This window comes from Hyla sarda, chromosome 11 (assembly GCF_029499605.1).
Source record: "Hyla sarda isolate aHylSar1 chromosome 11, aHylSar1.hap1, whole genome shotgun sequence".
Lineage (NCBI taxonomy): Eukaryota > Metazoa > Chordata > Amphibia > Anura > Hylidae > Hyla > Hyla sarda.
This window is the reverse complement of record NC_079199.1, coordinates 44,197,319-44,774,034: the sequence shown is the minus strand read 5'-3', so window position 1 is coordinate 44,774,034 and position 576,716 is coordinate 44,197,319. Positions and strand designations below refer to the sequence as shown.

Sequence of the window (576,716 nt, the reverse complement as noted above, 5' to 3'; positions counted from 1 at the left end):
CGTAAAGAACTATATGTGCGCACTGTTCCATCCGGTTTGCACCATACGGTTTTTGGACTTTGCACAGTTTTTTTTCAAACAAGTGAAACTTTATTCATAATGGAGTGAAAAGTTAAAAACGTATATGTTTTTTCTTTAAAAAACTGAGGCAACCGGACATCATTTTTCAAACAGTATATGTTTTCTAAGTATACGGGTTAAAATTTGTACACACGTTTTGATACAGTTTAGTCAGGTTTTGAGGAATCTGTTTTTCATCAAAAACCTGATACGGGAACTGTATTGCAAAAACGTGGTGTGAATGCAGCCTTACTCTTATACGATCCTATAGAGCAAGTGTAACATCCTTAGGTACACAATACTGTTCTTTATTGATGAAGCACGGCTAAATTGTATAGCATCCTCCTTCTTCCTTATATATTATGAATCTGTATAGAGGACAAATGGGGACCCCAAATCCCCATTTGTTCTCTGTACAGTTTCACAATATACCGTGTGAGAAGGGAAGAAGGAGGATGCTATACAATTTAGCCGTGCTTCATCAATAAAGAACAGTATTGTGTACCTAAGGATGTTACACTTGCTCTATAGCAGTGGTCTTCAACCTGCAGACCTCCAGATGTTGCAAAACTACAACTCCCAGCATGCCCGGACAGCCGTTGGCTGTCCGGGCATGCTGGGAGTTGTAGTTTTGCAACATCTGGAGGTCCGCAGGTTGAAGACCACTGCTCTATAGGATCGTATAAGAGTAAGTGGAGCTGGAAGTTTTGTTACTTACTAGGAGGTTCATGTGCATTTCTTCATTTTTCTACCGATTTAGTGGACAATGATATGTATTTTTTCTTATAGTGGAGGTAACACTCTCATTCCTGTCAGTGGTCCTGCGTAAGATACACATCAGGATCATAGTTAAGTGTGTGTTTTATTTATATTTTAAAAAAAATTTCCCCTATCCAAGCGCCGATATGCATTTTTGTATTTTATATGGTCTTAAAGAGTACCTATTATAAAAAAAAAATGTTTTGATATGTTAGAGCTGATTGTATATAGAACAACTTTGTAATTAGATTTAATTTGAAAAAAAAAAAAAAAATGTTTCCTTTTATGTGTATTTTCATTTTGAAAATGTGGCCACTAGGGGTCTCCCTAGGAGTTTCTGGCCACAAGCTTTTTCATTGATTTCAGACTCACTGCCAAATCGCCGAAATCGCAGCGCTGGCTGAGCACGTGACCAGCTCAGCGCAGCTCCCCGCCTGTCAATCAGACAGGCGGGAGAGCTGTGCTCACATGCAGGGCACTGAACACTGAGGATAAGTGGCTCTCTGAACACGGAGGACAAGCTGGCATCTTGGCAGTGAGGACAAGCGGCGCTCCATACACTGAGGACAAGCGGGGCTCCATACACTGATGACAAGCAGGTACTATCCCCCCCCCCCCAAAGTGAGGGCGGAAGCAGTCCCCCCAGCAGGCACTACATCACTGAAGCCTGCTGGGGGGACTGCTTCCGCCCTCACCCTCCTGCCGGGTGCTCACACTAAGTGAACAAGAAGATAGGTAAGTTACAGAGCTTTTTAAAGCTCTTAAAAAATGTTTTTAAGGGCAGGGAAGGTGTTGTTAGGGAACATAGCTTAAATTAGTTTAGAAAAGTTTATTTAGTGATAGGTACTCTAAGTATATCCTTACTCTACAGATATATCCATACAGATATCCTATACAGATGCGCGCCGTGTCTGATTCATCACCTCAAGCGAGGACATTAGACCAATTTGGCATTCGGTTAGCAGGACTTTAATATTTTTTCTTCTGTTTTCTTACCATTTACATTTCCTCAGTCTCCACTCATATACAATATGAAGCGATGGTTTCTTTAATTATTAGGAGGATTGTGGAAGGCGATCCATCAGGTGACATCATTATAACACAATTTGTGTAGCACATCTGCTGGATAAGTTAGTGCAGCTCTGAATCACCAAGCCAAGTATGAAATCACCCAACACAGACAGTTCTAGAGCGGCCAGATGTTACTTCACGGAGAGACGCTTTCATGATTTGGAGAGAAAAAAATTACAGCTGTCATGTATATTATCACTGCACTAAGGCCTGGATGATTAACCATTTTATCATTTTTGTGGATTTTAAACTTTAAAAAAATTTATTATATATAAATGTTTCCACCATGCTTAATACTGCAGTCAGCAAATTGTAATGAAAAGAGCAATTTTCAAAGAGGTATCCTGATAGGCAGAGGCCTGCACACATAGACTCCAAAGGGGGCTGGAGCCCCTGCCCTTTTCATACACCCGTCCTATGATGTCCTCAATGATTGGGACTTCCGTGCAGTGATGCGGGTCACATTTTAACTTGTGGGCCAATTAGAATGATGCAAATACACTTGTCAGAGGTTATCAACAACATCCCTAGTAACCAATAGTAAAGTTGCCCACCCCCTCACTGTTTCTTCCTCAAATACGCGAATATAACGAATATGCTAAATTCCCGAATATAGGACGAATATTTTGGCCTATGTCACCCACATAGAGAGCCGATTGACTTTTGCACACATGATGAATTACATACCATGTTAGATGATTTGCAGATGTTGTGAGTTTGAGTTTACAAATTTCTTTCCATGACAAAAAAACATTTGTCATGTAGGGTAAGAACTAAATTTTTTTTGCAGAACAACTGTAACAGCAACTACAATTGACAGTCCATAGGGATACATTGGGACAAATGTATCAAAACTGTTGAGAAAAGTAAAGTAGAGTAAGGCTAGGATTCCACAGATTTTCCCTGCGTTTTGACTTTTTTTCTGTCATTTTTGCATTTGAGTGGAAATAGCATTTTTGGCCCCTTTGGCATTTTTTTTCTAAATTTGTTGGGTACCAAGGGGGGGAAAAAAAAAAAGGATGCAGTAGGGATTTATTTATCAAAATTTTTATTTTTTATAACAACATTTTAATAAATTTTTAAACAGGGATCAATTTATGTTGGCGGGCAGGGAACTAAAAATGTAGCCGACAATAATAAAAATTTAGAAAAAGGGCAATATAATATAAAAATAATAAATTTTTTATAATAATTTTCTTTTTATTAGTAATGTTTTTAAAAAGTTTTCCTCTATTTTTTACATTTTGTAGGTAGTACTACTACTCCCAGCATGGAAATATGAATGAATGATGTTCTATTCACATCACTGGCCGGCCGGAGTATAGTGCAAAGATGCGAGTGCATGAGAAAGCCTCTCCGCATCTCTGCAATAGATAGGACGATCGCATCGGGTGTCAGAAGTGATACCCGCTGTGATCTGTTCTTAACTGCAGGTACTACTACTCCCAACATGGAGCCCACTCTGCTCCATGCTAGGAGCTGTAGTACCTGCATTAATATAGAGATCACAGCAAGTGTCACTTCTGACACCTGTTGCTATCTGTCTATTAATGCAGGTACTACAGCTTCCAGCATAGAGCAGAGTGTGCTCCATGTTGGGAGCAGTAGTACCTGCAGTTAAGGAAAGATCACATGCTTTGATCGTCCTATATAATGTATAGATGTGGGACGCTCTTCTCTGTATAATGCATAGATGCCGGTCGCTCTTCTATGGTCCCCTACACTGCCATCCGGCCAATCACAGCTCTCTGCAGGAAATATGAATAGGTGTGTATATACGGAAGTGCAGGGGACTATAGAAGAGCAGCTGGCTGCATCTATACATTATACAGGAGGATTGCAACTGGTGTCAGAAGTGACACCAGGGGCGATCTGTCCATAAGTACATGTACTACTACTCCCATCATGGAACAGTGTTATTAGAAAAAAGAAAAAAGTTAAAAACACACAAACACACTTTATTCAACACATTATTGAAATACATTATTAATAAAAAGTTTAACCAAATTAATTATAACAAATATATAATTTTTTCTTTTAAATGGCCCCTTTCTAAATTTTTATTATTGTCTGCTACTTTTTTAGCTCCCTAGCTGCCCACATAAATTGATCCGTTTAAAAATTAATAAAAATGTTGTTATAAAAAAGATTAATTACAATTTTTTCCATCATTACTGTGTCTTTTTTTTATACATTTTTTTAATGGTACCCTACGAAATTTTATTAAAAAAGGTATCTCCATCAATTTTTTGGATCACTAAAAAATCCAAAAAAAAACTAAAAACTGCCGGCAAAAATGCCAAAGTTAAAACCCACATGGCGTTTTTCTTGGCATTTTTTTTTACACCCATAGATTCCCCCCCCCCCCCCCCCCCCCAAAAAAAAAAAAATGCCAAACTGAAAAACACCAAGTGTATCTGGCATTTTGCAGTTCACTATTGACTTGCAGCTAACATCTGGCTGTGGCAAAATGGGCGTTTTTATCTGCGTTTTTGCATGAAAGTCCTCAGTGGAATCCTAGCCTTATAGAGCAGAGCTATCAGACTTTAAAGGGGTACTCCGGTGCTTAGACATCTTATCCCCTATCCAAAGGATAGGGGATAAGATGCCTGATCGCGTGAGTCCCGCCGCTGGGGACCCCCGTGATCTTGCACGCGGCACCCCGTTTGTAATCAGTCCCCGGAGCGTGTTCGCTCCGGGACTGATTACCGGCGACTACAGGGCAGGCGGCGTGTGACGTCATGCCCCGCCCCCGTGTGATGTCACGCTCCGCCCCTCAATGCAAGCCTATGGGAGGAGGCGCGATAGCTATCACGCCCCCTCCCGTAGGCTTGCATTGAGGGGTGGAGCGTGACATCACACGGGGCAGGGGCGTGACGTCACACGCCGCCCGCTCTGTAGTCGCCAGGAATCAGTCCCGGAGCGAACACGCTCCAGGGACTGATTACAAACGGGGTGCCGAGTGCAAGATCACGGGGGTCCCCAGCAGCGGGACTCCCGTGATCAGGCATGTTATCCCCTATACTTTGGATAGGGGATAAGATGTCTAAGCACCGGAGTACCCCTTTAACTCATTTCTCATAATAGCAGCGACTGGTCAGGAAAGCTGCTCCACTTTTCCATTGCACCAGTTTTCAATAATTTCCCCTTGTAGGCACTATGTAAAAATGGAACAATATCAATAAAAAAAATCAATCAATATCAATAAAAAAATAAAAAATCCCAGAAATCATACAATACTTTGCGCTTATGTATTTTTAAACTTAGTTTTCTGGTAAAAGCAGTGCTAAATTCCCCCAGCGTGTTTCCAAAGACATATAGAAATAGAGGGGTTAGCTCCTCAAGGCTGCACAATCAGACTTGTTATGTTTTGTTGTTATTTTTATCGCGAATATCGCAAATTCAAGAATTTGCGAATATTGCAAATATATTAGCTGTATATTCGAAATTGTGAATATTCATTTTTCTGCATATACGCATATTCGCATATGTGAATATTCGCATATGCACAATATTCGCATATGTGAATATTTGCATATGCGCATATTCGCATATGTGAATATTCACATATTCCTTCTTTTCACTCTTGGGCCAATTAGAATGATGCAAATACACTTGTCAGAGGTTATCAACAATATCCCTAGCAACCAATAGTAAAGTTATTGTTACGCCGAGCGCTCCGGGTCCCCGCTCCTCCCCGGAGCGCTCGCTTCACTCCCTCCGCTGCAGCGCTCCGGTCACGTCCTCTGACCCGGGGCGCTGCGATCCCGCTGCCAGCCGGGATGCGATTCGCGATGCGGGTAGCGCCCGCTCGCGATGCGCACCCCGGCTCCCCTACCTGACTCGCTCCCCGTCTGTTCTGTCCCGGCGCGCGCGGCCCCGCTCCCTAGGGCGCGCGCGCGCCGGGTCTCTGCGATTTAAAGGGCCACTGCGCCGCTGATTGGCGCAGTGGTTCCAATTAGGGTTTTCACCTGTGCACTTCCCTATATTACCTCACTTCCCTTGCACTCCCTTGCCGGATCTTGTTGCCTTAGTGCCAGTGAAAGCGTTCCTTGTGTGTTCCTTGCCTGTGTTTCCAGACCTTCTGCCGTTGCCCCTGACTACGATCCTTGCTGCCTGCCCCGACCTTCTGCTACGTCCGACCTTGCTTCTGCCTACTCCCTTGTACCGCGCCTATCTTCAGCAGCCAGAGAGGTGAGCCGTTGCTAGTGGATACGACCTGGTCACTACCGCCGCAGCAAGACCATCCCGCTTTGCGGCGGGCTCTGGTGAAAACCAGTAGTGGCTTAGAACCGGTCCACTAGCACGGTCCACGCCAATCCCTCTCTGGCACAGAGGGTCCACTACCTGCCAGCCGGCATCGTGACAGTAGATCCGGCCATGGATCCCGCTGAAGTTCCTCTTCCAGTTGTCGCTGACCTCACCACGGTGGTCGCCCAGCAGTCACAACAGATAGCGCAACAAGGCCAACAGCTGTCTCAACTGACCGTTATGCTACAACAGTTGCTACCACAGCTTCAGCAGTCATCTCCTCCGCCAGCTCCTGCACCTCCTCCGCAGCGAGTGGCCGCTCCTGGGATACGCTTATCCTTGCCGGATAAATTTGATGGGGACTCTAAGTTTTGCCGTGGCTTTCTTTCCCAATGTTCCCTGCATCTGGAGATGATGTCGGACCTGTTTCCCACTGAAAGGTCTAAGGTGGCTTTCGTAGTCAGTCTTCTGTCCGGAAAAGCCCTGTCATGGGCCACACCGCTCTGGGACTGCAATGACCCCGTCACTGCCTCTGTACACTCCTGTTACGCCGAGCGCTCCGGGTCCCCGTTCCTCCCCGGAGCGCTCGCCTCATCCTTGTTGCTGCAGCGCCCCGGTCAGATCCACTGACCGGGTGCGCTGCGGTTCCGCCTCCAGCCGGGATGCGATTCGCGATGCGGGTGGCGCCCGCTCGCGATGCGCACCCCGGTCCCCGTACCTGACTCGCTCTCCGTCGGTCCTGTCCCGGCGCGCGCGGCCCCGCTCCCTAGGGCGCGCGCGCGCCGGGTCTCTGCGATTTAAAGGGCCAGTGCACCTATGATGGTGCCTGGCCCAATCTCCCAATTACCAATTAGTGTGATCACCTGTGCACTTCCCTATATCACCTCACTTCCCCTGCACTCCCTTGCCGGATCTTGTTGCACTTGTGCCTAGTGAAAGCGTTCCCTTGTCTGTTCCTAGTCCGTGTTCCTGACCTCCTGCCATTGCCCCTGACTACGATCCTTGCCGCCTGCCCCCGACCTTCTGCTACGTCCGACCTTGCTTCTGCCTACTCCCTTGTACCGCGCCTATCTTCAGCATCTTCAGCAGCCAGAGAGGTGAGCCGTTGCTAGTGGATACGACCTGGTCACTACCGCCGCAGCAAGACCATCCCGCTTTGCGGCGGGCTCTGGTGAAAACCTGTAGTGGCTTAGAACCGGTCCACTAGCGCGGTCCTCGCCATCCCTCTCTGGCACAGAGGATCCACTACCTGCCAGCCGGCATCGTGACAGTAGATCCGGCCATGGATCCCGCTGAAGTTCCTCTGCCAGTTGTCGCTGACCTCACCACGGTGGCCGCCCAGCAAGCCCGACAGATCGCCCTTCTAACCCGTCAGCTGTCGGAAATGTCCACCATTTCGCACCAACTTCAGTCGCAACTTCTCCAGCAATCTTCTCCTCCGCCAGCTCCTGCACCTCCTCCGCAGCGAGTGGCCACTCCTAGCCTCCGCCTGTCCTTGCCGGACAAATTTAATGGGGACTCTAAGTATTGCCGTGGCTTTCTTTCGCAATGTTCCCAGCACTTGGAGATGATGTCGGACCAGTTTCCTACTGAAAGGTCTAAGGTGGCTTTCGTGTTCTGCCTTCTGTCTGGAAAAGCCCTGTCATGGGCCGCACCGCTCTGGGACCGCAATGACCCCGTCACTGCCTCTGTACACTCCTTCTTCTCGGAAATTCGAAGTGTCTTTGAGGAACCTGCCCGAGCTTCTTCAGCCGAGATTGCCCTGCTGAACCTGGCCCAGGGTGTTTCTTCCGTTGGCGAGTACGCCATTCAGTTCCGTGCTCTTGCTTACGAGTTGTCCTGGAATAGTGAGATTCTCTGCGCGACCTTTAAAAAAGGCCTATCCAGCAACATTAAAGATGTTCTGGCCGCACGAGAGACTCCTGCTGACCTACATGAACTCATTCATCTAGCCACTCGCATTGACATGCGTTCTTCCGGATGGCGTCTGGAGCTCCGCCTGGATATGGACTTTGTTCGCACGAAGCGTTTTTTCTCTCCGGCTCCTCTCTCCTCTGGTCCTCTGCAATCTGTTCCTGTGCTTCCCGCCGCGGAGGCTATGCAAGTTGACCGGTCTCGCTTGACACCTCAAGAGAGGACACGACGCCGCATGGAGAATCTCTGCCTGTGCTGTGCTAGTACCGAACACTTCCTGAAGGATTGTCCTATCCGTCCTCCCCGCCTGGAAAGACGTACACTGACTCCGCACAAAGGTGACACAGTTCTTGATGTCAACTCTGCTTCTCCACGCCTTACTGTGCCTGTGCGGATATCTGCCTCTACCTTCTCCTTCTCTGCTGTGCTCTTCTTGGATTCCGGATCTGCAGGAAAATTTTTTTTGGCCTCTCTTATCAACAGGTTCTACGTTCCTGTGACCAGTCTCGCCAGACCCCTCTACATCTATTGTTTTTACAATAAAAGATTGGACTGTCTCGTGCGTTTTCACACAGAACCCCTCCTAATGTGCATCGGACCTCATCACGGAAAAATTGAGTTTTTTTTCCTCCGGTTCTTTGGCCCCAAGAAGAGGGGGAGACCCAAGGGGGGGGGTACTGTTACGCCGAGCGCTCCGGGTCCCCGTTCCTCCCCGGAGCGCTCGCCTCATCCTTGTTGCTGCAGCGCCCCGGTCAGATCCACTGACCGGGTGCGCTGCGGTTCCGCCTCCAGCCGGGATGCGATTCGCGATGCGGGTGGCGCCCGCTCGCGATGCGCACCCCGGTCCCCGTACCTGACTCGCTCTCCGTCGGTCCTGTCCCGGCGCGCGCGGCCCCGCTCCCTAGGGCGCGCGCGCGCCGGGTCTCTGCGATTTAAAGGGCCAGTGCACCTATGATGGTGCCTGGCCCAATCTCCCAATTACCAATTAGTGTGATCACCTGTGCACTTCCCTATATCACCTCACTTCCCCTGCACTCCCTTGCCGGATCTTGTTGCACTTGTGCCTAGTGAAAGCGTTCCCTTGTCTGTTTCCAAAGACATATAGAAATAGAGGGGTTAGCTCCTCAAGGCTGCACAATCAGACTTGTTATGTTTTGTTGTTATTTTTATCGCGAATATCGCAAATTCAAGAATTTGCGAATATTGCAAATATATTAGCTGTATATTCGAAATTGTGAATATTCATTTTTCTGCATATACGCATATTCGCATATGTGAATATTCGCATATGCACAATATTCGCATATGTGAATATTTGCATATGCGCATATTCGCATATGTGAATATTCACATATTCCTTCTTTTCACTCTTGGGCCAATTAGAATGATGCAAATACACTTGTCAGAGGTTATCAACAATATCCCTAGCAACCAATAGTAAAGTTATTGTTACGCCGAGCGCTCCGGGTCCCCGCTCCTCCCCGGAGCGCTCGCTTCACTCCCTCCGCTGCAGCGCTCCGGTCACGTCCTCTGACCCGGGGCGCTGCGATCCCGCTGCCAGCCGGGATGCGATTCGCGATGCGGGTAGCGCCCGCTCGCGATGCGCACCCCGGCTCCCCTACCTGACTCGCTCCCCGTCTGTTCTGTCCCGGCGCGCGCGGCCCCGCTCCCTAGGGCGCGCGCGCGCCGGGTCTCTGCGATTTAAAGGGCCACTGCGCCGCTGATTGGCGCAGTGGTTCCAATTAGGGTTTTCACCTGTGCACTTCCCTATATTACCTCACTTCCCTTGCACTCCCTTGCCGGATCTTGTTGCCTTAGTGCCAGTGAAAGCGTTCCTTGTGTGTTCCTTGCCTGTGTTTCCAGACCTTCTGCCGTTGCCCCTGACTACGATCCTTGCTGCCTGCCCCGACCTTCTGCTACGTCCGACCTTGCTTCTGCCTACTCCCTTGTACCGCGCCTATCTTCAGCAGCCAGAGAGGTGAGCCGTTGCTAGTGGATACGACCTGGTCACTACCGCCGCAGCAAGACCATCCCGCTTTGCGGCGGGCTCTGGTGAAAACCAGTAGTGGCTTAGAACCGGTCCACTAGCACGGTCCACGCCAATCCCTCTCTGGCACAGAGGGTCCACTACCTGCCAGCCGGCATCGTGACAGTAGATCCGGCCATGGATCCCGCTGAAGTTCCTCTGCCAGTTGTCGCTGACCTCACCACGGTGGTCGCCCAGCAGTCACAACAGATAGCGCAACAAGGCCAACAGCTGTCTCAACTGACCGTTATGCTACAACAGTTGCTACCACAGCTTCAGCAGTCATCTCCTCCGCCAGCTCCTGCACCTCCTCCGCAGCGAGTGGCCGCTCCTGGGATACGCTTATCCTTGCCGGATAAATTTGATGGGGACTCTAAGTTTTGCCGTGGCTTTCTTTCCCAATGTTCCCTGCATCTGGAGATGATGTCGGACCTGTTTCCCACTGAAAGGTCTAAGGTGGCTTTCGTAGTCAGTCTTCTGTCCGGAAAAGCCCTGTCATGGGCCACACCGCTCTGGGACCGCAATGACCCCGTCACTGCCTCTGTACACTCCTGTTACGCCGAGCGCTCCGGGTCCCCGTTCCTCCCCGGAGCGCTCGCCTCATCCTTGTTGCTGCAGCGCCCCGGTCAGATCCACTGACCGGGTGCGCTGCGGTTCCGCCTCCAGCCGGGATGCGATTCGCGATGCGGGTGGCGCCCGCTCGCGATGCGCACCCCGGTCCCCGTACCTGACTCGCTCTCCGTCGGTCCTGTCCCGGCGCGCGCGGCCCCGCTCCCTAGGGCGCGCGCGCGCCGGGTCTCTGCGATTTAAAGGGCCAGTGCACCTATGATGGTGCCTGGCCCAATCTCCCAATTACCAATTAGTGTGATCACCTGTGCACTTCCCTATATCACCTCACTTCCCCTGCACTCCCTTGCCGGATCTTGTTGCACTTGTGCCTAGTGAAAGCGTTCCCTTGTCTGTTCCTAGTCCGTGTTCCTGACCTCCTGCCATTGCCCCTGACTACGATCCTTGCCGCCTGCCCCCGACCTTCTGCTACGTCCGACCTTGCTTCTGCCTACTCCCTTGTACCGCGCCTATCTTCAGCATCTTCAGCAGCCAGAGAGGTGAGCCGTTGCTAGTGGATACGACCTGGTCACTACCGCCGCAGCAAGACCATCCCGCTTTGCGGCGGGCTCTGGTGAAAACCTGTAGTGGCTTAGAACCGGTCCACTAGCGCGGTCCTCGCCATCCCTCTCTGGCACAGAGGATCCACTACCTGCCAGCCGGCATCGTGACAGTAGATCCGGCCATGGATCCCGCTGAAGTTCCTCTGCCAGTTGTCGCTGACCTCACCACGGTGGCCGCCCAGCAAGCCCGACAGATCGCCCTTCTAACCCGTCAGCTGTCGGAAATGTCCACCATTTCGCACCAACTTCAGTCGCAACTTCTCCAGCAATCTTCTCCTCCGCCAGCTCCTGCACCTCCTCCGCAGCGAGTGGCCACTCCTAGCCTCCGCCTGTCCTTGCCGGACAAATTTAATGGGGACTCTAAGTATTGCCGTGGCTTTCTTTCGCAATGTTCCCAGCACTTGGAGATGATGTCGGACCAGTTTCCTACTGAAAGGTCTAAGGTGGCTTTCGTGTTCTGCCTTCTGTCTGGAAAAGCCCTGTCATGGGCCGCACCGCTCTGGGACCGCAATGACCCCGTCACTGCCTCTGTACACTCCTTCTTCTCGGAAATTCGAAGTGTCTTTGAGGAACCTGCCCGAGCTTCTTCAGCCGAGATTGCCCTGCTGAACCTGGCCCAGGGTGTTTCTTCCGTTGGCGAGTACGCCATTCAGTTCCGTGCTCTTGCTTACGAGTTGTCCTGGAATAGTGAGATTCTCTGCGCGACCTTTAAAAAAGGCCTATCCAGCAACATTAAAGATGTTCTGGCCGCACGAGAGACTCCTGCTGACCTACATGAACTCATTCATCTAGCCACTCGCATTGACATGCGTTCTTCCGGATGGCGTCTGGAGCTCCGCCTGGATATGGACTTTGTTCGCACGAAGCGTTTTTTCTCTCCGGCTCCTCTCTCCTCTGGTCCTCTGCAATCTGTTCCTGTGCTTCCCGCCGCGGAGGCTATGCAAGTTGACCGGTCTCGCTTGACACCTCAAGAGAGGACACGACGCCGCATGGAGAATCTCTGCCTGTGCTGTGCTAGTACCGAACACTTCCTGAAGGATTGTCCTATCCGTCCTCCCCGCCTGGAAAGACGTACACTGACTCCGCACAAAGGTGACACAGTTCTTGATGTCAACTCTGCTTCTCCACGCCTTACTGTGCCTGTGCGGATATCTGCCTCTACCTTCTCCTTCTCTGCTGTGCTCTTCTTGGATTCCGGATCTGCAGGAAAATTTTTTTTGGCCTCTCTTATCAACAGGTTCTACGTTCCTGTGACCAGTCTCGCCAGACCCCTCTACATCTATTGTTTTTACAATAAAAGATTGGACTGTCTCGTGCGTTTTCACACAGAACCCCTCCTAATGTGCATCGGACCTCATCACGGAAAAATTGAGTTTTTTTTCCTCCGGTTCTTTGGCCCCAAGAAGAGGGGGAGACCCAAGGGGGGGGGTACTGTTACGCCGAGCGCTCCGGGTCCCCGTTCCTCCCCGGAGCGCTCGCCTCATCCTTGTTGCTGCAGCGCCCCGGTCAGATCCACTGACCGGGTGCGCTGCGGTTCCGCCTCCAGCCGGGATGCGATTCGCGATGCGGGTGGCGCCCGCTCGCGATGCGCACCCCGGTCCCCGTACCTGACTCGCTCTCCGTCGGTCCTGTCCCGGCGCGCGCGGCCCCGCTCCCTAGGGCGCGCGCGCGCCGGGTCTCTGCGATTTAAAGGGCCAGTGCACCTATGATGGTGCCTGGCCCAATCTCCCAATTACCAATTAGTGTGATCACCTGTGCACTTCCCTATATCACCTCACTTCCCCTGCACTCCCTTGCCGGATCTTGTTGCACTTGTGCCTAGTGAAAGCGTTCCCTTGTCTGTTCCTAGTCCGTGTTCCTGACCTCCTGCCGTTGCCCCTGACTACGATCCTTGCCGCCTGCCCCCGACCTTCTGCTACGTCCGACCTTGCTTCTGCCTACTCCCTTGTACCGCGCCTATCTTCAGCATCTTCAGCAGCCAGAGAGGTGAGCCGTTGCTAGTGGATACGACCTGGTCACTACCGCCGCAGCAAGACCATCCCGCTTTGCGGCGGGCTCTGGTGAAAACCTGTAGTGGCTTAGAACCGGTCCACTAGCGCGGTCCTCGCCATCCCTCTCTGGCACAGAGGATCCACTACCTGCCAGCCGGCATCGTGACAACTCCTTCTTCTCGGAAATCCGAAGTGTCTTTGAGGAACCTGCCCGAGCCTCTTCTGCTGAGACTGCCCTGTTGAACCTGGTCCAGGGTAATTCTTCCGTTGGTGAGTATGCCGTACAATTCCGTACACTTGCTTCAGAATTGTCCTGGAATAATGAGGCCCTCTGCGCGACCTTCAAAAAAGGCCTATCCAGCAACATTAAAGATGTTCTGGCCGCACGAGAAATTCCTGCTAATCTACATGAACTTATTCACCTAGCCACTCGCATTGACATGCGTTTTTCTGAAAGGCGTCAGGAACTCCGCCAAGATATGGACTCTGTTCGCACGAGGCGTTTCGTCTCCTCGGCTCCTCTCTCCTCTGGTCCCCTGCAATCTGTTCCTGTGCCTCCCGCCGTGGAGGCTATGCAGGTCGACCGGTCTCGCCTGACACCTCAAGAGAGGACACGACGCCGTATGGAGAACCTCTGCCTGTACTGTGCTAGTACCGAACACTTCCTGAGGGATTGTCCTATCCGTCCTCCCCGCCTGGAAAGACGTACGCTGACTCCGCACAAAGAGGAGACAGTCCTTGATGTCTACTCTGCTTCTCCACGTCTTACTGTGCCTGTGCGGATGTCTGCCTCTGCCTTCTCCTTCTCTACAGTGGCCTTCTTGGACTCTGGATCTGCAGGAAATTTTATTTTGGCCTCTCTCGTCAACAGGTTCAACATCCCGGTGACCAGTCTCGCCAGACCCCTCTACATCAATTGTGTAAATAATGAAAGATTGGACTGTACCATACGTTTCCGCACGGAGCCCCTTCTTATGAGCATCGGATCTCATCATGAGAGGATTGAACTTTTGGTCCTCCCCAATTGCACCTCGGAGATTCTCCTTGGACTTCCCTGGCTTCAACTTCATTCCCCAACCCTGGATTGGTCCACTGGGGAGATCAAGAGTTGGGGGTCCTCTTGTTCCAAGAACTGTCTAAAACCGGTTCCCAGTAACCCTTGCCGTAACTCTGTGGTTCCTCCAGTAACCGGTCTCCCTAAGGCCTATATGGACTTCGCGGATGTTTTCTGCAAAAAACAAGCTGAGACTCTACCTCCTCACAGGCCTTATGATTGCCCTATCGACCTCCTCCCGGGTACTACTCCACCCCGGGGCAGAATTTATCCTCTCTCTGCCCCAGAGACTCTTGCCATGTCCGAATACGTCCAGGAGAATCTAAAAAAGGGCTTTATCCGTAAATCCTCCTCTCCTGCCGGAGCCGGATTTTTCTTTGTGTCCAAAAAAGATGGCTCCCTACGTCCTTGCATTGACTACCGCGGTCTTAATAAAATCACGGTTAAGAACCGCTACCCCTTACCCCTCATCTCTGAACTCTTTGATCGCCTCCAAGGTGCCCACATCTTCACTAAATTGGACTTAAGAGGCGCCTATAACCTCATCCGCATCAGAGAGGGGGACGAGTGGAAAACGGCATTTAACACCAGAGATGGACACTTTGAGTATCTGGTCATGCCCTTTGGACTGTGCAATGCCCCTGCCGTCTTCCAAGACTTTGTCAATGAAATTTTTCGTGATCTGTTATACTCCTGTGTTGTTGTATATCTGGACGATATCCTAATTTTTTCTGCCAATCTAGAAGAACACCGCCAGCATGTCCGTATGGTTCTTCAGAGACTTCGTGACAACCAACTCTATGCCAAAATTGAGAAATGTCTGTTTGAATGCCAATCTCTTCCTTTTCTAGGATATTTGGTCTCTGGCCAGGGACTACAGATGGATCCAGACAAACTCTCTGCCGTCTTAGATTGGCCACGCCCCTCCGGACTCCGTGCTATCCAACGCTTTTTGGGGTTCGCCAATTATTACAGGCAATTTATTCCACATTTTTCTACCATTGTGGCTCCTATCGTGGCTTTAACCAAAAAAAATGCTGATCCCAAGTCCTGGCCTCCTCAAGCAGAAGACTCCTTTAAACGACTCAAGTCTGCCTTTTCTTCGGCTCCCGTGCTCTCCAGACCTGACCCTTCCAAACCCTTCCTATTGGAGGTTGATGCCTCCTCAGTGGGAGCTGGAGCTGTTCTTCTACAAAAAAATTCTTCCGGGCATGCTGTCACTTGTGGTTTTTTCTCTAGGACCTTCTCTCCAGCGGAGAGGAACTACTCCATCGGGGATCGAGAGCTTCTAGCCATTAAATTAGCACTTGAGGAATGGAGGCATCTGCTGGAGGGATCAAGATTTCCTGTTATTATCTACACCGACCACAAGAACCTCTCCTACCTCCAGTCTGCCCAACGGCTGAATCCTCGCCAGGCCCGGTGGTCTCTGTTCTTTGCCCGATTTAATTTTGAGATTCACTTTCGTCCTGCCGATAAGAACATTAGGGCCGATGCTCTCTCTCGTTCCTCGGATGCCTCAGAAGTTGATCTCCCTCCGCAACACATCATTCCACCTGACTGCCTGATCTCCACTTCTCCTGCCTCCATCAGGCAGACTCCTCCAGGAAAGACCTTTGTTTCTCCACGCCAACGCCTCGGAATCCTCAAATGGGGTCACTCCTCCCATCTCGCAGGTCATGCGGGCATCAAGAAATCTGTGCAACTCATCTCCCGCTTCTATTGGTGGCCGACTCTGGAGACGGATGTTGGGGACTTTGTGCGAGCCTGCACTATCTGTGCCCGGGATAAGACTCCTCGCCAGAAGCCCGCTGGTTTTCTTCATCCTCTGCCTGTCCCCGAACAGCCTTGGTCTCTGATTGGTATGGATTTTATTACTGATTTACCCCCTTCCCGTGGCAACACCGTTATTTGGGTGGTCGTTGATCGATTCTCCAAAATGGCACATTTCATCCCTCTTCCTGGTCTTCCTTCTGCGCCTCAGTTGGCTAAACAATTTTTTGTACACATTTTTCGTCTTCACGGGTTGCCTACGCAGATTGTCTCGGATAGAGGGGTCCAATTCGTGTCTAAATTCTGGAGGGCTCTCTGTAAACAACTCAAGATTAAATTAAATTTTTCCTCTGCATATCATCCCCAGTCCAATGGACAAGTAGAAAGAATTAACCAGATCCTGGGTGATTATTTGCGACATTTTGTTTCCTCCCGCCAGGATGACTGGGCAGATCTCCTTCCATGGGCCGAATTCTCGTATAACTTCAGGGTCTCTGAATCTTCCTCCAAATCCCCATTTTTCGTGGTGTACGGCCGTCACCCTCTTCCCCCCCTCCCTACCCCCTTGCCCTCTGGTCTGCCCGCTGTGGATGAAATTTCTCGTGACCTTTCCATTATATGGAGAGAGACCCAAAATTCTCTCTTACAGGCTTCTTCACGCATGAAGAGGTTCGCGGATAAGAAAAGAAGAGCTCCCCCCGTTTTTTCCCCTGGAGACAAGGTATGGCTCTCCGCTAAATATGTCCGCTTCCGTGTCCCTAGCTACAAGTTGGGACCACGCTATCTTGGTCCTTTCAAAATTTTGTGTCAAATTAATCCTGTCTCTTATAAACTTCTTCTTCTTCCTTCTCTTCGTATCCCTAATGCCTTTCACGTCTCTCTTCTCAAACCACTCATCCTCAACCGTTTTTCTCCCAAATCTGTTCCTCCCACTCCTGTTTCCGGCTCCTCGGACGTCTTCTCGGTCAAGGAAATTTTGGCTGCCAAAAAGGTCAGAGGGAAAAATTTTTTTTTAGTAGACTGGGAGGGTTGTGGTCCTGAAGAGAGATCCTGGGAACCTGAGGACAACATCCTTGACAAAAGTCTGCTCCTCAGGTTCTCAGGCTCCAAGAAGAGGGGGAGACCCAAGGGGGGGGGTACTGTTACGCCGAGCGCTCCGGGTCCCCGCTCCTCCCCGGAGCGCTCGCTTCACTCCCTCCGCTGCAGCGCTCCGGTCACGTCCTCTGACCCGGGGCGCTGCGATCCCGCTGCCAGCCGGGATGCGATTCGCGATGCGGGTAGCGCCCGCTCGCGATGCGCACCCCGGCTCCCCTACCTGACTCGCTCCCCGTCTGTTCTGTCCCGGCGCGCGCGGCCCCGCTCCCTAGGGCGCGCGCGCGCCGGGTCTCTGCGATTTAAAGGGCCACTGCGCCGCTGATTGGCGCAGTGGTTCCAATTAGGGTTTTCACCTGTGCACTTCCCTATATTACCTCACTTCCCTTGCACTCCCTTGCCGGATCTTGTTGCCTTAGTGCCAGTGAAAGCGTTCCTTGTGTGTTCCTTGCCTGTGTTTCCAGACCTTCTGCCGTTGCCCCTGACTACGATCCTTGCTGCCTGCCCCGACCTTCTGCTACGTCCGACCTTGCTTCTGCCTACTCCCTTGTACCGCGCCTATCTTCAGCAGCCAGAGAGGTGAGCCGTTGCTAGTGGATACGACCTGGTCACTACCGCCGCAGCAAGACCATCCCGCTTTGCGGCGGGCTCTGGTGAAAACCAGTAGTGGCTTAGAACCGGTCCACTAGCACGGTCCACGCCAATCCCTCTCTGGCACAGAGGGTCCACTACCTGCCAGCCGGCATCGTGACAGTTATCCACCCCCTCACAGTTTTCTTCCTCGAATACGCAAATATGTAAATATTCACATATGCGAATATAACGAATACACAAAATTCGGGAATTTAGGACGAATATTCATCTATGTATTCGCTAAATATTGCGAATTCGAATATGGCCAATGCCGCTCACCACTAGTTTTGTTAGCTATTTAACTCTAGAAATTAGAAAACAGTTGTAGTGATTGAGTGCACGAAACGTTACGTGTAGTAATATGTCAGTATTGTATATTTATGTGAATAGCTCAAAATATGAGGATATATAAATATTTACATGGATGTTTGTAACTTATCTGTAGCCCATATATGTATTCCACATATGTAAGTATCAAATAAAAATATATTTATTTATTGCTTCATAAACGTTTTATAAGTTTAAAGAGCAGTACAGTGACCCCCTGACCTACGATGGCCCTGACATACGATAATTTCAACATGTGATGGCCTCTCAGAGGCCATCGCATGTTGAAGGCCGCATCAACATATGATGCTTTGTATGTCGGGGCCATCGCATAAACTGCTATCCGGCAGCGCTGACCTCCGGTGATGGTCTCATACCTGTCCTCGGGGCTCCGGAGCGTCTTCTTCGGGATCCCCTCCATCGCCGACGCTCTCCATCGTCGTCATCACGTCGCCGTGCACGCCGTCCCGTCATGCAATAGGAGCGGCGTGCGTAGCGACGGGATGACTACGACGTGAGAGCGACGTTCCCGGCCAGCATAGACATTCCGGAGCGGCAGGGACATCACGGGGATGCGGCGACAGCGATGGAGGGCGACATCCAGGGCAGCGGTGACGAGCGGTGATGGTCCGGAGCGGCGGGGACAGGTGAGTACAACTTCCTATACTTTACATTGCACAGATCCCTCAACATACGATGGTTTCAACAAACGATGGTTCATTTGGAACGGATTACCATCGTATGTTGAGGGACCACTGTAGTACAATGAGATATAGAACAGATATATAAAAAGGGAAATAAAAATTATTATAATAAGTGCCAAAATAAAGTAAAATAAAACTAAAGTGGCTGTTTAAAGCCCTTTTGATCAGATCCAGTTCAGTGGGCAGCTGATCCAGTAATCCAGCAGTTGCTAGTAATCCAGGAGTTCCAGAATGTCTGTGGTCAAAAAACTAAATGTTCCTCTAATGCTTCATATAAACCATAAAGTGCAAAGTGCGGCAGTTACCTTCTGATGTATGTGCGCTTCCAAGCAAGATCGTACTCACCGCTTCCTGAGCCAAGGGGCGACGTCTCGCTCCCTCTCTGAGTGGGCTCCAACGTTGAAGTGCGGCCATCTCAATCATTTGCAGTCTGTGTATGCGTACTTCAAAAGGAGATCCCTGGACCTCTAGTGTCGAGCTAAGTTGCAGGTCTCTGTTAGTCTTAACTTCAAAGCGATTCCCCTGCAGACACTTGACATCTGTGCTGCACCAGGAGATGATGGTGGGTTCAATATTACAGAGTATATCTGTGTAGAAAGTGGTAATGTGCGGTCACGATCCTCGTTAGGTATGCATTGTTTAACCAACAAGGAGACTAGAGCTAAAGCCTGGACGTGTTTCGGAGTCCTGCTCGACTCCTTTTTCAACAACATAAAACCCAGTTGAAGGATTTTGTCCGGATGTTGGCGTGCGGATTCCATTTAAAACATGACATGGAACCTGAAAATAAAATAATAATAAAATGATTGTAACAGGAAAAATAAAGTAGAAGTCAAAGGGAGAGGAAGGAAAGTAGAAGTTTAGGGAAAAAGAGAGGAAAAAAAAAATTTAATATAAAAAAAAAAAAATAAAGTAATAAAAATAAAAAAATAATAAAAAAATAAATAAAATAAAACTACAAAATTTACACAAAATATAAAAAAAATATGCAATAATAGTAAATGATGAATGTGAGACTCACTATGTGTACATATAAACAATAACGCATTTGTGTCTATTTCGGGTTATATATCTATAGGAAAAGTAGGAGAACTTCATGCATGTTATCCATATCTACTAATGTATTTACGAATGTAAAGATATGTATATGCACACAGGAATATGCTAAAATATATTCAAATCCAGTGGTGTAATCAGTTTTGATGGAATATAGTATCATATAATATAGAGTATCCTTAATAAGATATGTAGAAATCCAGTGGTTTATTCAATTTTGGTAACAAATGTAATAATTATAATCTTTTATAAAAACTTAAAAATCTCTAGATCTGCATTCATTCCTTTTGGTTGAAGGGTGTCCATTTAAAAAATCATTTTAGATTCCGCTCGGGACATTTTGGCGATATGGTCTTCCTCCCTCCAGTCCTTCTTCACAGTATGCAATGCGGCAAATTTCATGCCAGTGAAATATGTATATTCTTAAAAGACCATGTTTCCAAAGACCATGGGGGGAGATGTATCAAAACCTGTGCAGAGGAAAAGATGCCCAGTTGCCCATAGCAACCAATCAGATCGCTTCTTTCATTTTGCAGAGGCCTTGTTAAAAATGAAAGAAGCGAGCTGATTGGTTGCTATAGGCAAATGGGCAACTTTTCCTCTACACTGGTTTTGATAAATCTCCCCCCATTTTTTTTTTGCTACTTTTCTGTACCAAAACCCAAGAAAAGATCTAAAAGTAAAATCAATGCATTTAAAATCTGCAGCAGATCTGTTTCGTGTGAACATCACCTGAATGTGTGCTCTGTTTTTGTGTGACACTTTTTTCCCCATTACAATTTATGGGGAAAAAAGTATTTCCAGAATTTGCATGCGGAATTCTGTATTGGAATTCCGCCAGAGATTTCAGTGCAGCATAGTTCCGTTGAATTTTAAATGTTAAGATGTTTCTGCCACGGAAATTCCAAATTCCATGTCCGCAGAAAAAATGAACCTGTTTATTCTTTCTGAGACGGCACACTCCCAAGCAGTCCTAGCGCCAGCATATTGTGCCAGTGCCCGCAGTCTCCGGGAATGTCCAGATGTGTGAACATAGCCTCATGTGACTCCCAGTACGGGAGTAGTTACCCCGTGCTCCTGCTGTTCTGTCAGGCAGCCTCTTTCAGTGTCCCCAAGGCCCCCTGCATTTGTTTCCCCATTGTAAATCTGTTTTACCATGTTATCAAATGTAATGTTGCTTTAAGAGTTATGCCATATGATATGTCTTGTGATTGTTACCCAGGAGGTACCAGTGACCAGGTGATCCCAAGAGTGACCTTTGGGCTCGCTGTTAGTCTCCCCCATATAAGACCTGGGTGGAGCTTCTCTCTCTTTGAGCTCTGCTCTTCTGCTAAGCTGAGGTCCAGTGCAGTCGCCTAGTGTGTGTGTCCAGAGTGTTGGAGACCTCAAAATCCAGTCCTGCAGCCACCATCAAGTCAAGTAAGCTAAAGATGATGATACACACAGGGCTATCCGGCGGCATCCCTGCATTTTCAGTGAAAATTGGAGGCGGGGCTATGCGTCACACCAGGGCACGGCTCCACCTTCAATCTTCACTGAAAACGCAGGGATGCAGCCGGATAGCCCTGTGTGTGTGATCATCTGAGAATACACAGTGTTTTTCCTGCTGCTGCAGACGATTTTGTGCAGCGTGAAATACGCTGCGTATGCGGTACGTGGGACTGTACCCTAAAAAGACTCATATGTAAATGTTTGGTGTGTTTGACTCTTCCCACCCAAGCTCTGTAGTGTTTCCTAAATCCTGGACCCAAACTCCATCTGGAAAGACTTCTGAAGCATCACTGCTCCTTACTACAAGGCTATAGCCATATATATTAGATAGCAGGTAGCAATTGGCCAAATGCTAAGGTTGAGTTCCCCAACCTGTAGTTCTCCAGCTGTTGTAAAGCCGAAAGATGCAAAAGCTGGAGAACTACAGGTTGGGAAACACTTTTTTTTTTCAGTACACACTCTTTTGGTTTTAAAAATCCTAAAAAAAACTCCAATATTTTTTCTGTGCTTTAAGCAATTTTCTGTAACATTTTTCCAAAAGTGTTATCGTACATGTTTTTTTTGGTAGCACTTTTCCCATAGATTTTTCTTGTTGCAAGTTAAAATAAATAAAAGAGTCTAGCAGGTGCAGTAGATAAAAAGAAAGGGGTAATGATCTTCATCCCTGAACTGTTCACACAGTCGAATGTCCATGCAGATAGTGGAGCAACGGCAGAACATGATGACCCTAGGACCCCTCGAAATATGCCGTTTCATAGACATTTCTAGACTTTCTGCAGATGCCAGAATCGGAATTTCCGCATCAGAATCATCTGGCAGGGAAATTCTGGCATATGAGCAGTGAAATCAATGGGACTCTGCTGCAGTGGAATGTCCGTGCTAAATTCTTCTTTTGCGGAATTCTGCATAGAAATTCAATCATGTGAACATGGCCTAAAGGGTTCCCTGGTGGAATTTATTCTTACTTTTCTATTGTCTCCAGACTGCCTAATAACGTAACAAAAACTAAATCACCTCCGCTCTCTCGTAGCTCTGGTATCAGAACGATCTGTTTGCAACCAATGACTCTGCTTTCCCCTGAGCTGCAGACCGTAGTGTCTACAGCTGGGGGAACTGGCAGTGCTGCTTGCCAATCACTGAATCCCTTTGCGGAGAGTGATTGGCTGAGCAGCACTGAGTCATCACATCTACAGCTCTAACCACTTCCAGGAAGAAGACAGTGGAGAACGGAGACAAGATGCCCCGATACCTGAGGGACAAGGGAGCGGAGGAAGGTGAGTTAAAGTGTTTATAATTTTATTAGGCAGGCTAAGGACATTAAAAAAAGAATAAATTCTACCAGTCAATCCCCTTAAAGGGATACTAACACCACCTTTGACAATATGAAACTACTGGGACTGCTAAATAGAGCTTGTAAGTGTAGGGCACACTATGGGTCGAGTCACCAATGGATCCGCAGCATGAAATACGCTGCAGAACCACTGGTGACTCGACCCATAGTGTGCCTCCAGCTGTTACCTTTTGAAACTGCATTTCAAGCTCTATTAAACAGTGCTGGTAGTTTCATATGGCCCAAAGTTGTGTCAGTACCCCTTTAAGCTTTTTTTTACATACAGTTCAATAATGCACACTATCCACTCTTCCTTGCATGGTCCGCACCTGCTAGACTCTGCATGTTCTATGTCATAAGTGCATATTTGGTGTCTACTTATCTCTGCCACAGGAACACAGTGCTTATCTTTTCCTGTGCCCTGTAGATACCATAGCAGGCAATGTAAGCATTCAGTTTCCTGACACACAAAGGTCTGATACACAATATGGACATAGCCTCCATTGTTCTATGTATTATCTTACATTCAATGCCAAGAAAAGTAAAAAAATGACATTATTTAGCATGTCATATAAACTTGCATTAACACATACCCTGTGCCCTTTAAGACTCCTTTAATTTCACATGTATCCCTCATTTTATTTCCTTCAAGCACTTTTAATGAAGTTTTCATTATTAAATTTGTTTCTTGTTTCTTTTTTGAGTCCTATAGAGAAGCCGTGGAAAAAATATACAGTCCTCAATGCTCTCTACAGGGATATACTAGGACACAGTGAGAATGATAATGGCGATGATGGTATTAATAATGGTATGATAGTAATAGTAAAATTGATTAAGATGAATACAAATGTACAAATAATGTTTGTAGTGAAAATTTAGAAAAAGGGAAAGGAAGAATGGGATGAGAAGGAGAAGAGTAAAAAGTGAGACAGAGTGGGGAAAATGATCTGACCACTACTAAATAAATAGCTGATAAAATATACAATTTATTAATAGTGGTTATGGATGTCGCAGGGCCCTTGCGACTCTCTCCTATACATAAAGCAGTAAAAAGTGAATGAAAAAAATGGTATATAAGCAGTTAAAACAATATAAATAGTGCTGCAATCCCCTGCTGTGCAAAATATGCAATCGTCCTACAGATAACTGTCCATGCTGTAATAGATGTTCCTGTAAAGGACAGAAATAGCCATGCAGTATGTCCAGTCCTATAAAATAAGGCAGTCCTATGGAAAGGTGTATACCAGTAGTGGTTGGTAAATGCACTATGTGATCACAATTAGGGATGAGAGAATTGAATCTGACGAATCAGAATTTGTTACGAATTTAAGGAAAAAGTCGTAATGGAAGTGAATATCGCCGCGATTATATCACGCAAATTGCTTCATTAAACTCCATTTAGTGCGGTCCAGGCTCCAGGGGCCAGGCATCTCAAATGACGGATCCACATGTGAGGACATGGGGCAAGGAATCCTGGGAAGGCGGGTAGGCGGGATGACCCTGAATCACATGCAGCACACAGTCTATCACCAACCAACCACCCCTGTGATGCCACAGCCCTATATAATCGGCAGCCATCTTTCAGCCACTCACATCAGTGTTTTATTACAGAGAGAGAGGGACAGACAGCAGTGTGTGTTGCACAGAAAAGCATTTTTACAGCAGCGATTCACCTCCCAGTCACATCAGAGTTCTATTGCAGAGAGGGAGAGAGAGCAGTGTGTTGCACAGAAAAGCTTTTTTAAAGCAGCGATTCACCTCAAGCCCAAATCCAGCCTTAAAGCACTGATAGGGAAGGGAGTGAGATTGAGAGAAAGAGTGTAATTTTGGGTGTAGTACACAGTGACTGTGTGCTGCATCACTGGTGTGTACAACAACTAAAAAGCTAATAGTAGCCAGTCAGTTAGGATGAGCAGTGCACTAAAAGCGTGTTGTCCTCTATTAAGTGTAACCTGTGCGTACATCCAAGTGGTGTACCATTTTGTTCCTGTTAAAGTCTTAAGAGCCTAGATACTGTGAAAGGCCAGGCAAAAGTACATACCTGCTGGTGTTGAAGACAAATACTGTGTTAAGCATAGTGGAGCGCATTGTCCTCCCCTCATAAGTGCATACCACAAACGTACATCTAAGTGGTGTACCATTTTGTTCTTGTTAAAGTCTTAAGGGCCTAGATACTGTGAAAGGCCAGCCAAAAGTACACACCTGCTGGTGTTGTAGACAAATACTGTTTTAAGCGTACTGGAGCGCAATGTCCTCCCCTCATAAGTGCATACCACATACGTACATTTGAAAGGCCAGCCAAAAGTACACACCTGCCAAGACGGGAATTAAGAGGGCAAGAGTAGGGCCCTACAGGGGAAATTTTAACCCCCACCTGCTAAAATGCACAATACGTTGTTCCCTTCCACCTTTTTGAGGAAAGTGTTACTCGTCTTAAAAAGGGCGGCCCCACGCAGGAACCTCTCCCTATTTCCACCTAAAAACCCTGGGAAATGGCAGTGTTTGCAGGTGGAAATAGGGAGAGGTTCCTGTGTGGGGCCACCTTTTTAGGGCGAGTAACACTTGCCAAGAAGGGAATTATTCATGCGAGAGCAGGGCCTTACAGGGAAAGTTTTTACCCCACCGGTTACAATGGGCCATACGTTGTTCCCTTCCACCTTTTAGAGGTCTTTGCATCACATCAATACTTGGTGGTGTAGGTGGCACATGGTGTTTTTTGCACACCTTTCCTTTTGTTTGATTTCAAAAAAATTTGGGGTACATATATTTTATCCTAAGAATATTATTAAAAGTTAAGTTTTACATAATGCATATCCTCAATACTTACTTGTGCACACTAACACTTTTACAAAATAAACAGTTTTCTTCTGCCTACCTGCTTCAGCTACTATTCTGATCCTGCCACTCACCTGATGCCACACATCTGATGCCAAGTTCTCCATTTTTTCACCCACCTTCGTCACCCAGTACTTGTATTGCCACCCATCACCCCACTATGTCACCCGGTATCTTTCAGGACTCCTAATGCTGCTGATGCCATCTCCAGGCTGTCTCATTCTGCCACCATATGTTCTCCTCATGCTGATGCCACCTCCAGGCTGTCTCATTCTGCATCCATATGTTCTCCTCATCCTGATGCCACCTCCAGGCTTTCTCATTCTGCCACCATATGTTCTCCTCGTGCTGATGCCAGCTTCAGGCTGTCTCATACTGCCACCATATGTTCTCCTTGTGCTGATGCCACCTCCAGGCTGTCTCATTCCGCCACCATATGTTCTTCTCGTGCTGATGCCAGCTTCAGGCTGTCTCATACTGCCACCATATGTTCTCCTCATTTTGCTGTCACCTCCAGGCTGTCTCATTCTGCAACTATATGGTCTCCTCATGCTTCTGCCACCTCCAGGCTGTGTCATTCAGCCACTATATGGTCTCCTCATGCTACCGCCAACTCCAGGTTGTCATTCAGCCACTATATGGTCTCCTCATACTGCCATCAACTCCAGGCTGTGTCATTCAGCCACTATATGATCTGCTCTTGCTGCTGCTAACTCCAGGCTGTGTCATTCAGCCACTATATAGTCTCCTCATGCTGCCGACAACTACAGGCTGTGTCATTCAGCCCCTATATGGTCTCCTCATGCTGTCGCCACCTCCACGCTGTGTCATTCAGCCACTATATGGTCTGCTCTTGCTGCCGCCAACTCCAGGCTGTGTCATTCAGCCACTATATGGTCTCTTCATGCGGCCGCCAACTCGAGGCTGTCTCATTCAGCCACTATATGGTCTGCTCCTACTGCCACCAACTCCAGGCTGTGTCATTCGGCCACTATATGGTCTCCTCATGCTGCCACCAACTACAGGCTGTGTCATTCAGCCACTATATGGTCTCCTCATGCTTCCGCCACCTCTAAGCTTTGTCACTGTACCGCCATGTGGTCTCCACATGATGCTGGCACATTGAATTACATTTTTTAGGTTCATGTATTTGAAATCTTCAATTTAAATGCTAAAAAATATCTTTAATTTTTTCAATTGTGAGGCCCTATTGTCTTGTCAGGCTGTTGCCACCTCCAGGCTGGGTTATTCAGCCACTATAACGTCTCCTCATACTGCCGCTACCTCCACGCTGTGTCATTCAGGCACTATACGGTCTCCTCATGCTGCCGCCACCTGCACGCTGTGTCATTCAGCCACTATATGTCTCCTCATACTGATGCCACATCCAGGCTCTGTCATTGTGCCGCTCTGTGACAGTGATTCTAATAGCGACACCTCTAATCTGCATGTCATACTGAATAACAGTATTATTTCACTAACCACCCTGTCACGATGCCGGCTGGCAGGTAGTGGATCCTCTGTGCCAGAGAGGGATTGGCGAGGACCGCGCTAGTGGACCGGTTCTAAGTCACTACTGGTTTTCACCAGAGCCCGCCGCAAAGCGGGATGGTCTTGCTGCGGCGGTAGTGACCAGGTCGTATCCACTAGCAACGGCTCACCTCTCTGACTGCTGATGATAGGCGAGGTACAAGGGAGTAGACAGAAGCAAGGTCGGACGTAGCAGAAGGTCGGGGGCAGGCGGCAAGGTTCGTAGTCAGGGTGGATAGCAGAAGCTCTGGTACACAGGCTTTAGACACACAAAACGCTTTCACTAGGCACAAGGGCAACAAGATCCGGCAAGGGAGTGCATGGGAGGAGGTCAGATATAGTCAGGGACCAGGTGGAAGCCAATTAAACTAATTGGGCCAGGCACCAATCATTGGTGCACTGGCCCTTTAAGTCTCAGGGAGCTGGCGCGCGCGCGCCCTAGAGAGCGGAGCCGCGCGCGCCAGCACATGACAGCAGGGGACGGGAACGGGTAAGTGACCTGGGATGCGATTCGCGAGCGGGCGCGTCCCGCTGTGCGAATCGCATCCCCAACGGCCATGACAGTGCAGCGCTCCCGGTCAGCGGGACCGACCGGGGAGCTGCAGGGAGAAAGACGCCGTGAGCGCTCTGGGGAGGAGCGGGGACCCGGAGCGCTAGGCGTAACAGTACCCCCCCCCTTAGGTCTCCCCTTTTTTTTGTCCGGTGACTGCCTCCCCTGGGATGAGGACACCGGGAAGGAATGGATGGTTTCAATGGCAGGCAGTACAGCAGGAGTAGGAATGGGGAGGGAGGGCAGAGGGTGAAGCTTGGCACGGGGCAGGGAGACACAAGGACGGGAGCCATGAGGGGACACAGAGGCTTGCCTGAAGGGACTGGGAGGGGGGGAGAGGCATTTTCTGTGGCAGGCAGAGTCCCTAACGACCTTAGGGGGACCGGATACAGGAGGAACCACAGGGTCACGGCAGGGAGTATTGGGAACCGGTTTAAGGCAGTCCTTGGAACAAGAGGGACCCCAACTCTTGATCTCCCCAGTGGACCAGTCCAGGGTTGGGGAATGGTGTAGAAGCCAGGGTAGTCCAAGGAGAATTTCGGAAGTGCAATTGGGAAGGACCAAAAATTCAATTTTCTCGTGATGAGGTCCCATGCACATTAGGAGGGGCTCCGTGCGGTAACGCACGGTGCAATCCAACCTGGCTCCGTTGACCGCGGAAATGTGGAGTGGCTTGACAAGACGGGTCATCGGAATGCGGAATTTATTCACCAAGGACTCCCGAATAAAATTCCCAGAAGCACCAGAGTCCAGGCAGGCCACGGCTGAGAGGGAAGAGCTGGCTGAAGTAGAAATCCGTACAGGCACCGTGAGACGTGGAGAAGCCGACTTAGCATCCAGAGACGCCACACCCACGAGAGCTGGGTGCGAGCGTGCGTTTCCCAGACGTGGAGGACGGATAGGGCAATCCACCAAAAAATGTTCGGTACTGGCACAGTACAGACAAAGATTCTCTTCCTTACGGCGATTCCTCTCTTCCAGGGTCAGGCGAGACCGATCCACTTGCATGGCTTCCTCGGCGGGAGGCCTAGGCGCAGATTGCAGTGGAGACTGTGGGAGAGGTGTCCAGAGATCTAAGTCTTTTTCCTGGCGGAGCTCTTGATGTCTCTCAGAAAAACGCATGTCAATGCGCGTGGCTAGATGAATGAGTTCATGCAGGTTAGCAGGAGTTTCTCGTGCGGCCAGAACATCTTTAATGTTGCTGGATAGGCCTTTTTTAAAGGTCGCGCAGAGGGCCTCATTATTCCAGGAAAGTTCAGAAGCAAGAGTACGGAATTGTATGGCGTACTCGCCAACGGAAGAATTACCCTGGACCAGGTTCAGCAGGGCAGTCTCAGCAGAAGAGGCTCGGGCAGGTTCCTCAAAGACACTTCGAATTTCCGAGAAGAAGGAGTGTACAGAGGCAGTGACGGGGTCATTGCGGTCCCAGAGCGGTGTGGCCCATGACAGAGCTTTTCCAGACAGAAGGCTGACTACGAAAGCCACCTTAGACCTTTCAGTAGGAAACTGGTCCGACATCATCTCCAAGTGCAGAGAACATTGCGAAAGAAAGCCACGGCAAAACTTAGAGTCCCCATTAAATTTGTCCGGCAAGGACAGGCGGAGGCTAGGAGTGGCCACTCGCTGCGGAAGGGGTGCAGGAGCTGGCGGAGGAGATGATTGCTGCTGAAGTTGCGACTGAAGTTGCTGCACAATGGTGAATACTTCCGACAGCTGGTGGGTTAGATGGGCGATCTGTCGGGATTGCTGAGCGACCACCGTGGTGATATCAGAGATATAAGGCAGAGGGACGTCAGCGGGATCCATGGCCGGATCTACTGTCACGATGCCGGCTGGCAGGTAGTGGATCCTCTGTGCCAGAGAGGGATTGGCGAGGACCGCGCTAGTGGACCGGTTCTAAGTCACTACTGGTTTTCACCAGAGCCCGCCGCAAAGCGGGATGGTCTTGCTGCGGCGGTAGTGACCAGGTCGTATCCACTAGCAACGGCTCACCTCTCTGACTGCTGATGATAGGCGAGGTACAAGGGAGTAGACAGAAGCAAGGTCGGACGTAGCAGAAGGTCGGGGGCAGGCGGCAAGGTTCGTAGTCAGGGTGGATAGCAGAAGTTCTGGTACACAGGCTTTAGACACACAAAACGCTTTCACTAGGCACAAGGGCAACAAGATCCGGCAAGGGAGTGCATGGGAGGAGGTCAGATATAGTCAGGGACCAGGTGGAAGCCAATTAAACTAATTGGGCCAGGCACCAATCATTGGTGCACTGGCCCTTTAAGTCTCAGGGAGCTGGCGCGCGCGCGCCCTAGAGAGCGGAGCCGCGCGCGCCAGCACATGACAGCAGGGGACGGGAACGGGTAAGTGACCTGGGATGCGATTCGCGAGCGGGCGCGTCCCGCTGTGCGAATCGCATCCCCAACGGCCATGACAGTGCAGCGCTCCCGGTCAGCGGGACCGACCGGGGAGCTGCAGGGAGAAAGACGCCGTGAGCGCTCCGGGGAGGAGCGGGGACCCGGAGCGCTAGGCGTAACACACCCAGCACACACCCTATGCATGTTACAGCAAGGCAAAGTGTTCTACACCCCTATTGAGGCTCTTTGTAGGCCAGAAATAGCCATTTTTAATACAGATTCGCCGCAAATAAATTTGTACCAAACCAACATTTTTAGGAAAATTCGGCGAATCGGCTGAATAGAATTTTTCTAAAATTCACTCATCTCTAATCAAAATAATAGCAGAAGTTTACAGTACAAATTCACAGTGTTGGCTGCAATGCAGCTTGCATTCCTGTTAAGAAAGATGCTGGGACTATGCCCCACTCACCCTTCAGGCTAAGAACTGGTGTGGCACGCTGTCCCCTCTGCTCGTACTGTTCGTGGCGACTCCAGCCGTGCGGAGCAAAAAGACATGGAAGCCAAGACAACAGCTCAAAATTCTTATATGATAAAAAAACAACAACAATCCAGCCCCTTGTCAGTGCAAATTAATATCAGCTGGTTTAGTCCTGACTGATGGCCAATGTGTTATACATAACACATCTCATGAAGGTTAAAAGCAAAGAGCTGTCTCAAGGCCTTCTCAACCTAATTGTTGCAAAACATAACAATGGTATTGGTTACGAATGCATTTCTAAACTTGTGAATGTTCTAATGAGCACTGTTGGGGCCATAACACAGAAGGGGGTAGACATTCATTTCACTATAAATTTACCACAATCAGGTGCTCCTCGCAAGATTGCTAACCTGAATGAGTGACCTGAGTGAAAAGAATAATCAGAGGAGTTGTCCAAGAGCCAAGGACACTTGTGGAGAGCTTCAAACGGACCAGAAATTAGCAAGTACTGTTGTCTAAAAAAAAAACAAAAAAAACAAACAAACAAAAAAAAAATACAGTAATGCATTCCCTGCATGCATGCTCACCACACAAGACTCCATTGCACATTGAAGCTTATTTAGTTTGCTGCACAACATATGGAGTAGCCAGTGATAAACTGGCAGAAAATAGTGTGTTCAGTTGAGAATAAAATTGTACTGTTTGGATGCCATAATGCACACCATGTTTGGAGGAGAAATGACACTGCACATTACCCTAAAAACACCGTACCAGCAGTGAAGTTTGGTCATAGGAACATCATGGTGTGGAGCTGCTTGATAGCAAGTGTTTCTGGCAAACTTCATATAATTGAAGGAAAGGTGAATGAGAAAATATACTGAGAAATTCATGAAAAAAATTTACCACCATCTACCAGGATAATGAAGATGAAACGCGGACAGACATTTCAGCAAGACAGAGACCTCAAACACACAGCCAAGGAAACTCTTAAATGGTTTCAAAGAAAGAAAATAAAGCTACTAGAATGGCCCAGCCAATCACCTGACTTAGATCCCATTGAAAATCTATGGAAAGAACTGAAGATCATGATTCATAGAAGAGGCCCACGGAACCTTCAAGATTTGAAGACTGTATGGAAGAATGGGCCAAAATCACACCAGAGCAATGCATGCCTCTAGTTTCTCTATACAGGATGCATCTTAAAGCTGTCATTACCAACAAAGATTTTTGTACAAAGTATTAAATAAACATCATTAAGTGTATTCAATACTTTTCCCTGTATCATTTCACATTATTATACACAACTTAATTTCTGAGTTTATTTATTTTGGTTTCTTTGTATGTATGGATTACTTGGGTTGTTAGTAACATCTGGTGACAGCTTTGGAAACAAATTTTGTGAGGAAAAACGGTGATGTGTTCAATACATATTTTACCCTCTGTACATATTCCACATCATTCCACATCCCACTGTGAGATTTTATTGGGGGTAGGATTGCTGCTATGACAGACTCATCCCTACAGCCTGGGTCAGTATAATGTCTGTTAGGGGGGGGGGGGGGGGGGGGAATGACTTTGGGATCCTACAGAGAACTCCAGAGATTCTACAGAGACCATCTCCAACCTGACTAAGATGTAACATTTGTGACCGGAGTGATACCATAGGCTGGGTCAGGAATTTTGCTGATAAAACAATAATACATTTTTTATTTATAATATTTGGTATTATTGAGAGCAGCACATTTTGTTCTTTTCTCCCACTAAAACCACAAGAAAGTTAATTGCTGCAATTTTCTCACAATTGCTTCAAGTAAAGACTATTTCGAAAAATCCCTAATGAAAAACAATTCACTTTAAAAGATCTGCTACACCCGCTGCTATTAAGAAATATTTTATTTTCCCTGGATATGGGCCCAGCGGATGGTCTGAGTCAGCTGTCAATTGTTTCTTGTCTTCATATTTCACTCTGCAGATTTGCCACGGAGGTTAGGGACTGCTTCACACAGAAGGAGCATAATGCATTTAAAAAAAAATGCTACTGACCCAAAGTACACCAGAAAACCGCCATACACTAAAACGTACTGTGTCCAAAAAAGAAAATCCAGGCGGCACTGCTACTCTACACACTCTGCTCATATCCAACTGTGCGGTGTCACATACCTCTGCCCGATAAGTCTTGCTGCTCTATGGTGGTGCTCAATCTTGTAAGATACTACGATATCACTCCTTGTAAGAATAAAAGATGGCACTCACCACATAGCATAGCGTTTTTCTTATTTATTCAGACAGCATGGGTCTAAGATTCAAATGGCCAACGGGCTGTTTTACACCGCCAAGGGTGCTTAGTCGTGACCTCTCATCATGAGATGGCGGTGTGAAACAGCCCATTGGTCATTTGTATCTTAGACCCATGGGGGGAGATTTATCAAAACTGTGTAGAGGAAGAGTGGTGCAGTTGCCCATGACAAACAATCAGATTCCTTCTTTCCTTTTTTAAACAGACCGGTGAAGAATAAAATAAGCAATCTGATTGGTTGCCATGGGCAACTGCACCACTCTTCCTCTACACAGGTTTTGATAAATCTTCCCCATGCTGTCTGAATAAATAAGAAAAGCCATCTTTTGTTCTTACAAGGACTAAAACGCACTGTGTGTGGTGTGTTTTATATTCTCCGATTTCTCGATTTATTCCCTTATAGTGTTCCTATCATTTCAGCAAACCTTAGAAATGTCAAAGTTGCTTTTCCAGGTGGTAAGACCCCAGGTACCGACATAAGGATAAAAGGGGTTATCCAATATAAGGTGACTTTAGTATTGTGTTTAAGTGTCATACACTAATGGACATGCTTTGCAAGGATCTGTGCTTGTGTTGGTGGTAAATGACAGTGTCCTGTGTCTGCCATCATGCTACTGGCTTGTTTTTCGGATCTGGCTACTTCCAGTTTCTGTGGTCTCCCTTAGATTTCAATCAGAAGGATCCTTTGTTAAATATAAAAAATAAAATAAAAATTGACAAATGTCTAAAAAAAACATGTCACAGAGACATCTCAAAAGTTTTGAACAGCCTACAACTCAGTGCTGAGACCCCCATAATCATTAGAGCGAGCAGGGAGCAGTGGGCGCTCAGCAATCACTGTCCTGGAGACTTCTGAAAGCCAGGTAGGAAAGTGTACTACCACATGCTTCCCCTTGCTCATTCTAATGACTGATGGGGGTCTCCAGCACTGAAATACTAACCAATGAAAAAGTTCTGTAGTTCTTTCCAGTCTGAGCACAGTTTTCTCTGCTGCCACCTTTGTCCTTGTCAGGAACTGTCCAGAGCAGGAGCAAATTTTGATAGCAAACCTCTCCTGCTTTGGACAGTTCCTGACATGAACAGAGGAGTCAGCAGAGAGCATTGTGGTCAGACTGGAAAGAACTAGACAACTTCCTCTGTAATATAAAGCAGCTGATAAGTAATGTAAGGGTATCTAAATAGAAATAATTTACAACTATGTATAACTTTCTGGCACCAGCTGATTTGAATATATATATATATATATATTTTTTTTTTTACCCTGAGTACCTCTTTAACCTCTTAAGGACCCAGGACGTACGGGGACGTCCCCGCACCCTGGGCCTTAAGGACCCAGGACGTCCCCGTACGTCCTGGCGTTTTCCGGTCTCTGCCGCTCGCCGGGCAGAGATCGGAACTGGATGCCTGCTGAAATCCTTCAGCAGGCATCCAGGGCAAACGCCGAGGGGGGCCATGTAGGCCCCCCATGTCGGCGATTGCCGCAAATCGCAAGGGAAATCGCCCTTGCGATCTGCGGCGATACCGGGCTGATCGGGTCACTGGGACCCGACCGCCCGGTAATTTCGCATGATCCCGGCTGTCACAGACAGCCAGGACCATGCTGAAGTATCGGAGCGAGGTGGCAAGCCTGCCACCTCCTCCGATCCCCTGCGATCTGTCGGTTAGTGAACCGACCAATCGCAGGAGGGGGGGCGGTTACTTCCTCCCGTCCTGCCCGGCCCCTGAAAGTCGGGACAGGACGGGAGGAAGACCGGAGGACGCGGCGGGGGACGGGGGAGTGCTGGGGACCGGCCCCGGTACTTACCTCGTCCCTGAAGACCCGGATCCCGGCGGTGAAGATGGCGGCGGCGGCGACAGGTGAGTAGATCTTCAGCCGCGGTCGGGCCCTTTACAGCAATGCACGTCGCCGTAAAGTGACATGCATTGCTGTAATAGGACCCTGTAAACTACAACTCCCAGCATGCCCAGACAGCCCTTGGCGTCTGGGCATGCTGGGAGTTGCAGTTTTGCAACATCTGGAGGTCCACAGTTTTTGGACCACTGTGCCCTTCCAGATGTTGCAAAACTACACATCCTCAGCATGCCCTTACTGTCCAGGCATGCTGGGAGTTGTAGTTCTGTAACATCTGGCCCTTCAGATGTTGCAGAACTACAACTCCCAGCATGCCTGGACAGTTTTGGCATACTGGGAGTTGTAGTTTTGCAACATCTGGAAGGGCACAGATTGGGAACCACTGTATTAGTGGTCTGCAAACTAGTCCTCCAGATGTTGCAAAACTACAACTCCAAGCATGCTGGGAGTTGTAGTTCGGCAACATCTGGCTCTAAAGATGTTGCCGAACTACTACTCCCAGCATGCCTGAGAATGTTTGGGAGTTGTGGTTTTGCAACAGCTGGAGGCACACTGGTTGGGAAACATTGTTTCCTAACTCAGTGTTTCCCAACCCTTGTGCCTCCAGCTGTTGCAAAACCACAACTCCCAAACATTCTCAGGCATGCTGGGAGTAGTAGTTTTGCAACAGCTGGAGGTCCCCCCCCCCTGTGAATGTACAGGGTACACTCACATGGGCAGGGGGCTTACAGTGAGTATCGGGCTGCAAGTTTGCAATGCAGCAAATTTTGCGCGGCAGCTCAAACTCGCTGTAACCCCCCCGCCCGTGCGACTGTACCCTAAAAACACTACACTACACTACCACAAAATAAAATAAAAAGTAAAAAACACTACATATACACATACCCCTACACAGCCCCCCTCTCTCCCCAATAAAAATGAAAAACGCCACTCTTTCCAAAATGGAGCCTCCAGCTGTTGCAAAACAACAACTCCCAGTATTGCCGGACAGCCGTTGACTGTCCAGGCATGCTGGGAGTTTTGCAACAGCTGGAGGCACCCTGTTTGGGAATCACTGGCGTAGAATACCCCTATGTCCACCCCTATGCAAATCCCTAATTCAGGCCTCAAATGCGCATGGCGCTCTCTCACTTTGGAGCCCTGTCGTATTTCAAGGCAACAGTTTAGGGTCACATATGGGGTATCGCCGTACTCGGGAGAAATTGACTAACAAATCTTGGGGGGCTTTTTCTCCTTTCACCCCTTATGAAAAGGTGAAGTTGGGGTCTACACCAGCATGTTAGTGTAAAAAAAATAAACTTTTTACACTAACATGCTGGTGTTGCCCTATACTTTTCATTTTGACAAGAGGTAAAGGGGAAAAAATCCCCCCAAAATTTGTAACGCAATTTCTCCCGAGTACGGAGATACCCCATATGTGGGCACAAACTGCTCTGGGGGCGCACAACAAGGCCCAGAAGGGAGAGTGCGCCATGTACATTTGAGGTGATTTGCACAGGGGTGGCTGATTGTTACAGCGGTTTTGACAAACACCAAAAAAAAAAAAAAAAAACACATGTGACCCCATTTCGGAAACTACACCCCTCACGGAATGTAATGAGGGGTGCAGTGAGAATTTACACCCCACTGGTGTCTGACAGATCTTTGGAAGAGTGGGCTGTGCAAATTAAAAATGTTGTACAGCCCACTGTTCCAAAGATATGACAGACACCAGTGGGGGGTAAATGCTCACTTTACGCCTTCTTACGTTCCTCCAGGGGTATAGTTTCCAAAATGGTATACCATGTGGGAGTTATTTTGCTGTCCTGGCACCATAGGGGCTTCCTAAATGCGACATGCCCCCCGAGCAAAATTTGCTCTCAAAAAGCCAAATATGACTCCTTCTCTTCTGAGCATTGTAGTTCGCCCGTACTGCACTTCAGGTCAACTTTTGGGGTACCTCCATACTCAGAAGAGATGTGGTTACAAATTTTGGGGGATATTTTCTGCTATTAACCCTTGCAAAAATGTGAAATTTGGGGGGGAAACACACCTTTTAGTGATTTTTTTTTATTTTTTTTTTTACGTATGCAAAAGTCGTGAAACCCCTGTGGGGTATTAAGGCTCACTTTATTTCTTGTTACGTTCCCCGAGGGGTCTAGTTTCCAAAATGGTATGCCTTGTGTTTTTTGTTTGCTGTCCTGGCACCATAGGGGCTTCCTAAATGCGACATGCCCCCGAGCAAAATTTGCTCTCAAAAAGCCAAATATGACTCCTTCTCTTCTGAGCATTGTAGTTCACCCATAGTACACCTCAGGTCAACTTATGGGGTACCTTCATACTCAGAAGAGATGGGGTTACAATGTTTGGGGGGTATTTTCTGCTATTAACCCTTGCAAAAATGTGAAATTTGGGGGGAAACACACATTTTAGTGAAATTTTATTTTTATTTTTTTACATATGCAAAAGTCGTGAAACACCTGTGGGGTATTAAGGCTCACTTTATTCCTTGTTACGTACCTCAAGGGGTCTAGTTTCCAAAATGGTATGCCATGTGGGGGATTTTTGCTGTTCTGGCACCATAGGGGCTTCCTAAATGCAACATGCCCCCCAAAAACCATTTCAAAAAAACGTACTCTCCAAAATCCCCTTGTCGCTCCTTCGCTTCTGAGCCCTCTACTGCGCCCGCCGAACACTTTACATAGACATATGAGGTATGTGCTTACTCGAGAGAAATTGGGCTACAAATATAATTATACATTTTCTCCTTTTTCCCCTTGTAAAAATTCAAAAATTGGGTCTACAAGAACATGCGAGTGTAAAAAATGGAGATTGTGAATTTTCTCCTTCACTTTGCTGTTATTCCTGTGAAACACCTAAAGGGTTAAAACGCAGACTGAATGTCATTTTCAATACTTTGGGGGGTGCAGTTTTTATAATGGGGTCATTTGTGGGGTATTTCTAAAATGAAGACCCTTCAAATCCACTTCAAACCTGAACTGGTCCATGAAAAATTGTGAGTTTGGAAATTTTGTGAAAAATTGGAAAATTGCTGCTGAACTTTGAAGCCCTCTGGTGTCTTCCAAAAGTAAAAACACGTCAATTTTATGATGCAAATATAAAGTAGACATATTGTATATGTGAATAAAAAAAAAAATTATTCGGAATATCCATTTTCCTTACAAGCAGAGAGCTTCAAAGTTAGAAAAATGCAAAATTTTCAAATTTTTCATAAAATTTGGGGATTTTTCACCAAGAAAGGATGCAAGTTACCACAACATTTTACCACTATGTTAAAGTAGGATATGTCACGAAAAAACAATCTCGGAATCAGAATGATAACTAAAAGCATCCCAGAGTTATTAATGTTTAAAGTGACAGTGGTCAGATGTGCAAAAAAAGGCCGGGTCCTGAGGTGTAAAATGGCTGGGTCCTTAAGGGGTTAAATAGTGTTTGATTCCATGGTCATAGTCCACAGAATAGGGGATAAGTGTGTGATCACGGGGGGTTTGACCACTGGAGTACCCCTCTGAGGAGCATTTGATAAATCCACACCATCTAATCTAGTCCAAAAAAGTATAAACAGTCTTACAAACACGGCTTTAGTAAATCTTGGCCACTGTGCTCCTCTGTTGCAGACAGGCACCAGGACCTGTTGTAACTGCATACTCTGCCCCTCTTACAGTGACCCCCTTCTTTACTACATATTACAGTATATGCCCCCAGGGTTGTAAGATAACATTTAGTGAACAGAATTATGAAAAGTGAAAAAAGAACAATTTCCAATTTCACAGCTATGTTTTACCGCATTAGGTATTGGTGACCTCAGTGCTCTGGTGAAAAGACCCTCTTGGACTAGTAATATGTAGGATTTATGAGATATCCCCTATATGTTGAATGGGTCTTCTATTACTAAATACAGTAAAATGTTCCATAAAAGAAATAAGTAAAAGCAATGACGTGATGATGAAGAAGAAAACAGCAACATGAAGAAATGCTGGAACCCTCCAACCTGTTGTGTAGCTAGGGGGAGGCTGGCAGGGAATGTGTTCTGAGTTTGATGCCAACAAGTCACTCTGCCTTGGCTTAAGGTTACAGATACAGTTTTAAGGAAGCAAACTGAATCTTTCTCCTGCTAAAGGGAAGGATAGGCTACAATTCTCTGCATGCGTACAAAAAAACCAAATAGGGGCACTATGAGGGTACATTTACATGTGCAGTGTTTGCTGCAGATCTGATGCTGTGTTTACTCATTTAGTTGTATTGTTTTGCACACTATCTGCAGCAAACACGATATGTGTGAATATACCCTTAGGCTACGTTTGCTCAATGGAATTTCCATGCAGATTTCCACAGAAGATTTCAATGGGATTCTGCTGCACTGTGCACATGGCTTAATTTCCACGGCAGATGTTACTGCCACGGAAATCCCAATTCCAGAGTCCGCAGAAAGAATAGACATGTCTATTTGTGATAGCCTGGGGGATGTAGGGTATGGGGAGTGTAGCTGTGCAGTAATTAAAGGGTGTTTGTTAACCCTTGCTATTCGTGACGCCAGGGTGAGGGCTCCTCAGTAATGCTTGTCCTACCGCCACCCTTCCCAAGAGCGATAGGGATGTAGAGTAGAATAGATTGTCCACAACCGGAGAGTTTTCTGAAACAGTATTAACTTTTACTGAAGGTTTTCTGCAAACTCCAATAACGTAACAGTCTTTAAGCATAACAACGGCTTTCCTTGGAGATTGACAAAGGTTGGGACTTTAGCATTTAGGGTCTTTTAGTACTCTGCGTTTTTCCACTGGATTTAGGGGATTTAGTTGCAGTCCAGTAGTCACGCTAGTGTTACGATTCGGCTAGCTGGATGTGGATCCTCTGTGTCAGCGAGGGATTGGCCTGGACCGTGTCGGGGGACCGGTTCTAGGGTTGCTACTGGTTTTCACCAGAGCCCGCCGCAAAGCAGGATGGTCTTGCTGTGGCGGTAGCAACCAGGTCGTATCCACCGGCAACGGCTCAACCTCGCTGACTGCTGAGAAGGCATGGGACAGAAGGACTAGGCAGAAGCAAGGTCAGACGTAGCAGAAGGTCGGGGCAGGCGGCAAGGTTCGTAGTCAATAGTATTAGCAGGAGGTCAGGAACACAGTAATGGTAAACACAGTAGTAGCTTTCTCTAGGCACAAAGGCAACAAGATCCGGCAAGGAAGTGCAGAGGTGAGGTTATATGGACAGGGAGCAGGTGGAAGCTAATCAGACTGATTGGGCCAGGCACCAATCACTGGTGCACTGGCCCTTTAAATTTTAGAGAGCTGCCGCGTGCGCCAGAACATGATAGCCGGGGACCGGGACGGGTAAGTGGCTTGGGATGCGATTCGCGAGCGGGCGCGTCCCGCTATGCGAATCGCATCCCCATCGTGAATGTCAGTGCAGCGCTCCCGGACAGCGGGTCCGACCGGGGCGCTGCATAGAGGAGAACGCCACGAGCGCTCTGGGGAGGAGCAGGGACCCGGAGCGCTCGGTGTATCAGCTAGCATTAGCGGGATTTAGGTTTGAACTCACGGTTTTGGTTCAGCTGAGGCCGGCAGGTTTTTGAGGCCTAGCGTGTCTTTGAAAGTAGCGCAGAACCGTCCTGTTAGTCCGGCATCCCCGAGAGCAGCAACCCAAAAGAGTGATAATTTGACGCAGCTCCCTTATATGGACAGGGGCTGGACTAGTGCTAATTGGTCCATACTGATGTCAATCACCATTACAGAGATTTGTGGGTAACACGTGACCCAAGGACCTCCTAAGGTCCTTCAACATACCATAGAGGTGCCTAGCATGGTCACATGACCGAAGGTCCTGCAACGCCAAACAAGGTAAGTACTATACATTACTATAAAATATATATAATTATGAAATATATACATATATTATTATTAGAGATAGACTTGAGGAGAGACGACTAGGAGCTGTCCCACCTGAGGAACCCTACCTGAACGTAGTTACTCTAACTTTGGGGACCTCTACACTAGGTACGGTATGCAATACGGTACCGGGACACCACATAGTCTTTCTGCAGGGTCCGCATTGAAATGCATTGCCACTTATGAGATGGCACATTTTCGAGCTGTCCTAGCCCTGGCATGTTCTGCTGGTGCTTCGCTGTTGGTGGAATGTCCGCACAGGAATTTTTCGTGCAGACATTCCACTGTGTGAATGTAGCCTTGGGGTTCAGGCACAATTGCTGTAAAAGGCTGGGTCCACACTACGTTTTGTCCCATACGGGAGCGCATACGGCAGGGGGGAGCTAAAAGCTCGCGCTCCCGTATGTTACCGTATGCGCTCCCGTATGTCATTCATTTCAATGAGCTGACCGGAGTGAAACGTTCGGTCCGGTCGGCTCATTTTTGCACCATATGCGCTTTTACAACCGGACCTAAAACCGTGGTTGACCACAGTTTTAGGTCCGGTTGTAAAAGCGCATACTGCGCAAAAATGAGCCGACCGGACCGAACGTTTCACTCCGGTCGGCTCATTGAAATGAATGACATACGGGAGCGCATACGGTAACATACGGGAGCGCGAGCTTTTAGCTCCCCCCTGCCGTATGCGCTCCCGTATGGGACAAAACATAGTGTGGACCCAGCCTTAGGCTAGGTCCAAACTGAGGAATCTCCTGATGGCATTCCACTGAGAGAATGAGCAAGATCATTCTTTTGGTGGGGAAATTTTTGGCCAGTAAGATTCCATAGTGTGCACTGTGCAGCTGAATCCTATTGACAGCAATGGATTTCTGCAACACGGAAGTGTAATTTCTAAGCGGATTTACACACTCGGAAATTCTTCGGTTTGAGCCTAGCCTAAAATAATTTTTTTATTTAAGTCAATGCAATATTGAGGCATCAAATGCCCCCAGAAAAAGAATACTAATATAACCTTATGATGAGTAAGTATATAAAAGGTACTTAAGGGGTTGATTGATTTTGTAGAACAGGCAAGCGTTCATTGGGGACATAGATGGTGATGTCACATGGCAGGTTTAGCTAACCTGAAGGTCCCCAGTGTAGAATAAGGGGCACAACAAGAAAAGTGCTGCTGCATTAACAAATGGCTGCAGAACCGAAAAATTCCTGGTCAGGTCACAAATTAGGTACCAAAAAACTGATACAGCTGCATGAGGTGCAAATAACCCATTGCTGGATTTCCTTAACCCCTTAAGGACCAAGGACGTACTGGTACTTCCTTGGTCCTGCTCCCGTGATATAACGCAGGGTTACACGGCAACCCCGCATCATATAACGGCGGGCCCAGTGTCATAGTGAAGCCGGTACCTGCCGCTAATAGCGCGCAGTGCCGATCGCGGCGCCGCACGCTATTAACCCTTTAGCCGCGCGCTCAGAGCTGAGCCGCGCGGCTAAAAGCGAAAGTGAAAGCTGCCGGTTAACTCAGTGGGCTGTTCGGGATAGCCGCGGCGAAATCGCAGCATCCCGAGCAGCTTACAGGACAGCGGGAGGGCCCCTACCTGCCTCCTCGCTGTCCGATCGCCGAATGACTGCTCAGTGTCTGAGATCCAGGCATGAGCAGTCATGCGGCAGAATCATCGATCACTGGTTTCCTATGAGAAACCAGTGATCAATGATAAATATCAGTGTGTGCAGTGTTATAGGTCCCTATGGGACTTATAACACTGCAAAAAAAAAGTGAAAAAAAAAAAAGTGAATGAATATCATTTAACCTCTCCCCTATTAAAAGTTTGAATCACCCCCCTTTTCCTATAAAAAAAAAACCCCACAGTGTAAATAAAAATAAAAATAATCATATATGGTATCACCGCGTGCGTAAATGTCCGAATTATAAAAAATATATCATTAATTAAACCGCTCGGTCAATGGCGTGCGCGCAAAAAAATTCCAAAGTCCAAAATAGTGCATTTTTGGTCACTTTTTATATAATTTAAAAATGAATAAAAAGCGATCAATAAGTCCTATCAATGCAAAAATGGTACCGTTAAAAACTTCAGACCACGGCGCAAAAAATTAGCCCTCATACCGCCCCATACACGGAAAAATTTAAAGTTATAGGGGTCAGAAGATGACAATTTTAAACGTATTAATTTTCCTGCATGTAGTTATGATTTTTTCCAGAAGTACGACAAAATCAAACCTATATATAAGTAGGGTATCATTTTAATCGTATGGACCTACAGAATAAAGATAAGGTGTCATTTTTACCGAAAAATGTACTACGTATAAACAGAAGCCCCCAAAAGTTACGAAACAGCGTTTTTTTTTCAATTTTGTCGCACAATTATTTTTTTTCCGTTTCACCGTAGATTTTTGGGCAAAATGACTGACGTCATTACAAAGTAGAATTGGTGGCGCAAAAAATAAGCAATCATATGGATTTTTTGGTGCAAAATTGAGATTTATGATTTTTTAAAGGCAAGGAGCAAAAAACGAAAATGCAAAAACGGAAAAACCCCCGGTCCTTAAGGGGTTAAAGTGGTACTCTGGCCCTGAGACATCTTATCCCCTATCCAAAGGATAGGGGATAAGATGTCTCACCGCGGGGGTCCTGCCGCTGGGGACCCTCGCAATCTTGTATTCGCCACCCACCTGTTTGAGCTGCATGCCACGGTGCCAGCTCACAAACAGCCGGGTGGCGACCACAGGGCCGGAGTATCGTGACGTCACGACTCCGACCCCGTGTGACGTCACCCCCTGCCCCGCTATGCAAGTCTATGGGAGGGGGCGTGACGGCCGTCACGCCCCCTCCCATAGACTTGCATAGCGGGGATGGGGACTTTGGATAGGGATAAGATGTCTCAGGGCCGGAGTACCCCTTTAACTATACTTTCTCAAAGGTTACCTATACCTATAATAAAGTTTATAACAATTTATTTCATATTATATGGGAAAATGTTACTTAGGATTCGCCCTGAGCACAGGGCAAACCAGGTAGTGTTAGTACCTTTTTTTGGTATTAATAAATTACCTGTTTTAGTATTAATTGTATTGCATTTTTCTTGGTTTATATTATTTATGGGATTTCATGCCTGAAAATGCAGCCCCAAAGAAATTAGCACAACTACATATTTTGTGTTTGTGTTTATTGGTATCTAATAAAGTTGTGACCTGATTCTTTGGTTGTGCAGCCATGATCAATTGTCTTGTGAATTTGGACTCTTTTTTTATGCAGGCTTGCATATACCTCATATACATTACTGATGTATATTATAGGCAGTGCCCACTGGTTTGCAGGTATAGCTTTGTCAAATAGGTTACCCCTATGGTGGGAAGTGCAGGAATGAGAAAGTTGTAACATGGAAACTTTACTGACTGTTCTGTGCAAATCTGACTGAAACACAATAGGGGAGATTTATCAAAACGGTCCAGAGGAAAGGTTGACCAGTTGCCCATAGCAACCAGTCAGATTGGTAACTGCACCATTCTTCCTTTACACATGTTTTGATAAATCTTTCCCTTTCACTTTAACAGAGTGATATGTTACACAGTATAAGCAAATAGGTGAAGAGTTGGTCACTGTCCCTTTAAGAAATACCTCACTAGCAGATATACTGAAAGTCAGTGACGTGCACACATAGACTCAAAAGGGGGCTTGAGCCCCTGCCCTTTTAATGCACCTGCCCTATGATGCCCTCACTCAGGGATGAACATAGACAGCAGAGGGCTCCTGTGCAAAGAATGTGCCTGCCCCCCCCCCAAGAAAAAAAAAAAAAAAGGTACTATGCCATAAAATTGCACTGCAACCCACATTAATCTGCAGCATTAGGTAGGCAATAGTTACCCCACATTAGGTAGCATAGTTTCCCCACATTAGGTAGCATAGTTTCCCCACATTAGGTAGCAGTGTCCCCACATTAGGTAGCATAGTTTCCTCACATTAGGTAGCAGCTTACCCACATTAGGTAGCATAGATTCCCTACATTAGGTAGTATAGTTACCCTACATTAGGTAGCATAGTTTCCCCACATTAGGTAGCATAGTTTCCCACCATTAGGTAGCATGGTTTCCCCGCATTAGGTAGAATAGTGTCCCCACATTAGGTAGAAGTTTCCCCACATTAGGTACATAGTTTCCCCACATTAGGTAGCATAGTTTCCTCACATTAGGTAGCTGTAACGAGCCGCGCTCCGGCCGGACATACTGGCCGTGAGCGAATCTTCTCCCCTGTGCCAGCTCCCGGCGGGGCTGGGATTCGCATCGCGGGACGGACCCGCATGCAAGTCCCAGCCCGTCACTCATCTCCGTCCCCGGCCTCTGTCCCTCAGCTCCGACGCTCGCTCCCGCCTCCTAGTGCAGACGCCGGAGCTTTGAAATTTAGAGGGCCAATGCGGCCGTAATTAGTGTTCACACCTGCACCTTTCTTATAAGTTTTTGCTCCTCCCTAGTACCCCTGCCGGATCTTTGTTTGCCTTGCGCCTAATAGAAAGCAGTACTTATTATTCCTTGCCGTGTACCAGACCTTTGTATTCCGTGATCCGACCGTGTTTCTAGCAGCCAGCCTGTTGACCTTCTGCTACCCTAGTGACTACGCTCCTGTGCCACCTGCCCTGACCTCTAGCCTGCCCGACTACGTCCTGCCTATTCCTTTGGTACCACGCTTCACCTGTGTGGTTGAGTCGTGCCAGGGGTGGCAACCTGGATGTCGCCTGCCGCAGCAAGCCCAACGCACCTTGCGGCGGGCTCTGGTGAAATCCAGCGACACCTTAGACTCTGCTCCCTGGCATGGCCCGCGTCATCTGCCACACAGGTCCAGCGGATCTACTACATCACCTGTTCCAGACTACCGTGATATTACGGATCTACTATTCCCTGGGTACCTGCCATCTGCGGTGAGTCTTACAGTAGCATAGTTTCCTCACATTAAGTAGCAGTTTCCCCACATTAGGTAGCATAGATTCCCTACATTAGGTAGCAGTTTCCCCACATTAGGTAGCATAGATTCCCTACATTAGGTAGCATAGTTTCCCTACATTAGGTAGCATAGTTTCTCCACATTAGGTAACATAGTTTCCTCACATTAGGTAGCAGTTTCCCCACATTAGGTAGCATAGATTCCCCACATTAGGTAGCAGTTTCCCCACATTAGGTAGCATAGCTCCCCCACACACAGACAGACACACACAGACACAGAAATACACACACACACACACACAGACACACTTACCTGGCCTGCGCAGAGCTTCTCCTCTCTGGTGGCGGACTGACGCTGTGATGTCACTGACATCCTCCTGGGCGGGTCTGCCGAGGGATGTCACTTGCGCGATGTCCCTCGTTGGACCCGGGTCGGCTGGCTGCAGACTCACTACCAGTGAGCAGCAGCGGCACAGCGAAGGGGCGACAGGTCCCCTCACACGCTGGGCCCCTGTGCATCAGAACCGGCTGCACAGGCGATATGTCCGCCCCTGCCCTCACTGATTGGGACCTAAGTGGAGTGATGTGGGTCCCATTCAGCTGACATGACTGCTGGAGCTCCCGGACCTCAGGAATTGTGCTGTGTAAACATATGTAATGTTTTTACAAACTTTTTTTTTTTATAATGCCCTTTTTCCTACTAAAGCCCCCCCCCCCCAAAAAAAAAATATCTGCGCACGTTGCTGCTTAGAGTCTCTAATGCACCTTTTTAGATGTTATAGAGGAATTGCTAGTTGAAATGCAGTTGCCTTTTGAGGCAAACCGAATAGTGTATCTGGTACTTTTATTTTACTTTACTAGCATTAAATTTAGACTTGTTTGCCACCTAGTGGTGGTTGGATAGAAATGATATGACAAGAATTGGAATGAACTGAATATTTGACATCTGTGAAAACTATTGCCATACAGTACATCTATTTATATTTATCTATCTACATCTGTATGGAGTTTGTATGCTCTCTTGATGTTTTTGTGTGTGGGATTTCCTTGGGTACTCTGTTTTTCTACACTAAAGGGTCACAGCACTGGTAGGAAGATGTCCATTTTATTTCTTCATTAAAAATATCATGATATCTGCACAAAAATGTGGTCCAAACTTCCAAGACATACAGAAAGGTGAAACCTCCCCCTCTGCCATTTTTCTTCCACTTCCTTATATATATATAAAACTCAATGTGTGTATGTATGTGTATGTATGTGTGTATGTATGTGTGTGTATGTATGTGTGTTTGTATGTATGTGTGTATGTGTGTATGTATGTGTGTATGTATGTGTGTGTGTATGTGTATGTATGTGTATGTATGTATGTATGTGTGTATGTGTGTGTATGTTCCAGCTTCACGTCCAAACGGCTAAAGATATTAACATGAAACTTGGCACACATGTTACTTGTATGTCATCAACAAACATAGGATAGGTAATTTAACCCTTACTCAACCCCATTTGCCAGGGTTGGGGTTTTTGTTTAAAGTCCCATACAAGTCTATAGGAAATGTATGTTCCCACATAACTTCCCTACGGTTGGAAATATTTCAATATTACCTGGTACACATTTTACTTATAAGTCAAATAAAAAAATATGATAGTTAAATTAACCCTTACCTACACCCTTATATAAAAGATCGTTTTTTGTTTCAAGTCCAATGCAAGTATATGGGACTTCAAGTACCTTACTCCACACAAGCTCTGCTCTGTATCTCCTGGAGAATGTGTTAATCCGGCTTGCAAGCCACACCCCATCTCACAAAGACATGCCCACATTTAAAGCCCCACCCCTTTTATCTACCCTTTTTAGGTATCGGTCTGGCTTGCAAATCACGCCCAGTCCCACAAAGCCCCGTCCCCTTCTATTTTCAGATTACAATATTTTCATCACAAATCAGTCCCACCTGAGGACAGGATATGAAGATGGGATATGAGGTCGGGATATGAGGTCAGGATATGAGGACGGGATATGAGGTCGGGATATGAGGTCTGGTTATGAGGTCGAGATAGGAGGACAGTAAAAATGAGGTCGAGATAGGAGGTCGGGACATGAGGATGGATATGAGGATGGGATATGAGGATGGAATATGAGGACAGAATATGAGGTCGGGATAGGAGGATGGGATATGAGGTCAGGATATGAGGACAGGATATGAGGTCGAGATAGGAGGACGGGATATGAGGTCGAGATGTGAGGTCAGTCAGGATATGAGGTCGGGATATGAGGTCGAGATAGGAGGACGGGATATGAGGACGGGATATGAGGATGGGATATGAGGATGGGATATGAGGTTGAGATATGAGGACGGAATATGAGGACAGAATATGAGGACGGAATATGAGGACGGATAGGAGGTTGGGATAGGAGGTCGAGATATGAGGATGGGATATGAGGTCGGGATATGAGGACAGGATATGGGGTTGGGACATGACAACAATATATGAGGACGAGACTTGAAGTCAAAAAGCTTCCTCCTTTGTTGATTTTCCTCCCAAACAAGGATTAGGAAGGAAAAATCGGGCAACGCCGAGAAAAAAGTTTAAGACTGATGTGAGGAATGACAATCTCTGTACAGCCCTGCAGAATATGTCAGTGCTATATACCAGAATATATAACATAAACATAGTTGCCTAATAATAATTGACACCACTGGATGTACAGATGCTAACTAATAATCTTTGGTTTCCACTTAACACCAATAAGGATCACCATTAAGAACAGGCTGGGATCAATATTCCTCAGCACTCATTCACCACTCCTGTTTCATTGGAGTGAAAAATACACAAGATGACAATCCCCAGATGACAGAACCTATGAAACAGATTAAATTCCTGAATGTGTAATTCATCTTTGTTCTGGATGACAGCGGTTCATAATTCACAATATGCCAATGTATTAAATATATTTCAAGGATGTCTACTCTATTAACAGAATGATTTAACCTTGGGAAAACACCAGAACAGAATGGCTCCTACTGAAGCATGTAACATTCATTTCCATCAGAAGCTTAAAGGGGTACTCTGCCCCTAGACATCTTATCCCCTATCCATAGGATAGGGGATAAGTTGTCTGATCGCAGGGGTCCCGCCGCTTGGGACCCCCGCGATCTTGGTTGTGGCACCCCAGACATTGGGTGCATGGAGCGAACTTCGCTCTGTGCCGGATGACTGGCAATGCAGGGCGGAGGCTCGTGAAATCACGGCCATGACCAACACGTGACGTCATGGCCACACCTTGCATAGAGGTGGTGTGGCCGTGATGTCACAAGCGGGGCGTAGACCTGGCATCATGAGCCTCTGGCTCTGCACTTAACACCCTAAACGAATGCAGAGTGCAGCAGGGAGATCCTTTGGATAGGAGATAAGATATGTAGGGGTGGGGAACCCCTTTAACTAAGCTCCTCTGCCCCAGTGCAAAATATGTAACACTCCTAAATACCATGTACCATTTATAATACTAATATTTTCATATTTTCAGGCAGAAGGCAGAGGGGTCCCGCTAAGACACCAGGGCCTGGGTGCCACTGGGTGCTGAAAGTGGCTATTAACCCCTATCCTGAATAAAGAAAAAAACAGGAAAAAAACAACACATCTATGTTTCTAAAAACAGCACCACACAAAATCATTTCTGGCTGTATATCTGGTAGTCAGAATAGATGCCTGGATAAAAACTGTCCTCAAAAATCTTGTAACTATGACCTGCAATATTATTCTCCAGAAATGTATCCAGGCATCTTCTGATCTCTTTTATTGAGTTCGCTATGGCATAGAGTTCTATAGTCTCACTGCCCTTACAGTAGTGTTGTGCTGGTGTAGAAATCTTCTTTCCTCTAGACCTTATGGGACAACCCCTTGTTATATATACATATTCCTAGGTTTAGATCATGGAAGAGGTCTCTAAATTGACCTCTGATTGTTTTTAGGTCAACCCTCTTTTATTTTTCTCTTTAATCCACAGAGCCATATGAGGGTTTGTGTTTTTTGCATAACCAATTGTAATTTAATTTGACCCTTTAATTTCCGCATAAAATGTACAGCATAACCAAAAAATTATTATATGTGAGGGGAAATTGAAAGAAATGCAATTTTGCTACTTTTTGTGGGTTTTCTTGTTACGCAGTGTACATGGTAACACTGACACAGTGGCCCTGATTTATCAAACTGTGTGAGAAGAAACTGAAGAGATTTTCCCATAACAACCAATCACAGCTTAACAAGCTCTGGTAAAGTGAAAGCTGAGCTGGGATTGGTTGCTGTGGCAAAAATATCTCCAGTTTTGTGCTCACACATAAATAAATATGGGCCAGTAACTTTATTCTGTGGGTCATGTGATACTGTGGCAAGGAAAGGGTGTATTTCCTTGGCTCACCCTCGAGAAACCTCCACCTGTGGCCTAGTTAATGAGGCATCAGAGAAAGGAGGTGTTTATAAGGGAGAGAAACAGTGTAGTCGTGGCTCTCCCTAGGAAACAGCAGGCTGGCTGTAGGGGAGAGACACGAGTCCTGCTGAGGAACACACAGCCCGAGCTGTGAGTGGCCCAAAGAGTGGTGTGAACTGTGAGTAGACAGTTGCAGGAGTGACATGTTTAACTGGCTGTGCGTAGCTCACCAGTTATTATTCAGGGCATGCTGATATGTGTAGTCAGTGACCAGACGGTCTAGGATTTTATTTTGTTCCTGCTTTATGTTAATTTTTTCCTGCAACCTGTCTAAATAGAGCTGGCAAGGTGCCAGACTTGCATTAAAACTGTTGTCTGCCGGTTTATTGGGAGGAAACGTGTTCCGTGGCAGTGTCCAGGAGAATCCAGGAGCTATCCCCAAGGAGAAATCTTTACAGTTAATACAATTAAACAATACCCATATTTACATATTAGGATATGCTGGCCATTTTTTTGCTTTTTGAGTTCCTGACATGGACAGAGGAGTCAGGAGAGAGCAATGTGGTCAGACTGGAAAGAACTACACAACTTCCTCTGTAGTATACAGCAGCTGAGCATATAGAAGTACTGGAAGGCTTACAATTTAAAAAAAGAAGTATTTACAAATCTGTATCATTTTTTGTCACCAAGTGACTTAAAACCATTTTCCCTATTGAGTGCCCCTTTAACCCCTTAATGACCAAGCCCATTTTCATCTCAAGGACCAGGCCAATTTTATTTTTGCGTTTTTGTTTTTTCCTCCTCGCCTTCTAAAATCCATAACTCCTTTATATTTCCATGTACAGATCCATATAAGGGCTTGTTTTTTACGTGACCAATTTTACTTTGTAATGAAACCCCTCATTTTACCATAAAATGTACGGCAAACCCCCCAAAAAATTTTTAGGGAGGAAATTTAAATGAAAACCAAAATTTCGCACATTTTGGAGGGTTTTGTTTTCACACTGTACACTTTACGGTAAAAATTACATGTGTTCTTTATTCTGTGGGACAATACGATTAAAATGATACCCATGGCTAGATACTTTTATATTTTTGTACCGCTTAAAAAAAATCAAAAACTTTTTGTACAGAATCAGTAATCTAAAATCGCCCTATTTTGACCACCTATAACTTTTTCATTTTTCCGTATATAGGGCGGTATGAGGGCTCATTGTTTGCGACATCATCTGTACTTTTTTAGATACCACATTTGCATATATAAAACTTTTAGATCATTTTTTATTAATTTTTTTTGAATAAAATGTGATTTGTGGAATTTTTTTATTTTTTACGTTTACGCCATTCACCGTACGGGATCATTAACATTATATTTTGATAGTTCGGACATTTACACACGCGGCGATACCAAATATGTTTATTAAAAAAAAATGTTTACGCTTTTTGGGGGGAAAATGGTAAAAATTGACAATTTTCATTTTCTTGGGGGGAGGGGATTTTTCAACTTTTTTTTTACACTTTTTATGTCCCCATAGGGAACTATCTATAGCAATCATTTGATTGTTAATACTGTGAAGTGCTATGCATAGGACACAGCACTGCTCAGTATTATCGGTGATCTTCTGCTCTGGTCTGCTCGATCGCAGACCAGAGCAAAAGACCCCGGGAGATGGCCGGAGCTAGATAAGGGGACCTCCTGCTGTCTTGCTGGATGATCGGATTCCCGCAGCAGCGCTGCGGGTGATCCGATCATCCAATCAAAGTGCCGCAATGCCGCAGATGCCGTGATCTGTATTGATCACGGGATCGGAGGGGTTAATGGCAGACATCCGTGCGATCGTGGATGTCGGCCATTACTGGTGGGTCCCCGGTTGCTGCTAGCAGCCGGAACCTGCCGTGTATGACGCGAGCACCCTTCCGATGCTCGCGTCATACACAGGACGTAAATGTACGTCCTGGTGCGAGAAGTCCCGCCAAACCAGGATGTACATTTACGTCCGTGGTCGTTAAGGGGTTAAAAAGCTATTGAGGTGTCCACTAATAAAAAAAATAGACAGTTCTCTGCAACCGAAAAAAACTTTAGTTTAAAACATGCAATAATCCAAACCAGACAGTTTCACATCTGTGAAATTTTTTTTTACCAAGATCCACAGAAATGATTTAAAAAAAAAAGTTGCTATGGCTGCAGGCAAGGAGATGAGGGGCAAGGTGACCCAGAGAGGTACTACAGATGGTGGCTCAACAGTGCAATTCAGCTGTAAGAGGAACATGAAATGCTTATGCGGCACATCCATCACTGCCGTGACAGATGTTCTTAGTTGCCTACAGGTAAGAATATAACTTAGATAATTTTATTTTATCCATATTTTATTACAGGATAACAAATTGACATTTTTCTAACTTATATTGTCATACTACAACCTGCATTGACATTTCCCTATTGTAGCAACCCAGAGGATGCACAGATGGCACAGCAGGGAGGAATGCCAATGGAATGGCTGGGACTAGTAATCCTCCACCAGTCACAGTCTGTTTCATGCTGGTCATAATAGCTTTAGGGCTTCTACAGGGACCAAAATGTTTCAAGGGGTGTAGAGAAGATGATGGTAGTTGTCGTTCCCCCAGAGCACACCCTATATAATGCCCAGCCAGATAATGGAGTGCAGTAAGGAGGCCAGACACCAGGGTAACGTGAACAAGGCACAGTCTTTACTGTGGACAACAACTTCTTCCACAAATAGAGTCACTAAAACAAAACAATGGGTTCTAGCATGTGTTGTGTCATAGTCTCAAACTCTCTCCCTGAAGCAGTTTCTAGCTGATTGGCTTCCAAATGTTAGATTCCATTTCTCAAAGAGGTTCTCTCACTAAGTCTATGGGTATGATTTCAAATATGGCCAAATGTTTACTTGATAGACTTTGACTTTTCAAGATGACTTTTCTGACACATGAATGGTGCTTAAAAGGAGATCTCCAGCGAAAATATACTTGTCTCCTATCATCCTCAGGATAGTGTATAAGTAGCTGATCGCGGGGGGTCCAACCACTGTGCCCTCCTGTGATCACCGGGATGGGGCCCAGCGCTCAGTGAGGAGTGCGTGCTACAGCCACCACGTGCTCCATTCATTGCTATGGGAGCACCAAAAAGACCCCAGTACAGCTCTCACGCCTTATCGGTGCTTCCTTAGAAATTCTTGTCGTCTACCGGTAGTTGTCAGACCACCACAATAAGCTACTTATCCCTTATCCTGTGGATAGGGGATGAGTATATTTTTGCTGGAGTACTCCTTTAAAAGGGTTGTCCAGCAATAGCAAAACAGAGCTTTTTTATTTATTTCAAAAACAGCACCACACCTGTCCTAGGGTTGTCTGTGGTATTACAGTTTGGCTCAATTCATTTCAATGAAACTGAGCTACAACACCATATACAACCTCAGGAAACGTGTAGTGCGGTTCTGTTCTCCTTATGCTGGATATCCCCTTTATTATCTTGTCATCTCCATTCACTGTAGTATTTAAACCTTGGGAATCCGTTTTACCCAATAGCTTTCTTCCATAGCATGATTATTTTGATGCCCTACTTCCATCAGTCATACACTTGGCTGTCTGATAATCTTGTAAGACGCGCTGTGATCCTGACCTTACAGTGACCAGTTCAATCCATCAACTTGCCACAAACGCAGTATATCACTGAACAATCGGTGTCATAAATCATCTTCTATCACTATATTTATTTTACATTTGTAATAATTTGTCAATCCACATTGCTACAGCATGTCTGCCCCATAAGCAAAATAGTCTTCTCAAGTCAATTTGCAAAGCACATAGAGGAGTCAAGGCTTGGTAGGTTGTGATAAGCTGTTCTTGGCTCTGGCAGACGTGACAAGATGCCTGTCAAGTGAGGGGCACGGAGGGAACGCACCGGACAAGTCACATTTGCCATTTGTATCCCAATAGCTGCACCATTTTGCAGTTTGGTTTGTGTTTTATATTATCAATCATGCTTCTGTGGATGTGGGATTTGCTCTATAATATATTCCATTAACATTTAAGTGGAAAGGGGTTGAATTGACAAGTTGTTGCTGTCTAGCTCCGTTTTTAAGAAACCTCTGAAGGTGACTCATCGCTTTTCCTTATGAAAAGGCCGGACGTTCCCTTCCCTTGCCAGATTCTGCTAATGAAAACGCATTTGGAATGAGTGTGATTATTTCAGTAATGTGCAAACAGCAGAGGAATGTTATAGGTACAGAAAGAAACATGAAAAGCTTGTACTGTAGCTTGGCTGCATGAGAAATCTAAAGAGGCAACTGGGAAATAGTGTTTTATGTGACTCCCATGTAGAATAGCTGGAATGGTGCACATAGAAGAGGAGCTTCATGGCAAAAATAAAGATGGAACCTCCTCATGGTGTTGGTTCATGCCACCAAATATCCTGATCATCTCCTGCACCATTCCTTGTAGAAGAGAGGGCTGCTGTTATCTGTGGGTCGGTCCAATTACTTTCTTCTAGATCACTTTGCCTACAAGAAAAGGCAATTATCTTCAGCTTTAGGGTTTGTGTCTTCAAAAGCCTTTGCCTTTAAAGGGGTACTCCGGTGGAAAAAATTGTTTTTTAAATCAACCGGTGCCAAAAAGTTAAACATATTTGAAAATTCAGGTACAAGAAACAGACATGGTCGCACATCTACAATCTTGTATAATTATCTAATTGCTTCTCAGCATAATATCAAAAACGAACAGGTTGTTAGTATACATTTTTGATCAAAAAGTACAAGCCCACTCGTCACGTCAAGGCCGCCTATTTAGAGTGGGTCCCTAACATCCCTAGCATAAAATGGCGTAGCACTGGGCGGCGACCACCACCGCCGCGGCACCAGTGCCCACGGGGGGGAACGACCCACTGGCAGAGCAGCCCCAATGCCACTCAAACCAGTCTATGGGCCGCACCTCCCCACAGACACGGCACCACGGCAGCAACGGACACCGCACAGCACCACACCAGTGTGAACAAGGTGTAATGGCTCACTTACCATGCTCTCACACTCAGACTGGGAGGCTGCTAGGAAAGAAATGGCCCTTGTGTAGCTAACTACTACTTATATAGGGTTGGGCTGAGGGGGTGGGGAAGAGTGCAGACACATGTTCAAACAAAAAAAAGGAGGGGATAGAAAACACAATGTGAATTCAGGTAGAAAACAGACATTGTGCACATCTACAATCTTGTATAATGATCTAATTGCTTTTCAGCATAATATCAAAAACTTTCCTGGGAAAGCATGGTAAGAGCATGGTAAGTGTGCTGTTACACCTTGTTCACACTGGTGTGGTGCTGTGCGGCGTCTGTTGCCGCCGTGGCGCCATGTCTGTGGGGGGTGCGACCCATAGACTGGTTTGAGTGGCATTGGGGCCACTCTGCCAGTGGGTCGTTCCCCCCCGTGGGTACTGGTGCTGCGGCGGTGGGGGTCGCCGCCCAGTGCTACGCCATTTTATGCTAGGGACACACTCTAAAATAGGTGGCCTTGACGTGGCGTGTGGGCTTGTACTTTTTGATCAAAAATGTATACTAACAACCTGTTAGTTTTTGATATTATGCTGAGAAGCAGTTAGATCATTATACAAGATTGTAGATGTGCGACCATGTCTGTTTCTTCTACCTGAATTCATATTTGAAAATTCTATTTAAAAATTCTATTTAAAAATCTTAATCCTTTCAGTACTTATCAGCTGCTGTATGCTCCAGAGGAAGTTGGGTAGTTATTTTCTGTCTGACCATAGTGCTCTCTGCTGACACCTCTGTCCATGTCAGGAACTGTCCAGAGCAAGATAGGTTTGCTATGGGGATTTGCTCCTACTCTGGACAGTCCCTGACAGAGATTTCAGCAGAGAGCACTGTGGTCAGACAGAAGAGATCTACACAACAGCATGCTGGGAGTTGTAGTTTGGCAACAGCTGGACACACCCAGGTTGGGAAACATTGAAGTACTGAATAAAGGGTCTGAATACTTATGTCCCTGCAATTTTAGTTTTTCCTTTTCAATAAATCAGCAAAGATTTCTGAATTCACTTTGCTATCATTGGGTATTAAGTGCAAGGCCGCAACGTAAGAAAATGTGAAAAAATGAAAGGGTCTGAAGGGTCTTTCCAAATGCATTGCATTTCCCTTACTATCAAATTGTCATTATTTCAGTACAGAAAGAATTCTCCATTAGATGTTCTCCACGTGCCAACTAGTACATTATAGCCCTGATTTACTAAGAGTATCGGGTTATTTTCAGAGTATTATTTTCTTCCCAGACTATTTTTTCTCACACGTATTTATCAATGTTTAGAAAATTCTGTTGCTCGATATTAAATTCTGTCGCACAGGGAAAAATAAAGCGTAAAGCAAATAAATAAAGCAAAGCAACTCTGCATCAGGACGTGACTTTACATTCATGTTCGTTAATGGCTTAACAAACAAAAAGGAAAAAAAAAAAGGAAATGAAAGCCAAGATTTAAAAAATAAAAAAAAAACATTTTAAAAAGAGAAAAATCCCCCCTCCCCTCCAAAAAAAAAATTAAAAAAGTGAAAAAAATGTAATATTTAAAGCTACTAAGGGGACAGAGTAACAGGATTTTGAAAAAAAAAAAAAAAAAAACACACTTTTTAACAGTAATTCACAATTTTTCTGGTGGGTTTTTAAATACAACTGTAGGGTTTTCAGGAAAATCTCGGGAACACGCCTTTAATTATGCAAACCACGCCCCTTTAGTCAGGTTAAAAAAATACTCTGAGTAATTGGAAAACCATCGGGTTTTTACCAGTAAAATGTGTCGCACAAAGTGTTGCAGAGGACGTGCGACACAAATTGTGTCACATAACCCGAAAAAAAGAGTCAGGATCATGTTAGTAAATCAGGGACAATGGGGGAGATTTATCAAAACCTGTGCTGAGAAAAACTTGCCCAGTTGCCCATAGCAACCAATCAGCTTGCCTCTTTTATTTTCATGAAGGCCTGTGAAAAATGAAAGAAGCGATCTGATTGGTTGCTAAGGGCAACTGGACAACTTTACCTCTGTACAGGTTTTGATAAATCTCCCCCAATATGTATTTCTTCCACTATAGTTAAATTCGTAGTAAAATTTCCAATGACACCTTAACAAACAGATTCTAAAGGGACCTGTACTTTCTATATAACATGTCATCAATTCCATGGAATACATTTTAACCGATGAATCCTGTAACGGATTGAACCCAAGGACACAGGAAGAGGTTTTCTTGGAGTAAAGCTTTTAAAAAACATTAACCTGTGTTACCCTGTTACATATTTTAAAGCTCAGGCCAAAACCATCCCATTACATGCACTTACAAGGCTATTTAGGTCCAAATGCTTCACAAACTCAACTAGTGTTTTTATGTCGAGCACTTTACACACTAAATACATTTCACACCACTTTAGGAGTGATGTGCTTGCATGCCAATAAAGGTAAATCCATCTTTTCATGTTCTATACAGTGGTCCCCCAACATACGATGGTAATCCGTTCCAAACGGACCATCGTTTGTTGAAACCATCGCATGTTGATGGATCCGTGCAATGTAAAGTATAGGACAGTGGTCTACAACCTGCGGACCTCCAGATGTTGCAAAACTACAACACCCAGCATGCCCGGACAGCCGTTGGCTGTCCGGGCATGCTGGGTGTTGTAGTTTTGCAACATCTGGAGGTCCGCAGGTTGTAGACCACTGTTAGAGAAAGTTGTACTCACCTGTCCCCGCCACTGTGGACTGTCACCGCTCATCACCGCTGCCCGGGATGTCGCCGTCCATCGCTGTCGCCACGTCCCCGAGGTGTCCCCGACGCTCCGGCAAGGCCTCTGCTTCCACGGCAACCGCGCTCTCCATCGCCGCCATCATGTCGCTACGCACGCCGCACCTATTGGATGATGGGACGGTGTGCGCAGCGACGTGATGACGTCGATGGAGAGCGCCGACGATTCAGAGGACCCCTAAGGGGACGTGCCGGAGCCCCGAGGACAGGTAAGTGATCGTCAGCGGACCACACGGGGCACCGTAAATGGATATCCGGTGGTAGCTGAAGCAGTCTGCGCTGCCGGATAGCCGTTTATGCGATGGCCCCGACATGCAAAAGCATTGTATGTTGATGCTGCCTTCAACATGCGATGGCCTCTGAGAGGCCATCGTATGCTGAAATGATCGTATGTCGGGGCCATCGTAGGTCGAGGGGTCACGGTATTTAATAGTGCATGCTTCTTTATCTGCATGTGTGAGTCCTAGACCATACTGTGGGTCTGGGGTGCAAAATTAATTTGTATGTCTCATAGTTGATCATTGTATTAACAGGTTAACAAGTATCCTCACTCACTAGGTAATAAATGTCTAATTGTGGGGGGAAACCATTGGGTCCCCCCCCCCAACAGTCTTCAGAACAGGGCGCCAACTTTCCCTCTATGCATAGTCTATGGGTGTGTTGGAGATACCTGAGCGCCAGACCACCAGCCACCCCCTGTGTGATCACTTATCCCCTATCCTGTAAATATGTATATGTTTTTTTAGGGTCTCATATATGCCTTTACTATGTATAACAGTATTAATTAGACATTGAATTACTAGATTACATTATGCATGGAGTTATTATTTCATCACTTCATATTGGTATTATTTTAGCACTAGATGGTGGGAATTACATTCTGTAACAGGTACATTATGGTGGTGGCAACACTATTTAGCACCTTTTGTGGGCAGGGTAAGATGATTTTATTGGGTCACATCCTGTGTGATGTTATTATACAGTATAGATATTTGTATACAGTATTTAAATCCCTAAATTTATGGATGCACATAACCATGCCAATGAGTTACATATTTATAGTTGATTTTGCCTGCCCCCGCACCGCCCCCACCGCACCGCGACCGCCCCACCGCACCGCGTTGCACCCCCCACCGTAGTGCTGGGCGGTATACCGGTATGAACCGGATACCGTTTTTTTTCTCCCACGGTATGGATTTTTGCCCATACCGCTATACCGGTCGGGCCCCTCCCCCACCCTCCAAGTCAATAAAAAAAAATTAAACTTACCCATAATGGGGGTGGTCCGGGCCATCCATCCTTCCTGTAGTGTCCGACGGCATTCCGGGGGTCTTCTTCTCCACTCCGGGCAGGCTCCGGCCTATTACGCTGCATAGACGCTGCTACACCGTGACGTCAGGTGCGTCGCTGCGCACGGACGTCACTGCGCAGCAGCGTCTATGCTGTGTTACTAGAACGGAGCCTGCCCAGAGTGGAGAAGAGGACCCCCAGAGAAGAAGGACAGCCCGGACCGGTTCACCCTCCACCCGGAATGCCACCGGACACTACAGGAAGGATGGATGGCCCAGACCACCCTGACAGGTAGGGGGAGAGAAGCGGGTGGCGGCGGCAGCCTATGGCACCGCAAAAGCCACTGCAGTGCATTGATTTAAAGCGCCCGCTTTAAATCAATGATCTGCAGCGGTGTCGCGGGGGGATAAATAGCCGATAACTTATACCAGAATATCGGTATAAGTTATCGGCTATCGGCCCTAACCTCCACCGATTATCGGTATCGGCCGTAAAAAAACGATATTGGTCGATCCCTTGTAAAAGCCCTTTCACACAGGCCAGGAGGAGAACAAGGGTCGATCGCTTTAACCCCTGATGACATTGGGCGTCAATGTATGGCATGGCTCCTGGGCACCGTGCTGTAGATTTGCATTCTGGAGGAATGAAATTCAGAAGCGGAGCTTGCTTCATATATGATGAATGATGGCTGCTATCAGCATTATAGACGATGACTAGCTGATCTGTGGGGAACCCACCACTGCGATCCCCACCGATCATGAGAATGGAGGTCAATTGTTTTTCACATTACTGGAGCCGCAGCACACATGCTTGGCCACCCCTCTATAAACTCTCTCTAGAATGTCTGAACATTGCCAAGTTCAGCTGTGAATAGCAGATAACTTTTAATCTTGGGATAACGCCTACCCAAGTACCCAAACCAACGAACACCAAATTCTCAGAGCGATCTTGTGCATTGTGTCTGTGATTCTGCATTGTGTCAGTGTCCATACTGCATTTTCTGTTGAATTGACCTATGCAGACATGGGGAAGAAGCTTGGCTTACACATTTCAAGAGATTTGTCATGGATTTGGAAGTTAACAAGTTTAGGCATTGCTATTTTGAATCCAGTAAACATGATTGATCTGGGATTCCAGGAGGCAACACAAGAGAGAGACGCAGTAATTAAACCTCCTAGTGAAAGACATTATTGAAAGTCTTGGCAGAAGCAGGATAATGCTGAATGGCCGCAATAGAGTAAGTGCTGAGTTTAGAATGTAGGATGTGAGAGGTCCCTTGGATGGAATAACATGAGTCATTGGTGCCACTCTACAAATAATATTATCATTGCATAATCCGAGCACCAAGACTTACGAAGAATAAATAAATGAAATAATGCAAAATCATCTGAAAATGAATTATATTTTGTTAAAAGTTTAACCGTGCTTACTTAACCCCTTAACGACGAAGGATGTGTATTTACGTCCTCCGCCGGCTCCCGCGATATGCCGTGGGGTCACGCGGTGTCCCCGCAGCATATCGGGTCAGTCCCGGTGGCTATCAATGGCCGGGACCCGCGGCTAATACAGGACATTACCGATCGTGGTGATGCCCTGTATTAACCCTTCAGACGCGGCGATCAAAGCTGACCGCCGCGTCTGAAGTGAAAGTGACCCGGCTGCTCAGTCGGGCTGTTCGGGACCGCCACGGGGAAATCGCGGCATCCCGAACAGCTTACAGGACAACGGGAGGGCCCTAACCTGCCTCATCGGTGTCCGATCGACGAATGACTGCTCCGTGCCTGAGATCCTGGCAGGAGCAGTCAAGCGCCGATAACACTGATCACAGGCGTGTTAATACACGCCAGTGATCTGTGTAAGAGATCAGTGTGTGCAGTGTTATAGGTCCCTATGGGACCTATGACACTACAAAAAAAAGTGTTAATAAAGGTCATTTAACCCCTTCCCTAATAAAAGTTTGAATCACCCCCCTTTTCCCATAAAAAAATAAAACAGTGTAAATAAAAATAAACATATGTGGTATCGCCAAGTGCGTAAATCTCCGAACTATAAAAATATATCGTTAATTAAACCTTACGGTCAACACATAAAAAAATTCCAAAGTCCAAAAAAGCGTATTTTGGTCACTTTTTATACCATTAAAAAATGAATAAAAAGTGATCAAAAAGTCTGATCAAAACAAAAATGGAACTGATAAAAAATCTCTAATCCTTCCAATAATTATCAGCTGCTGAAGTTGAGTTGTTCTTATCTGTCTGGAAATGGTGCTCTCTGCTGACATCTAGCCCGCTAGCCACGTCATGCCAACTGTAACGTCCCTAGCATAAAATGGTGTAGCACTGAGCGGCGACCACCACCACAACACCAGTGCCCACAGGGGGAACGGCACACTGGCAGAGCAGCCCCAATGCCACTCAAACCAGCTCCAGTGCTGCACCTCCCCACAGACACAGTGCCACAGCAGCAACGGACGCCGCACAGCACCACACCAGTGTGAACAGGTGTAAAAGCTCTCTTACCATGTGCTCCCAGTCAGAGACTGGGAGACTGCCAGGAAGAATGGGGCCCTATGCAGCTTTCTGCCAAAATTTATATAGGTCTGGGCAGAGGGGGAGGAGCAAAGTGCTGACCAAGTAAACAACAACAAAAAAAAAATGAAAGAGTGGTGTTGCGGCAGTGGTGGTCGCCGCTCAGTGCTACGCCATTTTATGCTAGGGACGTTAGGGACCGCTACTTACAGGTGGCAGTGACATGGCTAGCGGGCTAGCACTTAATGATCATAAAGTACACTAACGACCTATTTGTTTAATACATGTTGCTGGGAAGCCTTAAATCATTGTGCATGTTGTGGATTTGCGACCATGTCCGTTTTCTCTATTTGAATTCACAATCTTATAAATGTTATGCCCCTGTGAATAGGGGTATTATGTAGGCACTGTATGACATTACTATTTGAACATTATTAACCCCTTAAAGGAAAAATGTCACATATTTTCTCCCGTACTATCCACCGATATTGGTGGATAGTGCAGGAGACGCTGATTAACCCCTTAAGGACTGAGCCCTTTTTCACCTTAAGGACATTTTTTGCAATTCTGACCACTGTCACTTTAAACATTAATAACTCTGGAATGCTTTTAGTTATCATTCTGATTCCGAGATTGTTTTTATTTGACATATTCTACTTTAACATAGTGGTAAAATTTTGTGGTAACTTGCATCCTTTCTTGGTGAAAAATCCCCAAATTTGATGAAAAATTAGAAAATTTTGCATTTTTCTAACTTTGAAGCTCTCTGCTTGTAAGGAAAATGGATATTCCAAATAATTATTTTTTATTCACATATACAATATGTCTACTTTATGCTTGCATCATAAAATTGACGTGTTTTTACTTTCGGAAGACATCAGAGGGCTTCAAAGTTCAGCAGCAATTTTTCAATTTTTCACAAAATTTTGAAACTCGCTTTTTTTCAGGGACCAGTTCAGGTTTGAAGTGGATTAGAAATACCCCATAAAAGACCCCATTATAAAAACTGCACCCCCCAAAGTATTCAAAATGACATTCAATAAGTGTATTAACTCTTTAGGTGTTTCACAGGAATAGCAGCAAAGTGAAGGAGAAAATTCACAATCTTCATTTTTTACACTCGCATGTATTTGTAGACCCAATTTTTGAATTTTGGCAAGGGGTAAAAAGGAGAAAATTTTTACTTTTATTTGAAACCCATTTTCTCTCGAGTAAGGACATACCTCATATGTCTATGTTAATTGTTCGGCGGGCGCAGTAGAGGGATTAGAAGGGAAGGAGCGACAAATGGTTTTTGGGGGGCATGTCACCTTTAGGAAGCCCCTATGGTGCGAGAACAGCAAAAAAACCCACATGGCATACCATTTTGGAAACTAGACCCCTTGGGGAACATAACAAGGGGTAAAGTGAACCTTAATACCCCACATGTGATTCACAACTTTTGCATATGTAAAAAAAAAAAAAATTACCTAAAATGCTTGGTTTCCCAAAAAATTTACATTTTTACAAAGGGTTAAAGCAGAAAATACCCCCCAAAATTTAAAGCCCAATTTCTCCCGATTCAGAAAACACCCCATATGGTGGTGAAAAGTGCTCTGCTGGCGCACTACAGATCTCAGAAGAGAAGGAGTCACATTTGGCTTTTTTGAAGGAAATTTTGCTCTGGGGGCATGCCCCATTTAGGAAGCCCCTATGTTGCTTGGATAGCACAAAAAAACCAACATGGCATACCATTTTGGAAACTAGACCCCTTGGGGAACGTAACAAGGGGTAAAGTGAACCTTAATACCCCACAGGGGTTTCACAACTTTTGCATATGTAAAAAAAAAAAAAAATTACCTAAAATGCTTGGTTTCCCAAAAAAATTTGCATTTTTACAAAGGGTTAAAGCAGAAAATCTGCCCCAAAATTTGAAGCCCAATTTCTCCCGATTCAGAAAACACCCCATATGGGGGTGAAAAGTGCTCTGCTGGCGCACTACAGGTCTCAGAAGAGAAGGAGTCACATTTGGCTTTTTGAAAGCAAATTTTGCTCTGGGGGCATGCCGCATTTAGGAGGCCCCTATGGTGCCAGAACAGCAAAAAAAAAAACACATGGCATACCATTTTGGAAACTAGACCCCTCAGGGAACGTAACAAGGGGTTAAGTGAACCTTAATACCCCACAGGTGTTTCACGACTTTTGCATATGTAAAAAAAAAAAATTTTTTTAACCTAAAATGCCTCTTTTCCCAAAAATTTTACATTTTTAAAAAGGGTAAAAGCTGAAAATATCCCCCAAAATTTGTAACAGTTTCTCCCGAGTACGGCAATACCCCATATGTGGCCCTAAACTGTTGCCTTGAAATACGACAGGGCTCCAAAGTGAGAGCACCATGCGCATTTGAGGCCTAAATTAGGAACTTGCATAGGGGTGGACATAGGGGTAATTCTACGCCAGTGATTCCCAAACAGGGTGCCTCCAGCTGTTGTAAAACTCCCAGCATGCCTGGACAGTCAGTGGCTATCTGGCAATACTGGGAGTAGTTGTTTTGCAACAGCTGGAGGCTCCGTTTTGGAAACAGTGGCGTACCAGACGTTTTTCATTTTTATTGGGGAGGGGAGGGGGGCTGTGTAGGGGTATGTGTATGTGTAGTGTTTTTTACTTTTTTTTATTGTGTGTTAGTGTAGTGTAGTGTTTTTAGGGTACAGTCGCATGGGCGGGGGTTCACAGTAGTTTCTCACTGGCAGTTTGAGCTGTGGCAGAAAATTTGCCGCAGCTCAAACTTGCAGCCGGATACTTACTGTAATCCTCCGCCCATGTGAGTGTACCCTGTATGTTCACATTGGGGGAGGGGGGGGGAACATCCAACTGTTGCAAAACTAAAACTCCCAGCATGTACGGTCTATCAGTGCATGCTGGGAGTTGTAGTTTTGCAACCGCTGGAGGCTCTGATTTGGAAACAGTGGCGTACCAGACATTTTTCATTTTTATTGGGGAGGGGGGCTGTGTAGGGGTATGTGTATATGTAGTGTTTTTTACTTTTTATTTTATTTTGTGATAGTGTAGTGTAGTGTTTTTAGGGTACAGTCGCACGGGCAGGGGTTCACAGTAGTTTCTCGCTGGCAGTTTGAGCTGCGGCAGAAAATTTGCCGCAGCTCAAACTTGCAGCCGGATACTTACTGTAATCCTCCGCCCATGTGAGTGTACCCTGTACATTCACATTGGGGGGGGGAGAAACATCCAGCTGTTGCAAAACTACAACTCCCAGCATGTACGGTCTATCAATGCTTGCTGGGAGTTGTACTTTTGCAACAGCTGGAGGCACACTGGTTGTGAAACACCGAGTTTGGTAACAAACTCAGTGTTTTGCAACCAGTGTGCCTTCAGCTGTTGCAAAAGCTACAACCCCCAGCATGTACGGACAGTGGAAGGGCATGCTGGGTCTTGTAGTTATGCAACAGCTGGAGGCATATTACTTTGGCTCGGGATGCTGGGGATTGTAGTTATGCAACAGCTGGAGACACACTGGTTTGCTACATAACTCAGTGTGCCTTCAGCTGTTGCAAAGCTACAACTCCCAGCAGTCACCGACAGCAAACGGGCATGCTGGGAGTTGTAGTTATGCAACCAGCAGATGCACTACTACAACTCCCAGCATGCACTTTAGCTGTTTGTGCAAGCTGGGAGTTGTAGTTACACAACAGCTGAAGGCACACTTTTCCATAGCAAAAATGTGCCTCCAGCTGTTGCAAAACTATAAGTCCCAGCATGCCCATAAGGGCATGCTGGGAGTTGTGGTGGTCTGCCTCCTGCTGTTGCATAACTACAGCTCCCAGCATGCCCTTTTTGCATCCTGGGAGCTGTTGCTAAGCAACAGCAGGAGGCTGTCACTCACCTCCAACGATCCAGCTGCATCACATCAGTCCCTCGTCGCCGCCGCCGCTGCTCCTAGGGCCCCGATCCCAACATTGACGCCGGGGATCGGGGTCCCCAGCACCTGGGGTGCACGTCCCGCACCCGCTCACGTCCTCCGGAAGAGGGGCGGAGCGGGTTGCGGGAGTGACACCCGCAGCAGGCGCCCTGATTGGTCGGCCGGGAAACCGGCCGACGAATCAGGGCGATCGTGAGGTGGCACCAGTGCCACCTCACCCCTGCAGGCTCTACAGCCTGTAATTCCAGGTCAATTCTGAGATTGTTTTTTCGTGACATATTCTACTTTATTTTGGTGGTAAATTTTCGGCGTTACTTGCATCATTTTTTGGTGAAAAATCCCAAAATTTCATGAAAATTTTGCATTTTCCTAACTAAAGCTCTCTGCTTGTAAGGAAAATGGATATTCCAAATAAATTTTATTTTTATTCACAAATACAATATGTCCACTTTATGTTGGCATCATAAAATGGACATATTTTTACTTTTTGAAAAAATTAGAGGGCTTCAAAGTAGAGCAGCAATTTTCAAAAATGTCATGAAAATTGCAAAATCTGAAGGGACAGATGTTACAGAACTACAACTCCCAGCATGCCTGGGCAGTCTGGGCATGCTGAGAGTTGTAGTTTGGCAACATCTGGAGGGCCACCGTTTGGGCACCACTGTAACAGTGGTCTCCAAACTGTGACCCTCCAGATGTTGCATTACTTTCACTTTCGTGTACCCCCCACATGTTTCCCTACCTGAGTCGGGATCTCCGTAGTCTCCAGGAGGATCTTCGGTCTCCACGCCATCTTCAGGTAAGGTACCCGGCCTCCATCTTCTTCCCACGATCCCCTCGACATCCAGGGATGGGCAGAATGGGGGTTGCCATGGCAACCCACTGTCCTGCTCTGCCATTGGTCTGAATCAATCCTGACCAATGGCAGGGGATGGGAGGAAATCGCAGCATTGCGGCTTCACTCCTACCCTGCAAGATGATCTGGCCACTGACAGGTTAGATCATCACAATTTTCCGGGTCACCAGAGACCTGATCAGCCCCGAATAGGAGAAAATCGCATGTCTGAATTGACGTGCGATTTTCTGTGATCGCCGACATGGGGGGGGGGGGGGGGGGGGTCCCGGGACCCCCGTGGGCATTTGCACAGGACGCCTGCTGAACAATTTCAGCAGGCATCCCAGTCCGATCCCCGCCCGGCGCACGGCGGGGACCGGAACTGCCCATGACGTAACTGTACGTCATGGGTCCTTAAGACCCAGGGTGTCGGGACGTAACGTTACGTCATGGGTCCTGAACGGGTTAAAGGGGTATTCCAGGCAAAAACTTTCTTTTATATATCAACTGGCTCTGGAAAGTTAAACAGATTTGTAAATTACTGCTATTAAAAAATCTTAATCCTTCCAATAATTATTAGCTTCTGAAGTTTTCTGTCTAACTGCTCAATGATGATGTCACATCCCGGGAGCTGTGCATGATGGGAAAATATCCCTATAGGAACTGCACAGCTCCCGGGACGTGAGTCATCAGAAAGCAGTTAGACAGAAAACAGCAACTCAACTTCAGAAGCTAATAACTATTGGAAGGATTAAGATTTTTTAATAGAAGTAACTTACAAATCTGTTTAACTTTCCGCAGCCATTTGATATATATAAAAAAGTTTTGCCCTGGAATACCCCTTTAACCACCATTTCCCTCTCAGTAACCTCCAGATACTTTGATTCAGTCCTTATTCTAAAAGTAATTTCAGTGCAAGAAAAGACTATTCAATGTCGGTGTTCTGCAGTCCATATAGCATTGATATATCCTTCACTTGGGGATCATTGATACATGTACTGTGTCTCCATTAGTCAAACCATAATATACTGACCATGGGATCGGGGGCTTAAAGGAAATCTGTCAGTAGTATCACCCGCACTAAACCTGTCACACAGGCTTGTAGTGCTGGTGATGCTGATTAAAATGGTACTCACATTGTCCAGATTTGCCCAACCGTTCCGCCGCAAATTACGTTTTTCTATTTATGCTGATGAGGGCCTTGGGGCATGGCCGGAGCTCCGATCCGAGCTTGGAGAATGCTGATGTCATCTTTGCCGGGCGGCCACAAAGCCCGGCTCATCAATATTCATAACCCTCCTCTGTGCTCCTTCGCCCGTGTTAGTGTACGGTGCTGCTTACTGTGTCCTCCTGGAAGCGTAGTTCCCCCCGGCTTCTTTCTTATCAAAGATGGCTCCGGCAGTGAAGCTGAGGGGAACGCCACTTCTGGGAGTACACAGTAAGCGGTGCATGCACCGTACACTAACAAGGGCGAAGGAGCAGGGAGGAGGGTTATGAATATTGATGAGCTGGGCGAAGTGGCCGCCTGACGTAGATGTCAGTGTGCCCCAAGCTCGGATCGGAGCTCCACCCATGCCCCAAGGCCCTCATTAGCATAAATAGATAAACGTGATTTGTGGCAGAACGGCTGGGTGAATCTGGACAATGTGAGTACCGTTTTAGTGCAGGTTTAGTGCAGGTGATACTACTGACAGATTTCCTTTAAAGGGGTACTTCACTGCCCCAGCATTTAGAACATTTTGTTCCGAACACTGGGTGCGGGCTGCGGGGGTCGTGACGTCACACCACGCCCCCCCGTAATGTCACACCACGCCCCGTCAATGCAAGTCTATGGGAGGTGACGTAGCCGTGACATCACGACCCCCGCAGCCCACACCCAGCAATAGGAACAAAATGTTCTGAATGCTGGGGCAGTGGAGTATCCATTTAAGCATTTGGAGAATTATTGTGCTCCAGCAACTGGAAACCAGAAATATGTGATTTAACCCCCAACATCACTATTCAAGTCCACAGATGATCCATCTCATGATCATCTCAGTGTCTGCATGTCATTGGGAGGTCATCGCCAATGTAAGGTTTCAGTATAGAAGCTTTACTCGTGTGAGTGAGCCTTAAAACTCATAATGTAGGTTCAAAGTATACATACTGCCTGTTAAACACCGATCAGTGGATTTTCTTTGTTTGTTATCAGCTGCAGTTAGTAATATAAGAAGGCCAGGGGAATAGATGCCTAATTGAACTCCAGAGACAAGCCGGGTCTACACACAGTCTACCTCACCGCTGAAATATTCCCACAGCTGCAAGATTTCCCAGTAAAGCATGGACTGATGGGTTGAAAACATTGTTATACGTCCAAATATGTTATTACTTTCTTGCCACGTGTACATTTACATTAAAACTGTAATAAACCTCAATACAGAAATTTCTAGGTGTTTCTATGATTTTTATTGCCTAATCTTTAGATAGTACAAACACGCAGTACATATATATATATATATATATATATATATATATATATATATCTTAGGGGTAGTGATATTATGAATATGATCATTAGTATTGCCGTTATTATTTCAGATTGCTAATAAGATTATAGGCTGATGATATTACTATTAGCTGCCGCAATCATCTGGTAGAAATATATGGAAGTACAGGATCTCCCATATGGCCCTTTAGGCACACAGTAGTGGTTCACAGGCAATTTCCCAATTACATTTTTCTTGCATAATTAAAAGAACTTATGTTGTTTTTTTTGTTATCAAGTATCATATATCAATTATAAGACCAGGGTAAAATGATTTTATTGTTAAAGGGGTACACAGAGAATATAACATTGTCCCCAATGTTTCATCAGTGGGGGTCCAGACTATGATCAGCATTTGGAGGAAGCTTTAATTCTTCTTCTACAAGCACTACATCCCCTTTTTTTATTTACACAGACATGGTGGCTTGTTCACACAGGTTGCTGTGCCCAGTACCGCAGCTCATCTCTTTTACTTGAATGGAATAGAATGTGACTAGGCTGCATGACTAAGCACAGCTGCTCCTAACTGAAAGACAAGGCAATTTGTGGTGACCCTGTGTCTAATTTTAAGCTGGCAATACATATAAGATATGTGGTGGCCAAATATGCTGATATCGGCAAGACCAGTCGTCCCTGTAATGTGCATGGTGGTCTTCTTACTTTCTATGACAACTGCCTGATCCCTTTGTTCTTAGGTATATAAGCCACCTCCACAGGTGTCTGGTAGCGGCTTTATCTCCTCACCTCATTCAGAACACATGCGGGCATGTATGTGTATTGGGGAAATAGCTGTTGACTATATTCAGCTGACAGTTATTTAATGTTATGGTTGGACAAGTATCTTTTTTATTTCGTACTAACTATGACGTATACATTTGTCATGAACTTGGGTTACTGTTTGCTTCATCATGGATATATACATCTGTTAGGGACCTCCGGGGGACAGGGAGATTGAGCCCTAAACTGACTCTAAAACCGCTCTCCCTGCCTACTTACCCACTCACCCTAACCGGTGAGTCGACAACTGGGTGCTTGTCCCTCCCTGAACTAAAGTGCTGGGGGCCTAATAAAAACACACACTAATAAATAGTCGGTCACCAACCAGAAAACTAACAAGAAAATACAACTCTATTGTATATAAGTTCAGAGGACACAGATCAGTGAGAAGCACAGAGGACACCATCAATGGACATGAACAGAGGACACTAAAGATCGTTGGACATGAACAGGGGGCTCAGTGGCCGTGAACAGAGGACTCTATAGATCTGTGGTCATGATCAGAGGTCACTATAGATAAGTAGACATGTACAAAACTCAAGAGATCAGAATACAAGAATTAATAACAAATAGAGTTCAAAACACCAGACAGGAAAACGGATAAGTCAACAGACTATAGGAACAGACAGGAATATAGCATAATCCCAGAATCCTGGGATCCCAGAAACTGGGATCTATCAAGATGCGTGGCTGCTCACCACCTGCGGCTAATGTATTGCTAATTATGTTGGTATGGGGTCGGCACTGGTGATTGCTCCGGCTATACATTGGGTAAACTTTGGGACAGGAGCAGTAGATTAGGTCAGTATCGCTTACATATATGTATGTCGTCTTCTGTGAAGAAAATAAGAGGGGGGCATTGCGTTTGCAAAGTGCGGTGTGGTACCTAAGTAGTGATGTGGGAGCATGCAGCTAGCGGCGCCAGGCGTGTGATGAAGGCCACAAGATATGGGTTTTCCGGGTGGTGGCATACGACCTCTCTAGGTAAGAAGAGGTTGTTGCTGCTCCAGAGTGATTTGTCAGACAGCCCACTTCCTGGCTTCCGTGTGGTTGTCATGGGGGCAAGGAGGCAGCAGACCTCTGCACACTTTCATCCACGTTTCCACTGGCAGGTTCACTGTGGTACATGGCTGCAGACTCGCCCTGCTTTCTCCGGGGTATTATAGTTCAGCGAGTTTATACCAGCTGGGGGCATGGATTGTATATTGTAGGGGTATTTGTGTTGCGTAATGGTCTTGCCAGTACATTTTCCCATCGCGCCTGGCACACTGTAAAGAACGTCCCAGTGCTGGTCAGGTATTTTCTGTGGGGCTTGCTGCTCAGGCTCCAGCTTTGATGTCACTTTAAGTAAACTAATTTCCAAGGTAAATGTTTCTATCACATATTTACTGCTTCTAGGTAGACTATTTGTCTGTAGTTACGATATAATAACCCTTTCAGTACCAGTACTTCCTTGCTAGTGTATTTCACTTTCTGACACACTGTAATAAACCACATCTGTGGTCAGGGTATCTACTGTAAGAATTGGCGGCAGTTTTTTATTGGAATTACGTGTTGCATGCTGGCGGAATAGATAATAAATAAAATTAAAAAAACGATGTCATAACATGCACCATTCTCATGTACAGTAGCATAGCATTTATGCTATACATACGCTCATAGCATTTATACTGCACATACGCTCATAGCATTTATACTGCACATACGCTCATAGCATTTATACTGCACATACGCTCATAGCATTTATACTGCTTTTAGCATTTATACCGCACATACGCTCATAGTATTTTTACCGCACATTTACTCATAGCATTTATACTGCTCATAGCATTTAAACCACACATATACTCATAGCATTTATACTGCTCATAGCATTTATACCGCATATATGCTCATAGCATTTATACTGCACATATACTCATAGCATTTATACTGCTCATACGCTCATAGCTTTTATAACCCATATACGCTCATAGCATTTATACGGCTCATAGCATTTATAACGCACATATACTATTAGCATTTATACTGCGCATATACTCATAGCATGTTTACAGTGCATGTACTCACAGCATTTATACTGCAAATATAGCATTTATAATGCCCCCCCCCAAAAAAAAAAAAATTGTAACCCCGTTTCTTCTGAGTATGGAAATACCTCATTGTGGATGTAAAGTGCTCTGCTGGCGCACTATAGGGCTCAGAAGTGACAGATCGCCATTGGGCTTTTGGAGAGAGAATTTGGCTGGAATTGCGTTTACAAAGCCCCCATGTTGCCAGAAGAGTGCCCTCCCCCCCACATGTGACCCTATTTTGGAAACTACACCCCAATCAGAATTTAATAAGGGGTGCAGTGAGCATTTACACCCCAATGGCGTTTGATAGATTTTTGGAACAGTGGGCCATGAAAATGAAGAATTTTATTTTTCATTTGCACAGCCCACTGTTCCAAAGATCTGTCAGACACCAGTTGGGTGTAAATACTCACTGCACCCCTTATTACATTCCGTCAGGTGTGTAGTTTCCAAAATGTAACATATGGGGGGTCCGCTGTTCTGGCACCATGGGGGCTTTGTAAACACAAATGGCCTTCAATTCCAGCCAAATTCTTTCTTCCAAAGCCCAATGGTGCTCTTCTGAGCCCTGTAGTGCACCAGCAGAGTACTTTACATCCACATATGGGGTATTAATATACTCAGAAGAAATGGGGTTACAAATTATGGGGGGCTTTTTTTCCTATTAACCCTTGCGAAAATGAAAAATTTGGGATAACACCAGCATTTTAGTAAAAAAAAGAAAAAATGTTCATTTTTCACGTTCGACTTTAATGAAAATTCTTCAAACACCTGTGGGGTGTTAAGGCTCACTATACCGCTTTTTACATTCCGTGAGGGGTCTAGTTTCCAAAATATGGTCACTTTTTTTTGCTTATTTCAGAACCGCTGTGATGATCAGCCACCCCTGTGCAAATCACCTTAAATGTACGTGGCGCTCTCACTCCTGAGCTTTGTTGTGCACCTGCAGAGCATTTTACACCCACATTTGGGGTATTTCCATACTCAGGAGAAATTGCTTTACAAATTTTGCGGGTCTTTCTTTCCTTTTACCTCTTGTGAAAATGAAAAGTATGGGGCAACACCAGCATGTTAGTGTAAAAAATTTAATTTTTTTACAATAAAATGCTGGAGTAGAGCCCAACTATTCCTTTTCATAAGAGGTGAAAGGAGATAATCCCTCCAAAATTTGTTAGGCAATTTCTCCCGAGTACGGAAATACCCCATATGTGATCCTAAACTGTTGCATTGAAATACGACAGGGCTCCGAAGTGAGAGAGTGCCATGTGCATTTGAGGCCTTAATTAGGGATTTGCATAGGGGTGGACCGCCGTCGTTGGGGACCGCCACCACTTGGGACCGCTGCCACTCCAGACCCCAGGAAAGCCTCCCCACACCCCCCACCACCGATCACCCCCTCCCTCCACCGCCAATGCCGCCCAGCAGGACGGGTGATTGGTCGGCCAGTCTGGCGGACTAATCACACACCAATCGTGAGGTGGCATCGGTGCCACCTCACTCCTTCTAGACAAGGGTGATTGGTGCCGACTCGGGCTTCATCAATCACCCTTTTTTCCGGGTCACTGGTGACCCAATTGACCCTGAATCGCAGATCTGAATTGGACCCCCTTCTTGGCAAGTGTTACTCGCGCTAAAACAGGGTGGCATGACACAGGAACCTCTACCTATTTCCACCTTAAAACCCTGTGAAATGGCAGTGTTTGTAGGTGGAAATAGGGAGAGGTTCTTGTGTGGGGCTGTCCTTTTTTGGGGCGAGTAACACTTGCCAAGAAGGGAATTATTAATGCGAGAGTAGGGCCTTACAGGGGAAGCTTTTACCCCCACCGGTTACAATGGACCATACGTTGTTCCCTTCCACCTTTTGGAGGTTTTTGGATCACATAAATACTTGGTGGTGTAGGTGGCACATGATGTTTTTTGCTCACCTCTCCTTTTGTTTGATTTAAAAAAAAAATAATTTGGGGTCATATATTTTATCCTAAGCATATTATTAAAAGTTACGTTTTACGTAATGCATATCCTCAATACTTTACTTGTGCACACTAACACTTTTACAAAAGAGACCATTTTCTTCTGCCTACCTGCCTCAGCTACTATTGTGATCCTGCCACCCACCTGATGCCACACATTTGATGCCAAGTTCTCCTTTTTTCACCCACCTTCGTCACCGAGTACTGGTATTGCCACCCACTGAACCACTCTGTCACCAGGTCACTTTCAGGACTCCTGATGTTGCTTCTGCCACCTGCAGGCTGTCTCATTCTGCCACCATATGTTCTACTCGTGCTGATGCCAGCTCCAGGCTGTCTCATTCTGCCACCATATGTTCTCCTCATGCAGCTGCCACCTTCAGGCTGTGTCATTCAGCCACTATATGGTCTCCTAATGCTTCCGCCACCTTCAGGCTGTGTCATTCAGCCACTATATATTCTCTTTATGCTGCTGCCAACTCCAGGCTGTGTTATTAAGCCACTATATGGTCTTCTCATGCTGCTGTCAACTCCAAGCTGTGTCATTCAGGCACTATACGGTCTCCTCATGCTTCTGCCACCTCGAGGTTGTGTCATTCAGCCACTATGACAGACATTTATCAAGCAATTTAGTTAATTTTTTTACTAAAAATGTCGCACAAATGTCGCACCTGCGACTACGCGATTTTTCGTGCGACATTTTGACTGGAAAGCGAGAAAAGCAAGTTTTCCAAAACTTAACTACGTAGTAAAAATTTGAAAATGGACTACGGTAGTCTGGTATTTATTAACTGTGACAGTCGCAACTGCGCAAAAAAAAGTTGCAAGCCCTCAAAAATGGCGTAAATGTAAGCCAGCCCAGAGCTGGCGTACAAAACGGCTTTTGAGAGCAAATTTTATATTTCCCGCTGGCAGCTGACATCACGGCTCCATCGGGAAATATATTACAACTGTATATCACTCTGCAGCCGCCCAGGCTCTGTCTGATTCTAACCCGCTACCCTAACATAATGACATCCCCCCTTGTCTCCCATCTGTCTGCTACCTGTTGCAAGACTACAACTCCCAGCATGCCCATACAGTGAGGGCATGCTGGGAGTTGTAGTATTGTAGCAGGCGGACAATGTGCGGCGCGGGCGGGTGGAAGACAAGGGGGGGGGGGGTATGTACAGCAGTGTCCCCATCCCCATCATTATCTTAGGGTAGCGGGGATAGAATCAGAGGAGAGTGATGCCAGCCCGGGCTCCTTTTAACATACCTCGGAGCCGCTCTCTGCTAGATGTTAAAAGGAGCCCGGGCTAGCCACACTTCAGCTGCCCGGGACTCCCACAGCCGGGCAGGGAGATGTGTAGGTGCTTTCCCTGGCTTCCCTCAGCACTGCGGTACACGCCGAGAGATGGCAGGGACGGCTTTTGCACATCTCCGTGCCCGGCTGCGGGAGTCCCGGGCGGCTGCAGTATTATGTCAGCCCGGGCTCCTTACCACAGCGTCGCAGAGTTTGGTGTAATTTCATATTTCCCGCTGGGTCCCATGTCACATGACCCGGCTGGAAATATGAAATTACAGTGACTCTCTGATCACTGCAGCCAGGGAGTGGAGCGCATTACCACCCACTTCCCTGGCTGGCATGACAACAACTCCCAGCATGTCCTTACAGTAAGGGCATGCTGGGAGAGTTGTAGGGGGGTGGGGGCGGGCGCTTGTCACTTGCCCCCTGCCGCACAACTACAGCTCCCAGCTGACCCTTACAGTAAGGATAAGCTGGGAGTTGTAGTCATGTGGTGCGGGAGATTGTCACCCCCCCCACAACTCTCAGCGTGTCCTTACTGTAAGGGCATGCTGGGAGTTGTAGTTGTCACCCACCCCCCTACAACTCCCAGCATGCCCTTACAGTAGGGATATGCTGGAAGTTGTAGTCATGCGGTGCGGGAGATTGTCACCCCCCCCTACAACTCCCAGCATGTCCTTACTTTAAGGGCATGCTTGGAGTTGTAGTTGTGCAGCAGGGGGCAGGTGACAGGCTTGTCACCCCCCCCCTTACAACTCCCAGCATGCCCTTACAGTAAGAACATGCTGGGAGTTGTAGTGGGGGGGGGGGGTGACAATCTCCCGCACCACGTGACTACAACTCCCAGCATGCCCTTACTGTAAGGACATGCTGGGAGTTGTAGTTGTGCAGCAGGGGGCAGGTGACAGGCTTGTCACCTGCCCCCCTACAACTCCCAGCATGCCCTTACAGTGGGGATATGCTGGGAGTTGTAGTCATGTGGTGCGGGAGATTGTTACCCCCCACACTACAACTCCCAGCATATCCTTACTGTAAAGGCATGCTGGGAGTTGTAGTCATGCGCGGGCGGGTGACAATAAATGTATTAACCTATTTTTCTTTTTCTCATTTCAGATCCGTGTATCCTGTGGACTACTTTGGATTCGGTGGACTGCTTCGATGACCAGCGTTTTTTAAAAATCAGTTTAATGTTAATAAAATGGTTAAGGAGGGCTTGTGGGGTAGTGTTTTTGGAATAAATTTTTTTTAAACGTGTTGTGTTTTTTTTTAAATTTACTTTACAGGTTTAGTAGTGGAAGCTGTCTTATAGACGGAGTCCATTAGTAAGCTGAGGCTTAGTGTTAGCCTCAAAAACAGCTAGCGCTAACCCCCAATTATTACCCTGGTACCCACCACCACAGGGGTGCCTGGAAGAGCCGATACCAACAGGCCCGGAGCATCAAATATGGTGCTCCTGGGCCTAGGCGGTAAGAGGCTGGCGTTATTTAGGCTGAGGAGGGCCAGTAACAATGGTCCTCGCCCACCCTGGTAACGTCAGGCTGTTGCTGCTTGGTTGGTATTTGGCTGAAAATAAAAATAGGGGGGACCCTATGCATTTTTTTTGTTTAAATGATTAATTATTTATGCAAAAAAAAAAAAGATAAGATTCCCCTTATTTTTTATTTTTAGCCAAATATCAACCAAGCAGTAACAGCCTGACGGTACCAGGGTGGGCGAGGACCATTGTTACTGGCCCTCCCCAGCCTAAATAACGCGTGCCTGTTACCGCCTAGGCCCAGGAGCGCCATATTTGACGCTCTGGGCCCGTTGGTACCGGCTTCTCCCAGCACCCCCGTGGCGGTGGGTACCGGGGTAATAATTGGGGGTTAGCGCTAGCTGTCTAGGGGGCTAACGCTAAGCCTCAGCTTACTAATGGACTCTGTCTATAATACAGCTTCCACTACTAAGCCTGTCAAGTACATTTTTTTAAAAACAACACGTTTAAAAAAAATTTATTCCAAAAAGACACTCCCCCAAAAGTCCTCATTAACCATTTTATTAACATTAAACCAAAAAAATGCTGATCACTGTACTGCCCTGAATCTAAAGTAATCCACAAGATACAGAGATCTGAAATGAGAAAAAAAAATTAGTTAGTACATTTAGGGGGGGAAAAAAGTGGTAAAAAATGTAAAAAAAAGATATAAATATCACACATTTTTTTCAAAGCTGCAAATTTGTGTTCTGAAGTAATTTATTGGTTTTTGCTTATGTGTGCTAAAAAAAATGGTATTCAAAAGGGATTTATTGGTTTTTGCTTATTTAAGCCAAATTTATCAACCCACCGTGATAGTATAATAAATGTTTCACACATAAGCAAAGCCAAAAGCAAGAAAAAAATGCCTACAGAACTTGCATACCAAAGCAACAATGATAAATGTCCCCGTATATGTTCTCCTCATGCTGCCGCAAATTCCAGGCTGTGTCATTCAGCCACTATATGCTTCCGCCAACTCCAGGCTGTGTCATTCAGCCACTATGTGGTCTCCTCATGCTGCCGCCAACTCCAGGCTGTCTCATTCAGCCACTATATGTTCTACTTATGCTGCCAACACCTCCACGCTGCGTCACTCAGCCACCATATGGTCTCCTCAGGCTGTCGCCACTTCCACGCTGTGTCATTCAGGCACTATATGGTCTCCTCATGCTTGTTCTTAGTCTACCTTCAAGAAATTATTCAGTGTATGTTTAGTGGTTTCATATAGGTTCATAGCTTTTATCTGTGCCGACTATATGGTTCAAAAGCATTAGGTATTTAAAGCACACACATAATGCCAGCTATGCCTGCAGGGGGATGCATTGTTTTCAGTTGTTGTTGCTAATACATTTTCAAAGCAAACATGATGACACGAATCATCATGTTTACCTGTCATGCCTGCCACGTTGGGAGGGGATGCACTGCGGTCTTATTGTTACTGTCACGTCTTAGAGCAATAGATTTGTGATAGATAGGTGAAGACCTGTCACGTCTACAGGGACGATGGTTATGCAAAGACCTGTCATGTCTACAGACACGATGATTGCGCTAAGACCTCTCACGTATATGGCACGTTGGTTTCGCAACATCCTGTAATGTTTGCAGGCACAATGATTATGCAGGGACCTGTCATCAGCAGCGGGTTATCACTACCGACACCAGCTGGGTCACAAGGTTGGTAGTTTGGGTATGACTTATTATACAGTCTAAGTCTTCAGGTAAGGTACATACATGAGTCCTGTTTTGGTCTACAGTCGATATGCCCCCGCAAGATCTTATCACCATAGGTCTGTTATGTAGTCAGGTTCTTGCCTTTCATTTACCTGACAGTTTATTTTGCCTCTTAATAATAGGGAATTGGGATAGCACTATGTCAGTGTCTCTTTTTTGTAGTGCTGCCACATGTAGGATATCAGTTAGTATGTCAGCCTGTTCCTGTTCTCAACGTTTGGCCATTCTCTGAGTGGGCGATACTACCACAGCTTCTCAGGTACAGGGACCGCCTCAAATGTTCGCTAGTTGGCAGATGCAACTTTTTCTGTCACGCAAGGCAGAATCTAGTATAATGTAAGTGATGCTTGATGTTGAGTGTGTGGTTTGTTTATTAGTTATGAATATTGTTATTTATACTACTAGGTTGACTTTTGCCCTCTAGAGGCGTGCCCTCAGACACGGTTCATGGCACACCTCTGACTAATTTTAAGGTTTTCTTCCAGGTTTGTATGCAACGTTTGCAGCCACGAACATGTGTGGAGCCCTGAGCACAGGTTTTAAGCCCGTTAGGGCTGTATTTGTGCAAGGGGTGTGAGTATTCCACACTCCTCTGCAACTCTAGGTGGGGCATATAGGAATCATGGGAGGGGCGTGAGTATATAAGGCCCCTGCTCCATCTAGGCAGAGCATACTTGATGTTTGTGGAACCCTCCAAACCCTCTTTTATTATAGGGTATGCTCTCTATAGACGTGCCCTCGGACGCAGTTCATGGCACACATCTAACTGCTTTGCTAAATTTAAGGTTTTCTTAGAGGTATGTATGCAACGTTTGAAGCCATGAACACGTGTGGAGCCCCGAGCACAAATGGCATCTGAAGGGGAGAAGAGGTTACTGTAGCACCGAGTTTGCAAAAAAAAAAAAAATAGCTGTAGCTGCTGCTGAGAAGCTTAAGGAAGGGGTAGATTACAGTACATTACTGTGGACATACACCAGTAGGGGTGCAGCTGCCCTGAGCTTTATGTGGTAAGTTATGAGAGGAAAGTCTTGATTTAACTTTGTGGATTATCTTTAGCAGGGAGACTGACTCAGCTTACAGGTACGTAGCACTTGGCTTTTTCTCAGGCTCTTTCCCTCTTGTTTTCATATAGCCAATGCTAAGCGTTGCCCATTTCCTGTGTTTTGTTCTGGGCCTGTCTGTTACTAGAGACAGAGAGCCCCTGACAACAGGTAGTGGACAGTGGGTTTCAAAAAAGGGAGAGACCTAGTTGCCATGACTTAAGAGCTATTTTTCTGGAGTAGGGGGTCATTTTTGGTAGAATAAGCGATTTACAAATATGTTAGAAATCACATAGGCTCATAAACGGATGGATGTAAAATTTAAGGCTCTTAAAATATAGCAACACAAACACAGCTTTACTTTATGGTGTTTTTATTGTGAAAAAGTAACAAAGTATACAGAAACTATAAATTTAGTATCATAGTAATTGCATTGATTAAAACAATTACAATAACATGTCCTTTATACCGCAGAGCAAATAAATAAAACTCAAAATACAAAATAGCAAAAATGGTGAAGTCATGTAAAAAAAATCCCTATGTCATCAAGGCCTGAAAAAGATGTGTCCTTCAGGGGTTCATGGTAAAGTCCTGCAGAAACATCTTTCTAGATAACAATTTTCGTATCATGGAAAGTTACATTTGAGAAGCACTTATTGATGTGGCCATGGCCCCACAGGCACTGCTCTAATGTCCAAATGATTAGTCTACCCCAGGAGACCTGCATCATGGTGGACGGGTCATTCATAATAAATGGGGCCTATGTTTTCCTGATAGCACAGGCAATGTTCTTCACTGTTGGCCATGTGGGCATACTATTAGACTATATTTTTTAAATGGAGTCTTTTATTACATTTTATAACTTATTTTTGGGGTGTTCAGGTTTACATTAATACAAAAATAATTTTTTACTCATTATTTAAAAGGAATCTTTCATAATTTTCATGCTTTGTTAATCCCCAGGGATGATTTCCAGTGGCTTCTCCCTACCCCATTAGCTTTGATTGATAGATCTCTACCTATATTCAAACAGGGACAGATCTATCAGTAAAAGGAAATTTGCCATCAGTGTCACCTGTTCTAATCTGTCGGTACAGGCAGATAGTGCAGGTGACACTGATGACAACGAAACTTATCTGGTCCAGTTCTGTGCTCCAGTTCTCCCACTATCTTTTTCTGTATCTTCTGCTCCTGCTTTTCTACTGGGTCCCGCTGCTAGCAAACAGCAGTGGTGACGTCACGAAGCTTCGACCATTCTCCAAGTCAGCCCCGGAAAGGAAGATACAGAAGAAGATAATGCGAGAACCAGAGCACGGAAAGGGACCGGGTAAGTATCGTAATCAACGTCACCAGCACTTCCTGTCTGTTCCGACAGGTGAGTGCAGATGACATTGATGACAGGTATCCTTTAAGGCCAGTGGAGTAGGGTGGAGCCACAGGTTGCCTTAAAATAATTCTATCATGTTGAATAGTGATGTTTGGAGAATGGTCTAATTCAAAATCACCAAAAGGGTCTCATGGTAAAATTTGCAATGGGGCGTCACTCCACCATGATCAAAATCATAGACTATAGATTATAAAACAAGCCTCACTATTTTGCAGAGACGACACTACACTTGTCCCATGATTGTTTCTGTGATGAAATCTTAGCTCTGTCTACTAAAAGGGGTTTTGATGAGATTGAAAACAGCGCCACTCCTTTCCAGTGAATGTGTCTGGTATTGTATTATAGCCCCATTGTTACGCCGAGCGCTCCGGGTCCCCGCTCCTCCCCGGAGCGCTCGCTACACTCTCCTCACTGCAGCGCTCCGGTCAGATCCACTGACCCGGGGCGCTGCGATACCGCCTCCAGCCGGGATGCGATTCGCGATGCGGGTAGCGCCCGCTCGCGATGCGCACCCCGGCTCCCGTACCTGACTCGCTCTCCGTCGGTCCTGTCCCGGCGCGCGCGGCCCCGCTCCCTAGGGCGCGCGCGCGCCGGGTCTTTGCGATTTAAAGGGCCACTGCGCCGCTGATTGGCGCAGTGGTTCCAATTAGTCTGATCACCTGTGCACTTCCCTATATCACCTCACTTCCCCTGCACTTCCTTGCCGGATCTTGTTGCCATCGTGCCAGTGAAAGCGTTTCCTTGTGTGTTCCTAGCCTGTGTTCCAGACCTCCTGCCGTTGCCCCTGACTACAATCCTTGCTGCCTGCCCCGACCTTCTGCTACGTCCGACCTTGCTTCTGTCTACTCCCTTGTACCGCGCCTATCTTCAGCAGCCAGAGAAGTTGAGCCGTTGCTAGTGGATACGACCTGGTCACTACCGCCGCAGCAAGACCATCCCGCTTTGCGGCGGGCTCTGGTGAAAACCAGTAGTGACTTAGAACCGATCCACTAGCACGGTCCACGCCAATCCCTCTCTGGCACAGAGGATCCACTACCTGCCAGCCGGCATCGTGACACCCATTTACTTGAATCGAGTTGCACTGCAATACCAGAAACAGCCATTTTACAAGGGTAGTGCTGTTTCTGAAAATGTATTTTTCTAATCTTACACAGCCACTTTGATACAATTTATGGGTTTATATTTCCAGGTATGCCCTATATTTTTCCAGACACAGAGTTATATTGTCATTACACGCAGATGCCAACTAGGAAGATGTCATCTATACTTTTAAGCTAAATATTTCTGCAAAGTTCTCAATGTACATTTCTTATTGAGATAATGGTTTCAATAAATACATATACATTATTCCATTAGATTATATGATGCTGTTGGGATACATTGTTTGCAGATATATCCTATCTTGTACTTCTCCAAAGATCCAACAAAAGGCATCTCTAGCTTCAAGGCATGGAACTTAAATGGATGTTTCCACTTTATCATATTTCTTGCAAAGCCAGCAATAAAATCTAATATGTTACCAAACAGTAAATTGCTGCCGCCTTTATACGAGCTGCTAGAGCTATTTTGGATGAAAGAGGGAAAGGGAGGCAAGAAATTATTTGAAGCATGCTGTCTGCAAGGTCTGAATTACATTACCAGCTTAGAATATCATATGGTATTGTTACAGTATGTGAATTTTAAAGATAAATCATTTTCATATTGCAAATGGGGCACTATAATACCACCTGCTCGTGTATGGTCTGGGTGCAGAATAATGCAATATATGGATTCTTCAAGTGTGGCAATAAATATTATTTCCTAAAGATAGTAGTCTGACACCGCCAATATAAATCACAGAGAAAGTCTGTATATATATGGTAGCGTACAGCACGTGTGCCTGTGTATATCGTGCAAATGAGCTGAGGAGGTGCTCTTTTCAATAAAAAAAAAAAAGTATCTTGCCTGACAATATGATATACCCGTGTGGGTCAGAAGAAGTGCCTGAGTGCGTGAAACATGTTGCCGCCCCTGTGAATGCCCTCTGCCTCACCTGTTCCAGCATGAACTCCCTGTGTACCTGTGTCATAGAATTTTCTACTTGCCGAATAAAGTCTGAAAGTTTCTACAGAGCCTCTGGTGAGTGCGTTAGCCTTCTTCATCCTTTGGTATATCAATAAATATTATTTATTATATGGGTATTTCCACTCAAAACACTTATTCCCTGTCCACAAGATAGGTGATAAGTAGAGATGAGCGAATCAAAGCTGACGAATTCCAATTCGTTACGAATTTCATGAAATATTTGATTCGCTATGAATACGAATATCGCATCGATTCTATCGCGTGAATCACTTCATTAAACTCCATTTAGTGCGGTCCAGGCTCCAGGGTATCTAAAATGGCGGATCCATATGTGAGGACGTGGGGCAAGGAACTCTGGGAAGGTGGGAACAATGGTAGGCAGGATGACCCTGAATCACATTCAGGATGCAGCCTATGAGCAGCCAGTCACCCCTGTGATGTAACAGTCCTATATAATTGGCAGCCATATTGTGGCCAGTCACTTCATTCATTACACTGCAGAGAGATAGGACAGACAGCCTGTGTGTGTGCGTGTTACACAGAAAAGCTTTTTCCAGCAGCGTTTCACCTCCTAGTCACATCAGTGTTCTGGTGGACAGAGAGCAGTGCTTTTTTCCACTGAAAAGGATTTTTACTGCAGCCAGTAACCTTCCAGTCACTTTCTACAGCATTGTATTACAGAGAGGGGCAAAGAGCTGTGTGTTGCCTCATACATTTCAACAAGCTGCCTCAACTTCATAAACCTTAACAGAGGAGGCAGGAATACTTTTTCAGCACAATTCTGTTTCTTTGTTCCACAACAAATCATCTGCTGGTTATACTAGTCTGTACACGGTGTAATGCCCAGCAGTCCATTCCTAATAGTCTTTGACAGAGTGCAATTTTGGGTTTAGTACACAGCTTTTGTGTGCTACAGCACTGTTGTGTACTGCTGGTTTTGTGCAAAAATAAGTTTTTTTTAAGTGTACTGTAGCCCATTTTTCTCCCCTCAAAAGTGCATACCACATACCTACATCTAAGTAGTGTACTATTTTGTACCTGTTAATCTGTCAAGGGCCTAGATACTGTGAAAGGACAGCCAAAAGTAATCACCGGCTGGTGTTTTACGCCAATATGTTTTTTAAGCGTACTGTAGTGGATTTTTCTGCCCTCATAAGTGCATACCAGATACGTACATTTAAGTAGTGTACTATTTTGTACCTGTTAATCTGTCAAGGGCCTAGATACTGTGAAAGTCCAGGAAAAAGTAATCACCGGCTGGTGTTGTACTCAAATACTTTTTTAAGCATACTGTAGTGCATTTTTCTGCCCTCATAAGTGCATACCACATACGTACATCTAAGAAGTGTACTATTTTGTACCTGTTAAAGTACACACCTGCTGCTGTTCTAGACAAATACTGTTTTAAGCGTAGTGAAGCATATTTTACTCCCCTCATATACGCACTAAGTATGTCAGACAGGGAAATGCCAGGACATGCACAGAGGAGTGGCAGAGACCTAAATTCATCAGGCGCAAGCAGAGGTCGTAGCAGACTAGGGGCGTGTGGCAGCAGGAGTTGCAGCGAGAGGCCTAAGCTCCCGGTATCAGTTAGCTGTCGTGTCTCGGCCATCAAGCCATCTGTCATCATCGATTGATTAACACGGTCATCCACTTCATTACAAGTGACAGTCAACAGTCGGTGGATTCCTCAGACACAACCCTAAGTTGGCATGACAAGGGAGCAGTCCCAGTCCTCCCATTGCCTCTGTCCTATGCTGTTCCTTCTCCTACAGAAGTATCTTATGCTGTGAATTCAGCTCCACTATCCACTGAGGACGATCTAATAGAGGACCGTCAGCAGCTACTGGCCAGTTCAAAAGTGGAGGAGACATCCGCCGCTTCCTCCACCAGGTGGGCAAGTAGTGATGATGAGAGTGACATGGGAGGCGGTGTTGCCAGGGTTCAGGGTCCTGAAGCAGACACTGTTGAGGAACCTGAGGAGGACATCAGTGACATGCAGACACTTGTTGATGATGATGAAGCCGATCGCAATTGGTAGCCTGGTGCAGAAGGGGCTTCGTCATCATCGGGACAAGAGGGTTGCAGGTTGCCCGTGAGGCAGCAGCTGAGCCAGCAAGGTGGTAGCATGGTTGGCCGCCAGCATGGTGGCAGAAGTTGAAATTCTGGAGCCAAACGTGCCCGGGGAAGACCACCTGCTTTGCGGCAGCCTACCTTCCCGGGAGGTAGTGGAACAAGGGTTCCTGGAGACGGCCGCAGTAGCAGTCAATTATTGCGGACTGTTGGTGGGAAAATCAGCTACTCGGCGGTGTGGCAGTTTTTGATCAAGCATCCGGAGGAGGTTAACATAGCCACATGCAAGATGTGTTGGCAGAAGGTGACTCGTGGCCAGGGTCCCAATGTTGGCACCATGGCCCTGCTTCAACATATGCTGCGCCACCATAAAGTGGCCTGGGAGAACCGTGGTTCCGATGTAGTGGTCTAGCCTGCTGCATCACCCAGTTAAACGCCGCTCCCTCTTTCAGGCAGCCATTCTCCACCACCTCAGCCGAAGCGAGCTGTATGTCATACCCTCCTTCTGTCGCTCCAGATGCTCCTACTCCTCCTACTTTTAGTCAGTCACTCCGTCAACAATCCATCAGTGAAGCCATGTCCAAGAGACAACAGTATGCACCCACACATCCAACAGCGCAGAAGCTTAATGTGCTCCTGTCCAAGTTGCTGGTGCTGCAGTCCCTCCCTTTTCAAGTGGTGGACTCTGCACCATTAGGGGACCGATGGCTTGTGCCGAGCCGAGATGGAGAGTGCCAAACCGTCATTCCTTTGTGAAGAAGGCAGTAGCAGCCCTGCACAATTTTGTAGAAGGTGGGCCAGTCCTTGAGCCTGTCGGTGTGTATCAAAGTGCACGGCAGCGCCGACGTGTGGAGCTGTTACTATGGTCAGGGACAATTCATGTTCTTTATGGCTCACTGGGTGAATGTGGTTCCTGCACAGCCACAACACCAAGTTGGACAGGTCACGCCACTTCCTCCTCCACGCTCTCAGGCTGTTGGTCCTGTGACAGTGTGCGACTCCACCTCCTCATCCTCCACCATGTCCTCAGCCTCCACTGCCCAGACAAGTCTCAGTGCCCCTTCAGCATACCTTGTGTGCAGGGCACGGCGGTGTCATGCTGTTCTTCACATGGTTTGCCTTGGTGAACGGAGTCACACAGGGGAGGAACTGCTAAAAGTAATTTGTAAAGAAATCGGAGCATGGCTTACTCCACGAAAACTGGAAATGGGAACCATGGTGACTGACAACGGGAAGAACATCTTGTCTGTGCTGCGACTGGGAAGGCTGAGCCATTCGCCCTGCATGGCACACGTGTTCAATCTGGTTGTCAAGCGGTTCCTGAAGTTTTATCCCCATTTGCAAGACATCCTAACAATAGGAAGGAAACTTTGCATGTACTTTAGCCACTCGTACACTGCAAAGCACACCCTCCTTTAGCTGCAGCATCAGAACGGTATCCCCCAACATCGTCTGAGTTGCAACGTTGCAACACATTGGAATTCCACCCTTCATATGTTGGACCGACTATTCAAACAGAGAAAAGCCATCATAAATGTCTTGATTATCCAAGCAGATAGGGGGACTCCCCTGTGTAACCTCAATGTCAACCAATGGCAGCTCATACGTGACACCTGCCGTTTGCTCAGGGCCTTTGAGGAAGCCAAATTATTAGTAAGTCGCCAGGATTACGGGATGAACAACGTCATTCCACTGCTTCATTTCTTACAACACATGTTGGAAACAATGGCTGGTCAGGGCAATGGAGACATGGCGCCTACATCTTATGGCCACAAGAGCCCTGTGGGGGCTGAACTGGAGGAGGGGGAGGAGCATTGTGAAGTACAAGTCAGGCTTTGCCAAATGGGTGGTTTTTCTAGTAATCTGACAGGAGAGGAGGAGCAGTAGCAGCCAGAGGAGCTAGAGGGTTTATGAAGAAGGCGCGACAGAGGACCCAGACACACCATGGCAGTATGCAATGGAGATGGAGGCAGGGAGTCCCGCCAAGTCACTTGCACAAATAGCACGATGCATGCTCACTTGCTTGGGGAGTGACAGCCGAATTGTCATCATTTGGCAGTGGGCTGGCTTTCCACCTTATTGGACCCTTGCTACCGGCACAAAATCGAGGCCTTTTTAACAACCACTGAGAGGGAGGACAAACTGACCTACTAGGCTGTGCCATTCAGACACTATATGGTCTCCTCATGCTTCAGCCACCTCCAGGCTGTGTCATTCAGACACTATATGGTCTCCTCATGCTTCACCACCTCCAGGCTGTGCCATTCAGCCACTATATGTTCTCCTCATGCTTCAGCCAACTCCAGGCTGTGCAATTCAGCCACTATATGGTCTCCTAATGCTTCAACCACCTCCAAGCTGTGCCATTAAAACACTATACGGTCTCCTCATTCTTCACCACCTCCAGACTGTGCCATTCAGCCACTCTATGTTCTACTCATGCTATCACCAACTCCAGGCTGTGCCATTCAGCCACTATATGGTCTCCATTTGCTGCCACAAACTCCAGGTGGTCATTCAGCCACTATATGGTCTCATCATACTGATGCCACCTCCGGGCTCTGTCATTGTGCCACCATGTGACATGTGACTCCTTGTTAGATTTGATCCTTTGTAACCACACGTTGGGGCATGGGACATTAAAACTTGGGAGTGTAATCTTACATTTGAAATTCAAAATCTTCTATTTCAATTTTAAAATTCATATTTTAATCTTAGGGATTGTGAAGCCCTATTGTCTACTCATGCTGCCAACAGCTCTGGGCTGTGCCATTCAGCCACTATATGTTTTACTGATGCTGCTGGGCCTGAGACATTACCTAAATATACTTTATGGTAGCACTAACTACCATAACTCTTCAATTTCAATTTTAAAAATATTCTTTTAATCTTAGGGATTGTGAAGCCCTATTGTCTACTCATGCTTCCGCCAGCTCCAGGCTGTGCCATTCAGCCACTATATGTTTTACTGATACTGCTGGGCCTGGGACATTGCCTAAAAATATTTTATGGTAGCACTAGCTACCATAAATCTTCAATTTCAATTTTAAAATTCATCTTTTAATTTTTGGGATTGTAAAGCCCTGTTGTCTACTCATGCTGTCGCCAGCTCCAGGCTGTATCATTGTGCCACCATAGCATCTCCTTATGCTGTTGGCACCTTAAATTAAACTTTTAAAATGTTAATATATCTAAAATCTTCAATTTAAAATTTCTAAAATATCTTTAAAGGGGTATTCCAGGAAAAAAACTTTTTTTTTAATATATATCAACTGGCTCCAGAAAGTTAAACAGATTTGTAAATTACTTCTATTAAAAAATCTTAATCCTTTCAGTACTTATGAGCTTCTGAAGTTAAGGTTGTTCTTTTCTGTCTAAATCCTCTCTGATGACACCTGTCTCGGTAAAGCCCAGTTTAGAAGCAAATCCCCATAGCAAACCTCTTCTAAACTGGGTGTTTTTTTTACCTAAAATGCTTGTTTTCCCAAAAATTTTAAATTTTTAAAAAGGGTAAAAGCAGAAAATACCCCCCAAAATTTGTAACACAATTTCTCCCGAGTACGGCGATACCCCATATGTGACCCTAAACTGATGCCTTGAAATACGACAGGGCTCCAAAGTGAGAGCGCCATGCCCATTTGAGGCCTAAATTAGGGACTTGCATAGGGGTGGACATAGGGGCATTCTACGCCAGTGATTCCCAAACAGCGTGCCTCCAGCTGTTGCAAAACTCCCAGCATGCCTGGACAGTCAACGGCTGTCCGACAATACTGGGAGTTGTTGTTTTGCAACAGCTGGAGGCTCTGTTTTGGAAACAGTGGAGTACCAGACCTTTTTCATTTTTATTGGGGAGGGGGGCTGTGTAGGGGTATGCGTATATGTAGTGTTTTTTACTTTTTATTTTATTTTTTGTTAGTGTAGTGTAGTGTTTTTAGGGTACAGTCGCCTGGGCGGGGGGTTCACAGTAGTTTCTCGCTGGCAGTTTGAGCTGCGACAGAAAATTTGCCGCAGCTCAAACTTGCAGCCAGATACTTGCTGTAAACCTCCACCCATGTGAGTGTACCCTGTACATTCACATTGGGGGGGGGGGGGGGGGGGGACATCCAGCTGTTGCAAAACTACAACTCCCAGCATGCACTGACAGACTGTACATGCTGAGAGTTTTAGTTTTGCAACAGCTGTAGGCACACTGGTTATGTATCACTGAGTTTGTGACCTAACTCGGTGTTTTACAACCAGTGTGCCTCCAGCTGTTGAAAAACTACAACTCCCAGCATGTACGGTGCATGGTGTACATTGACTGCTGAGAGTTGGAGTTTGCAACAGCTGGAGGCACACCGGTCGTGAAACACTGAGTTAGGTTAAAAAAAAAAAAAAACTCCAAGTTTCACAACCAGTGTGCCTTCAGCTGTTGCAAAATTACAACTCTCAGCAGTCACCGACAGCCAATGGGCATGCTGGGAGTTGTAGTTATGCAACCAGCAGATGCACCACTACAACTCCCAGCATGCACTTTAGCTGTTTGTGCAAGCTGGGAGTTGTAGTTATACAACAGCTGAAGGTACACTTTTCCATAGAAAAAATGTGCCTCCAGCTGTTGCAAAACCATAAGTCCCAGCATGCCCATAAGGGAATGCTGGGAGTTGTGGTGGTCTGCCTCCTGCTGTTGCATAACTACAGCTCCCAGCATGCCCTTTTTGCATGCTGGAAGCTGTTGCTAAGCAACAGCAGGAGGCTGTCACTCACATCCAGCGATCCACACCGGAAAGTCAGTCCCTCATCGTCGCCGCCGCTGCTCCTGGGGCCCCGATCCCAACATTCCCGCCGGGGATCGGGGTCTCCAGCTCCCGGGGTGCATGTCCCGCACCCGCTCACGTCCTCCGGAAGAGGGGCGGAGCGGGTGCGGGAGTGACACCCGCAGCAGGCGCCCTGATTGGTCGGCCGGTAATCCGGCCGACGAATCAGGGCGATCGTGAGGTGGCACCAGTGCCACCTCACCACTGCAGGCTCTTGCTGTTCGGGGCCGTCAGAGACGGCCCCGAACAGCCAGTAATTCCGGGTCACCGGGTCACTGGAGACCTGATTGACCCGGAATCGCCGCAGATCGCTGAACTGAATTGTCCAGCGATCGCCGACATGGGGGGGGGAAGCATAATGACCCCCCTGGGTGATATGCCGGGATGCCTGCTGAACGATTTCAGCAGGCATCCGGCTCCGGTCCCCAACCGGCTAGCGGTGTGGACCGGAATTCCCACGGGCGTATGGATACGCCCTCGGTCCTTAAGGACTCGGAATGCAGGGCGTATCCATATGCCCTATGTCCTGAAGAGGTTAATCTTCTCTATTGTGAGGCCCTATGATCTTGTCAGGCTGTTGCCACCTCCAGACTGGGCCGTTCTGCCAATATATGGTCTCATCGTGCTGCCGCCAATTCCAGGCTGTGTCATTGTGCCGCCATGGGACTCCTTGTTAGATTGGGTTTTGTGGTCATACAGTATTAGTTCAAAGTAAACACCGGGACATTAAACTTGGGAATCTAATATAAATCTTACATTTTAATTTAAAAAAATCTATGTAATCTTTTCTTGACTGAGGCCCTATTGTCGTCAACGTCATATTACCTGTGGAATTATCACAAGAATCCAATGAAACAGCTTGGAACGATAACAATGAACCATAACTGATTAAATGAAACATTCGCACTTTCATAGTCAGGGCGGCACTGAGAGGCAGGGGCTGGAACAGGTAGTATCTCACCTGGCGGAGTTCCGCCAGCTCTATGCTCCTCAGAATGGGTACTCAAAAAATTTTAATAAATTCAAATTAAATTAAATTAAAATTACATGGAAAATCCTCTTTATTCTCTTTAATTTTGACACCATATGGTCTCCCTGCTGCCAAATCGACACTCTGCACCAGTGATTCTAATAGCAATGTCTGTAATCTGCATGTCATACTGAATAACAGAATTATTTCACTAACACAGCACACTCCCTATGCGTGTTAGGACAAGGCAAAGTGTTCTACACCCCTATTGAGGCGCTCTGTAGGCCAGAAATAGACATTTAAAATGGCAATTTGCCCAAAAAAAAAATTCGGTCCAAACCAATTTTTTTCAAATCGGCCGAATCAAAGTTCACTCATCTCTAGTGATAAGTGTCAGATTGAGGGGATTCCGACAGCTACTACACCCTTAATCTCAAGAATGGGGACTGGAGTTTCCAGTGATGATGGAGCAGTGGGTTGTGCATGCACAAGGCCGCTCTATTCATTTTCTATAGGAGTACTGGAGAAAATTGCTTTGGCACATCCATGCACAATGAATGGAGAAGCGACACGCCTGCATGATTTGCGCCTCCATTTTGAGCTGCAATACAAGTCTTGGTTCTTGACCGCAAGGACCCCCTTCAATCTGGCACTTATCTTTTGGAGTCATTGATGTGAAAGATAGATCTGGCTGGGGGTCAAGTAAGATGGAGAAAGCTTTTCATTTTTTTCTGACTCAAGAACACCAGATTTGGGGGTGAGGGGGTAGGTAACATCTGTGCCAGATAAGTTAATTTTTGTGTTCTCAGCCTAAATGTGATACTGAGGACCATGGAATGCTATGAGCTGTCCCAGGCTAAAAGTACACATGTAGAAGACAAGAGGTTTCAGGGTAGAGCCTTAAAAGACACCAACAAGACTGCCATATGGGGACAATTTCATCATCAAATTCAAGGGGTTTTACCTGAAAGGGAATCTGCCAGCTATGTTTTCTACTAAGAGCTATAGACATCCAAATAGTCTTTGCATATCCACCATTGCTGCACCCCGAAATGCGTCTGTTCCAAGACTGCCTTTGCACAAGAAGTCGGGACTATTTGGAGTATTTGTCCACCACTATTGGTCTTTTACTGCCCTCTCAGCTTCTCCCCACGCCGTCGGGGTAGAGAGGGATCCCACACCAAAGACCTCCAGCGCTGCCACATGCTACAAACGAACATTAACTTTTCCAGCGGACTACGCAATAACCATCTGTATTGGACATCTTCACCTCTACTACACCTTCCTACTGACGCCTTTGAGAGGCATCAATCCAGATCACCGTTAAACGCTGCTATGCACATATGACTGCTTTCGCCAGAGCCGGTAAGAGGCACTAAGTGCCTGACTTTGATCTATTTTTCCTCTTGTACTTTGTCCCCGTGCTGTTGGGGGTATAGAGGATAGATCTTTAGCGCTACTGCGCATACAAGTACAGTGACCCTCCGACCTACGATGGCCCCGACATACGATAATTTCAACATGCGATGGCCTCTGAGAGGCCATCGCATGTTTAAGGCAGCATCAACATACGATGCTTTTGTATGTCGGGGCCATCACATAAACGGCTATCCGGCAGCGCAGACTGCTTCAGCTGCTGCCGGATAGCCATTTACGGTGCCCCGTGTGCTCGGGTGATGGTCTCCTACCTGTCCTCGGGGCTCCGGAGCGTCATCTTCACGATCCCCTCCATCGACGTCATCGAGTCGCACGCACACCGTCCCGTCATCCAATAGGTGCGGCGTGCATGCGTAGTGACGTGATGATGGCGACGGAGAGCGAGGATCCCGGGGAAGCAGAGATGTTCTGGAGCGTCGAGGACACCACAGGGACGCGGCGACAGCGATGGAGGCGACATCCTGGGCAGCGGTGACGAGTACGGAGCGGCGGGGACAGGTGAGTACTGCTTCCTATACTTTACATTGCACGGATCCCTCAACATACGATGGTTTCAACAAACGATGGTTCATTTGGAACGGATTACCATCGTATGTTGAGGGACCACTGTATACTCAGTGGGCTCGTAACTGCGAGCCTCCAGCGCTGCAAAAACTGTTTATTGGACATAATGTCATGTTTTAAACCAACTAACCAAATAACCAAAGTTCCAAGAGCTCCAGAAGACGCAAGAGTTCCAGATTCCCTGAGGTGGTGTTTTGTAGATCCCAAGGGTCTACTCACGGACAGTTACCCGCTAGATATAGGGAGTAAAAACAGTATCACACATTGTCCAACTAATTTAGTCAGTCTATATAATGTGTATATGACTTATTCAAAATGTCTAGTCAGGACTGTATCTAACGTGTCCATTACCAGTCCATAATGTCGAAATGTTTATATGTATCTAACATTTTTCCTGTCCCCATGTGCAGGGTGCTCTCCTGGCCAGAGGGTTCCCCTGCGACTTAAGTAAAGCACGTAGAGTGACAGAAATGCTGTATATCGAGGTAACAATGGTGTGTTGTATAAAATATGTATAGAGTTCTGGGGAGAAGTGTTTTAGTACCGAAGGGCCCCATTAGCTAAGGCATTGGGTAGATAGCCTCCGGCAGCCCAATCCGCAACTTATTTTTTTCAGTGTCTAGAGTATAATGAATCCCATGTGTTTACCAATTTATTTCCCAAAGGAGCATGTATGGACATTTCTAAAGTGCTACATGGACTCATCCCCTGTTGTTATTAACTATCCAGACCTGTGAAGGACATTTTATACAATTATGCCCCAGGAACTGTCATAAGGCCCCAGTTGCCACTTCTAGTCGTCCGCCCTCCAGAACTGGGCGCCGAGCACGGCTGTATTCAAGGGATTGAATAAGAGGGAGCCCGGGTGGCTGCAGAATAAAGCCAGCCCGGACTCCTTTGTACAGTTGTAATACCATATTTCCCGCTGGAGCCGTGACCACAGCTGCCAGCGGGAAATATGAAATCTGCTCTCCAAAGCCGTTTTGTAAGCCAGGTCTGGGATGGATTACATTTACGCTTTTTTGGAGGTGTTGCAACTTTTTGTGCGACTTTTGCACTTGTTATATTCCTGACCACTGCGAAGTAAAAACTGAAATTTGCATTTGTAAGCACATTTGTAGCTTTTTGCTTACAGCCACAAAAAATTGCTTAGGTGCAAATGCGACTTTATGTGCGACTTTTGTAAGCAAAAAAAGAGCCTTAAATCCTTTGATAAATGTTCCCCATAAACTCTATGGCATTTTTATCAAAATACTAGCCGAATACCCGGCGTTGCCCGTTTCAACAAAGGAGAAAGCTTTTGACTTCATAACCCTTCCTCATATATTGTTGTCATATCCCGTCCTCATACCCCAACCTCCTATCCCCTCCTCCTATCCCGACCTCCTATCCCGACCTCCTATCCCGTCCTCCTATCCCAACCTCCTATCCCGTCCTCCTATCCCGTCCTCCTATCCCGACCTCCTATCCTGACCTCCTATCCCGACCTCCTATCCCAACCTCCTATCCCAACCTCCTATCCCGTCCTCATCCAGTCCTCCTATCCCATCCTCCTATCTCGTCCTCCTTTCTCGACCTCCTATCTCGACCTCCTATCTTGACCTCCTATCCTGTCCATCCCATTTTCCTATCCCGACCTCCTATCCCGTCCTCCTATCCCGTCCTCCTATCCCGACCTCCTATCCCGACTTCCTATCCCATTGTCATCCAGTCCATCCCGTCCTCCTATCCCGTCCTCCTATCCCGACCTCCTATCCCGTCCTCCTATGCCGACCTCCTATCCCGTCCTCCTTTCTCATCCTCATATCCGACCTCCTATCCCGACCTTCTATCCCGTCCTCCTATCCTGTCCTCCTATCTCGTCCTCCTATGCCGACCTCCTATCCTGTCCTCCTTTCTCGTCCTCCTATCCCGACCTCCTACCCCGACCTCCTATCCCGTCCTCCTATCTCGTCCTCCTATCCCGACCTCCTATCCCGACCGCCTATCTTGTCCTCCTATGCCAACCTCCTATCCCGTCCTCCTTTCTCGTCCTCATATCCCGACCTCCTATCCCGTCCTCCTATCCCGTCCTCCTATCCCGTCCTCCTATCTCGTCCTCCTATCTCGACCTTCTATCTCGACCATCCCGTCCTCCTATCTCGACCTCCCATCCCGTCCTCATATCCCGACCTGTAAGATGAGTACCAGGTATTAAAATATCTCCAGCCGTACAGAAGTTGTGTGGGAACATACATTTCCCATTGATTTGCATGGGACTTTAAACAAAAACCCTGACCTTCACAATTGGGGGTAGTTAAGGGCTAAATTAACTATCCTATATTTTAAGTGGACCTATAAGTAACATGTGACCAAGTATTATTGAAATATCTCCAGCCGTTTGGAAGTTATGCAGTCACATATATTTCCCATTGACTTGTATGGGACTTTAAACATAAACCCCGCCCCTGGCAAATGGGGGTGAGTATGGGTTAAATCACCTATCCATTGTTTGTTGTTGACATATTAGTAACATGTGTGCCAAGTTTCATGTTAATATCTTTAGCCGTTTGGTTTTTGTGGAACATACACACATACATACATACATACACACACGTTGAGTTTTATATATATATATATATATATATATATATATATATATATATATATATATAGATTAAAGGCTTATTTGTACTGAATTGCCCCCCTACTGAACAAGATAGTGTAAGGGTCAGATGTGTAACTAGTCCCATAGGGATTCATTACTTACAGATCATGACATTTCTCTAATACATACTGGCAACAGGTCAATCGTAACCCCTAGACTATGCATTGCTCAGAAGTAGATAATCAGGGACATTTATCATCGTTGCTTTGGTAAGCCAATTCTGTAGTTATTTTTTTCTTGCCATTTTTTTTTGCTTATGTATGACATATTTATCATACTATCACAGGGGGTTGATAAATTTGGCTTACATGAGCAAAAACCAAGAAATCACTTTTAAATACCATTTTTTTTTAGCATACATAAGCAAAAACCAAATAATGACTACAGAACACCACTATGCAGCTTTGAAAAAAAACGTGTGCATATATATATATATATATATATAAATATATATATATATAATATGTGTGTGTGTTTATTACATTTTTTAACACTGTTTTTTCTCCCTAAATGTACTTACTCATTTTTTTTTGTTTTGTTTTGTTACTTCTTCTACAGATCCTTGTATCCTGTGGACTCCTTCGGATTCGGTGGACTACTTCGACGACCAGCATTTTTCTTTGCTTGTTGTTAATAAAATGATTAACGAGGGCTTGCTGACGGACCCCCCTGACAGACTCCTATATCCCCTAATCATGTCACTGTTCCGGTCGGGTTCTGTGATTGGCTGCTGGTCCTGGCCAATCACAGGGCCCAGCGGGAAATGTGAAATGACAGCAGGGGATTTAGGAGTCTGCAGCGCCGGTATATGTAAGGAGCCCGGGCTGACATTACAGTGCAGCCGCCCGGGCTCCTCATACTGCCTCCCCGCTACCCTCACTTAATAATGATGGGGACACTGATATACATCCCCCCTTGTCTCCCGCCCGCGCCGCTCAGCTCCCGCTGCTACAGGACTACAACTCCCAGCGTGTCCTCACTGTAAGGGCATGCTGGGACTGGTAGTCTTGCAACAGTTAGCAGACAGATGGGAGTTGTGTGGCGCTGGCAGGTGAGAGGGGGGGGGGGGGATGTAAATCACTGCAGTGTCCCTGTAGCAAAGTGAGGGTAGCAGGGAGAAAGTATGTCGGAGCCCGGGTGGCAGTAGCTTTTCCTGCTCCATGTTGGAGCTGGAGTCAATTTAGTCAATTTTTACGGCCGTTGCGACATTTTATTGCGCAGCTGCGACTGTCACAGTTAATAAATACCTGACTAAACCAAGTAAAGTTTTCAAACCCGTGTACCGTAGTAAAAAAAACAAAAAAATTGCTCTTCTTGCTTGCATAGATGATTGTCGCACGAAAAGTCACGGTGTCCCAGTAGTGACTTTTTTTGCGACAAATTTACACAGAAAAACTCGGGTAAAAGGGTTGATAAATGCCCCTCAATATTCTTATATAGTTTATTAACACACAAGGAGACAATCCTTATATAGGGTGATAATCTGTTCTTGATGTGCTGCTATGCACATATATCTACACCAGAAGTTCTTTGTGGACCTGTTCTATAAGTTCTAAATTCATAGAAGGGTCATCAGTGATATACTGAGCAGTGATACACACTACGGTATTTATTTAATCTCTCAATAGATATTGATACTATATATAGCAGGTTAAAACAATGGGAATATAAGACTGAGGGGAGATGAATCAGGCTGACCCCCCCCCCCCCCCCCGAGCATCATATTTATACCAATTTTTTTTTTTTTTTTTTATGTTCCTGTCCATTTGACTATCCAGGGAAAAAAGTGCAGATATAAAGATTCAAGAGCTGATGTATCAAGCCCTGCACCTGGTCAGTTGGTGCACATTGGGCTGTCTTACATGTTGAATGTGCCCACGTTATCTGCAGGTTATGCTGAGATCATGTGGACAGTGGGGGGTGCTTTCAATGCAGTCAGGGTGGGACGTACATATGGGCCGCATTTGTCTTTAGGGGGCTGGCTTGTCAGGCAAAACAAAAAGCAGCCAAGCCCCCTGTGATAAGCTGTTGTTTCGAGCCGCACAGGAAGCTGAGAAAGGCTCGAGACAACAGTAATCCATAAGGCACTAGCATGCTGAACCTTCAGGGGCATGAAAATCCAAAAAAGGGGACGATACATCCAACAGGTACTACATGTACATTAAACACATTCATAACTTGGCATTAAATTAGCACATACTTTAAAAGTGCAAAGAAAATGGAATACCACTTTAAAGACCATCAGCACCAAATTGCTTCTGAATAATTTTCAAGTAGCAACTTTTTCTTTTTTTTAAACAAATGGCAGAAACGGGGGAATGTATCATTTGTGACATTTCTAAAGCTTGCACTTCCTTCTTTATGGCAGTTTCAATTATAAAAATAAAGATTCAGATTGTCTTGCGATTTTCAATGAGAAGTCACATATAAGAAATATACGAACAAAACACACATGCAATGCACACCTAAGTAATGATTACCAAATGAAAAAATCTTTATTTACTAGAGTATAACGAGAGAAGATAGAGGAATAAAAACACTTAAATGGTACCTGTCACCATCAATGTAATTTAATATATTATAGATTAGTCTATTTAAATTACCTTTCTAATACTGTATACTTCTTAATACATTTTTATTACTTCATGTGTTAAATTAACCCCTAAAAGTTTGGCCACCAGGGGTCCTCCTTCTGCTTGCAGATTGTCTCCTGTAGCAGCCTGGTGGAGACAAAAGTCAGGAAATGCAGGTGGGACCTCAGCTCAGCACAGTGTATAGAGATGAATATTTCAGCTTCCTTTCCCTTTGAGCTAGGCTAGACTGTAGAGCAGGGTTTTCAACCAGGGTGCCTCCAGCTGAGTAGAGACACACATAAGCTTCTCTGCTTGCTAGCAATTTTTTTTTTGAAAAAAATGAAAACAAAAAATGCAAAAAAGCAAGTAAAGAAATATTCAGAAAATTTAGAATCTAACATTTTGTGACTATTCGGTTAACTTGGGCAGTGCTAAAGACAAGACCAGTAATGAAAATCAATATCCAGGTAAGTATGAAGTAAGATTTATTAGCAACACGTTTCAAATTCGTACAGAATTCTTTGTTCGGCAAAGCCATATGTTTCGTGATGGAATTCCAAGGCGGATCCACATGTGACCTGCAGGCGGCTGATCATCATGCATTACACTACATGTCTATTCAGGTGTTGCACCCATTGGGACAACACTATCTGGTAATGAGCTTTAAGTTTGGCGCCTAGCTTCATTACCGAAGTGTGCTACACGAAAATGCACATCTCAGGTTTTTTATGTTTTACAATCTATACGGTTAATATGGATGGGAACTAGGGATTTACTTAATGACTCTACTCCATAACTAAACTTTGTTGCAGAGTTTATCAGCAATGGAGAATACAGAGAATTCTTTTCTTTTTGCTTACGATATCCACGAGGCACGAGCTACCTGCTGTGTATACTTAGCAAAGAGACTTGCTTTTATTTACCAGCTTATCTAAAAGCTCAGCTTCTGTGTTTAAGATTCCTCAGTAATCATCAAATTTGAATCATCTGTAAATCATCATAAAGAGTGGAGCAGCTCCCTGATGAATGTGTACTCTATGATAAGAGCTGTTCCTTCGTATTTTCTACAAGAATTTACAAGTAACAAATGAAGCTGTTCTAAGGCTCCCATCAATTCTCTTTATTCTGTGCAATCATCTCGGGTTGGCTACAAACTACACAAAAATGGCTGCAACAAATTATAAAATGGAACATTTGTACTTTTCCAGACTCCTCTAAGGCTGCCATTAGGTAGACTGTCAACATAGATGGATATTATTGGGGGTATGGAAATTAATCTGAAATGACCAGTTATGGTGGAAAAAGCATATTAATCAATAAAAGTGCAATTTGCTCCAAATGAAATGAATACTTTATTTTCTATACCAATTAGAGCTGAAGGCAATGCTATAAAATGCAAACTCCTTACATAAAAGTTCATAAAACGAACATATAGTATAACTTCTGTAAGTTTGACTTCTTCAAAGTGCTAAGATGGCAATTTACTTTTTGTGGGTAATTGTTTGATGTGAAGCTAAAGACACTTAAGATTTTTTTTTCTGATAAAATGACCATAGTAGTGTTTCCATAACAAAGTTGTCTTATGTTAGTAACCAATTTTTTTTTTTAAAGCAAAATTGACAGGCTGTTCACCCGCACTAAACCCAATATACTGGGCTATAGTTAGGGTGAACAGCTTTACAATGAGTCATCACTTATGCGAATTAATTAGGTATTGCAGGAGTTATATACCTTCATACTTCTATTTCTATTGCTCAGCTCTGCACATTGAAGGCAGGGAGCCGGCTTGCCGCTCTCCCCTGCCTCCTCAATATTTCCCATTGCTAGAATTGTGTCCCAAAATTGGACACAGTACTCCATGTTCTTCTGCAGCAGCATGGGAAATTTAGTATTACATGTCAACCACTTAAATGTTTGGTTGTCTATGTAAAGCATGGATGGGCCAAGTCCATAGATCAGAAGCTCTTGTTACAGGGAGGCACTTCTTTACATGTGCTCGTTCAATGAGCCTTTTTACATGGCTGAACTAACTGTGTGGCTGGGCCGCATGAACGATTGCTGGATCATATGTTAAATTCATCATTTTTGGCCACACATCTCATGCGTGACCAATAAAGATAATTTAAATGGCCATACAAAAGATCCAATCAGCCAGGAAATTAGCATTTACTTGTTAAACAAGAAGAAAACGGGGTTTCAAATGGCAGTAAATGCTCAACCCCAAATTTAGTTGTGCTAAGGGCGATCCCCAGCATAAAATACATACAATGGGGGATGCCTGCAGCAGACCACAAGTGCCACAATGGCACACTTCACCCAATGAAAAGTGTGGATGTGGAACATATAGAATAATACAGGAATGTAGGTGCACTACTGTGGTAGCTGTAAACAGTAACATATGACTAACCCTCAAAATGATGTTAAAATTGAGACATTAGCCAGTATAACCTTATATGAAGGACATACCTGAGGCTGCACACCAACGCCAAGGTTTCTCAAATGGCACGGGACCTAGCACTAAACCTACCTGTGCCGTTTGGGCAATACCAGGGGCTCGTGGGCAATTACAGCGGCATTAGGTCAGACTCACAGCCTGCTCCCAGTTCACTCCAGTGTGGCTAAGCACACATACAGTGGGAGGAGGGAGGAAGGCTATGAGCTCCTCCCAAGTAGGCTGATATGTTGCATACCTCACAGGTGCACCAAAATGCTGCCCATAATAGTGATTAAGGTGCATTAAATGTGGAGTTTATACAACTCCAAGTATAAGAGGATATACTGGCTAATGTGTCAATTTTACTGGCTATTGTCTCAATTTGAACATCATTTTGAGGATCAGTCATATGTTACTGTTTACATCTACCACAGTAGTGCACCTAAATTTATGCATTAACTTGTTGCTCAGTTTTGCTGATCATGTGCCGATTATTGGGACCAAGTGTTTCTAGGAGCACTCATTAAGCTGATAATAGGACCCTACCATGTAAAAGGGCCTTTAGAACAGTGGCGTACCTAGAAGAAAGGGGACCCTATAGCAGACATCATAATGTGCCTCCTATTAGGGTGTCTGATTTTGTCCCCAGGACAGAAAGGTCAGATGTTTATTTCCCTTTGCTTTCCATGACCGATTGGTCAATACTCCACTCTAATTTGCTGACAATGCAGTTCTCTGCACGGAGCTCTGCACAGTTTCCTATCAAAAGAAAAAGTGATGGGACCAACAAGGACACCCCCCCCACACACACTCCAAGGGCCTCATAGCAGCAGCATGGTCTGCCATTATGGTATGTGTGCCTCTTGCTTTAAAGGGGGCCAAATGGGGGAAGCCTTCTCTTTGGCATTTATGTTACATAGAGTGTAAATACATAAAAAAAGGTGTATAGAGTGGTTATAGGCTGCCTATGCCTAAGCTGTTAATATCCATTTGTCCATGACAGCACTTGTCAGCCTCTTCCAATGTGGGACAACTAGAAAGAGTGTGGGGGATGGGCACTACACACTTGTAAGACAGCTTTAATGCAGCACCTGGTAAACAATGATAACATCAATGGGGTGCCAGACACTAGCTGAACCAGCAATTCCACATGTAAATCCACAAAATTAAAAAAGGATGTCTGCACTCACCATTCAAGATGAAAAAGATTCAGACTTTATTGAAGAGGTGTCCATGTGTATAGCATATTCGGACGCATTCGATATACTGTCCCGATACAGATAAAATTCACCGAGGTGCAGGGAGGGAAAGTCAGCTACCAGCCGGCAGCCGGAGCGTAGTGGAACAACAGTGCGGTTTTGCATCAATGAACCATCATCCGGTTCCTACGGGTCAGGGTCAGCGACTGAAGCTTTATCGAATTTCCTAGAATGGCTTATCTCCCCCCTCCTCCCTGGTATTCCATCTTTTATTAGAGATACAAGTGACCTGTTAAGTAACTTGGAAGATTTTGTCTGGCAGGAATCTTATGTATTAGTGTCTTTGGATGTAGAGGCGCATACATCCGCATCCCGTGGGATGCAGGTGTACGAGCCATGACACTTTTTTTTCTCCTATTCAGGAAAATCGAAAGAATTTATTGATCTCGTTGCAGAAGCATTGTCTTTTATTCTTAGCAACAAGACTTTTACTTTTTATGATATGTGGTACAAACAGATACATGGTGCCCCAATGGGGTCCCCGGTATCTTGTATCCTGCTAAATATTTATCTTGCTATTTTTGAGTTAACGTACGTCCACACTCTCAGGTACCCCTTCACCCTGTTTGTGAAGCGGTTCCTGAGTTATTTGGATGACGTTTTAATAATTTGGGATGGTAATAAAAATGATTTTGATGAATTTGTTAAATAGCTAAGTAATAATGATTTGAACATGCTATTTACACATGAATATGGAGGAAAATCTTAAAACTTTCTAGACGTCTCACTTAATATTGATGAACTCAAATTAAAAATTACAGTTTTTAGATAAACAATAGCAAAAAAAATGCTGTTGCATTACCATAGTTCACATCCCTTTTACATAAAAAACAATATTCCATATTCACAGTTCATTAGACTTAAAAGAATCAATAGTAACAACAGTTAATATTATGCACAAGCAGAAGAATTAAAACAAAGACAAGACCCCGAACCTATCATTCAAAAAGCATTTCTGAGAGCAGAACAGAGAGATAGGAAAGAGCTTTTAATTCCCAACAAACAAAAAAGAAAATGTAAAAAGAATGACAAAAAAATTTTTTTTTGTTCGAAAATAGTCCCATGAACAGTATAATAAAAAAATGTCATTCTTTCAAATTGGTATATGTTATAGCAAGACCCATTACTTAATGAAACAGCAAAAAATAAACCGATAATAACTTTTAGAAAAAATAAAACTATTCATGACTTTATTAAAAATAAAAATAAAAAAAATATTAAAAACCCATACCGAACCTGTCTTATAAAAAAATATACCAGTTGGCAATTTCCCCTGTGGACATTGCAACTACTGCAAACATATATTTAAAAAAAAAAAAGTATATACAATTAGGCAGCTATACAGTAAAAATAAATCAATTTATTTCTTGTAGATCTAATTTTGTAGTATATTGTCTTGTCTGCACCTGCGGCTTTTTCTATATAGGAAAAACTAAAAGGAATCTTAATGTTAGATTTCGAGAACATTTATATTCTCTATGTACAAAAATAGGTGCCACTAGATTAATTTCCCATATAGATTATCATCATGATGGGAAAATCGCAGATATTTGATTTGCAGGCTTAAAACACATTTCATAACAACCGCAAGGTGTAGACAAATATAAAACTATTGCAATGTGAAGCAAAGTGGATCACGAAATTAAAAGCGCTGGGCCCATTGGGTCTTAATGAAAGAAATTATTTTAGCTCTTTTCTATAAAATAGCAGGATAATTTTTTTTTATCATTTCTATTGGTTTTAACATGTGAACTATGTATCTATGTTGGTGAAGGGTCACTCCTCCCCCTCCTCCTTTTCCCATACATACCTGGCTGTTAACCTGTTAACCCAAGGGATCAGGAACCGGATGATGCGTCATTGACGCTGTCTTTCTACTACGCTCCGGCTGCCAGCTGTTAGCTGTCTTTCCCTCCCTGCACTTTGGTGAATTTTATCTGTATCGGGACAGTATATCGAATGCGTCCGAATATGTTATACACATGGACATCTCTTCAATAAAGTCTGAATTTTTTTCATCTTGAATGGTGAGTGCAGACATCCTTTTTTCCTTTTGTGGATTTACATGTGGAATTACTGGTTCAGTTAGTGTCTGGCACCCCATTGATGTTATCATTGTTTAACAGGTGCTGCATTAAAGCTGTCTTACATCCCCCACACTCTTTCTAGTTGTCCCACATTGGAAGAGGCTGACAAGTGCTGTCATGGGCAAATGGGTATTAACAGCTTAGGCATAGGCAGCCTATAACCACTCTATACACCCTTTTTTATGTATTTACACTCTATGTAACATAAATGTCAAAGAGAAGGCTTCCCCCATTTGGACCCCCTCTAAAGCAAGAGGCACACATACCATAATGGCAGACCATGCTGCTATGAGGCCCTTGGAGTGTGTGTGTGTGTGTGGGGGGGGGGGGGGGGTCCTTGTTGGTCCCATCACTTTTTCTATTGATAGGAAACTGTGCAGAGCTCCGTGCAGAGAACTGCATTGTCAGCAAATTAATGGAGTGGAGTATTGACCAATCAATCGGTCATGGAAAGGAAAGGGAAATGTGGCCTGGAAAATACCTTATTTTGTCTCCTGTAGAATGCTAAGGTAATCTTTCTGATCGATCTCTTTTTGAGTCCTGTGTTTTTCCCTTATTGACTACTGTTCCAGGTGGTGTAAGTGATGGTGGGGATTTGAGAGATTGATAAATCTAGTAAGGCTGTATAGGGCAAGCAAAGTTCTGTTCAAATCAGCTAGCTAGAAGATAAGGGTCTGTACCCGCCCACCGACATACTCACCACTTGAACATTTCCAGCACAGGTTCAACTCTCTACAAGTCAAGCACTTTACAGGTGACAAAAAAGTATCTGAATCTGACTTACATTGGCATAAAGGAGACTGGGTTAAATAGCAAAGATGAAAAGGGGGCCATCATTACTAGTGTTGAGCGGCATAGGCCATATTCGAATTTATGATATTTCGCGAATATAAGGACGAATATTCGTCATATATTCGCTAAATTCGCATATTCTCACACAGTAGTATTAGAGCCTTCTTTACACCACACAAGCTGGAAGCAGAGAGGGATGATCACTGTGATGTGTACTGTGAAAAAAAAACAATATTCGTAATTGCGAATATATAGTGGTATATTCACGAATATGCAATATTCGCGAATAAGATTCGCATTGTGAATATTCGCGAGCAACACTAATCATTACACTGTTAGTTTTTGCTACTCATCGAAGGTTCTGGTTTTTTAATTCCTCTTCATTTTTTTAATAAACTTTTTTCGTAACAATATAATTTACTGAGAGAAGCTGCTCAAGTTGTTGTCACTCAATATTTTATAGAATGGGGCTGTCTAGGACTAGGACCTTTATCTCAAAGAGCCCTATAGCAGTCACAGCATGGTGCATATGGTGCATATACCCCTGTTGTCCTAAATATCCCTATCCACTATTTGTTTCAAATGTAAAGTCAAGGATGTCATTTTATGACCCTATGAATGTATTGATATGTCTTTTTGTTGACTAATAAGTGCCTTTACACCTGTCCTAACATAACTAGATAGCTAATATGAGCACAATTTATTGAATTTATTCTCAAGAGAAATTGGCTGAGATAAGTAAATGACAATGAGACATAACATTATGTTGAAGATGATTGGTTGGAAACAGGAAACATGTTTCAAAAGGAAGGGCCAAAGGACCAACATGTGATACCTGGAGGACAATGTCAGAGCATGTCTTTTAAGATATTCGGTGGTTACAGCTTTCCAAAACTGGTCTGAGACTGGGCAATTGGGGAACTGTTTGACAGGGTCAGGGACATCTAAGACCCATTCATGTGAAGGCTAATACATCTGGTCAGATTACACTGGAGAGCTGCTGTAGCACAAACTGCTGAAGAAGTTCCAGTTTTATATGATAGAAAGCAATCAGAACACACAGGGCCTCTTAGCTTGCTTTGCAGACCAGTCAGACTGTCTATATTGGCTTCTGTCTGCTACCAAAAGTGCCTACAATGTGCCTAAAATCATGGAGTGTAGAGCAATGGAAGAAGAAAGCTTGGTCCCAAGGATCATGTTTAGTTTTACCTTATGCAGAAAGCAAAGTGCATGTTTGTTGCTTGCATAGAACCAGAATGCATTCTGGGAAGATGGCAACTGGTGGAAGCAGTTTGAAGCATGTGGCAATGTTTTGCAAGGAAACCTTACACACACACACATGTTCCACCCAACATTATAGCAGACCAAGTTTTTTCATGACAATAGTATTCCCTAATGGCAGTAAAATCTTTCAGAAGGATAATGCCCCTGCCACCACAATGTTAAAAATTCTCAGGGTTGGTTTGAGGAAAGTTCAAGGTGTTGACTTTACTCCCCCCAAATCTCAATGCGATTGTGCATCTGTGGTATATGTTTGAAAAGCAAGTCTGATCCACGGAGCACCTAGCAATTTACTGGATTTGTTGTCTTGGTGCCAGATACCAAAGAACACCTTCAGAGGTCATCTTCAGAAAGGGCCAAGAATATAACAAATTAGGCAATTAAAAATCACCAGAATCCTTTTGTAATATTTGGCTTCTGCCGCATAGAAGAAAGTTTACAGTTTCAATAGTTTTTGTGTAGCAGACGTGTTGTTATTTTTATTATTATGGATTAGTCCTAATGCCTATTTGAGTGTACAATCTAATTTCCTTATGAGACGCACAGACCAGGGCCAATTTTATAGGAAGTCAATTACAATCTCATTTCCCAGACTCACACACATGTCCCACACTTCACTGAAAGCCAGTTAACTCTTTGTAACATGAAGAAAAAAGGTGGCACAAACACCCAGTGAATTCACAAACTTTTAGCAGGAACTACTTTAAAAAAGGCCCAGAAAAGACACGATTAAGAAATTGCTTAAATGTCACTTTTCTGATACACAGGCATTGGTGCCAGAATGAGGCAAGAAAACTACATTTTCCTTATAATTTAATGTCCAGACACAGGACACACATTGGTACAAATACATTAGGATACTGAAACAATGAAGGGGTTTTCCTCTTTTTAAAATCCCCCTTTTTTAATAAGGGTCCTTAAAAAATAAATTGAATATAGCTGAAGCTATAATTTACTGGGAAACCAATACACTAGCTCTCAATTTCTGGACAGTGCTGTCACAGGGGAACTGAGGCGTTACAACTTGTCCATTAAAATCAATGGGCTGTCTGTGGACTTTCCTGGTCATCTATAGAAAAAGCTTCTTTTTTCTCCTCTTAGTCGCCTTTTAGGATTATAAGGGTATGAGAGGTTCTCTCCAAAGAATCCCCTTTATTAACGGAAAATTCCCTAGTAAGTTGAAATCCACAAGATCAAATGTCCAGCTCACCTGGGCAGTATCACCTGCCACAAATAGAGGGCAGCGGTTAATAGAAAAGCATGAAAAGATCCAGCACAAATGTGAGGTTAAAATTCAATGTATTTACTGAAGTATATATTATAAACGGCTTTTAAACAACACAGACATTTAGTCAGTTATTAGCCTTCAATCCTAGCAAGATGCCTGAAGCTGTCTGTGTTGTCCAACTCAAAAAATAGCTGAAAATAAGGCTCAATATTATGCTGAAAGCATTGTCTTTGGACATATGGGGAGATTTATCAAAACCTGTGTAAAGAAAAAGTTGACCAGTTGGTAATAGCAACCAATCAGCTTGATTGTTTGATTTTTAATCAAGGCCTCTGAAAAATAAAAAATAAAAAAAAATCTGATTGTTTGCTATGGGCAACTGGTCAACTTTTTTTTTCCACAGGATTTGATAAATCTCCCCAATAGTCTTTGCTTGTATTACAGTCTTGTGCAGTAGCCCTAGGCCATGTTTACACAATCTTTGCAAGTAGAGAGTATAGATAAAGCACTCACCACGGCCAGAGGTTCAGCAACAAACTTGAGCTTTAATTCCAGACTTGAGCCAGTGAAACAGAGCAGACAGACACACAGGGAGCATGGATGGAACAGGTAAGGCGGGGGCGTGACAAAGGGGTGGCAACCGGTTTCACGCACTGAGGCGCTTCCTCTGGCCCACCAAGTATTTTGGTCAATATTTTAGGCAAAACCAAGAATGGCTCCAAAACACAGAAAAAGCAGCAAATCCTTCCATTTTCAGTTCCACTCTTGACTAAAACATACTGACTAAAATACTGTGTATGAACCCAGCCTAAAAGTTAATTTTGCATGGACTCTTAAAGTTACACTATAACATCTTCTGTATAAAAATGAGAATAAGAATGTATCACAGCCCCATTTGTTTGTTGTTTCCTCCTTTTTTGCGTAGGTTGCACGATTCCTCCATGTTAAGTGACTTGTTTATAGATTGAGACTATAAATGAAATATCACTCAGATAATTCCACTTATCTAAATGGAAAGGAAGATAGGTGAATTCCAAAATACAATTGTGCTGATTCCACCGCTTTAGTGCAAAATCCGCTGAGCTGATGCAATCAATTACCAGCTCAATAACCATTTATCAGAACAATTAATGGCCAACACTTGGATATAATTTATACACATATAGCATGCTTCATTCTACAATGCTGGGTGAAAGTTACAAAGGGCTGTTTTTTATAATTCTGTGCTTCATTTTGTTTCATTTTATTTTTGTTATCTTAGACCTCATGGTGTCTATAGAAAGACTTAAAATAAAATAAAGACTTACAAATAAAATATTAAAATGTTAAATAAAAAGCTAATTGCAATTGGTTAAGCATAAGCAGGGGTTTAGGTTCTGCTGCACATGAAATGGTATGAAACATGAATACTTATTTAACCCCATACCCCCAAGAATTGCCACATCAGAACTGATATCTTCTCTGATTGTAAGTTTTTTCTTTCCCATCCTTCCTATCTGGTCCAGATTGGCATGAAGATTTTTTCAAACTAAGACATGGCTTATTTTTAGATGGCATACCTCCCAGGAGTGCCACTAGCAAGAATATTCCTTACATCATTCATAAAGTCCTAATGAAAGACACAATGCCTTAAGCCAGCCAAAATGCCTCCTTTGCATGCAAAAATTCCTTCAAGAAGACCACTATGCCCTTAATAACACCTGAGTCAGCCAAAATGCCCCAATGACAGCTACAAGGTCCCCATACCAGCCATCACTCCATTATAAAAGCCATAATGCCTTCAACATCCCCTGTGTCAGCCATAATGCCCCCAAGGCAGCTACAAAGCTCCTCATGCCAGCCACAATTCTTCCACAAAGGTCTCAATCTCCTTAATGTCATCTGCATCAGCCATGATGACCCAAAGACCACACACCACAGCATGACAGCCAAAATTCCCGCACCAAGCAACAATGCCTTCAATGTCCCCTTTGCTGGCCATAATGCGCTCTTTGTTCCTACTCTCCCCCCCCCCCCGTATATGTTTTTCCTGATTATCAAAAACCAGGTACAATCTTGGAATAGAATCTCGGCACAATAAAGAAGGGTACCTTCTCCTAATATTACTTCTTCCAGATTTCTTTTAATCCAAAATGGTACATAAGAGAGCAGATTTCAAATTTACAGATCACCCTCCTTCATCTTGAATATCAACTAAAGGCTGCTTGCCATATCTAGTAGTCTTTGGTCTACATATGTTTTTGGTAGAACATTTTAGACACACCAACCCCCTTGTAAATGAAGCATGGGGCAACTTTATCACTTGAAATATTCCTAAAATACCTCAATGTGATAGCAACAGCAAGAATTAACCTAATTTTTTTTATCAGCTTAAATGTGGTCTATGTGACTTATAAAACAGAGGTCCCCAATACAGTCCTCAAGGCCAACCAACAGTCCAGGATTACATTTTTTTTCTTGTTTTGTTATAATAGAGTAACTGAAAAAATGGAATTAGATCTTGAGGACTGGGTTGGGGACCATTGCTATAGAAGATAATTATCACATCTGAGTCTGTTCCCACAACTCATGAAATCACTTAAAGGGAAGGTGTCATATGCCATATTTGAATACAATTTTAGTTATTTTTAAAAGATTTGGTTAAAAATTAAAACATTTAGTTTCACTTTATTTTAGAATAATCCTGAAATCTTGCAGGATTCAGCCTACTAATAAACTGACACTTTCTGTTTCATAGAACAAACTTTTCAGCAATCTCCTCCTTATCATCATTACACTGTAAGGTGACACCAGTGTATAGATAAGACAAGATCTACCACCATTCACAGTTCACAGTATAGATGATCATGGCTCACCTCCTCCCCATCCCTTCACACTGACCTCCGCATATCTCTAACTACTGTAAGCAGAGCAGAGCAGAAGCCCAGGCAATGTGGCTGCCTCTATAATAATGTACAAAAAAATAAACAAACATTTAATGATCAGAAAATAGAAGAAGCTGAGAAAAACAAGAACACATTTTGGTATAAAATAATCTAGGAGATACATTCCCTTTTATTTACATGGTGATTCTTTGTAAGCAGTTGTTATTTTGTACTGCGCTCTTTTATCAAATTGTTGAGTTTATCAGGTGAATATACCTCATGTTACAATAAGAAATTGACTTTGTATTCTGGGGTTGAAGCCAAATGTCTAAGCATTCGATGTTCTACAATTTGTATCACTTTTCTGCCACCTAATACATCTTCTCTGGGTGAATAAGAACCTAATAAAGACTGACACATATTCTGGTAAATTTGATTGGAAAGTTTGTCAGAATTATGTAGCCTGTTAAGAAATCCATGTCCCTTCTCTGGTACTTTTTAGCTTGTGTTTTTTTTCCCTCTAGTTTTACCTCCTATGACTGTTTTACATCATTTATTTCACAATTTACTGTTACAAAGAGGATAAATGTGTTGAAGTCATGATTAGAGATGAGCGAACTTTTGAAAAATTCAATACGGCTGATTCGCCAAATTTTTCGAAAAAATTTGGTTCGATCCAAAGTTATTTGCGTCGAACCTATATTAAAAATGGCTATTTCTGGCCTACAGAGAGCCTCAATAGGGGTGTAGAACACTTTGCTGTGTTCTAATACGCATATGGAGTGTGCAGTATGACATGTGCAGTATGACATGCAGATTGCAGGCATGCCTTTTAGAATCACTGCCGCAGAGCTGCACAATGACAGAGCCTGGAGGTGGCTTCAGTATGACGATATAGTGGCTGAATGACACAGTGTGGAGGTGTTGGCAGCATGAGGAGACCATATAGTGGCTGAATGACACAGCCTGGAGCTGGCAGCAGCATGAGTAGATACTAGGGCTTCCCAATCCCTAAGATTAAAAGATGAATTTTGAAATTTAAATTGAAGATTTATGGTAGCTAGTGCTACCATATTTTTTTTTTTAGGTCCAGGCCCAGGCCCAGCAGCATCAGTAAACCATATATGCTGAATGACACAGCCTGGAGGTGGCAGCAGCATGAGTAGATACCAGGGCTTCACAATCCCTAAGAATAAAAGATGCATTTTGAAATTTAAATTGAAGATTTAGGGTAGCTAGTGCTACGATAAAAAATTTTTAGGCCCATACCCAGGCCCAGCAGCATCGGTAAACCATATATTGGCTGAATGACACAGCCTGGAGTTGGCAGCAGCATGAGGAGAAACTAGGGCTTCACAATCCCTAAGATTGAAAGACAAACTTTTAAATTAAACTGAAGATTTTGGGTAGCTTAGCTAGTGCTACCATAAAAAATGTTTAGGCCCAGACCCAGCAGCATCAGTAAACCATATATTGGCAGAATGACACAGCCTGGAGTTGGCTGAAGCAAGAGGAGACCATGTAGTGTCTGAATGGCACAGCCTGGAGTTGACAGCAGCATGAGTATCCCTAAGAATAAAAGATGAATTTTGAAATTTAAATAGAAGATTTAGGGTAGCTAGTGCTACGATAAAAAAAATTTTAGGCCCAGACCCAGCAGCATCAGTAAACCATATATTGGCTGAATGACACAGCCTGGAGTTGGCTGAAGCATGAGGAGACCATATAGTGTCTGAATGGTACAGCCTGGAGTTGGCAGCAGCATGAGTAGACACCAGGGCTTCATGATCCCTAAGATTAAAACCTGAATTCTGAAATTTAAACTGAAGATTTTGGGTAGCTAATGCTACCATAACAAAAATTTTATTCCCAGACCCAGGCCCAGCAGCATCAGTAAACCATATATTGTCTGAATGACATAGCCTGGAGTTGGCTGAAGCATGAGGAGACCATATAGTATCTGAATGGAACAGCCAGGAGTTGGCAGCAGCATGTGTAGACACTAGGGCTTCACAATCCCTAAGATTAAAAGATGAATTCTGAAATTTAAACTGAAGATTTTGGGTAGCTAATGCTACCATAACAACATTTTTATTCCCAGACCCAGGCCCAGCACCATATAGTGTCTGAATGGCACAGCCTGGATTTGGCAGCAGCATGAGTAGACACCAGGGCTTCACAATCCTAAGAATGAAAGACAAATTTTGAAATTTAAATTGAAGATTTAGAGTAGCTAGTGCTACCATAAAAAATGTTTAGGCCCAGACCCGGGCCCAGCAGCATCAGTAAACCATATATTAGAGGAATGACACAGCCTGGAGTTGGCTGAAGCATGAGGAGACCATATAGTGTCTGAATGGCACAGCCTGGAGTTGGCAGAAGCAGGAGGAGACCATTGAAATATATGATTTTTAAATTAAAATTTAAGATTTTCAAATTGAAATGAAGGATTTTGAAATTTAACGTTTAACACCCAAGTTTTAGTGTCCCGGGCCCCGACATGGGAGTACAAAGGACCAAATCTATCAAGGAGTCACATGTCACATGGCAGCACAATTACAGAGCCTAGAGGTGGCATCAGTAGGAGGAGACCATATAGTGGCTGAATGGCAAAGCTTGGAGTTGGCTGAAGCATAAGGAGATCATATAGTGGCTGAATGGCACAGCCTGGAGTTTGCGGCAGCATGACTAGACCATAAAGTGGCTGAATGGCACAGCCTGGAGGTGTCTTTCGCACGAGGAGACAAATATAGTATTTGAATGGCACAGCCTGGAGTTGGCAGAAGCATGAGGAGATCATTGAAATTTATGATTTTTAAATTTAAATTTAAGATTTTGAAATTGAAATTAAGGATTTTGAAATTGAACTTTTAACTCCCAAATTTTTGTGTCCCGGGCCCCGGCGAGTGGGTACAAAGGACCACATCTAACAAGGAGTCACTTGTCACATGGCAGCACAATTACAGAACCTGAAGTTGGCTTCAGTAGGAGGAGACCATATAGTGGCGGAATGGCACAGCCTGGAGTTGGCTGAAGCATGAGGAGATCATATAGTGTATGAATGGCACAGCCTGGAGGTGGCTGAAGCATGAGGAGACCATATAGTGGCTGAATGGCCCAACCTGGAGTTGGTTGAAGCATGAGGAGACCATATAGTGGCTGAATGGCACAGCCTGGAGTTTGCGGCAGCATGAAGAGACCATAAAGTGGCTGAATGGCACAGCCTGGAGGTGTCTGACGCATGGGGAGACCATATAGTGTCTGAATGGCACAGCCTGGAGTTGGCAGAAGCATGAGGAGACCACTGAAATTTATGATTTTTAAATAGAAATTAAAGATTTTGAAATTGAAATTGAGGATTTTGAAATTGAACTTTTAACTCCCAAGTTTTAGTGTCCCAGGCTCAAAGGACCAAATCTAACAAGGAATCACATGTCACATGGCAGCACAATGACAGAGCCTGGAGGTAACATCAGTAGGAGGAGACCATATAGTGGCTGAATGGCACAGCCTGGAGTTGGCTGAAGCATGAGTAGATCATATAGTGTATGAAGGGCACAGCCTGGAGGTGGCTGAAGCATGAGGAGACCATATAGTGGCTGAATGAGATAGCCTGGAGGTGGCATTAGTATGCGGAGACTATATAGTGGCTGAATGACTGCCTGGAGTTTGTGGCAGGATGGAGAGACCATAGAGTGTCTGAATGGATCCGCATGGAGTTGGCGGCAGATGAGGAGACAAATGGGCCTCACAATCTCTAATAATAAAAGATACCTTTTGAAATTTCCATTGAAGATGTATGGTACCCAGTGCTACCATAAAAATAAATAGGTAATGTCCTAGGCCCAGCAGCATCACTAAACCATGTAGTTTCTGAATGACACAGACTGGAGCTGGCTGAAGCATCAGTAAACCATATAGTGGCTGAATGAAACAGCCTGGAGTTGGCTGAAGCATGAGAAGAGACCATATAGTGGCTGAATGAGACAGCCTGGAGGTGGCAGCAGCAGCATCAGGAGTCCTGAAAGTGACCCGGTGACAGAGTGGTGCGGTGGGTGGCAATACCAATACCCGGTGACGAAGGTGGGTGAAAAAAGGTTGGATGCAAAGGAATGTTTGTAACTGAGGAGCAGCGCCTTAAATCTATTTGGCACTATCCCTATTTGTGAGGTGTTGGTGTGGCACCATAGTCAATCTACTCTGATGCATTAGGCATTGGTGGGTGGAAATCCTGGCTGATCCATGCATGATTCATCTTCACAAAGGTCATTATCTCTAAATTTTTTTGTGGACAGACGAGTTCTCCTTGGGGTGACTATGGCCCCTGCCGCACTAAAAACACCCGCTCTGATGGCCCACTACTGGCTGGGCAGGACAGCTTTTAAAGGGGAAACTCTGCTAGTTGCGGCCACAAATCAAGTTTGTCTGCCCAGAAGTCCAGCGGATCTTCAAGGTGTGTTGGCATGGTAATGTCAAGGTATGCCACCACCTGCTGGTTCAGGTCCTGCTCCATGTCTACCTGTTGCTGATGAGTTGCTTCACTATGTGGGTGAAAGAAAGCTACTCATCATGCAGCCATGGCAGTGGAAGGTGAGTGCAGGGGGCCCCCCGATTCAGACCTGCGAGAGGATGGACGATGACGCCGATAAATATCGGCCAACTGGCTAAATAGGATGCCTCTGTAGTAGGCCATTTTGTCCTCCCTCTCAGTGGGTGTAAAAAAGGCCCCTATTTTGTGGCGGTAGTAAGGGTCCAATAAGGTGGAGATCCAGAAGTCATCCCGCTGCCAAATGGTGACAATTAAGCTGTCACTACGCAAGCGAGCATGCATCGTGCCATTTGTGCAAGTGTCTCGGAGGGACTCCCTGCCTCCATCTCCACTGCATACTGCCACGGTGTGTCTGGATCTGTGTCTCGCTTTCCTCATAACCCTCTAGCTCCTCTGGCTGCTCCTGCTCCTCCTCTCCTGTCAAATTAGGCTGGGTTCACACTACGTTTTCTCCCATACGGGAGCGCATACGGCAGGGGGGAGCTAAAACCTCACGCTCCCGTATGCCTTCGTATGCGCTCCCATATGTAATTCATTTCAATGAGCCGGCCGGAGTGAAACGTTCGGTCCGGTCGGCTCATTTTTGCGCCGTATGCGCTTTTACAACCGGACCTAAAACTGTGGTCAACCGGCCGGCTCATTGAAATGAATTACATACGGGAGCGCGTACGAAGGCATACGGGAGCACGAGGTTTTAGCTCCCCCCTGCCGTATGCGCTCCCGTATGGGAGAAAACGTAGTGTGAACCCAGCCTTACTAGAAAAATCACTCGTTTGGCAAAACCTAAACTGTGCTCCACTGTGCCCCTCATCCTTCTCCTCCTTCTCCAGTTCAGCCCTCACAGGGCTCATATGGCTATGAGGTGTAGGCACCACATCTCCAGTGCCCTGACCAGCCATTGTTTTCAACATGTGTTGTAAGAAATTAAGCAGTGGAATGACGTTGTTCATCCCGTAATCCTGATGACTTACTAATAATGTGGCTTCCTCAAAGGGCCTGAACAGTTGTCACGTATGAGCTGCCACTGGTTGACATTGAAATTACATAGGGGAGTACCCCAATCCTCTTGGATCATCAAGAAATCGGTGATGGCTTTTCTCTGTTAGTACACTCGGTCCAACATATGGAGGATGGTATTCAAAGGTGTAGCAACTTCATAAATCAGACTATGTTGGGGGATACCGTTCTGATGCTGCCGCTCAAGGAGGGTGTGCTTTGCGGTGTACGAGTGGCTGAAATGCGTGCAAAGTTTCCTTCCCTTTGTTAGGATGCCTTGCAAATGGGGGGAACACTTCAGGAACTGCTTCACAACCAGATTGAATACGTGTGCCATGAAGGGCGCATGGCTCAGCCTTCCCAGTCACAGCGCATGCAAGATGTTCGTCCTGTTGTCAGTCACCATGGTTCCCATCTCCAGTTTTCGTGGAGTAAGCCATACTCAGATTTCTTTATGAATGACTTTTAGCAGTTCCTACCCTGTGTGACTCTTTTCGCCAAGGCAAATCATGTGATGAACAGCGTGACACCGCCATGCCCTGCACACATGGTAAGCTGAAGGGCCACTGAGACTTGTCTGGGCAGTGGAGGCTGAGGACATGGTGGAGTATGAGGAGGCGGAGTCGTACACTGTCACAGGACCAATGGCCTAAAAACGTGGAGGAGGAAGCGGCGTGACCTGTCCAAGTTGGTGTTGTGGCTGTGCAGGAACCACATTCACCCAGGGAGACTTAAAGGACATGTATTGTCCCTGACCGTAGTTATAGCTCCAGACGTCGGCGCTGCCGTGCACTTTGGTACACACCGACAGGCTCAAGGACTGGACTGCCTTCTCTTCCACAAAATTGTGCAGGGCTGGTACTGCCTTCTTCGCAAAGAAATGACGGCTTGGTACTCTCCACCTTGGCTTGGCACAAGCCATCAATTCTCTGAAAGGTGCAGAGTCCACCACTTGAAAAGGGTGGGACTGCAACACCAGCAACTTAGACAGGAGCACAATCAGCTTCTGCGCTGTTGGATGAGTCGGTGCATACTGTTATCTCTTGGACATGGCTTCGCCGATGGATTGTTAGCGGACTGGCTGACTAAAAGTAGGAGGAGCAGGAGCATCTGGAGCAACAAAAGGAGGGCATGACACACAGCTCCCTTCGGCTGAGGGAGTGGAGCCTTGGCTGGCTGAAAGAGGGAGCGGCATGCCACTGGGTGATGCAGCAGGCTGGACCACTACATTGGAGCCACAGTTCTCCCAGGCCGCTTTATGGTGGCGAAGCATATGTTTACACAGGGCCGTGGTGCCAGTATTGGGACCCTGGCCACGCTTTACCTTCTTCCGACATATCTTTCATGTGGCTATGTTAACCTCCTCCGGATGCTTGATGAAAAACTGCCACACCAGCGAGTAGCTGATTTTCCCACCAACAGTCAACTAATTGACTGCTACTGCCGCTCTCTCCAGGAACCCTTGTTCCACTACCTCCCGAGAAGATAGGCTGCCGCGAAGTAGGTGGCCTCTCCTGGGCACTTCTTTAGGGGAGGGAACAACATAGGACAGAGGCAATGGGAGGACAGAGACTGCTCTTGGGCCATGCCAACTGAGGGTGGTGTCTGAGGGACCCACCGACTGTTGACTGGGGGAGTCAGATGTCACTTGTGATGAAGTGGATGACCGTGTTAACCAATCGACGATGGCAGATGGGTTGCTGGTCAAGACATGACCGCTAGCTGAAAACGGGAGCTCAGGCCTCTCGCTGTGACTCATGCTGCCACTCGCCTCTAGTGTGCTGTGACCTCTGTCTGATGAATTTAGGGTTCTGATACTCCTCTGTGAACGTCCTGGAACTTCTCTGCCTGACATACTTAGTGTGTATGTGAGGGGAGTACAATACGCTTCACTATGCTTAAAACAGTATTTGTCTAGAACAGCAGCAGGTTTGCATTTTTGGCTGGCCTTTCACAGTATCTAGGCCATTGAAAGATTAACAGGTACAAACTAGTACACTACTTAGATGCAGGTATGTGGTATGCACTTATGAGGGCAGAAAAATGCGGTACAGTATGCTTAAAAAAGTATCTGAGTACAACACCACCCGATGAGTACTTTTGCCTTGACTTTCACAGTATCTAGGTCCTCGATAGATTATCAGGTACAGAATAGTACACTACATAGATGTACATATGTGGTATGCACTTATGAGGGCAGAAAAATGTGCTACAGTACGCTTAAAAAAACGTATTTCTGTAAAACACCAGCCGGTGAGTACTAGTGCTTGGACTTTCACAGTATGTTGGCCCTTGACAGACTTACAGGTATAAAATAGTACACTACTTAGATGTAACAATGTAGTATGTACTTGTGAGGGCAGAAAAATGCGCAACAGTAGACCTAAAAACTCTATATTTTTGTAAAACACCAGCCGGTGATTACTTTTGTCAATCCTTCCACAGTATGTAGGCCCTTAACAGATTAACAGGTACAAAATAGTACACTACTTATCAATAGAAGAAATGGAAGACGGCACTCCGGTATTGGTGTCCAAATTCAAAGAAGGTGGTTTATTGATCCCAATACATACAGAATGATGCAACGTTTCGACCTAACAATAAGGTCTTTATCAAGCTTGATAAAGACCTTATTGTTAGTTCGAAATGTTGCATCATTCTGTATGTATTGGGATCAATAAACCACCTTCTTTGAATTTGGACACCAATACCGGAGTGCCGTCTTCCATTTCTTCTATTGATACGTTTGCCTTGGTCAAGCTTGAGGATGGGCACCCACTAACCCTTGTAAGGGTTTGAACACTGTGCATCTCCCATCTCTTATATTAGTACACTACTTAGATGTACGTATGCGGTATGGACTTATGAGGGCAGAAAAATGTACTACAGTATGCCTAAAAACTCTGTCATTTTTAAAAACACCAGCTGGTGATTACGTTTGTCTGTCCTTTCACAGTATATAGGCCCTTGACAGATTAACAGGTACAAAATAGTACACTACTTAGATGTACGTATGTGGTATGCACTTATGAGGGCAGAAAAATGCGCTACAGTACGCCAAAAATCTCAGTATTTTTGTAAAACACCAGCCATTGATTACTTTTGTCTGTCCTTTTACACTTATGAGGGCAGAAAAATGCGCTACAGTACCCTTAGCAAAAAAAAAAAAAACTGTGTACTAAAAACAGAATTTCACTCTGTCAAAGACTATTAGGAATGGACTGCTGGGTATAGTACAGACTAGTATAACCAGCAGTTGATTTTTTGTGGAACAAAGACACTGAATTGCGCTAAAAAAATTATTCCTGCCTCCTCTGCTAAGGTTTATGAAGTTGAGGCAGCTTCTTGAAATGTATGAGGCAATACACAGCTATCTGCCCCTCTCTGTATTACTATGCCGAAGAAAGTGACTGGGAGGTAAATGCCTGCAGCTGTAGTAAAAATCCTTTTCAGTGAAAAAAACAATGCTCTCCGTCCACGAGAATGCAAATGTGACTAGGAGGATGTTAATTGCTGCTGGAATGAGCTTTTCTCTGGCTGCAACACACACAGGCTCTGCGTCCTATGATCCTTCTGCAGTGTATTGTAATGAAGTGAGGAGCCGGCATTATGGCTGACGATTATATAGGGCTATGACATCACAGGGGTGACTGGCTGCTGATGCATCCTGCATGTGATTCAGGGTCATCCCGCCTACTTCCCTTTACCACCTTGCCTTCCCAGCATTCCTAGCCCCATGTACTGACATGTGGATCCGCCATTTTAGATGTCCTGGAGCCTGCACCGCAGTAAATGGCGTTTAATTAAGCATTCATTGGAAATTGAGTATTTCCTGAAATTCGGAAAGAATTCGGGTTCGTCAGCTTCGATCCGCTCATCTCTAGTCGTGATGTTCCAGATTTTTACCCAGCCAGACATAGATGTCCACAACAAGGAAATAATTCTACCTCTCTACAACACTAGTCAGACCACACATGGATTACTGTGTACAGAAATGGGCACAAGTGTACAAGAGCGATATAGTGGAGCTGGAGAAGGTTCAAAGATGGGCAACCAGAGTAATAAGGGGAATAGGAGGACTACAGTACCCAGAAAAATTATCTGAATTAGGGTTATAGTTTAAAAAAAAAGTCCTAGGGGCAACCTTATAACCATGTATACATATACCAGGACTTCCCAGGACTACATTTATAACAAGTGGGCATCCTCTACATCTATCTAAAAAAGATTTCTACACCAACACAGATGGGGGTTCTTTACTGTAAGAGCAGTGAGACTATAGAACCCTCTGCCATAAGAAGTGGCCATAGGGAAAAAGGTGCAGGGATACATTTCTGGAGAGGAACAGCATTACAGGTTATGGATAATAGATGTATCGGGAAAAATGTTGATCCAAGGATTTATTCTGATTGACATATTTGGAGTCACAATGGAACTTTTAACTCCTGGCAATTGACATCAGTCTTATAAGGCTTTTTTTTTTACTTTTTATGGATCAATTCAACAGGGACACAGAAGGGATATAAGTTAAACTTGATGGACTCTTTTTTCAATCTTATGCAGGACTGCCATCAGGGGGGTACAACCCATACACATGTATGGGGCCTGGAGCTTCAGAGGGGCCGGCCGTCCCTGGACCTTTTTTTTATATTTTTTAGTCAATGAGTGGGCCGCCACTCCTGACGGATAACTTACAGTCATCATGGGTCACACACACTGGTGCTGCCGCGACAATGCTGCTTCTGCAAATGGGATACCTCCGGAGCCGGCCTGTCTCTTTAAATTAGCAGTGGCCGGCGGGAGGTACTACTTACTCCTGCATGGCCGATGCGCATTGATACAGCCGCCGCCTCACAGTAGCGCTGTAGCGGAGGCTGAGCAGAGGAGAGTCTCTCTCTCTGCTGCCTGCCTGCTGCGAAAGTCAGGTGCGCTGCCCGCAGCTCCGCTCCGCACCTCTGGCTCTGTCAGTAAGGTGACTAGATGAATGGCTGGGTAGCAGTCCTAAATAAGCGCAGCGCCGGTGCCATTATAAATGTATATAAAGTATATGATCATTTGGGGCTGTGGGGGCCTAGAGGTGAGCAGTTGCATAACGCAGCAGGTGGCACTGCCAGCTGAGCTGAGCTGGGGCCTGCTGCCACTGCCTGGGCAAAAGATTTGATGAGGCATAAACTAATAGGAGCAACAATTGGCAGCAAAAAGGGGTGTACAACAACTATATAGTGGAAGTTGTGCCTTGGCCCATATAGTTGTTGTAGGCCCCTCGTTGCTAATAGTAGGGGCCTACCACAACTATGGGGGCAACTATTAACAGAGGGGCCTACATAAATTATTTGGAGCCCCCTATATAGTTTGGATAGGCCTCTCTGTTCATAGTTGCTGCTTGCTTCCATATAGTTTGGGTTGGCCCCTCTGTTAAAGGAGTAGTCTGGTGAAAAATAACATCCCCTATCCAAGAATAGGGGATAAGTTATAGATCGTGGGGGTCCGAGCACTGGGCCCCCCCCCCCGCTATCTCCTGCATGGGGCCCTGGGAGTTTGCCGGAAGCTGACGTCTGTACCCCGCATAAAGCCGCTGCCGGCACACCCCCTCTATGTATCTCTATGGGGTACATGGAGGGGCATCTCGGACGGCTCTCCGTGCGGGGTACAGCACGCCCCCCTTCCAGCCAACTTCCGGGTCCCCGTGCAGGAGATAGCGGGGGCCCCAGTGCTCAGACCCCCACGATCTATAACTTATCCCCTATCCTTGGATAGGGGATAAGTTATTTTTTACCAGACAACTCCTTTAATAGTTGTTCCCATATAGTTGTTGTAGGCCCGGGCCCCTCTCAGAGAGGCCAACAACTATATGGGAGTAAAACTACTAACAAAGGCGCCTACCCCAACTATATGAAACACATACCCTTAAACCCCTATATATAGCTATTACTGCATAACCCCTAAAAGGTGTAGTCCAGTGCTGAAAAACTTATCCCCTATCCTTGGGCAACCGCTGGGACCCCCTGCGATCTCCTGCACGGGGCCCCGGCAACCCGTGGCAATCTTCGGCAATCTCCGGCTCTGCCATAGAGTTGTATTGAGGGGGCGTGTCAACCACTGCTTTGTGCGGTGGTCAACACACTCCCTTCCCTCGGGCTGCTGGGGCCCCATACAGGAGATTGCGGGGGGCCCCAGCGGTCCGACCCCCCGCAATCTGAAACTTATCCCCTATACTAAGGATAGGGGTTAAGTTTTTCAGCACTGGACTACCCCTTTAACCCCTTAGGGACTCAGCCTTTTTTCACCTTAAAGGAGAACTCGGGAATAGGAACTCCGGCAGTAAAAAAATAAACAGGTACCTTCCTTCACTCCCCCCGTGCCTCCGGTAACTGTCTTTGGTCTCCGCAGTTGTCCTCTTCCTGGTTGCCGGTGGTCGGCAAGTCATACTGTACTCAGCCAATCACCAGCCGCAGTGAAGTACCGACTCTGGCGGCAACAGGCTGAGCGGCAGTGTGATGTTTTTGGCCCCGGCAGCAGGTGCAGGGGCCGAAAACATCACCCTGACGCTCAGCCTATCGCCAGCCGAGTCGGGACTGAGCTGAGCGCAGTTTGACTCGCCGACCACCGGTAACCAGGAAGAGGACCGTGGCGGAGACCAGAGCAGGTTACCGGAGGCATCGGGGGAGCAAAGGAAGGTATGTACCTGTTAATTTTTTTACTGGCGGCAGTGCGGAAGATAATTTTCCTATTCCGGCGTTCTACTTTAACCCCTTAAGGACCAGGACATTTTACACCTTAGGACCAGAGCGTTTTTTGCACATCTGACCACTGTCACTTTAAACATTAATAACTCTGGAATGCTTTTAGTTATCATTCTGATTCCGAGATAGTTTTTTCGTGACATATTCTTCTTTAACATAGTGGTAACATTTTGTGGTAACTTGCATCCTTTCTTGGTGAAAAATCCCAAAATTTGATGAAAAATTTTGCATTTTTCTAACTTTGAAGCTTTCTGCTTGTAAGGAAAATGGATATTCTAAATATTTTTTTATTTAACATTTCCAATATGTCTACTTTATGTTTGCATCCTAAAATTGACATGTTTTTACTTTTGGAAGACACAAGAGGGCTTCAAAGTTCAGCAGCAATTTCCAAATTTTTCACAAAATTTTGCAACTCGCTTTTTTTCAGGGACCAGTTCAGGTTTGAAGTGGATTTGAAGGGTCTTCATATTAGAAATACCCCACAAATAACCCCATTATAAAAACTACACCCCCAAAGTATTCAAAATGACAATCAGTAAGTGTTTTAACCCTTTAGGTGTTTCACAGGAATAGCAGCAAAGTGAAGGAGAAAATTCACAATGTTTATTTTTTACACTCGCATGTTCTTGTAAACCCAATTTTTGAATTTTTACAAGGGGTAAAAGGAGAAAATGTATACTTATATTTGTAGCCCAAGGACATACCTCATATATCTATGTAAATTGTTTGGCGGGCGCAGTAGAGGGCTCAGAATGGAAGGAGCGACAAGGGGATTTTGGAGAGTACGTTATTCAGAAATTGTTTTTGGGGGGCATGTTGCATTTAAGAAGCCCCTCTGGTGCCAGAACAGCAAAAAAAAAAAAAACATGGCATACCATTTTGGAAACTAGACCCCTTGGGGAATGTAACAAGGAATAAAGTGAGCCTTAATACCCCACAGGTGTTTCAGGACTTTTGCATATGTAAAAAAAACATTTTTTTCCACTAAAATGTGTTTCCCCCCAAATTTCCCATTTTTGCAAGGGTTAATAGCAGAAAATACCCCCCAAAATTTGTAACCCCATCTCTTCTGAGTATGGAGGTACCCCATAAGTTGGCCTGAAGTGCACTACGGGCGAACTACAATGCTCAGAAGAGAAGGAGTGATATTTGGCTTTTTGAGAGCAAATTTTGCTCAGGGGCATGTCGCATTTAGGAAGCCCCTATGGTGCCAGAACAGCAAAAAAAAAAAAAAAAAACCCATGGCATACCATTTTGGAAACTAGACCCCTTGAGGAACGTAACAAGGAATAAAGTGAGCCTTAATACCCCACAGGGGTTTCACGACTTTTGCCTATGTAAAAAAAAACATATTTTTTTTCACTAAAATGTGTTTCCCCCCAAATTTCACATTTTTGCAAGGGTTAATAGCAGAAAATACCCCCCAAAATTTGTAACCCCATCTCTTCTGAGTATGGAGGTACCCCATAAGTTGACCTGAAGTGCACTACGGGCGAACTACAATGCTCAGAAGAGGAGGAGCACCATTGAGCTTTTGGAAAGAGAATTCGTTTGGAATGCTAGTCAGGGGCCATGTGCATTTACAAAGCCCCCCGTGGTGCCAGAACAGTGGACCCCCCCACATGTGACCCTATTTTGGAAACTACACCCCTCACAGAATTTAATAAGTGGTGCATTGAGCATTTACACCCCACTGGCGTTTGACAGATCTTTGGAACAGTGGGCTGTGCAAATGGAAAATTTTATTTTTCATTTTCACGGATCACTGTTCCAAAAATCTGTCAGACACCTGTGGGGCGTAAATGATCACTGTACCCCTTATTACATTACATGAGGGGTGTAGTTTCCAAAATGGGGTACCTTTGGGGGGGGGTCCATTGTTCTGGTACCATGGGGGCTTTGTAAACACAAGTGGCCTTCAATTCTGGACAAATTTTCTCTTCAAAATCCCAATGGCGCTCCTTCTCTTCTGAGCATTGTAGTGCACCCATAGAGCACTTTACATCCACATATGGGGTATGTTCTTACTCAGAAGAAATTGGGTTACAAATTTTGGGGGGCTTTTTTTATTTTCCCTTGTGAAAATGAAAAATTTAGGGTGACACCAGCATTTTAGTGAAGAAATTTTTTTTTTCCATTTTCCCATCCAACTTTAATGAAAATTTGTCAAACACCTGTGGGGTGTTCAGGCTCACTATACCCCTTGTTACGTTCCGTGAGGGGTGTCATTTCCAAAATGGGGGCACAGGCTGGTGTAGACCCCAACTTTTCTTTTTCATAAGGGGTAAAAGGAAAAAAGCCCCCAAAATTAGTAGTGCAATTTCTCCCGAGTACGGAGATACCCCATATGTGTCCCTAAACTGTTTCCTTGAAATACGACAGGGCTCTGAAGTGAGAGAGCGCCATGCGCATTTGAGGACTAAATTAGGGATTGCACAGGGGTGGACATATGGGTATTCTATGCCAGTGATTCCCAAACAGGGTGCCTCCAGCTGTTGCTAAACTCCCAGCATGCATGGACAGTCAGTGGCTGTCTGGAAATGCAGTGAGTTATTGTTTTGCAACAGCTGGAGGCTCTGTTTTGGAAACACTGCCGTACAATACGTTTTTCATTTTTATTGGGGGGACAGTGTAAGGGGGTGTAAATGTAGTGTTTTACCCTTTATTATGTGTTAGTGTAGTGTAGTGTTTTTAGGATACGTTCACACTGGCGGAGGTTTACAGTGAATTTACCGCTAGGAGTTTGCGCTGCAGCAAAAAATTACTCATACTTGAAGCAGAAAACTTACTGTAAACATGGGGGGGGGGGGAGGCAAACCTCCAGCTGTTTCAAAACTACAACTCCCAGCATATACTGACAGACCGTGCATGCCGGGAGTTGTACGTTTGCAACAGCTGGAGGCACACTGGTTGGAAAACCTTCAGTTAGGTTCTGTTACCTAACTCAGTATTTTCCAATCAGTGTGCCTCCAGCTGTTGCAAAACTTCAACTCCCAGCATGTACTGATCGCCGAAAGGCATGCTGGGAGATGTAGTTATGCAACAGCTGGAGGGATCGCAACTACAACTCCCAGCATGCAGAGACAGCTGTTTGCTGTTTAGGCTTGCTGGGAGTTGCAGTTTTGCAATATCTGGAGAGCTATAGTTTAGAGACCACTGCACAGTGGTCTCCAAACTGTGGACCTCCAGATGTTGCAAAATTACAACTCCCAGCATGCCCAGACAGCAAACTGCTGTGTGGGCATGCTGGGAGTTGTAGTTTTGCAAGATCTGGAGGTGCACAGTATAGAGATCACTTTGCAGTGGTCTCAAACTGTAGACCTCCAGCTGTTGCAAAACTGCAACTCCCAGCAAGCCTAAACAGCTCTCTAGGCATGCTGGGAGTTGTAGTTTTGTAACATCTGGAGGGTTACAGTTTAGAGACCACTATAGTGGTCTCAGACTGTAGCCCACCAGATGTTGCTAAGTAACTCACCGGCTTCCGTCGGATCCAGGAAGCTGCGTCGCCGTCCTCTTCTTCCGCCGTTTGTCGCCCGCTGCCGCCGCTGATCGTCACCCGCTGCCGCCGCCGATGGGTAAGTGGATCTTCGGCGCCGGTCCCTGTGGGTTTCCCCGTCCTGCCCCGCCTATTGTGGGTGGGCAGAACGGGGAAACCGAAAGTAAACCCCTCCGCCCCTGATCTGCTATTGGTGGTCGCGTCTAGACCACCAATAGCAGAGATAGGAGGGGTGGCACCTCTGCCACCTCACTCCTATCTCTACAGGGGGATCGTGGGTGTCTAGGACATCCACGATCCCCTTTATTTTCCTGGTCACCGGGTCACCATAGACCCGTAATGACCCGGAATCGGCGCAAATCGCGAGTGTGAATTCACTTGCGATTTGAGCCGATCACCGACATGGGGGGTCTAATGACCCCCTGGGCATTTGCGCGGGGTGCCTGCTGATAGATATCAGCAGTCACCCCGGCCCGGTCCCCGCCCGGCGCGCGGCGGGGACCGAAATTCCCACGAGCGTACAGGTACGCCCTTGGTCCTTAAGCACCAGGGAGCAAAGGCGTACCTGTACGCCCTTGGTCCTTAAGGGGTTAAAGGAGCAGCATATGTTTGCTATGGGGATTTCCCCTTTAACCCCTTCCCTATTAGAAGTTTAAATCACCCCCCTTTTCCCATTTTTTCACCTCACAAATATTTTTTGTTTTTTGTTTTGCCGCAGGTTATATTATAAAATAAGTGATTTCATTGCAAAGTACAATTGGTGACACAAAAAACAAGCCCTTATATGGGTCTGTAGGTGCAAAATTGAAAGCGTTAGGATTTTTAGAAGGGAAGGAGGAAAAAGCAAAAATGCAAAAATGAAAATTAGCTGAGTCCTTAAAGGAGTAGTCTGGCGCGCACTTTTTTCATTTTATCCCGTCCGGGCTGCAAAATAAAAGAAAACACACTTTCTCTTACCTGCCAACCAGCCCCCGGAGCTCCGGTACACTCCGGTACAGGTGTTAGGTCCCCGGGCTGTATTCTTCTTACTTCCTGTTAGCCCGTCACATGGAGCTTCAGCCTATCACCGGCCGCAGCGATGTCCCACCTCAGCCAGTGATAGGCTGAGGCTCCGTGTGACGTGCCGTCTAACAGGAAGTAAGAAGAATACAGCCCGGGGACCAAACACCTGTACTGGAGCTCCAGGGGCTCGTTGGCAGGTAAGAGAAAGTGTGTTTTCTTTTATTTTGCAGCCCGGACGGGATAAAATTAAAAAAGTGCACGCCAGACTACTCCTTTAAGGACTCAGCTAATTTTAATTTTTGCATTTTTGCTTTTTCCTCCTTCCCTTCTAAAAATCCTAACGCTTTCAATTTTGCACCTACAGACCCATATAAGGGCTTGTTTTTTGTGTCACCAATTGTACTTTGCAATGAAATCACTTATTTTATAATATAACCTGCGGCAAAACAAAAAATAAAAAATATTTGTGAGGTGAAAAAATGGGAAAAGGGGGGTGATTTAAACTTCTAATAGGGAAGGGGTTTAAGGGGAAATCCCCATAGCAAACATATGCTGCTCTGGACAGTTCATAAAATGGATGGAGATATCAGCAGAGAGCACTGTTCTCATAATGTCAGCAGAGAGCTCTGTGTTCCAAAAAAGAAAATAATTTCCTCTGTAGTATTCAGCAGCTAACAAGTGCTGGAATGATTAAGATTTTTTTTAATAGAAGTAATTTACAAATCTAAAAAGAAAAAACTATGTAGGTGTGTGCAGCTCACAACTATTACGCACCGAGGTCAAACTGGGCAAGCAACTATACCTTAATTGCTAGAAAGGGAAAAACCAAAAAATACAATGTAGCCCGGACCTTCTAGGTGAGTAAATAAAAATGGATATACGTGGATCGTGCTTCAATAATAATTATCATTTATTATAAAATATAGATAAGATTTCGACACTTCTCACAGGGCCCTTGTGAGAAGAACATACATATTAAAAAGCAACCTAACAATGTATTTAGGCAATAGTAATTAAAACTATAAACTTGGCATAGGGTAATAAAATAAAATAGCAGAGTAAGATCTGTACCATATAAATATAATAAAGAGTTGCTCTTCTAGATATTTAGGGTAGATATGTCCCTTTTAGATACAGTAGCAAACAGTCTGTAATATTAGAAATTGTTACCGGTCTGTAAATGGTAACTCAGGCGATGGGTATTGCTCCCGTAATGGCTGAGTGTCCGTGGTGTGCACAGTTCTCTGTGCGGTGCTTCCAATTGTGAGCCTGGTCCAGTAGGATCTGAGCGCGGTGGCAGTCGCTGTCGGCTGAGGCGCTGGCAGGCGCCGAAGATCGCAGTGGTGTCCGGGGACTGCTGGCGCTGGCGTGCGCTGGAGTTGGTATTCCTCACCGCTTTGCTAGTTGGTAGACAGGACCATGTACTGGAGGGCTGGAAGTTCACCTCGTGGTGCCGGCGTCTGACGTCAGAGCCGGGATAGCTGCACCAGGATGGTTACACCGGAATGGATCTGAACTACTGAACCGGGTAGGTAGCAGAGTAAGAGCGCTAATGATGGTACAGTTCATAAAAGGTAACTGGCCATAAAATTTAGGCACAGTTCAAGTACTACTATGCCAGTAGATAACGACTAGACGCGTTTCAGGGTTGTATAATGCAACCCTTTCCTCAGTAGTTGACTACTGAGGAAAGGGTTACATTATACAACCCTGAAACGCATCTAGTCGTTATCTACTGGCATAGTAGTACTTGAACTGTGCCTAAATTTTATGGCCAGTTACCTTTTATGAACTGTACCATCATTAGCGCTCTTACTCTGCTACCTACCCGGTTCAGCAGTTCAGATCCATTCCGGTGTAACCATCCTGGTGCAGCTATCCCGGCTCTGACGTCAGACGCCGGCACCACGAGGTGAACTTCCAGCCCTCCAGTACATGGTCCTGTCTACCAACTAGCAAAGCGGTGAGGAATACCAACTCCAGCGCACGCCAGCGCCAGCAGTCCCCGGACACCACTGCGATCTTCGGCGCCTGCCAGCGCCTCAGCCGACAGCGACTGCCACCGCGCTCAGATCCTACTGGACCAGGCTCACAATTGGAAGCACCGCACAGAGAACTGTGCACACCACGGACACTCAGTCATTGCGGGAGCAATACCCATCGCCTGAGTTACCATTTACAGACCGGTAACAATTTCTAATATTACAGACTGTTTGCTACTGTATCTAAAAGGGACATATCTACCCTAAATATCTAGAAGAGCAACTCTTTATTATATTTATATGGTACAGATCTTACTCTGCTATTTTATTTTATTACCCTATGCCAAGTTTATAGTTTTAATTACTATTGCCTAAATACATTGTTAGGTTGCCTTTTAATATGTATGTTCTTCTCACAAGGGCCCTGTGAGAAGTGTCGAAATCTTATCTATATTTTATAATAAATGATAATTATTATTGAAGCACGATCCACGTATATCCATTTTTATTTACTCACCTAGAAGGTCCGGGCTACATTGTATTTTTTAATTTACAAATCTGTTTAACCTTCTGGCACCAGTTGATAAAAAAAAAAAGTTTTCCACCGGAGTACCCCTTTAATTAACTTTTATAAAAAAAAAAATGTTTAGCCCCTATAGGGTGAGGCTTCATATTCTTTGGTCAAAAAATAATTCCTTACTGAAATCACTAATGTCTTTGTAGTACTAAGAAGAAATAAAAAAAAATTGGGTGTGGGTCGTAGGGGAGGTCTAGGGGCGCAGTCAGGGGCCTATGGGCGGAGTCGTGGCGGGCAACTGCGGGGAGGGGGGGGCAGGCCTTTAGCTGTGTAAGGGGCTCCAAAATTCCTGATGGCAGCCCTGATCTTATGAACTATGTTACTTTGTTACTTTGACAGCGGGAGGTGCCCGTAGATATTATAGAATTTTTAGAAACTTTTCATTTTAAAGGTTTTTCCTAATGGGTAGCTCTTACTTTGTCACATGCAGTACTTTCATCCAACAAACCAACTCCTGTGGGAATGGGGAAATATATTAAAACAAGAGAAAAGAAGAAATAAAGCAGTTGAATGCAACATTACATGGGATGGGGCCAAGTCCTTTCTTCTCTAAAATTTGATATCAGACTTTGAGTAAAAAACTCAGCAAGAGTATACACCGATTAGGAGCGGACCATGGGGCTTCTTAGGGGCATTTGACATGTTAAAGGGGATAGTCCAGCAACAGATTTTATCACCCAGCCTTAGAATAAATGTATGATCACTGGGTGCAACCACTAGGACCATGACAAAGTACACCAAAGTACATGTATAGTTAATCTTGCCAATGTGTTATTACATTTTTACCCTATGAGGTGCTTTGCCCTTTTCTTTTTACTTATTTCTATATTTAGTCTGTGTATATCATTGTGCTCAAATGACATTAGAAACATGCAGAGATAAATCATGGGCACAACTTTTCTGTGATTGTATAAGTAGGAAGCCTTTTGGGCTGAATTTGAGCAAGGGGGCGTGAATTCCCACGCCCCCCTGCACCTACAGGCGGGGTCATGCAGGACGCACCACTATAAAATGCCCCCGCAACACACAGGCGGGGCGTACGTGGTTTGCAGGTAGATCGGCGGTTGTCCAGCGTGCAGAGGTCCCACCACGGTAAACCCAATCTCCGGCCTCATGTCCTTCAATCAGGTTCCCACCCACGCACCAGGTCCCCTGAGAGGACTGGAGCACTCCGTCCCCGGTTTCCCCCACTCAGGAGTCCCCGCCCGCCCTCTCTGCGGTGGCCCCCGGCCCCCGCCCTCCCCCCGTTGCCGTGTTAACTCTACTAGACCCGCCGGTGTCCCCGGTGGTCCGAACGGCGAGATCAGCCTCTATCCCCCTCTCCGGAGCGGTGCCGCCGGGCCACGTGGTGTGCAGGGGGGGGGGGGGGGCCCACTGCCGTCTTGGTGCCCGCTGGTCCCTCACCTGGGTTCCGCACCGGGTCTCCTCCTCCTTGCTCCCCATGGCTCCGGGCGGCTTGACCAGCGCCCGCAGCTGCCCAGCCGCGTGGTGCGGGGGGGCGGAGCCCACGACCGTCACGGTGCCCAGTCTGGTTTTTACGCCGGGCTCTCCTCCTCCTTGCTCCCCGTGGCTCCGGTCGGCAGGATGCGGCGTCCTCCCCGGTCGCCGGGGGCGGCGCCCCCGGGCCACATGATGTGGGAGGGGGCGGAGCTAAAACTTAAAAAAAAAAAAACGGGCGGTCGGGTTTAACACACCGGCCTCCCAACAGACGGGGGACTGGCGGCAGCCCTATACCATCTAAGGGCTCCCCGCGGCCACCGTACAGCGAGATGCCTAGGGGGGAGTCTACAGTGCAATTCCCCTCCTCCAGTTTCACACCCAGGTTTCCCTTCGGGTCTCAGGGTCACCACGGACCAGGTTTAGTGGGGGTCGACGCTTCACTTAGCGGCCATGCCACACAGCCGCTCACAAACATTGTGCCGTTCAGTCACTCATAACATTCATACCGCACAGTCACTCTTAGAATTTCTTTCCGTACAGTCACTCAGCTTTCTTACCTGGCAGTCACCTGGCCCTTATACCGTACAGTCACTCATAGCATCCACACCGTACAGTCATTTCATAGCTTTCACACCATGCAGTCACTCATAGCTTCATTCCATACTGCGCAGTCACTCATAGCTTTCACACCATGCAGTCACTCTCAGCATCCATACCGTACAGTCACTCACAACATCCCACACTGTGCAGCCACTCCTAGCTTCATACCGTATAGGCACTCCTAGCATTATACCATCACAGTTCACCCACAGCGTTCTTACCGTGCAGGCACTCATAGCATTTACACCGTGCAGTCACTCATAGTATTCATACCATGCAGCCGCTCATAGCGTCATACCAGGCAGTCGCTCATATCATTGATATTGTGCAGTCGCTCGGCACTCCATACCATGCAGTCACCCATACCATCTTATACTGTGCAATCTCCTCAGCGTTTACACCATGCAGCTACTCTCAGCACTCATACCATGCAGTCATTCATAGACTGTTTCCACACGTAGCTTCACACAATACATAGCTCATGGCTTTCACACCGCATGCAACACGTATACGGTACATACACTCACAACATTTACTACTCTTACGTAATGTCAGTACTATACCGCTCGCCGCTTCATACTGCACTTACGCGCATGCATTCACACCGCGAATAAACAATCATAATTTTCATCCTGCACAACAGGCGCTCTTAGTGGCACACGCAGGGCATACAGTTTCAGTGTTGTACAGAGCACACACGTCATAGTGCTTCATGCAGTGGGTACAGCACATCGTTTACAGTTCACTCATGTTCAGGGTCACATGCAGTAAGTACAGTCACGTCATTGCATATAATACACACTCACAGTGTCACATACAGTGGGTACAGCTGTGGTATCGTGTACGGTACGTACGCTCTTGGTGTCACTTACAGTGAGTACAGTTGCTGTTGCATTCAATTCACACACCCAGTCGCACACAGTGGGTACAGTTGTAGTATCATACACAGTACACACGCTCACACTGTTACATACAGGGAGTACAGTCACATTGTCACATATAGCACACACGCTCATAATGTTATATGCTGCGAGTGCAGCTATAGTACTGTTACAGTTCATATGATAGTTCCATGCAGTGGGTACAGTTCCATTATTACACACAGTACATACGCGCATCACGCCACATACTGTGAGTACAGTCATAGTGCTGAACACTCATACTTGCAGCACCGCATCATGCCCCTCATAGTCATATTGCACTCACATGTGCCGCTGCATCAATACATGTGCGCCTACGGGTTGCACTGAATGTACGCTCACAACTATCGTCGTGTCTAGCTCCTCACAGTGTTGCCGCACTTTTGCTCATAGCTACTACTGTTCATATGCATAACCTTACTCGGCATACCATACTTACGCTCGTAACTTCTCACTGTACAGATATTCTCAGGTGGTACGGTACAATCACAGATAGTTACCCTGCACACACGTCGGTACCGGCGGTTGGTCCCTGTAGTTGACATGCCACACTCACATTACCATAGTAACTGCTCAGTCACAGTTAAGCATCCGTATCTTGCCATACGCTCACAAATGACCTAACTTGTCCTACAGCTTGCTTTATATTGTTGTCGCTGACACGTCATTCTGCACATTCATACCACGACACAAGTGGTGTACACCCACTCCAGCTGCCATGTCCTGCAGGGAGAGCCGCTACTCATTCGTTGTTACTGTCATGTCTTCTGAATACAACATCACGACACATAGGTGGCTGTTTCCCCATCATATCGGCCACGTCTGCAGGGGGCAGCACTGCGTGGTTGCTGCTACTGACACTTCTTCAGAGCTACGACACCACGAAACACGGATGGTTGGCGTAACCCTCATATGCCATGCCTACAGGGGGTTACCTATGTACTTCACAACACGTACCCACTGTTCCATGTCACTTTCACCACTCTTGTTTGCTTACCACAGTTACTCATTTCACACACTGACGCTGCTACTGACACGTCTTCAGAGCCTCGCGCGTCCTCTCACCCACCAAGTTCCCAGGTCGGACTCGCTCCAGTCGGGGTCCTGGTGAAGTCTGTTGTTCCTGACTCTGTTTCAGTGCAATATGACTCAACACACATAGGCAGTAGGTCAACCGTTTGGCTGACACGTCTTCAGTGGGGGCCCCTGCGTGTGCTGTTCTGACTCTTCTTCAGCGCAACAGCATACACCTAGTCTCATCTCACGACACCATGCATACATCATGTCAGGCACTCAGCTGCCATTCACTCCCGCATTACAAAAAAAAAATTAAATTAAGGAAAGTATGCACACTCTTATGTATGTACGTCTCAACACGTACCCGATGATCCATGTTACTTTCACCTCTCTGTTGCTTACCACAGTTACTCTCATCACACACTGACGCTGCTACTGACACGTCTTCGGAGCCTTGCGCATCCTCTCACCCACCAAGTTCTTCAAGTCGGACTCGCTTCAGTCGCGGTCCTGGTGAAGTCTGTTGTTCCTGACTCTGCTTCAGTGCAACATGACTCGATACACTTAGGCAGTGGGTCAACCATCTGGCTGACACGTCTTCAGTGGGGGCCCCTGCATATGCTGTTCTGACTCTTCTTCAGCGCAACAGCATACACTTAGTCTCATCTCATGTCACCACGCATACATTATGTCAGGCACTCAGCTGCCATTCACTCCCGCATTACTGAAGAAAAAAATTTATAAAAAAATGAACCCAGGGGTTGCATACCATCTCCACCTGCCACGCCTGCAGGGAAATTCACGGCTTTGTCAATATTTCCCTAAACACAGGTCATAGAGTTACAATTTCACGACTCATAGGCGGTTATTTCACGCATTAATCTGTCTTGTCCACTCATGTCAGCGTCACGCTACCAGCTATCTCTTCCACAGACACGAGGGTTACTCAAAGACCTGTCACACCTACAGGTACGAGGTTTGAGTCAGACTGCTTTTCCAGGCACAGCGGTTATGCAAAGACCTGTCACATCCACAGGCAAGAGGGTATGCAAGACCTGTCAGAAACTGCGGGCTCGATAGTCATGGAGAGGTCGGTCATGTCTGCGGACACAGTGGTTCTGTTGATGCCTGTCTGCAGGCATGATAGTCCTGAGGCTTAATTTGTTACTGAGATCTGTCGAGTCTGCAGGCATGATCAGGATGAGGAGGCCGTCGTTCGCTACAGGTCATTACTCCTGAGACCATATTCGGGGCGGTATGTTGGCAGGTTAGGATATACTCACGGTACAGTCCAGTCAACTCTTCATATCACTAACTAATAATTAAGTTTTTGCCACTTATCAGCAGGGACAGGAGGACATGTGATGCCCGACAAGCTCTATCGGTTTCTGCAATTACCACAGTGAGCATGCCAATATGAACGAATCAGCTAGCACGTAGTCAGGTCTTGTTCCAGTGCTGGGCCGCAGTAGGCGTCACCAACATATTTTCTCAGTGTCAGATACTGCCTCAGATGGTCGCCAGCTGGCAGGTACAATTCTCTAGGTTCCTTGAGTCTAGCATGAACAGTTTAGGGGAAGATAGACATGACTAGTTGTGGTATTGGTAATTACGGTTAGGGATGTTGTTATCAATTTTACTTCTTGATTTTTTTGCCCTCTATAGGCGTGCCCTCATACGCGGTTATGGGCACAGTCATTCTTTATATAGGTACATAGGTTTGTATGTAAGGTGCAATCACAAGCATGGAACAACGCAAGCCGCTTGATAAGTATGGTTTTGCATTGTTGTGTATTCAGCGCTTGCTACTACAAGCTCAAATGTAAGCCCTGAGCAAAAGTAGGAAGCCGTTTGGCCTGAATTTGCGCGAGGGGGCGTGAATTCCCACGCCCCCTGCACCTACAGGCGGGGTCATGCAGGAGGCCCCACTATAAAACGCCCCCGCAACACACAGTACGTGGTTTGCAGGTACCCTCCCAACCCTCCCTTATTCTTATCAATTCACCACAGGGTATGCCCTCTATAGGCGTGCCCTCATACGCGGTTATGGGCACAACTCAACCGCTTCGCCAGTCATTCTTATTTATATAGGTACATAGGTTTGTATGTAAGGTGCAATCACAAGCACGGAACAACGCAAGCCGCTTGGTAAGTCAATGTATGGTTTTGCATAGTTGTGTATTCAGCGCTTGCTACTACAAGCTCGAATGTAAGCCCTGAGCACAAATGAGCATTTTAACAGGCATAGGTGCCGCATAACAAATATGGAGCCCTATGGTGTTATCAATGTGTGGACACAGTGAAGAGATTTGGAAAGTTAAGACTTTCTATGTACAGTTATATTTAAATGGCCACTCTCATAAAAAAAAATGGTATTGCTAAGCCACAGCAACATCCACCCAACAATGGATAGACAACATTAACCAAATCTGTAGGTTGGAGGAGCTTAACTGTTGGACCAATGGAACCCATGATTAATTCACCGGCACATGGAACCAGTGGATTTCCTTTCGAGACTCTCCTCCCAGTTCTCTTCCCTCCGGGATCAGTGATCACGTGGCATCCTAGTCACACTTCCACCGACAAGAATGAGACCAAAATTGTTCTTCGTTTATTACATCACCACCCTAACCCTTTTACCTTTCCCCCAACCGTTTCCCCTTCCCAACACCCCCCCCCCCCCTTATTAGGATATTTTGCTGACATTGCCTATCTACGTATAGGCCATTATTGCAACTTTGCACTGTTTGTTTTTGTTATCTAATAAAAACAGATTTGACAAAAAAAAAATTGTATTGCATTCCTTTATTAAAAATATTAATGTTTCTAATATACTTGTTTTTAACATTTTTACTTTTTATAAGTTTTTTTATAACTTTGAAAATCCGGCCACTAAGGGGTCTCCCTCCGAGTGCTGGCTGCATTCTGTGTCTTCAGCAGACCTGTGTTTGGTCTCATGCCGGCCGGGCATGAGACAAAAGTCAGGAAGTGCGGGCAAAACCTCAGCTGTACAATGCGTTCGCTCTCTGCCCTGTCAATCATACAGTGCAGAGCAAATGTTGTGTGCAGCCAATCACTGCAGGTCTGCTAAATCCCCCCTCTTCTCTGCGATACTAGTGCAGAAAGGAGGGAAGAGAGAACAGCCTGCAGCGATTGGTTGTCTCTTCTATGCTGCACTCCTAGTGCGTGCGCAGTGTAGAAGAGTGAGGGTGGAAGGGGGTAATGAATTGGGAGAGGGGGAAGGGGGAACACTTAATGACAGGTGCTCTTTAAATGAAGAGGCCAGAGTCACAATATGTCTCCTGGATCCAGCCAAATCATCAACTTGGTTAAATGAAGTGTGGGGGGAATGAATTTGGCTTGTGATTTGTTGGATGCCTCCCAAGCCAGACAATAGAGGAAACGTCTGTCTAATAGAAACTGATTATTGTAAAAGAAATGTAATCATAATAATAGACTAAATAATGTAAGTTGTCTTTGTTAGATTAGGGATTTCCTACTGACAGCAGGGATATAAATAATTCACTAATCTGAACATGGCCATATATTTCCACATGCTGGCTATAATGCAGTCATGTTTTGTAGGGTCTGGGTAATCGAACTGTCCAGATATACAATCTATAAATATTGACACCCAGTATGGTGGTCCAGAACATAAAAAAAAAGTTGCTTTAGAATAGAAAAAATGTTTGCCCCAGAAACAGAACGTCTCCTATCAGGGGCTTTGTTTGGTATAACAACTCTATTCATCTATTACATTTATATTCTGTATTATATATAAAATGTTAGCCTAAATTATCAACAGTGCAATTAGGAGAGAGATTTTATCTATATATATATGTTAACAGGTTTCTGAAAAAACATTTGGCATATTTTTAGCACTATAGCATGTATGTATACCCTGTGATAATGTCCATTGTGATATATGGTCATCATCAATCATAGGGTGCACATGCATGCTCACTTTAGTGTAAAGTGCTATTTTATGCAAAATGTTAAACATGTAGATATATAGGATTTTGCTCTTATATTAATTTGCAATAATAATTGTCATGTTAATAATACACTGCTCAAAAAATAAATAAAGGGAGCACTTAAACACCACAATGTAACTCCAAGTCAATGACACTTCTGTGAAATCACACTGTCCACTCAGGAAGCAACACTGATTGACAATCAATTTCACATGCTGTTGTGCAAATGGAACAGACAACAGGTGGAAATTAAAGGCAATTAGCAAGACACCCCAAATAAAGGAGTGGTTCTGAAGGTGGTGACCACATACCACTTCTCAGATCTTATGCTTCCTGGCTGATGTTTTGGTCACTTTTGAATGCTGGTGGTGCTTTCACTCTAGTGGTTGCATGAGACGGAGTCTACAACCCACACAAGTGGCTCAGGTAGTGCAGCTCATCCAGGATGGCACATCAATGCGAGCTGTGGAAAGAAGGTTTGCTGTGTCTGTCAGCGTAGTGCCCAGAGTATGGAGGAGCTACCAGAAGACAGGCCAATACATCAGGAGACGTGGAGGAGGCCGTAGGAGGGAAACAACCCAGCAGCAGGACCGCTACCTCCGCCTTTGTGCAAGGAGGAGCAGGAGGAGCACTGCCAGAGCCCTGCAAAATGACCTCCAGCAGGCCACAAATGTGCATGTGGTCACTTAAGCAGTCAGAGACAGACCCATGAGGGTGGTATGAGGGCCCGACATCCACAGGTGGGGGTTATGCTTACAGCCCAACACTGTGCAGGACGTTTGGCATTTGCAAGAGATGCATGCATTTCTTTGGAGGGCCGCACAACCCTCCATGTGCTTGTCAGAGGTAGCCTGACTGCCATTAGGTTCGAAGATGTGATCCTCAGACCCCTTATGAGACCATATGCTGGTGCGGTTGGCCCTTGGTTCCTCCAAATGCAAGACAATGCTAGACCTCATGTGGCTGGAGTGTGTCAGCAGTTCCTGCAAGAGGAAGGCATTGATGTTATGGACTGGCCCACCCGTTCCCGAGACCTGAATCCGATTGAGCACATCTGGGACATCATTTCTCGCTCCATTGCACTCCACGTTGCACCACAGACTGTCCAGGAGTTGGCGGATGCTTTAGTCCAGGTCTGGGAGGACATCCATCAGGAGACCATCCACCACCTCATCAGGAGCATGCCCAGGCGTTGTAGGGAGGCCATACAGGCACGTCGAGGCCACACACACTACTGATCCTCATTTTGACTTATTTTAAGGACATTACATCAAAGTTGGATCAGCCTGTAGGGTGGTTTTCCACTTTGATTTTGAGTGTGACTCCATATCCACCCTCCATTGGTTGATAAATTTGATTTCCATTGATAATTTTCGTGTGATTTTGTTGTCAGCACATTCAGCTATGTAAAGATGAAAGCATTTCATACAATTAGTTAATTAATTCAGATCTAGGATATGTTATCTTAGTGTTCCCTTTATTTTTTTGAGCAGTGTATATTAATAATATACTCAACTGGTGGATCAAGGTCCAGACCTGGACAGGACTGACATGCAGCATATTCATCCCTAGCCACCTGGAGATCTGATCTTCCTGTGTTCCATTGTATCATAACTTTATAACACCAATACAATGGAATAGTAAGGAAAAACTCTTTTCCAGTCCTCAGTACATTCACTCTCAATTAGAGTTATATGGTATCTGTCTGGTATCAACAAGGAAAGAAAATGAATAGATATTTTGGATGGAAATTTATTAATATAATGCTCAATTGGTAAGTGTACAAATGTTGATAGAATAAAAAAAAAATTAATACTATGCCTTACATATGGCCCTATATGGGCACTATTAAAAAATTAAAAACGGATGCCACAGAATACAAAAAGTACAAGATTAATACATATGACCATTGTTCGACATATAGCCCTCCTTATTAAATGCTGAAATATATAGTGAGGTAAATACCGAGTCAATGTATAATGAACAGTGAACAATAAAGAATTATCTAAGTATATAGATCAGTTTTATCACCTGCAATGAAGAAACAACCTAGAATATGAAATTGCCTAAAGAAATATAAAATATAAAAATATAAAATAGACCTACAGTGTAAACATCTGTAATGAAAATACAAAAAAGCAATATACAGCAATGGTCCAATAATTTATAAATGTAGATTTCAATTGAAATATCCTATAGCAACCGTGTATTGATGTCTTGTAGAGGGCAAGACCGCGATCTTAGTATAGTTCTATGTACAATTGTGGCCACATTCATGTACTTTTTGTGCTGTGTTTATAAATAGTTTTTATATCCAAAATTAAAGGAAAACTGTCACATATTTTCTCCCGCACTATCCACAGGTATTGGTGGATAGTGGGGGAGACGCTGATTAAAACCAGCCCTACCTTGGGCTGATCCGCACCGCTGTTCGCCCGCAATTGTAGTTTTAATCTCTGTGTACATTCTGCTGTAACTTGCAAAGGTGGGGCTTCTGCGGGCTAACTGACACTGACGTCAGCGCCGCTCATGAATATTCATCCCTTCCTCTGGTTAGGAGCGGCGAAGAGAGGGAGAACAGGAGGGATGAATATTCATGAGCGGCGCTGACGTCAGTGTCCGTTAGCCCGCAGAAGCCCCGCCTTTGCCAGTAACAGCAGGATATACACAGAGATTAAAACTACAATTGCGGGCGAACAGCGGTGCGGATCAGCCCAAGGTAGGGCTGGTTTTAATCAGCGTCTCCCCCACTATCCACCAATACCTGTGGATAGTGCGGGAGAAAATATGTGACAGTTTTCCTTTAAGAGGTGCCGGACGTATCCACTGTGATGTTTGGGTTAATTGTAAACAATGTCAATGATGATATACAATGTTGTATCAATGTCCCGTATGGTACACACTCTATATGATAGCAGAATGCAGTGTTATAGCTGCGATGAAGCTGTGAACGTGCCACTCACCACTCCTGGGGTGTAGCTGACTTCACCCGCTCTAGCTGGGGCGGCGGTGTACAGCCGCATCTTTCCAGCGATCTCCCATGATGGCGATGTTCGGCCGGTCAGCGTGGTCCTCGGTGGCGTCTGACGTCAGCAGTCCACTGATGGCAGGTCAGCTGACTCTTAGAGTCCTTAAGTTCTATAGAGTTAGTCCGCAAATTTGTAGACTTGTATATATCCTGGATAGAAATACGGCAAATTTTCCTCTTTCTGATGGTATTAAACACACAGCCTCATAGTGTATTAAGGAAAATGCATTATTATAAGATGCTCAGTGTGAACTGAGTTCAGTGGGATCCGGTCAATAAAATATCAGCAAAAATGACTGGATCCCACTGAACTCAGTTCACACTGAGCATCTTATAATAATGCGTTTTCCTTAATACACTATGAGGCTGTGTATGTTAATACCGTCAGAAAGAGGAAAATAAGCCGGATTTCTATCCAGGATATATACAAGTCTACAAGTTTGCGGACACACTCTATAGAACTTAAGGACTCTCTTATCCATAAACCGGAGTGAGCGGACACATTATTTAAGAGTCAGCTGTCCTGCCATCAGCTGACTGCTGACGTCAGACTCCACCGAGGACCACGCTGACTGGCCGAACATCGCCATCACGGGAGCTCGATGGAAAGATGCGGCTGTACACCGCCGCCCCAGCTAGAGCGGGTGAAGTCAGCTACACCCCAGGAGTGGTGAGTGGCACGAACGTGCCGACAGCTTCATAGCAGCTATAACACTGCATTCTGCTATCATATAGAGTGTGTACCATACGGGACATTGATACAACATTGTATATCATCATTGACATTGTTTACAATTAACCCAAACATCACAGTGGATACATCCGTCACCTCTTAATTTTGGATATAAAAACTATTTATAAACACAGCACAAAAAGTACATGAATGTGGCCACAATTGTACATAGAACTATACTAAGATCATGATAGCCAGGATAGCCTGACGAAGAGGGGGTCCCCGCCCCTCGAAACGCGTCGCTGTATTGCATGCTGAAGGAATAAACCTTCTTTTTATTTTTTAAATACATCCGTGTCCAAGCGGTTTTATTTCACCAAGTTCTTGGAAATATCTACATACCTGTGACGGACTACATCTGTGATGGAGGTGAGCGCCCATAGAAGCACTTCTTTTTTCTCGGGACCACGGGACCGATATTCTTCCAAGATCATGATCTTGCCCTCTATAAGACATCAATACACGGTTGCTATAGGATATTTCAATTGGAATCTACATTTATGAATTATTGGACCATTGCTGTATATTGCTTTTTTGTATTTTCATTACAGGTGTTTACACTGTAGGTCTATTTTATATTTTTATATTTTATATTTCTTTAGGCAATTTCATATTCTAGGTTGTTTCTTCATTGCAGGTGACAAAACTGATCTATATACTTAGATAGATAATTCTTTATTGTTCACTGTTCATTATACATTGACTCAGTATTTACCTCACTATGTATTTCAGCATTTAATAAGGAGGGCTATATGTCGAACAATGGTCATATGTATTAATCTTGTACTTTTTGTATTCTGTGGCATCCGTTTTTATTTTTTAATAGTGCCCATATAGGGCCATATGTAAGGCATAGTATTAATTTTTATTTTTTCATTCTATCAACATTTGTACACTTACCAATTGAGCTTTATATTAATAAATTTCCATCCAAAATATCTATTCATTTTCTTTCCTTGTTGATACCAGACAGATACCATATAACTATAATTGAGAGTGAATGTACTGGACTGGAAAACTGTTTTTCCTTGTTGATTGTATCCCTGATTCCTCTTTTGGGTGAGAGGTATCTAGTTATCCTCGTTCATTTATCACAGTTGTTTGAGCTACGCATTCCATTACATTTTTCACAATGGAATAGTAGTATGGAAGTCTTGGCTGGAGTGAGAGAACACTCCTTACCCTGCCACCCAGCGCTTCATGGGTGCAATTAGCACTGACTGCATTATTTTGCTCTGGCCAGGCCTGACAAGAAGATGCCAGAGGAGCGGAGCAAGGCATCTATTTAAAAGTTTGCTTCATTTATTTATTTTAGATACATTAGAGAAAATGTAAATGTTAACTTTAAATGGGCACTGTCACCAACTTTGTTTTTTGATAATTTGTAGTACTTATGTACTACAACATATCTCTAATATACTTTATTTTTTTTTCATTAAAAAGGTTTAATTTACATTCAAAAACCGGCCACTGAAAAAAGGCTGATTTTGGAGTGGCAATCAGTCCTTTTTCAGTTAGGCTGCACTCGCTCCCTGCCTGTCAATCAGACAGGCGGGAGCGAGCGCATTGGCTCCCCGGCCACTGGCTGGGAGGCCACTCCTCCCGCACATCGCCGCCGCCGCCTCGTTGCCGCCGCTGTCTCTGCACGCCCACTGCCGGACTCTGCAGTAACTGCAATTGTAATGAGGGAACGGGATATGCGGGGCGGGGCGGGGGGGGGGGGGGAGGAGGGAACGGGCTAGTGCCGTAGCAGGGGGGGGGGGGGGGTGAACGGGCTAGCAAAAAAAAAAAATAGGATGGTGGGAGCTACCCTTTAAAGGAGATATGTCATGCAAAAAATGTATCCCTATCCAAAGGATTAGATTGCAGAGGGTCCTACGAGGCCCTGACTCTCCCATCGAAGAGGGCATCTCGACCCTCGCACAAAGCGGCGGCATTCACACCCCCTACATGTATCTCTATGGGAATGCTGTTCGGCTATCTCCGCCTCTCCCATAGAGAGACACGCCTCCTTTCCGGGGAGAGCAGGAGCCCAGTGCAGGAGATCGCAGGTGGTCCCAGCGGTTGGATCCCCCATGATCTAAAACTTAGCTTTGGATAGGGGATACGTTTTATTGCATGATGCTTCTCCTTTAAATCCTTTAAAGAAGCGAATTGCAGACAAAAAGTGCATTGTTTGTGTACAACAATAGGTTAGGGAATGGGATAAGTCTTTTGACTGCTTGCTAAAGCAATTACTTTTATTTTTAAATGCATTGCTCTACATAGGTATATGCATTTTAATTTTACTAAGTTATATAGAGAGAATAGGATTACACAATAAAAAAACAACATATCCAGTTAAGTTTATATCTATTTGGTCTGACACATCTGTTTTGTGATAAAAACAGCTTTATTCCCAATACAGTGCCTATGTGATTTCATTTATATCCAGCTGAGGGATAGAGGAGCTGCAGCAACTTCTTCAGAAGCATTTAACTTCTTCACAGCCACTCTGCTTCCTCTGTACTATGCTAACAAGGTCAGGGAAACAGCAGGGAAACCTGTCAAGTGATACTATCATCATAGCAGGTCTCATTGCAGAAAAGCATAGAAAGGGTGTTGGAGGATTATGCGAGATCATTGCGAAGGGGGAGGGGAGTGGTTAAATGGGAGAGAGGATTTATTGGTTAGATTGGGAGAATACTGCAAGAGAAGTGCATGCCAATAACACTACTGGAAATAGTGGCTGCTAGAGGATTGTGGATAGAAAGTAACAGGCAATACTAAGAAGAGCCAAGGAGAATACAGAAGAAGCAACTGCAAGGAAGATAAGGAAGGAGGTGACCACAGAGGAATCCAATAAAGAGCAAGGCAAGCAAAGCAGGAGGATGTAATACATAGGACTAGATCAGAACCTCAGTGAGCGAAGGGCTTTGGATATGGGGGCTGCATTATACTAAGGGAGGTGAGTATTATACTTTCTTCATAGAGAATAGATGTGACTCCCTGCTACTGAATTCACCTGTGATCACCTGAATGGCACCTTAGTTGGCCTCCACCACACTCCTTGTTCTTCTTGGAATATGACAGCACCTTTTGTATCACTAATAGGACAGAATATCTCTGATATCTTTACACTTTCTTCTCATATTTACTCTCCCAATACACATAGATACATACAATAGCCACTACAATTACACTGGAATTCCTTTATGACCTCAGTAACTCTGTACTTCAAGATGCTAATCTGTCTTCCTTTACTGCTTGCAGGAATCAAGCCCAAGGCACCAGGTGGAGCATTGTCCTGACATTCGGCTGTATGGATCAGCACTTCTAATCCTGGGACCAGGACTGCCTACCAGTGTATTGAGACGATGTTTGATATCCTGGATACACTGTCCGAGGCTCAGAACTGCTTGCCCTTACATTAGAAGCTTCAGAACTTCATCTGCATTAGTAGGTTCGGAGCTGTGTACTTGCACTAGGCTCGGAATTGTTGGTACTTTTTGCATTGAGACGGATCAGAGCTGTCTGCACTTGTACTGGGACGCTGTCCATGGTGCTGAACCTTGGATGAGGACGCGGTGAGAGGTGGAGAACTGTCGGTACTTGCCCTAGGACACTGTCGGAGGTGTCGGACTGCCTTCCCTTGTACCGGGGCACTGTCGGAGGTGTCGGACTGCCTTCCCTTGTACCAGGGCACTGTCGGAGGTGTTGGACTTCCTTCCCTTGTACCAGGGCACTGTCGGAGGTGTCGGACTGCCTTCCCTTGTACCGGGGCACTGTCGGAGTTGTCGGACTGCCTTCACTTGTATCGGGGCACTGTCGGAGGTGTCGGACTGCCTTCACTTGTACCGGGGCACTGTCGGAGTTGTCGGACTGCCTTCTCTTGTACCGGGGCACTGTCGGAGGTGTCGGACTGTCTTCACTTGTACCGGGGCACTGTCGGAGTTGTCGGACTGCCTTCACTTGTACCGGGGCACTGTCGGAGGTGTCGGACTGTCTTCACTTGTACCGGGGCACTGTCGGAGTTGTCGGACTGCCTTCACTTGTACCGGGGCACTGTCGGAGGTGTCAGACTGCCTTCACTTGTACCGGGGCATTGTGGGAGGTGTCGGACTTCCTTCACTTGTACTGGGGCACTGTCGGAGGTGTCGGACTGCCTTCACTTGTACCGGGGCACTGTCGGAGTTGTCGGACTGCCTTCGCTTGTACTGGGGTACTGTCTAAGGTTGGGATCTTTAGGACCCAGAGCTACCTGCACTTGTATTGTGCCGCTGTCCGAGGCGCTGAACCGCCGGCGCTATCTTTAGGACACTGTCGGAGTCGCCGGACTGCCTGCACTAGTCCGGGGTCGCTGCCCGAAGTGCTGAGCCGCCTGCTCTCGCATTGGGACGCTGTCCATGGTGCTGGACGGCAGCCAGATTACGCAGGCGCAGTGTCTCCAGAGCCTGCAGGTCCAGAGCCCTGTGAGCAGCCCTGCCACAGTCTCAGCACCAGCAGCCAGAGGAGCGTTACCATGAACTGCTACACCCATCCCAAAGCTACTCACCCGGACTCGGTCACCTCCAGCATCACAAGCAGCACCGCGTCCCAGCCCAGGAGCTTCCCAAGCGCAGAATGCCGGGGGGAAAACGAGGCTTGGTGGCACCTCAGAACACGTTTTTGGAGAACATTGTCAGGCGATCTAGTGGTGAGTGCCAGTCTTCTCTATCAGTGTTCTGCAGCTTGTCAAACTACAACTCCCAGGCCATGGTGAGGGCTGTAGTTTTGTAAGTGCAGCAGAGCCAAGGGTTGAATAGCGCCTGTGTGTCTGTGTGTGAACACTTCTCTATATAACTTTCCTGAGTGATACATTTAAGAAAACTCTCAATCAGTGTCTCCAAACTGAGGACCTGCGGTTGGTGCAGAACTACAACTGGGATTTGCATGCTGGAAGCAACAACTGGAGGGCCACAGTTTGGAGACCACTGATCTAAATCTATCTTGCTGCGCAGTTTATTTCCTCTTCAGTCTTTCTGCCCCCATCATCATCATCATCATCATCATTTCATCTTATACCCACAAAGTCCTGAGAACCTCGGGAAACCTCCATCCATCGATGTGTACTTTGTATTTTACCTGTCACCTACAAGAAGCTGGAGTTTGGCCTAACTTTCCACAGGAGCTCGGTCAGGGCCAGAGGCAGCAGATCTGAGCTAGAAAGACTGGATTAGGGGCATTATGTTATTTGTTCATTGGCTGAAGAGTCTTTGGGGGTCAATACAGAAACATAGTTTGCTTTTTTAATTTATTTATTTATTTTTGGCACCACAGTATTTATTTGTTCCTTTTTTATTGTGTAGGGGTGTTTCTGATGGATTATGGTTTAGATGGAATTAAAACATCTTATTTTAATAGAAAAACTAATCATTTATTTCAGTAATTGTAATTCTGTATAAATGCATGTTATAATTATTATTATATTATTAAACATATATAATGTATGCTACATCCAATTAAGGACACTCAATGTGCAAGTCTACATGCCAGAGACAAATGATCTATCTATCTATCTATCTATCTATCGATCTATCATATCTCCCTCTCTCCATTGAATGTAGAATAGCTCAGGTGTTCCTCAGTGTGTCCTTACATTAAAGAAACAGTTAAATGACAATATCAGCTTTGCTACACCCACACAGAATACACTTTACATTGATTATATACAGTATCAATAAATCAAAGTGTGTGTATATATATATATATACACATATGTGTATGTATATTTATATCTATCTATCTATCTGTATGGTCTATCTATCTCTCTATCTATCTGTATGGTCTATCTATCTCTCTATCTATCTGTATGGTCTATCTATCTATCTCTCTATCTATCTGTCTATCTGTATGGTTGGTTTATCTATCTATCTATCTATCTATCTATCTATCTATCTGTATGGTCTATCTATCTATCTCATATCTATCTATCTATCTATCTATCTATCTATCTATCTATCTATTTGTATGGTCTATCTATCTCTCTATCTGTCTATCTGTATGGTCTATCTATCTATCTATCTAAATATCTATCTATCTATCTAAATATCTATCTATCTATCTATCTATCTATCTATCTATCTGTCTGTCTATCTGTATGGTCTATCTATCTATATGGTCTATCTATCTATATGGTCTATCTATCTGTATGGTCAATCTATCTATCTATCTATATGGTCTATCTATCTGTATGGTCAATCTATCTATCTATCTATCTATCTGGTCTATCTATCTGTATGGTCTATCTATCTATCTATCTATCTATCTATCTATCTGTATCTATCTATTTATCCATAGCAGTAATCTTACACATTATGCACATTTTCCCAACATTACAAAAACTTTAGATCGAAATTAACATTTGTAATAATCTGTGGCTTTATTCACAAACTATTTGTAAGAACAAATATCTTTGATCCTTTTATGCTGTTATATAATAATGGTATTAATGGTGTATTGCCAGCGAGTGGCTATAAGTGGTTATAAAATAGCTGCGATGGGGGAACACAATATGTTATGCAATGAAAGACATGATGACCAAGGGAATTCCTCCGACACTTCAGACATGGTTGACCTGGAGCTGTTATTCACATTAAATGCATAAAAATAGAGAAGATATTTTTTATTTATTTACCATTTCAGTATTTAAATGAATCAGATGTAGCAGAGCTGAGTTTGTTATTTATTTTGTGTTATTTGGGGTTCTCCATAGGACTGCGTATAACCTTAGTACATTATCATGATGCTCAGAAGAAATAGTTCAATTAATTATTCCGCTCTGCTACGTGTGTATTTTGTTTTACATATTGTAGTTATATCAGCTATAGATGTTTACAGTTATTTTATATTCCCTTTGGTGACATGAAAGAGAAAACCAGAAAGCTCCGTATCTCCTCTGGTGACATAGTTTACCTTACTTTCCTCACTTGCCACCAGAGGTCATCCTAAGTGCTTCTATAAGCTATGGGATCCCAGAAGTAACTCATACCCTCTAAAATGTTCCGATCACTTTACCAAGATATAAGACATACGTATAAAGGTTACACCTTGTGAGCATAGTTTAAATAGAAAACAGCAAAAGTCCTTAACAAGTACTAATTCCTTTGCCCTTAACACTGTTCTTCACACTGTTCCTTAGAACTTACCTACCTTCTTACCTTGTCATTCCTTTTACAAGGGGCAAAGGCTCAGTTTGCTGCCCCAGCTCTATATCTAAATTGTCTTATTGGCACCCTATCTGCCACCTAAGCTATGCACTTGTGTTATGGATTTGCTGTCCCTCTTGGCCACTGTCAGTCCTTCTTGCTTATTAAAGTATGTAGTGACATCGTATTAAATTATGTTCGACATATTACATCATATCTAAGGCAGCCAATCAAGGATCATCATACATACGTTTCATCCATACTGACATCATGCCACATGAAGGTGATTAGTTATCATGGTCACATGACATGATGTACACTTTCACCTGACATACCAATGAGACATATCTACAAGATATATATAAGCACTCATTTTTATATATTAGATATTCTTTAATTTTACTGTTCACATCTTTATGGAATAGTTCAGCTGTCTCAATCATACCACAGAAATGATGGACAGAATGACACTCTTGATATTTGTTGAATAATGGTTAGTGGGTGCTAAAATTCACAAAGAAGCAGGAGAGGTGCATATTTATTTATTTATTTATTTGAAAGTATTAAAAGTATTAAAGTACTTATCCCCTTAAGTACCACGTTTTTTTTCTCATTTTTGCACTTTCATATTTTTCCACTTTACCTTCTAAAAATCAGAATGCTTTCAGTTTTGCACCTACAGACCCATATGGGGGCTTATTTTTTAGGCCACCAATTTTACTTTGTAATGACATCAATAATTTCACCACAAAATCGACAGCAAAGCCAGAAAAAAAATATTTGTGGGGCATAATTGGAAAAAAAACGCCATTTTGTAAATTTTGGGGGCTTCCGATTCTACGCAGTGCCCTTTTTGGTATAAATGACACTATATCTTTATTCTGTAGGTCCATATGGTTACAAGGATACCTAATTTATATAGGTTTTATTTTATTTTACTACTTTAAAAAAAATTATAACTACATGCACCAACTACATGCCCTCCCGCCGTCCTCTCAGTTGTTCGGGACAACAATGGCAGTCCCGAACAGCCGCTGAGCTAACCGGCATGTGTTTCTCCCATTTTAGACTCCACAATCAACTTCTTTCGCGGTATCTAAAGGGTTAATACTGGACATTAGCCCGATCGGCGATGTTCAGTATTAGCCGCGGGTCCTGGTTGCAGATAGCAACTGGGACCCACCAGGTATGAAGCTTCACATAACGGGAGCTGGCAATGGATGTAAATTTTGCCAAAATAGTCCATTGTCGTTAAGGGGTTAAAGTATTTATTTATTTAAAGTTATGTATTTATTTATTTTGCACATTAAACTACTGCACCATAGAAAACCTCTGTAAGGCTAAGTTCACACTGTGTTTTGTTGTTCATGTTGTTTATGCTTAACCCCCTTACCACCACGGACGCATATTTATGTCCGTGGCTGGCTCCCGCGATATAACACGCGGTCACGTGGTGACCGCGTGTCATATCAGGTTGTTCCCGGCATGTAACTGAAGCCGGGACCCAGGGCTAATAGCGCACAGCAGTGATCGCGGTGCCGTGCGCTATTAACCATTTAGATGCGGCGTTCAAAGATGAACACCACGTCTAAAACGAAAGTAAAACCTTTCCGGTTGCTCAGTGGGGCTGATCGGGTCAACCACAGTGAAAATTCGGTGTCACGATCAGCTAGGACGCGAGCGGAGGATCACTCACCTTCCTCCGGGGCGTCCAATCGGTGATTGATTGCTCAAAGCCTGAGACTCAGGCTTGAGCAATTGACCGCCGATAACACTGATCAATGCAAAGCTATGGCTTTGCAGTGAACAGTGCTGACAATCAATGTATGCAATGTTATAGCCTCCTATGGGGGCTATAACATTGCAAAAAAAAGTGTAAAAAAAAGTTAAGAAATGTGATTTAACCCTTTCCTTAATAAAAGTCCAAATCACCCCCTTTTCCCATAAAAAAAAAAAAAACATGTAAATAAAAATAAATACAAACATATGTGGCATTGCCGCGTGCGTAAATGTCCGGACTATAAAAAATATCATTAATTAAACTGCAGGGTCAATGGCGTACGCGCAAAAAAATTCCAAAGTCCAAAAATGAATAAAAAGCGATCAAAAAGTCCGATCAATACAAAAATGGTATCGATAAACCCTTCAGATCATGGCGCAAAAAATGAGCCATCATACCGCCCCATACGCAGAAAAATAAAAAAAGTTATAGGGGTCAGAAAATGACAATTTTAAACATGTAAATTTTCCTGCATGTAGTTATGATTGTGTCCAGAAGTACGACAAAATAAAACCTACATAAGTAGGGTATTATTTTAATTATATGGACCTACAGAATAAATATTAGGTATAATTTGTACTGAAAAATGCACTGCGTAGATACGGAAGCCCACCAAAGTTACAAAATTGCGTTTTTTCTTCAATTTCATCGCACAATGAATTTTTTCCGTTTCGTCATAGATTTTTGGGTAAAAGGACTGATATCACTGCAAAGTAGAATTGGTGGTACAAAATATAAGCCATCATATGGATTTTTAGGTGCAAAATTGAAAGGGTTATGATTTTTAAAAGGTGAGGAGGAAAAAAGAAAGTGCAAAAAAGAAAAAAAAAAAGGTCTTTAAGGGGTTAAAGAGACTCCGTCACCTCCGAAACCCCACCCTAAGCTATAGCCATTAGTAACCAGGTTAAAAGAGGCTCATTCCAAAGCTGAATGTTGTATCTTTCTCACAGGTATTCACAAACATAGGACATGTCACCTATTTACACGGCTGGAAAAAAAGTACATTTTTACATAGACTTACATAGAATACATTAATGTTAAAAATATGGACAAAGCATTTCCACAATTTAACAGATGCATTTTTTTTTTTTTTACAAAGAAATACCCCAGAAAATACATTGGTTAGCTGCGCGCGAGGCTTTTAAATCTGTTCCCGTACCCTGAGAGCTGACAGGGATGGGGAACAGAGCCGTGCTCGGCATTGTTGTGACACCGCTAGTGACACGGCAAAATTTCCGATTGCAGAATTCCACCTCAAATTAAACCCCATAGACTACTATGGGATTCCACACTCCATTCACACTTCTGAAATTCCCCTTCTGGAATTCTGCAAGCAGAATTTCAGAAGAAGGAATGGGAGTGCGGAATCCCATAGTAGTCTATGGGCTTTAATTTGAGGTGGAATTCTGCAATCGGAAATTCCGCCGTGTGAATATATCCTAAGGCTAGGTTCACATTGTGGAATTTCTTGGCCGGATCGAGCCGGCGGCACTAGGACCGTGCAGACTACATTGCCATCCCCATAGATGGCAATGCATTTCTGAGCAGATCCACCCAGAAATGCATTGCCGTCTATGGGGGCAGCAATGCAGTCTGCTTGGTCCTAGTGCCGCTGGCTCAATCTCTGGAACAAATTCTGCCCAAGAAATTCTGCAGTGTGAACCTAGCCTAAGGGTTCATGCACAGTATACAGCCCTATGGCCTCTGAGAGTTGCTGTATAGTGCTGTGTCGGGTGCTGTTTGTACTCACACATCTTTGCCCTAGAACCAATACTTTTAGTAAAAAACATTTTTTGTACATATGAAAAACATCTATTCTATACAAAAGCTTAAACATAGTTTGCCTCTAAGTGACGCTAGAGGTATATAAATTTGACTGTTGCATGGAGCTGTAACATTGCTATGTGCACCACAAGTTTCCCAAAAGCTATAGCAAGACTGCAGTAGTTATTCTAAAAAAAAAATCTAGCAAAGCTGGAAAAAGGCCGCAGCACATCAACTCACCCTAATAGTCAAACAACATTTACACATAGTTTAGTTTATGAACTAAATGTAAAGTCACAGAAAACTATTCTATAACCTCACTTGGGGAAATTCTCTGTTACCTCCATTTTTTGTCATGGTCTTCTGAAGGTGTAAGTAGTCCCTAGGGGAACTTAAAAAAAAAGTCAAACATTTTCTAAAATATACAGGGAGATTCAAAAAGGATGAGGCAGAATTATAGCCTCAATATAACACTATTTATGACTAAAAGAACATAACAAAATGTATTAAAATAGTAGGATCTATCATGTTCAAAATAATTTCCATTAATGACATGACATAGTCTAGACGACAGTCCAGTTGTGCCAAGAGGTGTGTCCTCGGATATGGACTCCACTGTCCCAGTGATGCGTTGTCTCTGGTCCTACAAATTATGTGGGTTGGGGCACAAAGTCCTTAATTTTGTCCCAAAGAAAGAAGTTGCAGTGTGTTAGATCTGGTGATCACCGAGGACAGCATTACATGGGTAATTTTTCTTTCTTTTTTTTTTTTACCAGCATGGCCGATCTAATGGTGGGGTAAAGTTTCATTCAGGTATTGGAGAACATACAAATGCAAATATGGAGGTGACCTTCCTGCTGATGTTTAGCAGATCTTACTATATGTAGCATAGGCCATTCCTATAACATGTCCAGGTAGGAAAGTCAGTGACTAGCAAAATAGAAATGACTTTGGATTGTGCGCCTGCTCATTACATGTGAGTCCCTCATGTGCTTTATAAGGTCACAAGGAAGGAGATTTATCAAGATCCGTAGTAGATTTTTTCTGCATTAAAAAGTCACACGTACTAGCGCACGTGCAACTTTACTATATATGCTGCGACTTTTAGATTTTTGCTTATTCCAAAGCACATTTCTGAAATCTGCTCACTAAGTAATCTTTTTTTTTTTTACTTTGCAGTGGTCATGTATTTATCAAATGCGATAGTCGCTATTAATGAAGAAAAAAAAGTCGCATCTCCATTTAAAAGTCGCATATGTTTTCCAGGTCCAACCTGGCTTACAGAAAGTGCTTACGTCCGCAGAAAAGGACATTAACACCCACTTTAACAACTGTTCTTGTTTTGCATCATGAAACAAAGCTACAACATTAATTATAGAAAAAAATTATTGTATAACTAATAACTCTATTAATTTTAATGTTGAAAATACACACTGCACACTGTTAATTTTAGGGCAATTACATGCTTGCAAACCCACTACATTTAAAAATTAATGTTGTGTTAAAATAGAGTAAGGCGCAAAATAATTGTGTAAGAATTTTTACACACTACGTAAATAACCCATATGAGGCGCAAAAATGTTTCCTTAAAAAAAAAAAAGAAACATCCATAGTAATACAGCTTCATGCACATTTTGGGGTGGGTAACCTACCGAGCCGTTTTTTTTTTTTGTGGCTTCACTATTGTTTATGTGCCTGTTGGTGCTGCGCTGTCTTTCTTCCTGACCTAAACTCTGGCCTCAGCGCAGCGACGCAAGACTCCATACACCCTGCAGTATGCCCTCCCTCCCAGTCACTCTCTAGCAACGCTACTGGTAATAAAGGGTAGATAAAGAACTTCGATTATTAAAGGGGTTATCCAGGAAAAAACTTTTTATATATATAAAAAGTTAAACAGATTTGTAAATTACATCTATTGAAATCTAAATGCTTTCAGTACTTATGAGCTGCTAAAGTTGAGTTGTTGTTTTCTGTCTAAGTGCTCTCTGATGACACCTGTCTCGGGAACTGTCCAGAGTAGAAGCAAATCCCCATAGCAAATCTCTTCTACTCTCTGCAGTTCCCGAGACAAGCAGAGATGTCAGCAGAGAGCACTGTTGCCAGACAGAAAAGAACAACTCAACTTCAGCAGCTGATAATTATTGGAAGGATTAAAAATTTTTAATAGAAGTAATTTACAAATCCGTTTAACTTTCTCGAGCCAGTTGATATATATATATATATATATATATATATATCCAACAAAAAAATGGCGCAGCACTCCAAAGAAGTATCCCCAAAAAAACTGTGAGTTTATTCACCACATGTTACCAACAGCAACGTTTCAGCTCAACACTAGAGCCTTTTTCAAGCATTCATGCTTGAAAAAGGCTCTAGTGTTGAGCTGAAACGTTGCTGTTGGTAACATGTGGTTAATAAACTCACAGTTTTTTTTGGATACTTCGTTGGGGTGCTGCGCCATTTTTTTGTTGGATATCTTAAGGGGTCCCGATCAGACCTAGGACGCTTGGCACCCACAGGCATTGTTTTGGAAGTGCTGCAACCACTCTGGTATTTATTTCTGGATTTCCCGGGTTTTGCTTACGTGTGATTTATTTATGATTTGTTTATCAAGGTTGTGCGACTATTTGATAAATACGACGCATGTAAGTAAAATTAAGTAAAAAAAAAAATGTCATATAGCCATACGTTTGAAAAGAATGATAAATCTCCTTCAAGGTGTTTCCCAAATTGCGAGCCCCGCATTCTAACTCTAATTTTATCTGTATGGCTTATAATGCAGATGTTTTTGTAAAAACGATGCTATACTGTGGTTTGCTGCGCCTGTAGTTCTATCCTTGTCAGCCTAGTGGACTATCTAGGACTATACTCACAATGCTTCCTATGCTCAGATCTTTTTCCTTGTCTCTTCTGGTCTTTGGACAGCCTGGACTTTTCCCAGGACCTAAATATTTGTTGCTTTCAAATTGCTTCACCCAATGCAAAATGCAGTTTCCTTTCGGAGTACATTTACCAAATTTGTTCAGAACGTTTTGCTGTACTGTCACAACAGACCCCATTCGTGCAAATTCCAATATTCAAAAAGCTTTGTTGTGATTGGTTGCTATGCGCAACTAAGCCAGTTTTACTTTGATTTTAAGTCACTGGCTGTATGCCACTGATGTTACTTTACCTACGGGTCTTTACTTCTGCATCGCCCTTATATCACCCTGTGTTTAAAAAGGATATATTATATATATATATATATATATATATATATATATATATATATATAAAAATATATTATAAATTTAATTACCTTCTTCCGTTAGTCATAGAAAGTTAAATTAAAACATAAAACATAAAACATTAACGCCTGGTCTGGAACTGATTACTATACTATATGTAATAAAATTCACAAAACCAAAGATAACATAGATTTATTGGGTATTCCTGTAAATTAAAATTGTTTGATTGCTATTTTATAGTTATGGCTATAAAAATGCCAAAAAAAAAAAAAAAAACGAACTCTTTTGGCTAATGAAAAAAGAATAGCACCTACATTTGAAAAAAACACAAACAGTAAAAAGAAAAAAACACTTAATGGGGTACACCAGTGGAAAAACTGTACAGAGCAGGAGAGGTTTGCTATGGGGATTTGCTCCTTCGGACAGTTCCTGACATGGACAGAGGTGTCAGCAGAGTGCACTGTGGTCAGACAGAAAATAACTACTCAACCTCCTCTGTAGTATACAGCAGCTGATGAGTACTGGAAGGATTAAGTATGTAATTTACAAATCTGTATAACCTTGTAGGACCAGTTGATTTGAAAAGAAAAAATAGTTTTCCACCGGAGTATCCCTTTAACCCCTTAAGGACCAAGCCCATTTTCACCTTAAGGACCAGGCCATTTTTACTTTTGCGTTTTCGTTTTTTCCTCCTCGCCTTCCAAAATCCATAACTCTCTATATTTCCATCTACAGACCCATATAAGGGCTTATTTTTTGCGTGACCAATTGTACTTTGTAATGAACTCTCTCATTTTACCATAAAATGTACAGCCAACGCAAAAAAAATATTTTTTTAGGGAGGAAATTTAAATGAAAACCAACATTTTGCACATTTTGGAGGTTTCGTTTTCACACTGTAAACTTTATGGCAGAAATGACATGTGTTATTTATTCTGTGGGTCAGTTCGATTAAAATGATACCCATGGCTAGATACTTATATATTTTTGTACCACTTAAAAAAAATCTAAAACCTTTTGTACAAAATCAGTAATCTAAAATTGCCCTATTTTGACCACATATAACTTTTTTTTTTTCCGTATATAGGGCGGTGTGAGGGCTCATTTTTTACGCCGTCATCTGTACCTTTTATTGATACCACATTTCCATATATAAAACTTTTAGATAATTTTTTATTAATTTTTTTAAATAAAATGTGACAAAAAAGCAGCATTTTTGGACTTTTTTATTTTTTACATTTATGCCGTTCACCGTACAGAATCATTAACATTATATTTTGATAGATTGGACATTTACACACATGGCAATACCAAATATGTTTATTTAAAAAAATTACGCTTTTTGGGGGTAAAATGGGAAAAACTGACAATTTTTATTGGGGGAGGGGATTTTTCCCTTTTTTTTACTTTTTATTTTTACATTTTTCAACTTTTTTTTTGCACTTTTTATGTCCCTATAGGGGACTATCTACAGCAATAATTTGATTGCTAATACTGTTCAGTGCTATGCATAGGACATAGCACTGATCAGTATTATCGGCTATCTTCTGCTCTGGTCTGCTTAATCTCAGACCAGAGCAGGAGATGCAGGGAGACGGACGGAGGCAGGTGAGGGGACCTCCATCCGCCATTACAGATGATCGGATCGCCGGTGCAGCGCAGTGGGCGATCCCATCATCTATTTTAACATGCGCATTGCTGCAGATGCCATGATCTGTACTGAACACGGCATCTGAGGGTTTAATGCCGGACATCCGGACGATCGTGGATATCGGCCATTACCGCCGGGTCCCCGGCTGCTGATGGAACCTGCCATGTATGACACGAGCACCGCTCCAATGCTCGCGGTCATACACAGGATGTAAATGTACGTCCTGGTGCGCGAAGTACTGCCAAGCCAGGACGTACATCTACGTCTGTGGTCGTTAAGGGGTTAAAGACCATAACCAAGAAAAATTACTGACGAAATTTATAATGTTACATGCTATACTGGTTAGATCAAAAAAGGTGAGGCATGAGGCTGAATCCTCTTGCTTTAGTATCTGCATTACAAATCATCAGCAATTTACTGTACAAAATTTATGGATGGGATTTGAGAAGCTCTCACCATTTGTAGTGGAAAAAAAAGCTAATAGAAAAGAAGCAGACGCTGAACTGAAATTGTCTTACATTTGTGGAGAGAAGAAAGGGGTCTGCTGCGACTATCACCCAGGGGTCCATCAATTCTGTCTTCCTAGAGCTGACCATCATTAGGAACATCAGTAAAGTCTGTAAAATATACCTTTAAAATAGCCCACATTTTGTGTTGTGTTAAAGCGTTCACCTTGGAGGTTCTGAGATGACATAGCCCTGCGTCAGGTAAAATGCCGAACTCCATTAAAGCCAGTGGGGTCTGTCAGGTGCCATCTTCTCTGATGGACCAGAACAACGGCAATATGTGATAGAGATGGGAATATGGCTGATTTGATTTTCTCTCTTTTTTCAATATATCTATATTTATATCTCTCTATTAATCTTTCTATAGACATAATAATAGATCTAGATGAATTATACATGACTTTGCTTTCACTGAGTTTTCCTGCATGACTGACATTTCCTGTACAGTTAATGCATCTAATTATATATATTTTATCATATTACCCTATTGCTCATTAATTATAGCAATGTGATATTATACAGTATATAGTAGAAGTAATAGACCATTAGAAACATAACAGTGTACTAGTTACCAGTTACCTATAACATGGTCTCAGGAGACAATATTTAGAGGGTTTTGTGTCTTCCTGACAACTACTCTACAGTTTGGTAATAAAATATTAATACGATCCTGTTTACCTATAACACTGCTGTGATGTTCTGTCACCAATCCAAGTTGATCTGTTCCAGTGTATAGGAGAAAGAGTAATATCTATCCTGTGGTTTAGGTTCAGTCTTATTTAAGAGGTTGACTACTTTGGATAATTCCTTAGTTTCCCTAAAATAAGTCCCACTGCCGAGACCCCAGACTATGAGCTGTAACATGTGGAGAAAACAACAAGTATTAAAAGGGTACTCCACTGCCCCAGCATTCAGAACATTTTGTTCCTAATGAGGGGTGCGTGCTGCGGGGGTTGTGATGTTATGGCCACGCCCATCATGATGCCATGCCCCTTCATTGCAAGTCTATGGGAGGGGAAGTGGGAGCTACCATACCCCCTTCCATAGACTTGTACTGAGGGGTGTGGCATGATATCATGAGGGCGTGGCCGTGACATCACAACCTCTGCAGCACGCACCCCTCATTAGGAACAAAATGTTCCAAATGCTGTGGCAGCGGAGTACCCTTTTAAGTTCTTCTGCAGCACCACTAGAAGTCAAATGAATCAGTTAATGGGGAACATTGTAATCTATGGCCTGTCTATGTTATGCATGAGTTGGGTCCTCCAGAGAGAAATATGCTTGGTAATGTATGGGGTAAGTTTGGTCTATGACCCTATGCCTGGTTCCAAGTGAAGAAAAATGCATATTGGTTTAATTCAGTGGTAAAGTTTGGGTGAAGAAAATGCTTTAAACTTTTTACCATCGACGTAAACTTTTTACCTCTACTGTGCACAACACTGTATTGTCCCTGTACCTATTACCTTTGTGTCCCTGTGCAGAGACAAAATACAAGAAGTGTGGGCGGGACAAACAGGACTCTGTTCAGGCTCCGGCTTGTCCATCAGGCTGCTGTGTGAGCTAGGGGCGTGTCACAGAGCCTCAGTGCACAGAGCAGCCAGCTCTGAGGAGGGAGAAAAGAAGTTCCCCATGAGATGTGAGGGGAGGCAGTATGCTTGCCCGAGGGAACACCCCTTCCTCCTCCTCTAGTGAACTGCATGCAGTGTGAAAAACATTAGCCATAAGAGAATAAAACCAGGATTTAAACACATAGACAGGGTCAGCACCAGATAAAATGTAAGCCACAGTTTTGCAACATCTGGAGGTCCTCAATTTGGAGACAACTGCTGTACACACTAATTTTAGCTTGGAAATCATGGTCACCTGGAAGGTCTCCTTTAGGTCGGAATATAACTGTGCTGCCTTATCAAAGCAGAACTAGTTAGAGCAACTGTTATTTTTTTCTTATCATTTTTATAGTAATTTTTTTTCCAGATATAAACATTTGCTGCAGATTTTCTGTATCATTTTATAAAACTTCTTTGAATATTAAAATCCTGCATTTAACTTTAGAAAAAAAGAAACTCTCATATTACCTTAAATACTCCTATCCCCAGCAGGTTTCTCTGCCTTTGTACTAGTTACATAATATTTTCCCATGCAGGATTTATTAAATCTCCCTGTCATTCTAAGCTACAGATTTCTGGTTTTTATTTATTTATTTATTTATAGCAGATAATTGAATATTAGTGAGGTCACCTGACCTTGTTTTTGGGATTTGGGTCACTAGGTCTAAAATCTGCTGCAATCTGTATTTAATGTTATAAATCTAAATATAGCAAAGTGTAACAGTAAAAGAGTTGTCTTCATTTCATAAACATTGGTTAATCAGGCAATGAAATATGTAGTTAATGAAGTGCACTTCATAGTGGGGAATATTAAAGGGGTTATCCAGGAATCAAAAAGCAGAGATGATTTCTTTCAAAGACCTCTCTCTGTCTGTCTCTAGGTTGGGTGCGGTTTTGAAGCTCAGTTCCACTGAAGTGAATGGAGCCAAGTTGTAATACCACACACAACCTGGGGACAGACAGGGAGCTGTCTTTGAAAGAAAATAGGTCTGTTTTTCAATTCCTGGATAACCCCTTTAAAGACTGAATTTGCCTTTTTTTTGTAAACTGTGTCAGATTGGTTGATAAAGTGGTGCATCAAACATTTGCAAAAGTATTTTGCCTTGGTGCCATGCGCGACGATTTAATTTTAAAGGGGTGCGGCCTCGGAAGATGGCAGGCAAAGCGGTGGCTTAAACTGTACCAGATTTTTGAAAGTCTGCACATCTTCCCAATCCTTAACTATAAGATGCAACGTTTTTTTAAATAACCTTAGTCACTGTAAAAAATCCGGTGCAATGTTAGACTGCCTAAATGAAACATAGCAGGTGTTTGAATATGTTCCCCAATGTATTGCCCATTTTAACTAAAAGTTAAACAGATTTGTACATCACTTCTATTTGAAAATCTTAATTCTTCCACTACTTATCAGCTGCTGTATACTACAGAGAAAACTGTGTAGTCCTTTCCAGTCTGAAAAAAGTGCTCTCTGCTGCCACCTCTGTCTTTGTCTGGAACTGTCCAGAGTAGATGCAAATCACCATAGTAAATCTCTCCTGCTCTGGACAGTTGCGGACACAGACAGAGGTTTCAGCAGAGAGCACTGTGGTCAGACTGGAAAGAACTACACAACTTCTTCTAGATCATACAGCAGCTGATAAGTATTGGAAGGATTAAGTTTTTTTTTTTTTTTTAATAGAAGGAATTTACAGATCTTTACCACTTTTTGCCACTCTTTGGGATATGTGTTCTGGGCGTGCTCTTTGTCATGCGGAAGAGGAGCTGCTTTTTCATTATGCATTGTCATCTAATGTTATCCTGGCTTCTCTGTCTCTGGCTTTGCAATTCCATTTTGTTACTTTTCATTGTAATCCTGTCCACTAATGATGATGGCTTCAGTCCTGCTTCTATTATAGGAGGGGTAAAAACATTTAAAACATAACGTTTACTTGTGCTGTTTAAAACAACAGAATCCCCACTGACATACAAGCAATCCCGACGGGATACAGACGCCATAACCGCGCACTCTGCCACTGCAGTTCCCGATATCTCGCCGACCGCCACTGTGGTTACGTGAGTCAAACCCAGTAGCAGGGCTCTGCTCTGGGTAACCAGCACATCTTTTATCACTTTGTCCCTTGGTTATCTTCTAAGGGAAATGTGTTACATTTTTTGGACTTTGTTTATGTGTTGGTTTTAATTGGTGCACTTTACCATCATTATCGCTGCACCTTATTGGCCTATGAACTTTGTTTGCACCTTGTTTTCTCATTCCACTTTATGTACTATTGTTTACATTGGGTAACGCATTACTGACCTGATCTCTTGTTTGCCCTGGAGCCCCTGATGAACCCATTAACTAAGGGGAAACGCATTGGGCGGGCCATGCAACTTTTCTAGTTTAGGGGCTGACCAAGGGATAGACCGGGGCAGGGGTCGTCCTTTCAAGGACGAGTGCCCCGACAGCTCCCTGAGCGAGCAGGGTAAGTGGGCACAACATCTCCCCTGTCAGGGTATATCAGGGCTTAACCCCATCCTACCTGGTCTCCACACCTATCCTTGTCCCCCCACAATGTCATTATTCAGGCCGTTGGCTGTCCGGGCATGCCAGGAGTTGTAGTTTTGCAAAATCTGGAGGTCCGCAGTTTGAAGACCACTGGTATAGGAGGTAATACTCACGTGTCCCCGCCTCTCGCCTCTCCGGACCCGTCACCGCTGCCCTGGATGTCGCCCTCCATCGCTGTCGCCACATCCCTGGGGTGTCCCCATCGCTCCGGAACGTCTCTTCTGCCCGGTATCCTCGCTCTCCTTCACCTCCATTACGTTGATACGCACGCCGCTCCTATTGGATGACGGGACGGCATGCGTGACGACGTGATAACGACGAAGGAGAGCGCCGGCCATGCAGGGGATCCTGGCACGGAGCAGTCATTCGCCGATCAGACACCGAGGAGGCAGTTAAGGTCCCTCCCAGTGTCCTGTAAGCTCTTCGGGACGCCCCAATTTCACCGCGGCGGTCCCGAACAGCCCGACTGAGCTGCCGGGTTAGTGTCACTTTCGTTTCAGACGCGGCCATCAGCTTTGATCGCCGCGTCTGAAGGGTTAATACAGGACATCACCGCGATCGGTGAAGCCTGTATTAGCCGCGGGTCCCGGCCGTTGATGGCCGCAGGGACCGCCACCATATGACAGGGTTTTAATGTGTATTTGCCCCAGTTTTGGGGAAGAAAAAGTGCGTTGTATACGGCGAAAAATACGGTAGCATATTGTAATGTTAGTCTATTGTTATATTGGCCCTATGAGGACTAGATCTTTATCTGATTTAAGAAACAGATATTCGCCAATTCCCCCATGTTTTGTATTTATAATTGCAATAATTTATTAATAATAATTTATAATCAAATATCGGCAGAAAACATATTTGGTTTGTAACACAACCAGTATTAAAGTATCGAGTAGTTTCCTAAAGTCGGTTTATTATGTGTATCTGTTTAGCTTTCTAATAATTACCATAACTTTTTCCGTTGCCGGTTTCCTTTCTGAAGGCAGGTAGGATATTGGCTTAATTAACATCAGAATTCTGCTGGGGCCATATTGCCCTAGTTCTAACATAAGGCAGTGTAAGTTGATGGTTGCTGTACAGGGAATCACTTGCAAACACTAAGCATTATTTAGAGAGGTAAGAAGCCAATAAAATATTGGAACATGATTACATTTAATAAAAGGAAGATTTGGCAGGAAGATTTCTTGTACAGTAGATAGAGAGAATGTAAACTTCTATCTCTGCATTAAAATGATTTGCATTGTTTATAGCTAGAGATGAGTGAACTTACAGTAAATTCGATTCGTCACGAACTTCTCGGCTCGGCAGTTGATGTCTTATCCTGCGTAAATTAGTTCAGCTTTCAGGTGCTCCGGTGGGCTGGAAAAGGTGGATACAGTCCTAGGACTGCCGAGCCGAGAAGTTTGTGACAAATCGAATTTACTGTAAGTTCGCTCATCTCTATTTATAGCCTGAGATTCAGATCCGCAATATAATGCTGTATATTTCTCCATGTCATTAGGAGGTAGAAGGTGGAAGCACAAGATGTTAGATTCCAGAATAGTGTTGAGCGGCATAGGCCATATTCGAATTCGTGATATTTTGCGAATATATGGACGAATATTCGTCATATATTCGCTAAATTCTTAATAATTGCGTTTTATTTTCGCATATGCGAAAATTCACATATGCGAAAAATTCGCATATACAAAAATTAACATGTGCGAAAATTCGCATATGCGAAAATTAACATATGTAAATTTTCGTATATGCGAAAATTCGCCCGGTGGTCTCTCACAGTAGTATTAGAACCTTCTTTACACCACACAAGCTGGAAACAGAGAGGGGTGATCACTGTGATGTGTACTGTGATAAAAAAATAAAAAAATAAAGAATATTCGTAATTACGAATATATAGTGCTATATTCGCGAATATTCACGAATTCGCGAATATGCAATATTCGTGAATAAAATTTGCATTGCAAATATTCGCGAGCAACACTATTCCATAATGTAAAAACAGTTGCAAGTGGATATTTGAAGACTATGGAAGCTTTTTTTTAACCCTATTTATTTGCTATTAATAAAAAAAAAGAAATTAAGCAATTTTGCAATATCTCCAGTCTTCTTGTGTCTACAGCTCCTTTGCAGATCTATGGGGGGTATTTATCAATTTTGCCTGTCGACAGTTTCTTTTTACCTTTTTTTTTCACTTTGGTTTTCGTGGACATGCACCAAATTTACCATTTGGTGCAAGTTGTTAGTAATTTTGGCTCAAATGTTGAAATCGGCTGTTCACAGCGCCTTTAAGGCTGGGTCCACACTACGTTTTGTCCCATACGGGAGCGCATACGGCAGGAGGGAGCTAAAACCTCGCGCTCCCGTATGTGACCGTATGCGCTCCCGTATGCCATTCACTTCAATGAGCCGACCGGAGTGAAACGTTCGGTCCGGTCGGCTCATTTTTGCGCCGTATGCGCTTTTACAACCGGACCTAAAACCGTGGTTGACCACAGTTTTAGGTCCGGTTGTAAAAGCGCATACGGCGCAAAAATGAGCCGACCGGACCGAACGTTTCACTCCGGTCGGCTCATTGAAGTGAATGGCATACGGGAGCGCATACGGTCACATACAGGAGCGCGAGGTTTTAGCTCCCTCCTGCCGTATGCGCTCCCGTATGGGACAAAACGTAGTGTGGACCCAGCCTTACACAGAACTTACCACCACAGAGGACGCGTATTTTACCCTGTAGAGCAGCCATTTCGGGGTCCCTTCTGCAGTATATCAGCAAGAGACATGAGTTATTTTCTTTTGTGGGGTTTATGGCCACCATGTGCAATGGATTTTATTTTCAACTTGGGTAGTTTTTTGTTTTTTTGTTACTTTAGTGCAGTGGTCTTCAACCTGCGGACCTCCAGATGTTGCAAAACTACAATTCCCAGCATGCCCGGACAGCCGTTGGCTGTCCGGGCATGCTGGGAATTGTAGTTTTGCAACATGTGGAGGTCCGCAGGTTGGAGACCACTGCTTTAGTGCTTACCTTTCCGGAACCTGTGTGGCCATGTCCAATGCTGGCTCAACGGAGGGTGAAGGTTCCTCAGACACGACTATGTCGCAGGATACTATTGAGCAGCCCTGGAGGCGTCGCTGCTTTCACAAAAAAACATTTTTAATGTATTTTGACACCTTTACATTTTCTGACATTGCTAAGTGTATTTTCCATGTGCAACATTTCTTGGCGGGAATTTGCGCCAAAAAAACGGGATTTGCGCCAAAATTGAGCCAAAGATCAATTGGCGCAAATGATGAATTCCTGACTAAAGTTAAAATCACACAGGACCATGTGATTTTGAGAAAGTTGTAAAAATGACAGTGGAGAAGATGCACCAAACTTTGGCGCAAAAAGACACTGCGCCAAAGTATTGCGGCAAAGTTACGTGAAAAAAAACCCACATAAATCCTTTCATAAATACCCCCCCTATGTGTCTCCATGGTTACGGACTACAAAAAGCTATGTAGTCGCATCCTGCATTCATAGTCTCTTTCTTCTGTTCCCTAATGTAAAAATATACGTTATGGCTTCACATCTATTTAGAGCAAAGAGCAAATATTTAGTTTGCTGCCCTTGTCTTTATCTAAATACCCTAGTCAAGACAGAGTGGGTTGTTGATTTCCCCAATGGGCACACAAATATGGTGCACTTCCATTTTAGTACATATAGTACATATGACAGATATGAAATAAAAAGCTAAAATAATATTAAAATGTAAACACAACAGGAAATAAAAGTCTGTGTATTTCTCGGGGTAACTTGGTAGTTTATAAAGTCCTGTGATCACAGCAGCCTAAGCACCGAGTCAAGCAGTATTCAGGTGTAAACTAACAGAAGAAGTGTGGTAAGAGGCAAGTGTAATGTGAACTACAAGGCTTGAAGTAATGGCCACTATGCCTGGGCTACAATTCCCTTATATTTGTAAAGTGACAACTACATGTTTTGCGTAGTTGTGTAGATCTCATGGTTAGGTTCATGATGCCAACTATACTAAGGTTCTGGTAAGGTAATATGTCAAGTTTATGACACCAGAAATAAGTTGTGTATATCCACAAGATGTGCAACCCTGTGTCACTATGAAAAGTCCCGCAAACAACTTTGGGAAAGAAAACCTCAAATGCCAGGGTTTTTGTAAAACAACTTAGTTATATATATATATATATATATATATATATATATATATATATATATATATATCACAGAAAAAAATAATGCTTATATAATGTTACTAACTAGGTTATGTAGATTCTTTGCATGGCTTTTTTTAATGTGTCTGGCTTCTGTATTTGGCTCACAAATTCCCCTGTTCTGCTGCTCACTCATTCTGACATCCACTGCTCAGGAAAGGGGTGTCCGAGGCAAGTACTGAGTCTATCCGCACTCACTGTGCTAGCTGCTCTGTAACTCCCTTCTTTCTCTTTTTAGACAGTCTGATAGAGCAGAAGTGAGCACAGAAGAGTATTAGTCCCGACTTCACGTCCTGGAAAAATGTTGCTGCAACCAGACAAGACAATGTTCTGGACAGTATGGGGACCCCTGTTGTTTTTTATTATTATTATTATTATTTTTTTAATAAACTATGATTTCTATAAAAAGGGGATAACATTTTTTATGAAGATGTAAAACCATACTGCCTATGTGTCCCTCTTCTGAGGGGACAGTCCCTACCTAGTTCTTTGTTGCAATTGAGTCCATAGAATCCCCCCCCCCAAATGCTACTTCTTTCTTTCCCCTTCCAGCGAGACTAGCCAGACAAGAAACTTGGATAAGGTAGGACTAGGAATGCTAAGGCCTCTCTATGTAAGGGTATAACTGACTGTTGCTACACTTGAAGCTTCCTTGTGCAAATTCATGAAGTAAGAGTGCTGCAGAGCAGGTGTGCTCACTGTATAGGGTCTAAGCTCCCACTGACTAAAATCTGAGATTTGCACTCCCTATCCTGAGAATAGTGGTGGAGCATGATTACTCTTAGCATTAATTGGTTAAAGGGGTACTCCGCCCCTAGACATCTTATCCCCTATCCAAAGGATAGGGGATAAGATGTCATATCGCCGGGGTCCCGCTGCTGGGGACCCCGGGGATCGCTGCTGCAGCACCCCGCTATCATTACTGCACAGAGCGAGATCGCTCTGTACGTAATGACGGGCAATACAGGGGCCGGAGCATCGTTACGTACCGGCTCCGCCCCTCATGGCGTCGCGGCCTGCCCCCATCAATACAAGTCTATGGGAGGGAGCGTTGTGGTCGTCACGCCCCCTGCCATAGACTTGCATTAAGGGGACGGGCCGTGATGTCATGAGGGGCGGAACCATGACGTCACGCTGCTCCGGCCCCTGTATCGCCTGTCATTACACACAGAGCGAACTCGCTCTGTGCAGTAATGATGGTGGGGTGCCGTTGTGGCGATCCCCGGGGTCCCCAACAGCGGGACCGCGGCGATCTAACATCTTATCCCCTATCCTTTGGATAGGGGATAAGATGCCAGGGGCGGAGTACCCCTTTAAGACGTGGATATGTGAATAGATACTGCTTTGCACATGGTGAAATTGTTAACCCACCAATTGTTAACACACTAATACCCTGAATCAGACTCATTGCATGCATGTAGTACACTGAGATGCAGAACATATATTTGCAATATAATAAACACAGAGGTATAGGCCTGAGCATTTTCGACTTTTGACTGTCCAGCAAGACCAAACCACCCAAACTTAGTTCAGCATGGCAACCTGTACAGCTGTGCTAGTCCACCAAATAGTGGTTTAGGACGATGAGCTGAGCTTTGAAGAAAAGTCTTTGTAAGGGCATTACATATGAAGATCTATGAGATTTTTAAAGTTTTTATTTTTTCCACTTAAACCTTAATAGCAGTTACAACTATATTGAAGTATTTCAGATTTTGTGAGAATTAGATATTTATACGTTCTAGTGTAGGAGGATTGATAAACTACACTGAAAATGACATGTATTTTCTAAGGACGAAGTCATAAGAGGACGACTTTCTAATTGTTACAACACAGAATCTGACATCACAGTTATTCTCCTATGAACAATAGACTATGGTTTTCCTGTTTAATCCAGACATCCTGTTAACAAAACACAAAGGACTGACTGGACTCAATGATAGTCGGCAGAAGCTTTAATTGTAGCTCAGTAGTCAGTTATTACTAGTCTCTGGCATTTTGCCTCATAATGAAGAATAGGAGAGATGAACTTTACTCCTATGTGCATCACAACAATGCTATGGCATTTCTAAATTTAAGTTATTTAAGAGGAGATGTACTGGGCACCAGTGTACAAGAAAGATATAGCGGAGCTGGAGAGGGTTCATAGATGGGAGGACTACAGTAACCAGAAAGATTATCAGAATTATGGTTATTTAGTTTAGAAAAAAGAAGGCTTAGGGGAGACCTAATAACTATGTATAAATATATCGGGACCGTACAGAGATCTCTCCCATAATCTATTTATACCCAGGACTGTATCTATAACAAGGGGGCATCCTCTACATGTAGAGGAAAGAAGGTTTCTACACCAGCACAGACTGGGGTTCTTTACTGTAAGAGCAGTGAGACTATGGAACTATGCAGACTATGGAACTGTCTGCCAGAGGAACTGTCAACTCAATAAAAGTGTTCAAAAGGGGTCTGGATGCATTTCTGGAAAGTAATAACATTACAGGTTATGAATACTAGATTTATGGGGACAGAATGTTGATCCAGGGATTTATTGTGCTTTATTTGGAGTCGGGAATAATTTTTTTCACCCTGGTATGGGGTAATTGGCATCAGCTTCATAAAGGTTTTTTGCCTTCCACTTGATCAACTCTTTGGGACACAGTAGAGATATAGGTTGAACTGGATGGACTCCGTTCTTTTTTCAATCTTATGAACTATGTTACTATATTGCATGCTTGGTTATCAAATGTCACTTAGGCTGGGTCCACACTACGTTTTGTCCCATACGGGAGCACATACGGCAGGAGGGAGCTAAAACCTCGCGCTCCCGTATGTGACCGTATGCGCTCCCGTATGTCATTCACTTCAATGAGCCGACCGGAGTGAAACGTTTCACTCCGGTCGGCTCATTGAAATGAATGACATACGGGAGCGCATACGGTCACATACGGGAGCGCGAGGTTTTAGCTCCCTCCTGCCGTATGCGCTCCCGTATGGGACAAAACGTAGTGTGAACCCAGACTTATGGTGGCTCATTGACCTGTTTCTTTTAGGCTTTTAGTTTCCATCAGATGCCTTAGAAGACCCTAATGCAAAATCTATCAGGCTTGGTGGGCATAGGTCCAGTGACCTTGAGCTACCCCAGGAGGGAACACTGAAAGCAACAAGCTTGGAATATGCAAAGGGGCACCTTTTGCACCTATTTCTATTTCAACAACAAAAAAGCCCTGTACTGAAAATGTGTGGCCACTTCTGATCTAATGGTCATTTAGCCAGGCATTGTATAGTTCTGTTTATGAGGATGAACCCCATACTAATTATTTTTGCCCAATTTCCTTTGTTTCTCTGGAACAGTGACTAGTCAGAGCCATAACTGCAGGCACTCAAAGGTGCATAAAATGGACATATCTTTGAAGCATTACAGTTTCTAGACCTAAGGTTGGGGCCAAGATGCAAACATATGGATGCATGTGTATTGCACGCTTGTGACAATGGCCTAAAGCCCCAGCCTTTGAATGCACTTATTTGATTCACACTATTTAACAGTCCCATTGGCTTCCAAAATAAATAGACTGAGCAGGAAACAAAGGCAATGGATGAAAGTATCTTTCCTATTGGACTTGATGGTCTCTTCTTACCCACGTGCCCCTGTCTTAGCTTTTCCAAGCAAGTCCTGATTTTGGTCACTACTTGCACTTTTATAATGTTGACAAAATTCAAATTTTGGTGTCAATTGCAGTAGTCAAGGTGAACAAAATGTCTTTTCCGAGGTTTTCTTACCTACAGTTTGATCTCCTAAAGCCTTCTTGTGCATGGCTGCCATGGCTCGCCTTGTTTCTGTATGTACTTTAGCAAGGACAGTGTGACAGGCATGACAGGGCACCTTTTGCTGCTACTCACTCTCTTGCTGCTCACTTTCTTCAGAAGACATTGTTTTTGCATTCATGAAATAATGCTTTCAGGAAAACGCGGGAAATTTTGGAGAAAGCAAGCAGAGGAAATCAGTGGAGTAACCAGACACATTGACTTCCAGGACCCAGGTAGGAAACATTAGGTGTAAGTCTTTCCCTCAGATCTACTTCTTAAAATAGAAGAACCTCTGAAAATGAAATGGTGGAAAAACCCCGTAAGAGAGTACAGACTGATATTTTACTTTGTCAATGAATGTATTTTCGTTACTATTATTCTAATAATATATCATTAAAGAGAACCTGACATCACTTTTAAGCTGGCTCAAAGTGTGCCTGTTATTTGAAAAAACCTTTGAGACATCAAAGGTTTCAATACGTCAGGGTTTTAGTGCTGAGACCCCCTTTGATCAGTAGAACGAACAGGGAGAAGCTCCTTGGCTCACAGTGATCTACGTCCTGTATAATGGGACCACAGGATGGAGACCATGTGAGCTGGGGAGTTAGTTGCACTACCGCATGCTTCTCACTGCTCTTTCTACTGATCAGTGGGGGTCTTTGCTCTGAAACCCAGAGCAATCAAAACTTACTTTGTCTCTGTGACATGTCAAAAGTTTATTTTAATGACAGGGACACTTTAACCACAAGTCATCGGGGCTGTCCATAGAAGCTTCTGCCTGCTCTGTCGGCCTTGATTGGTATAGGTAGGAATCTTTTATTTAAGGCCGGCGGAGCAGGCAGAAGCTGCATGGTACCGCCTCAATATTTTATGGTTTAGGCAGAAGGAAATTGATGACAGGTTTCCTTTAAATTGGATTGGACTGTTGATGACTACATGAATGGTGTTTTTTTTTTTTGTGCTGTGTCATCTCCAGTTTTTGTCTTCACACTTCTTCCATGATGTGATGTGACCCACTCTTTGCACTTTGTTAGGGAATTTTGACTTATTAGTAGGTTTCACATAAAATAGTGGGCTAATGCAGTGACAAAAAAAAAAAAAAACATGAACATGGTTCTCGAAAATGTAGACAACATGAACATGGTTCTCAAAATGTGAACAAAATACTTCCCTTCTGAAGCCAGCAAGCACTGTGCTCTGCAAGCCAGCAAGCACTGTGCTCTGTACTGATTGGGGGGGGGGGGAACAAAATCTGAAACAGCTGTCTACAGATGGGTCATGAAAGTGTAACTGTCATTAGCAAAAACTTTTTTATATAATGTAGATAATACCATTATATGTATACTCGTAATTTACATTGGTTAATAAAAATGTGTCTTTTTTATCTCTGCAGCTATTGCATGTGTGTCTCTGTGAGGAGACCAAATACAGAAAGTGAGGGTGGACAAGCAGAGCTCTGTGCAGTGAGGACAAGCAGGGCTCTGTACACTGAGGACGAATAGAGCTCTGTGCAGTGAGGACAAGCAGGGCTCTGTGCACTGAGGACAAGGAGGGATCTGTACACTGAGGACAAGGAGGGCTCTGTACACTGAGGAAAAGCAGGTCTCTGTACACTGAGGACAAGCAGGGCTTTGTACACTGAGGACAAGCAGGGCTCTGTACACTGAGGACAAGCAGGGCTCTGTACACTGAGGACAAGCAGGGCTCTGTACACTGAGGACAAGCAGGGCTCTGTATAATGAGGACAAGCAGGGCTCTGTGCACTGAGGACAAGCAGGGCTGTGTAAACAGGACAAGCAGGGCTTTGTGCTCTGAAGACAAGCAGGGCTCTGTGCACTGAGGACAAGCAAGGCTCTGTACACTGAGGACAAGCAGGGCTCTGTACACTGAAGACAAGCAGGGCTCTGTACACTGAGGGCAAGCAGGGCTCTGTACACCGAGGACAAGCAGAGCTCTGTGCACTGAGGACAAGCAGGATTCTGTGTACTAAGGACAAGCAGTGCTCTGTACACTGAGAACAAGCAGGGCTCTGTGCACTGAGGACAAGCAGGGCTCTGTATAATGAGGAAAAGCAGGCTCTGTATAATGAGGACAAAGAGGGCTCTGTGCACTCAGGACAAGCAGGGCTCTGTACACTGAGGACAAGCAGGGCTCTGTACACTGAGGACAAGCAGGGCTCTGTACACTGAGGACAAGCAGGGCTCTGTACACTGAGGCCAAGCAGGACTCTGTGCACTGAGGACAAGCAGGCCTCTGTGCACTGAGGACAAGCAGGGCTCTATACAGTGAGGCTCCGTCACATGCTCCCCGCTCACACAGCAGCATGATTAACAAGCCAGGAGCCTGTACAGAGCCCTGCTCATCCCGCTCTCACTTCCTGTATTTGGTCTCCGCACACAGACACACAGGCAATAGCTGCAGAGACAGCATGTTTTCTACCCAAAAAATGCATATTTTTTAACCAAAGTATATTACAAATATACTTATAAAGGTATTATCTGCATTATATAAAAAGCTTTTACTAACGACAGGTACACATTCATTTGCAGGAGCTCTACCTCTAATAAGTGGCACCAGCAAATAAGTTCTCTTCCATCTCGAGGGCGACTACTTTGCATTTTTTCTCCCAGGGGAGCATTGTATGGCCTGTAAGACCCCACACACAAGTTTGGAGCTCTCCTCAGGGAAAAAATGTACCTCCTCATTCCCAAATCTAGAAGTACTGCTTTTGTATTCAGGCAGTTACTAAAATAGGATTTATGTGTTTGTCATACGCATAAATATTTTATATCATTATACATAGGAGAACTAGAGGATATTTCTATTGGCTAATACTCAGTAAGAAAGCTTTTTTTTTTTTTTCAAAGAACACTTTACTATTTATGGTAAATTTGATGGGCTTTAATATGGTCTTGCCCTTTGATAAGTATTCCTTCTTATAAGAACCACATCAATGGTGTCCCTTCTTGATAAAGAGCCGGCATTAGTTTTAATAAACACCATGAAACGTTCAAGCTATCACTGAACAGGAAAATGAGCCACCACCAAGCAGCCTCATACCCCCCCCCCCCCCCACACATGATCAACCTGTCTTTGGTGAATAATGTAAAAAGGGGCTGTCTCAATGACTGCTGAAAATGTATATATCATTTGAAAGCTGTGATATTTATCAAAAGAAGACGACTCGCAGAATGTGAATTTGTATTGTTTTTTTTCATCCTTTTAGTTAATATTTGTTTTGACTAAATAATATGAAGCCGAATGGAAATAATCCGCTCATCACTATATAAACATTAAGCGATGAGGCAAACAATATTTTGAATAAAGACTGTGTAGTATAATTTAATATTAGTCACTAGGAACATACACATTGCATGACAATGACACAGTTAAACTGAATTGTGTGTGGATTTTAAATAAAGTCAATAATAGGCGACAAAGGGAATTTTGGATAGTACCTGTCTAAACTATTTTTTTTATTCTCCTTTATGATCCCCCTCCCCAATAAACCAACCCCCAAGCCTTTATTTTTTTTTATATATTTAATGTTTTCATTTTGACTTCCCCCTGTTTTTTTGCTCACTGTGTGAGCTCCAGTGCTCCTGAGGGGGCGTTTCCTGACACGTCATCTGAAGCCCTGCCAGGAGAACTTCTACCCTCTCTCTTCTATGCTGCTCTCGCACTCAGGAACGCAGCAGGTACAATGTGTTATGTCTAGTGCAGGGACCAAGCACGGGTCCTTGTGCCATGACATTTACTGTGCCCTGCAGTGGGCATAATACATATCTAAAAGTGTGCTTCATGGGACCACAGACCTTTGAGACTTGGACTGAATGTATGGGTGGAACAGTTTTGGTCTTTCAATAATACAGTTTTTCAATAAGACCATCAATGTGTGATTAGAGGGTTGGAAGTCTAACACCTGGATCATGGACATATCTGTTAATAGGACCACATATTTACAGAATGTAGAAAGAGTTGTGAAGCTGCTAAAACACTATCTTTATACACTATAGCTTTAGTAGTTGTCTAACAGGGTGCTTTAAACTAAGGCTGCAAATCCGCTGACGTTGCCTTGAACAATGTGTGCAAGTTGAGAAGAGCCCTACTCAGGAGCACTCAAGAGCTGTCACATGAGTAGCTGCCCTTTAAAGTCTTCATTGCTCCACGAACACCTTAAGTTAAAAAAAATAATGGATTGCTCATCAATATTGTACAAGTTAACAGTGTGAGCCAAGAAGTGAGAGCATCAAGATCTTGAGTACGGAGAATAGTGTTTTCCATTATGTCTCTATTGATAAGTCTATTGTTCTCACGACTTGACATTTATAATGCCTATGTTATTACACATCTAATTTACATTTAGCAGTAAAAATCCTGTCCTCCCCAGCATTCTGTATGTAGATAAAACTGTTGACTACAACCCTAGCCGTCTCTATATGTTTTAGTCTTCGCTTGCTTTATTTGTCTGCTTTATGGAGTCCCCACACTTACAGGATAGACACTTGTTATTTTATTTTTATTTTTTATTTTATTTTACTTTGTAGCAAATACATAAATCATAGATATGATATGAAACAATGTTTGTATAATAGCTTAACATTTTGGCTTTATAAAACTTCCCTAAACAAATGAAAGTAAATTATTTCAAGGAATGTCATATTCCATGCTTTTTCCAGAACAAGTAAAGGAAAAGATGATAAAGCCACTTAAGGTTAAACAGAAAAATATGGAATCACCCTATAATTCACAAAAAATGAAAATAAGGGCAAGATAGACTTTACATTCTTTCACTTTTTTTTAACATTTTGTTTTGTTCTCCATAATGTGAATGTAAAAATAGAATTTTAGAAATCAGCTAATTTATTAAAAAGGAAAAACTAAAATTTCACATTGACAAAATGATTAAGACTCTTTGCTATGATGCTTGAAATGTATCTCTTGATCAACTTTGAGATGTTTTTGTGCCTTGACCTTGAGTCACCTGTGGTGCATTCCTTTAAATTTACATGATTTAGGAAGACACAGCCCTGTGTATATAAGGTCTCACAGCTGATAATGTATATTAGAGCAGTAACCCACCCGTGAGGAAGAAATAACTACCTATAGAGCTCAGAGACAGGATTGTGCGGAGGCAAAGATCTGGAGAAAGGTACAAAAAAATGTTCTGCTGCACTGGAAGTTTCCAAGGGCACAGTGCCCTCCATAATCTCTAAATGGAAGAAGTTTGAAACAACCAGAGCTCCAAAAATCCTGTGTGCAGATGGGAGAAACTTCCAGAAATTCAACCATCACTACATCACTCCACCAATCTGGGCTTTATGACAGAGTGATCACAAAGAAGCCTCTCCTCAGTAAAAGAAACATAAAAGCCCATCTGGAGTTTCCCAAATAATCACCTAAAATACTTTAAAGGCATGTTCACATTGAGGAATTGGAGAGGAATTTACTTGAGTAATTCTGCTTGCTTATTTTGCTTTAATTTATCCTTAAATGAAAGTTCCATTGACTTCAGTGGACTTTCCGCAACCCTGTTTACACTATAGAGTTCTGCAGAAGAGAGAAAATGCCAACAATCAAGATTTTTCTGACCAAAATTATTCCTCTTCAATTCCGCCCATATTCCTAAGTGTGAACATACCCTTATACTTGGAGAATCAAGATTCTCTGGTCTGATGGAACCAAGATTGAACCTTTTTGACTCCATTCTAAGTGTCATGTCTAGAGGAAACCAAGCACTGCACTTCACCTGCCCAATACCATTCCTACTGTGAAGCCTGGTGCTGGCAGCATCCTGCTGTGTCTTTGTTTCAACAGTTGGGACAGAAAGACTGGTCTGGGTTGAAAGAAAGCTATATTTGTAGTGAAAAACTGATCCAGAGTGCTCTAGACTTAAGAATAGACTGGGCCAAAGGTTCACCTTCCAACAAGACAGTAACTCTAAGCACATAGTCAAGACAACTCCGGAGTGGATGTGAATGTTCCTGAGTGGAACAGCAAAAGCCCTGACTTGAACCCAATTGAAAATCTCTGGAGAGATCTAAAAATTGACTTCCACCCATGGCCCCCATACAACCTGACAGAGAAGATCTGTAGAGAAGAATGGCAGAAAATTCCCAAATCCAGGTTTGTAAGCCTTGTGGCATCATACCTAAGAAGACTGGGGGCTGTTATCATTGCCAAAGGGGCTTCAAGTTAGTACTGAGTAAAGGGCATACATAATAATGTTAATGAAATATATTAGTTTTTCCTTTTCAACAAATTAACAAAGATTTCTAGCATTCTGTTTTCATTTTGTCAATATGGGATATAAAGCAGAGAATTATGCCTTTTTTACTACAGCACACAATATAACAAAATGGGGAATAATTAGAGTGGGCCTTAAAGACTTTCTAAATGCATTGTAGCTGTGGACTACATTAGTTGAAACATTGCAAAGGATTATTAAACTCTGTGAGCTGCCTTGACTCTTTTATTGATACAGGCAGGCTCTACCAATAGAGTACAGATCTCACTGATCGATGTAGTACATATGTACTACATTGATCCGTACTAAATATTGAATGTTTGCTTGTATAAGTTCCCTAAGGGAACTAAAGTTGTAAGAATATATAGAGATCCCATAGGGAAAAGGTGCTTATATAACTTAACGTTTACTATCACAGTTTATCATTACACCAAGATTAGTTATTAGTGGATACCATAATAATATAGAATTGAACATATATACAAAGGAACAAATAGACAGTCCACCTATGACGTGGTAACTGCAGGTGACCCGCATTCAACGGCCAGATACAAAAATGAATTGGGGTCAACCGTATGTGTATCATACATCTATTCACCAATCACATGGATCAACACCACATGCATTAATCACAAGTCAATCTTACTCCCAAGTACACAAAAAGCCTGCTTCCTCAGGGGAAACACTCAGGGACCTGTGTCAAAATAATACAGTTGTTATAACCATGTCCGTATACACCAGAAGTTAATAAAATCTCAGGATGCACTTCTGGTTTACTATCCATTAATGGACTCCTAAACAGAAAATAATACTAATCTTAGCAGTAGCATCACCATATCATCACCCATGTAGTATATGTGTTAAATTGCTGGGGTTTAGGTGGCTGTAAGCATGACCCTGGGAGCCCTAGGTGTAGACGCTACGGTTAGAAGAATAGTGTTCGGACGCTGCAGTGGCAACAATCCCGCTATGTTGCCGGGACCGTGCAGCCACCTAATCCCCAGCAATTTAACACATATACTACATGGGAGATGATTTGGTGATGCTACTGCTAAGATTATTATTATTTTCTGTTTAGGGGTCCATTAATGGATAGTAAACCAGAAGTGCATCCTGAGATTTTATTAACTTCTGCGGACATGGTTACAAAAACTTATTTTGACCCAGGTCCCTGAGTGTTTCCCCTGAGGAAGCAGGTGTTTTGTGTACTTTATCTATACGCCTGCAGAAAAGCGTTGGGAGTGGGATTGACGTTTGATTAATGCATGTGGTGTTGATCCATGTGATTGGTGAATAGATGTATGATACACATACGGTTGACCCCAATTCATTTTTGTATCTGGCCGTTGAATGCGGGCCACCTGCAGTTACCACTTCATAGATGGACTGTCTATTTGTTCCTTCGTATATATGTTCAATTCTATATTATTATGGTATCCACTAATAACTAATCTTGGTTTAATTTTAAACTGCGATAGTAAAAGTTAAGTTTTATAAGCTCCTTTTCCCTGTGGAATCTCTATATATTCTTATGACTAATTTAGGGGTCTTTCTCCTCTACCTTGGCATACATGTAGCCTGTCTACTTTTTACACAATATATACTGGAACTAAAGTTGTGTTTTTACATTACATTTATAACTTAACCCCTTCTATAATAAAGCTCCCTCTTTCCATTTTCCAAATAAGCAAACACAAACAAAATAATAATAAACATATATTGTATGACCAGAAGTAAATTTTTCAGTCTATTAAAATATAACATTCTCCAAGGTAATTACTCTGCACGCACCTGATCTCCAGCATTCACATAGATGCCTGTACATGTATAACCTGCACATCCGAAATAGCATATTGACAGCGCTGTAGTACCATTATTTAAGACCACTGCTGCTGCCATCCAGTATAGATACTTGCGCTGAGAAAAAATCTTCTTTTAAAAGAACAAGTTCAGATGCCTATTATCCGGCAATTGATATCGCTGCAGCCCCACTCTTTAGAGACCACTGCTACAATCCTATGAACACCCGTTCAAACACAACTCACGCATGCGCCTAACAGAAACTTCATACCCCGTACCGAATGAGAATAATTTTTACATTTTCACCACAATATGCCCATTTTTTAGATAATAGACAGCAATGAGTGGTTTCGCAACCCTTTTTATACATTAGTTTTTATTTTTGCGGTTATATTTCATTGCATAACATGTAAAACACACACTTCCAATTTTATGAATGAAACACCTGCATCGGACAGCGCTACTACAACACTACAACACACTACAGCACAGCCCTATGACACTCTTTTAACCAATCCAATTGTATTCTCTGGTGCCTTTTTTAAATTAAATCTAGCCAGTGACATGTATGTATGTATGTATGCCACAGTCATTGAGAAAGAGGTGCAAGACCTCAAAACACGTTTAACACGGCAAATAAAGAAACTAAGAATTTATGAAGTTGTGCCGAATCTTCATTCCATCCACGGTTGGCCCGGAACACGCAGGATTTTTTTCCTAAACCCTGCAAACCTGCTTCATCGAGTGTGCTGCCACACATCTCGAGCAACCTGGACGGCTGCACCGCAAACAGGATCTCAAGGGATCACATACACCTGACGCTCACAAGGTTGTTGTGTGCCCTACACAACCTTGCAAGGTGAGATTTCATTCTACACCCACCTTATTGGCATTATCCAGTAAAGACATGCTGCCCAATAGGAAGCTCTGTTTTTGTATTTTTTATACAGCCAAACAATTCTAAAAGGTAAATGATATTGATATTTTTGCACCCGTACTGACCTGAAGAATCAAGATAACATGTCAGTTTGACCACATGGTGAACAATGTAAAAAAGGAAGCCCCCAAATTTGTTCTTCTTTTAAATTAAAGGTGTAGTCCAGTGGTGAAAAACTTATCCCCTATCCTAAGGATAGGGGATAAGTTTGAGATCGCAGAGGGTCCGACCGCTGGGGCCCCCTGCGATCTCTCTGTACGGGGGCCAGGCTCTCCAGCCAGATATCGGGTGTCGACCCCCGCACGAAGCGGCGGCCGACACGTCCCCTCAATAAATCTCTATGGCAGAGCCAGAGATTGCCGAAGGCAGCGCTCCGGCTCTGCCATAGAGTTGTATTGAGGGGGCGTGTCGGCCGCCGCTTCGTGCGGGGGTCGACACGCCCCCTTCGCACGGGCTGCCGGGGCCCCGTAAGGAGATCGTGGGGGGCCCCAGCGGTCGTGTAGGGGATAAGTTGTTCACCACTTGTTCACTACTGGACTACTCCTTTAAGCTCACAAATAAGAGTTCTTCATTTTTTTGTGATACTTTTGGAAAAAGAAATAATGTTGTTACAAATTACAATTGAAGTTAAAAGGGTTTTCTGCCCCTAGACATCTTATCCCCTATCCAAAGGATAAGGGATAAGATGTCTGATCATGGGGGTCCTGCTGCTGGAACCCTCACGATCTCTGTGCAGCACCCAACATTTTAAAAGTTATTTGATGTCATGCCACACCCCCTCCATCCATGTCTATGTAACATAACAAGAGGGCGTGGCATGACATCGCATCCACAGTCGCCCAAACCCAGAATTCTAAAAAGTTACTTTTAAAACACTGGGTGCTGCATGGAGATCACGGGGGTCCCAGTGGCGGGACCTCCACGATCAGACATCTTATCCCCTATCTTTTGGATAGGGGATAAGATGTCAGGGGAGGAGTACTCCTTTATGGTTGGTGACCATATTTCAATGTCCATATTATGATTTCCAACTAAGGTTGATTTCAGGTGGGTTTAAAACCGACATATTTTGATGTCTGCCATAAAGTTCGAGGACCTCTACCACTTATGGTTCTCCTGAAAATAGATCCCTTTACAGTCCATGTTTAAGATGGAAAAACACTTCTTTCTGATAAACTTTATTTCCTAAGTTTGTATGCTATTAATATTATTGATTGGAACAAGTTACATTTTATGAAAATGGAATAAACAGAGAATGGCCCTGGGCATGCCACGATCGAGACTATTGGAGTTTTTAATGAACATCCCCGTTCTCTACTTGTTTTTCTTTACTTGGCTTTCATAAATGTCAGTCTGTCTGCCAGATTCCCATGTAATCATAATGTAAGTAGGGGGTGATGTCACAGGGAGACTTATGAATATGCATCTGCATTCCGATAATGGGGAAGGACAATGATACATATCATGGAGCTCTGCTGATACTAATAGGAGTTGCATATCAATCTTTATAATTGCACTGCAATGCACTTTCTGCTGATTTTAAAATCTGTGTTGGGAACTGTGCCTACCTTCTATTTCTTGGCAGGCTCCTACTCTTTCGAGTGTGTTCTGCAGTTAGAATGAGTATAAAACTTAAAAAAGAAATAAATAATAAATGTTAGTGTTTCTAAAGTGCATTTCAATGTTTTGTTTTGTTCTGAAGACCTTTTATATAGGTACCAGCCCATAGCAACTACTAATAAATCCCAGGGTAAATGGGAAAATATTCTCAGATTATGTTCACTATAATATGATAGGAAGGATGTAAATCGCTATCGCTATGTAAATAGCTTTTTAACAGCCATTGAAAACTTTCTACAACTCACATGTATATATATATATATATATATATATATATATATATATATATATATATACATATATTTATACACGTGTTGAGTAACTTTGTGAACAATTTGCTTCACATCTTTTTGATTTGACTATTTTTAGTTGCATGGTTGCATGGTTTGGTTGCATGGAAATCCCTTCATTTACCAAAAGTGACTCCTTATCACTGAAAAACAGTCCTTAAATATTGGCCACTTGATGTCTCTCTTCTTTGCACTTTGCTATCCAATGCCTGTTGTCAGGGGATTTCTGTCTTTAGCAACAGGGAGACTTAAGACAAAATAGGAAGTTGGGGTGGGGCTTAGCATTTGGTTTGTGTAGAAGATAAAGAGCCTGAGAGTGCCTGCAAGATGCGACAGTATAGTTGCTCAAAATGACCCACAAAGGTAAATCAAGGCTTCCTTTTCAACTCTTATTACCAATAAAAAAAAATAAACAGGGCAGATATTCCTTGTGTAAATAGTGGTGTAGCTGCTGTTGTATGTCCACAGCGTTGCAGTGTATTCTTTCCCTCTCACATCTCTTCAGCCTCTCAGCAGCAGCAACAATTGCAGCAACTTAGTGATTAGTAAAACCCCTGTATTGCTTGCATTTTTCCTCACACAGCACATAGTGCATAAGTACCCACATCTTACTCCATATGTAGTAGTGTACAATGCAAGTCATTCCCCAGCGCCAAGTCAGCCTATTAAATGAGCTTTCACCAGCACTAAGTCATAGCACAGCCCTATAGGCTTTGTGTTGTTCTATGCTGTAATTGGCTGAGCAAGTAAGGGAGGAATTGCCTGTGTGTGTACTACCAACAAAGAGCGGAGAAATAATGAGAAATACATGTGCACCATGAAGAGAACTCTGAAGGGTTAATGTAAGCAAAGCAGGCAGTTTTTTTTTTTTTAATCTTTTGAAATGACAGGTACTGTATACTTTAAGGCTGTGTTCATACATGGTATTTTTAAGCAAAACCAGTAATGGGTTAAAAAAAAACATAAGAAACTGTAAATCTTTCAATTATTGTTTTTCTCTGTGCCAGTTACACTTTTGGTTAGACTAAAAATACTGTGTGTGAGCCTAGCCTAAAGGGAGATTCTAAATCTATATAACAGAGGCCGCCATCTATAAATAAAGCCTGAGAGTGGGTACAAAGAGCATGCCTGTATATGCCAAGCATGCCTTTTTTCATAGAATTGCTTGCTTTATTCATCCAGGAATGTCAGATAGGAGTGGCCCAGAGTTCTTTATGCCCACAACGGCTGTCTTGTGTACTTTACCTGTACATGCACCATCAATATGTATTATGGTGCACTCAAGGTGAGTCTATGAGTGATTCAGAACCTCTCCACATTATACACATTGACGGCGCATGTGTCAGAAAAGTACACAGGGTCGTGAGCCCTTTGTGTCAATCGCACGCAGGAGATGGTGAGCAGAGAGGTGTTGAAGCGCCAGGGCACAGTGGACCCCAGACTAAGCCTCTCTGACACCCCTGGACGATATGAAACCATTGTTTTAAGGAAATAAAGCATGCAATTTTACTAAGAAAGGTATGCCTGGCATATACATGATAACACCTTGTACACTGTGTGGCCTATTAAGCAACTATATGATGTGACAAATGCACTTTAATAAAAAATAAAAAAAAAGGCTTAAAACACACAATAAAAACTTTAGAATTCAAATCTAATGTTCTAAATAAAATTTGACCTGTTAAACAGCAGATTCAACATAAAAAACGTTCCCTCCATGTGTCTTGAAAACAATTCTTTTGTCATTTGATAATAAAACCAGATGATAACATCTCAACAAGAAATTTACCGTACTTTTTGGTCTTTTTATCAAGATCTATATCAGAAGCTTCAGCATTAAATGATACAGTTACTTGACCCAGAAAAATGGCCGGTCTGACTTTCTTCTACACACTCAGTATATGACATGTTTTTTTGTTTGTCTGGAGTATTTTAATGGGCTTTACTGTCTAATGCATCGTCTCTCGGATCAATAATACTGACACGGAGACACCAAATTGTAGATTGTTACTACAGCGGACTCACAAGAGATTTCACCTTTATCTGAACCAAGAAACTAAACGAAATGATGGAGTCTTAGCTGTATGATCGTATCCACCTTCAGAGCATGCTCAGATGTTGACAGCTTGATTACATCTATCCTAAATTCTATTTATTTATGTTTTTTTTGCATGTCCTAAATGTAAGCAGAATCCATTGCTAAGTAGCCTCAATCTCTATGACCGCTTTAGAGAAAGATGTTCTGCAAAGTTTGAGCACAAAACCCAACACTAAAATAAGTAGTTCCAGGTCTGAGGACTTAGCATAACTGTGCATTTCAAAAATTTTTTGACAGTCTCTGAATTTGCATAGTTAACCAAACTTAAAGGGTGTACTCTGCCCCTAGAAATCTTATCCTCTATCCAAAGGATAGGGTATAAGATGTCTGATCTCGGGGGTCCCGCCGCTGTGGACCCCCGCAATCTCCTTGCTGCACCCAGCGTTTGTTTAGAGCATCGAGTGTAGCGCCGGAGGCTCGTAATGTCACGCCCACGCCCCGCTCATGACGTCACAGCCATGCCCCCTCAAAGCAAGTCTATGGGAGGGGGCATGACGCCCCCTCCCATAGACTTGCATTGAGGGGGAATGGACGTGATGTCATGAGTGGGGGGTGACAGTGCCATCAGGAGCCACCGGCCCACATTGCCAGTCATCCTGTGTACTGGATGTCTGGAATGCCACAGCCAAATTTGCAGGATCCCCAGTGGCTGGACCCCTGTGATCAGACATCTTACCCCCTATGTTTAAGATGATAAGATGTCTAGGGGCAGAGTTCCCCTTTAAGTCTATGGAGGGAGGTAGTTTAGCTGTTATATTTTGTTCTGATAAATTTTGCAACATTTAGACAACAGTGCCACAGTGGGCCTCATTTACTAAGCCAAAACCGACCAGTTTTTGTCAGGTTTCTTTGGCGCAGAGTGTCTGAGACATGTCTGCACCGGTTTGCACCAGTGTGCGACAGTGTGAGCCTGGAAAATCCGACAAACCCGACATTGCACTGTGAAAAGCCAAAAAAGGGGCATGGTCTGCCACAGAGGGGGCGTTGCAGACCCCAAAAGGGGAGTGGTTTCACAACCCGACCTATTTACTATTGAACTCACAGAAAATCCTGTGGATAAATGGCTGGAAATTTCTACCTAGAAAAAGCTGGTCAGAAAATGTTCCGGACTTTTCCCAATAGTAAATAAAGAGGAATCCTGCAAGTCTGAAACAACATTTCCCACTAGTAAAAACCTGACACTTTTAGTAAATGAGGCCCGATGTGTACATTGAAACCAGCAAGATTATGTGCCTCATGTTTGTGTTGTAATGATTGCCCCTCTATTGTATTATGCCCCTCTAAGTGTCTACAACTACTAAGATTTATCTGCCACTGTATGTGAAGAAGAGTTGCCTTCTTTTAAAAGGCAAAAAGAAAGCTAAAAAAAGGGGCGCTCTCTGGAGTGCAGTTTAGGAAAAAGCAAATGAAACCTACCGTCTAGTGCTGGGTGTCACACCTGATCCACTGGAGTGATCCCACAGAACAAACAAGACCCTGTGATGGTAGCGCGGTGGGTAGGATATGTGCAGTATGCGGCTCACTTTCCCTATTTCCGTATACACAGGGGTACGGAAAAATAGAAGTGGAGTAAATGGGAAAAAGGAGGGAGTTGGGTGGAGCGCTTCTGCTGGAAATGACGGGATTGATGCCGCCACTCACCCCAGGATGCCACAACTTGATTGTTTTGTGGACCTGAGGAAGGCGTGTGCCTGCGCCAAAAGGCAGTGTCCAAAATCTTTTAATAAACATCATCCTGTGCTATCGTGGCGTTCCGAGTCCCGTAATTTCCCGCAGAAGCGCTCTACCCAATTCCCTCCTTTTTCCCATTTACTCCACTTTTTTTAAAAGGGGAACCACTCAAGAACCTCACCCCTCAGGTACACAAATAGTGCTGTTTGCATGGAATTGTGGGAGAACACACATCTGATTACCATCAGAATGCACTGACGATCTACGTTTACATTGATAGCTTATTACAACGCTTTGTTCTGTTTCTAAAATTTGTATAGATTTGATTCTCCCAAGTAACTTCTCTTGTGATAAATTTTGCCATTTAACTAGGCAACCTGACAAAAGACTAGACTCCCTGTATTACTTCTAGTGATTTCTGCTTTCTCTGTCTGAAGGCTTTGGTACTTGAGGGCTCTTCTTCTAAATGATCAAGGCAGCTTTAAGTGCCCTTCATGTAAGGAACTTCATTTGAATCAATGAAAGAGAAAGCACTTACTGAAAACGGTGGCGATTCAGCCTGGGCCTCACTGACATTTATGACAATCCACTTTACTAATGTCGTTGGCATTACTGGCTACTTCAGACATGATTTTAATTTATGTTTCATTTATTACATAATATGGGATGACTACTTGTGTTGGCCTGTTGTTTTTTTTCAACCCAAGAGCAAATAAATGATCTTGTGTCACAGAAAGTCAGGACATGGTTAGGTCAGGCCAACTAGTGGGCTCAGGCTCTCACATAGTGGACCCTAAAAGACTTTGAAGAGAATCACAAAATAATCTATAAACCCTACTGATTATTATTATTCATCTGATGAAGATGTCAAAACACACATTAACCAATAATGGATTTAAAAGAAAAATGTGGTGGAAAAAATGTATCCCTTATGCGCAGCATGGCTGATAAGTGTTTGATTGCAGGGGGGTCTGACTGCTGGGACCCCCATGATCTCTCTACAGGGCCTAGCCCCGGCTTGGCTCCTTATTGAGCACACTGTGTCTCCATCTCTCCCATAGAGATGAATGGCGGGGGTGTGTTTTGGCCAGCTTCTCTGCTGGGTATGACACGTGCACTAGAGGAGCAAAGCCGGGACCCCATTAGTCGAGGCTCTGTATGGGAGATTGCAAGGAAGTGATTAAGTAATCTCTGTTAACATCTATTAACATCTATATCCGTCAGCACCAGAGGGGATCCACATATACTAATTTCTTAATTTTATACTGCTAATTCTTATCTTCTCATACATCTCATACAAGTCAACATGAGGAAGAGTAACCGACAGGTGTAATGAATCTGATAGGTTGGTATTTTCCATATAGCAATATTGAGAAGCAGACTCTAAGGGGATCCCTGATTTACACCATTTAACCCCTGTTCTAAGATTTGGACTTTGCTGCAGACTATTGAGGTATTACTTTTTCTGCTCCTCAGATTATTCCTTTAAGCAAGTAAAATGTACAGCAAGATAAGTGCAAGATAATGCACCTTGGGCATAAAAACCCAAAGGCAGAGTATAGACTATGTGACACAGTCCTAACCTCAGTATCTAAGAAAGGGATTTAGGGGTCATTATTTCAGAAAACTTAAATATATAACAAACCTATCCTGCTCTTGACAGTTCCTGAGACAGACAGAGGTGTCAACAGAGAGCACTGTAGTCAGACAGTAAAGAAATCTAAAAAGAAAAGAACATCCTGTGGAGCATACAGCAGCTGTTAAGTACTGGAAGGGTTAAGATTTTTTAAATGGAAGTAATTTACAAATCTGCTTAACTTTCTGTCACCAGTTGATGTTTTTCACCGGAGTACCCCTTTAAGCATGTATGGGATAGGCATAAGGCTATCCTTCATATGAGATAGAGAAAGGTATAAGGCTATCCATTATATAAGATAGGGACAAGGACTATTGATAATATTAGTAGGAGCTCTCACTCTATGTATATGACACGGCCACTTATCACATTCTTCTCAAAAGGAAATGTATTGCCAACCACATCGTCTCACGACACCATCAGATGTTCACCACTTGGCCCTGGTTTCAGTTTCAATGGAGAGATGGCTGTTCATGCAGTGTATTGTGACTCTTCACTGAAATAAATGTTATATAAAAGGTTCAAAGAATTTTTAATTGGGGATGAGACTTTATGGGATTTTAAAGGCACTTTTAACATTTGGAGGCTTTTTATGGAAATTTACTTGAAATCATAAGTAAGGTATTTTTTCTTACACGGTTTATATCAATGTAATTTAATTTGTGTTTTGCATTATTATTTTTTTTTACTTATTTCCATTGGTTGATTAAATCCTAAATTCTCTTTCTATCACATTTTTTTCTGTTTGAAACTAAATTAAAAGAAGTCCTTTTAAGTTCTGCTATTATTCTGTTTGATGGGTACATGCTTTGATTATTTTTGTTTCATGTTTTACAATGCTTAAGCTTTGGAATTAATCATGCAGGATTTTATATTTCATATGTATGCTGGAGAGTATGTTTGTGTGTATGTCTATGTATCCGTGTACATCTGTGAGTGTGTATTGTTTGTATGTCAGTATGAATGTATGTATGTGTGTGTGTTCTCACCTGAAAATTATACATTACTGCATGGGCATACTAAGGCCTAAGTGTTTTTGTCCCCCCTTTTAAATAATGTATACTGCAAAACTCATAACTATTATTGAGCTAAATGAATGACATGGTATTTTAAGTTGCGATCAGGTCCTTGTAATGGAGGGGGACAAATGGCATGCTCTGGCATAGCTATAGGTGGTGCAGTGGTGTCAGTAGCATCTGGTTCCTGGGTCCAAAGGAAGTCCAAGACCCCCTTTGCCCCATAAAAGGATAACAAGACAAAAATTTGGTAGGGGAAAACTCTGTTAAAGATTTTGCATTTGGACCCAGGGGCCTATTCTCTGTGTTCCTCAATATAAATTTGGATAACCACATATTTTTTTTTATGCACTGCATCTGTCTATCTATCTTTCTATCTACCTATCTCATATCTGTCTAACATGTTATATTTTATTCTCCCATTAGAATCAAGCTTCTTACTGGGAAACGCACAGATTGTGGACTGGCCTGTAGTATATAGTAATGACGGTTTCTGTAAACTTTCTGGATATCACCGAGCTGACATCATGCAGAAGAGTAGTACTTGCAGGTTTGTGCCCTTATTTTCCTCCCTTATTCTTGTAATATAAATCATAATGCATTTACTGTAAACGCTGTAGACCTTTTAAGGGATGTAGACAGCAGTCAGTTCTATATGATTTTGGTGACCCTTGGATGAATACGATAGAAAAAGTGAATGAACCTCAAGAAAATATATTTCATGATTTCTGAATGTGAAATTTCATTTTAGGATCTTGTCAAAACACATTTCTTTCTACAGAAGATCCAGTCTATGCATTGCACAACTTATTGATCTAAATATCGCTCATTGGATCCAAACCCTTCCAGTATTATGAGCAAGTCAATTGGATACCAACCTGTTCACTTATTCAACATTCAAACCCCCATTGATAATGCTCCTCTAACACTGCAGCCAACAAAAAACCTTCAGGGGACTATGAAAGTGATGGAAAATTATTTCTATAGCCCCCTATCTCAACCCAGTATGCATGTGATCTCAATAGTGCATGTGTTCTGAATAGAGGGAAGGGAGAAAGTTGCTGCCAGACTCCTCTTCCACTCTCCCTGAGATCCAAAGTACCAAATTCTTCTCTCCTCCAACATCTAGTTGACTGGTCCTGCCAAAATTGTCAGGTTCAGCTGACACATATTTTATATGGTTGGCTAGATTGTGATAAGATTCCTTCAAGTGAAGTGTTTCCTATAGCTTTCAAATGTTCTTCCCGTTGCCAGCTATTTTTCTGTTACATAAATATATAATGGCATAATATAAAGCTGCCAGGGCATACTGATAGGAGATGATGCTTAGGACATTGTAAATCAATAGAAGTTATTGTTCTTTAGTGCCAAATTGCCATCTATTCCATTTGGTTAACAGCCCTTAAGACTTTGACAAGAAGGTTAAAGAGGTTAAAGTTGTTGTCTGGGCTTCGACTACAAAGTGTAACTGCGGCTAAGGACTCTTCTTTTCTCCCTGCTGTTTGTTTTACATGTAACGGGATAGAAACCAATTGCTGCTGCATCTTCTGGTAAATTTGATCTTCATGCTCGAAATTGCCTTTTATGTTTTCGGTGGAGATTTCCATCTCACACAATTATTTTAGGAGCGAGCACAGTCCTTTATGCCATTTTTTTCTCTTAGTGTGTTTATTGTTCCACAACAAGGATAACTTGCTTATAAGCAAGCAGAACAATCAATATATGGCACTTTAAGACTTTTTAATATGTGCACTGCCATAAAACAACACTAAAGACCAAATTGACTTTCTTTAGCTTGTGCTTTTTGAGTTGAAACAGCCACTTAAGAATGTGCACAGTTTCCCTGAGGTTAAGTTAGAATAACACAGCATTTATGGGGTTTTCTTGTCTCATCTTCAGTGTGATATGTGAAAATGTATTAAAGGATATGAGTACCTACAATCACTGCATGAACAATACAAAATAAGACACTCTCTAAGTAGCCTCAACAAAAAAGTACCATGCAATTCTGTATATACAGTTCCCATGTGTCTCCTAGGTGACAGACTACAAACAAATCCTGTGTTGTCATGTCTTATTTCCCCCTCTTTGCCCTCTTTTATTGATAACCTACAGACTTGGGAAATGCAAAGTACAAGTAATTGGTACTCGCCCTTCATGATTTATTGCAAATGGGTTCAACAGATTTTTTTGAGCAGAACTAAAGGGAAAGTGACAGAATTATCTATAGCCATTGCCAGCATATGTCACTTACTTTGGAAATCAGTAGGGGACTGATGTATCAGATACTCAGCAACACTATCTTCCAATATGTATTTCCGATATGTCAATAAACATAGAACTTCCCTTTAAATGGCTACTAACCTTTCAACAAACTTTGCATAAATTATTAGTACAAGTAAATAATAGAAAGCCTCTTTTTCCACTTATCAGACTTCTTTTCTCCCCCTTTCCTGATCAAGCTAAAAGCTGCATAAATCTGCCTTGAAACAGATGAACACACAAAATTATTTATTTTTGTTGTCCAAAGAATTCTATGAAGAGGGAGGAGTGAGACAGAGGCAGGAAGAAAAAGAGACACACAGAAAGGCCACTGTATTTCACACCAGTACTGGACTCACAGCCTACACTACTCAAAACTGCTCTATAATGGCCTCCATGCCGCTGCTGCATCTGTGGGTGTGATATAAAGATATGGGGGAGCATCATCCCCTTTAATGCGTATGCTCAGTGTATGGGAGACATTATAGCAGCTAGTCTATGACCACTATCTCAGGGACAACAGAAAATTAAAGATGAAGCCTAAAGAAGAAAACTAGAAAAAAAAAAAAGAAATTTCTTATATAATGGCCAAAAGTAGTGCTTCTCCTCATGTATATACTGAAAAGTTACCTGAAAGTATATGTAAGCTTTAAGGATAATATATTTTCTTGTATGTCAGTTTTTTTTATGTCTTGTGTTGGATCATACCACTATATTCAATACATTTTCTCTGACTATCCACATTTTATAGGAGAACAGATTGCTCTGGTTTGATTCCTAGTGTTGCAGAGCCTGTAAAGAAGAAGAGCTTGGTTAAAAGGGGTATTCCAGGAAAAAACTTTATTTTTTTTTTTTTTTTTTAGATCAACTGGCTCCAGAAAGTTAAACAGATTTGTAAATTACTTCTATTAAAAAATCTTAATCCTTCCAATAATTATCAGCTACTGAAGTTGAGTTGTTCTTATCTGTCTGGAAACAGTGCTCTCTGCTGACATCTCTGCTTGTCTCAGGAACTGCACAGAGTAGAAGAGGTTTGCTATGGGAATCTAAGTGCTCCCGAGACACGTGTCATCAGAGAGCACTTAGATAGAAAATAACAACTCAACTTCAGCAGCTCATAAGTACTGAAATGATTAAGATTTTTTAATAGAAGTAATTTACAAATCTCATGATATCCGTGAAGAGAAATGAAAATATCGGCACTCACCAGTGTGGCTGCAGGGTCTTCTTTATTGAGACATACTCACATGCGGGGTACAGAAGAGAGGGGAGTGGGGGGACAAGTGGTGGCGACCGAGCTCTAGTTTCGCACACTTGGTGTGCTTCGTTGGCCGGACGAAGCACACCAAGTGTGCGAAACTAGAGCTCGGTCGCCACCACTTGTCCCCCCACTCCCCTCTCTTCTGTACCCCGCATGTGAGTATGTCTCAATAAAGAAGACCCTGCAGCCACACTGGTGAGTGCCGATATTTTCATTTCTCTTCACGGATATCATGAACTTTGCTTATTATAGTGTCTGAGCACCACCAGAGGCATTACAGCTACACCAACTCCCACCTGCCATTCCTAATCCAGCACACTCACGCAGTGCCGCACTACCCCCTTTGTGAATAATTTACAAATCTGTTTAACTTTCTGGAGCCAGTTGATATATATGAAAAAAGTTTTTTCCTGGATAACCCCTTTAACCTCTTCAGGACATAGGGCGTATGGATACGCCCTGAATCCCGAGTCCTTAAGGACCGAGGGCGTATCCATACGCCCGTGGGAATTCCGGCCCCCACCGCTAGCCGGTTGGGGACCGGAGCCGGATGCCTGCTGAAATCGTTCAGCAGGCATCCCGGCATATCGCCCAGGGGGGTCATTATGCCCCCCCATGTCGGCGATCGGCAATTCAGTCCAGCGATCTGCGGCGATTCCGGGTCAATCGGGTCTCCGGTGACCCGGTGACCCGGAATTACTGGCTGTTCGGGGCCGTCTCTGACGGCCCCTAACAGCCAGAGCCTGCAGGGGTGAGGTGGCACTGGTGCCACCTCACGATCGCCCTGATTCGTCGGCCGGATTACCGGCCGACCAATCAGGGCGCCTGCTGCGGGTGTCACTCCCGCACCCGCTCCGCCCCTCTTCCGGAGGACGTGAGCGGGTGCGGGAAGACTACCCCCGGTGCTGGGGACCCCGATCCCCGGCGCCCCTTTTGGGATCGGGGCCCCAGGAGCAGCTGCGGCGGTGGGACTAACCTGCATCGTCTGGATCGTTGGAGGTGAGTGACAGCCTCCTGCTGTTGCTTAGCAACAGCTCCCAGCATGAAAAAAGGGCATGCTGGGAGCTGTAGTTATGCAACAGCAGGAGGCAGACCACCACAACTCCCAGCATTCCCTTATGGGCATGCTGGGACTTATGGTTTTGCAACAGCTGGAGGCACATTCTTTCTATGGAAAAGTGTACCTTCAGCTGTTGTATAACTACAACTCCCAGCTTGCACAAACAGCTAAAGTGCATGCTGGGAGTTGTAGTGGTGCATCTGCTGGTTGCATAACTACAACTCCCAGCATGCCCGTTGGCTGTCGGTGACTGCTGAGAGTTGTAGTTTTGCAACAGCTGAAGGCACACTGGTTGTGAAACTCAGAGTTTTTTTTTACCTAACTTTTTCACGACCGGTGTGCCTCCAGCTGTTGCAAACTACAACTCTCAGCAGTCACCGTACACCATGCACCGTACATGCTGGGAGTTGTAGTTTTGCAACAGCTGGAGGCACACTGGTTGTGAAACACTGAGTTAGGTCACAAACTCAGTGATACATAACCAGTGTGCCTACAGTTGTTGCAAAACTGCAACTCTCAGCAGTCACCGACAGTCAACGGGCATGCTGGGAGTTGTAGTTATGCAACAGCTGGATGTCCCCCCCCCCCAATGTGAACGTACAGGGTACACTCACATGGGCGGAGGATTAAAGTAAGTATCGGGCTGCAAATTTGAGCTGCCGCAAACTTTCTGCTGCAGCTCAAATTGCCAGCGAGAAACTACTGTGAACCCCCGCCCGTGCGACTGTACCCTAAAAACACTACACTACACTACCACAAAAAATAAAATAAAAAGTAAAAAACACTACATATACACATACCCCTACACAGCCCCCCTCCCCTCCCCAATAAAAATGACAAACGTCTGGTACACCACTGTTTCCAGAACGGAGCCTCCAGCTGTTGCAAAACAACTCCCAGTATTGTCGGACAGCCGTTGACTGTCCAGGCATGCTGGGAGTTTTGCAACAGCTGGAGGCACCCTGTTTGGGAATCACTGGCGTAGAATACCCCTATGTCCACCCCTATGCAATCCCTAATTTAGGCCTCAAATGCGCATGGCGCTCTCACTTTGGAGCCCTGTCGTATTTCAAGGCAACAGTTTAGGGCCACATATGGGGTATCGCCGTACTCGGGAGAAATTGTGTTACAAATTTTGGGGGGTATTTTCTGCTTTTAACCTTTTTAAAAATGTAAAATTTTTGGGAAAAGCAGCATTTTAGGTAAAAAAAAAAAATTTTTTTTACATATGCAAAAGTCGTGAAACACCTGTGGGGTATAAAGGTTCACTTAACCCCTTGTTACGTTCCCCGAGAGGTCTAGTTTCCAAAATGGTATGCCATGTGGGTTTTTTTTGCTATCCTGGCACCATAGGGGCTTCCTAAATGCGGCATGCCCCCAGAGCAAAATTTGCTTTCAAAAAGCCAAATGTGACTCCTTCTCTTCTGAGACCTGTAGTGCGCCAGCAGAGCACTTTTCACCCCCATATGGGGTGTTTTCTGAATCGGGAGAAATTGGGCTTCAAATTTTTAGGGGTATTTTCTGCTATTACCCTTTTTAAAAATAATTTTTTTGGGGGAAAACAAGCATTTTAGGTAAAATTTTTTATTTATTTTTTACATTTGCAAAAGTCGTGAAACACCTGTGGGGTATTAAGGTTCACTTTATCCCATGTTACATTCCCCGAGGGGTCTAGTTTCCAAAATGGTATGCCATGTGTTTTTTTTTTGCTGTTCTGGCACCATAAGGGCTTCCTAAAGGTAACATGCCCCCCAAAAACCATTTCAGAAAAACGTACTCTCCAAAATCCCCTTGTCGCTCCTTCCCTTCTGAGCCCTCTACTGCGCCCACCGAACACTTTACATAGACATATGAGGTATGTGCTTACTCGAGAGAAATTGGGCTACAAATACAAGTAAAAATTTTGTCCTTTTACCCCTTGTAAAAATTCAAAAATTGGGTCTACAAGAACATGTGAGTGTAAAAAATGAAGATTTTGAATTTTCTCCTTCACTTTGCTGCTATTCGTGTGAAACACCTAAAGGGTTAAAACGCTGACTGAATGTCATTTTGAATACTTTGGGGGGTTTAGTTTTTATAATGGGGTCATTTATGGGGTATTTCTAATATGAAGACCCTTCAAATCCACTTCAAACCTGAACTGGTCCCTGAAAAATACTGAGTTTGAAAATTTTGTGAAAAATCGGAAAATTGCTGCTGACCGTTGAAGCCCTCTGGTGTCTTCCAAAAGTAAAAACTCATCAATTTTATGATGCAAATATAAAGTAGACATATTGTATATGTGAACCAAAAAAAAATTTATTCGTAATATACATTTTCCTTACAAGCAGAAAGCTTCAAAGTTAGAAAAATGCTAAATTTTCAAATTTTTCATCAAATTTACGGATTTTTCACCAAAAAAGGATGCAAGTATCGACAAAAATTTACCACTATGTTAAAGTAGAATATGTCACGAAAAAACAATCTCGGAATCAGAATGATAACTAAAAGCATTCCAGAGTTATTAATGTTTAAAGTGACAGTGGTCAGATGTGCAAAAAACGCTCCGGTCCTTAAGGCCAAAATGGGCTCCGTCCTGAAGGGGTTAATGTCCCCCTGTTTCATGGGTCTATGCCAGCATCCTTTTATTCATAAAAAAAAAATAAAAGTGGCACGGGCAATTGAATAAAAGCATTTGCTAAATATCTGACATATGCAGTAGAAATCACTAGTAGAAAAGGGAACTTGGAGAACTCTAAAGAATTCCAGAGGAGGACAATCTACCAGCCATGATATAGTTAAAATGTATTTATCTAATGATTTAGCAAAAAAAAAAAAACCTAATAACTCTTGGGTCAGCGCCACCAAAATATATTGAACATTATGTCTTATTTTGCCTGAGATTATTACTGCATTTGCCTTATTACTCATGGTTTATGCTCTAGGATGTTTATATAGATGCGGCTGTTCTATTTCAAGATACAGTTTAGTTTTGTAGACTTTCTTTCATTTGTAGAGTTTAATATCTGCAGTGACAAGAAGATTACTTGTAAAAAAAAAAAAAAAAACAAGAAACAGCTTTGAAATTAGATTTGTACAGAATTGTTTGGTCTTTTTACTCACATGATACATGACTCTCCAGTGCTACTCACAACCAGGATCATCCTCCATCTATACTGAACATTTGCAGGTCCATTTTTCATTGCCTCATAATTGTTGGTATAATTTCTGAGTAGTTTTTGTAGGTTTTTTTTTTTTTGTGTCGCCTGTGCTGTCTGACAGAATTTCTGACACAAAATCCAAAAACTCTACTAACTCTCCACTTTACTTAGAAAACCCTTCAAATGTGCGTGGCCATCAGGGAAAAGGGGCGTGTAAAAAAAAATAAAAAAAATAAACCTACACTTTCTAAAGAAACCTACAAATGTATTATTTTTTATGGAAAACCCGACAGCTCAGACCATGTGTAAAAAAAGCAAAAAATTGGGAAAATGTCCAAATACAAGATACAATTGTAAATACCATGGAAAAATACCTGTCGGAAACAAAAATCCACAAAGAAAACTATACTCCACTCTTAGTAAATGAGGGCCACTGGGCATAGGAAAAAGATCTACTTGGTTATACGTGAAGCATCAGATTACGAATTGACCCTTGTGGTATTTGGCTCCAAAGTAATCTCCAAAAAGGGTTGTCTTCTGCCAAACTTTTGCACCCCATAATTTTAGCAAACCCTGTGCCCAACAGAGGCTCCTATGGTACTCTTGATGATCTCGTTCAACCATACCAATACCCACTTTTAGCAATAATAAGTTTTACTAATAAAGCTATGACAGAGGTTTGGGTGTTAGATGTGCATATGAGGAATTCAACCACAAGTAGCGCAGCATGTTTAAAACCTAAAATTCCTCTAATCATAAACTTATTTCAGCTCCTTGGCACTGGATCAATTTCAACCTAATATCACCAACTTTGTATTAAAGGGGTTTTCCCATCTGGGTAAGTTAACCCCTTTCTACAGGGGACAAATACCTGGGGACAAAGTCAAAATAAAGCCCTGAATCAATGGAGCTGGCTGGGCATGTGCAGTAGCTGCTACATTCATCCTTTGTGGGCCTTTGTGGGCCGTCAGAGCAGTGCAACAATAGCTGTGTGCTGTTTCTGTCAGTCCCATACAAGTGAACGGATTGGCAGCCACAAACTGCTCATTTACTTGTGATGCACTTGTGATGTTTGTTCTCTTGCATGTAGTGGCAGTGGGACCATTAGCAATCATACACATGTCAACTTTTCTGTAGATAGGTCATGAATGCTGTTGCGCCAACCCTTTAAGGGACATGGTCAACTAAGCATTACTTATTATGAATGGATATAAAGAAGATTTCTAGTCTTATGTTACAAAAAAAAAAAAAAAAAAAGTGTCATCCATTAAGGCGGGAAACTGTTCCTAACACTCCTGGCATGGAGTTGGCCACATGTGTATGGTTGCTCCTTGGTGCAGTCTATCAGAGATCTGGAAACAGACAAGTCAATAAACCTATCTGATTTCTTATGTTCCAAAAGCCTTTATTAGAGACAGGCCATGATCAGGATATATTTTTCTAGCCTCTGGATACCAAACAGAATGTTTTCACTCACAGTTAAAACATGAAGAATTTAAAAAAGAAAAACTCCCTTCCATTCTATACTGCTTATGCTACATTCACCTCTGGGCATTTTACATTTTGCCTTAATGTTTCGCCTACACACTATGTATGTACATGTTGCCACAGCATAGAATCAATATCAATTATGTATATAAGACCTCTCTGCAAAACTGCACAAATCATGTCCTACAGCACCAATGTGATGCCCAATTAACTTGGATGTACGTCCCCAGTAGCCAATAATCAGGGCACAGGCATCATAATGATATATAAACAAGATTGGCAAGGGATTCATTAAGCAAACACATCACACATGCACAACAAGCATAATGCGAGTCCAGCAAAATACTGCCAGTGCCGTGCCTGGGAACAGGTGTTTGACTGTATAAACAAAGCTTAAAGAGAGATGATATGATATTACAATACATGAGATTATACCTAGTCCATGATAGTGAGATATGACTTACACACTGCCACAAGGGTAGATATACAATATATGAAACTTGTGTGCAGCTACACAGGAGCCCAGTAGGTAAAGGGGATCTAGAAAACCTCAAAACAACAATTTCCATTATGTACTAAACTGCATGTATAGTAGAGAGCTAACCAGTTTCATAGCAAGTACTGGTGAATTGTCAGGGAATATAAGGATGTGATGTTCTGTGATGTGCACAGTTCATGTACTAGGAACAAGTTAACTAGCGATGCTGGGCATCGCTACTTAACTCCTTGGGAGCTATACAGTATACAACCACTCACCGGTGCTTCTCACTCTTCTTTATTGTAGAGAATACTCACATAAGACAGACAACAGAGAGGGACACAGTTGGGGGGGGGGGTATGTGGAAGGGCCCCCCCCCCCCCCCAACTGTGTCCCTCTCTGTTGTCTGTGTTATGTGAGTATTATCTACAATAAAGAAGAGTGAGAAGCACTGGTGAGTTGCCGACTATTTCTATTTCTTCATATCTCTGTTGTACCATACTGTACCTAGCCAGAGCACCACCACTACTCTACATGAAACTACCAGCCAGCCATCTGCACACCTAGATCCTTATGTACAGCTAGAAGCAGTGCCAGTCTTATTTTTCTTTTTCTTTATCTTTTCTATACAGTATACATCCAATTATAAAGATGGCTGTATAGTCTATACAGCATAGGCAGACATCCACCTTTAGTGATGGCGTTGTGGTCCTTAGAGGCAGAACTACAAATGAAGATAAAAAAAGGCATGAAAACATTAAAAACATTGTATGAGAACACAGCCCTACTTACCTTTCCTTGTTCCTGACTGTATTCTATTGTATCTTCATCTGTAGTCCCCCCTCTAGGGTGGAGATACAGAAGAAGATGGCTAGACAGAAACAAGGAGGGTAAGTGGACATCTGCCCACACTATAGACAATATACAGCCATCTATATGGATGGCTGTATACTGTATAGCCACCAAGGAGTCAACTAGCTATGCTAGTTAACTCAATCCCTGCTGGGCTGATGCAGAGTGCTCAGCCTGCGAGGGGGGACACAGTATCCAGCGATCTCTATAGAATGGTGGTACTGTTTGCACAGCATCACTTCTTAACTCTTCCATGGCTGGGCAGGAGGTATACGATGTATGCCAGCTGGTCAGCCATAGCTGCACCCAGGGCTGTATAATGGCGGGCACAACTAGTACAGAGAAGGGATTCTTGTCATTAAAGTGAGGAAAGTCCAGGCTCTTGTACAGTATACATCAGTGTGCTACATAACTTACACTTTGTGAGCCGAGCGCACTGCACCTGACTCATGGAGTATTTCTACAATGCACAGCAGGCTGGGTCTTTTTTTTCCTGGCCTGCTGTGCAAATCTGTGCAACCAAAAGTCACTCGTAAACATTAGCCGGCATTTTTTTTAAAAGGTGCAGGTGTCTCGATAAATGCCGACCTGTTGCACAGGGCATATATTAGTGCATTGCACTGACACAAAATACCAATAGTCACATGTTAATAAATAGCCCCTAAATGTGCATAGAACGGATTGTTGCTGTTTTATAAGCAGAAAGAGCTGTTTCATTGAGTATCTGCCAGTAGTTGTTGAAGGCGCCTCACAATCCAAACCAATGCGAAATCTATTAAACTTAATGGTAAAATTTAGTTTAAACTTTTTTGATTTATTGCATAGCCCAGCACTTAGTCAGTCTACCCATTCTGGATGGAGCTGAAATGAAATAGGATTCATGGATGAAACGTAATGTAATGTAATAATAAAATTAGTTTTACTGTCCAAATTCGCTATTTGCAACCTCTGCGTTCCTGATAATTTTTTTTGTGTGTATATCTCTTCTTCTACAGCTTCATGTATGGGGAATTGACAGATAAGAAGACCATTGAAAAAATCAGGCAGACTTTCGAAAACTATGAGTCAAATTGCTTTGAAGTCCTCCTGTACAAGAAAAGCAGTACGTATATAGTCCATTGTGTTTGCTACATAGACTTCAGCAATTGTGTGATTACCGGATACCAGCTCGCCTGTATAATCGGTACCATTTCCTTCCAATGTTTCATGCAGTTTGAATGTTTGGATATCCAATATACCCCCTCCCTTTCCTCTTTGTTTTGTTTTTACTTTAAGTGAACTTGTATCTACCATCCATTTTGAAGTGGTGTTATTTTTACTTCCTATTATACCAAAACTTCAATTCAAATTAAAGGAGATGTCCAGAATCAGAAAAAAACATGACTTTCTTTCAAAAACAATGCCACATTTATCTGTGGGTTGCATCTGTTATTTCCATAACAGTTCCATAAAAGTGAATGGAGATTAGCTGCAATACCAAACAAACGCAACCTGTGGACAGGTGCGGCACTGTGTCGGGAGATTGTTTTTTCCAATCTTTAATAACCTTTAATAAAGTTTTTAGAGGGAACATGTCATCACTTTCATGCTGTCTAAACTACCATCATATGGGTGGTCCCCAGTGGCTTATGCCTGCACCACCGGCTTTGGTTGATAGTTTTGTCCTTTTACCCAAATACAATTATAAGGTATCCCCTATCCTCAAAATAGGGGATAACTATCTGACTGTGGGAAAGTCTGATTTCAGAGTTACTCCTCAATCTTGAGAACGAGGACCCAGATCTCCCATCAGAATGGAACAGCGAACTGCACATGTGCACTGCCGCTCCATTCATTCTCTATAGGAGCTGCCTGAGATAGTGGAGTACATCATTCATCTATCTCTGCAGCTCCCATAGAGGATGAATGGAGAAACTACATACATGTGCCTTTCAGCGTTCCATCTGCCAGGAGATTTGGGTCCATGTTCTCAAGATCATGGGAGCTCCCAGCAGTCAGACCATCGTGATCGGATAGTTATCCCCCATTCTGAGGATAGGGTATAACTTATGATCGTGGAAAAATCCTTTTTAAGTGCCAACAGATATTCTACCTCAAATAGTTAGAAGATACCCCTAAATAGCTAACCTCTTTTTTAGGGGTTTCCCTAACATAGGGTTACAGACATGGTGATTTTGTTCTGTAGTTCCCAAGTTACATTTCCAAGGCATTAGAACATCCTTTACCATGTGTTCTTTTTTTTTAATAATCTTCAAGGTCTTAGTAACTTTGTTTAAAACAATTAAATGACTCACTGAACAATCCTCCATACCTTTTTTTTGTGTCTTTATTCCTTAATATAACTTGTGTTTAGATGATGGTGGTTGTGGGGTGGGAGCAGGGGTCAAGTCCTGCCAAAAAAAAAGTGTGGGAACTCACCCAAGATTTCTAATACATCCACCCCCCCCCCCAGTTTGCGCAAAAACAAATAAACCGAAATGTCCAAGCTAAAACTTGACATCCTGCATGGTACCAGGATTCTTACAGGCCACAGGCATACAGCTGCCTACGGAGTATAAGAGTGACACACTGTAACAAACCTCTTCCTCATGTAATCTCCTTGCTACTGTGGTGACAAACTGTAACAAACCTGCTCCTCATGTAATCACCTTACTACTGGGGTGACACACTGTAACAAAACTCCTCATGTAATCTTACTACTGGGGTGACACACTGTAACAAACCCCCTCCTCATGTAATCTCCTTACTACTGGGGGGACACACTGTAACAAACCTCCTCATGTAATCTTCTTACTACTGGGGTTACACACTGTAATAAACCTCCTCCTCATGTAATTTCCTTACTACTGGGGTGACACACTGTAAGAAACCTCCTCATGTAATCTTCTTACTACTGGGGTGACACACTGTAAGAAACCTCCTCCTCATGTAATCTCCTTACTACTGGGGGGACACACTGTAACAAACCTCCTCATGTAATCTTCTTACTACTGGGGGGACACACTGTAACAAACCTCCTCATGTAATCTTCTTACTACTGGGGTGACACACTGTAAGAAACCTCCTCCTCATGTAATCTCCTTACTACTGGGGTGACACACTGTAACAAACCTCCTCATGTAATCTTCTTACTACTGGAGTGACACACTGTACCAAACCTCCTCCTCATGTAATCTCCTTACCACTGGGGTGACACACTGTAGCAAACCTCCTCCTCATGTAATCTCCTAACTACTGGGGTGACACACTGTAACAAACCTCCTCCTCATGTAATCTCCTTACTACTGGGGTGACACACTATAACAATCCCCATCCTCATGTAATCTCCTTACTACTGGGTGACACACTGTAACAAACCTCCTCATGTAATCTTACTACTGGAGTGACACACTGTAACAAACCTCCTCCTCATGTAATCTCCTTACTACTGGGGTGACACACTGTAAGAAACCTCCTCATGTAATCTTCTTACTACTGGGGTGAAACACTGTACCAAACCTCCTCCTCATGTAATCTCCTTACCACTGGGGAGACACACTGTAACAAACCTCCTCCTCATGTAATCTCCTAACTACTGGGGTGACACACTGTAACAAACCTCCTCCTCATGTAATCTCCTTACTACTGGGGTGACACACTGTAACAATCCCCATCCTCATGTAATCTTCTTACTACTGGGGTGACACACTGTAACAAACCCCCTCCTCATGTAATCTCCTTACTACTGGGTGACACACTGTAACAAACCTCCTCATGTAATCTTCCTACTATTGGGGTGACACACTGTAACAAACTTCCTCCTCATGTAATCTCCTTACTCCTGGGGTGACACACTGTAACAAACCTCCTCATGTAATCTTACTGCTGGAGTTACACACTGTAACAAACCTCCTCCTCATGTAATCTCCTAACTACTGGGGGGACACACTGTAACAAACCTCCTCCTCATGTAATCTCCTTACTACTGGGGTGACACACTGTAGCAAACCCCATCCTCATGTAATCTCCTTACTACTGGGGTGAAACACTGTAACAAACCTCCTCATGTAATCTTCTTACTACTAGGGTGACACACTGTAACAAACCTCCTCCTCATGTAATCTCCTTACTACTGGGGTGACACACTGTAACAAACCTCCTCATGTAATATTCTTGCTACTGGAGTGACAGACACACTGTAACAAACCTCCTCCTCATGTAATATCCTTACCGCTGGGGTGACACACTGTAACAAACCTCCTCCCCATGTAATCTCCTAACTACTGGGGTGACACACTGTAACAAACCTCCTCCTCATGTAATCTCCTTACTACTGGGGTGACACACTGCAACAATCCCCATCCTCATGTTATCTCCTTACTACTGGGGTGACACACTGTTACAAACCTTGTCATGTAATTTCCTTACTACTGGGGTGACACACTGTAACAAACCTCCTCCTCCTTATGTAATCACCTTACTACTGGGGTGACACACTATAACAAACCTCCTCTTCATGTAACCACCTTGCTACTGGGGTGACACACTGTAACAAACCTCCTCATGTAATCTTCTTACTACTGGGGTGACACACTGTAACAAACCTCCTCCCCATGTAATCTCCTTAGTACTGGGGTAACACACTGTAACAAACCTCCTCCACATGTAATCACCTTACTACTGGGGTGACACATTGTAACAAACCCCATCCTCTTGTAATCTCCTTACTACTGGGGTGACACACTGTAAAAAAATCTTGTCATGTAATCTCCTTACTACTGGAGTGACACACTGTAACAAACCTCCTCCTCATGTAATCACCTTACTACTGGGGTGATACACTATAACAAACCTCTTCCTCATGTAATCTCCTTATTACTGGGGTGACACACTGAAACAAACCTCCTCCTCATGTAATCTCCTTAGTACTGGGGTAACACACTGTAACAAACCTCCTCCACATGTAATCACCTTACTACTGGGGTGACACACTGTAACAAACCCTATCCTCTTGTAATCTCCTTACTACTGGGGTGACACACTGTAAAAAAAACCTTGTCATGTAATCTCCTTACCACTGGAGTGACACACTGTAACAAACCTCCTCCTCATGTAATCACCTTACTACTGTGGTGACACACTGAAACAAACCTCCTCCTCATGTAATCTCCTTACTACTGGGGTGACACACTGTTACAAACCTTGTCATGTATTTTCCTTACTACTGGGGTGACACACTGTAACAAACCTCCTCCTCCTCATGTAATCACCTTACTACTGGGGTGACACACTATAACAAACCTCCTCCTCATGTAATCACCTTACTACTGGGGTGACACACTGTAAAAAACCTCCTCATGTAATCTTCTTACTACTGGGGTGACACACTGTAACAAACCTCCTCCTCATGTAATCTCCTTACTACTGTGGTGACACACTGTAACAAACCTCCTCCACATGTAATCACCTTACTACTGGGGTGACACACTGTAGCAAACCCCATCCTCATATAATCTCCTTACTACTGGGGTGACACACTGTAAAAAAAACCTCCTCATGTATTCTCCCTACTACTGGAGTGACACACTGTAACAAACCTCCTCATGTAATCACCTTACTACTGGGGTGATACACTATAACAAACCTCCTCCTCATGTAATCTCCTTATTACTGGGGTGACACACTTACACAAACCTCCTCCTTATGTAATCACCTTACTACTGGGGTGACACACTGTAACAAACCCCTGCTCATGTAATCTCTTTACTACTGGGGTGACACACTGTAACAAACCTCCTCCACATGTAATCACCTTACTACTGGGGTGACACACTGAAACAAACCCCCTCCTCATGTAATCTCCTTACTTCTGGGGTGACACACTGTAACAAACATACAAACCTCCTTCCATATAATTACCTTACTGGGGTGACATGTGACATGTCTCCTCCAGTTCAGCCCCGCCTCCTCCACAGCATCACTCAGGTCCTTCAACCACGATCTTTCCTCTCCTCCACAGCTAAGCTCCGCCCCCAACATGTGATGGTGACATCATCACAGGTCCTACATCTCCAGCATCTAGCAGTCCATGCCAGGGGAGGAGACGGAGGGAGGGTAAGAATAATTCAGAGGTCAGTCCTGCAGGACTAGTGTAACAGGGACGGCGTTCCTCCTCTGGAAAAAGCAAAGGAACACCGTTCCTGTGCGTTCCTGCAGGACTCAAGCCCTGGGTGGGAGTGGTTGGTATGGGCCCCCGAAGTTAACATAATTCCTCCGGTGATATAGAGGGACATTTATCAATGTTTGCTTATGTATTCCTTTTTTTAGTAATTTTTTCCTTACTTTTTTTTTTTGCTTATGTGTGACTTATTTATCAACTGGTTTCAGCCTGTTGATAATTTTCTTTCACGTAAGCACTTTTTTCTTTTTTACTTTGGTAGTAGCTTTTTCTGCTCCATGTTTGAGCTGGAGTAAACTTAGTCAATTTTTAACCTTGTTGCGACTTTGTTTTGTGCAGTTGCGACTGTCGCAGTTAATAAATTCCAGACTACCCGTAGTTCATTTTAAAATTATTACTACGTAGTTAAGTTTTGGAAAACTTGCTTTTCTCGCTTTCTAGTCAAAATGTCGCACGGAAAGTCGCGTAGTCGCAGGTGCGACATTTGTGCAACATTTTTAGTAAAAAAAATGTAACTAAATCGCTTGATAAATGTCTGTCATAGAGTATGTAAATGATGGTTAAATGCAGGTATAAAGTTAGACCCTCTGCACATTGTTGCATTGTACATGTTCTACCGAGTGAAAATATGACTCCATAGTACATACTCCTGCCATAAGGCTTTATATTTAGTAACTTCAGATAATGGCATTGAATAGTGATCCACTTTGAAAACATGTTCAGAAATCCCCAGAATGATGCTTTAGATTTCACCATAAAGACTTATAAAGACGTTCTAGCTTGATTTCAGCTAAAGTTCCACTCATTAAAATCAATATTCAGGTCCACCTGGGAAGCCAGAACATGAACGGAGATAAAGCAGGTTATTGGGCTGTTAATTTCTACGTCAATACTTATTAAAGCATTTACTGTTAATGGATTTCATGAGACTTTCTTGCTGTATAATTCCGCTCCATTCCGCTGTTTCCTGTATTAATGGGCATAGCCTACAATCCATATAAACATATATGCTAATGCCAAGCGGTGCATTCACGTGCATTGCTATAAAATAGCTTGTCTCAGCTGCAGTCATAACCAGGCCTCATTAAACAATATGAAGTACAGATCAGTAATAAGCTAATAAACATGGGTGATCAGCGGCAAATGCTCATAGTGTGAAATTCTTGTTTGCTCCTACAAATGTACAATAAGTTTAATTTCCAGGATAGACCCCAGATCTAAACAGGAATTCACAATAAGAATTCACATTTGACAACGTAGCCAATGATATAAAAGTGACATGAGACATTAGGGTCATATGCACACGATAACCATATGATGTGTTTATGTTCTACAAATCTGTAATATGGAGCCTACAGGATCTATAGACCCTTATTATATCCCAATAGGTTTCCAATTTCATGTAGCAGTGAACAGAGTCCATACGCCTCACTGAAAATAAAAAAGTCTGCATACTTACCTTCACTGCTCCCCTGCTGCTGCTATCAAGTCGTCTGGTCCCTGCTCTGTCCTTCTTCTTTCTCCTTGCAATTATGTCTTGTGCCTACTGGAACTGCCTGCGCAGCCTAGGGATTAGCTGAGTGGGCACGAAAGTCATTGGAAGGAGAAAGAAGACTGGACAGAGACCGCAGCAGGGATTGGTGGAGATAACCTTTTTTTTGTTAGTGCACAGCGCTGTAGGAGGTACATAGTCCTGCTTACTAAAATATGGGTTAATGGCTTTTAGACTAAACAAACATTTCTCAATCTGATCACATAATTCATAGAAAGAAAAGTTTACAAAAAAAAAAATTACAATTAGATGACTGTTTAATTGCATTATATTATTTGCATCTTTGGTTCTTCCATGAACTCATATGGTTTTTAATTCCATCTTCACAGGAACCCCGGTTTGGTTTTATATGCAGATTGCTCCAATAAGAAATGAACACGACAAGGTTGTTTTATTCCTTTGTACTTTTAAAGATATCACGTTATTCAAGCAACCGATTGAAGATGAATCTACACGAGGTAAGTGTTCTGTTGCAATTAGTCATGTCTGTCTGAAGTGTCTGTATACAGCATGTGCAGTGTTCACTCATACCAAACCATTGTCTACATGTTCCATGGCAAGTTAGTTACCGATACCTTGGTGAAAATACAACATATAACACTAAATACCAGCTACCAATACTGTGTATATAGCACATATCGTATAACTGAAGTTACTAAGACATGAGATCTGCCGTAGCACTGCAATACTGTCCGATATGTCCTGCACTACTTTAAGAAATTCTACTATATTCAATTAATAAATTTCAGATAATTTGTAACAAAAATGTAAAAAAATTAAAAAACTTTGAAAAGGTTTGACCCTGAACGAAAAAAAAAAACTTAAATCAAGTCTTGGTATATCAACAGTATCATATAGTTGTAGTGCGTGAGTGCGTACAGAGCCGTGTACAGGAGGAGGGCTGTCCTGTATAGATGGACTCAGATTATAGTTCGATTGATAGAGGGAGGGAATGGTTCTTGAGTTCTTGCTGATCCAACAAATAAGTTAAGTCAATGGTTCAGTAATGTTCTCCTTAAAGAGAATGTGTCATCAGGAAATTACTAACAGTATTGTTTAGGTTTTTATGTTAAAGCAATTTTTATTATTTTATAATGTCATAGAACATACAGTTAGCAGAGATTACAATACAATGTCTCAAAGTGTACAAATGAACAGGGTGTACTAATAGGCATGGAACAATAAAACAATAAAAGGGCCCCTGTTAATACTATAACCTACACGACTTGGGCAAGACAGAATACATATTAGTTTGCAATGACTATGCAAGTACTATGGGGGCATAGATAATCATAGAACAGAACATAAAAAAAAATGGATGGAAATCCTTTCTGGCACATCAAAAGAATATGTAAGACAGCGACTATAAAGCGTGTGATCGTAGGGACCATTGGAGACAACCATCACGCAGGAGAAGCAACTTAGCCTGCATTATGACTGAATGTGCTATAGGTGGAAGATGTGCATATGAGTAGGTGCCCCTTGACACGGAGACAGATATGGAAAAGTGCCTCAGTAGTAGTCAATTCTGAGTGTGCTGACTGTTTAGTAGGGCAAAGACATGATCGAAATGAGACAACACCTGCGGACATTGTCACATACAGTGATAAAGATCAGCTTTATGCGTTAAACATTTTGGATAATGAACTGTTCTTTGTGGGTTAGAAGAAGATGGAGATATAGTAAAAGCATATATGACATTATGTATCAGTTTCAACTGGGTCTCTCACCACTTCTCATTGTGAACAAAAGTTCTGAAATCCTCCCAGCCCACTAATATGTGGATGGGTACATCTGGATCATCCAGAAGTTTTGCCCACTTGGCTCCATCCTTATTGGGAGTTGGAGGTACATACCATTTACGTAGAAGGGTATATAGACTAGAAATGGACCTATCCTCCATGGAGGCCAAAAGGGGGTCAAATGCATAATTTCTTTAGAGACATCCATCAATTTGGAAGAAATATATGCTCTGAGTTGATCATACTGCAAGAAATGAGATAGAGGGATGTCATATTTTCCAGATACGTCTTGTCACGATGCCGGCTGGCAGGTAGTGGATCCTCTGTGTCAGAGAGGGATTGGCGAGGACCGCGCTAGTGGACCGGTTCTAAGTCACTACTGGTTTTCACCAGAGCCCGCCGCAAAGCGGGATGGTCTTGCTGCGGCGGTAGTGACCAGGTCGTATCCACTAGCAACGGCTCACCTCTCTGACTGCTGATGACAGGCGCGGTACAAGGGAGTAGGCAGAAGCAAGGTCGGACGTAGCAGAAGGTCGGGGGCAGGCGGCAAGGATCGTAGTCAGGGGCAACGGCAGGAGGTCAGGAACACGGACTAGGAACAGACAAGGGAACGCTTTCACTAGGCACAAGTGCAACAAGATCCGGCCAGGGAGTGCAGGGGAAGTGAGGTGATATAGGGAAGTGCACAGGTGGGAGCCAATTAAGCTAATTGGGAAGATTGGGCCAGGCACCATCATTGGTGCACTGGCCCTTTAAATCGCAGAGACCCGGCGCGCGCGCGCCCTAGGGAGCGGGGCCGCGCGCGCCGGGACAGGACCGAGGGAGAGCGAGTCAGGTACGGGGGCCGGGGTGCGCATCGCGAGCGGGCGCTATCCGCATCGCGAATCGCATCCCGGCTGAAGGCGGGACCGCAGCGCACCCGGTCAGTGGATCTGACCGGGGCGCTGCAACAACGAAGATGAGGCGAGCGCTCCGGGGAGGAACGGGGACCCGGAGCGCTCGGCGTAACAGTACCCCCCCCCTTGGGTCTCCCCCTCTTCTTGGGGCCAAAGAACCTGAGGAAAAAAAACTCAATTTTTCCGTGATGAGGTCCGATGCAAATTAGGAGGGGTTCTGTGTGGAAACGTACGAGACAGTCCAATCTTTTATTGTAAAAACAATAGATGTAGCGGGGTCTGGCGAGACTGGTCACAGGAACGTAGAACCTGTTGATGAGAGAGGCCAAAAAAAATTTTCCTGCAGATCCGGAATCCAAGAAGAGCATAGTAGAGAAGGAGAAGGTAGAGGCAGATATCCGCACAGGCACAGTAAGGCGTGGAGAAGCAGAGTTGACATCAAGAACTGTGTCACCTTTGTGCGGAGTCAGCGTACGTCTTTCCAGGCGGGGAGGACGGATAGGACAATCCTTCAGGAAGTGTTCGGTACCGGCATAGTACAGGCAAAGATTCTCCATGCGGCGTCGTGTCCTCTCTTGAGGTGTCAAGCAAGACCGGTCAACCTGCATAGCCTCCGCGGCGGGAAGCACAGGAACAGATTGCAGAGGACCAGAGGAGAGAGGAGCCGGAGAGAAAAAACGCTTCGTGCGAACAAAGTCCATATCCAGGCGGAGCTCCAGACGCCATCCGGAAGAACGCATGTCAATGCGAGTGGCTAGATGAATGAGTTCATGTAGGTCAGCAGGAGTCTCTCGTGCGGCCAGAACATCTTTAATGTTGCTGGATAGGCCTTTTTTAAAGGTCGCGCAGAGAACCTCACTATTCCAGGACAACTCGTAAGCAAGAGCACGGAACTGAATGGCGTACTCGCCAACGGAAGAAACACCCTGGGCCAGGTTCAGCAGGGCAATCTCGGCTGAAGAAGCTCGGGCAGGTTCCTCAAAGACACTTCGAATTTCCGAGAAGAAGGAGTGTACAGAGGCAGTGACGGGGTCATTGCGGTCCCAGAGCGGTGCGGCCCATGACAGGGCTTTTCCAGACAGAAGGCAGAACACGAAAGCCACCTTAGACCTTTCAGTAGGAAACTGGTCCGACATCATCTCCAAGTGCTGGGAACATTGCGAAAGAAAGCCACGGCAATACTTAGAGTCCCCATTAAATTTGTCCGGCAAGGACAGGCGGAGGCTAGGAGTGGCCACTCGCTGCGGAGGAGGTGCAGGAGCTGGCGGAGGAGAAGATTGCTGGAGAAGTTGCGACTGAAGTTGGTGCGAAATGGTGGACATTTCCGACAGCTGACGGGTTAGAAGGGCGATCTGTCGGGCTTGCTGGGCGGCCACCGTGGTGAGGTCAGCGACAACTGGCAGAGGAACTTCAGCGGGATCCATGGCCGGATCTACTGTCACGATGCCGGCTGGCAGGTAGTGGATCCTCTGTGTCAGAGAGGGATTGGCGAGGACCGCGCTAGTGGACCGGTTCTAAGTCACTACTGGTTTTCACCAGAGCCCGCCGCAAAGCGGGATGGTCTTGCTGCGGCGGTAGTGACCAGGTCGTATCCACTAGCAACGGCTCACCTCTCTGACTGCTGATGACAGGCGCGGTACAAGGGAGTAGGCAGAAGCAAGGTCGGACGTAGCAGAAGGTCGGGGGCAGGCGGCAAGGATCGTAGTCAGGGGCAACGGCAGGAGGTCAGGAACACGGACTAGGAACAGACAAGGGAACGCTTTCACTAGGCACAAGTGCAACAAGATCCGGCCAGGGAGTGCAGGGGAAGTGAGGTGATATAGGGAAGTGCACAGGTGGGAGCCAATTAAGCTAATTGGGAAGATTGGGCCAGGCACCATCATTGGTGCACTGGCCCTTTAAATCGCAGAGACCCGGCGCGCGCGCGCCCTAGGGAGCGGGGCCGCGCGCGCCGGGACAGGACCGAGGGAGAGCGAGTCAGGTACGGGGGCCGGGGTGCGCATCGCGAGCGGGCGCTATCCGCATCGCGAATCGCATCCCGGCTGAAGGCGGGACCGCAGCGCACCCGGTCAGTGGATCTGACCGGGGCGCTGCAACAACGAAGATGAGGCGAGCGCTCCGGGGAGGAACGGGGACCCGGAGCGCTCGGCGTAACACGTCTATCATTTGTACCCCCTTTGTCTCCACAGAGGGAAAAGTGCATTATCACAACCCACCTTAAAATCTGGAGTATGCCAAGGCAACAAGTGCTTGGAACATGCATGGGAGAGACACAGTTTTTTCCCTAATATCTTTCCAGGTAGCTATTGTGTCCCTGAAAAGTAGTGAGCGTTTGATGTCTGATGGCAGCGAGGAGAACAAACAGTGTAACAGTGCCATGGGTTGCCAAGGGGCCGCATATTGCGACTCCAATACCGTATTAGAAGAACAAGATGTTCCTTGAAACCAATCCATGATATGGCGCATTAAACAAGATAAATTGTAGCCTCTTATGTCCGGAAAATTAACAACTTCCCCCCAATCCCAACCTGGCAGCATGAGGGTCCTGAGTGCAATTCTCGTTTTTTTCCCTGCCCAAATGAATTTCGTGAATGTGAAGGACAGTGACTTGACATGGCTATGTTTAAGAAGGAGAGGTATGGTTTGGATATAACAGCCTTGCAAAACTGCACATTTTTAAAAGGTGGCAGCGACCTAAAAGGGACAAGGGTAGTTGGTGCCAGCGATGTGATTTGCTTTGTATCTTAGCTATTAATGGTGGGTAATTGAGGGTATAAAGTGATAGAGGTATCTTCCCTTTTTTGATGCCTAAATAGGTGATGGCTTGTGATGCTATCAGTATCCCCAGGGTCTGTAAGTCCCTCAAATAAGATGTAGTGGGTCTGCGAAGAGGCAATAAAGTAGATTTATGGATGTTAATGAGGTATCCTGAATATGTCCCGAAGTGTATCTGTCCCAATATGTCACTCAGGGAATCTAGGATTTTGGGAATGACCACAACAGAATCCGCCAAGTACATGATAATGTCATCAATGATACACGGGGTTCCCGCTCCCCCACCGACACACCTGTGAAAACCACTGATGAAGATAGATGTCAAGCCAAAGGCTCTAAGGCAATGTCAAACAGTAAGGGAGAGAATGGGCACCCTTGTCATGTACCCTTATAAAGGGGGAAGGTCGGTGAGAAAAAGCCTGGGAGATATATCCAAGATTTAGGTGACGCATATAGAGCTTGCAAGAGGTGCCGAAATGCCCCTGTAAGGTTCATGGTATCCAGCACCGCATCCAACCAAGACCAGCTAACATTATCAAATCCTTTTCCGTGTCTAGTGTTAACAGCATTGGACAGCCTGTCTGGGTGGAGTGGTGCTGAACTGGATCAAGAACTGTTAACACCGTGCGGAGATTCAGCACTGCTGAACGGTTGTGTATAAATCCTGATTGAACTTGGGATATCAGGGAGGGTAGCACGAGTTATAACCTATTAGACATTATTTTAGAAATCAATTTGCAGTCCACATTGATCAGTGAGATTGGCCAGCAAATCTTTATTAGGTTTAGAGAGGAGTCTAATATAGGAAGTGGATGCTGAGTCCAGCATATCGTCGCCTTCTAGAACCTAATTATATAGTCCTGATAGGGTGGGGAGATCTGATCTAGGAGGAGTTTATAAAACTCTCCCGTAAGGTCATCTGGACCAGGCACTTTTGAATTTTTAGGGTTACAGATGGCCTGTTTCACCACTTCGGAACTGATAGAGGCATTTAATTGATCTAATTGGTTGCCTGACGATTAAGGTAAAGAAACATTTTGGAGAAAGGTATTTACTGGTAAGGTGGAGGGAGTAGTTTGTGAATGGAAATGAAAATAGTAACGGCCCATGTAGTTGACTATAGCGTGGGGTCGGTGATAAGATCACCCTATAGAGTTTTTAAGGGATAAAATATGTGGGGGAGGATGTTGTCCCCTTGCCAAGTTTGCCAGCAGCCGACCTGATTTATTACCAAATCTATGCAAGAGTGCTGCGAATTCAGTTTGGTAAAAACGCTCTCTCGCCGCCAACCAGTCATCAAAGTCCCTCTTGGCATCCACCTATGTCTGTTTACACGTTGGTGTAGGTGTAGCTAGGAATGCGGTATATAGGCCTTACAAAGAGTATCACTCGATCATTCGTCTTAGAATATTTAATTGCTAATTATTTTTTTCCCCTGCAACATATGATATTATGCACCCCCGTAATACTGCTTTAGCTGTGTCCCAATATAAGAAAGGGTCAGCCTTCTGTCCCTCATTTTCTGATGCATTTTCCAACCACCACCCTTGAATAAGCTGTGCAAAGTTATCATCTTTATATAACATAGCCAGGAACCTCCACAAAAAATCACTGCCTCGTGGATAAGATCTGCCAGGACCAGGGATACCGGGGAATGATCAGAAATGACCATATCTTCTAGCTGAGAATCTAACACTAGGGAAGTGATGCTGTTATGGAAAAAGATATAGTCTATTCAAAACCACGATGATTGGGCATGCGAATAGAATGGAAATTAATCGATCTGCAAGGTGGCGCAGAAGCCATGGATTTATAAAGGCAGTATGGTCTGTGAACGAATACAATACCTGGTCACGTCTACTGTCACCACCCTGCATATGAGACAACTCCAGACGACCTATCTTCTGATTGGCAGAGCACTGTATTGCCCACCACAACTTTCTCAAAAACCATATCTGCCAGAATTCTAGACTCCAGTGACGAAAATAAACTGGTGTTGTTAGTCTTTGGGCCATAAACATTGTAAATTCTGGCGGTACTGCTAGGTGATTCCAAAAGGAGAAAATGAACCCTGCCCTCATCATGATCTGAGTGAAGAATTTTATGTTGTAAATGTTTGCTAACCAATTACACTTGCTTTCTGGTTAATTGAGGGGGATCCCAATGCAGCACCCACCCACAATTTTTTCATACAATAAAAGTCACATTCTGGCAGATGAGATTCCTGTAATAAAGCAACATCAGCCTTAAGCTTGCTTAAATGACGGAGAACCATCATGCGTTTTTGTGGGGAACGCAACACCTTAATTTTCCATTAATATTTAATATTTAGTCTCAAGGGGCGACACGCCTTCTTTACCGTGAGGACTGTGAATTTATAGAACGGTCTACCTCAGGAACTGGTCACAGCAGGAACAATTAACAGCTTTAAAACAGGATTAGATACATTCATGGAACAAAATAACATTAATGCTTATGAAGAAATATAAAATCCCATCCCTTCCCCAATATCGCGCCACACCCCTACCCCTTAATTCCCTGGTTGAACTTGATGGACATATGTCTTTTTTCGACCGTACTAACTATGTAACTATGACAATCTTCTCATAATCGGTACCTAGTAAGGTGTACAGTACCTCTGTGGAGTTGAGTAAAAAAACTAGAGAATACAGTAAAAGTCTGTGCGGTGCATGTTGACAATCATGTGAACCTGTAACAACAAAAATGTTAAACATAACTGAAATAGTACAAAAGAAATGCAGCATAGCGAATGCCATTGAACATGGCTCAATCCTGCACATGACATCACTTCTTTCAGGGAGAGTACCAACTCCCGACTGTGCAGCTACAAAATTACATGTAAATGAAAAAGACTAAGACCAGAGGTCGAACAGGGTCTAAGCCAGTGATGGCGAACCTTTTTGAGCCACTTTGAGAAATCCTCTCCAGTCTGTGATGTCCACCCCCCTTATCCCCAGCCCGTGCAGTATGTCCCTCTTCACCCATAGAAATCCTCCCCAGTCTGTGATGTCCCCCCCCCCCTTATCCCCAGCCCATGCAGTATCTCCCCCTTCACACATAGCAATCATTAGGCAGAGGAGATAAGGAGCCATGTACGTCCTCTCTCCCCTGCTCTGTCTTCTTTCTGCCTTGCAGATCTGCGTCCTCTGGGAGGGGGAGATGATCGGGGTGTGGCTTCTTTCTCCCGTGCAGAAATGTGTCCTCTGCTCTGCCTTCACTCCCTCCAGCTCTAGCTTCGGAAACCTTCAGAGAGCTGGGGGGGGGGAGGAGCGGTCGCAAGTCTGCACAGGTCGCATGGCGAACTATGGCCACGTGCCCACAAAGGGGGCTTGGGGTGCCACCTGTGGCATGCATGCCATAGGTTCACCATCACTGGTCTAAGCCTATGTATGAATTGTATAACTACCACAAATATAGAAAAGAAAGGAAAGAAGAGGAAATGTGGAAAGGGAAGGAAAGGTAAAAGGCAACATGGGGAAGAGGGGTAGCAGGGGGAAAGAAGGAGGGAGCATCACTATAACCTATTAACAGGGTGATTTCAATACCACCAGACCTGGTAAGTAAAATCCACATAACTTCGTCCAAATAGGGACCCTTACGGAAGCTCAAGGCAGGAAAAACTAGAGTAGCCATGGTAAGTCAAGTAGGAGAACGTGTAGTAGGCAAATCTTTAGGAGCCTGTGGAAGGCATATTCACGGTAGTGTTGCTCGCGAATATTCGCAATTCGAATTTTATTCGCGAATATCGCATATTCGCGAATTCGCGAATATTCGCGAATATAGCGCTATATATTCGTAATGACGAATATTCGTATTTTATTTTTTTTTTTATTTTTTTTTTTTCACAGTACACATCACAGTGATCATCCCTCTCTGCTTCCAGCTTATGTGGTGTAAGAAAGCTGTAATACTACTGTGTGAGACTGGCGTGCGAATTTTCGCATATGCGAAAATTTGCATATGATAATATTCGCATATGCGAATTTTAGTCCGTGTTAATTTTTGTATGTACAAATTTTCGCATATGTTAATTTTCGCACATGCGAAAATTAACATATGCGAAAATAAAACGAGAACATTACGAATATGCGAATATTCGCGAATATGACGAATATTCATCCATATATTCGCGAATATTCGCGAATTCGAATATGGCCTATGCCGCTCAACACTAATTCACGGGTGATGTTCCCTCTAATGACCACTGGAAGCATGAAGGCTTTGAGGAAAAGGAAACTTTAGCTCGTCTGTGTCTCTTCTTCTCTGGGCTAATAAAAGCTGAAGCAGTGAAGGGATCCATCGGCTCAGAGGCATCCTCAGCTTGAACCGGAGGCTCTCCAGGAGAGCGAAAAATGTCGGCAGCTTCATTCGGGGAGTGAAAGACCCCATCTGAACCATCAGGTAACTGCACATGTAATATTGCTGGATACTGTAAGCGAAATTTGATGCCACGTTTAAACAGCGATGAACAAATCACACTGAATGCTCTCCTGCGCTTCATGACCTCCACCAAATAATCCGCAAAGAGAATTACTTTGTATCCTCTGATGAGCAATGGCGTCTTGCAAGCTCTGAAAGTGCGCAGTATCACCTCTTTATCATTGTAATTGAGATACCTCATTATAACTTGTCTGGGTCGGGAATCCATTTGTTTGCGCTGCTCTGCTGATGGAGGCTTCAGGCAATTCAGCTTCAGCGGCTTAATGGATTCTGGCAATCCGACCAGGCGCAAATTGTTGCACCTGGACCTATTTTCTAAGTTCTCCATGCGGTCACGTGGTAAAGCATTGTCACGTAATAGGAAGTTAATAGCAGGTACAGTGGTTCTATTAGTGTCCTTCACTGATTGTACTCTCTGTTCTAAATCAGACACTTTTTGGACAGTAGAGGTGACTCTAGTCTGTAGAGACTGTAATGAGGCTGATAAGGTAGCCACCATGGCTTCTTGTAATCTAGGAAACAGTCGTTCCGTGACTATAATCACCAGCTGGTTAAAGTCCACATTATCAACAACATGGGATGAAATACTTCTGGTTCCCACCGCTGGCGGGTTGGCTGAATTCTGCGGCGTCTGTTTAAAGATCTCCGACGTGGAAGTTAGCATTACCTCCATGTCAGTTGCTGGGACAGCTGGATTCAGCGGTGGGTGGCTGTGAGGAGAGTGCCGTGGCGTCATTTCCTTTCTCCTGAGGTGTGGTCACCATCTTGGACCCTGTGACTTCTATGGCGGCCTGAGAGCACATCGGTGACTGAAGGTGTGCCTGGATCCTCGTGAGGTAACGGTTCATAAAATGAACCCTGCAGCAGCTCCGGTGTACTATCAAGCCCCGGAGATGGTTTATAGACGGGTAGAAGGATGTGGCAGGACTTGGAGAGAGTGCACGGCCAGGAGCCTCTGTTAGTGCGTCCTCACATCCCCACGCTGGAACCAGTAGTTTACTATCTTTATTTTATAATCCTTAAATCTTGAAGTTTCCATTTTAAGCACAGACAGTAGTACAGTGACAGATAGCACCATCATTCGCAGCAGACTTCAGCCTCCCTCTCTCTGTAAAATTACTTCTAAAACAGTTACAGAGAATGCATTGTAATGTTTCCAATTCTTCTGAATAGGACAGGTCCTGTCTATTGCTATCAATGGCCCATGAGTCCTTCGGTAAAGCATATCACTAAATCCTATTAAAAACTACTCAGGCTAAGATGGATGCACCTATAATCATGTGCAAGAAAAAAAAAATCAGAAAATAGAAACAGATTAGGAAAAAAAAGAACATGTTTCGAAATCTGTCTCTGATCAGGAATAGAAAATCTAAATAATCATTCCCTTTAAGACAAAATATGCTACTACTGTGTAAAGTGTCAGAGCTGTGGGAACACCTGCTATGTCCCGAATTTGTGTATCCAGGGGAAATATATATAGTCTAGGTGCTTTGGAGGGATGCACTATTGGAGTCGGCAGTACAGTGGACAGGCAGATACATCCAATAGTCAAGGCATAGAGTTGGCAGTAAAACGGCTGATTTTCGGCCAGGAGACAGATAAATGACCTTACTAGTTGTGACTCATGGCTGCGAGAGAAATAACACCAATATTTTAGGGAGGCTTGATCAGTGATGAAGAAATGGTAGCTGTGCAGGTGTCCGGCAACAGACAAACTTGATCTGGTGGAGGCAAGATGCAATGATAGGAACCAAGAAAACATGTTACCAGAACAGAAGAATTGTACAGAACACAATGCAAATGTCAGAAATCTGGAGACAACCAGTACAGATGACATGAAAACACTTTTCAGCACCAGGTCCAAATCCTACTGGTATATAGGAGTTGTGTTGCTCGCGAATATTCGCAATGCAAATTTTAATTCGTAAATATCGCATATTCGCGAATATTCACGAATATAGCACTATATATTCGTAATTACGAATATTCTATTTTTTTTTTATTTTTTATTTTTTTTTTTCACAGTACACATCACAGTGATCACCCCTCTCTTGTGTGGTATAAAGAAGGCTCTAATATTACTGTGAGAGACCGCCGGGCGAATTTTTGCATATGCAAAAATTTGCATAAGCTAATTTTCGCATATGCGAATTTTCGCTTATACAAATTTTTGTATATGATAATTTTTGCATATGCTAATTTTCGCATACGCAAATTTTCGCATATGCGAAAATAAAACGCCATTATTACGAATATGCGAATTTAGCGAATATATGATGAATATTCGTCCATATATTCGCGAATATGGCCTATGCCGCTCAACACTATATAGGAGGAAGGAGGAGCTAGTAATACACAACCGATGAAGAGATAACATGAGTCAGAGAACGGAGATACCAAATAAAGCAGAAAAGAAAATGGAAGCATTGGGAGTTAGAGGACAGATAGCAGAGTATAAAGATGCTGCAATAGGAGGCCACGTTCATAGCTTCAAACCCCAAGATAAAGGACTCAACACCACAGCCTTAAGATGGCCTGACAGATTACCTGCTTGATAAACAACTTGTTATGTGTCCCTATGACAGAATAAAAGAAGAGGCGACTGAAGCCCTGTTACTGACAACCATTTAGCTGGATCTCTCCTCATAAATAAGTATGACATACTGGACATTTTCTCATTCATTTTAATTCCACAAACAATTCATGCAGTAAGAAATGATTATTAATATAGCACCAACATATTCCAGAGTATTGTATAGAGCTATTGTCCTCATTGGGGCTCACAGCAAAACATTTATTGAGGGGGTATGAATGTTGGTCCAACTGGGGAAAAATATGTGAAAGTGCACTTTAACCCCTTTTTTCATTTTTGCACCTAAAGGGGTACTCCACTGGAAAACATTTTTTTAATAACTCAACTGGTGCCAGAAAGTTAAACAGATTTGTAAATGACTTCTATTAAAAAATCTTAATCCTTGAAGTACTTATCAGCTGCTGTATGTTCCAGAGGAAGTTCTTTTTCTTTTTTAATTTCCTTTCTCTCTGACCACAGTGCTCTCTGCTGACACCTCTGTCCATGTCAGGAACTGTCCAGAGCAGGATAGGTTTCCTATGGGGATTTGCTTCTACTCTAGACAGTTCCTTAAATGAACAGAGGTGTTAGCAGAGAGCACTGTGGTTAGTCACAAAGGAAATTTAAAAAGAAAAGAACTTCCCCTGGGACATTCGGCAGCTGTTAAATACTAAAAGGCTTAAGATTTTTAAATAGAAGTAATTTACAAATCTGTTTAACTTTCTGGCACCAGTTGATTAATAAAACATTTTTTTTCCAGTGGAGTACCCCTTTAACCCCTTAAGGACACATGACGTTCTCATACGTCTCCATTTCCGAGTCCTTAAGGACACATGACGTATGAGAACGTCATGTGTTTTACCGGCCCCCCGCAACCATCTGGAGCGGAGCCGGTGCCTGATGCCCGCTGAAATCGTTCAGCAGGCATCGGGGCATATCGCCCAGGGGGGTCATTATGACCCCCCATGTCGGCGATGGCCGCAGATCGCTGGACAATTCAGTCCAGCGATCTGCGGCGGATTCCGGGTCAATTGGGTCTCCAGTGACCCGATGACCCGGAATTACTGGCTGATCGGGGCCGTCAGAGACGGCCCCGAACAGCCAGAGCCAGCAGGGGTGAGGTGGCACTGGTGCCACCTCACGATCGCCCTGATTCGTCGGCCGGATTACCGGCCGACCAATCAGGGCGCCTGCTGCGGGTGTCACTCCCGCAACCCGCTCCGCCCCTCTTCCGGAGGACGTGAGCGGGTGCGGGACGTGCACCCCGGGTGCTGGGGACCCCGATCCCCGGCGTCAATGTTGGGATCGGGGCCCCAGCAGCAGCGGCGGCGGCAGCGACGACGAGGGACTGACCTGTGCGGCGAGGATCGTTGGAGGTGAGTGACAGCCTCCTGCTGTTGCTTAGCAACAGCTCCCAGCATGTAAAAAGGGCATGCTGGGAGCTGTAGTTATGCAACAGCAGGAGGCAGACCACCGCAACTCCCAGCATTCCCTTATGGGCATGCTGGGACTTGTAGTTTTGCAACAGCTGGAGGCACATTCTTTCTATGGAAAAGTGTACCTTCAGCTGTTGTATAACTACAACTCCCAGCTTGCACAATCAGCTAAAGTGCATGCTGGGAGTTGTAGTGGTGCATCTGGTGGTTGCATAACTACAACTCCCAGCATGCCCGTTGGCTGTCGGTGACTGCTGAGAGTTGTAGTTTTGCAACAGCTGAAGGCACACTGAGTTAAGTAGCAAACCAGTGTGTCTCCAGCTGTTGCATAACTACAATCCCCAGCATCCCCAGCCAAAATAGTATGCCTCCAGCTGTTGCATAACTACAACACCCAGCATGCCCTTCCGCTGTCCGTACATGCTGGGGGTTGTAGCTTTTGCAACAGCTGAAGGCACACTGGTTGCAAAACACTGAGTTTGTTACTAAACTCGGTGTTTCACAACCAGTGTGCCTCCAGCTGTTGCAAAACTACAACTCCCAGCATGCACTGATAGACCGTACATGCTAGGAGTTGTAGTTTTGCAACAGCTGGATGTTCCCCCCCCCCAATGTGAATGTACAGGGTACACTCACATGGGCAGAGGATTACAGTAAGTATCCGGCTGCAAGTTTGAGGTGCGGCAAAATTTCTGCCGCAGCTCAAACTGCCAGCGAGAAACTACTGTGAACCCCCCGCCCGTGCGACTGTACCCTAAAAACACTACACTACACTAACACAAAATAAAATAAAAAGTAAAAAACACTACATATACACATACCCCTACACAGCCCCCCTCCCCTCCCCAATAAAAATGAAAAATGTCTGGTACGCCACTGTTTCCAAAACGGAGCCTCCAGCTGTTGCAAAACAACTACTCCCAGTATTGCCAGATAGCCGTTGACTGTCTAGGCATGCTGGGAGTTTTACAACAGCTGGAGGCACCCTGTTTGGGAATCACTGGCTTAGAATACCCCTATGTCCACCCCTATGCAATCCCTAATTTAGGCCTCAAATGCGCATGGCGCTCTCACTTTGGAGCCCTGTCGTATTTCAAGGCAACAGTTTAGGGTCACATATGGGGTATCGCCGTACTCGGGAGAAACTGTGTTACAAATTTTGGGGGATATTTTCAGCTTTTACCCTTTTTAAAAATGTAAAATGTTTGGGAAAAGAGGCATTTTAGGTAAAAAAATTTTTTTTTTTTTTTACATATGCAAAAGTCGTGAAACACCTGTGGGGTATTAAGGTTCACTCGGTACTCGGGAGAAATTGCCTAACAAATTTTGGGGGGTATTTTCTGCTATTACCCTTGTTTTTTTGGGAAAACAAGCATTTTAGGTAAAAAAAATATATATTTTTTTACATATGCAAAAGTCGTGAAACACCTGTAGGGTATTAAGGTTCACGTTACCCCTTTTTACGTTCCCCGAGGGGTCTAGTTTCCAAAATGGTATGCCATGTGTTTTTTTTTTGCTGTCCTGGCACCATAGGGGCTTCCTAAATGCGGCATGCCCCCAGAGCAAAATTCGCTTTCAAAAAGCCAAATGTGACTCCTTCTCTTCTGAGACCTGTAGTGCGCCAGCAGAGCACTTTTCACCCCCATATGGGGTGTTTTCTGAATCGGGAGAAATTGGGCTTCAAATTTTGGGGGGTATTTTCTGCTATTACCCTTTTTAAAATTTTAAAAATTTTGGGAAACCAAGCATTTTAGGTAAAAAAAATATATATTTTTTTACATATGCAAAAGTCGTGAAACACCTGTAGGGTATTAAGGTTCACATTACCCCTTGTTACGTTCCCCGAGGGGTCTAGTTTCCAAAATGGTATGCCATGTGTTTTTTTTTTTTGCTGTTCTGGCACCATAGGGGCTTCCTAAATGCGGCATGCCCCCAGAGCAAAATTTGCTTTCAAAAAGCCAAATGTTACTCCTTCTCTTCTGAGACCTGTAGTGCGCCAGCAGAGCACTTTTCACCCCCATATGGGGTGTTTTCTGAATCGGGAGAAATTGGGCTTCAAATTTTGGGGGGTATTTTCCGCTATTACCCTTTTTTAAAAATGTAAAATTTTTGGGAAACCAAGCATTTTAGGTAAAAAATATATATATTTTTTTTACATATGCAAAAGTCGTGAATCACCTGTAGGGTATTAAGGTTCACTTTACCCCTTGTTACGTTGCCTGAGGGGTCTAGTTTCCAAAATGGTATGCCATGTGTTTTTTTTTGCTGTCCTGGCACCATAGGGGCTTCCTAAATGCGGCATGCCCCCCAAAAACCATTTGTCGCTCCTTCCCTTCTGAGCCCTCTACTGCGCCCGCCGAACAATTAACATAGACATATGAGGTATGTGCTTACTCGAGAGAAATTGGGTTTCAAATACAAGTAAAAATTTTCTCCTTTTTACCCCTTGCAAAAATTAAAAAATTGGGTCTACAAGAACATGCGAGTGTAAAAATGAAGATTTTGAATTTTCTCCTTTACTTTGCTGCTATTCCTGTGAAACACCTAAAGGGTTAATACACCTACTGAATGTCATTTTGAATACTTTGGGGGGGTGTAGTTTTTATAATGGGGTCTTTTATGGAGTATTTCTAATATGAAGACCCTTCAAATCCACTTCAAAACTGAACTGGTCCCTGAAAAATAGTGAGTTTGAAAATTTTGTGAAAAATTTCAAAATTGCTGCTGAACTTTGAAGCCCTCTGGTGTCTTCCAAAAGTAAAAACTCATAAATTTTATGATGCAAACATAAAGTAGACATATTGTATATGTGAACCCAAAAAAAATATATTTTGAATATTCATTTTCCTTACAAGCAGAGAGCTTCAAAGTTAGAAAAATGCAAAATTTTCATTTTTTTCATCAAATTTTGGGATTTTTCACCAAGAAAGGATGCAAGTTACCATAAAATTTTACCACTAAGTTAAAGTAGAATATGTCACGAAAAAACAATCTCGGAATCAGAATGATAACTAAAAGCATTCCAGAGTTATTAATGTTTAAAGTGACAGTGGTCAGAATTGCAAAAACGCTCCGGTCCTTAAGGTATAAAATGGCCTGGTCCTTAAGGGGTTAAGTCCCCCCCTTCTAAAAACTTTTTAATTTTCCACCTACAGACCTATTTGAGAACTTTTTTTTTGGTCCACCAATTTTACTTTGTAATGACGTCAATCATTTTACCACAAAATCCATGGCGAAACAAAAAAAAAATTATTATTAGCATGTTTAAAATTGCCCTATTCTGACCCTTATAGCTTTTTTTTTCCATATACGGGGCTATACGAGGGTTTCTTTTTTTGTGCAATGGTCTGAAGTTTTTATCGGTACCATTTTTGTTTTGATGGGTCTTTTTGATCGCTTTTTATAAATTTTTTAGGGTTTACAAAGTGACCAGAAATACGCAATACTGGACTTTAGTATTTTTGTAATATTTTTATTTTGCAATTAAATTAACATTATATTTTTATAGTTCGTACATTTACGCACGCGTTGATACCACATATGCTTATGTTTATTTTTGTGTACATATATTTTTTATGGGAAAAGGGGAGGGATTCAAACTTTTGTTAGGGAAGGGGTTAAATCACATTTATGATTAACAATTTTTACACATTTTTTTGTCCCTATAGGGGACTAATACATGCAATCATTAGATTGCATACACTGTTCAATGCTATGCCATAGCATAGCATTGATCAGTGTTATTGGTGCTCCATTGGAGAATCGATCAGACGGCGGGGAGGCAGGTAATGGCCCTCCCGCCATCCTCTCAGCTGATCAGGACATTGTGATTTCCCCGTGAATATCCCAATCAGCTCCAATGAGCTGCCAACAGTGCATTTTCGGCATTTTTAGAAAGTTGATTGCGGCATCTAAAGGGTTAATGCTGGGCACTGGCCTGATTGCTGGTGTCCGGCATTAGCCGCGGGTCCTGGCTGCTGATAGCAGCTGGGACCGAAAGGATATAAAGCCAGCTCAGCTCCTGAGCTTGCTTGATAGACCTGCCACACGGCCGCACCGTATATACATATGGCACAGGTTGTTAGGGGTTAAAGGGCTGTCTCATGAAGACAACCTCTCAGCAATAACTATAAAACCACTAATGTTCTTCTGTAGCAATTCTCTCTTCTGGCTCATAAAGGAGGATTCTTAAGGGGAGGACCAATTCCTATGATGTTCTTATTCCTGCACAGGGCAAATAGACTGGGGCTTACCCATGAGAGGGACATTTTTGACCCCCTGCTTGTGAAAGCCTTTACTGTGCTAGATAAATATATATGAGAAAGTATAAATAATTGATAACATTAGGTAGCATTGGGCTAAAGCTCTTTAATTACTTTCTTATTGCTCACCTGCTTTCTTGCAAAAGAAATTAATAAAAAAAAGACTAAGTGCAGGCCTACAGCTCTAATGGAGGCACCTAGTTAAAATTTGATGCTGAGCTGCTTACAAAGATTTACTTGTAGGATAATACCACATAATGATCCTGAATGTAGAAATCAATGGGACAAACAAGAGTGAGGCAAGAATATATATCGCACATCAGGAACCAGATGAAGGAACCTTACCGCTCATAGTCACACTTTTAATTACTTTAATCACAAATTAAGATCTTGTTTTTCGGAGTTTGGCTGCTTTGCCTTTGTTTAGTGAACTGGTCCCTGGAGAGCCAGACAGGCTTTGATTCAAGTCTCCACAGTCGTATGTTATCTTTAGAGAGCACTTCAGCTTTCAGTGGAATTTCTCGTGATCTTCCAATGCAAAGGGTCCATGTACAGGGAAACACTTGCTCCATCACTGTGACATAAAAAAAAAAAAAAAGTAGCTAGCTGACATTGTTTATTCTATGTGGAAAAATAACTTGATCCTTGTTTATATATCAGACAGTGTGACGGGAATAGCTCTAGGATATTATTAATGGCACATTTTTGATTGTGGTCCTATAACAGATTTTGCAATAGGGCCAAGGAACTTTGTGTTACACCTCTGATGCAGTGTCTATGGACTTTCAGACTAGTAGGTTGGATTTACAACTAACACCCTTCTATTTTTATAGGGTTATTCCAGGATCTTTTTTTATCTGACTATGCTACAGGGGCTGTAAAGTTAGTGTATTTCATAATATAGTGTCTGTATAGTGGTCTCGCAATTTTTCTGTGATTTTTTCCCCGATTTTTAACAGCATGTAAAATTTATTTCGTCTCAGGTTTTTGCAGCCCAAGACATTACATCACTAGTCATATGACGACAGGGAGCCTGTCCTGCTTCGGTGGGTGAAGCAACCACTGGGTGGCAGAGGGATAATTCTGCAACTAATTGTATTTTTGGAACAGCTGTAGACACCCTGGCTAATAAACTCTGGTCTTTTGCATGGAATGCAGCTCATTTGTGTTTCGCTGGGTGGGGTGGCTTATGTGTGGGAGGGAGAAAAGTCACCTCACACTTACAAACAAGGAATCGTATGACTTGTAGTTGAAGAAGGGAACTCCAACAGGAAATCGCCAGCTCACAAAAAGATAGCCACCGCTTTATTGTAATCTCACAACATAGCCATTTAGCCCCAAGACAAGCACAGATCCTTCCTTAGCATGTCCATTACTGTCTGGCAGATAAGTACTAAAATCACCTTATGGTGGATAACCCCTCTAATGTTATCAGTTATGACCCACACATTTAAGGTATTGTCTCATGAAGACACCTGTTTTCTAATAGCAGTTGGCCCTCAGATCTTCTGATCCTTAGATCTTCTGAGAAATGTAGTTTTATATCTCAGCCATTTAAATGAATAGCCAATAAATGGATGGGCTGCATCTGTGTGAATGTGAGCTGCTCTTGCCTAGTAGTTCTCCACGTTGGCTCATAGGGATCACATCTCTCTGTGATGTTCATCTGCCTCATAGGGCTTATGGACAGGTGTTGACTTGATGGGCAGCTACTTTAGTTTTTAGTTTATATTCAAGACAGTTAAAAAGCAGATCAGCTGATCTGAGAAAGAGGGGGTTACCCTCAAAACGTGTCATCTTTATTTTTTATTTTTGCTACAATAAAAGTGATCCATCTCTGGATCTTTTACAAGAAACTCTGTGACTCTGATGTTTGAGCTAGCAGTGCCTGGAACCAATGGTCTATTTTCTCTATTTTCTTCTACATACTACTACAGGATAGATTCCTCTGATTCCTGGAGACCTTCTGGCTGAGCAGCAGGCTACATCAGTATACCTCTATATCGAGGTGATGTGCTTTATTTCTTCAGTTACAAACTGAGCGGCCACCCATAAGGGGTAAAACTACCTGACTACTTGTTAGCCACCTAATCCTTAGGTAGTACACGAGGCAGCCTACGCAGTCTTCCTTTTTTCTACATTACCACAGGTTTTCCACCATAAGGTAATTTTAGCCCTTACCTGCCAGATAGTAATGAATATGCTTAGGAAGAATTTATGCATGTCTTGGAGCTAAATGGCTGCATTGTGAGTCCACTATAACGGTATGGATTTCTTTTTGTGACATGGCTATTTCCTGTTGGAGTTTCCTCCCTCCAACTATGAGTCCCAGAATCCCTTGTTTGGAAGTGTGAAGTCACTTTTCTCCCTCCCACCCCCACCCCAGTCGTTTCACCTACTATTGGAGCAGACAGGCTCTCTTTACACATCTGACTAGTGATTTAATGTCTTGACTGAAGACAATCAAACACAGGTACAGACACTATATTATGAACTAAACTAACTTTCCAGACCCTGTAGCATAGTCAAATAAAATAAATCCTGGAATACCCCTTTAAGTTAATTTCATAGAATGTGGCTAAGCATTGACAGACATTGAATATGTAATACCAACTGTACCTGACCGATGATAAATGATGTGTTATTGTACAGTAAGCAACATCATGTTACATATAATGATGACCTATAGAGCATCAATGGTGGCCCAATGTAAAGGACATCTTTTGAAAACCATACATATTAGTTAAACTTGGAGAGTGGAAATTTTTTATATTTTGCTGACTTTTACATAAATTGTCAGCATTGTGCTTAGTGCGCATTGTGCCACTGTCTTATAAATCAGCTTAGGGTTGATCTGATGAGGCACATAGCATGAAGATGTAGAGTAGAATAATAGAGAGGTGGCTGGTGTGTTGGTTCACTTTTTACTCATTATATTTGCTTGACATCTCCTGGGTTTAAGTGGTTCATGCTAATGGTTTTATACCATGTTGACATAACACAATGGAAAATCAGGTTCTTTATTTAAGGCGGAAAGCAGGATGTGTGCAAATAACTACTAAAGCAGATACATTCTCAAAATTTAGTTAAAATAGGACCTTTTAGCTCTCCTTAGATGTTTATTTTAGGAAACACTTGTATTTTCTATAAAACAACAATTCTGGAGTTGTTTTTATTTACAGTTCTGCCATTCCTCTATTACTTGTCCTAGAAATGAATCATTAAATTAACAACTGGGCGTCCACTTATTAAAGGGATGTGCTGTCAGAGTGTGTAGGGACGTAATGTGGAAATCTGGTATTATTAGTGACCCCCGGCCAGAAGGGGATCAGAGGATGTTTACCCCACTAGGATGGTGAGGCCGGGCAATGAAAATAAACCACAGATCCAGATTTCATAAAATAGTAGTTTGTAGTCTACTGAAGCTGTTCCTTTAGGTAAAATAAGAGTGGCTGTTCACAGAATGTGGCACTTATGTGGTTGTGACATCTGAACTCTTTTGGTTGCTGGGTTACTATTAGCTCCTTTGCTCTGCTATGCTGTCTATTCCTTTCAGCTTACCCGTTGAGAGCTCTTTCGCACATGCAGTCATAAGTCACAAGATAGCCTCTTTTAGGCAATGTCATTTGAACAAAGGTTGCATAAATCAAATGTGCAAGCGAATATCAGAAACTTGGTAATGTATCTTATTAGACAAAATGCTTCTTCCTCCTCTTATCAAACCTTATTTATCTCGCCCCTCTCCTGCAAAACTGTAGTCCACTCTGAATACCAACTTTGTCCTGTGTCTGCAAGATGAGCAATACAAGTCTATGAAGGGGAAAGGAGAAAGCTCTGCCCACCAGATCTTGGCGAACTGTACCCAAATGCAGCAGTTATGTCATAACGATTTGGAGAGACATTTGGTTTCATTAGAAACACAAATAAGTGGGGTTGTACTTCCAAACTATCTTTTATGGGAAGTAGCTCTAGTATGTAAAATACCAAAATATGAAAGTCCAACTTTGACGGCAGGCAAAGAAGTGTGGTTATATGCCCTAAAACACCAAATATTTAACCATATAAAATATAAAGATGTCCCGATAGCAGTGATCCAACACCTTATGCCAGCTACAAACTTAACACAATGGGTTAGACGGGGTATCACCAGACTTGGGGATATAAGTACAGACGGCTCTCTGTTGCCATTTGAAGCTATTTCTAGTAAATTTGAAATACCATCAAAATACTTTTTTAGATATCTCCAGGTGCGCAATTGTATAGCTTCCTTTGTATGGGATTCAGGTACAGGAAGGAATACATGTGAGGAATATTTTTTAGGAAATAGAGAAAAGAGGGGAGGAATAAGTAAAGCATACAAAGCCCTCCAATCGATAGGACTACTGCCGCAGATGTCTTTTTAAGAGAAATGGGAGAAAGATCTGGGCATAAGAATTCCAGAGATAGTATGGGTTAAGGCATTCCTAATCCCATTTAAAATATATCATTGTGTGTCCCATTTGGAGTCCTCACGCAAACTCCTCTATCGATGGTATATCACCGGGAGAAGATGGCCAGATTTAACAAACAGTCCTCTCCCCTCTACTGGCATTGCAGGAGAGAGAAACATATTTAGTGGGATTGTAGGGAGGTGCAAAAGCTGTGGGAAAAAAATCCACCAATTATTCCGAGAATTATTAGGGGTAGAGCTAGATTTTAAATGAGGGCTCAGAACTGACTTGTTATAACTAGGCCTGGAGCCAAACTTAACTATAAACACAACTATTATTTTCAATACACTATCAGTCACAAGAAACATTATTGCAAGCGGTTGGAAAAGTAGGGGACTCCAAAATATTTCACAAGTACTGAATTCCCTTAAACAAATATATATTATGGAAAACTTAAGATTGGAACGATTAGCAAACACTAAAGCAAGAGGTAGGAGCCAAGAGATTTGGGAATACTTTGAGAAAGAATTAGAAGAGATGGGAAAGTCCTCCCTCCTATAATATAAACAGGGGGATGGGAAAATTGAAAGGAGAATCTATAACTACAACTTGCTCAGTGAGGCTTTGATAGAGGATACTAGGGAGAAGCGGTTTGGATAGTCTCAGTGGTTAGGAAGTCTGAGGGTTAAGAATGAATGGAATGGAAGGGATTGTAAGGATGGGAGAATTAGTGTAATCTTTAATTCTACATTAAACTGATAGATTGTGTATTTTGGAGATATTATGTTATCTTTCTTTTCCTTTTATGTTGTTATTGCTTGAAAATCCAATAAAAATAATTAAAACACAGATCTTGGAGAACTGTAACTTATAGATAAAGTCTGCAGAGCAGAAATCTGCTGAAAAGCATCTTATACACTTTCTATAATGGCCAGAAATGGAGCTGATTCTTATGTACACATACAGGGCAGCTTAACCTGCAAAGTCACCAAAAATAACAGGTACGCTTTAATCACTTAGAGGTAGAACACTCTAGTCATTGCTGACAGCAGTTTAGCTCCCCATTTTGTAAGGGGGACAAGATTCCCTCTTACAACATTTCATTGTTTAGCCCCAAAATACATACAATCCAACACATTGTTAAATAACCTAAGCCCTGCCTATTGGGATTGCAGCATGAAACAGTGCAACTGACCAACAGACATGGGACTCTAGTAAGACCATCTAGGCAGGAAAATACAATAACCTAAAAGTTATAATCCTCCTTTCAGACGCAGGTCTTAACTTTACAGGAACACCCAGTTGTCAATTGATGCAGGTATGGAAGGATCATGTAGAGGATCATGAAGAGATCCTACTACAATAGAGCATTTATTTCATGAGTAGAACAAACAAGAGAGAAAATGTGTTACATTTTGAGTAAAAATGTGGTTATCTGGTTTAGAAAACCTATTATTAGACAGGTGAGATAAAAATGAAGGGGTCCTCTTTGGGATTCTAATGTCTTGGACAGAGTACAGAATGCAAATTACAAAGAGCACCCTTTAAGGATTCACAAACAATCTTTTGGTTAGTCATTTTAGCCATTGCTAAATCACCAAAGCTGTTGATAATAAACAGTATCCGGAGACTGAAAATAACATATACCCAAGGTAGTGGACTACTAGTCACAACTGCAGCAAAATCACAGAGCCAAAACCTACCGTTAGGTAAAGATGAAATTCAACTTTAATGAAAGCTGAGATTTAAAAAAAAAGTACAAAAGATGGACAACACTGGTCACCTAGACAGTACAAAAATCATAATAAATGCACACAAAAACTTTTAAAAGCTATAGTGTAGTGTAATAGAGTGTTGTGTAAGGGTGAAGGGAGGTACAGTAGATGATAAGCAGTCAAAACCAATAGGAGGGAAGGATGAATGTGCCCACCCTACAAGCTGTATCCCCCAATGATACTGACCCTGCCTTTTGAGGGACCCATCTCCTTAACAGGATGGACAAAACCACTGTGACATTTCCACCTTGGCGCTAATGTGTACAGGATAACATAAAAAAAGGGAGGGAGGGATGGGATGACAGGGCTGTAGTTGGTAATACCCAGGTGTCCTAGATGATAAACGGAGACCCTAACACAATTAACAATCTATAAAAATCTGTGTCAGGTGTTCAAAAATAAAAGTGAGAAAACACAAGAACTGTGAAAACACACAGAACAAGCTTAAACTCTTATGGATGATAGGTACAGCTAAATATAAATATCCCTTAACTTTTAAAGTGTACAGAACTATAGGCACTTTAAAACAAAAACATGTTTCTCCAGATAGGATACAAGGTGGGTTCATCAGGGATAGGAAATAAGATGTAGTAATGGAGCAGCATGTATCACATGATGAACAAGGGAGCCCAATGATGTTAACTTGGTACCCTAAAAATTATTTAAGAAAGATAACCAACAGCCAATATAATGAAATGGGAAGTGTATAGTGTTAGCCTTGATGATAAGAGCTAAGTAAGAGATAATAAGAGTTAGCCTATATATCTCCATATACAAATAGACATGAAATTAATGCTAGGGATATGTATAATATGATTAAGTGAAAGGGTACTTATAGTACAATGCACTAAAGTATTAGTGCTATGGATTTCAAAACTGCACCGGTTACTGAGACACTGAAAATCAATAACAGTACCTAAATATACATAAACAAGAAAATAATATCACAGTAATCATATATAGGAGTATCCCAATAAATGAGAGTACACAGCCTGATAGAATTCAATGCAAAAGGCATAACTAGACCCCAGAGATAGGCAATAACTGGAGGAAAAAAGCGGAGGTAGCACCGGGTGCGGTGTAGGTCTTTAGCCGGTATAGGTGGTTACCCAGGTAGGGGTAGCGTGTTCCTTGCCGGTGATGGTAGCTTGGTATGCAGGCCAGCAGCGTGTGGACGGAGCCCAGAGGAGAGTCTGTAGAATAATGCAGAAGTATAGGAGGAAAAAAGCTGCGATGGCGCTCCCAAGGAAGTAACCCAAGTCGTGGGTATTGATGCAAAATAATTTATTCTTACAGCATAAGAAATCAAAGAAAATAATAAATAAATATAAAGCAAGACGCATTTCGGGAGTCACAGCTCCCTTTTTCAATTGCAGGTGGTTGCTGTATGGGACATTGAATGCATTTGAAAAAGCGAGCTGTGACTCCTGAAACGCGTCTTGCTTTATATTTATTTATTATTTTCTTTGTTTTCTTATGCTGTCAGAATAAATTATTTTGCATCAATACCCACGACTTGGGTTACTTCCTTGGGAGCGCCATCGCAGCTTTTTTTCTCCTATACTTCTCCAGAGATAGGCAAGGCACAAGATAGATGCATAGTACTTAGCTGGACAAACACTGGACAAACATTGTGGCAAACAATCCTCCTAAGGCCGAGAGCTGTGAGGCAATAAGACCCGTTCAGCGATAGAGTGTCTTCATGATCAAAATACTGTTTGCGAACCAAGCTCAAGGAGACTGGTTGTAACTCCTTCAATGTTTGATTTGCCTTTCCGTATTCTCAAGGTATGTATCAATATATTGTAGGAAAGAACTGTTTCCTATTGACTAGTTTCAGACTTTGTAAGGTGGTATTAAAGGGTTCTGCTTTAAAGACACAGTTTTAAGCCAACACATTTCACAACAAAACTATAACACTCATATAACAAATAAAGGTATTCAATATTATCTCCACAGAGACTTCAGATCAGTATTTCTGTCAAAGAGACCTCTTTAACTTGATAAAGTTAAACATCAACTTTAAAACCTGCTTTTAATGACTAATTGTATCCACTTACCAGGATTAGAGGGTTACTCTATACACTCACTCCTTTTCTTGAGAGGCCCTCAAGAAATAACCCATATCCGATAAGTCCCCAAATATCAATGGACTGAACCTTACTGGCCAGTCTACAGGACAGCCAACCTTCTATTCATTAGTTACTAATCTCCTTCAGGCTGCTACTACCCACCACCCCTCCAAGACCCAGCTACAGCTTCAAGTAAAGTTGAAGTCTACTAATCCCCTTTGACATCTCTCCTGGATGACTTCTTTCACAGCCCCCCAGCAAACTCCCCAGGCTTTACACCTCCCATGGCTGACAACACATCCAGCCAAGGCCAATTTAACAATATTCTGCACATTCTGCATTCGGCGAAGTCAGACCACTGGGACCCCAACAATCTCCTGGCACCCAGGCTCTCTGCATGAATGAGGCGTGATGACCTCAAAGTTCTCAGAAGACCCCTCCATGCATCTCTGGGAGACCCAGAGATACAGTGATTGTGTATTTCCGTCTCTCCCATACAGATACATGGAGGGGGCGTGTTGACCACCGCCTTGTGCTGTGGTCGACACAGTGTCATTCGTGCAGAAAGTAGGGGCGCTAGGCAAAAGATCACGAGGGGTCCCAGTGGTCTGACCCCCCCGTGATCTGACACTTATCCCCTATCCTGCGTATAGGGTATACTTTTTTTTCTACTGGTCTACTCATTTAAGGTGAACCCCTATAAAAATATCACAGAGATGTGCGCCATCACTTGTGGCTGCTGACTGCAGCATTGTTCTGTCTCATTCAATGATTGGCTGAGCAGTCATTTCCACTGGATCATGAGAGCATTAAAATGGCACCAGCAAGGGATCAGGTAGGTGAGTATTGCTTTTTTTTTTATTATTTATCGTGCAGGACAACACCTCTAAGACACATACTGATGGGGTTCCTTGAGAAACGAATTGTAAAACATTATCCTAGTCAATTAGGGGGGATTTCTAAGCAGATGTCAGAATGATAAAGTGTGACACAAATTTTACTCTGAAAACAAATCTTATAAAAGTAACAAAGATGCTACTCAGTGTTATATAGTGTTGACCTTTCACCTGGGATTGTAGAAATAAGTGGCTGCTTGCACTAGTGCGTTACCATCTCCATTATAAAGAATGTTTGTTTCCAAGAACGGTGTTCATGACACTAGACTATGACTTTACTTGTCTGTTCATTTCTGTGAATGTTTTTTTTTTTTTTTTTTGGAATAAGTAAAAACAGAAAAAACAAAATGAGAATTCTTTTTTTGCACAGCTCACCTTGGATCAACTCAGCTAAAAAACACACAAAGTAAGCCAAGTAAGTCACAGTCTAGTAGTTTGTAGCATTTTACTAGCTCATAGTTTTTAGTAGTTGTAGGTTATATTCTCCAAGTATGTGGTGTTGTGACTCTTCCTTCCCCAGAAATACTTGTGATAATATTTTTAGTATACAATTTAAAGACAACAATCTGGAATATGGACGTGCAGATATTTCGGGGGGGCAGGGGCTGGGGTAAAAAAAAAAAAATCTTCCTGACATTATATGCAGTCCTATTAAAACTAACCTATCAATACCCAAGGGAGATTGTACACTCAATTGATGCCCCAGAAAAACACAAATGCACAATGAGGGTACATTCACATGGGCGGATTTGCAGTGAGTTTTCAGTTGAGGGTCAACGAAACCTGAAGCAGATTTTCTGCTGAGGAAAGTTATTCGCAGTGATTCTGCCCCTGTAAATGTACCCTAAGACAAGATTAAAAACTTAAAAAATTGTGGAGGATCACTAGCAGTAATGAGCTAACATTTCATACATATACACAATAGTGAAATTTTTTTTTTAAACACCCTGAAAATTCACACCTGAGAATCAAAGTGAAAAATGCAATATGACCTAAAGTAGAAAGTGCTAAATATTCTAAATATACACAGAAAATTCCCACATATTTAGATAAAAAACAGTAATCAGAGCACCTCCCCGCCGCAGCCACAAAATTGTCATTACGACTTGGATGCACATACAGTACATTTATTAACCACATACCTAGACCACGCATACAGACGTGATCACTTACATAGACACACATATGCATGATTTTGACGCATGGACACACTTATGCACACAATCACCACATAGTCACACATACAACTCACAATCACCAGTCACACATACAACACACACTCACCACAGCCACACATATAACACACACTAGATAGCTATAATATGCATACATACATACATACAGTACAGACCAAAAGTTTGGACACAGCTTCTCATTCAAAGAGTTTTCTTTATTTTCATGACTATGAATATTGTAGATTCACACTGAAGGCATCAAAACTATGAATTAACACATGTGGAATTATAGACATAACAAAAAAGTGTGAAACAACTTAAAATATGTCATATTCTAGGTTCTTCAAAGTAGCCACCTTTTGCTTTGATTACTGCTTTGCACACTCTTGGCATTCTCTTGATGAGCTTCAAGAGGTAGTCACCTGAAATGGTCTTCCAACAGTCTTGAAGGAGTTCCCAGAGATGCTTAGCACTTGTTGGCCCTTTTGCCTTCATAGGGTTAAGGTCTGGTGACTATGGAGGCCAGGTAATCTGGCGTAGCACCCCATCACTCTCTTTCTTGATCAAATAGCCCTTACACAGCCTGGAGGTGTGTTTGGGGTCATTGCCCTGTTGAAAAATAAATGATGGTCCAACTTAATGCAAACCAAATGGAATAGCATGCCGCTGCAAGATGCTGTGGTAGCCATGCTGATTCAGTATGCCTTCAATTTTGAATAAATCCCCAACAGTGTCACCAGTAAAGCACCCCCACACCATCACACCTCCTCCTCCATGCTTCACGGTGGGAACCAGGCATGTAGAGTCCATCCGTTCACCTTTTCTGTATTGCACAATGACACAGTGGTTGGAACCAAAGATCTCAAATTTGGACTCATCAGACCAAAGCACAGATTTCCAATGGTCTAATGTCCATTACTTGTGTTCTTTAGCCCAAACAAGTCTCTTCTGCTTGTTGCCTGTCCTTAGCAGTGGTTTCCTAGCAGATATTCTACCATGAAGGCCTGATTCACACAGTTGTTCTTAACAGTTGTTCTAGAGATGTGTCTGCTGCTAGAACTCTGTGTGGCATTGACCTGGTCTCTAATCTGAGCTGCTGTTAACCTGCGATTTCTGAGGCTGGTGACTTAGATGATCTTCTGCAGCAGAGGTGACTCTTGGTCTTCCTTTCCTGGGGCGGTCCGCATGTGAGCCAGTTTCTTTGTAGCTCTTGATGGTTTTTGTGACTGCTCTTGGGGACACTTTCCACCTAGAACATGACAAATTTTCAGTTGTTTCACACTTTTTTGTTATGTATATAATTCCACATGTGTTAATTCATAGTTTTGATGCCTTCAGTGTGAATCTACAATTTTCATAATCATGAAAATAAAGAAAACTCTTTGAATGAGAAGGTCTGTCCAAACTTTTGGTCTGTACTGTACATAGAGTCACATATATGCACATTCCTACAGAAATGAATGGCTACTTACCTTGCTCCTGGTGAGGCCTGGAAAACACATGAAGTAACATGACAAGGTGCAACTGTGGAGATCACTTCATCCTCATTTTAGAGACCTGTCCCTGTGTAGATCATGGCACTGCAGGGGAATGCAGGACGGTAATGGGTTAACTCCCTCTCTCCCCTTCATGCTTCTCATTGTAGTTTCTGCTGCAGTCGGGACTAACAGGTGGGGCTCTGCAGAGCTATGATCTAGCCATTGTGTATGGCTGCTACTTCATAGATCGTTGCACTCTTTCCGTATACCACTCCTGCCCTCCTGAACTGTGCCGGTCACTTACAGCAGCAGAAAGTACAAGGGAAGCCAGGAGCAGGAAACCTATAACTGCCTGAAGACCTCTAAGGTACTATACAGGACAGATGAGGACACTGCAGAGAAGCTAGGAGCTGAAGAATTTACCTAGTGCTCCCCCATCCAGCCTGTCACAGTTCCTTGACCTCCTGTATCAGTAAGTGCTTTCTCCTCATCCAGAGTTATGCGTACTTCCACCAGTTTGAGAAGGGGGGACTCCCTCCAATCCAGATGGCAGCCACAGTGTAAGTCAGTCAGGAAGAGACACGTACTATGCTCTCTGTTCCTACCTGCTGTATCTGGAGCACAAGCCCTCGATCTTCCTGCCCCAGCTGGCATTTTTACTTACTGCCTGGGAAAATGTCTCTTATAGGAGAGGCATCAAAAGGACAAGGGCTCAAGAACCCTTTCTAGTCAACCTGTTCATGTCCCTGACCTTAAATGTCAGGCTCCATTAGGTGGAGCTCTGTTGACAGTTCCGTCAAGTTTAGCGGAGAGAAAAACGGTGCAAGCTCTATGTTTTCTCTGCTTAATTCCTGTAGAATTACCATGTAAGTAAATGGGGTCCGTCAGGACCCGGCCGTAGCCATGTGCATCCGACCAGTTTCAGAGTCTGATCAGCTTCAACAAATGAAAAAGAGCCAATCGGACCCTTTAACGGGTCGGATGCAAACTGCAGTGGGAACCCAGCCTAATACATTGTCATTGGTTTGTTAATTTTATGTTTTTTCCACTGAAAATAAATGATAGGGGCTATTGATAAAAACTTATATGGCCACTATTTTAGAAAAAAAAAAGTTATGTGTGCTAAAACTTGGAAAAGCATTTTTTCTTGATGTGCTCTCTAAAATAGCACATGCAAAAAATTAAATCTGTCAATGCACCATCATAAGACCCAAAGTTTTTATTAGAAACTATGAGCACGACAAAAAGGGCCTGACCTTTCAAATGCCTTGTTCTGCTTTCTGTATCATTTAAATTCTATTTTCTAATAAAAACTGATCACATAATCCAGTTACTTTTAATTTTAGTAATTCAACCAATAATGGCTCAAAGTACTGGTGCCTGTCAAAGGCCCACTTTCTGTGAACCCGTAATGGCAAAAAAAACTAAACTTTTCAGGGTTCTTGAAAGGCTATTGTGGCCTGGAATGCAAAGCGGAGGGGGAGGGGCCTTGGTGGCAGGAGGCCCTACAATATATCTATACTGAAGGCAGCTGTAGCAGACACAGTGCATACAGGTGAGCAGAATAAGTGTTAAAAAAAGGAAGGATCCCCGATTGTTACCTGTCCCTGCCTATTGAAGCACTTCCAATCTCTCCCTCGCTATCCTTATCAGACTACTTCCCTTCCCCCCACCTCTTAAATTTATTATTCACAAAAAATAATTAAAAAAGTAATTGAAAAGTATGGGAGGGATTTATCAAAACCCCTGTGGAGGTGCAGTTGCCCATGGAAACCAATCAGATTGCTTATTTTATTATTTGGATGCCCTTTTAAAAATGAAAAAAGCTAACTGATTTGTTGCTATGGGCAACTGCACCACTCTTCTTCTACACAGGTTTTGATAAATTTTCCCCTAGGTCTGTAGACCGATTAACTTACTGAAGTATCACTTCACATGCTACCCATAAAAGTCTATGGAAGGAAAAAGCTTCAAGGTTAGAGAGAAACAAAAATGTTGCTGAAAGATCTCGTAAGTGTTACATCTCACACCAGTGTTCACTTTATAGCTTATACTGCTCAGTACTGCTCTATGATGCTACTGCCTCTGTGTGCTGTAGAGATATGACTGAAAAATTGTGTGAACATAAAAGGGCTGAAAATAAGGCCCAAAATACTGTATGTTTGTATACCCATGCTATAAATGGACACTAATGTTACGGTATCCATAACATGTGACTTTTATTTGGGTGGCTGTCTATTGTCCTAATGTTCACACAATGTTTACGGCTGGTATTTTCATCTGTAAAACAATTGACCGATTTTTATGAAAAAAGTTCTGGAAAAAACCTTTTTAACCCCTTAAGGACTCAGGGTTTTTCCGTTTTTGCACTTTCGTTTTTTCCTCCTTACCTTTTAAAAATCATAACCCTTTCAATTTTCCACCTAAAAATCCATATTATGGCTTATTTTTTGTGTCGCCAATTCTACTTTGCATTGACATTAGTAATTTTACACAAAAATGCACGGTGAAATGGAAAAAAAAATCATTGTGCGACAAAATCGAAGAAAAAACGCCATTTTGTAACTTTTGGGGGCTTCCGTTTCTACGCAGTGCATATTTAGGTAAAAATTACACCTTATCATTATTCTGTAGGTCCATACGTTTAAAATGATACCCTACTTATATAGGTTTGATTTTGTCGCACTTCTGGAAAAAATCATAACTACATGCAGGAAAATGTATACGTTTAAAAATGTCATTTTCTGACCCCTATAACTTTTTATTTTTCAACGTACAGGGTGGTATGAGGGCTCATTTTTTGCGCCGTGATGTGAAGTTTTTATCGGTATGATTTTTGTTTTGATCGGACTTTTTGATCACTTTTTATTCATTTTTTAATGGTATAAAAAGTGACCAAAATACGCTTTTTTGGACTTTGGAATGTTTTTGCGCGTACACCATTGACTGTGCGGTTTAATTAATTATATATTTTTATAGTTCGGACATTTATGCACGCGGCGATACCACACATGTTTATTTATTTTTTTTTTACACTGTTTTATTTTTTTTATGGGAAAAGGGGGGTGATTCAAACTTTTATTAGGGAAGGGGTTAAATGACCTTTATTAACACTTTTTTTTACATTTTTTTTGCAGTGTTATAGGTCCCATAGGGACCTATAACACTGCACACACTGATCTTCTACACAGATCACAGGCGTGTATTACCACGCCTGTGATCAGTGTTATCAGCGCTTGACTGCTCCTGCCTGGATCTCAGGCACGGAGCAGTCATTCGCCGATCGGACACCGAGGAGGCAGGTAAGAGCCCTCCCGGTGTCCTGTCAGCTGTTCGGGACACCGCGATTTCACCGCGGCGGTCCCGAACAGCACGACTGAGCAGCCAGGTCACTTTCACTTTCACTTTAGAAGCGGCGGTCAGCTTTGACCGCCGCTTCTAAAGGGTTAATACCGCACATCGCCGCGATCGGCGATGTGTGGTATTTGCCGTGGGTCCCGGCCGTTGATGAGCGCCGGGACCGACGCAATATGATGCGGGATCGCGGCGCGATCCCGCTTCATATCGCGAGAGCCGGCGCAGGACGTAAATATACATCCTGCGTCGTTAAGGGGTTAAAGGCTAATAAAAGAGCATTTCAGAAATCATATGGCCTTAGGAATTATTTCCATAACATTAGTGTGCGTGTGCACTAATGGTTTTTTTACTATTGAGTTCAACAGAACTCAACAGATTTTTGTCTGGGATTTTGAGCAGTATAAGTGCCATTTTGTGGCCTAAAATGCAGTGTCCTAGTACACATATCCCACCTAGAGATGAGCAAACTTTTGAAAAATTTGATTCGGCCGATTCGCCAAATTTTTCGAAAAAATTTGTTTCGATCCGAATTTATTTGCGGCAAATCTATATTAAAACGGCTATTTCTGGCCTACAGAGAGTCTCAATAGGGGCGTAGAACACTTTGTTGTGTTCTAACACACATATGGAGCATACTGGAGTAGTGAAATAATACTGTTATTCAGAATGCAGATTACCGGCATCACTTTTAGAATCACTGCCACAGAGTGGCACAATGACAGAGCCTGGAGGTGGCATTAGTATGAGGAGACCATAAAGTGGCTGAATGACACAGCGTGGAGGTGTGCAGCATGAGGAGACCATATAGTGGCTGAAATACACCGCTTGGATGAGGCTGAAGCATGAGGAGATATATAGTGGCTGAATGACACAGTGTGGAGTTGTTGGCAACATTAGGAGACCATATAGTGGCTGAATGTCACAGCGTGGAGGTGTTGGCAGCATGAGGAGACCATATAGTTGCTGAATGACACAGCGTGGAGGTGTTGGCAGCATGAGGGCACCATATAGTGGCTGAATGATACAAAGTGGAGGTGTTGGCAGCATGAGGAGACCATAGGGCACAGCCAGGAGTTGGCAGCAGCATGAGTAGACACTAGGCCTTCACAATCCCTAAGACTATAAGATGAATTCTGAAATTGAAACTGAAAATTTTGGGTAGCTAGTGCTTCCATAGCAAAGTTTTTGTTCCCAGATCCAGGCCCAGCAGCATCAGTAAACCATATATTGCCTGAATGACACATCCTGGAGGTGGCTGAAGCAGGAGGAGACCATATAGTGTCTGAATGGCACAGCCTAGAGTTGGCGGCAGATGAGGAGACAATAGAGCCTCACAATCTCTAAGAATAAAAGATGAATTTTGACATTTCTATTGAAAATGTATGGTACCTAGTGCTACCATAAACATATATAGGTAATGTCCTAGGCCCAGCAGCATCACTAAACCATGTAGTTGCTGAATGACACAGACCAAAGCAGGCAGCAGCATGAGTACACAAGAGGGGTTCACAACCCCTAACAATAAAAGGTGAATGTTGAAATCTCTATTGAAGATGCATGTTAGCTTGTGCTACCATTCAAAAATGTAAGGCCCAAGCCCAGCAGCATCACTAAACCATGTAGTTGCTGAATGACACAGGAGCAGTCAGCAGCAGGAGTACACAAGAGGGTTTCATAACTCCTAAGATTGAAAGATCAATGTTGAAATCTAAATTAAGAATGTATGTAAGCTAGTGCTAACATCCAAAATGTAAGGTCTAAGCCCAGCAGCATCAGTAAGCCAAGTAGTTCCTGAAACACACAGTCAGGAGCAGGCATCAGCAGTACACAAGAGGGTTTCATAACCCCTTACATTGAAAGATCAATGTTGAAATCTCAATTAAGTATGTATGTAAGCAAGTGCTTACATCCAAACATTTAAGCCCCAGCAGCATCAGTAAGCCAAGTAGTTCCTGAAACACACAGTCAGGAGCAGGCAGCAGCAGTATACAAGAAGGTTTCAAAACCTCTAAGATTGAAAGATCAATGTTGAAATCTCTATTGAAGAGGAATGTTACCTCGTGCTGTCATCAAAGAAATTAAGGCCCAAGCCCAGCAGCATCACTAAGCACAGTAGTTCCTGAAACACACAGATTGGAGCAGGCATCCGCATGAGTTTAGAAGAGGGCTTCACAACCCCTAACACTAAAATGTTAATGTTGAAATCTGTATAGAAGATGTGTGTTGGTTAGTGCTAACATGAAAACATTTTAGGCACAGGCCCAGCAGCATCAGTAAGCCAAGTACTTCCTGAAACATACAGCCTGGATCAGGCAGCAGGATGCGTAGATAAGAGGGCTTCACAACCCCTAACATTAAAAGATCAATGTTGAAATCTCTATTGAGCATGTATGTTTTCTAGTGCTGCCATAAAAAATTGTAGGTAATATCCAAGACAGTCCCAGCAGCATCAGAAAACAATATATTGGCTGAATGACACAGCTTGGAGGTGGGGAAAGCATAAGGAGCCCATGTAGTGTCTGAATGGTACATCCTGGAGGTGGCAGAAGCATGAGGAGACCATATAGTGGATGAATGGCACTGCCTGGAGTTTGCAGAAGCATAAGGAGACAAAATAGTGGCTGAATGAAACAGCCTGGAGATGGCAGCAGCAGCATCAGGAGTCCTGAAAGTGACCCGGCAACAGAGTGGTGCGGTGGGTGGCAATTACAGTACCCGGTGATGAAGGTGGCTGGAATGTTTGTAACTGGGGAGCAGTGCCTTAAATCTGTTTGGCACTATCCATATTTGTGAAGTGTTGGGGTAGCACCATGGTCAATCTACTCTGATGCATCAGGCATTGGCGGGTGGAAATCCTGGCTGATCCATGCCTGATTCATCTTCACAAAGTTCAGTCTCTCCACATTTTTTGTGGACAGACGAGTTCTCCTTGGGGTGACTATGGCCCCCGCCGCACTAAACACCCGCTCTGATAGCACACTTCTGGCCAGGCAGGACAGCTTTTCCAGGGCAAACTCTGCAAGTTGCGGCCATAAATCAAGTTTGGCTGCCCAGAAGTCCAGCAGATCTTCAAGGTTTGTTGGCATGGCCATATCAAGGTATGCCACTGTGGTGCCTTGGTGGGGTGTTGCTGTCCTGAATTATAAAGGGCGCTGTTAACCCTTGTCACTCGTGACGCCAGGGTGGGGGTTAAATACTGTAATGGTGCTGGACCTATCGCCACTCTTCCCAAGAACGATAGGTGAATGCGTAATAAATAGATTGTCCACAACCACTGTCAACTGAAACTTGCAGGAACTTTTACTGAAGATTTTCTGAAGCAGGCAATAGCAATAACAGTCCAGATAACAAAGTCTATTTGTAGTTGAGCAGCGATTGACAGTTGGTTGAGATCAGATAAGCTCAATTTAGCTTTAGGAATATTCCGTTGCAGAGATCCACTGGATTTAGGGGGGTGCGTTTAGGTCCAGTGATCTTGCGGAGAGTAGCGAGGAACTATATATCTATAACCGCTGTGGTATAGGTCGAGGCCGCAAGGCTTTGGCCTAGTAAAGCTACTTGAAAGTTGTGGAGGTCCTACCTCATTCAGAGTCAGCAACCCAAGACAGCGATCAATGGCCGCAGCTCCCTTTTATGGGCAGGGGCGGGCCGTTTTGGATTGGTCCAAAACAACTGTCACTCACCGTTACACGGCATTATGGGAGAACACGTGACTCAAGAACCACCTAAGGTCCTTCAACATACCATAGAGTTCTGAATCAAGTCACATGACCCGCAGGTCCTGCGACGCTAAAACAAGTGAGTAACACCATATACATATTTACAATGATAATATTCATAAATATCAAGTTACTAAGGGGTGACTAGGGGCTAATTAGGGAAGCGAACCCCGATAGTCCTAGAGACTCTGACTTTGGGGACTAATAACCGAGGCACAGTATGAAATACGGTGCTGGGACACCACACCACCACCTGCTGGTTCAGTTCCTGCTCCATGTCTACCTGCTGATGATGAGTTGCTTCACTATGTGGGTGAAGAAAGGTATTCATCAGCGACTGTAGACTCAGGCTGCTGCTTATGGAGCTGGTACTGCTCCGGCCACCCCACCCGTCCCCAGCAGCCATGGCAGTGGAAGGTGAGCGCAGAGGGCCCTCGGAGTAAGACCTGCGAGTGGATGGACGATGGAGCCAATACATAGGATCTCTCTGTAGTAGGTCAGTTTTTCCTCCCTCTCAGTGGGTGTAAAAAAGGCCCCCATTTTGTGCCGGTAGCAAGGGTCTAATAAGGTGGAGAGCCAAAAGTCATCCCGCTGCCGAATGTTGACAATTCGGCGGTCACTACGCAAGCAACTGAGCATGCATTGTGCCAATTGTGCAAGTGACTCAGAGGGACTCCCTGCCTCCATCTCCACTGCATACTGCCACGGTGTGTCTGGGTCCTCTGTCTTGCCTTCCTCATAACCCTCTAGCTCCTTTAGTTGATCATGCTCCTCCTCTCCTGTCAGATGACTAGAAACACCACCCATCTTATGAAACCTAAACTGTGCTCCACTGTGCCCCTCCTCCTCCAGTTCAGCCCCCACAGGGCTCATGTGGCCCTGAGATGTAGGCGCCACGTCTCCATTGCCCTGACCAGCCATCCTTTCCAACACTTGTTGTAGGAAATTAAGCAGTGGAATGACGTTGTTCATCCCGTAATCCTGGCGACTTACTAATAATGTGGCTTCCACAAAGGGCCTGAGCAAACGGCAGGTGTCACGGATGAGCTGCCACTGGTTCAAATTGAAGTTACACAGGAGAGTACCCCTATCCTCTTGGATCATCAAGAAATTGGTGATGGCTTTTCTCTGTTCGTACAGTCGGTCCAACATATGGAGGGTGGAATTCCAACGTGTGGCAACGTCACAAATCAGACTATGTTGGGAGATACCATTTTGATGCTGCAGCTCAAGGAGGGTGTGCTTTGCGGTGTACGAGTGGCTGAAGTGCATGCAAAGTTTCCATCCCATTGTTAGGATGTCTTGCAAATGGGGGGAACACTTCAGGAACTGCTTGACAACCAGATTGAACACGTGTGCCATGCAGGGCGCATGGCTCACCCTTCCTTGTTGCAGCGCGGCCAAGATGTTCTTCCCATTGTCGGTCACCATGGTTCCCATTTTCAGTTTTCATAGAGTAAGCCATGCTCCGATATCGTTACGAATGACTTTTAGCAGTTCCTCCCCTGTGTGACTCTTTTTGCCAGGGCAAACCATGTGAAGAACAGCGTGACACTGCCGTGCCTTGCACACATGGTATGCTGAAGGGCCACTGAGACTTGTCTAGGCTGAGGACACGGTGGAGGATGAGGAGGCGGAGTCGCACACTGTCACAGGACCAACGGGCTGACAGCATGGAGGAGGAAGCTGCGTGACCTGTCCAAGTTGGTGTTGTGGCTGTGCAGGAACCACATTCACCCAGTGTGCCGTAAAGGACATGTATTGTCCCTGATCGTAGTTACAGCTCCAGACGTCGGCGCTGCCGTGCACTTTGGTACTGACAGGCTCAAGGACTGGACCTTCTCTTCCACAAAATTGTGCAGGGCTGGTACTGCCTTCTTCACAATAAAATGACAGCTTGGCACGCTCCACCTTGGCTTGGCACAGTCAGTTCTCTGAAAGGTGCAGAGTCCACTACTTGAAAAGTGAGGGACTGCAGCACCAGCAACTTAGACAGGAGCACATTCACCTTCTGCACCGTTGGATGAGTGGACGCATACTGTTGTCTCTTGGACATGGCTTCGCGAATGGATTGTTGGTGGACTGGCTGAATAAAAGTGGGAGGAGCATATGGAGCTAGAGAAGGAGGGTATGACACACAGCTCCCTTCAGCTGAGGTGGTGGAGCCTTGGCTGGCTGAAAGAGGGAGCGGCGTGACACAGGCTGGATCACTACAGCAGGCTGGATCACTACATCAGAGCCACGGTTCTCCAGGTCTGCTTCATGGTGTTGAAGCATAGTTGATGCAGGGCCGTGGTGCCAACATTGGGACCCTGGCCACGCTTCTCCTTCTACCAACATATATTGCATGTGGCTACGTGAACCTCCTCTGGATGCTGATGAAAAACTGCAACACCGCCGAGTAGCTGATTTTCCCACCAACAGTCCGCACTAATTGACTGCTACTGCCGCCGTCTCCAGTAACCCATGTTCCACTAGCTCCCGGGAAGGTCGTCTGCCGCAAAGCAGGTGGTCTCCCTTGGGCACGTTTGGCTCCAGAATTTCCATTTCTGCCACCCCGCTGACTGCCAACCATGCTACCACCTTGCTGGCTCAGCTGCTACCTCATGGGCAACCTGCAGCTCTCTTCCCCTGATGATGATGAAGCCCCTTCTGCACCCGGCTCCCAATTGCAATCGGCTTCATCATCATCAACAAATGTCTGCACGTCACTGATGTCCTCCTCAGGTTCCTCAACAGTGTCTGCTACAGGACCCTGAACCCTGGCAACACCGCCTCCCATGTCACTCTCCTCATCACTACTTGCCCGCCTAGCGGAGGTATCGGCGGATGTCTCCTCACCTCTTGGCTGGGCAGTAGCTGCTGACTGTCCTCTATCAGATTGTCCTCAGTTAATAGTGGAGCTGAACCCACAGCATAAGATACTTCTGTAGGAGAGGGAACAGCATAGGACAGAGGAAATGGGAGGACAGGGACAGCTCCCGGGCCATGTTAACTGAGGCTTGTGTCTGAGGAACCCACCGACTGTTGACTGGGGGTGCCAGATGTCACTTGTGATGAAGTGGATGACCGTGTTAACCAATCGATGACGGCAGATGAGTCACTGGTTGAGACACGACTGCTAGCTGATAACGGGAGCTCAGGCCTCTTGCTTTGACTCCTGCTGCCACTCGCCCCTAGTCTGCTGCGATATCTGCCTGAAGGCACTTCTCTGCCTGACATACTTAGTGCGTATATGAGGGGAGTACAAAACGCTTCACTACGCTGAAAACAGTATTTGTCTAAAACAAAACCTACAAAAATTAGCCCAAAAATATTCAAAATTTCATCTTTATTATTGTATACAAACAGGTAGAAAAACACCCATAAAATAACCCACCCTTAAAATTCCCCCCAACAAAAGCTGAATAGCAAAAGCAGAATACCACTGGGATGTATATAAAGATCACAATGATACCAATAGTACAATCCTGCAATATCAGTCAAGTCAGCACACAATAAACGATATTTCAAGTCAAAACTTTACCTAATTGTGACATGCTGATGACTCCCAGGTGGTTATCCTGCGACCTCGACACGTGTTTCGGATAATCCCTTTCTCAAGAGGCGCTACATGAGGTAGGAACTACTAGCTCTTTATAATGCTCGTCCTCCAATGGCGCATGTAGCGGAACCGGACACCGGCCGACTTCCGGGTGGCGTCACCGGCAGATGCGCGTCATGACTTGAAGCACATCCGCCCGTACTGACTACCCTCCGAAAGACGGCATAGCGCCATGAATCCACGCATGCGCACCGGGCGTGTATCACCCCCTATGTTGGGTAACAACCAGGGGAGCCATATCACATATCCCAATAAGGGAAAAACTACAACACATTATCAATTAGCTATACTATATTAAGAAAAGTATATGTAAGATAGAAGATATTAGATCATATGTAAAATAATAGAAAATACCATAATAATGGATCCTGAAGTCTACACAAAATAGATCTCTAATACCATCCTTCCAAAATAATTACAGAATGAACCTCATTATTTGCTAGAACAAAATTACAGCAATGAAAATGATATAATAATTAGGATCTATTATCTATATCAATCATATAGTAAACTCCTGTATCTCATATCCATGTATCCATATCCATAGGGAGCCCCCTACAGACTGGTATGGAGACCTACACATAAATGCCCGCAGCATAAACCCAACCATCACACGTCCAATGACAGATAATCTAATCTAAACACCCATTTCATAAGTACCAATAATTAAATATCAAGGTCATAAAAATAATAGTGAATGAATATAAGTAAAATAATAAAAATAATAATAACCTAATGTGAATAAAAAAATATATATATGTATACACATGCGTACACGTGTACACACTTACACATACCCTACAATCATCAAACCCAGTGTCATAAGATAATTAAAGTGCTAATAATAACCCCAGAAGAGAGCCAAGGCTCAAATAGCCAAACCCAGTGATAACATCTCCCCATGTTTAATGTGCTAGTAATATATAGTGTAAAAATAAGAATAGTAATAAACTGTGAATATATATATAATTATGTGTATAATTGTGACCCCGCCCCCCCTACACACACACACCCCACCCCCCTCCCTTTTACTCTCCCCCCCAAAAAACCACACTCACACCCCACACACACACACATGATAATTTTTGTAGGTTTTGTTGATCATTATTAGCCTTTTGGGCTTGTAGGTAATATTTGTCTAGAACAGCAGCAAGTGTGCACTTTTGGCTGTCCTTCCACAGTATCTAGGCCCTTGACAGATTAACAGGAACAAAATAGTTCACTACTTAGATGTAGGTATGTGGTATGCACAAATGAGGGCAGAAAAATGCTCTACAGTACACTTAAAAAAGTACAACAAAAGCCGATGAGTACTTTTGCCTTGATAGATTAACAGATAAAAAATAGTACACTACTTAGATGTACATATGCGGAATGCACTTATGAGGGCAGAATAATGCGCTACAGTACGCCTAAAAACTCTGTATTTTTTGTAAAACACCAGCAGGAGATTACTTTTGTCTGTCCTTTCACAGTATGAAGGCCCTTGACATATTAACCTCTGAAGGACCAAGGACGTACCGGTACGTCCTGAGTCCTTTCCCTTTCTGTAATGTGGGGCCACGACGTGGGCCCCGTGTCATACCAGGTCGGGCGCGGCCTCTAACAACTGGGACCCATGGCTAATAAAGTTGAACGCCGCGTCTAAAGTAAGAGTAAATCACTGCTGGTTAGCTCAGCGGGCTGTTCGGGATGTCCAAGGCGAAATTGCGGCATCTCGAACAGCTCTGGGACAGGCCTATCAAGAAATACAGCATTTAACCCTCACCCTGGTGTCACGAGTGACAAGGGTTAACAGCGCCCTTAAATATCCTGAACAGCAACACCCTAACTACCCTACACCCCCACAAGGCTTGATCCCAATTCAGCCACCACAAGCCTTTTTGGCGTTGCACGAACAGGATTCGGGTGTTTGTCTACTGTTGTTGCCACTAGTGAAGTTGTACTCCCCCCCAGAAAGTAACGGACTTTATTCATGTGTTGCAGACCGCATTATAGTGTACAAGAGTGGTGTGTGTGGTGCAATTTGCAAGGGGGCCACGCGAAAAGTAAGGGGGAGGCGAAAATTTATGCGCAGCAAGAATGTGTAAACTGCTAAATGAATTCATGCTACGATCCTCTGGTCTGGTCAGCACAGCTAGAGTTAACCTGCTACCAGAGAAGCGCGTGTAAAAGTCCTGCGCTGCGCCACGACTCGCCCCTGGGAGTGGCTGCCAAGTTGCTGTGTCGCAACCGAAAGGGAACTTGGAGACACAGGAGTTGTTTCTGGGAGGACCGGAAGTCGGGGCTGCACCGATGACGTCCTTCCTGCCGGCCGCCATTTTGGGGAAGCCCACTATAAGAGACACCATGCACAGCGACCTCTTCAGTCTGCACAGAGAGCCGGAGAGTACAGACATGGCGGAGAGCAGCATTCCACGTGGAACAGCGGAAAGTTGTGGCAGTCACAGCTCGACTTTTCCAAGAACTTGGAGCCTCTACAGCATCAATCATCTTCTGTGTACAGTAAAGTGCCAAGTCCTGCTCAAGATCAAGAAAGTAAGCCTAAATTGCGGGCACCAAAGACCATACCGAGACCCTCTCGGAGCAATGAGAGTTTGTCTGTTCCAGAGGTACCAACACATGTAACTAGGCCCTCTCGGAGCAATGAGAGTTTGCCTCCTGCACAGGTACCAACGTATGTACAAAGGCCCTCTTCCGACGTGGAGAGTTTGCCTGCTTCCAGGGTACCGACGAAAGTGTTTTGCCGCACTGCTGGCATAGAGATGGTGCTAAAACCTTATGTACCCACTTTGATCCTGACCAGTAAGCCTCTGGTCACTTTGAGTCCTACTTTTGCCCATTCTACTCTCACCAATGTGGTGTGGGAGAGTTACATTAACTCCTCGCCTGCTCCAGATGTTGGGAGGTATAGTGGATCTACAAGAGGCACAAGAAGATTCAGTAGAAATGTCTTTTGAAGGACTGTAAAGTAATGTTTATTGCTTTTCTATGCTAAGCACTTTTGTTTTTTCAGTAACCAAGTTCAAGACATGTGCCTAGCAGGACTGCTAAGATTGTTCCAGAGAATCTACATCTATTTCCAGTTGCTAAAGTCCAATCTGAGTAAGCTCTGTGTCGGTTGTAGTGATCATGGCATCATGTAGCATTTCAGGAGATTTTATCTAAAAACTGTCTCCAGTCCATGCTAAGAAAGCATTCATCTCTAATTTACTGTTCCTGCTCTGAGAGGGAGAATTATCTAGCCAGAAGAGGGATGAGTTGTGCAAGGACTCCTCGGCCAATACTAAATACCAAAGTGTTGTGTGACTTACATATCACATGTTTATTGGACTGCATTAATCTCTATTAGCAACACTGAAATGCTAGTACCGTTTTCAGAGAAGTTATCCTGTGTTCCTATTAATGTAATTAAAAAGAACTGTGTCAAAATTCCAAACATCCATCTGAAAGACTTTAACTAACTAGGGATGAGCGAATCTAATTTGACAAATCCGAATTCGTTGTGAATTTCAGGAAAAACTTAATTCACAGCGAATCCAAATATTGCAGCGATTCGATGAAACAAATGGCTTCATTAAACTCCATTTAGTGCAATCCAGTGTACTCCATTTAGTGCAGTGGAGTGTTCAACAAATCTAAAACTTATAGGGGTCAGTTAGGCTGAGCACTAAAAGCCATTGTCACCTGCTATTAGTGCATAATTATACTATACTGGACTGTACTACACAGCGACTCTGTACTGCTGCAGTGGGGTGAAAGGTTCTCAGTCTACTCAGTACCCCTGGTACTGGTTTTCTGTCTACTCAGTACCCCTGGTACTAGGTCCAATTTGGCTTAAGGCTTGTACTGGCCAGGAGAGCGTGGAAAAAATACATGCACACAAGATGCCCTCTAAGTACGCTCTGTTTTACTATTTACCAACTCGTAGTTATATATCATGAGGAAAGACAAAATTGCACAATAGTTACAAGTCAGCAGAGCACAATAACAGGATGTACGTGCACAATAGTTACGAATCAGCAGTTGAGTAAAGCAAGAAGTACGGCACGTGACTTAAGGGAGTGTAACTTATGCCTTGCGGTTACAAAAAGCAGAATTAAGATATATCATACAAGATTACAGATCTGTATTATTTTATCAAGACCCTTGCATCCTTCATGGGTGTACAACAACTCTAAAGCTTATAGGGGCCAGTTAAGCTGAGCACTAAAAGCCATTGTCACCTGCTATTAGTGCATAATAATACTGTAACTGTACTGGGCTGTACTACACAGTGACTCTGTGCTGCAGCACTAGTGTGTAGTACAACTCTAAGGCTAACAGGGGCCAGTTAGGGTGAGCACGAAAAGCCATATTCACCTGATTTTAGTGCCTCATACAGGTTGTGTAGCGGAGCGTATTGTCCTCTCATAAGTGTAACCTGTGCGTACATAGGTGGTGTACGTTTTTTTATCCTGTCAAACTAATTTCGGCCAACTTACTGTGAAAGGCCAGCCAAAGCTACACACTTGTTTCTTTAGTCTAATACAGTTTTAACCCCTTAAGGACTCAGGGTTTTTCAGTTTTTTCATTTTAGTTTTTTCCTCCTTACCTTGTAATGACATCAGTCATCAGTCAAAATAAAAATAAAAAACAAACACCATTTTGTCATTTTTGGGGGATTCCGTTTCTACACAGTGCATTTTTTGGTAAAAATGACACCTTCTCTTCATTCTGTAGGTCCATACAATTAAAGTGATACCTTACTTAAATAGGTTTGATTTTGTCTTACTTCTGGAAAAAATCATAGCTACATGCATGAAAATGAATACATTTAAAAATGTCCTCTTCTGATCCCTATAACTTTTTTATTTTTCCGCATATGGGGATGTATGAGGGCTCCTTTTTTGCGCCGTGATCCTTTTATCGGTACCATTTTTGTTTTGATCTGACTTTTTGATTCCTTTTTATAAAAATTTTTATGGTATAAAAAGTGACCTAAAATACGTTATTTTGGACTTTTGAGGTTTTTTTTTTACATGTACGCCATTGACTGTGCGGTTTAATTAATCATATATTTTTATAGTTCGGATATTTACGCACACAGCAATACCACAAATGCTTATATTTATTTTTATTTACATAGTTGTTTTTTATGGGAAAAGGGGAGTGATTCAGACTTTTATTAGGGGAGGGGTTAAATTACATTTATTAACACTTTATTTTCAAACGCAGGCAGAGGTTGCAGCAGAGTAGGGGCATGTGGCAGCAGGAGTCGCAGCGACAGTTCTGTGCTCCCAGTGTCAGCCAGCAGTCGTGTCTCAACCAGCAACCCAGCAGCCGTGATTGATTGGTTCACTCGGTCATCCACTTCATCCCAAGTGACATCCGACACCCCCGGTCAACAGTTGGTGGTTTCCTCAGACTCAACCCTCAGTTGGCATGGCCCAGATGCTGCTGCCACTTCCAGGCTCTGTCATTGGGCCACCATATGGTCTCCTCATACTGATGGTGCCACCTCCAGGCTCTCTCATTGTGCCGCCATATGGTCTCCTCATGCTGATGTGCCACTTCCAGGCTCTGCCATTATGCCGCCATATGGTCTCCTCATGCTGATGCTGCCACCTCCAGGCTCTCTCATTGTGCTGTCATATGGTCTCCTCATGTTGATGCTGCCACATCCAGGCTCTGTCATTGTGCCGCCATATGGTCTCCTCATGCTGATGCTGCCACCTCCAGGCTCTTTCATTGTGCCGCCATATGGTCTCCTCATGCTGATGTTGCCACCTCCAGTCTCTCTCATTGTGCTGGCATGGATACTGCCAAACATAATTAAGGTGCTGCTCCCCAGTTACAGAAATTCCTCCGCATCCGACCACAAGTAAGTATTGAGGATATGCATTAGCTTAAATTCTACTTTTCTTAGGATAAAATATATGGACCTAAAATATTTTTTTTTAAATCAAACAAAAGGAAAGGTGTGCAAAAAACACCATTTGCCACCTACACCACCAAGTATCAATATGAAGCAAAGACCTCTAAAAGGTGGAAGGGAACAACGTATGGTCCATTGTAAAAGTTAAGGGGGGGGGGACTTCCCCTGTAAGGCCCTACTCTCGCACTATTAATTCCTTTCTTTGTAAGTGTTACTTGCCCTAAAAAGGGCAGCCCACACAGGAACCTCTCCCTATTTCCACCTAAAAACACTGCCATTTCCCATGGTTTTTAGGTGGAAATAGTGAGAGGTTCCTATGTTGGGCCACCCTTTTTAGGGCGAGTAACAATTGCCAAAAATTGAATTAAATGGGGCGAGAGTAGGGCCTTACGGGGAAGTTATTACCCCACCTGCTACAATGGACAATACGTTGTTCCCTTCCACCTTTTGGAGGCAAGTGTTACTCGTCCTAAAAAGGGCAGTCCCACACAGGAACCTCTCCCTATTTCCAACTAAAAACCCTGGGAAATGTCAGTGTTTTTAGGTGGAAATAGGGAGTTTTCTGTTTGGGGGCGCCCTTTTAAGGGCGAGTAACACTTGCCAAAAAGGGAATCAATAGGGCAAGAGTAGGGCCTTACAGGGGAAGTTTTTACCCCCACCTGTTACAATGGACCATACGTTGTTCCCTTCCACCTTTTAGAGGTCTTTGCATCACATCAATACTTGGTGGTGTAGGTGGCACATGGTGTTTTTTGCACACCTTTCCTTTTGTTAGATTAAAAAAAAAAGATTTTGATTCCATATATTTTATCCTCAGAATAATATGAAAAATGTAGTTTTATGTAATTCATATCCTCAATACTTACTTGTGCACTCTAACACTTTGACAAAAGAGACTGTTTTCTTCTGCCTCAGCTGCTATTCTGATCCTGCCACCCGCCTGATGCCACACATGTGATGCCAAGCTCTCCTTCTTTCACCCACCTTCATCACCAGGTACTGGTATTAACTCCCATCACCCAGTCACCGGGTCACTCTCAGGACTCCTGATGCTGCTGATGCCACCTCCAGGCTGTGTCATTCTGCCACCATATGATATCCTTGTTATATTGATCTTGTAGGTTGACAGTATTTTTTCAAAATAAATGCTTCGGGCACCCGGGACACATAAGCATGAGGGGGAGGGGGCTGGGACAGGTGCTGCAACTTATACAGCAAAGAAAAAAAAAATGAAAATGTAGCCAGCACCTAAACCCAATACACGGGTGCACGCTGCTGTGGCAAGTACAAAACATGTAAAAAAAGAAAATGGCAGCAGCACACTTGGTCAACAAAATGGAGGCTCTTAGCGCACTTTTTGATCAAAACGTGTCCCCCATCCACCACGCGGAGGTGGCCTCTTATCGGATGGGTCCCTAAACACTCACCTACCTCAGGCTGGGTGACATGTTGGATCCACTAACGATCCAAACCACCTCCTGTGAAAATAGGGGAGGGGATGCACGGCTACAGAGGGAGCCACTCCCCCCAAATTTGCACAGCAAAGAAAAAAAAAAAAAATGAAAATGTAGCCAGCACCTAAACCCAATACACGGGTGCACGCTGCTGTGGCAAGTACAAAACATGTAAAAAAAGAAAATGGCAGCAGCACACTTGGTCAACAAAATGGAGGCTCTTAGCGCACTTTTTGATCAAAACGTGTCCCCCATCCACCACGCGGAGGTGGCCTCTTATCGGATGGGTCCCTAAACACTCACCTACCTCAGGCTGGGTGACATGTTGGATCCACTAACGATCCAAACCACCTCCTGTGAAAATAGGGGAGGGGATGCACGGCTACAGAGGGAGCCACTCCCCCCAAATTTGCACAGCAAAGAAAAAAAAAAAAAATGAAAATGTAGCCAGCACCTAAACCCAATACACGGGTGCACGCTGCTGTGGCAAGTACAAAACATGTAAAAAAAGAAAATGGCAGCAGCACACTTGGTCAACAAAATGGAGGCTCTTAGCGCACTTTTTGATCAAAACGTGTCCCCCATCCACCACGCGGAGGTGGCCTCTTATCGGATGGGTCCCTAAACACTCACCTACCTCAGGCTGGGTGACATGTTGGATCCACTAACGATCCAAACCACCTCCTGTGAAAATAGGGGAGGGGATGCACAGCTACAGAGGGAGCCACTCCCCCCAAATTTGCACAGCAAAGAAAAAAAAAAAAAAAAAAATGAAAATGTAGCCAGCACCTAAACCCAATACACGGGTGCACGCTGCTGTGGCAAGTACAAAACATGTAAAAAAAGAAAATGGCAGCAGCACACTTGGTCAACAAAATGGAGGCTCTTAGCGCACTTTTTGATCAAAACGTGTCCCCCATCCACCACGCGGAGGTGGCCTCTTATCGGATGGGTCCCTAAACACTCACCTACCTCAGGCTGGGTGACATGTTGGATCCACTAACGATCCAAACCACCTCCTGTGAAAATAGGGGAGGGGATGCACGGCTACAGAGGGAGCCACTCCCCCCAAATTTGCACAGCAAAGAAAAAAAAAAAAAATGAAAATGTAGCCAGCACCTAAACCCAATACACGGGTGCACGCTGCTGTGGCAAGTACAAAACATGTAAAAAAAGAAAATGGCAGCAGCACACTTGGTCAACAAAATGGAGGCTCTTAGCGCACTTTTTGATCAAAACGTGTCCCCCATCCACCACGCGGAGGTGGCCTCTTATCGGATGGGTCCCTAAACACTCACCTACCTCAGGCTGGGTGACATGTTGGATCCACTAACGATCCAAACCACCTCCTGTGGAAATAGGGGAGGGGATGCACAGCTACAGAGGGAGCCACTCCCCCCAAATTTGCACAGCAAAGAAAAAAAAAAAAAAAAAAATGAAAATGTAGCCAGCACCTAAACCCAATACACGGGTGCACGCTGCTGTGGCAAGTACAAAACATGTAAAAAAAGAAAATGGCAGCAGCACACTTGGTCAACAAAATGGAGGCTCTTAGCGCACTTTTTGATCAAAACGTGTCCCCCATCCACCACGCGGAGGTGGCCTCTTATCGGATGGGTCCCTAAACACTCACCTACCTCAGGCTGGGTGACATGTTGGATCCACTAACGATCCAAACCACCTCCTGTGAAAATAGGGGAGGGGATGCACGGCTACAGAGGGAGCCACTCCCCCCAAATTTGCACAGCAAAGAAAAAAAAAAAAAATGAAAATGTAGCCAGCACCTAAACCCAATACACGGGTGCACGCTGCTGTGGCAAGTACAAAACATGTAAAAAAAGAAAATGGCAGCAGCACACTTGGTCAACAAAATGGAGGCTCTTAGCGCACTTTTTGATCAAAACGTGTCCCCCATCCACCACGCGGAGGTGGCCTCTTATCGGATGGGTCCCTAAACACTCACCTACCTCAGGCTGGGTGACATGTTGGATCCACTAACGATCCAAACCACCTCCTGTGAAAATAGGGGAGGGGATGCACGGCTACAGAGGGAGCCACTCCCCCCAAATTTGCACAGCAAAGAAAAAAAAAAAAAATGAAAATGTAGCCAGCACCTAAACCCAATACACGGGTGCACGCTGCTGTGGCAAGTACAAAACATGTAAAAAAAGAAAATGGCAGCAGCACACTTGGTCAACAAAATGGAGGCTCTTAGCGCACTTTTTGATCAAAACGTGTCCCCCATCCACCACGCGGAGGTGGCCTCTTATCGGATGGGTCCCTAAACACTCACCTACCTCAGGCTGGGTGACATGTTGGATCCACTAACGATCCAAACCACCTCCTGTGAAAATAGGGGAGGGGATGCACGGCTACAGAGGGAGCCACTCCCCCCAAATTTGCACAGCAAAGAAAAAAAAAAAAAATGAAAATGTAGCCAGCACCTAAACCCAATACACGGGTGCACGCTGCTGTGGCAAGTACAAAACATGTAAAAAAAGAAAATGGCAGCAGCACACTTGGTCAACAAAATGGAGGCTCTTAGCGCACTTTATGATCAAAACGTGTCCCCCATCCACCACGCGGAGGTGGCCTCTTATCGGATGGGTCCCTAAACACTCACCTACCTCAGGCTGGGTGACATGTTGGATCCAACATGTCACCCAGCCTGAGGTAGGTGAGTGTTTAGGGACCCATCCGATAAGAGGCCACCTCCGCGTGGTGGATGGGGGACACGTTTTGATCAAAAAGTGCTGCAACTTATAGCAGTATGTGCCCACTTATCCAATGTTGCAGAAGCTCAATGTGCTCCTGTCCAAGTTGCTGGTGCTGGAGTCCCTCCCTTTTCAAGTGGTGGGCTCTGCACCTTTCAGAGAACTAATGGCTTCTGCCGAGCCAAGGTTGAGAGTCCCTAGCCGTCATTTCTTTGCAAAAAAAAGGCAGTACCAGCCCTGCACAATTTTGTGGAACAGAAGGTAGGTCAGTCCTTGAGCCTGTCGGTGTGTACCAAAGTGCACGGCAGCGCCGATGTGTGGAGTTGTGACTACTAGTGTTGAGCGGCATAGGCCATATTCGAATTCGCGAATACTCGCGAATATATGGACGAATATTCGTCATATATTCGCGAATATTCGCATATTCGTTATATCCTCGTTTTATTTTCGCATATACGTAAATTCGCGAATGCGAAAAGTTACAGATGTGAAAATTAGCATATTCAAAATTAGCATAAGCGAAAATTCGCATATGCGAAAATTCGCATATGCTAATTTTCGCATATGCGTATTTTCGCACGCCAGTCTCACACAGTAGTATTAGAGCCTTCTTTACACCACACAAGCTGGAAGCAGAGAGGGATGATCACTGTGATGTGTACTGTGAAGAAAAAAAAAACTAAAAAAAAAACGAATATTCGTAATTACGAATATATAGCGCTATATTCGCGAAATTCGCGAATTCGCGAATATGCGATATTCGCGAATAATATTCGAATTGCGAATATTCGCGAGCAACACTAGTGACTACGGTCAGGGACAATACATGTCCATTACGGCCCACTGGGTGAATGTGGTTCCTGCACAGCCACAACAGCAACTTGGACAAATCATGCAGCTTCCGCCCTCATGGTCTCAGGCTGATGGGATAACTAAACATTTGAGATGTGCAGGATTTTATGTTCAAATGCCGCAATCAGTATTGATAGCTGCATTTAAACAGTTAAATTATGGTCAACGGAGGGATCTCTGATGTTCATCATTACCAGCAGATATCAGCTGCTATTAGCAACAGGTATTTGAAAATTACAGTGCAGACCAGACTCCTAAGCCTGCGGTGCACTCCCTCACCCACCCCATGAAGTACATGTATGGCATGGGTCATGAAGGGGTTAAGAGAGCACTCAGCGTGTTATCTGTAAAAAAAAGACACCTGGGATCCAGAAATCTTTATAGGGAATGAAATACTTAAAATGCGAATCAATTCCTACCTCATTTGAAATGTGTTTTTCTTTTTTTTTTTTTTTGTCATTCTGTCTCTCACTGTTCAAATAAACTGAGAATCAAAATTATAGACCTATGATTTCTTTTTAATGGGCAAATGTACAAAATCAGCAAGGAATCAAATATTTTTTATCTTTATATACATACATATACATACATAGGACTGCGCGGACATTGTAGTCGCCAGTAGACTGCAATGTGTTCTGCAAGGATATCTGCCTGAAGAATGAGACCGCCATTCTTCAGGCAGATATTTTAAAGCAGATTTTCTGTTCACAAATTCCACTTCCAAAATTCGCAAGTGTGAATTTGTAAACAGAAAACCCATTCACTAGGCTTGTGCATTTTAGCAAGCAGAATTTCTGCCTGCAATTTCAAAGCAGAATTACAGGCAGAAATTCTGTAGTCTGCACCTAGCCCACAGAGGAGTACCATAGACTTCTATGGGATTCCGCACTCCCATTCACACTTCTGAATTTCCGCTTGCGGAATTGGTGCGGAATCTGTGTGGAAAATCCGCAAGTGGAATTTCAGAAGGTTGAACAGGAGTGCGGAATCCCATAGAAGTCTAAGGGCTTGAATTTGAGGTGGAATTCCGCAAGCAGAAATTCTGCCGTGTGAATAGACCCTAAGGCTAGGTTTACACTGCGGAATCTTCGGGCAGAAAATTTCCGCCCGGAGACTCCGAGTGCGGCTGAATCAGTCGGCGCTAGGACCGCGCGGACACTACAGTCTCCAATAGACTACAATGTGTTCCCCGAGTATTTCCACCTGAAGAATGAGCAACGCCATTCTTCAGGCAGAAATTTTATAGCGGATTTTCCGTTCACAAATTCCGCTTCACAATTTCCGAAGTGTGAATTTGTGAACAGAAACCCATTCACTACACTACACATTTTAGTAAGCGGAATTTCTGCTTGTAATTTCAAAGCCTGCATTTCCTTAGTGTGAACCTAGCCTCAGGCTGCTTCAGATTATCATCCACAGAGCAGGGCAAGCTCATCATCAGGATAAATAGAGGAACCAGGGTGGACCGGGGTGCAGGAGCTGAATTGCTAGATATAAGTATGCACTAGTTTGTTATTTTACTGGTTTGGGATGCTACATTTATGTTTTTAAGTAAGTCAGAATATCAATTAGGTTAAATAGCAGAAAAAAAAATAGCTATTACCTTTTTAATGTATGTGATTCAGGGCTTTGTTTTATCTCCATTTGATAAAATGTACATATTAATTTTTGCCTTTTTAAAAATCTCCTTCACCAATAAAGGACGTATTTGTCTTTTATGTGCTTAATAAATGCTAATGGACCATATTTTAATTGATAAGTTGCACAAAGAAATGTGAATACAGTAAATACACTAAACTGTTTAAAGAGAGACAAGCACTAGAGTTATTGTTTTTGCTGTGAGTTAGCATTAAATAGAGTTGCAATCGAAAGTTAGTGAACCCTTTGAAATGACCTGAATTTCTTCACTGAGTAATTTAAACTAATAACATGGGTGCACATTTATATAAAGACAAATACAGGTCTCAATACATAGATGTAGGCCCCCATACTGCGCCATATATATAGTTATAGGCCCCCTCTGATCACCCATATATTTACAGGATTTCTCTCCTCTTTACGTCCCCATATACAGTTATAGGTTCCCATATATGAGTATAGATAGGGGCCTACAACTCTTTATGTGGGCTGTTTGGGGACCTACAACTGTTGTTGGACTCCATACTGCCCCAATATATAGTTATAGGCCCCCTCTGTGCCCCCATATCTCAGTATTCTGCCATCTCTGCAGAAACGTGCTGATCTCAGCACTGCGATAGACATGATATTTATATAGTAGTAGCACAAAGGTCAGTAAGTGTGGCACCATACTGCCCTAGAGTGGCCCAGCTGCCCAGCCATACTGCTGCTTTAATGCTCCACTGCTAGTCTGGTCTACAGTTGGGACCAGAGGAGTAGTGGAGCATTGAAGCTGACAACAAATATATTTAGTTACCCTACTGGTGTTGGGTGCACGCTCCCACCTCCCAGGTCCTCACAAAGGTCAAAGTATCATTCTTTCCATTCCTGATGTCCTCTGACTTCCTGTGAGGCATGTTGCTTGTGGTCTGATGCATTACAAGTTATTGGCAGCCACTGCTTACTAACTTAAAGTGGCCGCAGCACTAATTGCCTCTTCAAGATCACTCAGCATGGGCTGTGGCAACCTTAAATGGGCCCTGTCAGATAGTGTTGCTCACGAATATTCGCAATGCGAATTTTATTCGCGAATATCGCATATTCGCGAATTCGCGAATATTCGCGAATTCGCGAATATTCGCGAATATAGCACTATATATTCGTAATTACGAATATTCGTTTTTTTTTTTTTTTTTATTGTTTTTTTTTCACAGTACACATCACAGTGATCATCCCTCTCTGCTTCCAGCTTATGTGGTGTAAAGAAGGCTCTAATACTACTGTGTGAGACTGGGGCGCGACTTTTCGCATATGCGAAAATTTGCATATGCTAATTTTCGCATATGCGAATTTTCTCTTATGTTAATTTTCGTATGTGTGAATATTCGCATATGCAAAAATAAAACGAGAATATTACGAATATGCGAATATTCGCGAATATATGACGAATATTCGTCCATATATTCGCGAATATTCGCGAATTCGAATATGGCCTATGCCGCTCAACACTACTGTCAGATACAAAAAACTTTTATATGTTGTACATCTTGGCAAAACCTTATCCTTTCTAATATACTTCATAAGAAGGAGGAGTACTATCAGACTGGAGAAAGCACATAGGAATGCTATCAGACAGGAGAGAGCACAGGAGAGTCCTATCAGACAGGAGAGAGCACAGAGGAGTACTATCAGACAGGAGAGAGCACAGAGGAGTGTTATCAGACAGGAGAGGGCACAAAGGAGTGCTATTAGACAGGAGAGAGCACAGGGGAATCCTATCAGACAGGTGAGAGCACAGAGGAGTGTTATCAGACAGGAGAGAGCACAGAGGAGTGCTATCAGACAGGAGAGAGCAGAGAGGAGTCCTATCAAACAGGAGAGAACAGAGAGGAGTCATATCAGACAGGAGAGAGCACAGGAGAGTCCTATCAGACAGGAGAGAGCACAGAGGAGTACTTTCAGACAGGAGAGAGCACAGAGGAGTGTTATCAGACAGGAAAGAGCCCAAAGGAGTGCTATCAGACAGGGGAAAACACAGGGGAGTCCTATCAGACAGGTGAGAGCACAGAGGAGTGTTATCAGACAGGAGAGAGCAGAGAGGAGTCCTATCAGACAGGAGAGAGAGAGCAGAGAGGAGTCATATCAGACAGGAGAGAGCACAGAGGAGTACTATCAGACAGGAGAGAGCACAGAGGAGTCCTATCAGACAGGAGAGAGCACAGAGGAGTACTATCAGACAGGAGAGAGCACAGAGGAGTCCTATCAGACAGGAGAGAGCACAGAGGAGTCCTATCAGACAGGAGAGAGCATAGAGGAGTGTTATCAGACAGGAGAGAGCACATAGGATTGCAATCAGACAGGAGAGAGTACAGAGAATTGCTATCAGACAGGAGAGAGCACAGAGGATTGCTATCAGACAGGAGAGAGTACAGAGGAGTGTTATCAGACAGGAGAGAGTACAGAGAATTGCTATCAGACAGGAGAGAGCACAGAGGATTGCTATCAGACAGGAGAGAGTACAGAGGAGTGTTATCAGACAGGAGAGAGTACAAAGGAGTGCTATCAGACAGGAGAGAGCACAGAGGAGTGTTCTCAGACAGGAGAGAGCACAGAGGAGTGCTATCAGACAGGAGAGAGCACAGAGGAGTCCAATCAGACAGGAGAGATCACAGAGGAGTACTATCAGACAGGAGAGAGCACAGAGGAGTACTATCAGACAGGAGAGAGCACAGAGGAGTACTATCAGACAGGAGAGAGCACAGAGGAGTTCTATCAGACAGGAGAGAGCACAGAGGAGTACTATCAGACCGGAGCGAGCACAGAGGAGTCCTATCAGAAAGGAGAGAGCACAGAGGAGTACTAGCCCACCCTCACTTACTGGACTTTGTCCATGTTTGTGCTTCAGCTTGGACAAAACCATGATTTTATAAGCCATGATTTCTATAAAAAGGAAAGAACATTTTTTTATAAAGTATATTAGAATAGTTAATTTTTTTTCCAAGATGTACAACATATAAAAAGTTTTTGTGTCTGACAGTGCTGCTGCAGGACAAATGTTGATTTTATTCCATTTTGTATAAAAAAAAAAAAAAACAGGAAAAAAATTGACATTTGTAATAAAAGATGGGACAGTCAAAACATAATTAAATAGCGTGATTGTACCATTCAAAAAAGTATATATGGTCACCCTAACAATGGTATTTTTGGTGATAAAGCATGATGGTTTAGAATTGAATTTAAAGGTGTATTAAACTATTCACAAGAGAATGTAAAGGCAGCAGGTGATGACCTCAGGCTGGAGAGATCTTGTGTTGATGCATGAAGACAATGACCTAAAGTACAAGTAAATGACCTAAAGAATGGTTAATAAAAGATTGGTGTTTTGCAATGGCCAAGTCAGAGTCCTGACCTTAAACCTATTGACATAGGGTATTCCAAAAATGTAGATGATTCAGGAAGCAATTATCTAAAATCCCTTCTCAATGTTTTAAAAAGGCTTGTGAAAATCTACAGAAAATGTTTGGAGAAAGTGATTATTGCTGTTGGGGAATCTACAAGTCACATACTTTTGATCCCTGCACTGTAGATGTGTCACGATTCGGCTTACAGGTTGTGGATCCACTGTGTCAGCGAGGGATTGGCGTGGACCGTGCCGGTGGACCGGTTCTAAGAGGCTACTGGTGTTCACCAGAGCCCGCCGCAAAGCGGGATGGTCTTGCTGCGGCGGTAGCAACCAGGTCGTATCCACTAGCAACGGCTCAACCTCGCTGACTGCTGAGAAGGCATGGGACAGAAGGACTAGGCAGAGGCAAGGTCAGACATAGCAGAAGGTCGGGGCAGGCGGCAAGGTTCGTAGTCAAAATGGATAGCAGGAGATCAGGTAACACAGGCTTGGACAACACTAAACGCTTTCACTGGCACAAGGCAACAAGATCCGGCAAGGAAGTGCAGGGGAAGTGAGGTGATATAGCTAGGGAGCAGGTGGAAGCTAATTAGGCTAATTGGGCCAGGCACCAATCATTGGTGCACAGGCCCTTTAAGTCTCAGAGAGCTGGCGCACGCGCGCCCTAGAGAGCGGAGCCGCGCGCGCCAGCACATGACAGCCGGGGAACGGGACGGGTAAGTGACTTGGGATGCGATTCGCGAGCGGGTGCGTCCCGCTATGCGAATCGCATCCCCGCCGGCAATGTCGGTGCAGCGCTCCCGGTCAGCGGGTCTGACCGGGGCGCTGCAGGGAGAGAGACGCCGTGAGCGCTCCGGGGAGGAGCAGGGACCCGGAGCGCTCGGCGTAACAAGATGTTTACTCAATGCATTCAATAAAAGACATAAACATTACAACAATCTGTGTTATTAGTTTACACATATTGGCCGGCATTTATCATTTTAGGTGTAAGTGAAGCATTTTTCCACACCTTTTTTTGTGAGCTGGTAATGTGTAGAAGCGCCAAATTTATTAAATGGTCACAGAGAATTTGATACATTTTTTGCAGGCAAACATTTTCTGAAATTTCTCTGTTCACATACACCAAAAAGCTAAGCTAAGTCTGGGCTGGTGTAGTTTTAGAGACCTTTCAGTGGCTTTGCACCTTTTTTGTGCCTTTTCACAAAAAAGCGCAGCTCATAAAACCCTTCCATATCATGTGTATTGCCAAAATCAGTGGATTGCAACTCAAAATCAGTGGAAATGTGTAAACCAAAAGGCGAAAATAAACCCCTACTTGCGCCTTTTTTGCGCCTTTTCTAGACGCAAAAAACAGTCTAAGGACAATGATGAATGTCAGCCATTGAGTTTTCCATAAATTGAGACTCAGATTATTTTAATTAGTAATCAATGCAGAAATCTGGTTATTTTTCACTTAAGAATTACCTTTTTCTTTCAACTGTACATTCTATCAACACAAACTAAAACCTATTGCTACTATTTATTTTTCTGGTGACCCTAAGAACTGACCACTATTTTTTATAGACGTGATCTGAGTTCAATACTATACCCGTCTTAAGCACTGCCTGATAGTGATAAATCAGGACAGTAGTAAATATGAATGTTCTTGGTGATTAAGGACAGAACATTCAATTTACTACTGTTCTGATCTATTACTATCAGGCAGTGGTGAGCACAGGTGTATTACTGAACCTGGACCACATGTACAATAAAGAGTGGTCAGTTCTCAGGGTCACATAATAATAAATGGTAAAGACAGTTGCTTTGCCTTAATAGAATGTGTTTGACACTAACTCCTAGCATATTTTATATTGTACCCAAGGGGCAATTTAACAAGAGCAGGTTTTTTGTAAAACTGTGTGTGCATCTTCAAGCATGATCCACAGGCAACAGAATGGAGTCATCCTGTCACTTTTGCTGGGGTTTCCGAAGAGCTGAATGTTTTTGTTTTATTTTCTAATTGGGTGGTATGGGGGGCTGAATTCAATATAAGGGCAGTGTTAGGGGCCTAATACAGTATGTGGGCAGTATGGGGGGCTTACTACTATAAGGGGGCAATTTTGGGGGCCTACCACTGTATGGTGACAGTATGGGGTCTTATACGATATAGGGGCAGTACGGAGGCCTACTACGATATGGGTGCAGTATGGGGGGGGGGCTAATACAATATGGGGCAGTATAAGGGGCCTACCACTATATGGGGCAGTATAGGGGGCCTACTACTATCTTGGGGCAGTATGGAAGCCTGCTAATATATGGGAGCAGTATAGGGGCCTAATACAATATGTAGGCAGTAACGGGTGCTTACAACTAAATGGGGCAGTATGGGGGGGCTACTACTACATAGGACAGTATCAAGGCAAGGAGGATTGGGTTGTGCTAGACTTGGAGGAAGGCTAAAACTGAGTCAAGCAGGGGCTGTGTGGAATAACAGCTTGGATGGGACTGGTAATCAGTAAGTATGGGAAGCTGGCTCCCTTTAGGCCTGTTGTGTTGCCTGTTCATTTCTGGAAAGCAGTGTAAAGTTAACACTCGCCACTGTAAAGTCAGCAGTTATCTGTAATAGAGTTATAACTGTTCTATTAGCCGTCAATCAGCTGTGGCTCTGATGCCTACACCTCTCAGCGGCGGGAGATTTAAAAAGTACCTGCCACCAAATAAACTTTTCTAAACTAACTCAGACTATGTTCCATAACTACTCCTAACACCCCTCCCACCCTTAAAACAAATTTCAGAGATATATAAAGCTGTGTATCTTACCTTTATTCTTGCTCACATAGTGCAATCTCCCAGCAGGAGAAAGTGGGGGTTTCCCAGCAGACATGACATCACTGAAGCCTGCTGGGGGACCACTTCCGTCCTCACATCGTTGCAGTGCTGTAATGAATGGAAGACCTCAAGCTCTGCAGCTTTCAATCTGTATATCTTTCAGTGAGGCTCTTTGCAGCTTTCAGTCAGTGCAGCTGTCAGTGAGGCTCTGTGTAGCTGTCAATAAAGCTCAGTGCAGAGAAACACTTTCTGAGATTTTGTCAGAAGGAATGTGTTCTGGCCAAGAAAGGAGACACCTGGTGACAAGAAGTAAATAGCAGAAAAACTAACATAAAACATTTTTTTTTCATTGAAGCCAATTACTAAAGTTATTTATTTGGCATAAGGAATCAATGACAGTGCCCATTTAAACAGGCAGCTCACTAGCTGAGTTCTTGGGATTGTGAATTTTCCCTTCACCAGTGCTCCTGTATCATGTGCTATATTGTACTTCGCTGCCCTCTTGTGACATGACCTCTGCTTGTGAACTGTCCTGGCCTTTGCTGGCTGATTTTGTACTGCACTGTTATTAATTTACTACCTTGTTCCTGGTTAACCCCTTTTCTGCTGATTTGGTACCTATTCTACCCATGTGTTGCTGACATTTCCTGTCTGACTTTACATTACGCCCCATGCACTTAGTCCATTACAGGAACTATCGCCCAGTTGGGGGCCGTTGCGTTGTTTAGGGCAGGTTGTCCCAGTGGGTAGGCACAGTGGATTGGGGTAAGCTCAGATCTGCACTGCTCCCTACCTGACGTAACACCTATATATGAGTGGCAACACGTAGTGCATAATAATAAATTCTTTTACAATATAACAAGTTATTTATATAATTTGTGCTCATTGCATGAAAATTATCTGCAAGTAGTCATTTGGGCAGGCACCTCACATATGTAGTTATCATGTCCCAGGCTGTATTAATGCTTATTGAGGTATCATTGACAGCACAGGCATGGCCCAACATCATTATAATTTTTCAAAATCCTGTCTTACTGACTGTGGAGCAGGCAATGTGAAAGAATGAGGCTTCAAAACCTTACCATCAAAACATACCATCAAAACCAATACATCAGCATTGCATGATTCTTCAATGCCTTCGTAAGATTATGACGATATTGGGCTGTACCTGTGCTGTCAATGGCGCCTCCTTAGGCATGATTACATCCCGGGATGGGCCAACCCAAATGACTACTTGCGGGCAATTTACAGACAACACGTACCAATTAAAAAAAGTAGTTTTCTTAACATTTATGGATTGAGAGCAAACAAATATGGTAGGAAATGTTACATTATGATGCATTACGTGTTACCACTTGTTACATAATTCAAATCTCAGCTTTAAAGGGAACCAAGTTTAAAGGGAACCAAGTATTAGATTTTACTATATATAACGCTTGGCAATGTGTTATATATGATGGTGAGGATATGAGGCTATGAAAAGTGTAAGTTAACCCCCATCCCCTACCCCGTAACTAGTCCTCTGGGCGGGTAGCTATACTTTCTTAGTCCTGTTGCTTAGGCCATAGTGACGCCTCCTCAGCTCTGCTACTTCTGCTTAGGAAGCAGAGTGATGACGCAGGACATCAATCATACCAAAGGGGCGTCATTACGGCTGGGGCATCAGGACTAGGTAGGTATAGTTCCCTGCCCAGGGGACTACTTATGGGGCGGTGGGGGTAATTTACAAACTTCCTATTCTTCCTATTCTCTCTCAAAAATTTCCCCTTAAGATGGTGAGTATAAGCATTTTACCATATATAACGAGTTGCCAAGCCATATATATAGTAAAATCTGATGCTTGGTTCCCTTTAAAGACTGTTGAAGTTCTGTTCTAGAATGTTAAAAAAACATGGAAATCACAGTTATTGAGGCTACTTCAATATTTTCTAATATTTTGCTCATCTGTTGCCACTTAATCTTAGATATTCAGATTTTATTTATTTTCTTATGGAAGATCATTAGTAAGACAAGCTGTTTTCCTGGCAAACTATCCAAGTTTCTGAAGGAGCAGATAAATTATCAAGCCCCAGTGTTGTAATAAACAGCAGAAATTGCCACATGGTTATTAACATGGATTGGTTTAGAGATGAGTGAATCTTTTAAAAATTCGATTCGGCCATATCGCCAAATTTTCTGAAAAAATGTGGTTCGTTCCGAATTTAGTCGCAGTAAATATGTATAAAAACGGCTATTTCTGACCAACAGAGAGCCTCAATAGGGGCGTAGAACACTTTGCCTTGCTATAACATGCATAGGGTGTGTGCTGGGTTAGTGAAATAATACTGTTATTAAGTATGACATGCAGATTAGAGGTGTCGCTATTAGAATCACTGCTGCAGAGTGGCACAATGACAGAGCCTGGAGGTGGCATCAGTATGAGGAGACCATATAGTGGCTGAATGACACAGCATGGAGGGGGCAGCATAAAATGGCTTAATGACACAGCCTGGAGGTGGCGAAAGCATGAGAAGACCATATAGTTGCAGAATGAGATAGCCTGGAGGGGGCAGCAGCATGAGGAGAACATATGGTGGCAGTATGAGACAGCCTGGAGCTGGCAGCAGAATGCGGAGAACATATGGTGGCAGATTGAGACAGCATGGAGGTGGCATCAGCAGCATCAGGAGTCCTGAAAGTGACCCGGTGACATAGTGGGGCGGTGGGTGGCAATACCAGTACCCAGTGACAAAGGTGGGTGAAAAAAGGAGAACTTGGCATAAGATGTGTGGCATCAAGCAGGTGGCAGGATCAGAATAGTGGCTGAGGACATGTAGGCAGAAGAAAAGGTCTCTTTTGTAAAAGTGTTAGTGTGCACAAGTAATTATTACATAGTTACATAGTTAGTATGGTTGAAAAAAGACATACGTCCATCAAGTTCAACCAGGGAATTGAAGGGTAGGGGTGTAAGGGGATAAGGGAAGGGATGTTGTTTTATAATTCTGCATAAGCATTAATGTTATTTTGTTCCAGGAATGTATCTAACCCTGTTTTAAAGCTATTAATTGTTAATTTTTCCTGCTGTGACCAGTTCCTGAGGTAGACTGTTCCATAAATTCACAGTTCCTATGGTAAAGAAGGCGTGTTATTCCTTTAGACTAAACCTTTTCTTCTCCAGACGGAGGGAGTGGAGAAGGGGGGGGGGGGGGTTAACCTGGAACAGTTTTTCTCCATATTTTTTGTATGGCCCATTAATATACTTATATACATTTATCATATCCCCCCTTAAACGTCTCTTCTCAAGACTAAACAATTGTAACTCCTTTAATCGTTCCTCATAGCTAAAATGTTCCATGCCCCATATTAGTTTAGTCGCACGTCTCTGCACCTTTTCCAGCTCCGCAGTGTCCCTTTTATGGACAGGCGACCAAAACTGAACAGTATATTCCAGGTGAGGCCGTACCAATGCTTTATAAAGGGGGAGTGTTATGTCCCTGTCCCTTGAGTCCATGCCTATTTTCATACATGACAATTCCCTGCTGGCTTTGGAAGCAGCAGCCTGACATTGAATGCTATTCTGAAGTCTGTGATCTACAAGTACACCCAGATCCTTCTCTACCAGTGACTCTGCCAGTTTAATCCCCCCTAAGACATACGACGCATGCAAGTTATTAGTACCCAGATGCATAACTTTACATTTATCCACATTAAACCTCATTTGCCAAGTGGATGCCCAGACACTTAGTCTATCCAAGTCATCTTTTAACTTATGCACATCCTCTGTAGACTGTACTGTGCTACAAAGCTTGGTGTCATCTGCAAAGATAGAAACAGAGCTGTTAATACCATCCTCTATATCATTGATAAATAAATAAAACAACAGCGGGCCCAGTACTGAACCTTGGGGTACACCACTAATAACCGGGGACCAATCAGAGTACGAATTATTGACCACCACTCTCTGGGTACAATTCATGAGCCAGTGTTCAATCCAGTTACAAACTAAAGTTTCCAAGCCCAAAGACCTTAACTTACCTGTCAGACGTCTATGAGGGACAGTATCAAACGCTTTAGCAAAATCCAGAAACACTATATCCACAGCCATTCCTCTGTCAAGGCTTCTACTCACATCTTCATAAAAGCAAATTAGATTGGTTTGACAACTTCTATCCTTAGTAAACCCATGCTGGTTATCACTTATAATACTATTATCCCCTATGTATTCCTGTATGTAATCCCTTATACGTCCTTCAAACAATTTACCCACAATGCACGTTAAACTTACCGGTCTATAATTGCCTGGCGAAGACCTAGAGCCCTTCTTGAAGATTGGTACCACATTCGCCTTGCGCCAGTCCCTTGGCACAATACCAGACACATGAGAATCTCTAAATATCATGAACAAGGGTACAGATATTACTGAACTTACCTCTCTAAGAACTCTTGGGTGTAGTCCATCCAGCCCTGGAGATTTGCTTACATTTACTTTACTTAACCCCTTAAGGACGCAAGACGTAAATGTACGTCCTGGTGCGGTGGTACTTAACGCACCAGGACGTACATTTACGTCCTAAGCATAACCGCGGGCATCGGAGCGATGCCCGTGTCATGCGCGGCTGATCCCGGCTGCTGATCGCAGCCAGGGACCCGCCGGCAATGGCCGACACCCGCGATCTCGCGGGCGTCCGCCATTAACCCCTCAGGTGCTGGGATCAATACAGATCCCGGCATCTGCGGCAGTGCGCGATTTGAATGAATGATCGGATCGGCCGCAGCGCTGCTGCGGGGATCCGATCATTCATAACACCGCACGGAGGTCCCCTCTCCTTCCTCCGTGCGGCTCCCGGCGTCTCCTGCTCTGGTCTGTGATCGAGCAGACCAGAGCAGGAGATGACCGATAATACTGATCTGTTCTATGTCCTATACATAGAACAGATCAGTATTAGCAATCATGGTATTGCTATGAATAGTCCCCTATGGGGACTATTCAAGTGTAAAAAAAAAAGTAAAAAAATGTAAAAGTAAAAGTAAAAAAAAAGTGAAAAATCCCCTCCCCCAATAAAAAAGTTAAACGTCCGTTTTTTCCTATTTTACCCCCAAAAAGCGCAAAAAAATTTTTTTATAGACATATTTGGTATCGCCGCGTGCGTAAATGTACGAACTATTAAAATAAAATGTTAATGATCCCGTACGGTTAACGGCGTGAACGAAAAAAAAAAAAAAAGTCCAAAATTCCTACTTTTTTAATACATTTTATTTAAAAAAAATTATAAAAAATGTATTAAAAGTTTTTTATATGCAAATGTGGTATCAAAAAAAAGTACAGATCATGGCGCAAAAAATGAGCCCCCATACCGCCGCTTATATGGAAAAATAAAAAAGTTATAGGTCATCAAAATGAAGGGATTTTAAACGTACTAATTTGGTTAAAAAGTTTGTGATTTTTTTTAAGCGCAACAATAATATAAAAGTATGTAATAATGGGTATCATTTTAATCGTATTGACCCTCAGAATAAAGAACACACGTCATTTTTACCATAAATTGTACGGCGTGAAAACGAAACCTTCCAAAATTAGCAAAATTGCGTTTTTCGTTTTAATTTCCCCACAAAAATAGTGTTTTTTGGTTGTGCCATACATTTTATGATATAATGAGTTATGTCATTACAAAGGACAACTGGTCGCGCAAAAAAAAAGCCCTCATACTAGTCTGTGGATGAAAATATAAAAGAGTTATGATTTTTAGAAGGCGAGGAGGAAAAAATGAAAACGTAAAAATTAAATTGTCTGAGTCCTTAAGGCCAAAATGGGCTGAGTCCTTAAGGGGTTAACTTACCTTGTACCATCTCTACATTAAGCCAGTTCAGTACATTACATGATGTGTTACCAGCACTGACCTGTCCAATGTCAGCTCCTTCTTCTTCCATAGTATATACAGAACTAAAGAACCCATTCAGTAGCTCCGCCTTCTCTTGATCGCCCGTGACAACCTCCCCATTATCATTATTAAGGGGTCCTACATGCTCTGTCCTTGTTTTTTTTGTATTTAGATATCTAAAAAAATATTTAGGATTAGTTTTGCTTTCTTTGGCACTTGTCTCTCATTTAGAATTTTTGCCGTTTTTATTAAATTTTTACAGATTTTATTAAGTTCTTTGTACTGTTTAAATGTTATAGCTGACCCATCAGATTTGTATTTTTTAAAAGCCATTTTTTTGTTGTTTATTGCTCTTTTAACATCATTTGTCAGCCATGTAGGATTTAGTTTTAATCGTTTATATTTGTTCCCTTTGGTATATATTTAGCTGTATAGTTATTTAGAGTGGATTAAAAAATTTCCCATTTACCTTCTGTATCAGTATTTGAGAACACCTCCCCCAGTCTATGTCCTGTAGTGCAGCTCTCAGCCCAGGGAAATTTGCCTTTTTAAAGTTATATGTTTTTGCCTTCCCCCTCTGTCTTTGTTTTCTACATTTTAAATCAAAAGTAACTATATTGTGGTCGCTATTACCAAGGTTTTCCCGCACAGTTACATTACCAACCAGCTCTGTGTTGTTGGAAATGATCAGATCCAACAAGGCATCACTTCTTGTTGGGTCCTCCACAAACTGGCCCATAAAATTATCCTGCAATAAATTTAGGAATTTTCTCCCCTTTGTAGTTTTAGCCAACCCCGGACCCCAATCTATATCTGGATAGTTAAAATCTCCCATTATTACCACTGTACCTGCCCGGGCGGCCCTCTCTATTTGTTTATGGAGCTGACCTTCTATCTCCTCAGTGATGTTAGGGGGTCTGTAGATTACACCAAATACAATTTTTTCAGTATTTCCCTCCTTTTGTAATTCTACCCACAATGATTCCACATCCTCAAAATCATCACACACTATGGCATTGGCATTGAGGATATGCATTACGTAAAACTTAACTTTCAATAATATTCTTAGGATAAAATATATGTACCCAATTTTTTTTTTGAAATCTAACAAAAGGAAAGGTGTGTAAAGAATACAATGTGCCACCTAAACCACCAAGTATTGATGTGATGCTAAGACCTCTAAAAGATGGAAAGGAACAATCTATGGTTGGCAAGTGTTAGTCGCCCTAAAAAGGGCAGCCCCACACAGGAACCTCTCCCTATTTCCACCTGCAAACACTGCCATTTCCCAGGGTTTTTAGGTAGAAATAGGGAGAGGTTCCTGTGTGGGGCCGCCCTTTTTAAGACGAGTAACACTTTCCTCAAAAAGGTGGAAGGGAACAACGTATTGTCCATTGTGGCAGGTGGGGGTAAGTACTTCCCCTGTAAGGCCCTATTTTGGCTCAATAATTGCCTTCTTGGCAAGTGTTACTCGCCTTAAAAAGGGCAACCCCACACAGGAAACTCTCCCTATTTTCACCTAAAAACCCTGTGAAATGGCAGTGTTTTTAGGTGGAAATAGGGAGAAGTTCCTGTGTGGGGCTGCCCTTTTAGGGCAAACAACACTTGACAAGAAGGGAATTAATAATGCGAGAGTAGGGCCTTACAGGGGAAGTTTTTACCCCCACCGGTTACAATGGACCATACGTTGTTACCTTTCACCTTTTAGAGGTCTTTGCATCACATCAATACTTACATGAGGTCAGATGCGGAGGAAAGTCTGTAACTGGGGAGCAGCACCTTAAATATGTTTTGCACTATCCATATTTGTGAAGTGTTGGTATGGCACTATGATCAATCTACTCTGATGCAGAAGGCATTGGTGGGTGGAAATCCTGGCTGATCCGTGCCTGATTCATCTTCACAAAGGTCAGTCTCTCCACATTTTTTGTGGACAGAAGAGTTCTCCTTGGGGTGACTAAGGCTCTCCCCGGAGCACTAAACACCCGCTCTGATGGCACACTACTGGCCGGGCAGGATAGCTTTTCCAGGGCAAACTCTGCTAGTTGTGGACACAAATCAAGTTTGGCTGCCCAGAAGTCCAGCGGATCTTCAAAGTGTGTTGGCATGGTCATGTCAAGGTATGCCACCACCTGCTAGTTCAGGTCCTGATCCAGGTCTACCTGCTGCTGATGAGTTGCTTCACTATGCGGGTGAAGAAAGGTACTCATCAGCGACTGCGGACTCAGGCTGCTGCTGATGGAGCTGGTACTGCTCCTGCCACCCCACCCCTCCCCAGCAGCCATGGCAGTGGAAGGTGAGTGGAGAGGGCCCCCCTGAGTCAGATCTGCGAGAGGCATCGGCCAACTGACTACGTAGTATGTCTCGGTAGTAGGTCTGTTTGTCCTCCCTCTCAGTGGGTGTAAAATTGGTCCCCATTTTGTGTCTGTAGCGAGGGTCCAATAAGGTGGAGAGCCAGAAGTCATCCCGCTGCCGAATGGTGACAATTCGGCGGTCCCTACGCAAGCAAGTGAGCATGCATCTTGCCATTTGTGACTCGGAGGGACTCCCTGCCTCCATCTCCACTGCATACTGCCACGGTGTGTCTCGCCTTCCTCATAACCCTCTAGCTCCTCTGGCTGCTCCTGTTCCCCCTCTCCTGTCAGATGACTAGAAAAACCGCCCATTTGGTGAAACCTAAACTGTGCTCCACTGTACCCCTCCCCCTCTGGCCTGAGCAAACGGCAGGTGTCTCGTAAGAGCTGCCACCGGTTCACATTGAAGTTACACAGGGGAGCACCCCTATCCGCTTGGATCATCAAGATATCAGTGAGGGAGAAATGTGTGGCAACATTACAAATCAGACTATGTTGGGGGATACCGTTCTGACGCTGCAGCTCAAGGAGGGTGTGCTTTGCGGTGTACAAGTGGCTGAAGTGCATGCAAAGTTTCCTTCCCATTGTTAGGATGTCTTTCAAATGGGGGAACACTTCAGGAACCGATTGACAACCGGATTGAACACGGGTGCCATGCAAGGCGCATGGCTTATCCTTCCCTGTCGCAGCACAGACAAGATATTCTTCCCGTTGTCAGTCACCATGGTTCCTATTTCCAGTTTTCGTGGAGTAAGCCTTGCTCCGATTTGTTTATGAATGACTATTAGCAGTTCCTCCCCTGTGTGACTCTGTTCACCAAGGCAAACCATGTGAAGAACAGCGTGACACCGCCGTGCCCTGCACACAAGGTATGCTTAAGGGGCACTCAGACTTGTTCGGGCAGTGGAGGCTGAGGACATGGTGGAGGATGAGAAGGCGGAGTATCACACTGTCACAGGACCAACAGCCTCTGAGCATGGAGGAGGAAGCAGCGTGATCTGTCCAAGTTGGTGTTGTGGCTGTGCAGGAACCACATTCACCTAGTGAGCCGTAAAGGACATGTATTGTCCCTGACCATAGTTACAGCTCCAGACATCGGTGATGCCGTGCACTTTGGTACACACTGATAGGCTAAAGGACTCGCCCACTTTCTCTTCCTCAAAATTGTGCAGGGCTGGTACTGCCTTCTTCAAAAAGAAATGAAGGCTTGGCACTCTCTACCTCGCAGAACCCATCAGTTCTCTGAAAGGTGCAGAGTCCACAACTTGAAAAGGGAGGGACTTCAATGCCAACAACTTGGACAGGAGCACATTCAGCTTCAGCACCGTTGGATGAGTGGGTGCATACTGTTGTCTCTTGGACATGGCTTCGCCGATGGATTGTTGGCAGAATAACTGACTAAAAGTAGGAGGAGCAAGAGCATCTGGAGCAACAGAAGGATGGTATGACACACTGCTCCCTTCGGCTGAGGTGGTGGAGCCTTGGCTGGCTGAAAGAGGGAGTGGCGTGCCACTGGGTGATGCAGCAGGCTGGACCACTACATTGGAGCCACGGTTCTCCCAGGCCGCTTTATGGTGGCACAGCATATGTTGACGCAGGGCCATGGTGCCAACATTGGGACCCTGGCCATGCTTCACCTTCTGCCAACATATCCTGCATGAGGCTATGTTAACCTTCTCTATGCTTGATGAAAAACTGCCACACCGCCGAGTAGCTGATTTTCCCACCAACAGTCCGCACTAATTGACTGCAACTGCTGCCGTCTCCAGGAACCCCTGTTCCACTACCTCCCGGGAAGGTAGGCTGCCGCAAAGCAGTTTGTCTCCCCCAGGCACATTTGGCTCCAGAATTTCTCATTCTGCCACCATGCTGACTGCCAACCATGCTACCACCTTGCTGGCTCAGCTGCTGCCTCACTGGCAACCTTCGACCCTCTTCTCCTGATGATGATGAAGCCCCTTCTGCACCCGGCTCCCAACTGCGATTGGCTTCATCATCATGAACGTATGTTGTATGCACCTATGAGGGCAGAAAAATGCGCTACAGTATGCTTTAAAAAAAAAAAACGTATTGGAATAAAACACCAGCCGGTGATTACTTTTGCCTGGACTTTCACAGTATGTAGGCCCTTGACAGATTAACAGGTTCAAAATTGTATGCTACTTAGATGTAGGTATGTGGTATGCACTTAGGGCGGAAAAATGTGCTACAGTTCGCTTTAAAAAAAACTTATTGAAGTAAAACACCAGCCGGTGATTACTTTTGCCTGGACTTTCACCGTGTGTAGGCCACATGTCCTTGCCCCATGTCCTGACATGTGGATCCACCATTTTAGATGCCCTGGAGCCTGGACCACACTAAATGGAGTCATATATTCGCGAATATTCGCATATTCGTTATATCCTCGTTTTATTTTCGCATATGCGAAAATTCGCATACGCGAAAATTAACTTATGTGAAAATTTGCACATACAAAATTAGCATACGCGAAAATTCGCATATGCGAAAATTAGCATATGCGAATTTTCGCATATGCGAATTTTCGCACGACAGTCTCACACAGTAGTATTACAGCCTTCTTTACACCACACAAGCTGGAAGCAGAGAGGGATGATCACTGTGATGTGTACTGTGAAGAAAAAAAAAAAAACGAATATTCGTAATTACGAATATATAGCGCTATATTCGCGAAATTCGCAAATTCACGAATATGCAATATTCGCGAATAATATTCGAATTGCGAATATTCGCGAGCAACACTACTCATCTCTAGTGTTAACCAATCGATGACAACAGAGGGGTTGCTGGTCAAGACACGACCATTAGCTAATGCCGGGAGCTCAGGTTTTCTCGCTGCGACTCCTGCTGCCACTCTCCCCTAGTTTGGTGTGACCTCTGCCTGATGAATTTATGCCTCTGCCACTCCTGTGTGCATGTCCTGGCACTTCTCTGCCTGACATACTTATTGCGTATATGAGGGGAGTACAATATGCTCCACTACGCTTAAAACAGTATTTGTCTACAACACCAGCAGGCATGTACTTTTGCCTGGCCTTTCACAGTATCTAGGCACTTAAAGGGGTGCTCCGCCCCTAGGCATCTTATCCCCTATCCAAAGGATAAGGGATAAGATGTCAGATCGCCACGGTGCCGCTGCTGGGGATCCCCGGGATCCCCGCTGCGGCACTGCGCTATCATTACAGCACAGAGCGAGTTCGCTCTGTGCGTAATGACGGGCGATACAGGGGACGGAGCCAATTGACATAATGGCTCCGCCCCTCGTGACATCACGTCCCGTCCCCTTAATGCAAGTCTATGGCAGGGGGCGTGACGACCGCCGCGCCCCCTCCCATGGACTTGTATTGAAAGGGGCGGGCCGTGATGTCACGAGGTTCGGAGCCGTGACGTAACAATGCTCCGGCCCCTGTATTGCGCGTCATTACGCACTCTGTGCTGTAATGATAGCGCAGTGCCGCAGCGGGGATCCCGGGGCTCCCCAGCAGCGGCACCGCGGCGATCTGACATCTTATCCCCTATCCTTTGGATAGGGGATAAGATGTCTAGGGGCGGAGTACCCCTTTAAGACTTTAACAGGAACAAAATGATACACCACTTAGATGTACGTATGTGATATGTACTTATGAGGCGAGTACAAAGCGCTCCACTACGCTTAAAACAGTATTTGTCTACAACACCAGCAGGTGTGTACTTTTGGTCTGCCTTTCACAGTATCTTGGCCTTAAAGGATCAGCGGTCATGAACAGAGGACACTATAGATCAGCGGACATGAACAGAGGACTCAGTGGTCGTGAACAGAGGACACTATAGATCAGTGGTCGTGAACAGAGGACACCATAGATCAGTAGTTATGTACAGAACTCCAAATATCTGAAATCAAGAACTAATAAACACCAGACAGGAAAACAGATTAGTCTAAACAGACTCCAGGAACAGACAGGAATATAGCATAATGCCCAGAACCTCCAGTAGACACAAAGTCCCCATGGACTGGTAACAGGGATCTATAGCTAAACAGGAATATTCGCAATTCCACATAAAACCTCCAGTAGACACGGAGTCCCCTTGGCAGGTAACAGGGATGCCTAGATACACAGGACATATTTATGGAACACTGTTCACACTGAACACAAGACAGGAATAATCGCAATCCCTTCAGAACACCTCCAGTAGATGCAGGAATAACAATACCCTCTGAATCCCCATGAACAGGTAACAGGGATGCCTAAATAAATAGAACACTGTTCACACTGGACACACAAACTGGACACTTCACTCTACTAAAGGAGTAGCCATAATAATAAATCCATATAGACTACTGGCCAGCGGCATACTCCACAGTGTGGTCAGAAGCTGACCCAGTAGGAAAACAGAAATATAAAACATAGAACTTCATATGAACGGATACAAGAGTGTGAACGCAGAGCACACATGCCACCTAACCATGGCTAAAACCAAAAAATACAAAGTGCATGCAAAGACAGAGATAGTAGATTAAAGCTCAAACAAAGAGTGTTTCTCCAAGAGCTCCATGCAGCATGTCCAGCATCTTAGCACGTCAAGATATAATGAAGTATCCCCAGCCCTGAGGCTGGACTGGGCTGACTTTAAATAGACACACCCTAGCAGCTATTGGCTGAAAAAGCCAGAGGCATTAACTATTGCCTGGCTGGGGAACATAAAACTGTTCACACAAAACCAAACCAATAGCTGTGTGTGAACACAGACATGACAAGTACGCTTAAAACAGTATTTGCGTACAACACCAGCAGGTGTGTACTTTTGGCTGGGCTTTCACAGTATCTAGACCCTTAAGAGTTTAACAGGAACAAAATAGTACACCATTTAGATGTACGTATGTGTTATGCACTTATGAGGGGAGTACAATGTGCTCCACTACGCTTAAAACAGTATTTGTCTACAACACCAGCAGGTGTGTTCTTTTGGTTGGCCTTTCATAGTATCTAGGCCCTTAAGACTTTAACAGGAACAAAATGGTACACCACTTAGATGTATGTGTGATATGCACTTATGAGCGGAGTACAATGTGCTCCACTACGCCTAAAACAGCATTTGTCTACAACACCAGCAGGTGTGTACTTTTGGCTGGCCTTTCACATTATCTAGGCCCTTAAGACTTTAACAGGAACAAAATGGTACACCACTTAGATGTACGCACAGGTTACACTTAATAGAGGACAATATGCTTTTAGTGCTCTGCTCACGCTAACTGGCTGGCTGCTATTAGATTTTCAGTTGTTGTACACACCAGTGCCGCAGCACACAGTCGCTGTGTACTACACCCAAAAATTGCACTTTCTCTCTCAATCTCACTCCCTTCCCTGTCAGTGCTTCTAGGCTGGATTTGGGCTTGAGGTGAATCATTGCTGTAATACACCCGCAATTGCACTTTCTCTCTCAATCTCTCTCCCTTCTTTATCAGTGCTTCTAGGCTGGATTTGGGCTTGAGGTGAATCACTGCTGTTAAAAAGCTTTTTTGAGCAACACACACTGCTCTCTCTCCCTCTCTCTCTGCAATAGAACGCTGATGTGAGTGGCCACAAGGTGGCTGCCGATTATATAAGGCTGTGACATCACAGGGGTAGCTGGATGCTGATAGGCTGCATGCTGCGTGTGATTCAGGGTAATCCCGCCGACCCTTGTTCCCACCTTCCCAGGATTCCTTGCCCCATGTCCTCACATGTGGATCCGCCATTTTAGATGCCCTGCCCCAGGAGCCTGGACCACCCTAAATGGAGTTTAATGAAGCGATTTGCGCTATTGAATCGCACCGATATTTGCATTCCTTACGAATCGAATTTTTCCTGAAATTCATAACGAATTCGGATTCGTCAGATTCCATTTGCTCATCCCTAAATTGGTTTATAGCTATTTAATGGGAATAAATGGAGTAGCTGAGTTCAGTCCATTTCTAGAGTTTCTCTTCTTTGACCTAAAATACAAGCAAAAATTTAACCTTTGCAGATATAAGCCTGTGTAAGCTGGAATCCCAAACAGATGTTAGTTATAAATCCTATGAAGTATTTTGTAACACAGGTCATTTAAGGAATTGTATTCAAGTACTCTATGGTAGGAATTCTTTGCATTTTGCCATAAAATATTTAATTGTGGCATTATAGTCATTTATACTGATGCCCAAAATGGTAGAAAAACCTCATAGATCTATTTCTATTAATTAAAAGCATAATTCTGCACCAATTTTATACTCTAATAGTGAAAATAACACTGTATTGTAATAAAAAAATATTGCTATTCACTGGTGAAGGGTTAGTTTCAGAATATACTTTATGGGGGGGTATTTATCATTCAATTTTTGTAAACTAGACAAAATCACAAATATTCACACATTTGTTGTACAAGCTCCAGCTTTTGTGACAAATATTTGCTGTTTTCACTAGGGATGGCCGAATAGGTGTGGTTTAGTACCCCCCGCTCACCAAATTTATGGTTTTTTAGCGTAAACTGTTGTTGTAATCTCTGCTAGCTCAGAGCTTTCGTTTTTTTCCTCCTCACCTTCTAAAAATTATATCGCTTTCAGTTTTCCACCAACAGACCTATATAAGGGCTTGTTTTATGCGCTACCAATTTTACTTTTTAATGATATTACTAATTTCACCACAAAATCTACTGCGAAACCAAAAAATTTAATGATTTTATAAAAATTTTTAAATAAAGACCATTTTGAAATTGTAAGCAGCTTCTGTTTCCATGCAGTACACTTTTCGGTAAAAATGACACCTCCTTTTTATTCTGTAGGTCCGTACAATTACATTAATGCCAAACCTATATCGTTTTTATTTTGTTTTACTTTAGTTAAAAAATTATAACTTTGTGCACAAAGATTAGTACAACTAAAATTGTCCTCTTCTGACCCTTTAATTTATTTATTTTTTCTGTATACAGGGATGTATGAGGGCTATTTTTTTTTACCGTGATCTTTTACTTTTATAGGTGCTATTTTTGTTTTGATGGGACTTTTTGATCGTTTTTTATATTTTTTTTAGGGTATGCAAAATGAACAAAAATACTACATTTTGAACTTTAGAATTTTTTTTTCAACGTATATGCCATTAACAGTGTGGTTTAATTAATGTTATATTTTTATAGATCTGACATTTACGCAAGCGGCGATACCACGTGTTTATGTTTATTTTTGGTTACATATAAATATATTTTTTTTTAATGGGAAAAGGGGGATGATTTAAAGTTTTATTAGCTGTAAGACTCACCGTAGTCGATTGGAACTTGGAAGGTAGTAGATCCGCTGGACTGCAGTAGTCTGGAACACGTGAGGTAGTAGATCCGCTGTACCTGTGTGGCAGATGACGCGGGCCATGCCAGGGAGCGGAGTCTAAGGTGCCGCTGAGCTGCAGAAATTATTTTTATTCATTTTAGATGCCGTAATCAACTTTGATCGCAGTGTCTAAAGGGGGTTAATCACCCCCTGTGAGAAAGATAGTGTTTTTAAAAAGAAAACAAGACAAAAACTACAAAACAAAAAACCTGCATTACTTACAACACCTTTTTTAAAAGCTGGACATCTCAGGATATGTCATGCCAGGAGAAAAGGTCAGGAAGGACACAAAAGTATATACACAGGGAGCATGAAGAGAAAAAAAAATGTGTGGTTGTCCTATTGATGTTTAAGGGGAACTCCGCCTCTAGACATCTTATCCCCTATCCAAAAGATAAGGGGATAAGATGTTTGATTGCCAGGGGCCGAACTCCCGTGATCAGACATCTTATCCTCCATTCTTTGGATAATGGATAAGATGTCTAGCCCACCAGAAGGGGACAATACATCCACTCCAATAAACTGTAGAGCCTTTTACTATTCATTCATGACATGCTAACATACAAACATGAATATAATATATTCACACATTTATACAAATGCATATACAGTGCACATATATTGTACATATAGACACACACTAGACCCATGTATACACAGTGCACACATTCCTATATATACACATACATGCATATACAAAATAAGACACATACATGTACACACACACACACACATATTCACATACCCCTAAGACACACGCATAAACACAGTAGACACATCGGTGTTATATAAATTTAACCCCCACACCCCTTGTTATTGTGCTTGAACCTAATTTCTTCAGCACAGAGCTCATTTGTGGGGGGCAGACAGCAGTGGGGGCTCATTCAGTAACCCTACAGGCTGCAGGAGAGTTTCATTTGATCCTGTTAGGACACAGCTGGGGGACTATATGAGATACAGAGGGGCAGCAATGACAACAAGGGGAAGCTGAATACAGAACCCAGGAAAGAGTATTCCTGTGTGCTCTCTAGGTAACGGTAACAACCTGCACGCACCCATTTTTTATTGTCTGCTGCTGCTGCCTGGCACTGGCCCTCTGGACCTTAGTGGCATATACGCCCCTGGTTGTTTCCTCTTCACACCCTTCCTATGCCTATTAGACCTGAATGGAATGGGTCTCCAAGGGCACCATGGCAGCCTCATGTCTGCCTAAGACAATATACAAAAAATGTGGGAGCTCAACGTAAAAAAGATGGAAAACCTATACCAAGGATACTGTGTTGCACATACCCATGTGCCAAAAAAGAGTACTAATAGTATAAAAAGGGAGGCAGTCCTGCTAGGCTAGGTAAGAGAAAAAGATATATGGTCAAAAATTAGAAAGAAGAGAAAGAGAAAATGTGTCTATAATAGCATAAAATAATGACATTTATTTAGAAAATGATGTGATGTCTGCGGCAGGGCCCTTGTCGCAGACTGGTCACTAGATAAAATATTTACTATGGTATAAAATACTAAAAATATAAACAGTGATTTTGCACTTCAACAATTGGACAATGACACAATGAAAGTAGGGCAATGGGACAGTGCAAACAGTATCTGTTTAGTTATACTGTAAAGTCATATTATAGGAGCCCGGATTAATCCAGATGAAAGTGCATGGCAAAAAAGTTAATAATCCAATAGGGCAATTTTCAGTAGCTCTGGAGCCTCCCAGATTGGGGCCCACTATAAACGTTTTTAGGTGCAGAGATGCAGGCGATGCCCCCTCTACCCTGACGGCACGGGGGCTGAATGTAAGAGGGCAATCGCTATACAGTTCAGGCACTTAGTGCCTCTTACCAGCTACAGTGTGCACGGTCAGATGTGTGCGGCTGTACTTTCGATCCGGATGCACGTCCCTCTGTCCCGGCGGCAAGGGAGAAATGTAGGAGGGGTGATAGGATACGGTGCTGGGGGTCAGAGATGATGGCTGGGAAGCAGCGTGTGGCAGCGCTGTGAAGCCTAGCGATCGTAGCAGCGTATGGCAGCGCTGGAAGTATCCTCTCTACCCTGACGGCATGGGGAGCAGGTGAGAGGGTAGGTGAGGGCCGGCAATGCGGTAACGATTGTCTCAGATTATGTGCAGGGTTGTCTTAACACCAGACTCGTTTCTCGGAGCTGCGTCCCCATTTTCAATGGTGGAGTTTTTTATTTATTTTTGTAGAAATGACATGTGTTCTTTATTCTGTGGGTCAATACAATTAAAATGATACCCATGGCTAGATACTTTTATATTTTTGTATCGCTTAAAAAAAATTCTAAAACTTTTTGTACAAAATCAGTAATCTTAAAATTGCCCTACTTTGACCACCTATAACTTTTTCATTTTTCTGTATATATGGCGGTATGAGGGCTCATTTTTTGTGCTGTCATCTGTACTTTTTATTGATACCACATTTGCATATATAAAACTTTTAGATAACTTTTTATGAATTTTTTGGGGAATAAAATGTGACAAAAAAGCATCAATTTTGGACTTTTTTTTTTCAACGCTTACGCCATTCACTGTACGGAATTATTAACATTATATTTTGATAGTTCGGACATTTACGCATGCCAAATATGTTTATAAAAAAAAACGGACAATTTTCATTTTTATTGGGGGAGGGATTTTTCACTTTTTTTTACTTTTTATTTTTAAATTTTTCTACTTTTTTTTTTACACTTTTTATGTCCCCACAGGGGACTATCTATAGCAGTCATTTGATTGCTTATACTGTTCAGTGCTATGCATAGAGCATAGCACTAATCAGTATTATCGGTCATCTTCTGCTCTGGTCTGCTCGATTTCAGACCAGAGCAGAAGACCTGAGGAGACAGACGGAGGCAGGTGAGGAAACCTCCATCCGCCATTACAGATGATCGGATCGCCGCGGCAGTGCTGCGGGCAATCCGATCATCTATTTTAACATGCGCATTGCCGCAGATGCCATGATCTGTACTGATCACGACATCTGAGGGGTTAATGGCAGACATCCGCGCGACCGCGGATGTCAGCCATTACCGGCGGGTCCCCGGCTGCTGATAGAAGCCGGAACCTGCCGTGTATGAAGCGAGCATCGCTCCGATGCTCTTGGTCATACACAGGATGTAAATGTACGTCCTGGTGCGCGAAGTACCGCCAAGCCGTCATCCGTGGTCGTTAAGGGGTTAACTAATGTGTATTACAAATATACATATAATGGTATTATCTACTTTATATAAAGAGTTTTTGCAAATGACAGTGCCCTTTGAATTTGTTTGTCGGATTTAGCAAACCATTTCCCACCAATTTCTGCATTGTGTGATATGTATTTTTTATGGTATGTACTAGTTTATGTTGATGCACATTGGTATGTAAATCACTGTCCAGATGCAACACACGCAGTATTAAATTTCCTCCACTGTATTTGAGAATTCTAAGATAATACAGCATTGTCTCACATTCAATTCCCATCTATGATAAAGAGCACAGAGAGCATTCAAAGAGGATCTCCCGCTCTGGAGGACTTGCCATTTCAATAGAAATGGTTAAAGGGCTACGCTGGTGCGGGACATGTTATCTTCTATTCACAGAATAGGGGATAAGTGTCTGATCATCAGGGGTCCGACCACTGGGACAAACCCATGATCTACTGCCTGGCACCCTGGCTCTCTCCATGTGCCTCTCCCACAGAGATACATAGAGGGGCATGTCGGTCACCACTCCATGCTGACCAGAGTTCGTTGAGGTGCCGAACAGGAGATTGCGGGAGGTTACAGCGGTCAGATACCCCATGATAAGACACTTATCCCTGTTCCTGCAAATAGGGAATAAGATGTTCTGCACTGGAGTATCCCTTTAAATTGGAATATCTGCTGTTGGAAAAGCCATCTCACATAAAGAGATGGTTTGAAGTGGAGAAGGAAGATCTTTCTTTTTCTTACCAAATGCTTTATGTCATACACATATATATTGTGGTAGAACTTTTGAGTAATAGCCCAAGATAATCTATGTAGCTTGTCTTTTCTTTGCATGTTAGTTGTTTAGTGAAAAACATTAAACTGCCCCTCTGTAACCAAAAACAAGCCTCTTAGAGGGTCAGAATTCATTTAGTTATACAGAAAAATATATACAAAAAAAGCCATAAAAGGATTTAAAAAATAAAAAAACAACAACAACAAAAAACTTTTGGTTTGCATGTCACCAGGTCTAGTTATACATTTTTTTTTTACTTCTTGGTGTTATAGAAATCTTTATCAATACAAATAATGCCCCACACTTCCTTGTAGTTTCTCTGTCTATTAGGGCATTTTTCTTTGTTGGTATATCCAAATATCTTTCAACTAGTTTCACCATTTTTTTTAGCAATAATGAGATTTTTGGTTTCCAAGAATAATATTAAAAATAATTCAGAAAATTCCAAAAATGTGTGAAATAAATTCACATAGGTTATATTTCCAAATGCTTAAAGATATTCAAACTTCACTGTTGCCATAATTTTAATTTTTTTCTCTAAAGGATGGACAAAATTTGCCCGCTTAACTCGTGCATTGACGAACAACCGCACCATTTTGCAGCAGTTGACTCCTATGAACAAAGCAGAAGTGGTCCACAAACATTCCAGATTAGCAGAAGTAAGATACTTTTTATTCCTTCTCTAATATTGCTTTTTTGTTTTTCCTGTTCAACCAAAGACAATATATAAAAGTCCTTGCATTTTTTTAAAGTTAAAAATACAAAACAAGGTAAGTAAAATTGGGCTCTACTTGAGATTTTGTAGTGTATTAGAAGGTAATAGGTATGTCTTATTAGCTGCATAGAATCATTTTGATTTTCACCAAGTTTGCTGCATTGCTATTATAGTAGCAATATCTATTAACTCTAGATAATGAAGAGTGATCAGATGAATTACAATACATTGTGAAGTCATTCCTTTCCATGAAAATTTACTTAATCACAAAAACACCATTTAGACTGAATTTCAGCCCTGCCATAAAATGACCCACTAACAACATTTCAGTGATAATCTTGTTAACTCAAGAGAGAGTGTTCATGAGGATAAAGCAGCTGATATATTTGGTCATGCTGATTGAATACCCTCCCCCCCGCTATCGCCTCTAAATTCAGCGGTAGGTCGGCACATGCTCCAGTACAGCACAGCAGTAGGTCGGCACATGCTCCAGTACAGCACTCTGGTATCTCCAGTTCTCCTATAGATAATGAATGAAGAACATGTTAACCTAACACCCTATTTAGCATAAAGTGTTGTTGTACTTGTTCTTGGGATCATGGGGGGGGGGGGGTCTATCCACTGGGCCAATTGTCCCCTATCCACTAGTTTTTAAGGGCTAGTATCAGGGCTCAAGTCCTGCAGAAACGCTTGAAAACTCAGTTACTGAACTTTTTCCACAGCAGGAATTCTGTTCCCATTAGCAGGACCAGCCCTTGAGTTGAAATCTTGGGTGAGTTCCCACACTTTTTTTTTCCCAAGGACTTGACCCCTGGCTAGTATACCACTTTAAAGTCATAGCAATACCAGACAGAACTGTTAAACAGGAGATACGACATCCAATCACCTCCTTACCTTTTCCCATTAAAGTTTGTCCTCTAACGATATTCATTTTTTGGGATGACTATTTTTATGTATCTCAAAGTGTTTTGGACTGATCTCTACATGAAGTTTTTGAAGGCCATCGATAGGCCATGGACTTAATGAGACTCTTTACAAAGTTCACAACTTAATTACATATTAATTAGAGAAACTGAAGCACTCAAGTAGGTCAATGGCCTCCAAATACAGCAGATCCTCTGTATTTAGTGAAGCATTTGCATAGTGTTTCTCTCATTTACTAAGCATTTTCATTTTACAACCTCAGTTTAAATATTAAAAGACATCAAGTATTCAATAAAAAAAATACAGGCAACAATGGAAATATGTCCTCATGACAAATGTTATCTACAGGTTGCCTTTCCATTCCAGATGTTTCAATTTTGTTTACACAAGGGTACTTTGCCCCTATCCAAAGGATGGACCCCCTGCGTCCAACCCCCCCCCCCCCCCTCAATCTCTGGCCTGGCATCCCGGCTTTCTGAACATGCCATGATCATGATGTCAGGCCCCCTCCATTTATGTCTATGGGAGGGAGCGTGATGGCGGTCTGGGGGCAGAGTACCCCTTTAAATATCAAATACAAGAATTCTAACTGTTAACTTTACAAAGACAATGGGGTATAAAGTGATAGTTATAACTGCTTAGGATCCTTAGAAGGTCACTAGAACAGTGAATTAATGGGGATGGTGATCATGCTGAATTATTTACATTGATTACAGGGCTTGCAACTTTTTGTCCAATAGGGAAACATTAAAGGAGTTATCCAGCTTAGAAAAAATTTAAGTGTCAGATCACGGTGGGTCTGATGGCAGGGATCCCTGCAATCTTCTGCCCTGTGCCTAGGATCTCCTCGTGCAAGGAGCGGGGGTCAGCACGCGCCCTCCATTCATCTTTATGGGAGAGCTGGAGTGACGTATTCTGGTATCTCTGGCTCCTTCTTAGAGATGCATGGAGAGATTTTGTCAACCACCGCTTTGAGTGGTGGTCAACACAGCTCTGTGAAGGAGAGCCGGGGGGGGGGGGGGGTCGTCCCAGTGGTCGGACCCTCTGCAATGTTGGAGAGCTTGATCAAGGCAAAGACCACAATATTTTCACAAAGAGGAAGTAGAAAGGCTGAGATTATATGGGAAGTCCAAATGTAAAGCCAACAAAGAAAGAAAGACTTGAATCTTAAGGACCTAGGTAATAGATATAGAACTGGTGCTGTCCAGGAATCTTAGTTGATGGGAAAGTTACTTCTGGAGCACAGGAGAATTTGAGTTCAAATTCTGATAGTCTACCTGTAAAATATACAGACCCCACATGTCTTGGTAGGACACGCTCTTAGTAGCTGTTCTGGCTAATTGATGGATTGAAGATCATATAGGAAGGGTTTGTCAATTACATTGACTAGGGTATATAATAATTCCCCTCCATTTCATTTTGTGTATTAGATTCGGGGCAGAGCAATACATTTGTTATATATTTTTCTATTTATTACAATGTGGTTGCTAATCATACTGGCTTCAAACACTTTCTCACTGTGGTACAGAGGTTCCTTATTGCCGCCTAGGCCTAATTAAAATAACAATAATGTTTGATTGCCTTTCTAAAATTAGCTTCTTTGTGAAGTGGAAATGCTATGAGAAGAGGTACCTCTGTTTTCTTTGCTGCTTTCTGCTGTCGATTTTTTTTTTAAGGCTATTTTGTAAATTTAACCTTCACTTTCCCGAGCAACAGTTTTGTAACAGTTTAATGTGCTAGCAATCGAGAACATCAGATAATATAGCACTTTCTCAAAATTCAGCCCGTTTTGTAGATGGCTATGACACCCTTTTCTTTGCACATCTGTAAATAATCCTCTTTGGGGTATAGTTACGGCTGTAGCCTACCTTTCCCATGATGTATAATAGGACGTGGATGCTCCGGTGCTGCATGATTTATGCACTGATGAGATCCTTAGATTGCCCCTATTAATAATGCACCCAGTGTTGTTAGCCTTTGGAACCTAATCAAAATGTAAGATAAAAGTAGATCTTTTTACTTGAAGGCAACGGTGTCTGTTATCCAGTTAGACATGTTCGCAGATCCCTCTGTTAGTGTTACCATGTCACGAGCAACCCAAATCCATATATTTGTTGATTTTACTTCTCTAGATAAACAGCCCTTAAAATAGAAAGTTGTTTGATGTTCTTACTGCTGCACAGCCATCCCCGGGGGTAGTTACATTAAGATTCCTGTAGATGTGTGCATTTGGGGGGATACTGCCTCCTGAGACTTCACAATGAGAGAACATTTCAGGTAGAGGATGACATTAATTCTACAAACCTGATGTAAACTCACCATCAATGTGTATGGACATATCATTACGAAAATAATATTTGTGTTATATGCAAACAAAATATAGGAATATAGGTTGATAGATAGATAGATAGAGTATTATTAGTAGATACATGTAATTTTCCTAGATGGGTAATAGTGATGAGCGGTAGGGGCCATATTCGAATTCGAGAATTTTGCGAATATATGGACGAATATTCGTCCTATGTTCGTGGAATTCGCATATTCTCTATGTTCATTCCCTTTTTTTTCCATGCAAAAATTTGTAATGAAATTTACATATCTTTTACCTAAAAGAAGGGAGGGATCAGTGTCCTCTGGAAGTGCCGATATTTGCATATACAAAATGTTCACGCTCCACACAGACTCACAAAGTAAATAATATTGGAGCCTTCTTTGGACCACAAGCTGGAAGCAGGGAGGGATGATGACTTTTTTTTTTTACACAGTACACATCATTGTTGTGATGTGTACTGTGAAGAAAAAAAAATATTAGTCATTATGAATATATATTACTGTATTGTAAATATTCACAAAATCGCGAAGTGCCAATATTAGCGGGAAAAAATTTCATTTCCAATATTCGCGCTCAACACTAATAGGTAATAGGTACATTTTTATATATATAGTACAATTTATAAGAGATATATAAAAATAGTAGGCACATAAACATATAGCTTGGATAGTGCATTTATGTTATATTTACCTCTCTACTATTATACAAGGGACTGTTTGGTTTGGTTTTAGACCAACATCAAAGAACAGAAATATCAAGCATCACCGCCTGAACAAAGTGTATTTTTCATCACTGTGAATAATCCATATAAACAAGTCTTGATGTTCAATAATAGAAAACTGGTTCACTGGCGTTTGATAAAACATCTAATCTTCAAGAATCTAGAACTGTGGCAGGATTGTATTTTCCTTTTATGAGAGTTCCTACAAATAAGGAAGCAGAGATTAGAAATAAACTGTCTCAAATCTTTATGAAGTTTACTGAGTTGTGTAGCAAAGGCAACTGTGCAGAGCAGAATAATGTTTGATACCTTACATATCTATGACTGGCTGCAGTCCCTCCAGAATACCTCTTGATAGGAACACTTGTCTTGATGTCCTCATTCGTATTCTTCACGTCCTTCCACTCCCTCCATTGCTAGTGCATGTAAGGCCTTAAGACTGTACACAAAGGAACCACGGCTGCTATGATGGATGTAGTTTTGAACCGATGGATCATTCTGACTTATAATGGGATCTGTCAGATTTCCATCAGAAGTCTAATTTTTTTGGTGGCAAGAGAAGTGCTTCAGACTATGCTGCTCTTGACAACCTGACTATTTATTTCTAGCTTTATTATGCCTACAAGGTGATATACTGTAAGATTTTATGTAAAATTGAGAGATAATAATTGGAATGTTTGGAAAAAAAAAAAAAAGCTTTTATCTTCTTATTTCATGCAGGTTCTTCAGCTGGGATCAGACATCCTTCCTCAATACAAACAAGAAGCACCAAAAACCCCACCACACATTATATTGCACTATTGTGCATTCAAGACTACCTGGGATTGGGTGATCCTCATACTTACTTTTTACACTGCTATCATGGTTCCTTACAACGTCTCCTTCAAGACAAAACAGAATAACATTGCCTGGCTGGTGCTGGACAGTGTGGTGGACGTTATTTTCCTCGTTGATATAGTTTTGAACTTTCATACGACTTTTGTTGGACCTGGAGGAGAAGTTATTTCAGATCCCAAACTTATAAGAATGAACTACTTGAAAACATGGTTTGTCATTGACTTATTGTCTTGCTTACCATATGATATTATCAATGCCTTTGAAAATGTGGATGAGGTAAGTGTATGACAACAAAGTGGAATAATGTTATAGTGGAATAATGTTATAAGTTAGTGCAAGTGTTGTGTATTAGGAAGTTAGAAAGCTGTACCCTCTATATGTACCATACAGCAAAATAAAACAATTGGTGGCTTAGGTTTACTAAAACTGTCTAAAACAAGGCAAACTTAGATAAACAACCTTAAATTGTGCCAAATTTATCAAAGTGGCTTAGGCTTATTTTAGCACTAAATTTGCACTCCTTTTCTAAGTTTACATGATGTTTTTTTTTTTTTATAACTGTCTTTTTATTAAAGAATTTTTAATGTTACATGATGTTTTGACCTACTTAGAGCAACTCAGTGCACCAAAATTTTTGGGACAATTGTGGAGCATAGCATAAAAATTTTCCTATGCACATGAATATCATGCATAGACAATGGCTGATCAAAGGTGGCTTAAAGATTTCAATCTAGGTGCAAAATACAGTAGCAGGGAATACAAAGATTTTATCTGTGTTATCTGTGTTAATGTGTATCCTGTCTTACCTATGCCTCCCCATTATAACAAAGCTGCCATTAACTTACCCATCCTCTAATGATAATGAGATGACTCTGCTTACATTGTCCCAATCTATACAGCAAATCTGGTAAAAACTGAAAGTTCTAATGTATTCCAAGTTCCAAAGTTTTAGTGACCATTGTGAGAACTGGACAATTTTAATATATATTATTTATTTACATGTAATTCTTTGAAAATACATTCTCTTTAAAGTGGTATTTCAGAATAAAAAAATGTATTATGTTGCTGGAGGCTTCTAATATTAAAAAAATAATGATACTTACCTACCATGGTAATGCATATATTCTGGTACCCTGCTACGTATCTCTTCTCCTGGCTTCGAAGTTAATGTATTGGCTCAGTTGGGGCACTGCTGCTGCCAGTTAGTCCTGCTCTAATGCTTCATCTCGGAAGCAGCTGGGGGAATAGTGGGTAAATATTGTTTTATTTAATTTTTTTTACCAGCCCCCCAGCAACAAATTAAAGGTTTTAAGTCATGGAGTACCTCTTTAAGGCCAATTCAGCACATTATAGCAAAAGTATAAATACATAGACATATAAAAATGTCTTAAAATAGAAAAAAATTTCAGCAATACTGTGAACAGGTGACATCCAGGGACTGTAATATAAGATAATGCTTTATCGCCACTCACCTCCATCAATTTATATTTTTGCTCTGTACTAGGAAATTGTTATTATTTCAGTGTTGATAGTGAGGGAATAACTTACAAATAATATACTGGTTCAGTATTGGTCAGCCATTTCAGAATCCCTGCCGGAGATGAACACGCATTAATTGGAAGCAATTTAGAGCGGTAACACTCTGGAGTATGAGATGATATAGTCACAAAGTAAACACTTGGCATCTGTGCTGTAGGCCAGAGCTATCTTGTACACACATCTCTGGAGCTGTCACTTGATGACCCACTTCACTGTGACACTGGCTACGATAAAGTCTTTTATTGGTATACAGGGAATTGAAAAAGTCAGCTTGTCTTATGGTAGGGATGACAGTACAATGAGGCTGTAAACATTACACAACTGTTATTATATATTACTACTTAGGTTGTCTTTTACATTTTTCCCCATCCATGCTGTTTCAAATGTGTTTAATAGGACTAAGATTGTTGGTTTGCATTAGGAAGTGGTTAAAAAGCTAATTTTTGGAGAACTTAACCAATTAATATTTTTTATTTTACCCAGTATTCCAAATGTTTTTAAGAAGTGGATAAAAAATACTTACAACTAGGTCTTAAAGGGATATTCTAGGCAATAAAAATGTACTCTTGCAATTATCCACAGCATAAGAGATAAGTGCCTGATTGCTAGATGGTCTGATTTGCCTGGCCGAATAAAGTAGTGGGTTGACACACTCTATTCATTGTCTTTTGGAGCGCCAGATTTACCTGAGTACAGTGCTTGGGTATCTCTGGCACTCTTATAGACAATGAATGGAGGGCATGCACTTATCCCCCATCCTGTGAACAGAAGATACATGTTTGAGATACCCAAACAAGCAATCTCAGACTTTAGGGTATAAGGGATAACTCCTCTAATAATGCCAAAAAAGCATGTATCCATGTCCAAAAAGAAAAAAAAAATCCTGTAAGTTAAAATGCTACTTGACCTCCAAAAAGACAAACAGAAAAACACAGAAAAATTGAGTCATCACAAAAGGTATAATGCAAAAAGTAGTAAATCATCTTTATTAAATAATAATAAAAATCTCTCCCCCAGAAGGTGGAGAAAACAGACAAACAGAGTGTCACTCCAGCATCACTAAATCACGTGTAAAAATAGCACCCACAAGAATATCATGACTATTCAAAGTGCAAATGCATTATAACAATGTAACATGTATAAGAGTCACAGCATACAAGCCACTAAGCTGCTAAAACATCACCAAACATAATATCACTAGGCAGAAGAACACTGGAGGGACACCACCCCAATGCAGCGTTTCTGCAGAAAGCCCTTGACGGGGAGTGGTGTCGGCCCAGCAGGTTGTGATTTTTATATCCCCAAATGTCCAATGAACTGTGGTGCATATTAAATATAAGTTATCCCACCTGGATGCGGAGCTCTGCTTGGCGCGCGCACCTCAGTGTAACAGGCCCTGCCGACTTCCGTGTATCGCGTCATAGAGCCGGTCACATGACCAGATCACCTGACACCGCATACACCCAAGACAAGGGACCTGAAAACTTGCACATGTGCACTGTTCTACATCCAGGTAATAGAAGATGTTGGTAAAAGTGCAAACCCTCGGGGCCGGCTCCAACCAAATAAATTCCAGCGGTGCTTGAGCAAGATAGGTAGGAGAGGGAACTTTTTTTTATTTTTATTTAACTACTCCTTGAGCAGATTGTAGATAGAAATTATTCACCAGAGTACCCCTTTAACTACCCATATTACAGATATAAAGACCAGTTTAACCAACCAGTTTATACAAATTCATATCAGTCACAATAAGACTTTTCTTAAATGGTAATATTTGTCTTACCAATGGGGGAAATAAGCCACAGCAGTAGAAGTATGGTGCCTAACAAAGTATTTGCTCATTTCATAATACTCATAAAGAACAAAAGACTATCATTCAGTCCCATTCAAGGCTCTTCTATTTCCCACAGTGGAGAGAGTCCCAGAGAGAACTATGTAATGCTCCATTTTACCTCTGTAGGCACTGCAGATAAATTAAACACTTTTTGCACAATACAACTTCGAGTCACCCTGACATGAGTTTATCATTTAGAGATTGTTACCAGCAAACAACCCCTTTTAACTGCCTCACAGCTAATCAGTTTTTATGGATCAGCTCATCGCTGAATTTCTGATTGTTTAGCCAATTTTCAAATATCCCTGGCTTTTTCAGTAAGGTGTGGATTATACTATATGCTCCATGGGGGAGATTTATCAAAACTTTTCCAAAGAAAAGTGGCCCAGTTACCCATAGCAACCAATCAGCTCGCTTCTTTCATTTTTCAGAGGCCTTTTCAAAAATGAAAGACTTTTCCTTTGCACAGGTTTTGATAAATCCTTGTGTTTAAATCCACCATTCCTTGCATTTATCTAGCTCCTTGTTCTTGCCTTGTTTTGTTCCTAGTTGTTTCAATCACTTCTTGGATAATTTTGATACCGTCTTTGTTCTTGTATCTGTAGTTGCTGTTGTTTTCCCAATTTATCCTGCTGTATTTGCTTCTTGGTTGTGTCTCTGGGTACCAACCCCCTTTTATTGTTTTTGATCTAGTCAGTTTTACAGATTACAGTTTTCATTAGGTATATTTTCAGGTACATTGTTGAATAGCGGTGTCTGTTGTTAGGATTGGTGTTCAGTGATTATTTTGAAAGATTAAGGGAAGTTAGATAGTGCCAGTGTTTGTACAGTAGGTTGTGTCTGTCATCTATCTGCTTCAATTCCTGCCTGCCATCCTCATCATTCATACCTGTTTGCATTGATCCATGCTTTCATGTATTTGTTCTTGTGTTTGCCTGGTTATTACACAGTTCGGCCCCTGCTATAAATTCTCAGGGTGTCTAAGTGCTGGGAGACACTGTTAGAATCCAGGAAAGGCAACTGCTATAGGTGATTCCCAATACTCATTACTTTTCTCTAACAAAAACATCTCAATTGAAGGGAAAAATTGACAGAGCAAATTGAGTAAATAGATGCCCAGCATGGATGTGGTTAGAATCCAACAGCTGCCAATGCCAAGGTTGTTCCTGGAAGGACAAGGTATATCCCACACGGAGCTATAGATTCAATAGCCAGTTATGCAAAGCTGTTTGCCCAAACATTGCCAAGTCTTTTCATCCTTTGTATAACTAGTATTTATGATTACCAATCTGACTTTTCTTTTTTTCTGCAAAATTTATGTTAGCAGCCAACATTTCTTACAGACGCACTGGAAAACCAAAATGAATCAAAAAATTCTCAAGCATACTACTGTATAATTATAGCTTAGATACTGATATTAATCTATTAACAGCATTTAATGTTAACTATAATATGATAATAATTTCAGTCACAATAATTAGCAAAAGTGGATTTTTACAGACATTGGGAAAAAAAAGTCTACTTTGTGCAGACTGTTCAGGAATTTAAACTTGGTTGGCACAACTACTAGTGCTTGAAGTCAAGAGAGGACATGCCATATGTGAGAACTGTGCTATTACACAGGTGTCCAGTAGGGACCCACTGCCACCTTAAAATCTGATTCTTACTAACTTCTAAATTTTGTGTTAAAATCTAAGCTAATTTAAAGCTTGGTTGCTATACAGACATAATGGGATAGCTTTATGACAAGTAATACTAGGAACAAGAAGCCATGTACTGTCCTTGGACATGGGCACAGTCCACACAGTTCTTGCTGTGGGCTGTCTGTGACTACCGTTGGTTAATGTGGTTGTGGGACATTACAAAAAAGAAGTCTATTTTCATTGAGAAACAGTGAAACTCTTGCCAATCGGCTGTGTCTGGCATTGCAGCTGAGCCTTATTGCCTTAAAGGGATATTCAGGTGGAAATATGACTGGTGTCAGAAAGTTAAACAGATTTGTAAATTACTTCTATTAAAAATCCTTCCAGTACTTATTAGCGGCTGTATACAACAGAGGAAAGTCTTTTCTTTTGGGATTTCTTTTCTGTATGACCACAGTGATCTCTGCTGACACCTTTATGCATTTTAGGAACTGTCCAGAGCAGGATAGGTTTGCTTTGGGGATTTACTCCTGCTCTGGACAGTTTATGACATGGACAGAAGTGTCAGCAGAGGGCACTGTGGTCAGACAGAAAAGAAATTCAAAAAGAAAAGAATTTCCTCTGTAGTATAGAAACGCTAACAAATACTGGAAGGATTAAGATTTTTTAATAAAAGTAATTTACAAATCTGTTTAACTTTCTGGCATCTGTTGATTTAAAAAAAAAGTTTTCCACTGGAGTACCCCTTTAAATGAGATTACATAGAATCTGTCACATTAAAAATGCAGTCCAATCTGGATTTCACAGAAAGGCAGGAGAGCAGATTAGTATATTGTTTTATGGGAAAAGATTCAGTGGAACTAGTAATTTATTTAATTTCTACTCATTCTGGGCTTAGGAGTCCAGTGGGTGGTCCTTCCCAGTGAATGACAGCCTTCCAGTGTGAATATAGAGAAAGCTTTAAAGGGGTATTCCACTGAAAAACATTTTTTTTTTTAATCATTTGGTGTACAGATTTGTAAATTACTTCTATTTAAAAATCTTAACCCTTCTAGTACTTATCAGCTGCTGTATGTTCCAGAGGAAGTTCTTTTCTTTTTGACTTTCCTTTCTGTCTTACCCTAGTGCTCTCTGCTGACACCTCTGTCCATTTTAGGAACTGTCCAGAGTAGGAGCAAATCCCTATAGCAAACCTCTTCTGCTCCGGACAGTTCCTAAAATGGACAGAGGTGTCAGCAGAGAGCAATGTGGTCAGACAGAAAGGAAATTAAAAAAGAAAAGAACTTCCTGTGGAGTATACAACAGCTGATAAGTGCTAGAAGGGTTAAGATTTTTAAATAGAAGTAATTTTCAAATCTGTTTAACTTTCTGGCACCAGTTGATTTAAAAAAATGTTTTAAAGGGGAGTACCCCTTTAATATATAGAGAAAACAGGTTCACCCCTAGTAAAGCCTGTAGGATACAGTGTATAGCAAATAAAATTGATTGTTGGTTACTAGCTGCAGTTGTGCGAATAGCCCAACATCTCAGTAGGCTTATAAATCAACTCAAGCACAGTCAGCTGCATTAGAGTCCTTCTGTATACCGTACATGCATTTTGGTCTCACAAAATCTTGAAGGAAGATATAGGTAACCACCTATAAAGAGGATATTAACAAGGCACTTCTCCAAAAAGAACATCCTAAAAATGGACAACCATTAATAATTTATTGAGGAATCCTACAACATGTTTTGAATCAATACAGGATTCTTCATCAGGCTATCAAACAGTTGCACAGAATTGTTTCTAATACTGTCTGAAGGAGAGTCCTGTATGGGTTTGAAATGTGTTGCAGCATTCCCTAATAAATTATTCATGGTTGTTCTTCACCTGGACTCATATGTTCTTTTAAAGGAAGTGTCTTGTTAATGTCTTCTTTGTAGCTGGTTACCTACTCCTTCCCTTGAAAGTCAATCACTTTTTAGGACCGCTCACTGGACTCCTAAGCCCAGATTGAGCAGAGATGTACATAAGTAAATTATGAGTCCTGCTGAAACCAAACTTAACATGACAGGTTCGCTTTAAACTGCAATACCGCAAATAATGCATAGACAACAATGATATTTTGTAATCTCATACAACCTCTCATTTTTCCAGTCTGTGCCTTGTCCATGGTGCTGAACCTTTACTCCTTGCATTCTGTCTTATAGCCTTTTGACCAAAGTCACTTTATAAAGATTCTTCATTTTTACAATGAAAATATGTCACATATGTGTTTCCACACAAATTATTCTGAAAGAAATGCTGAATCTTAAAAAGTTTGCTTGCTTTCAACTAAAATAACTTGACCATTGTTAACTCATTACATGCTAATTGGGGCCATGACGGCTAGATAGCAACAAGCAACTACTCCGCAGGCGATATTTATCATTGTTCCAAGCCAATTACTTCCTACACATGAGATTGTACTTTTGTATGATTCCAAATAAATGTTAAATTAAACGCAGTAGTTCTAGTGAGAAATGTTTGCTTTAATTGTGGAAAATGTCATGCAGAGAATGCGGTGGGGATGTTTTTCTTCTTGATTCCTGCAGTGTAAATGTACTAAGGATCACAGCACTTGACAACAGTATAGGTCTGTGTACAGTATTGAAATGTGGTCATTAGTGTTTTGGGGTCAGTCCAATTTTTTAGATTTTTTGGATTTATTTATGTTGTTTTAAGAAGTATTAAACATATACAGTAAAAATGCAGCATATGATGTAACAAGATAAATACCATTTAGAAGTAGCTTATTTGGTTTACAATATGCTAGCTGATCTATGTCCATAATGTGATTTTTGGTTTAAAGGAACTGTCCTGTATAGGCCCTTCCATTACATATTCCCTGTTAGGGCAGTTGAAGTCCCATGGGGCGACCTTCCATGAATCATGGAGTCACTAAGGAGCAGATTTAATGAATAGCCATGTAGTATAAATTAATGGATGCTTTGGGATATTACAAAACTGCAACCCTAATTTGTCTGGTCAGATTTATTGTTAAAGGGCTTACCCAGATGCCACAGTCACATCCTTGAAGAATTTAACATGCAGAAATGTTTACATTTTTCAGTAATGCTGGGGCAATATTTAAAAAATGCTATACTATAGTATGAAATACTCATAATATTAAGATTGCTTCCCAGTATATATGTACATTTGGTTACACCATGTAGCCCAAAAAGAGCCAAAATCATCAGTCTGCTGCTAAGCCACCCCTCCCCCCCAAGTAAAATAAAAAATAATAGCAGTTAAAACCAAAAAGGGACAACAGCAAGATATCCTAATCAGCCATGGAGAGATCAGTGGGGGCGGGGCTTCTGTACACCACCCCAGAGGAAGCTAAAAAAAAACTACAGGACATTCACAAGTGGAACTCTATAACTGGCGCAAAGTTTGGTGATATAGAGGCAATGTTCAATATTTTATACATATAGTAAAAAGTAAGTGGTGGCATTGAGCTATCCATGCAGGATAATGGAATGTATGCAATTGGTAGGAGACCTCATATTATATAGTTTAGCAAACTCAAATATGATAATACAACTGGCTTACAGATAACTAATATTCTTATTGTGTTTCCCAGGGCATCAGCAGCCTCTTCAGTTCTCTGAAGGTAGTTCGACTTCTGAGATTGGGCCGTGTGGCCAGGAAATTGGACCATTATCTAGAATATGGTGCTGCAGTCCTGGTTCTTTTGGTCTGCGTATTTGGACTTGTTGCCCACTGGCTAGCCTGTATTTGGTATAGCATCGGAGATTATGAAGTTATCGATGAAGTAAACAACACAACCAAGAATGACAGCTGGCTTTACCAACTTGGAATAAGTATTGGCAGTCCTTATCGATATAATGCCTCTGGCACAGGGCAATGGGAGGGTGGACCCAGTAAGTACTCATTGTACATATCATCTCTCTACTTTACCATGACAAGCCTTACAACTATTGGATTTGGAAATATTGCTCCTACCACTGATGGAGAGAAGATATTTTCTGTTGCAATGATGATGGTTGGCTGTAAGTAAATTATCTTTTTATTTTATTATAAAGTGCTATATGTATTTCTAATTCATTTAGATAATATGCACAGTATTTGGTTATTTGGCATAGTAGCGAGCTCTTTTGCTGGTTTTGAAGCTAACTATGTGGATGTGGTATGTAATATTCATTGATTTGCATCAGCACTTAAGGTAATAAAAACACAATGAATCAGTAATAAATGGCTACATTCAAAAGGTTACATTTGAAACATATCTTTTGTATTCAGCTTTATGACACATTAAAGAAACACATCAGAAGGCTTATTTGTGTTTAATACAACAGATAATGTAAATTGCTAACAAAACATGTAATCTATCAGGTGGTGTTTTAGAGCATTACTAAAGGAAAGTGCTTTACTTCTGCAGCTCGCCATGTGGATAGGCATGGTATTGCAGGCAAAACATTTAAGTGATTTAAAAAAAGTAATGAAAGGGCTACACTTTTAGATAATACGAAATGCCAAAAAATAGCTCTTGATTTGGCATACTTCTTATGTAAAGGGATACTAGCTAAATAAAAAAACAGTATTAGTACATAAGGCATAAAGATATAGAATTAAAAAAAATGTGGCTCGATCCGAATTTATTCGCAGCAAATCTATATTAAAAACAGCTATTTCTGGCCTACAAAGAGCCTCAATAGGGGTGTAGAACACTTTGCTGTGTTCTAACACACATATGGAGTGTGCTGGGGTAGTGAAATAATACTGTTATTCAGTATGACATGCAGATTACAGGCATTACTTTTAGAATCACTGCTGCAGAGCTGCGCAATGACAGAGCCTGGAGGTGGCATCAGTATGAGGAGACCATATAGTGGCTGAATGACACAGTGTGGAGGTGTTGGCAGCATGAGGAGACCATATAGTGGCTGAATGACACAGCCTGGAGCTGGCAGCAGCATGAATAGACACTAGGGCTTCACAATCCTTAAGATTAAAAGATGAATTCTGAAATTTAAACTGAAGATTTTGGGAAGCTAGTGCTACCATAACAAAATTTTTATTCCTAGACCCAGGCCCAGCAGCATCAGTAAACCATATATTGGCTGAATGACACAGCCTGGAGTTGGCTGAAGCATGAGGAGACCAAATAGTGTCTGAATGACACAGCCTGGAGTTGGCGGCAGATAAGGAAACAATAGGGCCTCAAACTTTAAGAATAAAAGATGAATTTTGAAATTTTCATTGAAGATGTATGGTACCTAGTGCTATCATAAACATATTTAGGTAATGTCCTAGGCCCAGCAGCATCACTAAACCATGTAGTTGCTGAATGACACAGACTGGAGCTGGCCCAAGCATCAGTAAACCATATATTAAATGAATGGCACAGCCTGCAGGTGGCTGAAGCATGAGGAGACCATTTAGTGGATGAATGACATAGCCTGGAGTTGGCTAAAGCATGAGAAGAGACCGTATAGTGGTTGAATGAGACAGCCTGGAGGTGGCAGCAGCAGCATCAGGAGTCCTTAAAGTTACCCGGTGACAGAGTGGTGCAGTGGGTGGCAATACCAGTACCCGGTGACGAAGGTGGTGAAAAAAGGTCTGATACGGAGGATTTGTTTGTTTGTAATTGGGGAGCAGCGCCTTAAATCTGTTTGGCACTACCCATATTTGTAAAGTGTTGGTGTGACACCATGGTCAATCTACTCTGATGCACCAGGCATTGGTGGGTGGAAATCCAGACTGATCCATGCCTGATTTATCTTCACAAAGGTCAGTCTCTCCACATATTTCATAGATAGACAAGTTCTACTAGGGGTGACTATTGCCCCCGCCACACTAAACACTCACTCTGATGGCACACTACTGGCCGGGCAGGACAACTTTTTCAGGGAAAATTCTGCTAGTTGTGGCCACAAATCAAGTTTGGCTGCCTAGAGGTCCAGCGGATCTTCAAGGTATGTTGGCATGGGCATGTCAAGATATGCCACCACCTTCTGGTTCAGGTCCTGCTCCAGGTCTACCTGCTGCTGATGAATTGCTTCACTATACAGGTGAAGAAAGCTAGTCATCAGCGACTGTAGACTCAGGCTGCTGCTGCTGATGGAGCTGGAGTTGGTACTGCTCCTGCCACCCCACCCCTCCCCAGCAGCCATGGCAGTGGAAGGTGAGCACAGGGGGCCCCCCGATTCAGACCTGTGAGAGGATGGACAATGACACCGATAGGCATCGGCCAACTGACTACATAGGATGCCTCTTTAGTAGGTCATTTTATCCTCCATCTCAGTGGGTGTAAAAAAAGGCCCCTATTTTGTAGCGGTAGCGAGTGTCCAATAAGGTGGAAATCCAGAAATCATCCCGCTGCCGGAAGGTGACAATTCGTCTGTTACTATGCAAGCAGGGGAGCATGCATTGTGTCATTTGTGCAAGCGACTCGGAGGGACTCCCTGCCTCCATCTCCACTGCATACTTCCACTGTGTGTCTGGGTCCTATGTCTCGCCTTCCTCATAACCCTCTAGCTCCTCTGGCTGCTTCTGCTCCTCCTCTCCAGTCATATTACTAGAAAAACACCCATTTGGCAAAACCTAAACTGTGCTCCATTGTGCCCCTCCCCCTCCTCTTCTTCCTCCTCCAGTTCAGCCCCCACAGGGCTCATGTCTCCAGTGCCCTGACCAGCCATTGTTTCCAACACATGTTGTAAGAAATGAAGCAGTGGAATGATATTGTTCATCCTGTAATCCTGGCGACTTACTAATAATGTGGCTTCCTCAAAGGGCCTGAGCAAACGGCAGGTGTCACATATGAGCTGCCACTGGTTCACATTGAAGTTACAAAGTTACACAGGGGAGTACCCCTATCTGCTTGGATCATCAAGATAATCGGTGATGGCTTTTCTCTGTTAGTACAGTCGGTCCAACATATGAAGGGTGGAATTCCAACGTGTGTCAACGTCACAAATCAGACTATGTTGTGGGATACCATTTTGACGCTGCAGCTCAAGGAGGGTGTGCTTTGCAGTGTACGAGTGGCTGAAGTGCATGCAAAGTTTCCTTCCCATTGTTAGGATGTCTTGCAAATGGGGGGAACACTTCAGGAACTGCTTCACAACCAGATGGAACATGTGTGCCATGCAGGACGCATGGCTCAACCTTCCCAGTCTCAGCGCATGCGAGATGTTCTTCCCGTTGTCAGTCACCATGGTTCTCATTTCCAGTTTTCGTGGAGTAAGCCATGCTCCAATTTCTTTATGAATGACTTTTAGCAGTTCCTCCCGTGTGTGACTCTCTTCGTCAAGGCAAATCATGTAAAGAACAGCATGACATCGCCGTGCCCTGCCCACATGGTATGCTGAAGGGCCACTGAGACTGGTCTGGGCAGTGGAGGCTAAGGACATGGTGGAGGATGAGGAGGTGGAGTCGCACACTGTCATAGGAAGAACGAGCTGAGAGCATGGAGGAGGAATCGGCGTGACCAGTCCAAGTTAGGGTTGTGGCTGTGCAGGAACCACATTCACCCAGTGATCCGTAAAGGACATGTATTTTCCTTGACCGTAGTTACAGCTCCAGACGTTGGTGCTGCCGTGCACTTTGGTACACACCGACAGGCTCAAGGACTGTATATAAAAGAGAGAAAAAAAGAGATCCACTCCTAGTGTGGTATGTTTACGATAGGTAAGCCCCTTAGAAAAAAACTATTTTAGGCTTACCAGAGGGCGTTGTTCTGGGGGCACAACACCTATGATGGCATGTAGTATCACTTGGTCGGCGTGAGGTCAGCAGCTCCAGGGTCCCCTCTGAGTGTACTAGACGCTCAGTGCTTTAAGTGAGATTCCAGGTGTGTGAACCATATCATGGAACACATAAAAATGAGGACTCAATTCCAAGGCGCTTCCCCTCCAATTTAGTAAATGGTATGCCAAGGCAGAAGAATTTCAATACTGCTAAATAAGGCTTCTCTTTATTCCAAGGAATGCAAAGTACACATCAGGGCAAGGGAGGGCTGGACAAGAGGCAGGGGGTGCGGGTAGGACTGCATAGATCGGCACAAAACTGTGCAGTCCTACCCGCACCCCCTGCCTCTTGTCCAGCCCTCCCTTGCCCTGATGTGTACTTTGCATTCTTTGGAATAAAGAGAAGCCTTATTTAGCAGTATTGAAATTCTTCTGCCTTGGCATACTATTTACTAATTTGGAGGGGAAGCACTTTGGAATTGAGTCCTCATTTTTATGTGTTCCATGATATGGTTCACACACCTGGAATCAGGCTCAAGGACTGGACCACCTTCTCTTCCACAAAATTGTGCAGGGCTGGTACTGCCTTCTTCGCAAAGAAATTATGGCTTGGCACGCTCCACCTCAGCTCGGCACAAGCCATCAGTTCTCTCAAAGGTGCAGAGTCCACCATTTGAAAAGGGAGGGATTGCAGCACCAGCAACTTAGGCAGGAGCGCATTCAGCTTCTGCGCCGTTGGATTAGTGGGCGCATACTGTTGTCTCTTGGACATGGCTTTGCCAATGGATTGTTGGTGGAATGACTAAAAGTAGGAGGAGCAGGAGCATCTGGAGTGACAGAAGGAGGGTATGACATACAGCTCCCTTCGGCTGAGGTGGTGGAGCCTTGTCTGGCTGAAAGATGGAGCGGCGTGCCACTGGGTGATGCTGCAGGCTGGACCGATTTATGGTGGTGAAGCATATGTTGATGCAGGGCAGTGGTGCCAGTATTGGGACCCTGGCCACGCTTCACGTTCTGCCAACATATCTTGCATGTGGCTATGTGAACCTCCTCGGGATGCTTGATGGAAAACTGCCACACCGCCGAGTAGCTGATTTTCCCACCAACAGTCCGCACTTATTGACTGCTACTGCCGCTGTCTCCAGGAACCCCTGTTCCACTACCTCCTGAGAAGGTAGGCTGCCACGAAGCAGGTGGTCTCCCCCGGGCATGTTTGGCTCCAGAATTTCCACTTCTGCCACCATGCTGACTGCCAACCATGCTGCCACCTTGATGGATCAGCTGCTGCCTCACGGGCAACCTGCAACTCTCTTCTCCTGATGATGAAGTCCCTTCTGCACCCGGCTCCCAATTGCGATTGGCTTCATCATTATCAACAAGTGTCTGCCCGTCACTCATGTCCTCCTCAGGTTCTTCAACAGTGTCTGCTTCAGGACCTTGAACCCTGGCAACACCGCCTCCCACGTCACTCTCCTCATCACTACTTGCCCGCCTAGTGGATATCTCTTCCACTTCTTGGCTGGGCAGTAGCTGCTGAGTGTCCTCTATTAGATCGTCCTCACTGTATAGTGGAGCTGAACCCACAGCATAAGATACTTCTGTAGGGGAGGGAACAGCATAGGACAGAGTCAATGGGAGGACAGGGACTGCCCCCGTGCCATGCAGAATGAGGGTTGTGTCTGAGGAACCCACCGACTGTTGACTGGGGGTGTCAGATGTCACTTGTGATGAAGTGGATGACCGTGTTAACCAATCAATGACGGCAGATGGGTTGCTGGCCGAGACACGACCGCTAGCTGAAAACGGGAGCTCAGGCCTCTCGCTGCAGCTCCTGCTGCCACTCGCCCCTAGTCTGCTGTGACCACTGCCTGAAGGATTTAGGCCTCTGCCATTCCTCTGTGCACGTCCTGGCACTTCTCTGTCTGACATACTTAGTGTGTATACGAGGGGAGTACAATATGCTTCACTAAAATTAAAACAGTATTTGTCTAGAACAGAAGCAGGTGTGCACTTTTGCCTGGCTTTTCACAGTATCTAGGCCCTTGACATATTAACAGGAACAAAATAGTACACTACTTAGATGTAGGTATGTGGTATGCACTGATGAGGGCAGAAAAATGCTTTACAGTACACTTAAAAAAGTATCTGAGTACAACAGCAGCCGGTGAGTACTTTTGCCTGTCCTTTCACAGTATGTAGGCCCTTGACAGATTAACAGGTAAAAAGTAATACACTACTTAGATGTACGTATGCGGTATGCACTAATCAGGGTAGAAAAATGCGTTATAGTACACCTAAAAACTCTGTATTTTTGTAAAACACCAGCCAGTGATTACTTTTGTCTGTCCTTTCACAGTATGTAGACCCGTGACAGATCAACAGGTACAAAATAGTACACTACTTAGATGTATGTATGCGGTATGCACTGATGAGGGCAGAAAAATGCACTACAGTACGCCTAAAAACTCTGTATTCGTGTAAAACACCAGCCGGTGATTATTTTTGTCTGTCCGTTCACAGTATGTAGGCCCTTGACAGATTAACAGGTACTAAATAGTACACTACTTAGATGTACGTATGCGGTATGCACTGATGAGGGCAGAAAAATGCGCTACAGTACCCTTAAAAAAACATATTTTTGTAAAACACCAGCAGTACACAAGAGTGCTGCCGCCAAAAAAATCGGTGTACTAAACACAAAATTGCACTCTGTCACAGACTATTAGGAATGGACTGCTGGGAATTATACCGTCTACAGACTAGTATAACTAGTAGATGATTTTTGGTGGAACAAAGACACTGAATTGCGCTGAAAAATTATTCCTGCCTCCTCTGCTAAGGTGTATGAAGTTGATGCAGCTTGCTGAAATGTATGAGGCAACACACAGCTATCTGTCCCTCTCTGTAATACTATGTTGAAGAAAGTGACTGGGAGGTTTATGCCTGCAGCTGCAGTAAAAGTCCTTTTTAGTGAAAAAAACAATGCTCTCCGTCCACGAGAACGCTGATGTGACTAGGAGGATGTTAAACACTGCTGGACTGCGCTTTACTCTGCTGTAACAGGCTCTGCATCCTATGATCCTTCTGCAGTGTATTGTAATGACGTGAGGAGCGGGAATTATGGCAGATGATTATATAGGGCTGTTACATCACAGGGTTGACTGGCTGCTGATAGGCTGCATCCTGCATGTGATTCAGGGTCATCCCGTCTACTTTCCTTCCCGCCTTGCCCCATGTACTGACATGTGGGTCCACCATTTTAGATGCCCTAGAGCCTGCACTGGAGTTAAGGAGTTTAATGAAGCTATTCGCGAAATAGAATTGCAGCCATATTCACATTCGTTGTGAATCAAATATTTCCTGAAATTCGTAAGAAATTCGGGTTCGTCAGCTTTGATTCGCTCATCTCTAATATAGCTGATAGCATTAATAGACTTGGCGAATTGACACCATCTAGTAGCATGCTATGACTCTGAGTGTTAACCCTGCTTCATCTATACCTCTTATGCAAGTCTAGGCAAATAGAAATGCAGCAGAGTTAACAACTATTTATCTGTATGTGCACTTTTACACAACTTTTCAGAACAAGCTTTCATGTGTGTGTACATGAGGATTGGTACTATGTTTGACCATCATATGACATATACATAGAATTTTTAAAAAATTTTTTGCTCTTCAGGTTTTTTTCTCAAATGTTCAGTTGCCCCTAAGCTATTGGTTGGATATTAGCTGCTATAATGTCTTCCATACACTGCACATGCACAGAAGAGAGGATCCTGATCTTCTTTTATTCATAGTACACCCTCAGGAGCAGTACAGCATGAAAGACATTATACAATAGTACAGAGCAGTGTAAGCTGGAAATCCAGCACTTGGTGAATTAAAACCAGGGGTCAAGTCCTGGGAAAAAAAGTGTGGGAACTCAAGAACTCTTAGTAATGGGAATGGTGTTCCTGTTGTGGGAAAAAATGCAGGTTCTCATGCATTCCTGCAGGACTTGGGCCCTGAATAAAACACTTAATACTAGATTCTGCAGCCTAGTTTTATGTCTCTCTTGTCGGGTTAATAACTCATTTATGAATTATGAATTATGGTCAACAAAAATATTAAAAATATTATGACCAATATGAATTGCCAAAAATATACAAACAATGCAATTCACCATATCTGGGCTCGACTATTTTCCCAGATATGAGTTCGATGAAGTAGTGGTAGAAGTAACTTTTGCAATATAATAAAATGATAATGCAGTTAAAATAAAAATATGTACATTTATTGGTTACAATTGATCAACATTAAAGGGGTACTCCGCTGCCCTGTGTCGGAAGCTCTGCTCTCCAGCGTCCGAAAGTTTATTGTTCCGGACGCTGTGTGCGGGCTTCCGTGTTCAGGGCCGCCCCTCGTGTCGTCACGCCTGCCCCCTCAGCGACGTCACGAAGGGGACGGGCGTGACGTCAAGAGGGGCAGCCCTGAACACGGAAGCCCGCACACAGCTTCCGGAACAATAAACTTCCGGACGCTGGGGAGCGGAGCTTCCGGCCCAGGGCAGCGGAGTACCCCTTTAAAGAGTAATAAAAACAGACCATTATATAAATCAAATTATATAAAGAATAGCAATGATGTAATGTCAGATATAAATCAATGATGTATTAGTTTGTTATTTAATAATATTAAGCTTAGTCGCAGAAGTAGGTTAGTTCAGACATCATTTATACTACTTTGTATAGAGATCAGCATCAAATTATATCAAATGGGCATTTTACATATACAAAATGGGAGTCAACCCCGCCCAGTTAACATAGAAAGAATGTATCGGCAGATAAGAACCATTTGGCCCATCTAGTCTGCCCAATAATCTGAATCCTATCAATAGTCCCTGGCCCTATCTTTTATGAAGGATGGCCTTATGCCTATCCCATGCATTTTTAAACTCCTTAACTGTATTTGCAGCGACCACTTCTGCAGGAAGGCTATTCCATGTATCCACTACTCTCTCAGTAAAGTAATACTTCCTGATATTGCAAATATTATTAAACAGAAGAAACTTTCAGCTCACCACATGCCTATTCTGAATGGAGAGAGTGTACTGTAGCAGGGAGCACGGAAGATAAACGCCAAGCCATATCCTTGGTTATTCAGCAATCCAGAAACGAAATTCAAGGGCTCCAGCTCCCCAAAAAATAATAGTTAAAAAATTCAATTTTTTTCCCATAATGCTTTAAAATCCAAAAAGGACAAAACAAACATAATGTGCTCTGGTGAGTGTGAACACCTCAGTATATAAAAATCATGCAGAGTGTGAGGGTCTCATGCCATGACTAAGAACACTATTGTTCGAAATGCGTCGGTTGACATGGGTTTTTAACTCACCAGAGCACATTATGTTTGTCTTTGTCCTTTTTGGATTTTAAAGCATTATGGAATAAAAATTTGTATTTTTTAACTACCATTTTTGTGGAGCTGGAGCCCTTGAATTTTATTTCCTGATATCACTTTTAAACCTTTGCCCCCCCTTGCGGTAGTTTTTCTTCTTTTAAATATGCTCTCCTCCTTTACCGTGTTCATAACCTTTATGCATTTAAAAGTCTCTATCATATCCCTCCTGTCTCTTCTTTCTTCCAAGCTATACATGTTAAGGTCATTTAACCTTTCCTGGTAAGTTTTATCCTGCAATCCATGTACTAGTTAAGTAGCTCTTCTCTGAACTCTCTCTAGAGCATTGTGTGTCAATCTTTTTTGCCTGAATACCCCTTGACAGCCCATTCCCAAAAAATTGTGCCCCCATATTATAGACATTTTGTAGTGATTATAGTATAATTCATATGGTTTACTTTCTTCTATAACAGGCCCCCTGTTCCTCTCCCTATCTCCCCAGTCCCCCGATTTACAGGTGACGTCTTCTCTAACTGGAGTTGTTTACTTTTCTTTACTATCTGGCCTAGACCGCCATTAAGATTTCTCCCATGCAAGACTTCTCCACAGAACACCCAAACAAACATTTTAGGCTTCTTCCTGCAGTACAATACCCACCTATTTACAAACACCCCATGTTTATTGTCACACACAGTAATAGTACCCACCTTGCATCCCCATAAATTTGTAAGGCCCCCTCTGTGCCCCCGAAATATAGCTGTAGGCCTCCCAGACTGCCCCCATATATAGTTGTAGGCCGCCATACTGTCCCGCTTTGGTGCTCCACTGCTTCTCTGGTCTTGGGACCTATTTCTATGGTTCATAGAAGTAGTCCCCACGTCTGCAGGGGCAGTGGAGCAACAAAGCTGATGGTAGTTATTGCCCACAGCAGCCCAGTGCCCGCATTTCCCCTTTGATGTCTTCCTGCTCCTCGGTGCAGTGTTGTCAGACTACCATTTCTTTCAAATTGGTCCAGACCAGTAACCAGTGGCTGTGGCTGCTATCAAAGTTTCTTTTTTTTCAAGTACCCCCTGAAGAACTGCTAAGTACCCCTGGGGGTACTTGTACCCCAGGTTGAGAACCACTGCTCTAGAGTATCTATATCCTTTTGGAGATACAGCCTCCAGTACTGCGCACTATACTCCAAGTGAGGCCTCACCAGTGTTCTTTACACTGAACACTTCTCTCTTTCTACTGCTTCTATCCCTACTGCTATACCTCACCCTATACATCCAAGAATTCTGTTAGTGTTTCCTGCTGCTCTATTACATTGACTTCCTACCTTTAAGTCTTCTGAAATAATTACTTCTAAATCCCTTTCAGATACTTTCCCTTTCCTCAGTTTTTACGCCCCAGGTGCATTATCTTGCACTTATCCACATAAAATTTCAGTTGCCAGAGTTCTGACCATTCTTTAAGTTTTAAGTCCAAGCTCAATGACTGCAGTTAATTGATAAGTCTTCTATGGGACAGTGTCAAAAGCCTCACTAAAATCTAGATGTCGATGTCTACTGCCTCTCCACCATATATTATTTTAGTCATCCAGTCGAAAAAATCAATAAGATTTGTTAGTCATGATCTCCCTGAAGTAAACCCATGTTGTTTTTCATCTTGCAATCCATGGGATATTAGATGTTCCACAATCCTATCCTTTATTAGGGTTTCCATTAATTTCCCCACTATGTCAGACTTACGGGCCTATACTTGCTTGATTCCTCCCTACTACCTTTCTAGTGAATGGGCATGGCATTTGCTAATTTCCAATCTTCCGGGACGACTCCTGTTACCAGTGATTGGTTAAATACATTTGAAAAAAAATTCTGTTTATTTTTTGGAGCTATTTGTATTATAGTTCAATAAATATGTTAATGTGTTTGCTAGCTCACCACTAAGCTTTTTTTTATTTTTTATTTTTGGGTGTATCCCATCAGGCCCCTGTGACTAATTCGTCTTCACTTTAGACAACAAACGTAGAGCCTCTTCCTCTGTAAAGACACATGCATCAAACAATTCATTAGTCTTCCTCCCTAATTGAGGTCCTTTTCCTTCTTTTTCTTCTGTAAAAACTGAACAGAAGTATTCATTAAGGCAGTCGGCTAGCCCTTTATTCTCTTCAACATACCTTCCTTCCTTTTTTTTAAATTTAGTTATTCCTTGTTTTAATTTCCTTTTTTTCATTTATGTATCTGAAGAATGTCTTATCCCCTTTTTTCACAGACTGAGCTAGTTTTTCTTCTGCCTGTGCTTTAGAAGTTCTTATAACTTGCTTGGCCTCTTTCTGCCTAGTCTTGTAGATTTCCCTACCTTCATTGCTCTGGGTTGTTTTATAATTACGAAATGCTAGCTTTTTGTTTTTTATGATTTTGGCCACTTCTGCTGAGTACCACAGTGGTCTCTTCCTTTTTCTGCTTTTACTGATAAGTCTAATGCAATTTTCTGTTGCCTTCAATAATGTGTCTTTTAAGTAGTCCCATTTCTCCTGGACTCCATGTAATCTCTTCCAGTCTGATAGGGAATCATTTATGACTAATCTCATTTTTGAAAAGTCTCTTTTTTTAAAATCTAAAACTTTTGTTTTTGTGTGGTGTGACTCCTTCACTGTTCTTATATTAAACCGCACTGACTGGTGATCACTAGATCCCAAGCTTTCGCTTACAATAACATCATATACCAAATCCCCATTTGTGAATACCAAATCCAAAATGGCTTCCATCTGGGTTGGCTCTTGGTCCAAATGTTGTAGAGATGATCCCAGTAGGGAATTTAGAATATTTGTACTCCTGCAGAACTAGCTATTTTGGTTTTCCAGTTTATATCAGGAAGATTGAAGTCTCCCATAATGATAACTTCTACTTTCATTGTCATTTTATCCATTTCCTCAACTAGTAGATCATCTAATTCTTTCACTTGGCCAGGTGGTCTATATCTCACACCTACATGAGTCACAGACTGATTACCAAACTGCAACGTAACCCAAACTGACTATGTTGGCTTCACTAACTTGTATTAGGTTAGATTTTATGCTGTCTTTCACATATAGGGCCACTCCTCCTCCTTTCTTGCCTTCTCTGTCTCTTCTGAATAAAGAGTACCCTGGTATGGATATGTCCCAGTCTTTACTTTCATTAAATCATGTCTCAGTAACAGCCATCAAATCTACATTCTCAGATGCCATTATTGACCACAGTTCTAACCACAACTATCTCTGGTAAGAGACAGTACTAAATATATAATTTATAGGACACTACTAATTAGGAAGACTTAAATTAAGTTTCCAAGTGGGAATTATTATATCAGGTGGTGGAGCAGAGGAAGATCCCATCAGACTATGCTAATATGCAATATGATCATTGCATTGATCCCCATAAGACACGCCCTGTTCATCTGCAGTTGAAGGGGGTGTGGCTTATAAACTACTATTACCATCTCATAATTGAGATTATACACAAGCCAAGTCTACTTAGCTACATGACATAATCCCATCCACATTAAAAAGGTAACTTAATCAAATAAGAAACCTGTGTATCTTACCGAGTGTATGCATAGTACTTCTGGATAAAAGAAAGATGGCTGCCTGGGGTCCATGGAAACACGTATAGTCATAACCGGTCATCAGATAGAAATCATTAAGGGATAAAAGCTCTTTCCCTGGCTCTTCATGGCTCTGCCCCTTCAGGTAGCCTCTAGGAAGTTCTGTGATGCTTCTGTGATGAGGATTTGTGTTTCCTCCTGTGATGAGCATACTGATGCTTCTCTCACCCAAGTTTTAACCTGTTTCCTCTCCTAAGCATCCACCCAAACAAATATGTCATCCAGTGATGATTTGTGTTGGTGGGTGTTAACTATATAGGTTCAGAGTCTAGTTACATGACATCACAACTAAACATTCATTTACTATAATTGTGTTAGAGATGCCAAAGATTATTATGGCCAATTTATCACCTGTATACACATAATCCAAGACAAATCAATGACATTGATTCTTCTCAGGCATCTCAAATAGATGGCCAGAGATATAGATAAATAGAATGCAAATCCGATCCATTGTCAAACACACACCTGTATCCAGGCCAGGAGTACAGAGCAGACCACCCATTGTGTACAGAGCAGACCTCCTCCCCGTCCCCCCCCCCCCCCAATTGGAGTCATTTTGACAGAAACGAGTTTGCAGGACTTTCATTGAAGACTTGTCAAACTTCATGGGTATTGTCTTGTCTAATCCACTTTGATTACTTCACACATTCCACTCTGTCTTATGTGTTTTTCTCAAACTACCTGTCTTGGTGAAAATTCATTAAATTGAATCATTTTGATTCAATATGGATGCTTTGCCATGTTGTATCTTTCATATCATAAAATCTGATCATTTTGGTACCAAATAGCCTGACATTCTTTACCTCTGTCTTTCTCCATCCATTCCCCTCTCTACCCTTTTCATAGATTTCTATGGGCAGCAGTAAACTGATACTTCAGTGAGCTGATCTGCTTTTTTATAGCATGAATTAGGCACAGGAGACATGACTGATTACAGGGAAAAGATGCATTTTTTGTTTGGTATCTTAAACAGTTTCTTACATTTTCTTTTCATATTGGTATTTATTGCATGAGTAATTAATTTCATATGTGCACTGAGAAGCAGAGCTATGTATACTGAAGACAAGCAGGGATCTATGCACTGAGGACAAGCAGGGCTCTGTACACTGAGGACAAGCAGGGCTCTGTACACTGAGGACAAGCAGGGCTCTGTACACTGAAGACAAGCAGGGCTCTGTACACTGAGGACAGGCAGGGCTCTGTACACTGAGGACAAGCAGGGTTCTGTACACTGAGGATAAGCAGGGCTCTGTACACTGAGGACAAGCAGGGCTTTGTACACTGAGGACAAGCAGGGCTCTGTACACTGAGGATAAGCAGGGCTCTGTACACTGAGGACAAGCAGGGTTCTGTACACTGAGGATAAGCAGCGCTCTGTACATTAAGGACAAGCAGGGTTCTGTACACTGAGGATAAGCAGGGCTCTGTGCACTGAGGACAAGCAGGGCTCTGTACAGTGAGGAAAAGCAGGGCCCCGTGCACTGAGGACAAGCAGGGCTCTGTGCACTGAGAGCAAGCAGGACTCTGTACACTGAGGACAAGCAGGGCTCTGTACACTGAGGACAAGCAGGGTTCTGTACATTGAGGACAAGCAGGGCTCTGTGCAGTGAGGACAAGCAGGGTTCTGTACATTGAGGACAAGCAGGGTTCTGTACACTGAGGACAAGCAGGGCTCTGTAAACTGAGGACAAGCAGGGTTCTGTACACTGAGGACAAGCAGGGTTCTGTACACTGAGGACAAGCAGGGCTCTGTGTACTCAGTAACAGTAAAAGGCAGACCTAAATTGCTCAGTCTTTTTGTTTTCTGAGTGATAAGCCCACCTCTCTCTATTCACAACAGATGGACGTTTGAGCAAGCCAAATGTTTATGTTTTGGAGGGATTGGAAGAGATAGCTGTCTGCTTGGGTCATGTTTGGCCAATAGCCATTACATTAAAGCGGTACTCCTCTGCCCCAGCGTTCATAACGTTTTGTTCTGAGTGCTGGGTGCGGGCTGCGGGGGTCATGACGTTATAGCTATGCCCCTCATGATGTCACGCCACTCCCCCTAAATGCCAGTCTATGGGAGGGGGCGTGGCAGCTGTCACGACCCCTTCCATAGACTTACATTGAGGGGGCATGGCCGTGAAGTCACGACCCCCGCAGCCCTTACCCAAAATGTACCGAATGCTAGGGCAGTGGAGTAGTGCCCTGACCCCTGAATGGTCAGCCAGCCATTTTTAGACAACATTTCAAATGGTTTCTGGAGTTTACCATGTAGAAGTAAATACTTCCCCTCTGACCAATCTCAGAGCACATTTACTGTCGTTCTCTATATTCCATATATTTGAAGAGTTATATAGATTAGTTAGGAGTAGCCGTATTAGTCCAGTGATGCAAAAAGCAAAATCATCGGTAGTTGCAGTATCTTGTAATACGAAAATCTTCACAGCCGCTTAACAACGAAAATCTTCAAGCTCACCAGAAAGGAAACACAGCTTCACAGTGATATATACTTCTAGGGATGTTACATTGGTGAGACCAGTCAGCCACTCAACAAAAGGATGAACCTCCACAGATCGTCCATCAACAACCATATAGAAAAGGACTATTGCACCCCAGTTGGACACCATTTCACCCAAACAGGTCACTCCCTACAGGACCTCAAAATCAAGATCCTGAAAGGAAACTTCAAGAACACCCAGGAAAGAAAGACATTTGAAGCCAAAATGATAGTTCTTTATGACTCCAAGAACAGAGGACTTAATGTGGATTTAAGCTTCTTATCCCATTATCAAAATTTCCTATAACCTTTGCTAAACTCTCTACTCTCTCCCTGCTCTAACACCATCACACCCCTGCTCCCCCTCCCCTGTCTAGTCTTATCTTCAGTCTATGGTTCTGTAGTAAAATTGTCTGTCCAGCGTAACCACTATTCTCACCTCTGCTCTCCAGCCCCCCCCCCCCCCCCCCTCATCCTTATCTGTATCTATCGTCCTATTGCTATACAATTTATGGCCCAACTTAATGTCCATTCTCCACTAATGTTGTTTTAACCCCTGCATATTTTGTGAGATAGAACCTGTGTTTTCTCCTTGTGAGCTCAGAAATGCTTATGACTTGATAAAGGGAGGAATCCCGAAAGCTTGTCTCTACAAAATCTTGTTAGTCCAATAAAAAAGGTATTACAAGATACTGCAACTACCGAAGAGTTATATATATATCTATTCCTCCTACTTTACTTGGCAATGCATGATTTTACTAATGTGCTAAATCCTGATCTATCCAGTTATCATGATAAATGATTTAATCAGATAAAATGCGCTACTAATGTTTTATTGATGTAAGAAGCGGCAGAAAATCCTCCAAGTCATTTTTCCAGCCTGATTTGTATTACTTGTGTTTACCATAGACTTTGAAGTGAGTTATTGTTTTGTTTAATTGATCTTGATTGTCTTGATTGAAGCAGATGAGACTGAAAATGTCCTGTCAGGTTTTGAATCCAAACACTAAGATTCCAATGCTGAAACACAATGCCATCATTGCTATTGAATGAGTAAAACATTCAGCCAAACACAATAGTAGTATACTGAAATACTGCAAGGGTATGTTCACACTACCGATGTTCAGCAAGGAATTAAGTGGCTAAATTTCTATAGTGAATATGCATCTTTCACAATGCTACAGAATTGGCGGTTAGGTCTGCGGCATTATGATGCAGACATAAGCGTCATCCTATTGAAATATTAAAGGGGAACTCTGGTATGTGAGTACTTATTCCCTATTCACAGAATCCTGTGGATAGAGGATAAGTGTCTGATCTTGGGGGGGGGGGGGGGGCAGGGGGCAACTGCTGAGAACCCCACCCCATCCCTCCCCCCTTGGATCGCCTCCCTGGCTCTCTCCATGCACGGAGCGACCTCAGCTCTGTGCATGGATTACTGTCGACCACCAAACTAAGTGGTGGCCTACAGGCCCCTCTATGTCTCTTTATGAGAGAGCAGGAGAGTACAAGGGGGGGGGGGGGGGGATTGGGACCTCTGCCATTTCCTGTACAGGCCTCTGGCTTTTCTCGTGTACGGAGCGGAGGTTGGCATGCGCCTTCCATGCATCTCTATGGAAGAGCCGAAGACTTGTTCTCGTGTATCTCTGGCCCTTCCATAGAGATGCATACAGGGGGGAACCCCTTCACAGTGCAGGAGATCATGGAGGGGGGTCCCAGCGGTTGGACCCCTTTGTGATCTGACACTTATCCCTTTCCTAAATTGGACTATTCCTTTAAAGCTATAATCACATTTGCATACATCTAATAGTCTAAAATGCTGATACTGTTCGGTATCTACAGCTCCTTTGGATCTGTAGCTTGCGTAGGTGCCATATAAAGGTATATATATATATATATATATATATATATATATATATATATAAATATATATATATGATTACAAAAAAAAAACTGTAGAACAACTTTAGACTATTTGAGAGTTGCTTCACTTTCACCCTAGATATAATGCATCTGAAGGCTATTAGGACACGCTGAGGGTTGTAGTTGGAATTCTACGACAGCCACATTTTGGAAACCATTGGTCTATAACTGTGTTTTCCAACCATTGTTTCTCCAGCTGTTGCAAAACTACAACTCCCAGCATGCCCGGACAGCCGAAGGCAACAGCTGGAGAAACCCTGGTTGGAAAACGCTGATCTATAACATAGTTGCATAATATAAGCTGCTTATCCCTCGCCCAAGCCATGCTTAGAGATCTTGCTGACAGTGTTGTCTATTATAGGAAATATGTCCCATGCACCCTGCCGAAAATGCTGATCGCATCACACTCTTCACTTCTAAACCCTTCAGTCAAGCAAATAGATGGGCCCCATAGGGTCAAAACTGAGTTTTCTTTTTGCAAAATATAGTCTAGCGGAAAGCCTCTAACTTCCAAGCATTCCATTTCTAGATAAGCCTGGGGAAGGAGAGCTGTTAAATAAAATCTCTAGTCTAAATATAGCAAGAGTGACATTAAAGGCAAGTGACAGTATTTAGAGATACAGCGTAGGCATTAGGCTGTGCTCTCACTGGCAAGTCTTGCATTTTTAGTAGCTATACAGAGGGAGCAGAGCTGAATTTGCGATATAACTCTTAAGGGGGCATGACGCGTGTGAGCAATGAAAACACGAATAAGATACAGTAATGTTGCGGAAAAAAACAACAAAATTCGAAGTAATTTTGCATGAATTATGCCCAGTGACACAATTAGCTCTGCTTCATAAAAGACAGTACACATAAAGGAGAATTCCAGCCATTTTATTTTTTTTATTTGACGGTGCTACATGGGCTCTAAAGTTAGTGTTGTTCATAATACAGTGTCTCGCAATTCTTGTGTAATTTTTGCCCCAAGGTTTATTTTTAGCAGCATATAAAATGAGTATTGTCTCAAGTTTTTTTTTTGTTGCAGTGCGGCCCCAGACATTACATCACTATTCAGGTGTTGAAAGGGAGCCTGCCTGCTTTAATGAGTAGAGCGACCACTGGGTGAGGGGGAGATCATTCTCTACAGGGCTGCAGAGAATTATAGTTTTATGTACAGCACGCATAGCTCAGCTGTGCTGAAATGGATGGGGTGACTGATGTGTGAGAGGGAGAAACGTGAACTCACGCTTACAAACAAGGGATCCTGGGACTTGCAGTTGGAGGCAGGGAACTCCAACAGGAAACACCATTTCACAAACAGAAAGCAACAGCGTTATGGTGGATTCACAACATAGCCATTTAGCCCCAAGACAAGCACAGCTCCTTCCTAAGCATGTCCAATACTGTTTGGCAGGTACATACTAAAGTCACCTTATGGTGGATAACCCCTTTAAAAGCTTACATTCAGCAATGTCATTTTAAGTAGCGCATGAAAAGAAAAAGAGTTTTGTTCATAAACAGGCAAGATCCAGCTCTCTAATGTAATCTAATTGTCTTTATCTGTATCAGTGCATAGCAAAACTATAGAAGAAGAGAGTATACAAAACATAGGGGGATATTCAAGACGGAAAATTTTCTGCGCAGACTGAGCCAAATTTGATGAAAAAGTGGCGCAAAATAATTTTGTCTCGTTTGCACCATGTAAGACAGGTTTTTTTTAAAGGAGAGATGGTCTTGAGAAAAGGGACGTCGCTTAAATTGAGCCAAATTTTCAAAAGTCTGTGACCAAAAAGATGGTGTAGACCGGTGTTTTCCAAACAGTGTGCCTCAAGCTGTTGCAAAACTACAACTACCAGCATGCCCAAACACCCCCTCCATTCATGTCTATGGGAGGGCACGTGACAGCCATCACGTCCCCTTCCACAGACATGAATGGAGGCAGCGTGGTGTGACGGCAATAAGGGTCGTAGCCGTGACTTCACGTTCACGTCTCGGAGGCAGCGCCCCACACAGAATGCCAGGGGCTGCACCGAGATTGCGGGGGTCCCCAGCAGCAGGACCTCTGCGATCATACATCCTATCCCCTTTCCTTTGGATAGGGGATAAGATGTGTAAAGCTGGAATACCCCTTTAAGTGAATGGAGCAAGTGACCGTTTCCTGCACAGCCCATTGGTTGGGACAACATATAAGCTGCTGCAGTGCTGTGTTCCTTTCTTTCTTATTTACAGTTGATGGTGTTCTATCCTAGGCACATGGCCTCACTTTATAACCTGGAAACACCCCTTCAATACAACTAATATAAAATATGGGACACATTCCCTTTAAGAGAGAAGAAGACAGAAAATACTGTAAAGATGGGGAAAATATTTTGCTTCTTCATCAATTCAGACTAAATTAAATTTTGGAAAAAACCTATGCGGCCTCAGGCAGCCCTGCAGAGTGATTCTTTATTGGAAGCTTTTCTTTGTGAAACCCAATTGAACATTCTTAATTGATTTTCTAAAATGATAAAACTTATAAAGCCGACTCCAAAATGAAGAGCTAACAGTGAAAATAAAGCACAGTGTTGGTTCATCATTATAGATGCAGCTTTGCACCGTATATGTTGAATACGTTCCAACCTCTGTATTAACCATCTGCTTCTAGGGCTAAACAGCCATCTGTCTGCGGTATTATGGGATTGACTTGTATTAAGTACATCTCACTTCAAACTATCAAACATTACAGGCTTTACAGTTATTTCTAAGTGTTTGATGCCCATTTTAGTCTAGTACTATATAGCTACAAGCCTCTCTGTTTATACAAGTTAATATACATTGTAATTTAGTATACGAGATTATTTGTGGGTAGATATATAAACACAGAGCCCGATAGTAAAATGTTTAATGGGTCCACAGATAAACCTATTTGAATACACAGATAATAGATTCTAGTCTCAGCTATGAACTCTCATCGATTTCCACTATACATTACTCAAATTTTTTGGGGTAAATCATAGTTAAAGGGGTACTTTACTGAAAACATCTCATCCCCTATCCAACCCCCCGTCATCTCCTGCGATCTCCAGGCCGGCAGCGGCGGCGTCCAGAACATGGAAGCTTGCAGCTTGTGACATCACGCCACACCCCCTCCATACATAGCTGTTACACCTCCTCCCATAGACGTGAATGGAGTGCGTGTGGCGGCTGGCATCGACAGTCATCGGGCATGGAACGGAGTTTGCTCCGTGCACTGAATGACAGAGGTGCCTTTGGATAGGGGATAAGATGTTTTCAGCGGAGTACCCCTTTAATCTTTTAGGTTGCAAAATGCCCTGTCCCCGCCTGAAAAATACTTGCTAAAAATTGGCAGGAATGTTGCAAAGTAAAAAAAAGTTGCTAATTTTTGTGCAAACTTTTTTTTGTCAGAAAACTGGATGCATTGATAAGTTCTCCCATGTCTCTTTTTCTCTATTAAAAATAAATAAATAAATAAATATAATTGTTAGGGTAGGTGAACAATTTTTGTCCACTTATATGTTGTGTGGTGCAAAGGTGTAAATGCACCAAATTTGTTATATGGTTGCAGAGCACAGGTACATAGTTCAGTTTACATTTTGTATGATTTTTTTTTTTTTTTTTTTTTTACCCATTGTGTAACTTTTTACCACCCAAAAAATGTGTGAGAAATAAATTCCTCCCGATATGTCAGCTGCGCACCTTCAGACAGTGAGTGTCTGTATGTAAAGCTAGAGCGGTATTACAATTCTGTAGACTTTAGAGCTGAAATATGTGTATTGCTTTAGGGTAAGGCCATCTTCTGCATTTTCTGCACAGAAATCTGCTGAACTTAGGCTAGGTTCATACTGTGGGACCTTTTTGCTGGAGAAATATAGTCTGGAAATTCCAAGAGCGGTCTGTGCCGGCTGAATCAGCGGGCACTAGAACTGTAAGGACATGGCCGCCCCCATAGATGACATTAATTCTGTTAAAAAAAAAACAGAATGTCCGCTGCAGAAATAGCTTGCACTGTGTTGTGGAATCCCATTGACAGCAGTGGGATTTAGCTGCATTGGAACTTTCTGCGGCGATTTTCTGTGCAGAAAGAAACTCTGCAATATATCTGCTATATGTTGACATAACCTTAAAGTGGTATTCCAGCCATAGACATCTTATACCCTATCCAAAGGATAGGGGATAAGATGTCTGAACTGGGGGGGTCCCAGCAGTGAACAGCACCCGCATTCTATGGCAGGCTGCTGCTCCAGTCTCGAAAACCTCTCCATTTCCGGGACTAGAGACATGACAACACGCCACGCCCCTCTCCATTCATGTCTATAGGAGGGGGCGTGACAGACAGCCATTGCGTGATGTCACAAGGGGCGTGGCCTTGTATTACATCACGTCTCCAGTCCCAGAAACACTGAGGTTTCCGAGACTGGAGCAGCAGCCCTGTAGAGAATACGGGTGCTGCACAGAAATCAGGGGGGGGGGGTCCCTGCGGCGGGTAAGAATACGGTAGGCACAATAACTTATGTCTAACTTGTCTTTCACCCACACAGTGTTATACTAGGAGCGCATGTACTAGGAGCGCTTGTTTTGATTCCTTTCACTCTTCCATTGCATACAGGAGATCATCTAAGATGTTTGTGGTATGTCTGACAAGTTTGTTCACTGTTTCCTATGACAGAATTGTGCCTACAGCTGATTGCTATATTGCAGAGTGTAAAGTAGAGGAGCGCTCCATAGGATGATACTATAAAAACTGTGGAAGACTTGTGCATACCCCAATGGTTTCAATGTTGAAAAAGTGGAAAAAGGTCTTGCTGCATCCCTCTTGCATGGATGCAATCATAGTGAGAGGTACAAGGAGCTTCAGTGAAAAGTCTCAGGATGACATTCGCTAAACAGAACAAACCAAGGTAAACTCAAGGGAAAAACTTTAATGGACCAGCATGCAATGCATTTTCTGGTTCACAGGCCGCTTCATCAGGCAGACAAAGCAACCTGTGAGCCAGGAAACGCGTTGCACACTGGTCCATTAAAGTTTGGTATGTTTTGCATCTGTCACCCTGATACTTTCTATTTAAGCCCCTTGTACCTCTAACTATAATGCAAAGTGTGAGTCAGTATCAGCAGGAGTTTAAGGGAAACTGTCATTCTGTAAAATAATTGGAGCTGATACTGCAATAGCTGATACTGCAGTATAACCAAGCCTCTATAACTCTTAATCTTAAATGTAAAACATGATTTTATAGTTTTGCAAATAGCTATCATCTAAGAGACCGGTATCATATTTTATCTCCCTATCTGCTCATGTCTGCAGTTCTGAGCATCATATAGAGCTGACAGATTCTTTTTAAAATGTACCTTGAAAAGGATTTACATGGTTTTGTGAGAAGATGATTTCTGTGCCCTCCCTGATGTTATTGAGCCCATGGTGCACAAATTTTTCTCTCTCTATTTCAGAGATGGGCTGTTTGCCAGCAGTGTTTACACATGAACTTCTTTTCTCTTACTTGCCTGGCCAATCACGTAACATAACCCAATCCTCCCTTCTATGCCACCACATAGTGCTGGAGAAAGTGCACTGGACTTAACAGGCTGGCACTGTGTATGGGGATGATTTACAGTACACTACTATAGAATAGGGAATTATTGACGCATAGGTTTTTTTTAGTGTGCTATTTAGGTAGAAATGAAAACAGCAACACCATCACAAGTAAGTGGTTACATCATAAAACTAGCTCTGATCTAAGCAGTGAACTGTAAATCTCCCTCTTTTTGGGCAGACTAGATGGGCCATATTGGGAAGACTAGATGGGCCAAATGGTTCTTATCTTCTGACAATTTCTATGTTTCTATGCAGATGATCATGACAAGCCAAATTGAGTCTATGTAGTGAACTGCTACTTTTGCTGAAGACAATGATCAACTACACACGGACCAGTTTCCCAAAAAAATATGGGTGGTCAGAGATGAGAGAGAAACCTTGATTATGCCTTTCTGGCACAGTGCGGACCCTCTAGAGCAGTGCTCCCCAACCCGGACCGGAAAATGTTTGATAATTTTTCCGTGGCCCGCTTGTTAATTAAGTAGGTCTCCTTTGTTAAATAGTTAAACATCGGTAGCCCCCCACTTCAGGAAGGTATGTCCCTTTATCAGGTAGGCAGGTAGGGTTCCCCTAGTAAATAATGTCCCAGATAGATATGTGCCCCCAGTTGATAGAAAGGGTGGGCTCCCCAAGTAGGTGGACAAAGCCCCAGATAGATATGACCCCCATGAGGTAGGGCTCCCCATATGAAGACAGGCCCCAAGATAGATATGACCCCCATCAGGTAGGGCTCCCCCATATGAAGACAGGCCCCCAGATAGATATGCCCCCCATCAGGTAGGGCTCCCCAGTAGGTAGACATGCCCCCAGATAAATATGATCCCCACCACTGATGGGGGTCATATCTATCTGGGGGCATGTCTACCTACTGGGGAGCCCTACCTGATGATCAGGTAGGGTTTCCAAATAGGTTTATACAGGCCCTCAGATAGATATTACCCCCCGGTATTTAAGTACTTATGCCCCTTAAGAATATAGTTTTGCCCCTGGTGATCAGGCAGGTCCTCATATTAGACAAGTTTATCTCCCTCACTCTGAATTCACACAGGTCTGCTCACACTGTTCCTGTACTTACATCTCCCTGTAGCAGTCTATGACGAGACTTCCTTGCGGGGATGCGCGTGATAGGGGACGTCATCACAGGCGCCGCACGGGATGTCAGCGTCCCGACGTCCTGAGCTGCGTATGCGATGATGTCACGAATCGCGAGAAGCCCCGCAAGGAAGTCTCGTTATAGACTGCTGCAGGGAGATGTAAGTACAGTAACAGTGTGAGCGGACCTGTGTGAATTCTTCAGGCACTTAGGTTTGCCTTTTGGCCAATCAGGAAGCGGGAGGACCCACTCCCTGATTGGCCAGGAGGAGGATCAGTGTAACAATAGCAAATTTTCATTCTCTATTGTCACACAATGGGCGGGCTCAGGAGCGCGCAATGCTCTGTGCCTCGGCCGTCACAGTAAAATTATTTCAAGTTCCTCGGGTGGCCCAATACCGTTTGATCCACGGACTGGTATCGGTCCGTGGCCCGGGGGTTGGGGAACACTGCTCTAGAGGAGACAGATAGTCTCAGATTGCATGCACATCGTCCAGGTTCTCTCCTGTACTGGGCACAAGCAAAGCCTCACCCACTCTTCCCTGCAATTAGCAGAGAAGCGAGACACCTAGTGGCAAAGACTTAAGTTTTTTGTTTTTTTTAGAGTAAGAAATCATTTTGGGTAAATGAAATGATTAATAAAAATGTTAGAAATCACATTAAGATATCACATGAAGTTGTTTAGAGTGACAGTAACATTTCAACAAATATATTTACAAAGCAAATCAACCTGTTATGAACTATTATGTTCTCTATGTGTAAACTTTAAACTATATATAAAATAGTGTTCAAAAGAAAACTTACCAGCTATTGAAAATGAACCTTCATTGTTTACTTCCAGGGTATAAAAATCTATTATAGTCAAGTGATGCACACACAAGTTATCTCCAAGCACCAAGAGCGGAGACTTTTTGGCAGGTCTCCAGGCATCCTCAAAAGGATCAACAGGATTAAGCTTTGATCCCTATGAAAACACAGTATAATGCAAAAAAGGCTCCAAAGAATTAACCAATATCATGTAACCGACCGAATAAAACAACTCTGCTCATAACCAATTCAGTGCGGATCAATCCATAGAAACATTTTTTTTTTTTATTCCATCAAAGTTTTGAATGAATATACTACGAAAATTACAGAATAATTCCAAAGATTATCGAATTTAATTAAAGTACAGCATCTTAAGTGTTAATCTACTGTCAAATTAAAAGGCAACATTATACGTAGATAATTCCTTAATGACCTTCACCATTTTGTTTTTATAGCTATTACACTTTTACTGGGGGAAAAAAAAGTCTATTATTATTATTTTTTTTTACATAAAATGTCCAGTGATTGCCTACCCTTTTTATTTTTACTTTCCCCACTACATGACCAGACACATTTATTTTTTTTCAGCACGTGGATTTGAAAGCAGAAATGCTTTGCCTCACATGGTTTCTGCAGTATTTTTCTAGTGATACATAGGAGTTACAGTTTTTATATAGGCAAGGATTCTGTTTCTTTGGTGTCATTTATTGGAGGATACTAACCAGCAAGTCTGAGTCCAAATCATAAAAGACACTTGAAACATAGTCTCTTTTATGGGTAGCTAACTCCATTAGGTGGCACTAGAGCAACAACTTTCTTCCTTCTGCAAGAGAGTTAATTTACATACCATTTTTCTAAGGGAGAATTTTGTTGCCTATAAGACTCCCATTTCCAGCTGGCATTCTCCACAAGGATAAACTATACCCACACCAAGGTCTGTAAAGAGAGACTTGCAGAGCATCTTGAGAAATGGGTCCAACTAAGGTGCCCTTCTCTTCAAGGGTGCAGTAGAATCTAAATTGGCTTACCGTGATACTTGTACCCTTATTGCCTATACCTAGCATGGAGGTGTGCAGGAAAACTTTAGTGCAACCTGAAGAAGATAACTTCTTATGCTCAAAGTGTTACAAGATTTTCCATTAGCTCCATTGTAAAATGAAAATTGCTTGCTGTCAGATGCCAGCTATTGGAGGTTGCGTCCCTTGAATAGCCTTTAAAACATGACTGGGGATTAGTATCCAAGCCAGAATAAGAATTTTCTCAATCTTCTTGTCCTTCATCGAAATTGAGCAGGGTGCTGGCTGACTGAAGGAGTAACATTTCCCCTTGAGGAGAGTACTAAAAGCAATCTGTAGTCTTATAGCACATGCAATGCTCCACTAGGGAGAAATGGATTTTAAAGGGGTACTCTGCCCCTAGACATCTTATTCCCTATCCAAAGGATAGGGGATAAGATATCTGATCGCGGGGGTTCCGCCGCTGGGGACCCCCACAATCTCCCTACTGCACCCGGCATTTTCTTAGAGCATAAGGTGCACGCCGGTGGCTCGTGACAACACTCATGGACACGGATGTTACTCCCCCTCCCATAGACTTGCATTGAGGGATCATGTCCATGACATCACGAGAGGGGCGTGACGTCATGAGCCCCCACCCCGCATTGCCAGTCATCCGGCATGGAGGTAAGTTTGCTCTGTGCAACAGATGTCTGGGGTGCCGCAGAATGCGGGGGTCCCTAGTGGCGGGACCCCCATGCTCAGATATCTTATCCCCTATCCTTTGGATTGGAGATAAGATGTCTAGGGGCAGAGTACCCCTATGAAGAAGCTGAGCATTGTCTTGAACAGATGGAACCTCCAAGAGGCAGAATGAGAGAGCAAGATCTCTTCCTTCTGGAGTGAAACTACTTTTCAAATTATTCCCTATAAGACTCTGCATGACTTTTAGCGGTCTTCTCAAGGAGAAATTTTACTCCTTCAGTAGAAAGATTTCCAATAGGACCTAGCACTAAAATGTAATTTTAGCTCACGGGAAATGCCTTTTAGAAAATACACAAATGGGCATAGACAGATGCTTCTTATTATGGAAGAAATGTTCATCCTGATAAGATCTGTTAGAGAAGGATGGAAACATTTATGATTTCCCCATTAGTATGTCAGGCTACCCGCCAGACACAGTCATTGCTAAAGACTTTTCTTTCCTTCGAGCATTCTCCAATGATACATTGGATAATAACAGCTTCTTCTAGTATTTATCTCCAGCTTTCACATGCTGCGATGACCAGATATAGACTTCCCAGACATTGTTAATCATTGTAGTAATATTGTAAGCTCAGAAGAAAGTAATAGAAGAACCATACACACAGTGAATGAAGTTAATAGACCTTAAGTAAATATAGATAGCTACATAGATGCACTTTTGTATAATAATTTTTTTCTCGGTTCAAATATATAGAGAACTAGCTGAGTACCCGATGTTGCCCGGTTTTTCCTTCCTGATCCTTGTTGGGGAGAAAAATCAACAAAGGAAGAAGCTTTTGACTTCATATCCCATCCCTCATATATTGTTGTCATATCCCAACTCCATATCCCGTCCCCATATCCCTTCCTCATATATCAACCTCATATCCTGACCTCATATCCTGACCTCATATCCCATCCCCATATCTCGTCCACATATCCCGTCCTCATATCCCGTCCTCCTATCTTAACCTCCTATCTCGTCCTCATACCCCGACCTCATATCCCGACCTCATATCCCATCCTCAAATACCGTCCTCATATCCCGACCTCATATCCCAACCTCATATCCCGACCTCATATCCTGTTCTTATGTCCCATCCTCATATACTGTTCTCAGGTGGGACTGATTTGTGATGAAGATATTGTAAGCTGAAAATAGAAAGGGACGTCACTTTGCTTGGCTGAGCGTGATTTGCAAGCCAGACCGATGCACAAAAAGGGTAGATAATAAAATGGGTGGAGCTTAAACAGTGGGCATGTCTTTGTGAGATGGGGTGTGGCTTGCAACCCCGACTGAAGCATTCACCAGGAGATGCAGAGCGAAGCTTGTGGAGTAAGGTACTGGAAGTTCCATATACTTGCATGGGACTTGAAACAAAAACCCATCTTTATATGGGTGTAGATAAGGGTTAATTTAACTATCATATATTTTTATTTGACATATAAGTAATATGTGTACCTGGTATTATTGAAATATCTCCAGCCGTATAGAAGTTATGTGGGAACAAACATTTCCCATAGATTTGCATGGGACTAAACAAAAACCCCGACCCTCACAAATGGGGGTAGTTAAGGGTTAAATTAACTATCATATATTTTACGTGGACATATAAGTAACAAGTGACCAAGTATTATCGAAATATCTCCAGCCGTTTGGAAGTTATGCAGTAACATATATTTCCCATAGACTTGTATGGGGCTTTAAACAAAAACCCCGACCCTGGCAAATAAGGGTGAGTAAGGGTTAAATCACCTATCCTATGTTTGTTGTTGACATATAAGTAACGTGTGGCAAGTTTCATGTTAATATCTTTAGCCGTTTGGACGTGATGCTGGAACATACACACACACACACATACACACTATGGGGGATATTTATCAAAACATTTAGTATTTTTATTTTTTGCTTAAAATTGTCGCAAAAAAGTTGCACGTGCGACAACTCTCTTTTTTCTGCAACTTTTTGATTGTGCAGTGTCCTAAGCTAAAAAAAAAATCTTGCTTAACAAAGCAAAAAGTGATTTTTGACTTGCAGTGGTCAGAGATTTATCAAGTGCAAAAGTTGCAAAAAAGTCCCATTGCATGAAAAAACCTACTAAATTTACTCCAGCTCAGACATAGAGCAGAAAAGGCCACTACCAAAGCAAAAAAAAAAAAATTGCATAAGTCGTACATAAGCAAAAAAAATTTGTAAGAAAGAAATAACTACAAAAAAAGCAATACATAAGTAAACATTGATAATTGTCCCCATTGAGCTTTATACAATATATATATATATATATAGATTTGCATGCACTAATGAAACTAAACTAGAAAAGTTACAAAATACACTCTTTATATAGGCATATACCTGTATAGAAATGAAGTATATTATTAGTTGTATTGCAGCCAAACATGTTGTGCAGAACCTCCATTTTGGAGGCTGTATACAAGTATATAGAGAAAACAGGGCTTGTCTAGCACACCATATATACTTTATAAGCAAAAGTAAGCAGTATTTTTAATAAAAATCTATGTAGACAATGGGCCTCATTTACCAAGAGTGGAGTGAAGTTTTCCTTGTGGGTTTTTGTTTCCAACAGGTATTTATCCATGGTATTTATTATTGTATCTTGTGTTTGGCGTTTTTTGGGATTTTTTTTACGGAAAGTCTGGCGCACAACACATGCAACACAAAAACCCTACAAAATTAACTCGGAAAAACCTCAGTAAATGAGGTCCAATGTCACGCCCCTGCCCATAGGCTTGCATTGAGGGGGAGGAGCCTGACGGCACACATGGGCGGAGCTGTGACGTCACTATGCTCCGTCCCCGTGATCGCCAGTAATCAGACCCAGAGCGAGCACGCTCCAGGGGCTGATTCTAACGGGGTGCGGCGTGGAAGATCACGGGGGTCCCCAGCGGCAGGACCCCTGTGATCAGGCATCTTATCCCTTATCCTTTGGATAGGGGATAAGATGTCTTAGCGCCGGAGTACCCCTTTAAAGTAATATTAAAAAAAATGCTTTTCACAGGTGTCCTCGGTGGACCGGTCTGTTCTCCTGACATGCCTGTTTCAGTAAATACAATTCTGGTCAATTCAGGTGTTGTTCTGTTAGCCCTTTATTCCTGCTGAAAATATTTTGCAGCATTGACTAATGGCAGGGCCACCTGATTAACCGTATTATAAAACAAACATTACTAAGAATATTTAATCTAGAAATATGCTTAGGTAATAATATCATTATATCTCTTCGGTCCAGATCGCACCTTTGCCTTCTCATCAATAAGGAAAGAATGAAATATTGGGCTCGCCTTTTTATTGCGAAAAAACCAATGATCATTTTTAAGCTTCATGTGGGAAACGCTGACTAAAACCGAATATGCTGCTTTATAACTCAAAGCAGGGAAAATGATGTGAAGCATTCATACTTTATACTCAATGGGTAGGCAAATGTGTCACATTAAATAGAGGCTTTCTCCATCCTGTTTTACAGTTCAGTGGGTGAAAATTCAGCTAAGACAACACAGCGCGTTTGACTGGTTTCGTGTTTTAACATTGCTAAATAGACACTTCCGCAGCCAATATCATTGCCCGTGTTGTCTTTTTATGCAGTTTGATTTCTGAGTTCTATATAGGGGAATTTTTTTATTTTATTTATTTCGTTTTTCTTTCTAAACAAATGATTTGAAGGCAGAAGTAATTGCTTTCTGAACTATGCATCAATGCTATGGAACAAGATAAATGCATTTAGTCACCACAAAACCACTTTGTGTCCCGAGCAGCTTATAATGCACCGGAGCGTACTTTCTACGCGCTTAGATTTGCCCATATGATGCCTTTAGAAAGGAAATGATAGCTGATATAGATTTTTTTTAAACAGCTGCCTCTTTGATGTTATATTTTTTGCATCTGGATAAACCGGTTATATAATTTCTGATGACTGTAGGAAACATAAATAAAATACTTAGTGGAAATTTACAAAAATCTTCTCCTGTTTGCTTCTGTTTTTGGTGGCATTTGCATCACTTTTCTGATTTTAGACTAAAAAGGGTGCGTGATTGAAGTGTTGTTTTTAGGCATATTTATTATTTGAGAATTCCTAAAAAGTTGCACTCAATGGGTAAAATAAAATCCACAAGACAAAAAAGTGCATAAAAAATGGATGGAACTTATCCTACATCACATTATGATACATTTCATGCAGTTCAATTTGACCAAATGGAGAAAGTCCTTGGAGAATGGAAGTGAAAAAGGCACAAATGATAATTCCCCTCCCCCTATCTGTTTATAGTTCCATCAGGGTAGTATGGGACACTAAGAAACCTGACTGCCCTGTTGTTGGTGGGACCTATAGACAGGCAATCAAACTTTTTGAGACCCCCTGAACTTTATGTGATGACCCAAGCTGCATTATATATCTTTTTAAGCTCTGAGGTTTTTTTTGCACTGTCATCCAAGTGTCCCGTTTGGAGGATTGGCTGACAGCTTCCTCCCCTGCCCCCCCCCCCCCCCCATACTGTTTAGCTGACTGTGCACATGTTCTGAATGGAAATGAGAAAGATTAAAAAGATCTGGCACAAAATCCAACTGCCCGACGATCTTTCCCCCCTCTATATAATCTGCCATTGCAGAAGATTTCAAAAGCCCCCCTTATGCGCAAGATTAACATACACATTTCTGGTGGAATACGGGGCTTAGCCAACAAAATTCAGATTTCCTATTAGACCTGTAGAACATATTGACCTTTTAGACCATTTTTAATGATATGTCCTGAGTAAACAATGGGAACAACTTTACCATGCAAATATAACTAGACTTGTATATACTTTGTATAGATGGATGATGAGCTGATATATAATTTTCCCTGGTGAACCCAAGGAACCCTGAATCATTTGCCAGTCTACTGCATCTATAGAATTTATCACCGATTTACATTTAGTATTTATACCATAAATTTTTGATTGTTTCGTGAATTTACATTTGAGAAAAAGAATGAGAATTAGCAGACCCCTTCTGTATTGATCGGATGAAGAACTTCCAGCGTTAATGAAGCCTGTGTGTCCCGGCTGCTCAGCACATGAGCTGGCTTGTTGTCACCAGTCTGCTGATTGGCTGAGCAGCTGTGATGCAACCTCCCTTCACATGTGCCCTGTCTACTGTATATGGATTTCTATAAGTCTTTAATCCACAGTTAACACCATTATATAAGAGTATAGTAGAAACATTGCAGAATGACTCAATAGACAGAATTTGCCAATGCAAAATGTTTGCAAAAGTCTTGGTAAAAGGAACAACTGCTTTATACAGGGGCAAATCCACATACAGCAGTTAGAATTGATTCACAAACACTAGCCAGGGCCACTTACAATTGCAATGAATCAATAACTGCAGGCTTCACTGGGACTCCACTGGGACTTTCCACTGTTTAAAGTCCAGGTCCCGCCTGCAATTCAGAATCAAAACTAGCGCTGCGTGTACTACACATGTGTGTACTCATAAACCATGTTTTTGTTCATTTATGATGTCTCCACCTGTCACAACATTGTAATGGGCAGACCTTTTAATACAGACCAATGTCCATAACTTTTCTTTTATATTGCTACCCATTTAAGTGTTTATACTTCTAAAACAACCCCACATAGTTCCTTTAAAGGGCAGCTGTCTGGTCTTGGGTAAATTAAATGCTTTATTTGCATCTATAATGTTACCTCTGTTGGTCTGAGCCTATCATTTGCCCTATTGTAGTTAACTGAGATTAAAATCTTTTGTATAATTAATTGATAATTTTACATTAAATGCTCCATTTACCCGATCTCGGAGTGAAAAACCACTGAAAGCTTCTCTTTTCTATTTTTAGCCATTAAAACCCATAAACTAACAACCCAGAAAGCAATAGCCAAACACAATTATTCTGTCTATACACTCCAGGCTACTAAATAGACTTTCTTCAGTTTCGTTGTAATACAAATTATATTGCACAAAGAACTAGTGAAACCCTTAAGGACCCTTTGGGTACAGGAATGACCTCTTTTCTGTTCCATGAAAAAGCCAATAATGATCATCTAGTGGGTTTTATTTAAAGCATCACTGATAGACGCTGTTTTCTTTTGTCATTTTGAACCGAGTTTACTATAGTGTTTACAGTACTATAATTTTTTTTATCGTAACTATAACTGTATACTAAAGAGTCCTGTATATCTATTCTAATATGTAATATTGATGTAGCTCCCCTTTTGGAGGACCCATTTATCCTGTGTATTACGCTGACATTCTATGCCCTTTAATGTGCGCCTTTTCATCCATGCCACTCCATTATACTCTAGGATTTGGGCAAAGATAGCCGAGCACTGCACTTGCCTGTAATTGAATGGAATGGAAGCGTACATGTCTGACTGCTGCTCCATTCATAGCTGATTTTGCATGGGAAAGTCATGGTCAACTACCAAATGTTGAGAAAAGAAAATATTAATGGTGTCCATTGTGTTACAGTTCTCTGTTCTGGCTTATAGAAGGGGGTCTGAGGTAAAAAACATCACAAAATCCATATGCCCTGATAACTCTTTAAAGGAGTTTTCCAATGAAAAACACTCTCCGATTGGTGTGAATACAATGGCTTGAACTCCTCCTTCATTATCACAAGAACCCGGGTTCCCATGTCCCCCCCCCCCCCCCCGTTAAGTGAAGCTACAGTCACACATTTGCACCAATAATAGCTGAAACAGTGCTCTGAAATCTTCCTCCTGCCCATAGAGTTGAATGAAGTGTTAGCATGAATGTATGACAGCCACAGCATTTAACTAAGGGTAACATAGAGCCCCCATTGTTATGATCATTGGGTCCCCAGTGGGTGGGGATTGTGGATGGGTGTCATTACTGAGAAAACACCTTTAAAGAGTTATCATGGGTTTTCCTACTTTATAAGCCAGAACAGAGAGCTATAACCACCATTGTCCACCACTGATACTACATTTCTCCAGCATCTTCTAGCTAACCATCATCTCCTGCGGACAACTATGATGGAACAGCGCAACTCATCCTTGGGGAGCTTGTTTTGTTAATGGTTTATCATGGTTACAAAAAAAGTATGAAAAGACGAGATGATCCAGCGCTTCAAGTCGGTAAATAGGTGAGGAATTTATTATCAAATTACAAACAGGTACAGATAAAGTGACGCATTTCATTTGCTAGTTCACAGCCTTAGTCACACTATGACACAGATCTGCTTCACTGTCATCCATACACAAATGATCTCCCCACGGCTGTCATTGGGAGAATGAAAATCAACTCACCAATTGTCAGAAAATTGACATATTTTTTTTTGCCAGTAAGATCATGGGATCAATGGAGTTCCTCTTGTTTTTAAAGTGTACCTGTCATTTTTTTTTTTAAACTGTCGGTGTCGCAGTGCTGATCACTCACCTGCCTGCAGCAATTTCTGTCCTTCGGCCCTATTATAAGTCTATGTGGGCATCCAGAGAAGCTGGATGCATATTGCTGCAAGTAGGCCAGTGTTGAGTACTACTCACTCGCTTCTCCCTACTCCTTCTTCTGATCGGCTTAGGTCTCAGCGCTGTCTAAATGACTCTTTAAATTGCAATCTTGTAGTTAATTTAGTAAAGCAAAATTAAGCAAGTGACCTGCTGAGTGTTTACAAAGTGTATGTTCAGGCAAATCTTTAATGTGTGTCTGGGCTTTCAGGTAAGTTTTCAGAATAAGCTGTTATGTGTGGAAAAATATTTCTGATAATTATGTAATATGTATATGGCATTTTACCTTGAGCTAGTGGATATAGACTAGCAGCTATTATAGTTCCCATACATTTAACAAACAGAGAAGAGCGGATCCTGCTCCCCTACAGCACACCCTCAGAAGCAGCAACACAAAATAGTACATTATAGAGCAGTATTAGAAAGTGTAAGCTGTGAATACATAAGTGGTGTGAGCTATATTGTTCACTACAAGCTGCTAGAGCTTTTCAACCAGCCATTCTCAACCAGTGTCCTATTCAAATAGGGGACAGTGATTGACTTCTGCAGATCAGACACATATCACCTATCCTGTGAATAGCTAACAGGTTTTGATTATGGGAAAAACTCTTAATGGATGTTTTAGTCAATATCTAGAAGTATCAGTTAGAGCCTATTTATTGCTAAACCTGGTTATAATCCCTAGAAGGAGGATATTGTACTGTGTGAAATTAGACAGAAGGCTTTATAGTTTGCCATATACTTTACTCAAAAGCCAACTCGCCTTCTGACTCTCCCCCCACAGATGATGTTGGAGAAGAGCGGCATAAGGATCAGGCATGTTGGACACTCATTTTCATCACTTACAACAATTGTTTGGCTGTGCGTAACATTCACTTGTATGGGTCGATCCAGAGAAATACAGTAGCTGATAGCTGAATGAAAGTTCAGGTGACAGCTATCGAAGTTGTATGGCCACCTTAAAAGGCTATTCCAGGATTTATTTTTCTTCAGCCTTTCAATCAATGATGCCATGTTATAATACTGTGTTACTTCGATTACCAGTGGGCACAGTTTTTTCCTGTTTTCATGCACAGGACTCACACTAGGAGGTGCTGTAGTACAAGTCTTTTTATCTTACTGTTGTCTCTGACCTTTCCCAGCATTCCATGAAGCTAGAGACAATATGTCATAAGTCACATGGTCTCCAGGGGGCATGGCTATGCTGAAGTGGGTGGGTGGATAGCATTACTTCAAAATCCCATCCACCCTTCTATCCACCTACTCACTGCAGCTGGGCCATTCCCCCAGGAGATCATGTGACTAACGAAATATTGTTTCTGGCCTCATACGATGCTGGGAAAATAAAACGACTTGCAGTGCAAATCATTTAAGAAGCATATTACACAGTATTATAACTTGGCATCAATATCCCTTTAAGAGTGATAATGCTGAGCAGTACAGAAATATGTGTGTACTAATCAAAACAGGCCCAATATTATAGTAGTATATAATAAGTAGTATACCTATAAACTATCATACATAGGATTCTCACCTAATTGGCCCCTATAAGTAGACTTTCCCATTAAGTACTACAATGTCTTTGTTAAGCAGACACATAACCATGAAAATGTTGAATCATTTATGAATTCACAGGAAAAATGTTTTCTCATGAAAGAGTAATTTCTTCACCATATGTTTCTTCATTTTCCCCGGGCACTTAAAAAAGGACACAAACTGAGCATCGTAATTAAGACATAAGTCATATCAAGAGATATCAGGGAAGGTTCACGTGCAGCAGTGATGTATGCATCTCACCACAAATAGCAAATCTGCTGCAAAATCAATATGTGATAGATGCAGACTGGGCTGTAGATTTTGCAAATTTGCTGTAGATTTAACCCCTTCTTCACTGAAAGTGGTGATCAGTGCAGTAAATCTGCAGCAGAAATTAATATACTGTCTTCAAATCAATCATAAGAAAAATTATTTGTAAAATTCCAACCCCTTGCCAGGTACTTAGGTACTATTACCTGCTGTAGATTTTACCTGCACAAATCCAATCCATTTGAATCCACCTTTACTTGGATGCAAACAAAATTCAAGGACATTTCTAGCAGATAAATTCTGCATTTTGTGTACCTTGTCCTCTTGTGTCCTCTAAAATCAGTAGAGCTATTTTATTAATGTTGTTTTCCTACTGCATTCAGCTCTTTGGATAAAAGAAAGATTCCATTTTGGAATAAATGTAAAAATTTTTACTTTTCTCCAAAAATCTGTAGAAACAGGTTGTTAGTGGTTTGACAAAGCACTGATAAAGGTTACAATGAATTTCTGTCCCCGTGTCTTCGTGTTCAGTTTTATTTGCGGATTTATAGCCTGTCTACATAAAGGATGGTACTATATTTTTCTGTCATAAAACTCCCGATCCTCTGCATAGATGTTAAGTGCAGTGTTAATTTTTTGCTGAAAGTGTTGCCTGCTACCACCACTAGAGGGAGCTCAGGAGAATATTGCATACTGTTCAAACATTAAACTCAATATCTAAACAGTATGCAGTAAGTTTCCACTGTGAACTTCTTTTGGTGACAACTGCAGGTAGTCAAAATTTTGTAAGTTCATGTTATTTATATGTATAAAAATATGTACAGAAATGAATTAGCACAGACTTTTGGAACCATTCATATAAAGGTAGAGGTGTAGGCCTAGCTACATTATAAAACAGAAAGAATTATAAGTAAACTTTTTTACTGAAAAATACATGGCTCATGTAAGGAGTTAGGGAAAGAGCCAAATGTCACTACTGAAGAGCTCCCATCAAATTATTGCACAGTTTTTTGGACACTATTTAAACTTAAGGGGGGTACTCCACTCCTAGACATCTTATCCCCTATCCAAAGGATAGGGGATAAGATGTCTGATCACAGGGGTTTCGCCGCTGGGGACCCACGCAATCTCCCTACTCCACCCGGCGTTCATTTAAAACATCGGGTACATCGCTGAAGGCTCGTGACGTCACGGTCACGTCCCCTGAATGCAAGTCTATGGGAGGGGGCGTGACAGTCATCACACCCCTTCCCATAGACTTGCATTGAGGGGCCATGGTCGTGACGTCACAAGCGTGGCGTGGCTGTAACATCAGGAGCCTCTGCCCTGTATCACCAGTCATCTTACATGGAACGAAGTCCGCTCTGTTCACCGGATGTCTGGGGTGCTGCAGCCGAGAACGCGAAGGTTCCCAGTGGCGGGACCCCCGTGATCAGACACCTTATCCCCTATCCTTTGGATATGGGATAAGATGTCTAGGGGCGGAGGTACCCCTTTAAGTGTTTCTGGGTAAAGATAAACTGTCCAATGCAGGCAGTGATGTTTTTAAGAAAATCTCTGTATTTAATGTGTTTCAGACATTTTTGACACCCTTAATCTAGGTGCTGGGCAGAACCTGTTCATGCACAACAGGAAACATTGTTAGGTGAGCTGAAACAAACCATCACTGTCTGTGTACACTGTACCCTTCTTGAAGTAAAATAGTCTTATTATGAAATCCTGTATTGGTCGATGGACCTCAGACAGTTCATATTTTGCATTCTTGTCCACATGTATGGAGCCAAGCTGTAGGCCAGTGGTCTCCAACCTATGGCTCTCCACAGGTCTGGTACAAGAATTTTTGCCAATGTAGGTGAAAGCTAATTTTGCTGCCCCTTGACTCCGCCTATTGGCTCCTCCTATTGTATGGAGGTGCACGCGATGTCAGGATGTTGGACGGACTTGACCTTATTGATCATCCCTGTCTGTCTCGGAGGTGGCACTACGCTCCTCCAGCAGGCTGAACAATTATTTAAGTACATGTGGGGTGGGGGTAGCGTGGCAGGGTTTTGCTTGATGCGCAGGTGCTCTGGATGGGTGGGTGCTTCGGATGCTGGCCAACTTTATGGCAGTAGGCAGAGCGGCGCCTCCATTCAGAGGCCGCTCTAGACGGCTGCCTAATTTGTCTATAGGCAGATCCGGCCCTGGCTCTCCAGCTGTTTCAAAGCTAGAATGCCCAGCATGACCTGATAACCTGTAGCTTATAGATCATCCTGAGAGTTGTAGTTTTGTGCTTGCTGGAGAGCCATAGGTTGGTGACCACAGCTGTAGACCATGATGCTTATTCGTTCCAACTTTATTTCTGTTTGGATAACTTTGAAATTGGAAGGCAATTGCTCCACAAATATGACACACTTAACAATCTAATCCCAATACAACAAAATTTTATATTTATTACATTTCTGTGAAGCAAATCCATCTGTTCTAGCATAAAAATTGGATCAGCCTTCGCATCCTCATTTATAAGGCTACAATAGCTTCCAAGAGTCCCATAATACAAGTAATTACAGTCAATTAGGCAAATGAAGATTACCTATTAGAAATGTTTGCTTCCATATTTTATTAAACACTGGAATTGCATTCTTTTGACACTTAACGTTTCTAAGCTCTGGGGCTGTTTTGGAAAATAAAAAACATTTTTCCTTTTTTTCATTTTCCATTATTAAAGCTTAAATGTGTCATCTGTTTAATTTTCATAGGACAAAGAAGTGTTAGGGCTGCAGGCAGGAGCGGCCGCCGTTTTCTGCTGATTACTAAGGAAATTATAATGCTGATGGGAAGGTTTGGTGACAATTGGCTCTTTAGCTTTTGTATAAGTAGGAAGCTGAGGAGCTGAGCTGCAGTACTAGGCATAACCCATTGAAAGACGTGGTGCTGTTTCTGGAAGAAGGCACACCAACCAGAGATGAGCAAATCTCCCAAGATTTGTTTTGGGTCCAGTTAAGCTATTCTGTCAGATTTGTTTCAGATTCTCACTTAGTAGTGTCCCAATTGCTGCCCATGCAAAATATGCACAGGAGCAGGGATTATTTTCAAAGACATGAGCACCTGCTCCTGTGTAATGCACTGAGCTTTTGGTCTGGGTAAAAAAGCACCCGTACTAATTTGCCCCTTATCTCTTGGTCACTCAGGAGGTGTACAGGAGCAGGGACAAAACAAAGCTGAAATGTGTCACTTATCACTCCCTGCTCCTGTATTTTAAGCAGCCATGCACACAGTACTGTATGCATTATTGCTCACTACATTCAGTGATCAGTATATCGACGGTCAATTAGTGAGTAGTGAGGCATGCAAGACTGTATGCATCATTGCCTTTTTCACATTTAAGCTTACTGTGCTTTAAAGAATTACAGCCCTTAAGCATGCTCTTTTCCATAGACTTTTATGTACAAAAGACATACACAGAGAGCGCTCCGTAGTGCAATTAAATGGGGGGTAAAAGACGCATACAATATTAAGTTGCGCTTACCCGAAAAGTTGTGCTGACAAGCAGGCACAACTCTGGTGAAAGTGTGAGTAATTGATTACAATGTGCAGTCGGGCCCTCTCCACCACTTTGTGGTGTGTAATAATCCAAATAATCCTCCAAGCCACTAGGGATTAATCCAGGCGCAGGCAATAGATAGCAGTAGGTGCAGCAATATTGGTGTGGATATTTGTGTGAATAATAGGATCAATGTAAAAGTAACCAAAGGTCATTTAATAGGAACAACACGTTTCAACGCCGGGGCAGGCGTCTTCCTTAGGTTCACATAGATAATACACATAGACATGTTTTATACAAAAAAGTACCGTATTCCTGAAGACAATTGACCCATGTCACGCCCCAAAACCGAGCTCCAGGGAAGGGCTGAAGTCATGTCACGCCACAGGACTGGGCTCCAAGGAAAAGGGCGGAAGTGAATCAAGGGGCCAGAGGAACGGAACGGAAGCTGTCAAGGAACAAGATAGGTATAACAAAATGCATAAAAATTATAATAGAAGAAAACCTAATACATACTAAAAGACAATATATATGGCACAGATATAAAATAATAATAATAAAATAATCCAAATTAATATTCTATCTATAATAATTAATTTTAATAGTTCCGTATTCTTATCATGTGAATGCGCAAAGTGGCGCGATACACTATGTAGGGGAAAACCTTTCCGAATGTTGAATCGGTGAGTATTCATGTGGGACCACACCGTCTGAACGGTGCGGCCCACATACTGTAATTTGCACGGACACTCTAACAGATAGACGGCATAATCTGTTTCACAGTTATAGTTGTTTTTTACGGAAAATGATTCATATGTGATATTGGAATGGAACAAACTACAATTATCCTGAATATTGTTGCAACATCAGCAACGTAATTTATTGCACTTATTACATTTATCATTTCTAGATTTTTTTAAAACCTTTATTTGTAGTTATATCATTCTTTAGTTTACTAGGAGCCAGGTAGTTACGTAGGGACATAGGTTTTCTATATGTGATTCTTGGTTGAATAGGTACCAGATCTTTCAAAATAGGATCATTTTTCACTATTGGCCAATGCTTACTTAAAATTCTGCGAACAGATTGAGATTGTTACGCCTAGCGCTCCGGGTCCCCGCTCCTCCCCGGAGCGCTCACGGCGCCTTTCTCCCTGCAGCTCCCCGGTCAGCGCTGACCGGGAGCGCTGCCCTGTCATGGCCGTTGGGGATGCGATTCGCACAGCGGGACGCGCCCGCTCGCGAATCGCATCCCAGGTCACTTACCCGTTCCCGTCTCCTGCGGTCATGTGCTGGCGCGCGCGGCTCCGCTCTCTAGGGCGCGCGCGCGCCAGCTCCCTGAGACTTAAAGGGCCAGTGCACCAATGATTGGTGCCTGGCCCAATTAGCTTAATTGGTTCCCATCTGTTTCCTGGCTATATCTAGTCTCCTCCCTTGCACTTCCTTGCCGGATCTTGTTGCCCTAGAGCCTAGTGAAAGCGTTTTTGTGTGTTTATACCCTGTGTACCAGAACTTTGCTATCTCCCCTGACTACGAACCTTGCCGCCTGCCCCCGACCTTCTGCTACGTCCGACTTTGCTTCTGCCTACTCCCTTGTACCTCGCCTATCTTCAGCAGCCAGAGAGGTGAGCCGTTGCTAGTGGATACGACCTGGTCACTACCGCCGCAGCAAGACCATCCCGCTTTGCGGCGGGCTCTGGTGAAAACCTGTAGTGTCTTAGAACCGGTCCACTAGCACGGTCCTCGCTATCCCTCTCTGGCACAGAGGATCCACCTCCTGCCAGCCGGCATCGTGACAGTAGATCCGGCCATGGATCCCGCTGAAGTTCCTCTGCCTGTTGTCGCCGACCTCCCCACACTGGTCGCCCAGCAAGCCCGACAGATTGCCCAACAAGATCACCAGCTGTCGTACTTGACCACCATGACTCAGCAACTCCAGTCGCAGCTACAGCAGATTCAGTCTCAGCTACAGCAGCAGCAACCATCTCCTCCGCCAGCTCCTGCACCTCTTCCGCAGCGAGTGGCCACTCCTAGCCTCCGCCTGTCTTTGCCGGACAAATTTAATGGGGACTCTAAGTTTTGCCGTGGCTTTCTTTCCCAATGTTCCCTGCATCTGGAGATGATGTCGGATCAGTTTCCTACTGAAAGGTCTAAGGTGGCTTTCGTAGTCAGCCTTCTGTCTGGAAAAGCCCTGTCATGGGCCACACCGCTCTGGGACCGTGATGACCCCGTCACTGCCTCTGTACACTCCTTCTTCTCGGAAATTCGAAGTGTCTTTGAGGAACCTGCCCGAGCCTCTTCTGCTGAGACTGCCCTGCTGAACCTGGTCCAGGGTAATTCCTCCGTTGGCGAGTACGCCATACAATTCCGTACTCTTGCTTCTGAACTTTCCTGGAATAATGAGGCTCTCTGCGCGACCTTTAAAAAAGGCCTATCCAGCAACATTAAAGATGTTCTGGCCGCACGAGAGACTCCTGCTAGCCTGCATGAACTCATTCATCTAGCCACTCGCATTGACATGCGTTTTTCTGAGAGGCATCAAGAGCTCCGCCAGGAAAAAGACTTAGATCTCTGGCCACCTCTCCCACAGTCTCCACTGCAATCTGCGCCTAGGCCTCCCGCCGAGGAGGCCATGCAAGTGGATCGGTCTCGCCTGACCCTGGAAGAGAGGAATCGCCGTAAGGAAGAGAATCTTTGTTTGTACTGTGCCAGTACTGAACATTTTCTGGTGGATTGCCCAATCCGTCCTCCACGTTTGGGAAACGCACGCTCACACTCAGCTCTCGTGGGTGTGGCGTCTCTTGATGCCAAGTCGGCTTCTCCACGTCTCAAGGTACCTGTTCGGATTTCCACTTCAGCCAGCTCTCCCCTCTCAGCCGTGGCCTGTCTGGACTCTGGAGCTTCTGGGAATTTTATTCGGGAGTCCTTTGTGAATAAATTCCATATTCCGGTGACCCGTCTTGTCAAGCCACTCCGCATCTCCGCGGTCAACGGAGCCAGGTTGGACTGTACCATACGTTTCCGCACGGAGTCCCTTCTTATGAGCATCGGATCTCATCACGAGAGGATTGAACTTTTGGTCCTCCCCAATTGCACCTCGGAAATTCTCCTTGGACTTCCCTGGCTTCAACTTCATTCCCCAACCCTGGATTGGTCCACTGGGGAGATCAAGAGTTGGGGGTCCTCTTGTGCCAAGAACTGTCTAAAACCGGTTCCCAGTAACCCTTGCCGTAACTCTGTGGTTCCTCCTGTATCCGGTCCCCCTAAGGTCATTAAGGACTCTGCCTGCCACAGGAAATGCCCCTCCCCCCCTCCCAGGCAAGCTTCTGTGTCCCCTCATGGCCCTCGTCCTGGTGTCACACTGCCCCGTGCCAGGTCTCGCCCTCTGCCCTCTCTCCCCATTCCTACTCCTGCGGTTCTGCCTGCCGTTGAGGAATCCCTCCTTCCTTTCCCGGTGTCCTCATCCCAGGGGAGGCAGTTACCCGATAAAGAGAAGGGGAGACCTAAGGGGGGGGGTACTGTTACGCCTAGCGCTCCGGGTCCCCGCTCCTCCCCGGAGCGCTCACGGCGCCTTTCTCCCTGCAGCTCCCCGGTCAGCGCTGACCGGGAGCGCTGCCCTGTCATGGCCGTTGGGGATGCGATTCGCACAGCGGGACGCGCCCGCTCGCGAATCGCATCCCAGGTCACTTACCCGTTCCCGTCTCCTGCGGTCATGTGCTGGCGCGCGCGGCTCCGCTCTCTAGGGCGCGCGCGCGCCAGCTCCCTGAGACTTAAAGGGCCAGTGCACCAATGATTGGTGCCTGGCCCAATTAGCTTAATTGGTTCCCATCTGTTTCCTGGCTATATCTAGTCTCCTCCCTTGCACTTCCTTGCCGGATCTTGTTGCCCTAGAGCCTAGTGAAAGCGTTTTTGTGTGTTTATACCCTGTGTACCAGAACTTTGCTATCTCCCCTGACTACGAACCTTGCCGCCTGCCCCCGACCTTCTGCTACGTCCGACTTTGCTTCTGCCTACTCCCTTGTACCTCGCCTATCTTCAGCAGCCAGAGAGGTGAGCCGTTGCTAGTGGATACGACCTGGTCACTACCGCCGCAGCAAGACCATCCCGCTTTGCGGCGGGCTCTGGTGAAAACCTGTAGTGTCTTAGAACCGGTCCACTAGCACGGTCCTCGCTATCCCTCTCTGGCACAGAGGATCCACCTCCTGCCAGCCGGCATCGTGACAGAGATGCACAATTAAACGTAGTTAAAAAATTATATTTGATATCATTATTCTGCGTATTTCTAACTGGTTTGCTTTTAATTTGTGTCAAATCTTTTTGTTTAAGCTCTTTAGTTTTATTATATGCTCGTGCCAAAATCTGTTGGGGATATCCCTTTTCAATAAATCTCTCTCTTAATATACCCGACTGAATTTTAAAATCAGTGTCATCTGAACAGTTTTTACATATTCTTAAATATTGCCCATAGGGCACATTCCGGAGCCATTTAGGATAGTGACAGCTCCGGAACTCTAAAAAACTGTTAACATCTGCAGATTTAAAAAAAGTTTTAGTCTTCAAGATGCCATTACAGGTTTTAGAAAACTCCATATCAAGAAACTGCAAGTATGATTCTGAATAATGAGGGGTAAAAGTGAGTCCATATGTATTATTGTTAATGAAATTAACAAAATCTAATGCTTGTTGATGTGTGCCAGTCCATAAAATAAAAAGATCGTCAATGTAACGTCTATAAAAATATATAAACTTAAAAAATGAAGAGTCAGGCTGTGCGATATATTGGGACTCGAATCGCCCCATGAACAAGTTAGCATAACTAGGGGCGAAACGAGTCCCCATCGCACAGCCTTTGATCTGCCTAAAAACCTGACCGTTAAAGGGGTACTCCGCCCCTAGACATCTTATCCCCTATCCAAAGGATAGGGGATAAGATGTCAGATCGCCGCAGTGCCGCTGCTGGGGAACCCCGGGATCCCTGCTGCGGCACCCCGCTATCATTAATGCACAGAGCGAGTTCGCTCTGCACGTAATGACGCGCAATACAGGGGCCGGAGCATCGTTACGTCACGGCTCCGCCCCTCGTGATGTCACGGCCCGCCCCCTTTCCAATACAAGTCTATGGGAGGGGGTGCGGCGGTTGTCACGCCCCCTGCCATAGACTTGCATTAAGTGGACGGGCCGTGACGTCACGTGGCTCCGTCCCCTGTGTCGCCCGTCATTACGCACAGAGCGAACTCGCTCTGTGCAGTAATGATAGCGGGGTGCCGCAGCGGGGATCCCGGGGATCCCCAGCAGCGGCACCACGGCGATCTGACATCTTATCCCCTATCCCTATCCGAAAAATGTTCCCACGGCAATTACTATGCAAGTCATTGACCTGGTAACCCATTTCTGACAAAAGCCAGCGGAAATTGAAAATGAATTAAAAAGCATTGCGCGAATGCGTGTGTTTGCCAAAGTGTGCCTCCAGCTGTTGCAAAACTACAACTCCCAGCATGCCCAGACAGCCGCATGCTGGGTGGGTGTTGTAGTTTTGCAACAGTTTGATCGATGTGTTTGATTGTCGGGTGATTTATGTATAACATCATGTTATACATAAATCCCCCGACAATCAAACACATCGATGAAACACATCAATCATCAATTCATACAGCATTCATTCATTTACTCATTCATTCATTCATTCAACATTACATTATGTATTAATATAAATCACATAAAATTATATTATCTTACCTGTCTTCCAATGTTCCGATCTCTGCGGCTGCCCTCTTTTCCTGCACACACTCCAGATAATGGTCCCCTGCTTAAAAAAGATTTACCCGAATGTACCCCAATACCGAATGTATACGAAATATCAAACCCACCCGAATACGAATGTATCCGAAAAAAATCAAACCCAGGCACCCGAATACCGAATGTATCCGAAAAAAATGAGCCCCCGGACACCCGAATACCGAATGTATAAGAAAAGATTAACCCACCGGACACCCGAATACCGAATGTATCCGGAAAAAAATGAAACCTGGACACCCGAATACCGAATGTATCTGAAAATCAAAACTGAAAATATTACTGAACCGAAAATTTTATAAAAAACAAAAAAACGAAACAAAAAAAACCCAAAATGTTTCTGTATTTCTAATACGGAAAAATACTTTACACAGGAGGCTACTTTTGCTTGCATTGCTTTTATTAGTGGTCCAAACCCACCTATTACACTGCACACATTGTCACAATCTTTGTGTCACTTAAGGGGAAGTTACATTTCTGGGTGTGCTCTTTTCACCGTGTGAAAGTAATATTTAGGTATGTATATAAATATTTTTTAAGAGGAATGATCATGGAAGCTCCAGAGATCAGCGCTGCAGCCCTCTGCAGAGCACATTCTGAATTGATTGAACATGACTGTGCTGGTGCAATATTTCAGCAGTAGGGGCCCCAGTTTGAGGGAAAAACATCCTTTTGGCAAGAACATACCCGGCTCCTGGCCGAGAAAATGCTACTATTCTGTTCTGTGTGCAGGCTGCTCACTAAGTGTACAGTGTTACAGTAAATGAGCAGGCAGCCCAGTGCGGCTGTTGTAGTGAGCAGTAATGCATACTTCATTGTATGCATTGACACCCAAGGTACAGAATAAGGGGAACTAGGAAGAAACTGGAGTGCTCCATTTTATGGCGCCCTTCCCTAATAGCATAGTGTGCCATAAAAAAGGCTAATAATCAGGTTGGTATTGGCGTCATATGTATGTAGGTGTTTTTTTTTTCTAATAATATCTAAAATGTAAAGGGGTCATGGGGCTTCTTTCTTCCAAAAAAAAAAAAAGCCACCTGTTTTAATTTTCATTTGACTGGCGATCAACCCCACCGCAGCAAAAGGAGCTGCAGGACCACCCAACCCATTGACAAATGTGATGCTGTTTTTGAAAAAAAAAGCTTTTCCACTCCTTGATATCCTCTTTAAAGGGGTACTCCGCCCCTAGCCACCTTATCCCCTATCCAAAGGATAGGGGATAAGATGTCAGATCGTGGGGGTCCCACCGCTGGGGACCCCCGTGATCACGGCTGCAGCACCCACCTTTTGGGGCTTCCGGAAACGCTGGAGGCTTCAGCTCCCGACCATGGTGACGTGAGATTGTGATGTCACGACTCTGCCCCCGTGTGATGTCATGCCCCGCCCCTCAATGCAAGTCTATGGGAGGGGGCGTGGCAGCCATCACGCCCCCTCCCATAGACTTGCATTGAGGGGGTGGGGCGTGACATCACACTTGGGGTGGAGTCGGGACGTCACGATCTCCCGTCACCATAGTCGTGAGGCATTAGGATGAGAGCCTCCAGCGCTGCCAGAAGCCGCAACAGGTGGGTGCTGCAGCCAAGATCCCGGGGGTCCCCAGCAGCGGGACCCCCGCTATCTGACATCTTATCCCCTATCCTTTCGATAGGGGATAAGATATCTAGGGGCCGAGTACCCCTTTAAGTGGGCAGAGCATTTAGATCCCGACCGATCGATAGAATGAGCTGGGAGAAGAGACAACCCTACAATGTAAGTCTATGAGATTTATGGGTTTGGCGCACCTATCGTCCCGCCCATTCTTGTGGTTGGCCAGGGTGCGAAAAATCTTAACTTTTGACTTGTCTCTGGGACATGTGAAAAGTTTTTTTAAGGCAACAGGTACACTTTAAGAAAAAAATCTATATAAAACTATAGAATAAAATAACATAAAAGGACTTGTCTGCTGACGTTCTTTATTGGCTGGCCACACAGTCGGGTAATAATAATCTTTCCAGTTACCATTACTATTTATGAACACGGGAACAATTCCATTTTGGAAAAAAGCCAACATTTCTCTCTCCACTTAAAGACACTAAAAAAAAACATCCCGGTGTACCTCTGCAGATTCGGTTTGCTTGCTTGATATTTCTAAAGAAAGAATCTTCATTAATCATAAAACAGACAGAAACACTAGACCAATACATTTAAGAAAGACAATGCAAAAAAGAAACATCATTAATTGTATTCTGGCCAGGAAAACAAATACATAGGTTTTCCTTGAAGAGCATTTCTTAAAATTATTTCTTAAAAAAAAAATAAAAAAATTACGTTCTAATGTACATGAACTTAAAGGGGTATTCCATGAAAAAAAAATGTTTTTCATATCAACTGGCTTCAGAAATGTAAACAGATTTGCAAATTTTTTCTATTAAAAAATCTTAATCCTACCAGTACTTATCAGTGTTACGCCTAGCGCTCCGGGTCCCCGCTCCTCCCCGGAGCGCTCACGGCGTCTTTCTCCCTGCAGCGCCCCGGTCAGTCCCGCTGACCGGGAGCGCTGCACTGTCATGGCCGTCGGGGATGCGATTCGCACAGCTGGACGCGCCCGCTCGCGAATTGCACCCCAGGTCACTTACCCGACCCGGTCCCCTGCTGTCTTGTGCTGGCGCGCGCGGCTCCGCTCTCTAGGGCGCGCGCGCCAGCTCTCTGAGACTTAAAGGGCCAGTGCACCAATGATTGGTGCCTGGCCCAATTAGCTTAATTGGCTTCCATCTGCTCCCTGGCTATATCTGATCTCCTCCCTTGCACTCCCTGGCCGGATCTTGTTGCCTTGTGCCAGTGAAAGCGTTTAGTGTGTCCAAAGCCTGTGTTACCTGAACTTCTGCTATCCATCCTGACTACGAACCTTGCCGCCTGCCCCCGACCTTCTGCTACGTCTGACCTTGCCTCTGCCTAGTCCTTCTGTCCCATGCCTTCTCAGCAGTCAGCGAGGTTGAGCCGTTGTTAGTGGATACGACCTGGTTGCTACTGCCGCAGCAAGACCATCCCGCTTTGCGGCGGGCTCTGGTGAAAACCAGTAGCCTCTTAGAACCGGTCCACTAGCACGGTCCACGCCTATCCCTCGCTGACACAGCGGATCCACAACCCGCAAGCCGAATCGTGACAGTAGATCCGGCCATGGATCCCGCTGAGGTGCCGCTGCCAAGTCTCGCTGATCTTCCCACGGTGGTCGCTCAGCAATCGCAGCAGATTGCCCAACAAGGACAGCAGCTGTCGCAGTTGACCGCCATGTTACAGCAACTTCTGCCTCTGCTACAGCAGCAACCATCTCCTCCGCCAGCTCCTGCACCTCCTCCGCAGCGAGTGGCCGCTCCTAGCCTCCGCTTGTCCCTGCCGGACAAATTTGATGGGGACTCTAAACTCTGCCGTGGATTTTTGTCTCAGTGTTCCCTGCATATGGAGATGTTGTCGGACTTGTTTCCTACAGAACGGTCTAAGGTGGCGTTTGTAGTAAGCCTTCTTTCAGGAAAGGCCTTGTCTTGGGCCACACCGCTCTGGGACCGCAATGATCCTGCCACAGCCACAGTCCAGGCCTTCTTCGCTGAAGTCCGGAGTGTCTTCGAGGAGCCAGCCCGAGCTTCTTCTGCCGAGACTGCCCTGCTGAACCTGGTCCAGGGTAATTCTTCTGTGGGCGAGTACGCCATCCAATTTCGTACTCTTGCTTCCGAGTTATCATGGAATAACGAGGCTCTCTGCGCGACCTTTAAAAAAGGCCTATCCAGTCGCATCAAGGATGTGCTGGCCGCACTAGAGATTCCTGCCAACCTCCAAGAACTCATCCATTTGGCTACCCGCATTGACATGCGTTTTTCTGAGCGACACCAAGAGCTCCGCCAGGAAAAAGACTTAGATCTCTGGGCACCTCTCCCACAGCATCCTTTGCAATCTACGCCTGGGCCTCCCGCCGAGGAGGCCATGCAAGTGGATCGGTCTCGCTTGACCCAGGAAGAGAGGAATCGCCGTAGGGAAGAAAATCTCTGTCTTTACTGTGCCAGTACCGAGCATTTCTTGGTGGATTGCCCTATCCGTCCTCCACGTCTGGGAAACGCACGCACGCACCCAGCTCACGTGGGTGTGGCGTCTCTTGGTTCCAAGTCTGCTTCTCCACGTCTCACGGTGCCCGTGCGGATTTCTCCTTCAGCCAACTCCTCCCTCTCAGCCGTGGCCTGCTTGGACTCTGGTGCCTCTGGTAATTTTATTTTGGAGTCGTTTGTGAATAAATTCCGCATCCCGGTAACCCGTCTCGTCAAGCCGCTCTACATTTCCGCGGTCAATGGAGTCAGACTGGATTGCACCGTGCGTTACCACACAGAACCTCTCCTGATGTGTATTGGACCCCACCACGAAAGGATTGAGCTCTTCGTTCTCCCCAACTGTACCTCTGAGGTCCTCCTCGGTCTGCCATGGCTCCGCCTTCATTCTCCCACCCTTGATTGGACCACCGGGGAGATCAAGAACTGGGACTCTGCCTGCCTTAGGAAGTGCCTCTCCCCCCCTCCCAGTCCCGTCAGGCAAGCCTCTGTGCCTCCTCATGGCTCCCGTCCTTGTGTCACCCTGCCCCGTGCCAAGCTTCACCCTCTGCCCTCTCTCCCCATTCCAACTCCTGCTGTACTGCCTGCCATTGAGGAAACCCTCCATTCTTTCCCGGTGTCCTCATCCCAGGGGAGGCAGTTACTGGACAAAAAAAAGGGGAGACCTAAGGGGGGGGGGTACTGTTACGCCTAGCGCTCCGGGTCCCCGCTCCTCCCCGGAGCGCTAACGGCGTCTTTCTCCCTGCAGCGCCCCGGTCAGTCCCGCTGACCGGGAGCGCTGCACTGTCATGGCCGTCGGGGATGCGATTCGCACAGCGGGACGCGCCCGCTCGCGAATCGCATCCCAGGTCACTTACCCGACCCGGTCCCCTGCTGTCTTGTGCTGGCGCGCGCGGCTCCGCTCTCTAGGGCGCGCGCGCGCGCCAGCTCTCTGAGACTTAAAGGGCCAGTGCACCAATGATTGGTGCCTGGCCCAATTAGCTTAATTGGCTTCCATCTGCTCCCTGGCTATATCTGATCTCCTCCCTTGCACTCCCTGGCCGGATCTTGTTGCCTTGTGCCAGTGAAAGCGTTTAGTGTGTCCAAAGCCTGTGTTACCTGAACTTCTGCTATCCATCCTGACTACGAACCTTGCCGCCTGCCCCCGACCTTCTGCTACGTCTGACCTTGCCTCTGCCTAGTCCTTCTGTCCCACGCCTTCTCAGCAGTCAGCGAGGTTGAGCCATTGTTAGTGGATACGACCTGGTTGCTACTGCCGCAGCAAGACCATCCCGCTTTGCGGCGGGCTCTGGTGAAAACCAGTAGCCTCTTAGAACCGGTCCACTAGCACGGTCCACGCCTATCCCTCGCTGACACAGCGGATCCACAACCCGCAAGCCGAATCGTGACAATCAGCTTCTGAAGTTTAGTTGTTCTTGTCTGTCTGACAACAGTGCTCTCTGCTGACACCTCTGTCTGTCTGTCTCAGGAACTGTTCAGAGCAGGAGAGGTTTGCTATGGGGATTTGCTGCTTCTCTGGACAGTTCCTGGAAGAGACAGAGGTGTCAGCAGAGAGCACTGTTGTCAGACAGACAAGAACAACTCAACTTCAGCAGCTGATAAGTACTGGTAGGATTAAGATTTTTTAATAGAAGTAATTTACAAATCTGTTTAACTTTCTGGAGCCACTTGATATGAAAAAAAAAAGTTTGGAATACCCATTGAACACATATCTGCTTGCTTTAGGTAAATGAAAACAATTTAGACCAGTGGTTTTGAAACTGTGGACTTCCAGATGCTGCAAAACTACAATTCCCAGCATGCCCGGACAGCCCATGCTGGGATTTGTAGTTTTGCAACATCTGGAGGTCCCCAGTTTGGAGACCTTTACATTGTAACATAGCAACATAGTTCATAAGTTCGAACAAAGACCAGAGTCCATCAAGTTCCACCTATAACCCTAATGAGTCCCTACTGAGTTGACCCAGAGGAAGGCAAAAAACCCTCAAACTAGAGGTAAAAATTCCTTCCTGACTCCAAATATGGCCTCAGAATAAATCCCTGGATCAACGTTCTGTCCCTATAAATCTAGTATACTTAACCAGCGATGTTATTATTCTCCAAAAATGCATCCCCTTGTACATTCTTTTTCAGAGTTCCCCATGACCACCTCCTCCGGGAGAGAATGCCACATCCTCACTATTATTACAGTAAAGAACCCCAGTCTGTGCTGGTGTATAAACCTTCTTTCCTCAAGACGTAGAGGATGCCCCCTTGTTATAGATACAGTCCTGGGTATAAATAGATTATGGAAGAGATCTCTGTACTGTCCCCTGGTATATTTATACATAGTTATTAGGTCTCCCCTAAGCCTTCTTTTTTCTAGACTAAACAACCCTAATTCTGATAATCTTTCTGGGTACTGAAGTCCTCCCATTCCCCGTATTACCCTGATTGCCCGTCTTTGAACCCTCTCCAGCTCCACTATATCTTTCTTATACACTGGTGCCCAGTACTGTACACAGTATTCTATGTGTGGTCTGACTAGTGATTTGTACAGCGGAATAATTATTTCCTTATTGTGGGCATCTATGCCCCTATTGCACCCCATGATTTTGTTTGCCTTGGCAGCAGCTGCACAACACTGGTCACTACAGCTAAATTTACTATAAACTAAGACTTCTAAGTCCTTTTTCACGTCAGTCGTCCCAAGTGTTCTCCCATTTAAAACATAATCCCAGCCCGGATTCTTTTTCCCCATGTGCATAACCTTACATTTTTCAGTGTTGAACCTCATCTGCTACTTCCCAGCCTAAACCTCCAACCTATCCAGATCCATTTTTAACAATGCACTGTCCTCTATAGTGTTTACCGCTTTACAGAGTTTAGTATCATCTGCAAAGATTGCTACTTTACTATTCAACCCCTCTGCAAGGTCATTAATAAATATATTAAATAGAACAGAACCCAAGACTGACCCCTGTGGTACCCACTTGTAAAAGTCACCCAATGAGAATAAGTACCATTAATAACCACCCTCTGTTTCCTGAGCCAGGTACTTACCCACTTACACACATTTTCCCCCAGTCCAAGCATTCACATTTTATGCACCAACCTTTTATGTGGCACCGTATCAAATGCTTTTGAAAAATCCAGATATACGACATCCAGCGATTGCCCCTGGTCCAGTCTGGAGCTCACCTCCTCATAAAAGCTGATCAGGTTAGTTTGACAGGACCGATCCCTCATAAAGCCATGCTGATATGGAATCATACATTTATTTTTATCAAGATCCTCCAAAATAGCATCCCTTAGAAGACCCTCAAACAATTTACATACAACAGAGGTTAAACTGACAGGTCTATAATTCCTGGGGTCACCTTTTAACCCCTTTTTTAAATATTAGAACCACATTTGCAATGCGCCAGTCCTGGGGAACAGTCCCTGTTACTATAGAGTCCCTGAATATTAAAAATAGGGGTACATTACATAACTTCATTTCTTTAGAACACGGGGGTGAATGCCATCTGGACCTGGCAATTTGTCTATTTTGATTTTTTGTAGGCGTCACTGTACTTCTTCCTGGGTTAGACAGGTGACCTGTACTGGGGAGTTTACCTTATCCCGCTGTATTTCACCTGGCATTTCATTTACAGTGGAGAAGAATTTGATTAATATATTTGCTTTTTCCTGATCCCCGTTTATAATTTCTTCCTCGTCATTTTTTAAAGGGCCAACACTTTAATTTTTTATCTTTTTGCTATTAATATACTGTAGTTAAAAAACATTTTGCGGTTAGTTTTACTCTCTTTGGCATTGAGTCTTTCCTTCTCTATTTTTGCAGCTTTTATCAGTTTTTTTTTACATATTTTACATTTTTCTCTATATCCTTTTATTGCTTCTTCACTGCCATCCTGTTTTAGTAGTTTAAATGCTTTATTTTTGTCATTTATTGCCCCCTTAACATTTTTATTCATCCATATTGGTTTTCTTTTATTTCTGACCCTTTTATTCCCATAAGGTATGTACATCTTACAGTGAGAATTTAAGATATTTTTAAAAGTCTCCCATTTAGTGTCAGTATTCTTGTTTTTGAGGACATTATTCCAATTTATATTGTTAAGAGTTTCTCTGAGTTGATCGAACTTTGCCTTCCTAAAGTACATAGTTTTGTTGCCCCTTGAGAGATTCGCTTATTGAAGAATAAGTTATAATGTATTATAATATGTTCGCTATTTCCTAGGTGTCCTTCTACTTGCACATTAGTTACTCTTTCAGGTCTGTTGGTAAATATTAAGTCCAGTAGGGCGCCCCCTCTGGTCGGGCCCTGCACCATTTGGGACAGATAATTGTCTTTAGCTATAGTCTGAAATCTGTTTCCTTTATGAGATTCACAGGACTCATTCTCCCAGTTTATATCAGGGTAGTTAAAGGGGTATTCCAGGAAAAAACTTTTTTATAAATATCAACTGGCTCCAGAAAGTGAAACAGATTTGTAAATTACTTCTATTAAAAAATCTTAATCCTTTCAGTACTTATGATCTTCTGAAGTTAAGGTTGTTCTTTTCTGTCTAAGTCCTCTCTGATGACACCTGTCTCCGGAAACACCCGGTTTAGATGAGGTTTGCTATGGGAATTTGCTTCTAAACTGGGCGTTCCCGAGACAGGTGTCATCAGAGAGCACTTAGACAGAAAAGAACAACCTTATATCCTCCCGTAGCGTGGCCTTCAGACTCGATTTCACATAAAGACAAACTCCTCCCCTTTCCATTTTGTCCGATCCTTCCTGAATAGACTATAACCCTGTATGTTGACCGCCCAGTCACAGCTTTCATCCAACCAAGTCTTTGTTATACCCACTATGTCATAATTTTCCTCAGACATCAACCCCTCCAGTTCCTCTGTTTTATTGGACAGACTTCTGGCATTAGTCAACATGCAATTCAAAGGTGTTTGTTTTTTCTTCCTATGAAGCCTATTCCTATTAACTATTCTAACCCCTCCCTCCGCTCCACCCCCAGGTACATTAATACGTCTCCCCTCTCTATCTACACTATCTTCCCCCTCTACGTTGTAGGTTCCCTCCCCCCCCAGTCCCTAGTTTAAACACTCCTCCACCCTTCTAGCCATCTTCTCCCCAAGCACATCTATACCCTCGCCATTGAGGTGCAGCCCGCCCGGTAGAGCCTGTATCCGACAGCAAAGTCGGCCCAGTTCTCCATGAACCCAAACCTCTCCTTCCTACACCAGCTTCTGAGACATTTGTTTAACCCCTTAAGGACGCAGGACATAAATGTACGTCCTGGTGCGGTGGTACTTAACGCACCAGGACGTACATTTACGTCCTGTACATAATCGCGGGCATCGCAGCGATGCCCGTGTCATTCGCGGCTGATCCCGGCTGCTGATCGCAGCCAGGGACCCGCCGGCAATGGCAGATGCCCGCGATCTCGCGGTCGTCCGCCATTAACCCCTCAGAATCCGGGATCAATGCAGATCCCGGCATCTGCGGCAGTACGCGATTTCAATGAATGATCTGATCGCCCCCAGCGCTGCTGCGTGGATCCGATCATTCAGAACGCCGCACGGAGGTCCCCACACCTGCCTCTTTCCGGCTTCCGGTGTCTTCTGCTCTGGTCTGAGATCGAGCAGACCAGAGCAGAAGATGATCGATAACACTGATCTGTTCTATGTCCTATACATAGAACAGATCAGTATTAGCAATCATGGTATTGCTATGAATAGTCCCCTATGGGACTAACGCAGCAAAAATTAGATTCGGCAAGTTTTCCGAAAATTTAGGTTTGGACCGAATTTATTTGTGGCCAATAGCTATTAAAAACGGCTATTTCTGGCCTACAGAGAGCCTCAATAGGGGTGTAGAGCACTTTGCCTTGTCCTAACACACATAGGGAGTGTGCTGTGTTAGGGAAATAATACTGTTATTCAGTATGACATGCAGATTACAGGCATTGCTATTAGAATCACTGCTGCAGAGCATCGGTGTGGCAGCCAGGAGATCATTTGGTGTAAAAATTGAAGAGAATAAAGAGATTTTTTATATTATTTTTATTTAATTTAATCTCCTCCAGGTGGGATACCACCTGTTCCAGCCCCTGCCTCTCAGTGCCCCCCTGACTATGAAAGTGCGAATGTTTTATTTATGGTTCATTGTTATCGCTCCAAGCTGTTTCATTGGATTCTTGTGATAATTTAACAGGTAATATGACGTTGACGACCATAGGGCCTCAGCCTTGAAAAGATTACATCGATTTTTTTTACAGTAAAATTTAAAGAAAAATTAACAAATGGCAAGATCTGAAGGACTGTTTGTAGATGTCGCCGTGAATGGAAATGAGAGCATGGATGGATGATATGGACTATAGATGTCAGTCAATGATATGTGTCAGATGGTTATGTAATGGTGTGAGAAAAAAAAATTATTGTGTTAGCTGAGAGGAGATGGTAGTATATATATATATATATATATATATTCACTTGAAACAACATGTGAGTGTTAGATGGTTGAGATTTAGCTGATTGTATATGATGGTTGAATAAAAGTTAGGTGGTCATAAATGTGAAAGAAAAAATGGGGGGGAAAATGAGGAAAAAAGTGAGATAGAGAAAAAGGCTAGATGTCCAAGGTGAAATGTAGTTTATTATAAATGGTCAAATACAATTATAACATACAAAAACAGAGAGGATGCAGGATCCTGATGGGGCTGATGTAAATTTCAAAACCCGGATTGGATTTCTGTTATGTAAGAAATTAAAAAAAAATCCGGATTGGATTTCTGTTATATAAGAAATTTTAAAAACCCAGATTGGATTTCTGTTAAATAAGATTTTTTATTTATTTCATGGAACACATGGGATATATATGATGGATAATGTATTGATAAGTATACACAGACATTGGAGGTTTAAAGAGAGAATAAGAAGTAAAAAAGTAAATTTAAAAAAAAATTATAATTATAAAATGATAAGAGCAATTAGGAAAGTAGGGTATGTTTCAGTATGTATAAATGTGTTATATATTGCTCACATATGATATATAATCTATATTAATGTTATAGTGCAATGAGGTATGTTGTAAACATATGGAAAAAAAATTGTGATGTATAAAAAAGATTTAACATTTTTTTATTAAAAGTTTTTTATCAACATTTTTTTATACAAAAATGGAATACATAAAGTAAAAAAATAACATGTATAAAAAAATGTATGTAAACATATTTAGAATAATAATAATAAAAGGTGCATATAAAAATTAAAAATAATAAAAAATTGTTAAGAAAGAATACCGAAAATCTCCAATTCTGAATTAAGGCCATAAGGTGCCAGTGTCTGTAATTCATAAATATTGCGACTTTCGATCCGGGACATTTTTGCTATATGGTTGCCACCACGCCAATCTTTCTTTACTGATTGTATGGCCGCAAAAGTCATATAGGTGGTATCTCATTTTAGTGCGGCCAATGTACTGTTCTTGACAAGGACATGTTATTATGTAGATAACTGAAGTGCTGTCGCAGGTAAATAGTTCATCAATTCTATGTTGATGAGAGTTGGTGGTTGAGGATATAATTTCTGTCTTCTTTGGGAATTTTGTCTGCTGACAATTCTTGCATCTTCTGCACCTGAAAAAAAACTTTCAAGGATAGCCAAGTTTGCTGTGGGTTGGTAGTTACATTTTGGCTGGGTTGTTTTGTGGTAGGCGCAATCTTGATTCCTAGGTTTGGCGCCTTAATATAAATAATTGTGGCTTTATCTGTTAATAACGGTGCTAGAGTTTTATCTTGTTTGAGTAGAGGCCAGTGTTTGTTTATAATGTGTTCTACTGTCTTGAACTGGTTGTTGTATGAAAGAATTATTTTCATTATTTGTTCGTTTTCATTCTTCTGTTTTTCGTTCTTCAAAATATGATTTTCTATCTTATTGTCTTATTTTCTCGAGTGCTTTCGTTAGTAGTTTTAGGAGCCATCTAGGCAAATGACAGCTTTCAAATAAAATGTATGAATTCCTTGCCATTGGTTTTTTTAAAGTTTGGCATACCAATTTTTTTGCCGACTTCCGTTATTTTGATGTTAACTAAAGATAAAAATCGTCGTAAGTTTTTATTAGTCCCTCCCCATACCAATAAAATGTGCTCGATATATCTCCACCATTAAATTTAAGATTTATATTAGATTCCAAAGTTTAATGTCCCAGTGTTTACTTTGAACTAATACTGTATGACCACAAAACCCAATCTAATAAGGAGTCACATGGCGGCACAATAACAGAGCCTAGAAGTGGCAGCAGCATGAGGAGACCATAATCTGGCAGAATGACACAGCCTGGAATTGGTGGCAGCACGAGGAGAAAGATATTTTAGAAATTTTAAATTGAAGATTTTAGGTATATTAAAATTTTAAAAGTTAAATTTAAGGTGCCAAAAGCATAAGGAGACAATATGGTGGCACAGTGACACAGGCTTTAGCTGGGGGCAGCTTGAGTAGACAATAGGGCTTCACAATCCCTAAGATTAAAAGATGAATTTAAAAAATGAAATTGAAGATTTATGGTAGCTAGTGCTACCATAAAATATTTACAGGTAATGTCCAAGGCCCAGTAGCATCAGTAAACCATATAGTGGCTGAATGGCACAGCCTGGAGGTGGTGGAAGCATAAGTAAACAATAGGACTTCACAATACCGAAGATTAAAAGATTAATTTTAACCCCTTAACCCCTTAACGACGCAGGACGTATATTTACGTCCTGCGCCGGCTCCCGCGATATGAAGCGGGATCGCGCCGCGATCCTGCATTATATCACGGCGGTCCCGGCGCTCATCAACGGCCGGGACCCGCGGCTAATACCACACATCGCCGATCGCGGCGATATGCGGTATTAACCCTTTAGAAGCGGCGGTCAAAGCTGACCACCGCTTCTAAAGTGAAACTGAAAGTGACCCGGCTGCTCAGTCGGGCTGTTCGGGACCGCCGCGGTGAAATCGCAGTGTCCCGAACAGCTGAACGGACACCGGGAGGGCCCTTACCTGCCTGCTCGGTGTCCGATTGACGAATGACTGCTCCGTGCCTCAGATCCAGGCAGGAGCAGTCAAGCGCCGATAATGCTGATCACAGGCGTGTTAATACACGCCAGTGATCAGCATAGGAGATCAGTGTGTGCAGTGTTATAGGTCAATATGGGACCTATAACACTGAAAAATTTTTTTTTTAAAAAAGTGTTAATAAAGGTCATTTAACCCCTTCCCTAATAAAAGTTTGAATCACCCCCCTTTTCCCATAAAAAAAAATAAAACAGTGTAAAAAAATAAATAAATAAACATATGTGGTATCGCCGCGTGCTTAAATGTCCGAACTATAAAAATATATCATTAATTAAACCGCACGGTCAATGGCGTACGCGCAAAAAAATTCCAAAGTCCAAAAAAGCGTATTTTGGTCACTTTTTATGCCATTAAAAAAATGAATAAAAAGTGATCAAAAAGTCCGATCAAAACAAAAATCATACCGATTAAAACTTCAGGTCACGGCGCAAAAAATGAGTCCTCATACCGCCCTGTAAATGGAAAAATAAAAAAGTTATAGGGGTCAGAAGATGACATTTTTAAACGTATAAATTTTCCTGCATGTAGTTATGATTTTTTCCAGAAGTGCGACAAAATCAAACCTACATAAGTAGGGTATCATTTTAACCGTATGGACCTACAGAATAATGATAAGGTGTAATTTTTACCGAAATATGCACTGCGTAGAAACGGAAGCCCCCAAAAGTTACAAAATTGCGTTTTTTTTCGATTTTGTCGCACAATGATTTTTTTTCCTTTTCGCCGTGCATTTTTGGGTAAAATGACTAATGTCACTGCAAAGTAGAATTGGCGACGCAAAAAATAAGCCATAATATGGATTTTTAGGTGGAAAATTGAAAGGGTTATGATTTTTAAAAGGTAAGGAGGAAAAAAAGAAAGTGCAAAAACGGAAAAACCTTGAGTCCTTAAGGGGTTAAGGATGTAGGGTTTTTCCATTTTTTGCATGTTAATTTTTTCCTCATCACCTTCTAAAAATCATAACGCTTTCAATTTTGCACATAAAATTCCATATTTTGCACCACCAATTCTACTTTGCAGTGACATTAGTAATTTTACCAAAATATCCACAGCGAAGCAGGAAAAAAATTCATTGTGCGACAAAATTTAAGAAAAAATGCCATTTTGCAAATTTTGGGGGCTTCCGTTTCTAAGCAGTGCATTTTTCGGTACAAATGACATCTTATCTTTATTCTGTATGTCCATACGGTTAAAATGATACTACTTATATAGGTTCTATTTTGATCAGTGCTGCACGCTATTAGCCCAGTGTCCCAGCTGTCATTAGCTGCCAGGACTGATCAGGTATGACCGCGTTTTATACCAGCCCTGCGTCCATAAGAGGTTAAAATTGAAATTGAAGATTTATGGTAGCTAGTGCTACCATAAAATATTTGTAGGTAATGTCCCAGGCCCAGCATCATCAGTAAACCATATAGTGGCTGAATGGCACAGCCTGGAGCTGTGAATAGGGCTTCACAATCACTGAGATTAAAAGATGAATTTTGAAATTGAAGATTTTGAAATTAAAATTACACTCCCAAGTTTTAATGTCCCGTGCCCCTGCGTGTGGTTACAAAGGACCAAATCTAACAAGGAGTCACATGTCAAATGGCAGCGCAATGACAGAGCCTGGAGGTGGCATCAGTATGAGGAGACCATATCGTAGCTAAATGACCGCCTGGAGTTTGTGGCAGTATGAGGAGACCATATAGTGGCTGAATGGCACAGCCTAGAGTTTGTGGAAGTATGAGGAGACCATATAGTGTTTGAATGGCACACCCTGGAGGTGGCTGAAGCATGAGCAGACCATATAGTGGCTGAATGGCACAGCCTGGAGGGGGTGAAGCATGGGAGATCATATGGTGTCTGAATGGAACAGCTTGGAGGTGGCTGGAGCATGAGGAGACCATATAGTGGCTGAAGGGCACAGCCTGGAGTTGGCTGAAGTATGTGGAGCCCATATAGTGGCTGAATGGCACAGCCTGGAGGTGGTGAGGCATGAGGAGACCATATAGTGGCCGAATGGCACAGCCTGGAGTTGGCTGAAGCATGAGGAGACGATTTAGTGGCCGAATGGCACAGCCTGGAGTTGGCTGAAGCATGAGGAGATGATATAGTGGCTGAATGAGACAGCCTGGAGATGGCAACAGCAGCATCAGGAATCCTGAAAGTGACCCGGTGACAGAGTGGTGCAGTGGGTAGCAATACCAGTACCCGGTGACGAAGGTGGGTGAAAAAAGGTCTGATGCAGAGGAATGTTTGTAACTGGGAAGCAGTGCCTTAAATCTGTTTGGTACTATCCATATTTGTGAAGTGTTGGTGTGGCACCATGGTCAATCTACTCTGATGCACCAGGCATTGGTGGGTGGAAATCCTGGCTGATCCATGCCTGATTCATCTTCACAAAGGTCAGTCTCTCCACATTTTTCATAGACAGATGATTTCTCCTTGGGGTGACTATGCCCCCCCCCCCCGCCGCACTAAACACCTGCTCTGATGGCCCACTGCCGGCCAAGCAGGACAGCTTTTCCAGGGCAAACTCTGCTAGTTGCTACAACAAATGAAGTTTGGCTGCCCAGAAGTCCAGTGGATCTTCAAGCTGTGTTGGCATGGTCATGTCAAGGTATGCCACCGCCTACTGGTTCAGGTCCTGCTCCAGGTCTACCTGCTGCTGATGAGTTGCTTCACTATGCGGGTGAAGAAAGCAACTCATCAGTTACTGTAGGCTCAAGCTGCTGATGATGGAGCTGGTACTTCTCCTGCCACCCCACCCCTCCCCAGCAGCCATGGCAGTGGAAGGTGAGTGCAGAGGGCCCCCCGAGTCAGACATGCAAGAGGATGGACGATGGTACCGATAGGCATCTGCCAACTGACTATGTAAGATGTCTCTGTAGTAGGTCAGTTTGTCCTCCCTTTCAGTGGGTGTGAAAACGGCCCCCAATTTTGTGCTGGTAGCGAGGGTCCAATAAGGAGGAGAACCAGAAGTCATCCCGCTGCCGAATGGTGACAATTTGGCTGTCATTACGCAAGCAAGTGAGCATGCATCGTGGCATTTGTGCCAGTGACTCTGAGGGACTCCCTGCCTCCATCTCCACTGCATACTGCCACGGTGTGTCTGGGTCCTCTGTCTTTACCTCCTCTGGCTGCTCCTGCTCCTCCTCTCCTGTCAGATTACAAAAAAATGCCCATTTGGCAAAACCTAAACTGTGCTCCACTGTGCCCCTCCCCCTCCTCCTCCTCCAGTTCAGCCCCCACAGGGCACATGTAGCCGTGAGATGTAAGCGCCACGTCTCCACTGCCTGGACCAGCCATCGTTTCCGACACGTGTAGTAAGAAATGAAGCAGTGGAATGATGTTGTTCATCCTGGGGCCTGAGCAAACGGCAGGTGTCACATATGAGCTGCCACTGGTTGACATTGAAGTTACACAGGGGAGTACCCCTATCCGCGTGGATCATCAAGAAATCGATGATGGCTTTTCTCTTTTTGTATATTTGGTCCAAAAGATGGAGGGTGGAATTCCAACGTGAGGCAAAGTCCCAAATCAGACTAAGTTGGGGGATACCGTTCTGACGCTGCAACTCAAGGAGGGTGTGCTTTGCGGTGTGCAAATGGCTGAAGTGCATGCAAAGTTTCCTTCCCATTATTAGGATGTTTTGCAAATGGGGGAAACACTTCAGGAACCGCTTGACAACCAGATTGAACACGTGTGCCATGCAAGGCACATGGCTCAGCCTTGCTAGTTGCAGTGCAGACAAGATGTTCTTCCTGTTGTCAGTCAACATGGTTCCCATTTACAAATTTTATGGAGCCAGGCTCCGATTTCTTTACTAATGACTTTTAGCAGTTCCTCCCCTGTGTGACTCCGTTCGCCAAGGCCCTGCACACATGGCATGCTGAAGGGGCACTGAGACTTGTTTGAGCAGTGGAGGCTGAGGACACGGTGAAGGATGAAGAAGCGGAGTCACACACTCCACTTCTTCATCCTTCATCGTGAAAAAGGAGGGACTGCAGCACCAGTAACTTGGACAGGAGAACATTCAGCTTCTGCGCCATTGGATGAGTGGGTGTATACTGTTGTCTCTTGGACATGGCTTTGCCAATGGATATTTGGCAGAATGACTGACTAAAAGTAGGAGGAGCAGGAGCATCTGGAGTGACAGAAGGAGGGTATGACACACAGCTACCTTCGGCTGAGGTGGTGGAGGCTTGGCCGGGTGAAAGAGGGAGTGGCATGCCACTGGGTGATGCAGCAGGCTGGACCACTACATTGGAATCACGGTTCTCCCAGGCCGCTTTATTGTGGCGCAGCTTATGTTGATGCAGGACCGTGGTGCCAACATTGGGACTCTGGCCACGCTTCACCTTCTTCCAACATATCTTGCATATCCTTCATATAAGATAGGGCCCGGGACTATTCATAGTATTCAGTTTATTGGGCAGACTAGATGGGCCAAATGGTTCTTATCTGCCGACACATTCTATGTTTCTATGTTTGCATATGGCTATGTTTACCTCCCCCGGATTCTTTATAAAAAACTGCCATACTGCCGAGTAGCTGATTTTCCCGGTTTGCACAAATTGACTGCTACTGTCACCTTCTCCAGGAACCCCTGTTCCACTACCTCCTGGGAAGGTCTCTCCCGGGCACGTTTGGCTCCAGAATTTCCACTTCTGCCACCATGCTGACTGCCAACCATGCTACCACCTTGCTGGCTCAGCTGCTGCCTCACGGGCAACCTGCTACCCTCTTCTCCTGATGTTGATGAAGCCCCTTCTGCACCCTCCCGGCTTCATCATCATCAACAAGTGTCTGCACATCACTGAAGTCCTCCTCAGGTTCCTCAACAGTGTCTGCTTCAGGACCCTGAATGCTGGCAACACCACCTCCCATGTCAGGCTTCTCATCACTACTTGCCCACCTAACGGAGAAAGCGGCGGATGTCTCCTCCACTTCTTGGCTGGGCAGTAGCTGCTGACTGTCCTCTATTAGATCATCCTCAGTGAATAGTGGAGCTGAACCCACAGTATAAGATACTTCTGTAGGGGAGGGAACAGCACAGGACAGATGCACGGGGAGGACAGGGACTGCTCCCAGGCCATGACAACTGAGGGTTGTGTCTGAGGAACCCACCGACTGTTGACTGGGGGTGTCAGATGTCACTTGTGATGAAGTGGATGACCGTGTTAACCAATCGATGGTGGCAGATGGGTTGCTGGTCGAGACACAACCACTAGCTGATACCGGGAGCTCAGGCCTCTCGCTGCAACTCTTGCTTCCAATCGCCCCTAGTCTGCTGCGACCTCTGCCTGGGCTTGATGAATTTAGGCATCTGCCACTCCTCTGTGCATGTCCTGGCACTTTTCTGCCTGACAGACTTAGTGCGTATATGAGGGGAGTACAATACGCTTCACTACGCTTAAAACAGTATTAGTCTAGAAAAGCAGCAGGTGTGTGCTTTTGGCTGTCCTTTCACAGTATCTAGGCCCTTGACAAATTAACAGGTACAAAATAGGACACTACTTAGATGTATGTACCGTATGAGGTATAGTGCATACCACATACGCATACAAATGCGTTACAGTACGCTTAAAAATGTATTTGTGTACAACACCAGCTGGTGAGTACTGTTGCTTGGCCTTTCACAGTATCTAGGCCCTTGACCGATGAACAGGTACAAAATAGTACACTTCTTAGATGTAGGTATGTGGTATGCACTTATGAGGGCAGAAAAATGCGCTACAGTACACTTAAAAAAGTATCTGATTACAAAACCAGCCGGTGAATACTTTTGCCCGGACTTTCACAGTATCTAGGCCCTTGACAGATTAATAGGTACAATATAGTACACTACTTAGATGTAGGTATGTGGTATGCACTTATGAGGGCAGAATAATGTGCTACAGTATGCATAAAAAATTTATTAAAGTAAAACACCAGCCAGTGATTACTTTTACCTTGACTTTCACAGTATCTAGGCTTTTGACAGATTAACAGCTACAAAATAGTGCACTATTTAGATGTAGGTATGTGATATGCACTTATGAGGGCAACAAAAAATGCACTACAGTACGCTTAAAAAAACTTAGTTTTGCACAACACCAGCAGTGCACAACAGTGCTAGAGCACACAAAAGCTGTGTACTAAATCCAAAATTGCTCTCTGTCAAAGACTATTAGGAATGGACTGCTGGGTATTATACCTTCTACAGACTAGTAAAACCAGCAGATGATTTGTTGTGGAACAAAGACACAGAATTGCGCTGAAAAATTATTCCTGCCTCCTTTGCTAAGGTTTATGAAGTTGAGGCAGCTTGTTGAAATGTATGAGGCAACACACAGCTCTCTGTAATAGAATCGGGTTAAATATTCACATTCGTTGCAAATTACATTTTTCATGAAATTTGGAACGAATTCGGATTTGTCAGCTTCGATTCCTTCATCTCTAATGCAGACACACAATCACTAGCTCAGACAATCGCTTAGTATACTTTCTTTTATAGTTACCAGATACCACCTCCCTCTTTTACTGCCTGAAAGCGAATGCAAAGGGCTATCTAGATGCAAACAGCTGCAATTTATCAGCTACTAATTAATTTACTTCTCCACCCACTCGCCATCTTTATTCCTCCCAGAGAAAGAGAAAGAAAAAAAACCTCACAGAAATACACTCAATGCTCACAATACTTCTTAGTTTCCCCTTAATTTTAAGTCCCTCCCACTTTTATACTTACACTCTTTGTATACTTCACACTCTAGTAAACAGACACACAATCACTAGCTCAGACAATCGCTTAGTATACTTTCTTTTATAGTTACCAGACACCCTCTCTCTTCCACTGCCTGGAAGTGAATGTGAAAGATTATTTATTGGATTATCTTGACTAGGAAGAAAATATAATATATACTCACTGGTGAGTAACTTTATTAACACATTCCAATAACAGGACTGAGCAATAGCTTGTAATATAGTCCAGAGCTGCATTCATAGTTTTGCTGGTCATCGTTGGAAACAGTCAACAGGAATACACACACAGCTTTCTCAGTTCCAACAATGCAGTGGTACAGTATTAGCTTTACCTATATTAGGTTACTATATGTTTATCAAAACACGTGCAGAGGAAATGTGATGCAGTTGCCCATAGCAACCAATTTCACTTTCATTTTTAAAAAGGCCTGTGAAAAATGAAAGAAGCGTTCTGATTGATTGTTACGGGCAAACATTTCCTCTCCACAAGTTACACTATGTATAGTGAAGGAAAAAATAATAATTATCTGATTTTGTACATTTGCCCAACTGACAAAGAAATGAACATTGAGAGACAGAATAACACAAAAAAATATAGAAAAATGCATTAAATAAGTTAATTGGTTTGCATTTTACTCATGAAATAAGTATTTGATCCCTTTTCAGAAAGATTTTTGGCTCTCGGGTGTCTTTTATACAGGTAACAAACTGAGATCAGAAGGATTCCATTTAAGAGAGTGCTCCTAATCCCAGCTCATCACCTGGGAGCCAGAAATTTAGCTGAATGATATGGGATCAAATACTTATTTCAATGAGTAAAATTCAAATCAATTCATAATTTATTTGAAATAGATAGATAGATAGACTTAAATACTGTAGATAGATTAGATCATTGTTACGCCGAGCGCTCCGGGTCCCCGCTCCTCCCCGGAGCGCTCGCTTCACTCTCCCCGCGGCAGCGCTCCGGTCACGTCCTCTGACCCGGGGCGCTGCGATTCCGCTGCCAGCCGGGATGCGATTCGCGATGCGGGTAGCGCCCGCTCGCGATGCGCACCCCGGCTCCCCTACCTGACTCGCTCTCCGTCTGTTCTGTCCCGGCGCGCGCGGCCCCGCTCCCTAGGGCGCGCGCGCGCCGGGTCTCTGCGATTTAAAGGGCCACTGCGCCGCTGATTGGCGCAGTGGTTCCAATTAGTGTGTTCACCTGTGCACTTCCCTATATCACCTCACTTCCCCTGCACTCCCTTGCCGGATCTTGTTGCCTTAGTGCCAGTGAAAGCGTTCCTTGTGTGTTCCTTGCCTGTGTTTCCAGACCTTCTGCCGTTGCCCCTGACTACGATCCTTGCTGCCTGCCCCGACCTTCTGCTACGTCCGACCTTGCTTTTGCCTACTCCCTTGTACCGCGCCTATCTTCAGCAGCCAGAGAGGTGAGCCGTTGCTAGTGGATACGACCTGGTCACTACCGCCGCAGCAAGACCATCCCGCTTTGCGGCGGGCTCTGGTGAAAACCAGTAGTGGCTTAGAACCGGTCCACTAGCACGGTCCACGCCAATCCCTCTCTGGCACAGAGGATCCACTACCTGCCAGCCGGCATCGTGACAGTAGATCCGGCCATGGATCCCGCTGAAGTTCCTCTGCCAGTTGTCGCTGACCTCACCACGGTGGTCGCCCAGCAGTCACAACAGATAGCGCAACAAGGCCAACAGCTGTCTCAACTGACCGTTATGCTACAACAGTTACTACCACAGCTTCAGCAGTCATCTCCTCCGCCAGCTCCTGCACCTCCTCCGCAGCGAGTGGCCGCTCCTGGGATACGCTTATCCTTGCCGGATAAATTTGATGGGGACTCTAAGTTTTGCCGTGGCTTTCTTTCCCAATGTTCCCTGCATCTGGAGATGATGTCGGACCTGTTTCCCACTGAAAGGTCTAAGGTGGCTTTCGTAGTCAGCCTTCTGTCCGGAAAAGCCCTGTCATGGGCCACACCGCTCTGGGACCGCAATGACCCCGTCACTGCCTCTGTACACTCCTTCTTCTCGGAAATCCGAAGTGTCTTTGAGGAACCTGCCCGAGCCTCTTCTGCTGAGACTGCCCTGTTGAACCTGGTCCAGGGTAATTCTTCCGTTGGCGAGTATGCCGTACAATTCCGTACTCTTGCTTCAGAATTGTCCTGGAATAATGAGGCCCTCTGCGCGACCTTCAAAAAAGGCCTATCCAGCAACATTAAAGATGTTCTGGCCGCACGAGAAATTCCTGCTAATCTACATGAACTTATTCACCTAGCCACTCGCATTGACATGCGTTTTTCCGAAAGGCGTCAGGAACTCCGCCAAGATATGGACTCTGTTCGCACGAGGCGTTTCTTCTCCTCGGCTCCTCTCTCCTCTGGTCCCCTGCAATCTGTTCCTGTGCCTCCCGCCGTGGAGGCTATGCAGGTCGACCGGTCTCGCCTGACACCTCAAGAGAGGACACGACGCCGTATGGAGAACCTCTGCCTGTACTGTGCTAGTACCGAACACTTCCTGAGAGATTGTCCTATCCGTCCTCCCCGCCTGGAAAGACGTACGCTGACTCCGCACAAAGGTGAGACAGGCCTTGATGTCTACTCTGCTTCTCCACGTCTTACTGTGCCTGTGCGGATGTCTGCCTCTGCCTTCTCCTTCTCTACAGTGGCCTTCCTGGACTCTGGATCTGCAGGAAATTTTATTTTGGCCTCTCTCGTCAACAGGTTCAACATCCCGGTGACCAGTCTCGCCAGACCCCTCTACATCAATTGTGTAAATAATGAAAGATTGGACTGTACCATACGTTTCCGCACGGAGCCCCTTCTTATGAGCATCGGATCTCATCATGAGAGGATTGAACTTTTGGTCCTCCCCAATTGCACCTCGGAAATTCTCCTTGGACTTCCCTGGCTTCAACTTCATTCCCCTACCCTGGATTGGTCCACTGGGGAGATCAAGAGTTGGGGGTCCTCTTGTTCCAAGAACTGTCTAAAACCGGTTCCCAGTAACCCTTGCCGTAACTCTGTGGTTCCTCCAGTAACCGGTCTCCCTAAGGCCTATATGGACTTCGCGGATGTTTTCTGCAAAAAACAAGCTGAGACTCTACCTCCTCACAGGCCTTATGATTGCCCTATCGACCTCCTCCCGGGCACTACTCCACCCCGGGGCAGAATTTATCCTCTCTCTGCCCCAGAGACTCTTTCCATGTCCGAATACGTCCAGGAGAATCTAAAAAAGGGCTTTATCCGTAAATCCTCCTCTCCTGCCGGAGCCGGATTTTTCTTTGTGTCCAAAAAAGATGGCTCCCTACGTCCTTGCATTGACTACCGCGGTCTTAATAAAATCACGGTTAAGAACCGCTACCCCTTACCCCTCATCTCTGAACTCTTTGATCGCCTCCAAGGTGCCCACATCTTCACTAAATTGGACTTAAGAGGCGCCTATAACCTCATCCGCATCAGAGAGGGGGACGAGTGGAAAACGGCATTTAACACCAGAGATGGACACTTTGAGTATCTGGTCATGCCCTTTGGACTGTGCAACGCCCCTGCCGTCTTCCAAGACTTTGTCAATGAAATTTTTCGTGATCTGTTATACTCCTGTGTTGTTGTATATCTGGACGATATCCTAATTTTTTCTGCCAATCTAGAAGAACACCGCCAGCATGTCCGTATGGTTCTTCAGAGACTTCGTGACAACCAACTCTATGCCAAAATTGAGAAATGTCTGTTTGAATGCCAATCTCTTCCTTTTCTAGGATATTTGGTCTCTGGCCAGGGACTACAGATGGATCCAGACAAACTCTCTGCCGTCTTAGATTGGCCACGCCCCTCCGGACTCCGTGCTATCCAACGCTTTTTGGGGTTCGCCAATTATTACAGGCAATTTATTCCACATTTTTCTACCATTGTGGCTCCTATCGTGGCTTTAACCAAAAAAAATGCTGATCCCAAGTCCTGGCCTCCTCAAGCAGAAGACGCCTTTAAACGACTCAAGTCTGCCTTTTCTTCGGCTCCCGTCCTCTCCAGACCTGACCCTTCCAAACCCTTCCTATTGGAGGTTGATGCCTCCTCAGTGGGAGCTGGAGCTGTTCTTCTACAAAAAAATTCTTCCGGGCATGCTGTCACTTGTGGTTTTTTCTCTAGGACCTTCTCTCCAGCGGAGAGGAACTACTCCATCGGGGATCGAGAGCTTCTAGCCATTAAATTAGCACTTGAGGAATGGAGGCATCTGCTGGAGGGATCAAGTTCTCCTGTTATTATCTACACCGACCACAAGAACCTCTCCTACCTCCAGTCTGCCCAACGGCTGAATCCTCGCCAGGCCCGGTGGTCTCTGTTCTTTGCCCGATTTAATTTTGAGATTCACTTTCGTCCTGCCGATAAGAACATTAGGGCCGATGCTCTCTCTCGTTCCTCGGATGCCTCAGAAGTTGAACTCTCTCCGCAACACATCATTCCACCTGACTGCCTGATCTCCACTTCTCCTGCCTCCATCAGGCAGACTCCTCCAGGAAAGACCTTTGTTTCTCCTCGCCAACGCCTCGGAATCCTCAAATGGGGTCACTCCTCCCATCTCGCAGGTCATGCGGGTATCAAGAAATCTGTGCAACTCATCTCCCGCTTCTATTGGTGGCCGACTCTGGAGACGGATGTTGTGGACTTTGTGCGAGCCTGCACTATCTGTGCCCGGGATAAGACTCCTCGCCAGAAGCCCGCTGGTTTTCTTCATCCTCTGCCTGTCCCCGAACAGCCTTGGTCTCTGATTGGTATGGATTTTATTACTGATTTACCCCCTTCCCGTGGCAACACTGTTATTTGGGTGGTCGTTGATCGATTCTCCAAAATGGCACATTTCATCCCTCTTCCTGGTCTTCCTTCTGCGCCTCAGTTGGCTAAACAATTTTTTGTACACATTTTTCGTCTTCACGGGTTGCCTACGCAGATTGTCTCGGATAGAGGCGTCCAATTCGTGTCTAAATTCTGGAGGGCTCTCTGTAAACAACTCAAGATTAAATTAAATTTTTCTTCTGCATATCATCCCCAGTCCAATGGACAAGTAGAAAGGATTAATCAGATCTTGGGTGATTATTTGCGACATTTTGTTTCCTCCCGTCAGGATGACTGGGCAGATCTCCTCCCATGGGCCGAATTCTCGTATAACTTCAGGGTCTCTGAGTCTTCCTCCAAATCCCCATTTTTCGTGGTGTACGGCCGTCACCCTCTTCCCCCCCTCCCTACTCCCTTGCCCTCTGGTCTGCCCGCTGTGGATGAAATTTCTCGTGACCTTTCCATCATATGGAGAGAGACCCAAAATTCTCTCTTACAGGCTTCATCACGCATGAAGAAGTTCGCGGATAAGAAAAGAAGAGCTCCCCCCGTTTTTTCCCCTGGAGACAAGGTATGGCTCTCCGCTAAATATGTCCGCTTCCGTGTCCCTAGCTACAAGTTGGGACCACGCTATCTTGGTCCTTTCAAAATTTTGTGTCAAATTAATCCTGTCTCTTATAAACTTCTTCTTCCTCCCTCTCTTCGTATCCCTAATGCCTTTCACGTCTCTCTTCTCAAACCACTCATCCTCAACCGTTTTTCTCCCAAATCTGTTCCTCCCACTCCTGTTTCCGGCTCCTCGGACATCTTCTCGGTCAAAGAAATTTTAGCTGCCAAAAAGGTCAGAGGGAAAAATTTTTTTTTAGTGGACTGGGAGGGTTGTGGTCCTGAAGAGAGATCCTGGGAACCTGAGGACAACATCCTAGACAAAAGTCTGCTCCTCAGGTTCTCAGGCTCTAAGAAGAGGGGGAGACCCAAGGGGGGGGGTACTGTTACGCCGAGCGCTCCGGGTCCCCGCTCCTCCCCGGAGCGCTCGCTTCACTCTCCCCGCGGCAGCGCTCCGGTCACGTCCTCTGACCCGGGGCGCTGCGATTCCGCTGCCAGCCGGGATGCGATTCGCGATGCGGGTAGCGCCCGCTCGCGATGCGCACCCCGGCTCCCCTACCTGACTCGCTCTCCGTCTGTTCTGTCCCGGCGCGCGCGGCCCCGCTCCCTAGGGCGCGCGCGCGCCGGGTCTCTGCGATTTAAAGGGCCACTGCGCCGCTGATTGGCGCAGTGGTTCCAATTAGTGTGTTCACCTGTGCACTTCCCTATATCACCTCACTTCCCCTGCACTCCCTTGCCGGATCTTGTTGCCTTAGTGCCAGTGAAAGCGTTCCTTGTGTGTTCCTTGCCTGTGTTTCCAGACCTTCTGCCGTTGCCCCTGACTACGATCCTTGCTGCCTGCCCCGACCTTCTGCTACGTCCGACCTTGCTTTTGCCTACTCCCTTGTACCGCGCCTATCTTCAGCAGCCAGAGAGGTGAGCCGTTGCTAGTGGATACGACCTGGTCACTACCGCCGCAGCAAGACCATCCCGCTTTGCGGCGGGCTCTGGTGAAAACCAGTAGTGGCTTAGAACCGGTCCACTAGCACGGTCCACGCCAATCCCTCTCTGGCACAGAGGATCCACTACCTGCCAGCCGGCATCGTGACAATCATTTACTCAATATTTACTTTAAAAATTTCCTAGCGGAAAAATAATACCCTTGTACCCCCCTCCCCCCCCCCCCCCCAAAACAAAAAAAAAATGTCTGATGCTCCACTTGCAACTTTTTCCCAAAGAGAAACATAAAATTTGCTATCTAGTTCAGCTATCTATCTAGTTACAATATACAATATTTCCACGTTACACTATGTACAGTGAAGGAAAAAGCAATTTGATCTGAATTTGATTTGTACGTTTTCCCACTGAAAAAGAAATCAGTCAAAGGAACAATTAAAAAAAAAAAAAAATCTAGAAAAATGCATTTTAACCTCTTAACGACCAGTATCATGTATACAGGGCAGCCCTAAGCAGGGCATCCCTAAGCTGATTCCTGTAGCCACTCCTAATAGCCAGCATGTTGCAGCCTATTAACTCTTTAGATTGCCTTTGTAAAAGCTGACAGCGGCGTCTAAAGGGACATTTAATATGTCTCTGGTGGTGTAGTGGGGCGGATCTCTCCCCACGCAGCGCAAACCCCAGAGGGCAGGGGCTGGGGGCGATCCACTGCAGAGGTAGTCAGTGGGCTTACCTTTCCTTCCTGCTTGTAAATGTCTCTGGGATTGATAGAGCCTTCCTTCAGCAGGCTATGCTAATGGTGCCCAGAACACACAAATCAATGCAGTTCGGTGAAACTACATTGATCTGTATGAGGAATCTAAGGATTTCTCCTAAAAGGGGACAAAAAATAAATAAAAGGAAAATTCCTTTTTTTTTTTTTTTTTTTTTTTTTTATTTCACTGCACAAATATATATTTTTTGTTTTCTGTTTTGGAGCATATGTTATGGCAAAATGAACATAAACATTACAAAGTAAAATTGATCCCACAGAAAATAAGCCCTTATAGGGCTGTGTAGATGAAAAAATAAGAATTATAGCTATTAAAGGGTGAGTAGAAAGAAACGAAAGCACAACATCAAAAATTGGCCTGGATAAGTTATGAGTTGCATTTGCATTTTACTCGTGCAATAAGTATTTGATACCCTATTAAACAGCAAGATATCTGACTCCCTCTCAGGTGTCTTTTATACAGGTAACAAGTTGAGATTAGGAGCATTCCCTTTAAGAGAGTACTCCTAATCTCAGCTCATCACCTGTATAAAAGTCACATGAGAGCTTGGCATCTCCATAAATTGTTTGTAACACATAGATAGAAATAGACAGATAGATAGATAGATAGATACTGTAGATAGATAGATAGACAAAAAAATATTTTGGTCTATCCATCTATTGTTATTTGTAATACATAGATAGAAATGGATAGAAAGAAAAAATAGAACCACAAATAACCTTCTTGTACCACCAAAAAAAAAAAAATAATCTTATGGTCACTACCGACTCCACTTGAAACATATAAATGAAAGAGGATACAGTTTGGTGCAATTGTACCACAAGTTCCAGGCAACCTTATGCTGTCATGAAGCCTCAGCCGTCCGCTGAACAAGTAGAAGATATGCTGGATGCCTCCAGATTTTTATACTTCTGTGACCTCAGCCCTGTTTTCCACTAGAATACCCATTTACGCTATCAACCTGAAATGTAATCCAATTCCGCTGTGATATTTATATACTGCATTGAGCCACTGCTCCACATTAAATGAAAACATAGCAAGGGCTGCCAACAGCTGTATTAGGATAATATCATAAAGAAACCTTGCCAATTACTAAGGGATGATTTCATTGTGTATCATTAGTTGGGAAAATGTACAACATATAGGCTAACACTCCTTCCTTTGTAGTCACTTTGAACAGAAGCAAATGTTTCCTTTAGTTATTTTTGGAAAGGAGCGCTGACTTGTTCCTTCCTAAAACATATGTTACTTTTTGCTTTCGTATTCATTAAATTGCATTTTGAATCTTAGACTCAGATGCTGTGGAGCAGAAGCTCTAACTCAGAGGTTTGGCTTGAGCCTATCCAAGCTATTGAGGCGCGGACCATGACAAATTTTTAATCATGGATCAGGATCCCAAGTGACATCTCAGAATCTTTTTTTCTTTTTGAGTCCTGGGGTTGTAATATATGCATTACACGATTTGACCTGTCTGCTCTTCTGACTTGCCTGTTTTAGTATGGTCAAGGCCAACATTTTTGAGACTGACACACATTTTGGTTTTCACAAGTTTGGTGCTTCAGTGATTTTAGGTCTTTTAGTCTATAGATGTTTCTATTGTATACTGAAGCATTTTGTTAGACTTTTCTTGACAAATACATCAAGTTTATGCAAACACTCAGTATTTACAGTGTAGGCCCTTCTTTTTCAAACCTTTTGCAATTCCCCTGGCATGCTTCTGTGCCAAATCCTGACTGATGATAAATCATTCTTGTCTTATCAGTGCTTGGAATGTATCACAATTTCTATGTTTTTGTTTGACCACTCGCTATTTGAGCATTGATCACATGTTCTTAATAAGATTAGGATGAGGAGTTTCCTGGCCATAGACCGAGTCACTTAGTTATCACATTTGCCTTGTGAAATGATGCTCTATCATGCTGGAATAAGCATTGTTCATCACCAAGATGCTCCTGGATCATTGGGAGTAGTTGTCCTTGGAGGATGTTTACATACTATTCTTATTCATGTCAGTGTTCTTAGTGAGTCAACTTTTTTGACTCACATGAATGGTCTCATGCTTTACTCTTGGCCTGACCCAGAACTCACGTCAGCACTCACCATTGCTTCTCCAGACAATCATTTGTCCAGATTTCCCAAACAGTCGGAAGACGGCTTCATCATGGAAAATAAGTTTACCCCTGTCCTATGCAGTCCAATTCCTATACTTCCTGCAGGATATCTGTCCTTGATGTTTATCTTGGGGAAAAGTGGATTCTTTGATGCCCTTCTAGACACCAGGTTAGCCTCCAAAAGAATTCACATCACTGTACATGCAGATTCACTGACTAGGGATGAGGGAATCGAATCTGACAAATCCAAATTCGTTACGAATTTCAGGAAAAATTTGATTCACAACGAATGCGAATATCGTCGCAATTCTGTTGAACGAATCGCTACATTAAACTCCATTTAGGGCAGTCCAGGCTCCAGGGCATCTAAAATTGTGGATCCACACGTGAGGACATGAGGCAAGGAATCCTGGGAAGGTGGGAATAAGGGTAGACGGGATGGCCCTGAATCACATGCAGCATGCAGCCTATCAGCAGCCAGTCACCCCTGTGATGTCACAGCCCTATATAATCAGCAACCATATTGCAGCCAGTCACTTCAGCCTTTCATTGCAGAGAGATAGAGAGGGACAGACAGCGCTGTGTGTTGGCCAGAAAAGCTATTTTCCAGCAGCGTTTCACCTCCTAATCACATAAGCGTTCTGTTGCACAGAAGGACAGAGAGCAGTGTGTGTTGCACAGAAAAGCATTCTTACTGCAGCGATTCACCTCCCAGTCACTACAGCATTCTATTACAGAGAGGGACAGAGAACAGTGTGTTGCACAGATCAGCAGCGATTCAGCTCAAGCTCAAATCCTGCCTAGAAGCACTGATAGGGAAGGGAGTGAGCTTGAGAGAGAAAGTGCAATTTTGGGTGTAGTACACAGCGACTGTTTGCTGCAGCACTGGTGTGTACTGCTGGTGTTGTACTGTCCTCCCCTCATAAGGGCATACCACATACGTACATCTAAGTGGTGTACTATTTTGTTCCAGTTAAAGTCTCAAGGGCCTTGATGCTGTGAAAGGCCAGGAAAACGTACACACTGGCTGGTGTTGTACACAAATAAATTTTTAACCCCTTAAGGACCGGGGGTTTTTCCGTTTTTGCACTTTCATTTTTTGCTCCTTGCCTTTAAAAAAATCATAACTCTTTAAATTTTGCACCTAAAAATCCATATGATGGCTTATTTTTTGCGCCACCAATTCTACTTTGCAATGAAGTCAGTCATTTTGCCCAAAAATCTACGGTGAAACGGGGAAAAAAAATTATTGTGAGACAAAATTGAAAAAAAAAAACGCTGTTTTGAAACTTTTTGGGGCTTCCGTTTCTACGTAGTACATTTTTCGGTAAAAATGACACCTTATCTTTATTCTGTAGGTTCATACAATTAAAATGATACCCTACTTATATAGGTTTGATTTTGTCGTACTTCTGGAAAAAATCATAACTTCATGCAGGAAAATTAATACGTTGAAAATTGTCATCTTCTGACCCCTATAACTTTTTTATTTTTCCATGTATGGGGCAGTATGAAGGCAAATTTTTTTGCGCCGTGATCTGAAGTTTTTAACGGTACCATTTTTGCATTGATAGGACTTATTGATCGCTTTTTATTCATTTTTTAATGATATAAAAAGTGACCACAAATGCACAATTTTGGACTTTGGAATTTTTTTGCACGTACGCCATTGACCGTGCGGTTTAATTAACGATATATTTTTATAATTCGGACATTTCCACACGCGGCGATACCATATATGTTTATTTTTATTTTTATTTACACTGTGTTTTTTTTTTTATGGGAAAAGGGGGGTGATTCAAACTTTTAAATGATCTTTATTCACATTTTTTTTTCACTTTTGTTTTTGCAGTGTTATAGCTCCCATAGGGACCTGCACACTGCACACACTGATCTTTTACATTGATCACTGGTTTCTCATAGGAAACCAGTGATCGATGATTCTGCCGCTTGACTGCTCATGCCTGGATCTCAGGCACTGAGGAGTCATTCGGCGATCGGACAGCGATTAGGCAGGTAGGGACCCTCCGGCTGTCCTGTAAGCTGTTCGGGATGCCGCAATTTCGCCGCGGCTATCCCGAACAGCCCACTTAGCTAACCGGCACTTTTTACTTTCACTTTTAGCCGCGTGGCTCAGCTTTGATTGCGCGGCTAAAGGGTTAATAGCGCGCGGCACCGGCTTCACTATGACGCCGGGCCCGCCGTGATATGATGCGGGGTCACCGTGGGACCCTGCGTTATATCACGGGAGCGGGACCAAGGATGTACTCATACGTCCTTGGTCCTTAAGAGGTAAAGCGTACTGGAGCGCATTGTCCTCCCCTCATAAGTACTGCATACCACATACTTAATACTAAGTGGTGTACTATTTTGTTCCTGTTAAAGTCTCAAGGGCCTAGACCAGTGTTTCCCAACCTTTTTCGGGTTGGGGCACACCTTGGAAAAAAAATTTCCGCGGGGCTACGCTACCGAGGTTGACGTGCAAAAAAAAAAAGGGAAAAACAGTAAAAAACGCAATGCACTATATCTATTTATCAGTGGGTATGTAGTTTAAAGTGCTGCTTTATACAGCAACTCACCAATGACGTCTTCTCTAATTTGCATCGTTGCGTTCTCTTCTCCATCTGGTCTGGGGCATCATCATGATTTCTTTAACCGTTAAACCTGCAAAACAAACATATTAGGCTCCGCACTTTTTTTTCTTTTTTTTACATGGATGACAGAGAGGTGTAGAAGAGTGTACATGGGTGACAGAGGGGTGTAGAGGAGTGGACATGGGTGACAGAGGGGTGTAGAGGGGTGTACAGAGGGGTGTAGAGGGTTGTGGAGGAGTGCAGAGGGGTGTAGAGGAGTGTACAGAGGGGTGTAGAGGAGTGTATAGAGCGGTGTAGAGGAGCGTACATGGGTGACAGAGGGGTGTAGAGGAGTGTACATGGGTAACAGAGGGGTGTAGAGGAGTGTACAGGAGTAACAGAGGGGTGTAGAGGAGCATACATGGGTGACAGGGGGGTGACAGGGGTGGGAGTGTACATGGGTGACTGGGGTGTAGAGGTGTGTACAGAGGGGGTGTAGAGGAGTGTACAGTGGGGTGTAGAGGAGTGGACAGATGGGTGTAGTTGAGTGTATTTGGGTGAAAGATGGGTGTAGAGGAGTGTGCATGGGTGACAGAGGGGTGTAGAAAAGTGTACATGGAAGAAAGAGGGGTGTAGAGGAGTGTACATGGGTGACAAAGGGGTGTAGAGGAATGTACATGGGTGATAGATGGGTGTATATGGGTGACAAAGGGGTGTAGAGGAGTGGACAAAGGGGTGTAGAGGAGTGGACAGAGGGGTGTAAAGGAGTGGACAGAGGGGTGTAGAGGAGTGGACAGAGGGGTGTAGAGGATTGGACAGAGGGGTGTAGAAAAGTGTACATGGTGTACATGGGTGACAGATGGCTGTAGTTGAGTGTACATGGGTGACAGATGTGTGCAGAGGAGTGTACATGGGTGACAGAGGGGTGTTGAGGAGTGTACATGGATGAAAGAGGGGTGTAGAGGACTGTACATGGGTGATAGATGGGTGTATATGGGTGACAGAGGGGTGCAGAGGAGTGTACATGGGTGACAGATTTGTGTAGAGGGGTGTACATGGGTGACAGAGGGGTGTTGAGGAGTGTACATGGGTGACAGAGGGGTGTATAGGAGTGTACTTGGGTGACAGAGGGGTATAGAGGAGTGTACATGGGTGACAGAGGGGTGTAGAGAAGTGTACATGGGTAACAGAGGGGTGTAGAGACGTGTACATGGGTGATAGATGGGTGTACATGGGTGACAGAGGGGGTAGAGGAGTGAACAGAGGGGTGTAGGAAGGTGCACAAGGGAGACAGATGGGTGTAGAAGAGTGAACATGGGTGATAGGGGCATGGGGGTGACAGAGGGGTGGACAGGGGTGACAGAGGGGTGAATAAGGGGTGGATATTGGTGACAAGGATGTGGTCAGAGGGGTGGACAATGGAGTGTGTACATGGGTGACAGGGATGGACAGGGGTGACAGAGGGTTGGATGGGGGGGTGGACATGGATGACAAGAGGGTGGACATGGGAGACTGGGGGTCAGAGGGGTGGGCAAGGGTGACAAGGGGATAAAAGAGGGACAGGAGTGACAGAGAGGGGTGGACTGGGGTGACAAAGGGACAGATGGGTGAACAAGAGGGTGGACATGGGTGACAGGGTAGACTACGGGGGTAGACGGGGGGAGTAAACATGAGTGACAGGGATGGACAGGGGAGTGGACAAGGCAGACATGGATGACAGGAGGGTGGACATGGGTGAGAGGGGGTGGACATGGATGACGGGGATGATAGGAGGGTGGACATGAGTGACGGGGGGGTGGACATGGGTGACAGGAAGGTGAACATGGGTGGACATGGGTTACAGGGGGAGGTGTGGACATGGGTGACAGAGGGGGTGTCAACATGGGTGACAGGGGTGTGTGAACATGGGTGACAGGGAGGGTGGACATGGGTGACAGGGGGGGGTGGACATGGTCGACAGGGGGGGGGTGGACATGGGTGACACGGAGGATGGACATGGGTGACGGGGGGGACGACATGGGTAAAGAAATTGCCATTTTTTACAGCGATGCGCCGCAAATTAATTCGGACCAAACCAAATTCTTCCAGAAAATGTGTTGAATCGTCCGAATCGAATTTTTCAAAAATGTGCTCATCTCTAGCACTGGCACTTGCCTATTGCCATTCCTGAACAAGCTCTGCACTGATGTTCTCTCCTCTCTCTTTGATAATCTGATAAATTGTTGTTTTGGGGGCAATCTTACCAGCAGTAATTTCTTTGCCTGTAAAGCCTGTTTGATGCAAAGCAATGAGTGCATGTGTTTCTTTGGAGTTAACAGAAGAGGACAATTAATTCATGCACTACCCTTGTTTAAAGCAACCAGTCTGCTCTTACAATTCACTCAGCATTATAGACTATATCAGCTGCCTTGTCCTCATTTACACTTTCTCCTGAGCGAACAAGAATATCACTAAAATGTTGTTGTTAGTTAGTTTTTTGCAATTTTCAATTTTCATGACAAGAAATATGTCACATCCGTGCCTCTCCTATGTTCATTACCCTAATGATGCCCCTCAGCTCTGACCCTCCAAAAGCAATCATAGGGTGTGGAGCCTGTTCCAATAGCATTCGGTCCCAGCTTCCACGCCTCATTAGGCTGACTATACTCCACTCACTCTAGTGTTCATTGCCTGGAATATTGGATCCTTCCTTGTTTAGTTTGTGCTTCTTGTGTTTGTCCTATTTGCTGTTCAGTTTGTTGTTACTCCATTGCCCTGTCCTGATCTGACCTCTTGTACTGCATTTGTATTGTTTTTTATTTTGACATTGCGACAACTTGTGCTCATTCAGTATAGAGACTGTTGTCCATTTGGGGGTCTGTCGCTTGGGGCAGATTGTCAAGTAGGCATTCAATTTGCGGGTTATCAAAGGATGTGGGTGAGCTCAGGGCTGCACATATCCCTGCCCGTAACAGAATGACTTTGAAATCTTTTACAAATTATCTGATAGTGTTGCTCGCGAATATTCGCAATTCGAATTTTATTCGTAAATATCGCATATTCACGAATTCGCGAATATTCGCGAATACAGCACTATATATTCGAAATTATGAATATTCGCTTTTTTTTTTTTTTCACAGTACACATCACAGTGATCATCCCTCTCTGCTTCCAGCTTCTGTGGTCTAAAGAAGGCTCTAATACTACTGTGTGAAACCGCCGGGCGAATATTTGCATATGCGAATATTCGCATATGCGAATATTCGCGAAGATTGATCCCTCCCTTTTGCTGCTTCTATCAAGTTACACTGGTATACTTGCTATAAAGTTCATACATTTTCACATATGCAAATGTTCGCATATGCGAATATTCGGATATGCGAATTTACGCATATGCGAAAAAAATGTGAATTTTACGAATATGCGAATTTAGCGAATATATGACGAATATTCACCCATATATTCGCAAAATATTGCGAATTCGAATATGGCCTATGCCGCTCAACACTATTTGTTGTTACCCCATTGTGTCCTGATCTGACCTCTTGTACTGCATTTGTATGTTTTTTTATTTTGACATTGCTACAACTTGTGCTCATTCAGAATAGAGACTGTTGTCCATTTGGGGGTCTGTCGCTTGGGGCAGATTGTCAAGTAGAGTCTCACAGCTCTAATAGACCCTTGTTTAGATACTTATAAAACAATATATTTATTGGTATGCGTTAAAAATTAGGAACAATATCTTATCGTGACTAATCACTCGTGACAAGTGAGTAATCATGCCACAACACCTAATGTGGTTTGTAATTAACCAAAAAGTCAATCCTGACTATTATATAGCGATATTGTACAGGGTGCATAATTAGTGTCTGATAGATCTCCCAGGATACACAGATATAGCCAGACACTAAGTCCCTTGATAATAGTCCCCTATTCTTGTCAATATAGAGCAAAACAAGGGAGAATAGGACAATCACCCTATTACCAGCACTAGGTATCCATCACAACTTATGACACCTCTTGTGAAAATAAGTGAACAATAAAAAACAACATTACAAACTGTTGTCCTATTGTTCCGACGCGTTTCCCCCCATGTGATGTCGGGGTTTCTCAAGGAACTTTAATAGTAGACAGTCCAATGATAGTGGACAAATGTCAGAGTGAGGCTGGCTAATAGATGGCGCTGATAGACCTGTGTAACAATAAAGTAGGATAAGCTGATATGCACAGAAAACCATTATATTTCTATAAGTACAGAGCACTAGGAGAGTAACCTTCACCTACCTCATGTGTTGGTATTCATCATAATGGTCAGGCGTACACCCCGGTCAGTGTGTGTCCAAACACGCCTGCACTGATACTGCGGCTGTGTGTTGTTTATATAAACCTCGCGGTACATGCCGGCAAGGACTTCCGGTGACGCAATGGTCACTTCCGGACCAGCGCGTCATCGCAATTTACTCTATATGGTGCAAATTGCGCAAGTACCACCTAAGTAGTAAAACCAGGAGACTCTCTAATATACAATCAATAATCAGAGGACATGGACAGTTGATATGCGATGTCATCACTTTGCACGCTACGCGCCGATCCACCATTGCGCAGCCGTGCAAAATCATAACAACGGGCGCTGCGTATGACATATCACCACCGCTGACACGTGATGTAAACAATCACACGCGTTCAGCGGTGCAAGTATTGCGCATGCTCCCGATAGCTAGTAAGGTCAGTTCTAGATAGATGACAATTACGCACTATGTATTGACCTCATGTCCTAGTCTATTATGTTAACGATGGTCATAGGGGTCCTGAATAAAGCAGTACTCCGCACTTTAATATAGCGTGCCTCATGTTATAAAGAACGGTAACCAGCTAACACCCACCCTTCTGAGCCACACAGGTCTTGCATTATGTCAGGTTGACATGGGAATGGTGAAACAGACCACAATATAGGAGAAGTTATTAAACTAACTCATATGAATATAGGGATATGTTTTGGATTATAATATCATTACTAGTATAGGTTAAATACAACTTATCTAGCAAATATAGATAAATAAATAATATCGCTGATGATCGCTAGCAGTTTTCATCCCTTATCTACATAATTATTATAATAGAACCTCTCCCTAGATCTATATAGAGGAGGAAATAGAGATAACTAGAGGATGCAGGTGCCCCCTGTTTAGTTTGCAAAGTCTTCTTCCCCAGTAATTACGACATCACATGGTGAATGACAGGGATAAGATGTCATAAAGAAGAGAATTGAAAAACAAAGGCCGGAGACAGAAGTGCCCCCTGATAATCTAATCCCACTCCTCTGTCCCTGCCTTTTGAGGGACCCACCTCCTTAATAGGGTAGCCTCAACCACGGTGATGGTCCTTACTCTTGCTAGGTGTGGGCCCTTAACGGGGGATTCTATAAGAAATAAAAGGGATAGCCACAGTAAGACCCTATCCTACTGGTCATACTCACCAGTTAATAGCCCATGCCAAGTCACAATACAGAAATGCAGGATCTATTGATAATTCCAACCTGATATTCTCAAATTAGATTGAGATAGTTACTTTGACAATTTCCCTGTATTTATGAGAGATGTCGATAACACCAATTCGTCCACATCTCCCATGTTGCTAATCAATCCGACCGGAGTACCCTAAGATTCACTGTTCGATAAATGCCCAAAAATTTAGACTTTCATTCAGACCGTTTGGGTTTACAGTTTGGAGTCTGTAAATCCATTCAGTTTCCTTTCTCAGAATCTTATTATCAATATCACCTCTCCTGTCAGTTGTTCGAATTACCTCTATAGCCTGGAACTTCAGGACCCCTGAGTCTCCCCCATGTGCTTCCCAGATGTGTCTAGCTACTGACGTTTTTCTCCGCACATCCCCCAGGTGCTCACCGATCCTCCGCCTCAGCTCTCGTGTGGTCTGGCCCACATAGCTGAGAGGGCATGGGCACTTGCACAAATATACTACCTTTGATCTCTTGCAGTTTGCAAAGTCCCTGATCTTATATGTGATTCCTGTCTTTTCACTAGTATATGTTTTAGATCTGTCTATATGGGGACACGCAATACAGTTACTGCCACATTTAAAAGTGCCACTTGGTTTCCTGTTTAGCCATGATTCAGGGGGGGGGGGTTGTGACTGGAAATGACTGTGTACCAGTTGATCTTGTAAGGACCTGCCCCTCCTGAAAGTAATGGAGGGGTGTTCTGATAGGACTTCATTTAAATGAGGGTCAGATCTCAGGATTCCCCAGTAGCACCCCACGATGTTTTGTACCCCGTCAGATCTTTCGTCATGTGTTCCTATCATCCTAATCTGTTTGTCTTTACATTCTGAAGTTTTTCTCTTGGGTGCTAAAAGGTCAGGTCTATTGCTCCTCAGGGCAAACTTATAAGCCCCCGGAGCACTCGGTCGGGATATCCCCTCTTGAGGAATCTCCTCCTGAGGTCCCCTGCTTGCCTAATGAAGTCCTCAGTGTCAGAGCAGTTACGTCTTAAACGTAGGTATTGTCCCTTTGGTAAACCCCGTTTCAGTGGGACAGGGTGGTGACTTTCCCACCTTAGAAGGTTATTGGTGGCTGTGAGTTTGTGATAAATACTAGTTGTTAATCCTCCAAATCCATCTTTTTTGATCACTACATCTAGAAAGGACAATGTTTCCAAGCTACACTCAAATGTAAAACGAAGTCCAATGGGATTGATGTTAAGTGAGAGTACAAATTGATTAAACAATGCTTCCGTGCCACTCCACAAGATGAAAACATCATCTATATATCTGCCCCAGTATAAAATGTGTGATGTAAGTGAGGCGTTATCGTCTCCAAAAACAATATTGTCCTCCCACCAACCCAGGGTCACATTAGCGTAAGTGGGGGCACATGGGCTCCCCATGGCTGTGCCCCTGAGTTGGTGGTAGACATGATGACCAAATAAAAAATAATTATGATGTAATACAAAATGGAGAAGAGATAACACAAAATTACTATGTTCCTTGCATGAGGTACCTCTCAACCGTAGATAATGTTCTGCTGCTCTCAAACCCTATTCATGGGAAATACTACTATACAGCGCCTCCACATCAATTGAGGCCAGCAGAACATCATCCTCAACGGTAAGACCGTCAAGTTTCTGCAACAAGTCCGACGTGTCCCGTATGTATGAGGGCAGTGCTGTTACAAACCTTCTCATTACATTATCTACATATATCCCACAGTTTTGGGTTAATGATGACACTCCGGACACAATGGGCCGTCCCTTCAAGGGGCTTAGCCCCTTGTGGATTTTAGGCAACCCATAAAAGGTGGCAACCTGTTGCCTCTTGGGTAGTAAGAACTTAAATTCATCCCTATCAATCAGTCTTTTGTCAAGGGCCTCTATCAATAGAGTTTCTAACTCGGCCAGGAATCTCTCAGTGGGGTCACATGGCAGAATAGTATACCCTCCTCTATCCTTCAGAAGATCTAAACACATATTCCTAAACATATCTGTAGGTTGGATGACCAGATTTCCTCCCTTATCAGAAGGCTTTAATACTATATTCTTGTCTCTCTCAAGGATTTGTAGTGCTGACATCTCCTGAGGGGTAAAGTTGTTTTCAAAGTGCAACGGTTTATTAGACAACTTTATCAACTCATCCTCAACAAGTTTTTGGAAGATGTCTATGGCAGGGGATTCAGTAGGTGGAGGCATCCTATTACTCTTAAGCTTAAGGGTGGTGAAAGGACCAATCCCTGACTCCTCAGCTCTGGTCTCCCCCAATCCTGCCAACAGTCTGACATCATCCAGATCGTGCCTGGAGATGCCTAACATCTCACTTTCATTTTCCCCTAGGAGACAAAAATACTTGTGCCATCTCAATTTTCAAAGGAATAAGTGTAGATCTTTAACCCAGGTAAATAAATTAAACCTATTGACTGGTACAAAAGACAAACCTTTACAGAGTATAGAGGTTTCTGCATCTGTAAGATTTTTATCTGAGAAGTTGATAATACAATGTTTATTTATCAATTTCTCTTCTCCCTCAGTCCGTATGTCGGAGCCTCTAAAAAAGAGCAGGAGGAGGAGGGGGACAATGGGGCAGAGGAGGCATTGGTATTTCCTCCTGATACGGTTTGTTTCCATCCTCGGCCTTTTCCCCTTCCACCTCTACCTCTACCTCTCCCTTTATTTGTCCGCCTGCTTTCCAAGTCTGGTTCAGACTCGACTTCCGAGGAAGAGATCTCACTTGCCTTGTTCTCAGATTGTTTGTTAGTGACCTCACTGTAGGCCCTATGTTCTTTAAACTCAAGACAATCCCTTTTATACTGTCTGTGTTTCCTCTCTTTGATATTATTCTGAAAACTTTCAACTGATGTCTTAAGTAAAGTGTCTCGTCTTTGAAAGTCTGGATCTTCCTTAAAATTCAGGGCTTTCTCTATCAGAGTATTCAAACGTTTAGAACTCTCTGATAGAAAAATCTTTTCCTCTTCCAACAGAAGTTTCATCAGTCTCAGGGAGCTACTAGTTAGTTCCGTCTCCCAGCGACTTTAAAACTCTGTTGTTCTTGTTTTTCTAGCAGGTACAATTGGGATCCTTAGTCCCTTGGGGACAATCCCCGCCTCAATATAACTTCCCAGGAATTGTATTTCCCACAGTGATCTTAGGTTGTCTTTATATACCTTGCATAGTTCATTGAATATTATTTTTAGAGAGGGAGTACTAAGTTCTTCAGAAAGATCACAGTCTGAAAACACCTTTTTAGCGTCACTGATTAATTTTTCGGTGTCGATGGGTAAAGTAAGGAAGTTAGCCATCTGAACCTTTCTGAATCAACCAGACAGCACCACAACTGATAATTCAAAGAGTCAGTCAAATAATGTCTCACAGCTCTAATAGACCCTTGTTTAGATACTTATAAAACAATATATTTATTGGTATGCGTTAAAAATTAGGAACAATATCTTATCGTGACTAATCACTCGTGACAAAAAATGATAATATTAAGTAATCATGCCACAACACCTAATGTGGTTTGTAATTAACCAAAAATTCAATCCTGACTATTATATAGCGATATTGTACAGGGTGCGTAATTAGTGTCTGATAGATCTCCCAGGATACACAGATATAGTCAGACACTAAGTCCCTTGATATAATTGTCCCCTATTCTTGTCAATATAGAGCAAAACAAGGGGGAATAGGAAAATCACCCTATTACCAGCACTAGGTATCCATCACAACTTATGACACCTCTTGTGAAAATAAGTGTATAACAAAAAACAACATTACAAACTGTTGTCCTATAATTCCGACGCGTTTCCCCCCCATGTGATGTCGGGGTTTCTCAAGGAACTTTAATAGTAGACAGTCCAATGATAGTGGACAAATGTCAGATTGAGGCTGGCTAATAGATGGCGCCGATAGACCTGTGTAACAATAAAGTAGGATAAGCTGATATGCACAGAAAACCATTATATTTCTATAAGGACAGAGCACTAGGAGAGTAACCTTCACCTACCTTTTGTGAAGGTTACATTTGTCCACTATCATTGGACTGTCTACTATTAAAGTTCCTTGAGAAACCCTGACATCACATGGGGGGAAACGCGTCCCGCTGACCGGGAGCGCTGCACTGACTTGGCCGTCGGGGATGCGATTCGCACAGCGGGACGCGCCCGCTCGCGAATCGCGTCCCAGGTCACTTACCCGTCCCGGGCCCCTCCTGTCATGTGCTGGCGCGCGCGGCTCCGCTCTCTAGGGCGCGCGCGCGCCAGCTCTCTGAGACTTAAAGGGCCAGTGCACCAATGATTGGTGCCTGGCCCAATTAGCTTAATTGGCTTCCACCTGCTCCCTGGCTATATCTGATCACCTCCTCTGCACTCCCTTGCCGGATCTTGTTGCCTTGTGCCAGTGAAAGCGTTAAGTGTTGTCCAAGCCTGTGTTACCTGAACCCTTGCTATCCATCTTGACTACGAACCTTGCCGCCTGCCCCCGACCTTCTGCTACGTCTGACCTTGCCTCTGCCTAGTCCTTCTGTCCCACGCCTTCTCAGCAGTCAGCGAGGTTGAGCCGTTGCTAGTGGATACGACCTGGTTGCTACTGCCGCAGCAAGACCATCCCGCTTTGCGGCGGGCTCTGGTGAACACCAGTAGCCTCTTAGAACCGGTCCACCAGCACGGTCCACGCCAATCCCTCGCTGACACAGAGGATCCACTACCTGTAAGCCGACAGTAGATCCGGCCATGGATCCCGCTGAGGTGCCGCTGCCAAGTCTCGCTGACCTTCCCTCGGTGGTCGCTCAGCAATCGCAGCAGATTGCCCAACAAGGACAGCAGCTGTCGCAGTTGACCGCCATGTTACAGCAACTTCTGCCTTTGCTACAGCAGCAACCATCTCCTCCGCCAGCTCCTGCACCTCCTCCGCAGCGAGTGGCCGATCCTAGCCTCCGCTTGTCCCTGCCGGACAAATTTGATGGGGACTCTAGACTCTGCCGTGGATTTCTGTCTCAGTGTTCCCTGCATATGGAGATGTTGTCGGACTTGTTTCCTACAGAACGGTCTAAGGTGGCGTTCGTAGTGAGCCTTCTTTCAGGAAAGGCCTTGTCTTGGGCCACACCGCTCTGGGACCGCAATGATCCTGCCACAGCCACAGTCCAGTCCTTCTTCGCTGAGGTCCGTAGTGTCTTCGAGGAGCCAGCCCGAGCTTCTTCTGCCGAGACTGCCCTGCTGAACCTGGTCCAGGGTAATTCTTCAGTGGGCGAGTACGCCATCCCATTTCGTACTCTTGCTTCTGAATTATCATGGAATAACGAGGCTCTCTGCGCGACCTTTAAAAAAGGCCTATCCAGTCGCATCAAGGATGTGCTGGCCGCACAAGAGATTCCTGCCAACCTGCAAGAACTTATCCATTTGGCCACCCGCATTGACATGCGTTTTTCTGAGAGACATCAAGAGCTCCGCCAGGAAAAAGACTTAGATCTCTGGGCACCTCTCCCACAGTATCCGCTGCAATCTACGCCTGGGCCTCCCGCCGAGGAGGCCATGCAAGTGGATCGGTCTCGCCTGACCCAGGAAGAGAGGAATCGCCGTAGGGAAGAAAATCTTTGTCTGTACTGTGCCAGTACCGAGCATTTCTTGGTGAATTGCCCTATTCATCCTCCACGTCTGGGAAACGCACGCACGCACCCAGCTCACGTGGGTGTGGCGTCTCTTGGTTCAAAGTCTGCTTCTCCACGTCTCACGGTGCCCGTGCGGATTTCTTCTTCAGCCAACTCCTCCCTCTCAGCCGTGGCCTGCTTGGACTCTGGTGCCTCTGGGAATTTTATTCTGGATTCTTTTGTGAATAAATTCCGCATCCCGGTGACCCGTCTCGTCAAGCCGCTCTACATTTCCGCGGTCAACGGGTCAGATTGGATTGCACCGTGCGTTACCGCACAGAACCCCTCTTGATGTGCATTGGACCCAACCACGAAAGGATTGCATTTTTCGTCCTCCCCAACTGCACCTCTGAGGTCCTCCTCGGTCTGCCTTGGCTCCAGCTTCATTCTCCCACCCTCGACTGGACCACCGGGGAGATCAAGAACTGGGACTCTGCTTGCCACAAGAGATGCCTCTCCCCCCCTCCCAGTCCCGTCAGGCAAGCCTCAGTGCCTCCTCATGGCCCCCGTCCTTGTGTCACCCTGCCCCGTGCCAAGCTTCACCCTCTGCCCTCCCTCCCCATTCCCACTCCTGCTGTACTGCCTGCCTTTGAGGAAACCCTCCATTCACTCCCGGTGTCCTCCTCCCAGGTAAAGCAGTTGTCGGACAAAAAAAGGGGGAGACCTAAGGGGGGGGGGGTACTGTTACGCCTAGCGCTCCGGGTCCCCGCTCCTCCCCGGAGCGCTCACGGCGTCTCTCTCCCTGCAGCGCCCCGGTCAGTCCCGCTGACCGAGAGCGCTGCACTGACTTGGCCGTCGGGGATGCGATTCGCACAGCGGGACGCGCCCGCTCGCGAATCGCGTCCCAGGTCACTTACCCGTCCCGGGCCCCTCCTGTCATGTGCTGGCGCGCGCGGCTCCGCTCTCTAGGGCGCGCGCGCGCCAGCTCTCTGAGACTTAAAGGGCCAGTGCACCAATGATTGGTGCCTGGCCCAATTAGCTTAATTGGCTTCCACCTGCTCCCTGGCTATATCTGATCACCTCCCCTGCACTCCCTTGCCAGATCTTGTTGCCTTGTGCCAGTGAAAGCGTTTAATGTTGTCCAAGCCTGTGTTACCTGAACCCTTGCTATCCATCTTGACTACGAACCTTGCCGCCTGCCCCCGACCTTCTGCTACGTCTGACCTTGCCTCTGCCTAGTCCTTCTGTCCCACGCCTTCTCAGCAGTCAGCGAGGTTGAGCCGTTGCTAGTGGATACGACCTGGTTGCTACTGCCGCAGCAAGACCATCCCGCTTTGCGGCGGGCTCTGGTGAACACCAGTAGCCTCTTAGAACCGGTCCACCAGCACGGTCCACGCCAATCCCTCGCTGACACAGAGGATCCACTACCTGTAAGCCGAATCGTGACAGGACTTAGTGTCTGACTATATCTGTGTATCCTGGGAGATCTATCAGACACTAATTACGCACCCTGTACAATATCGCTATATAATAGTCAGGATTGACTTATAGCTTAATTACAAACCACATTAGGTGTTGTGGCATGATTACTAAATATTATCATTTTTTTTCACGAGTGATTAGTCACGATAAGATATTGTTCCTAATTTTTAACGCATACCAATAAATTTATTGTTTTATAAGTATCTATTAGAGCTGTGAGACATTATTTGACTGACTCTTTGAAATATCAGTTGTGGTGCTGTCTGGTTGATTCAGATTGTCAAGTAGGCATTAAAATTGCGGGTTATTAAAGGATGTGGGTGAGCTCAGGGCTGCACATATCCCTGCACGTGACAGAATGACTTTGACATTTTTTACAAATTATCTGATCACTTTTCAAGTTTTCATAGCAATCTACAGTTAATGCAAATTGCCACTATAAAAACTGAAGGAAAACTTTTGGCCATGACTATAAATATCTACATTCCCTATAAAGTAACAATACTGGTACGTCTTTGCTCATAACTTTATTTGGTGCCCTTCTCATATGCCTTGTAAATACCTGCATTCCCAATGAAGAAGCAATACTGGAACATCTTTTCTTATTAACTTATATACCTCTATTTTGTGGCGTTCCTCTGCTTTTCCTCCTAAAAACATTTAAATAAACTGACAACTGGATGTTACTGTTCTCCTTGTCATAAATGTTTGCCCCTACACAGTATAATACTGATGGCTCTGATTGTAAACAGTTTCAGACAATGAAGGAACTTGCTCCCAGCTGGCAACACCCAGTGGCCAGGATACCCAGTGGTGTTATGGAAGCCCTGGTGTAGTAGTGCAGGTGACACTGATGACAACGATACTTACTTAAGATGCCCCCCCAAAAAAAGGAAAAAACAGGAGCGCATCCTAGTGCATTATCTCTGACATAAAAGGTGTCAATTTATTATTGCAGATTAGTTATGCTCACCGATGTAGGTAATGCTAAGAGCATAACATCTGTTGCAGCATGTAACAGGAGCGGGTAGGCAGCCCTGGAGACCCGATTTCCAAAGGATTTCGGCCGAGGTAGAGAAATGCAGGCGAGAGAATAAAAGAAAGATTTCTCCAGACTTGGCGCTTTTACCCTTAAAATGTAGATGTATTCAATAAAAGATCCAGACAGAAAGGCACTGGTCAACGCGTTTCGAGCTCGGGCAGAGCCCTTTCTCAAGTAGTGCATCCATACTTCCATACAATGATACTTACTTGCTCTGGTTCTCCCACAATCTTCTGCCATATCTTCTGTTTGGAGCATGGACGGAGCTTAGTGACATCATCGCTGCTGTTCTCTGCTGTGTCCCGCTGCTAGCAAACAGCGGTGGCATCACTAAGCTCCACCCATGCTTCATACTTATTAGAGTCACAAAGAACTTTTTCCTATGTTATGGCACAATTATGGCACAATTCTCATCTGTTTCACGGATTGTGGGGTTTGTCTTCCTTGGATCAACAACAGTAGGGTTTTAGGTTGAACTTGATGTACTCTTGTCTTTTTTTTTTTTTTTTTTGTAACCTTATAAACTATGTAACCGTGGCATATGCTATTACAGTGCTTTTACAAGTTGAAACATGCAGACGTTTTATCTGTTGTTTTTATATAGCTTTTTTATATTTTTATATTTTTTTTAAAGCAATTTTAAAATATGTGTGCTTGGAGTTCATGAAACACCCCATTAGTCTACTGTTTTCTCTTGTTCTCTACAGGGATTACCGTATTTTTCGCCCTATAGGACGCATCGGCATATAAGACGCACCCAATTTTAAAGGTGCAAAATCTAGAAAAAAAAGATTCTGAACCCAACAGTGATCTTCAACCTGCGGACCTCCAGATGCTGCAAAACTACAACTCCCAGCATGCCCAGACATCTGGAGGTCCGCAGGTTGAAGACCACTGGTATAGGAGGTAGTACTCACATGTCCCTGCCACTCCGGACCCGTCACAGCTCGTCACCGCTGCCCTGGATGTCGCCCTCCATCGGTGTCGCCGCGTCCCCGGGGTGTCCCCGACGCTCCGGACGTCTTCTTCCCCGGGTTCCACGCTCTCCGTCATCACGTCGCTACGCACGCCGCTCCTATTGGATGACGGGACGGCGTGTGCGACGACGTGATGACGTCGAAGGAGAGCACCGGCCATGCAGGGGATCCCGGCCCGGAGCAGACACTGAGGAGTCAGGTAAGGTCCCTCCCGGTGTCCTGTAAGCTGTTCGGGATGCCGCGATTTCACCGCAGCGGTCCCGAACAGCCGGGTTAGTGTCACTTTCCCTTCAGACGCGGCGCTCAGCTTTGATCACCGCGTCTGAAGGGTTAATACAGGGCATCACCGCGATCGGTGATGTCCTGTATTAGCCGCGGGTCCCGGCCGGTGATGGCCGCAGGGATCGCCGCAATAGGTGTGTGTATTCGCCGTATAAGACGCACCAACTTTTTCCCCCCAGTTTTGGGGAAGAAAAAGTGCATCTTATACGGCGAAAAATACAGTATATGCTGATGTATGGTGGTGAGCTTAACCTTGTCTTTTGTTTATTATATGTGCCATCATTTGATGTGACAATGCTTCTAGTAAAGAATATCGCATTGCGTTTGACTTACAGTTTAGTCTCATAGACTTTTATGGGTGCCATATTACAGATGGGTGAGCCTGGGGTCCTTGTAAAACATGACACTGTTCTGTACATTTGTTAGGTTTGTGTCCATTGAAATATTGGCCCTCATTTACTATTCTAAACCCGACTTCTTTTGTGGGGTTTTTTTGGCGCATCTTTGTCTGCGACATGTCGCAGACATCGTGCGCCAGTCTGCGACACGATGCAACATTTTTTCCCGACAGACACGATGTGGATTCTCCCAAACCTGAAAAAGGGGCGTAACCCGACATTTCTGAGCTTTCCCACGTATTTATAAAGGTTTCCAACCCGAATTTGTTGAATTGTTGTGGATTTTTTCCCAACAACTCAGAGGAGTTGGAAACCAAAACCAACAAAACCCACGTGCGACAAACAGGATGCGACATAATAATAAATACCAGGGGAAAAAAGCAGTCGGGTAAGAAAGCAAGATAGACTTACAACCCGATTTTCTAAGTAAATGAGGGCCAATATGTTGCATATATGTATAATACCGTATATACTCGAGTATAAGCCGAGTTTTTCAGCACGATTTTTTCGTGCTGAAAACACCCCCCTCGGCTTATACTCGAGGGAACTCTCCACCCGCAGTGGTCTTCAACCTGCGGACCTCCAGAGGTTTCAAAACTACAACTCCCAGCAAGCCCGGGCAGCCATCGGCTGTCCGGGCTTGCTGGGAGTTGTAGTTTTGAAACCTCTGGAGGTTCGCAGGTTGAAGACCACTGTGGCCTTCGACATCATCCAGCCCCCTCTCACCCCCCTTTAGTTCTGTACAGTACTCGCCTCCGCTCGGCGCTGGTCCGGTGCTGCAGGACTGTCCGGTGAGGAGGTCGTCCGGTGGGATAGTGGTTCCGGGCTGCTATCTTCACCAGGGAGGCCTCTTCTAAGCGCTTCGGGCCCGGCCCCAGAATAGTCACGTTGCCTTGACAACGATGCAGAGGTACGTTCATTGCCAACGTACTTCTGCGTCATCATCAAGGCAACGCCTCTATTCTGGGCCCAAAGGGCGGAGAAGAGGCGCCCCCAGTGAAGATAGCAGCCCGGAACCACTATCCCACCGGACGACCTCCTCACCGGACAGTCCTGCAGCACCGGACCAGCGCCGAGCGGAGGTGAGTACTGTACAGAACTAAAGGGGGTGAGAGGGGGCTGGATGATGTTGAAGGCCGCAGTGGTCTTCAACCTGCGGACCTACAGAGGTTTCAAAACTACAACTCCCAGCAAGCCCGGACAGCCGATGGCTGCCCGGGCTTGCTGGGAGTTATAGTTTTGAAACCTCTGGAGGTCCGCAGGTTGAAGACCACTGAGGGCGGATGATGACAAGAGGATGATGAAGGGGGGGTGTGGGATGATGACAAGAGGATGATGAAGGGGGGGTGTGGGATGATGAAGGGGGGGTGGGGATGATGACAAGGGGATGATGAAGGGGGGGTGTGGGATGATTACAAGGGGATGATGAAGGGGGGTGGGGATGATGACAAGGGGATGATGAACGGGGGGTGTGGGATGATGACAAGGGGATGATGACAGGTGATGATGATGAGGGTCTGGATGATGACAGGCGGTGATGATGATGAGGATGTTAATGACGGGTCTGGATGATGACAGGGGGGGGATGATGTATTTCCCACCCTTGGCTTATACTCGAGTCAATAACTTTTCCTGGGATTTTGGGTTGAAATTAGGGGTCTCGGCTTATACTCGGGTCGGCTTCTACTCGAGTATATACGGTAACTCAACATTGCAATTCCTTTCTACCTTCCAGTATAGATGCCATTGATTTAACATGATGTACTCTCTTTATTGAGATTTTTTTCATCTCTCTTTCCTCTCTAGTAGTTAAGTCAGCCCTGGAAAGAGCTCCATGTGACTCCATCTGCTCACATGTCATTTGTCCAAGATTACAATCCAAATAATGCTATTAAATATTTATAGAAACATAACAGTAAATGAGCCAATACATTTTTAATAGACTGTTGTATTTCAAGTGCTCCAAAGTACTGTGTTCTCTACTTCTAAGGCTACCAGGTAGATAAGAGCTTGGACAGCATAAGGCTTTTCTATTGTGTCGGTGAGTAGTATAATATTGTATAATTTCACACATTATTTTATTTCTCAGCTTGATTCCTGTTGTATTACTCTAGAAAATATAAAGGCGTTTATAGCTTAAAGGGGTTATCCAGCATATGGTGATTTTAGTACGTACCTGGAGGACAGTAATGGACATGCTTAGGAAGGATCTGCGCTTGTCTTGGGCTAAATGGCTATGCTGTGAGATTACCATAACACTAGCTTTCTGTGAACTTGTATTTCCTGTTTTCAGTTTTCTTGTTTGTCTACAAATCCCATGATACCATCTTCCTCCTTCCCACACTTCAGCTACCCCACCCATTGAAACATAAATGAGCTGCAGACCTGTAGTTTTCAATCAGGATACCTACAGCTGTTGCATTAGTTGCAGATTGATCCCTCCACCCATTGAAGCAGACAGGCTCCCTGTCATCAGCTGACTAGTGAGTCAGGTCTCGACCGCATTGCAAGCTGGGAAAAATCTGAGACAGCAGTCATTTTGTATGCTGGTAAAAATAAATATTGGGGTGAAAATCACATAAGAATTGTGAGAAAACCATCACACACAGGTACAGACACTATATTATGAACTACACTAACTTTACAACCCCTGTAGCATAGTCAAAAAAAATTATTCCCGGAATACCCCTTTAAGCAGTGAGAGGCTATATAACTCTACTCTAGGCCTAGGTTAGCTCTGTATTTAATGTTAGTGGCTGTAGACTTAAAGGGGTACTCCACTGGCTGGCGTTCGGAACATTTAGTTCCGAACACTGTGTGCGCGCGGCGGGGGTCAGCCATGCCCCTTGTGACGTCACATCACGCCCACTCAATGCAAGTCTATGGGAGGGGGCGTGGTGGCTGCCACCCCCTCTCCCATAGAATTGCATTGAGGGGGCATGACATGACATCGCAAGGGGCATGGCCGACTTCAGCAGCGTGTTCACACAGGGTTTGGAACTAAATGTTTTGAACGCTGGCCAGTGGAGTACCCCTTTAATAAGGAGGGATGTGACATTTCATCTAGGATCCAGCATAAAGGGGTATTCTAACCCCAGATTATTTTGTAAAACTGAGTTAGGGTGCTATAAAAATAAAAAAAGAAACCATACTGCCCTGATCCCCACCACTGCCATGTCAACAGCTTCCTGCTTCCATGCTGCTGGCCAAAGCTTCCGGTGATGCAGTATCCCTGCAGGAACTGTCTGCTTAGCCAGTCAATAACTGAGGAGGATCATTGCAGCTATACAAATAAAGGGTCTATGTGCCGTGTTAGGGTACAGGGTCCCCGACTTGGGACCTCCTTCTTTTGGCAAAAACAAATAGCTCCCGCAAAGAGCAATTCCTGTTTTAGATGGTTGAGTGTAACCATGCACCAAATGGTGACCCATTCAAGTGAAAGGGTGCCATTCAAAAGTAAATTACAATGGAAGACACAGGGTTTTCGAATCCTAGACCCCCTATCTGACTATCAATTTCATCACAGTCTAGAAAAATCTGAAAGTATGGTGGTGTCCATAATGTGCCAGAGCTCACAGGCTTCATGCGTACAGCACCTGGCTGCCTATCCCCATGCCAAGCAAATATGCAGAATCCATTGAGGGAGCGCTGGATTCCTGGCAACTGCTTTGTCATTGTTTGTACACTGTTTGACACGAAAACAAATAGCTACTATTTTACTGGCTTCTCACATCTTAGACTCTCTAACAGGAGATGTGAGCAGCGCAGGACCATGGAACAGTTCAGAGTGTTGCATTATTGTGTCTGGTATATTTTTATATTTACTGCCTGCTGTAAAGCATATCTCTGAATGCATTTAAAGCAGCTCAGGCAAAGTGACAGCCCCTATAATACAGGGATCCCTCAACTTACAATGGCCTCAACATACAATAGTTTCAACATACAATGGTCTTTTCTGGACCATTGTAAGTTGAAACCAGACTCAACATACAATGCTACAGACAGTCCAGATCTGTGAAACATGTCAATAGCCGGAAGAACCGACCAATAAGAATGGGCATTCACTGGTAAAACCCTTGTATTCCTGAAGTGTATGCACTGACTGATGTCTGGTAGCGCCCCTACAGTACAGAGAGGTATTACATGTTCCGTACACTTTACCTGTACCAGGGTTAGCTGCTTCTTTGGACACAAGGTGAAGGCGACTCCATGTTACTTTTTTAGGACATTGCATGTACTCTACAGGACCCTGAAGAAGATCCTGTCCTATACATAGACGAGTGTTTCCCAAGCAGGGTCCCCCAGCTGCTGCAAAACTACAACTCCCATCATGCCCGGACAGCCTTTTGCTGTCCGGGCATGCTGGGAGTTGTAGTTTTGCAACAGCTGGAGGCTCCCTGCTTGGGAAACACTAACATAGACAGTGATTTACAGCTCCCAGCAGATCTTTCTTACTTTTATATGTAAGGATTTGCTTTATCTATATTAGTTATCTACTTATTTTTCTTTAATTCTCACTTTTACCTATTTTTGGATGACATTTTGGGTCTTCAGAACCAATTACCAGGTTTCCATAGAGTTATGGTCTCAACATACAATTGTTTCAACATACAATGGTCATCCTGGAACCAATTAATATTGTAACTTGAGGGACCACTGTAATGCACATAAAAGGAAATAAAAATATTACCATTAAAAAATTATAGCTGTCACGCCCCCTCCCGTAGGCTTGCATTGAGGGGCGGAGCGTGACATCACACGGGGGCGGGGGCGTGGCGTCACATGCCGCCCGTCCTGTAGTCGCCGGTAATCAGTCCCGGAGCGAACACGCTCCGGGGACTGATTACAAACAGGGTGCCGCGTGCAAGATCACGGGGGTCCCCAGCGGTGGGACTCCCTCGATCAGGCATCTTATCCCTTATCCTTTGGATAGGGGATAAGATGTTTAAGCACCGGAGTACCCCTTTAAAGTTTAGTAGTAATTCTGTGTTTTCTACTTTTTTATCTCATCATGGGAGCTAACTCTTCCCAAGTTTACATCACTGTGTATGTAGCTAATGGATTTGATGTTTGAATTGCTTTCCTACAATAAGACATCCTCATTTCTCCTTCAGCACTCCCAGAGGCTGGGGGGAGGATGGCGTCTCAACATGTTCTTATGCTAATTGGCGAGCTCATTACAGTTAATGTCAGTTTTACTGGATGTAATTCCAAGTCAGCTTGTACAACAGCTCCTAAACTAGGAATGTCTTATTTACATAGAAAACTGATCAGAGACTTCAAAGTAATGACTGCAACTTACGTGGAACCCATACTCACCTTTCGATTAAGTGTTTCATAAATTTTCTCAGTATAGACAGAATACTATTACAATTAGAACGATGAAGGACACGGTACAGAACTTGGCTGCCGTCAAAGGAACAAACATAGTGTACTGTATGTCAAAGTAAAGTTAAAGCAATTTTATACGTTCGGGTCAAATTGTTCCATATTAAAACACTCCATGATTTAAAATAAGGGAAATAAGCATGAAAGTATGGAATAAGCCGGTCACAAGCTATTAAAGGGGTATTCCAGGAAAAAACTTTTTTATATATATCAACTGGCTCCAGAAAGTTAAACAGATTTGTAAATGACTTCTATTAAAAAATCTTAATCCTTTCAGTACTTATGAGCTTCTGAAGTTGAGTTGTTCTTTTCTGTCTAAATCCTCTCTGATGACACATTTCTCAAGAAACGCCCAGTTTAGAAGAGGTTTGCTATGGGGATTTGCTTCTAAACTGGGCGTTTCCCGAGACAGGTGTCATCAGAGAGTATTTAGACAGAAAAGAACAGCCTTAACTTCAGAAGCTCATAAGTACTGAAAGGATTAAGATTTTTTTAATAGAAGTAATTTACAAATCTGTTTAACTTTCTGGAGCCAGTTGATATATAAAAAAAAGTTTTTTCCTGGAATGCCCCTTTAATGTGAAAATATATGTTTTTAGCAAAGAGTATGAGGTGAATAAAAATCAAAAGTTGTATATAAAACAGAATGCACCACTTAAACTTATTTTATGCATAAAACATTAATCAAATATTAATTATATATATATATATATATATATATATATATATATGCACAAAGACAGGGCTTACAATAAAAACACTGGTGGAGGGAATGATAAATTCCCCCCTGAGAGCTAACCTTCCATCTGTGCAGAACAAATACACATCTATTTTATATGGCATCATAATTTTTATTCTCATTGCACACACAGGACTAGAGAAGAGCGAAACGAACCTGTAGAGGCCGAGTTTAGTCAGAGGTTTGCTAAACGTTTGGTTCGGTTCAGTTTGATAGAAACTGCTAAAATAACATCAGCTACATGGCAAAAAGGAGAAAGAGGAAGGATCACATGACCTCAGGGAATCCCATAATGCCTATTAAACAACTCTCCCAGCCAATCAAGAGAAAGTTAAGGGGTGATGTTAGAGCCACTATAAAAGCCTATGCACATAGCTTCAGCAGCTATTTTAGAGATAGCAAGTGTTAGGTTAAAGGAAATCTGTCATCAGAATCACCCGCACTAAACCTGTTACACAGGCTGATAGTGCGGGTGATCCTGATTAAAACGCTCCTTACCTGGTTAAAAATGGTTCAGCGGTTCTTCAGATATCTATCTCTTTAGTTTTCTGTTATTCCCTGGCTTGGGACTCAGTGGGAGGTCTTATCATCTGGGACTCGGCCACACGTCATTCTAGCTGGGCGGAGCTGCCACCCGGCTCATGAATATTCATGAACTTATCCTCGTGGTCTAATTCCTTTTTCTAGGTCTGGTGCATGAGGATAAGGTCATAAATATTCATGAGCCGGGCGGCAGCTCCGCCCAGCTAGAATGACGTGTGGCCGAGTCCCAGATGATAAGACCTCCCACTGAGTCCCAAGCCAGGGAATAACAGAAAACTAAAGAGATAGATATCTGAAGAACCGCTGAACCATTTTTAACCAGGTAAGAAGCGTTTTAATCAGGATCACCCGCACTACAAGCCTGTGTAACAGGTTTAGTGCGGGTGATTCTGATGACAGATTAGTGTTGCTCGCGAATATTCGCAATTCGAATATTATTCGCGAATATCGCATATTCGCGAATTCGCGAATTTCGCGAATATAGCGCTATATATTCGTAATTACGAATATTCGTTTTTTTTTTTTTTTTTTTTTTTCTTCACAGTACACATCACAGTGATCATCCCTCTCTGCTTCCAGCTTGTGTGGTGTAAAGAAGGCTCTAATACTACTGTGTGAGACTGGCGTGCGAAAATTCGCATATGCGAAAATTAGCATATGCTAATTTTCGCATATGCGAATTTTCACATGTTAATTTTCGCATGCTCGTATTTTCGCATACGCGAAAATAAAACGAGGATATAACGAATATGCGAATATTCGCGAATATATGACGAATATTCGTCCATATATTCGCGAATATTCGCGAATTCGAATATGGCCTATGCCGCTCAACACTATGACAGATTTCCTTTAAGAGGGACACTAAGCAGAAAAGGACCACAAATATACTGTATGATACTTGCAGCAGAGAGTGTTCTGCATATGTTCTTTCAGTGCAAAATCTGTTTTAATTGGAAGTTTGTTTGACACTAATTGTGGAAAAAGCCAGATAGAGGGTTTTGTGTCACTTTTGGGCACTTTCTAGGATACCAATACTGTTGGCTATACCCCAAAATAGAATAATTTATCCATAGCTATTCGTGTTGCTGTAACTTCTAAGTGAACTTTGCCTTAAAAACAGCTCCGAAGTACATAGAAACACTCCTAACATTGTTATGCGGGGTAAGCAGACACAGGTCCTGATGTAAACAATTATAGTCAGTGGGGTCTATCGGGCACCTCTGTTTTCAGAGAGAGTAGTTGGAGAAAAAGACATTGCAAGCACTATTTTTTCTCCCCTTATTCGCAGTCTCAAAATAACGGGCTTCACACTGCCGGAGACAATCGGCAGTGTGAATGTAGCCTTATACACACACATTTTGAGCTATTGGTGAAGTACAGGTTTGGACAGAATTAGTCAATTAGATCCAGAACTTTTTGCTCGAGTTTGGGGAAGCGGCAACCAACCGTTTGAAAAGTTTGCTCATCTCTACACAGGTCACATCAGAAATCAGATGTAATGGGTTATTTATGATTCATCACATAGGAAATACACCCCAGTGACAAGTCAGTTCCAAAAAGGAGATGTTAGACCTTTGGAGCCCATACTCTGGTACCCTGGTGAGGCAAGCCAAAAGTGAATACAAAGTGCGTTAAAACTTCTAAAAAAATGAAATAAACGAGCAAGTGTAGATCTGTTGTAATTCAATGCCAAAGCAAAAACCAAACTGCAACAGTACTTAGGGTGGGATGACATCATGGTTTGTCCCCACGGTTTCCGTGTACTGTTTCAAATTTGAAACCGTATGCAACTGTATCGGAAACTGTATCCATAGACAATGCATTGGAAACCGTATGCAACCTGATGCATCCGTTTGCGTGCTGTTTGTTTGTAATACTTTTTTCCCCCTCGTTTTTGGACCGGGTAAAAACTGTATTTTAACCGTATATGGTTGTTGAAACATGGAAGTCAATGAGAACCATAGTGAACTGTATATGTCTCTGGTTCAATCTGGTCTTCCCTATACGGTTTGTAAATTTGCACATGCGCTTTGCGATTCTAAAGTCACACCCACCGTCTGGACCTCACTTTGAAGTGCCACTCCCTTCTTGTCCATGGTGAGAGAAGCACCTGTTTCCAGTCATCTTCACCTCAGGAACCATTTTGCTACACCTTGGCCCTCACAGTGAGTATTTTGGCTGCCATGTTGTTTGGAAATATTGTTGAAAAACCTGCTCTCCTGACTATCTCCAAAACAAGCAAGGCAAGATCACATGGCAAACTCCTCCTACTTTTCTTGGAATTTCAATAGAGCAATTGAAACTTTATTTAAAAAGAACAAAAAGCTTAAAAACGGATTTGATGTAATTGTTTAAAACCGTATGCAACCGCATGAAACCGGACAAAATTTTTTTAAACTGTATATGGTTAAAAAAAAGTATTTGATTCTTTTTAAGCACATGGTTGCATACAGTTTGGTCCGGTTTTGAGAAATACGGTTTTGACTGAAAAACCTGGTAGAAAACCATGGGGACAAACCGTGATGTGAACCCACCCTTATCTGGTGCTAAGATATACCTGGTAAACATTGAATCATTGTAAACTGATCACATTGTATCGCTCCTCCTGCCTCAACAAAGCAGCCTCACTTAGGTGGGTCCCAACACTATTATCACAACTAACAGGAGACACACATGAGAGCTGATAATAAACATTGATGTTGGCCAAAATGTGCTTACTAGTAAAGAAAAAAAAAAAAGGATCCTTGTAGTTTATACTTCTATCTCTTATCGACGGGCTATGCCGTATTGCATCTACCGAAGGCTATATACTAGAGATTTTGAATGGGCAAAATTTAGATCACCTGTTGGCACCCTTTTATGAGGCGGTCAGATGCAGACCAAAGACAGATATGTGTTGAAAAATTAATTTACCATGTTGAAATTTTTTGATGCTGTAGTTCAAAGTGGTTCATGGTGGAAGACCAGGCTGGGCCACAGGTCATGCCACAGACCAACCTTAAAAAAAAAGGCCATCTGAAATCTCTAATGTCCAGCTTAAAGAGTTTTGCCCATGAGAGACACTTATCCCCAATGCTCAGGATAGGGGATAAGTAACCACTGGGGGTCCAATCGATAGGTTTCCCACCAATTACAAGAAGGTTTAATGGAGTTGTGGTAAGACCTGTGCTGCGGCTCCTTTCAACTCTTTGGACAGGATGAAGATAGATGAGTGCTGTACTTTGTTATACTCATAGAGATAAATGGAGCAGCAGGACAAATTTCCACCCCACTCCATTCAACTTGTCCCACTGATCAGACACTTCTCCTCTTTCCTGCGCATACAAGAAGTGAGATAAGTGGGGGCCTAATTGATGTTGTTCCCTCCAATTATGAGAATGGGGTCCCATGGTTCCTACTGGTTGAAATAGGCAGTGGTCAGACATGAGTTTCTACTGCATTCAAGTTTTTGGGCAGGATGAAGATAGTCAAGCATTGTGCTCAGCTACCTTCATTGATGAACTAAGTGGCAATTGGCATGACATGGGGGAACCAGAGGAACATGGAACTTTCCCTTTATGGTTAGCTGGGCTCCTAGCAGTCAGACTCCCACTGATCACTCACCCTGTGTTCTGAGAATAGGGGATGAATGTCAATCCCATTCATGCTAAGATGCGATACCAGACTTGGTCCATGTCCAAGAGTAGAGCCTGCTTCTTGTTCTTAAGACATCTGTGTGATTTGAAGGATGAATGGAGGACTGGGTGCAATTGATTTGGTTGTGGATTCCAGACACCCATGACTCCTAATTCTGTAATCTAAATGTTTTTCCCTTGTATTAAAGAGCAGAAATCACTCTATAAGTCCTTAATTGATCCATCAGCAAAGTTGTTATACATTGTTAATGGGTTTAAATCAATACTTTTTACTTGACCTCATTGTTTGCCTGGAGCTCAGATTTTCCTCCATTATAATGACAGCATTAAACCTTTATTGTGAACCTTTCAATTCTTTCATAGGTTTCCAGCTAGTTATTGGGTATTGTATTATATTGTAATATATCGTAACAAAAAACTAAAGATAATCACAGTCTGTCATTATTTCTGACTGCTGCATTTTTTTTCCAAACCATCCAAACATTTAGCAGTCTTTTATCTTTATAAAAGAGGTTGTCCAGTTTTGAATGATATATCCAAATATACTGTGAAGCAGTTGTGAGTCACTAGAGAGGAGAACCTCTTCAGTACTCTTAGGGTCTATTCACACAGCAGAATTTCTGCACATCCGCACCAATTCCGCTTCCGCATTCATTTGCGTGGTTTCTGGCTTGTGCAGATTTTGTGCAGAATTGGTGCGGAATCTGCATGCGGAATTCGTGTGAATGGGAGTACGAAATTCCATAGAAGTGTACTGGGCTTTAATTTGAGTCAGAAAACACATGTGGAATTTGTGCGGAAGGCAGCTACAAAGTGAGTTTCCTTCTTCGGAGGACTCAGCAATAGGACAGCCAAGTGACTTCAATGGCCAGTAATTCTTCACTTCTCCTGTGGTGGCACTACAGTAGAAGTAGCATGACACCATGTGATTATCTTCCTTTTGGGGAATCAACCTAGAAAAAGATTGTCAGAATTGAACAACCCTTTTCCCATTTTAAAGGAAATCTGTCACCAGTGTCACCTGCACTAACCTGTCGGTACCGACAGGCAGTGCAGGTGACACTGATGACAACGGTACTTACCTTGTCCTGTTCTGTGCAGGGGATCTCCGGTAATCTTGTCCATTAGCTTCAGCCCCGGCTTGGGGCAAGGGCGGAACTTAGTGAAGTAACCACTGCTGTTCTCAAGCAGCGGGACCCAGCAGAGAACAGCAGCAGTGACGTCAATAAGCTCCGCCCATGCCCCAAGCCGCGTGCCCAGAGTTGAAGCTAATAGACAAGATTACCATAGATCCCGTGCACGGAATGGGACAAGGTAAGAACCATTGTCATCAGTGTCACCTGCACTGCCTGTCGGTACCGACAGGTTAGTGCAGGTGACACTGGTGACAGATTTCCTTTAAAATAACTTTTTTACCCATGAAAATTGTGTGTACAGATACAGATGTGAGGGAGACTCTGGTTTGTATGTATGAGACTTGCTTCTTCTTTCTGGAGGAGAGAAAATTTTCTTCCCCATAGAGCATTGCTGGAAAGTAAGTCTTTCTATACCACTTTCTATACCACTAGCCCTGTCGTATTTCAAGGCAACAGTTAAGGGCCAAATATGGGGTATCTCCATATTCGGGAGAAATTGCGTTACAAATTTTGGGGGGATTTTTCTCCCATTACCCTTTGTAGAAATGGTAAATTTGGGGAAAAAACCTGCACTTTAGAGAAAAAGTTTTTTTTCATTTACACATCCTATTTAACGAAAAGTGGTCAAACACCTGTGGGGTGTTAAGGCTCACCAGACCCCTTGTTACGTGCCTCGAGGGGTGTAGTTTCCAAAATAGTATGCCATTTTTTTTATTTATTTTTTGCTGTTCTGGCACCATAGGGGTTTCCTAAATGCGACATGCCCCCAAAAACCTTTTCAGCAAAACTCACTCTCCAAATTCCCATTGTCGCTCCTTCCCTTCTGAGCCCTCTACAGCGCCCGCCGAACACTTGACATACACATATGAGGTATTTCCATACTCGAGAGAAATTGGGTTACAAATTTTGGGGGTCTTTTTCTCCTTTTACCCCTTGTAAAATTTCAAAAACTGGGTCAACAAGAACATGCGAGTGTAAAAAATTAAGATTTTGAATTTTCTCCTTCACTTTGCTGCTATTCCTGTGAAACACCTAAAGGGTTAACAAACTTACTGAATATCATTTTGAATACTTTGAGGGGTGCAGTTTTTATAATGGGGTAATTTATGGGTTATTTCTAATATGAAGGCCCTTCAAATCCACTTCAAAACTGAACTGGCCCCTAAAAAATTCCGATTTTGAAAATGTTGTGAAAAATTAGAAAATTGCTTCTGAACTTTTAAGCCCTCTGATGTTTTCCAAAAGTAAAAACATGTCAACTCTATGATGTAAACATAAAGTAGACATATTGGATATGTGAATCAAAATATTATTTATTTTGAATGTTTATTTTCCTTACAAGCAGAGAGCTTCAAAGTTAGAAAAATGCTAAATTTTCAATTTTTTCATCAAATTTTGAAATTTTTCACCAAGAAATGATGCAAGTATCGACAAACATTTACCACTAACATAAAGTTGAATATGTCACGAAAAAACAATCTTGGAATCAGAATGAAAAGTAAAAGCATCCCAGAGTTATTAATGCTTAAAGTGACTTGCAAAAAATGCTCCCGTCCTTAGGGTTATAATGGGCTACGTCCCCAAGGAGTTAAGGGGTTAAGTCCACATAGGGGACTATGAATAGCAATCATTAAATTACAATGTACTGTAATAACACAGTACTGATCAGTACTATTGTCAATCGCCTTGAGCAGCTGGCCTAGGCAACCTGCACAAGAACATTGGCCATACTGCATGAAGGTGGAAGAGACCTTCGGCCGCATTTTGCGCTCATCTGACTCACACGATCACACAGCGTGGGTCTGGGGTTCCCCCCCAACCGATTGGCATCTGACATTTTCCCTATAGATGCCACAATCGGCATTGATCACAGCATCTATAGGGTTTTTGGCTGACATCAGCACTTACGCTGATGTCTACCATAAGTGGTGAGTCCCCTGCTGATGATAATAGCCAGAACTCACCCGCTATGATACGAGCATAGCTTCTTCTCTCTCTTCATGGCCGCACCGTAAATGTACAGTGCTGTGTGCAAACTACCAGCCCACAGTGGCATACAATTATGACATATGTTCTTAAGGAGCTAAAGGTAGCATATTAGTGTAGTGGTAAAGATACTAAAAGTGACTGGGCAGAAAGGTGGCCCTACACATTATTCTGATCTTGGCCAATCCCACCGACTTCAGTGGGACCAGCTTAGAGGCGAACTTGTATCACTTGTTTATTCAGAAGATATCAGGTAAAAAAAAATAACATAAGACATTACAACATACCAAATTCTTTTCTTCTCAAAGTAGATAAGACACTGCCAGCTTTCTGGCAGTGGCTTACTTCCCTTCCCTTGTACATGCGTGCTCAGCCAAACGAAGTGTGTATATGTATGGATTGATTCTCAGGCTGTATTCACACAGCAGAATTTCCGCACCAATTCCGCATCTGCATTCATTTGGGTGGTTTCTGGCTTGTGCGGATTTCCTGCGGAATAGGTGTGGATTCCGTGTGGGATCCATGTGAAATCTGCATGCGGAAATTCTGAAGTGTGAATGGGAGTCCCTTTGAAGTCTATTGGGCTTCAATTTGATGCGGAATCCCTGTGGAATTCCGCATGCGGAAATTCTGCAATGTGAATATAGCCTTTGAATGTCCGCACAGAGCTGCTCTTAGATGGCTATGCATTCATGTTCATTCTTTGTACTGACACAGAAAATAGAATTTCTGTGCCGGAAACATCTGGCACAGAAATTCCGCCATGATCACAGCGCAATAGATCCTGTTGAATTCAATGGGACTCTGCTGCAGTGGAATTTCCATGTGGGCATTCCAAGCGGAATTCCGCGCGGAAATTCCGACGTGCGACTGTAGTCTTACATTTAGTTAATGGCGAACAATTCTGAAAAGTATATTGTCCTTGGCAGTGTCCCCACAAAACCCTTTAAAAGGGCAGCGGAATCCTGATTCCGGCATCCGCAAAAACACTGAAAATGTTCAATGTTTCTGCGGAGTCCACATGGAAATGCATTGCCGTCTATTAAGACAGCATATTTCCAAGCGGTCTTAACACCAGCATATCATGCCGGCGCCTGCAGTTGGCAGGATGTATGAATGGAGAGTTTTCATGCGGACTTTCCGCCGAGTGAACCCAGTCTTAAAGGGGTACTCAGGTAGAAACATTTTTTTTTTAAATCAACTGGTGCCAAAAAGTTTAACAGATTTGTACATTACTTCCATTAAAAAATCTTACTCCTTCTAGTACTTATTAGCTGCTGAATACTACAGAGGAAATGATTTTCTTTTTGGAACAGAGAGCTCTCTGCTGAATCATGAGCACAGTGCTCTCTGCTGACACCTCTGTCCATTTTAGGAACTGTCCAGAGCAGCATATGTTTGCTATGGGGATTTTCTTCTACTCTGGACAGTTCTTAAAATGGACAGAGGTGTCAGCAGAGAGCACTGTGGTCATGATGTAAGCAGAGAGCTCTGTATTCCAAAAAGAAAATAATTTTCTCTGTATTATTCAGCAGCTAATAACTACTAGAAGGGTTAAGATTTTTTAATTGAAGTAATTTACAAATCTGTTTAACTTTCTGGCATCAGTTGATTTAAAAATAGAACAGTTTTCCACCGGAGTACCCCTTTAAACCAGCTGCAGCAAAACTTCAACTCTCATCATGCCCTGATAGCTTGCAGCTGTCAGAGCAAGATGAGGGTAGACCTTTTGCAACAGCAGAAAAACCACTGATTGGGGAACATTGCCTTAGATCAGTGGTCTCCATACTGTGGACCTTCAGCTGTTGCAAAACTACAACAGCTGTCTGGGCGTGCTAGGAGTTGTTTTTTTTGCAACAGCTGAAGGTCCACAACTGGAAGCCCCCTGCCTTAGGCTAAGTTCACTTGTTTTTTTTTCTGGCAGTTTTTGGATATCTGCCATTGCAGTTTTTGAGCCAAAGTCAGAAGTGGATCCATAAGGGAGGAGAAGTGTAAGTCCTTCCTTTATATGTCCTATTCCTTTTGAATACATTTCTGGATATGACTCAAAAACTGCAGTGGCAGATATCCAAAAACTGCCAGAAAAAAAAAAACAGGTGGAAACTTAGCCTTAGATGGCATTAAACGTTTCTACAGTACATTTTAAATGATACTAGAGGAAATGTTAGTGGCGCCGGATCTTGTTTGCATTTCATCAGCAGAAGCCATACCATCCATTGTTTTAGAGGCATCTAGGATATAAACTATTCCCAGTAGCACTTTTTGACTTTTTCTAGTTGAAACTTTTGTCATTTGGCTGAACGAGCAGATTGTGGGACAGCGGACTCCGTAAGGTTTGTCACTGATAGCCTTTCACCAGAGGAAGGTGCCTACTGATCATGAAAGCTGTTCGTCTCCTCGCAGACCTCAGGCTCTCACTTTCTTTAAGGAACAAATCTTTCTTCTTTGTAGAAGTCTCTGTGCACTTAATTACGCCGAGTTCTGGAGGCTTGTTGGAGGTTAATCTGCCCAATAAATGAGGTGGGATGGGTAATTTATTTATTTATATACAAAAGCATTGTGCTTGGCTTTAATTAGGAGAGATAACAGCATGTAAGACAATTAGCGGCGGATGTAAAACGCTGCGCGGGTCACCGACAAGGCTGATCACTAGGCAGCAATTATTTAAATTGCTGCTACCTTTAGCTTACATGTCTTCAAGATGCTGGAACAAGAAAACCTGACCTAATAAACAGACAGTAAGATGCAAAAATGTTCTAGAAACATCATAACATTTAGCAAACAAGCTAAAATTAGCTAATTAACTTAATTGTAGATCTTTTTGGGGGGCGGTTGGTGGGTTCGGTTTTTCCCTGCCTTTCTTCACACGATAAGTTAAATGGTCATTAACCTTCGAACAAACTCTTCAGTATAAGCTGTCATGTGCACACATGAGCACTATTTCCATGGCCATTATATAACTTGGATATGGCATTTTTTCACCAATTTTCCCATCTGATTTTTAGTTTTTCCTGAGTTAATGGGTAAAGGTTAACCACCATGATGTTTTCTATCCACTTTACATACACAGATGAAGCAGCAATGGAATAAAGGACATTATAAAGCATTGTTGAGAAGTGTAAGCTGTGAATCCAGCAATGGAGTGAGATGTAACATTTTCTTTAAAGGGGTACTCCAGTGGAAAACATTTTTTTTTTCTCATATTAACTGGCTCCAGAAAGTTAAACAGATTTGTAAATTACTTCTACTAAAAAAAATCTTAATCCTTCCAGTACTTATCAGCTGCTGTATACTACAGAGGAAGTTGAGTTGTTCCTTTCTGTCTGACCACAGTGCTCTCTCATGACACCTCCCCGTGTCAGGAACAGTCCAGAGTAGGAGCAAATTCCCATTAGCAAACCCCTCCTGTTCCAGACAGTTCCTGACATGGACAGAAGTGTCAGCAGAGAGCACTCTGGTCAGACAGAAAATAACTTCTCAACTTTCTCTGGAGCATACAGCAGCTGATAAGTACTGGAAGGATTAAGATGTTTTAAATAGAAGTAATTTACAAATCTGTTTAACTTTCTGGCACCAGTTGATTTGAAAAAAATTGTTTTTCACCAGACTACCCCTTTAAGATACTTCAGAATAGCATCTCTGAGAAAACCCTCAAAAATCTTACCCACAACAGATGGTAAACTTACAGGTCTATAATTCCCAGGATCCCTTTTTGACCCCTTTTAATATACATTGGTACTACCTTAGCCAAATACAAGTCCTGTGGAATAGTCATAGAATATTTAAATATAAGGAATAATTTAATGTTATTAAATAGGTCTTACAATGGTAAGAAAAAGGTGGAAGAATGAAGTATATGAAATAGGGTTCCATAACTTTTCACAATGCAAGGAATAAGTTTAATTTACATCAAACTATTTCACAGTTTGTAGATAATGAAAGAAAATAAAATAAGAGAAAACAAGGAAAAGACATCCAATTGTTTGCAAAAAAAATAAAAAATCTATAAAATTCACCAATGATCTGTTGGAGGGACCTACTGAGCTAAGTTTTGGAGGACAAACATGCCCATTTACTTTCCCTAGATCCAGGTCTCTCCATTGTAATCTTCTATTCACTGCAGAGCAGCCTCTAGTTTTCTGCTTGTCAGGGAAGGAACAAAGACTCTGCATTAATCTGGTAGTTTAGCTAAGGCTTCTTTCACACTACAAAATTACTCCATTTTAAAGATCCATGCACTATTTCTCCCGTTACTATCTTCCTTCACAAAATAACAGGCGTTATTAAGAACAGGCTATAACGGGTTAAAATGGCTATTAGAAAAATCCCATAGACTATAATTTCTAACGGCCGTATAGGATTTTGTAACTGCCGTTTTACAGCCAATTCTCAGATGGAATTTCGTATGGATCTTTAAAACGGAGTAATTTTGTGTTGTGAAAGGGGCCTAAGAAGACTCCTACTTCTCACCTTGTTGGGAATAAGAAGCTGGATCACAAAGTAAAGGGCTATTAATAATTAAAAATGTTTGGCATTAACATGCAGCCCATTCAAGAGTCATTACATTTACTTAAATGGGCACTGTCACCAACTTTTTTTTTTTGATATGTTGTAGTACTTATGTACCACAACATATCTCTAATATACTTTTATTATTATTTTTTTCATTAAAAAGGTTTAATTTACATTTAAAAACCGGCTACTGAAAAAGGACTGATTTTGGAGTGGCAATCAGTCCTTTTTCAGTTAGGCTGCTCTCGCTCCCTGCCTGTCAATCAGGGGTATGTGAGGCGGGGGGGGGGGGGGAAGGAGGGAACGGGCTAGTGCCATAGCGGGGGGGGGGGGGGGGGGGGGAACGGGCTAGCAAAAAAAAAAAAAATAGGATGGTGGGAGCTACCCTTTAATCTGAAATCTGTCACCTGTGTCACCTGCACTAACTTATAGAGCAAGTGACACTGATGACAACGGTACTTACCTTGTCCTGTTCCGTAAAGGAGATCTCCAGTAATCTCCTCCGTTAACTTCAGCTTCGGCCCGGCTTGGGGCATGGGCGGAGCTTAGTGAGGTCACTGCTACTGTTCTCTAGCAGCGGGACTCAGCAGCAGTGATGCCACTAAGCTCTGGCCATTCCCCAAGCCGGGCCAAAGCTGAAGTTAACAGAGCAAATTACCGGAAATCCCCTGCACGGAATGGGACAAGGTAAGTACCTTTGTCATCAGTGTCACCTGCACTACCTGTTGGTACTGTAGGTACTGATGACAGATTTCCTCTAAATCCACCTGGTGTTCAAAGTGTATAGAAATGTGCATGCCCGCATAAAAAGCTAAGTGCTAGTGAAGACATGCCCAGTCACTTTCTGCACTGCCAGATACTGATTTCCATTATAGTGATTTTATGTTTACTGAACAGCAGCCTGTAAAAATAGTTTCTGCTTTACATGGCTGGGAAAGACCCTCTACTGTGCAGTAGCACAGCAGTACACAGCAAAGTCAAGATTGACTTGTAAATAAATATTAGTTCTCACTGCTTCAGACATCATGGTAAAATTGTTATCTAACTACATCCAGGGAAAATTACTGGGGACTATATTTACAGCTTCCAGAGGGAGAAGGAGATGAACTGGAAACTTACAATGGATTATATTTACAGCTGCCAGAGGAGGAAGGAGACTGGGAACATCTTAGTCAGTAAAAATATAACACACTTGCACCACATATTCAGTCAGTAAGGGCTGGACCTCCATGATTCTTAAAATGAAATGACTGCAAAATCTAATTTAACTGATGTAGTGGAAATTATGTTCTCAGACACCCACAATGCAGAGACCTACCATTATACTTGTGTTGCAATTCCCTGCACAAAAAGAGTCCGACAGCAAGAGAAATGCATCCACAGTGACAGGGGCCTGAAGATTCCCTATCATAATGTTATGGAATGTTCTAGCAATATGCCATCACATTAATTTCTTGGCACAACTTGCTGTGAGCCAAAACACAATTGCCAATAAATCTAATCAAATGTGATTGTGGTAATAAAATAGAAGGTAAGCAGGAAAATGCATTCTTTCCCACTCAATCCGTCAGTCATAGCTGTATCAAATGACATTACATTAGCCTATTTTGACCCTTGTTGCCCTCCATTATTGTTTATGGGAGACAGAGGGAGTAATTGTTGCCTTAGGCTTATGATATTTTTAAAACCTGGGTCACTGGAAAAGCAAAGTGTTTACAGTATATTTTCAGTTAAAAAGATATTTTAAAGATCAAGATTTATAGGGACCTTTGCAAAATATAGAATTCAAATATGAGCCAACTGAACCCGTAGAAGCCAAGTTTAGTCAGAACTTTGCTAAAAGTTTGGTTGAGCTAGAACTTTGGGTGATATGGCAAAACCTGCTAAAATAACATCAGCCACATAGCAGAAAGGCAGAAAGCTCTCCAAGCCAATAAGAAGGCAGTATAGTATAGTAAAAGCCTATGCATGTAGTTTCAGTAGCCATTTAGAGATAGCAGGTGCTAGATGAAGATCTCTGTGGGGGACACTAAGCAGTGAACAACTAAGAAAGGAGCAGGACCGCACATATATAATAATTGTAGTAAAGCAGCAGAGAATGTTCTGTATCTGTTCTGTCAGTACAAAATCTTTTTTAACCCCTTCAGGACGCAGCCCATTTGGGCCTTAAGGACGCAGACTGTTTAATTTTAAATTTTTTGTTTTTTTCTCCTCGCCTTCAAAAAATCATAACGCTTTTATATTTTCATCCACAGACTAGTATGAGGGCTTGTTTTTTGCACGACCAGTTTTTCGTTGTAATTACTTAATTCACTTTACCATTAAATGTATGGGGCAACCAAAAAAATACTATTTGTGTGGTGAAATTAAAAAGAAAAACCCAATTTTGCTAATTTCGGAAGGTTTTATTTTCACGCCGTACAATTTACGGTAAAAATTACATGTGTTCTTTATTCTTTGTGTCAATACGATTAAAATGATATCCATGATAACATACTTTTCTATTACTGTTGCGCTTAAAAAAAATCGCAAACTTTTAAACCAAATTAGTATGTTTAAAATTCCCCTATTTTGAAGACCTATAACTTTTTCATTTTTCTGTATAAGCGGTGGTATGAGGGCTCATTTTTTGCGATGTGATCTGTAATTTTTTATTGATACCATATTTGCTTATATGGAACTTTTAATCCATTTTTTATAAATTTTGGGGGGAATAAAATGTTATAAAAAAGCATCTATTTTTGGACTTTTTTTTCATTTTTACGTTCACGCCGTTCACCGTACGGTATTGTTAACATTTTATTTTAATAGTTCAGATATTTATGCGCGCGGCGATACCAAATACGTATATAAAATATTTTTTTAACACTTTTTGGGGGTGAAATAGGAAAAATGGGACAATTTACGTTTTTATTGGGGAGGGGGTTTTTCACATTTTTTTACTTTATTTTTTTACTTTTATTTTTACACCTTAATAGTCCCCATAGGGGACTATTTATAGCAATCACTCGATTGCTAATCCTGTTCAGTGCTATGTATAGGACATAGCACTGATCAGGGTTATCGGTCATCTTCTGCTCTGGTCTGCGGGAAGGCAGATCAGAGCAGAAGACACCGGTAAGGCAGCGGAGCCAGGTGAGGGGACCTCTGTCTGCTGTGCTGGATGATCCGATCATCCATTTTAGTGACCGCGATGCTGCAGATGCCGTGATCGGTATTGATCACAGAATTTGAGGGGTTAATGGCGGACATCCGCGGGATCGCGGGTGTCCGCCATAACGGGCTGGTCCGTGGCTGCGATCAGCAGCCGGGACCTGCCACGCATGACCCAGGCATCGCTCCGATGCTCGCGGTTATGCTTAGGATGTAAATGTACTTCCTGGTGCGTTAACTACCACCTCACCAGGACGTACATTTACAGCGCTCGTCATTAAGGGGTTAATTGGAAGTAAAGTATGCCCTTTTTTTTTTGTTTTACCGTTATTGTGAAAAAGAAGCACAAAAGGTTTTTCTGACACTTTTGTGCACTTTTTAGGATACCAATTCTGGTGCTAATCCCTAAAATGAGAATTATTTTTCACAGCTTGTAAAAAGCCATTACTTCTTCACTTTCAAGGCACAAAACCTGTTGCTACTCCAAAAACAGGATCATTTTGGGATCACTTGGAAAAAGCCATTGTCTGCATATAAACATCCATAGGCATTCTGATTCCAAAAGGGAATAATTTTTGGACATTATTTTGAAAAGAATTAAAAAACTCACTAGTGCAGTGTGTTTTTATTATTTATGTGACATTAACTTTGCCTTAAAAACAGTGCAGAAATACATAGATACACTCCTAGGTGACCTCATAATGTTACACAGGGCTTTCAATAGCTGCTAGCAAAGATCTTTAAAGGAAAACTTGTGTGCACCAAAATTTATACCCTATCCATAGGATTGGGATAGGATTTAGATTACAGGAAGTCTGACCACTGGGACCCCCTGTGATCTTTGGCATGGGACTCCGGCTCTTCCCTGGAACAGAGCGCGTCGATCCCTGCACAAAGCGTCAGCCGAGCAAGAACTTTCTAGTGCCACCTAATGAAGGTAGCTGTCCTGTAAACCATTTTCCAACCAATAAAACAGCCTTGGAACATGATTAGGGATTATCAACCAACTCAGAATGTCCTACAAAAGTAAGAATACCCATATGACAATAGTTTCAGGGTTTTTGTCCTTGTCAATACAGAGAAGTGTTCTGGTTGGCTAAGGATCTTAGACATAGGTCTTTAGGGTAGATCGACAGCTTGTGTAGGGAGTTTAATAAGCCAGGTAATGCTTCATTAGAATATACAGTATACAAATTATCTCCCCTCTAGAAGGAAAAAAGGTGGTCCTCCTGTGCCAACTATTGGAGTTTGCTACCTGCAAGTCAGTGTCTGACCCATAAAGGCAAGCATTGGTATCTAGTAAACAGTTAAGTCTTTTACATACAAAAAAATGTTGCAAACAGTGCAGAGCAGTACCCATTGTATATCTGTATTCCGTCTTCAGCACAGGGATTAATTATCTAAGGGTGAGGTTGAATCATGTAGACACTTATAATGCGTAGCTAAGACAAGGCTAAAGACCCATTTGTCAAAGGACTAGTGTCACTACTACAGTACATCAAATCTGGGAAGTTTAATAATTTAACAATGAATAGTTAAAGTCTAACAAACATACTTGCATTTTTAGGACAAAAAAAAATTACAAATTCACCCTTACTGTGCCGGGTTCACATTTTCCCCTATCTCATACACAGACTTTGGACTGAAGCCCAAACACAGGAGGTGCAGCCTGGAGTGCTGAGGGTGTGTGTCCAACCAACAGCATGTCGCAGTTAAGTGTGAGAGGAGGCAATGATTGGATGAGGCTGGACACACCCCCCTCAGCACCCCAGGCTGCACTTTCTGTGTTTGGGCTTCGGTCCAAAGTCTGTGTATAAGATGGGGGAAAATGTGCTCCTGAGCTTTTTTAAGTACAAATAAAACATAGAAAACTTCATTTTTTTAAACAAAGTATATTTGAAATATTTTTTACTTACCATAAGGAGTGCAATAGCAAAAATTAGTTTTAATGAGAGTTAGCCTTTAAGGTTTTCCCACAAACAGAACAAGGTCTGCTGAATCCCATTGAGTCCTGAATTTTAATCATAACCTGAATCTTAAGTTTAATGATGTATCTTTCCAAAGACAGTAAAAGTATTAATGAGAAGTGTTCGGCGCTGAGCACTCCATCCTATTACCACTTAACTGCCCTGAAAGAAATGAATATTGTTTAGGGTCACAAGGTTATTGAATTCATCTCCAACAACTCCATTAAGGAAATTGAGACAGTATAAGGCAGAAACATTGCTTCCATACCCTGAGACGGTGAATACATGCAAGTAGAATAGAAGGGAGTGCTTGACCTCTGCTACCCTGATAGGAAATGGTTTAAACATCATGTAACTTTTCTTCTAGCCTTGTAAGTCTTCTACTGAGTGAATGTTTGCCAAGGGATAAGCTAACACGAGAAACGCTACCTTGGCCTTACTACCTGACAGCAGCCGTTTTGAAAGCTACGCCAATATTCAAAAAGTTAATATATCATTGGCATCAGTAAAGCTCTCATATGTGGGCACACTTGAAATTAATGAAATATCATAATATGGGATTTCCGTCTGATGCGTGCCTATGCTGAAGCAACACCATTCAGATGCACCGGTGTAGCAGACACCAAAATGATCATAACAGCATGACATTGAGTGCACCAGTGTACTGTGAGGTGAGCAGCAATGCATACAGTACTGCATGCATTATAGCTCAATTTAGTCTATGGAGTCCAGGAATAAACAGGACAGCCTGCTCCTGTATCTTCAGTCCGTGGTGCCTTTCCCCTATAGCATAGCATATTACTTTATTCTTGTATTTATTAGGTTAAGTTCACACATCGTACAATGTACTGTTGTATTTTGTATATATTTTTTTTCTCCACATGTTTTCTTCCATAATCGGTGAAGAAATGCTACTTTTTTATCACTTTTGCCTCCATGACCTCTGGAGCTTGCTGTCTTGGCTCCACTTTCTCTCTACATGTGTACACAGCCTATATGATTCTTCCCTGCAGACTGCCTTATATGTGCTCTCCTCTATCTCTACAGCCCAAGTGAATTGTCATCTAAGGTTTCTCACTCCCTGTTCACTCTTTGAGCTGGTATGTAATCAGTTCCCCCTCTCTGCTGCTATCTCTAACAATGAGAGAGCAGAACGTCTGTCTGACAGATTTGTGTTATGTTTCTTTGAGTATCGGTTAAATGGTAGGAAATTTCTAATGAAGACTGTTTAGAAAGTGCCAAGGTGTCCATCCATAGCCTTCAAGCATTTTAACATTTACCAAGTGGAAAGTGCTCTTCAAGTGAAACAGTTGTGTACCTCAATTATGGTGTTGTTTGTTTTTACAATGAAGATTTTGTACTCACATACATTATCTTTTGGATAATCAGTTGACAACATTGTGAATTTACAAATCCAGGTTACAAAGCTTGATTATGAAGGACACCTTCTAACAGGTTTAAATGGACACTGTCAGTTTCAAAAATCTTTTATATGTTGTACATTTTGGCAAAACATTAACCTTTCTAATATACTTTATAGGAAAATGTTATTTCCTTTTTATAAAAATCATAGCTTATAAAATAAACTCCACTAGGGTTCCCCATATCATCCGGAACGTAATCCTGTCTGGCTGCAGCAGCATCTTTGTCGAGGCCCATGCACAGGCAGAGATAAAGTCCAGGAAGTAAGGGTGGGACTAGCATTTCTCTGTGTTCACTCCTGTCCTTTCAAACAGTGATTGTATAAAGAGACGCAGCACAGCACAGCATACTCTGGGAGGAAGATAAGTCATGAGTCAGAGTGAGGACACGCCCCCTCCAGAGCACAAAATGATAAACCAAGTGAGCAACAGAAAGAAGGTCTTTGTGAGAGAACTATAGGCCTAGCTCTTACAGTGTGGCTCTAACATACTTCAAAGAGAGAGCTGAGGAACTCTCTCTATGAAGTGCATATAACTAAACCAAATATTTTTTACAATACCTTTTCCCCTAATTTTAGTTTGTAGTATGAGTTGCTTAGAAGAATTAAGATTAAATGACCATAAAATAAGTTTGGCTCTACTCATTACATTAATAACATTGGCTGAGACTGGCTAATCATCCTATGTGGATGGGGGTGATCTTACTCTTCCCAGATTGCAGATGTTGGAGACAGAAGGATCAGCAATATTAAGTTATATTTGGTTTCCAGTGGAGATAATTGGTGCTATAGATTTATTCCCATCTTCATATTGAGAACATACTGTATGCATTTTTGGTCAATTCAAGCATGCATGAGTATGGGCTTGGGGTTAGTCAGGAGAAACAACATTCTGCCAAACAAGTAGTCAGACAATAGCTTTCTAAGGTGTATGTCCACTTTAGACTAGATTGCATTTGTTTGCATCCACGCCTGGCTTATTCTACAGTTTACTGCTATGAATGAACCCTCTTCTATTAGCATAGACTACTATTTTTCTGGTTGGCAGGAAAAGAAGAAAAGCTTGGATGGTGGTGGGTTTAGGGGCTGTGAGAATGACCCTTTCCCATGTACTGATTCTGAAATGGAGAATCTGCATTTGAGGGAATGTACATCAGTAAACAGCATGTTGGACCCATTGCATGTCCTATCTTTTAGGAAATGCTTTCATAAAAAAAATTAAAAAAATTGATGAGATATTGCTAACACATGCCACCACTCTATGGGTCTCCAACCACTCTGGCATACTAAAATAAAGTGTCAGCAGCACTAGGTATGCCGGTTTGCGCAATGTGATCTTCATTTTCAAGGTGGCCACATGGCTATTAGGCTAGGTTCAGACTACGGAATCTCCGGGCAGAAAATTTCCGCCCGGAGATTCCGAGTACGGCCAGCGCCAACTGAATCAGTCGGCGCTGGGACCGCCCGGACACTGCAGTGTCCAATAGACTGCAATGTGTTCCGCGAGTATTTCCGCTTGAAGAAAGAGCAACGCCATTCTTCAGGCGGATATTTCTAAGCGGATTTTCCATTCACAAATTCCGCTTCACAAATTCCGAAGTGTGAATTTGTGAACGGAAACCCATTCACTACACTATACATTTTAGCAAGCGGAATTTCCGTCTGCAATTCCAAAGCATAATTGCAGGCGGAAATTCCGTAGTCTGAACCTAGCCTTATAGCCAGTAGTTATCAACATGGCTGTAAAGAAACAAAATGCACAGACATGACAGAAGACTCATCAACTGGTTGGACTTGAAAGGGTGCTCCGCCCCATGACATCTTATCTCCTATCCCGCCAGCGGGGACCCCCGTGATCTTGGCTGCAGCACCCCAGATATCTGGTGCACGGAGCAAACTTTGCTCTGTGCTGGATGACTGGCGATGTGGGGCAGAGGCTCGTGACGTCATGGCTGCTCCCCGCTCGTGATATCTCGGCCACATCCCCTAAATGCAAGTCTATGGGAGAGGGCATGACGGCCTTCATGCCCCCTCCCATAGACCTACATTGAGAGGGTGTGGCCGCGATGTCACGAGCGGGGCGCGACTGTGACATGACTAGCCTCCGGCGCTGCACCCAACGCTGTAAACGAATGCCAAGTGCAGCAGGGAGATCGCAGGGGTCCCACCCTTTTGATAGGTAATAAGATGTCTAGGAGCAGAGTACCCCTTTAAGACGGATGGCCATTTCAAATTAAGATTAAGGTCCCAGTTGATTTTTGGCTACTAACCAAGGACCTTCTCATATGTTACCTAATGTACTATATTACTACATCTCATCATTTCTGCACTGCAAGTCATGACTATATATTTTAGAAGTATTTAAACCTCATTAAAAATTGAAAATTGAATAGCACCCATCTAATAGTACATAAGTGAACTTTTCGTGTCGTGTTACCGTTTTTATACAATGTAGAATATATCATCTTTGGAATCTATCAGTCATGTCTCCATTCATCATCACAATGTTGCTGTAAGGACTTTTAATGCATTATTATTTATGTCTGATCATTTGTTTTCATCATCCAGAGTCCTCTTTATCATCTCCTTTCAGAGCCTTAAACAAAGTCAATGCACAGACCATTGTGTGGTGATGATTTCACATTTGTGACTGTATTTTATTATATCTTATCGGCCCTCTTTATGACAAAGGAGTTCCATCAGCTTTGTCTCTATTGTTTCTAGATAACAGAAGGAGCAATATAAACTGATATAGGAAGGAACAAGAGGGAATGAAAGATAGCAGTCTGATGTCCTAACTTCACTAGCAAACACAACCCACCTTTTAATATCATGTCATGTAGATCTGAAATTCTATTCTGATAAATCTACAATGAAATATATCTTTATTACGGTCAGAGCTCCATTTTTCTTATACAGAGATCCTGATATCCTGTATAGATAGATAGTGGCACTGTACAGATGTAGCACATGATTGCAACAGGGCTACATTGCATACAGCAGTGGTGTCCAAACTGCGTGCCTCCAGATGTTGCAAAACTACAACTCCCAGCATGCCCGGACAGCCAACAGCTGTCCGGGTATGCTGGGAGTTGTAGTTTTGTAACATCTGGAGGGCCACAGATTGGACACCGCTGGCATAGAGCATGTGCACCAGCCAGTGGCTGTAAGGTGAGTGATGATGCATTCACTTTATGCATTGCCGATCTCCCAGCTGTACAGCCATGTGAGCAACAATGCATACATTACTGTATGCATTGCCGCTCAATCACCAATGGCATAGCATGCCATGCCAACAGCATAGATCAAGTCTCGATCAAGCTGACAGTTGCCACTATTGTATAAGTCATTTATGAACTTTTTTTTCCTACTTTTTCTGGGGATAAAAAAAAAAATACTTTAAGACTTACATAACATAATAGGGTTTGCATAATTATGGCAACACCACATTCAGGGCCGGATCAGCGTAGGGGCGGATGGAGCGGCAGCTCCAGGCCCCTGCGTTAAAATAGACTGACCGGCGCCTGCGACAATCAAGCCTCAAACTCCCTCCCGAAACTGAACGAAAGTTTGCAGTATGTGAAATTTGTATTGTCCGATGCCCGCGACATGCAGTTCTGGGCGCCGGGCAGGTAACTTCTTCAGGCGAGCAGCGCTAAATGCCAGAAAACTTCACTTACCCCACTCTCCTCCTTCTGTCTCTGGTTGGCCGGCCGGCCCGAGTCTGATGAAGGACGTCGCGCATGTGACGTCCCTCTGCAGACCCGCGCAGGACATCAGTAACGTCACTCGTCAGGACACTGCCGGAGAGGAGAAGCGCAGCGCAGGACAGGTAAGTGTGTCTATATGTGTGTGTTTGTCTGTGTGTGTATGTGTGGGTGTCTGTCTGTGTATGTGTATATATGTGGGGATAACAACAATGCTACCTAATGTGGGGAGCCTGCTTCTACCTAATGTGGGGAGCCTGCTACTACCTAATGTGGGGAGCCTGCTACTACATAATGTAGGGAGCCTGCTTCTACCTAATGTGGGGAACCTGCTACTACCTAATGTGGGGAACCTGCTTCTACCTAATGTGGGGAACCTGCTACTACCTAATGTGGGGAACCTGCTACTACCTAATGTGGGGAGCCTGCTACTACCTAATTTGGGGAGCCTGCTACTACATAATGTGGGGAGCATGCTACTACCTAATGTGGGGAACCTGCTACTACCTAATGTGGGGAACCTGCTTCTACCTAATGTGGGGAGCCTGCTACTACCTAATGTGGGGAGCCTGCTACTACCTAATGTGGGGAACCTGCATCTACCTAATGTGGGGAACCTGCTCCTACCTAATGTGGGGAGCCTGCTACTACCTAATGTGGGGAGCCTGCTACTACCTAATGTGGGGAGCCCACTACTACCTAATGTGGGGAACCTGCTACTACCTAATGTGGGGAACCTGCTACTACCTAATGTGGGGAACCTGCTTCTACCTAATGTGGGGAAACTGCTACTACCTTATGTGAGGAGCCTGCTACTACCTAATTTGGGGAACCTACTACTACCTAATGTGGGGAACCTGCTTCTACCTAATGCGGGGAACCTGCTACTACCTAATGTGGGGAACCGGCTACTACCTAATGTGGGGAAACTGCTACTACCTAATGTGGGGAGCCTGCTACTACCTAATGTGGGGAGCCTGCTACTACCTAATGTGGGGAGCCTGCTACTACATAATGTGGGGAGCCTGCTACTATCTAATGTGGGGAACCTGCTTCTACCTAATGTGGGGAACCTGCTTCTACCTAATGTGGGGAGCCTGCTACTACCTAATGTGGGGAACCTGCATCTATGTGTGGGTGTCTGTCTGTGTATGTGTATATATGTGGGGATAACAACAATGCTACCTAATGTGGGGAGCCTGCTTCTACCTAATGTGGGGAGCCTGCTACTACCTAATGTGGGGAGCCTGCTACTACATAATGTAGGGAGCCTGCTTCTACCTAATGTGGGGAACCTGCTACTACCTAATGTGGGGAACCTGCTTCTACCTAATGTGGGGAACCTGCTACTACCTAATGTGGGGAACCTGCTACTACCTAATGTGGGGAGCCTGCTACTACCTAATTTGGGGAGCCTGCTACTACATAATGTGGGGAGCATGCTACTACCTAATGTGGGGAACCTGCTACTACCTAATGTGGGGAACCTGCTTCTACCTAATGTGGGGAGCCTGCTACTACCTAATGTGGGGAGCCTGCTACTACCTAATGTGGGGAACCTGCATCTACCTAATGTGGGGAACCTGCTCCTACCTAATGTGGGGAGCCTGCTACTACCTAATGTGGGGAGCCTGCTACTACCTAATGTGGGGAGCCCACTACTACCTAATGTGGGGAACCTGCTACTACCTAATGTGGGGAACCTGCTACTACCTAATGTGGGGAACCTGCTTCTACCTAATGTGGGGAAACTGCTACTACCTTATGTGAGGAGCCTGCTACTACCTAATTTGGGGAACCTACTACTACCTAATGTGGGGAACCTGCTTCTACCTAATGCGGGGAACCTGCTACTACCTAATGTGGGGAACCGGCTACTACCTAATGTGGGGAAACTGCTACTACCTAATGTGGGGAGCCTGCTACTACCTAATGTGGGGAGCCTGCTACTACCTAATGTGGGGAGCCTGCTACTACATAATGTGGGGAGCCTGCTACTACCTAATGTGGGGAGCCTGCTACTACATAATGTAGGGAGCCTGCTTCTACCTAATGTGGGGAACCTGCTACTACCTAATGTGGGGAACCTGCTTCTACCTAATGTGGGGAACCTGCTACTACCTAATGTGGGGAGCCTGCTACTACCTAATGTGGGGAGCCTGCTACTACCTAATGTGGGGAGCCCGCTACTACCTAATGTGGGGAACCTGCTACTACCTAATGTGGGGAACCTGCTACTACCTAATGTGGGAAACCTGCTTCTACCTAATGTGGGGAAATTGCTACTACCTTATGTGAGGAGCCTGCTACTACCTAATTTGGGGAACCTACTACTACCTAATGTGGGGAACCTGCTTCTACCTAATGCGGGGAACCTGCTACTACCTAATGTGGGGAACCGGCTACTACCTAATGTGGGGAAACTGCTACTACCTAATGTGGGGAGCCTGCTACTACCTAATGTGGGGAGCCTGCTACTACCTAATGTGGGGAGCCTGCTACTACCTAATGTGGGGAGCCTGCTACTACATAATGTGGGGAGCCTGCTACTACCTAATGTGGGGAGCCTGCTACTACATAATGTAGGGAGCCTGCTTCTACCTAATCTGGGGAACCTGCTACTACCTAATGTGGGGAACCTGCTTCTACCTAATGTGGGGAACCTGCTACTACCTAATGTGGGGAACCTGCTACTACCTAATGTGGGGAACCTGCTACTACCTAATGTGGGGAGCCTGCTACTACCTAATGTGGGGAACCTGCATCTACCTAATGTGGGGAACCTGCTCCTACCTAATGTGGGGAGCCTGCTACTACCTAATGTGGGGAGCCTGCTACTACCTAATGTGGGGAGCCAGCTACTACCTAATGTGGGGAACCTGCTACTACCTAATGTGGGGAACCTGCTACTACCTAATGTGGGGAACCTGCTTCTACCTAATGTGGGGAAACTGCTACTACCTTATGTGAGGAGCCTGCTACTACCTAATTTGGGGAACCTACTACTACCTAATGTGGGGAACCTGCTTCTACCTAATGCGGGGAACCTGCTACTACCTAATGTGGGGAACCGGCTACTACCTAATGTGGGGAAACTGCTACTACCTAATGTGGGGAGCCTGCTACTACCTAATGTTGGGAACCTGCTACTACCTAATGTGGGGAACCTGCTACTACCTAATGTGGGGAAACTGCTACCTACCCAATGTGGGGAACATGCTACCTACCTAATGTGGGGAAACCGCTACCTTCCTAATGTGGGGAAACTGCTGCCTGCCTAATGCTCCCCCCCCCCCCAGAAGTAGCACCCCCATCATCCATAAGCTCATGCTATGACCACACAGTGGTAGCGGGAATGGGGGGTTGCTGGTAGATGATGGTGGTGCTACTTCTGGTGGGGGGTATTTCTGGTGGATGATTTCTGGTGGATGATCTTTGTGATGTTCACAGAGGGTATAAAAGACATTGTAATTGTATGATGTAGACCAGTAAGGTTATACCATATTTTTTGTTTTGTGATGTATTACTTTGGCAATAAAATCACTTTAGAACTTGGTATGTTAGCGGGGTTGGGATTCCCATTGCGGGACGTGCTCGCATACGAATCACAGTCTGTCACTCTGCAGGTGCTTCTCCTGCACCCACCTCTGCCTTTTCTGCTCTGGCACACATGTCCCCATCCCCTAGGGTGTGTGCGCACCGGCGATTTAAGATTTAATGGGCCAGTGCACCCACAGCAGCGTGCACCCGTGTATTGGGTTTAGGTGCTGGCTACATTTTCAGTTTTTTTTCTTTGCTGTGCAAATTTGGGGGGAGTGGCTCCCTCTGTAGCCGTGCATCCCCTCCCCTATTTTCACAGGAGGTGGTTTGGATCGTTAGTGGATCCAACATGTCACCCAGCCTGAGGTAGGTGAGTGTTTAGGGACCCATCCGATAAGAGGCTACCTCCGCGTGGTGGATGGGGGACACGTTTTGATCAAAAAGTGCGCTAAGAGCCTCCATTTTGTTGACCAAGTGTGCTGCTGCCATTTTCTTTTTTTACATGTTTTGTACTTGCCACAGCAGCGTGCACCCGTGTATTGGGTTTAGGTGCTGGCTACATTTTCAGTTTTTTTTCTTTGCTGTGCAAATTTGGGGGGAGTGGCTCCCTCTGTAGCCGTGCATCCCCTCCCCTATTTTCACAGGAGGTGGTTTGGATCGTTAGTGGATCCAACATGTCACCCAGCCTGAGGTAGGTGAGTGTTTAGGGACCCATCCGATAAGAGGCTACCTCCGCGTGGTGGATGGGGGACACGTTTTGATCAAAAAGTGCGCTAAGAGCCTCCATTTTGTTGACCAAGTGTGCTGCTGCCATTTTCTTTTTTTACATGTTTTGTACTTGCCACAGCAGCGTGCACCCGTGTATTGGGTTTAGGTGCTGGCTACATTTTCAGTTTTTTTTCTTTGCTATACCTGATAAATTCATACCTGATAAGTGGCTCATTGATAAATTCCTCCTCCTCCCACACTTCCCTGCTTTGTTGCCTTGTGCCTGAGAGAAAGCATTCCTGAGAGTTGCCTTTCAGTGTATCTGATCCTGTGCTCTGTGACCTGACCTTGCTCCTCTGCCGCCTGCCTACTGACCTCCTGCTACATCCTGACTACGCTACTGTGCCGCCTGCCATGACCTTCTGCTATGGTCTGAGTCATATGCCACACTCGTATGCTGCAGGGAGATTGCGAGGGGGTCCCAGCAGCAGGCCCCATGTGATCAGACATCTTATAAATATGTTTTTGCCCGGAATACCACGGTTTTAGGTCCGGTGGAAAACCGCATACGGGGCAAAAAGGAGCTGACCGGAGTCAGCATTTCACTCTGGTCGGCTCATTGAAATGAATTACATACGGGCAGGGATACGGGAGCACAAGGTTTTAGCTCCCCCCCCCCAGCCGTATGCGGTTCCGTATGGCTGAAAACGTGGTGTGAACCCAGCCTTACTAAGTTCAACCTATATCCCTTTTGTGTCTCTACTGAGTTGATGCAGAGGAAGGCAAAAAACTCTTATGAGGCTGATACCAATTGCCCCATACTAGGGGGGAAATTCCTTCCTGATTCCAATACGGCAATCAGAATAAATCCATGGATCAACATTCTGTCCCTATAAATCTAGTATCCATAACCTGTAATGTTATTATTCTCCAGAAATGCATCCAGACCCCTTTTGAACTCTTTTATTAAGTTAACCATGAGTTATCCAGCTCCACTATATCTTTCTTGTACACTCGTGCCCAGTACTGTACACAGTATTCCATGTGTGGTCTGACTAGTGATTTGTACAGTGGTAGAATTATTTCCTTGTCGTGGGCATCTATGCCCCTATTGATGCACCCATAATTTTATTTGCCTTGGCTGCAGCTGCTCGACACTGGTCACTACAGGTAAATTTACTATTATCTAAACCTCCTTTTCCATGTCAGTCATACCCAATGTTTTCCCATTGAATACATATTCCCAGCCTGGATTTTTCCTCCTCCTGTGTATAACCTTACATTTATCAGTGTTGAACCTCATCTGCCACTTCTCAGCCCAAACCTCCAACCTATACATGTCCATTTGCAACTGTGCACTGTCCTCTATTGTGTTATCTACTATACACAGTGCAATGTTCTTTATTGTGTTAACCACTTTCCAGAGTTTAGTATCATCTGCAAAGATGAATACTTTACTATACAATCCCTCTACAAGGTCATTAAGAAATATAATAAAAAAAATTTGGACCCAAAGATGACCCTGTGGTATCCCACTAGTAACAGTCACCCAATCAGGATAAGCACCGTTAATAACCACCCTCTGTGTTCTATCACTGAGTAAGTTACTTACCAACTTACACACATTCCCCCCCAGCCCAAGCATTCTCATTATATTTACCAGCCTTTCATGTGGCACTGTATCAAATGCTAAATTCAATACGGCATCCAGCGAATCACCCTGGTCCAGTCTGGAGCTCACCTCTTTATAAAAGCTGATCAGGTTAGTTTGACAGGTTCCCCTCCTGCACTGATTAATACACCTTGCATCTTTGAATACTTTCCATTCCAGGTTTAGACCAACTTTAAATCCGAATTATGTGCCAAAATGTTTGGCGTTTTTTTTTTTTTTACACTTAGGCCACGTCACTTTTACCAAAGCTATGCCCCTTTTTGTTAGACCTGGAGAAAAAGGGCATAAAAAATGTTTAAGGTTGCATTCACACCAACGGATTTACTGGCGAACTCCCAGCGTGTTTCCTGCTAAAAAGACAATTACTTACCAGTATATATTCAGACAGATAGAAAATATCTTCACTATTCTAGGGCAACATATATGACTCATGCAAACATCGTCTTGGTTTTGAAGAAAAACGCTAGAACAATTATAGGGCAACGATAGCATAAACTATTTCCTAATGACCATTAACCTTCCACGTCAGGTCAATAACATGCTGCTTCACGAGTCATTTTTATCATTATACCATTTGTAGTATTTCTTACTGTACTTTTGCAGTTCTTTATAAAGTTGTCCATAGTATTTTTCTTTTTCATATAAAACTCGCTGAGTGGTATCAGCTTCCTTGTTAACTTACTGTGACTTCTCGGCTGGTGTTAAAATGATGTGACTTCTAATAAAGCACAGAAATGTCAATGAGTCAAAGAGGAATCACGTTGTGCAGAAATCAATGGTAACAATAGCTGTTTTATTGAAGTTTGGATGTGCAAATGTAAGGGGAAAAAAAGAAAAAGATCTAGCAAAAGCATAAAAGGCATCATGGGCATATAAACAAAATTGCCATAATAGAAGCATTGAGTAAATGACAAACACCTAGCATGATGAAAGGTGGAAAGTGATACAAACACATGGAAGCCAGGAAAGAGAATATAAGCTAAAAGGAACTGATATCACATAAGGGACATAGATTAGGAAGATAGAAGAAAAAAAAATGATAGAAAGATGAAGGGGTGTGTAAGTAGTAAAAGAGAAAATTCAGATAGAGAAAGGACTAGTGGACAGTATGGAAAAAAGCAAAGAGGTTCCATCAAATAGGAAGCAAAATATTAAAGCATCAGTAGAGTGATATCTCCTCTATAAAGGACATTTCTTCCTAATAAAACGGATCCCTCCAAGGAACAGCCCAGGATAGAAGCAGCGCACAAGACTTCAAAGGTAAAATGGTTTATTTACCCGGCATGCAACGCGTTTCGCTGGATAACCAGCTTCATCAGGCAATCATTTCTTCCTAATGGATAAGATATCACGGACCAGCAGTGTATGGTTTGGAGAAGAGTTGAGTCAAGTCAGATAAGGTCACAGTCAAAGCTGCCAATGTATAGTTAGGGCAGGGTTACGTGTGCCAAATTCCGCTGCATATTTTCCTACCCATTGAAGTCAATAGGTAGCAAGATACAGTGGTCCCTCAACATGCGATGGTAATCCATTCCAAATGGACCATCGTTTGTTGAAACCATCGTATGTTGAGGGATCCGTGCAATGTAAAGTATAGGACAGTGGTCTACAACCTGCGGACCTCCAGATGTTGCAAAACTACAACACCCAGCATGCCCGGACAGCCAACGGCTGTCCGGTCATGCTGGGAGCTGTAGTTTTGCAACATCTGGAGGTCCGCAGGTTGAAGACCACTGGTATTGGAGGTTATACTCACGTGTCCCCGCTGCTCCGGACCGTCACCGCTCGTCACCGCTGCCCTGGATGTTGCCTTCCATCGCTGTCGCCACGTCCCCGGGGTGTCCCCGACGCTCTGGCAAGGCCTTTGCTTCCCCGGCATCCTCGCTCTCTGTCGTCGCCATCACGTCGCTACGCACGCCGCTCTTATTGGATGACGGGACGGCGTGCGCAACGACGTGATGACGACGATGGAGAGCGCCGGCGATGGAGGGGATACCGAAGAGGACGCGCTGGAGCCCCGAGGACAGGTAAGTGATCGTCAGCGGACCACACGGGGCACCATAAACGGCTATCCGGTGGCAGCTGAAGCAGTCTGCGCTGCCGGATAGCCGTTTATGCGATGGCCCCGACATACAAAAGCATTGTATGTTGATGCTGCCTTCAACATGCGATGGCCTCTGAGAGGCCATCGTATGTTGAAATGATCGTTTGTCGGGGCAATCGTAAGTCGGGGGGTCACTGTACGCAGCTGATTGACTTCAATGGGTAGAAAAATAGGCAGAAGAAAATAGGCAGCAAAATACGGCACATGTGACCCTACCCTTAAAATGTATTAATTTAGGAGGGATATTAAGGAACAGTGGAAAATAATATGAAAAGCATATTGGAGGTTTCATATGTCAGTCATGAACAGAAGTCTGCTGATGTGACGTAACAAAAAAATTAAGCGGCACTTATTAGCGGTCTTATTACTACTTATGGGAGATCTCTTTACAATAAATTATGATCAAATAAGAGCCGAGGCACAAATTTATAACTAGTGCCCATGACATTGGTGTGCCTTGAAGTCCCTAAAGTTCCCCATGTCTAGCATAATAGCTGTCAAATAGACAATTGTTCATTCAGGGGCACTAAAAAGAACACACAGCAGACTCAAAGAAAATGTGGAAGATCTAATACAGGGTCTCAATTTACGATGTGTCATATTAGTGCCTTATTATGTGGCAGAGTAGCCATTGGGCCTCTTAAGCACAAAGGTCCAGTTGCAACTGCTTCATCTGTATTCCCTATAGCAGTGTTCTCCAAACTGTGGATCTTCAGCTGTTGCCGTTGGCTGTCTGGGCATGCTGGGAGTTGTAATTTGCAACAGCTGGAGGTCCATAGTTGCCCTTTAGCAATGCAATCAGAACACACCTTGTATAATTACAGAACGACCAACAGCTTGGATGCAATGCCCAATGAGTTGTAAAAGATATTTCATGGCAACAAGTCACTTTCTTTTTTATTCTCTTCATTGCACCCCCTGTCACAAGTGACCATTTTCTCTGCTTAAACCTAATCCTGGGTACAAATAAAAGTGAAAAACACTTGCATAACCAAATTGTGTACCAAGTGCCCCATTGTATACTGATCATAGTACTTCATCTTTACCAATGTGTGCAGTGTGCAGCGACATCTTCTGGCCTGTTGGTGGTACTGCACTTCATCAAAGAAATCTGTGTAAAGGTGTGCATAACTTACGGAAAACAAAACAGCTGAAAAGTTAGACCAATGTTTTCATTTGGCAGGGTTCTATTCACAACTTCATTTAATTTACCTTTTAAATAATTCAACTTATAATATTTTATTTGTTTTATTGTATTTGCCAAGTGTTCAGCCTTTGGATATTCTGCTCACTTGAAAACTTTTAGAAGAAAACTGTAAAAATGTGTTAATATATAAAGAAAATAAATATTTTTTTTTTGCCAAGTGCAAAGGCAGAGATAGCTGAGCATGTATTTTTGTATGCCATAAGATCTACAGTAAGGGTCAATTAGGAATAGTGGATTGTGTCTGTAATCTTTCATTCTTGGAGGCGAGAGCCGAGCACATTAATCTCCGCAGTTATCCACAAATTGAACCTTATGAACAGAATCATATATCATGTCCTCTGCTACAGAACCCACCTCTCCTCACACATTATGCAGCTTTCCACCCTGCCAGGGTGTCACATCACATACTGAAGTGTAGGAGCGGAATATCAGTTAGAACTCTTAATGTGATTTACTGTATCATTATCTAGAGTTTCCAATGAGTGCCTAAATTAATGCTTAATGCTGTGTTCACACAGTATGGTTTTGCCTGTGACTTTATTGCCCACATTGCTGAAAAATAGCTCTATTTTTTCCCATGATTTTGCCAAAACCACAGCAAAAATTTCTGAAAATGCATAAAAAAAACTCTGAAAAACCACACTGTGTGAACACAATCTAAGTCATGTTTCTTTTTAAAAGAATGATGCTGTGAATTTAGCAACGCCACAAGGTGGTTAAGGTGCCTAAGGGGAAACAAAAGAGGAGAACAGGAGTGCTCCAATGTGCAGGATGAGTAGGTAAACACCATGTAAAGGCAGTTGAGAGATACGCTCACCTTGAATTGTTGTGCAATATCCGATGCACAACGCTCACATCGCATAGGAAGAAGATCTTATAGTTCTGGAACGGCTGCTGCAGGCTTCCCACTCCCGACCGGCGTGCACAGGATACAACAATGGACACAAGGAATGATGTAAGTAATTCTGCGCTACCAGTCGTCACTCAATAAGGTAAACACCAGGGGTACTGCTTATTCTTAAATGGGCACTGTCACCAACTTTATTTTTTGATATGTTGTAGTACTTATGTACTACAACATATCTCTAATATACTTTTATTGTTTGTTTTTTTTCATTAAAAAGGTTTAATTTACATTTAAAAACCGGCCACTGAAAAAGAACTGATTTTGGAGTGGCAATCAGTCCTTTTTCAGTTAGGCTGCACTCGCTCCCTGCCTGTCAATCAGACAGGCGGGAGAGAGCGCATTGGCTGGGAGGCCACTGGCTGGGAGGCCACTCCTCCCGCACATCGCTGCCGCCGCCTCGTTGCCGCCGCTGTCCCTGCACGCCCGCTGCCGGACTCTGCAATAACTGCAAGTGTAATGAGGGAACGGGGTATGCGGGGTGGGGGGGAGAGAGGAGGGAACGGGCTAGTGCCATAGAGGGGGGGGGGGGGAGGGAACGGGCTAGCAAAAAAAAAAACAGGATGGTGGGAGCTACCCTTTAAGTTCATTAAACACAAACAATGCATTTCAAGGCCGGGATGGTTTTTTCATCAGGCGTGCACAATAAAATGAAATACATATATATAGTAACATAGTTCATGAGGTTAAAAAAAGACCAGAGTCCATCAAGTTCAACCTATATCCCTAATGAGTCCCTACTGAGTCGATTCAGAGGAAGGCAAAAAACCCTCATACTAGAGGTAAAAATTCCTTCCCGGCTCCAAATATGGAAATCAGAATAAATCCCTGGATCAACGTTCTGTCCCTATAAATCTAGTATACATATTGATGTTATTATTCTCCAAAATTGCATCCAGGCCCCTTTTGAACTCTGTTACCTCTCTTCACCATGACCACCTCCTCCGGGAGAGAATTCCAGTCTCACTGCTTTTACAGTAAAGAACCCCCGTCTGTGCTGGTGTAGAAACCTTCTTTTCTCAAGGAGTAGAGGATGCCCCCTTGTTATAGATACAGTCCTGGGTATAAATAGATCATGGGGGAGATCTCTGTACTGTCCCCTGATATATTTATACATAGTTATTAGGTCTCCCCTAAGCCTTCTCCTCCCTTTTCTAAACCAAATAACCCTAATTCTGATAATCTTTCTTGGTACTGTAGTTCTTCCATTCTCTGTATTACCCTGGTTGCCCATCTTTGAACCCTCTCCAGCTCCACTATATCTTTCTTGTACACTGGTGCCCAGTACTGTACACAGTATTCTATGTGTGGTCTGACTAGTGATTTGTACAGCGGTAGAATTATTTCCTTGGCGTGGGCATCCATGCCCATATTGATGCACCCCATAATTTTATTTGCCTTGGCAGCAGCTGCCCGACACTGGTCACTACAGCTAAATTTACTATTAACTAAGACTCCTAAATCCTTTTCCATGTTTGTCGTCCCAAGTGTTCTCCCATTTAATACATAATCCCAGCCCGGATTTTTTCTCCCCATGTGCATTACCTTACATTTATCAGTGTTGAACCTCATCTGCCACTTTCCAGCCCAAACCTCCAACCTATCCAGATCCATTTGTAACAGTTCACTGTCCTCTATTGTGTTTACCGCTTTACAGAGTTCATCTGCAAAGATTGCTACTTCACTATTCAAGGTCATTAATGAATATATTAAATAGAACAGGACCCAAGAATGACCCCTGTGGTCCCCACTAGTAACAGTCACCCAATCAGAATAAGTACCATTAATAACCACCCTCTGTTTTCTAACACTGAGCCAGTTACTTACCCACTTACACACATTCTCCTCCAGCCCCCATCCTTCTCATTTTATGAACCAATCTTTTATGTGGTACCGTATCAAATGCTTTGAAAAAATTCATATATCCAGCGATTGCCCCTGGTCCAGTCCGGAGCTCACCTCCTCATAAAAGCTGATCAGGTTAGTTTGACAGGACTGATCCCTCATAAAGCCATGCTGATATGGGGTCATATATTTATTTATATCAAGATACTCCAAAATAGTATTCCTTAGGAAACCCTCAAACAATTTACATACAACAGAGGTTAAACTAACAGTCCTATAATTCCCGGGGTCACCTTTTGACCCCTTTTTAAATATTGGCACCACATTTGCCATGCGCCAGTCCTGGGGAACAGTCCCTGTTACTATAAACCCTGAATATTAAAAATAGGGGTCTGTATATTACATTACTTACCTTACCGTATAACACGCACCCCCATTTTAACAGTGAAATTGTAAAAAAAATGTAATGTCAAATAAATGACTTGGACTAAATGCCACATCATCCTCCCAACTTTGTTTTCTTCTGCACCTCAGTTTGGTCCCGTCCCCTCCAGTGCCACATCATTCCTTCCCTTTTATCAGTCCCTGTGCCACATTTACGCCTCTCATTGCCACCCCCATGTCTCATCATCCCCCCCATGTCTCATAATTTCCCCCTGTCATAGACCACTACTAGCCATACAAACATTAAGCCTTTAGTGCCTCCCCCCCACCATAATTTCCCCCTGTCTCATCATCCACCACCAAGTCTCATAATGCCCCCCATCATTCCCCCCCCTCATCATCCCCCCCACCCTGTCTCATCATCCCCCCACCCTGTCTCATCATCCCCCCATCATGTTCCTCCTATGCTATTATCCCCCCTCCCTCATCATTCCCCCCTTTCCCAATGCTTTTCATAGTTTTTTGGGGGACGTAAGGAAATTTTAAAGCAGAGTGGGGAGGAGACGCCGCTGGTCACTGATTTAAAGTGGCCACGGCCGTGCTGCTAATACTTAACAAGCAGCCGCTGCTGCGGCCGCTTTAAATCAGTGACGAGAAGATTTATCGGCATATAACACGCAGGCAGGCTTTTTGTCTTAAATTAAAATTTTAAAAGTGCGTGTTATACGCCGATAAATACGGTAATTCCTTTAGAACACGTGGGTGAATGCTATCTGGACCTGGTGATTTGTCTATTTAGATTTTTTGTAGGCTGCACTGTACTTCTTCCTGGATTAAACAGGTGACCTGTACTGGGGAGTTTACCTTATCACACTGTATGTCACCTGGCATTTCATTTTCCTCTGTGAATACAGTGAATAAGAATTTGTTTAATATATTAGCTTTTTTCTAATCCCTGTTTATAATTTAATTTTATCGTTTTTTAAAGGGCCAACACTTTCATTTTTAACATTTTTGCTATTTATATAGTTAAAGAACATTTAGTGGTTATTTTTACTCTCTTTGGCAATGAGTCTTTCTGTCTCTTTTTTTGCAGCTTCTATCTGTTTTTTACTAGTGATGAGCGGCAGGGGCCACACTCGAATTCGCAATATTTAGCAAATATATTGATGATTATTCATCCTATGTTCGCAAAATTCGCATATTTGCTATGTTCATTCACTTCTTTTTCCATGCAAAAATTTGCATGGAAAATGCGCGTGGAAAATTTGCATGTAAAAAAAAACCAAAAAATATTAATATTGGGTATTACGAATACATAGCACTATATTCTAAATATTTCCGAAATCGCGAAGTGCCGATATTCACGATAAAAATTTGCATTACGAATATTCACAATTTTTTTTTACATATTTTACTTTTTTCTCTATAGCTTTTTATTGCTTCTTAACCGCTGTCCAGTTTTAGTAGTTTAAATGTTTTATTTTTGTCATTTATTGCCCCCTTAACATTTTTATTCATCCACATTGGTTTTCTTTTATTCATGACCCTTTCATTCCCATAAGGTATATACCTCTTACAGTGAAAATTTTTGTTATTTTTAAAAGTCTCCCATTTAGTGTCAGTATTCTTGTATTTGAGGACATTATTCCAATTTACATTGTTAAGGGCTTCTCTGAGTTGATCAAACTTTGTGTTCTTTAAAGTTCAATGTTTTTGTGGCCCCTAGAGAGATTCCATTATTGAAGAACAAGTTATAATGTATTATATTATGATCACTATTTTCCCAGGTGACCTTCTACTTGCACAATAGTTACACTGTCAGGTCAGTTGGTTAATATTAAGTCTAGCAGGGCGCCCCCTCTGTTCGGGACCTATTTGGGACAGATAATTGTCTTTAGCTATAGTCAAAAACCTGTTTCCTTTGTGAGATTCACAGGTCTCAGTCTCCCAGTTTATATCAGGATAGTTAAAGTCCCCCATTATTATCACCTCATTCTGATTTTCTGTCTTGTTTATTTGCCTCAGTAATTTATCTTCTGCCTCTTCCATTATGTTTGGTGGCTTATAGCAAACCCCCACCAGAATTTTTTTTATTTTTATCTCCATATATTTCTACCCATAATATTCCACATTATCATTTCCTTCCTGTATATGCTCCTGCAGTGCGGCCTTTAGACTGGATTTTACGTAAAGACAAACTCCTCCCCCTTTACATTTTGTCTGATCCTTCCTGAATAGAATATAACCATGTTTACTGCCCAGTCAAAGCTATCGTCCAACCAAGTCTCTGTTATACCCAGGGGCGTACCTAGAGCATTTGGCACCCGGGGCGGACCCTTTGTTTGGCACCCCCCCCCCCTTATTTACACCCCCCCCTCTAATGGTAAATATTTACCACCACACAATAACTGGATAATACCACCATATTGTACTGAATAAAACCACTATACACAGACCAGTATACTATACAGGATTTGTACACAATATACCGTATTTATCGGCGTATAACACGCACTTTTTAGGCAAAAATTTTTAGCCTAAAGTCTATGTGCGTGTTATACGCCGATACACCCCCAGGAAAGGCAGGGGGAGAGAGGCCGTCGCTGCCCGCTTCTCTCCCCCTGCCTTTCCTGGGGTCTAGAGCGCTGCTGCCGGCCCTTCTCACCCCCTGGCTATCGGTACCGGCGCCGATAGCCAGGGGGAGAGAAGCGGCGCCGACAGCCAGGGGGAGAGAAGGGGCAGTGGCACCCATTGCCGGCGCCGCTGCCCCGTTGCCTCCCCCCATCCCCGGTGGCATAATTACCTGGGTCGGGTCCGCGCTGCTGCAGGCCTCCGGCGTGCGTCCCCTGCGTCGTTGCTATGCACGGCGCACTGACGTCAGCCAGGGGGAGAGAAGGGCCGGCAGCAGCGCTCTAGACCCCAGGAAAGGCAGGGGGAGAGAAGCGGGCAGCGACGGCCTCTCTCCCGCTGCCTTTCCTGGGGGTGTATCGGAGTATACACGCGCACACACGCACCCTCATTTTACCATGGATATTTGGGTAAAAAAGTTTTTTTACCCAAATATCCTTGGTAAAATGAGGGTGCGTGTTATAGGCCGGTGCGTGGTATACCCCGATAAATACGGTAAATGATTATATGCAGGACCATATGGTAGTAGATATCAGCTGTACACAGGAGGTGTATACCATATAAGTGATTGCAGTTACATATTGGGTATCACAATTACGTCTTTTCTGATTAGCCGTGTCCTTTTTCCTTTTCTTCTCTGTCCGGATCAGACCGCCATGTGGATCTCTTAACATATGCAGGACAAACATGCCCTCCTCTTCCTCTACACAATCTTTCCCTCTACAGGCCCACAAACTTTAATGATGCCCTCCTTGTTGTCCTGCACAGTAAAATTGCAGGTGGGTAGGTAGCCAGGTAAATAGGTAGATCAGGAAGCCAGATATGTAGATAGGTGACAAGGAAGGTAGGTAGGTAGAGGGCTAGCTAGGTAGTTAGGCAGCCATGTATGAAGGTCAGGTATGTACATAGTTAGGTAGCTGGGTATGTAGGTAAGTTGTTAGGCATTCAGGTATAAAGATAGGTAGCCCCCTTTCCCTGTAGGAATAGGCAGCAGAGTTAACCCCCCCCCCCTTCCCTGTAGGTATAGACAGCAGAGTTAACCCCTTCCCTTCCCTGTAGGTATAGGCAGCAGACTTAACCCCCCTTCCCCATAGGTATAGGCAGCAGAGTTACTCCCCCTTTCCCCATAGGTATAGGCAGAGTTATCCCCCCTCCTTCCCATAGGTATAGGCAGAGTTACCCCCCACACACACACTTTCCCCATAGGTATAGGCAGAGTTACCCCCCCTTCCCTCCCCTTTCCCCATAGGCTTTGGCAGAGTTACCCCCCATCTTCCCCATAGGTATAGTTAGAGTTACCAGCCCCCTCTTCCCCATAGGTATAGGCAGAGTAACCCCTTCCCCCCCTCTTCCCTGAAGGTATAGGCAGAGTTTAAAAAAAAATGATGCTCACCTGATATCCCACGCAGCGATCTCCTCAGCAGCAGGGGCCGGTGTTTTCTCCCCTCCACAGTAGAGACGCCGATAAATGACGTCATCGGCGCCTGTACTGCATGCTGCATGGGGGCGGAGGTCATGTCTCCTCTGTGTAAGCTGCAGATGCGGCTCAGACAGAAGGGAAGCCTTCTCCTGTATGTGGTTGTATCGCACATACCGGAGAAGGCAGTGCTGTCTGCTGGGGTTCTGGTACGAGTGTCCCGGATCCTTAGTAACGGCGGCAGCGGGCCCTAACCCGGCCGGGCCCTTGGACAACGTCCGATCGGACCGGCCAGTCAGTCCGCCCCTGGCACCCCCCTTGCGAGTGGCACCCGGGCGGGCCCCCCCCCCCCTTGGTACGCCACTGGTTATACTCACTATACTCACTATAATTATCCTTCGACATCAACCACTCCAGTTCGTCAGTTTTATTGGTCAGACTTCTGGCATTAGTCAGCGTGCAATTCGAAGGTGTATGTTTTTTTTTCCTATGAAGCCTATCCCTATTAACTATTCTACACCCTCCCTCCGCTCCACCCCCAGGTACATTTATAAGTCCCCCTTTCTATCTACACTATCTTCCCCCTCTATGTTGTAGATACCCTCCTCCCCAGTCCCTAGTTTAAACACTCCTCCACCCTTCTAGCCATCTTCTCCCCAAGCACAGCTGCACCCTCCCCATTGATGTGCAGCCCGTTCTTACAGTAGAGCCGGTATCCGATAGCCTTCGGATACCCTTCCTTTCTACACCAGCATCTGAGCCACTTGTTTACCTCCCCAATCTCCCGCTGCCTCTCTGGTGTGGCTCGTGGTACAGGTAATATTTCAGAAAATATAACCTTGGAGGTCCTTGCCTTAAGCTTGCGGCCTAAGTCCCTGAAATCATTTTTATGGACACTCCACCTACTTTTTACTTTGTCATTGGTGCCAATATGCACCATGACTGCTGGGTCCTCTCCAGCCCCACCCAGCAACCTGTCAACCCGATCCTCGATGTGCCGAACTCATTCGCCAGGAAGACAACACACTGTTCTGCGATCCCAGTCTTTGTGACAGATCGTCCTGTCTGTCCCCCTAATAATTGAGTCTCCCACTACCAGTATCTGTCTGGCCTGCCCTGCACTCTTCCCTCCTTACTGGAGCAGACACCCCCCTGGCGGTCAGAGGCAGAGACCTGCTGCAGTACTGCTAGCTCTGAAATGGCATCCCCCTCATCCGCCAACCGGGCAAACTTGTTGGGGTGTGCCAGATCAGGACTAGCCTCCCTGACACTTTTCCCTCTACCCCATTTTCTAACTGTAACCCAGCTAACTGCCTGATTGTCCTGCACCTCTGTCCAACTATCCTCCTCCACCTCTACCCCAGAGAGTACTTGCTGAGTGAGCAGGAGACTCCTCTCCAAGTTGTCAATGTGTCTCAGTGTTGCCAGTTGCTCCTCTAGATCCAGGATCTGGGCTTCCAAATGAACAACTCGCACATATCTTGCACAACAATGTGCACCCTCAAACTGCTGTTCAAGGATTGCATACACTGCGCAAGATGTATCCGGACTGCGTTTTCCAACACGGAGGCCATCTAGTTATCAGGATTTCACAGATTAACAGCCAAAAACAGACAGTAACTATTAGAATAAAATTCTAAGTAGACCTTGTGAGTTAAAGTCTCTATAGTGTAAGGAAAGTAACACTCTCTGTTTTATAACGCTCTTACAGCTGCCTCTCTTACAAAGCACACTCAGACAGAGCACCCTCAGAACTGAGTCCCAGACTAAGATTTATACACCTGTGAACAATCTACCCCTCCCCATAGAGGCAGAGTACAGAAAAAAAAAAAAGTGAAAAGGCTGTTTAAAATTACATCAGTGATCCCTCTATGTGCAAATGTAGGTACTCACACAAGTCACTCCAACTCCACAGATTTACTCCGCACAGCAGATATCTTTCTGTTTTATAACTCTCTTACAGCTGCCTCTCTTCCAAAGCACACTCAGGAATCCTAATAAACGTTACTTCCGTAGGCATGACAGATACTCAAATACGCCCAAAATTGATAACAAAACACTAGATAAAATATATAAGATATTAAAATTATAATATATAAAACAACAAAAGTATCACAATAAAAATGAAAATAAGACAATAGTATACAAAAGGATTATACAGTTGTTCTTTCAATCATCTCATTCAATCTGTCCGGGTATAACATGTTAACCCTAAAAATCCAGAAGGATTCCCCATTGATTAACTGCTGAAAGCGATTTGGACAATTTTTAGGGATGAAGTCAGGAACACATAAAGATAACCCACTCATATCACCAGTGTGCACCATTGTTATGTGGTGAGCAAAAACGCTTCAAAACCCATTTGGCCCCTAGTAGAATTAAAAAATCTAATACATTGGGTGCGGGATCCTCTTTCCCAGCATCTAATGTTCTTGTCACTGGCACCTCTCGCTGTAGGCACTCACGAGGCCTCTGTTGTACATTGATACCCACTGAAGGCATTGGAACTTTACATCAACTTTAGGATCAACAGGAGAAAAATGTATGCTGAAAACATCTGTAATTGTTCCTCATCGTACGTGGTGTATTTATTAACTTGCCAGTGCGGTATTCAATACATAGGTCGGATCATCCAAACACTGCAAGCTAGAATTAATAAACACTGACATAACATAAATATCAAGTTTATGCTTCACAGCTTATCCCGCCACATAACAATGGTGCAGGCTGGTGACATGAGTGGGTTATCTTTATGTGTTATTGACTTCATCCCTGAGAATTGTCCAAATCAATTTCAACAGTTAATCAATCGGGAATCCTCCTAGATTTTTAGGGTTAGCACGTTATACCCAGAAGGATTGAATGAGATGATTGAAAGAACAACTACATAATCCTTTTGTATACTATTGTCTTATTTTCATTTTTATTGTGATACTTTTGTTTTGATTTTATATATTGTTTTTCTTATATCTTATATATTTTATCTAGTGTTGTGTAATCTATTTTGGGCATATACGAATACCTGTCACTTCCACGGAAGTGACGTGTATTCTGATTCCTTTATATACATGTATTTAATTTCATTTCTGAGACCTGTAGTGCGCCAGCAGAGCACTGAACATCCACATGTGGGGCATTTTCTTAATTGGAAGAAATTGGGCTTCAAATTTTGGGGTCTATTTTCTCCTAATACATCATATGAAAATGAAAAATTTGGAGTAACACCATCATTTTAGTGTTAAAAATCAAATTTTCCATTTTCAATTCCAACTTCAATGCAAAGTGGTCAAACACCTGTGAGGTCTTAAGGCTCACTATACACCTTGTTATGTTCCTTGAGGGGTGTAGTTTCCAAAATAGTATTCCATGTTGGGGTTATTTTGCTGTTCTGGCACCATGGGGGCTTTCTAAATGCAACATGGCCCCCAAAAACCATGACAGCAAAATTTGTTTTAAAAAATCTCTAGAAAATGCTCTTTCCCTCTTGAGCCATGTTGTGAGCCCACGGAGCACTTTATGTCAACATATGAGGTATTTCCATACTCAAGAAAAATTGTGCTACACATTTTGGGGGGCTTTTTCTCCTTTTACCACTTTTTAAAAAAATAAATAAAATGGGGCTACAAGAACATTTTAGTGTAAAAAAAATGCAGATTTTGATTTTTCTCCTCCACTTTGCTGCTATTCTTGTGAAACACCTAAGGGGTTAACATACTTTCTGAATGTCATTTTGAATACGTTGAGGGGTGTAGTTTCTATGATGGGGTCATTTATGGGGTATTTCTCACAGAAAGGCTTCAAACTTAACTGGTCCCTGAAAAATTCAGATTTTTACATTTCCGTGAATTTTTTTTTTAAATTGCTGCTATACTTTGAAGCCCTCTAATGTCTTCAAAAAGTAAAAACATGTCAACTTTATGATGTCAACACAAAGTAGACATATTGTATTTGTAAATCAATATAACATTTATTTGGAATATCCATTTTCCTTACAAGCAGAGAATTTCAACGTTTGAAAAATGCTAAATTTTCATAAAAATTTTCATAAAAATTTTCAAAAAAAATCACTCACCTTTCCTTCGTTCCCCTGCAGTTGCTGCCGCTCCTCTTCTCTCTGCTTCCTGTACGGACAGCCTCTTGATAAGCTGCTGCCACACAGGAAGCCCGGGCTGGAGTGACAGGATGAAGCTACTGGCTCCTTCCTGTCACTCCATATTAAATATTGTGTGCGTCTTAATGGCACACACAGTGCTGCCGGGCAGGAGCAGTGAGGAAAGAAGCACTGTGTGAACTGTAATTTTTCTTTTGAAAGGAGCAATAGGGTGGAGGAGAGGGGCGGGGGTTGATGGACCAGTGTGGCAGGGGGAGAGATTTCTTTCAGGGGATGGATAAAGAGTGATGCAGCCTATTCCTAGACCAGGGGTGGACACGGACAGCAGAGGGCCCCTGTGCAAAGAATGTGCCTGGGCCCCCACTCCCCCGCTCCCCCCCCCCAAAAAAAAAAATGTACTATGCCATGAAATTGTACTGCAACTCGAATTAATCTGCATTAGGTGGGCACCAGTTCCCCCACATTAGGTAGCATCGTTTCCCCACATTAGGTAGCGTAGCATAAATTCCCCATATTAGGTAGCGTAGCATAAATTCCCCACATTAGGTAGCGTAGCATAAATTCCCCACATTAGGTAGTGCAGCATAAATTCCCCACATTAGGTGTAGCGTAGCATAAATTCCCCACATTAGGTAGTGTAGCATAAACTCCCCACATTAGGTAGCATAGCATAAATTCCCCACATTAGGTAGTGTAGTATAGATTTCCCACATTAGGTAGTGTAGCATAGATTCCCCACATTAGGTAGTGTAGCATAGATTTCCCACATTAGGTAGTGTAGCATAGATTCCCCACATTAGGTAGTGTAGCATAGATTCCCCACATTAGGTGTAGCGCAGCATAAATTCCCCACATTAGGTAGCGTAGCATAAATTCCCCACATTAGGTAGTGTAGCATAAATTCACCAAATTAGGTAATGTAGAATAAATTCCCCACATTAGGTAGGGTAGCATAAATTCCCCACATTAGGAAGCACCCCCCCAATTGCCCCATCATATGTCCCCCGGTAGGGCCAGCCCAGCGTTTGAAGGGGCCCGCTGCCTTTTTAAAGGATTCTGACTGATTGACTGACTGTATGTTGTCAGTCAATCAGTCAGGGAGCAGTGTACAGTGGCGGCCCCCCAGCGGTCAGTGAGTGACAGACACAGTCACTCACTGCCGAACTAAAGAAAAAAGAAAAAAAAGAAAAAAAAAAAGGACAGGGTCGGCCGGGCCCCCCCTCAAGCTTCGGGCCCCTTACAGGTGTATGGGTTGTACCCCCCTGATGGCGGCCCTGCTTGTGGGCCAATTAGAATGATGCAAATACACTTGTAAGAGGTTATCAACAACATCCCTAGCAACCAATAGTAAAGTTGCCCACCCCCGCATTGTTTCCTTCCTCGAATATGCGACTATTCACATATGCAAATATAACAAATACGCGAAATTCGCGAAATATCGCAAATTTGAATATGGGCAATGCTGCTCATCACTACTTTAGTGTGCACCTAGGTTGAAATGTGAACAGATAGGAGAAGTGGCTCATCATTGTGTATGGTTAATATAGAACTCATCCATCAGGCTCAGAAGGGAGATCAAAGGAAGGTTTACCATTGGGAAACAATGAAGTGTTTAATGCTCCTATAGCAGAGATAAGTGACATTTTAGCAGGAGGTACTGATCGTGGGACTCTGTAATGGTCTTTATCAGGACAAGACTAATGTAGCTTCCGGGGATACAACCGGTAGTCACATATTTTACCAGAAGACATGTCGATATAATGATGTAGTGGCGTATGAAGGCATCAATGAGAATCCACTGTGTGGCAGCCATTAGTGTGTTCTCTCTTTTATTTTCGGCTTTTACCACTTTTATCCCGATACACTTGTATCATCCATAATGCAGTTTACTGCATCAATGCACATTAGGGAATCAGCCTAAAGGTCTATGCTAAACATCTGCAGGATGTTACCTAGAAAATGTGATAGGTCCTTTCCCAGATGATCTAGAGCAGTGGTCTCGAAACTGTGAACCTCCAGATGTTGCAAAACTGTAACTCCCAACATGCCGGATCAGCACATGGCTGTCCAGGCAAGCTGGGAGTTGTAGATTTTCAGTTTTGTACAGTTTGGAGACCAAGGGTCTAGATCAGTGTTTCCCAACCAGGGTGCCTCCAGCTGTTGCAAAACTACAACTCCCAGCATGCCCGGACAGCCGTTGGCTGTCCGGTCATGCTGGGAGTTGTAGTTTTGTGACACCTAGATGTTTGCAATTTGGAGACCGCTGCTGGAGAATAATGTTACGCAACCTATGGCTGTCCTGCTATTGTAAGACTACAACTCCTATCATGCCTTGACTGCCCATGGTTGTCCAGACATAATGGGGGTTGTAGTTTTGCAACAGCTGGAGAGTCACAGGTAGGAGATCAGTGATCTAGTGCCATCAGTGATCTAGTTACTCATTTTTGGCCTTCTGTTTAATAGAACACGCCAATAAAGAACTAACACTGTGTTTTGCCTAGTGCAGGGCCTGAGTGGCTTGTCTGTCATGGACAACTGTTTGATAAGTATGCTGTTCGCACGCCTTTTTTTTGTTTCAAGGATCTGTGGCAATAATCTGATCAAAATGTTTCCTCCAGCTGGCATCTCAGTGTCATCTGCGGGGGAACTTTGCAACAAAGGGCCTCATTTACTAAGAGTTTCGGGTTTTTACTAGTGGGTAAAGTTGTTTCAGACTTGCCGGATTCCTCTCTATTTACTATTGGGAAAAGTCGGGAACATTTTCTGACCAGCTTTTTCTAGGTCGATATTTCCAGCCATTTACCCACAGGATTTTCTGTGAATTCAATAGTAAATCGGTCAGGTTGTGAAACCACGCCCCCTTTTGGACCAGCCACGCCCCTTTTCGGGTTTGTTGGGTTTTTTAGGCACACTGTTACGCCGAGTGCTCCGGGTCCCCGTTCCTCCCCGGAGCGCTCGCCTCATCCTCGTTGCTGCAGCGCCCCGGTCAGATCCACTGACCGGGTGCGCTGCGGTACCGCCTCCAGCCGGGATGCGATTCGCGATGCGGGTGGCGCCCGCTCGCGATGCGCACCCCGGCTCCCGTACCTGACTCGCTCTCCGTCGGTCCTGTCCCGGCGCGCGCGGCCCCGCTCCCTAGGGCGTGCGCGCGCCGGGTCTCTGCGATTTAAAGGGCCACTGCGCCGCTGATTGGCGCAGTGGTTCTAATTAGTGTGTTCACCTGTGCACTCCTTATATCTGATCTCCTCCCATGCACTCCCTTGCCGGATCTTGTTGCCCTTGTGCCTAGTGAAAGCGTTCCCTTGTTTGTTCCTAGCCTGTGTTCCAGACCTCCTGCCGTTGCCCCTGACTACGATCCTTGCTGCCTGCCCCGACCTTCTGCTACGTCCGACCTTGCCTTTGTCTACTCCCTTGTACCGCGCCTATCTTCAGCAGTCAGAGAGGTTGAGCCGTTGCTAGTGGTTACGACCTGGTCACTACCGCCGCAGCAAGACCATCCCGCTTTGCGGCGGGCTCTGGTGAATACCAGTAGTGACTTAGAACCGGTCCACTAGCACGGTCCACGCCAATCCCTCTCTGGCACAGAGGATCCACCTCCTGCCAGCCGGCATCGTGACAGTAGATCCGGCCATGGATTCCGCTGAGGTGCCGCTGTCAAGTCTTGCCGACATTTCCACGGTGATCGCCCAGCAAGCCCTAAAGATCACCCAACGAAATCACCAGCTGGCATACTTGACCACCGTGACACTGCAACTTCAGTCACAGATACAGCAGCTGCTGCCGCAGATACAGCAACTTCAGTCACAGACACAGCAGCTGCAACAACCATCTCCTCCGCCGGCTCCTGCAACTCCTCCGCAGCAACCGGCCGCTCCTAACCCCTGCTTGTCCCTGCCGGACAAATTTGATGAGGACTCTAGACTCTGCCGTGGTCTCCTTTCTGGAAAGGCCTTGTCTGGGGCCACACCGCTCTGGGACCGCAATGATCCTGCCACAGCCACAGTCCAGTCCTTCTTCGCTGAGGTCCGTGGTGTCTTCGAGGAGCCTGCCCGAGCTTCTTCTGCCGAGACTGCCCTGCTGAACCTGGCCCAGGGTGTTTCTTCCGTTGGCGAGTACGCCATTCAGTTCCGTGCTCTTGCTTCCGAGTTGTCCTGGAATAGTGAGGCTCTCTGCGCGACCTTTAAAAAAGGCCTATCCAGCAACGATAAAGATGTTCTGGCCGCACGAGAAACTCCTGCTAACCTACATGAACTCATTCATCTTGCCACTCGCATTGACATGCGTTTTTCCGGATGGCGTCTGGAGCTCCGCCTGGATATGGACTTTGTTCGCACGAGGCGTTTTTTCTCCCCGGCTCCTCTCTCCTCTGGTCCTCTGCAATCCGTTCCTGTGCCTCCCGCCGTGGAGGCTATGCAAGTTGACCGGTCTCGCTTGACACCTCAAGAGAGGACACGACGCCGCATGGAGAATCTTTGCCTGTACTATGCCGGTAACGAACACTTCCTGAAGGATTGTCCTATCCGTCCTCCCCGCCTGGAAAGACGTACGCTGACTCCGCACAAAGGTGACACAGTTCTTGATGTCAACTCTGCTTCTCCACGCCTTACTGTGCCTGTGCGGATATCTGCCTCTACCTTCTCCTTCTCTACTATGGCCTTCTTGGATTCCGGATCTGCAGGAAATTTTTTTTTGGCCTCTCTTATCAACAGGTTCAACATCCCTGTGACCAGTCTCGCCAGACCCCTCTACATCAATTGTGTTAACAATGAAAGATTGGACTGTGCCGTGCGTTACCGCACGGAACCCCTCCTAATGTGCATCGGACCTCATCACGAAAGAATTGAGTTTTTGATCCTCAGGTTCTTTGGACCCAAGAAGAGGGGGAGACCCAAGGGGGGGGTACTGTTACGCCGAGCGCTCCGGGTCCCCGTTCCTCCCCGGAGCGCTCGCCTCATCCTCGTTGCTGCAGCGCCCCGGTCAGATCCACTGACCGGGTGCGCTGCGGTACCGCCTCCAGCCGGGATGCGATTCGCGATGCGGGTGGCGCCCGCTCGCGATGCGCACCCCGGCTCCCGTACCTGACTCGCTCTCCGTCGGTCCTGTCCCGGCGCGCGCGGCCCCGCTCCCTAGGGCGCGCGCGCGCCGGGTCTCTGCGATTTAAAGGGCCACTGCGCCGCTGATTGGCGCAGTGGTTCTAATTAGTGTGTTCACCTGTGCACTCCTTATATCTGATCTCCTCCCATGCACTCCCTTGCCGGATCTTGTTGCCCTTGTGCCTAGTGAAAGCGTTCCCTTGTTTGTTCCTAGCCTGTGTTCCAGACCTCCTGCCGTTGCCCCTGACTACGATCCTTGCTGCCTGCCCCGACCTTCTGCTACGTCCGACCTTGCCTTTGTCTACTCCCTTGTACCGCGCCTATCTTCAGCAGTCAGAGAGGTTGAGCCGTTGCTAGTGGTTACGACCTGGTCACTACCGCCGCAGCAAGACCATCCCGCTTTGCGGCGGGCTCTGGTGAATACCAGTAGTGACTTAGAACCGGTCCACTAGCACGGTCCACGCCAATCCCTCTCTGGCACAGAGGATCCACCTCCTGCCAGCCGGCATCGTGACACACACACTGTCGCACACTGGGGCAGACTGGCGCAGACACGTCTCAGACAGAATAAACAGACAAAAGCTGGTCGGTTTCAGCTTAGTAAATGAGGCCCATAGTGTTAAATAAGAGTTCGCTGTCCCTGCAGCGCCATCACAGGAGAAATGAAGCATTACACGGTTCTCAATAAACTCAATGGGCTGTCAATATATTGAATGGACTTGTTGAGTCCTCTAGAGTGAGAGATCATATTTGTTGCCACTCTTCACTCTAAATAGTAGTGAGCAGTCCTATCCTGGAGACCACCCCTCTATTAACCTTGGATGTTTAAAGGGGCACTTCGGTGGGAAAAAAAATAAATGTAATCGACTGGTGCCAGAAAATTAAACAGATTTGTAAATTAGGAAAAAGAAGGTGTAGCTCACTCAGTGGGTAAATATACCTGAGGTGAACTGGTGTTACCTTCACCCAAAGGTCTATACAGTACAGAAAATAAATTAGTTGATAAATCAACTAGGTACCAGTCCTCAAGGTATATGTAAGGAAAAGCTGGAGAAATAAGGACAATAGAAGAAGATCCAGGTATTAATTAAAATACAATAAATGTATTAAAAGGTGATGGTGTTCGCTGGTATCTAGTGTCCCTGCAGGGCCCTTGCATAGGACAAAGAACCAAGCGTAAATAGTAAAAAATAAAAAATTGTATAATATCAATAGATCAATGATTCAATAAAAAGAAAAAACTTGCATCTATAATTCAATATCACATATTCAATGCTAAAATCAATAATGATCAGTTATCAGTGTGCTTTCACTGCTCAGTCTCTTAAAAGCACAAAGTGATGCCTGGAGCTGAATACACTATATCAAATAGCAGATTATTGTAACAGTTGCGGTCATAGTATGTGGAGATATTAAGTATCCACTCTCAATAAACAATGTATCAGCCGTTGGTAGTACAGTATAACAAACTGTCTCACAGATTCACTTGATGAAATGTGAAGAATAGGGAGAATAACCGAGTCTGGTGCACAGCACCACTCACCACCCTTACGGCCGCTGGTATTGCTGGTATCGACAGAGGAGCTGTTTCAGTGATGTGGCACGGAGGTGTCAGGCCTCCGGCAGTAACAGTCTATGTCTCCTGTGTCCGGCAACGTTGTGTATAGCGCTATGGGTAGCGCTGGAGATGTCTTCTTTGCAAGGTCCGTGGCTGGCACGGATGGCACCGGCCTTGCAGGTATGCCGAAGGTCCTTGGTTGGTGGAATAAAGCGGTGTGTTCAGGGCAGCGGTCGGAGTGTGTGCGGCGTGCCTCATGTAGTTAAGCGCTTATGCGCGTGTAGATTCTACGCGCGCATAAGCGCGCATACCACGAGATCTGCACCGCTAAGATTCCAACTACAGCAAAAGATCACGGGAGCGGCTATCATTCACACTGGTCTGTGGCAGGCAGACCGCCGTGGTGACACATGCCAGCGTCTTTTCACCACCCGAGATTTGCGGACCTCATCAGTTGTCCTCAGGAGACGTTACAGTGGGACTCTATTCAAGCTGGTAATTATTAACCCACCCATTCCTTTCAATATATAAGGATTCTATATCAGTTACGGGACTTTAACACATCTCTGGATTTTCTGTTACCGGACTATTGAAAGTGACATATTTTACTATATCTTTTTTTATATTCTTTATATTTTTGTATAAATACTAAATATTGGTGTTTATTATATATTGCAAGTGTATGTATTTCTTTTCCTCGGCACAAGGGCCCTGTGCAACGAGGCTAAGTTACATCAATTGACATTTTATATATTTTAATAAAATTGTATCCTATATTTGAAGCACGATCCAGCTATTTATTTATATTATTTTGCATCCATGTATCGGGCAACTGGTACTAGTCTTGAGGGGTTGGTTACTGTTTGAAAATATTGTTTTAAATTTCCAGCACCTGGTGTAGGTGCACAATCTCCTTACCTCGGCTAGTTAATTGTGAGCTGCACAATCTCCTTGTTTTTTAATTTACAAATCTTTTTAACTTTCTGGAGCCAGTTGATATTTTAAAAAAAGTTTTTTTTCCTGGATAACCCCTTTAAGTGCTTGTTTTTGTGTAAAAAAAATGTTTACTTTTTTAATGGAACCATTTTGGGATTCACCTAACTTATTGATTAATTTTAAATAATAATTTTCTAAGGGGATAATGAAAAAAATTGATTATATTTGTGTTTTAAATTAACACTTTTTACTGTGCAGTAATAATAACATTACAAATGTAATCTGTCGGTCACTATGATTACAGCAATACCACATTTATATGGATTATTTCTTTTAAGTTTTAGTAGTTAAGCACAATAGAAACATTTAAAGAGAAAAAAAATTTGCCACATGCCAAGACCCATAACTTTTTTTTTTTTTTTTTTTTTTTTTTCTTGAAGGAGCTGGTTGGGGGCTTGTTTTTTGTGGTACATATGACTTTTTGATCACTTTTTTAAGTTATTTTTTGATAGACAGATTAGCAGATTGTATAATCTGTGTTTTTAAATCACTTTATTTTATATTAATAATAATATTTTATTATTTCATTTTCAATAAAAGTTACATTTTAATCCTATGACACTTGACATTGGAGGGATTGATAGACCCCTAGGGGTTATCTGTTGCAATGCCTTCTGCACACTTCTATAAAGCTAGGAAATTAAACAATGCATAACCAGGACAACAGGTATTGTTCCACCCCCTAACCCCTGTATAGGACTGTCAGCCGTTTTGATGGCTTTTACACTGACTCTTTTAATGACAGGGAATATAGAGTTCTGTATTACAAGAATTGAGCTCTGACCCCTGAAAAGATATATAAAAACATATGACAGAAAGCTGAATGTAGAATAATTTTGTTAGAAGTTGTAAAAGACAGAATCATGTTTATACAAATGGATGTAGTACAAAATGTTACAATCCCTTGTGAAACAAGTCAAGTACCTTGAATTTTCTTTTTATAATGTTAATTCCATGGTAATATTGAATTATTAAAGGAGTAGTCCAGTGGTGAAAAACTTATCCCCTATCCTAAGGATAGGGGATAAGTTTGAGATCGCGGGGGGTCCGACCGCTGGGGCCCCCTGCGATCTCTCTGTACAGGGCCCCGGCTCTCTGCCGAGATAGCGGGTGTCGACCCCCGCACGAGGCGGCGGCCGACACGCCCCCTCAATACATCTCTATGGCAGAGCCGGAGATTGCCGAAGGCAGCGCTTCGGCTCTGCCATAGAGTTGTATTGAGGGGGCGTGTCGGCCGCCGCCTCGTGCGGAGGTCGACACGCCCCCTTCCAGCGGGCTGTCGGGGCTCCGTACAGGAGATCGCGGGGGGCCCCAGGGGTCGGACCCCCCGCGATCTGCAACTTATCCCCTATCCTTAGGATAGGGGATAAGTTGCTCACCACTGAATCACCACTGGACTACTCCTTTAAATGTTAGGGTGTTGAAATTCAATTTAATAATTACGTGATCTTAATTACGAGAAAAAAAAAAAAAAAGGAAATGTCAACTGTTCCCCTTATAGCTGACTTTGACCTTTCTCTTTCAGCTCTCCTTTATGCAACTATTTTTGGAAATGTGACCACCATTTTCCAGCAAATGTATGCCAACACCAACCGTTATCATGAGGTGCTGAATAATGTCCGTGACTTCCTCAAACTCTACCAAGTTCCTAAAGGCCTTAGCGAAAGGGTCATGGATTACATTGTATCAACGTGGTCCATGTCGAAAGGCATTGATACAGAAAAGGTACGAGTCCATGAGGTAAACGTTCAAAAATTCTGCATTTCAATTTTAAACACTTAACCATGTTCATGTCCATAACTCACCATCTACTAATAGGAATACCATTTCTATGAAGCAAACGGTTGTGTGGAAAGTAGCAATAAGTACTATTCTCTGTCAACTACTGAAGGATCTGTATGACCAGCCATTAACCTTATTTTGTTAGTATGAAGTGTAGACCTGTAGGTTTCAGCTGTCGTGACTCGTGAGCAATGTGCAGACCCCCGGTTAGTTTGTTTTTTGCCCTTCTTGGTATTCTTAGAAGCAGATATTCTTGTAAGTTTATTCTTATGATCAACAAATGCTAATATTTGGGAAAATGTATATGGCCACACAATGTCAAATCTGAACCAAGTAGCTTGGAAAGAAGCAAGGTCCCTTTGCTTTTACAATATTTGCTGAGCAAGTCTAGAACAATGCAATATCTTATTGTTTTACCCCAGCGTTTGCATACAAAAAGAAAGTTTGTGCAAATGACTACAAGTGATAGAAATATCTGTGGAAGGCCACTGTAGGTCAACCTTTATTCCTCAAAGTGATGATCCAACCTAGAAGTATTGTAATAATTACGTTGGAATGTTATATTTTACACTGGAGATGTAGACCCTATAAGCTACACCCTCTAAATTTGGAGCTGGTAGACTAGAATGTGCATTCTAAGGAATCTCCCTGTTCTAAAATCTGCAAAGTGGTATGGACTTTCCCAGTCAGATTTCCAGGTTATGGTTCTCAGAGTTTTAATTGACTGATGGCAGGAAGATTGAAATAGCAGTAGTGCAGTCAACAACAGAAAAAAAGGTTAGTGATCAGAAAAATGGTCAATGAGGCAGCAAGTAAGGGGATGAGATAGAAGCCTAGTCAGGAATCATCAGGTAAGAACCAGAAGTAAAACAACAAGGTGAAATATCCAAGGGTCAAATGGTAGCAAAATCCAGGAAGTCAAAGCCAAGTACAAGTAGAATATGGGAGATGGACGTAGTAGTGTAAGGCCAAATGGGAGTTGAAGTACTCCAGATATACTTATTGGTATCATGGTAGCTTTATGGCCATAGCTAAACCCTGGGCACCAGACATGGGAGCCCTACACATATGAGAGTAGTCTCTGTTCCTGGGGCACTCTATAGTGATATCTGGGTGCAGGTGCGGCCTTTATGTTAAGTGCAACTCGGACCCAACACATGTGTAAACTTGACCCATAAACAATAACTTTACTTAAGAAAATTCCTCTGTGCAAGCCAATACAGGAAACCGTTTGTTAAGGCACATGATAATGACAATGGTTTTGGCTATAGTGTAGCTTTTAGTGAGGGCAGTTTTTTAAGTCTCTAGTGTTAGCTTCAAACCCTCTTTAGTGTAGCTTTAGGAATGTAGTGCAGAAATAGTTTAAAGGAGTTATCCAGGAAAAATTTTTTATATCAATTGGCTCCAGAAAGTTAAACAGATTTGTAAATTACTTCTATAAAAAAATCTTAATCCTTTCAGTACTTATGAGCTGCTGAAGTTGAGTGGTTCTTTTCTGTCTAAGTGCTCTCTGATGACACCTGTCTCAGGAACTCTCCAGAGTAGAAGCAAATCCCCATAGCAAACCTATTCTACTCTGTGCAGTTCCCAAGACAAGCAGAGAAGTCCACTAAGAGTCCAGAAGATGCATGTTACGCCGAGCGCTCCGGGTCCCTGCTCCTCCCCGGAGCGCTCGCGGCGTTCTCCCTTCTGCAGTGCCCCGGTCAGACCCGCTGACCGGGAGCGCTGCACTGATATTCGCGATGGGGATGCAATTCGCATAGCGGGACGCGCCCGCTCCTGAATCGCATCCCAAGCCACTTACCCGTCCCTGGCTGTCATGTTCTGGCGCGCGCGGCTCCGCTCTCTAGGGCGCGCGCACGACAGCGCTCTGAGATTTAAAGGGCCAGTGCACCAGTGATTGGTGCCTGGCCCAATCAGTCTGATTAGCTTCCACCTGCTCCCTGTCAATATTACCTCACTTCCCCTGCACTTCCTTGCCGGATCTTGTTGCCTTGTGACAGAGAAAGCGTTTAGTGTCGTCCAAAGCCTGTGTTCCAGATGTCCTGCTATCCTCATTGACTACGAACCTTGCCGCCTGCCCTGACCTTCTGCTACGTCTGACCTTGCCTCTGCCTAGTCCTTCTGTCCCACGCCTTCTCAGCAGTCAGCGAGGTTGAGCCGTTGCCGGTGGATACGACCTGGTTGCTACCGCCGCAGCAAGACCATCCCGCTTTGCGGCGGGCTCTGGTGAAAACCAGTAGCAACCCTAGAACCGGTCCACTGACACGGTCCACGCCAATCCCTCGCTGACACAGAGGATCCACATCCAGCTAGCCGAATCCTAACAATGCAGAAGATCACTTGCTGAACTTCTCTCTTCTGACTAAAACAAATCTTAGAATATAGGTTTGTAGTAGATACCACTTACCCATTGACTAAATGCAGCTTGTGGGCGTATATTTCCTTCACACAATGCCATGGCTCATATTAAATGATCCAGAGCTAACTTGAGTAACAGTGGAACTAGAACTGGATGCATTGGCGCAGCCAGGGTTAATTAAGCTTCTGCACAACAGGCTTGCTAGCAAAGAGAAGCTCACAGGAGCTCCCTCACTGAGTTGGGTTAAGACTGACAAGACTGGTTCAAGCCCTCTGGGTATAGAAGGTTGGACTTGGAGACTCCTCCCACAAAACTTTCTAGAGGCTTGTAGAAGCCTTTGGGAGATGTTGATCATGACTTTTAAAGATTTCCACCAGAGCACCAATGGCAGCCCAGAGAATGTAAAGGGAAGCTGACAGATGGTTCACCCGCACTAAACCAAATACATGTGGTATAGTGCGGGTGAACTGGATTACAATGAGTCATCACTTACCCGGATCCACAGTCTAGTTTGAGAGATACTCGTTGTATTAGCCTCCATTGCTAATACCTGGCTTTGTGCAATGGAGTCAGGACCTAGCATACCCAGCATGCCGAGTCCTGCCTCCATTGTGCAAAGACAGATTGTGGATTCAAGTAAGTGATACCTCATTGTAATCTAAATCACTCGCACTCTAACCCTGTGTATTGCATTTAGTGGGGGTGAATGTCAGCTTCTTTTTAACTATTGCACAACCATATACCTCAGTGTATGCACACATCAAGCAGCATAAAGGCATACAGTACATATTAATCATGTTTAGACTCATAGTACCATGGGCAGGATTATACTGACTGGTGAATCTAATGCCGCACTACAACCTATATTCTTCAGTAGCAGGTAGGTCAGGTATTGGGATACTGCAAAAACAAATATATATATAAATCAGCAGCTGAGGTGGTAGAGCTGGTGTTTTCTTCAAATCACCCACCAGGGTCAATGACAGCAGGAGGTGACTATTGCCATGACATCTCAAAGCAGAAACCAAAGAGCATTTGGAGAGCCTTGGCCAGGAATTGTGAAGCAGTACAGACATAAGATGTGGTATTGCAGAGGTTAGCCAGTGAGGACCTGGCACTGGACCGGGGAGAGGTGAGTAACACAAAGAATTGCATTCATTTAAATTCTCATTATCAGAAATTCTCCTCATATAAATAATATTCAGAGGGGTCACAAAAAGTTTCCAATTCCCAGCTGTTGACCTGAAGGCACCAAGAGCATAATATATGCCACTCCGCACTCTCTCAGTATAATGCTGAAGCAGAATGTTATAATGTGCTGACGGTCACGGCAATAGCTTGACATCTCCTACAGGGCAACAGAGATTAATTATATCTTCCCTACAAATCTACACATATAAGTAATATCATATGCAATGATCAACAGAGACCATGAAGATTCATACCAGAGTATAGGGCAGGGATACCAGTCCTCTCGCACAGGTTGAGTTTAGCCTGACATCTTATGATGCAGTAGGTGCCAAACTAAGACTTGTTAGTTGCTGTCATTTGCACAGCAGTATATTGTGTTTCTTAGGTTAGATGGGGACAAGATGATTTTATAACAAGGAAGTGTTATGAATAGATATAGAAGATTTGAGTGACAAGGTAGGGTTTCTAAAAAGGAATCCTATAACAATGATCAATCTATGTTCTTGTAAAGCTTGTGTTAAACCTCTTATCTAGAGATACACCAGGTGCCAAACCAAGACGTGTCTCTTGCTGCCATTTTAGGAGCAGCTTTGGCTAGAAGGTAGGGGCTCTTTTGAGGAAATCTCATAATGAAAATCAGATTGGGACCCTCATTTAGGGACTGGGTTTGCTATGCAGGATAAAATGGCCTGATGTTAGTTTCCCTATCAACCCTCTTTCCATGACCCTTGGTCCCATCCCCTTGTGAACAACAGTTCCTCTGGTGACAGAAGTTCTACTCTACGGTATATACACTATTGATACTAGTAAGACTTCTAAATGTTGAGCCTGTTAAATTGTATATTTTACAATATAACCATAGACCTGAAGAAACTGTTTATTAGACAGCCAGACCTCCGGTGATTTCATACCAGCTTCTGTAAAATATCCGGAGATAAAAAACAGTCTAATGAACACTGTACCTGTCCCCACAACAATAGAATCTGAAAACTATTCAACACCAACAAAGGGGAATATTTATCTTGTATATTTGATGAAGTTGCGTGTCACTTGGGAAGATCATTCTTCACCACCTTCCTGAGCTTCACTGAGTTTTGCACTTAGCCATTAATTACAATCCATTAATTTTGTTAACATTAAATATCTAAAGAGGTTACCAGCCAACCCTGTATTGTCCCGCAGATGTTTAGGTATATTGGAGTTCAAATGATTTAAGACATCCATTAGTCCACAATGCTCTAAAGGGCCTAATATGGGGATTTTTTAAGGACAAACACCAATCTGGAGTTACATAATATAGTTGAAAGAAAGAATGTATGTCTTTCAAATTCAAGTGAGACGCAGGGAGGGTGTGAATGAGGTGAATCGGTAGACATTAGTACATAAAAAGGAGAAATAAAATCCTCCTTATCCCAAATAAATATCAGCATTAGTGTTGGGCGCGAATATTCGCATTTCGAATTTTTATCGCAAGTTTGTGAATATTGCGAATATATTCGCTATATATATTCGAAATTGCGAATATTCATTTTTCCGCATATGCGCATATTCACATATGTGACTATTCGCATTTGCGTATATTCGCATATGTGAATATTCGCATATGTGAATATTCGCATATTCCTTCTTTTCACTTGTGGGCTAATTAGAATGATGCAAATACACTTGTCAGCGGTTATCAACAACATCCCTAGCAACTTATTGTAAAGTTGCCCACCCCCTCACTGTTTTCTTCCTCGAATACGCGCATATGCGAATATAACGAATACATGAAATTCGCGAATAAAGGACGAATATTCATCTATGTATTCACGAAATATCGCGAATTCGAATATGGCCAATGCAGCTCATCACTAATCAGCATTCAGAAAAATAATTCTATATATTTACATAGTGTATGTAAATGAGCTCTTCTCCAAAAGGAAAAAGAACTTTCATTAGATAAACCCGAGAAGCTCATGGTGACTCTTCCTTTTGGAGGAGATGGTGAAAGTATGAGATGTCTCTTTTCCTTTTGCAGTAGAGATAATCTTTTTTTTATCCATGCAACAATGACTAAATAACTTTCCATGCACCATTAGATCTCTTCAATGAGAATTAGCACATGCTGTCAATTGATCTAGTCATATGTATTTTTATTTAGAATGTCGCCGATGTGAATACCTTAGTTAGAAATGTTGCAAAAAAACGTGCTTGACCAACAAACTACATTTTTGTTCAGATATGGCTTTTTCCTGTGAAAAGTAAAAATACCACTCTTTCCTCCTTGTGATTATAATACATCTATTCCTGGGGAAAATTTCTTACTGATCCTACCATGACCAGACTTAAAAAATTGATTTGAGAATGGAAGTGGCAGCACTCCGTGGTGTGATAAAAGAGGATTACGTGGAAATTAAAAAGACATGTAAGTCGCTCACCTGATAAGGTTGTGTACCCACATACACAACAATGGTGAGCGTGTGGTCTAAAAGTGTCCACAGCCCTCTGGCCTGTACTGGTAATTGGGAGAGAAAAGCTTCAAAAGAGATGCCGGCTCCACGTGGCGCAGGACGCAGACAGCAGGTAGGTAAAAGCCAAGGTATTTTATTTCTCAGAAAGCATTCTGGGAAATAAAATACCTTGGCTTTTACCTACTTGCTGTCTGTGTCCTGCGCCACGTGGAGCCGGCGTCTCTTTTGAAGCTTTTCTCTCCCGATTAAAAAATTGATTGATAGCGTTAGATCAGAGGAAGGGCTGACAATGGCACCAACAAAAAGCTGTTTAAAGAGGCTTAGTTGCCCTTGCAAGTCCTATAACCTCTTCAATGATTTCTTCTCCTTGCAAACATATAATTAGTAGCATTGATGCAAAGTACTGCAGCATCGTCCCATTCAGGTGAATAGTATATGATGCATGGATCAACAGTAGTAAACATTCAAAAGGCTGCAGGGCTCGTCCAAGTGCCATGGCCTCTTTAAAATGCAGACCCCTATCGATCTATGCCAAGGATAGGCCATCAATTTTGTAAGGGACATCCCTTTTAAAAACTGAAGTGGTTGTGCGTGGTCTTCCCTGTGTGATTCCCTGATTCCTTACTCCCTACGCTAAACATGACACAGTGTTATTATTCATTATTCAGTGTCTTATTCATTACAACTCTTACTATAATTACGTAAATATCCAAATAATCATTAACATATGAGTTCAATATACAATACCAGCATTGACACCCAAAGCGGTTGTCCCAGGAGCAGAAATGGTCTTTTACTTCCCAACATTCCTCACTGCTACCTTTTGCATGTCTCAGAAGTATTCCTTCCAAGACGTGAGATCTCAGCTTCCAGTTGCGATCACAGCGATGACCAATAGCTGCACAATGTTGCAGTAACATTCTGCTGCTATTGGACATTGCATGCTTTCATGGTTTCCCTTCATGTGAGAATTGCAACCGGCCCCCCCTGTCACCCTCGTCTGAGAAGGTACTGTATACTTGTGAGACATGCAGAGGGCGAAAATAAGGACCAGGGAGCAGAACAAGTAAGACATTTTATGCACCCTAGACAACCCCTTTAAGATAAAACTGGACTAAACAACTAGTTACTTGACCCTTGGCCATATCTGCCATGAGACAAGATAAGTATGTTGCCTCAGGAAGCAGATTGAAGAGTCAATGAGGGGCAACATGTTTTATGGAGTGGCTGTAAATCCTATTGTCTGGCATTAGAGATGAGCGAACTTACAGTAAATTCGATTCATCACAAAATTCTCGGCTCGGCAGTTGATGACTTTTCCTGCGTAAATTAGTTCAGCCTTCAGGTGCTCCGGTGGGCTGGAAAAGGCTAGGAAAGAGTCTCCTCGGACTGTATCCACCTTTTCCAGCCCACTGGAGCACCGGAAAGCTGAACTAATTTATGCAGGAAAAGTCATCAACTGCCGAGCCGAGAAGTTCGTGACGAATCGAATTTACTGTAAGTTCGCTCATCTCTATCTGGCATCTTTTGTGGCACACTTTCATTCCATTACTTCCATTAACCCTTTAATGTGCTAATAATGGCTGGATGTGGAATGCAAGGCAGTTAAAGGGGTACTCCGGTGAAAACCTTTTTCTTTTAAATCAACTGGTGGCAGAAAGTGAAACATATTTGTAAATTACTTCTATTAAAAAATCTTAATCCTTCCAGTACTTATTAGCTGCTGAATGCTACAGAGGAAATTCCTTTCTTTTTGGAATACTGATGACATCACGAGCACAGTGCTCTCTGCTGATATCTCTGTCCATTTTAGCAACCATGCATAGCAGATGCATAGCAGATGCATGCTAAGGGCAGCATGGTGGTTCAGTGGTTAGCACTGCTGCCTTGCAGTGCTGGGGACTTGGGTTCAAATCCCACTAAGAACAACAATAAATAAAGCATTATTATTATTATAATTACGTCAGCAGAGAGAACTGTGCTCGTGATGTCATCAGAGAGAACTTCAAAAAGAAAAGAATTTCCTCTGTAGTATTCAGCAGCTAATAAGTACAGGAAGGATTAAGATTTTTTAATAGAAGTAATTTACAAATTTTTTTTTACTTTCTGCCACCAGTTGATTTAAAAGAAAAAAGGTTTTCACCGGAGTACCCCTTTAAGACTGGGACAATTGTATAAAGGCACATAGTACACCTTGCTTGTACTCTTATACATTGCCGATTTTCTGCTCACACAAGGCTGTCAGGGCATGATGAAAGTTGTAGTTTTGCTACCACTAAAATGTCATCGGTTGGGGAACACTCCTAATGGCTCCATGCACACAGCTATACTATGCTTAGCCTATAAAATGTAATTCCTCTCCTCCTAGCTGCTTGGTATAATGATTTTTCTTCTCTCTTTATTAAAAAAAAACAAAAACCTACAGACTAAATATCTCTGTATACGGATGTACACCCAATCTGTACATTAAATAGTTAAAAAAAGAAATCTATTTATGGCTTCAGTTTTATATTTCCTGCCCTACTGTACAAGTTTTACAATCTCAGTTTTTATTGCCTGGTGGCTTCAGTGTTGACCTTTCTCTGTGTGGGTTGTGCTATTCAGTATATGCTGAGAACAAAAAAATAATTCCACCATTAAAATCGACTTCCTATAATTTAATCTGTGTATCTGCCAAAAGACAGAAAATAAATGTTATCTTAATGGTAGAAAAACTGGTGGCATACAATAATATTTAAGAAATATAAGAACCAAAACGCTAAGACTTCCCTGGAAACCAATGAGCCAAAAGTTTTGGTAAAAACAAATTAGCTTTATTGGTACAAAGTTTACGGGGCAACACAAACCTTTTGTAACTGGGCATGTACCTGTATGTATTCAAATCAGTCCAAATGTGAACCTGTAATACCCCCTGCCTGACGAAGAACTCGGCCCGAGTTCGAAACCTATGTGTTGCATCCCTAAACTTTGTACTAATAAAGCCAATTTGTTTTTACCAAAACTTTTGGCTCATTGGTTTCCTGGGATCTGGCGCCATCAAACTCATCCAAACGCTTTCTTTCCCACATGATTCAGCCTTTGGGCACTGTGACGTTGGTGCTGTTTCTTTGGCTCTCGGCCCAGCTAATCATTATTCACTGCCTCCCTCCGTCTCTCCCCGCCTCCCCGCACTGTAATCATGTTTACTGGGCATGTGCAGTTTTCTGGCTACACCCGGAAGCAGCCTCAGCGCGGTTATGAAGCCTGTTATGAAGCCGCTCTGAGGCTGCTTCCGGGTGTAGCCAGGAGGCTGTACATGTGCAGTAAATGAGATTACAGAGTGGGGTGGAGGAGGAGAGGCAGAGGGAGGCAGTGAATAATGATTAGCCGGGCCGAGAGCTGAAGAAACAGTGCTGATATCACAGTGTCCGAAGGCTGAATCGTAACCCCGCCTGTGCCACTTACTGCTAATTTGCATATTCAGAAAGAAGGAGATATCAGATGAACGGAGCAACGGATCCAGACATTGTAAGCTTCATTTTTCCCAGCTTCATCCGCACTACCAGGCAGTACCACTGGTTTGTGTGGGTGTCTATTCTGACAGTTTTCCTTTAAGAAGTACAATAGAGCTGAAATTTCTTATTAACCCTTTCCCTTTACAGGCCATATAGGTACAACCTGGAAGGGGGGAAACCGCATGAGAGCAGGATTGTAATGTCATGCCGCTCGGTAGCATGTGGCCCCTGCTGGATTCGTCAGCCAGGGGCCGCAGCTAATAGCTTGAAGAAATGGTAGCCGCTCCTAGTCTATTGTCTACTCTATGGGCAGTTGGTGGCCCATGCTGATCGGGACCACCTCAAGGTAATTGCAGGGTCCGGATCAGCTTACATGATGGCCGCCAGGTCCCCATCTGCCTCCGTGCCATCTGATCCTGTCTTTGCTGCCCCAGCCTGCTTTAGATACAAAAATAAAAGTAAAGATATGTAGTATCACTGCATGCAGAAATGTCCCAACTAGTGAAATATAACCTTAATTTAAACGCATGGTAATTGGCGTGGTTGCAAAAAAAAAGTCAGGAATGGAGGATTTTTGGTCACTTTATATACCAGAAAAAAATAATAAAAAGCAATTAAAAAGTCTCATCAAAACAAAATGGTACTGTAAAAATACAGATCACAGCGCAAAACATGAGCCCTCATACAGCCCATATACAAAAAAATAAAAGCATTATAGGGGTCAGAAAAGGACAATTTTAAAGGAGTACTCTGCTGCTCAGCATTTGGAACAAACTGTTTCGAATGCTGCAGTCGGCGTCGGGAGCTCGTGACATCATAGCCCCACCCCCTCATGATGTCATGCCCCCTCAATGCAAGTCAATGGGAGGGGGCGTGACAGCCATCACACCCCCTCCCATATACTTGCATTGAGGGGGCGGGCGTGATGTTATTAGGGGGCGGGGCTATGACATCACGAGCTGCCGGCCCCAGCGTTCGGAACAGTTTGTTCCAAACACTAAGCAGTAGAGTACCCCTTTAAGCATCCTAATTTTCTTACCAAATTTTATAGTTTTTTAAACTAGTAAAATAAAAAAAAACCTATATAAATTGGGTATTTTTGTAATCGTATGGACCTACAGAATAATTTTACCGTAAAGTGCAGTATTTTTTTTTTTTTTGCTTTAGCCCACACTTTTTATGGTAAAATGACTGATGTCCTCTACAAAGTAAAGTTAGTGTTGCAAACAACAAGCCCCATATATATGGAAAACTCATGGAAAATTGTAAGAGTTATAGATTTTAAAAGTCGAGGAGGGAAAAGTGAAAACTCAAAAACAAACAAAAAGAAAATTGCTGTGTCAGTCAGGAGTTAAAATCCTCCGCTGACCCTGACTCATCCTACACAGTCTTTATTTATATATTTTTTTATAATTGGTCTATATTTAAGGTTTATATGTCAATTTCTGATTATGAGTTTCTTTTATATCACGATTTTAGGTAGGGTAGCTATTCCTAATAAAGATTGTGTGTGAGGATTTCTTCAAATAGCAACTTGTCATATGAAATAAAAGTGGGAGCACACGCTGAATGAAGACCCACTCCCTAAATGAGCACTCCGGGTTCCTATGGTAATGAACAGCTGCCTTGATTGTTATAGCAACAGATCTTCTAAAAATAATACAGAAAGGGAGCTGTCAAGAAAAAGGCTGATATGTAACTTTTAGACCGAGGAAAATGGCTCTGAATGGATAAAGGAAGCTCTTTGTGGGTTGTAATGAATAAAATGGATGCATTTTCCAATGACTCGCAATTGTGTAAATTACTTAGCTAATTTAGATAACATACATAACATATAGCGGTAACATAACAGCGAGGAATCGGCCAGTAAAACTTTTTTGTACACCTGTAGATTTAGAACAACAAAGGATAACACATCAGCCAACTGTGATGTATACATACAGTAAAGATGTTAGTAACAAAAGGAAGTGGGGACTTTCATCTATGCTTTAGTATCCTTGTAGCAACACAGAGGATCAAAAGGGTTATCCCACTATGAACCCTTATCCTCTAGGTTGGGGAATGAGTATTTGATTGCAGTGACTTGCTGGGACTTATGGTGCTTTCCACCCACTTGAATTGATTTGCTATTAGACATGACAGACTCGAGACTTGGAGATATCCCACGCTGACTAGGATTCTGCTAAGGTCCAATATCCTACACTGCCAGGGTATGACTTACCAACTCCTGTACGGGGATTGATTTGATGAGAGATTTTCTCTAGGCTTCTCTTGGAATCACCTCACAAGTCTTCCACCTCCTTTCCACACTGCAGCTCACATTGAGCTTCACACGCAGCAGCAGCTGAACTCTGAACACTGACTCATCACAAACTGGGGCAATTCCTCCCCCCTACACTATATACAGGGCAATTTGGGGGTTCCCATTGTGTGGTGTTAAATTAATAATGTATGTACTATAATGTCAGACAATACAGTTTCTTAAATTAATTCCATTATTATTATGTATATGTGTTTTATATGTGAACAGTACCTTTAAATTGAGAGCAGTGTTAAACCCATGTGACCCTGCTTGCCAATGTGAACCCCAAAAGTCTCCCCTAATAGTGTAGAGCAGGGGAGGAGTTTTTCCAGTCTAGTTCCAACAAGGCTCCTGAGCAACAGCTTAGCTTAGTTGTGTGCTCTAGGAGAGACCTAGCTCAAATCTAATCTGACAACTGATCATCCTACAAGGATTGTCCAATGTTCTCGAAAGTCCTGTAAAAAATACTTTACTAAAGCATGTTAGTAGAAAAAAAATCACACGAAAAGTAGACGCATTTCAAGGAATTATCTCTTAATCATAAGTGCTTCTGATTAAAAGAGATATGCAGCCATAGACATTTACCCCTATCCGCAGGATAGGGGATAAGTGTCTGATTGCAGAAGGTTGGAACCCCCACAAGGAAACACTTATCCCCTATCCGCAGGCTGCAGTGCTCCATTAAGGGGTAACCTTTGAAACTTTTTTTCTTTATTTTTGTACTACACAACCTGCTGATGGGTGTGGTGCAGTTTTTGGAAGAAATTAGCTCACTTAAATTTAAGATAACTTTAAAATGAATCTGATCCAACATACAGAATAAAAACAGATTTTACATGGAGCTTAAAGTAGTCCCTATGCCCATTTTATGCCAGGTAATTGTTTTTACAATCCTTTTTAAACACATATGAAATAACAATGAAATGTAACACAAGTGTCATCACTTCTATGACCTTAGCTGTTCTCCCCGGTAGATTCATGCCACAATGTTATTTCTGGATGCAATCTCACAATGTAAAGTTATTCCATTTCCAGGAACGCACCTATAAATTAGGCCCCATGTGTGTTAGAATGCATGTGCCCAAATAAACACTTGCCAAAAAGAATCTCAGAGGTCGCCCCACTCAGCAATCCTATTTATAACACAATGAATAATATCTGGCAAATGTAGAAGCCAACACATAAGGGGGAGTATTTCTTGTACTCTTAAAAATGTCACTTCTTCTATTAAAAGGCACATGTCAGTCATATTGATGGCTGAACAGAACATTTTTTTATGTAACAAGGTTTACAGAACTTTAAATCGAATACAGGACTCCAAAAAAAGCAGCACTGATAATATTCAGCATTTACATTATCCGAAGGAACAGAAAATGGCATTTACAATATTTTCTGGAACTACATTTTGCCTCTAAATCGCACTTACACTGTGTAAAAGATTAGTGGAAGACACGCAAAGCTTCTATCTTTGAAAAATAGAACTCTCCTGACTTAGAAGAGATTACCAAGCTTGGAATTTATGTAAAGAATGAAAAAAGCCACAATCTCTATAGTGCTGTTGACTCTTTACATTTCTTGGGTAACTTTGGAGGATAAAAACGGTGCCATCAAATTACTAAAATGTATGAGGCTAAAATCACACATAGTTGGGAGCAGATTTATTGTGTAATGTATTTGTACACTAGGCACAGCTGGTCAGTAATTATCAAGATGCCTGCGCCTAATGATAGATGCTGGCTAATATTTACATGGAGCTATGTTGTGCGCATTATTCAGTCAGCCTGGCATGGCTGCCCGAGCTTGGTCCAGGCCAGAATTGCCGTAAAACTGTGCAACTTTTGCTAAAGTTGCACTTCATAAATCAGTGCCTAAAGGGAACCAAGCTGTAACGTCTGGCTCTGGCAGAACACAAAGAGTTAAATTACTCTAGTTGGGCTGAAACTGCTTGGAGCTCAAAAATAGAAACAAGCAATGTGTGCAGCTCACAGCCAGAGATCCAAGGTTTAAGTGGTTAAAAAGCCGATCCCCACCGATCAATAGTAGAGGGGTATATAGTAAAAAATGTAAACCACACCTCTAAGATCTCACCAGTCCAGATGGTACACAATGATATAAATGAAGACAGATTTGTTTGAAAAAGTGCAGAAAATGTATTGCAATATGATTAAGTAATAAATAATAAATGCATACATAAAACATGCATGGAAAATGGTTGTTACGCCGAGCGCTCCTGGTTCCCGCTCCTCCCCGGAGCGCTCGCCACATCCTCGCTACTGCAGCGCCCCGGTCAGATCTACTGACCGGGTGCGCTGCGATACCGCCTCCAGCCGGGATGCGATTCGCGATGCGGGTGGCGCCCGCTCGCGATGCGCACCCCGGCTCCCGTACCTGACTCGCTCTCCGTCGGTCCTGTCCCGGCGCGCGCGGCCCCGCTCCCTAGGGCACGCGCGCGCCGGGTCTCTGCGATTTAAAGGGCCACTGCGCCGCTGATTGGCGCAGTTGGTCTAATTTGTGTGTTCACCTGTGCACTCCCTATGTATACCTCACTTCCCCTGCACTCCCTCGCCGGATCTTGTTGCCATCGTGCCAGTGAAAGCGTTCCCTTGTGTGTTCCTAGCCTGTGTTTCAGACCTCCTGCCGTTGCCCCTGACTACGATCCTTGCTGCCTGCCCCGACCTTCTGCTACGTCTGACCTTGCTCTTGTCTACTCCCTTGTACCGCGCCTATCTTCAGCAGTCAGAGAGGTTGAGCCGTTGCTAGTGGATACGACCTGGTTACTACCGCCGCTGCAAGACCATCCCGCTTTGCGGCGGGCTCTGGTGAAAACCAGTAGTGACTTAGAACCGGTCCACTAGCACGGTCCACGCCAATCCCTCTCTGGCACAGAGGATCCACCTCCTGCCAGCCGAATCGTGACAATGGTAAAACAATAGCATATAAAAATAAATGGTATTATAAAATAAATGATGGAATTATGCACTAATTTATACATATCTACCATTGGGCCCTAATGGTAGAATAATATGAGTATGTAAGACACTACTACTGGATGTCAAAGCGCTGTTTCAGATTGTGTTTGTATCTGTTAATTTGGCAATTTTAATAGTCCACAATAGGAAGTTGAATGAGAAAAATGGTTGTTGTGATAGATATTGAATATTAAACAGTGACTGGAAATGTCCACCTACACAGTTGTTAAATTATATCTCACCGATCCTCCGGCCGCTGGTCTTGTGCTGAGACAGACCAAATAAAAGGTCTGCAGCTGTTGTAATGGTGCGGGCGCTGGAGTCACTCTCTCTGGTGCGGGCAGTCGCTCTCAGCTTGAGTTGTTACTCCGGCAGGACACTCGTGGCTTAGCAGACAGCGTTCCCAAGCATGGAACAGAGGATCAGGTGTAGTAGGCGGATCTCTTGTAATGAATGGAGCCGGTATTTGGGTACAGGTTGTAGCTGGTAGCAGTGCGTCTTTTTAGCGCTATATTCAGACAATATGAGAGACTCTAGATGCGTTTCAGGGTACTTAATCCAACCCCTTCCTCAGTAGACAGGCTTGGAGCTCACCTGTGTCATCTGGCTGTGGTTCTCAGCTCTGCTACCTTTCAGAAAGGTATATCCCTGATCACTAGTGATGAGCTGCATTGGCCATATTCGAATTCGCGATTTTCACAAATATATAGATGAATATTCGTCCTATATTCACAAATTTCTCGTATTCGGTATATTCGCATATTCGCGTATTCGAGGAAGAAAACAGTGAGGGGGTGGGCAACTTTACTATTGGTTGCTCGGGATTTTGTTGATATAACCTCTGACAAGTATATTTGCATCATTCTAATTGGCCCACAAATTAAAAGAAGGAATATGCGAATATGCGGAATATTTGTAACTTCGAATATATAGTGAATATATTCGCAATATTCGTGAATTTGCGATATTCGCTATAAAAATTCAAGAATATTTGCGCCCAACACTACTGATCACCTGCCTGTGAAAGGTTATACCTGACACCTCCTTCTTACTGGATACCTGCTTGTTTATTGATCTTTGGCTTTTGCCTTGACTCTTGCTCTGTGTTCCTGTACTCCGCTATCTCAGTGTATATTAGTGTTAGTTTGTGTGCTTCCAGCTGTTTCCTGACTCGTACTGTTGTTGTATTTTATTATTTTGTCAATGTTGTCCTAGCACAGGGAGGGTTTGTCATCATGGTTGCTGATCCGTCACTTAGGGCAGATAGGCAATAGGTAGGGACAGTGGCTGTTGGAGAATTAGGGCTTCACTTTTCCCTTCCCTTACATGACAAAAGCATTAGATTTTACCGTATATAATGCTACAAAACATTAAATATGGTAAACTCTTTCTCCTCACCATCCCCGGGGGGCGTTTTTGCACCTAGAGATGGTGAGGATGTGAAGTTGTAAAGTCTCCCCCGCTGCTCCGTAAGTAGTCCCCTGGACAGGAAGCTGTACTAACCTGGTTCAGTTGCTCCGGCCTGACGTCCCCTCTTTATGATTGATGGCTCCAGCCTTCTTATTGACTTCTGCTTTATCTTTGCTTTGTTTACCTTTTTCTTTTAGGTGTAACTCTTTTAATTGCCTCCCTATAAAGTCTAGCTACTTCTGTCACCATATATCGCTCCCTATTTTATGACACTTCCCATAATGTATCAGCGCCTCCCCCCTTTCTCACACCTTATCATTCTACACCAGACACCTTGCGTTTCTCACTTTCCAAACAGAGACATTTTTTCCCCATTCAGTCTGTTCCCTGTGTGTTTAATGCCCATAGACTAATTTAGGTAGGAATGGAAGTCATTACATTAACATATTCAAACATTAGTTACATTCTTCACAGCTTTGAGGCTTTTAAATGGTATTAACTACTAGAAAGAGGAGGAATTTACATATTAGCACGTCAGTAAAAGCGTTTTATGACAGGCAGGGCTGAGGGATAAGACACTTTCTTTGCTCCATACTTTCTCTGCTTTGCTGTGGACTTCGTTTCTAAATACTAAATGTTAGGGTATGTTCACACAGGACTGAAATATTGATTTACTGCAGACTTGTTGCAGATTTGTTGGCAATTTTGATTTCCCTATTGAAATGAATTGACAAAATCAGCAATAAATCTGCAGCATTTCAGTCCTGTGCAAACATGCACTTAAAGTGGGACTACTAATTTTGGCATTTTTAATACACAATTAAATTAAATGTATTACAATCTAGACCCTTCTGTCTAATATTTCATTTTGGAATGGCCTAGAGTAAAGCAGCCTAGAGCAGTTTCAAGTCTAGAGTGGTGTTTCCCAAGCAGGGTGCCTCAAGCTGTTTTAAAACTACAACTCCCAGCATGCCTGGACAGCCTTTGGCAGCCAAGATACATTAAAGAATTTATAAAAAAAAATTATTACATTAAACATTAAGTGTATGTTCACACGTTTGGAAAATGTGTGGGATGTCTGCCTGGAAAATACAGTTGGACATTCGGCACATTTGAAAGTTCCGCGGGCTTTAGGACACCTTGGAAATGTACCGTCTCATAGACGGTAATGCATTTCCAATCGACTGAGGACACCAGAATCAGGATTTCCAGAAATGTCTGAGACTGCCCTAGACTGCTGCTTATAGCTCTCTTTCTCGTTCATAGACTACTGCATACAGCTCTCTCTCACATAGCCTGCTGCTTATAACGCCTTCTCTGACATAGACTGCTGCTTAAAGCTCTTCCTCTCTCACATAGACTGCTGCTTATAGCTCTCTTTCTCGTTCATAGACTGCTGCATACAGCTCTCTCTCACATAGACTGCTGCTTATAACGCCTTCTCTGACATAGACTACTGCTTAAAGCTCTTCCTCTCTCACATAGACTGCTGCTGTTACGCCGAGCGCTCCGGGTCCCCGCTCCTCCCCGGAGCGCTCGCTTCACTCTCTCCGCTGCAGCGCTCCGGTCACGTCCTCTGACCCGGGGCGCTGCGATCCCGCTGCCAGCCGGGATGCGATTCGCGATGCGGGTAGCGCCCGCTCGCGATGCGCACCCCGGCTCCCCTACCTGACTCGCTCCCCGTCTGTTCTGTCCCGGCGCGCGCGGCCCCGCTCCCTAGGGCGCGCGCGCGCCGGGTCTCTGCGATTTAAAGGGCCACTGCGCCGCTGATTGGCGCAGTGGTTCCAATTAGGGTAATCACCTGTGCACTTCCCTTTATTACCTCACTTCCCTTGCACTCCCTTGCCGGATCTTGTTGCCTTAGTGCCAGTGAAAGCGTTCCTTGTGTGTTCCTTGCCTGTGTTTCCAGACCTTCTGCCGTTGCCCCTGACTACGATCCTTGCTGCCTGCCCCGACCTTCTGCTACGTCCGACCTTGCTTCTGCCTACTCCCTTGTACCGCGCCTATCTTCAGCAGCCAGAGAGGTGAGCCGTTGCTAGTGGATACGACCTGGTCACTACCGCCGCAGCAAGACCATCCCGCTTTGCGGCGGGCTCTGGTGAAAACCAGTAGTGGCTTAGAACCGGTCCACTAGCACGGTCCACGCCAATCCCTCTCTGGCACAGAGGATCCACTACCTGCCAGCCGGCATCGTGACAGTAGATCCGGCCATGGATCCCGCTGAAGTTCCTCTGCCAGTTGTCGCTGACCTCACCACGGTGGTCGCCCAGCAGTCACAACAGATAGCTCAACAAGGCCAACAGCTGTCTCAACTGACCGTTATGCTACAACAGTTACTACCACAGCTTCAGCAGTCATCTCCTCCGCCAGCTCCTGCACCTCCTCCGCAGCGAGTGGCCGCTCCTGGGATACGCTTATCCTTGCCGGATAAATTTGATGGGGACTCTAAGTTTTGCCGTGGCTTTCTTTCCCAATGTTCCCTGCATCTGGAGATGATGTCGGACCTGTTTCCCACTGAAAGGTCTAAGGTGGCTTTCGTAGTCAGTCTTCTGTCCGGAAAAGCCCTGTCATGGGCCACACCGCTCTGGGACCGCAATGACCCCGTCACTGCCTCTGTACACTCTTTCTTCTCGGAAATCCGAAGTGTCTTTGAGGAACCTGCCCGAGCCTCTTCTGCTGAGACTGCCCTGTTGAACCTGGTCCAGGGTAATTCTTCCGTTGGCGAGTATGCCGTACAATTCCGTACACTTGCTTCAGAATTGTCCTGGAATAATGAGGCCCTCTGCGCGACCTTCAAAAAAGGCCTATCCAGCAACATTAAAGATGTTCTGGCCGCACGAGAAATCCCTGCTAATCTACATGAACTCATTCACCTAGCCACTCGCATTGACATGCGTTTTTCTGAAAGGCGCCAGGAACTCCGCCAAGATATGGACTCTGTTCGCACGAGGCGTTTCGTCTCCTCGGCTCCTCTCTCCTCTGGTCCCCTGCAATCTGTTCCTGTGCCTCCCGCCGTGGAGGCTATGCAGGTCGACCGGTCTCGCCTGACACCTCAAGAGAGGACACGACGCCGTATGGAGAACCTCTGCCTGTACTGTGCTAGTACCGAACACTTCCTGAGGGATTGTCCTATCCGTCCTCCCCGCCTGGAAAGACGTACGCTGACTCCGCACAAAGGTGAGACAGTCCTTGATGTCTACTCTGCTTCTCCACGTCTTACTGTGCCTGTGCGGATGTCTGCCTCTGCCTTCTCCTTCCCTGCTGTGGCCTTCTTGGACTCTGGATCTGCAGGAAATTTTATTTTGGCCTCTCTCGTCAACAGGTTCAACATCCCGGTGACCAGTCTCGCCAGACCCCTCTACATCAATTGTGTAAATAATGAAAGATTGGACTGTACCATACGTTTCCGCACGGAGCCCCTTCTTATGAGCATCGGATCTCATCATGAGAGGATTGAACTTTTGGTCCTCCCCAATTGCACCTCGGAAATTCTCCTTGGACTTCCCTGGCTTCAACTTCATTCCCCTACCCTGGATTGGTCCACTGGGGAGATCAAGAGTTGGGGGTCCTCTTGTTCCAAGAACTGTCTAAAACCGGTTCCCAGTAACCCTTGCCGTAACTCTGTGGTTCCTCCAGTAACCGGTCTCCCTAAGGCCTATATGGACTTCGCGGATGTTTTCTGCAAAAAACAAGCTGAGACACTACCTCCTCACAGGCCTTATGATTGCCCTATCGACCTCCTCCCGGGCACTACTCCACCCCGGGGCAGAATTTATCCTCTCTCTGCCCCAGAGACTCTTGCCATGTCCGAATACGTCCAGGAGAATCTAAAGAAGGGCTTTATCCGTAAATCCTCCTCTCCTGCCGGAGCCGGATTTTTCTTTGTGTCCAAAAAAGATGGCTCCCTACGTCCTTGCATTGACTACCGCGGTCTTAATAAAATCACGGTTAAGAACCGCTACCCCTTACCCCTCATCTCTGAACTCTTTGATCGCCTCCAAGGTGCCCACATCTTCACTAAATTGGACTTAAGAGGCGCCTATAACCTCATCCGCATCAGAGAGGGGGACGAGTGGAAAACGGCATTTAACACCAGAGATGGACACTTTGAGTATCTGGTCATGCCCTTTGGACTGTGCAACGCCCCTGCCGTCTTCCAAGACTTTGTCAATGAAATTTTTCGTGATCTGTTATACTCCTGTGTTGTTGTATATCTGGACGATATCCTAATTTTTTCTGCCAATCTAGAAGAACACCGCCAGCATGTCCGTATGGTTCTTCAGAGACTTCGTGACAACCAACTCTATGCCAAAATTGAGAAATGTCTGTTTGAATGCCAATCTCTTCCTTTTCTAGGATATTTGGTCTCTGGCCAGGGACTACAGATGGATCCAGACAAACTCTCTGCCGTCTTAGATTGGCCACGCCCCTCCGGACTCCGTGCTATCCAACGCTTTTTGGGGTTCGCCAATTATTACAGGCAATTTATTCCACATTTTTCTACCATTGTGGCTCCTATCGTGGCTTTAACCAAAAAAAGTGCTGATCCCAAGTCCTGGCCTCCTCAAGCAGAAGACGCCTTTAAACGACTCAAGTCTGCCTTTTCTTCGGCTCCCGTCCTCTCCAGACCTGACCCTTCCAAACCCTTCCTATTGGAGGTTGATGCCTCCTCAGTGGGAGCTGGAGCTGTTCTTCTACAAAAAAATTCTTCCGGGCATGCTGTCACTTGTGGTTTTTTCTCTAGGACCTTCTCTCCAGCGGAGAGGAACTACTCCATCGGGGATCGAGAGCTTCTAGCCATTAAATTAGCACTTGAGGAATGGAGGCATCTGCTGGAGGGATCAAGTTCTCCTGTTATTATCTACACCGACCACAAGAACCTCTCCTACCTCCAGTCTGCCCAACGGCTGAATCCTCGCCAGGCCCGGTGGTCTCTGTTCTTTGCCCGATTTAATTTTGAGATTCACTTTCGTCCTGCCGATAAGAACATTAGGGCCGATGCTCTCTCTTGTTCCTCGGATGCCTCAGAAGTTGATCTCCCTCCGCAACACATCATTCCACCTGACTGCCTGATCTCCACTTCTCCTGCCTCCATCAGGCAGACTCCTCCAGGGAAGACCTTTGTTTCTCCACGCCAACGCCTCGGAATCCTCACTCCTCCCATCTCGCAGGTCATGCGGGCATCAAGAAATCTGTGCAACTCATCTCCCGCTTCTATTGGTGGCCGACTCTGGAGACGGATGTTGGGGACTTTGTGCGAGCCTGCACTATCTGTGCCCGGGATAAGACTCCTCGCCAGAAGCCCGCTGGTTTTCTTCATCCTCTGCCTGTCCCCGAACAGCCTTGGTCTCTGATTGGTATGGATTTTATTACTGATTTACCCCCTTCCCGTGGCAACACTGTTATTTGGGTGGTCGTTGATCGATTCTCCAAAATGGCACATTTCATCCCTCTTCCTGGTCTTCCTTCTGCGCCTCAGTTGGCTAAACAATTTTTTGTACACATTTTTCGTCTTCACGGGTTGCCTACGCAGATTGTCTCGGATAGAGGTGTCCAATTCGTGTCTAAATTCTGGAGGGCTCTCTGTAAACAACTCAAGATTAAATTAAATTTTTCCTCTGCATATCATCCCCAGTCCAATGGACAAGTAGAAAGAATTAACCAGATCTTGGGTGATTATTTGCGACATTTTGTTTCCTCCCGCCAGGATGACTGGGCAGATCTCCTTCCATGGGCCGAATTCTCGTATAACTTCAGGGTCTCTGAATCTTCCTCCAAATCCCCATTTTTCGTGGTGTACGGCCGTCACCCTCTTCCCCCCCTCCCTACCCCCTTGCCCTCTGGTCTGCCCGCTGTGGATGAAATTTCTCGTGACCTTTCCATTATATGGAGAGAGACCCAAAATTCTCTCGTACAGGCTTCTTCACGCATGAAGAGGTTCGCGGATAAGAAAAGAAGAGCTCCCCCCGTTTTTTCCCCTGGAGACAAGGTATGGCTCTCCGCTAAATATGTCCGCTTCCGTGTCCCTAGCTACAAGTTGGGACCACGCTATCTTGGTCCTTTCAAAATTTTGTGTCAAATTAATCCTGTCTCTTATAAACTTCTTCTTCCTCCTTCTCTTCGTATCCCTAATGCCTTTCACGTCTCTCTTCTCAAACCACTCATCCTCAACCGTTTTTCTCCCAAATCTGTTCCTCCCACTCCTGTTTCCGGCTCCTCGGACGTCTTCTCGGTCAAGGAAATTTTGGCTGCCAAAAAGGTCAGAGGGAAAAATTTTTTTTTAGTAGACTGGGAGGGTTGTGGTCCTGAAGAGAGATCCTGGGAACCTGAGGACAACATCCTTGACAAAAGTCTGCTCCTCAGGTTCTCAGGCTCCAAGAAGAGGGGGAGACCCAAGGGGGGGGGTACTGTTACGCCGAGCGCTCCGGGTCCCCGCTCCTCCCCGGAGCGCTCGCTTCACTCTCTCCGCTGCAGCGCTCCGGTCACGTCCTCTGACCCGGGGCGCTGCGATCCCGCTGCCAGCCGGGATGCGATTCGCGATGCGGGTAGCGCCCGCTCGCGATGCGCACCCCGGCTCCCCTACCTGACTCGCTCCCCGTCTGTTCTGTCCCGGCGCGCGCGGCCCCGCTCCCTAGGGCGCGCGCGCGCCGGGTCTCTGCGATTTAAAGGGCCACTGCGCCGCTGATTGGCGCAGTGGTTCCAATTAGGGTAATCACCTGTGCACTTCCCTTTATTACCTCACTTCCCTTGCACTCCCTTGCCGGATCTTGTTGCCTTAGTGCCAGTGAAAGCGTTCCTTGTGTGTTCCTTGCCTGTGTTTCCAGACCTTCTGCCGTTGCCCCTGACTACGATCCTTGCTGCCTGCCCCGACCTTCTGCTACGTCCGACCTTGCTTCTGCCTACTCCCTTGTACCGCGCCTATCTTCAGCAGCCAGAGAGGTGAGCCGTTGCTAGTGGATACGACCTGGTCACTACCGCCGCAGCAAGACCATCCCGCTTTGCGGCGGGCTCTGGTGAAAACCAGTAGTGGCTTAGAACCGGTCCACTAGCACGGTCCACGCCAATCCCTCTCTGGCACAGAGGATCCACTACCTGCCAGCCGGCATCGTGACAGCTGCTTATAGCTCTCTCTCTCTCATATACTGCTGCATATAGCTCTCTCTCTCTCTCACATAGCCTGCTGCTTATAGCTCATTCTCTTGCATAGACTGCTGCTTAAAGCTCTTCCTCTCTCACATATCCTGCTGCTTATGCCCCCTCTCATAGAAGCTGCATGCTCCTCCCCTCTCATATACTATTGCCACATGCTGATCCATAGCCTGCTTAGAGACTATTCCATCTTGGACAGTCTGGATGTCGATGAAGAAGAGGTCTAAAGCCCCTCTACTTCCCCACCTCCCCACTTGTTTGCTGAGCAGTTTGGCCCTATGATTCACCACTCCCTACCCCTATAGATCTCACACCCCTCCCCGAGCACATTCTGTAATATTTGTTGTTCAACATTGTTTCTTTTTTTTTTAACAGGTGATGGAGTGGAGTGTTAGTATAGCATGTGGTATAGTGTATAGCTGAGGGAACCTGTGCTTTATATTGTAGCCTCATGCTTTGTATGATTGTAATTTATTTTATGACTTGTAATGATGACTGAATGAACAATAAAACTCTTTCAATACCTCTCATATACTACTGCTCGTGGCCCCCTTTCTCACATAGACTGCAGCTTATGGCTTCACCTTACTCACCTATTCTGCTGCTCATGTCTCCTCTCTTTCACACAGACTGCCATTCTTGGTCCCCTCCCATACACATACTGCTACTCATGGTCTCCTTTCTCATATAGATTATTGCTTGTGCCCCCTTTCCTTTCTCAAATTGCTGTATATGCCCCAAAAAAGATTGCTGCTGAAGTGCCCTCCCCTTAAACTTACCTTCACACCTTTCTCTTCTTTCTCACAGACTCCTCATACTGCCCTCACTACCACCTCCTTCTCCTGCTCATTTGTGCTCTAGCTAAACATCTAGGTCCTTTTATGATATATGTCATCAAATCTGTCCTCAGGTTGAGTGTAATATTGCAGCTCAGATTCATTAAAGTGAATGGAGTCAAGTTGTAATAATACACACAACCTGAGAACAGATGTGGTGCTGTTTTTGGAAGAAATTAGCTCTGGATAACCAATGTAATAACTAATTTATGTGTAATCATGACTATGTTTCTTACAATAAACATTTACGTTTAGATAATGGAGTTTATTACAAAAAACACAATGTATCAACAAAAATTTACCACTAACATATGTGTCACAAAAAACAATCTCGAAATCACTTGGATAAGTTGAAGCATCCAAAAGTTATTAGTATTTAAATGGGTATTACACCCCTAGACATCATATCCTCTATCCAAAGGATGGGGGATAAAAAGTCTGATCGCTGGTGGTCCGGCCGCTGGGATGCCCCGTGATCTCCGGGCCTGCACCCAGGCGTTTTCAACATTTCTGTTCAGAACACCTCCTTCTGGCTTCCATGTTTGTGACGTCACGCCACCCCCCTCTCCATTCATGTCTGTAGGAGGGGCAAGACGGCTGTGTACAGCTCCCATAGACATAAGAGGGGGCATTACGCATGGAAGACATGGAAGCCCCAATCCGGGCTCAGAGATCATAGGGCGTCCCAGTGGCCGGACCCCCCAGTGATCAGATATCTTAACCCCTATACTTTGGATAGGGATAAGATGTCTAGGGGCAGAGTACCCCTTTAAAGTGAGACAGGTCAGATTTGAAAGACCACCCTTTGTTGGCCATGTTCTAATATATTATTATTATTATTTATTCATTTAAATAGTACCAACATATACTGCAGCATTTTACATGTACAGACAAACATCAGATATTACAGAAATCAAACAAGAGGAGTGAGGGCCCTGTTTTGCACTTGATTTTCCTATTCATAAATGATGCAATACTCCTATAAAGCTGTGTTTACACGTTCAGGTTTTAAATTGCAATTATTCAATATAAACCCATGAATGGATTTGAAAAGAGGGGAAGTCTCAGTTCTTCCTTTATACATATCCTTTATTTCTGTTCCTGACTTTCTATTCAATAACTGCACATAAAAACCTGACCGGGTGAACACACCTTCACAAATACAATTTTGTTTGGCAACTGTTTCTGTTGCGTTGTTTTATTGTGTGACATATCTTCTATTTTGTAAGCTTATGCACTATTTCAGTGGTAGAAATGTAGACCTTGCCTGGTAACTCAAGCATATGGATAGGAAAATGATTACCTTCCACGTTCAGATTCCCTTGTCTAAATGTCAATCTGTCACCTCCAAATGTTCTGACGCCTTAAAAAATAAAAAAAATTAACATTAATAATTATAGTTTCTGCAAAGCAATCTTCAGTCAGGCAAAACCAAATAACAAACACAATGGAGATTACAGTATTGTATTTGCTCAATGCAGTCACACAAGAGGTTGTTCCATTAGCATAGCAATATGGAAATGTGTCTGTATCTTTCAGTACCAGCACGGAGCACTATGAAAGAACATTCTGGCATTTGTAAAGAAGGTTCTCTAACCCTTTGTTATTTCAGCATTCCTAGATTTCAGTATCATTTTATAAAAATAGTAACAATGCCCAGTGGATGAGAAACGTTCTACATTTCCTTCCAATTGCATTTAAGAAGAAGCTTGATGATAAGGGAAGGATAAATACATATATGGTACTACTTGCTTCTTGAAGTTTTCCTATAGGTAACTTTCATAACAAGCCAGTCATTACAGTCAGATTGGGGAGAGTCCTAAAACCAGGGCCGGCTCTGCCTAAAGGCAAAATAGGCAGCCGCCTAGAGCGCACTCTTGATGGGGGCGCCACTCTGCCAGCAGCAATAAAGTTAGCCAACATCATCCAGCAGAATCCTGTCACCCCCAGTAGTAAGGTGATTACATGAGGAGGAGGGTTGTTACAGTATGTCATCCCAATAGCAAGGAGATTTCATGAGTTTGTTACAGTGTGTCACCCCAGTAGTAAGGTGGGGCGTGTCAAAGGGCGGAGCCAATGGGCATCAAAATTTGCTTTTGCCTAGGGTGGCAAAAATCCTTGCACCTTGCCTAAAACTCATATGAAGCTAAGGAACAGGAAGGTCACAGTCCTATTCATAAATTACCAACACTTGAACCCCAAGGCTATGTTTACACCCCAGAATGTCCACACACAAAATCTCTGTGCAGACACTCTGCAGAATGTCCGCTCAGAGATATTCTGCCTGGGAATGCACCATCTCCATAGACAGCAATGTATTTCTGTGCAGAGTCCGTAGAGAGAATGGACATGTCCATTCTTCAGAATAGTAATTTCCACACCAGATGTTTCTGCCAGGTGCATAGTCCAGAAGAATCCCATTGAATACAATGGGACTCTGCTGCTGCGGAATATCCATGCAGATTTCCAGTGCAGATCCCGAACGGAAATTCTAACATGTGAACATAGCCTGGTCCATTGGACAGTTTAAGCCGTGGTTCCACTTGCCTAGGAACTCCACCAAAAATTTCCATAAATACCTACTTTGAGAAACTTTCACATAAACTCCACCTCATGCAGGCCTATTTTACAGGTTAGTTCCACAAAGATGAGGTATGGTGGAGAGATGGTAGAGGATCTCGCTCAGAACTTTGAGCAAAATGAGGCTCGCCGAACATGAGAACTTTGCCTGTGGCATTTGCCCGTGTTGGATTGTGGATGTTTATCGTCGTCAAAAATATACTGAGGCTTTGCAAAAAAAAAATCGCTAAATCGTAAAAATCGCTCATATTTTATTCAAAAAAGAAAACAAAATAAACAAAAACAAAATGCAGGCAATCTATTGGTTAAGTTGCAACTAGCTTATTGGCAAGTAGCACCTCAATGCTCTGTTCATACAGTCTGAACAGAAGTTCATCCCACACACACGCAAATGCCCTTACATACACGATTCCATTTCCCAGAAACTAAAAGGACACATGTTTGGATTTAAAAAACATATTTACCATATGTTTTACATAAGCCATACTCCTGTTCCTTTTTTAACCCCTTCATGACCCCCGACGAATCTAATCCTTCATGAGTCTGCTAAGGGTGTATGGAGTGGGCTCCTGACTCGTGTCCTCTCCCTACTCAACTTTCCCAGCTGAGTTCAGTAGCTGGAGGCCGCCGCTAATAGCAGGTATGCGGTGATCCACTGTACAGGTAGCCGGAGGTTTCATCTGCATTTAATAGAGCCTGCCTGGAACAGGCTTTATCAATGGAACTCAGATTAAACAGGTCAATGCAGTTCAATAGAACTGCATTGATCTGTATGAAGAATCTAATTATTCCTCCTAAAAGTCCCTTAAAGGACATTTGCAGTGTGATTAACACTTATCCCCTATCCACAGGATAGGGGATAAGTGTTTGATCGCGGGGGGTCCGACCGCTGGGACCCGCTGTGATCTCCTGTACGGGGCCGCGGCTGTCGGCACGCCTCCTCCATACATCTCTATGGGAGAGGCGGGGAGGCAGCGTTCGTGCCTCCCCGCCTCCCCCTTAGAACTGTATGGGGACGGGGAGGAGACGGGGCGTCACCGTCGACCTCTAGGTCGACGCTACGCGCCTTAGTGCTCACCATGAGCGCTAATGGCAGCGCCCCGTTAGGGAGATCACGGGGGTTCCCAGCGGTCGGACCCACCGCAATCAAACACTTATCCCCTATCCTGTGGATAGGGGATAAGTGTCATACCGCTGCAGTTGTCCTTTAAGGAGACCAATAGTATAAAAAAAAGTATAAAAAAAAAGGTAATATAAGTTTAAAAACATACATTAACCCCTTTCATATTACAAGTTCAAATTACCCTCATTTTCCAATTTTCCATATAAAAAAACATGGAAACATAGTAATAATAAATTTGCCAGGACAAATACCTGTCCTGCTCTCACTTCCTGTATTTGGACTCCTCATATACAAATATACATATAATGGTATTATCTACATTATATTAAAAGTTTTTTGTTAACAAAAGGTACACTTTAAAATCCCTCACAGTCTTGTGTGTGTATTATACGAAGATCCATGATATTAATTGTAGTAAATCCAATAAAATCACTTTATTGACTAATATTTAAACAGTAACCTTCTCTGCAAATGTAGCAGCACTTTGCTGAAGCAGCTTAATCGACACTGAATTGCAATTAGATTATAAGCTTAAAGTACTAAAATGTTTAAATCAGTCCAGGGAGCTACATTAAATTACAAGTGTATTGTTGTGCAACTTGGTAGGATAAAAACCTTACTCCTCTACTATGACTACAGACAAGACAGTGATGCAAGCTAATGGGCAGCAGACTACAACAGACTATTTTCAAAGAAATCTGAGAAGGTGATTTGTCTTTCTGAAAAGAGTTACCAAAGCCATAGAATAATCCCTGGGGAAAAAAAATATGCGAAGTAGCACTCCTCCAACTCTCTAGTGCCACCTATTAGAGGTACCTTCTCTTTAACCCCTTAAGGACTCAGGGTTTTTCCGTTTTTGCACTTTCGTTTTTTCCTCCTTACCTTTTAAATATCATAACCCTTTCAATTTTCCACCTAAAAATCCATATTATGGCTTATTTTTTGCGTCGCCAGTTCTACTTTGCAGTGACATCAGTCATTTTACCCAAAAATGCACTGCGAAATGGAAAAAAAAATCATTGTGTGACAAAATCGAAGAAAAAACGCCATTTTGTAACTTTTAGGGGCTTCCGTTTCTACGCAGTGCATATTTCGGTAAGAATTACACCTTATCATTATTCTGTAAGTCCATACGGTTAAAATGATACCCTACTTATATAGGTTTGATTTTGTCGCACTTCTGGAAAAAATCATAACTACATGCAGGAAAATGTATACGTTTAAAAATGTAATCTTCTGACCCCTATAACTTTTTTTTTTCCACGTACAGAGCAGTATGGGGACTAATTTTTTGCGCCGTGATCTGAAGTTTTTATCGGTATGATTTTTGTTTTGATCGGACTTTTTGATCACTTTTTATTCAATTTTTAATGGTATAAAAAGTGACCAAAATACGCTTTTTTGGACTTTGGAATTTTTTTGCGCGTATGCCATTGACCGTGCGGTTTAATTAATGATATATTTTTATAGTTCGGACATTTATGCACGCAGTGATACCACATATGTTTATTTTATTTTTTTTTACACTGTTTTATTTTTTTTATTGGAAAAGGGGGGTGATTCAAACTTTTATTGGGGAAGGAGTTAAATGACCTTTTTAACACTTTTTTTTTAAAATTTTTTGCAGTGTTATAGGTCCCATAGGGACCTATAACACTGCACACACTGATCTTTTACACAGATCACAGGCGTGTATTAACACGCCTGTGATCAGTGTTATCGGCGCTTGACTGCTCCTGCCTGGATCTCAGGCACGGAGCAGTCATTCGCCGATCGGACACCGGGGAGGCAGGTAAGGGCCCTCCGGGTGTCCTGTCAGCTGTTCGGGACGCTGCGATTTCACCGTGGCGGTCCCGAACAGCCCGACTGAGCAGCCGGGTCACTTTCACTTTAGAAGCGGCGGTCAGCTTTGACCGCCGCTTCTAAAGGGTTAATACCGCACATCGCCGCGATCGGCGATGTGTGGTATTAGCCGCGGGTCCCAGCCATTGATGAGCGCCGGGACCGACACGATATGATGCGTCGTTAAGGGGTTAAAGGGGTTATCCAGGATTTCAAAAACAGAGCTTATTTCTTTAAAAAAAATGCTCCCTGTCTGTCTCCAGGTTGGGTGTGGTATTACAACTTGGCTCCTTTCACTTTAATGGAACTGAGCTGCAGAACCACACCCAACCTTAAAGAAAATTTATCTGTTTTTCTATTCCTGGATAACCCCTTTAAGGCATTCCTTAACCCTTTAAAGAGCATTTAAACATCACTAAGGATTATCAGCCAAACTAGAATCTCCTCTAAAAGTATGTTTAAAAGTCTTATGTGGGTCTGATAGGATTATGTGTCCGAGTTTTATCTGGGGAGCATTGCATGGTCTATTTATTCCATCTTGGCAGTCTCCTTAGACCGAAGGCAAAGCCTCGCTTACATTCAACCTGCACCCTGCTTTGCACGGCATCTAGTGATGCTGCACTGTAGATATGATGACGCAGCAGTGTTACGCCTAGCGCTCCGGGCCCCCGCTCCTCCCCGGAGCGCTCACGGCGTCTTTCTCCCTGCAGCTCCCCGGTCAGTCCCGCTGACCGGGAGCGCTGCTCTGTCATGGCCGTTGGGGATGCGATTCGCACAGCGGGACGCGCCCGCTCGCGAATCGCATCCCAGGTCACTTACCCGTTCCCGTCCCCTGCTGTCATGTGCTGGCGCGCGCGGCTCCGCTCTCTAGGGCGCGCGCGCGCCAGCTCCCTGAGACTTAAAGGGCCAGTGCACCAATGATTGGTGCCTGGCCCAATTAGCTTAATTGGCTCCCACCTGGTCCCTGACTATATCTAACCTCCTCCCATGCACTTCCTTGCCGGATCTTGTTGCCCTTGTGCCTAGTGAAAGCGTTTTGTGTGTTTATACCCTGTGTACCAGAACTTCTGCTATCTCCCCTGACTACGAACCTTGCCGCCTGCCCTCGACCTTCTGCTACGTCCGACTTTGCTTCTGCCTACTCCCTTGTACCTCGCCTATCTTCAGCCGCCAGAGAGGTGAGCCGTTGCTAGTGGATACGACCTGGTCACTACCGCCGCAGCAAGACCATCCCGCTTTGCGGCGGGCTCTGGTGAAAACCAGTAGTGTCTTAGAACCGGTCCACTAGCACGGTCCTCGCTATCCCTCTCTGGCACAGAGGATCCACCTCCTGCCAGCCGGCATCGTGACAGTAGATCCGGCCATGGATCCCGCTGAAGTTCCTCTGCCAGTTGTCGCTGACCTCCCTACGCTGGTCGCCCAGCAAGCTCGTCAGATCGCCCAGCAGTCGCAACAGATAGCGCAACAAGATCACCAGCTGTCGTACTTGACCACCATGACACAGCAACTCCAGTCACAACTACAGCAAGTACAGTCGCAGCTACAGCAGCAACAACCATCTCCTCCGCCAGCTCCAGCACCCCTTCCGCAGCGAGTGGCCGCTCCTAGCCTCCGCCTGTCCTTGCCGGACAAATTTAATGGGGACTCTAAGTTTTGCCGTGGCTTTCTTTCGCAATGTTCCTTGCACTTGGAGATGATGTCGGATCAGTTTCCTACTGAAAGGTCTAAGGTGGCTTTCGTAGTCAGCCTTCTGTCTGGAAAGGCCCTGTCATGGGCCACACCGCTCTGGGACCGCGATGACCCCGTCACTGCCTCTGTACACTCCTTCTTCTCGGAAATTCGAAGTGTCTTTGAGGAACCTGCCCGAGCCTCTTCTGCTGAGACTGCCCTGCTGAACCTGGTCCAGGGTAATTCCTCCGTTGGCGAGTACGCCATACAATTCCGTACTCTTGCTTCTGAACTATCCTGGAATAATGAGGCTCTCTGCGCGACCTTTAAAAAAGGCCTATCCAGCAACATTAAAGATGTTCTGGCCGCACGAGAGACTCCTGCTAACCTGCATGAACTCATTCATCTAGCCACTCGCATTGACATGCGTTTTTCTGAGAGGCATCAAGAGCTCCGCCAGGAAAAAGACTTAGATCTCTGGACACCTCTCCCACAGTCTCCACTGCAATCTGCGCCTAGGCCTCCCGCCGAGGAGGCCATGCAAGTGGATCGGTCTCGCCTGACCCTGGAAGAGAGGAATCGCTGTAAGGAAGAGAATCTTTGTCTGTACTGTGCCAGTACTGAACATTTTTTGGTGGATTGCCCAATCCGTCCTCCACGTCTGGGAAACGCACGCTCGCACCCAGCTCTCGTGGGTGTGGCGTCTCTTGATGCCAAGTCGGCTTCTCCACGTCTCACGGTACCTGTTCGGATTTCCACTTCAGCCAGCTCTCCCCTCTCAGCCGTGGCCTGCCTGGACTCTGGAGCTTCTGGGAATTTTATTCGGGAGTCCTTTGTGAATAAATTCCGCATTCCGGTGACCCGTCTTGTCAAGCCACTCCACATTTCCGCGGTCAACGGAGCCAGGTTGGATTGCACCGTGCGTTACCGCACGGAGCCCCTCCTAATGTGCATCGGACATCATCACGAGGAGATTGTATTTTTTGTCCTTCCTAATTGCACTTCTGAAGTTCTCCTTGGACTACCCTGGCTTCAACACCATTCCCCAACCCTGGATTGGTCCACTGGGGAGATCAAGAGTTGGGGCCCCTCTTGTTCCAAGGACTGCCTTCAACCGGTTCCCAGTACTCCCTGCCGTGACCCTGTGGTTCCTCCTGTATCCGGTCCCCCTAAGGTCATTAAGGACTCTGCCTGCCACAGGAAATGCCCCTCCCCCCCTCCCAGTTCCATCAGGCAAGCTTCTGTGTCCCCTCATGGCCCTCGTCCTGGTGTCACACTGCCCCGTGCCAGGTCTCGCCCTCTGCCCTCTCTCCCCATTCCTACTCCTGCGGTTCTGCCTGCCGTTGAGGAATCCCTCCATCCTTTCCCGGTGTCCTCATCCCAGGGGAGGCAGTTACCCGATAAAGAGAAGGGGAGACCTAAGGGGGGGGGTACTGTTACGCCTAGCGCTCCGGGTCCCCGCTCCTCCCCGGAGCGCTCACGGCGTCTTTCTCCCTGCAGCTCCCCGGTCAGTCCCGCTGACCGGGAGCGCTGCTCTGTCATGGCCGTTGGGGATGCGATTCGCACAGCGGGACGCGCCCGCTCGCGAATCGCATCCCAGGTCACTTACCCGTTCCCGTCCCCTGCTGTCATGTGCTGGCGCGCGCGGCTCCGCTCTCTAGGGCGCGCGCGCGCCAGCTCCCTGAGACTTAAAGGGCCAGTGCACCAATGATTGGTGCCTGGCCCAATTAGCTTAATTGGCTCCCACCTGGTCCCTGACTATATCTAACCTCCTCCCATGCACTTCCTTGCCGGATCTTGTTGCCCTTGTGCCTAGTGAAAGCGTTTTGTGTGTTTATACCCTGTGTACCAGAACTTCTGCTATCTCCCCTGACTACGAACCTTGCCGCCTGCCCTCGACCTTCTGCTACGTCCGACTTTGCTTCTGCCTACTCCCTTGTACCTCGCCTATCTTCAGCCGCCAGAGAGGTGAGCCGTTGCTAGTGGATACGACCTGGTCACTACCGCCGCAGCAAGACCATCCCGCTTTGCGGCGGGCTCTGGTGAAAACCAGTAGTGTCTTAGAACCGGTCCACTAGCACGGTCCTCGCTATCCCTCTCTGGCACAGAGGATCCACCTCCTGCCAGCCGGCATCGTGACAAGCAGATTGTGGGAGGTATCTTTACACCTGAAGATAAGTCACATGGAATGGACATTTAGACACCCCAATGACCGAGCGTACACAAAACCAGTGTGGGGAGTGTCTAATCCAGGTCTAACTTCTTAGATAATGGCTGTAGGGTGATGGCTGTATTAAGAGAATACAGTAAACTTGTCTACTTAAAAAGATTATACTGCTGTACATATGGCGTATGCAGGTTGGAGTTGCAATAGTGGTTTTTACTTAGGCTGAGTCTGGAACATTTGTTCTATTAAGGTTCATAACATTTTAGCTTCATACATATTGTTTAAAATTGTGGAACTTCCTTCTCCCATATAGTGCATATTTTTAGAATGATTATTATTGAGATAGATATACATAAATGTGAAATACCAGCCTTTGCTGCTTCTTCTGTACAAGGATTATTTCCTAATCCTGTGTGCATATTGCTTGAGTGATTTTGTAAACTTTCTTGCAATCAATAAAGCTGGGTTGTTGTTGAGTATGATACTTTGTTTCAGCAAATACTTTGTTTTGTACATAGTATGGAGGAGAACTACTGTACATAGTATGGAGGAGAACTACTGTACATAGTATGGAGGAGAGCCACTGTACATAGTATGGAGGATGTACATAGTATGGAGGAGAGCTACTGTACATAGTATGGAGGATGTACATAGTATGGAGGAGAGCTACTGAACATAGTATGGAGGAGAGCTACTTTACATAGTATGGAGGATGTACATAGTATGGAGGAGAGCTACTGTACATAGTATGGAGGATGTACATAGTATGGAGGAGAGCTACTGTACATAGTATGGAGGATGTACATAGTATGGAGGAGAGCTACTGTACATAGTATGGAGGAGAACTACTCTACATAGTATGGAGGAGAGCTACTTTACATAGTATGGAGGAGAACTACTGTACATAGTATGGAGGAGAGCTACTGTACATAGTATGGAGGAGAGCTACTTTACATAGTATGGAGGAGAACTACTGTATATAGTATGGAGGAAAACTACTGTACATAGTATGGAGGAGAACTACTGTACATAGTATGGAGGATGTATATAGTATGGAGGAGAGCTACTGTACATAGTATGGAGGATGTACATAGTATGGAGGAGAGCTACTGTACATAGTATGGAGGAGAGCCACTGTACATAGTATGGAGGAGAACTACTGTACATAGTATGGAGGAGAGCTACTGTACATAGTATGGAGGAGAGCTACTGTACATAGTATGGAGGAGAACTACTGTACATAGTATGGAGTAGAACTACAGTACATAGTATGGAGGAGAACTACTGTACATAGTATGGAGGAGAACTACTGGACATAGTATGGAGGAGAACTACTGGACATAGTATGGAGGAGAGCCACTGTACATAGTATGGAGGAGAGCCACTGTACATAGTATAGAGGAGAACTACTGTACATAGTATGGAGGAGAGCCACTGTACATAGTATGGAGGAGAGCCACTGTACATAGTATGGAGGAGAGCCACTGTGCATAGTATGGAGGAGAACTACTGTACATAGTATAGAGGAGAACTACTGTACATAGTATGGAGGAGAGCCACTGTACATAGTATGGAGGAGTGCCACTATACATAGTATGGAGGAGAGCCACTGTACATAGTATGGAGGAGAGCCACTGTACATACCGTGTTTCTCCGAAAATAAGTCCGGGTCTTATATTAATTTTAGTCACAAAAAACACACTAGGGCTTATTTTCAGGGAAGGGCTTATTTATTTACGGTATGTACCATTACAACATACATTGCCCCCCAACTTCCGCCCCCCCCACCCCACCAGTTCATCAGCCCAGTGCTTCACCCCACATCGGGGGGCTAATCATACCATATGTCACCCGCGGGGCGCTGCTTCTCCCCGCCCTGCCAAATAATTATCAGCCGCTGTGCTGTACTTTGTATTCCTGTGCCCGGGCTGCAAATATTAAAAAACAAACTTTAACTTACCTTCGTACTCTGTTTCCCCGTTGCTAAGGAACCGGCCTCATGGTCCCTCCGCTGTTCTTTCTGCTTCCTGGGGATGAGAACGTCACAGAGCCTGCAGCCTATCACCGGCCGCAGCGATGTCCCGCCTCTGCCGATGATAGGCTGAGCCCACTGTCATGTAAGAAGCCAGCCGACTCCTTACATGACAATGCGCTCAGCCTATCATCGGCCGAGGCGGGACATCTCTGCGGCCGGTGAAAGGCTGAAGGCTCTGAGACGCCACAACACCAGGAAGCAGCAAGAGCAGCGGAGAACAGTGAGGCCAGTTCCTTAGCAATGGGGAAACGGAGGACGAAGGTAAGTCAAAGTTTGTTTTAGAATATTTGCAGCCTGGGCATTGCCTAGTTCTTATTTTCGGGGTAGGGTTTATATTGCAGCCCACCCCGCTAGGGCCTATTTTCGCAGTAGGGTGTATTTTCGGGGAAACAGGGTAATATAGAGGAGAACTACTGTACATAGTATGGAGGAGAACTACTGTACATAGTATGGAGGAGAACTACTGTACATAGTATGGAGGAGAGCTACTGTACATAGTATGAAGGAGAGCTACTGTACATAGTATGGAGGAGAACTACTGTACATAGTATGGAGGAGAGCCACTGTACATAGTATAGAGGAGAACTACTGTACATAGTATGGAGGAGAACTACCGTACATAGTATGGAGGAGAACTACTGTACATAGTATGGAGGAGAGCTACTGTACATAGTATGGAGGAGAGCTACTGTACATAGTATGGAGGAGAACTACTGTACATAGTATGCAGGAGAGCCACTGTACATAGTATAGAGGAGAACTACTGTACATAGTATGGAGGAGAACTACCGTACATAGTATGGAGGAGAACTACTGTACATAGTATGGAGGAGAGCCACTGTACATAGTATGGAGGAGAGCCACTGTACATAGTATGGAGGAGAGCCACTGTACATAGTATGGAGGAGAACTACTGTACATAGTATAGAGGAGAACTACTGTACATAGTATGGAGGAGAGCCACTGTACATAGTATAGAGGAGAACTACTGTACATAGTATGGAGGAGAACTACTGTACATAGTATGGAGGAGAGCTACTGTACATAGTATGGAGGAGAACCACTGTACATAGTATGGAGGAGAACTACTGTACATATTATGGAGGAGAACTACTGTACATAATATGGAGGAGAGCCACTGTACATAGTATAGAAGAGAACTACTGTACATATTATGGAGGAGAGCTACTGTACATAATATGGGGGAGAGCTACTGTATATAATATGGAGGAGAACTACTGTACATAATATGGGGGAGAGCTATGCTTCCTACCAGTATGTCGCAATAGGTGACTCCTTAAAGTGTTACTCCACTCCCCAGCATTTGAAACATTTAGTTCCGAAATCTGGGTCCAAACTTTGGGGGGTCGCCAAACTCCCTCATGACATCACACCTCGCCCGTTGTGACGTCCCCCCCCCCCAATGCAATTCAATGGAAGGGAGTGTGACGGCCGTCAAAGTTCGCACTCAGCGTTCGGAACTAAATGTGAAGTACTCCTTTCACTCCTATGCAGGACTTTCAAAGGCACTCAATAAACAATCACGATTTTGCATTATTGAAAGTGTTGCATAGGAGCTGAGCAGTCAGCTATTGTGAGCTATTAAATATATAAGCAGGAAGGCTGCTGTTGGACGCACCTATTTACCTGACTGTCACCATTGATATGCCATTCCCATAGTTGTACCTGTCTTTGAACAGCTTAATCTGGTAAATGTGTCCATACATGGTGTTGGTCAGCGCTTACCTTTTCCCTTTACACTATGGAGCGCTCTCTCTCTTGTTTAGGCTATAATTCTAGAGGAAGCCATGGCATATGTACATGCTATTTAAGCATAGTAAAAGAAACTGATTTATGTTCATAGTTTATTCTTTATAGACTTGAGAGTTAACACATCAATGTACAATTTGTGGGTTAGATAAAAAATATTTTTCTTAATAAAATTATTTCCTTTGTGCAAGTAAATGTTTTACGTAATTGTAGTAGAATATTCAAAGTGCACCAAAAACTTACTCTTTCCTGGTAAGTTTTATCCTGCAATCCATGTAGTAGTTTAGTATCTTCTCTGAACTCTCTCTGGAGTATCTATATCCTTCTGGAGATACGGCCTCCAGTACTGCGCACAATACTCCAAGTGAGGTCTCACCAGTGTTCTGTACAGCGGCATGAGCACTTCTCTCTTTTCATTGGCTAAGCACATTGTCAGCCCAATCATATGGGTCTGTGACACTTGACCACGATGTTGGCCAGTCAGTGTCTGTTACCATTCTTGGCTGTGACCTATCAGATTTGTCCTTGCCATCTCTCTGTGTTTACACAAGATGACAGCAGGAGGATGGATGTCTCCTCCCGCTGTCAGCCAGCCCTGCGCCCGCGGCTCACATTATACTGAATACCATGTATCAGCGCTGCAGCTAACCTGTAACCCCTTCCCCACCGTGGGGACCGTGCGCCCGCGGGGGGAATCCAGGGAATCGGCTATCATGATTCCCCCCGCAGGTGCACGGTCGCCATGGCGGGGGAATTAGTAACATGTCAGCCACAGCGCTATCATGATTCCCCCCACAGGCGCAGCTTCTCACCATGCAGTCCCCACATCAGGGAATGAATGAATTGTCAGCCGCAGCAACCTGTCCCCACATTGGGGAACTAATCCTATGTGACCCACGGGTGCTGCTCTGCTTCTCCCCCCCCCCCCAAAGCAATGTCCCTCATCGGGGAAAGGTTAAAGGAAAACTGTCAGCTTGCTCCCCACGCACTAACCAACAGTACTGTCTGGTAGTGCGGGGGACGCTGATCAGTTTGATGCTTACCGTTCCCGGATCCACCGTGCCATTCAGCCGTAATCTTAGATTTTTGGTATATGCTATTGAGGTGCTAACTGGCACTCTGACATCAGTGCCGCTGGCCGCAGCGCCGCCCAGCTCATAAATATTCCTCCTATCTCTCTTCAGTACAGAGTGGGGAGAAGAGGGAGAGGCGGAGGGAGGGGAGAAATATTGATGAGCTGGGCGGTGCTGCAACAGGCGGCACTGACATCAGAGTGCCAGTTAGCCTGGCTGGTGCCAGTTAGAACCTCATTAGCATATACCGAAAATAGAAGATTACAGCCGAACGGCTCCAGGCACGGAAAGCATCAAATTGATCAGCGTCCCCCCCACTACTAGCCAGTACCACTGGTTAGTGCGGGGGGAGAAAGCTGACAGTTTTCCTTTAACTGTGAGCCGCAGCGCTGCACATTCTCCCCATGTCGGGGAATGAATGATTTGTGAGCCGCGGGCGCAAGGCTTCTGTTCCCCCTATGCCCATTCGGGAATCTGAGAACAGAAGCTGCCACTCCACCTGCAAGCTCTGAAAGTCAGTGAGCCATGGGTGCTGCAGAACAAAAAGCCAGCTCTGCAGTGCCCGCGGCTCACTGGCTTTCAGTGCTTGCAGGGGGAAGTGACAGCTTCTGTTCGGGAAACAGAAGCCCGGCGCCCGTGGCTCACAAACCATTCATTCCCTGACATGGGGAGAATGTGCAGCACTGCGGCTCACAGTTAACCCTTTCCCCGATGCAGGGACATCGATTTTTTTTGGGGGGGATGAAGAGCAGCACCTGCGGGTCATATATGATTAGTTCCCCGATATGGGGCCAGCGCACTGTGGCTGACAATTCATTTATTCCCTGAAAATCATGATAGCGCTACGGCTAACACGTTACTAATTCCCCCACCATGTGGATTGTGCGCCCGTGGGGGGAATCATGATTCCTCCTCCTGCAGGTGCACGGTCTCCGGGAAGGGGTTACATGTTAGCTGCAGCGCTGATACAGGGTATTCAGTACACTGTGAGCAGCGGGCGCAGGGCTGGCTGAAAGCGGGAGGAGACATCCATCCTCCCGCTGTCATCTTGTACTGTGCGAAAAAGGAAGGGAGAGAACGGAACTCCCAACCAATTACGGAACAACACCAATTTATTTAATATTCATTACTGGGGGGGGGGGGGGGGGGGGTTAAAAGAGGCTGCAGCACAGATGTATTGTCCACAACAGTGAACAAACATGGCCACGAGTGTGTACGACAATCAAAAGTAACCAGAAAAACTACTGAACTTCAGTCACAGAAAAGAGGTCAGTAATAAACAGACATGCTGTGGACAGATGTATAACATGGGAGTTACAAACTCGCTACAAACATGCTAGATAACCATAAAACTGTGGTACCGGAGTACCTCTTTAATGGAATTTTTCAACTGGTGGCCATTGGGACATGTCTTTCTTTGTTGGCAGTCCAGAAAAAAGATTCTATTATAAAGTTGGATCATGACTATTCAAACATCGAAGGGTCCATTAGAGGCTAGAAAACAGAGCCAGATGGTCCCTTGCACAATGGACACTGATGGATCCCATTGACTTTTTGGGGTCCTTATGGTTTTCTGCTACTGTCTGTTTATTTAGTAGGATTTGACTTTTTTGTCTGCTCAGGTCCCACTACTGAAATTAATTCTGTGAACATAGCCTAAGTGTTGAACTGCACGCACATTATGAATTTTTTGCACATTTATTTCCACATTCTCAATTCCAAAGATGATAATATTCCTTCAGCAAGTAACTCCCACATCATGTGATATGTCATTTCTATTGTCTCCCTATTATCAGTCATTGTTATGTTAGTTTATATATTGATGTGATGTAGGAGACAGCTTTCTCATAAACACACACAATAAAACACCTACACTGATAGTGTTGGCAATTTACCTGAAATAAGTGTCATTTATTCTCCGTAATGCCTGTCAGAATTAAGTATGACAAACCAGCTAGACAGGAGTAATGGAAATCAGATTTGATGTGATATTAGTTAACTATAAGGGCATGTAGTTGATGTGTACGATAGCAGTAACCGGTCTGCCCTTGGTTCTACCTGGGTTTTGGCAGAAAATTTGAAATGCTGTAAACTTTAACCACTTGCAGATTTGCAGTGTTAGCGATAAGGAATCTAGGTAACACGGATTTCCGCTTTTTTTGTAGTTTGCACAATGTTTTTGCATTCCCAAGTGGCGTTTTATGGCATTTGTGGTAGGAACAACTATAGTGCTGTCACTGTACAGATGGGTAGAGGTGGAGGAGGGCTGATGGGGCATATAAAATACCTATGAGCTGGATGCCAGTAGGGCACTAGCAAGTCTCCTTGCCCCACCCACAGAATTCAAGGGGTTATCTAGGATGAGAAAAACAGAACCACACCTGTCCTCTGGTTGTGTGGTATTGCAGCTCAATTCTATTAAAGCGAATGGAGACAGTTTGTGATGAGGACAGGTGTGGTGTGTTTTTTTTTGGGGAAATAATGAACTCTGTTTTTCTTTTCCTGGGTAACACCTTTAATATGCAGAATTTACTTACAAATATTTCACAGAACTTTAAATTGGCACTGTCAGAATAAAAAAGATTTTATATGTTGTACATCTTGGCAAAACATTAACCTTTCTATTATACTTCATGAAAACTTTTTATCTTCTTTTTATAAAAATCATGAAAAAAAGACCACTAGGGGTCCCCATACCATCCAGAATATAATCCTGTCCAGGTGAAGAATCATCTTTGTCCAAGCTGAAGTAAAGACATGAACGTAAGTTCCGGAAGTAAGGACTAGCATTCCTCTGTGCTCACTCCTGTCCTGTCTGTGTGTAAACAGAAAGGAGGAGTTACAAAGCAGCCTGCAGTGATTGAATGAAGAGACCCAGCACAGCAGACCCAGGGAGGTAGTGTAATGCATGGTGAGTGAGGACGTACTTAGTGCTTGCCTCGGACATACCCCTTCCTGAGCAGTAGAGCAGAGGGATTTGTGAGCCAAATACAGAAGCTAGATACATAAAAAAAGACATGTGAGGGGGAACGGGTATAGGAAGGTATAAGGGGATTGGCTTTATGAGAGGAATGGTTATATAAGAGGGAACAGCTATATGAGGGAAAATGGCTCCATGAGGGGGAGTATAGACTATATAAGAGGAATATAATCTATATGAGGGGAATATAGGCTATATGAGGGGGGATATAGACTGTATCAGGGAAATATAGGCTATATGAGGGAAATATAGGCTATATCAGGGGGAATATATACTATATGAGGGGGAATATAGGTTATATGAAGGGAATATAGTCTATATAAGGGGAATGGCTATATGAAGGGAAATGGCTATATAAATTCACATTACCATTCCCCTCATATAACCCATTCCCCTCCATGTTACATTAATTTATTGGATGGGAAATAGGAAGAAATAACATAAATTCATCAAGTCACTTCCTCCCAGTACTAGGCACTGCTGAGAGGGAGCAACAATCTGATGCGCACCTGTGCCAACCAGCTGGGGTGCCTGAATCACTGCAGTGACATGGAAAGCCAGGCTGAGGCTCCGCCCAAGCTGCCGCCAGAGCCACTGCCGCCAGAGCTGCCACTACTGAAGCAAGTAATCGCCTGATTTTGCCAAGACCCAATCAAAATATCGCAATTCACAATAATCACAAATTAATATTGATATATATTGTGCAGGCCTAAATATATATATATATATATATATATATATATATATATATATATTCACAACAAATCAGTCAATAGCAAACAATTTATTTTACAATTACAACCTTAAGTATTAACAACTTGCTACATCATACGACATGAAATAACAGAAAAAATAGCTTTCGGGCCCCTGCAGGAAAGAAATCTGCTAATAAAATGTTTTATTTTTTATTTTATTGTTTTCAATGATTCCTGAATTATTCATTTTAGCAGCTGTCTCCAATTAAGACCAAATGTGGGGAAAAAATAAACCCTTAAAAGAAGATGCTGAAAAAATATCTACATCTTCCAGAGGGTCTTATGTACTACCATGTGCTATTTATAATACTCGTGTCTTTGTTATGTGGCAGAGGGACCATTAGGCCCCCTAGGTACCAGGCCCAGGGGCAACTGCCACCTCTGAACCCCATAAAGATCTATAAGGACATTTCATATAATCAGAGTCTTAAAGAGGTTGAATCACAACTATTAGAGCAGAAAGGTTAGATCTCATAGAGGAGAATCCCTTCTCTATTACACTCAGTGTGGCAGACCCATCCTGACCATTGTCAACACTTTATTTAAGTGACCACTTGTCACAAGGTTGTAAGCAAGCGGGTGGCAGAGCTGTTCACAGGTCACTAGGGTAGTCATCTTGTGAGGGTGATAATAACCCCCCTAGCTTTTGGTCTGTTTCTACCAAGGGGGCCAAACACTCCCTTCCAAACAGATTTGATGATTTTGCCTATAAAATGTTCATGGCTAAATATAGATATTAGACACATTCTTGACAGAAAAATTGGGTTCTGTTTGTTTATTATAGTCTGAAACTGTTCTTAAAGAGGTACTCCGGTGGAAAACATGTTTTTTCTAAATCAGCTGGTTCCCATTTTTTTTTTACAGATTTGTAAATTACTTTTATTGAAAAAAATCTCAATTCCAGTACTTATCAGCTGCTGTTTGCTCCAGAGAAAGTTGAGTAGTTCTTTTCAGTCTGACCACAGTCCATGTAAGGAACTGTACGGAGTAGGAGCAGATCCCCATAGCAAACCTCTCCTGTTCCAGAAAGTTCCTGACATGGACAGAGGTGTCAGTAGAGAGCACTGTGGTCAGGCAGAAAATAACAACTCAACTTCCTCTGGAGCATACAGCAGCTGATAAGTAGTGGAAGGATTAAGGTTTTTAAATAAAAGTTATTTACACATCTATTTAACTCTCTGGCACCTGTTGATTTAAAAAAAACAATTGTTTCCCACCAGAGTACCCCTTTATTTACTAAGTGTAGTCTAAAGACATAATCAAGTAGGATGACATCATTAAATATAACTGGTTTAGCATCAGGAGATGGTCAGAAGGGGGATTTGGATATCTATGGTTTCGGGTTTTCTGAAATGTATTACCTGTATCATACTTAACTCGTCTTCAAGGTATGCTCTCATATCACTATAAACATAGAAATTGCTCAACTTACCAGCAGACAATATATATATATTTCACCCAGTAATAGCAAAGATCTTCATCCAGTGCTGGTAAAACATGGACATCTGTCTAATATCCCCAACATAGTCAGTATACAGTACTACGACATCTATCAAATGCATTAGTTATTAGGCAGTTTTTGGCATTTTATTGTTCTACATCATTTGAATTTTTATAAAGACAAAAAAGCACAGAGCGCTCCGTAGTGCAATAGATTAAGGTGATAATCTCAAACAAGATAGTGAGAAAATTGCTCACCCCGTAGGTTGTGCTACCAGTCAGGCACAACACTGATGTCAGCATGTATGTAGAAGTTCCACCATGCAGCCGATCCCACCACCAGGAATTAGGTGTCAAGATGAACCTGATGAAGACGCCGGCTCGGGCGTTGAAACGCGTTGTTCGAATACATTTTCTATATTAATTCATCTCGCTACTGCCTGAGTGTCCTTGGGACTACTGCTGTATATCACCTGTTGCGCCATTCAAATTCCTGAAGTGGTTGGAGGCTATATTATTGTGTCATTTGAATTTTTGTAATTTTGTTTTTCTTAGTCATATTTTTTATTCTGATTATCTACTTTGTCTGAATATATGATTTTGGTTTAATTGTACTTTTTGATGAATTCAAATGTACGAAAAATAGATTTTTACGTAACAAATTAGACAGGTCTACTATATATGTGTGTGTGTGTGTGAAAAACTATATATGCATTTAAATAGGCCTCTGTCTTTGCTCAAATACAATAGATTGCTACTCTATCTCCAGATTAGATTGACTTTCTTTATTTAAATGGGTCCAAATAATTGTGTTGAATACTGAGTTCCTGTCATTTAAAAAAAAAAAAAAACTTTTAAAATGTCACAGCTTACACTTTCATTGACCTCAATACTAGTAGAGTAATTTATTTTCTTCATAAATATGAAATGCACAAAAATCTGGCATATTAGCTAGAAAAAGGGCGTAAGTGTGTAAGGTAATTCACCGCTATGTCTATACAAACATAAACTGAATAAATAAAGATTTGCTAATAAAAATTATTTAGTACAGAATGTTAGACTTAAAAATCACATTGAATTCAATGTTGGAGATTAACTCCATCAAATCCACTCCATGTACATTCATAAGTAATAACTGCATGCCGTTCATCATTGGTGTTTTTATTACTATTATTATCATTGTTGTTATTACTATTTTGTAGGTTCTTGCAATATGTCCCAAGGACATGAGAGCGGACATTTGTGTGCATTTGAATAGGAAAGTTTTCAATGAGCATCCAGCTTTCCGTCTTGCCAGTGACGGCTGCCTGCGTGCTTTGGCGGTGGAATTTCAAACAATTCATTGCGCTCCAGGAGACCTCATCTACCATGCCGGGGAAAGTGTGGATGCTCTCTGTTTTGTGGTGTCGGGATCACTGGAAGTCATCCAAGATGAAGAAGTGGTGGCCATACTAGGTAAACATACTGTCAACTACATAGTAACTTTCACTGCAGTGTACACTTTCGGAAAGTATTGAGCATGAAAACATGACATTTTGGAGGGAATATATCAATGTTGTTGTGACTGAAGTGATTTTCTAGGGAAAACATGAACTCAAACTGCGAGATCTTTATCTTTCCTGGGCTCTGCCTTAGGAGGAGACTCGGGTCAACAATAGATGGCCAGCCAGCCCCATCATAATTGGAAGTTTCGGGCACCATTTATCTAATCTACATGTCCAAAGTTTAGAGCTAAGCTAAAGGCAGCTTTAGCTTCACATATGATTGCTCCTGGTCTCTAGATACTTAAAGAGTACCTGTCACCAAACTAAACTTTTAATATGTTGTTCCTTATGTAATGAAAAGACACTTCAATATTTACTTGCTGTTTAAAAACCTATAAAGGTTGAGAATTTTATGTGATTGAAAAAACGGCCACTAGGTGCCCCTTTTCTTTTCTCTGCAGTGGTAGAAGAAACTTCAAAAAAGGATCCGGGTTTCAACGGAGCAATCCGTGTTCAAAGATTTCACAGTACACGTTGAATTGTGAGACTGTTCATTTATTTAGCCAACAAACGCGTTTCGAGACTAGCACCCGGATCTTTTTTTGAACTTTCTTCTACCATTGTATCTTTTGATCGGTGGGGGCTTCCGCATCGCCGATACCCGGGTGGCTGCACCCTGCCTACACGCTATAAGAGGTGGTTGTGTCTAACCCACAACCCCAAAAGGTGAGCATAACCGCTTCATTACTGCAGTCAACCCTTAGTGTGTTTTACTGTATCAGACGTACTATCCCATAAGAAGCTCTGCTGTCTTTTGCACAGATACAGCCCTCTTTTTCTCTGCAGTCAAATAGTTAGTTTGGTCTCCTCCCGAACTGGCAGGAGACCAAACTCAGGAAGTGCGTGCGGGGCATGGCGAGGCACAGCTCTTGCAGGCTTCAGTGACATTGCGTCTGCTGGGGAATGCTCACTTTCTCTTGCTGGGGGCTCATACAATGTGAGCAAGGGGAAAGGTATGATACAGAGCTTTTTAAAGCTCGGAAAGGGCAGGAGGGGTAATAGGAATAGTTAGGGAATATAATCTGTGTTAGTTTAGAACATATGGTTTCATGACATGTACTCTTTAAGGGACAGCTCCAGTCAAAACTTGAAACTTGTCCCCTGCATGATGGTTGCATGTTCTCCTTCCGTGAAGATTGCAAAGGCTTCTTGTTCTCTTTTTTTCCAGTTTGGTGTCTATTATGTTCCCAAATGTTTTCCTACAAAATGTGCTATGATCAGGGGTCCTGGGGAAAAAAAGTGCAGGAACTCACCTAAGATTTCCAATCAAGGGCTGGTCCTGCAGAACTCCTGCTAATGGGAACTGAGGTCTTGCTGTGGAAAAAGTGCAGGAACTCAGTTCCCATGCATTCCTGCAGAATTTGAGCCCTGGCTATGATCCTACCTCAGTTTGCAGTTTCTGTATATCATGTTATATACAGTAACTAAATATAAATAGCTTTCCTATACAGTCTACCGCATGATATAGCATATACGACACATACTACACCTTAAACATACTTCTATTTTGAACAGTATATTTTAACACCAGGGGACTCTGCTACTGCAATATCAATGGTCATTTGTAGACAAATTCTGAGTTTTCCAATTCTCCACAGCAGGACAATCCTACTCCTGTAGAGTTGTATGGAGCAGCCGTTGCTCCAATCAAAACTACTGCTCACTGGGAACAAAATAGTGAAGAGAAAGGGGGGACCCGCTGTGGACCCACCATTCTACTGTATCCAGCTGGTTTGACTTTGGACAGAGTATAATTACAGTGTAGGTTTTCACCCTTTATCATGTGGAGACTAGACTTCTGCCAGTAGAGGTTACCAGGCTGTTACCCCAAGAATGGTCCGAGTATGGCTAACAGTGTCCCAAGCAGATCCAACAGCCACAGAGCCAAGCACTAGGGACACAGGCAGAGGTGAGTCTGGTGCCGATGTGGGTTGTAACCTGGCAGATAGGTAGTGGAGTCAGATCTAAGCTAAAAAGTGGTGGCAGAAGAGGTAGGGCAAGCAGCACAGGTTTACGGTCAGCAGTCTCTGTTATACTCAGGAGGTTCTAGATAATACACAAGGGTCAGTAGGCAAACAGGCACAGGTCAGATACAGGTAGCAGATCAGAAAAAACTCACTTTAGCTATGGCAAAACCACACTGTTGCTCAGACACGGGTGCAGCCAGTGCGTGTACATGGCCCATGTGGGGCAGACAAAAAGCTAGAGTCACAGATAAGGAAGCAGGAAGAATATTGGAAGAGAAAGCCTGAGCCAGACGGTGGGTGTGCATAGCAGTGATTGCAGGCTGGAAGCAGTGAGTGCTAGGACAAGCTGTGCACTGGTGGGTGCCAACCACTTCTTATCTATTCACATAAATGTTGTTGCAGGTAAACATCTTTAATTCTGCAAAGAAAACAATAAACAAAAAATAAACAGTGGGTCATTTTATAACAGGGATGACCAAAAAAACATAGACAGGCATTAAGTGATTTAGTTACATTTTTTTTTTTTTATAAAAATGTCAGACAAATGTCGCACCTGCGACTACACGATTTTTCGTGCAGCATTTTGACTGGAAAGTGAGAAAAGCAAGTTTTAGAAGACTTAACTACGTAGTAATAATTTTAAAATGGACTACGGGTGGTATTTATTAACTGCGACAGTCGCAACTGCGCAAACAAATTGAAACAAGGTTAAAAATTGACTAAATTTACTCCAGCTCAAACATGGAGCAGAAAAAGCTACTACCAAAGTAAAAAAGAAAAAATTGCTTACGTGAAAGAAAATTATCAACAGGCTTAAACCAGTTGATAAATACGTTACACATAAGCAAAAAAAAAAGTTAAGAAAAAAGTACTAAAAAAAAGGAATACATAAGCAAACATTGATAAATGTCCCTCATATAGTTTATCCTTCATATTTCTCTGCTGCATTTCTTTCTTGAGGACACAGATACAGTTGACTATGGTGCCACTGCCAGGGGGTCAAGTGCAGAAGCACCGTTTGCATTATGATTACTGCAGCCCTCACAACATCTATCTAAACTCTGTGCGCACATGTACACTAGTTTCCAACAAACTTCGAAGTAACGGAACTAATAGAACATAACTAATAGAACAATCACAATTTTGGTAGATTTGATAATGAGTGCTAATCCGGTCCAGTAAAGAGCAAACAGCGCGGATCATTATTCTTCATAGATTTTGGGAGTCGGTGAAGCAAATTGTGCTGCAGAGACTAAGACTGTCTGGATGACTGATGTGTAGATGTTCCTTCAAGCCTCGCTGCATCACAACATGTTGTATTTCTCACTTTAACATAAACTTGTTGTTTTTTTTTTTATTTATTATTTGGCTCTTTGCCCCTTAGATTAATAGGATTCCCAAACATAAGATGAAGTGTTTGATATTTGAGTGAGCGGCACACATTTATCTAATAAACATAATTATGTCAGCGGTTGATATATTGGGCCCCTGCCTGGTGTGGGCTTGAAGACGTGAGTGATAGACTGAGCCATATGAAGCCATTTGTCACTAATGGCACAAGCTATGGGGGTCCAATGTGATGTCCTTTTTGAATAAATGTTGCAGAACGTCAAGTTTTTTTTTTTGGGGGGGGGGGGGGTTCTTAAGAATGAATTCTATTAAATATGCTTGGTTATTTATAGATATGAAGCTCTATAGTAAGCTTGGCTTAATAGCAGCAAAACCATTTATTAAAGGGGCTGTACCGGAATCTGGTCTGTTAGCACAAAAAAAGTGACATATTCCTACCGCTAGAAATTTGGATGGGATTTGTGATGGTTATAGCCATAGCTGTAACCTGACTTTCCTTCACACAGACAAAATCTTGATGTATTTCCCCAGCCCAGGATTTAAATACCCTGGTCAGGGTTAGAATTAAAATTTCCCCAACCTGTGGGTGGCATTGCCTGCAGGACTTGTTAAGAGGAGGAGGAGACATTCGTCTAAATCGGTTGTATACCTACTGAGATGGTGGTGGGGAATCAAACATCACTTAATAGGCTGTACAGATGTGAATTCTCTAATTAGTAACTAGGCTAAGTCCCACCCTTGACCCTGGCCAAGCCAAAGTCACCCAACGCCTAAGTATACCCCTGGTAATAGTATTTTACTTAAAGTTTACCTCTAATTGGGGTCCCAGTGGCAATATATGTGCTTTAATTTCACAGCCGCTTCTGATCCCATGACTTGCTCCAAAAATATTGCGATCTGGAAATGGATTTGCTGAAGGCCCCATAGGCTTGCATGGGACGATTCACAATAGTTACAGAGCTGGTCAAGTGATCAGAAACGACCATGAAGTATAAAAACATAACCTGCTGCCAGGACCAAGATTAGATGTATCCTTACCAAACTATAATAGCGTAAGTTTTCTATGGTCATAAATGCAGTGTTAAATGCAGGAAATGCAAATTTTGGCGTCAGGCTAATGCCCTGGTGCCCAATGAAACTGAAAGTGATAATGCTAGTCCTATGAACAGTAAAATAACGGCCCTCTTATAAAGTTTGCAGCAGAAATTTCCCCTCCCTTGCCTGAAGTTGTTTTCTATCATAGTGCCAAATCTCCAAATCTAAAAGCTGTCGTTGGTGAAGACATTGACAAATGTTGTGGCAGGGGTGGCATATGCTGAGCATAATCAGATTTTAAGTTTACAGTCTGAAAGAGAATAACACCATTATAAAAAGGGCTCTTCAGCTGTTATGTAGCCAGGAAGACGTTCTGATTATTTATGTTTCACTGTCCCCCGCTGCCTCCTCTCACTGCAATCTGCCTCCTGCTGAACAAGTCTCCAAATCTCTATGTAGTTGAAACAGCGCTAAAATGTCCTTCCATATAAATACATCATCACTGAATCGTGCAGTGCCGAATCTGAGGGGGGCAAAAATATTGTATACAATTTTAGTATATAACAATGGAATGGATAAGAAAACACACATGTAGCAGAGGTGAATTTTTCATGGAGATGTTTCTTTGAGATCTTAACACAATGGTTTTACTTGCATTGGTAAAGAAAATGTGAAACATCACTCAGGCTTATATAGGCATGATTCTGCAAAATCTGTATGTACATCGGTATTTATAGAATTAGTGAATTAATGGAGACAATAAAATGGCGAGCTAAACCTTACTGCCAAGGCTCCACTACTCTGAGCTCAGCAGCTTGGTCTTAAGATGAATAAATGAGTCAAAGTGCAGTCATAAGAAGCTGCAATATTGCAGCAGATGCAGAAATCACTTTAGTTCTATAATGATATTAAAATACATACATTTTATATTCAGTTCTGCTATATTACGGCTCTGTGATGCACCAGTACCACTCTGTGGTCCAAGGTCGGAGGTCAGTTGAGCGAGGGAGGTGCTAGCTGGTTAACTATAGGATGCTACAGAAGTAGGTTGAGTAAGCTGATGTAATCAAGAGGCTCGAAATACACAGGCACCAGCCAAAGGGTTAATTTGAAGCTCCAGAACCCCAATATAAAGTCTGCAATAAGACAGTATACCCACTACTTTTGGGCACCTGTATATAGAAAGGACATAGCTGAACTGGAGAGGGTGCAGAGGAGGGAGACAAAGATAATTAATATCATGGAGGGTGGAGGGATCAAAAGCCTCTGAATCCCCCAAAAACATGGACATGTAGCGCCGTCCTCATTGAAAGACTCTTAGAGCAACTGTTCAAAGTTTTATTGATCGGTGCAACATAGGTTTCGAACCCGACCCGGGTTCTTCGTCAGGCATCGGATACATTACTAGTGCAAGTGAAGCAAGTTTAAAACACATTTTTCATTCACTTCCGGTATAACCCGGGTCATAAGATTACGTACTTAGAACAAATTCTGCAAGTCAAACATATATTATACAGATTTATAATTATTTACATAGCAATTACCATATCAAAGATATTGTTTCTCTTTAAATATTTTCATTTTTAAATTGATTTTTGTTTGTATGAGGTCACGGAAGATTATAGGTACATGTTTTTTGCGCATGTGTAAAAATTGTTCTGAAGGTGCAAATGCTTCTGTTTTGTTCACAAAGTGCAGATGCTGCTGTGTGATTCACTTTGATTGGTAAGTTATATTATGGTTTCAGTGATTTCATTTAGACCTCCTGGGGTAATCGTAGACAGTTGGAGACAGACGCATGCGCAACAAATGTGTCACTCTAAGATGCCGTGAGCTCATACAAAAAAACCTCAATTTAAAAATGAAAATATTTTAAAAGAAAAACTATCTTTGATATGGTAATAGCTATGTAAATAATTCTAAACCTGTAGAATATATGCTTTATTTGGCAGAATTTGTTCTAAGTAAGTAATCTTATGACATGGGTTACTTGCACTAGTGCCTGACGAAGAACCCGGGTGGGGTTCGAAACTTATGCTGCACCGATCAATAAAACATTGAACACTGGTTCCAAGAGTCTTTCAATGAGGATGGCGCTACATGTCCACGTTTTTTGGGATTCAGTGGCTTTTGATCCCGCCACCCTCCAGAAGATTTCTTACCGTTGCTTTTATAAGGATCGGGTCCACGTGGAAGCTGCCACCGCTTTAGCCTCAAGTATCTTCTACGACCAAGCAAGTCTACACGCAAGTAAAGGTGTTGGGCTCTCAGCACAACACCATTTGGTAAGCTGGGTTACTAAAGAGGGGATCCTTGCTCAATCAACCATATTGCATTGGAGCGCCCTTTTTTCTTAATTTTCTTTTCAAAGATAATTGATGGTATGGGAGGATTACCAAACTTGGGGTTATTACGTTTCGAGAAAAGACTTCGTAAGGGTGATCTGATTACAATGTACAAATATATGAATGGACAGTACAGAGATCTTTTAGTGATCTTTTTATACCTTGGCCGGTAACCATGACAAGGGGGCATCCTCTACATCTAGAGGAAAGAAGGTTTCATCATCATCACAGAGGGGAATTCTTTACTTTAAGAGCAGTGAGACTATGGAACGCTCTGTCCAATGATGTTGTGATGTCTGACTCAATAAACAAGTTCAAATGGGGACCTGGTTATTTTTCTGGAGATAGTTATGGATACTAGATTTATAGGGATTATGGAGGAGATTTATTGAAACCTGAGATTTATTGAGACCTGTCCAGAGGAAAAGTTGCTGACTTGCCTAAAGCAAGCAATCAGATTGCGTCTTTCATTTTTCTAAAAATGTTAAAAGAGATCAACTTTTCCTCTGGACAGGTTTTGATAAATCTCCCCTAGTATGTTGATCCAGGGTTTTATTCTGATTGCCATAGTGAAGTTGAGAAATAATTTGTATTTGTTATGGGACAATAAACTTTGAATACAGTCTGTAAATTGTTTACTAACAATGTGCAAGCACTTTTGACGTTCTCAAAAACATTTAGGAAACACATCAAACATGCTACTTTTTAAACAGTTTTGTAAACTTTTTTCAAATTGCTTACAAACTGCGTGCACAAGGCAAACCAAGCCTAGCGCATAACTAGAGTTACAGATCAATGCTTAATATACATATGCTTTCCCAAAATTAAGCTTAATGCATATTGCTATATATAAAGCATAAATAATGTAACATAATCAAGCTTAGTCATGGATATGCTAAAAAAAAGGCACTATCACTTGAACAAACTTTACATAGATCAATAGCACAAGTGAATATAAGAAACATTGTAATATATCTTATCAGACAAAAATGCTTCGTTCTCCCGTTATCAAGCTTCTTCCTGCCCCTTTCTCATGTGAGACTGCATTCCGCTCTGAAAATTAGTTCAGCTTTAACCTGTGCCTTCAAGACAAGCCAAAACAAGTCTATGGAAGAGGGAGGAGGGAGCTCTGCCCACCAGCTCTTGGAGAGCTACAAATTATAGATAAAGCCTACAGAGCAGAAATTTACAGAAAAAATACCATATACAAGTTATATAATGGCCAGAAATAGTTCTGCTCCTCATGTACACACAGGGAAGCCTATCCTGAAAAGTCTCCTGAAATGACAGCTATGTTTTAAAAGATTCAAGCTTACAGCTTAGATCAATTTGTAGAATCAATCAGGACATAGTTATGCTATTAGAAGTAATCACCCTTAATACTTTAACAAAACTGAATTCAGTTTCTTTTGACTATATGGTAATAAAACCAGGCTCAATACATTACAGAATTAAGCATACTGCATATATTTGTATATTACAAGAACCATTCTGTAAACGCAAAAGCAGGTTTCTGTGTGAAAATGGAGAAACAGGCAGCAGGACCTAGTGTACTTGTTGATAAACAAAGCCAGCAGTGTTACGTTATGCACTCCGGCCACACACGCTGGCCGTGAGCGCATGGTCCCCTTACCTTCATCTGCCGCCGGAGCTTTAAGATTTAAAGGGCCAGTACGCTCATTAGTGTAATCCACCTGTGGCTCATTTATGAATTCCTCCACCCTCCTCAGTTCTCTGCCGGATCTTTGTTGCCGTGTGCCTTTGAGAAAGCGTTCCCCAGTATTGCCTTGCCATGTACCAGATCTCTTGCTCTTGTGACTTGACCTTGCTCCTCTGCCGCCTGCCTACTGACCTCTTGCTACGTCCTGACTACGCTACTGTGCCGCCTGCCCTGACCTTCTGCTATCCAGACTACGAGTTGCCTTATCCCTCCTGTGCCTCGCATCTCCTTAGCCGCCTGTGTGGTTGCCCCGTGCCAGGGGTAGTTACTTGGGTGTCGCCTGCAGCAGCAAGTCCATCCCGGTTTGCGGCAGGCTCTGGTGAAAACCAGTGGCACCTTAGACCCCGCTCCCTGGTACGGTCCGAGTCATCTGCCACACAGGTCCAGCGGATCCACATACACCGGAGTTCCTGTCTTCAGAAACGTGAGTGTTACAAGCAGCTCTTTGCTGCCATGCCACTCTTACTATAGGGAGTTCTTGGACTGTACACCTATTTCCAGAGGCAGCTCTTCCATTAGGCCGGTTAGGCAGTCACCTAAGGCCTTGTGCCAGGGATTGCATCACCAGAGAGCAGAGTAGTATATGCTCCAGGCCTGACTGGTCATCTTAGTACACTTTAAGCATTCCTTCTAACTGTCCTGAAGTTTCCTCCTGTGTGAGGATGCAGTTAGGAGACTTTAAGAGACACTGCTCAGGCTGGGGGGGGGGGGGGGGGAGAGACTGGATGAACCAGTAAAGTGCAGAGACCAGCTTCCCACACCCCACATGCCAGTGGTACAGCTGCTGTTAAGCTCAGCCTTATCTTTGATTTACGGTGCCTGCAGATAAGGGAGGGATAACAAAGAGCATAGCCAGAGAAATACACACAGCTTCTGGTCATGACTAGTGATGAGCGGCAGGGGCCATATTCGAATTTGCAATATTTTGCGAATATATGGACAAATATTCGTCCTATGTTTTTTTTTCCATTAGAAAATTTGTAAAGAAATTCGCATAGTGCGCATGCGCAATTATATCTTTCACCTAAGAGAAGGGAGGGATCAGTGTCCAGTCTGAAAGTGTCGATATTGGCATAAATATTTGCATAAATATTTGCATGAATTAGCATAAAAAATGAATATTTGTGATTACGTATATATATCACTATATTCTAAATATTCACAAAATCGTGAAATGCCGATATTAGCGGTAAAAATTAGCATTTCGAATATTCGCGCTCAACACTAGTCATGACAGTGTAAGTGTGTGTGGATGGGGTCTACAATGCAGTCACAATGTAACCCAGACATTTAACTCTTTACTTGCAAGTTTTTTTATTTCCCTTAGGCTTTCTGTAGCTTTGGATCCTGCAATGATAACCAATTAATTCTCCTTGTCGTGTGTGTTGGGGTCTCCAGTATAGGACATGGGAGTTTCTGCATTTTACTACTACTATGCAGATAAGGATAAGTTCTTCTACACCAGAAATACAGTTTACATTTAAAGGGGTTATCCAGAGGGAGTTTTTTTTTTTATAACTTTGCCCTCCAAAAGGTTTAAAAAAACAACCCATCTTTTACTTACCCCCAGCGGTGCCTCCGGTGTCCCACTTAGGTTTCCGTCTCAGTAATTGCTGAGGGGCAGTGTGACACTCTGGGCCTTGCCTTCACAATTTACGAGCAAAAAAGGAGCGCAGGCGGGACCAGAGTGGGACACCGGGGGCACTGTTGGAGGGCTGAAGGTAAGTAAGAGTTTGTCTTTTTAGACTTTTAAGTGGGCAAAATTGTAAAATTAAACCCCTCCTGCTGGATAACCCGTTTAAATGTAGATGCATATACTGTGTGGATAAAATATATTCTATATTTGTGTATTATGCAGCGATTTTCCAATATAAAAGCCCATTCTGTGCTCAGTGTAGTGTAAACACTGCCCCTGGTCCACACGGAGTGTATTAGCATATCCTCCTATATAAACTATTAATATTGGGCTTGGTATACAGGATTTAATCAGTAACAGTATGATGGTGATATGTATGGTGATAATATTACTGCTTGCATGCTGGTATTTTTGGTAACATTGATCTCAGTATACGCGTTTAGGACAATGATTGTATAATGGTAATATGTATAGTGATACCCCTGGATCTCCTGAATGGGAGCTGTCGGAGGCGGCCGTTCCGACCCCACCGGAATCCACGACACCCCCCCCCTCCATGTATCCCTATGGGATACATGGAGGGGACATTTCGCCCGCCGCTCCATGCGGGAGTTGGCACACCCCTTCCAGCAGACTGCTGGGGGCCTCGTTCAGAAGATCATGGGGGTCCCAGGAGTCGGACCCTCCGTGATCTATAACTTATCCCCTATCCCTTGGATAGGTGATAAGTTATGTTTCACTACAAAACTCCTTTAAATTTGGGGGGGTTCTGGGGCTCTCCCATTTCGCTTGCTCATCTTTGAGATGTTTCTGCACCTTCATCGGAGTCAGGGGATGATTTGGAAAGACACAGACCTGACTATACAAGGCCTCATAGCTGACAAAAAATATCAGATCAAAAACCCAGCCATGAGAGGAAAACAACTGCCTGTACAGCTCAGAGACAGAATAATGGGGAGGCACAGATCTGGAGGTACAAAAAGAATTCTGCTGCACTGAAAGTTCCCAGGAGCACAGTCTGAATTATGGCCCCCATAATTCTTAAATGGAATAAGTTTGGAACAAGTAGGACTCTTTCTAGAGCCGGCTGCCCCACCACACTAATTTATCAGGGGAAAAGGCCTTGGTAAAAGGGGTGACCAAGAACCCAAAGGTCACTCTGGCTGAGCTCCAAAGATCCTATGTACAAATGGGAGTGACTTATGACATATACTTTATGGTTAGTTTTGTTTTCAGAGTTAAAATATCCAGATGCATTTATCCATGCAGCATTAGTATGAAACCTGATGATATTTATGTTTCCATCTTTTCTCTAAAGTTGAGCTGCAATTTGCTAAACACTTCTAGAGCCAATATAAATGACATAATTACATGTTTGAGAAAGGATCTCATTTAGGAAACTCTTCAATCTGAGAGCAGCTTGTCTGTAAATATACATAATAAATTACTCTTCCGCTATGCGAATTTCAGTAAAATAAGCAGCTTATTTCCTAATGTTGTTTCTCATTGACAGGCATCATTGAGATAAGTCACATGTACTTACCCATTTATTTCCCAGGTGCGGTAAATGCAGATTTAGCAGAGCTGAATTTGTCATATAACCAATCCTTTAAAGGGGTACTCACCTAGGAAAAAAAAATTTTTAATCAACTGGTGCCAGAAAGTTAAACAGATTTGTAAATTACTTCTATTTTAAAATCTTAAACCTTCCAGTACTAATCAACTGCTGTCTGCTCCACATGAAGTTCTTTTCTTTTTGAATTTCCTTTCTGTCTGACCACACTGCTCTCTGCTGACACCTCTGTCCATTTTAGGAACTGTCCAGAGCAGGATAGGTTTGCTATGGGGATTTGCTCCTACTCTGGTCAGTTCCTAAAATGGACAGAGGTCTCAACCTAGAGCATTGTGGTCAGACAGAAAGGAAATTGTGGAGCAAACAGCAGCTGATTAGTACTAGAAGGATTAAGATTTTTAAATAGAAGTAATTTACAAATCTGTTTAAATGGGCACTCTCATTAAAACTAATTTTTGCTATTGCACTCCTTATGGTAAATAAAAAAGATTTCTAATATACTTTGGTTAAAAAAAAAATTACGTTTTCTATGTTTTATTTGTGCTTAAAAAAGCTCAAGTGCTGAGAGGGGTGTGTCCAACCAACAGCACATGGCAGTTAAGTGTCGAGGAGCTATGATTGGATGAGGCTGGACACACCCCCCTCAGCACTCCAGGCTGCATGTTCTGTGTTTGGACTTCGGTCCTAAGTCTGTGTATAAGATGGGGGAAAATGTGCTCTTGAGCTTTTTTAAGCACAAATTAAACATAGAAAAATAAAAAATTTTAACCAAAGTATATTAGAAATATTTTTTATTTATCATAAGGAGTGCAATAGTAAAAATTAATTTTAAGAGAGTTATGCTTTAACTTTCTGGCACCAGTTGATTTAAAAAACTAAAAAGTTTTCTAGTGGAGTACCCCTTTAATTCTTCTTGCCCGCTTGCAGGTGCCCCTAGTACCAGCGCAAGCAATTCGGGACAACCTCAACATAGGGGGTACTCGAGCGACCGCAACCATCACGACCACGGCTGCCCGAAGCTGACGTTCTAAACATACCATGTTTCCCCGAAAATACACCCCACCCCGAAAATAGGCCCTAGCTGTATTATCGGGGTGGGCTGCAATATAAGCCCTACCCCGATAATAAGACCTAGGCCAGTGGTCTTCAACCTGCGGACCTCCGGATGTTGCAAAACTACAACTCCCAGCATGCCCGGACAGCCAACAGCTGTCCGGGCATGCTGGGTGTTGTAGTTTTGCAACAGCTGCAGGTCCGCAGGTTGAAGACCACTGACCAAGACAATGCCTGGGCTGCAAATATTAAAAAAAAAACTTAAACTTACCTTCGTCCTCCATTCCCCCATTGCTAAGGAACCGGCCTCACTGTCCTCGGCTTCTTACATGACAGTCGGCTCAGCCAATCATCGGCCGAGGCGGGACATCGCTGCGGCCGGTGATAGGCTGAAGGCTCTGTGACGTCCCAACACCAGGAAGAAGCGATAACAGCGGAGGGACCACGAGGCCGGTGCCTTAGCAACGGGGGAACGGAGGACGAAGGTACGGTAAGTTAAAGTTTGTTTTGTAATACCCTATTTGCAGCCCGGGCACAGGAATAGATACAGCGCAGCGGCCGATCATTATTTGGGGGGGGAGAGAAGCTGCGCTTGTGGGTGACAAACGATTATTACCCTGATGTGGGGTGCTGGGCTGATAAACCGGCGGGGGGGGGAGACGTTGGGCTACAGAGCTGCGCCCATCACATGATAATAATGGGGTGGGGGGGTGTAAATACCGTGGAACCGCCATGTTGTTTAATGTGCATACCATACTGTATAATAAGTAAATAAGTAAGCCCTACCCTGAAAATAGGCCCTAGTGTGTTTTTTGTGGCTAAAAGTAATATAAGACCCGGTCCTATTTTCGGAGAAACACGGTAAATGTTCAGAATGCCGGGGTGCCGGCCCGGAGATCACAGAGGGTCCCAGTGGCCAGATCACCCGTGATCAGACATCTTACCCCCTATCCTTTGGATAGAAGACAACATGTCTAATGATGAAGTACCCCTTTAAAGCAGTGTTTCCCAACCAGGGTTGTCTCCAGCTGTTTCAAAACTATAACTCCCAGCATGTCCGGACAGCCTGAGGCTGTCAGGGCATGCTGGGATTTGTAGTTTTGCAACAGCGGGAGGCACTTTGATAACACTGCCTTAAAGGATTGGAAATCTAGAATTTTAAAGACAAGGACACCAAAAGTACTTCCAGATGTAGTGTTGCATCTGTCCATGGTTTGTCTCAGTTCACACCTCTCCATGTGTATTAGAAATGAAGCCTATTAAGAGAATAGGGCAGGACTACAGTACCACATACAACCCATGGGCAGGGTTCTGGCATTTTTGGGGGGAAATAGCCACCATTGGACATTCCGCACATTTGCTTGTTTTGGCGACACAAGGCCTGCTCGGAAACGTGCTCTTCTCATAGACGGCAATGCACTTCCGAGTGGAATCCGCAGAAACATCAATGCTGGAATCAGGACTTCCCCTTCAATAAGATCTGCCGCAGAAATACCGCCCTGTGCACAGTGCAGCAGAATCCCTTTGAAATCTCTGCTGCAGACTCTGCTGCAGAGTAAGTTTCCGAGCAGAATTTATCTGCAGAATTCTACTCAGAAATTCCACCGTTTGAACATAGCCTTATACTACATTCCACCAGCAATGTCACTATAAAACAGTGTTTAGAATTTAGAGCTTATGTCTCTCTAGCTGTTGCAAAACTGCAACTTACAGCATGATTGGAGTTGTAGTTCTGCAGCAGAGAGAGAGTGACAGATTGGGGAACATTGCGTTAACTTATCATTGGAGCAACTGGATCACAAATGGACATCAGAGATGGATGACCAGTCATTTCCATATTTTGACACAAGCCTTCAGTTTCTACAGTATGTTGGTTAAACATTAGCTCACTCTATAGTTTTGAAAGGGTTACAGAGCCACAATATTGGTACATTACTATTGGTTTGTCTTCTATTTTTCTACAGGAAAGGGGGATGTCTTTGGAGATGTGTTCTGGAAAGAGACCACTCTTGCTCATGCCTGCGCCAATGTACGAGCACTAACCTACTGCGATTTACATATCATCAAGAGGGAAGCATTGCTAAAAGTCTTGGATTTTTATACGGCCTTCGCTAATTCATTCTCCAGGAACCTTACATTGACCTGTAACCTAAGGAAAAGGGTAAGGTTCTATCTAAATCTCTATTATGTATCCTGTTAATTGTATTGGTCGAATTCATATATTTGTCTTAAAGGGGTACTCCGCCCCTAGACATCTTATCCCCTATTCAAAGGATAGGGATAAGATGTCTGATTGAGGAGGTCCCGCCGCTGGGGACCCCCGGGATCTCGTCTGCAGCACCCCTCTGTCATTACTGTACAGAGCAAACTCGCTATACAGGGCCCGGAGCATCGTGACATCACGGCTCCGCCCCTCGTGATGTCATGGCTCACCTCTCAATACAAGTCTATGGGAGGGGGCGTGGCGGCCGTCACGCCCCCTCCCTTAGACTTGCATTAAGGGGGTGAGATGTGACGTCACGATGCTCCGGCCCCTGAATCGCCCATCATTACTCACAGAATCAGTTTGCTCTGTGCAGTCATGACAGCGGAGTGCTGCAGCTGAGATTCCGGGGGTCCCCAGCGGTGGGACCCCCACGATCAGACATCTTATCACCTATCCTTTGGATAGGGGATAAGATGTCTAGGGGTGGAGTAGCCCTTTAAGGCCCCCATACACATTAGAAGAAAGTTGGCTAGATTACAACTGGAAAATATAAAATGTCTGACTACCCTCCATTATATAGAATCAACAGTCTAAGATAAAGTCCAGGTGCTATCATGGCGTTGCTGCCGCCGGTAAGGTGTGTAGCATAAACAGAGAATACTCCCAGGTCTAGAAGACAAGATCCACAGCACTCCAAACTTCTTAAAACATAAGGGGGTAGATTTATCAAAACCTGTTCAGAGGAAAAGTTGCTGAGTTGCCCATAGCAACCAATCAGATCGCTTCTTTCATTTTTTAAAAGGCCTCTGAAAAAATGAAAGAAGCTATCTGATTGGTTGCTATGGGCAACTCAGCAACTTAACCTCTAGACAGTTTTAAATAATCTCCCCCAAGATCTTTATCGGGTATGCAGTAAAAACATTCAGGGGTAAAAAATATATATATAAACAGACCGACACATAACGGCAAGAGCCTTTCTCAGGGTCTAGTGAACAAACATTTTTACTATCTAAAATGCCTCTCTGGTGGATAGGAGTGACTCACATTTCAGTAGTTCTACCTCCATGTATGTCTTTAAAATGCCAAGATGCACCAGACAGTGTGGGCGTTGTTTATGGAACCCATCAGAGGGGGAGGGGATAGACGGCGTAAGTTACTTACCATACTTTGTATATATTTATTTTTTACAACAAAAATAGAGAAACATAGCCGCACATCCACCATTTGTATTTTGATCTACTTGCTTCTCAGCATAATTTCAAAAACTAACAGGTTGTTAATATACATTTTGATAAAAAAAAGTACAAGCCCACTCACTACGTCAAGGCCACCTAGTCAGAATGGATACCTAACCTGACACTGGCATAGTGCCGGGCGGCGACCACTGCCTCCGAGACACCAAGCCCACCGGGGGAATGACCCAGTGGACAGGCAGCACCACTGCTGCCCAACCAAGCCCCTGGCTCTGGGCCGCACCACCCCACAGACAAAGTATCACAGAAACAATGACCACCACAGAGAACCACATCAGTGTGAAACCTACCATGTGCTCACTGCCAGAGGGCTTGGAGAATGTTAGGAGGAAACCCTTATGCAGTCTCCTGCTAATTAAAAATGCCTGGGCCAAATGGGTGGAGTGCTGGCCATGGAAGGAGAGAGAGACTACGAATGTACAAGAAAAATAGAGAAACATAGCCGCACATTCACCATTTGTATTTTGATCTACTTGCTTCTCAGCATAATTTCAAAAACTAACAGGTTGTAAGTATACATTTTGATCAAAAAGTACAAGCCCACTCGCCACGTAGAGGCCACCTAGTTAGAGTGGGTGCCTAACCTGACACTGGCGTAGCCCCGGGTGGCGACCACTGCCTTCCGAGACACCAAGCCCACCGGGGAAATAACCAAGTGGCCAGGCAGCCCCACTGCTGCCTGACCAAGCCCCTGGCTCTCGGCCACACCACAGACAAAGCATCACAGAAACAATGGCCGCCACAGAGAACCACACCAGTATACATTTTGATTAACAAGTACAAGACCACTCGCCACGTCAAGGGACCCACTCTGACTAGGTGGCCTTGAAGTGGCAAGTGGGCTTATACTTTTTGATCTAAATGTTAGTTTTTTAAATTATGCTGAGAAGTAAGTAGATCAAAATACAAATGGTGGATGTGCGGCTATGTTTCTCTATTTGTGTTGTAGATATGTTTTTTTTTATTCACTCATAATGAGACATCATGTGTGTTGGTGCCACACAGAACTTTAAGACTTTTACCCCTTTGAATATGGGTCATGCATTTAGCCTAGTGCCCTTCAATATAAAACAGTTCCAGCTACAGTATTCCCCTTAAAGACCCACAACAGTAGCTCCCATCCTGTCACTTAGTTAACAACCAGAGATGTAACTTAAAGCTTGTGGGCCCCAAAGAAAATTCTGTAAAAATAAAATTTGTAAAAAATGTAATTCCCATTCTCTGTAGATGAATCCAGACGGATATTAAAATGTACTTTCAGGTCCCCACGTGGTGGAGATCCGACAATCCTGTAGTCGGGGTCATACTATCACACTTTTTCAGTGTGTTGGAGGGTCCCCTCCTTTACCTTACATTTACCTCTTTAATCCTCACTTTAAATAACCTACAAGGTCTTTTGGACTGTGATTGTCTTTATGCCATGAAAATGTTGTACATTATGGACTGACAGGAACAATATTATAGGTCTTAAAGTGTACCTGTCGTCAACAAAAACTTTGTAGATAATACCATTATATGTATATTTTTTAATATACATTGGTTAAAAAAATGTGTATATTTTTGTCCCTACAGCTATTGTTTGTGTGTCTCTATGAGGAGTCCAAATACAGGAAGAGAGGGTGGACAAACAGGGCACTGTGCACTAAGGACAAGAAGGGCTCTGTGCACTGAGGCTCTATGACATGCTCCTGGCTCACACATCAGGGGGATTGACAAGCCAGGAGGCTGCACAGAGCCCTGCTTGTCCTGACCTCACTTCCTGTATTTGGACTCCTCATAGACACACACAGGCAATAGCTGCAGGGACAGCATTTTTTCACCCAAAAATATACACATTTTTTAATCAATGTATATTACAAATATACATATAATGGTATTATCTACATATAAAAGTTTTTCTTGGCGGCAGGTACACTTAAACTGCAAATACCTGTTAAAAATGCTTTACCTTTGAGACCATATTGCTGCCTGTAACATATTAGTTTATGTTTTATAATATAATCCAACACAGTAAGAGATAGAAACGGCACTCACAATAAGCTTTTCTTCTTTATTAATTCACAACATCACAAAGCAGGTAGAAGCAGGAGTGGCGGGGGGCGCCAGTGCCCCCCGCCACTCCTGCTTCCACCTGCTTTGTGATGTTGTGAATTAATAAAGAAGAAAAGCTTATTGGTGAGTGCCGTCTCTATCTCTTACTGTATTGGATTATACACCTGTCTTGACTAAGCACCACCTGTCACAGCGTTTTACAATCCGGACCAGCTTATTCCTCCTGTTTATGTGAACTGATCCCCGCAGTCTGTAGTTCCGGCTTCACTTGTTTCTATCTCTGGCTATGTTTTATAACATGTATAAAAAATGTTCATAAAAACAGTTAAAAAAAAATCTGTAAAATCTGTAATGCTTAATTTATAATACTAATATCATAAGAAAAGGCCGAGGCACCTTTTGGGCCCCTTAGGCTTCAGGGCAGCTCTACATCCCCTAAAGATATGCCCCTGTTAATGACCCGTCTGCTGCATGCAGGATTAGATATGTTAATTTTATTATATCTATGACTTTTTCCTACTTATTATATTTGCTCTTAGCGCTTTAGGCTTCTGTAGGTTGGAATTCTGTCTGAACTTAGCGATGCAAGACGTCAATTTCATTTAGCCGAAATCCCAAGGCGGTACAACGGTTTTAGTTGAAAACTATGCAGTAAATCAATCTTTCGCTCTTTCCTCATTTCAATGTATTTGAAACTGAGTAAAAATCTTAAAACCAGCTTTTTCTTTGGCTTGGGAATAGGATCATTACATTTGCTTTGAGGGAAGAGGAAGTGGGAAGGAGGTTTAATTAATTCCCTGTTACTAGATGGAAATGATGGGGTTGGCAATGGAGATAAAGAGGCATTGCTGGATATTTTATTCTATTTTAATTCTGGACAAACACAGCATAGTAGACATCAAGCGTAACAACTGCTCCCAAGGGATAATGTGATCACAGGACTTCCTGCTGACTGGACCGCCAGCAGTCGACTGTAGTTGGGGAATTAGGCAGAGAGCGTTCAATTACCCTACAAGAGGCACTGCAGGATAAATGAAGCATTACACAGTCCTCACCGATATCAATAGGCTGTCAGTATAATCCACAGATATGCAGAGATCTCTTAAAGTAAAAAATAATGCTTGACAGTGTGCAGATACGCTGTTTACTGTGAACACATCAATGTGAATTTTATTAAACAATCCAAAAGGTAATGTTTCTGTCCAAATGAGGACCTTCCTCAGACCGGATTGCTGCGGAGGCCAGGAATGGATGTAGTAGAACGGCTCTCAGCCGTGTAGCAGGTATGTGGAGGTGCACCTCAACATATCTGCTTCATGGCTGAGGGGCATTCTACTATATCCACACCTAGCCTCTGCAGCAATCCGGAGTGTACCAAGTCTTTATTTACAGAGATGAAAGGAATATCCAGCGTGGTAGCTCGTATGCAACAGATTTATTCGGCATAGCAAACGCACAAGTACAGGACTACTTGAGTACTTGTGCATTTGCTGTGCCGAATAAATCTGTTGCATTCGAGCTGCCGTGCTGGATATTCCTTTCATCTCTGCATTACTATACAGCGTTGTCCACGTTGATCCGCAACGCGGCTAAGTCTCCTTGGAGTGAGCTGGAGCTACTCTTTCTACAATACTAAAGTCTTTATGTACATTACATTAAGGATTGGGACTCCTACTTGGGAACACTTCTCCACTCAGAGAGTGAAGTAATTCTATCTGCAGTATGCAGATACACGTTATCAAACAATTTAAGGGAAACTGAAAGAAGGATCACCCGCACTAACCTGTAAATACAAAGACTAAGCCTAGAATAGTGTGTGTCCTTCTACTGTCCACGCTATTTAAAGGGAAATTGACAGAAGGGTCACCCGCACTAACCTGTGTAAACAGAGAGATAATTTGGATAACCCTCTTTCCAACGATATATCACTCACTCTATTTTGTTCAGTCATTGTGGAGTTATTCATTCAAAAGTAAATGTGCAAATTATCAGAAATTAGCAACGGGGCATCCCTTAGCCCTTTTAGCAATGCGTACTGCATCATCCCATCATTTAAACACACCCCTTCATTATTATACACTGCTACTGCCTCTGTGGGAGCTGTATCGTCGCTCGTGCTGCTGCCTCTCTGCCTGTGTGTCTGAATCATTACACCAGGCTGCTTCTACTGCTTAGTCTCTACAACAATATTGTTGCTTACAGTTTATTGCTCCTTTGTCTTTTTTCTAAAGGGGTGTTAGATGCACACCAGTTGACTCCCAGCAGCTACTTCTGAATTCTGTAGTGGTACTGATGCTTTGCAATGCCTAAATCTGCAAGGCATAGGCAATTCTTTGTAGCCACTTTAGTTACCCCGATGACCAGGCCTGGCCTGAAGCCCTCAGGTCCTGGACTGTATCAAGGCTCCTGTACAGCTTTAAAAAAAAAATCACATTGAAACTTGGATGGGAGAGGGTTTCCTGAAATGAAATTGAGTCACAAACAGAGTAAAATGTAGTCTTTATGAAATATAGAGTAAACATCACAAACTGAATTGTACAACAAACCACCAAAACATTAAGTTGCCCAAGTCTGGGCACAAAATTTACACACAAGGAGCGGTCAAAAAATATCCCTTACCGGACATGTGTATGTGGTTTCCCGGTACTGTACGCGTACTGTACCTTGTGTTAGGATGCTCTTAGTGGGATAACCCCTAGTCACCTCTTCCTTCTTTAATTTTATGTATATATTTTATATATTTTATAGTGTAAATGTTGCTACCAGGACCTTAGGTCACATGATTGATAATGATATTGTTCTGCTAAGGTTATGGACCTTCCGGGTCATGTGCTCATGTCACGTGATGTACCACAATGCTTTGTATTAGGACTGACAGGTCTGGGGGACCAATAAGCTTAAAGCCTGCCCCTTGAGATATAAGGGTGCTGTTTCCACTCTTCACTCTCTTGGGTTTCGGACTAGCAGAGAGAGAGAAGCTCCGTGTATACCTTCAAGACAAATCTAGGCCTGAAGCCTGCTAACTTCAGCTGAATACAAAATGGTGAGTTCAGTCTAACTCAATCCTAATCCTACGGGAATGCTGGACCTAAACAATTCCCCTAAATCCAGTGGAACAGCGTAAAGCAATTACTTAAAGCGTATTCCCTACAAGGTCCCAACCAAACCTGTGAGGAACCTAAAGTCTGATCCTCTATAAAGACTGTTACTACGTTTAACCGGCATAAAATCTGCAGTAAAGTTATCTTCAGTTTACTAAAATTCCGGTGGCGGACAATCCTTTATTCCTCCCTATTGTTTCTGGGATGGGTGGCGGTAGGATATATATATAGAGAGGAACCTGCACCCTGGCGTCACTACAGTTAAGGGTTAATCCAACACCCTTTCATCACTGCACAGCTACACCCTAGCTACCCTACACCCCCAAGCTACCACATGTAGATACACCAATTAGATATCCTAGTTAGGGTCCAGAAACATGAGATACTACATGTAGACCAAGGACAAGGGAGATAGGTGAGGCCCTAGGGAACCCTAACCCTATTATGGATTGTCTAGGGTGATCCCTATACCTAGGCAGAATTGTCACCTTAATAATGGTGGCCTTGTGCAGGAATCTTTCCATCGCTGTTACATCCTAGCACCTAAGGGGAATCACCACAGAGTGTTATTGGTCCTCCAAGAGGAGTTACCGGACATAGATGGACCATCAAGGAACTTTCTCAAAATATTGAAAATATACTCCTAGAAAACAAGGTTAAGTTTAAGGAGGATAAGTTTTAGATGGCAGAGTACCCCTTTAAACTAAATAGGTGTGAAAGTGGGAACTCCTACTATACCTTCAATTCTTCTCACATGGTGCCATAACTAATGTACCAACAGTTTTTAGAACCCTTATTACCCACTTCAATTTCTAACACCACAAAATCCTCAATTTATCAACCCCGATCATCCCTCAACCCCTTAAAAAAGTATAATTGTCCTTTTTAGTTAAAACCAGTATCAATGTGAATGGTGTGCTATGTACGTGATGTGGACAGTTTTGTGCTCGAGCTAGAAACTTCCCTATAACTATAAACTCCGATGTAACTATGTGGCGGTCATTAAACGTTTTGCTGTTCAAAGCAGAAGCCAGAAGCTCCTATTTTAGTTCTTGGTAACAAATAAATCAGCTTCTCCGAGTGGACAAAGAAAGTGACATTTTTGCAGAGCTGGCCTACCCTAACACAGTAATTGATTTTGTTTACAGTCTGGACAATTCGTTGAGTTTACTATTATAGGAATTTTCCCTTCATTTCAACATAAAAATTATTTTTGGGAGATTCATAAACAGGCTTTCCTGCAAAGATTCATTTGTTGCTCTAGCGCTGTATGTTAATTCTCTAGCCACGGCAAAGTGGTTTTTGGCACTTGCTCTGCCAGCCACCTTGAGTTTGCCCACATATTAACTTGATCTCACTCTTATAAAAACGAACATTTCATGCCATGTATAATGAAATTCTGGAATATTCATCCTTACATTCCCTGTCCAAACAATGGTGGCAATCTTGGTGCGCATTCACCTATACGTTGATAGATTGACAGAACATAAGAGAGCAGCCTGAGAGTCGGAGGCTAGCCATGGAAACCCACAAGTAGGATGATTATATGGCTGCAAAAGCTTTTTGTTGAAACATCTGTCAGCTTTGGCAGAAATCTCATGAGATTCTCTGCAACAACCACCATAAAGCACAATTATGGAAAGACTTTAGATTCCAGCATTCCATTCCTGCTGAGACATTTACTCTCCAGACAACTTGGGCTCTGCTTCATCTTTTGTGTTGATTGACTCAGTCAGGATGTAGTGAGTGAGAAACTGCTGTGACTGGTATCAAAAATGAACAAAAAGCCTTGGTAAATCTTATTTAGCTTAACAGTTATTGTATCTTACAGAATATGCAATCACTTTCCACATTGTAAACAAATAAGAGGAGGATGTTACACCCCTTAAAGGGGCACTCCACTGGAAAACTTTTTTTTTTTTTTTTTAAATCAACTGGTGCCAGAAAGTTAAACAGATTAGTAAATTGCTTCTGTTTAAAAATCCCTAATCCTTCTAGTACTTATCAGCTCTTATATGCACCACAGGAAGTTCTTTTCTTTTTGAATTTCCTTTCTGTCTGACCACAGTGCTCTCTGCTGACACCTCTGTCCATTTTAGGAACTGTCCAGAGTAGGAGGAAATCCCCATAGCAAACCTATCCTGCTCTGGACAGTTCCTAAAATGGACAGAGGTGTCAGCAGAGAGATTAAAATTAAGACTTTTAAACAGAAATAATTTACAAATCTGTTTAACTTTCTGGCACCAGTTGATTTAAAAAAAATTTTTTTCCAGTGGTCCTTGCTGCTATCAGCAATCAAGGACCCGTCAGTAATGGTGGACATCAGTAATCACGGATCACGGTGATGCCCGCTATTGACCCTTTAGATGCTGTGATCAGTACGAGGTCTCCTCACCTGCCTCCGCCAGCTCTCACAGGGTCTTCTTCTCTGGTCTCCAGAGAAGTAGAATGCCGATTATACTAATCAGTGCTATGCCTATGCATAGCACTGAACAATATTAGCAATCTAATGATTGCTATTAATGACCCCTCTAAGAACATGAAACATGTAAAATAAATGGTAAAAAAAAAAGTAAAAAGCCTCTGGTCCAATAAATTTTGAATGGCCCCTTTTCCCCATTTTACTAAAAGATTGTTAAAAAAAATTATAAATATATTTGGTATCAGATCGGTATGCGCGTAAAATTATCGTGTATGGGGAACTTGAAAAAAATCACATTCCCAAAAAAAAAAAAAGTAACTAAAAATTCACATAATACAAAAAAGTACCAAATAAACTACAGATCACAGCACAAAAAAGGAGCCCTCATACAGCCCCATGTACAAAAACATTTAAAAAGTTATAGGTGGTCAAAATAGGGAAATTTAAAACATACTTATTTTGTAGAAGTAGTGCAATAATAGAAAAGCATGAAAACATGGGTATTATTTTAATTTTATTTACCCACCGGATATTTCTACTATAAAGTATACAGTGTACAAAAGAAACCTTCCTAAATTGACACAATTGCGGTTTTCTTTTCAATTTCCTCACACAAATAATATTTTTTTTTGTTTTGCCATACATCTTATGGTAAAATGAGTGATTAGAAAGTGAAATTGATCGCACAACAAACAAGCCCTCATATGGGTCTAAAGGGGTTAAAAGAAGACATTCCAGTCAGTCAGTGATTGGCTTGTTGGCATAAAAGCAGGAGGTGCTGCTCATCCAGGACCATCCATTCAATAGCCATTCAATACTCTGATCTGAAGAAGGGGGTGGCTCCCCCGAAATGCGTAATCTGTATTTTATTGTTTTTACTACAATAAACCTTCCAGTGTTTTGTACTACTACCACTACATCTCTGGTCTGGTTTACTTCGTGGGAATCTGCAGTGCCTATTGGGGTCTTGTTGTTCTACCTGCCTAAACATCCATTCAATAAGTAACCCTAAAGCAACTTTAGTATTAACCTATCCGGTGCCCTAGTCATTAAGTTACTTTGCCCGGGACTCATTTTCTCTAAAACCTTCCCAGAGCACTAGTCTTGATGGATCCTGCTACATGCAGAAGGTGTGGACAGCATGGATGATGGCGAGATTGAAAGCAGATTTGCCATACTTAAAGCATGTAAGGTAATGGAGTCCTCCTTTGTGCCGGACTAAAGAACTTTCTGAAGTTACTTCTATTAACAATGTGGTGTCCCGGTACCGTATCCTATCCGGTACCTGCGTATGTGGGTCCCCTTAGCCAGAGTCCCTAGGACGTTGGGGTCCCCATTGTCTAGTTCACCCCTGGTCACCTCTCATCTAGATAGTTATTGAGCTAATGGTTTATTTAGGATGCATGTAAATATGATTGTATAAATGTCTATAGATAGTTAATTACCTGTATACAGCGTAGCAGGACCTGTGGGTCACGTGATCAGGAAAACTCTATGGTTTTTGCTTTAGGACCTTTGGAGGTCCCTGTGACGTATTCTACCCATCACTCCTTGTAACGATGAATGACAGTTACTGGGACCAATCCAAAACGGCCCTGCCCCTGCCCATATAAGGGAGCGGCGGCCATTGCTCTTTCTCTTTGCTCCTGCGCTCCCGACGAGGAAGGACCTGTACAGCTATCTGCCGCAGTTAGTTAGGCCCGAGCCTTGCGGCAACGGCTGATCGAGTCTAAATTGAGAGTGTATCAATCCCTAAGCACTCTGCATGATCACCGGACCTTATCTATCCCCTAAATCCGGACGGATCTGCAAATTTTACCCTATATTCAGAGACTGTATCTAAAAGTCAAGGTCTGCAACAACTCTCAGTCATTGCACTATATAGAGACTGTATTCCTGAGACTGTTATTGTGTATTGGATGTACCGCAAGCCTTTTAGTAAAGTTTGTTCAAGTTCAAGTACCTTGTGGACCTACAGTCATTTTGTATATGCACCTATCGTTACTGGGAAGGGCGGCGATAGGCCGGAGAATTACCTCAGGATACTAGCCCCCAGCCTGGCATCACGAACTATAGGGTTAACATTAACCCCTCATTTACCGAAACAACACCCCAACTACCATACACCCCCCAAGGGCTACCACAACAAATAGTGTTGGACGTGAATATTCGCATTTTGAATTTTTATCATAAATTCGTGAATATTGCAATTATATACGCTATATGTTCGAAATTACGAATATTCACTTTTTTACGCATATGTGAATATTCGCATATGTGAATATTTGCATATTCCTTCTTTTCACTTGTGGGCCAATTAGAATGATGTAAATACACTTGTCAGAGGTTATTAGCAACATCCCAAGCAACCAATAGTAAAGTTGCCCACCCCCTCACTGTTTTCTTCCTCGAATATGCGAATATAATGAATATTCATCTATATATTCGCGAAATATCACAAATTTGAATATGGCCAATGCCGCTCATTACTATTAACAAACACTGTGTTACCTTGTAACTTGCCAAAACACTGAAAGCGTACCTGTCAGATCCCACCCAAAAATTTTAAAATAATATGTTACTCGGTACCTAATCCTAACCATGCACTTCTAATTTTTATGCCTCTATCACCTGTATTTATTATGAAAATACTTAATTTCATTAGCTCACAGTGTTAGAAATTCTCTCTGGGGAAGGGGGCATGTCCCTCCTTTGTCACCTCATGTCCATGACTCATGGACAAGCTGATGCTGCTTCAGGATTGGTTAGTGTCCCAGTAGGTACGGAGATTTTCAGGAGCCGTCTTCTTTATCAAATATTTTAAAAAAATATTTAAGAATCATATTACAAAAGGTCTTTAATTTTCATCAATAACAACATATGAAAAGTTTTTGGATCTGACAGTGCTCATTGAAGTTATTATGCATTACAACAATTACTAAATTATTCAATGATGTGTAGAAGCTACTTTTATTTAAAGAAATAACATGGAACATCTTAGCTATGAGGAGCGATTAAAGGAGTTACAATTGTTTAGTCTTGAGAAGAGACGTTTAAGGGGGGATATGATAAACGTATATAAGTATATAAATGGCCCATACAAAAAATATGGAGAAAAACTGTTCCAGGTTAAACCCCCCCAAAGGACGAGGGGGCACTCCCTCCGTCTGGAGAAGAAAAGGTTTAGTCTAAAGGGGCGGCACGCCTTCTTTACCGTGAGGACTGTGAATTTATGGAACGGTCTACCTCAGGAACTGGTCACAGCAGGAACAATTAACAGCTTTAAAGCAGGGTTAGATACATTCCTGGAACAAAATAACATTAATGCTTATGCAGAATTATAAAACTACATCCCTTTCCCTTATCCCCTTACATCCTTCCCTTCAATCCCCTGGTTGGACTTGATGGACGTATGTCTTTTTTCAACCATACTAACTATGTAACTATGTAAATAAATATTAAATAAAATACATTGTCAATTCAGTGAGTATGACGTCATCAATGTGATGTCACCTAATAATCAGCCAGTAATAAAAGTTCACACCTCTTGAGTCAGTCAGGGTCATGCTTCATGTGTAGATTAAGCTTAAAACTAAATTAATCACATTTTATGTATTGGAAAACATAATCACATTCAATACGAAAATATGCCAGCATGTCTCCTACCTGCCAACAAGCCGAGTTACGGTACATTTAGAGTTGCCGTGGGTGGATTTGAAATTTTAAATGGGTCAAATGATTGTATTTATGGGTGCAGTGGAGCTGTTTAGAGACATGACCTACTTTATCATCATTTTATATTGACAATGTTGCTAGTAAAGAAATCACCGTGTTCCATTACTGACATGAATTAACTAGAATGTTACTAAACTTAAAATTTCTAAATCAAATAAAATAGATTAAGATTATCAAAGGGATGAATGGAAGAAATGAAAGGAAACGTTCCACTGTAAGTACCTGACAATATATATATATATATATATATATATATATATATATATATATATTTTGTGACACTGTGGCAAGGGAAGGGTGTATTTCCCAAGCTCACCCTGGAGAAACCTACACCTGTGGCCTAATTAATGAGGTAGCAGAAAGGGGAAGTGTGTTTAAAAGGAAGTCAGACAATGTAGTCTGGGCTCTCCCCAGAAGACAGCAAGGTGGCTGTAGGGAGAGGCAAGGGTCCTGCTGAGGAACACACAGCCCAAGCTATGAGTGGCCCCAAAGAGTGGTGTGGACGAGACACACAGCAAAAGGTTGCAAACGCTGTGTGTGAACAGTGAGTAGAAGGTTGCAAGCCCACCAGTGGATAGTCAGTGCATATTGGATTGTGTAGTTAGTGACTAGACAGTCTAGGGTTTGGGTTTTGTTTGTTCCTGTCTGTTATGTTTTCATTTATCCTGCAACCTATCTAATAAAGCTGGCGAGGGGCCGGACTTGCATAAGGTACTGTTGTTTGCCTGCTGATTGAAGTGTAAATGTGTCCTGCGGCGGTGTCAAGGACGATCCCAGAGCTATCCCACGGGAGAAATACTTACAATATATATATATATATATATATATATATATATATATATATATATATACACACTGTCTTTTTAGTATTTTTTATTGTAGTATGATACTTCAATGTTTTCTGTAATTTGGCAGAATTCTCAGTATTATCCAAGCTTAATATGAACACCAGGGTTGGTTTAATTGGCCCTTTTAACCCCTTCCCGACCTATGACATACCTGTACGTCATGAGTGGCAAGGTGTTCCCGACCCATGACCTACAGGTACGTCATGAATACAGTGCCCGGTAAGATGGTGGCTATCACTGATAGCCAGCCGTCTTACCATGCGACCACGGGGGGTTTCATCCCCCCCCCCAGCGATCGCTGCTATCAGCTAGTCAAATCTGACTAGCTGATAGCAGCGTTTCGCTATGAGAATACTTAGCAGCACGGTGTGTGAGTCCCGATCACGGGGAGCGGGACACACACCGCTCTACTAAGTGTCCCTTACCCGTCCCCCGGCGTCACTTACCCGGCCATGCGGTGTCCCGAGCTGTCCCGGCGCGAGCAGCGTCCTCCAGGCGGTCCCGGCGCGAGCAGCGTCCTCCAGGCGGTCCCGGAGGTGGTGCATCCCGGCAGTGAGTTTCTGGCAGCAGTGCGGCATCTTCATTGACAGCAGTGAGATCGCCGTAAATCGATCTCTCCGCTGCCTCTGGGAGTTTCAAACTGCAACTCCCAGCATGCCCAGACAGCCTTTGGCTTTCTGTGCATGCTGGGAGTTGTAGTTTTGCAACATCTGGAGGTCCACAGTTTGAAGACCACTGTATAATGGTCTCCAATCTGTGCTCTTCCAAATGTTGCAAAACTACAAATATCAGTATGCTCAGTCTGTCCAGGCATGCTGGGAGTTGTAGTTCTGTAACATCTGGAAGAGAACAGATTGGAGACCATTATACAGTGGTCTCCAAAGTGTGGACCTCCAGATGTTGCAAAACTACAACTCCCAGCATACCAGACTGCCCAAGCATGCTGAAAGTTGTAGTTCGGCAACATCTGATCCTTCAGATATTGCCGAACTACAACTTCCAGCATGCCTGGGCAGTCTGGGCATGCTGGGAGTTGTAGTTTTGCAACAACTGGAGGCACACTAGTTGGGAAACATTGTCCGTTTCCTACCTCAGTGCCTCCAGCTGTTGCAATTGTTGCAAAACTATAACTCCCAGCATGCACTGACAGACCATGCATGCTGGGAGTTGTAGTTTTGCAACAGCTGGAGGCACCCAACTTTCAAGTGTTTTGCAACCAGTGTGCCTTCAGCTGTTAGATAACTACAACCCCCAGCATGCACAGACAGCCAAAGGGCATGCTGGGAGTTGTAGCAGTATTCCTCTAGCTGTTGCATAACTACAAGTCCCAGCATGCCCTTCTGCTGTCACTGCATGCTGAGATTTGTAGTTTCTGCAGCAGCTGAAGGCACATTGGTTGTGAAACACCAGTTTGTTATCTAACTCCGTGTTTCGCAACCAGTGTGCCTCCAGCTGTTGCAAAACTACAACTCCCAGCATGCACGGACAGCCAAAAGGCAAGCTCGGAGTTGTAGTTTTGCAACAGCTGGATGTTTGCCCCCCCTCCCCCCAATGTGAATGTACAGGGTACAGTGAGTGCTGCAAGTTTGAGATGGCGCAAATTTTGCGCTGCAGCTCAAACTCCCAGCGGCAAACTTGCTGTGAACATCTGCCTGTGTGACTGTACCCTAAAAACACTACACTACACTTACACTAACCTAAGATAAAAAGTAAAAAAACACTACATATACATATACCCCTACACAGCCCCCCTCCCCAATAAAAATGAAAAACGTCTGGTACACCACTGTTTCCAAAACGGAGCCTCCAGCTGTTGCAAAACAACAACTCCCAGTATTGCCGGACAGCCATTGACTGTCCAGGTATGCTGGGAGTTTTGCAACAGCTGGAGGCACCCTGTTTGGGAATCACTGGCATAGAATACCCCTATGTCCACCCCTATGCAAATCCCTAATTTAGGCCTCAAATGCGCATGGCGCTCTCTCACTTTGGAGCCCTGTCGTATTTCAGGGCAACAGTTTTGGGACACATATGGGGTATCTCCGTACTCGGGAGAAATTGCCTTACACATTTTGGGGGGCTTTTTCTTCTTTAACCCCTATGAAAAGGTGAAGTTGTGGTCTACACCAGCATGTTTGTGTATAAAATTTAATTTTTTACACTGACATGCTGGTGTTGCCGCATACTTTTCATTTTCACAAAATTTGTAATGCAATTTCTCCCGAGTACGGAGATACCCCATATGTGGGCGCAAAGTGCTCTGGGGGCGCACAACAAAGCTCAGAAGGGAGAGTGCACCATGTACATTTGAGGTGATTTGCACAGGGGTGGCTGATTGTTACAGCAGTTCTGACATAAACGCAAAACAATAAATATCCATATGTGACCCCATTTTGGAAACTACACCCCTCATGGAATTTAATAATGGGTGCAGTGAGCATTTATTCCCCACTGGTGTATGACAGATTTTTGGAACATTGGCCTGTGAAAATGAAAAATAAAATTTTTCATTTGCACAGTCCACTGTTTCCAATATCTGTCAAACGCCAGTGGGGTGTAAATGCTCACTGCACCCCTTATTAAATTCCATGAGGGTGTAGTTTCCAAAATGGGGTCACATGTGGGGGGTCCACTGTTCTGGCACCATAGGGGCTTCCTAAATGGGACATGCCCCCCAAAAACCCTTTCAGAAAAACTCACTCTCCAAAATCCCATTGTCGCTCCTTCCCTTCTGAGCCCTCTACTGCGCCCGCCGAACACTTTACATAGATATATGAGGTGTTTACTTACTTGAGAGAAATTGGGCTACAAATCTTAGGGTGATTTCTCTTCTTTTACCCCTTGTAAAAATTCAAAAATTGGGTCTACAAGAACATGCGAGTGTAAAAAACGAAGATTTTGAATTTTCTCCTTCACTTTGCTGCTATTCCTGTGAAACACCTAAAGGGTTAAAACACTTACTGAATGTCATTTTGAATACTTTGGGGGGTGCAGTTTTTATAATGGGGTCATTTATGGGGTATTTCTAATATGAAGACCCTTAAAATCCACTTCCAACCTGAACTGGTCCCTGAAAAAGTACGATTTTGAAAATCTTGAGAAAAATTTGAAAATTGCTGCGGAACTTTGAAGCCCTCTGGTGTCTTCCAAAAGTAAAAACACGTAAATTTTTTGATGCAAACATAAAGTAGACATATTATTTATGTGAATCAATATGTAATTTATTTGGAATATCCATTTTCCTTACAAGCAGAGAGTTTCAAAGTTAGAAAAATGCTACATTTTCTAAATGTTCATGAAATTTTTAGATTTTTTACCAAGAAAGGATGCAAATATCAGTGAAATTTTACCAATAACACAAAGTAGAATATGTCACGAAAAAACTATCTCGGAATCAGAGTGATAAGTAAAAGCATCCCAGAGTTATTAATGTTTAAAGTAACAGTGGTCAGATGTTCAAAAAATGCCCAGGTCCTGAAGGTGAAAATGGGCTTGGTCATGAAGGAGTTAAAAGAGGGATAGTCTCCCCATTTAGAACCATCATCTATAAGGCCATGTTGACATATCTATTAGGAGTGTTGTTGTAAGTATCCAATATGCATTACTGTTTCAGCATCCAAGTGATAACTATGTGCCATTCACTTTCCATTGTTATCACTTTTTATGTTTATAAAATTTGTAATTCAAAATAAAAATGTTAAAAATCCTGTATTGAGTAACCAGGACATGCAATATCTTCACGGAGTGGAGCTAATCCATGTCCAAAACCTCAGCCATATCCATAGCAGAAGGCAGTTGGCATGTCTCAGATGTATACCAAGCTTCCTACAACAGATATATACAACTAAATATCTGTCATGTTAATAAACTCTTACACTGGACAATCCATGTCAATGGAAATGGAGATTTTAATGGGTACAATTCTCTATTTCTTCTGTGGTGGAGCCATAGTTCCTAAACAGATCATATCTGATTTCTGGAGGTCACAGCAGCAGGTCACGGCAGTCAGGTTGTGATCAGATTATTTTAAAGGGATACTCCAACATAAGGTAAAAATATAATATTGCTCCAGGTCTAAAGCCACTAAAAATCGAATTGTTTTGTGGGTTTGTAATTGTTTCCCCTACTATGTCAGAAACACTACTTTTTGGTTAAGCCGGTGCTCAGCGCTACAATTCCCCAAATACATTACATTCCCTCATCTCTTCACTCTGCCTAGTTCCCTTCCACAACATTCCGGCTAGTTCCCCACCTAGAGTGGCTGCAGAACACTGCTCCTCAGAACAGTAGTCTGCAATACCTGCTTGTCATGTGTGTGTATGTGACAGAAAGATGGTGATGTAAGCTGGAGGGCTTGATCAAAAGTGGTGACATCACCCAGAGGATGAGGCTAGAGCTCAGAGACAAGATCCAGCCAAGCCTCCAGTGACAAGAGAGAATGATGTGTCATCTCAGGAGGGAGGAGCCAGATAGCTGCTGAGACAATGCCAAAATGACAATGAAAAGACTGCACAACTTCCTGTCAGGGGTGCATTCCAAAAGAGCACGGTGAAGCCAGTACAATTTGTGATAAAACTCTATTAGTAAGTAATATCTCTTGAGGTTATATTTTTATTTAAATTACATTTTTTAGATAGTGGAATACCCCTTTAAGGTGATCTTTCTAACAAAAGGATCCAAACTAAACATGAGTTGTATTTACAAGGCTGCTAATGGCAGCTATACAGTACTGTATTGCAATTACACAATAGAGACACTAATGCCGTTATAATGTGGATGCTAGAATAGTTTATTATTTCTATATGTAAATAATAGCTGTGGACAGTATTGCTATATCTGCCTCTAGAAACTCTGGAATAATATAAATACATTAAAAAGATAAAGTTTTGTAATCATATGTAGCAGTGCTATAACATCTATTTTCAAGATTATAAAATACAATTACCTGTAGTAAAAAGACCATGCATAAATTGCATAAATTCAAGATGCACTAGAAATACTTACAACTATGAAGGCCTGCGGACCTAGGTAATAAATATTAAATGCGGGCAATTTACTGAGTTATAAAATCGATGAATTTATCATTACGTACATAACGGCGCTATTGCGTTAAGTTGATGTCACATTAATGATGCTGTCGCAAGGTACAGTTACGTTGCATTATTTATCAGCCTATCAATTATTCATATGTGCAGCGCTCATAAACTGGGACATTAACGTTCTACTTAATTAGCCAAAACATGTTCGTCAGCAGCGCTCGCCGCGACAAAATAATTGTCTTGTTTTGTTGTTATTTTAACTAAGGAACACAAGCAAGCTCTTGCCTCCTAAGGAAAAGGTAGATTTCAGTATCTTCTGAATTATGAATATTTTAATGATTGATAAAATGTGATATAGGGATAAACAGATTAGGATAGGTAGATAGATATAGTAGATAGGTAGATAGATAGACAGATGATATATATAGATAGATAGATATAGATAGATAGATAGATAAATGATAGATATAGATAGATATATAGATAGATAAATAGATAGATAAATCCAGGTGCAAGATGATCAAGCCTAGGTCAGAGGCTCCCATACAGACAAAACAAGAAGAAAATCCAGCAGGACTCCAGGTGTCAGACAAATGATTTATTCATCATATGTTCAAGCAATGTTTCGGCCATCTCACACAGCCATTGTCAAGCAAAGCAATGTACTTAAAGGGGTACTCAGCCCCAGACATCTTATTCCCTATCCTCGTTATGTCACGTCATGTCACGCCCTCTCTATTTATGTCAATGGGAGGAGGCGTGACGGCCGTCATACTCCCTCCCATAGAAACTAAGGGAGGGGGCTTGACATGACGTGATGTAACGAGGGGGTGTGGCATGACATCACGTCTCCCACCGCGGGAACCCAGCGTTCTAAACATACTGTTTAGAATGCCGGGTGTTGCACGGAGATCGCATAGAGGGGGGGGGGGGTCTGTCCCAGCTGTGGAACCCCATGATCAGACATCTCATCCCCTATCCTTTGGATAGGGGATTAGATGTCTAAGAGTGGAGTACCCCTTTAAGTGCCAATTTATATAGTCAAGTAACATGTGGCATAATTAATGCATGATTAATTACATTAATTACAATAACAACACAAGTAGCAGTGATCAAAACAGTCATATTAGCAAAATGTGCAAAAATACATCAAGCTAAGATGCCATAAGGGCGATATATAATATACATATAAACATTCACATTGTTATAACAGGATACAAGGGTGTAATTTGGGCAAAGTGGGCATGAAATTACAAGGGAGGAGCTACAAGAAAGAAGTGCTGTACAAACATGCTGAGGTAAAGGAATATACTACCAGATGCTGCTCTACTCAGCATGCACGCCAGAAGTATATGAACTCTACGGCATCATATCACTCAATGGTTAAATGACCTCACGCGTCCGCACACCAGCACCTGCTGTGGGCCTGCGCCATTTTAAGTCTTGGAAAGCCATTGATATGAATAAAGGCAAATTGAAAAGATAGAAATAAAAAAGAAAGCAGTCCCACATGTATACTGGCCACACCATACTAGGCACAGCAATCTCCCTTGTCTCATGCACAGTCCTATAATGTCTGCACTCCATCTGCTGGTGGAAAAGATGATTCGGGTATACTAATAACCCATGGATAGTGAACCCACTCAGTGACACCATCCAGGGGGCAATAGGTGCAAATGTCAAATGGTCGGGTCTCAATATGCACCTATTGACCCTGGACATTGTCCCTGAGTGGGTTCACTATTTTTCCGATATCAATGCCACAATCATTCATCCACCACCTAGAACTTTTACCTGTTGTGGGACATTACACACTCACTACATTTCTTAAGCCATGTGTTCTGCACCCCACCTAGTGAAAGTTGTCTGGCCGGCAAGGCATACAGTGTATGCTTCCTCACTTCAACACCCGTCCCTGCTTCTTTACATACTGCTGAAACCTATTCTGATGCAGAATCAGAATCCAATCAAATACAATGACCGATTCAAGTTAATTAACCCAAAACTCCTCAGTTTCAATGCAATAGCTGTAACAACGCCCCCAACAGTAATGCATCATTTTTTGTGTTGGTCTCCTCATATTGGGCAGATTAAGCTTTTGGGCCTTCTCTGGATGCAGGGCCCTCGTGCAGCCGCTATTATCGTACCCTGGATAGATTAGCTGTTCTTAAGCTGTTATTAAGCCATTCTGGTGAAAGAGACATTGATTATCTCATTAAAACTAATTATTGCTATTGCACTCCTTATGGCAAATAAAAATATTTCTAATCTACTTTGTTTAAATGAAGCTTTCTATGTTTTATTTGTGCTTAAAAAAAGCTCAAGAGCACATTTTCCCCATCTCATACTCTGACTTTGGACCAAAGCTCAAACACAGGAAGTGCAGCCTGGAGTGCTGAGGGGTGTGTTTCCAGCCTCATCCAATCATAGCTCCTCCCCCACTTAACTGCCATATGCTGTTGGTTGGACACCCCCCCCCCCCCCCTCAGCACTCCAGGCTGCACTTCCTGTGTTTGGGCTTCGGTCCAAAGTCAGAGTATGAGATGGAGGAAAATGTGCTCTTGAGTGTTACGCCTAGCGCTCCGGGTCCCCGCTCCTCCCCGGAGCGCTCACGGCGTCTTTCTCCCTGCAGCTTCCCGGTCAGTCCCGCTGACCGGGAGCGCTGCTCTGCCATGGCCGTTGGGGATGCGATTCGCACAGCGGGACGCGCCCGCTCGCGAATCGCATCCCAGGTCACTTACCCGTTCCCGTCTCCTGCGGTCATGTGCTGGCGCGCGCGGCTCCGCTCTCTAGGGCGCGCGCGCGCCAGCTCCCTGAGACTTAAAGGGCCAGTGCACCAATGATTGGTGCCTGGCCCAATTAGCTTAATTGGTTCCCACCTGTTCCCTGGCTATATCTAGTCTCCTCCCTTGCACTCCCTCGCCGGATCTTGTTGCCCTTGTGCCTAGTGAAAGCGTTTTGTGTGTTTATTCCCTGTGTACCAGAACTACTGCTATCGCCCCTGACTACGAACCTTGCCGCCTGCCCCCGACCTTCTGCTACGTCCGACTTTGCTTCTGCCTACTCCCTTGTACCTCGCCTTTCTTCAGCAGCCAGAGAGGTGAGCCGTTGCTAGTGGATACGACCTGGTCACTACCGCCGCAGCAAGACCATCCCGCTTTGCGGCGGGCTCTGGTGAAAACCAGTAGTGTCTTAGAACCGGTCCACTAGCACGGCCCTCGCTATCCCTCTCTGGCACAGAGGATCCACTACCTGCCAGCCGGCATCGTGACAGTAGATCCGGCCATGGATCCCGCTGAAGTTCCTCTGCCAGTTGTCGCTGACCTCCCTACGCTGGTCGCCCAGCAAGCTCGTCAGATCGCCCAGCAGTCGCAACAGATAGCGCAACAAGATCACCAGCTGTCGTACTTGACCACCATGACACAGCAACTCCAGTCACAACTACAGCAAGTACAGTCGCAGCTACAGCAGCAACAACCATCTCCTCCGCCAGCTCCAGCACCCCTTCCGCGGCGAGTGGCCGCTCCTAGCCTCCGCCTGTCCTTGCCGGACAAATTTAATGGGGACTCTAAGTTTTGCCGTGGCTTTCTTTCGCAATGTTCCTTGCACTTGGAGATGATGTCGGATCAGTTTCCTACTGAAAGGTCTAAGGTGGCTTTCGTAGTCAGCCTTCTGTCTGGAAAAGCCCTGTCATGGGCCACACCGCTCTGGGACCGCGATGACCCCGTCACGGCCTCTGTACACTCCTTCTTCTCGGAAATTCGAAGTGTCTTTGAGGAACCTGCCCGAGCCTCTTCTGCTGAGACTGCCCTGCTGAACCTGGTCCAGGGTAATTCCTCCGTTGGCGAGTACGCCATACAATTCCGTACTCTTGCTTCTGAACTATCCTGGAATAATGAGGCTCTCTGCGCGACCTTTAAAAAAGGCCTATCCAGCAACATTAAAGATGTTCTGGCCGCACGAGAGACTCCTGCTAACCTGCATGAACTCATTCATCTAGCCACTCGCATTGACATGCGTTTTTCTGAGAGGCATCAAGAGCTCCGCCAGGAAAAAGACTTAGATCTCTGGGCACCTCTCCCACTGTCTCCACTGCAATCTGCGCCTAGGCCTCCCGCCGAGGAGGCCATGCAAGTGGATCGGTCTCGCCTGACCCTGGAAGAGAGGAATCGCCGTAAGGAAGAGAATCTTTGTCTATACTGTGCCAGTACTGAACATTTTTTGGTGGATTGCCCAATCCGTCCTCCACGTCTGGGAAACGCACGCTCGCACCCAGCTCTCGTGGGTGTGGCGTCTCTTGATGCCAAGTCGGCTTCTCCACGTCTCACGGTACCTGTTCGGATTTCCACTTCAGCCAGCTCTCCCCTCTCAGCCGTGGCCTGCCTGGACTCTGGAGCTTCTGGGAATTTTATTCGGGAATCCTTAGTGAATAAATTCCGCATTCCGGTGACCCGTCTTGTCAAGCCTCTCCACGTTTCCGCGGTCAACGGAGCCAGGTTGGATTGTACCATACGCTTCCGCACGGAGCCCCTTCTAATGAGCATCGGATCTCATCACGAGAGGATTGAACTTTTGGTCCTCCCCAATTGCACCTCGGAGATTCTCCTTGGACTTCCCTGGCTTCAACTCCATTCCCCAACCCTGGATTGGTCCACTGGGGAGATCAAGAGTTGGGGGCCCTCTTGTTCCAAGGACTGTCTAAGACCGGTTCCCAGTAATCCTTGCCGTGACTCTGTGGTTCCCTCAGTATCCGGTCCCCCTAAGGTCATTAAGGACTCTGCCTGCCACAGGAAATGCCCCTCCCCCCCTCCCAGTTCCATCAGGCAAGCTTCTGTGTCCCCTCATGGCCCTCGTCCTGGTGTCACACTGCCCCGTGCCAGGTCTCGCCCTCTGCCCTCTCTCCCCATTCCCACTCCTGCGGTTCTGCCTGCCGTTGAGGAATCCCTCCATCCTTTCCCGGTGTCCTCATCCCAGGGGAGGCAGTTACCCGATAAAGAGAAGGGGAGACCTAAGGGGGGGGGTACTGTTACGCCTAGCGCTCCGGGTCCCCGCTCCTCCCCGGAGCGCTCACGGCGTCTTTCTCCCTGCAGCTTCCCGGTCAGTCCCGCTGACCGGGAGCGCTGCTCTGCCATGGCCGTTGGGGATGCGATTCGCACAGCGGGACGCGCCCGCTCGCGAATCGCATCCCAGGTCACTTACCCGTTCCCGTCTCCTGCGGTCATGTGCTGGCGCGCGCGGCTCCGCTCTCTAGGGCGCGCGCGCGCCAGCTCCCTGAGACTTAAAGGGCCAGTGCACCAATGATTGGTGCCTGGCCCAATTAGCTTAATTGGTTCCCACCTGTTCCCTGGCTATATCTAGTCTCCTCCCTTGCACTCCCTCGCCGGATCTTGTTGCCCTTGTGCCTAGTGAAAGCGTTTTGTGTGTTTATTCCCTGTGTACCAGAACTACTGCTATCTCCCCTGACTACGAACCTTGCCGCCTGCCCCCGACCTTCTGCTACGTCCGACTTTGCTTCTGCCTACTCCCTTGTACCTCGCCTTTCTTCAGCAGCCAGAGAGGTGAGCCGTTGCTAGTGGATACGACCTGGTCACTACCGCCGCAGCAAGACCATCCCGCTTTGCGGCGGGCTCTGGTGAAAACCAGTAGTGTCTTAGAACCGGTCCACTAGCACGGCCCTCGCTATCCCTCTCTGGCACAGAGGATCCACCTCCTGCTAGCCGGCATCGTGACATTGAGCTTTATTTAAGCACAAATAAAACATAGAAAGCTTCATTTAAACAAAGTAGATTAGAAATATTTTTAGTTACCATAAGGAGTGCAATAGCAAAAATTAGTTTTAATGAGAGTTACCATTTAAAGGGCCAGAGATCTTCCTGATACCTATTCAATGACACACAATACCTGACAAGAAGTACAGAGCTCTAAATAGAAAATAGAAGCAAGAACCATATATATTATCACAAAATTAATTCATTCACACCTTCAGGGAAATTTAGCAAGACCTTGTAAAGACTAGATGATAGAAAAGTAACAGGCTACATTTTCTATGGTGCACATGCATGTTGTAATTAAAGCTGTGCAACCCATAGTGAGCTATACACATACCATATTCCTTATGTGCATAGCACTCTACTTGATATTCACTATCACAGTCACACAAGGACCACTAGCTTTGTCACGGAAAAGGAATATTAGTGGTATAACTTTCAATTTATGAATGCTAGTCTTCTCTTAGCTTTTATTCTCCATCCAGCTTAGAATGCTATGATGTATTTCCCTACAGAGCTATCTTTGGCTCTTTGCTTCTGCAGCTATCCTTGACTTCTATACTAACAAATAAAATATAAGAACCCCAGACCAGATCCCCTAAACAAATCCCCATAAAGTACTCCTAAATACAGACCCCAAATACCAGTACCCATACACTTACAAAGCAGCCCACACTCTCATGCTCCATGTAGTCTTCCTGTTCTCTCCTCTGACTTGATTACCTGAAGAGGAATGGTCATGTGACCTTATCTGTGCAGGTCCTTCAACAGTATCAGGATCTGTACATTTATGGTTATTTGGCCATATGTGTGTGTTTTCTTCTCAGCCTTTTGGCTAAGATCAAGTGTAGTATCTATTCTTATCAGTTTCAAGTTGGTGTGGATCTGGTGGTGATGGGTGCTGCATGGACGGGACAGGTGTACCGGGGCATTAGGGGCTGGTTCTGAGGAATCAGCTCGACAGTTACCCCAGTGTGACCTGTTTCCTCCAGGTCTCACCATGAGGCTGAGAAATTCTAGAGCTGAGGTACTTTAGTGCCTCGGGCAGTGCAGACCCCAAGGTACCGAAACTCAGTGGGAGTATTGGCTCACTGAGTGAACGCACGGGCACCATGAACTCTTCACCTTGTGGCACTCACCTCTTGATTCCCGGGCTTCTGGCTAGGATCAGAGACATTTTTATAGATCCGGACGGATGTCTGGGCAGCATATCTTCACACATTCACTTATTTTTTTTTTTTGTCACTGTATCACTTTTTGCGTGTTGGGTGTCCACAGGATTGTTAGGATGCAGTAGCCCTTCTGGGTGTCCGTCCTAGCGGTCTAGGGGAGGTGTGTGTGGCCATCAGGTTCCTCACCTCCCTGCAAAAACCCCGGGTGCTCCTGCATGGGCAGGGTACCAACCGTTTACGGCTCTGCAGGCAGTTAACTTGGCTGACGCCAAGGGGGATGCCGGGAGCATTTGTGGTCTCTTAGTAACTTTGGCAAAAAGGGACATCGAACCTGGAACCTTTCAGGTACCTTTTGGTCTGGAGGTGAAGGGTAAGGTTTGTTGGGGGGCCTCTCTCCTGTCGGAGAAGGGTTTGCGATAGACCGCATCCTTTGTGCATGTTTTTTTAGTGTAACACGTTTGCACTTTTTCTTGCACTTTGGGTGATTCGAGAGCATGTTCCTTGGCTCTTAGATTTAAAAAAAAATGTGTGTTTTCTTCTGCATAGACTGAACACATTATTACAGGCATCAGTGCACACAACATTCATGGTACAGTTTTTGCTGCAATTTGCTGCACAAACTGTGATTAAACCAGAGTGTGCATCAGATCTTAAAGGAGTACTGTGGTGCTAAACAATTTATACCCTAGTAAAATAATAGGGGATAAGTGTCTGATCGTGAGGGGTCCGAACACTGGAACCCCTGTGATCTCCTGCCTGGTGCCCTGATCGATCTCTGCTCCTTGCAAGGAGATGTTCGACTCCCGCATGAAGTGATGGTCAATGTGCCCCCTCCATGTATCTCTCTGGGAAAACTGGAGAAACACGAACGTTCCCTGGCTCTCCCATATAGATGCACGGAGGGGGCATGTCGGCCACTGCTTCGTATGGGGGTTGACACCGCTCCATTCACGGGGAGAGCGGGGGACCGAGTAGATCACGTGGGGTCCCAGCAATTGGACCATCCCCCACAATCAAACATTTATCCCCTATCCTTTGGATAGGGGATAAATTGTTTAAAGCCACAGTTACCCTTTAAGACAGCCATGGGCCGTCATGGAATATTGGGCAGCTGTGCAAACCCTCCACTGAGCTTTTCTGGCTCTGTCAGAAAGTAGCTCATACTCCCCAGATAGTGTTCATCCAGGGACTATCCCCTTTCCTAGTGGCTCCTGGGGCCGGTAGGGGCCAATTTAATATGGGATGATTCCCAAATAACCTATTAGCTTATAATAATATATTCTATAATAGATCCTATGTGTGTAATGATAAATAAAGATTACAATGCAGTGACCATGCGCATGATCTGTACCCATTACTATTCTCCGAAAAAAAACAGTCCGACAACATACAAAACCTCCAAATGACTTTGTGCCGTTTAATTGATGCAGAAGAAGTTTCCTGTCCCCTAATGGTTAAGATGTTAGAAAAAAACTGCGCCATTTGTTGAGCTCATTAGGGAGATAATGAAGCGCAAAGTAAAACTTTAATAATGTAATGATAGCATGTGCTGCTGGTAATTGAGCAGATAATACTGGAGGCTGTAACCCTTTCCCAACAGTGTTTGCAGTCTTTGAAATATTGGGTCACACATAAGCCATTTGGGAAATTATCATAATCATAGCAAAAGATTCTATAGGGCAGTGGTCTCTAAACTGCAGACCCTCAGATGTCCAAAACTACAACTCCCTGCATGCACGGACAGCCAATGTCTGTCCGTGCACGCTGAGTGTTGTAGTTTGGCAACATCTGGAGGTCCACAGTTTGAAGGCAATTGCTATAGGGAATGTCCAGCCAAAGTGTTTAAAGGGGTACTCCGGTTGAAAACAAGTGCTTTCAAATCAACTGGTACCAGAAAGTTAAACAGATTTAAAAATGATTATTATTTAAAAAATATTAATCCTTCCAGTATCAGCTGTTGGGAGTATATAAAGGAGAAGTTGTGTAGTTCTTCCAAGTCTGACCACAGTGCTGTCACAGTGCTCTCTGCTGACACCTCTGTCCATGTCAGGTACTGGTCCGGACAGTTCCTGACACGGAAAGAGGTGCCAGCAGAGAGCAGACTGGAAAGATCTACACAACTTCTTCTGGAACATACAGCAGCTGATAAGTACTGGAAGGATTAAGATTTTTAAATAGAAATAATTTACAAATATGTCAGCTTTCTGGCAGCAGTTGATTTGAAATCATTTGTTTTCCACTGGAGTACCCTTTTAAAGAGGAAAAAAGAAGGATCAGTTGTCAAGCTATGGCTGTCAATGTCAGTTTTCTACTTGTGTGTGCTGGGGGGATGGATCTTGATGAAATCAAGATTCCAACCTGTACTATTATTATTATTGACATGTTTCAACATATACATATTGGAATACTTGCAGGAAATGTTAAATAGCATGACCATATGGTTTACGATCAATATGCTGTTAGACAATATTGCATTAGGGAGAAGACATTGATTGACTAAATCCAGCTTTCTAAAAGTTTGGCTCGCCGGCCTCACCAAACTTTCAGAAAGTGTTTGGTTAGTTGTGCAGTAGCTTCACAGCACAACTTAACTCTTTTGCACAGTAAACCAGCAAATTCTCTGGTTTACTGTAACATCTTGTTAGGCCGAGCGCTATGTGCCGCCCCGGCAAGGCTAAGTTTAATTAGAGCTAGTTATCTCCTTGGGGGGATGTATACATTATACAACCATGCATATAGCTGGCTGTTGCTAAACTACAAGGCCCATCATCATTAGACCAAAGGCTGTCTGGAAATAATGCGGACTGTAGTTTAGCAATAGCTGAAGACTGCCTATTTGGTAAAACACTAAATTAACTTTTCTAGGCTTAGTAGAGGAAGCAATTTTATGGACAGGGTCCATTATTTAGCCTGGGCTTAGAGTTAGCCTAAAAACAGCTAGTGCTTACCCCCGTTATTACCACGATGCCCACCTCCACAGGGGTATCAGAAAGAGCCAGTATCAACAGCCCGGAGAATCAAAAACTGACATTCCTGGGCCTTGCCGATAACAGGCTGACATTTTTAAGGCTGGGAAGGGACAGTAACAATGGTCCTTGCCCATCCTGGTAATGTCAGGTTGTTACCGCTTGGCTGGTATCTGGCTGAGAATGAAAATATGAGGAACCACACTGTTACGCCGAGCGCTCCGGGTCCCCGCTCCTCCCCGGAGCGCTCGCTTCACTCTCCCCGCTGCAGCGCTCCGGTCACATCCTCTGACCCGGGGCGCTGCGATTCCGCTGCCAGCCGGGATGCGATTCGCGATGCGGGTAGCGCCCGCTCGCGATGCGCACCCCGGCTCCCGTACCTGACTCGCTCCCCGTCTGTTCTGTCCCGGCGCGCGCGGCCCCGCTCCCTAGGGCGCGCGCGCGCCGGGTCTCTGCGATTTAAAGGGCCACTGCGCCGCTGATTGGCGCAGTGGTTCCAATTAGTGTGTTCACCTGTGCACTTCCCTATATCACCTCACTTCCCCTGCACTCCCTTGCCGGATCTTGTTGCCATTGTGCCAGTGAAAGCGTTCCTTGTGTGTTCCTAGCCTGTGTTCCAGACCTTCTGCCGTTGCCCCTGACTACGATCCTTGCTGCCTGCCCCGACCTTCTGCTACGTCCGACCTTGCTTCTGCCTACTCCCTTGTACCGCGCCTATCTTCAGCAGCCAGAGAGGTGAGCCGTTGCTAGTGGATACGACCTGGTCACTACCGCCGCAGCAAGACCATCCCGCTTTGCGGCGGGCTCTGGTGAAAACCAGTAGTGGCTTAGAACCGGTCCACTAGCACGGTCCACGCCAATCCCTCTCTGGCACAGAGGATCCACTACCTGCCAGCCGGCATCGTGACAGTAGATCCGGCCATGGATCCCGCTGAAGTTCCTCTGCCAGTTGTCGCTGACCTCACCACGGTGGTCGCCCAGCAGTCACAACAGATAGCGCAACAAGGCCAACAGCTGTCTCAACTGACCGTTATGCTACAACAGTTACTACCACAGCTTCAGCAGTCATCTCCTCCGCCAGCTCCTGCACCTCCTCCGCAGCGAGTGGCCGCTCCTGGGCTACGCCTATCCTTGCCGGATAAATTTGATGGGGACTCTAAGTTTTGCCGTGGCTTTCTTTCCCAATGTTCCCTGCATCTGGAGATGATGTCGGACCTGTTTCCCACTGAAAGGTCTAAGGTGGCTTTCGTAGTCAGCCTTCTGTCCGGAAAAGCCCTGTCATGGGCCACACCGCTCTGGGACCGCAATGACCCCGTCACTGCCTCTGTACACTCCTTCTTCTCGGAAATCCGAAGTGTCTTTGAGGAACCTGCCCGAGCCTCTTCTGCTGAGACTGCCCTGTTGAACCTGGTCCAGGGTAATTCTTCCGTTGGCGAGTATGCCGTACAATTCCGTACTCTTGCTTCAGAATTGTCCTGGAATAATGAGGCCCTCTGCGCGACCTTCAAAAAAGGCCTATCCAGCAACATTAAAGATGTTCTGGCCGCACGAGAAATTCCTGCTAATCTACATGAACTTATTCACCTAGCCACTCGCATTGACATGCGTTTTTCCGAAAGGCGTCAGGAACTCCGCCAAGATATGGACTCTGTTCGCACGAGGCGTTTCTTCTCCTCGGCTCCTCTCTCCTCTGGTCCCCTGCAATCTGTTCCTGTGCCTCCCGCCGTGGAGGCTATGCAGGTCGACCGGTCTCGCCTGACACCTCAAGAGAGGACACGACGCCGTATGGAGAACCTCTGCCTGTACTGTGCTAGTACCGAACACTTCCTGAGGGATTGTCCTATCCGTCCTCCCCGCCTGGAAAGACGTACGCTGACTCCGCACAAAAGTGAGACACTCCTTGATGTCTACTCTGCTTCTCCACGTCTTACTGTGCCTGTGCGGATGTCTGCCTCTGCCTTCTCCTTCTCTACTGTGGCCTTCTTGGACTCTGGATCTGCAGGAAATTTTATTTTGGCCTCTCTCGTCAACAGGTTCAACATCCCGGTGACCAGTCTCGCCAGACCCCTCTACATCAATTGTGTAAATAATGAAAGATTGGACTGTACCATACGTTTCCGCACGGAGCCCCTTCTTATGAGCATCGGATCTCATCACGAGAGGATTGAACTTTTGGTCCTCCCCAATTGCACCTCGGAAATTCTCCTTGGACTTCCCTGGCTTCAACTTCATTCCCCAACCCTGGATTGGTCCACTGGGGAGATCAAGAGTTGGGGGTCCTCTTGTTCCAAAAACTGTCTAAAACCGGTTTCCAGTAACCCTTGCCGTAACTCTGTGGTTCCTCCAGTAACCGGTCTCCCTAAGGCCTATATGGACTTCGCGGATGTTTTCTGCAAAAAACAAGCTGAGACTCTACCTCCTCACAGGCCTTATGATTGTCCTATCGACCTCCTCCCGGGCACTACTCCACCCCGGGGCAGAATTTATCCTCTCTCTGCCCCAGAGACTCTTGCCATGTCTGAATACGTCCAGGAGAATCTAAAAAAGGGCTTTATCCGTAAATCCTCCTCTCCTGCCGGAGCCGGATTTTTCTTTGTGTCCAAAAAAGATGGCTCCCTACGTCCTTGCATTGACTACCGCGGTCTTAATAAAATCACGGTTAAGAACCGCTACCCCTTACCCCTCATCTCTGAACTCTTTGATCGCCTCCAAGGTGCCCACATCTTTACTAAATTGGACTTAAGAGGCGCCTATAACCTCATCCGCATCAGAGAGGGGGATGAGTGGAAAACGGCATTTAACACCAGAGATGGACACTTTGAGTATCTGGTCATGCCCTTTGGCCTGTGCAACGCCCCTGCCGTCTTCCAAGACTTTGTCAATGAAATTTTTCGTGATCTGTTATACTCCTGTGTTGTTGTATATCTGGACGATATCCTAATTTTTTCTGCCAATCTAGAAGAACACCGCCAGCATGTCCGTATGGTTCTTCAGAGACTTCGTGACAATCAACTCTATGCCAAAATTGAGAAATGTCTGTTTGAATGCCAATCTCTTCCTTTTCTAGGATATTTGGTCTCTGGCCAGGGACTACAGATGGATCCAGACAAACTCTCTGCCGTCTTAGATTGGCCACGCCCCTCCGGACTCCGTGCTATCCAACGCTTTTTGGGGTTCGCCAATTATTACAGGCAATTTATTCCACATTTTTCTACCATTGTGGCTCCTATCGTGGCTTTAACCAAAAAAAATGCTGTTCCCAAGTCCTGGCCTCCTCAAGCAGAAGACGCCTTTAAACGACTCAAGTCTGCCTTTTCTTCGGCTCCCGTCCTCTCCAGACCTGACCCTTCCAAACCCTTCCTATTGGAGGTTGATGCCTCCTCAGTGGGAGCTGGAGCTGTTCTTCTACAAAAAAATTCTTCCGGGCATGCTGTCACTTGTGGTTTTTTCTCTAGGACCTTCTCTCCAGCGGAGAGGAACTACTCCATCGGGGATCGAGAGCTTCTAGCCATTAAATTAGCACTTGAGGAATGGAGGCATCTGCTGGAGGGATCAAGTTTTCCTGTTATTATCTACACCGACCACAAGAACCTCTCCTACCTCCAGTCTGCCCAACGGCTGAATCCTCGCCAGGCCCGGTGGTCTCTGTTCTTTGCCCGATTTAATTTTGAGATTCACTTTCGTCCTGCCGATAAGAACATTAGGGCCGATGCTCTCTCTCGTTCCTCGGATGCCTCAGAAGTTGAACTCTCTCCGCAACACATCATTCCACCTGACTGCCTGATCTCCACTTCTCCTGCCTCCATCAGGCAGACTCCTCCAGGAAAGACCTTTGTTTCTCCACGCCAACGCCTCGGAATCCTCAAATGGGGTCACTCCTCCCATCTCGCAGGTCATGCGGGCATCAAGAAATCTGTGCAACTCATCTCCCGCTTCTATTGGTGGCCGACTCTGGAGACGGATGTTGTGGACTTTGTGCGAGCCTGCACTATCTGTGCCCGGGATAAGACTCCTCGCCAGAAGCCCGCTGGTTTTCTTCATCCTCTGCCTGTCCCCGAACAGCCTTGGTCTCTGATTGGTATGGATTTTATTACTGATTTACCCCCTTCCCGTGGCAACACTGTTATTTGGGTGGTCGTTGATCGATTCTCCAAAATGGCACATTTCATCCCTCTTCCTGGTCTTCCTTCTGCGCCTCAGTTGGCTAAACAATTTTTTGTACACATTTTTCGTCTTCACGGGTTGCCTACGCAGATTGTCTCGGATAGAGGCGTCCAATTCGTGTCTAAATTCTGGAGGGCTCTCTGTAAACAACTCAAGATTAAATTAAATTTTTCTTCTGCATATCATCCCCAGTCCAATGGACAAGTAGAAAGAATTAACCAGATCTTGGGTGATTATTTGCGACATTTTGTTTCCTCCCGCCAGGATGACTGGGCAGATCTCCTCCCATGGGCCGAATTCTCGTATAACTTCAGGGTCTCTGAATCTTCCTCCAAATCCCCATTTTTCGTGGTGTACGGCCGTCACCCTCTTCCCCCCCTCCCTACTCCCTTGCCCTCTGGTCTGCCCGCTGTGGATGAAATTTCTCGTGACCTTTCCATCATATGGAGAGAGACCCAAAATTCTCTCTTACAGGCTTCATCACGCATGAAGAAGTTCGCGGATAAGAAAAGAAGAGCTCCTCCCGTTTTTTCCCCTGGAGACAAGGTATGGCTCTCCGCTAAATATGTCCGCTTCCGTGTCCCTAGCTACAAGTTGGGACCACGCTATCTTGGTCCTTTCAAAATTTTGTGTCAAATTAATCCTGTCTCTTATAAACTTCTTCTTCCTCCTTCTCTTCGTATCCCTAATGCCTTTCACGTCTCTCTTCTCAAACCACTCATCCTCAACCGTTTTTCTCCCAAATCTGTTCCTCCCACTCCTGTTTCCGGCTCCTCGGACGTCTTCTCTGTCAGAGAAATCTTGGCTTCCAAGAAGGTCAGAGGGAAAACTTTTTTTTTGGTGGACTGGGAGGGTTGTGGTCCTGAAGAGAGATCCTGGGAACCTGAGGACAACATCCTAGACAAAAGTCTGCTCCTCAGGTTCTCAGGCTCTAAGAAGAGGGGGAGACCCAAGGGGGGGGTACTGTTACGCCGAGCGCTCCGGGTCCCCGCTCCTCCCCGGAGCGCTCGCTTCACTCTCCCCGCTGCAGCGCTCCGGTCACATCCTCTGACCCGGGGCGCTGCGATTCCGCTGCCAGCCGGGATGCGATTCGCGATGCGGGTAGCGCCCGCTCGCGATGCGCACCCCGGCTCCCGTACCTGACTCGCTCCCCGTCTGTTCTGTCCCGGCGCGCGCGGCCCCGCTCCCTAGGGCGCGCGCGCGCCGGGTCTCTGCGATTTAAAGGGCCACTGCGCCGCTGATTGGCGCAGTGGTTCCAATTAGTGTGTTCACCTGTGCACTTCCCTATATCACCTCACTTCCCCTGCACTCCCTTGCCGGATCTTGTTGCCATTGTGCCAGTGAAAGCGTTCCTTGTGTGTTCCTAGCCTGTGTTCCAGACCTTCTGCCGTTGCCCCTGACTACGATCCTTGCTGCCTGCCCCGACCTTCTGCTACGTCCGACCTTGCTTCTGCCTACTCCCTTGTACCGCGCCTATCTTCAGCAGCCAGAGAGGTGAGCCGTTGCTAGTGGATACGACCTGGTCACTACCGCCGCAGCAAGACCATCCCGCTTTGCGGCGGGCTCTGGTGAAAACCAGTAGTGGCTTAGAACCGGTCCACTAGCACGGTCCACGCCAATCCCTCTCTGGCACAGAGGATCCACTACCTGCCAGCCGGCATCGTGACACACACACTTTTTTCATAAATAAATAAACAAAAACGTGTGGTTCCCCACTTTTTCATTCTGATTCCAATATCAACTAAGCAGGGGGTTATCACTAGCTGTTTTTAGGGTTAACACTAAACCCTGGCCTATTAGACGGTTTCCACTACTAAACCTCTAAATAAAAACAACACCTAGAAAAAAATATTACCAAAAACCCTCCCCCACAAGCCCTTGTTAACCATTTTATTGAATTCACCCACCACGAGCTAGTAAGCGCCAATACTGATCCTGGCTATATCTTGCCTGCCAAATTCTATTGTACAGACCATTCCGCATTGGATACGTGTCCGGGATACAGGCAGCCAATGGATACTAATATTGATATGATGTCAAGAGTTGTTGTGCTCTTAGTACAACACCAGATAATGAACAAGTTATCTATCACCTATACCTAGCTAATTTCTAAAGTTAAAGGGGTATTCCGGCTTTATCCAAATGATCTCGGTGCAGCCACTGGCATTCTGTGCCAGCCCCTGCCTCCGAGACGGGGATGTGATGTCACGGCCACGGCCCCTAGTGATGTCACACCACGCCTCCTCCATTCATGTCTATGGTAGGAAACGTGACAACTGTGGCCATGAGGTCACATCCCCTTCTCGGAGGCAGAAGATTGAGATCGCGGGAGATAGGGGATAAGATGTATAAAGCCAGAATACCCCTTTAACTGCACCATATGGCGCCGTCACTGTTGTTTTTATCTTTCCATATACTGTAATGCCTAAATCTGTAATGGTTCCAGTGCTTTGCTTACTCTGATGTGCCCTCCCTGGCTTTTTGTGATGGTGCCGCATACGTTAGTCAAGTGATGCATGCTATCATTTTCCTTAGTGGTCATGTGCTGAATATACAACCAATGACTGATAAGTCCAGTGATTGGCCTTGCTAGGCTAGCAACCCATTTAACTAACATGGCTATTGTTATATATCTCCCATCAAGGTTCTCATTTCGTTTTCTCAGTTTAATGTGCAGGAAATGTGGGTAGCCATGCAGCAGCATGCAGATAGGTCACATAATAAATAACCGCCAAAAAAGGGTAACGGAATTGTATACAGTGATCTATGCTTAGGATGCTGGGCCCCCCAGGGATCATCAAAATTAAGGTGCGGTGATACTCACTGACATTTCTCGACCCTACACATAGACATGTGGGATTGTATAAAATACATAAAAATCCCCAGTAGTGGCCATCCCTTCAGTAATGGAAGTCGGGTCCACAAGGATTTTATATTTACTGTCCCTTTAAGGGTCACTGAAATGTTATTTTCTTGTTTTGTCTTGAGATACAGGGCATTGCTGCTCAGGCTTGGAGGAGAGAACTATGGTAAAATAGGATTGTTTTTTCATCCAAATACTTATTACAACATTTCAGTCTCCTGCCTCGGAGCAATGTATTTATACATAAAAAAAGAAATTGCTGCGTATAAGGTTTCCTGGCCAAGCATGTCTTATTTCTCTCTGAGAAATTCAACTTTATTTTTTAATGATTCCTTTTGTTATTGTTTTTTTTTAGATCATATTCCGCAAGATTAGTGATGTAAAGAAGGAAGAAGAAGAACGACTGCGGCAGAAGAATGAGGTGACCCTTACCATCCCAGTAGACCACCCCGTACGGAAACTCTTTCAGAAATTCAAGCAGCAGAAAGAGTTACGAAACCAGGGCTCGGCACACAGTGACCTGGAAAGGAACCAAATCCAAGTGGAGAATCGTTCCATGCACAATGGAGCTGTTATTACTGGCACCAGTGTGGTAACGGTGTCCCAAATAACACCCATTCAGACTTCTCTTTCTTATGTCAGAACCAGCGAGTCATTGAAACAAAACAACAGGGATGTCATAGAACTAAAGCCAAATGGCAACAGTGACCCGAAATGTCTTAAAGTGACCAGTCCCATGCGCCTGAAGAATGCAAATGCAAAGGGTTGGCTGAGATTAAAGAACAATATGCAGGGTCAGGAGGAGAAAAAAGAAGATTGGAATAACGTAACAAAAGCGGAGTCCATGGGCTTGCTTTCTGATGACCCCAAATGTGCTGACGAAAATGGGGTGTCTAAAAATCCTTTGAGGAAAACAGACTCTTGTGACAGTGGTATCACAAAAAGTGACCTTCGTTTAGATAAAGCAGGAGAAACTCGTAGTCCACTTGAACACAGCCCGATCCAAGCTGATGCAAAGCACCCCTTTTACCCGATCCCTGAACAAGCCTTACAGACCACGCTGCAAGAGGTTAAACATGAGCTCAAGGACGACATTCAGTCTCTTAGCTGTCGCATGACCGCCCTTGAACAGCAAGTGGCAGAAATCCTAAAACTATTGTCTGAAAAGAAAGAACCCCCAACACCCCCGAAAACACCTTCCAGCCCCCTACAAATACCATGTCAGGATATTTTTAGCGTTTCAAGGCCGGTGACCCCGGATTCTGACAAAGATGAGATTCAAGTATAACATATACTGTACATGTGTGTGAATGGGGTGTATGGGTGCATATATGCAGATGTAAAGTAGGAATATATATGGATATATGCAGTCATATTTATATAATCTTAATGTCTTCGATGCACTGTTCCCTCCAAGTGGAGTGATCTGGAAATTACAGCGTTCTTTAAGAACTGGATGGGTTGCGCTGAACAGTGCAGTACCTCCAGGGTGGAGCTTCTAAATCTCTGATTTAACTCTTTCATTTCCAGAGTATATTGCTTTGGAGTAACATTACTTGTGTGTAACTTGAATATCCTATAATTTTATGATTCTTTTTTTTTTTTTTTTGATGTGTAAATATTGCATGTCCAGCTGGATTCTGGCCTGCCAAAGAAAACAATCCTTAACATAGATATTGCTTGTAAAATATGCAGTTGACTGCATGCGTTCTTTTAGGTCATTTATAATTGATCTTCATTATAACATTTATTTGTATTATAAAGGCAATGCTATATATAGAAATATCAGGGTCCAACCTGCCAATATTGCTAGAAGCTGAAGACCTCAGGCTTGTAATATGAGGCAGCTCTCTTCAAAGCTTTCCAATAAGTAAAATAACAGTCCACATTGTAACAACAGACAACATGTATACCCCAAGTGGTATATATGGGTTAATTCAGGTTTAATAGGAGTAATAAAAGGTATAGAATGTATTTTTGGCACTTTTCCATGAGAATATATCAATGATTCCTATTTATGTCATAGAGACATTACAAGAATAAATCTATGCATTGACAGAAAAAATGCTCTCTTCACCACCTATAGGCTAAATGAGGTATTACATAATCTAAAAATTGTTAAATAAGTATCTTTTTAACTATTAACTCATCAAATTATCCTTTATTTCTATACAATAAACACAATATTTAAGCTTAAATGCTTTTTTCATATATTATGTTGGTAAAACGGCTACTATTGCTTTCCATAGAGTTGGTCAATATCTAAATTATATTTATACATAGCAATTTAGTAAAGCGTAGGAGCATTATCATATCAAAGTAATAATAATTATAAACTATGCATTTTTGCTAATGGGATAAAAGGTAGTGATCATTTCAGTTGCTATTTTTATGCTAAAAAATGAGAGAAACTTTTCTATTTTATTAGACCTTCCTTAGTATTCTTAGCTGTGATTAGATGTGTGAAAATGCAGATGGAATTGGAGAACATATTGCAGAGCTTGGACAACTTTACCTTGGTTGGTCATGAAAAATGTTGCATATCCTGACCCCTGGGGAACACCAAGATTTTTATAATTGTTATAATAAACTCCAAATGTCATTTGTATGGTAAATTGTAAAGAAAGGCCCTCCTTCTCCAGCCACGATGCCTGCGGTCAGCACTTAAGAACCAAATTGTAACCTTAAATATTACGTTGTGCTCTGCTATGAATGTAAATAGGAAGGGGCAACCTTAGCCTGTGATTACAAAGGCCAAGAAGAACCATCTTCAATCATGTTTCCACTCTCCTGTATACAAGTATTTCCAGAATATTCTGTTCTCCCACCACTCTCTTCTCCTAATCACATTTGCTTCTAATCTTGTGATATGTGTCTTAGGGATTAGAAGTAGAGGAAGGAACTAATGCACTTGATGAAAATATCCACATAACACCCAACATGCACTCTCAAAATGCTCCTCTTAAAGGTTATGTCCATTTCAATGGGGGTGCACAGCTTGGAAGAAATCAGATACAATATCATGTCCTGTCTTCCTAATTGTTAGTAGTTTGGGAAATAATACATTGAACTGGACATAAATCTTGATGTGATTGGTTTATTAGGTCTAGTACAATTGTTAGACAGCCAACTATAGTATTTGACTATAGTATGGCCACGTTGTTGATTATGGACATAACACCTGGGCCATGGCCTGTGATGAGCTTACTTCATAGGCCTACTGAAGGCTTTGGAATTAGCTTAGGCTGACACACATTAATGTAAGGTTGGGTTCACATATGGACAGTGATCCAGTATAGTTTCCCTCTGCATCTTTTGTTTCTCTTGGGTTGAGTTGCAAAATGTTGCATAAAGCAGTTTTCAATCTGTAAACTTGACAAGTGCCTATAGGCTTGGTGTCTTGTCCCATTTTAACCTATGGAGCACCTAAGAGGGCTTCGGGTGAAATATATTCAGTTTGTTGCATCCGCTGTTCCCAATCGAGGTGACTCTGGACCAAGGACTGAACAGTAAGGTCCATCCCAGTTTTGACAAACAGAAAAATGCAGGCAGTATACAGCAGCTCCGATAAATTATAACTATACTTAGACAGCCTAAAAATCTCTTATCAGTTCAGAGTCAGGGGAAACTCAATATACTATTCTATAAGTCTTTTGTTCCAGGCTATAAGAAAGCGATGCCATGTATTATTATATTATGCAGATATTCTATTTTACAGGGACAGAGTGTATTTTTTATTATTATAGTATTACTTATTAATAATTATATGACAGATCAAATTCTTCCAAGTAAGAAGAAAAGTATTGTACGTAAGTTAGAAAGGGGATGTGCATTTTCTTGCACACGCTGTCTTCTATCCTAGGCTGCATTCACACCTTGTTTTTTACATACGGGTGCCGGATCCGGCTGAGGGAGGGGAAAACCGGGTGCTCCCATACCCCAGCCGGATCAGCCTGTGACTCCATTTACTTTAATGAGCCGACCAGAGTCAAACGGTGACTCTGGTCAGCTCAGTTTTGACCCGTATGCGATTTCTTGACCGGACCTAAAACCGTAGTATACTTTGGTTTTAGGTCCAGTTCAAAACCGGATACGGGTCAAAACTGAGCCGACCGGAGTCACCGTTGACTCTGGTCGGCTCATTAAAGTAAATGGAGTCACAGGCTGATCCGGCTGGGGTACGGGAGTGCCCGGTTTTCCCCTCCCCCAGCCGGATCCGGCACCCGTATGTAAAAAAACAAGGTGTGAATGCAGCCTTACACGGTAAATAAAAGAAAGCATGTGAACAATGTCCCCTAACCTTATCGCCAGCAAAACTACAACTCCCAACTTGATAGGGGGTTTAGTTTTACAACAGCTGGAGAGCTGCACATTGGAGGTCACTTTCCAAAATCACAGTAAACTTTCCAAAATCACAGTAAAAAATTAGCATTTTACTGTAATTTGTACAATAGCAGTAAAATGCTGCACCTTTCTGCAGTGAGGTTTACAACTACTATATATCCTGTTCCCAAAGAGACAGCAATGGCAATAGCGGTATGCAGATCTGGATAGGGAGGGATCTGTGAGCAGCCAGAAGAAATTTGCGATTATGTGGTTTTCAAGAAGTCTGCTGACCCAGGAAAGATCATTTCCTCTGAAACATTAAACACTAGGTCGGGCTGGTGATCACATGAGCTAGTTACAGTAAGAAAATGTATAGATGCAGCTGTGCTGGAATAAAGCAGAGGGCACTGTAGGACTATTGATGTTGTGAGTGCATGATATGGGAAAAAAATTAATAAAAAGCCTTGAGTGCTTCTTTAAATATACTGGTCTGACCATCAGAATTGGTTCAGAGATAATAAAAAAAAAAACAAAAAAAAAACTCTCTAAGGCACACATAGTTTATTAACCCATTGCCGCAGAATGACGGGTATACCCGTCGCTGCGGCAAGGGAGGGTTATGAAGCGAGCTCAGGTACTGAGCTCACATCATACCCGCATGGTTCTAGCTGCTATCAGCAGCCAGGACCCGTGGCTAATGCCGGACATTGCCGTTATGGCAGATGTCCAGCATTAACTCTTTAGACATGACTATCAAAGTTGATCGCCACGTCTAAAAGTGAAAGTAAAAGTATCCCGGCAGCTCAGTAAAATCGTGATGTCCCGATCAGCTAGGACGCAGCAGGAAGGTTGCTTACCTGCCTCCTGAGTGTCCAAACGTCGATTGCTAGCTGCAAGCCCGAAATCCAGGCTTGAGCAATCAACCGCCGATAACACTGATTAATGCAAAGCTATGGCTTTGCAGTGATCAGGGTAAAAGATCAGTGTGTGCAGTGTTATAGCCACCTATGGGAGCTATAACACTGCAAAAAAAAAAGTGAACAAAAAAAAGTTAATAAAGGTCATTTAACCCCTTCCCTAAGAAAAGTTTGAATCACCCCCCTTTTCCCATAAAAAAAACTGTGTAAATAAAAATAAATATAAACATATGTGATATCGCCGTGAGCGTAAATGTCCGAACTATAAAAATATATTATTAATTAAACTGCATGATCAATGGTTACATGTAAAAGAATTCCAAAAGAGAGTATTTTTGGTCACTTTTTATAACATAGAAAAAGAATAAAAAACGATCAAAAAGTCTGATCAAAACAAAAATGGTACCAATAAAAACTTCAGATCACGGCACAAAAAATTAGCCCTCATACCGCCCCGTACATGGGACAATAAAAAAGTTATAGGGGTCAGAAGAGGACAATTTTAAACGTATAAATTTTCCTGCTTGTAGTTATGATTTTTTTTCCGAAGTAATAAAAAATCAAACCTATATAAGTAGGGTATCATTTTAATCGTATGGACCTACAGAATAAAGATAAGGTTTAATTTTTAATGAAAAATGCACTGCGTAGAAACGGAAGCCCCCAAAATTTACAACATTTTTTTTTCTTCCATATTGTCGCACAATGATTTATTTTCCCGTTTTGCCAGAGGAAAAAATGAAAGTGGAAAAACGCTATGTCCTTAAGGGGTTAAAGGGGTACTCCACTGGAAAAAAAATTTTTGTAAATCAACTGATGACAAAAAGTTAAACAGATTTGTAAATTACTTCTCTTAAATAATCATAATGCTTCTAGTACTTATCAGCTTCTGTATGCTCCACAGAAAGTTCTTTTCTTTTTGAATTTCCTTTCTTTCTGAACACAGTGCTCTCTGCTGACACCTCTGTCCATGTCAGGAACTGTCCAGAGCAGGATAGGTTTGCTATGAGGATTTGCTCCTGCTCTGGACAGTTCCTGACATGGACAGAGGTGTCAGCAGAGAGCACTGTGGTCAGACAGAAAGGAAATTCAAAAAGAAAAGAACTTCCTGTGGAGCATACAGAAGCTGATAAGTACTAGAAGGATTAAGATTTTTTAATAGAAGTAATTTATTGATCTGTTTGACTTTCTGGTCCCAATTGATAAAAAAAAATGTTTTCCAGTGGAGTATCTCTTTAATATTTACTTTACTTTCCATGATATGTGCCAGCATGAATAGATACATGGACACCTAGACACTGTACCTGAGTAATGACTCTAACTTTAGGATTATTTATTGTACTCCAAAGTCTGTTGGGATATTCCCTCTAAATGCAACACTGTTAGTCTGTAATGGAAGAATGTACTTAAATGGAACTTGTCACAATCGAAATACAATCCTTTCTAGAGGTATCATGTTATAGAACGGGAGGAGCTATTCAGAATGATATATCGTTTAGTGGGAAATAACTTGTAATTCATTGACCAGTGGGTGATCCTAATGAGTATGACATCTACCCGCTCCTCCTACTATAATATAACATGATGTCTGCAGATTGGACTGCATTGTCAATGTGACAGGGTGGTCCTATATAACAGCTATTCAAAGTGTATTGATAAAATAAATGTATGAAATATATATTTACTCTTAGCATACCAAAAAATAAGATAGGTACTAGATCCTAAAACTGTCCATTGGTCACATAGTGCATTTGGGGGGAACAAAGGGGTCCCTTAATTGAGCTGCCAATTTAGAGGGGTTATCCAGAAATTAAAAAACAGAGCTAATTTATTTAAAAAAACACTGTCTGTCTACAGGGTGGATGTGGTTCGGCAGCTAAGTTCCGTTGAAGGGAATGAAGCCATGTTGTAATATTCCACCCAAACTGAGGACAGATGTGGAGCTATTTTTGAAAGAAATTAGCTCAGTTTTTCTGTTCATGGATAACCCCTTTAAATACTGACCATTTGTTGACAGGTTATAGTTCATGAAATGCCCCCTAAAGGCAGAAAAAGTGTAAATCCCTAATCTCCAGACTGTAAAAGAATGACCTATTTCTTTTCAGATTAGCCCATTGACCTCTGTTACACTTGCTCGTGTAAACTGCAGTGGCTTATATGTAAAATGTAGAAATTGTAATCTATACATTATCTGAATGCATTTGGTTCAAGACATCATTTATGCCCTAACACTACCTACATGTAAATATAACTACTTAACTGGCTAGAATTCACAGTCTTTACCCTTATACCAGGGAAATTGTACTAGATTGCACTATGGTGGGACTAAGGAAACCAGTTCTATGCAAACTTGATTATTGACTAGCAAAGACATGGGGCCTCACATACTATTGGAGTTCCCTGTACATTTAGGTGAAAAAAGTATGGGGAATGCATTTCACTTTATTTCTTTATTAATTTCCATTACCTAAATGAATACTCCAGGAAAAAATGGCTATGCTTATTATTTGGCCTGAATGGCTGGATCATGACACGGGATGGTTGTTACCTTTTTGTGTCAAGCACCACACCCTCAAGTTTTGCCCTAAGCATAAAATAGTTTTTCAGTCTTGTTGGAAGTGTTCCTTTAAGAGTGTATTGAATGTAATTGAATGAGATTTGAGGATGATCCTATCACTTTCCTGCATAGTGAGAAACAATTAATAGTTATTTTCATGTGTTTTGTTTCTGAATTCCAAAAGGATGCCTAATAAAACAGCTTTTTCAATAATATAGTCTAGAAAACTAAAGCAGGTCATATACAACATATATGCTTTGGCCAAGAGGTGTTGTTGTCACTCTACCAATGTGATACTAATTATCTATCCTGAAGTCAATTAAGATGAAGATCATTAAATTCAGCCCATAAAACCCCTTTAAGACTCTGCTTACTCTTGGGCTTTGAATCGACGGATTTCATATTTGTTCATGGTCCTGGGCAGAATTAATGTCGGACTGTAAGAATCAATTCACAATGGTGGTATTAGTGGGGAATTAGGGTTATTAACTTGCAGGACGACAGATGCACTTCCTAATTTACACTTACAATGAGAAACTCTAGTTTTCATTTGAGGTAATAATGTACAGTCACAGCCCCATTCAACTCATTGGTGGGAGCCTCACTGATCAGACTTAAAGTCTAGGCTATTGATGTGTTTTCCCAAAAAATGTTGCATTTATTACAGGGATTCTTAGCTTTCCCATTTTTTTTTTTACCCTAGAAACCAAAGTAAACCTGCTCTCCTCGGGGCACATCACATACGTCACCTTAAACATAGATTATAGCAACACAAGCACCAAATATCCAAAAGAGAGCAGTTGGTTTCATAACTTGGTTGGTTTAATTCCTTAAAATTAACACTTGTAAGAACACAAAGGCTGTAGCCTAAGATGCCAAAAATGTATGGGCAGTAGGAGACCCATCATGCTCCACAATCATATATACTTGCCATTTCCCAACTGAGTCAAATGTAAAAAAAAAGGCACAGTAGATAAATAGATGTGACTGATATTTGAGTCTAAATGTGCCCATAGGTAAATGTTGGCCAAAGCTGTTGATTATGTCAGGATGGGCAAACAGTCTAACGTATATAGGAGTCTTGGCAGATGCCTCGGGAAAGAAGGATTGAACATGTTAGATTTGAACACTCCCAATCCTTTGCTTCCAGGGAAGCTAAGCAATTGCCTGAGAAGTTTGAGGGGTGAAGCATGACAGGGATTCAAAGAACACCAAAGAGAATGTCTGTGTGCACCATCCCCTCTGGAACGGCATTCTGAGATTAATCTGGGCTATTCCTTTAACCAACCTAAATATTACCAAAATATCAGAAACGTTATATATCCTACATACTTTCATTATTTTCAGCATTCCATTGTAATTTCGTGTATCACAGATTTCCGATGCCCCTTTTCAGGTCAATTTTCTTAAGTGGATGTTGTATGATAGGGTAAATGATGTAATATATTGTATTTAATTAGAGTTGTACAGCTTTAAGAGTAAACTACTTTGACTATATAAAATATAAAGTAATATAAAATTATGTTATAAATATATATATTCGCATTTATGATATATAAGTTGATTGTTTTTTTCTAAAAAGGGGGAAAAAATCTGACATTTAACAATTTTATACTTTATTTGAAACAAAAACATCATCTTTTCTGGTTTAATTCGGAAGTTATTGGTTTTAGGTGTATATGTTGCTTATGCAAAGTGGAGAAAGTGTTTATGTGGTTGAACCAATATTTATAATAATGCCTCATATATTCTCTATTAGTAAATGATAATCTAATAGAGAGAATAACAGGATCAGAAGTCTCCTGCATTACCTCCATCCAAGAACCCTGATCAGTGCATCTCTCAGTTCTGGTAGACCATAGGAAGTAATGGAAGTAATACTCTTGGCCCCCTCCATCATAGAGAACTTGCAACTCATAATAGTCATGATACCGTAGATTCAGTGGTGTAATTGGGTTTTCAGCTGCCCTAGGCCTGGGCCTGCCACCATTGAATTCTTATGGTCACGACTAGTAACCACTGCATGCAGAATGAACACACTTCTGTTTTGCTAGAGTAAATAGGTCTAATGGAAGATACCCTACTGCATAGATTTGGGTAATAAAATGCATTAATGCGGTAACTCTATCCTTTGAAGGCTGTGGTCTGCAAAATTAGAAAAAACATGGCTGCTTTCTTCAAACACTCTTCCAGACCTATCCACATGTTGTTTGTGGTACTGCAAATCACTTCAATGAAGCTTCATTACCAGATCCAACCCATGGACAGGTGGGGCACTATTTCTGGATTAAAAAAACACCACTTTTTTTTTTAATCCTGTACAACCCATTTAAATGTAATAAGCATGCTAAGGATGTGGCCCCTGTTGGCCATGGGTCCTTGCCACAGGCATCCAATATCAATTAACTCTTGCTAATTTAAGCAGACACCCTTTATACTTGAATCCATATTGATAAGCTTTGCCCAAAACTAAAATGTAAGGGAAAACCCAATGGCATGGGCAATGCCCCATTAATGCTGTTGTTGATAAAATGTTGTTTCAACCAATACTTTCTCCAATAATTTAGGCAACAAAAACACAAGCGTTAAACGGTTAACAGTTATCAACCTTCCTTTTGGTTACAATGGGGCAAATGTGAAGCCATTGACATATAGTAAAAAAAAAACATTCTTAACCCAAATGATTCTGGGTATCAGCACAATTAAATGAAACTCATCAGGGAATGTCTTGTTTGCCACACAGCTCCTTACTAGTGTGGATATTTTTTCATTGATACAAAAATAAAAGTTGCATTTTATTGAAAAAGTGTTGGAGTTTTTATTTTGTATATAGGGCAGTCAATGAGTATGTCAAGTATTCTTGTCATGGTACTTTATCTATTATATCACTATTTTGTTCATTGTATCAGCCACATAAAGGCACCATAAGATGTAGAGTTTTGGAACAAGCTTTGCTCATATTGGAGCTCCCATAGACAATAAATAGAGTGGTCGGACTGTTGCTCCATGTGAAGTCCCATCATTTAGATGGTAGTCAAGCTTGGAATGGCCCACTGGGACACTGGAGAATACCCCAGTGGTCCCCGAACCTGAATGGGTCCCCACCACAGTGCCTTAGCTGCTCTGATTATATTGTTGACAAAGACATATTGAGTGACATAGACTCACTGGGGGACATGCATCAAAGATTTTACCCCTGTTTTGTGTGTATTTTTTTGCGCAAAATTTTGCGCAAGCCCTTTTTTTTGCGCAATTTTTTTGCGCACGTTTTGGTAGAGCATGTCCTCCAGATGTGGCTGAATCAGGGTACCTTGGAGTGACATCTATAGTACACATGGATTTATTAACTGCGTACTTTTTTTTTACACCAAAAATTTTGCCGCAAGAGCTGTTTTTTTTGCGCAAATATAAGCCATCTTGGACTTAATGTAGCAAGATGCTCTAAATCATTGATTCTATTTTCCAAAGAGTGGATTTAGGAGATTACTATATTTACCCGCAATTTATGAAGCTCATTGCACTTGATTGATAAATTTAGCGCTTCTGCACATAATTTAGAATTCGGGAAAAGGGGTAAAATGCTTCTACCATACACAAATAATGATACATGTCCCCCACTGTGTTGGTGATCTGGGCCTTGGATCTGTAAGTGGCCATGGTGACTCATCTATTCTGTCACTCATGTTATTAGTGCAGCTGGTGGACCCTTTTTTTCATCCCTGGGCCCCTGCTCCTGGTTCAGAGTGATACATAACCGTGTTACCTTCATACTCTGGTCAATAGAAAAGGTGGATGCCCCAGCTTCAAATGCAATAAAACTTCATGACCTTTATTCTTCTGTATTAAAAACTCTTCAAAACATAATAAGATTCCAGTGGTCCTGTAATGTTTTAGTGTCCCACAGCAGTGCATTGTGTGCCACCCAGATCCTATCTAAATTAGCAGAGGGGAGACACATAGTATGAGGACCTATTTACAGGGCGGAGAACCAGTATGGAACTACAAAATTTACAAGACTTAGGGTTAGAGGGCAAATTATACAAAACAATACTATAAACCACCAAGAAGGTTGTCACTAAACCCTAAATTTACCAACCTCTAATTATCTATATTATATACAATTATTTTATAAATTAGACTAAGAAAACAATGGAAAAGAAAAAAACACAATTTAAAACCAACACTGTGGCCCTCATTTACTAAAAGTGTTGTGTAGGTTTCTTTGTGGGTTTTAATTCCCTACAATTTATTTTCCACGGTATTTACTAAGGTTTCCCTACATTTTCTACTTTCCCTACATTTTCCTTTTTTTTTACACAGGCTCTGATCTGTAGGGTTTTCCTCAGCTGAAATCCACCACATTTTATGTGGAAACCTTAGTAAATATGTTGGGTTTTTGTGAAAATGTCAGGAACACGCCCCTTTTCGGAGACCACACCCCTTTTCCCGTCAGTCACGCCCCTTTTCGGGTTTTCTTAGCAAAATGGAGAGTTAGTCGGGCTTTCTTCAATTCTGGCGCAAATTCCGGCGCAGACAGAATTTGTGGCACAGATTCTGGCGCAGACAGAATTTCTGGCGCAATGCGACATAATCTGGCGCACAACCCGACAAAACATGTCGGGTTTGCAATAGTAAATGAGAGCCTGTGTGTCTGCTGCCGTCCCTCCAAAATATCTATCACTCAAGGTAGTTCCTTGGGCTATACTAGCTCTATATGATAGATCTTAATTTTTATTGGGGACAGCTCTGCAGTTGATGTCCCTGTACTAAGGAGGACTGATGCACACTGCCATGTTAAAAACAAGACAAGGCCCCCTCAATATTTGCCACTAATGTGGTGTTGTCAAGAGGAAATGGGCAATGAGGAGAAAACACACCAACAGGGGTTATAAAATCCCTTAAGAACCAAGCCCATTATGACCTTATTGGTACATTTTTGTCAATACTTGTGTCACGATTCGGCTTCCAGGTAGTGGATCCTCTGTGCCAGAGAGGGATTGGCGTGGACCGTGCTAGTGGACCGGTTCTAAGCCACTACTGGTTTTCACCAGAGCCCGCCGCAAAGCGGGATCCATGGCCTTGCTGCGGCGGTAGTGACCAGGTCGTATCCACTAGCAACGGCTCACCTCTCTGGCTGCTGAAGATAGGCGCGGTACAAGGGAGTAGGCAGAAGCAAGGTCAGACGTAGCAGAAGGTCGGGGGCAGGCGGCAAGGTTCGTAGTCAGGATGGGTAGCAGAAGTTCAGGTACACAGGCTTTGGACACACTAAACGCTTTCACTGGCACAAGGCAACAAGATCCGGCAAGGGAGTGCAAGGGAGGAGACTAGATATAGGCAGGGAACAGGTGGGAACCAATTAAGCTAATTGGGCCAGGCACCAATCATTGGTGCACTGGCCCTTTAAGTCTCAGAGAGCTGGCGCGCGCGCGCCCTAGAGAGCGGAGCCGCGCGCGCCAGCACATGACAGCAGGGGACCGGGACGGGTAAGTGACCTGGGATGCGATTCGCGAGCGGGCGCGTCCCGCTGTGCGAACCGCATCCCCAACGGCCAAGACAGTGCAGCGCTCCCGGTCAGCGGGACTGACCGGGGCGCTGCAGGGAGAAAGACGCCGTGAGCGCTCCGGGGAGGAGCGGGGACCCGGAGCGCTAGGCGTAACAGTACCCCCCCCTTAGGTCTCCCCTTCTCTTTGTCCGGTAACTGCCTCCCCTGGAATGAGGACACCTGGAAAGAATGGAGGGTTTCCTCAACGGCAGGCAGTACAGCAGGAGTGGGAATGGGGAGGGAGGGCAGAGGGCGAGGCCTGGCACGGGGCAGTGTGACACCAGGACGGGGGCCATGGGGAGGCACAGAGGCTTGCCTGATGGGACTGGGAGGGGGGGAGAGGCACTTCCTGTGGCAGGCAGAGTCCCAGTTCCTGATCTCCCCGGTGGTCCAATCAATGGTGGGGGAATGAAGCCGGAGCCAAGGCAGACCGAGGAGGACCTCAGAGGTACAGTTGGGGAGAATGAAGAACTCAATCCTTTCGTGGTGGGGTCCGATAGACATCAGGAGGGGTTCTGTGCGGTAACGCACGGTGCAGTCCAATCTGGCTCCGTTGACCGCGGAAATGTAGAGCGGTTTGACGAGACGGGTCACCGGGATGCTGAATCTATTAACAAAGGACTCCAACATAAAATTCCCGGAGGCACCAGAGTCCAAGCAGGCCACGGCTGAGATGGAGGAGTTGGCTGTAGGGGAAATCCGCACGGGCACCGTGAGACGTGGAGAAGAAGACTTAGAAGCAAAAGATGCCACACCCACGTGAGCTGGGTGCGTGCGTGCGTTTCCCAGGCGTGGAGGACGGATAGGGCAATCCACCAAGAAATGCTCAGTACTGGCACAATACAGACAGAGATTTTCTTCTCTACGGCGATTCCTCTCTTCCTGGGTCAGGCGAGACCGATCCACTTGCATGGCCTCCTCGGCGGGAGGCCCAGGCGAAGACTGCAAAGGATGCTGTGGGAGAGGAGCCCAGAGATCTAAGTCTTTTTCCTGGCGGAGCTCTTGGTGTCGCTCAGAAAAACGCATGTCAATGCGGGTAGCCAAATGGATGAGTTCTTGGAGGTTGGCAGGAATCTCTCGTGCGGCCAGCACATCCTTGATGCGACTGGATAGGCCTTTTTTAAAGGTCGCGCAGAGAGCCTCATTATTCCAGGATAGTTCAGAAGCAAAAGTACGGAATTGTATGGCGTACTCGCCAACGGAAGAATTACCCTGGACCAGGTTCAGCAAGGCAGTCTCAGCAGAAGAGGCTCGGGCAGGTTCCTCAAAGACACTTCGGACTTCAGCAAAGAAGGAGTGGACTGTGGCTGTGGCAGGATCATTGCGGTCCCAGAGCGGTGTGGCCCAAGACAAGGCCTTTCCTGAAAGAAGACTTACTACGAACGCCACCTTAGACCGTTCTGTAGGAAACAAGTCTGACAACATCTCCATATGCAGGGAACACTGAGACAAAAATCCACGGCAGAGTCTGGAGTCCCCATCAAATTTGTCCGGCAGGGACAAGCGGAGGTTAGGAGCGGCCACTCGCTGCGGAGGAGGTGCAGGAGCTGGCGGAGGAGATGGTTGCTGCTGTAGCAGAGGCAGAATTTGCTGTAACATGGCGGTCAACTGCGACAGCTGCTGTCCTTGTTGGGCAATCTGCTGCGATTGCTGAGCGACCACCGTGGGAAGATCAGCGAGACTTGGCAGCGGCACCTCAGCGGGATCCATGGCCGGATCTACTGTCACGATTCGGCTTCCAGGTAGTGGATCCTCTGTGCCAGAGAGGGATTGGCGTGGACCGTGCTAGTGGACCGGTTCTAAGCCACTACTGGTTTTCACCAGAGCCCGCCGCAAAGCGGGATCCATGGCCTTGCTGCGGCGGTAGTGACCAGGTCGTATCCACTAGCAACGGCTCACCTCTCTGGCTGCTGAAGATAGGCGCGGTACAAGGGAGTAGGCAGAAGCAAGGTCAGACGTAGCAGAAGGTCGGGGGCAGGCGGCAAGGTTCGTAGTCAGGATGGGTAGCAGAAGTTCAGGTACACAGGCTTTGGACACACTAAACGCTTTCACTGGCACAAGGCAACAAGATCCGGCAAGGGAGTGCAAGGGAGGAGACTAGATATAGGCAGGGAACAGGTGGGAACCAATTAAGCTAATTGGGCCAGGCACCAATCATTGGTGCACTGGCCCTTTAAGTCTCAGAGAGCTGGCGCGCGCGCGCCCTAGAGAGCGGAGCCGCGCGCGCCAGCACATGACAGCAGGGGACCGGGACGGGTAAGTGACCTGGGATGCGATTCGCGAGCGGGCGCGTCCCGCTGTGCGAACCGCATCCCCAACGGCCAAGACAGTGCAGCGCTCCCGGTCAGCGGGACTGACCGGGGCGCTGCAGGGAGAAAGACGCCGTGAGCGCTCCGGGGAGGAGCGGGGACCCGGAGCGCTAGGCGTAACAACTTGTATCATTTCTTGGTGAAAAACTCAAAAATTTCATGAAAAATTTGAAAATTGACAGTTCTTAAAATGGACAGAGATGTCAGCAGAGAGCACTGTGCTCATGATGTCAGAAGAGCGCTCTGTGTTCCAAAAAGAAATTATTTCCTTTGTAGTATTTAGCAGCTAATAAGTACTGGAATGATTAAAAATGTAAAATACATTTTTTTTAATGGAAGTAATATACAAATCTGTTAACTTTCTTGCACAAGTTGATTTAAAAAAAAAAAAAGTTTTCCCCCGAAGTACCCCTTTAACACCCCACAGGTGTTTGACGACTTTTCAATAAAGTCGGCTGTGTAAATGAAATTATTTTCTTTTTTTCACTAAAATGCAGTTTTACTCCCAAATTTACAATTTGTACAAGAGATAATAGGAGAAAATGCCCCCAAAAGTTGTAACCCCATTTATTCTGAGTATGGAAATACCCCATGTGTCGACGGCAAGTGGTCTGCTGGCGCACTACAATGCTGAGGAGAGAAGGAGCCACATTTGGCTTTTTGAAAGCAAATTTTGCTGAAATGGTTTTTGGGGGGCATGTTGCATTTAGGAAGCCCCTATGGTTCCAGCAATATAACAGCAATAAAAAAAAAAAAAAAAAAACAAGGCATACTATTTTGGAAACTACACCCCTCAAGGCACGTAACAAGGGGTCCAATGAGCCTTAACACCCCACAGGTGTTTGACATCTTTTTGTTAAGGTCGGAGGTGTAAATGATTTTTTTTTTCTCTAAAATGCTGTTTTTTCCCCCAAATTTACCATTTTTACCAGAGGTAACAGGATAAAATGCCCCCCAAAATTTGTAACCCCATTTCTTCTGAGTATGGAAATACCCCAAATGTGGATGTAAAGTGCTCTGCGGGTGCACTACAATGCTCAGAAGAGAAGGAGTCACATTGGGCTTTTGGAGAGAGAATTTGTTTGGAATGGAAGTCGGGGGCCATGTGCGTCTACAAATCTCTCATGGTGCCAGAATAGTGGACCCTCTCCTCATTTTGGAAACTACATCCCTCACAGAATGTAATAAGGGGTGCGGTGAGCATTTACACCCCACTGGCGTTTGACAGATCTTTGGAACAGTGGGCTGTGCAAATGAAAAATTACATTATTCATTTTCATGGATCACTGTTCAAAAAATCTGTCAGACACCTGTGGGGCGTGAATGCTCACTGCACCCCTTATTACATTCCATGAGGGGTATAGTTTCCAAAATGGGGTCACATGTGGGGGGGGGGGGGTCCCACTGTTCTGGCATCATGCGGCTTTGTAAATGCACATGGCCTTCAATTCCAGCCAAATTCTCTCTCCAAAAGTCCAATGGCACTCTTACTTTTCTGAGCCCTGTAGTGCACGAGCAGAGCACTTTATATCAAAATATGGGGTACTTATGTACTCATAAGATGTGGTGTTACAAATTATGGGTGGCTTTTTTCCTATTACCCCTTGTGAAAATGAAAAATTTGGGCGAACATCAGAATTTTAGAGAAAAAATACAAATTGTTCATTTTCACGTCCGACTTTAACCCCTTAAGGACCAAGGACATCCGGGGACGTCCTGGCACCCTGAGCTTTAAGGACCAAGGACGTCCCCGGACGGACTGGCGTTTTCTGGTCCCTGCGGATGCCTGCTGAAATGCTTCAGCAGGCATCCAGGGCAATCGCCGAGGGGGGCCATGTCGGCCCCCCATGTCGGCGATCGTCGCAAATCACGAGGTAAATCGCCCCTGCGATCTGCAGCATTAAAGGGCTGATCGGGTCTCTGGGACCCGACCGCCCGGTAATTTTGCATGATCCCGATTGTCACAGACAGCCAGGACCATGCTGAAGTATAGGAGCAAGGTGGCAAGCCTGCCACCTCCTCCTATACCCTGCGATTCATTGGTTAGAACTAACCGACCAATCGCAGGGGGGGGCGGTTACTTCCTCCGGCCCTGCCCGGCCCCTGGAAGTCCGGAGAGAATGGGAGGAAGACCGGAGGACGCGGCGGAGGACAGGGGAGTGCTGGGGCCCGGCCCCGGGGCTTACCTTGTCCCTGAAGACCCGGATCCTGGCGGCGGAGATGTCGGCGGTAGTGACAGGTGAGTGAATCTTCGGCGGCGTTGCGGGACCTTTGCAGCAGTCCAGACCGCCGTAAAGCGATCTGGACTGCCCCATCTGGTCCCCTTACACTACAACTCCCAGTATGCCCAGACAGCCCTTGGCATCTGGGCATGCTGGGAGTTGCAGTTTTGCAACATCTGGAGGTCCACAGTTTGGAGTTTGGAGTTTTGTGCCCTTCCAGATGTTGCAAAACTACACATCCTCAGCATGCCTTTACTGTCCAGGCATGCTGCGAGTTGTAGTTCTGTAACATCTGGCCCTTCAGATGTTGCAGAACTACAACTCCCAGCATGCCAGGACAGTTTTGGTATACTGGGATTTGTAGTTTTGAAACATCTGGAAGGGCACAGATTGGGAACCACTGTATTAGTGGTCTGCAAACTGTAGTCCTCCAGATGTTGCAAAACTTCAACTCCAAGCATGCTGGGAGTTGTAGTTCGGCAACATCTGGCTCTAAAGATGTTGCCGAACTACTACTTCCAGCATGCCTGAGAATGCTTGGAGTTGTAGTTTTGCAACATCTGGAGGGCTACAGCTTGGACACCACTACACAGTGGTCCAAACTGTTCTGCTCCAGCTGTTGCGTAACTACTACTCCCAATATGCCCTTCGGCTGTCTGGGCATGCTGGGAGTTGTGGTTTTGCAACAACTGGAGGCACACTGGTTGGGAAACATTATCTGTTTCTTAACTCAGTGTTTCCCAACCCGTGTGCCTCCAGCTGTTGCAAAACTATAACTACCAGCATGCATGCTGGGAGTTGTAGTTTAGCAACAGCTGGAGGTCCCCCCCCCCTGTGAATGTACAGGGTACATTCACATGGGCAGGGGGCTTACAGGGAGTATCAGGCTGCAAGTTTGCGATGTAGCAAATTTTGCGCGGTAGCTCAAACTCGCAGCGGGAAACACGCTGTAATCCCCCGCCCATGTGACTGTACCCTAAAAACACTACACTACACTACACTAACACAAAATAAAATAAAAGTAAAAAAAACTACATATACACATACCCCTACACAGCCCCCCTCCCCTCCCCAATAAAAATCAAAAACGTCTGGTATGCCACTGTTTCCAAAATGGAGCCTCCAGCTGTAGCAAAACAACAGCTCCCAGTATTGTCGGACAGCCGTTGACTGTCCAAGCATGCTGGGAGTTTTGCAACAGCTGGAGGCACCCTGTTTGGGAATCACTGGCGTAGAATACCCCTATGCAAATCCCTAATTCAGGCCTCAAATGCACTTGGCGCTCTCACTTTGGAGCCCTGTCGTATTTCAAGGCAACAGTTTAGGGCCACATATGGAGTATTGTCATACTCGGGAGAAATTGTCTAACAAATTTTGTGGGGCTTTTTCTCTTTTCACTCCTTATGAAAAGGTGAAGTTGGGGTCTACACCAGCATGTTAATGTAAAAAAATTAAATGTTTACACTAACATGCTGGTGTTGCCCTATACTTTTCATTTTGACAAGAGGTAAAAGGGAAAAAGCCCCCCAAATTTTGGAATGCAATTTCTCCCCACTACGGAGATACCCCATATGTGGGCGCAAAGTGCTCTGGGGGCGCACAACAAGGCCCAGAAGGGAGAGTACACCATACATTTGAGGTGATTTGCACAGGGGTGGCTGATTGTTACAGCGGTTTTGACAAACGCAAAAAAAAAAAAAAAAACACATGTGACCCCATTTGGGAAACTACACCCCTCACGGAATGTAATGAGGGGTGCAGTGACTATTTACACCCCACTGGTGTCTGACAGATCTTTGGAACAGTGGGCTGTGCAAATTAAAAATTTTGTACAGCCCACTGTTCCAAAGATCTGACAGACATCAGTGGGGGGTAAATGCTCACTGTACCCCTTGTTACATTCCTCAAGGGGTCTAGTTTCCAAAATGGTATGCCTTGTGGGGGTTATTTTGCTGTCCTGGCACCATAGGGGCTTCCTAAATGCGACATGCCCCCCCGAGCAAAATTTGCTCTCCAAAAGCCAAATGTGACTCCTTCTCTTCTGAGCATTGTAGTTCGCCCGTAGTGCACTTCAGGTCCACTAATGGGGTACCTCCATACTCAGAAGAGATGGGGGTACAAATTTTGGGGGGTATTTTCTGCTATTAACCCTTGCAAAAATGTGAAATTTGGGGGAAACACACATTTTAGTGAAAAAAAATTTTTTTTTACATATGCAAAAGTCGTGAAACCCCTGTGAAGTATTAAGGCACACTTTATTCCTTGTTACGTTCCTCAAGGGGTCTAGTTTCCAAAATGGTATGCCATGGTTTATTTTGCTGTCCTGGCACCAAAGGGGCTTCCTAAATGCGACATGCCCCCGAGCTAAATTTGCTCTCAAAAAGCCAAATATGTCTCCTTCTCTTCTGAGCATTGTAGTTCGCCCGTAGTGCACTTCAGGTCAACTTATGGGGTACCTCCATACTCAGAAGAGATGGGGTTACAAATTTGGGGGGGGGGGGGTATTTTCTTCTATTAATATTAACCCTTGCAAAAATGTGAAATTTGGGGGGAAACACACACTTTAGTGAAACCATTTTTTTTTCTTTTTATACATATGCAAAAGTCGTGAAACACCTGTGTCACTTAATTCCTTGTTACGTTCCTCAAGGGGTCTAGTTTCCAAAATGGTATGCCATGTGTTTTTTTTTTTTGCTGTTCTGGCACCATAGGGGTTTCCTAAATGCAACATGCCCCCCAAAAACCGTTTCAGAAAAACATACTTGTTACGCCGAGCGCTCCGGGTCCCCGCTCCTCCCCGGAGCGCTCGCCACATCCTCGCTACTGCAGCGCCCCGGTCAGATCCACTGACCGGGTGCGCTGCGATACCGCCTCCAGCCGGGATGCGATTCGCGATGCGGGTGGCGCCCGCTCGCGATGCGCACCCCGGCTCCCGTACCTGACTCGCTCTCCGTCGGTCCTGTCCCGGCGCGCGCGGCCTCGCTCCCTAGGGCGCGTGCGCGCCGGGTCTCTGCGATTTAAAGGGCCACTGCGCCACCGATTGGCGCAGTTGTTCTAATTAGTGTGTTCACCTGTGCACTCCCTATGTATATCTCACTTCCCCTGCACTCCCTCGCCGGATCTTGTTGCCATTGTGCCAGTGAAAGCGTTTCCTAGTGTGTTCCTAGCCTGTGTTCCAGACCTCCTGCCGTTGCCCCTGACTACGATCCTTGCTGCCTGCCCCGACCTTCTGCTACGTCCGACCTTGCTCTTGTCTACTCCCTTGTACCGCGCCTATCTTCAGCAGTCAGAGAGGTTGAGCCGTTGCTAGTGGATACGACCTGGTTACTACCGCCGCTGCAAGACCATCCCGCTTTGCGGCGGGCTCTGGTGAATACCAGTAGTAACTTAGAACCGGTCCACTAGCACGGTCCACGCCAATCCCTCTCTGGCACAGAGGATCCACCTCCTGCCAGCCGAATCGTGACAATACTCTTCAAAATCCCCATGTAGCTCCTTCGCTTCTGAGCCCTCTACTGCGCCCTTCGAACAATTTACATAGACATATGAGGTATGTGCTTACTCGAGAGAAATTGGGCTACAAATATAAATTTTCTCCTTTTACCATTTGTAAAAATTCTAAAATTGGGTCTACAAGAACATGCGAGTGTAAAAAATGAAGATTGTGAATTTTCTCCTTCACTTTGCTGCTATTCCTGTGAAACACCTAAAGGGTTAAAACTCTGACTGAATGTCATTTTGAATACTTTGGGGGGTGCAGTTTTTATAATGGGGTCATATGTGGGGTATTTCTAAGATGAAGACCCTTCAAATCCACTTCAAACCTGAACTGGTCCCTGAAAAATAGTGAGTTTGAAAATTTTGGGAAAAATTGGAAAATTGCTGCTGAACTTTGAAGCCCTCTGGTGTCTTTCAAAAGTAAAAACATGTCAACTTTATGATGCAAACATAAAGTAGACCTATTGTATATGTGAATCAAAAAAATTTTTTGGAATATTCATTTTCCTTACAAGCAGAGAGCTTCAAAGTTAGAAAAATGCTAAATTTTCTAACTTTTCATAAAATTTTGGAATTTTCACCAAGAAAGGATGCAAGTTACCACAAAATTTTATCACTATGTTAAAGTAGAATATGTCACGAAAAAACTATCTCAGAATCAAAATGATAACTAAAAGCATTCCAGAGTTATTAATGTTTAAAGTGACAGTGGTCAGATGTGCAAAAAACTCTCTGGTCCTAAGGTGTAAAATGGCTGGGTCCTTAAGGGGTTAATGAAAATTCTTCAAACACTTGTGGGGTGTTAAGGCTCATTATACCCCTTGTTACGTTCTGTGAGGGGTGTTGTTTCCAAAATGGGGTCACATGTGTTTTTTTTCTTGCGTTTATGTCAGAACTGCTGTAATGATCAGCCACCTCTGCAAATCACCTCAAATGTACATGGCACTCTCACTCCTGAGCCTTTTTGTGCACCCGCAGAGCATTTTATGTTCACATATGGGGTATTTCCATACTCAGGAGAAATTGCGTTACAGATTTTGGGGGTCTTTTTTTTCCTTTTACCTCTTGTGAAAATGAAAAGTATTGGGCAACACCAGCATGTTAGTGTAAAAAATTTTTTTACAATAACATGCTGGAGTAGACCCCAACTTTATCTTTTCAGAAGGGGTAAAAGGAGAAATAGCTTGTTAGGCAATTTCTTCCAAGTACAGAAATACCCCACATGTGACCCTAAACTGTTGCCTTGAAATACGACAGGGCTCCGAAGTGAGAGACCGCTATGCGCATTTGAGGCCTAAATTAGGGATTTGCATGGGGATGGACCCGGATGCAAGATTTACACTTGCCTCCGATACCAAAATTACCCTACGGCCGTGTTTCCCAAATGGGGTGCCTCCAACTGTTGCAAAACTCCTAGCATGCCTGGAAAGTCAATGGCTGTCCGGCAATACTGGGAGTTGTTGTTTTGCAACAGCTGGAGGCTCCCTATGGGAAACAGTGCCATACCAGACGTTTTTAATTTTAATTGGGAGGGGGGGGGGGAGAGGGAGTAACTGTGTAGGGGGTATGTTTATATGTAGTGTTTTACCCTTTATTTTGTGTAGTGTAGTGTTTTTAAGGTACATTCACACAGGCGGGGCTTACATTGAGTTTCCCGCTGGGAGTTTGAGCTGCATTGGAAAATTTGCTCCATCTCAAACTTGCAGCAAGAAACTTACTGTAAACCGTCGCTCGTGTACATTCACATGGGGGAAGGGGGGGGGGGAACTTCCAGCTGTTGCAAAACTACAACTCCCGGCATGCCCTTTGGCTGTCCGTGCATGCTGGGGATTGTAGTTATGAAACAGCTGGAGGCACACTGGTTGCAAAACACTGAGAGTTTGTTACTTAACTCAGTGTTTTGCGACAAGTGTGACTCCAGCTGTTGCAAAACTACCACTCCCAGCTTGTACAGTCTATCAGTGCATGCTGGAAGTTGTAGTTTACAACAGCTGGAGGCACACTGGTTGAAAAACACTGAGTTAGGTAACAAACTCTCAGTGTTTCGCAACCAGTGGGCCTCCTGTTGTTGCAAAACTACAGCTCTCAGCATGCACTAACAGCCGAAGGGCATGCTTGGACTTGTAGTTATGCAACAGCTGGAGGCACACAACTGCAACTCCCAACATGCCCTTTGGTAGTTATACAACAGCTGGAGGTACACTTTTTCATAGAAAAATGTGCCTGCAGCTGTTGCATAACTACAACCCCCAGCATGCACAAAATATCAAAGGGCATACTGGGAGTTGTAGTTGTGCCTTCTGCTGTTGCATAACAACAACTCCCAGCATGCCCTTTTGTGCATTCTGGGACTTGTTGCTAAGCAACAGCAGGAGGACAGCCTAACCTCCTGTTGCCATGCACAACAGATCCTCCTGCCACTGCCGCCGCTGACTCCGCTCCTGGGGCCATGATCCTGCCACTGATGCTGGGGAACGGGGGCCCCAGCCTCAGGTATATACTCTTGGCACCCGCTCTTGCCCTCCGGAACAGAGCGGGTGCCGTTAGGGACACCCCCACAGCAGGAGTCCTGATTCGTTGGGCGGTAATGGCTGATGAATCAGGACGATCATGAGGTGGCACCAGTGCAACCTCATTCCTGCTGCTAAAGGATGATAGGTGTGTCTCAGACGGCACCTATCACCCTTTTTTACCAGGTCACTGAGTCACCGATGACCCGATTGACCCGGAATTGCCACAAAACGTCAATCTCAGGACCCCCCCCCTTAGGGGATTGCCCAGTGAGCGTCTGGGACCGGAATTCCCACGGGCATACATGTACGCCCTGTATCTTTAAGTACCAGGACGTCAGGATGTACCTGTATGCCCTGTGTCCTTGAGAGGTTTAATTGCCTAACCAACAGGACCATGCAGGACCATCAAAGTGTACCTGAAAAAAGGACCAATAATTTTAGTGTCTAGCCTGATTGACATACTAGTCCACCAATCAAATAATGAAACTAGAGGAATCAATGGAGAGTAGTTCTGTACTTCTTACCATTTGGTCTCCTATACCGGAAGGTCTCTGCAGTCATAGACATAGCTTCGTGGACTCTTTATGTCGGGAGCCGGAGAAACTAAAATACAGTGCATTCACCTCAATAGGTGCGCACAACAGGATGCGCGCACACTTAGTTCCCTCAGCATCGTCACCACCACTTGTATTTATAGGGATGCGCACTAAAGGCATGCGCACTGACTTACGTTTCGGTAAGTATCAGCCAAGTTAGATGTGCACTGGCAGGATGCATGTGGACTTAGTCTCAGTGAGTATTAGCTGGATTAGATGCGCAGCGGCATGATGCACGTGGACTTAGTATAGGTATAGAGAATGCCATTAGGTATTTTTTGCTACATAGTAAAGAAGCTTGAAAACCAAAGTGCCACTACAAGTGATGGTAGTATTAGTATATTTATACAGATGGTGGGCTATATCCACAAAGTGGACAGCTGACATTTGCATATTGCAATTATTGACATGCAAGTATACATATAAATATCAAAAAATATATATATATATATAGATAGATAGATATATATATTTATATATATATATATATATATATATATATATATATATATATGGAGAGAAAAAGATAAATGTATATTATGTAATCATGGTCTAAGTTACTATTTGGTAATATAAATAGAATAAGAATTAGTGACACTGATACATGTCATGGCAATATACTTGTCTGTGTAAAGATCACAATATAGTCAAGCAATTTTAAGATATACATAATACATAGAACCTAATTCCTCATCAGAGGCTGTTCTAGACTTTGTTAGGCCTTAGGGGAAACTCAATCATGGTAGTAGCCACCCTTAGGTAGTAGTAGCAGGCCCTTTAAGCAGTAGCAGTAGCAGCAGCAGCTTGCTTTTGCCAGTAGTAGCAGCAGCCCCCTTTAGGTTGTTGTAGCAGCAGCAGCAGCAGCAGCAGCCCCCTTTACAGTGGGGATCAAAAGCTTGGGCACCCCAGGTAAAAATTTGTATTAATGTGCATAAAGAAGCCAAGGAAAGATGGAAAAATCTCCAAAAGGCATCAAATTACAGATTAGACATTCTTTTTTTTTTTTTCAACAGTATGTTTTTATTAAGGTTTTTCAATGTAAGACATGTAAGCAATGCATGTAATGAAGAAAGTCAACATGGCCGAAAATAAAAACAAGAATAAGCACATAAAACATCACATCTCAGGTGCATGAATGCTACATCACAGGGTTCCCCAGCAGAATATCATAGGTGAGGCAATATGTGAGAACATAGGTGTGAGAAACATCAAGATCGAGCCCCAAACTCGTCACAGGAAATAAGCTCGAGAAAACTGTAAGGGACAGTACTACGAGGGGAGTACTAAATAGGAGATGTGTTCATGGCAATGAATGAATAAACAACCATCTAAACTTATATTTAGGACTAGGGAAGTAAGGGGAGGGAAAGAGAGGAAAGAAAGGGAAGAAAGAGAACCCGCAGGTGGGATGAGGAAGGGGAAGGGAGAGAGGAGAAAGAGAGAGGAGAAATAGATGGAAGATGGAAGAGAAGAAAGCACATACCTTGGCAGAGGGCGGGCACAGAGACGGACCCCAAGCGGCAGCTATTGGATATTTAACTTGTGGGTAACACGCCCAGGAAAGGTAGAGAAAAGTCCCCCATGTTAGGAGTCAGTATGAACAGATGTGTAGTCTGCGGAGGACAGGAAGGTGGTCCAGGGGTTCCAGACAGCATAGTGTTTGAATTGGAGTTGTCGAGAGTCAGCAATAAGCTCCTCCATGCAGTGGGTGTGCGAAAACTCCTGGATCCACGCCGTGAGAGACGGCGGGGTAGGGGATTTCCACAGCCTTGGTATGACAGACCTAGCCGCTAGTAGCACAAATCTAAGAAGTCGGGTGTGCTGCGGGGGGGGGGGGGGGGGTGGTAGAAGAGGGAAGAATTGACAGGAGTAGAGGGGCTGGCTCAAGGTCAAGGCGTATAGAGGCCAGTTTGTGTATTACATCTAGGACTTGGGACCAGAAAGGGCGCAGTGAGGAACAATGGACCCATATGTGCGAGAGTGTGAAACCCCCCCCCCCCACCACCACCACCACATCTCCAACATGTGTTCGATGCACCCGGGTAATGCGAGACAATAAAGATGGGACCCTATACCATCTTGTTAAGAGTTTGTAGTTCGTTTCTTGTTGTCTGCTAGATATAGACACCCTATGGCACAGGAGGACGGCTTTGTTCCAATCCCCATCCGAGAACTCACAGTCAAGTTCTCTCTCCCATCCGAGCCTAAAAGGCAATGGATCAGAACGTAGAGAGTCCATGAAAAGAGCATAAACATAGCTGATCGGGCGGACGGCCCTGGAGGAAGATATACAGAGTTTCTCGAATGGGGAAAGGGAGCGATGGGGTTGCAACGCAGTGCGGGTGGCAGTATAAAAGTGCCTAAGTTGGGCATATTGTAAATGATGCAGTATTGTGGGCGAGGCGGGTGAGACAATTTCTCCTAGCGGTTTTAAATCATCCTGGTCCAGGAATATCATGAGAGAGGGGTTGTTAACGCGCAGGTGGGAGAGGAAAACTGAGGAGCTGAGAGCAGACGGGAACGCAGGGTTACCGAATACAGTAGTCAAGGGGCCATCTGGCTTATGGAGAGGAGATGAGCGTAGGTAGGAGCGGTATGCATGGGCTATGGAAGAAGTGACTGGTGGTATACTAGATAGCGTGTCCGGGGCCAACAACTTACTCGGGAACCATATGAGTGATTTGGGATCAATCGGTGACGTGAGTCTCTCAAGTATGGCCCATTGTTTGGTGACCTGTTCTGCTCCACAGTCCAGGACCCTCGTCAAAACCGCCGACAGAAAATAAAAAAGACAGTCAGGCAAACCTAGTCCACCATCAGCTTTCCGTCTAGTGAGTATACGTCGGGACACTCTCAGGGGTTTATGTGACCAGACAAAACCAGATAGGAGCGAAGAGAGCTTCTGAAAGAAAGTCTTTGGAATGGAGGTAGGGATGCAAGAGAAGTGGTATAGTAGTCTCGGGAGGATATTCATTTTTATAATGTTAATCCTGCCCAACCAGGAGAAGTCCCTCCGGTCCCATCTGGTCGGGTCTCGGGTAATGGAGAGCATGATCGGAGGGAAGTTGAGCCGAAATGTATCTTTCAAGCATTTCGGAACTTGGACACCTAAATACGTAAGTGCTCCTCACACCATCTGAAGTGGTAGTTTTCTTTCAGCTGTTGGACCGTGCCCGAAGGGAGTGATATGTTAAGCGCCTCATACTTGGAGAGGTTCAATTTGTAGTTAGAATGGGAGGTGAAGGTACGAATAGTAGCAAGTAGGGAGGGGAGAGATAGGAGGGGGGAAGAGAGGAAGAGGAGTAAGTCGTCAGCGAATGCTGAGCATTTGTGATGGCAGGAGGCATATGTTAGTCCCCTAATATCGGGGTTTCGACGAATCGCCACAAGGAGGTGTTCCATACACAGTACAAAATACAGTACAGTACAAATAGCAGTAGCGAGAGGGGGCAGCCCTGCCTCGTTCCATTACACATGGAGAAGGGCTTAGTTGTCCGTTAACTCTGACCTGTGCTTGCGGAGTCGAGTAAAGTGCCATAATGCGTGTTAGCATCAGTGGGCCCAGGCCGATTTGAGAGAGGGTAGCTCTAAGGAAGGACCAGTCAATGCGGTCGAAAGCCTTCTCCGCGTCCAGTGACAACAGGCATAATGGTGTGTTGGAGTACTTAGCTTGATGGATCATGGAGAAGGTACTCAAGATGTTATCTCTGGCCTCCCTCCCTCGAATAAATCCAACATGATCAATATGGACCAGGTCCGACATATGGGCAGCTAGGCGGTTGGCAATCAATTTGGCATATAGTTTAGTATCGGTGTTAAGCAAGGATATGGCGGTAATTCTGATATTGGGAAGGGTCTTTACCCTCTTTAGGGATTACTGTTATGTATGCCCTGAGGAACGATTGAGGGGGCAGGACAGAGTCAGAGACAGTGCTGAATGCAGATAACAACGAGGGGGCCAGTTACCGGCGGAGGGACTTAAAAAACTTGGCGGTAAATCCATCAGGGCCTGGGCTTTTGCCAGGCGATAGAGATGTGATGGCCGACTCTAGTTCCTCCAGCGAGAAATGGGCCTCCAGGGATGAAATCGTGTCCAGTGAATGAGTCGGGAGGGCAGTCGCCGTTATATATGAGTCTAGGGGGGAGACAGAAGTGTCCGTCGAGTCAGGGGGGGAGGAAGCAGGTAAGTGATAGAGCGAGGCATAGTATGAACGAAATGTTTAAAGGATGTCAGTAGTGAGATGAACAGGGGAACCCGTGCGGTCATTAACTTGAGGAATAAAGAGTGAAGAACGCTTCTCTTTGAGAGCTCTAGCCAACATCTTGCCGGACTTGTTCCCCCATTTATAAAAGAATCTACCTGTAAGTTGTCTGTAGAATCTATGTTTGATATTCAGTAAGGATAAAAGTTCCTGTCGTACCCTGATGACCTCTCTCAGAACACTTTCCTGCTGGGATTGCTTGTGGGATTTTGGTTAATCTAGCTGGATTAACCAAAAGATCACCGAGGTGATCCACTAATTCCCTATGCTTCCCATATATTTAATAAAAGGTGTAATCTTTATTAACTCATAACACCAACAAAAAAGGTTAAAAGTTCCAGTGTGTCTCCCCTCCCGTATTAATAGTGGTCATTTTGTGCCAATCAGGCATCACCTATTGTCTACCTGTGTGTACCTGCAGTGTACACAGTTATTGAGGGAGTCTGCACTGTATATTAAAACCAGTCCTATGCCCCCCTCGACATGTTTCGCCGCAGGACGCGGCTTTGTCAAGAGGTTTTAGGGCAGGTTTTAGTGGCTTTACCTATCTGCCACCTTACCTTTTAGTGGCTGGCAGACCTGCAAGAGAGAGTACGTCCCAGGCGAAGGGATCCATCCATCTATGGATTTCCACATGTTTTCATCCTGCGATCTTCTATGTCTCACCAACCCCTGGGCAAGTTCAACCGACACTAATCTCCACACCAGTCCCAGTCTTGTCACTGTTGGCTCCAGCTTATACCCCCGTCTCTAGAGTGCCGACCCTGTCACCAGTCTCTCCACCACTGCTGCCAGCGACTCCGAATCTAACTAGCCGAGTTCGCTAAGGAAGAGCCAGCTGCCGTTTTAGAGGTTCAAAGAGCTCCCGGAGACAAAGGTGTTCCAGACTCTCCAGAAGTGGTGTTGTGCAGGTCCCAAAGGTCAACACAAGGACAAATTCCCACAAGGTACAAAGATTAGCTCACAATATAGTGTACAAGATTTTGTACCACACACAGTTAGTTCATATGTAAACACTAACGTTAAGACTGTAACATTTGCTTGTAGAGATAAACGAATTGAAGCTGATGGATAAGAATTCATTAAGAATTTCAGGAAAAATTCGATTCGCAACGAATGTGAATATTGCCACGATTCTATCACTCAAATCGCTTAATTAAACTCCATTTAGTGCAGTCCAGGCTCCAGGGCATCTAAAATGGCGGATCCACATGTGAGGACATGGGGCAATGAACTCTGGGAAGGCGGGAACAATGGTAGGCAGGATGACCATGAATCATCAGCCAGTCACCCCTGTGATGTCACAGCCCTATATAATTGGCAGCCATATTGCGGCCAGTCACTTCATTCATTGCACTGCAGAGATACAGGATGGACAGCCTGTGTGTGTTACACAGAAAAGCTTTTTCCAGCAGCGTTTCACCTCCTAATCACATCAACGTTCTGGTGGACAGAGAGCAGTGTATTTTTCCACTGAAAAGGATTTTTGCTGCAGCCAGTAACCTCCCAGTCACTTTCTACAGCATTGTATTACAGACAGGGGCAGAGAGCTGTGTGTTGCCTCATACATTTAAACAAGCTGCCTCAACTTCATAAACCTTAGCAGAGGAGGCAGGAATAATTTTTCAGCGCAATTCTGTGTCTTTGTTCCACAACAAATCATCTGCTGGTTATACTAGTCTGTAGATGGTATAATACCCAGCAGTCTCTTCCTAATAGTCACAGAAAGCAATTTTGGGTTTAGTACACAGCTTTTGTGTGCTCAAGCACTGTTGTGTACTGCTGATGTGCAAAAATAAAAAAAATGTAAGCGTACTGTAACGCATTTTTCTGCCCTCATAAGTGCATACCACATACTTACATCTAAGTAGTGTACTATTTTGTACCTGTCAATCTGTCAAGGGCCTAGATACTGGGAAAGTGCAGGCAAAAGCAATCACCGGCTGGTGTTTTACTCCAATACGTTTTTTTAAACGTACTATAGCACATTTTTCTGCCCTCATAAGTTCATACCACATACATACATCTAAGAAGTGTACTATTTTGTACCTGTTAATCTGTCAAGGGTCTAGATATTGTGAACGTCCAGGCAAAAGTAATCACCGACTAGTGTTTTACTCCTATACGTTTTTGTATGCGTACTATAGCACATTTTTCTGCCCTCATAAGTGCATACCACATACATACATCTAAGTAGTGTACTATTTTTTGTACCTGTTAATCTGTCGAGGGCCTAGATACTGTGAAAGTCCAGGCAAAAGTACTCACCGGCTAGTGTACTCAGATACTTTTTAAGTGTACTGTAGTGCATTTTTCTGCCATCATAAGTAGTGTACTATTTTGTACCTGTTAATCTGTCAAGGGCCTAGATATTGTGAAAGGACAGCCAAAAGTAATCACCGGCTGGTGTTTTACTCCCAAAAATTTTTTAAGCACATTTATCGCATTTATCTGCCCTCATGAGTGCATACCACATACGTACATCTAAGTAGTGTTCTATTTTGCACCTGTTAATCTGTCAAGGTCCTAGATACTGTGAAAGGACAGCCAAAAGTAATCACTGGTTGGTGCTTTACTTCAAAACGTTTTTTTAACCCCTTAAAAGATGCAGCACTTTTTCACCTTAAGGACTGAGCCCTTTTTTGCAATTCTGACCACCGTCGCTTTACGAATTAATAACGCAAAAACCCTTTTACCGAATATTCTGATTCTGAGTTAGTTTTTTCGTGACATATTCTACTTTATTTTGGTGGTAAATTTTCGGCATTACCTGCATCCTTTTTTGGTGAAAAATCCCCAAATTTCATGAAAATTTAGAAAATGTTGCATTTTCTAACTTTGAAGCTCTCTACTTGTAAGGAAAATGGATATTCCCAATAAATTTTATTTTTCTTCACAAATACAATATATCCCCTTTATGTTGGCATCATAAAATGGAATATTTGTGCTTTTAGAAAAAAAACATAGAGGGCTTCAAAGTAGAGCAGCAATTTTCAAAAATTTCATGAAAATTGCTAAATCTGAAGGGACAGATGTTACAGAACTACAACTCCCAGCATGCCTGGGCAATCCAGGCATGCTGAGAGTTGTAGTTTGGCAACATCTGGAGGGCTACCGTTTGGGCACCACTGTAACAGTGGTCTCCAAACTGTGACCCTCCAGATGTTGCAAAACTACAACTCCCAGCATGCCCAATTCCCCCCCCCCCCCCCCCCCACCGTCGCTTCCCTACCTGAGCCAGGATCCAGCAGTCTCCAGCGAAGTTTCCAGGCATCTTCTTTGCAAGTACCCGGCCTCCATCTTCTATCCATGTTCAACTCGACATACAGGGGTGGGCAGAATTGGGGGTTGCCATGACCCACTGCCCTGCTCTGCCATTGGTCAGAATCAGTTCTGACCAATGGCAGGGGATAGGAGGAGATCGCAGCACTGCGACCTCACTCCTAGTCCTCAGGATGATCGGGGCTGTCTCTGACAGCTCCGATCATCCCTATTTTCCGGGTGATCGGGTCACCAGAAACCCGATCAGCCCGGAATAGCAGAAAATCGCATGTCTGAATTAACAAGTGATTTTCTGCAATTGCCGACATGGGGGGGGTCTCAGGACCCCCCTGGGCGATGTGACGGGGTGCCTGCTGAATGATTTCAGCAGGCATTCCAGTCCGGTCCCCAACCGGCTAGCAGCGGGGACCGGAATTCCCACGGGCGTATGCATACGCCCGGCGTCCTGAACAGGTTAAGCGTACTGTAACACATTTGTCTGCCCTCATAAGTGCATACCACATACCTACATCTAAGTAGTGTACTATTTTTTAGCTGATAATGTGTCAAGGGCCAATATACTGTGAAAGGACACCCAAAAGTACACACCTGCTGCTGTTCTAGACAAATACTGTTTTAAGCGTAGTGAATCGTATTCTACTCCCCTCATATACGCACTAAGTATGTCAGGCAGAGAAGTGCCAGGGCGTGCACATAGGAGTGGCAGAGGCCTAAATTCATCAGGCGCAGGCAGAGGTCGCAGCAGACTAGGGGCGAATAGCTGCAGGAGTCGCAGCGAGAGGCCTGAGCTCCCGGTATCAGCTAGCGGTCATGTCTCAACTAGCAACCCATCTGCCATCATTGATTGGTTAACATGGTAATCCACTTCATCACAAGTGACATCTGATACCCCCAGTCAGCAGTCAGTGGGTTCCTCAGACACAACCTTCAGTTGGCATGGCATGGGAGCAGTCCCTGTCCTCCTATTGCCTCAGTCCTATGCTGTTCCCTCCCCTACAGAAGTATCTTATGTTGTGGGTTCAGCTCCACTATTCACTGAGGACGATCTACTAGAGGACAGTCAGCAGCTACAGTGCGGACTGTTGGTGGGAAAAACAGCTACTCGGTGGTGTGGCAGTTTTTCATCAAGCATCCGGAGGAGGTTAACATAGCCACATGCAAGATATGTCGGCAGAAGGTGAAGCGTGGCCAGGATCCCAATGTTGGCACCACGGCCCTGCGTCAACATATGCTGCCCCACCATAAAGCAG

At 43.9% G+C, this 576,716-nt stretch overlaps 1 protein-coding gene and 1 pseudogene across 5 annotated transcripts; both read left to right on the top strand.

The window, feature by feature from the left end:
* Positions 1-143,366: 143,366 nt before the first annotated feature.
* On the top strand, positions 143,367-547,309 carry KCNH5 (potassium voltage-gated channel subfamily H member 5). Of its 5 annotated transcripts, XM_056545662.1 has the most exons (14): positions 143,367-143,605; positions 143,911-145,333; positions 169,073-169,150; positions 186,659-186,782; positions 197,769-197,875; positions 204,812-204,940; positions 232,170-232,214; positions 283,965-284,080; positions 288,834-289,226; positions 297,572-298,001; positions 447,775-447,989; positions 492,833-493,085; positions 507,818-508,014; positions 543,798-547,309. In XM_056545662.1, the coding sequence occupies exons 2-14, from the start codon at positions 145,261-145,263 to the stop codon at positions 544,728-544,730; spliced, it is 3,093 nt and encodes a 1,030-aa protein (XP_056401637.1). In that variant the 5' UTR covers positions 143,367-143,605; positions 143,911-145,260; the 3' UTR covers positions 544,731-547,309. The 5 variants fall into 5 exon arrangements, with proteins under 5 accessions (XP_056401637.1, XP_056401639.1, XP_056401641.1 ...); XM_056545664.1 differs by lacking the exon at positions 169,073-169,150; XM_056545663.1 differs by lacking the exon at positions 143,367-143,605 and having other exon boundaries at positions 143,679-145,333.
* Positions 533,093-533,261, top strand: LOC130296073 (U2 spliceosomal RNA; annotated as a pseudogene).
* Positions 547,310-576,716: the final 29,407 nt, after the last annotated feature.

Coding starts and splice junctions, on each gene's coding strand:
- KCNH5 (XM_056545662.1), top strand. CDS start 145,261: ATGCCGGGGGGAAAACGAGGCTTGGTGGCACCTCAGAACACGTTTTTG. Junction 145,334..169,072: donor CATTGTCAGGCGATCTAGTG/GTGAGTGCCAGT, acceptor TAATGCTTTCAG/GAAAACGCGGGAAATTTTGG. Junction 186,783..197,768: donor CAGAAGAGTAGTACTTGCAG/GTTTGTGCCCTT, acceptor CTTCTTCTACAG/CTTCATGTATGGGGAATTGA.